Below are 449,360 nucleotides of genomic sequence, written 5' to 3'. Positions count from 1 at the left end.
AGAACCTCAGGGGTTGCTCAGGGTCACAGGGGTCATTGGAGTCCCTGGTAGGGGTTACTTGAGGGCATTTGAGGCTCTGATAATTGATGAAGGGGTCAAATGAGAACGCAGGGTTTGATTATTATCAGCTTGGGCCTAATGCGAAGGCGCAGTTTGTGTAATGGATCAAAACCTGCCTGTGCAGTCCAGGGGAGCCCAAGGCCTCAGGGTCACCCAGTAGCCTGCAGTGTCACCCATCATTTGCCCTCTGTCCTGTCAGGGTACTGACAGGATTGGTTATTAGCTCTATTAATATTTAATATTAATTAGTATTTGTTTATTTTATTAGTGTTTATTATCATCTCCTGTAAGCATTATCATTTATAGTATTGCTATTAGCTATTAATACAATTATTAAAAATTCTACTGTTGGGATCTATTCAATTCTATTTACAATATTATGTTTTAGGATCCAGTTGTATAATCACCTATTGCAACCTAAAGCTATGATTATTTATTAGAATGAATAGCAGATTTATTGATATTGATCGTTATTAGTGTATTACTAGCTGCCACAGGGGTATAAATGTGTCCTGTTGGAATCTCCATCATTTTGACCTAACCAGGGGCAGTTGAAGAAGCAGGAGCAGACCAGTGCTGTCTGCCACGGTGACCCTTGGGGACGCAGCGTTGGGACTGCCCGGTGCGGCCCGGCCGAGCTCCGGCGCTGCCCGGTGCGGCCCGGCCGAGCTCCGGCGCTGCCCCGTGCCCCGCCGAGTGCCGGCGGTGCGGCCCGCGCAGTGCGGGGCGCGGCCGCGCGGTGGCGCTGGGCACACGGCGGTGTCCCGGCCCGGGAGGGAGCGCAGGCAGCGAGCGGCGCCTCCCGCCCCGGCAGCGGGCCCGGCCCTCGGGCTGCGGCACCGCGCTGCTCACACAGGACAGGCCGGCAGCCCCACCTGGCCTGTGCCCGGCCCTGAGCGGAGATTTCTGCCAAATACACCCGCAAGCGTGTTTGCCTTGCAGGGGAGACACGGCCGGCTGGCTCGGGAGGGAGCCGGTGCCCCGCTGCGGGACTGCTGAGCATTCCTGGGATGCATTGGGTAAAACAGGAATGTGACTGTGTACATTCATGAGGCCTCCTCCCAAGCCCCGTTTCCAGGAGAAGTGAGTTGAAGGTGGAGCACGAACCGAGAAGGAAGGGCTGTCCTGGTCCCCTCTGTGTCCTTAGGAGTGCAGTGTGGCCACAGCCACCCTTTCCCATCCACAGGGGGAAATCAGCACCCTTTCTGCAGTACTGTCCTAGGGTGCTGTCTGGGACGTCTGGAGCAGTGTTTCTAAGCATGAAGCTATTGCTTTAAAGCGATTTATCTTTCTCTCTGAAAGGGCTTTTGCAGTATTCATGATCAAGGTGCAACCGCCATGTTCCAGCATCCCCACAGCCTCAGGTCTCTTGGGTGCTTCCCCCTCTCTGGAGACAGGAGCACAGGCTTGTCTTGCTTTGGACCTGGAGATTTCAGCTGTGCTAATTGCCCTTTGCAGCAGTTAGCTCCTGGGGTGGCCAGGTGGTCAGCACAATTTGCTCAGGAACAAAGGGGAAAACAGCTGTAGTGGTAAGCAGTTTCTGCAAGGGTCTAGCTTTGGGCAGTCACTCTGTTCCTGCAGTTTCAAACAAGATGAGTATTTCATGCTCCCCTGCAAGGCTGCTTTTAACCCTCAACCAGTTCACAGACATGTCCTTTCTTCTCCTGCCATTTAACTGGGGGAATTTTCCCCCTAGGGAAGCCTTGGTGCCCCTTTCTTTTGCCATTTATGAAGCCTCCCTTCAGTGGTGATTGTAATGTCCTTGTTTTCCTGATGGGCTGGGACTGAGCACGGCTGCAGCAGTGGCTTAGAGGCTCAGGCAGTGATACTCTCCTCCCTGGTGAGACAGGACAAATACAGCCTGTTTGGGAAATGGCAGAGGGGAATGCTCTCTCCTTTCCCAGCTGGCCACGGAGGCAAAAGGGAGCAGATTCATGTGGTGCCTTCAAACGTGACAAATTCCTTGGAGGGAGGGAGTGTAATGCTCTCAAACGAGCTGTAATCACATGAGCAGCAAGGATGCTGATGCCCCCCCAAATGCATTCAGTGAGTCATTCCAAGTGCACCACTCTGGGGTTCTGAAGTCCTCTTAATGCTCTGCAAAGGAGGCTGCTCCTCCTGCGTGCCAGCACTAACAGAAAGGAAGCTGCATGGGCTGAGGCCATCAGGATCAGCAGCTTTCCCTCTTCTGATTACAGCTCCTCTCTGCAAAAATGAGCTGCTGAGAGTAAGGCATTTCCAGGCTTCTCTTTTCTGTGTAGTGAACTGTGTGGCTGACAAGAGCAGAGCAGTTTTACCCACACAGAGTATAGGGACAGCCCTGTGCCCTGGCAGGGCCTGATCCTGCCACCGGCTGCTCTCTCCCAGCACTGGGACAGCAACAGCCAACCCTGCCCCCCTGCAGTCCCAGATGTCACTTTGATGGTTGTCACATGTGTCCCTGGCAGCTGTGGGGGGAAGGGTAAGGGTCACACTGAGCCCCTTGCACCCCTGGGGTCAGAGGCAACCAAAGCAGGCACTGACACTGGGGTGCAGAGCGGTGGGGTGACACTTTATGGCTCTGCCCTTACGTGTGTGTGTGTACACCTGCAGATCTCCTGCCACGCTGGAGGGTTCCACTGCCCACAGAAACCCTTACAGGTGAGGTTTGTATTTCTTACTTTGCCCAGAATGGCTGGAGCCTCTTTATCCCAGAAGTCTGACACCAGAAAAATGTGCTTGATCCTTCCAGACCCATTGTTCCCCTTTCCCTCCTCCAGAGTTCCTTCCTGTTAACACCCTTTTTACCCTCCCAAGCAGTCTTTACTGGCTAATTGCTTTCCCATGTTGTTTTACATGCTTTGATTCTTTGCTGTCCATTTTGGGATGCAAAATTAAGCAATGATGACCTGAAATGTGAGGCACCAGGCTCAGGTTTTGGACTTCAGCTGCTATCTTCACTCCTGGAGGATGTCAGCTCAGTTCCCTCCAGACTGAAATAACAGCTAATCTCACTACAAAATGACATCTGCAGGCATGTTCCTCCACACCCAGCTCTTGTGGTTCTTCTCATGAATATTATTCCTCTGTTATATACTGAGCATCATCAGGACCTATTTTATATTCACCTAAATTAAATCTTGTCCCATTTAAATTTTCCCAGCTGTCAAAGATATCCCAGGCTAATTCACATTTTGTCCTTGTGTTTTCCATCCGTCTTCCATCATTGTTCCGCAAACATGATCAACATTATAATTTATTTCCTTTTCCTCCTTCCTCCCTCTCCCACCGCCCTTTTCCTGGTTTTTAATAGCAGCCAGTTAAAGGCTGATGTGCTCTTTCCTCTGCTGAATGCCTCGTGCTCTGTGGAGGGGCTCATGAATGATTCAGTTGTTTAGGCTCTAGCTGGCAGTTGTGGCAGGATTACTCAAAAGAAACATTTGAGGTTTGTCTCCAGTTCCAGATTGAAAAATCCTGAACCCCAAAACAGTGAGCAGAGCCCTACATCATGAAACAGTGAAGAAGGTTGCATATGTATTGAATACATTTTTCACATGTATTTTACAGTTCACTTACCACAGGTAATGTGACAGGATCAGGCTATTAAAATCATAGTTACAACAAATGTGGGCTCTTGGCCCCCTTTACACCAAAAAACCAACTCTGCCTTCAGGGAGTGAACTGAATTTAAACAGACGTGGGCGAGGAGAGGCAGCATTTCACAAGCAGAGCAGTGCGTTGGTGGGGATGTGGTTACGCCTCTGACTGGAATACAGGAGTTGTGTAGTTGTGTCCCCTGTCTGCCTGGATGCTTGAGGACACCTCTTGTACCAGGGTTTTTGGCAGAGCTCATGACCTCTTTGGTGAGATGAGCAGCTCAGATTTTGCTGGTGCTGGGTGGGAATGGTGGAGCTGACAGCAGTGCAGTAAAAGTCCATCCTGCACCTCCTGAGTGAGAGCTGAGCTCCTTCTCACCTTTGAGCCCCCCCACCACGGCCTGCTCAGCACGATGGACAAATGAATTCCTAGCAGTTTTTCCTTTTCCTTGTCATCTTAGATTGAAAACTTCCTTTTAGTGCCTGTTTAAGCTGTGCCAAGCTCCACAGAGCCCCAGCTGCAACTACATCTCTTCAGCTCTGCCTGTAATGTAAGTAACAATAAAAATACAGCTCCTAAGGAGTTATGACCCCACAAAACTGCTGAACTCTGATGGCACTCCTCTTCTGAAACCATTTGGGTTTAGAATCACTCATTTTTTTCTGGTTTGACATAGCCTGGAGCTCAGAGTAAACTTGATTCTGTTCTTGCAGGCAGAGGTTTCTGGAATGTGGATGCAAATAGCTTCTGCTCTCCATGCACTGCTGCTCTTTTTTCACTGCTTTAGGATTCAGAGTGTTTCTCAGAGACAGGGTCCAAGGATGCTGCTCATCTCCCTGGGGAGGACCAGGTGCTGCCAGCCTGTGGGTTAACTGGCAGCAGGAACTAGGCTGGAGCAGAGAGGGAGTTTGGGGAGAGGGAGCCAGTTCCTGTTTCACCTGCTTTGAGCTAGTTCAGGGGAACAAGTTCACCATTCTGGTCCAGTTTTTAATACCACTTTTCCCCAGGAACAGGTTTGGAGGAGGCAGCAAGCCACAGCCCCCTCAGGTGCTCCCACCTGCCCCACACACAGACCCTGCAGGTAGGGACAGCCTGGCTGACATCACCTTCTGGGCAGGGGTCAGGAGCAATGGGCTGTAATTAAAGCAATTATGGTTTTAATAAGGCATAATTGATCTAATGGCTTTTTTTTTCCCAGTCTACATCCTGGATAACTTTAAAACCAACCTCTGAGCTTATTTTTGAGGCTTGTAGGAGGCAAACTTTAACCCCTTATTTCCTCCTAATTAATCCTGTCCCCAGTCCCCCTAGAGGTGGCAGGAGATGCCCCTGGTTGCTCCAAATGAAGTCATTTGGTGCCTGAGGGTTATTTGAAGGCTTGAAGCTATTCCCCAGCATCTCTTTGCAGGGCTGGGTCTTCCCTTCTGCTCCTCTAGTCCAGGAGAGGGGCTCTGGCACCAACCATGTGGTGGCAGGTGGGGAACCACCATCCCTCCCCCTGGGCCAGCCTGCAGGATGAGCTCTGTGCTGATAGAGGCCAGGAAGCCTGGTGGGCTTAATCTGGGGCTCCTGTTTGCAGCACTGACAAAGCTGAGGCTGGGGAATCACCTGCAGGTGAGGTCAGCCTTAGACCTGGTGCTCCCAGCTCTTGAGTTCTTTGTGGTGGCCCAGATCTTGCTGGGAATGCTTCTTCCCACTGGGAAGCTGGCGGCAGCTGCCCTCTCCCTCCAGCCTCCTTGCACCAGTTGCAGGGGCAGCTTTGTGATGACCTTCTGGAAGGGGCATCTGCCAGAGGCTGGGCATGAGCAGCAGAGGCAGGACCAGGCATGTGGCACCTGGCCCAGCACCCCGTTCCTGAGCTGCCCCTGATGGTTGCTGAGGAGCAGCGCCTGCCTCACAGGCAGCTCCCAAAAGCATCTCAGCTCTTTCTAGACATCTAGCCTCAGTCATCTGGTGGGATTAAATCCAGCCTGTATTACATCTCCCTAAAAGTTTCCTGGGGACCTGGGGCTCAGCTGCTCCCTGGAGGAGCATCTCACGGTGTCTCAGTAACTCAGGTACCAACATGACTTTAATACAACTTTTTAAAGTATGCATTTGTATCTTGTAAGCCCTTGAGTACAGCAGAGTCCCTTTTATATTGAAATTCAGGATTCTCAATAACATTTTATTATGAGGATTGCTATTTTTGGAATTGCTGTTACTCTGTTATGAGCAAGGCACCTAACATCCTTCAATATGAAATCATTAAGGGCACAGCAGAGTTCATTACAGGGGCATTTCTCTGGATTAAGAACAAATCAATACCACACACTAATATCACAGCCTGCTACCTGACTTTGGTTGCAAATAGCACATCCAGAGGCAGATGCTCTTCTTTTGGCCTCTTGTGCTCTTCTTCCAATATCTTACTTACTGTTTTCCCCCAAGCTGTTGTGATGGATTTATAAGCAAACAAAATCCAAAGGTTGTTTTTTCTTGAGCTACCTGAATATTGTAGTTTTTAAAATAAAGAAGAAAGAAATAACCAGCTTAAGGTTGTGATATTGCAATAACCTCATACGCAATATGATTTCCCTGCTTCTGGAACTTGGCTGAGGGAGCTGAGGTTGTTTTGCCTGGAGAAAAGGAGCCTCAGGGGTGACCTTAACACTCTCCACAACTGCCTGGAAGGAGGTGGTAGCCAGGTGGGGGTTGGTCTCTTCTCCCAGGCAACCGGCAACAGGACAAGAGGACACAGTCTAAAGCTGTGCCAGGAAAGATTCAGGTTGGACAAAGGGAGGAATTTCTTCACAGAAGGTGATTAGACACTGGATTGGGCTGCCCAGGAAGGTGGTGGGGTCACTGTCCCTGGAGGTGTTTAAGGAAAGACCGGATGTTGCACTCAGTGCCATGATCCTGTTGACATGGGGTGTTCAGTCACAGGTTGGACTTCATCCTCCTCACAGATCTTCCAACCTAATTGATTCTGTGAACCCCCCTGGATGTACAGAAGGGAGTGAAAGCCCAAAGTTCTCTCTGGTTATGTTTAGCTGATGACATTTAGAGTTTAGAATAAGTTTCAGATGGTTTGAGTTAGGAATGTGCCTGCAGGAGGTGGGATGAGAGGGAAAAAGGATGATAATTTATAAGAAGTGTCCAATAGAAGGAAGAACTCTGCTCTCCAGGTATTTCCCTGGACAGGTACACGCCCTGGAGAATTTCCTTCTTTTGTGGAGATGTGCCCTGGTTGAGCTGTGGAAGCAGAAGGAGTTTTTTGGCCTCCTGGGCATGCTGCCCTGGCTGGGGGCAAGGGGGTGAGGGTAAACACCATCATTGTGGTGAGTCTGGGCCAGTTTGGGCCACCATGAAGGACCTTCAATCAGGCAGTGCATGACCACCTTGGTTCTCCAGCTTTGTCCTGGACAACCCAGATCCCAGTCCTGGACCTGTCCTAAAGTAAGTTTGCCACTGGTGGTTTGAGATGAAGGCAGTCTAAAAGGGGTTTAACTGGGGGATGCCAGGCTGGCAGGAATCACCAGCTGCCCTGGCTGTTGCTCAAACACCAGGAACCATCTCCCAAGATGTCTCTGGCTGTAGCTGAAATGGGAGTTTGTCCATGGTGCTGCTCCCAGCTCCTGCAGCACCACATCCATTTGGTTCAGTAGCAGCTCAGGTCTCTGACATGAAAGCTGCCAGGGCCAATGGCATCTGTTTCTCTTTATTTATTAGAAGCAATTTTTCATCACTGGAATTTAATTATTAGTATTTTGCTTTTAAAAATGTTGCTTAATGGAGGAAAGCAGCTATTTGTCTAGGCTGTATTTAATGCTGAGTGGATCCAAAGGGGCTTTTCTTTAAGCTGTTTTGACAATAATATTAAAAAAAAAAAATCAAGTTGGTGAAGTGTGGAGCTGTAGGCCATCTCTATAATGATCTGAAGCACTCAAGCCCTTATTAACTTAATGCTTTCATTTACTAGCTCATTCCTGGAGGAAGACCTCCTAGTCAAACTGCTATTGCTTTTTAAAAAAACTAAAGTTAGTAATTGCTTCAGCTGCACATCTCATTACAAGGAAAGGCCTACAGCCTAGAGCAGCACTCATCTGATTTTTGTTTTTAAATTTTCCAGGGGAATTTCAGCAAAACATCTTGTGATACGTCCAGCCCAAGCGTTAGCTATTGCATTGCTGCCCATGTGGTTATAAACTCAACTGTAAGAGTTCTGAATTCTCACTCTCTTTGGAAATGGGAGGCTCGAGGGCTTGGCTGTACCTGCTATGGTATTGGGGAGGAGCTGGGCAGAGCCCATCAGCTGGTGGGCAGGGGCTGCTCAGGGCTGGGAGGAGCACATCCCCTTTCATCAGGGCGGCCTTTAGCCGAGTAGGTGCTACTGCTCTGATTACCCTTTACCCCTTTGCTCCATAAAGTGGATGTTTCTCCCTCCTATCACTGCCTGGGAAGGAGCACACTTTAACACACACTGCTGGAAGGAAGACTTCATTAAAAAGGAAAAAAAAGAAGGAGGGAGGCACTTTAAGGCAGCTTTCAGTAAATAGCTGGGGATAATTGGGCTTTAGCAGTGTTCTTATAAACCTTCTGGATTGCTGGGTACAGTGATGCTGCTGATCTCTAAATTGCTGCAAAAGCTCAGGGCAGTAGCTTTCCATCAGCAGTGGGCTCTGTTTAGTGTCAAAAAGTGATTTTTAAAAATCTAACTAAAAAATATTCCATTAGGATTTGAGGATATATGATAGGGGTTGCTGATAAGGATGCAAGAAGACACCACGGGTTGGGTGAGGTTAGGCTACTCCTTGTTGCTCATCTCTGATGGTTTCTGAAGAGTGGGATGTGCCATCCCAGAGGTTCTGGAAGGGAAACTGAGGCATTGCACTGGTTGCCCAAGGCTCACATTAACTAGGCTGTATGTTCTTGTCAAGGCCTGTCCCTGAACACACACATGAGCTGAAGCCTTTTTCTGTCTTTGAAAGACACGAGCAATGATGTTACATGGAGATGGACAAAGGGAGTCTCTGCTGCTGCTGTGGACCAGCCTGGAGAATGCAAAGAGAGAGTGGAATAGGATCGACCCAAAGTACCTCAGGAAAGATTCCCAATGAGCTTCATGCACTTGGAATGAGTCTCTGGAGAGATGTTGGCAAGGAAAGTGACATTTAGGTAATCTCTGAAGAAATTCAAAGCTTGTAGATACAACTGTGGTGAACCACTAGAAAATGTGGAAAGCAGCAGCTCACGAAAGGTCAGTATCTAAAAGTGGGTGCTGAGCACAGCTGTCCTACTCCTGGCACTGATTTATTTAAATTTACTTAATTTCTTGGAGTTCTCCAAGTAGACTTGCTTTTGAAAGAAGGAGATCTGATTTCCAAAGAGACATTATTCAGTGTTTATTCCTCCTAGCTCTAAATCCAGCCTGTGGGATGGGCAGTGTGTTATTTCAAAATCATCGGTGCCCACAGAAAGGCTTGACCACAGCCTTTTCCTCTTGCTTTGTTAACTGCCAGGGATCTTGAGGTCCCTAAAGTCTGTGGGCTTTTAGCTTTTTGTCAGCTGTTCTATGCCTTCCTTTGATCTTTAGTTGTTCATCTTCTAAAGAGCGAGGAATAATGAACCCATTTTATTAAAACACTTGCATCGTATTTGGGAGGGATAAAGAAAGGCTTTCCTGCATGAATTTTCTGGCTTGGCTGTTACAAGACTCAGTGTTAAACACAGGAGCAGGTGTATCCTGAGAGCAATTATGGGGAAACCTGTGTGGTGCTGGGGATCACGTGGCTTCACCCCTGCTACCTGTGCCCTTCAGCACAAGAGAAAGTGCAGCTCACCACAAGGGATGACTGACGGTCTGGAAGATGTGTCTTCGTGGAGAAGGAGAAATTGGATTAGGGGTGCAAACCCTAACATTTTCTGCATGACTTAGCTGCACATTCCCTATATATTTTTGGAAGGGAGTGTGAAGGAGAAAGCAATGAGGGTTTAAAAAATACCTACTCTCATGTGACTGTTGTGCTGCTTCCAAACACCAGCCCGAAGAAAAGCCTTGCAGCTGCCCCTGAACAGCAGGAGTCACTGCAACCAAAGGTAACTTCTTACTTTTTATTTTCCTCTATGGCCTTATGTGCTAGAGGTGCACATGGTTGAAGTCTACAGCAAGATCTGAAAGTTCTTTGAATGCCTAATGCTTGGGCACCTCAAACAGCTTTTCTTAGCAGAATTTAACAAAATGAATTAATCCTGGACACCTCAGTGGTGTAGGGCACCACAGGTTCCCAGGTCATTTTAAGTCACACTGAAGTTAATGAAAAGACTCCAACAGACTTCAGTGGGTGACACATCAAACCATCCAGCATGGCAGAGCCAAAGGCTTGGCCACATGCTCCCTGTCCTGGGTTTTCAGACATCTTTATTGTGCTGTCCCCACTGAGCAATTAAAAATGCTTTCTCACTGGCTGGAGAAATTGAATAAAAATTGGGGCTGAAAGCAAAGCCACAATGCAAATTGTGGTGCAAATGCACTGAAGGGGAAAGCAAATCTATGTTCATATTCTGGGCAGTCAGAGCCAGGTGAAAGCAACATTGTCTTGGAGATGTCTCAATTGAGAAGTTTCAGTAATAAGAAAATCTTGCTGGCTAATTGAGCTCAAGTGGATGTACACGGGTCTGCTCTGAGAGGGTTCAAAGTAGAGATGCTATTTTCTTTCCAAGATCCATACTGAAGTTAGAAACTATTTGGAATTACACTGATTCTAGAGGAAAATAGGCTATTTGGTTCTGGTTTTGTTTGCTCCTTTTTTTGTCAGGGCAAGGATTGATTTTTCTTCTAGGGCCATTTGCAGGGAAAGAGGTAGCTCCTGTTCTGGATTCTCACAGATTATTATCAGTGAAATGCAGCTTTGTAGCCACGGGGCTAGTTAGACATCTTGATGGAAATACACTGTTATGAGGGTCTGTGTAATGGTTTTAATCAGGATTTTGAGAGTTTTCATATTTCTTCATATAGACAAGAAACATATACAAGAAGTCAGACTTTAGTATCTAATTCCAGACTGCATTTAGGGAAAAGTCATGGGAAGAACAAAAGCCCAGCACACATCTCTCAGCAAATCACCCTGGGGTGAGACCCTCACTAGAGGAGGTTTTTCAGAGCAAAATTCCTTTTGAGATATAAAACCTGAGGCTCATTACAGATCGGCACAAAAGCATTTCACTTCCTTCCTGCAGATGGACTCAGAATTATGATCAAGAGGGTTTTTTTGTTTAAAATTGTCATTTCAAGAAACGTAAAGCTTTCCAAGCACACACAGCTTGGTGCTGATGCTCCAGGTTGAAGCGGGAGGCTGAGCTCCCTAAGCAGCTCCTCTGTACTTCCATGACCTCGGCTCCCACCGTGTGTCACAGGCACTGCTTCGTTATTGTGGGATGATTGTGATGTGTGAAGGGAGGCTGTGGCTTGGGTGACAGAGGGTCTTCTGTCACACTTCTGATTATGCCTGCTTGCTTTCCCAATGCTAGGTGTGCTGGCTTTGGCTGGGCTAGAGCTAATTCTCTTCACAGTGGCTGGTATGGGGCTGTGGTTTGGATTTGTGTTGAACACAGGGTTAATAATACAGAGATATTTTTGTTATTGCTGAGCAGGGCTCACACAGAACCAAGGCCTTTTCTACTTTTGGTACTGCCATGCTGGGGAGGAGGATGGGAGGAGACTCAGGCAGGACAGGTGACCCCAGCTGGCCAAAGGGATGTTCCAGATCAAATTAATCAGTATGTAAAGTGAGGGGAGAAAGGGGGAAACATTTGGAGTGATGCCACTTGTCTTCCCAAGAAATTATTACACCTGATGGGGCCCTGCTCTCCTGGAGATGTCCAAACACCTGCCTGCCCATGGGAAGCAGTGAATTAATTCCTTGTTTTGCTTTGCTTGTGTGAACAGCTTTTGCTTTCCCTATTAAACTGCCTTTATCTCCGCCCAAGTTTCCAGCTTTTACCCTTCTGATTCTCTCCCCAGAGAGAGTCATTCCTGCTGGTGGGAAATGAGGGAGTGGCTGTGTGGGGCTTGGTTGCTGCTGGGGTTAAACCACAACCGGGGTTAGTGCAAGCCCTGCTACAGCTTTTCAAGACAGACTTGAAAAATTTCCAAAATGTTTTACATGTAAAGTGATTAAGCGACTGTAGAGGAGTGGTGGGATTTTTGTATTTTTCAAAAACCTTCCAACTGACAGAATTCTTAATGTAATTAAGGACTGCATATTCACTACCATTTATCTTCTTTTTTTTCCCATTGCTGCCTATCTGTTGATTTTGTTAAGGGCTTCTTTTTCTGGTTGAGGGAAAACTAAGGCTTTTTTATTTCTTTTGTGTATACCCAACGTTTACATTGTCTTGAAAAACTGTGGTTGTTGTGAGCATATTTAATGACTCTTCCCAAAGACATCTGGCAGGTAAAAAGCACATCCAATACTCTTATGTTATTAACTGCTGCAGAAGGTAGCACAGGGGAAGTGACAGCAAAAAGGGAATTACTTTCCTAGTTACCAATGAACAGGGGTGAAAGATGGGATTTATAGAAATCCATTGAAAATTTCAGACTCTTTCTGCAACAGGATTTAAGCTCTGCTCCTGCTCCTAAACCTCCCAAGGACAAAACTCTCGAGATAACTTTTCACATGATCACGATGAACTGTATGCTTTGCCACATTTTTTGGTTAATACTGAATTTGCAAACTCCTGAGGAAAAGCTGTGGTGCACACAGGGTGTCAAGTGCTGCATGAGCTAATATTAGTGCCTGCTGTGACTTAGTCTTGCTGCTCAGGTGTTTTTGCAGCTCCTTGGGTAACATCTGTCAGAGGGAGTGATACCATACTGCCATTGGCTTCCACTGCACCCTGGTTTTGAGAATAATAATGAGAGCAACCAAGGTGGGTTTTTCTTTTTCCTTTGCGTTTTTTCAGCGAGGCCTGCTGTGTTTTCACAGATTGCATTTTCATTATTAAGTATTTAGGAGCCGTAACTTTTAATGTCAGACAACTTGGCACCCGCTTTGAAAAGAAACATGTTATTCTAAAGCAGAGAACGAGATTAGAAATTTGCTTTTGCAGATAGAAACCAAGTCCTGTCAGCTCATCTAATCCAGTTCCTTGGCAGTGATGCAGGCCAGCTTTCTGCACGGCATTCCTGCACGCTGCCTCTGCCAGACGTTCCCGTCTGGGCTGCTGCGCTCCCGGTGCGGCTCGCGGGGCCCGCCGTGGATCTGTGAACAGGCTGCACGCAGGGCTGTGTCACACCCCACTCTGACAGGGAAAAGATTCCTACACCAGTTCACTGGGGAAAGGTCATCCTCTAGTTCAGTGTCCCTTTTACAAAATAGCCTGAGAGAGAACTGAAGGGCTTTTTTTGGTTTGTTTTTATAAAGTGTGTTCAGCTTGCTAATACGGCAGGCATGCAGAACATAAGCTACCCAACCAACTATGAAACAAATGCTAGAATTAATTGCTTAATTCTCTTTGCATTAGGGTAAAGCACAGGTTTTAAGATGTCTTCAGTGAAGAATTGCTGAATATGAGAAACATCTACTACTGTCTTGTAGTAAATTGAAAAGCAAGTTCAAGTGTAAAGATTGGTTGGGTGATAGCCAAAGGCAAGCAGCAGTCCTGCCTCTTATTTTGTGAGACAATCTAGTTTTAAGCTTTGTGGGTACAAGTTTGACCCAGTAAGCACATTAAATAATGACTGTTTCTGTAAACCCAGGGTTTGTTCAAACCAGATTCTTTGTACTACAGAAAAGAACCCACAGAGATACTTCTTACCCTGAAGCTAATCCATGAGTGCCAAAAGTTAAATTGCACCAGAGAGCAACAGACTGCATCCTAAGGAATTATCCCCTTTTCCAGCCCATTCTCTACTGGGCTGCTGTAATGATGAACTAATGCTGCATTTGCACAAAATCCCAAACCCACACAGGTGCAGGAATGGCCCTGCTTCACTTTCAGGTAAGATGGGCATGTCTGCCTGTGCCATGCACAGGGTGTGCCATGCACAACATGCACAACAATGCATCTTCTGCATGGCCAAAAGCAGAGTGAAAACCTGATCCAACTTACAAGCTGATTGTAAGAGAAAGGTGAGACCCTGGGGAAGGGTCAGTGCCTGTCTGGATGCAGGTGACCTTTCCCAGCCCTGCAGCTCCAGCTGCCCTCTCTCCATTGCAGCCCCTCTGTCAGGCCAGGCAGCACCGCAGCACACGCGCAGCACAACGTGAAGTCACCGAGATGATGAGTGGTGGAAGTGTTTGTACCAGCCACAGAGGGGTGCAGGTGCTTGGCAGCAGCAGCACTTTGATCCTGTTCACACCAGCACGCCTCAATTCTCACATCCAGTGCTCTCCGTGGAGACACTCAGACATGTTTTGCTTAAATGAAGGCACTGCACCATCTGAATCAGTGTTTTTGTGATACAGCAGCCCCAGTGTTTGGTAAGGATCAGGGTAGAGAACACAGGTTGATTTTAACTGCGGTAGGGAGTGTTCTCTGTGGGCTCCAGCAGTTTTTGTGAGCAATGCCTCACAAATATACCCACTTCCATGTCACTGGAACCAGTTTAGCCCTGCCTGCCTAGTGTAGGACACTGAACTGGGTACTCACACTACCTCTAACCTTAAGGTAACCAGCAAGATCCAAGCATTCACTTTATCCAGAAACTGTATGAAGGCTACAAGGGAAAAACCTCCTTTATTTCAACATTTTAATGAAATATAGTAGTTTTTCTACATGGACAAACATTTGGTTTTACTGCCAGAAGCATCTAGAAGCTCACAACTCCAAACACAGATTTAAGAAGAAGCATCCAAACTTTTAATCTCTAAATCTTGTTTAAGTGGACTTCATCATTCCTTTGTTTCCTTGAAAGAGGTTAGTGGCTTGGGGCAGTATTTTATCCAAAGATAAACATCTCTTGATGGTTGCACTACAGTTGGCTTTCATTCTTTACTGCCTGAAGTCCAGTTTCAAGTTTAAATTAGAGATAGGTTCCACATGGCTTGCAGCAGTGCTTTTTCCATCTCATTTCTCCAGGGGTGCATAATTCAAAAGCTTCTCAATCAGATCCACATGGGCGAGGAGCATTCTGCGGCAGCAGTATCTCTTCAAGCCAAGGGCATCCAGGGCATCTCTATTAATGAACAACAATTAAAAAACACAACAGATGAAGTGAGTCAGAACCACTTGTAAGCGTTTCCTAAGCAACACACTGATTACTTTGAGCTCAGTCATAGAGGAAAATTTGTTTGCAGTTCAAAGACAGACAGAAATTCAGCATGTGCTGTTAATGCCCTTTCCACCTAGTGCTGTTGAGTGTGTTTGCCCATTCTCCAGCCAGCCAGAGCACAGGATCTGCTGCTGAGAAGGGTCCCCAGCTGCCACCGTTTTCAGAGGGCACTGTTTTAACATCTTTCTGTAAACTGAGGATGATTCTTGCCCATTTCACAAGATAAATTTAAGATCTGAGCCATGCTAAAAAGGTGAGATATACAGAAACTAAAATAACTGGGAACGCGACCTCCCCCACACAGGGATGCTAATTCTGAGGATGGCTACAATCCTTCCCAGCTCCCATGGGAGAAGGCACACAGTTATACAACCTGCCCCCCACATACATACAAGTAAGTAGGTGAAGACTGGCCAGAAATCAGTGTTTTACAGTCTTTCCACTGAATTCCTTTGGAGTGACTGCTCCAGATTCTTATATTTGGGTAGGGGATGTTGAGTCATCCCAGCCTGACCCACTGCGGGTGTTTTCCATGGCTGTGGCTGTCACCCCTCTAAAAGGTCATGGTACTACCACGATCCTCAGCTGGAACCTCTGAACAATAAATCAGACTGATACTCCCTCAGAATGTGACATTCATGAGACATGACTGATCTCAGGTCTTTATGATGATACTGATACAATGCAGTGCAATGAAGCGCTTGCTCAAAACAAACTTTATTTCCTGGAACTTGTAGTTCCCCGGTAGGAGTACAAAAGTATCCCAATGGATACTTTTCTAAAATACAAAGGACTGAAAGGAAGCCTCTGCCTGAGCTGGACCATGGTTAAAGCTCGTTTAGCTTCAAGCAGTACAGTCTAACTGTACTGCTTGAGCCAACTCCCAGCAGCTTCTCCAATGTCACTCATTCCTTGCAGCCGCTGATAGTGCAGCAGGGCTGCTCGTTCTAGGACAGCACCTGCAAAACTTGTTTTAGACAACTATAAGAACACTGTGGGGCATTTTAAAGAATGTTTATAAATAACATCACATGATGCCTCAATTTTCCAAAACACTTGAGAACAAAAGCAGCTGATGTCTGTTGATATGTAAATTTTAAGAGCTATCTGGAGAATTCTGAACTCTCATATGCAGTTATCAGAGATGCAAAATACTAACATTAATCATGATTTCCAAAGTCATACTATATGCTTTAAGACAACTTTAGTTGTATTTGCCTTTTCCTCCAGTTTCCAAGGACTTGTGGAAAAAGAGCACTTTTAAGGGACAAACAGAAAGGTGTGGGGGTCTTTTTCAAGTACTGATTCTTTAGAACACGTGTCCCATTTTGCCCATCCATTTCTTAAGCTACCATTAACAGTGATTCCAGTACTGCACTGTAAGATTTTAGCTGTTAGATATCTGTAAACTCTACTTCTTACCATAATTACATTAGTTTGAACATACACCCCAGAATCAAGCCAATGACCACAACTGTTTTCAAGTGAGCATTTGTCAATGACAACACAAAACTCCTATACAAAAGCAGAGGAATAATAATGATAGGGAAAATATTAAAACGCTAAACACTTCTTAATCTTGAAACATTTTTTCCCTCTCTTCCTTTAAACAACTGATCACGTTGGTGTCAAAGTTGGGTATATGGAAGGGGAAGGGAAGAAACAAGCAAATGTGTACAGTTCCATATTTGGGAACGTTTTGGGTACAAGGGCCATGACTTGGCAACTTCCACACTACTGCCCTGTAAGATTCAGTGGGGAAACAAACACTTTGTTGCCTATTGCAATTTCTAACTTTTGGTTAAACAACCCAGAATAGTTTTTAGCCCCTCTGTGTCCCTTTCATGACGCCACGACCCTGCACTTGTGCCTCTGGCCCTGCCGTGGCAGGGAGGCTGGCCAAGATGATCTCCAGAGCTCATTCCCAGCCCAGCAGCTTTGGAATCTTGTGCTCTGTGTATCACCCAAGGCACGAGTCGAAGAACACAGAAATAAAACCCACCCTTCGGTGTACTCCGCCTGCAGAAGGCCGAGGTAGGCTTCCCACTTGTTCCCCACTATTTTGCCGCACGTGAAGCACCTGACCGGGATGATCATTTCTGCGCTGTGCCTGCAACGACACAAACACCGCGTCAAACCCCGGCCAAGCGACCGGACACCGCGCACTGGGCTGCGCTGCCCCGCGCCGGCCTGCCGGCGGCTGTGGGCTACGGTTCCGAGGGCTCCCTGGAGGCGAGCGAGGGGCCAGCCCCGATCCCGGTCCCACCCTCGGCCCCGCGAGCGGCTCCCACCGCGCGGCTCCTCTGCTGCCGATGGCCGCCGGCCGCCACCACCGCGCCCGGCCGGGGGAAACCGCGCCGCCGGCGGCCGGCCCGACACGGCGAGCGGGCAGGTTGAGCGGCCCTACTCCCCCCCCGTGTACTTGATGGTAGCGGCCCGCGGTACGGCGTCCCCGGCGGCCCAAGAGAGCGTGCGGGCGCGCGCGCGCGCGGGGGGGGCGGGCTCGCGGCGGCGCCGGGCGCGCGGCGCGGTGAGTGGCAGCCGGGGCGCCCCGAGCGCTGAGCGGCGGCACCGCGACCGCCCCCGCGCCGCCTCCTCCCGCCGCGCCCGGGCGGGCACTTGTTGCATTGCGAGAGGGCTTCGGCAGCGGGCGGACTTGTCATCCCGTCCTGGCTGAGGTACCGCAGCGGGAAGCGCAACTGGTGGCTGCGGCGCGGCAGCCGCCCGCCCGGTCCGGCGGAGGGGAGAGGGATGAGGGATGAGGGATGGGCATCCCGGCGGGCAGGGCTGAGGGATGAGCCCCGCGGCAGCCCCGCGCTCCGCCACGCCGCGGACAGGGGCGCCGGCGCGGTGTGTCCTTCGCTCCCCCGGGGCAGGGGAACGGCGGGCGGTGGGACCCGCCGCTGCCGCCGTGTCGCGACCCTGTCAACGCAGCATCGCGGCGTCGCTCGGGGCCGGTTGCCCGCGGTTCGGCGGCTCCCTCGGGCGGGAGGCGGCGGCACAGCCCGCTCCCGGCGCTGCGGGGCTGTTCCGCGGCTCCGTGCAGCCCGGACAGGCGATGTCTCTCCGGTGGCACTCGCCCTCGAGCCCCGGCCAAGTTGCGGGCGCTGCGGTGGCTGCGGGTTTGCCGAGAGTTTCCAAACTCCGGGGCCGGCTGGGACGCGGCGCCGTCCCGTTAGCTCGCGGTGCCGCTCCGCCCTGTGCTGTGACCTGTGCGCGGCTGGGCTCCCGAGGTGTGCGCTGCCCCCGGTACCGCCCGCTGTGGCGGCGGTGCCCGCACCGAGAGGAGCCTTTCGGCGGCGGCCGGGGCCGCTCCCCCGGCTCGGGGACAGTCAGCGGCTGGCGGCGGGCAGCGCGGCCGGTCCCGCCGGGCAGCCGCGCCGGGGAGCTCTGGTGGCAGAGGATAAAGCATCTTGAAACTGCTTGAGTCGTATTTCATGAATCTAAGGATTGGGGAAGCATTAGGCACGGGCAGCGTGTGCTTAGCGGAGGGAAGCGCGCTGCGATGGGTACAAACTTCGGGGACGGGCGCCGCTGTTCTGGAGACTCTGGGATGAAGCATTCCTCTGTCAGTCCTTATTGCTCTCTCGTTTCAGCGTTAACGTTATGCTAATTGTCCTTGGGAGAGCAGAAATTCTCCCCAAGTGTTGTTATTTTCCTGCTAAAGTATCTGTGAGTTGATACAGTGCACGGCGCAGAGCCATTAATGTCAGGCATATAAATAATTGTGTCTTAATGCACAGCTTATGTTAATACGTCTTTCGTGACTATTTTTTGAACGACTGGATTATTGACCCTCTGCAGAGAAATGCCAGACCTAACATGAACCGTAAAAGAGCAAAAAGTTTTGTTTTAATAAATAAGGGCTTGAGGTTGAAAGCATTTTTACAATTCTATTGCTAGTGAAAAGACAGTAATTTTTGCAGTCCCAGGAATAATTATGTGCGGTTGTGAATGGAGCGAATTGACTTGGCATGGAGGGTAGATGAACCTCCTGCGATCTCTAGATTATGATCATTATTGTTATTGTAGGCCAGTGGGAGCAAAACTGTGTCTTTCCTTTTGATCCTTTGATTTCTTTCTTTTTTTGGGGGCAGGAGGGGGTGGGGAGTTGAGAATTTGAAGATTGTGCTTTGATGCATTTTCAGTACCAGGGCTCCAAAGTAATTTTCTTACTGAACTGTGTGGTAAAAGGCATTTGTGTTTGGAGATGGAAATTTGCAATTGAGAGTGAGAAAGAGGGACTGGGCTGGGAAGGAGAGTGAGAAAGAAGGAGCTGGGCTTCATGGCTAAGCCACATCATTAGATATAGGTTAGCATTTTATAGCTGCCTTGTAGAAATGTGCTTGCTTGTTTCTTGAAAACAAAACTGACCTCTAACTTTTGGACCTAGTTCACATATCTGACTTTGCTTAGCATCTTTTTTTCAAAGCAAAATGTACTCGGCTTGTTCGCACACCATTACTTTAACTTTGTCATGTCTTTTTGGTAACCTGCCTTGGCTGGGTGATGGACCTAATGAACTAATAGATCTTTCATGGCTGTAGCTGCTTTGATCCTAGAAGTTGTAAAGATTTTTATGAACTATGACCTGGAGAGACTGCTACATACCAAAAACATTCTCTGCTTAACTTCATATATCCTCTGCTTAATCTGACCATTTGCCAAACTGCATAAGTCTGTTTAGAAGAGCTGCGGGGGAATGTGCACACATGTGACTATTTGGGAATTAGTCAGTGTTTTATGGGCTGTTAGCTCACGCTGATTAGGAGGACTGCAGCTTGAGCCATATGTGGCATTGCCAGCTCTCCACTCTTGCTCAGGTGAGCTGGGTACTGATGGCACTCAGCTGTTAGTATTTAGTGAAATTTGATCTCTTCAGCCATTCTTTTGAAGAGGGCGGAAAGAATTCAAGAACTGGGTCTCTTTAAGCGTCCTTTGAAGAAGAATTGCAAGAATTGAAGTCCCAGCTCTTAGAACTAGAAGTGCAACTCTTTCTCACAGTAAGTTCTTACCACATTTCTGGTCCCTTGCCACATTCAATAAGCAGCAGTCCTCAAACTGCTGATTCTTTGGGCCTTCAGGCAGCCTGCTGGTCAGAAAACCCACTGGAGCCCTCATCAGCATTAAGCAGAAGAGACTGCCCTAGAATTAATCGAGTTGAAGAAGGCTTGAGAACTGTGGGCTGCTTTCTTGATGTGCAGCTGGAGCAGCTTGAGCAGCTTCTGTCACGTGGATTTGTTGTGAGGCAGTGCAGATAATGCACCCGCCTTCTTCCTGTGATCTGAACAACTTCTGAAAGCTGACAGTGTTCTGACCCACTGTCACTGTTGGGATGAGGCTCCTTCTTGGCATTTTTGGGTGGATTTAGATCTGTGACATGCAGCTAGGCATCGCTGCTCCATGGCATTTTTAGTGATGGGTACTGAAATCCTAGGCTGGTGATTAAGGAGTTGACCCTGCTTCCTGTTCTCCTATCCACAAAATGCAAGGGAAAATATTGCTGCTTGTTTAAAAAACAAACAGAAATGAAGTCAGTTAAGTGACCTGGCTGATTGAACTACTCCTAAAATACTTCTGTAGCTAGAGTGGCCATATGACCTCGTGCAGTTTATGCTGGCAAATTGTGTCTTTTCTGACCTTGTCTCTGTAATTAGGACTGGAGGAAAGACTTGTGAGATCTCTGCACTTGCACTGGTAGTGTGAGAAACTGGTAGCTAAAAGGTATTTTTTACTTTGTTGGCTGCAGTAGGTCCGGTTTAGGTGTGCACCCTCATGAGTCTGGAAAATTTGGACCTTTTACCACTTTTCACCTCCTGTTGTTGTTCCCTTCTTCTGACTTTGCTTTTTCTGTGTACATGTAGATAATGGCCAGAACTGAAGATGTGGGTCTTTTAAGATCTGACTTGTCAGTGGTATTCAAGGGTAGTGAATTGTTATTTAAATACAGGACTTTTTAGGGCAACTTTTCCATGAAGGATTGTTTTAGTGCTATTGATCATGATGCAGACTTCTAGAAAGCTGTGGGTAGCCCTGTTGGCCCTGCTTGGAGTTAAAAGCTCTCGTCCCTGTTGCTCTCTGTGGTCATTTAGAGAAAGAATGTTAGCAATTTTCTCTCCATCTCCAACCAACACTCAGAATCCTGTGCACAATGGCAAAAGTACCATATGCAGTGTTTTACTCCTCGGATCCCAACGAGGTCAGAGAGAGAAGAATCCTAAGTGGAAGAGATTCACATTTATTGTGAAATGAGTGGTTAAATAGGACATTAGTCAGGAACTGAAATGTGACATGGAAAGTTTAATGTATATAAATAATTTACATAGCAGGAGAGAGTCAGAGGAAGAGGGAAATATATAAAAACAAACATGCACAAGGGAGCTTGGCTGTTTTATTTTCAGGCACATTTTCCACTCCAGGTTTGCTAAATCCTGCAGACATGCTCTTGGGCTTTCTCTAGTCCTGGTTAACTACTCAGAAGTGTGTCATTCATCCTGTTCCACAAAAGGTGAAGGAAAGCGGCTCCCTCTGGAGCTAGATGGTATCTTTGGAAGTCCTCCTTTCCCCTCTAAAGCATGAAGGCTTAAGGAGCAAAGAGTGAGATGGAATATAGATTTGTTTTCCCCTTGATTATTTTTTAAAAAGTATTTTTTAGTGAATGCCTTTCTTCCCCCAGCTCCACAGTGCAATTGGGTGTAGTGATGTGATGATGGTGGAGAAAGCAAGGAGAGGCAGGGGTGATGGAAGCAGGAAAGACTTGCCTGCTCTGTAGAGCTTTGTGTGCTTGGTTGCCCCACACACTGTTTAAGAGCTGCTCAGGCCCCTGGATTTAGTGAAACAAATGCTGAAGCTGCTAAGCAAGGAGAAATGAGGAGAAATCTCTCTAAGCTGGGGATGTGACTGCAGCTCTACTGTAATACCACACAAGCCTGATGCTGCTGATTTCATTAAAAGCATCATTCAGGGCCTCAAAGCAGGTTTTAATACTTGCTATATGTTTTTTTAAATATGCTGACCTTATCTAGTAAGCCTGTAATATTTGTTGCAATGAAGAACAGCTGCTGCATAAATACATATATAACATCAGTTGCCAATTCTGTAAGCTGTGCTGAGACTGTGACTTGTTTGAAGTGGGGTTGCTATTAAAAGGCAGGTGGCAAGATGTTTATTTTGCACCTTGTTAATTGCTTGTTTTTCCTGCTGTAATTGGCTTCCTAATGGGGGCAGAATGTGCTTGGTTTTGCACACAAAGCTTCATTAGTGACAACTGATGGAAAGGATTCAGAGGGTGGGATTTAGATGAAATATATATATATATTGAGTAACAGATGTCTCTGCTAAATAGAGTACATGAGGAAGTCCTGTAGATACATCCAAAAATGCAAATGTTTTCCTATAAAACGATGTAAGATGGTCTAGTGTTAGGTATAAAGATCGCTGCCTATTACTTGAGAAGGGGACAGAGATGTTGTTATTTATATTATTTTTGTGGGGCAGAGATTTTGTTCTGCTTCACTGAACAGGAGTTAGGATGCTGGGATGGTGCTCTCTGCTCAGGACTCTTGGCATCCAGGTATTCATAAAGAGCTCTTTGAGGATCTCTGTGGCGTGTTTAGACATTGCTCCTGCTGACAAACTGGAAGATGGTGAGCAGTGCTGGAATTCTGTAACTTTCTAAGCTTTGTGGAGCCATCCCTGCCTCTTGCGTTCAAGAGCTGTTTCACTGGGCCCTTGCATGCAGGACATGGTTGTGGAAAAGCATAGCTGGAAAAGCATGGCTGTGCTTACAAGTTCTGTCTAGGGGTGGATGCTTCACAAAGACAGTTCTTGTTTCAATAATGACTTTTTTTTTTTTAATGTGGTGTAACAGAGTGGTCTGAGAGTCATCAGGATGGTCATCTGACACCATTGTGTTGGAGGCCATCAGATTTTTGTGCTGCTCAGTTTAATAGGCTCTTGTACCTGTAGAGGTTTTATGAAAATTTCACCTGCTGTAGGTGAAAGGTGAATGCACTTGTGTGTGTTTATGTATGCATGTGTATATAAAATTAATAATGACAGGGTATGATGGCTCTTCATGGAAATGAAGCTGTCCTGTCCCCTCCTTTTTTTTTTCTGTTTTTTTTTTTTTTTTTTTTTAAAGCGCTGTGATGGGATTGAAAAATAGACTTGTCTATTCCCTACTTTTCTTCCTCCTCAGATGCCAGTATTTAACTAGTTTAAGACTGGATTTATCTGTCATGTTTCTTCTTAGTAAGGTGACTTCAAGGCAAAAGTACTGCCAGTCTTGGATTGACAAATTTTATAAGAAAAAGTATTTATTACATGAATATATCACAGCCTAATTGACTGTTTCATGTTGGAGGGGGAGAGTAATATCCTGAGGCAGCATTTTAATCAGAAACATCACAAGACTGCCCATCAGCTCTACTCTTCCATGTAAGTGTCCTTAGATGACAAAATAATCCCCTTTCTTGGGATAGTGCTTTTAATTTCTGCAGAATCTTTTTTTTCCCCCAGAGTGAAGAATGGACTGTGTAGTTGAGGTGAGGGCAGGACTTGTCAATTATTAATGCTTGAAGGGAAAAGCCCCAAGGTGGTGTTCTTCCATGGAGAGAGGACTGCATATTCCCACTGAGCTCATGGATGTGCTTTTGCCTCTGATGTGCTCCCTGCCTTTGGCTGAGAGCCCTTTTCTCTGGCTCTGTACACAGGCCCCCTCCCATCAGGGTTTATCTCTAAAGGCACTGTAGGGAGCCATCCCTCTTGTAGTACTTTACCATGGCGTGTATGAATTTCTGAATTCCAATGAAAAGGAGCAGGGGGGAAGATGTTCTAACTTAGTTTTAAATCTTATCTCTGAGGTTCTCATAAGTGGTGATGGATGTATTTGGAGCACGGGATTAAAGAGCAGGCTCTGCTGAATGCTGTCCTTTGGGGGTGCTTAAGTCTGTAATCAGACTTGGTGCTCAGACTTTTTCTTCCATTTGTCTTCTGGCCAGTCTTGCACCTTGCAAGCCTTCATGGGAGTGGGAATAGAAAGTGATTGCTGTAAGTAGGAGAAAAGATGCATCTTGCTGAGTACTTTATCTCTTGACAGTGGCCAGTAGTGGCTGCTTAAGGAAGCAGATAAACTTAAAGCAAGTGTGCAGTAGTAATGAAGTGGGATGCTTGCATTTAGTATTTCATACCAGTCTGTGTCTGTAATCTTGTTCCAGAACTGGGCAAATAGGGAAGAAAATGTATTTTTTCTGATTTAAGCAACTTCTTCAGCTTGGGCATGTCGGCCTGTTGTGTCCAGATTAAGGTGCTAGATGAAAGCTGGATGTCTGAAACCATTTCTAAAGCTGCCTCTGCTATGCACTGTATTCTGGTGAAAGACAACTATTTCTGGAAAAGTCCCTGGCAGTGTGCAGAGCCTGAGAACTCCCAGTGTACAGGCCTTCCAGCATGGATGTGGGGAGGAGGACAGACTTGATGCATTGGCTACGACGTTATCACTCAGCAGAGTGGGCTGCTGTGCACCTATCATAGTGCCATCCACAGGGAATCTTCCATCGTTTTGTTTATTGAGCTGCTGTTTTTAAAATTAAAAACAGCCAAATGTTTCATAAAATATTAAGAGGTGCTGCTTTAGTGCCTCTCATCAGATTAAGTATGTCACTTTCTGTGTCCTTAGGGTGATGAAGCCCATCAGCTTGGTCGTTCTCTCACCTTAAGCATGCATTAAGGTGACATGCTTCATCTCACAAGGGATGCTGAAGCTATCACACTGCAGAACTGGGAACTGTAGGGGTCCTGCGCTTTAGCTGTGGCTTCTCAAATGAAATTTTGCAGAAGTAATACAGTTTGCTTTGTACCAGTGAATTCCTTTTTGTTAGGGAAGTGCTTTTTTGAGCAAAAATATTGAGGTAATACAGTGGTAGACACATGCACAGCGACTGCGCTGCAGGAAAGAAAGAAATTGTGGCATGTTTTATATGAAAGACCAAGGACTGTTGCGTTTCAATGGCTAAAAGAGAGAGGCCCTACATTCCTCAAACACTTTTTATGAATATGGATTTTGAAGTTGTTTTGCTTGCAGGTGAATTTCTTTTTTATTCAAGAGCCAGTTCTAGCATTTTAATCATAACACAGTGCTGCTGGTGTAGCGGAGCGTTGGGAAGCTGTGGGGAGTGGTAGCCCCAGGACTGAGGAGGGTCTCAGCTTGCTGCAGAGAAGCCCTGAGGGCTGCACAGTGGTGGAACACAGCATGGTGGAGCTGGGACCGAGCCACGGGGGGCTTGCTTTCAGTGAGTCTTCCATCATCTCTCGCCTCCACCCAGCAGTTCAGCACTCTTTAGCATTTGTACAGTGTTTGGGAATGCTGCATCATTACTGGGTTAAATAGTCTAGAAGTTCTAATAAATTCAGGATACGAGACCAACTTGACTTCTGGATTTTCTGGGTTTGGGTTGCATTGCCTCTTTAAACTCAGTCAGTCATGGCACTCGTGGCTGGTTACTCCAGCGTTCCTGCTGTGTGCAGCAAAGTCCCACCTGTGTGCATCCCAGGGAGCTCTTACTCAGGAGCCTGCTCTGAAGGGCAGCGGCTCCTCTGTCTGATCTGATACCGCTGCTGCAGCTTTGCTTGGTCGTGGTGTGAGGGAATAATAAAGTACAGCCTTCAATCATGCGACCTGATCAGAGGGGGTTGTCTCTGGTGATGGATAAGTCCTCCTGGAACAATAGGCTGCTTGAGCTGTGCCCAGGGACTGCTGTGTTTGGTTGGGGTTTTGCATTAATTTTTGGCCTGAATAAAAAGCACTGTGAGATCAAGGTTGCAGTTTTGTTTGCAGCTTGCCTTCAAACCTAAAAATCCAGCCTGATCTAAAAGGGTCCTTTACTGTGTATGTCTCTGCTCTCCCCAAAACTATCTGTAGAGAATTTTGCCCTTCTCCTTTAGGATATGCTGAGTATTTTGGGTGCTCGCAAATTATTTTGATTCCTTAAGCTTGCTGTCTTCAAAACAGGCATAAACAAAGACATCTTTTCATATTTTACCCTTGTGAAATGTATTTCACCCGCCTGGCCTGATGAGTGACGTGCTGAGAGCATGGACATGGGTTCTTTAGCCTGGGATGTCCCTCCAGCCACAGCTTTTTCCTAGAAGTCCCCTGTATGACCTTGTCAAGGTGCTTTGCTTCTTTTCTTCATTTATCACATTTGCCATTCTCAGTAGAGAAGCTAAAAAGCTTAATATTAAGAAACTGCCTGTATCCTGTGAAAGATAGCTTTTTCTGTTGGTATTGAGAAGCCTTGGAAGATGAATGTGTGTATAAATTCTGTTTAGCTCTGTAATAGCTGAGTTGTGCAGTGGTTTATCTGCAATGTGGCTGAATCTTAGCCATGGGCAGTGTTACACAAAGGATGCCACCTGTCTGTATGAGGCCAGAAGTGTGTTTGGATATATTTGCATTTCTGTAAAGGACGGGTGTTTTTCTGCTGCTCTGTTGAGTAACATCCTCAGCGTGTGGGGTCAGTTTAAAGCAGAAATTATTGTTCTTCTTAAAATACTTGCTGAACAAATATATTTTTTCTTCTATTCTGCAAAACAAAATGGTATGTGGGTAAAAGAAAGGCTTTTCCCCCAGCACATGTGCAGCTGCTTTATGGATCGCAGAACAGTCTTTGGAGCACAGAAGAGCTATTGCTGCTGTAGAGAAGTGCCAGCATGGTGCCCCATTTCCAGCATTCTTTACTTCAGTCGTGGTGGTGGTGGGCTGGAGCTGCGCTGCAGCGGCTCTGCTTGTACTGCTGCTGTTGTTTGGGCATTCTGCCTTTGTCAGGGAATCAGGACATCTGGAGGAAAGGGATTCTGGGATGACTAGGACTTCTTTGTCACACACAAGAGAATTTCTTACTTGGAGAATGGATAATAGAATGCCTTTATAGGAGAAAGCGAGAACTGCCCAGAACATCCTGGTCCCCTGCTAGAGGTGAGGACACAGAGAATTATGCTCAGAAGTAGAAGAGAAGCTTTCTTCATCTAGATGCAGTGTTAGACTTTCTAAAATTTGTCTGTGATCTCTTACTGTTCTATTGAGGTTTTATGTTTCTTTGCTTTCTGTCAGTAAATGACCATTTAATTTTGGCAGTGCCCTACAGTTTAAATTATAGTTGGGGCCAATTTATTGTGGATCTGTTTAGCATCAGTTTTATTGTTTGCCTGCATTCCTGCTCTGCTGTGGGATTGTCATTGCACTGCCTTTTGGGTATCCTTTTTTTGCTGTCACTGGACTGACTCCTAGGGCTTGAAAAGCTGTTTGAGGATTCCTCTGGGAGCCTAAGGCCTTATTGAAAAGAAATAAAATTCTCATATGTTCCTGAGAAAGCTGTCATAAGCCTTGTGGCTGCTGGGTTATTGCCAGGTCCTTAATTCATGGGACACACGATGAGCCATTACTAGACAATATTGGTTTCAGGTTCTTTTGTACTGTATTGTGAAAGGAGAACCACTTCTGGGCCATTGTTTTAGCCAGTGTAAGAACACACAAGATTTTCTGTAAGGAAGTAGTTACAGTTTATTAAGCATTGTTTTCTGCCTTTTTTTTTTTTTTTTTTTCTTCCTAGAGTTCTTTCTCTATGCACCCAATTCACCTCTGCAGGTTTCAGTCCTAGCAAGGATTCATCCAAAGTCAGACTGCTTTTGCACTCTGTGGCTTTTGGCAATGGAAGCCCCACTGACCATGCATGGGAGTCAATTTAAAGGGAAGTGCTGCTGTGGGTGAGCCAGCTGTCCTTTACTACTGTCCAAGTTGTCTGTTACAGTGAGGAAAATGGTTTTGATGACCCCTCCTGATAGTATTTCCTTGTAGGTATGTAATTTGTTGTGACATTCATATTTTCTGGGTAAATCCCTTTGCCTGGGATTTGTCTCCTGGGAAGCTGAGAAGCCTCAGAGAAAAAGGAAAACAATAATTATCTGATTTGCTTCTCCTGTGTTTTGCTGCTTTGGAATGTGGAGATTGTTTACCAACAGGTGGTTATTTAATTGGTTTTTGCTGTGAATTGTTTTGACTTATTGGCCAACCCAGTGCCAAGCTGTGTCAGGACTCTGGAAAGAGTCATGAGTTTTCAGTAGTATCTTTTTAGCCTTCTGTAAGGATCCTTTCTGTATTCTTTAGTATAGTTTAGTATAGTATTCTTTAATATAATATAGTATCATAAAATAATAAATTAGCCTTCTGAGAACATGGAGTCAGATTCATCATTCCTTCCTGCCACAGGGCAGCCCATAAATACAATAGTTTATTCTTTCGGCAGGCTTTTGATTAAGTTGCAAAGTTGCCCTGGTCCTTCATATTTGCTCCATGTTCTCAAGGCATTTGGTAGTTAGTTGTTTCCTTCTGTGCCTCTGCAGTGAAAGGGGTGAAAGTCAGAACTACCCTATTTGCTTCATGGAGTCTCCTTTTGCTGCTGACTCATGGCTGTGTCCTGCTCGTGGTGGACAGGATTTGGTACAACCAAATTTTGAATAGCTAGTAATGAAATTTTAATTTCCTATGGGCAAACAGTACTCCACCCAAAGAGCTTGCATTCTGTGCTGGTGCAGTTTTCTGGTTGTAGTTTAGACCCACTGCCTTACACTCTACCCATGGGGTGAAAAAGGGGTGGATTAAAAAGTTATCCAGTAGAGAGTATTGAAATGTCATGAATGTGCTTTCAAAGTAATTTCAAATACTTAAATTCAAAATGAAATGTGTCAGTGTGTTGAAATTGTTTGATACATCTCTCTGTTTGGGACTGAACTGGGATGGAATCCAAACCAAGCCATGGAAGATCCCTGGAGGGAAAAGTGCAATGCAAATTGGAGGTAGAAAAGTCAGTCTGAGCTTTGGTTTGGCTTTGTCTTTGTAGTCTCTGAATGTGTGCCAGCTATGGATGAACAGCAGTAGGACAAATATTTAGGTGCTGCTGTACAGCCTATGGAAGTTTTATTCACTGGCATGCATTACCAGATCTGAAAAATTGTGTTTCCGTCACAGCCCACGCCACTTAATTTCAGCACAGTGTTCTGCCAGCCCTGAAACGTGTGTGTATTTGCTTCTAGAGAGCTTGCTCAGATACAGGGCTTGGTTCCATCTATTTCTCTGTTTTCTTGGCTTGCCTTCTGCAGATAAGATAATAGTAATAATAAAAAGCCCTGGAAAAATCCTCTCCCAAGTGCTGCTATTGCAGCTGATATAGGGATGGTTTTAGCAGTCATTTAAGTTGTTTGCTTGGTGTTCCCTTTTTTCCCCCCCTTTTTTTCCCTTGATATGGATCATCTTGTTTTGATTTGCCAAATGTGAGGATTTACATATGACGGTTCTACCATGGAGCTGAGCATTTGGTGAGCTGCATGGATGTTGTGGCAGCTCAGGACCTGTTTCTGAGCCACAGTTTGAAAGACCTGGTGTGTAAAGGACTCAGTGAAAGCTGGAAGTATTGTGGAGAAAGGTTTTCTGAAATCTGATATGCCAAGCTGCCTGGGTGTTAAGACTTAAGGGTCAGAGTGGACACAACAAATTTGAGGGGTTGGGAAGTGAAGAAGTCAGCGAGGTTGCAAAAAGCCTGGCAGGTGTTTTGTACCTGTGAGTGCAAGTGCATGCCTGTGTGCAGGTGGTGAGAGCAGAGTGTGACTGTTGGTGGTTCTAGATTTGAACAGTTTGAATTGCCACAGATGCACAGAAATTTGTTGCTCACTAATCTGGCCTTGATTTGTCAGCAAGGGTTGATGGATTGAGATGAATCTGTTAGGTTCTACCCAGCACACAGCCTGCAGCTTGTCCGAGTGGCGTGGACTGGACAGGGTGTGTAACAAGGAGGAAATTATGTCAGCAGAGTGGGAAAATCCTCCTGTGACTTTTTAGGGCAGACTGCTGTGGAAATATAAGAGAATGGGTCGATGATAGCCATGAAGGGAGTCAAACCAGGCTTTTATGTTGATGTAACAGCGCGTGAATTATGAGTATGGAAGGCTGAAAATTCTGACTGTAGATGCTTGGTTCATCTTCTGAAGGCAGAGGTCTCTGGTGATGGTTTTGTTCCAGGACAGGGTGTGTGCAATGACCATATTAGGTGTATGAGTGAGTGTGTTATGACTGTATGAGGTGTATGTGTAAAATTGCCTTTCACAGTGTCCTGCTGCTGCAGGGTGGGTCAGACTGGCTTTCCTTCTCTGCTCATGCCAATGAAAATAAATTGCCCCATCATGACTTGTGAGGAAAGCAGCATTCTGTCATCCTGTGTATAATGCCACCAGCCAGCAGTGTTGGAAACAAATCCAGCCTTTCCTGTGGTTTTGGACGCTGCTTCTAGGCAGGTCAGAGAGCCAGCTGGGCAGGGAGGTAGCAAAGCTGTCACTTCTGCAGTCTTCCTACTCATGGCTGCTGAAAGGAGCTCTTCTCTGAACAGTGGGCAGTGTGTGTTTTTCCTGACCCTTTCCTCTCCCTCCATCCCCTGATTACGTAAGACAGCCCTGTTGCTCCTGCCAGAGAAGGTGCTGTTTACTTTTGCAGCTCATGGAAGAGAAGAGGCATAGTGCATTTGGTATTTTGTACCAGACACTTTTTGCACCCCTCCCATTTCATTTCATTTCTGTTTTCTCTTTAAAAACTTCACAGAGAAAAAATGATGCTTTAATGAAACAGGAGGAAGGGAGAAGGAGCCTTCTCTCTTAGTTTTTTGTTGCTTATGTGTGTCACTGATGAAATTGTGTGTGAGTGTCAGTGTCTCTGCACAGCGGTGTGGAACAAGTGCCTCAAATCTGAGTTATATTGGGGGTAGCTGATGGGAAGGGTCATGGGCAGGGCTGAGGAGAAGCAAATACTGAAAGCTGGAGCTGGGAGCAACTGAGAGAAGGGGGCTGCAGCTGTCCTAGTTCTGTCCCCTGCCTGTTTGTTCTTATTTTATTTTTGCCAATTCGATAGCAGAGCGCAGGCGCAGATACCGAATGTGATTTAAGGGGGCTAGCTGCCTTCTGCTTGCAAGAGGACCTCAAGCCTTCTGGGCTTGTTTATGCTCTCATTTCATGCTAGTCATGCTGTTCTCAGTGATCAGCCTTGCCTGCCCCTGTTTTCTTAGGTTTATACAGCTGCTCTGTCTGAGTTTTCCTGAATTGCTGGAGATGTCTCCCTCACTACTTCTCTGTGTGTTTAGGGACAGGAATGTTGGGACATAAAATCTCCCTGTGCTGTTTTCTTTGTCATTGTTATGCCACGATCAGTTTGTGTTCTGAGAACACCTATGGTTATCAGTCATGTTCATGAGTAGGTCAAACCTCTGCTAAAAGAGGGCTTATATTATGAGATGTGAGGAGTGAGGCAGAAAGTGAGGTGCCAGCAATTCAGTGTGAGGAGCTATGGCTTGAGTCCAGGTTGTGCTGCCATATTGCATCTGCTTGGCTGGTCTGTGTCCTGGTTGTGCCTTTGTTGTTTCCCCTGAGCATCTGAGTTGATTAAGCAGGAGTGAGTCACTGCAGTGTTTCTGGGTTACTAGTGCTGCATTTCTGAGCTTTCTGCCAGGGAATGGAACTGTTCTGAAGTCTCTTACGTAGAACGATCACAGTAAGGTCACCCATTCATGCCTTTGACCTGTAACTTTTCCCTTGGTACGATATTGTTGCTATTTCCAAAAAGCACTGTTTCTTAGAAAAATTGCAGTTCAGTTCTTAAAAAAAACAAACGTTGTCCTTGCTGGAAATTGGCATTTGGGTGAAGGTTGTTACATTTATCCTTGTGCATGTGGTATGGGCTGTAAACAAAGTTGATCCTGCTGTTTTCCAGAAGGAGTCACAAAGCAGCTTAAAACATAGATTTCTGTGTCTCTCTGGGGAGTACATTTACTTTTATCCAAATTGAGCATTGCTAGTCAGATTTAACAACAGTGCAGGCTAAGTAAGAGAGCATAATATTAATCCTGTCTAGTTGACCATGTGTAGTTCAGCTGTTCCTAGTACCTGCCACTTAGTTGATGGGTCTGAAATACAAGGTGCAGAGATGCTAATATCTAGATGATGATTTCCATCTTGGTGCTAAGAGATGCCCATCCTTCTCCATTTCCATTAGAAAAAGCTGACTGTGGCTAAACTTGGGTATTTAATGAGTGCCTAAAGCTGGGGCTGGATGGAATCAAACCTGGTGTTGGAGAGCAGTGCATGGGAGGCCTGTAGTGCATGTCAGTTTCTGCAGCTCTGGTGCTACTTGGGTTAAAGGAAACTCTGCTTATATTTCTGTAGAACTACTAAAATCTGGTTTCAAGTTGGATCTATTTCTCTCTTTTTTTTTTTCTAGTCCAGAGTCTGGTCCTATGCTGCTAGTGATATGAAGGAGATGCCTTTTGTTTTGCATGTATACCTGGACGAGTTGTTGTTGGACCATTAAATCTCCTTTAAGTCAGGAAGCATAGCTGCTGCTGGCAAGGTTAGCAGCTCAACAAGCAGCATTTAGCTGACATTTGACCCTCAGTGTGGCATAGCACTTGCCTCTATCTCAGACCATTGGTAATGATTACCCAAACTCAGCCAGAGACCTCAAATAAGGCAGAGTCTTGACCACAGGAACTTCCTTACGAGAGGACAGAGGATGTGGGTAACATCTACAGCTGAAAGACAATGCATGGTGTGACACCTTGCCAGTTCTTCTTTTCCCTGCCCTTTCTCGCTGTTTGTCACTTGCTCAGAATCAGGCCTCTCTTCTAGACCTTCTTATCTATTCCCACACCCCGTCTGATGACTGGAGATGAGCAGAGAAACATCGTGTCAGCCCAAAGTTGTACTAAATAAATGACCTGAGGGGATGCTTTCCTTAACCTTTCCACTCATTACATCTGCTTGTGATGTACCAGTCAACCACTGGGTGTCTCTGGGCCATGCACAGCTCCAGGCAGCATCCAGTCCCTGGAAAGCTGGCACTGGTTGCACTTGTTTTGGTTTGTGGCTGCAGTTTTTGTTCTTGTTTTGAAGGGCATCGTGTTCCTTTCTAGGCTGTCCACCCAGAATGTGTCTTCCCCACCCCTGACCATGGAGCAGGGTGCAGGCAAAGGCAGCACCCTGGATTCCCAGGAGCTCCTGTTCAGAGGCCAGCAAATTCTCCAGACTGATTTTGCTCTATTGCTGTTTCTGAACATCATATCTCTTACTGCACTGGGCTGTGTGGGGGTCTAGAATAGAAGAATGTTAGCACAGCAGCTTTGCTACCTTTCCCTTTTCCCCTTAGTTGTGACAAATTTACTTTAGCATGCGCACCCAAGTAGATAAATAATCTGTCTCTCAATAGAGCTCTGCTAGCCACAGTATTTTCTTCAATTCTATGGACCGAGTTAGTTTTTCATTATGATGCTGAAAGGTAAAAGGCAGACTATTCTCTACTTTAAGAATGCAGTGATAGAAGGTAAAGCTTTCATTAAACATGCCTGGCAGAATTTATATACCTAAGTATCTGGACCGTAGCTAATATATTTTGAAAGACAAGGGAAGAACACAGCTTTGTAATAGCCAGCATTTTGTGTTTGGATGGTTAATCAGCAGTACAGAAAAATAATTGAATTAATTCTTTCATGGACTAACTGCAGAAAAAATTTCCAAACTATTAATGTCTCCTGCTGTAGGGTAGTTCTTCTCTTTTTTCCATCCTATAGCCATCTAGGGCTGACATCTCTGTGGTTTGCAGGTGATGGTATCCATGTTGCAGCTTTCATTGCTGGTGAAACAGCTGACCTGTACCTGGAGCCCTTTCCTGCTGACTTGGCTTGAGTTGGTACCTGGTTATGCTGGATGGTGCTTTGTCATTAAATAGATAAATTCACCAGCAGCAGGATGCATTGTTTGGTTCCAGCACTTGCTTATGTGCTCTTTGCATAAATGGTGAGATCGGATTTTGCTGGTCTCAGGCTGGGATTTGAGTCTGCCTGAGGTGGGTATTGGTAAATTTTGGGGGTGGTCAGGATATTACTCAGTCCTTTGCTGCGGGATGTCTGGCAGAACAAGTGCTGGACCTGGGATTACCTGATTTTATAGATTTCAAGCAGTCATTGAAGTAAGATGAGCAAAGGTAGGTATGTTGTGTTAAAGACTGAATAATAGGAGTAATATTTTTTTCTGAATCAGTTTGATGGCAGCACTTGAGTACTGCAGTGGATAGAAGAAACACACTGCACATAAGCTGCTGGTAATAACTTGCTATAGCATTCAGAGCAGCATGCTTTACAGTTGTATGGGAGCTGAAAGTTCTAACTGTACAGACATAAAATAATTCTGGTCAGCTGCTTGTGTACAGGGCTTAGCCTTGCAACAACATGTTATGCTCTGTCCATAAATTAAGCACTTAGGTGCCAAAGATTCATTACCAGCTTGGTTACAAGCTGCTGTGTAGAGACAGCCATAGTGTTTGGCTTGGATAAACACCCCACTTCTGGATATATGAGAGGGATGGCTCTGTGCTTGCCCGGATCATTGGGATGTAGGATAGCAGTTTACAGTCTGTGGCAGAAGAGCAGGAGCTGGGGATCCAGGACAGTGCTGTAGTTTCCATACTATGGAGTCAAAAGAGGATGTCTGACCAGATAGGATAGGTTACCCAGGATTTTTTGGAACAGTCAGGTTTGAAAATCATAAATCCAGTAATTGTATAACAATTAAAAAAACCCCATGTTTATAAATCTGCCCCTTGTCTTGCTTTGGAAACGCTCAGTGCTCAACCACTTGCAGGCACAAATGCAAGTTACAGATCTGACACTGGTTTCTGTTTAATCCCCCTCCATTTTCAGTCTATAGAAGTTATTTCACTTCCATGGAGGTAGAAGCTTTTGTTTTATTGGCACCAATTCATGTGGCTGTGTGCAGCTGTATTTGGGAGTGAAGGGTCATGCTGCTGTATTTTCCTGTTACCAGTGTGTTTCAAAGAAAGGACCCATTTGCTTTTGGAAGGTGCTATATAAACTTTTTTGTTTAAGTAGTTGAAATTGCCATATAATGAGAGAGAATGTTTATCATGAAAACAAAACATTCCTTGTATCACTTGCCAGACACATGATAATGGAGGAGCTGAATGGAACAGGTCCATATGGATGTAACATGGATAAATTGCTGCTGCTGAGGCGGTGAAAAAAGGGGAACTGGGCAGAACTTTTCAAAGAAGAGAAAGTAAATATCCTGTATCATTTATGCTCTTGTAGTCTGGATCTCTATTCAGCAAAGTACTGACAAATCCCTGTTCAGCTGAGCATTCAGAGGTACATTTCCAAAGGTTTTCAAGTCTATGAAGGCACTGAGAGCAGCACTTCAAAGGGCTTTCAAAGTGTATTTGTTCTAGATACCTTGTACCTAAAAGGTCCATGGAGAATTTCCTCCTTAGTCCTTGTTAGTCCCTTTCCTTGGCTCTGAGAACCGTCTTGCATGGGTCTGCCTTAGCCAAGGCAGAGCAACATGTGCCAAAGAATTTCTCTGAACTGAGGCCTTTATGATATCACAGATCAAAAAAAAAAGAATGATGAGGAGCAGAACCAACCAGAGCAGGGTTGTTAGTAGGGCCAAGCACACAGGTAAGACAGGATGCCAAGCCCAATGCTCCTGGGGGCAGGACTGCCCACATGGGCAGCAGCTCAGGAGCTTGCCCTGGGCTGGTGGGGCTGCTTTGCTTGGTGCAGACATTCTGTGTGAAGTACACTGCAGAGATTTGAAGGTGTCACAGCCATTAACTAAGTGGGAACTTGAATGACAAAACGCTCCCCTTACGCTGCTTAGGCTTGGCAGGAGGAGAGGTGTCGGGGCGCTGCTGCTGCTGCGGCGCCTTTCGGAGCCGTGGGAGTTTGTGACAGAGCGGAGCAGGTGTGAACACTCCAGATCATGACTAAGTGACGTCTCGGCTGATGAAAGAGTGCTGTTTTCTTCTTTTCCCTTCAGTGTTTTCTTCCAAATATAATTTGCTTCCATTATGTGTTTTTCTCTCTTATTTACAGTTACTGATGGCTTGCAGCTTTGTCAGCCTATTCCTGCTGCAGGCATGGAAAGGAGGGACATGGCCTTTAGTCTGTTGATTATCAGAGACCTCCTAAGCATTGAGGCAGTGCACAAGGGAAGAAAGCTCTTGGTCTGGGGAATATGTCCTCTGAATGGAAGAAGATTGGCAGGGACTGTCTCTAGTGTACCTGGAGCTGGGAATGGAATCCATGTCTCCTGGGTGCTTAATCCAGCTTCCCAGGTTCTAAAAGGCACACTGTGTGGCAGTCTTTGCTGGCCTGCTGGTTTTTATTTTTTTATGTGTTATATATTTTAGCCGCCGCTCTGTGGAAATAACTATTATGTTGTGACAATTTCAGCTGGGGAATTTTACAACTTGGGTGTGCAAGTAAATGGAATGAAAATCTTTAAGACCTGAGGTTCCTAGTAGAAGCTGGGATTCTCTTCCTGAAGCTTGTGGATTGACACAAAGTCTGGAGGAGGTAGGCTTACAAATGTCGTACTTAGGTTTCCAAAATTGCCCCAGGCTGCAGATTCGACTGTTTTTTAAAAATGTGTTTCAGTATTGAATTCCCATACAGAGCAGCCATTAATGCAGCTGGCTTCTATTTTCCTTATGCCAGGGAAAACCAGAAAAGAGTAGGATGAGGAGACCAAGGATTTTTCTTGCCCTTTTGGTCTGCAACCATTTCTTTTGTAAAGTACCAACTCATTTCTTAATCTATGTAGGTTTACTGACTGTTCCTCAAGGCATTGGATCAGGGTATTTGGAGCACCTGGCACAAGTCATAAAGAACAGAAGCTCCTTCGTTACACCTGCAGTTGGGATTTCCCACTGCCTCTCAAAGGTATGTTTGTATACAGAAATAGGGGATGTTAGACTTCTGGGTAAACAGAACTATACTTATTAGGTGAGGCTTTTTAGTCATTCTCATCTGAAAATATCTGCATGAAACCACTTGCTTTTTTGAATGTACTGAGTTTGTGTGGCCAGGTTTCGTATTGGTGGGAGGCTACAGGGGTGACTTCTGTGAGATGCTGCCAGAAGGTTCCCCCGTGGCTGACAGGGCCAATGCCAGCTGGCTCCAGGATGGACCAGCCAGAATCAGCTGTCCCAAACTGGCCAAAGGGATATTCCAGGCCATGTGATGTCTGCTCAGCATAAAAGCTAAGAGAAAGGAGAAGCAGGGTGGCATTTGTTACTATGACAATTGTCTTCTGGAGAAACCTCTATACATACTGAAGCCTTGCTTCCTGGGAAGTGGCTGAATATTTCCTGCTGATGTGAAGGAGGGAAATAACTTTTATTTTCCTTTGCTTCCATGCACAGCCTTTGTTTTTTCTTTATTAAGCTGCCTTTATTGCCCATAATATTTTAAATATTTTAAATATTTTCTAAATATTTATTTTCTTCTTCCTGAGTCCTGTTGAGGAGGGAATTGATAGGGTAACTTGGTAGGCACCTGGTATCAACCCACCACACAGAGACTTTTAGGCTTTAAAAGACAGATGTTCTTATTCAAGTGTGCAATTTAAGAAGCACTCTGTGTGCTATAAAGTACATTGTACAAAGTTTGTCCTGTAAACAGTGAGGGCTCTTGAAAACGTGACCTTTAAACATGGAAATAAGAACCTGATTTTCAGTTAATAATACCCAGTGCTATATGTGTGAGCACAAACCTGCTCCTCACATACTATATAGTGTAGTGTATACTACTAACCTTGAGCTTTGAGTAGGAAAGCATATGTTAATGTTAAGTTTTTTGTCTAGTCAGAGTGCACACAGAATGTGCTAGCATTTGCCTTAAAGCCTTTTTTGGCAGAATTTCCTGTAAAGAACCCAATCAATGTATCTGCCTGGAGGACAGGGCACTTTATATTACCATAAAATAAATGAGTAAATTAGCCAAAATGTTGCCTAGTTCTGCAAATAAAACAATGGACTAGTGGTTGAAGATTTCTCTTTATTCAGCCTGACTTCCACTTACTGTGCCTGCTTATTTCCAACCTGAATTTGTCCCCTAAATGTGTTGCAAAAACGAGTACTTCTACGTCACAAAAATAATTCAGATGCCACTTGCGTGAAACAGTTAAAATATACTACTTGGTCTAACTTCTTTCAGTCACTTTTAAACAAGCATTTTGGAAGCGATATCAAACCTCTTGTGTGTTGGGGCTTTTGAGCAGATACCTACATTGTGGAAATTGAGACAAGATTTCTTTAGGTTTGGGTTGGCTTGTATTGCTTTCTGCAGAGCATCCTTGCACCTTCCAAGTACGTAGTGCTGGCCCTTTGTAACAAATGCAGTGTGAATTCAACTAAGGGTTGCTGTGTGTGCACTGATGTTGGACAATGAAATTGCATTGTGGGTATGTTTTTTGAAGCTAATTCTTCTGGTTATCCCACCTTACTGCACTTGAATAATGGAGTAGCTTCAGAGTATTTGATTCATTTTTGGATAAAACTAAACTGGAAGCTCTGCTCCAGGAGCACATATGGCACTAGTCTGGTCCAAGTGCCGCATCCCAAACTGTGAATGATGTGGATCATGGGGTCCTTGGAAGCAGCTTCTTTGCTTTACAGGTTTGTTCCTAGACAGCTTACTTCTCTTTCTGGTTGATGGGAATGACTTGTGTAAGGTTGGTGGTGCTCAGCTGGGAGGACAATGCAGGTGCTGTGAACAAGCAGTGCATGGTGCAGAAGTGCATTCTGCTTCCATACATACCTGAAAACAAGGAAGGCTGAGGATGTAAAAGCTGAGTACAGCCTTGGTTGCAGTGGCTATGAGATGGAGCTCAGGATCCCGAGTGGAGGAAGTAAAACAAAAAGCAGGATCACACTTCTGGACTTGACATGAAGCACTAATAGATGTTTCTGGAGCTAAACAGGGTTTTGATTATATACACTGAGCCACCAGAGAAGATTACATTGAAAACCAAATTTGCAAAACCTTCTAATGTGTTCATATTTGTGTCTAGTTCATAGTTTTCTTGGGAGTGCTGTTCTTTTACTACTTTCTGCCAGAAAATCCTGTTAGGGCTTGGGACAAAAGATGTGCTTTATTGGGGTCAGGTGCATGTGAAAGAGGGTGCTGGCTCTGGCTGTTGCTAGGCTACACTTGTGTGCTCACATAATAAAAGAAATTTTTATATGTTGGGAGTGTCAAAGTATTTCACTTGATGCATGATGTCAGTCAATGCTGTTGTATAATGAGTAGATGTGGTTAATTTTTCATGTGATTGGCAGTAGTTGAACTTGCTTCCAAGTTAGTCTAATGCCTGGTAATTGAAGGTAATGAAAATACTTCCTAGAAAAGTTATTTTTAAGTAATTAATAGATGTTTCTGAATCTGTGCTTTAAAGGGAGACCCTGCTTCTAACAAACCAAGAGCGTTTGTTGATATTCAAGGATTGTTTCCTTGAGGAATGCATTCTGATAAGCAAAAAATCAGGCAAAGGGTGCAAGAAACCTGTGTATATGAAAAAAAAGAATAGTCATTACTCAAGCACAAGCAGGAAATACACAGGAGATGGAAGCAGGGTCATGCCACTTGGTATTAATAGAGAGGTTGTCAGAGTAAGTACAAATGAGACAAGGAAGGCCAAGGTCCATCTGGAATTAAATTTGGCCAAGGATGTCAAGGACAACAAGAAGGGCTTCTTCAAATACATCAATAATGAGAAAAACTAAGGATAACATCAGCCTGTTACTGAATGGAGGAGGGACCCTGGGTACAGAGGACACAGGGAATGCAGAAATACTGAACATCTTCTTTGCATCAGTCTTCACTGACAAGATCAGCCCTCAGGAGTCTCTGACCCAGAGACCAGAGTTAAGGGAATGCTGGAAGGAATGCTTTCCTTTGGTCAAGGAGGATTGGGTTAGAGAACAGCTAGGTAAACTTGACATTCACAAGTCCATGGGCCCTGGTGGGATGCATCCACGAGTGCTGAGAGAGCTGGAGGGACCACAGCCAGGCTGCTCATGATCATCCTTGAAAGGTCATGGAGATCATGAAAAGATCTGCAAGAAACCAATGTCATCCCCAGCCTTCAGAAAGGGCAAGGAAGATGCATGAGAGCTACTGGTCAGTCAGCCTTACCTCAGTCCCTGGAAAGGTGATGGAGCCCCTCATTCTGGAGGCCATCGCTGTCCACATGGATGGCAAGAACGTGATCAGGAGCAGACAGCATGGATTCACTTAGGCTAAATCATGCTCATCCAACCTGATTGCCTTTTAGAAGGAAACAACTACCTGGATGGATGAGGGGAGGGCTGTAGATACTGTCTGCCTTGACTTCAGCAAGGCTTTCAGCACTGTTTAGGAGGATGTTGTGACAGACAAACTCAGTAAGTGTGGCCTGGATGAGTGGTCAGTAGGGTGGGTTGAGAACTGGCTGAGTGGCAGATCCCTGAGGGTCATGATCAGCAGCACAGGGTCTGGTTGGAGCCCTGTCACTGGTGGTGTCCCACAAGGGTCAATACTTGGACCAGGATTGTTTAACTTAATTCACCAATGACTTGATGAAGCGGTAGAAGAGCTTCCTCAGCAAGTTCCCTACAGACACAAAACTGGGATGGTGCAGCCCTTTAAAAGGACACTGACAGGGACCTTCTGAAATTCAACAAAGGTAGGTGAGGGTCCTGCATGTTGGGAGGAATAACCCCTGCACCAGCACAGGCTGGTGGACAAGCAGCTCAGTGGGCAAGGACCTGGGGGTCCTGCTGGACAACAAGCTGTCCATGACCGGCAGCACCCTTGTGACCAAGAAGACCAATGGTACCCTGGGGTGCATTAGAAGAGCATTGCCAGCAGGCTGAGGGAGATGATCCTGCCCCTCTATTCTGCTTGTGATCCTGCCCCTGGTGAGGCACATCTGCAGTGCTCTGTCTGGTTCTGGGCTCCTCAGTACACGAGAGACTTGGAACTCCTGGAATGAATCCAGAGGAAGGCAGCAAAGATGACTGTGAGAGGGCACCATCTCTCTTAGGAAAGGCTGAGGGAATTGGGGGTGTTCATCCTTAAGAGCAGATGAGTGAGAAGAGCCCTCATCAGTGTTTTATTAGTACCTGAAGGGAGGGTCTTGAGGATGGAGCCAGGCCCTTCTCAGGAGTGCCAACCAACAGGTCATAAAGCAGGCAGAAACTGATGCACAGAAATTTTCATCTGAACAAGAAGAACTTTACTGTATGAGTGCATTGAAGCAGAATGCCTTGAGAGGTTATAGAGTTTCCCTAACTAGAGATTCTCAAGAGTTGTCTGGATACAATCCTATGCCATGTGTTCTAGGGCACAGCTGGTTCAGCAGGGACATTGGACTAAATTATTCACTGCGGTGCCTTCCAACCTTTATCCATTCTTTGATTGTGATTCTATGCAAATATCTTCATTCACACTCTGAAAGTGAATAATGCATTTTTTCTGTGAATTTGCATTTCTTACGAGCTCCAGGAATTTAGGAATAGCAGCAATTGTGAATAAAGCAGATCTATTTTTATTAAAAGAAATATGAATTGGATGTCTCATTCAAAACTTTTAAAGTGTTTTATATAGAATGTGTCATTGTCTGTCCTAGCTTCAGTATGAATCAGCATCAGGATGTGGATTTTTAGTGTATATATGTATTACTGCTATTTGTGTCTCTGTTCAGGAATTCAGAGTAAGGTGAGGGCCAGCTTGCATCCTTTTACCCCTGACAAGAAAATGGAACAATGCATAGAATGCAAAAAGAGTTTCACTCTTGTCTCTGAATGTTCTTTCATCACATGTTATTGTCCTTGAACATCTATTCTATGTAATCACTGGAATACTTCTTAGGATATTGAGGGGTAACTGAGCAGTCCTGCTTCCCTAATTCAAATGAGCTGCTCTGCTCGCCGTGCAAGTCTCTCACTTACAGTGCATGGGGATAAATTGAATGTCTTCCAGATACTGTCCTTGTGTCTGTCCTGGGAGAAGTCCAAGTGATTTCTACGAGCAGTCTTATAGCACTTCTGTTTTTTGTTTCAGCCCTGTGTTGATGGGATTGTGAAAGGTTACTACACATTTAAGCTAAAAGCCACATTAAGGAATACCTATGGGCTATGCCACTTATGGAACAGTATGGTTTGTCTTCTCTGGGACTTCTGGGCTTTTGTTCTGTTTGTACACTTGATGTCTACCTGGAATCAGAACTTGTTATGCTGTGAGGGCAATAATGCAGGAGGCACAAAACCATTATGTAACATGGATTTCTGAGTCATAGAATGTTAGGGTTGGAATGGCCCTTAAAGATCATCTACTCCCAGCCTGCCACTGCCATGGGTAGGGACACTTCCCACTAGACCAGGCTGTTCAGAGCTCCATCCGGCTTGGCTTTGAACACTGCCAGGGTTGGGGCATTCATTGTTTCTCTGGGCAACCTGTTCCGGTGCCTCACCATCCCTAAAGTAAAGAATTTCTTCCTGATGTCTAAGCTAAATTTCCCCTTTCAGTTTTGTACCCATTACTTTTTGTCCTGTCGCTACAGCCCCTGACAGAGAGTCCTTCTCTGGCTTCCCTGTAGGCCCCCTTCAGACACTGGAGTGTTGATGTGAGGTCTCCACAGCCTTCCCTTCTCCATGCTGAACAGCCCCAACCTAGCTCCTTACCAGGAGTCTTGTCTTAAAATTGGGTGTTGTAGCTTCCCCATAGGCTGCACATTTATCCATTTCCTGCTGCTTCTAAATCAGGTGGCGTTTTCTTGCTCTCAGTAATATAATTTGGCTTTGCAATTCCCCTGCTGCAAGGCTAAAGCTCTGAGTCTGTGGAAACTATGGTGCATCTCTTGTTCTTGCTTAATGCACCTAGACAAAATGGGAAATAACATCCTGTCTAAGGAGTTGTGTATTGCTGCTCTTGAGCATCAAGCTTCTGCTTTTGCTTGTGGACTTAGCTGAACCCAGAGGTGACATCTAGAAGATATTTCTCAAAGCTTTCGTCTGAGCACTGCAGCGCTGCTGTGTTTGCCAGTGAAAGCTCCTGGGGAGGTAATGAAGGACTGTTAGAAGCATTAAGTGCTCTGTGGGATAACAGCAATACCTTGTGTGCTGATGAACATGTAAGCTAGAAGATCAAGTCTTTGCTTCCCCTGCATTTTAAAGGAGGGCAGTGAGCAGGGAATCCCTGAGAAGTTCAGCATCATAAAGGAAAAAATTCCAATCATTTCCCAATCACTTTTGTCTGTGTTTGTTTTGGGTTTTTGATTTAAAAAGCTAGCAAGACCTTTTTAAGGACATAATTTCTAAACTATAAATAGTTTTGGTAAGTAAGAATTTTTGTCTTAAATTCAGTTTTTTTTCTAATTTCTGTCTTCTGGTATGAATAGAGGGAGAAGAAAATGACAGCTGTAGGAATTTTGCTAGAAGTGACATTTCAAGTGAATTTTGCCTATGAGGATGGCTAACAGCTTATCCTCATGCATTGCTTGAGAGATAATGGGACTGTCACAACATTCATATCTACTGCCGTTTGTTTTCATTGTTTAATGTGCATGATCACTGGAGCTCATAATTAGAAAAGAAGTTCCTTTTAGGAATATGCCTTATAAAGCAGAACTCAAAATTAGTATCATTATGAATACCACCATGTGTATGACTCCAACAAATATGAGCACCTAGCCATTGTTTGCTTTTTTCCTTTGCAATCATCATATTATTCCCCTTGTGGCCCTTAAATGTTGGCCTCATTTTGACTTCTGTAGGTAATTGTCTAATACAACTCTTTTGGAATGGAAGCTAACCTCCAAGTTAATTTTGCTCTCTGAAGTGTTCAGCTTCTTAGGCAGATGTAAATTTAAAGGCTTGGGTTCTTGCTGTAATGATTAAAGCATTGGGGGATATTATATTGTACTCACAGAAGTGAACACGTTCACTTGCTCACTCATTCTGATTAACTTCCTGTGGAAAGATGAATTTCAAGATGCATGTTCTTGTGGCTGTTGTCCATCCTCTTTTGTTTAACATGTCACAGTACTGATTTGTGCTTTGGTTAATGTTTGTGTAGGCCAGACCCCTTGGTAGTCTGATCTGTGCCTGTGACTATGTTGGCTCACTGGTTTTGTGTGTGTATTTTGACTGCTGGAAATTCTCTTGGTACATGCATTCAAATCTACTCTGTGTTGCAATTACTGTGTTGGCTCTTTTGATGAGAACCAAAGGTGTCCCATGGGGGAAATTTTGGCAGAGGGCAGCTTTGGATGCCTGCAGCAAGGCTGTTTGTAGCCTAATTCCCCTCATTTCCATTTGATGGCACAGTACCAGGCTTGTTCTAAGACTTTGATGGTCAATTAATTTGTTCTTTTCTGTTCTTGAATTGGAAGCTAATTGAGTAATTGTGAAGGGTGCCAGATTAAACTCTGTTTTTGCTTGGAGTGCCAGTGAAAATGCTTTTCCCTCACCTATTTTCATGGGAAGCTTGGAAAATGCCTTTCCCTCACCTATTTCCTAGAGAAACTACACTTTAAAAATGAGCTTCCATGATTATGATTTTTGTGAGGTTGTCAGGCACATGCAGACAGTTACCACCACATGCTGGTAATGCTTGACTCTGTTGCACAATTTTAATCAAATTTGTCAGAAGGTGGGGGTCCCATCTTTTCACCCAAGTAACTTCCTGGCATCCTTTAGCTTGGTGAAAGACCTGACCTTACTGCAGTGGTGGCAGCATAGAAAATCTAGCAGGTGTCAGTGTCCTTGTACGTTTTGGACATGAGAGACTCAAAGTTTGACTCTCCTTGTGAACATGTTTTGTGAGTGTATGGTATTGCTATTTTCCCCCTCCTTTCTTTTTTCACAGTACAGTCTGGGCTATAAGGAAGAGGTCTGAGGCTGCAGTTACTTGAAATACTAAAGCAACAGTTTTTGTCAGCATTTTAACTGTGTTTTCTTGCTGCAGTGGTAAAGATGAGTAATTTTTGATTGTGGTCTGCCATAAAAGGGGGGAAAACGTTTTCTTATTCCAAGCTCACGACAGGATCAGTCTGTGTGCTTTAATTGAGAAAGCTTGTAACCTGTTTTGTTGAGTGGTGATGACTCTTTTGCACTGCCTGGAATAAAGTTCTCCCTCTGGCCTCATGTTAAACAATGTTCTCTGATTTTCATGGAAGTCAGCCACCACTTCCTTTTTTTTTTTTTTCCGGACCACTGGCTTGTATGGCCATGGGACAACAGGCAATGTTTGTAGTCCAGTGCTGAGGCCAATCAAACAGTTCAGGAATTGTAGGATTCACATTTGCTCCTACAGACTGGTCTGCCTCCCTTGCAAGCTTCATGGGACACGTGGGAGTACAGACTTGGTTATCCTTTGCTTTGGTGAAATGTGGGATTATGGTTTGGGTTTGGTGTTTTGGGATGAGGAAAGGCTAAGACTGTAGGGTACATTACTGTGGAACTGGGATACAGTCCTGGAAAGGGAAATGCAGCCTTGCTAGAAGGCAGTGGGCTGTTGTAGTCTGCCCTCCTCCATGTTTCCCCCTTGCATTACAGAGGGGAATGGTCATGGAGGGAGGGAAGGAAGATGGTCAGGCTTTCATAATCTGATAGGTTTTCAAGAAAAATCTTGTACTCTGTTAAATATGCAATAGTTTTTCTTTGCAGTATGTGACATCCCATTTCTTGACCTCCCTCTCACCACCACGCTTACATATATTAATCTTTTTGCTGGGAAGTCCTGGCTGTTGGTTGAGTTTGTTTTGTTTTTTCCCTCCATTTAATGTATTTTTTTTTCCTTATCTAATGTTTTATTGCTATTACTTTAGGAAATGCTTGAAAAATATCTTGTTCACCTAAAGTACTTGCTCTTGTTTAGGATTATATGAACAAAATGGAATAAAGAGGATACATGTTGCCTTCCTGCTTTCTGAAGAGCACTGATCTATTTTGGGACTTTGGCACTCCACCATCAATACATGAATTCTGTATCAGTTGTCCAAAGATACTCATTGCAATCTTTTTGCACCAATAGATTTCCTCAATTTCTGGGCTCCTTTTTCTTTTGCTTGTGAGAAAATAAGGTCCTTTGTACAATTTTGTAAAGGAAAATGTAGTAGGGGATCCTGAGAACTTTGAGAAGAGGCAGATGTTAACTTTGGGGATAGCTGTGTGTTGCTGCTGACTTATGGACTTAGTTCTGCTTCAGATTTTCCATGGGGCAGATGTGTATTTCCCCACTCCTGCTAATTGCAGACTCTTTCTTTAGGCCCTTTTCTGGGGAAGATGCTGATTTTAACAAAACAGGAACACATGAGCAGCCTCATGAGGGAGTGTTTCTGGGAGAGCAGGAGTGAGGTGCAGGAAGGGAAGGAAGGGTCTTTGCTTTGGACAGTGGTGGCTTGCACTGGTGCCTGGAATGTGTCACAGCCATGTCTTTAGTAGAATGTGCCTCTCAGGAGGAGGTGGTAGCAGCTGTCTAGTGCTAATTATGGTGTCTTTCCCATAGGATTGTCTGCAGGGACTTCCCAAATGAAGGTTGCTTCTCTTAGCTTTGAGATTGTCTGTGGGTGTCAAGGAAATAAACAAAGGTCGTGCTTTTTGTTTTCATAGTTAGAGGAGGTTGAGAAGCAGAAGCTGCTGTGGAGGTATTGCAATATGACTTTGAGAAAGAAGGTGCCAGGGGAGTTTGTAGTGCCTCTTCCCCTCCCCTCTTCTCCTGCGTTTCAGAGGTGATGTTTCCTGGGCTGCCTGCTGGGTAACTGGTATGGGATGGCACAAGAGGAGAACAGAGCAAGTTCTGTAGAGGTACTGACAGCGGGTGTCAAACACAGCAAGAAAGCAGTGATTCAGGAACAACCCTTCTGTCTTAACCATGCATTTCTCCTGAATTCTTGAGTGATGCTGTTGGTTCCTAATTCACGTGATGTTCCACCAAGCAACACAAGAGATGACAAATGAAGTAGTGGGATTTTTGTTGACCAGTGCTTACTGCAGTGACTAAAATGGCCTTGCAAGCTCATTAACTGGCTGGCAGGTCTTGCTGGTAGCTGCATTGCCTGAGTGTGTGGCCATGCAGAGTTGCACAGCCCAGTGCAGGGAGTAGGACTGCAGTGCTGTAACTGAGGAGAGCCTTCTCCCATCTTGTCTTATCTGATGGTGGTTTAGCTTTGGGCAGTCATGACTGTGCTGAGGTCAGAGTGACAGCTGACTGGCTGTTTTCTATAGAACTGTCATCCTGTTGGTTTTCTGGTTGTCCCCCAGGCAGACAGGGTGTTGGGTGTGCAGTCTGACTGCTTGTTCTTGGCCTGGTGTCACTTGTTAATTACTATGGTGAAAGTTTAGAGGAAGAAGAATCTGGTGGTTGATGTATGAAAAGTTGTCCCTAGGAAGGTAGATGTGAATTCCCAAGTGGAGCCTACGTGCTCCATACCTGACTTATCACTAATACAGCAGACAGAATAATGAAACTGTAAGGCTATTTCAGTGAAGTAGTTAGAATATGAAGCAAGAGCTGATGAAATCTAATAAATAAAGCATCTTGATCCATTAAAGCCTTTGCCTTCACTGAAAATATTCATATTCTTAAGTTCTTTGTTGGATTAGGGTAATATCCTCTAAATAACCTGACTGATAGAACAAAGGAAGAGAATTTTAGGGAAGTATAAGCAATCAGCAGTAATAGAAATTTTTCTTTTTTTCAGTTTGCTTCTGAGGTTAAAATAACAGGAACCAGATGTAAAATAGCAGATATGTTTAGGACTTGATTTCACATTGTCAATTACCATGTCGTGTCTCCGAGAGAACGGAAGGCAGAAAGAGCTGTGTGCTCTGCCAAATGGGCAGGAATTTTAAATTCTCTTCTGTTTCTCACTTTTGAGAAGCCGAATCCAAAATACCTGTTGCTTGTGCAAGTATCTCTGGCTCATCCACTTGAAGCCACTTTTTCAAAGGAAGAGTAGTGTTTATAGTTATTCTCATTAGGTACTGTGCAGTGCTTGTTATATACAAGTAATTGAAGTTATACAAACGTTCTATAAAACATAAATTTAGAAAAAACCCTTATTTTCAACAGAACCCTTAAACAAAAGCTGTATTAGGCTACTATTGTATTAATGATACTATAATTAATTTGCTATTTCCTGCCTCTTATTTAGAAGTTGGAAGCTCGGCCAAAATACATTTGGAAGATGAACAAAAGGGTTTGATTTGCCAAGAGACACGACCTCTTTTGGGGCAAATCACTTTCTGTAATTTCTCTTGAAAAACACTTCCTTCTCATTGCTATAGGTCTCACTCAAACTACTTTCCTGCTTCCTTCTGTTTTGCTAGAGGCTGTTTGCAAATTATGACACTTAATAAATTATAGCAGGCTGGAAAGGGGGGGCTGCTGATGGAATTGTGCCTGTCAGTGGAATGTTGTGAAAGTGTTTCTTTTAGGACTGTTTACCTAAAGGGATATCCCAAGAAAAGGATGATAAATGTATCTTACACAGAGACATCTTTTCCCATTAGAAATCTATGATGCTTGTCATTATTTGTATACCACAGCAAACTAGAGGTCAGAAAGGTACTGACAGCATAACTTTGGTGTGTTGTTTTGTTTTTAAATCAGCTCCCTTTCTTGGGAACCTCTGAGTTCTGATTAGACAGAGTCCTGCATGAAATGCAGGTGCTACCAGCTGGAGTGAAGAAAGACATGGACTTGTTTGCAGGTGTTGGGCTGACCACACCAAGGTGTCTCTCTGGAGCAGCTAACTCTCTGTTGGACTGACAGTTTTGTTTCTTGGCTTTCTTGGGCTTCCACCAGCCCAACTAGAAAAATTACAAAGCTGGGTCTTACTGAAGAACAAAATGCTGCTGAGTGAAATTATTTAAGTACACGTGTTACGGTTAGGCAATATCAGGGTGTGAGGGAAGAGGGGAGCAAGAGCCAGTTCCTAAAGAGAGGTGCTTGCTCCAGTCTTAGAGATGATGTGAGAGATGATTTCCTTTCCTAAGGGAAGGAAAGGGTGTCTTTCTGAATCCTTTTAGCTGGAAGGCAGGTACTGTGGAGAAACTCCTTGCACTGGATAAGTTTTTCTGTCTCTGCACAGAGCCCTTCCAATCCTCTGTGTATGTGAGTTTGTGTGAGATGACTCTCAGGGGACCTTAATGTTGTGGTTACCATGGGAGCCAATTCAAAGCGGATTGTCATGCCATCAGAGCTAAAAGATATGTGTAAATCTATGCTAGCATTTTGCAGATGTTTGGGATTTTGAAGATTTCTTGCAAGAAAAGTATTTCTATTATTTATGTAGGGATATTACTTCTTTGCATGTTAAGCATTTCTGAAATCAGCCTGGCTCTATGGTAGACAGGACAGATAGACAATCCAAAGTGAGTACAGTAGAAGAATTTTAACTTGAGATAGATGTTTCCTCTGGGAATTGTTCTGTTTGGTTTCTGAGTTACTTCTATCCCATTCCTATAGTGTACTCATTGTAATCTAAGCAGAATCTTTTCTCCTTGCATAACTTCACCCTTTCCACTGTCCTGTTTGTGTTGGCTGACACTTTTACCTGCTGCAATTCCTCAAGAAAAATCCTTAGCTGGGACTTGGAGGTGCTCATTCTAGAGAAGACCACTGTGATAAGCACAACATGTTATGCACCTTGGACTTGTTTTTTCATCCATGGAAATCAAATGGTTATTCATGCTGGACCCCTACAGTTTAAAGCATCTGCTTGTCAGCAGAACTTGCTCAGTGACTTTGGACTAAACAGCTTGGGAGATGAGCTCTGGACCTCCAGGACCTCTAGGTTCCTGTGCTGACAGTGCTTCTAGCACTCACAGCATCTCAGGCCACCAGCATAGCAGAGATGGCAGATGTGCTTCTTTGGAAACTTTTTTGTGTGAAGTTATATCAAATCTCTAAATTTTAATTGCTAATTTATTTTAGAAAGAGCAGTTTGTCTCTGACCTACATGTGGGACTCAAATGTGACTTTCTGTCTCTTAGAAGACTTTTTATTGTTGAAAATCTGAAGTGGTATTAGGACTACAGGGATGTTGTTGTCTCTTTTTTTGTAACTTTTTTTTTTCTTCTGGTGGTAGTGTGCACTCTTACTTCTTCATGAAGAAAGCTGCATCAACAGGTGGAGAGTAAGGAACTGTTTTATCAGTTGCTCTTTGTAGGTCCCCTAGGGAATTAGAGGAGAGCTCTTTTTGAGCAGAACAGATTAGGGCTTTATTAATGCTCTCTCTCTCAGATTTTTTTAATTGTTCTTGAGGTTTTTTTCTTTTTTCAGTACAGAAAAAACCTGGTCTGTGTAAAGCATTTTTAGTATTAAGGGCTGTAGATTTTGATGACTTCTCAAAAAAGAATAAGAAAACCCTCAGTCACCTCTGGAGACCGTTCTTGTCCTATGCAAAAGTTACGCATTGAAAAATCTAATTCTTTGTTCCAGTGTTATTAGAATTGTTTAATTTAGTTTTGCTCATTTCTTAGGAGGAAGTGTTTTCTGTGCACAAGCTATTAAGAAAACTTTACTGTATCATTCCCTAGACATATGGCATTTTCATATTAACATTACTATCCAGGCAATTTCATTCAGATTTTATCAAATACTCTAGGCAGGCCTGTTTCAGGAACTGGATGTAATGATAAAGATGTGAACACCTCCTTGGTGAGGAAGCCAAATTACAGTAAGAAGTAGAGCATTGCTGAGGAACTGGAAGAGTTTTTCTTCAAGAAGGATATAAGCTTTTGTTGCAGGTGACATGAAAATGAGATAATCTGCAAAACAGAGAGGAAACAAAGGCTGATATCCTATATTGGATAATAAACTGATAGTTCCTCTCATGCAGGAATTCAAAAGTGAATCAGTGAAGGATCTGGTTGTACAGTCATGGTGCAATTCAGCACTTGTATGTCTTGTAAAAACTCCCAAGGACATTTATGGTAGGACAGCTGTTGATGAACAGTTCATGCCCAGGGAAGTGGTTGTGTCACCATCCCTGGAGGCATTTTAAAAATCTTTAGATGTGGCAGTGCTGGGTTAATGGTTGGACTTGATGATCTTAGGTCTTTTCCAGCCTAAACTGTTCTGTGATTTGGTGTGTAGTTCAGTAGAATATTGTTCCAAAAGGATAGAAGCCATTCTTTGCAGAAGAGACTGTTTTAATGGAAGGGAGAGGAGGATATTGGTCCTAGTCTGTGAAATGAACTTGTATTGAACATGATGTGCCCGAGCACCTTTCATTCAGGGCACACGATTTCAGCTTCCAGCAGAAGCTGTTTGTACCTGTTTAAAAGCTGTTCTCTCAAAACAATGCATACTGCTGTGCATATGATTCTCCCTCAGGGAAGAGAGAATAAACAGAGCATCAGATATCAGCTGCAGCACTTAGTGCTCTGCTGGGAGGCACTGGGATACCACAGCGACACTGGCAGTGTCAGAAGCTCTGCAGCACAGCAGAGTCTGTGCCAGCAGATATGTTTGATGTTCACCACAATATTTCTCTAGAGCTATGGATAAGCACCTGAGCCAAAAGCATTTTTGCTCCACAGCCCCCAGCTACTCTGTAAATACAGCTAGAGCACCTTGTGGCTTCAGCAAAGACCAAAAAGCAGAGAGGTAGCTCTTTTTAAGATTGAGGTAAGCTATCTCTGCCAGGAAAACTCACCTCAGCATAGCTGGCAAACTTCTGCCTTCCCTGCGCAGTTTGCTGCTCAAAGCAAGGACTTCCTAAGTTGATACAATTAGCTTGACTTCCTGAGCTAATACAATACAATTTCTTGATTGATTTTTATGGACAGGATTTTTACAAAACTTGGTTTGGGATTTAGGAACCTGCTTGTCACTGGCTTTCCTTGGGGCATAAGCCCATTGATTCACTGTGGCTATCTGGAGAGAGTCTGAATGCTGTTACAGCATCCTTCTGAAGGTGCTGGCAGTGCTGTATAAGCAATTCATGAGGCCTTACAGGCAAGGGAGAAAAATGGTTTGCTTTTTTTATCAGTTGTGTATCTGTGGGGGTAAAAAAGGCTGCCTCCATGGTGCTGACAGAGTAGACTGTAGCAAGGGTTTGGGGTCTGCAGTGGCAAATGCTGCCAACTGAAGAAGGATTGTTGATATTGCAAGGGGTGTTGGTGTCAGAGTATACCTACCTTATATACCAGATTTTTGGTCACTGTTTCTTATGTAAAATTCAAATGCTTCCTCTAAAGTAAACTGTAGTTACACCGTTTTTTGGAGAACAGGAAAGATGTAAAAAGGCTAGGGGTTTTCCATGTTTTTTTTTCTTTTTTTTCCCCCTTTCCCCATAACAAAGCTACTCCGTCCAATCTCGGCTTTTGATTTTCAAGTTAATTTCTGAAAGGATTTCCCAATAGAGAATTTCTATTCCTAGCCATGAAAGACTGAGCTTTAGAAGTAGTGTTTTCATTTAAGAAATTTGAGCTGTAAAAATGCTACCTCTGCATGGGCACTGTGTGTTAGCACTTTGGGCACGTTCCTGTGCTGATTTCTTGTAAAAGATAGTCTTTTCACTATGTCTTGTTCAAAGAGTCTTTTACTTATTTTTCAGGCCTGAAGCCAGTACTGGTGTAAAATATGATAATGTCTTCAAACTGACAATTACCTGGAGATATTTTTTCTTGGATAAATTTCTCTGCCGTGACTTTCCTGTCCTGTGTGCAGAAAAAAGGCAGCAGTACAATTCTTACCTGCTTTCTGTTTTGTTTAACCCTGTTTTATGGAAACTTTTCTTCAAGGATCACAGTCCTGCGTTTGAATTGGGACATCTGATCTCAGCTGTGCTGGAGGGGCAACATAAAAATGACAGAAGCAAGACAAAGTGTAGTGTGAACAAGCTCCAGTAGCTTAGTTTTGGAAAGCTTTGTTCAAGGTATCACATAAATATGACAGAATATAGTTTTATGGTTTAAAAAATAAAGAGAGAATTATGTAGGTAATCTTTGCAATGTAGTAAAAATATCATAGTACACAGAAATTGAAGTGCTGTGATCTAAATTGGCATCTAATCTTAGTAGGTGAAACAACACTTGAGCATTTTGTTTATAGTGATTGCTTTTTTTATCACTTAAGAACAAAGTGGTATTTTGAAAACCTTCATAATGTGAATCTGGCAAATAAGGCAATTCAGGTAATAAGTAAAATCTCTGAAGATGAAGGAGACTCAATGCTTTACATCATATTTATAATTGGCCCAGACCTTTATTTTAATGTTCTGGCTCTAAGTCTGACAACTGCTTTGCAGGGAAGACTTACTTAGACTGAAATAATTTTCTGTTTAGAACCTAAACCTGTGTTTTGCATGTTATCTGGGATTTTTTTTTTTCTTAAATCCAGAAGTTGCTTTTCTTTAAAGGAGATGCTTGACTTAACAGGGCCTGTGGCTCTGTGGAGCAGTTTCTTTTCTTGTCAGTGTAAAACCTTCAACTTAGGTTAATTCTTTGTAACTAAAGCTGTCTAAGAACCTAAGTAGACATCTGACTAATCTTTTAGGGCTTTCTTCTGCAGGTGACAGGGGAAACAAAAGGGAGATTCCCACCTCAAACAGGGCTGTTGAGGAATACACTGAGAGCTGGGTGTGCAGCTGCAGTGGGAGCTGCAGGTTGTGCCCTGGATGGGGGATGTGGTGGGAGCCCCAGGCAAGGGACTGTGAACTGGTGCCAGCCCTTTGCATGACGAAGTGTGACATGTGGCCAGGTGACAGGACTCAGCAGGATGACACCCTTTCAGTCGGTGGGCTCAGTAGTTGGGTGAGTAGGGAGTGAAGAGGGGGTCACTGGAGCTTCCTGCTGTGAAGGGACTTTGATCCCAGCAGTGAAAGTTTGGGTTTGGTGGGGCTGTGACTGCCAGAGTGGCTCTTGGGGGGTCAGACAGGGCAGTTTCCCTAACAGGCTATACTGGAGTTACTGGTTCTTTCCTGTGGCTGTAGAGAGGACTCAGGCATCCCTCTGGGACTGACTATATGAAATGGCTCAAGTTGTGTAGAGATGTTTGTGCAGTTTGAAACCCAAGCATCATCCTTTGAGTTCCTTTGGGCTCCAGCTGATGTTGCTCCTGGTAGCTTGTCATTCATTTGGAAGGTCAGCCATGTGAGTGAGTGCTTACCTAGCAGTTCTGCCATTTTTTGTCAGTGTGGGTGGGTACATTCTCACTTCAGGTCTTGTGTCCTGGAGCTGGTTAAAGAGTACACTAGGGGCCCTGCTATAAAGATGCCAGCAAATTCGGTAGTGTTTTTTTTACCATCTCATTTGTGGGCTTTTTCCCCCATTATCCCCCCATTATTTCCCCATTTCTTCCTTTTTTCTCATCCAACTATTTATTTTTAAATGAATATATGTTTAAAAATTAATTAAAGAATTCCACAACTGTTAGATATATAACATCAAAAGTCAATGTCATGCAGCTTAATGCTGAGCTGCAGACTTGCTGTTTGACTTTGATAAAGCCAGCTGATCTGTGGTATCGCTTACCTGTCAGTGAAAGACAGACAGCTACCTCCAAGGGGCTTCTGAAGGGAAGCATAGTCAGGATTTAATTTCATACTGAGTGCTGACAGCAGGATGGAGAAAGGAGAAGGTATTGCGTGTTCCTGTGTAAGCAAAATGTCCAGTGAAAAGTCACATGGAGTAAGTCCTGCTTTCTTTTCTCCTTTTCAACTTCAGTGCTTTAGCTTGAAGATTCTGCAGAGATTTCACTGACAAATTATAACTTTGAATAGAGATGAAAACTCACTTGTTTCGTTTTTTCTGTTTAAATTTCAAAAAGCATCATGGCATCATAGGCTACTAAGCTGACAAAAGAAAGGTCAGTAGGAGAGTGAGTTTTCTCTGGGCAAATTTCCTGACCCAAGACAAAGGCTGCAAAGAGCTGTCAGAATACGTTTTTGTCACAGGAACAGAAGAGGAAGACTGGACACTTATCAGTTTGTCTTGACAAATGGGTTGCTCTGAAGAGTCATAGAAACATTCCAGCTGAAGACTGGAATGAGGCTTGGAGGCATAGTGTGAAAAGATGGTTTTTGGGGCTGTTATATCATCCTTGCTGTTCTGGGTGCTGGCAGCGCGAAATGTCTTGATGGTGGACACGGAAACCTGATTTTTGTTCCGGAATGACCAACAAACGTGATCTCATTTCTAAAGGAAGAGTGTCTTTCTCTTCTGAGTTTTTGATGGATGAATTGAATTTCTACAGAGCCTTTCCACCCTCACCTGTGACTGTCCAAGCCAATCACTTGCTCATTCATGTAGCTACAGAGCTAATTCTGCTTCAGCTCTGGATAGGTTCTGCTGGACCTAGGCTTGATTACTAGCTCTGTTTACCACAAGGGAGCAATTATTAATGTGCTCTCATTTTTAAGCCTGTTATAACTCCTTCACTTTGATTAATTTCATTGTGGAGCTCTTTACTCTTTTAGCCTGTGTAAGATGTAATTCTGATGGTACAAGTGCTTCCGTAGTTTCCCTCCCAGCTGAAGGAGGAGGCAAAAGGGCTATTGATTTTTATATAAAGATGAGTTTAATGAGACCTGGGGGTTGGGCTTGATCCAAGGCTTAGTGGAGTTGGTGGCCATCAGTCATTAGATTGCAGTGGATTTCAGGTGCTGGTATCTGACTTACTGCCATGATGTTCAGCTGCCTGTGTAGCAGGGGTTTTGTGGGTCTTCATAAATCGTTCAAAAGCAGTAAACTCTGATAGTGGGGGAGGGCAGGCACACTGACCAGATACCTAACAGCTTTTTCTTTTATTCTTGTGATCCGTTTTCTCCTATTGCTGTACATTTCAACCTTGAATGTGTGGTTGTGGCACGTGTGATAGCAATTTGTAATGAAGCACACAACCCCAGATAAGACAGCAGAGCTCTAACAAGGAGCTTTTAGAGAGAAAATATTATCTTTAACTCAGAGCTGAGTTGTAATTTGGTGGATATTAATGCATAGATTTAAAAAAATGAATAGTGTAATTGGCGATAGGAACGGCATTAAAAACATAGGTGTGAGCTATGAGTGATGCAACTCAGAGGTTCAACTGTGTTAGCAACTGGGCCAGATCTGACCTGAAGGCCAGTCATAATCTGTTTGTCTTTCACACATGTGCACATGTTGATGCTTTGCCTATGAGCTTCTGCCTTTTCCTTGAAAAAGGAAAGATTTTTGTTGCATGCACCGGAAGATGGCCCACTGCACTGCCCCAAACCACCTTGTGGCAGACATCCCCAAAATACCAGATCATCTTCTCAGCCATAATTCTCTCTCCAAATGACTGCAGCAGCTCAAGCTTAATTTTTCCTCCTCTCCCACTGCTTTTTCTCTACTGACTTTTGATTGGTACTCTAGGTCAACCAGATGCCGTCCATTTCCCCCAATGTAAAAGCGTGGAGCAGTGCATTGCTCTTAGCTATTCAGCCCTCAGGAGCCTGTTCTGTACAGAAGCAGGGTTTCTCTGTGCTTTGTTCCCGCAGATGTCATTTTCCAAGCTTCTTCACTATACAGTGTTAAGTAATGTATTGTCAGCTGGAGCAAATTGGTGTGGCTGTCCATTAAAAATAAGAATAATTGTATTATCACCACAAGATGCCACTCATAGAAATGGGGAGAGGAGAAAGTTTTCAATGCACCTGACTTTTAAGGAATACAGCTATTGCTAAGGTCTTTGTAAAGATAGATTTAATCTGTATGTCTTAAATGTAGTAAACCTAAAGAAAACAATGAAATGGAGTATCCTTCTTTGAGCTTACTCTTTTTTTTTTTTTTTGTCAAGTACACAGAAGGAAGATAGATTTTTTTTTTCCATAGGGGAAGGATCATGAACTATTGTTTATCTGCCGTGTTTACTCTTAGCGATGGAGCTGTACAAATAAAAGGAACAGAGTTCTTGTATCCCATGAGGGGTAAATGGAAGTAGGATCTATATAATAGCTATTGTAAAATCCATGTTTTGCCTTGGCTTAGAAAGCTGCTGATCACCCTCTTAGATGTATCATTCAGTTTAGTGATGCTGAGCATCTGTTTAAACAAATAGCTGTAAAACTTATGACAGAACTAGTACTTTGTCCTTGACTCTGTCTTATCTATAGCTGTAGTACCCAATTAGTCCTTCTGGGCTCTTCTTTCTGTTGTCATCAGGTGCCATGTGCAGTGCCATCAATGGACAATGCAGCTGGCAGGTTTCTCAGACTTGCCTGCCTTTCTGCAGAGGCTGTGGTTACTCTGCACCTCGGTTTGGTTCAGCCTGCAGTGTCACAGCTGCCCAGAAATGCACTGGCTGTTGTGCTCATGATGGACCTGTTGAATCTCTTCAGGCAGCCTCGTGGATTGCACACGCTGACTTGTGTTTGGATGAAATGAAACAACAGTAGGAAGAGACCTTCTTTTCTCATCAGAGTAAACTTAGTGAGGTGGGAATTTGAAAACCTCAGTCCTGACTGTTTCAATTTTGTCATGCAGAATTCCTGTGTGGTACTATGTGCCTAATAGCTTTGTCTTGGCATTTGTTGTTCCCAGTTTACAGATGCAGTAACTCAGAGGTCAAACTGGAGGAGAGGAGTGATTTACCAAGTCTTTCTGCATGCAGCTTGTGAAAGTGAGATGAACAAGGTAGCTTGAAACTTTTTGACTACCCCAGAGGATAGAGTATTTGTCTCCTTGTTATTTTGAGGCTTGCTTGGAGTCATGCATTTTTGTGTAGAGGCTGTATGTACCTTACTGTTGGTACACAGTTTGTGGTAATTGGGAGTTGGGCTGTGGCAGAATCTCATCCCTAATGGGTTGCAGCTGTGAGGAGCAGGTGAGCAGCACTGACAGCAATGAGCCATGGAGTGCCCAGGGGCACTGACCAACCACCAAAGGGAACAGAGGGCACACAGGTGCAGTGCATGAACATGAGGGGTATAAAAGGCTGGGCTAAAAAACATGATGGGCAGAGGCTTGCAGCCCTCTGAAGGGGTAAGGTGTTACTCTGTATGGGTTGAAGCCTTATGAAATTGTATGATACCCTGTGTATTGTGGGTATGGCATATGCTGCAACACCTTACCTTCTCTCCTCTGAAGGAAAAGGAGATAAAAACATTGTAGAACTGAAGAACAGAGAAAAAGGGGAGGGTGAATGCTGGGTCAGTATTTTTTTTTGGTTTGATTAGAAGATCCTGACAAGGAGAAATAGAGGGCATCTGTGGTCACAGAGGTTTTGTGCACATGCTTGGGATGTGTGCAATGGTTTAACATGTTGAAGACGAACACACAGTGCATGTAGAAATAGTTATGTGTTGGTCATTTGTATGAGGCATTTCTCTCCTCAGAACTGTGTGGTGTTTGCAAGACTGCCTATTTTCTTGTGAATGTAAAGGGTAGCAATCCTGGACGTGCATTTGATTTGCTCTGGCTGCTGAGCCTTTGCTGAGAACTCAAGTTTCAGTTGCCTGTGAGTGAGAGCGGGAGGAGGCTGTAAATGCTCTTATGGTGTTTAACTGGGGAGGGGAGGACAGAAAGGAGGGCTGAGTGATTCCCAATCTGTCTATAGCTTCCACGTTGTACTGGTGTGACCTGCATAGGACCTGCCAGTGCTGCTGCTGTACAGTGCTGGAAACCTTCAGAGAGGGGGGCCTGTGGCAGCTCCAGCTGCCTGAGCTGCCCACACCTGCAGAACGGTGTCACAGGTAACTGAGGGCTTGCTGAGTGCTGCTAAAATCATGTCACTTCCAGCCTTGTGTGACTTTTTACAGTAAGGGCATTGCAGAGTAGGTTCATTTTCCTTATGGGATTTCCCTGCTTCCCACATGTGACTCGTGCTGGCTCCCCTCAGTCCTGCTAAGGGCAGAGCTCCTTGGTGGCATTCAGTTCTGCATGTGTGCAGTGATCCTTTGTCCTGTGATGGCCTTGAATTGCCGTGGTTACAGAATGAAGGAGGGGTGTTGGGGTAGAAGCACCTGACTGCCCAGGAGCTGGTTTTTCTTCAGGGTGTGTGCTGGCAGTTTATTGAGCAAGTCTGTCCATACTGTTCCCTCTCCTGTGCAAAGCTTTCCTGGTGCCTGCTGGGAGCAGGGACAACTGTATGTGTTTTACTGTGTTTTGGGTCCAGAAGTGCTGTGTGGGTGTGGAAAAGTGGCAGAAATGCACGTGTGCTTTTCTAGAACTTGCACTATTAATAACTGTGTACTTAATACTGATCTTCCAATTTATACCCTATTATGGATTTATTTATTAAATGCTCTTGTGGCAAGAGGCCTCTGACCCCTCATGCTGTTGATATCTTTTTACAAAGTTGGTAGAAGTAGAGATAAACTGACATCTGGAGGCACATGGGTGGTGATGGCATAGTAGAGCTGAAGCTCTTTCTTAATGGGCTTGTGCTTTTTCTGCCACCAGAATTGGCACACATGACAGTGCTGCTGCTGTGCTTTCTTTTGGCCTAGTTTTCTAGGTGCTTTTGCCCGTACAAATTTCTGAAAATTGATTCTTCCAGGGCCTCCACAAGCTGTGCTGTGCGCTGTCACAGAGCATTTTGCTCATTTGTTCTAGGTGACTTTGCCAGGGTCAAGGTGAGTCGATAGCTGAGCTGTGAATAGAACTGAGAATACCAGATTGCTGCTTGTTTGACCCCTGGAAGCTGCTTTGATAGATTGCTTTTTCGGGTAGTGGAACGCTCACTATTTTGGGTACATTTAGAAAGCTTCCACCTGTGGCTTGAGGTACTAGCATGTAGATTGCTTTTTCTTTAGGATGAGAAAGACAGGTGAGAGGAGGATGTATGATTACACTGGGTGAGGTTTTTCAGGGGTTGTTTTCCTTCCTCCAATTATTATTTACCATATGGATAGCCCTTCTTCCTAAGAACAATATTATGCTTTCAAAGCCTTATAATCTAGACATACATTAAAATATCCAATGCTAGGAAATCTTCCTCCTTCCTTCCTCTCCAACAATCACCACATACCTCTCTTTCCTTGCCAGTAAAGGCTCAGTATTGAACAGTGGTATCAAGGCTTTTATTATAATCTGAAAAGTGTAAAGTGAGAAGATGAAGTAGATATCTGTGTAGTGTACTTTCTATGTTATTCTTAACTTGAGAACAAGATTCGTGCTTTATTAGTTTTCTCTCTTTTGTGCCCTGATATTAACCAGATGAGAATATTAATAAAAACATATAAAAATAATTAAAAAAATAATTTAATAAGCAGAATTGCAAAATATCAGATGCAATTTCATAACTAAATGTGGGGTGGAAATTAAAAGTCTGGAAACCATACTAGAGCAAGCACAATGTCAAGCTATGCCCTTAACAAGATACTGTCAAAATTAAAGGTGGTGTTTTGAGAGTCTGCCCCCAAGGACTCATATCTTTGGGAGAGTTTGAACTCATTAGTGCTTAAAGGCTACCTTTCTGGTATATGAAAATGTTTTTAGAGCTATTCTATTGTTTCCTCTTTTTGTTGTCTCTTTCTACAGTAAATCTGGCTACATAACGTTCTCTGTGCTCCCACCATGTATGGTGTCCCCCACGCTTCTCCCCCCATTACTGTTTCATGGCTTTTCTGCACTTCACAATGATACTGCTTTTCCAGTAAGGGTGTAGAACTACATTAAAAAAATCCCACAGGTTTTCCCCCAGAAAACAAAAAAACCTCTCTAAAACACCACAAGAATTGATTTCATTTGTGTATAGAAAGAAGAATGATTAAATGTGTGTGTTTAAAGGGAGAATGAAATGTCTCTTACTGATTTGGAGTTGAATTGGAATACTGTGATAGCTACTGATTTTTACTCTGATGTCTTTGAATATGCAGTAAGGGAGAAAATACTGCTTTTTATATGAAGGCCAGATGTACTTGAAGAAAATGAAGACTTTGTTTGAAGTTCCTGTTTCTGGGATTTCCCTATAATTGTACATTTAAAGGAGTTGCATGCACTACCCATGTAAAGTCACATGATTTAACATGCAGCTTTGTACAGTTTGTTCCTTTTTCCTCTGCATGTGTTTTATTAGAACAAACAAGCAAACTGATCTTATGCCAAATGCCAGTGGTTGGCAAATCCCTCTAAAATCAAATTGTCTTCCTGCAACTCATTGGGAGGCATTTGCTATTAAGTGAAGCAGGGCTCTCGAGGGAGTAATATTAGCATTCCCAATAAGCAGTAGAGAAGTATGGAAGTGTATGTTATAAACATCAGGGATTATATTGTTTTCTCTTCTGTGTCTAGGACTGATGTGGCTTTTTTCCAGTTGACATATTTAAGAGGTTTTTTTGACCCAAGATGAAAATGAGGGGTCAGTTGTTTAAGTGGCGTAAACACCCAGAGCTACAGAGAAGACAGACACTCCTGGTTTAGCCAAGCAGATAACTGCAATTTTTTTGTAACGTGTTTATATTGCCCTGTTGGCTCAAATGAGTGTGCTTCAATTTTTTTGTTTTCCTATGTGAGGATCTGGCACCGCAAATTCAATTTAAATTCTAATGGGAGTGTGACTAGAGCTGCATAAATGACATCTGCCTCCACATTAGAGTGGTCATCTATGGCAAAGATTTCAGCGTGGATTCTCACCTTGAAATGAACATCCTGATGACTGGCCATGAGTTCATGTTTTGGCTTTTTTTTCCTATTTTCTCTGGCTGCCAAGTATAGAGTTGTTTATGCCAAACAGCTAATTTTCTCTGGGAGCAATTTTGAACCTTGCTCCAAACTGCCCACTTGCTAATGTGCTCTTCTAAATTGTGGCTCAGATCCCTGCTCTGTGTTGATAGGGGAAGGATTTGACCTAGGTGTTATGACTCTTTTGGCTGTGGGAGAAGAATCAATTCTATCCCACTCTTTGGGACCCTTAAGAATCAAAAAATGAGGCGCAACAGGGATAGAGAGGGAGGGTCTGTTGCCCAAGGATTGTTTTCTTTCTAAGTCAACAAAGCCTGACAAATTTAACCCAAATGCATCAATAACTTTAGGTTAGTCAGGTGTTCTTTCACCTTATTTTGGTGAAAACATTGTTTGTCTGAAGCTCAGAGAGATTATGTGGGTTTTGTACTTCTCTGTAGAAAGTTTCCAAGAGGACAAGCACAAGGGGAATAACTAGAATTCTCATCCTTAGCTTCTGACAAGGATACTCCAAGATAATTTTCTGTCTTCAGTAGAGGAAAGTCTGAGGTTAACTTTTCTAGTCACCAAGTAAGGTGACTGGCACATCTGCACAGGGATGTGAAAGGTAATACAAATGTAAATGTATGAGTGTATCTGTTGTGTTTTATTACTGAGAAGTATGCAGTAGAAAATACTAGAGGAGGATTTTTATTTCTTTACAAGTATTCTTTATTTCTTTTAGGTAAAAGTAAACTTTTACAAAATTATATGAAACACAGCTGCACCTAGTGAACTAACGCAGGTTCTAGTTATATAAGACTATATTGTCATATTTTAAAAAAGTATTTATATATAAATATATCTATCCATATTATCTTTCTATAGTAATATTGAAATACTCTCGGGAAGTGTTTATGTTTTCAGGAATCAATGTCTGATAACAAAGTTCTGTAGTTTGGTCAGACATACTGACCCATAGCTGAAGACTGAGCTGGGCAGAGCACAGGGACTTCCTGTGTCTGTGTCCTGCTCTGATGAACTGGCATGATAAATCGTCTTCTTCCACTCCCTGGAATTCACCAGATATTAATGAAGATTTATATGGGTACACATGGTATGTTGGGAGATAAATTATTGCTGATCCTCTCCTGTTGCAACATTTGAGGAAGGGTGGGTCCTAGGGGGCAAATTTTGGTTTTGTCTGTTGTCTCCTGTAGAGAATAGGAGCAGATGTTGATGTCTTGGCTACAGACAGTTGAGTGAATTCCTTCACCATGCTGAGGGATCTAATTGAATGAGGAGAGCTAATGGGAGGGTGGAAGGGTTTGCAGTACCATGGGAAATGAGAGACTTCCCCTGCTGCCATGTTGGTGTAAATTGGCAGATTCCTAATGACATTAGTAACCCCTTAATAATTCATACACTAGAATCTGGCCTACACTGGATCTGTGCACAGCGTGTGCTGTGCCTCTCAGAGGTTATGTAGTTCCTCTTTGCAGAAACAGTTTTTAATTGCTTTAATTGGTCTGGACTGTAGATATCTGATTCTAGCAGTATATCTGCTGCTAATGAAATCTGTGGTACAGAATTGTTATTTATAAGTAGTCTATTTTTAATGGTGCTGCTGTAACAATTTAAATGCTCTGAGCTCTGTGTACTCTGGGCTTTTTGTGTATGTTTATTATATGGGAACAGCTGGGTATTTGAGAACACAATTTGTTGCCAGGGTTTCTCTGGGTGGTAAAACTATATGACTGCTCCCCTGACTCCTGAAGTTTGTTATGGAACCAGACCCTGTTGTATCCATTTCATAAGAAATTGTGAAAAGGGTATGTCATTCTCCTGGCTCAGCAGCCATCTCAGCCATTGCTTCTCTACATGTTGACCTGACATTGTGGTTGGAGAGATACCTGAAGGAGGTGGTTACTTGTTCCTCACTCATCTCTTTGTAGGCTATCTGTCAGGTTTGTCAAGAGCAAAGACGTTTAAAACATAATTTCCTGCAGAATGATGAATTCTCTTCTGTGATAGTTGTCCTTTGCTCCAGGCTATTACCTTACTTTTGTTCTCTTTCTGTGAACAACGTGCTTAAATTGCAAGGTTGGAAAGCCACGTTTGTAGAGTCTCTTTTTGTCCTGATGCCAGCGCAGGGCACTGTCTCCTTGTGCCAGTTTGCAGATGTGGAGATAGCAACTGCATGAGAATTACTGCCGTGTAACAAAGTTTGACTAAAAATTACAGCTGTCTAATGTTAGCTTGTAGTGTGTGATTTATGGGGCATGGGGGCAGTGGCAATGTCCTCTGACCTTTTCTAGTGGGAACTGTGTAACCCTGTGTCCTTACTGCCCTGAGAGCTGCTCTTCCTGCTGCCTGCCTGGTGGATGCAGATGCTGTCACAGGGCTTCTGTCCTGTGCAGAGTGTGCAACAACCCTGGAGCCTGAATAGGCGTGGAGAGCATCCTGATCCACTTGGGATGCACATGTTATGCATTGTCTTGAATTCAGTAAGCTTCACATGCTTCACCCTGCTGGGGTTTTGTTGCATGCCCACAGCAAGCACCCAGGAATGTAATGGTAGAAATTACTTTGGCCTTTGACAGGATTTTGGTTGTTTCATTGCTACAGGATTTCTGCTGCTGAGTTTTGTGCTAACATGCATCAGCACAGAGGTCCTGACTGAAAGGCTGTCATTGCTGTCTGAAGGCCTGTACAGGCTGAATTACAAATGGTTATTGTTACACACAAGTTTTGGAATGAGAGGAGCAGAAGCTCAGTAAACTACTCCCTACTTTTTTTTTCTCCAATTAATAATCCCCAACACAACAACTAGCCTGTTCCTCCACACCTCTGCAAATTCCTCTAAGTGAACAGAGAAACACAACATGTAGAGTGCAGTTGATTTTTTTCTGCCTTGCTCCCAGGCTTATATGATCATCATGTTCTCAAAGATATTTTAAAACTGCTGGCTGTTATTTAAGGATGATATTAAAGTCCTTGCTTTGGAGAGTTTGGATAAATGTAGAATTTAATTTAATTAACCTTCATCAGTCTTTCTTTCTGCATGAAAAGGTGACCTTTATAAAATGCCATTTACATACCCAAAAGCCTGGTGCTTGCATTTTTCTCTGTCTATATATCTATATATAAAGGCATATTAGAACATGTTTACATATGTTTTAGGCATTTAAGGACCATTTATTATCAACATCAGTGTTATATATACAGACATATATTGAAAAACTGTCCCCAGTGGTAGGCTCATGTTATTCTAAGTGTTATGTAGTTAACCAGTTCCTATCAGAAAATGGATTTAGAGCTGATGGATTCATCTAGGAGTCAGCTTGTAGCAGTGTTTAGAAGCATTGCTAGAGGACATCAAAGCTATGGACTATGCCCTATGTGGGTATACAGTAATAGAAATTCTCTGATCCAAAAAAGCCTGTAAGCTCAGCAGGCTGAAAAATATGAGAAGACAGTGGCTCAGAGTGGGAAGATGACTGTCCAGGTCGCATTGCTTCACTGCATTTCTTCTGAACCTCAGTAGCAAGGATGCTGTCCCCTAGACTGACCTGTCTTTTCTTGTTCTTTCATTCATCACTCATTCACATGAACAATTTTTCCTGTTTTCTCATGCCAGGGAGTCTGGAAGAGAGACTTCTCGAAAGCTTTCTTCAACTAAGACAAGTGTGAATAAACACAGTTTTTGGAGACTATGAAGTCTAGTATGCTTGTTAAGTTCCTCAGATTGAATTTGCCTTTAATATGATCTTGGGTTAGATTTCAAATGTATTTAAGTTTCCAAAGATGTGAACAGATGCTTAGTAAAATTTTCAAAGCTTTTAACTTGCTTAGGTGCTTTTGAAAATCCCTTTAAATGTCTGTGTGCCTTTAATCTCCTCAATAAATTTGCAAATCCTTAGAGCCTGTTGTTCAGCATTCAAGACTTCAACAAGGTCTGGAGTCTCTGCCTTCTGTCTGTATTTCTGTAGCTGTATTTATTGCAGCTGGGAGGCTTGCATGCTCACTGGAACTTGGTAAATACAAATGGGTCCTAGTCTTAAGTCTGACCCTCAATAGTGCAGGTATAGCATGTTCTCTGAATAGCTGCTTTAGACACAGAAGGCCTGTGGACTTTGTCCTGTTGCAAAGACAGTGTTCTGCTCTTACTTTTTAACGAATTCCCTTCCTTGAACAAAGTTTGTATAAAAAAGAGGTTCCTTGACTGTTAAAATATGCTTGCTCTGATTTATAGCACCACACGGCTCACACACAGTCATAACCTCACTTTCTCCTGCCAGGGGATGACATATGATAGTAACCAGACATGCATGTTAGAGGGAGAGAATTACCTTAGTGTTGGTATCTCTGTTTCTTGCCTGCTGAGTAGCTTAACAGTGGAGATGAATGGCAGAGCTAGTGCAAAAATAGTGCACTAATTTGTCCTTGAAGTGTAGCAGACACACTGAGATTACTCAGAAATGTTCCTCCATGGTTTAGAGCTGGAATTAGTCCTGTTGTGATGATAGCTCAGGGGTAGAGGGAAAGAGCTCTTGGGTTTCAGGCAGAACAAAGAAGTTCATGGATTTAATTCCATTGTGTTTGGTTTGAATAACTTACATTTGGGCTACTCATTTTAGGAGTAGCCCATCTCCCTTTTAGAACCTGGTTTTGAAACCCATTAGCTCCAGTAAGCTTTGGAAGAGATTGCCAGAGTAAATATGCAAGAAATACTGCTTGCCAAGCAGTGAGTATAATGAGGTTTGGTGTGATAGCTGGGAACTGATCCATTGCTTTAAGGAAGCTGCATCTCATGTTAGAAACTCTCTCCAGTGTTTCTTATTGCCAAAGAAGTTTTTTTTTTTGTTGTTGTTGTTGTTCTTTGGTAAATGAGTACAAGAATGATGTCACTAAGGAACATGGAGGAAATTTTAGCCAACTTATTGGTTTAAAAAATAGGGTGAAGGATTTCAACTTCAAGAACACAATATGAATTTTATTTTTAAAGTGACAATTCTAAGGACTTCACTGGCAAATGGAAGCAGAGTATGAATAAATCTTCTTGAGAAAGCTGATCTCTCAATTATACTTTGATAACCAGTTGCTGTTTTTTCCCAGTGATTGTTTTTACATTTTGTAGAGCTCTGGTTATGTAATAAAATCACTATTAACCCAATGCAATAAAACCTTGCAAATATTAAAATGATTGCCAGAAAATAACTGTCTCTGAAATTTGTACCACACACTACTTTGTTCCTGACATTTGCTTCATCATGTCTTATGGGTGCTCCTTAGAGAAAATGATATTACCCTCAGCAGTTAGCAGTAAAAAGTAATGTATTCCTTGTCTGGGGCATGCACTAGATGATTAAAAGAGAGACCTTTGGAGGCTGAATTCAATGATGCTCTAGCCTTTTTTACTTCTGATGCTCTCTGTGTCTCTCTGAGACATTATCTCATTTCTCCATTTCTGTTATTGCATAGTGATTTTTATCTGTAGTATCTGACTCTGAGACTTTTTGGGAGTTGGTGACAGTTTTTGACAGCTTTGGAGGAAAAAGATGAAGGTATCTGAGCCACCTGGAGCTTTCCACTGACTCCTGCTACTGCTGAACTTCATGTTAGCCCTGAAAGGGACCTGTGTGGGACCACTGCACTTGTTCCTGAATTGTACAAGGTGTGATAAAATCCTGGCACTGAAAGGAGTCTGTGTGCCACTTGGGCTTGTGTTGTCTCAGCACGGTCTTGGAAGCTCTGCTGCCCTTAACTCTGAAGGCAGGTGACTGTTGTACATTGTGCTGAGGAGCCAGGCTGGAAGAATGTCTTGTCTGATTGCAAGGGGCAGTAAATGCAGGGAGTGAAAGGGGGTGGGAGACAGGCTATGGAAATACTGAGCCAACTCAGCCAGAGCTGTTGGTTTTGAGTGGGTATTTGCACTTCAGGGTGATGTATTTTTTCAGTAAAGTCTCATCTGATTTCTGTGTAGTATCAGGTAGCTTGTAGCTATTTCTGTTTCTGAGACTTAGATAAGCACATTGCATACACAAAGGTATTACTTTATCTAGGAGTTCACTCTTGCATAGAGAACTGTTCAGACTATTCTGCTCAATGTTTCCTAGTTTTCTGTAGCCTTTCTGGTGAAAAAGGGTCATTTTTGTTTTGATTTTATTTGTTTTTTAATTTTTTTTACCTTTTGCCTGTCCTCACCTTGGTGGAATCCGCTTCCTTTCTAGCTTGAATTATTCTGCATAGATGCCCTGACTTCAGATCCTGGTGCCAGGAGTATGACTGGGATACTGCAGGCTGTCACCAGTATCTCATCCCTATGACATTGGCACCTTGCTGGAGAGGCAGGTCTTGCTGATTGAGAGCTGCTGTTCTGGCTCATCTCCCTGCCAGTGCAGTGTCCCTCCATCCAGGATCTTTTTCTCAGCTGCCTGCAGCAATAACTCTAGATCTGCCTGCCATCTGGATGGCACTTCCCACAATATAACCTACTGTTGATTTTTATTTTGGTTTATTGTGTAATGCTGTAAATACATATGGCTGTGTATAACTTCTGTCTAACTGCTGCAGCTGTAGCAGTGAGAATGGGGGTTTGTGAGGCTGAGGCAGACTTTTAACTCTGCTCCTAATTTGCTCTGTGAACTAAGGTGTAGGATGCTTGCTCACTTGGAATGTAATTTTTTTGGCCTGATTTGAAAACTCTTAAATCAGTGTAATTTTTTTTCAAGTCTCTAAATACATTTTGAAAAAGGGGCCCTCTGATAATATTCCACTTATGCTACCTATCTTCATGTTGATGAGAAGTGTTTAGAAGCATCTGCATAATATGTTCATGGTATGCTCAGAGATTGTGCCTGTGCCCTGCAACAGCAGAGAGAGATTTGTGTATCCTAATGCAGCTGCAGATCAGGGCTCTAGCTGAGATGGGAGTGTTTCATCCCAGCAGGGGTGACAGATTTACTGCTGGCAATGTGATCAGTCACACTGATGGCAGAGGCTCTCCAGAGCTGGCAGAGGGCATGGGTCACTGCATGTTTTACTGCAAGACACACATAAAAGCCAAAATGCTTGTATTGTCATAAAAGCTGTCTGTTGAACTTTCTTGTTTTTCTCTTGTGCTAGGTTACATCCCAGAACACTTGGGAAACATGTGGTTCTCATTAAATGTTTCTCAATAGCTCAACAACAATCCCTGACCGGTGGAGGTCTGCGGTAACAAGCAGAGGTTGCCAAAGCGCTCGTGGCTGACAAAGCCCAAGCGCTGCCAGGCTGGGAGCCAGCTCACCTATCACAGTCCTCTGCTCTGCCAGCCTTGGAGATGTGGAGATGCCATTTGCTCCCCATTAGTTTGAGATGCTGCTTTTGTTTCCTCATGTCTTGGTGTCCAGCATGGGAATGGTGTCAGATGTTAGCAGCAGCAGGGAAATCACGAGGATGCAGGAGGTCCATTCGTGCCTGGTTATGCAACCATGGGATGAGTGCATGACTTCTAGAAGAAAACCATGTCTGATCCTTCAAGGACACTAGGTTGTCCTTCATTTTAATGTGAAACATATGGCTTAGTTTGAAACTGAGGACGACAATTCAAGCCAGAAGCACAGAACCCTGATGGTGGCTATCATCTCTGGTGGCAAATAAAAAACTTCAGCAGGCCCTTTAAATCTTTCATTGTTTGCTGTTTTCAAGTAACTTTGTCATTGGTTGCTATAGCTGAATTGATTAGTGGTGATTTGAACACCTCTGAACACTGAAATGATACCCATTCAGTACTTTAATTTTAGTTCATCTTTAATTTTCGCTGTGACCTTCTCCCCTCCCCCACCTTTACTCTTCTGAATGCTGCTTAAGCAAAAGGGGGCTGGGAGGAAGATAGATTTATCATGTTGTGTCCTGTATGTAACATTATCTAATTTTTAAACAGAGCCATTACTAGATGGCTGGTTTTCGACAGTGAGAGCTTTGACTTACAAAAAGTATTTTAACACTAAAAGATGCAGCTAGGCACTATTTTAAAGAAAAGACAGATCCTATGACATTTTGGTTTATAGAACAGGTGTGTTTCTAACTTTCCCACCTTGTTTGTAGCTGTAGAGCAGGAAAGAGAAACAAACAATCCTGACTTTTCAACTCCGTTTTTTAAGTGAACTATTGACGTTTGGGGAAAATGCAAATAGGAGCATTCACACTTTGGTACTTAATGAAAGCAGTATTTGACACTCTGCTATATTTGTAAAGCTTGAGTTAACCTCAAAAGTCAAAGCTGCATTATGTGTGCAACTTTAAAAAGAACCTTCTGTCACAGAAAATTGGGGTGGACATTGTTCTCTGAAGTACTTGAAAGGTTACTTGAATGTCCTAAATAGAATATGGAAGAATCAGGTTGTAATACAATTACTTTTAAAAAAATCCCCATAAACTTAAAACTAGGTTTCCATTCTAAAAATAAGAAGTAGAGGTACTTCGTGTTGCTTTAAGGAAATAAGCTAACTGCTTTGTACTGGTTTTATGGTGAAGACCCTGTTTGTTTGTGTTTTGGTACAAGCTTGGAGGGGAAGGAATAACAAATGCCTCTGTCATGGCTTCAGTTCAACAAGATATATGAAATCAACATTAAAAGCCAGTACATCAGTGGCTGTCTCTGGCACACTGTTCTGTTCTCTGAGGAAACGGGTTTCTTCCCACACAGGGAAGATGAATTAGCTGTGTGAGGAAATGGGTTTCTAGGATATTTTTCTGCAGTCAGCAAAGTCAAGTGAGATGATAGCATTCAACTTGTTTTGCTGTATCTAAGGTTTGGAGGTACCTAGAGCTTGAAATACTCAACATCCAAATAAGCTTGCAAGAAGCTGGTTTGTATTTTTCAGCTCTGTTAAGGTACGTAGGGGGAAATCAGAGCCACACCAAGTAAAATATCTTCAACAGGGACAAATATTTCCTTTTAATATAATCAGAGCACTTCATGCACGATGACTGCAGCAGGATGTAATCTGCAAAAGTATCTTGTACTGCTCCTCGTCTGTAGGTCTCTTAAAAAATTGTTTGCTTGGATCACAAAATCCTGCCCTAATGTGGCAGTGGTGTAGTTAGGGATTTTCTATGATTCTGAGCTGTCTAAATGTTGGACTTAATTACAGAAAAACTCTCTGTTGGAAATATCTTGTTTGCACCTTTGCATAATTGATGATACTTAGTAAAATTATTTTTCCTTTTTTTCCTGCATATGTTGACTGAAGATTCTTAGTCTACCTTTTGGAATGTTTGTTGCTGTCCTGGTTTCAGCTAGGGTAGAGTTAATTTCTTCTCAGTAGTTGTTACAGTGCTGTGTTGTGGACTTGGAATGAGAATGGTGTTGGTAACACACAGGGATGTTTTGATTTTTTGCTAAGTTGTGTTTATCCTAAGTTAAGGACTTTTTTTCCTTTGCATGGGTGAGGAGGTTTGCAAAAGAAGCTGGGAGGGAGCACAGCTGGGACAGGTGACCCAAGCTGACCAAAGGGATATTCTACACCATAGGGCATTGTGCCCAGTGTATAAACTGTGGGGTTTTGGCAGAAGGGGAGCTCACCTGGGTTCAGGAAGGGAGGTTGAGTGAGCAGTCACTCAGAGCAGTCACACACAACCCTTCTGTTGTGGTGTTGCTGAGGGTTGAAGTTACACAGTTGGCAGAATCATACCAAACAAGGCTCCCTGGTTCCTGTCCTTATGGAGATTCGGCATCTGGAGAGCCAAGGAGCGAGCAGCAGCACCCATCACACTTTAACAGCCCCACATGACCAGTGCAAGATCTAATGGAGAGTGGAGCCTGAAAGACTTATCATAGCCTGAATGAAGTCACACTTCCATGGAGGATGTAGAATCATGGAATGTTAGTCTTGGAAAGTGGTCTGTGATGCACCTCACGGGGCAGTAAGGCTAAAGCTGCATGGATGTTGTCACAGAATCAGCCTGGCCACTTTGCAAGCTGGCTGGAAGTCTCCTTACTTAGCCTTTGTATGCATTAGAGGATAGATGTCATCCTTGGTATGTGCTCCTATAATTCTGTGTATTTAACAGAAAAATGTCACTTGGTGGCTGTGCTGTGTAATGTGTGCCTTGTGCTGACAGTAGAGCTTGCAGATATATTTATAATGCAAGGGCATTTAGAGGAGTCACCCACACAAATGAAATGTTTTCAGGAGATAAAGGCTATTAAACTGCTTGAAAAGACCAGTTGGGTCTCTAGAGGGTGAAAAGCCAGTTTTGACCTTACAGAAATTTTACTTGCTGATTTTACAAAGGAAGTGTTAGCGGAAGAAAAAGATAAATCTATAATGGAATTACTTTCTGCTCTACAAAATGTGCCCAGTAGCAAGATCCACAGAAGCTGCATGCCCCTTAAAAAGGAAGTGGGACCCAGAGGGTAAAGCACGCTTTCTTCTCTTCCCCAGTGGCTGGGTTTTGTGCAGTCCAGCTCCTCACATCCATACTGTTCAGCATTCCCTTGCCTGACAGTGGGACTATCCCACAATATGTGAGGCTGATTACATCTTTGATTGAGGGGGAGGGTGGATACTCTACTGAGCAGACTATAACATTTACTGTCTCAGAGTGTTTTAAATGTACTACTGTAACTTTCCCTTGTAGTACTACAAACTATACCAGCTTCCAGCATTCTTATTCTGGGATAATAATACCAATGGCTATGAACTGGAAAGCTTTTTCAGTAAAATGTTATTTTGCTGTAGTTGGACTGATTCCATCAGTGCAAAATGACAACCTTGTTTAAACATGGCTTATTTTTTATCTGAAGGAAAATACTGCAGTTTATTTGATCTTTTTGAAGATAGTACGTTTATTTAAACATATTGATGCTTTTCTGAAAGGGCTGTTTCTCATGCCCATTGCAATCCTTTTGCTTCATTCCTGTGATGGCTCTTATTGAAGAGAAAAGACACTGTGCCTTTACTGGCACAGTGGTTACATAGGTGCACCTAACAGGGCAATGGAAGTGGTTTTTTTCCAGGAAATATCCTTGTTGCTCGATAAATTAGCCAAAACAATGCCTGCTTTTGTATTAATTTCCTGATAGATGCTGCTAGCCAATGTAAATATAATTCTGTTTCGCCAAGTGAGAGATGAGAAGAGCTCGATGAATTTATTTGATGTTCTCTCTCTGCTCTGATTTCTAAACTGGAGTTATTGACATGAGGGTAGAGCTGAGGCATGTGAAGTGTCTCCAGTTGGTGACTTGGGGTGTGTGTATGAGAATTGTTACTCTGACCAAGCCTCTGAAAAGGAAAACACTCTGAAGCAGTGCATTATGATTTTTACATTGTCTAGCAGATGCTTTTTTAGAGAAGTTGCTTGCTTACAGAAGTTGTCCTCAAGTTTGATCATCTGCCAACTTCATTCTTATTTCAAAACTGGCTGACATGTTTTGAGGAGCAAAGGGGTGAGGGCTGTAATTAGAATCACTTCCTCTCCCTTGCAGCAGGCTGCCTTGAGCCATAGCTCTGTAGCACAGGATTTATGCCCTTAGTGTCTGTTGCTCTCACAGAGGGGGTTAGGATGTGTGGCATGAGCCACTGCACAAGTCTTGTGAAGTTGTTTTTGAGTTATGAGAGCACAGGATGAGAAGAGCTGTCCTGAGCTGCGAGACCAGCTTCCTGCTGCGTTCCATCAGCATGATAAAAAAGTGCCTGTGAGCTTCAGTCTCCTATTCTCTCACTGCTTGCTGCTTCTTCTCAAAAAGGTACCAGCCTTGGCTCCCTTCAGGTAGCCTCCATGAGGGGATAAAAGCAGGGTTTTCTCTGCTTGTTTTGCTGTGTACTTTCCCACTTGCTCACCCTGTCTCCCTTGTTCACTGGTGTTTTCTTGTCCATTGAACCATTAGGCTGTTAGTTTATTTTATCTTAATAGGTCTGAAGGAATTTTTTTCACTGTTACTCTTTCTTATATGTGCCTCAGTTTTCATGTATTGGTATATATTCAAATCCAGTAATTCAGAAGGCAGACAGTCAGGGAAATGAGTCTGGGATGTTTTTGTGAGGCTATTTCTTAGACTACCCAAGAGAGCTGTTACCACAGGTATGAATAGGACATACCTTGTTTTGCTGTAACTGTTAATGTATGTGCATTCAAGTAATGAAATCCAGGAAAACATCATCACTTCTCCTCAGGTCAGGGAGAATAAGGGAAAAATCTCTGTCTGCAGCTAAAGTCCTTCTTGACCTCACATGCTGAGAAATGACTGGACACACTGCTCTTGAAAGGAGAGATGTTACTGGAGTCATACTAATGAATTGAGATGTATGAGTTCAGTTCTTCTGCCGTAAATTTCTGTGATCATGAGTAAGGTTCCTAGTCTCCTGAAAACCTATAAATGAGGTAAACAGTTTTTTTCTCCCAGCCTCATCTGTTTAAATTGTGATGTCTTTGAGGCAGGAACAGTACACATTGTGCAGATACACAGGAGGTGAAAAGGCCCAAGCTATCCTGTCCTGTCTGCTGCCTTTTGCTAACACTTTTGTGGTAAGTAGAACAGCATGGATGTGATAGAGACTGGAAGAAGCAGCCAGGTGGAATGACGTTTTTGAGGTCTGTGAAGATATATAGAGGGGCATAACAGAAATGTCTTTAAATATTTAGATTTTGAGAAATTTTAGAAGGTGTCGGAAAACATATTTTTTTTTTCCCCCTCGTGAATTCAAGCTATGCCTTTGTTCACATGGTTTTTAAAAGTAAGAGAAATTATAAACATTATAAAGGCAGAAAAAGGAAAGCTGAGGGGTTCATAGAGGAGGCAGGGAGGATGCCAAGCTTTACTTTGGGGAAACTTTGGGGAAAATAAGGACAGGAGAGTGGTTTTTGTGTCTGCTTTTACTGAAGGCACTCCATGTGGATTGGTGTTAGCAAAGGCTTTACGCTGTGTGCGTCAGTGCTTTGTAAATGCTGGCAAGTTACACTTACAGGCTGCTGGACTCTGTACAGAGTGCTGATCTATAGATGGTTTTTCCTTTTCTGTAAAGGACACCTCCAATGCTAGCTGCATTTGAAGGCATAGAAAATAGATTTGAAAAGCTACACACAGCAGCTGTCATAATTTACTGTAATATCCTGCTGTTTAGGATAACTAATGAGTGCGTCAGTTCCTTGGATGTGTTGAGCCAGATCATTAATCAGTATCAACTGCCCTTGCTGCATGGAACTGGGGGGACTTCCATATGGGTTGATATGCATTGCCTACATTGGGAGATTAATGTCTGGAAAGGAGGTGGTGTGAAACTGCTGGCTGGGTTTGTGTTCATTGGAGGTGAAATCCTGTACCTGGCTTGGTGTTGGGAATATTACAGTATTGGCATATCATGGAAAGCATGGAACAGTTACAAGAAAACAACTTGTATTTCTAAGTTTGGGTGTTGTTTCTTAAGCTGCTCTCCTGCTCTGCAGAACATGAGCAACTTGGATCATTTAATTCTTCACAACCTGTCCTGTAATGAGAAATTATTTCCAGACAGGTCCAGAATTTGCTTGACTTCCTGTGGCTGACTTTCAGCTCATATTCCCATCCAGCTGTGAGGTATCATCCTTCTGCTTTATCCTCCCATCAACTGCCTAATGTTAAAGTAAATCAGAAGTGAGAGGATGTTATCTTCATAGTAGGAGTTTACTTATATCTTAAGTGATACAAGGTTTTGATACAGCCACAGCATATTTCTTTAGTGTAGTCTTAGTGCAGATAGCAACAGCAGCACTTCTTATAGTTGCAAATTCAATCTATGTTTTCAGTAGAGTAGTGGGTTCTAGTGTAGTAATGGATGGGCATCAGCCAAGCGTTGGGTGCAACACTGGCTGTACAAAGGGAATAACAACATGCATGTATGAAGTATAGACTAGAGAGTAGTTTTGGACTGTGCCACGCTGAAGGTGAGTCAAAAGAGCAAAGGCAGATGGCAGAAGCTGCTGGTGAGAGGCAAAGACATCATCATTGTTACTGACTTGTGGGCTTGTCATGATTCTGACAAGAAAGGTGCTGGTTAGCCATAATTCTGTGAGACTGCTAGTGGCCAGTGAACAGCTGTTATCCCTGCAAGTTTAATTTCCACCTGTAGCATTTAATCCACTTTGCCAGCTCTTGTGTGAGTGTAGCAAACTGCAAGACAGAAGGACAACCAAATCAAAGTGCTTTAAATTTCTTTTCTTGAGGGTGGGTACTTCTTTGTCTTCTATGAATTTCTGAAGTTTAACGTTCGGCTGTCTGTCTCATCACAGACTTGTGTGGAGCTTTGCTTTTTTTAAATACATATTTTTATGTATATGTGATTCTTTTTTTCCTATTTCCCCTCACTTTTTGAAGTATATGCAAACAACTACTTGTATCCTGTGCTGGCCAGTCTGCCTCAAAAAACCCCAGAAATTTCCTAAGGTAAACCTATTAAAGAGGTGTCATGATAGATGGATTTGAAGGGCAGATCTTGGTTGCAATATGGACCAATAAGTTCAAGTGTTGTCTCTGTAATGTGTGAAAACCGAGGGGCAGAGAAGTGAAGACTCCAAGCTCTGTTGGTAGCTGCTTTGCCTGGGTAATAGGGATCAGGTCAGGAGGTAAAGAACTGCATCTACTGTCAAGTTTCTTTAACTAATATGGTGCAATGTGGCATTGCTGTAACTGATTCAGCACAAAACTTCTGAAAACCATTCAATAATTTAAAGTTGTTGATTCCGAACCCAGGTAGGGTCTCCTGACAGAGTGCAAAATATTCTGATGTACTTGCAGCAGTTTATGCCAGCCTACATTTCTACAGTGGAACTTGGAGCAAACACAGAAAGTGTGTTTGAAAGTAATGTTAATTTTTGATGAGGTGCATTTGGTTTTCCAGGGGCCTAGTGGTGGTAATGATCCCATTAAATCTGTTTCTTGAATCCTTCTCCAAAGGGAAGATGTTTGGGGCACCAGCAATATGTATTGTTTTTTAGTGTCTTTGGTATAGAAACTTAGTACCTAGGTATTGATTTAGATGCTTTCTGAACTGTGCAGGTAAGTGTGGGTTACAAACTCTAATTGATCCTGTCCAAAGGTGATAATTTGACTCCAGTGCAGATCACAAATATTCAATGTATTCCGTGCAGTTACTCTATGATAAGTCTCTCATCTTGTCACCAGTTCTGGTACTGGTGTGAGTGAGCGTGTTCCTCTTTGGGCAGTGTGAATGCTGCTGTCCTGGCTCACATGGACCTGTGCTGTGCTTCCCACTCTGAGTGGGTCACATCCAGCACTGTGGCCAAGCCCCAGCGCTCGGAAGTCGCTGCACAGCGTCTCTGCTGGCCCAGCCGTGCTCCATGGCTTGGCCAGCAGTGTTATTTGTAATGGCTGATGGCTCTCAGCAATGCTGCTGCTCTGCCAGCACGGGGGCCTGGGGCACAGCCAGCTGCTCCGTGGCCAGACGGAAGAGCAGAGCAGAGGGAGTGCTGCAATTCGAGATGGAAACGCACTTGGATTGTGTGTTTTGGATGGTTGGTTTAGGAGAGCAAAAGATCAAAACTTGTTCTTGAAACTACAAATGTGTTAGTGGTAACTTAAAGTTACCACAAAGGGCAAGGATAGGGGAGGTGTGTCTTCTCCCTGGAAGTACCATGGTAAAATTTGTATGATGTAATTTACTGTTTTGCAGATTTTCTGGGTGGAAAATGTGTATCTTGGTGTATCCATGGCAACAAAATTAAGGTAGCAGTTGTTTTAAGTCACTAGCTTAAAAGAATAAGCTGAAAAGCTTTAAAAATCCCCCCAACAAGTGAATACTTTGCAGATGTTACAGTACCAGGAAACTCAGAATGCCATGTCCTTGAGTGCTTTACTCATTCGTTGAGGTAGGAAATTAGGTGATGTGTAAACTGTTGTTGTTAGCACCAAAATTTCCTTTGCCCTCAGTGCCTGATTTTCTGGTCTACCTTGCTTCTGCACAGGTTCTTCTAAGCGTTTACTCAGGGCATGTCTGTGGGATAACATTTACCTGCTGCTCCCTGTGGAGCTGGGTGCTCACTTGGGAGCATGGTGGCCCTTGGTTCAGCTCCCAGCTGTGCAGCAGGCTCCTTGGGAAGGTCACTTCTGTCTTCCTGCCCTCTGTCAAGTGTTGTGGATGACTTCAGGACAGCTTGAATGTTGCTGTGAGTCACTGTCATGCCACAAACACCTCTGAAAGAGTGTAGTGTGACCCTGGACCTGGCAGCTAGTAAATAATCAATCAGCTCAGGCAGGGCTGTACTACCCTTGCTCAGAGGGAGCTGGGAGGGTGGGGAGGATCCTGCACTTGCTGGTTCTGTCATCCTCGTGGTGTCTCAGGTCCACAGCCAGAACAGTGTGGGAAGAATAGTCCTTAGGCTTATAAGGATGACAGAGGGACAAGTGTGTGTAATAGTGGGATACTGTAAGAGATGTATCAGCTGTTTGGGAATTGGAAAATTTCCTTTAGAAAATACCTTTCATCTCTGTTTAAAGGCTTACAGTTGGCTATGTTCACTGGGGGTATATTTCAGGAGCTAAGTACCTGTCATATTTTAAAAACACCCTATGTTTCCCAAAGCCCTTGAACAATTTTAAGAATCATTGGATGAGTATTGGAATCAATGCATTTAAACAGTGCTATGTCTATATTTGTTTGTGTGTATAATCATAGATATGCAATTAAATGTATTCTCTGAAAAGAAACCTCTTCAATGGTAAATTTGAAATAATGATAAATCAGGTTGAGATTTAAATGTTCCCTAACCATTTAATAGCATCTAAATTAAGAAATATTTGCTAGTGCAGGTTTGGCTAGGGCTTTAAAGGAAAATGAAAGTGCTCGAACCACAGGAAATCAATGGCCTAATCGTCTGGAAAAAGAGTTCATTGCAGTGCCAGGATAACCTGTGAGAGCAATAGCCTATTCTGCAGGTGTAGGGAGAATATTTGTCATTGAAGTTCTACAGCAGAAGCAGTTCCATGACAGGTAACTTGTGAGGTTGTGAGACTGATGGGGAGTTGAGAATGTCATATATAGCTTGTGTCAGGGAGGGATTTGAGAAAGACTAAATGAGGAATGGTGAGATACTCTCTTTATTTTGGTAGAAGCAGTCACATTTCCTCACTTTCTTTCATTATAGATAATACTCTTTTAGAAACAATTTAAAACCTGCAATTTTAAACCTGCTTTCTTCTCTTGTTGAGTGGGATCTGCAGGTTGTGCTCTGGGTGGGGGACACGGTGGCAGCCACAGGCAAGAGGCTCTGCCCTGGTGCTGCCCCTTGGCACAGCTACCCACTGTGAAGGGGCTTTGGTCCCAGCAGTGAAAGTCTGGAGTGGTGTGAGTGTGACTGACAGTGGCTTCTGGATGGTCAGACAGGAAGGTTCCCTTAACAAGAGTTTTCTTCCAAGGACGGTAAAAGTTAAGCAAATAAAAAATCACAGCAAAACAAAGGAAGAAACAAATAAAAAAAAACCAACCCAAATCACCCCAACTTTAATAAAGAGCAAATCCACATCTAAAATGGAAAAAAAAAATGAAACTTGAATTAAATGTGTTGTTTATTGCATATCTTCTTAGTTAAATGAATGGTGTTGTATCTTAACAAATTTACATGCTGAACTTTAATGTGTGGGATATTTAAATCTGAACATCTATATGTTTTATAGTTACTAATCAGGGAGAATGAGCCCCTTTTTTAGGCATAGCAGCTAAAACCAGAAACCAAGTTTAAAGCTGTAGACCTTAATTATGGTTTCATGTTTTTAACTTATAATAATTTTGAGTTAATTATGAATTTTGAAAGTATTACTACTATGACCTGCACTAATAATTTATCTTCATTATGAATGAACAGTCAGCATCAGGAAACCTTTCCTTCTTGACAGGTACAGAAGGGTGTCATGGGAGCTGCTCCTGTGCTCTCTGGTGAGATGTACCATGTCCTGCAGAGATTTTCTTGGAATCTAGAAACACTAGATACAAAGGCAGGCCTTGGGAGTTATGTGACAATGAAGGGAACCAGTGATTGAAGCAGAGAGACCTTCAGGGGCTGACTGTGTTCACTCCTTTGTTTACCTGCTTTGAGGAGTAACTGCCCTAGACTGCACTGGGACACTCTCATCCTTCCCCAGGGATGGGTTGTTTGTGTTGCTGATTCTATCTACACTGCCTTGGGTATGGAAGAATGGAAAGGCTCATCTTTTTGCTCTGTATTTGGGAATAAAAGTCATAAAAGTGAAAGCTGCTCTGTATGAGAACAGGCTTTGTTACCAATTAGACTGAAACTTGGGAGGAGCCAAAGCAGGATCACAGATCTTGCAGCTATCAGTGCTAAGTGCTGAGCATAGATGACTTTGCAAGCAGAAACATAGGATGCAAATATTTAACAAAGCCTTTCTCAGGCTCACAGGAGGGATGCAGAGTGCGAGTTGATGTTTGGAGTAGAATGCCTGGGTGACAATCTGCTGTTTGCACTAACTCAAATAGAAGTTACACATGCTCATCAGTTTAAGAGCTGATATGTAAATGTGCTGCAGTTCCATGTCCTGGACTATGTCAAGAATAACTCCAGAAAGTAAAATCAATCCAGTGGTTTCCAGAGACAAGAGTGAACTAATGTTGTGGGAATATGGTTGTCAGGGTTATGCTGATCTAAGGAGGATAAGAATAGTGTAGAATTCAGGAAATCCTGAAATAGGAGTGGGAAGGGAATAACTATTTTTATATTCCCCAATGTTTTATATATATATATAAGATATATAAGATACCAGCTGGAGATAGCTTATCTGGCAGATTTGCTGGGGCTTGAGTACATGGTGATGGCTATGGGCATGGCAGGAGAGTAGTCTTTCTTGACAGTGTGAAGATGTCTTGCATCAAGCAATAGAAATGGAAGGAAGAGCTTTCAAATGATTGCAAGTTGTCGAGTTTTGTTTGAGGGGAGACCATGTGGGAAAAAAATACAATGTTACTTTAATAAAAAAAATCATAAATAAAAAAGCAGGAGTGGGTAGGAGACTGGTGGGTGGTGGTAAAGAGAAGACTCTTGCTGACATTTCTTTTTGGTATTTTTCCTCTTAAAAACAAGAGCAGGCAGTCAAGCAGTACTCATGTCTGCTTTAAAATATATTTAATATCTTTTCCACAGCCTCTTGTGTTTAGTAGGACTTCAGAGAATAGCTTTTTTCTTTTCTTTTTCTTTCTTGTTTTAATCTATTCTTTCCTTTTTTTCTTCTTTTTTTTATTTTCCTTTTTTTTCTGTCACAGGCACTGTGTGCCAATACAGGAGTTCAGTCAGTCAGCAAATTTCCTGAATTAGCTGCAGTAGTTGAAAGCAGAGACTGAGAAAGGCCCCTTGCCACTGGTGAGATTAGACTGTGCCTAATCTGTGTGGTACTGGCAAATTCTGTGTGTTCTCTTCATGGCAGGGAAGTTGACTTGTGCTACACATGTATGTCCTATGTGCTGTTGTGACACAAATTGGAGCATTTCTCTGCTGTCCTTGTCAAAATCTGACCCTGGGTGTCTGTGACAGCTGGCAAAAAGAGGTCCCATAGTAAGGCCTCATGGGAAGACCCACACAGCAAAGCCTTTTTAGGACCAACATCAAATGCCATTGATGATGTCTCTGTTGATAATGGTTCTGTTTCTTAGGATTGCTGCCCAAATGACTGCAGTTTGGAATTTATCACAGTTTGGGTGTTGTCTCAAAATAGGAAGGATGAAGCTGTTTTCTGGTTTTAGGGGAGGAAAGAAATTGTTGATTGAGCTCAGATGAATGAAAACCCAGGCAGTATTAGCACATCATGGTACCAAGTATTTCCAGCCACATCCACCCTTTGTCTTCAAAAAATCCAGTAAGTCTCTCACCTTTGTGCTTTGCAAAATCATGGAGCAGATCCTCCTGAAAACTGTGATGAGGGACATGGAAAATAAGGAGATGACTGGTGACAAACAACATGGCTTCACTAAGGGCAAATCTTAGAAATCTGGTGGACCTCCATGGCAGTGTTACAGAGGTGGTAGATGAGGGAAGGGTGACTGATGTCATCTGCCTGGCCTTGTGCAAAGCATTTGTTAGTGTGTCACATAATATCCTTGTCTCTAAAACAGAGAGAAATTAATCTGATGGCTGGACCACTCAGTGGACAAGGACCAGCTGGACAGATGGGCCCATGCAAACCTCATGAAGTTCAAGGGAAACACAAGGTCCTGCACTTGGTGGGGGCAATGCCAAGCACAAATACAGACTGGGCAGCAGTGGATTGAGAGCAGCTCTAAGGAGAAGGGCTTGGCACAGGGTAGTGGTGGGTGAAAAAAAGGAATATGACCTGACAATGTCTGCTTACACTCCAGGAAACCAAGTGTGTCCTGGACTGCATCCAAAGCAGCGTGGCCAGCAGGTCAGGGAGGTGCTCCTTCCCCTCTGCTCCGCTCCAGTGAGGCTCCACCTGCGTCCAGCTCTGGGCCCACCAACACAGAAGGATGTGGACCTGTTGGAATGGGCCCAGGGGAAGGCCACAAAATGACCAGAGCATCTGGAGCATCTGTCCTTTGAGGACAGGCTGGGGGTGTTGGGGTTGTTCAGCCTGGAAGATTTTATAGCAGTTTTCTGGTATTTAGCGGGTCAAGAGGAAAAATGAACAGGGAGTGTAGTGATAGAATGAGGTGCAATGGTTTTAAAGTGAAAGAGGGTAGATTTCAATTAGGTATTTGGAAGAATCATGATGATTAGACAGCGGAACAGGTTGTAGAGAACTTATAGCTGCCTCATCCCTGGAAGTGTTGAAGGCCAGGATGGATGGGGCTTTGGGCAGGCTGGTCTAATGGAAGGTGAATTTGTCCATGGCAGGGGGGTTGGACAAGATGATTTTTGAAGTCCATTCCAACCAAACCATTGTCTGATGCTCTGAAGTAGCAGCAAGCTCTAGAAAGTACTAGACCAAAGAGAGGTGTTCTGCATCTAGAAACCGGGTTCCTTGACCAGTGTGCAGATAAATACAAGCCCTAAGGAAAAATTGTCCTGTGTTACAGGAGGAAGTCACTTTGATCTCTGTATTTGACAGGAGTGCCAAGGGAGGAATGGAAGAGTGAGTATAGATGTTTCAAAGCAAGGAAATCAGAGAGCAGGACTTTTATCTAATTCAGAGTGTCCAGGTTCCTGGAAAGCTGAGCTGTCTATGACGGATTTTTGATCAGACAGTTTGAATTTGACACTGGGACTCAATTCACCTGCTTTTGTTAAGCTGTAGCTTCCCCCACTAAGAACTTGTGAAGTTAGCCTGAAAAAAAAACCAAAAAAAAACAACCTCTTAAATGGTTGGGAGTTGTTAGGGTGTTTTTTTGATGGACTCCAGGTGGTGTGGGATGTGCCAAAGAGCCTGGAAGCACTTGACACAAGCCAGGACAGAAAGACTGAAAACATGCCTCTGGTCTCTGGAGCAGGATGTCTGGAGTAGCTGGATTTGAGGGGGGGCTGAGTAGCTCTAACTGGAGTTCCATTGCAGGTGAGGTTTTGTTACTGAACTTAAGGCTTAGAGGCCCATTGTGCTCAGCAGCACATGATAACTAGATATGGATATCTTGTAAAAGAAGAGACAGAAAAAAACCCAGCCTGAGAATAAAGGTGGGACACAAGCAGACAAAATGTTTTGCCTGGGGTTATACAGCAGGTCGTGTGTGGAGAGGGAAGTGGAGCCCTGGAGCTCTCTGCTGGTGGATGTCTTCTAGACATGAGGAGTAGATTTAGATGCAGCCTACAGCGGTCAAGCAGTCTGATCAGCCCTGCCTCATGTGGCTTTATTAATGTTTTTTAATGGGCATGATGAAGATAGGGTGGTACTGGGCTTGATGCTTTGAGAGACTGCCTAGAGTAGAGGCTAGACAGTGTTAAAGGAATAAAGTAGGTATTTATTAAAAGGCCTTCAAAGGATACACCTTGGGCACTACAAGAGCCCAGCCGTGGCTACACCCAAGATGAACAATAAGTCATGAGTTTTTACACTTTTGTAAGTTTTGGTCCATTTACATGTTGGGGTTAATTGTCCCATTACAGCTTCAGGTCATGAAGTCCCATCCTCCCAGATTGCTCTCCTCAATTTGCTGTTGTTGATACTTTTTGGGCCTGAAGCTGCAATGGTGTCCTTGGTTCTCGGGCTGGAAAAGGATTGTCTGACTTAACTGTGAGGAGAACTTGCTAACACTTCATATAAAGTTCAGAGTTATATACTAATGCAGTACAGAATCTGGAAAATCTGAGAGCTAAAACATTAAGCATCAGGCTGTACACAACTACCCAGGCTTGCTGCAGGCAGTGTTGTGTGTGCATGCTCCAGCATCTTCTCTGCCTTATCTCTTGAGCTGCTCCTTAGCTCTGCTGGAAGCACGTGTGACTGCAGTGTGGATACAGACTTCCTCCTGCATTCCTGTAGAAAAGATAAGGCGTGCCGTGGGTTCCTGTGCATCTGTGCTTGTGTTTACTGCACTCTCTAGGGATGCAAATGAATGATAAAGGCTGGGTCAGGCCAGTGGTCTGTCTAACTTGTTTTCTTTTTTCAGCTGCCAAGAGCACCTGCTTGAATCAGCCAACATCAGTCCACAAAAGTCATGGAGAAAAAAGGATTTGTTTGAATTGTTATTACTAGAGATTCTAGCTTGTTCTTACTTCATGATTGAGTTTGTTTTTATAGGAAGAATCTTTGCTGTTATGAGTCACTCTGGCTTAAAAGCAGGATTTTGCTTTCAGATGCCTTTTGCCTTAAAAGGTGATGTTGCTCCTGGTATTTATCAAGTTTAGAGAAAAAAAATCGAAAAATCATCAGGCAGCTCATTCTTCTCAAGAAACACTTGAAACTTCCATAGTTATTTGTTTTAGAAAAATCAAAATAAAGCAATGCTTAGTGAATGCATTGCTGATGTCTCTTCTGGGCCAGCTTGATTTATTTAACAGTAAAATATCAGACAGTGACACTCCTGCATCTAACAGGGATGTAGCCTGCTTGCTGGTGTGTTAGATTTCTAGACCATCTGGAAATTAGTGTCATTAAACACCTGAAATAACAAGATTAAAAAAACCAGACAAACAACAGCAAAAAAGGTTGGAGTTAAACTATGGCAAGTCAGGCACAATTGATCTACAGACCTAATGCCTTTCAAGTGGGTAGATAAAGCACAGTCTCGGCTGTGTGTGGTCACCAAGGATGGAACAGTTCTTTTTTAGAGGTTGGATTTTTAACCCTACATAATTTACGGTGGTTAATTCCACTGTGCTTAAGTATAGAATCTATCTGCAGTTCCAAACTTAATGCTGAGGAAATGTATACACTACCAAAAATCTTGTGGCAAAAAACAGTGGTGTAATTCATTATCAACTATAAAGCTGCCATGGAAAAGGAAGGGATTATTCTTCCCAAAAGGTTTTGGCTATGGCTCTGACCTGCTGCTTTTGTAGGTAGAGCTAACCTGTTATGCATTGGCTGATTATGCATTTAAATGTTTCTATGCATTTGAATATAGCTATATACTCACTTTTCTCTATGCAGCATCACTTGGTGAAGTTTTACCCCTCCCAGCAGAAGATGCTTTTTATTTGAGGGTATTTATTGCATAAACTGCTTCCACAAAACTAAGCTTGTTTCCTTGGCATTTGTCAGCCTCAGAAACTTGAAGGTTTACAAATATTTACCAGTTTCACTTTTTCTTGCCATGACCTTTTCCCTGTATAGGAAACAGAAACCCACACTCTCTTCTGAATACTTTCTGTGCGTTGTTCCTTGGGACTCACAAAGCTTATTTCTTGTGCTGCTGGTGGACTGTAAGTCACGGCCTGCTGTGCTGTAGACACTCTTTACCTGGACTTCTCTCTGCATGCCCAGTGCGCCTTATTCTCTTGCCATTGCATGGTCACTCTCACATCTTACTAGTTTGTGAGTGGAGTCAATGATAAAATCACCTCTTTTTAATTTTTTTTTTTAATTCTGTATTGAAAATGTGCAAGAAGAGATTTTCTCCAGTAACTTAATGTTTATTTGGTGACCCAAGTTTCATTTTAGTAACAATCGCCGCTGAGGTTGGCGAGTGTGGGGGGAAGTAGGGAGGTGAGGTGAAGGAGATAACAGTAATATTGGATTGAAAAGTTTGTTCCTGAAGTGACTCCTGATGACCACCTGCCTGTTTTACTCATGAGTCTGTTGTTTTGTGTCTTGCAGTGGCATCACTGAAGGGGACAGCTGTTACTGCTGTGGGAGATCAAGAGCTCCTTCCAATTGCATCTTCTGTGTCATCTGCAGAACCCCCAGTTACAGTGAGTTTCTCCTGCACACACTCTGTTTCTTCCAGTGAGGATTTGTTAGCTGTAATATGTGATAATTTTGTGCTTCTCTATTTATACTTTGTCAGTTCACTTGCTACTGCAAAAAGCTTTGATTTATGAATCCCAGGCCAAAAGATTGCATACACTTCTTATCCCCCCAAACCTCATACCTGAAGCTCATAGTTGCAAATTCTTCCGACCAGCTGCATACCCTGTGAGGGAAATGATCAAAGACTGTGTGCTTTGGGTGAGTGTTCTGATGATTCATCCAATAGCCAAGATGAGAAGTGGACAAAATATTTTGTTCCCAAGAATAGCTTCAGAAAGAAAAGCTTATTTAAATAAAAAATGGAGGAAAAAAAAGTATTACTTGAGCAAAGAAGATTAAACTTGTTCAGAGTGCCAGAAACGCATCATACCTGTGTGACATCTAGTCATGGGCATGGCAGGTGAAAATAGAGGGTGACTCAGTGCTGGAGTGTTCCTGAGTCTGTACCTAGATATACTCTTAAATTGAGATAATGGAATTTTCTCTGCCGTGCAAGAGAGCTACCTAATTCAGTGCTATTTGGAAACCGAATGAAAACTCTTGAAAATTCTCATTCCCCCTTTCAGTTTCGACCTAAAGGAAATGAAGAAAATGCTTCCCTAATCCTGCCAGCTGTCTGTGAATGCCCATGTAACGTATAACTTGTCTGTGATTCTTTTGTCAATAATTCTCTTCTGCTAATAACTCAGTAAAACAGACTCAGGTGATTTCAGTATTTTTCATAACAATGATAACAATTGCTTGCAAGGCCATCTCCAGTTTTCAGCCAATTCTGACAACTGGTTGGAAGAGCTGAATTGTCTTCTGAATTCCTATGTGGAATCCATCTGCAAGACTAAAACGGTGGGAGCACTTCTATGCATGTGGAAGTGTTTGTTTTGATGAAAACTTGAGGACTAAATGAACAAAAAAACCCTGAGTGCTTAAGGGGCTGTCAGACACTTGTACAGTTAAATGGCATTGAATGTTGACATGGTCTAGATTTCGAGTTGTGAAGCTGAGTGTACAGGAATTAATTGTACTCAGGTAATGGATTCTCCTGAGAACTAATAGCAGTAACAAGAGGAACAATGCCTTAAGAGGAAAATGCCCTCAAATCTGTGGAAAGCTTTTAGCAAATGATTTTGGCACGATGTATACTTCTAGCCTGTGTCAATATTGCAGATGTGTAAATTATACATGACTTACAAAATAAGAAAATTTGCTTCTAGGGAGCTCTTGTGTTTTGCCTGTAAGGATGGAGCCAGCCTGCAACATATGTAGAGAATATTACCTGTCAGAAATTGAATATTGAGTGAAAGTAATCGTTTTAATCAAGAGTAGTTAAAAGTGAGGCTGAGTTGAAGGAAAAAACAACTGCTCAGCTGGAAGACTGCTTCCAGTGCTGCAGACATGCCCTGAGATGCATGCTTTCTGTATTAGGAATATTGATCAGGGCCATGGTTGTACCTTGCATTACCACTGTTCTTCCTGATAATTGCAACCAAGATTTCTTAACTCTTTGAATTCTGCTCCTTTCTCTGCACCCAAGTTCAAAATACTTGGTGCTGGTGTATTCGATGAAGGAGAGCACTGCTCAAAGGAGCAGTTTCTTGGTTCATGGATAGATAACTTGCAGAATCTACTGGCTGAGGCAAAGACATTCTGGCTTATATCAATTTGTATTCCTGACAAATCATCTGTAGTAATTGTGGGTGTTTTCTTAGGAGAGTTGCTGTAAAGGGGTGTCATTGAGGGCAGTGGCTGTATGCACAGTCTGAGATACACTGAGCTGAGTGCTGTAGAGGAGCCTGAGACTTTGTGTTTCTTCCTTCTTCTTTACAGTACCTTGGGAGAGCTGAATCCCTCTTAAAACCAGGGAAGCCACCTCCAGTTAAAACTAGCTGACAACAGAGGGATGAGGTTGCAGATGAGTGATGTCAAAGACATTTGTGTGCTACAACATTTGGCTCCGGCATCCTTGAGAAGGCAGAACTCTGCAGTTGTAGCTGCTTGTAGGGTTCTGTGCAGAGCAGGTCAGCCCTGGTGCAATGCTGGATGCACAGTGGATACTGGTAGCCCTGTGGGATGTATTTTCTTTCTTAACCCACCGCAGTCTGGACTTTTTGCTCTCATGTCATTGTTCTTTGTTGAGCCATCAGACTTCCTGAACAAGCTGCACAAGTGAATGCTGGCAGATGTGTCTGTTGGAAAGAGAATGGTCTGGTAGCTATCTTAGAGCTCTGCAAGTCCAGTTTCAGCTCCATGATCTGCTTACAGATCCCCTCTGAGAATTCAGTAATGCGATTCAGTCTGTGTGCCAGTTTCCTGTCTTTTAAAGGACACTGTTGACTTTGGGTGGGAACTGAGGGTAAACATAGAGCCAGTGAATGCTCCAGTAGAGTGATTGAAGAAGTAACATAATGTGTAACCAGGATGTCTTTCTCTAATATTTCTGCACAGCCTAAATAGTATCCCTGAAGTGTTTTTAGCAGTCAAGGTGAGAAGATGAGCACTGTGGATGGGGAATGCAGGGTTGTGTATCATGGCTGTGATGCTGCTGAGCATGTGTGAGATCCCAGTGTGCATTGTCCCACTCTGATCACTGAGGATGTCTTGCCTCTCTGAGTGAAAGTGCTTGCTTGGACCTGGGACACCAGATGTTAGCTTGGGTTCACACTCCTCACCTGGGATTTCGCTGGCAGGTGCTACCATGTTCCTCATGTGACACTGCCTTGTGTAGCCTCATCTGCTTAACTCCTCTGGTCTGCCTGTTTCATGTTGGCTTCCGGTATTTACTTTAGGGTCATAGTAAAGTCTTTCACCTTGCTTTCCAAATGTCACTGGGCAAAGTCCTTTTCAGAACCTGGCTATTTCATGGCTGTACAGCCTACCTCAGAATATTTGCTGTCCCTGATCTGTGAACGAATAAGATCTTTATAGGATTGGCAGCTATAAAGCATTCCCTCTGAACTCTGAGATGAAAGTGAGACATTTCCTTTCTCCTTCCAGAGGGCTGATCTGCTGTAAGAGGAGGGAGGTGGTGTCCTTTCCTAAGATGTAACTCCTATCAGGTATCATAGCAGTGTCTGTGGCACTCCAGGGCAGCATGCTCTGATGCCTCATGCTATGGGAAACTGGGAATGAAAGGTGACTCTGCCAAGAGGCTTCTGTCTGCATTGGTGGGATAGCACACGTGGCTCCTATGGCATTACCTGGAGCTCACTGGTGACACAGTGGAAGGGAAATAAGGGAAAATTAGGTTTGGGTTCAAATATTCAGATTGCAAGGATACTCCCTGGAGCTGATCAGCTTGCTTGCTAATGGCATAGCACAGGGAACAGAATAAAGAGTTTGTTTGGTTTTGCACTGCAAATACATAAGCCACCCTTGCTTTGGCTTCCAGCCCAGGGTGAAAAGGCTGGCTGATCACCCTGCTCTTTCAGTGTTGACAGCTGTTGTTGTCAGGGACAGATGTGACTTGGGTCTAAGATAGGGATAACAGTGTGAGTGCTTTTACTGGCAAGGTAGATTTTTAGGAGATAATGCAGTTTGTCTGCTGCACAGTTAAAGGGAAACGATAAAGGCTTTTCTGTTCTCTTGGTGGATTTTTCTCAATTTTTTTCATATTGATTCCTCTGATGCCAGGAGATTTGCTCAAATATTCTAGCACTTAACGGCCCCAGATTATATCTTTGGTTTATTCAGTTTCAAACCATTCCTCCTCATTCCAAAACCAGTTATCTTACTAGCATGGAAGCAGGCAGTTCTGGGATACCACTGGTTCTGCAGATCTAAGTCTCTGTGTTTGATCCTTAAAAAAAATGTTTTGGAAAGCAGAACAAGAAAACAGTGTAGGAATTTGGTGGGCAGATAAACTGCATTCCTGTTTCAGGCTGTTTATTCATAGCTTTAAGGCAAAAGTAGGCTATTTTTAACTTGCTTTTTTTTCCCTCCATATTAACCAAAACAAATTTCCCTCTCAAAGGAGAGGGTGGAGTTGGGAGGAAGGAAGGGTGGAATTGAAACTGTTTCATTAAATCAGTTTAAATATCGTTAACACACGATTTTGTTTTTACATTACCGTTCTGAGCACAGAAGAGTCTCTTTACACTTTCCAAAGAGGGGGGAAGCTTTGTGTACAGAGGGGGTGAGTGAAGGCATTGGAGACAATGAAGTGGTTATGGAAAGCTTATGACTTTTGCTTGGAGCGAACTGTCAGGAGGGTAATGCAGCTCTCCTGACTCCTGGTGTCGGTGTTTTGATGGTTTGTGGTAAACTGCTTCTGAAGCAGAGAGAGCAAGAGCAGTTCCAGCAATTTCCCTACTAGGTAGATATGACTTTGGCTGTAACTTCCATGATTACTGACTTCAGTGTGGTGCAGTAAGGGTGGCTGAATCCAGGGCCTGTGGATCAGGTTTGTAGAAGGAAGAATAAATACTTCATACTTTGAGACTGAATGATAACCCAGGAGCCAGTGCAGAGCATTGCTGTTCTCTGAATCTCTTGCACTTTGATGTTGATTCTTCGGTACCTTTTAGTTCTCCCTCCCTCTGTTGATAAGAGCTGAACGATCTTGACAGTGAAACATCTGTGAAGTTCACCTCTGGTGCTGGGGTGTAGATCTCCTCATGCTGTCCTGTCTGACTGCACGTTACTCAAGATTAGATCCTAAATGATCTCTTCTTGCAATGTTTTACTCCTGCTGTGTGTTCTCCCACACTGTAGGAGAGCTGATGAAAAATAGAAGTTGTCTTTGTGTCTAAAGAAAATCAAAACTTTCCTGTTTTAGAAATAAACAGGAAATCTGCCCCAAAACATGCAAACCCCTCTCATCCAGTGGTAGCTTGTTACCGAGTTATTGAACTCTGTGTGTGAGCTTAGACCTAGAAAGACAACCTGATTTTCCAAGCCTGAGTCCCAGGGAGGACTTCCTGCTCTTGAGGGATCAATGTGGGGCTGGAGCCCTTTCTGTAGACTCTTGGGTTCTCTGTCTATCTGCTTTCTTCTCCTCTTTGACTTCTCCCACTGGGGAGCTGCTCCAGATCACAGCTACTTCATACTCAGATTTCTCTGACCTCCAGCCAAGGGGAATTTGTGGTTGGTTTATCTCATTTCTGCACCACAATAATCCTATGGTTTAAATGTCTCTGCATTTCTTGCAGCTCCCTCTCCTCAAGTGTGTTTGCAGGCAGTGATCCTGTCCTCTGTTGTGCTGTGTTTTGTCAGCTTAAGTCAAACTTTCCTGAGAGAGGCCTCTTAGTCTAACCAGCACTTCCATGCACCTGATTTCAGTTCAGTAAATGGTCTTTGAATTTTGCTGTGACCAGCAGAACAACTCACAATAAATGTCTGAGGGCTGCTTGCATTAATGCTGATTTCAACCTCTAACCATTAATTGTGGCTTGATTATAATATAAGTATACATGTGTGTGTTTGAGCAGAATCCTCTGGTCTTGCTTTGAGAACTTCAAGTAACAGTGGCTCTTTCTGCTCTTTCTGTACAAGGATAATTCTGTCAATGGCTGGTTACTTTGATGTTTAACTAGGTACCTTAATTTGAATATGCTGCCTTCAGTCACTGCATCCTGAAATGCCTTTCCTTGTTAGTTTACAGAGGCTTTTGTTATCACAAATCTGATTTTGCTTAGAAGTGCTCTAATACCTGTAGGCTATGTAAAGCAATTAGTAAATTACAGTAGTTTGTATTTCAGAAATAAAATACTCTTATTCCAAGAAAAAGTCCTTTTTAAGGTGTGTTTGGGTATCCAAAAATGACTCTCTATCAGCTTGCATCTCCAGATGACACTAGGCACTGCATCAGCAAGAGTATATGCAAAGAATGAAAATAAAGTCCATTATTTATGACCCTCTCTCTGAGATTCCCTGGCTTATGTGAGAAAAGTGGAACTGCTTGGAAATACTTTCCTTCCCCCTGGATTTCTGGCTTCTTTGAAGGTTGTCTTGATCTTTGTGAATAATCTTGGGTTTATACGTTTGATTTCATGCCAGCAAACTAAATCTTTCTGTAATGTGCATTCCTTCAGGCTTTGTATATCATGAAGATTTGAGGGATATCTCCCACTGTTTGGTCTTAGTGCTGTTTTCCTTCTGCTGACACCAAAGCAAAGCAGGATGTGGTTGTGAGCAAGGCACAGCCTGCTGTGCACAGCGTCAGAGTTTGTTACCTGGCTGTGCTGCCTGTCCGTGAGCAAACTGCACAATTGCTCCCTGAGTCTGCTTTAAACTGGGGGCAGTGACACTGTGCCTGGCCCTGCTGAGCTCTTGGACTTCCTAAACCCTTCCAAAGACACTCTCTCTCACACCTTGGCCATTGGGCTTACAGGGATGCTAACACAGGGCTGCTAGTGGAGATTAACTTTGCTCCCAAAACCCACCTGATCTAGCAAGACAACACTCACTGCTGGCAGTATTCCTTCTTAGGATGCTGGTCAAGGGGTCTGTGATTTTCTTTTTCATTCTTTGTGCTCTCCCAATATCTGGTTTTTGTTCCACACTGTCTCTTGTAATATACTCTAAATTAGTGGCTTCTAACCTTTTTGGAACAACAAACACTAAGTTTCCGGCAGGCTGAGCTCCTTGTTTGTCATACATCACTGTTCTCACATTCAGAGTGCAGTAATTTTGCTTATTGGAGAGGCTACAAACATTTATCTTGCTTCTGTGATATTCTAGTGGGGGAACCATTGTGTTGCTCTCAGCATAAGGGCTGTTTTTCTTCTGCTTCACAGTGCCTTCCTCTAAAGTTTTGATTAAATGTGCAGTAATACAAATACATTTGTCCTAAAATCAATTGAGTGTATACCACATGCCTTTAAAAAAAACCCCAAAACCCCAATGGATATAAGTTGCCTTCTGAGTTTAAACTGAAATCCTACCATGAAAAAATTAATTGGTGATTAATTTTGGCAAAATACTTTCAGGCACTTAACTTCGATAATCATTATTTAATTTATAATTATTAATAAATCCTTTCACAATGACACGATTTTGCCTTTAGCAAATGCCTGTGAGCCACTCCTGCTAGATTACTCTGCCAGTATGTGTATATAATTTATCAGATATGCATGTTAAGAGAGTAGCACTAACTTTTTAAGAAGGCGCCTTTAACCGGGTACACCTTCTCTTAGATGACTGCCATCCTTGTTCTCTGGGTATCCTTTACACCATTTAAAGACTATCATAAACTCAGCAATTAAAATAACTTGCCATACATCCCATTGTCATTGAATAATTTTTCACTTATGCAATTATAGAGTCTTCTACTTTCTCTTTTCATGTTTTTCTGGAGGGAGACAGTGCTCTTCTGCTTTAAAAAGTATTCTTTTCCTGCTTTGTCACAAGTGTTGTTAGTTCATTCTGCATTACTTTTTTAGTCACTTGCTCTAGTCCTTTAAAACTGCAATTACATAATTCATGTAAATTTAGATAGGGAACGATGAAGATCTCTCATGTCTATTTTTTTTGTCCTTCTTGGAAGCTAGGAAGAATTCAGGTTAGGATTCTGGCAAGTAATTAGCATTTGAAATGGAGGTTAAGGTTGGACAGTTTCTCACGTGTGATGGAGGAGATGATTCTGGAGTGTTTGGGAAAAGTAATCTCTCAGTTTTAATAAAGGACTGGTTTTGAGTCCTGAAGTAGCTTCCCCATAGCTATGTGTTGGGGTTGGTGGTTTGTTTTTTTATTTTTTCTCTCCTTGTCAGAGGAGAAAGTCAGTGTCTAGAATAAGGCTGATTTTGTTTGTATCACAGCAGTGTTCACAAGCCCCAGGTGGCAGCTCCTTCTGTGTAAGCACTGTGCAACTGCAGGACAAGAAGTGGTTCCTGATCAGAAGGCTTCAGCCCATGTGGGATAACTGATCACTGTGTTAGTAAATGCTCCTGCCTAAATAGAGACTTCATCCTGGCTGTGCCCAGCCCTTCCAGGTGGAGGGAACACAGTTCAGGTGAGAGCTGTACTTTGTGCATACACAGTGCACTTGGTCTGTGTAGAGTAGCTGTAATTGTTTCCCAGGTGTGAAGCTTGGGAAACATCCTTGCCCACAGGCTGCTGCTTTCCCTGAGTAGCACCTGGAGAAAGACAGTGACCAGCAGTGGGCTGCTGGTGTCCTGGTGAAGGTGGCACAGTCCTGCCTGTGCTTTTCCCAGAGAGCCCCTTGCAATTGAACAGGGAGAGGAGCTCTGGGCTGCGTGGGTTGTTCTTGCAGCCTGCTCCCACCCATCTGTGTTATGGGACAATTCAGCACCTGTCAGGAGAGAGATAAGGGAACAGCTTAGGGTTCAACTTCTATTAAGAGCTCGTCAGTTTGGGCTATGTGAGCTCTTCTGCCAGGCTGTATATTAGGACATTTGCAGGCTACATCATTAAGTTCTATTTAAGGACTCATTTGCCTTGTTCACTTTACAAAAAGGCTGTTTTAGCAGAAATCTGGAGCTTATCATCTTCCCCTCTGCTCCTGAAATCTGCGCTTAAACCCAGGATTAGGAGCTGATGGACAGCTCTGATGACATGAATCTAAGGGACAATAATTCAAAACTGTCAGTCTTGTGAATTTTCCTGCAATGCTTCTGAGCATCACTAAGCTCTATTTGTATCAATCTGTAGGCTCAGGAATAGTGTTGCTTCCACTTGCATTTTCCTTGCATTTCAAAGGCTATATCTTCAACTATAAGGGCTGCATCTTGATCCATTTTAAATGGTAACACAGATTGCATAGAAGCCTGAGACTTTGTATTTGCATTCTCCAGAGTAAGATTTCCAGTCGCCATAGTGAGAAGTGGATTAATTGCTGCAAACTCCATGTGTGTACTTAAATCTCATCTCTGCAGTCATTTTGATGCTTTGAGCCCACCATTAGCTTCAGATGCCTATAGCCCAGCTGTCTGCCCCTGACTGACTTATATGGGCTCTCCTTCCAGACAGGAAAGGGAAAGAGATATTTTAGAACATAGTTCATCTGGCCCTGCTTTAGCCAACTGCTTTAGAAACAGATGAATCCTGTCCTGCAGGTGACTGTGTCTCTCCACTGACTGTGTCAGATGTTGATGTCAACATTTGCTGAAATGAAACCTGTGTGAGATATATCCAGTTTTAAATGTAACTGATCAGGCATTTTCACTGAAGTGTAGTTCCCAGCCGGCAAACACGTCCTGGTGCCCAGGGAGCTGGTTGTGTGCTGTAACTTTCTCTACTTTTATTCTCCAGCTCTTTATCTAGAGAATGAAAATTATTCCATCATGACAGGAACACTGGCCTTTAGAAAGCTCCTTTTATCTACACAAATACTTTCTGCGGTATTTTTCCACTTTTGCTTATCCATCTTAGAGCTGGATTAACTTCAGAAAGACCTTGTATGGAACTCTGAGGCACATTTATTTCTTTGACCAGTAAATCAGTATTATAGTTTCCTGGGGCCTGGAAAAGAGGGTATTATTATGGAGTTATACTAAGTCCACTTTCCTGAATGCTGAGTTTCCGAGGAAAAGATATAAATCTCCCCTGTGCAGGAGAAGAAGCTATATGAAAAAGGCTTCAGGTGCCTTAGTCTCTTTGTGTTTATGCTTGCTTGCCTTTCTTTTCTACCTTCCTCCCTTTCCTCAGGTGTTGCTATATATTACTTAATCTCCTTTGAGGTAAGTATAGCTTCTCTGTCGCTGTGTGGAACACATTAGTATTCAGAAGAGCCTTTTTCTGTGTCAGAGCCAATATTTTGCTTCTTTGTAACCCTAACCTTCTTGGAACTCTCCAGCTAATATTTTTCTTTCCTTCTGTCTTTTATTGACTGTGGTACATTGAGTATTGCTTCCCTCCCCAGTAACTTTTTTGTTTTTGGCTCATGACTAATACATCCATTTTATGAAGGCATGAAACCTATTTACAGAGGAGAGGAAAGCAAAGCTGATTGCAGGGGCTTGATGGAAGTGGCAATAAGGAAGCACAGGCTCTCGAGTCATGTGTTTTGTATAGATGAGGTCTAGCATGCAGCAGAGAGGCACAAATTCTGTGGTTCTGCAGGATCCTTCTGGCTGTGTCTGGTCCCAATGGGAAGAGTTGGGCTGAGGTTTGCTGGCAAGGGTTGAGGTGAGCAGAGAGGGTGACAATGGGGTTCCATCCCCCAGCTCATGCCAGAGGAGAGGACATCCCAGCTGCTTTGCTCCTCTGTGTCTCTTCCCCACCATTCTTTGTCTGCTTGCACTGCAAACTGTGTCCAGAAGAAAATTTATTCCTCCAATCACAGTACAAAACACAGTGTGTGGAGCTTTGCATCCTGTCCCCTGCTCCCCTTTTTCTTCCTTTCCTCTGTGTTCTGCTGTCATTTTAGGAGACACTGAAGGAGTTCCAGTAACTGAAGCTAGTTCTCACATAACTTTTCTCCCATTCCCTCCCCTCCTCACTGTAGTCATATAGCCTTGACACAATTTCATTATATGTGTGTTTTAGAAGGAATGCTCATGGCACGCAAGGGACGAGGGATGACTTAACCTGCTTTGCAAATATGTATCATCATCATCTTCACATGTTGAAGCTCTCAAATAATTTCTGCCAGGATCTTCTCATCCACAGCAGATTTTTGGACCACAGAACTGACATATATGGGGAATAATAGTCTGTGTAGGAAGACCTGGGTAGTTTTCTGGTGTGGAGAGGGGGGTCTCACTGGCTGCTTTGGTTCTGGTTGGGATCCCCTGAAGTTCTAGGGAGATAATACTTTGGGTTGCCAAGGTATTCTGGTAGTGAGGGATTAAGAAAAGTAGACAGCTGATTGTGGCTCTGAGGAAAAACACTTTTTATTTGTTTGGGAATATTATTTGAGAGCACCCTTCCTTTTATCATAGATTAAATGTGGTTGTAGCTTCTCTGGTTTCATCTGACAAGCTTAAGGCCTGAAATGCAGACCTGTGATTCGGGGTTGCAGACCAGTGTTTTAAGTGTCTGTTCTGGCATTTCACTAGTAGAGTTGTCTTGTTCACAACTGGTCTCTTAAAGGATGCAGCTAACTTGTCACATTTAGGGCACCAAGTTGCTGATTCAGTCAGTCAGTGTTGTTGGTTATTTGCATTTAAGTGCAAAACGCTCCTTCAAATAACTTTTTTTTTTTTTTTTGGGCAGTCCAAATTTTGATAACTCTCAGGCTTCTCTATAATTTGCAGATGATCTAGTCTCAGGTTTGCACCTTTCCTTTGGTGCTTTCCCAGCCTTTTGTTGTCCAATCAAAACTGGTAATGGTCACCCATAAGCTATTCAGAAACTTTTGATTCTCTGGTTTAAAAGTACTGTAAATCTACTTCACAGATGACAAATCTGGTCACCTAGGCAAATAAACAAAAACAATCAACACACCAGAATTTTTCAAGATGAGGTAGAGCTCTGACAGGAATAGAGCAGTAGGAGAGAGTTGGTGGTGGGGAAATCTGACAAGTTAATTTATTTTTGGTGTTTTAATTGGATCGATTGGGAGACAGAAAGAAAAGATGGTGCAGGAGACAAGAGTCATGGAGTCCTGGGAAAGGGGAGCAAGGAAGCAACTGTAAACATGACCAGCAAAATAATCCACTTTGTGTGCAAAGTCCATTTAAATGTAAATTACCCAAAGTGATTTTTAGTGGAATTTTTTATCAGCACAGTGTAGAAAGACAGAATTATTTTCTCCCTTGTTTAAATACGTGATGCAGACAGCTGTAGAGAGCTATAAACATCCCTCATCTCTCTACCTCCTCCCACCCACTTCTTTCCTTTAGGCTCCTTGGAGCTGTTCCCTGCAGCAATGCTTCCAGGTAGTGACAGTGTGGATGTTCACTTCAGTCACCAGAGCCCTGTCAGGGCCAATTAGCATCCTAATGACTGGCATGTACCATCTTGGCAACGTTCAGTCGGTGCTCTGCACCAGGGGACCTCTCCTCTAAAGAACCCATCTTGTCTCATCTGGACGGACTGTCCTGCTCACAGAAACCTGTAAAAAAAAAAAAAGAAAATTTCCATTTCATCTTGTCTTCTGAGTCCCAGGGGCTTCAGCACTGAACAAATATACTGTCCTTTCTTTTTGCTGAAAATGATGAATCTTGGCTTCAGGGAGGGGAAAAAAATCAAACCACTGCTCTTGCAGGTACTGAGGACTTTGGGCTGAAGCTTCAATGAGGCAAAGTAATGCAGTACTTGTTCTTCAGAGCTTTGTTGAATGAGAGCAATCAAAGACCAGCCACATAGTCTTTAAATATTGAGTACCTGGCCGGTATGAGGCCTAAAGTGGTACTTTCCTGAAATTACTGCTACCTGTTGTTTGGTGGTCTGCTGCAAAATGCACTTCAGTAGCATCTGCTGTCAAAATGGTGCTTTTGTTGTTCAATCAAACCACAGCTGAATGCAGTGCAGGGATCTTTTGGGTAGCACAGGCCAGGGCATGCAGGTGAGGAGATTTAGGGGAGGTTTCACAGCAACTCAGTGCATAATGGGAGTCCAGGGTGCCCCTCAGCACACTTTGTCAGTGTGGAGATTGTCAAGGCTTTGTACTCTGCTCTGCCAGACTGGAAGAGGAACATGTCTAGCAGCAGCAGAGCTAAATGCTGCAGTATTAAATCACCCCATCCCTGTGCTGGGTTTTATTGTTCAGTGGCAGTGTGCTTTCAAGACAAACTCACACATCTATCCTGATTTTCAGCCCTAAAAGTCACTGTTTCTTCTTGTTAATATGGCACTGCTGTCCAATCCTGCCATGTCCTAGCTCTTCAGTGGCTTAAATGCAGCGCTGTGATGCCAGGGCCAGCTGGTTGGCACAGCTGGCACAGCCAGACTGGCTCATCTGGAGGGAGAGGTCAGCAGTTTAATGGTCCTTAAGAGGAGCCAAATCAGTGGCAGTGCCAAAGAGCAGCTGAAGGGCAGTGTGTTACCATGGCTGGACTGAAGCTGCAGTGGGGAGGATTTCAGTTTATGGGGCTGTGGAGGTGGCACCTTACACTGGTAACAGAACACTGTACTAATTGAACTGGCATTGCTAACATTCTGAGGTCAAAAAAAAAAATTTCTTCCCTGTAAGGGGCAGCTAATCTTGAATGTGAACACTGGAGAGTGAATGAGAATTATTATTTTTAAGGTCAGAACTATTCTTAAAACACGCACAAAAAAATAGCCCTGCCATCCCTTAGCCCAGTGTGCAAGGCTGAAAGACAGCACATTAACATATCCACATGGTGCATATGCTATTTTTAACATTGCTGTGAGAATTTTCCTGAATTTTTTGAATGGCGTTTGCATTTACTTATCAGAATGCTGTCATATTCCTATCATGACTTTTTAAATCCTGAACTTGATGTTTTCATTGATCTTCTGCAATGTCACAAGAACTTGATGGCCAGGAAGGCTGCAGGTACATAGATAGGAGCACTGTGTTTGTTCAAGTACTTGCCTGCACCTCTTCTCTCTTCTGGATGTGTCCCCAGAAGACCTAAACCTGTGCCCTGGAGCCTTTCCTCAGAAGTGCCACCTTGAATGTCATGGTATCTGCTTCAGTCTGGTTTGTAGTGCACTGAGCCAGCTCTCATGCATGAGGTATAGTAAATCATCAAGGCTGACTGACTGCATGCTCACAAAGTACCCAAACAGAAGCCCTCCTGAAATGGCCCAATGATTTGAATTCTTCCTTTTGTGATCTCTTTTATGTGCATGATTTAGTTTGTAGGTACTTCTGAGACTGATGCCCTCTGTCCCTCCCTTGTGGATCCCTGAGCATCCCCAAATCTGACATTTTAGGCATCACACAGTCATGATAGCTGCTTTCCCAGGGCATCTTGCATTAAACTCTACTGAAGGTCACACTTAGTTTTTCTTAACAAACATTGAGGCCAAAAATTTAAGATAAAACATAGCTTCTAATAAAAGTGTGATTATTGTATCATGATCTCTCTTGAGAAGCTTAGGTGCTTAGTGAAGTGTCAAGTATTAGATGAAATGGAGAGAGTTGGCAGAGCTGATGTAAAAGATGGATAATAACAGTGCAGATTTTCCCACATTAGTCTGTCTATATTCCTAATCCTTACCCAGAGCTGTTCTACCTCTTCCTTTAGAGTAAGGAACTAACCAGGTTTCTGTGGCCTGTTTAACAAGAGGATAGTGCTCTGCTGCTTTCCACAATGTGTATGGGAAGAGAGCATGTAAGCTCCCAGGCAAGGGTTCAGGGGTCCTGACACAGATTTTTGGCAACTAAGCACACATATCACCTGGAAGCCAGGGACTGGTTAGTTGTCCATGCTGCAGAGAGGGGCAGAGCCATAGCATGAGCCAGCCCTCCTGTCCCAGTGGAGCTTCAGAGCCAGCTGGTTTCTTAGGACTGGGACCAGAGGCTGAGAGTTAGGGATTCAGGACTGAGGCTCGAGGGTGATCCCCAACTGCCCAGGAGAGCATAAATCTCATTGGTGTGATTATAGACATATCTAGTGTGGCCAAATCTGCAAAAATCATATAGATCTCGAACTCCCACTGATCTTGAGAGGATTAGGCACCTACATGACTTTGTATGCCAAAACTGCCTGCTTCACTTCTTCTTTTGCAAAATCAATAGAATACCACATCTTCTTATTACTTCCCAGTCTGGCTTTGTAAAGATGCAAGGGATTTATCCTGAGGATTTGTGTCTAAATCAGTGGGGACATGCTCTCAGCTGGGACTGTCATCACAGGGTAATTATTGCTTAATGTCAGGGTACAGAGCTGTCACACACAGTTTTCTGCTCAAGCACATAGTCAGACATCAGTCTGCAGCTCAAATATGGTCAAACCAATAATCTGAGTACTCGGTTTTCTGTAGTGCAGGACAATTCCCAGAGATTAATGTAAATGTAAGAGCCTTTCTAATGGAAGCAAACTACAATCCTGTGATTGCATTAGATGTTTCAAATGTCTCTGTAAAGACTTGGCAACTATGTATTTTTGAAGCACATTTATTCTTGGTACAGCTTAGATCCTAGCTCAGTGATGAATTACTTTAAACTTTAAAATGAACTCCTTGTCTTGATGTCAGGATCTATTGTAATCTAAAGGTGACTTGTAAGAGAAAACCAATATTTATTTGGCTTGTGATTTTTTTTCATCATACAGTAGGTAAAAGGAGCACAGAGAGCAGACACTTCTTGAAAGCATCAGTGGTGGCTGAAGGAATACTAAAACAAAAAGCATTTCCAAATATCAGATCCATGTAGTTCTTTCAGACTTGCAAAATTTCTTTCGGATTGAAGTTCCTTTTCTTTCAAGTCCACTTCAGTTAAACACTGGAGAAAAACCTCTATATTTGTTTCAGAGTTTCAATGTCCTTTCCAGGTAAAGTGCAGGAGCTTGCAGTGTCTATTCCCAGGATGCTTGTGGAGGAGACTTCCAGTTGGCTATGCCAGTTCCAAAAAGCTGGCTGCTAAAGAGGTAGGAAATGGAGAGCTTAGGGTTAAATTTAAAAATTTTCCAAATACTTGGAAGGAAGAAAGCTAACAGCTTCTTGCTACTCACAAAACTCATCTTTTCCAATTGCTGAGACTGATTTTAATCCCAATTGTGGCCTGTATTTGTCTGTACAAGTTGTTTTTTACCAAGTGACTGATAATGTCTTGTCTCAGCATCATGCTGTAAATCAAAACCCACATGAACTGATAGGATAGCTGATTTTTGTCTGGAAGCAAAATATCTACCCTAGCATTTACATTTTTTGAGTACAGACTATGGCGTTTTGCTTATTTCCCACTCCACCCTTATGCTTTTTTTTCACTCATTCTGTAACTGTATTTAAGGGGTTTTGATGAATCTCTGTGGAGTTAACTGCTGTACCTTGTGTTTATTAGGATAAATGTTTTTTCAGCAATAATCTTGAATACCAATAATGAATTAAAACCTTCTGCTTGTGACTTAGTGCATTTGTGGTCTGCATCATTCCTAGTGTGGCATCATGGCATGGTATTTGGACAAAGCCTTTTCATGAGGGAAGTTTGGTCTCTGTCTGCCTTTGAAGTTGGGCTTGTTGTGGGCAGTGCTGTGGTGACAAATTCCTGATCTGTCCAGCTGTAAGAGTCCCTAGATTGTCCATAGCTTAAATCTGTGGGTGCAGCAGGTTGAGGGGACTCGTGAAAAACAGTTGTGTCAGCATGGGCACTGTAACCTGCTTGGTTTACTGTAACCTGCTGGTGGATCTGATACCCTGACCAGTCACTTCTGTGTTGCATTTCAGGGTCTGGGACTACTGTGGGAAGCAGCAGTTCTGCAGTGGGCTTGTGTGAAGTAGAAAACAGAACTGCATTTGGTGTTGAGTAAGCAACAAGTTGCTTTTCTGTTAGAATGTATTCACTCTCTGTTTTGAGTATTGTCAGTTGGCTGCAGATTTGTTGTGAAGTAGTATAATGTACTTAAACATTGTGGCCAGCAAGGAGAGGACTTCTGAGCTTGGTTTTGGGACCAGCTGTATAAAGTCTTTGTGCCAGGGTTCTGGAATAGGATGGGTAGCAGGATTGTCATGCACTCTGGATAAAGGGGTGTCAAGGTACTGTAGTTATCTCACAAGGAGCTGCAGGAAAGATGGTACTTCTGTTCTTCTGTTCTCAGGCTGCTTGAGCTGTGTCTCATTCTGACCAAGGAGTCTGTAGAGCTGGATGGACTAATTCCTAAGCCTCGCCCTGTGCAGCCCTGGGTGGCTTGAGAAACAAATGTGTAGTGTGGGGTAATAGTGGCCAGAACATGAGTTTTGAGGACCAGGCTCTATTGTTGCAAATTAGATGAAAGTAGGTTGGTTTCTTTTCTGTGCCTGGGAGGGACAACTACTTAAATGTTATCACTGGCTGCCTGGAAGGCAGCTGTGCCCTTCTGGTCCATTGTGGCTGGCTGACTGCAAGCTCAGGCAGTACTTAAAATGCAATCCTCCCAGGACCGCCAGGGCACAGTTCTACAACAGTGATCTGCAAAATGTCTGGTTGTGCAGTTCATTCTGGCCTCTGTGGCTCCTGAGACAGTTCATTGTCTGTCAGAGCTGTATGTTTTCTCCCTGTTCCAAAAATGTGGTTACAAATACTGTGTTTCTGGCTTATTACTTTGAACATTTTTTCTGCCAATTCACAGGGCTTCCTTTTCCACCACCCAAGTGCAAAACACTCATCTTCGTTGTCAGCTCTTCATAGCCACCCTGCCCTGTGTATCTTGTCCTGTGCAGTGCTGAGACATCACCCCCCATCTGCTCTGTCAGCCTTGAGTCTTCATTTGTCATGCAGTTCTGAAAAGCCTCCTTCATGTTTTCTTCAGTGTCACATCTGGCAAGAGGAGCTCTACTTAAAGGTCACCAAAACTGACAACTTTTCTCATTCTCAGTCCTCCCATAGCACTCTCCTGTGCCAGCAGCAAGCTGGGAGATGTGAGACAGCTGCTACATGGAGAGTACCTGCAAAGCTCAAGGGAGAAGCTGCTGAGTGACAGAGCTGCCCGTGTCCCCTGTTCTTTGCCCATATCTGTACTGTCTTGCTGCCCAGGGAGGACTGGAGTGTGGAAGGAGGGAGAGCACTGCCTGCTGGGGCTGGCCTGATGCCCGCTGAGCCACTCTGCTCCAGCTCCTCCAGCAGAGGCAAGGCTGCCTCTGCGCAGCGCTCCTCAGCCTTAAGGAAGGGGTGTCTTCCTAAGGAGCTTTGAGTTGGGAGGGTGATGCCATCCTCACAGGCTCCTTCACAAGTCTCCCTCACAGCTCTGTGAATCCCCCCAGGACAAGTCCTTTAGGAAAGGGACAATGTAACTTTGTACCCATTAGATGCCTAGCAAAATATGCAGGAATGCCCAACAATTCCTTCACTACTTCCAATGCTGGTCACTATGAGCTTGTTTAAGGTGTGTCCTTCTGTCTTGCCATGGAGAAGCACAGTGAAATTTGTATTTTGCTCAAGAGGGAGCGCATATTCCTTCAGCAGTGAAAGAAATAGTGCTGGCTGTTGGTTCAGTACTAACAGCAACCAAAGCCCCCCTCCAAAAGAGAATTCTTCTCTGTTCCATTCCCTTGGTAGACATTTTTATGGGCTTTTTGTCTCATTATGTTTTATTTGCCCCAGTTGTTTGTATATATAAAGAGACTAAAGTAGAATTATTGAATGAAGTCCCCAATGTTGAATCTTTGTGTTTCTCATGTATGCCTTCACATGGATTTTTTAAAAATCTTTGTTTGTAGGACACTGTGTATTGTACCCTCTCCCAATGGTTGCACTCCCCCAGAGGAGCTAGAATATGCTCGTAATTATTTTTCCTTAACTGACTCTAATTCTCTTCTAACCTGGGAAATATTTCCTTTTTGTGTGGCTAAATGCTACATGCAGCTCTGTTATTGATATATGTGCATCACAACTAAGGGTCTGATTGAGAATCTGCATGGGACTGTGAATCTTTCATTGATTTTTTTTCCATAGGTTTTGACTGTACCTCTAATTACCTACAGTTCTCGGTGAATCTGTGCTGCTCTGTTTACTTTGCTTGATGAGATAAGGATCATTCTGTTCCTTGGTGAGATGTATTCCCAGGAGCCTTCCTTTTTTTCACCTGTGCAGTGATCACTTTATATTTTAGCAGCCTGATGCTAATAAGTGCTGCAGCATTAGCTGTGCCTTGGAGACAAAGCCACTGTAATACAGCCCTGATGTGCCCATGGGTTTTACATGTTCCTCTCAGCCAGGGTGTAAGTGGGTGACTGTGGCTGCCCTTAATTTACATCAAAGCTCCCCCAATACCATGTTTGTGAAGGGGTGACATGGCACTCTGTACTTTGCTTATCTTGTTCATCTCTTATGGTCCTTCCTTGTTAATCCCTACTTGCTATAGTGAGTTTTCACTGTGCTCCTCTTTACCTTTAGTCCCACTGATATTTTTGCAGCTTTTTTTTGTATACGTTTGGCTTTTCTATTCACATTTTTACCAGTGGTTTCTATTCTTGGCTTTGTGGATGTCACTTTCTATCTTACTCCTTGGTGTTTTACAGCTTTTTTTATCTCATGTGGCACTGGACAGGCAGCCAGTCCTCCTCTGTGGAGGTGAGTGGGTGCATTGGATGTGCATCTTGCTAAACAAAAATCATCAACTCAGTCTTCCCTGACAGCTGGGAGGAGGACTATGGGAGCAGGATTTGTATCAGGATGGTTCACTGATGGGGTCACAATTCAGGCATTTGGTTAGGTTAGTGTTTATGGGAACAAACTGCAGCTTGGTGAGCCTGAGGAACCAAGCAGCTAGACCAAAGGAAAGACATAGAACTGAGAGCCAGTGGCTTGTGCTTTGCACCAAGATTACAAAGTCCTTGCTCCTGTTTTGAACACAAGCACTCAATTTCTGCAGAATCTGAATTTTATCTATAGCCCCACATTAATTTATTGCATTCATGTATTGAGCTGGTTGCGTTCAGTATTTTGATTGAATGGAGAGATGATTTAAAAACATGAAGTGTTCTGGAGAGAGATTAAACTGTTTCCTTGTTCAGTATTTCATATCTCTCTATCAGCCATGAAAATTGAAACTGGAAATATTAATAAATTAATTGACACATTTGCTACTCTCATTGTAATGATACAGCCAATCCACAAGCAGTCATATGATGAGTCATATCTTCAGAAGCTGGAGATATTTTTGAAATCATGAGGTTATTTCACAGTATTGGGTTTTGTTTTTAATTTGTCTTCTGCTTTATGAACATTTATGCTTCTTATTAGCAGGCTTTCTGCTGCAGTCAGGAGGAGCAAAAACTTAGTTTGTCCTTTTTTTTTTTTCTTAAAATGACAGAGCACTTATGCTCAAGAGGAGACCTACAATAATAGTAAAAATTGACATTTCTACAACTTCCTCTGTATTCTTTTACTTGTGATGTAAGGCACTTTAAAGATTCAGCTTTCTGTGACAAGCAATGAATAATTTTGATTGAAGATTTTTTAAAAAACTTTATAGTTGGCACTTCCCTCCTGCCCTGTTCTTTCTCTCCCCCTCTCCCCTTTTTGCCAAATTTAGAAGTTGTTATAATAACATCAGCCATTGTTTTCTTGGTGTCAGTGACCATGGTGCTTTGGACAGGAAACCTTAGAAGGGTAAATTTCTAAAACTTCCTGAAAGATCTTGTTGCAATTTTTTGCCCTAGCTTAACTATTTGTGTGGGAGGATTATTTTCCTAATGTTTTTGATAGCTGTGTTAGAGCTGTAGTACTTTACTAGGGCCTGATACTAATAAATCACAATGGTGTTATAAAAAAATCACAGTAGCCAGATGTAAAAGCCCTTTGATGTGTTGTAGTTACTTTCAATACTGAGTGGCCAGGTGATAAAATGACAGTTAAAATGAATCACCCCTGAATACAAAGTATTGCATGTAAAAAGAAAACAACCTTCTTCCCTTCCCTACCAAAAACCCCACAAAGTACGTGAAGGTAGTGATGATGAGTCATACCTCAACTAATGCTGCCTTGGGGAAGTTGCTCCTAATAAGTCTTTGGAAGAGTAAGCACCGTGTTCAGAGGTGATTAAACAGGCAAATAAAATGAAAGATTTTTTTTCTGCTGTGTGTGAATTCATCAATTTCTAGACTTGTCAGCCTGGAAAAGAGGTAAATTAGAGGTCGCAGGAAAAGGCTAATGAAATCATGAAGGAAAAAGAGAAGATAAATTAGGGAATGAATGTTCACCCTCTCATAAATAAGGCATTAGAAACTATCCAATTAAATAAGAAGTAGAAATTAAATAAATGAAAATATATTTTGCTGCGACATGGAACAGAGCTGTGGAACTTATTGCTACATCGTGTTGTTGAGTGTAAAAGCATACACAGACTGGAGAGATTCATGGGCTGTAAAACAGAATAGACCAACCCCAGCCTCTAGCTGAGGAACCATAACCTTCTAATAGTTAGCTGGAACTCTTTAAGGAAGGGAAATGTACATCCTTCTTAAGGATGTACCAAGAGGAAGGTACTGCTGCCTTCTCCAAGCTTCTCTCCTACCATCTTCACGTCCATGTTCCTGTGGGGCTGGTTTCTTGTGTTTGTGTGTTAGTCTATGTATCTGAACAGCCCAGAGTCACAGGCTGTGGGGCTGGTTTCTTGTGTTTGTGTGTTAGTCTATGTATCTGAACAGCCCAGAGTCACAGGAACACATTCCATTCCTCTTATCTTTGTATAAGTGTGCGTGTTTTTCCTGGAAAGCTTTTATCTGTAATTGGATTGCATCTGTGTTATTTCAGAGAAACAGGATCTTGGTGCAGATTACATCGTGCAGAAAAAGCCACGGCTGAGGATGCACTGAGGAAAATCTCCACTAGTTGTCACTCGATCCCCATTTTACAGCTGACTTCCAAGACCAGTTCGAGCTTCTTGCTCTAAGAATCATGTTCTGGGCCCCAATAGCAAATATGTTGGGACAGGTTTTGCCATGGAGTCTCTCTCTAAAATGTGGTGATAGGAATAAGTTTAAATCCAAGAGATGGCAGCCCATGCAAGTGTTGTTCTGTGGGTTTTGGCTTTCTAAATAATTGCCCTTAGCAGGGCGTTGTCCAGGGTCAGAGTAGTGAGGAGCATGGTGTGGGAGCTGCTGTCCACATTCTGCATGCCAGCTCCTCCCTCTGGAGAGCTGATGATCCTGATGGACACGTTCCCTCCAGGAGGACAAGGTACAGAAGAGTGAAAAGAGGGGATATGGTGGTGCCAGGGTTGGCTTGTGATCAATGTTTTCTTGGGTTAGCAGGACTGAAAAGGATTGTGGCAAAAGGGTGCCAGCAGTGATGAAAGGAAGGGGCTCAGTAGAGGTATTTTTCAGCTTATTCCCAGGATGGTTTTCTTTCTCTGGATTCATATTGAGCTAGCACCTGGACTTTTAACTTGAAGAAGGTAAACTCTTTCACAACTCCATGTTTTGCCTCTGTGTTTCTATGGTACTTGCATTCAAAGCCAGCATGAGTTTATGAAATTTACATTTTTCTCAAACTTGATAAACATCTTTTTTCCTCTTCTGTCTTTAGCTCCCCCTGCTATGGGTTTAGTTTTGAAGCTCATGTGTTTTATTGTTTGTGTTAGTGTTGTGTTGAACAAATCACGTTCTGCACTGGTTGGTGCTTGACGCTGTGACGAGAGGAAGGAAGAGCTACTGGTTGTCTTGAAGAGTTTGTTCTCTGAGTAAACCACAGGAAAATGGAAACATGACACAATTCAGGCTTTTAATTCTTTGTTATATTTGCAAGGTACTAGTCAGTGATGGAGCCTGGGAGCAAGAGGACTCAGGATGTTCTGTACCCTGCTCCCACGTGCTCACTCTGTAAGGACCATCATGTGCTCTACCGTGTGTACACTGGAGGGAACACAGAGCAAAGCTGCTGTGCCTGGAAAGGTCTGACATACTCTTGTTCCTACAAATCAATTGCTGTTTCCAGTCTCTCAGTGCTTGACTAGAAGCAAAGCTTTTTTGAAAGGGAAGAAAACCCCAACAAACAACAACAACAACAACAACAACAAAACCCAAACAAAAACCAAACCAACAACAACTAAAAATTGCCCCCCAATTCCACACACAACATCAACCCCCTTCCATTTTTCAGGATTTAGAGATTTCCTTTTTAAAGTAATGAAACGGAAAGAATTTGTTTTTCAAACTCTTGTTCACTGTAATGGTAAAAGTGTTATCCTTAGTTACTGCTATAAAATTTGATTGAAAGTGTTCTGCAATCCATTCTCCTCTTCTCTTGAAAGGAGTAAAGAAAATCAGCTCAAACTGAATTGCTTTCAAGGCATTTGTTCCAGGTTAGAGAATGTTTCCTGCTCCAGCTACCCATTTCCTTTGAAATAATTATATTTTGGAAATACTGTCAGCCCAGGCCACCAAAATGAATGTCAAGGGGACAAATTTCTGTTTGAGACCAATGGGCAGGGTGTTCATGCATTTGTGTCCCAAGACTTACTGTGTTTTATTTTTATACTGAGAAAAGATGGGGATATTTATTTGCATCACAAATGAATATCTTTTAATCTCTATTATATCAGCTGATAATTTGATTGCTTTGTTGAAACTTTTATTACACATCTTTGTCTAATATTTTCTTCCTCCTTTAATTTTCTAAAAGCCATTTGAAAACCATGGAGATTAGGCAATCCCTTCCCCCACATCTTACATTTTAAATGTAGGGGAAAATAATCAGGAACTTCTCATTGCTCTTGATTGCCTTCTAATTATTTTATGCTTTAATTAAGTCTCACCATTCCTCATTAAGGCTATTGTTCAGGAACTGTTTTAGTAATCCTGCACAAGCAGCATCTGTGAAAGCTTTTGGTGGCTGCTGCCTTGGGAAGGAGAATTTTAACTTTTAAAAACATGTAGCACATGATGAATTTTGGTGCCCTGTGTCTCCTGGAGAAGCTGTGGTGCAAAAGACAGAACCCCAGATTTATAGAATGCCTAGGAAACAAGTTCCTGAGGCTGGAGCAGCCTTGCCTGGAAATAATGGTTGTACGAATAAAGTGACCATTTTCATGGTTTATGCAGGACAGTTCAGAATCTGTATTAGCCAATTTGATGGTATTCTTGATCCAAGCCTCTTTGTAATAAAATTAGAGGTGCTAGACAGTGACTTCTTAGGTGCTTACATCATTGTCTCCTGTGGTAGCACTAAGTCTGAGGCAGGGGTCAGTGTGTTGGGATGCATGAGACAGCTCACACCTGCCTGCCTGCATGGTGTGAGAGGGGGGAGCTGCTGCCAAGGCCAGAGATGCCAGTGCTCCCTGTGACACCCGTGTAAGGACACCTGGAGGGTCTCTCTCCTTCAGCTCAGTCCCTGACTCTTCAGCTGCTGCACCGAATTTCATTCTACTGCTGCTAGGCCTGGAGCTCCAGGGAGAAAGTCCTGGGTCACTGGCTATGCTAAATTGAACAGCTACAGCTGAGAGTAAGTCTGAACTGCAGCTGCTTAACTAAATTTAAAGTTTAAGGATCACTTTGAAGAGAAGTTTGAGGAGCAGTAAAGTTTTTCAGACAAGGTCCATGCTGTGGGAGTGCCTAGATAACTTAGTAGCAAGGTGAAAGAGGTCTGGGAAGTTGCAGTAGCACTGTGGGAGGTTTTACCAGCTTGTCCACTATACTGGATGTGTGTTTAGTTTGCAGATTTGTCAAATGAAAGTGCATCTCTATCTGCTGTAGTTAAACTCTCAGTAGAATGAGCCTCCATCTCTTTGGCTGACACCTGTAGAAGATCCTGCTTTTGCCATAAAACTCATTGTAGGTAACTTAGCTCAAGGGATTGCCATGAGCATGGTATAATTTGGTTGAACACCTTATGGTGATCAATGTCATGTGGGGGTCACTCTTCTCTTGAACAGAGAAGCAGAGATGATCTGCTGTCTTTGTATGTGTGTGTGCAAAAAAACCCAAATAGTGTTGGTGTACACAACACTTGAGGGTTGAAGTTGTGTACAGCACTGTCTCAACCCTAGCTGACATTTTGGGTATTCAGCGGTGATTAAATGAGAGTCTGCCTATCAGTTCATCAGGGAATCTAGTAAATGAGGAACTGTCGTAATTAAAATCTTGTTGGTGTGAAATCCTACTGAAAATACTTAGCATCTGCCATGCAGCAATCCTTAAGTACTTAACAAGCTTTTGACTTTCTTATGAGGAGGTAAACATCAGTATCTCCCTTGCTCCAGAGACTGGTATGCAGAAGAGTCAAGTGGCTTTTCTTTGTCATATGCAGAGAACCAAAGCAGAGTTCTTTGATTAGAATTTTAATGTTGGAGGTCCCCATACATGCAGTCACAGTTACTGCAACTTGTAGAGCAAAGTCTTGCCTATTGTAGGTAGAATATGAGTTTTAGGAACTTGTCAATCAAGGAGAGATCAACTGACTTTTTCTGGAAGAAATGAACAGTCTTATGCTGTTGTGGAAGAAAAGGAGCTCTGCCTGTAAATCCACCTCTTTCTTGCACAGATTCTTTTTTCATCAGTGAAGGAGCAGAACTGCTTGGGTATTAAGGGAAGAAGTTTTTCCTCAATCAGGAATACAAGGACACTTTGAAAAGTACAGGTTAGAGCCTGATGTAGCATGTAAACTGTATCAACACGCTGTATGAATGGCTTATTGTAGAAGCAGGACACTTGGAAGCACATCAGTAATAAAGTGTAGCCTGACCAAGATCTCTTTAAAAAAGGAGTTGAATAATTGCTGCACTTTGTAAAATATTTCTAGTGGAACGTAAAAGACTCCTTCACCTTCATGGAAATGAAATTGCATTTCACATAAGCTCCTGGAGACTGATAGCCAGAACCTGCCTTTAAGCTTGGAAGAGGTGACAGAGTGGAAATCTGAGATGAATTTGGGGGTTGTATAGCCCAGGGTATATATTGTGAATAGACTCTGAGAGAGTCAAACAGGCAAACATTGATGAAACTCAGGAGAGAAGGAGAATTATGAAAAAAAGGAAAGAAATTTAAATTAGGCTCAACAGAAGTTTCTCCTACTTTAGTGTATTCTGATAGGCTTTTTTTGTGGCATCCTGCTTACCAAGCTGTATCTGGAAAACCAAATTGTGCTTAGAGAAGTCATCTGGAGTTCTGCTTTGATGAATGTATCTTTAATTCTGACTAAAACATTTAGTCAGAACAGCTGACAAATACATGTATGGTATTCCTTATTCTTAGCTCTAGGTTTGCAAACCTCCATTGCAACACAGTTGCAAGATTCATAGAATTGCCATACTTTCAACATGAAGTTGGCTTTTTTTTTCTATAAGAAAGCTGATTGTGAAGTCACTGAAATATGGGCTATTTCGAAGAGGGCATCTGACTACTCCTAATTCTGCAGTTGAAATAACTGATTGTATACTGCAAGTATTAGCTGAGCAGGCAGCAAAATAAATACAAGCCAATAAAATTTGCTTATTTTCCAGCTGAAATGTAGCTGTAGAGGATGGCTGTGATATTCAATTTGGATAATGCAAGAAATTATACTGTATTTATATATATATATAAAATAATGCAATAAAGTTTGAAGGGTAGAAGGAGGAATTGATAGGACCCTTCTGTGAAACTTGAGGAAGACTATAAGCAAAACCCATATAGTAAATTTGTTGTTATTTATAGACTTTTATTTAAAGGTTTCTAGGTGGATGAGTTCCAAGACTTCTGTTGTCCTTAAAGAGTTCAGTCTGGCAGTCAGCAAGTGTGTGGTGATGATTCATCAGGTGTAGTGAGCTTGAATAAATTTTTGACAGAGGCAATTAAGCTGTGCGTCTCAGCAACATTTTTCTTAGCTACAGGTCAATGTACTCTCCATTTGTTCAGGGCCTTTCTCTTAAGTGACAAATGGTGCAAGACAGCTGTTTTGGAAATAGGACTCATTCGGTGTCAGAGGTGAGAAAACACTTTTTATTGTGTGTAATGGAAAGGCTAACACTGGGGTTCACACAGAGGGAGCTTTAGGAAGCACTACAGCTTTATACTATGTGGGAGACCTATAGGAAACCTTTTACTGGGGGGTTGGGGGGGAATAATTAATCCTTTTTCCCTTAGTCCTTGATCTCTGGTAATAGAGAATGAAAGAGGCATTCCTACAGAATGTGATAAATTCCTGATAAAATTATTTCCTCTTTTGTTTAGTCTGTATGCATGCTGCACACTGGGAGTTGTGTAAAGCAGATGACTTCATAGCTCATGATGGATTTCAAATAATCTTCTTTGCTCTTTTGTAACAGCCCAATATAAGTATGCAGAAGATGGCAAGGTACAGAGGAATGCATGTCCTCTCAGAGCCTGTGTTTCAATACACATATGCAGGAGTTAGCAACTGGTGGATTTATTTTTTTTTTTTAGTAATTCCTTTTGGAGCCATCTAAATGCACAAAACGTGATTTGGTGTTGATAATTGGAATTACTTAAAAGAACTAACTGTCATTAAAATGCGAAGCTTGTAGGAACTGTATTGATTGGGAAGGAAAAAATGCCAGATGTTTCAGGTATAGTAGATGTTGAGGAGAGATTAATTAATAGTTTGTAAGTGTGTATTTTCTATGACTAAAGCTCACACACTGAGAAAAAGTGATTAAATCTGTTTATTAAGGATTAGTGTACAAAAGTTGTTGAAGAAGTGGTTAATGAGTTTTCACTGCACTGTTAATGAATCACATAAGCATGGTAATAAGCATAGTGAATTCCAGCTTTTAAGGTGTCATTCACTAATTCCCACTATCTTGTCCTGTAGTCTTTAGGTATTTACCTAAAAATATATATGTATTTATATATGTGTGTGTATATATATATTTAATATATATATACATATATTATATATATGTATATATAAAAAAAAGTAGAGCAGCCTCATAGATCTCTGGATTTGTAGACCAAAACTGTGCTCAATGACTCACAATGTGCTGGCCTGCACTGTCTGCTGAGATTGCTTGTCTGTCTGTGTGGCTGTAAACCCTGTTTGAACAGGAGCAGTGCCAGTGTAGGTGTGGTGTTTTCAGACAGGCATCTTGGGATAGCACTGCCCCGTTTCTCTGGGAACATTTACACAGCGTGTACCTGGATAAAGAGAGGTGCTCATTCCTAGTGCAGTCCTTGTTACTCAACAGCTGATGCAAGCAGCCATCTCTGAGACAGACCAATTGCATTTTAGTGCAAAACTGCACATTTAGATGCTTAACTTCACTGCTTTTGGGGTGTTTTAATTTGAATTTTTCTTCTAGAATGTGAAGCATCCTCATTTCACGGTTGGCAGCTTTGTTTATTTTGTTAAATGTGGCATTTCCTCTTAGAGCTTTCACAGGCTGCTCAGCTGAAGGAACCTGCATGTTCTGCCTTCTGAGCCTTGGATGCTGCTTTTCAGTATGACTTGGCTGGGGTTTTGTCTGTGTGAGTTCATTTATTCTGTTAGTTAAAAAGAATCAGCTTTAGATTTTGATTTTCTGGAATTTATCCTTAATTCATTTTAGAAATTGGCCCACCTTTCTCTTGATCCTTGTTTAAAATCAGTTGATGCAAAGAGATATGGAAATAGCCATGTGGAGGGTCGAAGGCCAGTTTTCTCTGGCATTTGGCAATTTGTTGAGGATACTGCTTCCTGCTGACTTGGAGCAAAATCTTAAACTGTTGAGACTCCACAAAGGAGAACTCCATTGCCTCACAAGTGTATATAGGAAGATATTTGACTTACAGCTATTTTGTTGTTTCACATTTCAAAACTGAAGTATTTAATTTAGATTCTGTCATCTGAAATGTAAATGTAATACCCATGGGGGAGAGAAAAAAAGGATGGGATTTAAAATAAGGGAAATTAATTTAAAAATGGAAAGTTGAGCAAAACCCTTTTTCTTATGGAATCACTATGGGGTTTACAGCATGTGTCCTGGTTTTTTTGGTTTTTTTTTTTGTTTTGTTTTTTTTTTTTGACCACTGTCAGTGTTGATTTGATTTTATGAACACTGAGGTTTTGGTAGATATGCTTGTACTGAAGAATTGTGGATCTTTTGAAACGCAGTGTTTTCCTGTTGCTGCTGTTGCATTACTATGATGCACAGAGGCAGAATTTAGCTTAGATCTTAGTAATGTTGACTGGAATCCTCAAAATTGAGAATATTCCAATAGAGTTAGTGTATTTCAACACATACAACAGCTAATCCTGACCCTGTTAATGTCATTGACAAAACCATAGTGAACTTTCCCCAACTGAGGATTTCATATGAAGGATTTCAGGCTTTGCTTTCTCTGTAAAGCTGGAGCTCTTTATTTTTTGAGCAATTGATGAAGTGACTTTGTCTGTGTTTGTTTAGGCTTTGCTTTAAAAGCTGGTTTCTCACTTCTGTTACATATCTTTGTTTGACTTTCCCATTCTGTTTTTTCCTTCACTATTGAGTCCAAGTTGAAGTAGGGAGGAGGCAGGAAATGGTTTACAAATGAAAATGCAATGAAACTCAGCACCCCACACAAGTCCACCAGCTTCATTCACTTCCACAGCATCATGTCAGAGTTGGGAGTCTGAAGCCTCTCCAAAGGGGCCTGTCTCTACATTGGCAGTTTCCAGCCCCACAATGCTACACTTGAAAAACCCAACCAAAACACTCCACCCCACAGCCTCTGGGTTTTGTTTCTGGATGGTCAAACACTTCCAGGAGTCCCTTTCACCAAAATCTAACCATTTCAATGTCTGTAGAGTCTAAATGCTGAGAAAAATATAATTAATAAATCTGTTGTTTCCTATGGCTCATGTTGTATCTGGACTTCAGTTATTTTAACCTTATGGTACGGGTTGAGGCTCTCTGGACAAGAGTAGGTTTTCCACTGCCCCAGAGTTTGCTTATAATAAATTACTTCAGTTTGCTTCTTGAGGCTTGTTTAGAAAACTTTTGTTAGAATGCCAAATGACATTCAGTGAGTTAAATGCAGTTGCTGGCTCTTTTTATCAGAGGCACAGTTATCTAGGAGCAGTTGTGGGATGCCTGATTGTAACAGCATCTTGCACAATATCCATGCTTGCTCTCTGCAAATGACAGCTTCTTCCTGAAAAGTGCTGTAACATTTCATAGCACTCACGTGTGATCTTAATGGGAGGAATACAGGATAAGTTGTCTTGGGGCAGTTAACTCTAAGATGTTTGGGCAAACACCTGGACTGTACAAATACCCTGTAAACTGTAATTTTGCACCTATGTAATTCTGAGAACTGGGTGATTCTGCTGTCACTTTGGCTTGAAGGCTTTCACATGCCTGCCATGACATGGCTTGATGGCCTTGTGCCCAGTCAGGATCTCATTACACTGTGCTCCCTACAAACACAGTATAAATGATGCTGAAGAATGTAGCATCTTGGTGGGCAAGATGGAAAGGAACTATCATGGTACTCCTTTCAGAAACAGGACTCTAGAAATGGTAGGCTCGAGTCAGGTCTAAGGGAAATTGGCAAATGGACCCAGCTCCAGGTCTCAGGCTGAGGGTCAAGGCTGCGTGTCCCTTGCACAGAGTTCCTGCCTGGTTAAAATACATATTTCTCCCAACAACCAACTTACGTGTTGTTTCATTAGTTATTTGCTTTTCCATTTTGTTACATAGCTTCTAAAAGTACTCAGCCAGATGGGCTGTTTGATTTGCTGGATGTTTCTCTCTTTTATGTTAGTTAAGTCAATACATGTCAATTTTTCATCTGTAAAGGAGAGCTAAAACTCTCCTATTTAATACAGTGCTGTAAGAATGAATTAGGAGGTTCGTTTCTCTTTTGCTGTGTCAGGAAGAGAGTTAATATAATTTAGAGAATGGAAAATAAGTATTTCAGATCCAATCTTTCCTTCCTCTCTCCCTGTATTAAATATACTGTATATCTGAAGTTTTGGCTCACGCTTACCCTTTTAGAATGTAAGTAACACATTTTAAATGGATTACCTCTTTTAGATTGCATTACCTCTTTTGGATTGCAGGTTAACACCTGCATATTTCCACTTTCTCTGACCTTGTTTCATAAGCGTGAGGATGTTGGTCTTTGTAGGCAACTTATTAATATAAGTCCTTAATTATTATGAGAGTGTTGGGCATGGTGTGTGACTTGAGATCACGAGTCAGGCTGTAGTTCCCAAAGGGAAAAAACACAGTCGTGTGGTTAAGATCAAAGGCTGTAGATCTTGCATTCAGTCTTATTTTTGCACATCCTTCAGTATCCCAAAGTCATTTAAGTGAGGGAGCTTAAATTTCCCTGTCTAGCCTAGGTGTTGTAAGAATAAATTAATTGGTGGAGATGAGTCAGTCAAAAATGCTCTGGGACTATGAGTTATTTAAAAGCCTGAATTTATCACTGAGGCCAGACTTTTCTAAAGGGCTCAGCTTGGCTTGTAAGCTCATGCCAGTAGTTGTCTTACCACAGTCATTTAGGATTTGTGTCACAGTTTTGCCTAGAAGTCCACATGGACATCAATAATGCATTACACAAAGGCTTATTATCCAGGAGTTCTTGCCCTAAAGTACTTGCAGTCAAGTAAGAGGCACTAAGTGGATATGAAGAACATAGAGAATGGAGAGAATGTGGCAATGGAGTACACTCTCCCTCTGCCTGTCTGCCTGCCTATCTAGCTATGTATCTATCTTTTGACCCTTCTAACCTGATGAGATCCCTGCTGCCAGGAGGAGGCAGTGAGTATTTTTAACATTGTGATTGTAGCTTTAAAGCAGGGAGGAATCTCTCTGGCATCATTTGAAACAAGTGTAAGTAGGAGAGGTGGAGGTTTCAGTAGCAAATATCCCAGCAAGATCGTTGCCAGATTAGTGTGCAGAGACCGGTCTGTCTGAGCCCTGCAAGGTATATTTCTGCCCTAAATTGAATTATTTTAGCTGTCAGCAAGTGCTTGATAATATAGTGATCTGTGCTTGGGAGATTCACTCTTTATATTAGTGTTGTATTGCATTCAGTGTTGAGGCTAGACAGAGCCACTCATCTTTACCTCATGGTCCCACGTGGACTCACTTAGCTTAGTCATGAGTGGGCAATTAAATAACAAGAGAGACCTTGTCAGCTCCAGGCATTAATATAAATCTTGGTGCTTGTAATACATTTACATGGCTCCCCCAGGTCTATCTGGACTTATAATCATCTCTCTTATTCACAGATCTTCTGGGATGTTGACTGCTCGCTTTTGCTTTGTAGTTCTCTGAATCAGGATTTGGCCCAGGAGATAACCAGCAGTAAGTTTTTGTGACAGGCACTCAGTGGGTATAAACACTTGCCCACTTTGGTGTGCACAGGCATTGCCTCAAGTAATACTAAATGCTTTTCTGGGTAAACAAGAAGGCAGCAGATTGATTTTACTCACCAATTTTTCTTGTTCAGATGCATTTTATCTTTAAATGGCTTGGAGATTTCAGTGCCTCATGGCTGATATGAGCCCTTCATAAACAGATCTGGTGATCTTTTTATTTAGAAAGTGCAGATATCTGCATCATAAAGCCCTGGATGAATTTCTTACAGAGATTTCATTAAAAGGTTCTTCCTAGTTTCTTTACCCTAATCACCTGGAGATGCATTAAGGATATAAGTAGTAGTGCTGTGATCCCAAAGCAGGCATGATCCACTAGTTAAGATGGCTCTTTTTATATAAAAGCCTTTGCTGATGATCTTGTGGAAGTTCCATGACCTGAATGAGGCCAGGATTTTGATTTACCCTGGAGGAACATCTTACAGAAGGAAAGAGAATCTGCAGACATGCTGGAACAGAATAGCAAAAATGTGCTGTTTATGCTCTCTTTTTCTCCACAAACAGCAGTTTTCTATATTCAGGTTGATGAGCTTGCCTTGTAAACATCAGTAAAGTGTCTGTAAAATCACACAGAAGCAGAGAAGGGTGAATGGCTGGAGTCTGGTATTTGTTGGTTTTGGTTTTTTTCTCGTGCCTTAGAAAATGCTTTTTAGATCTCAAAGTTAGGCAGAGCTCTTCCATTCATTGCTGTTTCAGCACTGTTGTATTACTATAAACAAACAAACACTGTGGCATAATTTTGTAAGTAATCTGCACTGGGAGGTGGGGACTTGAGCCTTCATTCTTCCAAGCAGATGCACATTTTACTGGCTTTTACCAGAAAGATTGTCCAACTGCTGCAGAGCCTTAAAGGAGGTGTCACTTCTGGGACTTCTTTCCTTCTTTCCTCCTTTCTCTCCCTAGGCAGTATCCTTGAGAGCAGCTGGTAATGTTGCCAGGTATTTGCAGCTCTAGTGTAGATGTGTTCTGAAATCCAAAATAAACTTAAGAGATAATCTTAACAGAATCAAATGTTGTCAGAGGCTGATGCCTCTCAAACTATCTGTAGGGAATTCAGGCTGTCAGTGTTTAGTTTGACAGCAAGAGACATGGATGCTGTGACAAAGTTTTGTACAGGTGACTTTTTCTGTTACACTAAATGATTGGTGTGAGTTTCCTCGCTTCAGCTGATGAGTGTTGGTGCAGTGGCAGAAGCTGCCCACTCTGTATCTTTATTGATATTCTGCTTTTTGGGGTGTGTTAAGAACCAACTTATGTCAGGCTGCAGTCAGTTACAGACCAGTTGATCATGACACCAGAGGACCTGATGGGCGATGGCAGCCAGGGCTTGGCAGCCAATGTGTTTGTCAAATGCAGCTTTTGTCAGTGTGTGGCTGGATATGTTCTTTGAGTGGCTGGCAGAACCATTCAGTATCCCTTTGGACCCAGTATTGTCCTTGGGTGTATGTGAGCCATTCACAGTGAATGAAGGTGATGAGTTGTGTATGTACACAACTGCAAGGGCAGAAATTAATTCAGTCTTGTGCTACAGCTGAGTGAGAGCTGTTGGTGAGAGAGTCAAGTGGCCTCAGTTGCTTTCTATTTTATTTCCTAAACCACTGTGAACTTGCTGTGCTCCTTGCCATCTTTCTCTCACCATCTTCACCTTCTGTTCATTCCAGGTGAGTGCTAACACAAGTGCCACACAATCTGTTAGAGCTTTGGGGTAACTCGGAGAGAAACTGCAATGTTAATTGAAGACAGAGCGTCAAAGGCTGGAAACACTCCCAATTTATAAAAGATTTATGTATGTGCCTGTTTGTGTGCATTAGCCTGCCCGGTTGATATATTGTTTTAAGATTCAATTTGGATGATGACCACAGAGCACCTTCTATTTCTGCTACTGTAGAGACTTATTTACTGCTGAAACTTTTATAGTGACAGTCACTGAGTAGTACATGTTTCAGAGTATTGCTTTGCTGTTGACTACAACCTTTCAAGTCTTTGTTGTAACAACCACAGTAATAATATTTTCCCTTTTTGTACCGTGTCCATTGTGCTTGAGGTCAGCTGCAACCTTGCTAGCAGGTCAGAAATACTCTGCCTTAGCTGAAACATTAGATGGAAGGGAGGTTCCCAACATTGTGAACAGTCTGCCTTTAGTAAAGGGATACAAATTAATGAAGCCTCCTCTTTTTTCTTGCTCACACTTTTCGTCCTTTCCTAAAGGAAGGTTTATTGTCTGTATGCTGAATTGTCAGGCTCAGAGCTCTTTCTTGGGCACTGTTTTGTTCCTGCACAATTCTGAATCCCAGACAAGGAGTTCTGCAGGGATGCATGCAGTGCAGACGTTGCTGCACAGGAGGCTGTATCCACTTTTCTCTCTCTGGAGGGGGAAGATTCAATACTCACCCTGCAGGTGGGAATCTATGTGAGATATTAATATTCAAGACTGTACTTTGTATTTGTTTTATCATGCAAGTGCTTGGCTCCTGCTCTTTGGGACTCATCAGTTTCCCCCCCCCTCATCTAAGCTTCAATATGATCCTTACTCACAGCTCTGGTTTCCTCTCATGGGCAGTCCTGTAAATGGCCATAGAGGGTCTTGGCACTAAACAAGCCCATGAATGTGTGGAGGGGCAGGGACTTGCTGTGTGCTGAAGTCCCAGTGTGAATGTGCTGCACCTTTTTGTAAGGGATGATCTCAAGGGAAGGTGCTGTCATGCTGATACTGGGTAAATGGAATTTTTGTGGCTGACCCATAAGTGACCTGTCCCCTAATTCAATAGAGATGCAAATAAGTGATGTAAGTTATATTTAGAATGTGCAGGGAATAGTTAATATAATTAATTAATGTGTAATGTAATTTGAAGAGCTAAAGATAGATTTCTGCTTTCATATTCCTTCTGAAAACTTAAAGCAGAAGAGATTTGGTTACCCACTGTCCTCAGAGTATTGGGCTTTGAATATTCATCCAGCAAATCTTCCTGATTGACTGACAATCCCAGGAGGCTGCATATACACTGACACCAATTCCTGCAGCAGGTTTCCTAAACTCTGATGCTACCTGCCTTTACCTGCAGGTGAGGAGCCTCTTGTCCTCCATCTCCACCAGAGGACCATATGAGGGGCTTCACATCAACAAAAGTTTAAGACACAAATTGTGTAATTTCTTCATCTTTATGTAATGGAGCGCTCCTTTTGAGATGCCTTGCCAGCAGGTTAACATGACTGCAGAGAATCAACGAGACTCAGGAAGTATTCACTCTGGTAGGAGGTGGATATTCACAGGAGTGAAGGATTTATGCATGCACCTGTTTTCTCAAAGGCACCCTCTTCTGCCTCCTTTTCTACACTATTTTTTTGTTGCAAGCCTGTCTTCTTAGAGTGTGGCCCTACAGCTGATGTCAGGCCCCTTTCCCTTGAGCTCTGCTTCTGTCCCTGTGCCCTTGATCAGTTAGCAACTTTCATGTACCTTTAGCTCACAGTTTCTCTCCTATCCCCATCAAATATAAGCATTTTTAACCAGTTTCCCTGCCATTGCCTGACCAGTTGCAAAATCCTGCTCTCCCCTTTATTCCTAAGTCTTAGTTTGCTTTTTCCCCAATCCTTGCTGCCCTGTACAAGCTTTTAAAACTGCTTGTGCCTTCATTCACCTGTTTGGCACTCTCTGTGGGTGGTGTTGGACTCCCTTCCCAGGTTCTCATGCTGCTTTCTCTGCTGCAGTGGTGGCAGGGAGAGCTCAGAGTACTCCCATATGTGTCTCCCACCTTGGCAGTGCTGAGCCCTGGGTATGGCCCAGCCTGGAGCTGGTGTTGCAGAACATTCCACCCAGTTCCTCAGCCTGGTGCGAGCTTGCTGCTGCTGCTGGGCTTCCCGTAGGTGCAAAGCTGCAGCATAGTAGCTGGGTTTTTTCAGGAGTGTGTAAATTAGTTGTATTTGGGTGGTTCCTGGGTGTACTTAATAAAAAAAAAAAAATCTGAAATGCTTCATGTATGTAAGATGTGCTACTGCTTTCTGGAGTCATGTGGCACTCTGGGGTGCTGTTAGCACGTTGTCTTGTTAAAACTGAAGTTTCTTCTCTCCCCCTGCCATTTGAAGACTGAGAACCTGAGACAGAGTAACTGGTGCCTAAAACCATCTTTTCCTCCTTTTTCAAAATAAGATGATGACATGATAGCAGTTCTTTGAACAAGAACGAAGATAATGTGAGGCTGAGTAGTGAAATCAATTCATATTAGCCCAGTGGATGGAGAACTTGAAAACTATCCTAAAAGAAGGGAAAAGCTCAGAAATCAATAAAAAGGCTGTTCCCAGAGGAAAAAAAAAATTAGAGAATTGCTCTTACCTGTGGCAACAGGCAGGAATTTCCTGTGACCCCTCCTTAGCCTATGCAAAAATGAAAGTTCAGAGGTTCCAAGTAGAGATTTGCTAATGGCTAATATGTGCCTTGGGAATGGCAGACAGTTATCCAAGTTGCTGTTGGTCCATGGGCTTGTGTAAGTTAAAGATCTTTCTAGCACATTTTCTTTTGGAGTGAGATGTAAATGACTGAAGAGGAATTTAATGGAAGGGCAGCTGCAACCAGCCTGCATCCTCTCTTAGTGGCTGTGCACTGCATCAGGACTGCTCTCACCATGGGATGTATCTTAGAAGAGCATCAAGCCATGACAGGGGTCTCAGAGATTAGAGGGCCTTCTCAGACCCAGCCAGTTTCTTGTTATTATAATCAAAAGTACCTTCCCCACTGTTTCCTCATCTGAGTGAATCAACAGTGACCCTTGGTGGTTAGAAAGGCTCAGTGCCTGCTGGCCTGTCATGTGTAGCCAGACCAACCTGAGTATGTCTCCTGAGAATCTGAGTAATGTGGGCATTGACTAAAGCATTGGGCATCCTATTTCACAACTGATCCAGCTGATGTTCTAGGACAAAAATTTCTAGCCAGCCCAGTTTGTATGGAATCTTAGTTTCTAAATGGAGGATTTGGGGAGGAAACTTAAGTCCCACACTTGGACTTTTGGGTGATCACTTTGTTGTACCCAACTGCTAATCTGACTGCAGATGCACAGCATTGTCCTGTTTGAAGGAAAGCACAGGCCTTCACTCCATGCAAAGAGTTTTGAGAAGAAATACCCTTTAAGGTCTGTTTGAATTCATAGAGACTGACTTAGCATCAGGCCATAACCTGTCATTAGCCCTGATTTTCTTTATAGAAATCTCTCAGCTGAAACAGATTTCCTTGTATTGCTGTGCCTTGCTGTGGCTGTGAGATGACTGAACTCTCACAGTGAGCTGTTATTCTGATGGGTATAACTGATGGCAATGATGATGCTGTGTTTTTACAGTTCAGCAATCTTTTCTATTCGTTCTTGAACCTGGGCTGTGCTTCAAAACAGAATTTAAGTAGAGTCACCACCTGTTCATTTTTCAGCCAGACAATCTGCTTTTTAAATATTTCAATTAAACCCCCTCCCCCCAACCCTCTTCAGGAGAAGTCAGTTTGTTTTTCTGGCTGGCATCTGATTCCTGGCTCATTTTCTAGCCAAGTGGCATCTCCTCCATCTCCACCTCCTCTTTACAACTTTTCTTCCGGCTGCTCAGTGTAACACTTAGCACATGATGTGGCATCACTGGAAGCTGTGTTTAAACTATTTGAATTCAACCATAGTAGAGTGGGAGTGAAATTTTCAATTTGTTCTTACTCTTCAAAAATAAGTTGTTAGTTAATGTATGTAATACATCTGTATGTTGCTAGAGATTATACTAAATTTGAGGCAGGGAATGGCTAAAAAAACCAATTCTGCCTTTCAGACTGGTGGACAAGTGAATTATTTAGGAAAGCTCTCAAATAAGCTTGAAAATAAGGACATTAGTGCTTCATAATTTGGAGCTAGTTCTTGTTATTTTGTTTGCAACAATTTTTTACACTTTGTTCTAAACTCTCTCTGCTAAATCTTGCTATGGATGTTGGATCATGAAATAAAATTAGGAGTTTGAGGACTTTGTTGTGTAAGAGTTGTATTGCAAACTTCTGCTTGTCCCATAAAATACATGTGTTTTTCCTGTGGGTCCAATACAGGGGTCTGCAGAGACCTCTGAGTGTCTCCTGTATAATGTTTGAACTGGGATTTCCAAGCAGTCATTTGGAATTTATAATTTTGTTGGCCTTATTTTTTACACAAATTATACTCTTAGAGTCATAGCATCTATAGGGCTGGAAAAGACCTTCAGGACCATAAGAGTCCAACATTTGACCAATCACCATCTTACCAACTAAACCATAGCCCTAAGTGCCACATCCAGTTGTTTGCTGAGCACCTCCAGGAATGGCGACTCCACTGCTTCCCGGGAAGTCCATTCCTATGCTTGACCATCCTTTCTGCAAAGAAATCCTTCCTGATGTCCAACCTGAGCCTCCCCTGTCACAGGTTGAGGCTGTGTCCTGCGCTGTGTTTTTGGTTTCCTGGGAGAGGAGGCTGACCCCACCTTGCTGCAGCCTCCTTTTGGGCAGCTGTGGAGTGGTAAGGTCACCCCTGAGGCTCCTTTTCTCCAGGCAGAACAACCCCAGCTCCCTCAGCTGCAGTGGTATGAGCAGGAGCCACTTAATTTTCCCATCTCTTCTATCTTAGAAATAATACTTAGGCCACAACTAAAATTGAACAGAGAATGGGTATTTCACTGGAAGTTAAACAAGATAAAATTTTAAAAGCCTACAGTGATGTAAGAAGTTTTGTTCAGGTGCACTCTTTAGGCTTTTAGTGGTGGGATGTGTTTTTATAGAACAGTGCATATGTTAGTTGTAGAATGACTCCTACATATTGATGGTAATGCCTGGTGTCTAAAAACACTTTACAGAGGTGATCAAGTCTTTTGCTATAATTTTACAGAGAGATGTCTTACCCCAGATCACAAAGCATGTCAGCTGGAGTGGCTCTTCTCTTGAGGACATGAGGTCCATTCCCACCACAGTTCATAACTCCAAGGCCTCTCTCTGGGCCTTACCTCCCTGCTGTGCTGAGGACAGATGACACGTACCAGCCCTGGCATCCCAACGTGCTGGAACAGGAATTGCATGCTACACCTGTGCAATGGCTTTCCATGGTGATCCCTACCAGCTAAAAAATATTAGAGCTCCCTATCTCCTGCATTGTGTATGCAGTTGTGAAAAAGCTTAAATTTATTTTGAATGATCTCAAGAGCTGGTGAACCATAATCCTGTTCAGTTCAGGAGCTCAGGTCAGATGTGAGCTGGTGATGTGACATCTGTCAAATGAGATGTTTCACTTTCAGCCATTTGTGCTCTTGAAATCACTCAGTGAATTTTAGCTTTCAAAGAGATAGGTAAATTTTGAGACACACTAGCCTTGCAAGTCCACATACTGAGACAAGAACTTGTCATTTGGCCTCACATGGACAACTTGATGTGTGGGCTTTCAGTAAATTGATGAGGTGCCCTTGTAAGACTGTTGTCCTTGAGGGAGTACCTGCACTTTCTCACCATCTTCAAACAGAATGTGCCTGGAAGAAATGTCAGTTAAACTGAAGCCCCTCCAGGGCAATGCTTTTGTTTATTACAAAGCACTGATGTATGAAATAACAGTGCTATAATCATCTGTAAATGAACCACGAACAAGGAGAACATCCACGAACATTTTATAATGGGATGTGTTCCCTAAAGTTGCGGTTGGCTGGAATTAATCAATAGCCCATGGAGTGCATTTTTATTTTAGTCCTAAATGTGCAAAAGGCAGTTTTAAGTGGCTCTGCTTTTGAGAGCACAGACTTTAAAACTTCCTGACTCCAGCCATTTTCAATGCCTGAAATTGTGCACTAAGTAAGTAGTAATAAATTTCCTGAAAATGTAGTAGGCCTTTCATCTTTATCTTCTGTGACTTATTCAAAGTGGGAAAATAATTACAGCTCCATGTTTCAGGGAGCATTGTTCTCTGTGCCAATGTTTAATGACTTTTTTGTTAAATACCATTCCCAGCTCATCACTTTTGAGCCATTTGTTGTTTGTCCAAGGTACTTATGGAGGAAGGAAGAGAAGAATGAGATGAAGTAGAAGTAGCACCGAAGTGTAGGTTGATGTTTCAGCACAAAGACTGGACAGCAGAGGAATTACTAGGGTTTTTTTGCTTTAGACATCTGCCAAGAAGTTGTTAAGTCATAAAGATTGTGGAAGCCAAGAATCTCCCAAACTGTCTTGTGAACAGTGTTCATTTACCATTTCACTCTCTCTGCAGGATGAGTATCTCCTTGAAAGCCTTCACACTTCTCTGCTTATTGTGAGCTTCAGCTGCTCCTTTCCCCCATCCTGTGCCTTCACACAACAAATTGCTTCCCAAAGCTGCCTTGGTCTCTGTTGATTCATCTGTTCCTTTCCCCATCTCACTGGAATAAGGTCTTTCCATTTTGCATCTTTTATTGCAAGGCATCTTTGCCTAGGTCTGCTGAATCCTTTGCTTTTCATTGAAACTACATAACACCACTTGCCCTGCTCCAAATTCATTCTGCATGCCGTGTACCAGGTTATTAAATGTTTCCTGTTCTAATGAACACTGTTTCAAAAATATCTTGCTTTACTATTTTGGTGAAACTGTAAGGATCTTTTTTCATTTGCCTACTTAGGATCTGCTGTTAATCAGTGGTGGTTCTCCCTTGATTGCTGAAGTCCTCTAGTCCTTTTAAGTTTAAGGGTGTATGGGGTTTATGGTAAAGGTTGTGGCAAGTTGCTTCTTGTCTAAACAGAACTCCCTGTTTGGGATAGATTTGTTACTGCTATATTCTAGCTGGGAAATGTAAGTCAGAGCAAGGTTGCTGATGACAGAAAAAAATCAATTGATGACAGAGGAATTTATGGTCCATCACAGAAAACAGAATGGAAGCTGTGATTTATATATTTAGTTGCTTTAATCAATATGAAAAAATAAAGTGTGGCATTATACATAGGGCCCCTGGCAGTGAGTGATGATGGTGTAATCTGTAATTTCTGCCTTGTAGATGAGTCTTTCCTGGGAGGAAACTTGTGGACAATGGGCAGCATTTTAATCATAAAGGTGGGTTTTAAAAATGTGTAAGTGTGAATGGTGGTTTTATGACAAAATACCTTGACAATAGATGTAAGCACTTTTGAGTAGAAGATGGATTACCTGTTTCTCTTGGGTGATCCTGCTTTTGTTAGTTGTTGGCTTATGGTGAAAGCCACTGTGTGGTTCCTGGTTCAAGCTAGTTTTGTCATTCCTGTGGCACGGAATGTCACCACTGAGACAACATACCTAGGTGTTTCAGCATGAACTAAAAAGCAGAGGAGGTGGAAATTTTTTGTCAGCTGGCCATAAGAAAATTAAGTTGCTCTGATATCAGATGGGAAACATGCCAGCCCATGGACACAGAATACAAATGGACAGGAGGGACTTGTTGCATGGAGGTCTGTGTGAGGGTTGGCATCCTTTTGAGTCTGGGCTGTGCATACACTGATATGTTGTCACTGTGGAAGATTTTGGGACAGAACTTTCCACTTTGGGAGAGAATTGCAGCATCACTTTCCATGTCCTTGGTTTCTGTTCTGGTACGTGGGCATCATACCTGGCTATTGCAGAGCAAGGATTTGGAGGGGGAGGGAGTAGGAAAGGAGGCTTATGTCCTCCTAGCTCCCTGTCAACACCAAACATGCAATCTGCTGACTAACTTGGCCTTTTTGCACTGTTGCTGAATTGCAAATGGAGAAATGCCTGTGATATTGTACCATATCAAGAATGGAGGGTATGAGTTCATGTTTCCAGCTGCATACTAGGCTTGATATAAGTCATCTTACCCAGGTTTCTTCATCAAATATAATATATTTAACCTGGCTTTTTCTAAATCTGAGAAAATTTGGTATTTTTTGGCGCATCTTTGTTTATGTCCACATAAACTGAGAAGGAAGAGAAAGTAGGGAAAATTATTAGGTATGGTAAGTGGAGATGACAATAAAATTGTATGTTGGGAGTCACTCTCAAGTGCTAGATAAAATTTAGTCCTTATTTCCTCTATGCTTAAAAGAAATAAAGCACTTAAACTTCACTGATACCTGCTGTAGTAGCAGTTGGTAGTGATCTGGTGTTTTATTTGCGAGAGAGAGGAGAGCAAATACAACAACCTCCTTCACTGAAAGGAAAAGGGAATGTTTTTGTTAAAATTGAATGATCTCAAAGAATAAGGGACATTTCAGTTGATATCTTTGCATATTTTTGGGTTGTCTTCAATAGCTGTTTTAAGTAATAGTGACATCAAATTCCCTCTGAGCTGAGTCTGCAGTTTCTTGAGAGCTGCCCATGACAGATATTTATTCTTGAAGTGTCTTTAGCAGAGGCATTAAGCAGGTTAACACATGTTGATACCTCACAGTCTTCCAGATGCTCTGCTGGTGTGGTTCAGCAGCAGGACTGTTGTACTACACTGCCTTGTCTCTTACTGGAGATGGGCAATGCTGAAACACCTTTACTAAACAGCAAACAAAAGGCAGGGGCTGGTACTGGGAGAGCAAGCTGGGCCATGGGGCCAGTCAGCACCTTCTGGCTGTGGCAAGATCTCAGCATGGTCTGCTGCAGCAGCCACAGCTTTGTCACACACACAACACCAACACATCTGGACCCTCCCCACGTATTCCTGTATTTCCTGTGGTGCCTTCTGTATTCTTTGTCTTGATATCCTACTGGCTATAAAGATTTACTAGCCTGCTGTACCCTGGGATTAGAGAGAAAAAACATGTGCTGCCCCTCTGGCATGAAATGGGACATTTAACAGGGACCATTTCTACCACTGATGCATAGTTTTACCATAATCAGTGCAGCTGAAGTTAAGGAGAGCAAGTGCTGCTTTTAATTCTTGATTTGCAACCAGTTTGAAGGTTTAGGACTTGCATGACAGATGTAACGCTTGGCTCTTGATAACAAAAATAGTGAGGACACGTACCTGCTCCTTCTGTGTCCAGATTTGAGCTGGCTGTGTATCCTCTTTCATGGAGCACTTATTTCCTGAAGAGTGATTTCAATTATTACCACTGTTAATGAGATGGCTGCTAATTGTGGATCAGTCCCATCCCTTTCCAAAAAGGGCCTTTTGTGTACTGCACATGGAAAATATGGATGTGAGCTTGGAGATTTCAAAGGCTAACTCTGAGATGCCCCAAAAGAGCTGATATTCTCAGCTTTGGACCATAGCAAATGGCTGAAATACTGGAAAAGTCTCTGTGTTCAAAATCAACACAAATTTTATTAATACATTACGTTTTGTGAAATCTAATCTTGCACACACTAGAGCAGATATTGCTGTTTATATGTTTGATATGTCCCTGGACAACTCCAGTAAGGAGAATGGGTTAACTTGTGGCTAGGCAACCTGGGGTTCATATTTTACACTTCCATACACTGTGTTGCTCCTCTGCTTGCTATACCAAAGCTTTAATGCAGTTGCCTCGCTTCTCCTTTCTGTACTAATTTAAGAGAGGCAGCTTCTGAATTGCCTTTCCTTTTGCAATAATGTTTTTAAAGTACTTAATCACACATTTACAGTCACTATCTTCTTTAAATTTACATATTTCCCACTCAGATAGTCACAGCTCAAAAGTCCTGCCCAAGGCAAAAGCATGCCATAAAAACCTAATGCAAGATAAATGGGCCCTCCTGGATTTTGAGTGATGAGAACTGGATATATTTGAATAGTTCACAGAGACTGAAATTTTCATTGTCTTTAGGCACCTCTTAGAGATCTTTCATTCTCCTTTTTCACAGTTACTATAGTTCAAAAAAAGTTAACCTGCACTTGTACAAGGTGAAGAAACTACTGAGCACAAAGATTTGAGTTTCCCTAGGAGCTTTGACAGTGGTTGTTGTACACCTAGACCTGTGTTTTAGTAGCTGGTTTTGCAGCTGACACCAGTTAGACTAACCTAGCTCCTGGGTGTAGGAGACAGGATAGCAAGGTAGGGATAGGTGTTGCATGCCTTTCTGTATAGTGAGAACTATAGAGAGATAACTAATGGCAGCAGGCTGCCTGAGTCCATGTAGCTCCTCAAATCTGCTGGGATGGGAGGGTTACCAAGGTTAGTGTTGGGAAGAGCCATCTAATCAGTGCCTTCCAAGCAGTGTTCAACTCTGCATATACTTCATCTCTTTCTCCCCTTTAAACCTCAGTTGATGCTAATACTATTGGGGAGGGATTTTTGAAATTTTTCATGAGTGGCTCCTTTATGTTTCTGTAAAAACTCTGAAGTTTCTAATTGCTAATTATTAGTGAAAAACATGATCAGTAATTTTAAGTCCTAATAATCCTGCTTTCCCTAGACTCCTATGTGCACAAAATAATCTGTTACCAAACTGATGTGGTACCATTAGCAGATATTTTTCGTGCATTTTTGTTTTATGTATTTGTGGCCTTTCACACTGTTAGTGCACACGTGGGTGCTTTTGATGAAGCAGGCAGCTGTCTTTGAACTGTTTGAAATAATTGAGCAGATGTATGGCTCTGCCACACATCAGCTCAGTGCAAGGCATCCCTCCTGTGCAGTATAAATCAGGAGACTTGAGGAGCAAATATACAGTGCTAGACTTCATTTCCTCATTTGTCTTTGCCACGTTGTACCCCCCTAGAGGGGATAATATTTTGATGGGTGCATAAAGTACCATTAACTTTAACATTATCATCAGTCATCATGACAAAGGAGGACAAGTAGTCTTTGTACTGGTCTTGCCACTTGTTTAGTCATCAAACCCTTTGGAAAATGAGTGTAAAGCACTTCTTTATTATGGCTGTGGTTTTGTGATACAGTGTTTTTGACAGCAATACCCGTTTTACCTACTGCTACTCTACCTTGCACCCCTAAGGCATAGCAGCATCTCTCTCTGTTGTTCTGTGCAACTGCGCATGCTGTCACCTTTCTCAAGGCTCCAGCTGGCTCACCTTTTTAGAGAAAATCCATTTGCAGGGGCACAGGTAGTAGGAAGGTGGTTTTTTATTTTTTTTGTTTTTTTTTTTTTGAAGTTTCCTCAGTTCCTTGATTCCATTTGTACCTTGCTTTGTGAAGAGCTGACCCAGCACCCCCTGGGAGGTGTGGGCCTGGCTGTGGGCTGAGAGAAGAGGCAGAGTGGATTGAAGTCACCATTTTCAAAAAAGCAGTGAACTAAAATCCTGTAAGCTAAAGCCTAAATGAGTAACCTGTGTAAGTGTTGGTAGGGCTGCAGTACCAGGGATGTAGAGTAGTCAGGATTCTTTGTGGACAGCTTCTCCAATAGTCCTTTAATTTTTCCCTTGTTAAGATGACTTCCTGAGGAGGGAAAAGTTCATCAGGAGAAGTGTGGTGTGTTGCACAGCAGCAGGGCATGATAAGGCCAGCACTGTCAGAGGAATGTCAAATTCAGGGTTGCACTCCAGGTCTGTGCTCAGCTGAGAATTGAGGCAGCACCAGCCAATTTTTATCAAGTGACTTTCTCAACATTTGCGCTGTCCTCTGTCATCAGGAAAGGCTTTCTTCCAATATATTCTCTTTTTGCTTTCAGAAAGTCACTGCAGGTGTGTCAGATTGTGTCTTTGCTTTTCAAAAGGATTCCTGTACCTCATAGAGCAATATTCACTATCAGCGTTAGGTTTTAATTTTTTTTTTTCATTTGGATTATAATCCTGACTCTTCCTTGAGCATGGTTTTCCTCTCCATTGAAGTGGGGCAGCTGATGAGTGGATGGTACTGCCTTGGTGTTTACTAAGTTGCTTCTTAGAGGCAATTTTCTTGCTCCTGGGGTGAATGTGGTATGATGATAATCTTAAGTAGGAAATAATATGTCATGCATCACCATATTTCTTCCTGGATAGCACCATTTTGTGTTCACTTACATTTTCAATATACACAAATGCTTAGAAACCCATGCAGCAGAAAAAAAAAGACAACCACAGGAAAAAATGTCAGGCTTGTCATGCTATTACTTTCTGCACCATTTTTCTTCCTCTTCCCTTTTTCCTTTTCTGTCCTTCCTCCCCATGCTGATCAGCTAAGTTTATGTTAATTCTTCAACAGTGAGTGTTGAAATACATGAAATTGTTTCCTGCTGCCTTGTGTGTCTGGACAGTGCGTGACAACAGCTGAACAGGTTTTGAAATCTGGAGCACTGGGAATTGAGTAGAACAACCTGATTCAAGGGAAATCTGCCAAGAATGAACATAGGATGTAATCTGATGGCTTTGAGCAGCATTTTCCATCTTGGCTGATTGAGTCCTTCAGAATTGACCTAAAAGACAGGAATGGATCTGTGCCAGTTCTAAAAAAATCAGAGGGAGGGATTTGCATGCTCAAATGTGGGTTTTTCAGGCACTAGAATTTCCACTTTGAAGTTCATTATTTCTGACTTAACCTGCATAGCACCTTACAGCCAGTGTCTGTCTGAGCACAAATTTGAAGCAAATTATTTAGCACATGCAGATCCATCACATGCTCTCAGCATAAGGCACAACAGAGCATTTTGCTGTTGCAAATCAGTATAATCAGTCCTCTGATAGCCAGCCTCCTTCCTGTATAGCACAGTTTAATGCACAGCAGAGAGGCATTTTCTTCTCCATGAAGATTGAGAAGCAAAACATTGGCCTTGCTGGAGGTGCATGGGCAGTGATCACGGCATATGGGTGTCTCTCTAGTCCTGCATGTACACCAGGGGAAAGCCTGGCAAGCATTTGCCCACATTGAGATTCTGAACCAGACTCACAGCCATTGCAAATGGATGATCCCAGTCTCTGGCTGAGCTGGCAGTGATTAATTGAAACCCTTGAGATATAGGACTGAGCAGATACAGGAGACCTTAGGTGACACAGAAATGAAGCCTTATCTGCATCAAAGAGAGGGTTCAGCTCATCATTGTCTGCTATTACCAACAGCAGGAAAGGAGAAGGGCACAGAAACTAGCCCAGGTAAACTTTACCAGAAGAAGGCAGCTAGGAAGAAGCCCACAATATATTTTTTGTTTAAATCCAACAACCAGAATGCTGAGAAACATTTAAGATGGCATGTGGCTGAGGCAAGGTGGGGAGTTTGGCTATTTTTCCTTCCAGTACTCTTTCCCAAGGATAGTCTTTGCTCTGTGCCTCTTTGTGTTTTGTCCTTTTCCAGTTTTCTTACCATCCACTGTCAGTGTTTCAGCTCCTGCTTTTACCTTCTCTTTATTTATCCTGATGTGCTTAGGGTCTGTACACACAGTGTTACCCAGATTACTGGGTTGGTCAGCTAGCACTGGGCACTGCAGGCTGTCCTTTATTCACAGGCAAGGAGAGAAAAACTTCCTTTTCACTCACCTGCATGTCTGGGCTTTACCTCACAGAAAATAGAGGGATTCTCATAAGTTTCCAGGTATGGGAATTGTCTCTTACTGCATGTGCTTATATTTGAGCTAGTGTGTTCAACTGGACTGGAGGTAGTGAGTACAAGAATAAGGTAGAAAATACAAAGTGGAACTTTCCAGGCCATAGATGTGTGGTTCATGCACATGGACTCCTCCTCCAGTGGGCAAGCCTGGTTTGTGTCTTGGTTTGTGTGTGTATGTGAAAGAAGCAGCTGTGTAGGAATCACTGCAATTCCAGAGCTGGAATGCAGGTAATTATACATAACAGTAACTTCAGACTTCTGGGTAGTTTCATTGCCTCGTAGAATCTTTCTGCAGGCAGAAAATTTGGCTCAGGCATAAGGATTTTCAGGAATGTTCTTTTTAATGTGTGTGGTGGAAACTGTAATTTAATTTGTGTGGCCGTCTTCCCTGTGGCTGCTGGAGATTGTTGCTTATTTCGCTGATAGTAGTGGCACAAGCAGTGCTTTCCAGTGTTTCCTTGGATGATTGGATTCCTGGCAAAGGCTGCCTGGGATAGTAGGTCATAGTGAAGTGAGCTCTCTCTTTTTGCTCTAATCAGAAAAAGCTGTGCCTAGAGGCTTGCTTCAAACAGCAAGAGAGGGAGAGAGCAGAGGATAGAAATGAAATGTGAACATGACTGTGTTCAAAGTGGAAAATGTTAAAGGACAGGAGTGTCAGGAAAGCACCATTGTCCTCAATGGGTGATTGCTTTTCAGCTTTTGATCATGCAGAAGCACATCTCCCATAGCTATGGCACCGTGTGCCTTCCAGCACCCTTGATCTGAGGAACTCAGAGCATGGTGAGCACAGATGAGCTAAATCTGCAGCGGTTCTCTGGTGGAGGTGCAATCACCTTGGCTCTACAGATGGAAGAGAGGAAGAAAAGTTCAGCTGCTTACCCAGAATCAGTAAGACAGAGACAAAGGTAGGATCTGAATGGGAGCTGTGGCTCCCAGTCGAGCATGCAGACAGCAATGAACCACACAGTGGCTATTAATCTGGGCTCTGCCTTTGCTTATGTAGTTGAACAAATGAAACTGTTTTTTTCCTGAAGCATTGAGCACCCTGTAGCTCCTCTGGAAACCTGCTGGAGTAGTGGTAGTTCAGCTGTTTTGTAAATGGGATTCTTGAGAAAAGAGCATTGCATAGAAGAAACAGCCTCAGGAGGGTAGAGCACTGGCAAGCTTTCTGAGGTCATTTGGGGTGCACAGAGCAGCACAGGATCAAAGTTGAGCAGAAGAGTTAGGAGATAAGGAAATGACTGGGATGAGAGTGAGGACAAACGAGAAATACTGGAGATTGGTGGCAGAAGAGGACAGGTTTGATCATCTCAGAGAAGGAAATAATGGGAAAGTATGATAGCCTGGAAAAAAATCCCTGCCTTTAAGGAAGTACAAAATTATGTAGTACAAGAAAGAAGAGTTTTAGAGAGGCAGTGTAAGCAATAAGATAGGAGGGCTACTCAGGAACACAGAAAACCTTGCATTCCTCTTGCCTCTTCTCCCAGTGATGTACTAAATATTGTGCCCTTCCTGTGTGATCTTGTCCAAGCCCTCCAGATACTAATGTAATAAAGTAAAAACAGTCATTTCCCTTAGTGTGCAATCAGCAGATTAAAAAAAGGAGGGGAAGAGTAAGAGGTGGGTGAGGACTACGTAGCCTTGGTTATGGTCTTTATTCTTATAATCAAAATTTTTCTCTGAAAGGGTTCCAGAAATGAGTCTTTGTCAGCACATAAAAAAATGAAAGCCTTATTCCTCATTCTTTCCCTTTTCCCCCTGTATCACTAATATGAAGCAGATGTAAATAGAGGACAACATCATAGGGTTTAATGTCTGACAGTGAAAATCAGGTATTGACTGATTTCAGATTCTGTTTTGCCATGAGCTGGGTAGGGTTGCATGACCCTATCCTTTGTGAAAATTGTTGGAGAACTCTGGGTATGTTCTTGTTGTTACTACTACTACTGTTATTATTATTGCTACTCTTAAAAGTAAATAAATGTATTTGTGTGTGAGAGAGAGGGGAGAGAGACTGGGTGAATGTGTGTGGGGGTGGAGGAGGAGCTGAAACCTGTGTTGTTTGTTCCCGTTGGTGGGTCAGGGTTAGGCTCTTGGGCGGCAGTCCTTGGAGGAATTCCTATTGGAGTGTGCACAGCATCACTCCGTCACTGGAAACTTATCACTTGGGTGCAAGTCCTGTGCTTGTGCTGCATTTCTAATAGATCCTCTTTCTTACAGTAGAGTTTTTAGTTATTAATACATTTTCTTTTCTTTCTATTTTGTTCTTTATATTTTTTACTTGCTTGAAAAGGGAAAATAAGTCAGCTATCTTTTGTACCTTTTAAAACAAATGACTCCTGACAGGTCTGGAAATGTGTTTCCTGCAATTACTTCATGCACACAGGGGCCATGCTGGCTCATTATACACCCACATACCACAGCTCAGACTTTTCATTAGCTTGGCCTACATCTTTTGTTTGTAGTGATAGGCACATGAAAGTACAACAGGAATAGGACTAGGGAAAAGAAGAGGGGAAGAGGATGCATTGCTGCCTGAAAATTGCTGTCTCAGTGTTTTTATTTGTTGCATATGCAGAACAGTATTTTTACTTTTTTTATTGTTTACCAGCAGTGCAAGAACCGATGTAGACTCGGATGCACTGTGGCCTGGGTGGCTGCTTGTGCCACTCAGACAAGGTTGGTTTATGGTCTTGGCTGGCAGAGGAAGGGAGAAGAGTATGCAAGGGGTTTTCCTACTGTTCAAGAGTAAGAGTGTACCCTGGAGAAAAGAGCATGAAGCAGACAATGGGCCAGCCCTCTCCTCCTCACCAGCCTTGTCCCTGGTCACTTTTGCTTCTGGGAATCTCTTCCTGCAGCAGTTGTGTGTGCTGGGACTGATGGCTGCGGGGTGACAGGCTGGAGGAGAAGGTGGGGGACGTGCTGCTGTGTGATTTACATGCCCTCAGCAGGGGTTGTCCTTGGCCAAGTGCATCAGGGTGTTTGTGTGAGAGCTGAAGTGCAGTCAAGGCTGGTTAGATCAGCATGAGGCTAATTTTAAATCCCAGATACGCTGCCAGTCTTGTTCTGCATAGCTCCAGCCCTCCTGCTCCCTTTCATCTTGCCGCAGCTTCATCTTCCCCTTTCAGAGTTGTCCCCCTATTGCAATTCCTGGGTGACTGGTTTTTTGTCCCTAAGCCTATTAGTGTGTTTGCAGCTCATGTCCTGGAACTGTTTGCCCTTGTCAGATCTGTCCCTCTCACACAGCCAGCTACAGAGTCTGGCAGCTCTAGGCCTCCTGCCAACGCTTCTGTGGTGCTCTGGTCTCTCACGCAAAAAGCCACTCCTGTCTGTAGTGGCACAGGCTGACAGATGTTTTGACTTCTGCTTTTGTCCTGCCCAGCTGTCCTGGAGACATAAAAGGCACACTGGAACTAGCACAGATGGGAGAGATGTCTGCTGAGATCTACCACAGGTCACACACAGACTGTGGAAGGAAGATATTAGTGCCATGTTTATTCCATCCCCACCTCCCCCTGCAGTTTGAGATGCTGCAGGGAGCAGCCATTCCTGGTGTGTCTAATCTTCATAATATAACCTAGCTTAGTTCTGTCCTGGTTCTTCCTTCTGTTGAAGGTTGTGTAACAAAGCCTGGGGTTTCAGGGTTAGCAAGCAGCTCTGAGGAGCTGGAAGTGTTCATGACTGTCCACATGGCTGCTTGAACTCCTCTGCTTAGTAAGAGCCTCTGGTAATTTAAGGTAAAGGAAAAAACCCAAATTCCAAACACCCACTAACTAAAAGAGCTGTAATGACTTGTGTCTCCTGTGATTACAAGAGGACCTAGAACACACCCCTGAGAGCAGGGATTCAGTGTTGCTCCAGAATCATTGCCATAGCTCATGCTGTTTAAGTAATTCAAAGGCAGTTTGTTACCCAAAACCTTTGGTCTAGTGAATACAGGTGAGGTATTTTGTATTCTTGTTCTGATGTCATGGATAGGATCTACTACACAGACACATTTTTGTGGTTTTTTCTTTGACCTAAAAATCACTGCCCAGAAAATCAACTTGATGATGTTGGGGTTTTTGTTTATTTTTTGTTTGTTTTATTGTTTTTTCTTACCATGGTAAGAAAATTAATAGCAGTGTTCTGTGTGCAATGCCATGAATTATTGAAGGTTCTAATGCCCATTCAAAGCTGTTGGTTAATTGAACATCACAGAGTTATAGGCCTGAGCTGCCAAATGTAAACAGGGTAATCGTTTATATTTATTTCACAAGATGAAATTCTGATCATCGGTCATGTTTATTGACTGAATATCTCAGGGCTTGGTATTTTATCATTTTACTGTAAATTATTAACATTATGCTGAGGAAAAGGGGGATAGGTAGGAGTCTTAAAATACTTCTCTGTTATGACCTCATCATCCTTTTGTACTAATGGCATTTACTTGTTGTCATCCTTGCAGGAAAAGTATGTATTCATCAGATGTCTCAGCAGCACTGAATTGTATCAGGTCCATTGCTCTTTGCTGGTCTTTATTCTTTAAAGTGGGAGACAAACGGTGCTTAAACCTTTGAATCAAGGAACAGTTTTCAGAAGTACTTAAATGATTTAAGAGCGTGGTTCACTCTGGCTTCTAGTCAAACTTTGTGCTCTTTAATCTTCTTAAGCTCTTTCTTTCCCTCCTCCAAGGGTTTGCTGAATCTCTCTCCTTAGCCCTAGCAGGGCCCCTGTAACTCCTGTGTGAGTGGTGTCCACATCAGCCTGGTGCAGGAGGAGATCAGTGTGTCTCCAGCTTACAGGGGGAGTTAAGGCACCAGGGAGATGGAGTGAGTTGCCCCAAGCCAGACAGGGATTTTGAAGCAAGTCCTGTGCTAAACCCTGAGCCTGATTGCTCGGCTTCTCTTCAGCAGGGGGTGCTGGGCGTTCCCTGCCCGGCTTTGCTAAGGTCTTAGGCTCTTCCTGATGTGATCTGCTTGTCCACACTTGCCAAAACTGCTGAGGTTTTGCTGTAAACTGAAGTGCTGGAATTGAAACCTCCCAGGACTGTACTCTGATGAATTACTCTGTGTACTGAGAAAAGCAAGATAAGGAGCAGGCAGAGGAAAAGGCATTTAAGTACAGTATCCCACATGTATCATTTGTTATTTCCCTCATGTTGTCTGACAGTGGAAGAGCATACAGAGTATAAATTTGCTGGTGTTGGGCTCTTTCCCCAGGTAGCCCCTCCATTAATGATGGCTCTGTTGTAAATTTATGTTTGGTGAGCTTTGGGCCACCTCTGCACTCTCACCTATATGTATAGGGCTCACCTGTAGGGTTTGGGACATTTGAGCATGGATGGATGGGCATTATAGGGGATTTAAGCAAGCAAAATGTGAGCTTGAAAAGATGCTGCTATGAATTTTCTTAAAATCTTACTTCTTTGGGATAGAGTGATGGCTTGTGTTTGTTTGGGACAGCTGTAGCTATGCATTTAGGAGAAGTGGGGTTCCTGGGGTGAATGCCCTTTTGGGGGCACGGTGGAAGCCTCAGCAATGGCCTGGGTTTTATGCCTGGTGTTTTCTTTCTATAAATACTGTCTCTCTGCAGCCACAGCAGTTTGTGCTGTGAAGAGGTTTCCCATGGGGAAAAGGACTGAAAGGTGCATAGGAACATTTTTTCAAATGAAAGCTTTTTGAACAATGTATAGAAAGAAATAATTCTGAGAGTTAGTAATTTCTTGGAAGTTTTTAACAATGAGGACAATGTTCAGCATTTTGGCTGTTGTGTGCTTTTTTTGTTTTTCCCCTCTAAGATTTTGTTTGCTGCTGCTGTTTCTTTCTCTTTTTGTTGCTGGGTGCTTGGTTGTCCACAGTGTTTTGTGTGGGCTTAACAATGGTGTATGTCCCAGGGATCCTGTGTTTCAGTTATCTGGTCTGTGCCAATTGAACAGCTGTAGTCATCTGGCAGGTTGTGTTCCTGAAATGAAAAATATGGTTCTATTTTTTTTTGTTTATTTTAAAACCTGATTGGCAGTCACTGTACAGTCAACACTGTATATCTACCACATTCTAATTATGGAGAGTGGCAAAACTAATAAAACCCCAAAGTATATATATGCACTTATATATTTTTTTTGTTGTTGTCGTTGTTGTTAAGGAAAATATTCTTACTGTCTTTAAATATTTTAGAATACCTTTTGTCTGTTTTAGGTTGCTTTATTTCAGATGATCTAATTTACTTGGCAGAAATGATCAGGAAGCACTTGCATGCCAAATGTCAGCCCATCAGGTGGGTTGGTGGTATCTCTGTTAAAACAGATTTAAGAAAGGACAAAAAGCACCATACAGGCAGAGGAGGAGGGGAGAGAAAAAGTGAGAAAGAACAGAGGGAACACCAGTGTCAGGCAAGAAGAAGGAGTAGATGCTCTATGCTAGACAGGAGCAGGTACTTGCAGCCTGTGGAGGACTCATACAGGAGCTGATGGATGTTCCCCTGGTGTCAGTACAGACTGTGTGGGATGAAGGGGCTGAGAAGGACTTGGCAGATGGAAAACAATATGACCCAGGAATGTACTCTTGCAGCCCAGGAAGGCAGTCCTGTCATGGGGCTGCGTCAAAAGAAGTGTGGCCGGATGAAGGAGGTGGTTTTGGCCCTCTTCTCTTATGAGACCCCACCTGGAGTTCTGCATCCAGATCTGGAGTCCTCTGTCCAGGAGAGACATGGACCTGTTGAAGTGGGTCTAGAGAAGGGACACAAAAATATCTGAGGGCACCTTTTCTGTGAGGACAGGCTGAGGGAGCTTGGGCTCTTCAGCCTGGAGCAAGAAGGCTCTGGGCAGACCTTACTGCAGCTTTTCAATACCTAAAGGGCTTTTAAAGAAGATGGGAGTAGACTACTTAGGGCATGTTATGATTACAGGATTGTTAGTATTTTTTTATTATTTCTATTATCATTACAGGATTATCTTACCCCAATAGGATGGGGCAAATGATTTTAAAATAAAAAAGGATAGATGCAGACTAGATAAAAGTAGAAGGTTCTTTGTGATGAGGGTGCCAAAACGCTGGAAAAAGTTGCCCAGAGAAGTGGTGGATGCCCCATTCCTGGAAACATTCACTCGGGATCTGGTTGGATCGAGCTCTGAGCAACCTGGTCTAGTTGAAGATATCCCTCCATATTGCAGGATGTTGGATCTTTCAAGTGATGATCTTTCAAGTCCCCTTCTGACCCAAACCATTCTATGATCATAACTCCTAACTGCTGTGCAGCTTGGTTGAGGGGTAGAGTCTTGAGAAAAGCAGTGAAGTTGAACTTACTGGGAGAGGAGGGAGGAAAGGTGGTATTTTGACATTCGTGGTATTGTTTCTCTTTACCTGCATCTATTTTAGTTTGCAGTAAGTAAATTTCATTAAGGGATGTCTGTTTTGCCTGCTTTGCCTGCAACAGTACTTGATAAACAATGTCCCTGTCTTTATCTCAACCCACAAGCTTTCTCATTCCTATTCTTACTAATTTCTCCATATCCTGCTGAGAGCAGAGAGCAAGTGAGAGCCTGGGAGGGCCTTTGGCTCTTATCTAAGGCTAACCCTCCACAGTGAGCAGGAGGTTTAATGTCAAACTATGCAGGTCTCACACTTGAACAGTGCTGGGCACTGCAGCTGTGAGCTGCAGCTAAGCTGCCTCATTTAAATGACCAATGCACGATGCAGCAGCTTGAGGCTCAGTGCTGGCTTCACATCTCCACCTGCTTGGGTGTCCAGCATGCTAAGAGGGTTTTTAGTGAGAGCAGCCTGCCACTTCAGCCTTTTCCTCCTCACCACTAATACAAAGTACTTCCAACAATGTCTGAATCTGCTCACTTTTCCTTATGGTGTCCTACCGTGTATGTGCACCCATTGTATTTCTTCCAGGGGTTTTATGCTGGATGCAGAAGGGAGACTTATGGGCTTTTGCACTTGCAAATAGGAGAGGGGACCTTGCTGGCTCAGTTGCAGTCAGAAGGGATGCATCTCTCAACCAGGTATTTTGTAAGATGTTGTCTTTGATATGAAGGGGGTAGAAGCTGCCCTCGGTTACTTGGAGACAGGAGTTGGGTTCTGTAAAACATTGCTTATCTCAAGAGATCAAATCAAACTAAATAATGAGGTTCCTAAAAAAAAAAAAAACCAAAAAAACTTAGAAGACTATATCTTGAGTTTAATATCTCTTTTGACCTTTATGCTTTTTTGGCAGGAATGGGAGAGTGGGAGATCCACAGTGTGGCTGTGAGGGCATGTAAAAATGTGTTCACCTCCATAGAGTTTCCTGTGTGCTGAGACAGTGACTCCTCCATTGTTCCTCTTTCACAGCTAAAGTAATCACCACCCACCTTCCTTATGAGTTTTTCCTCTCAGCCTTTCCACTTTTTCTCCTGTATGGCCCTTTGGATGCAGAATAAAAATAATGCTGGAGGAAAACTGAGAACATTACAGAAGTTGAAGAACGAGAAGTGACAGAGCTTAAATGTGGTGGGCACAGGTCAGTCATAAGATGGAGGAAAATACCTTCATGAGTCCCTTGTGGAGAAAGAAAATATCTTCAAGTCAGATAATTAGGGAGTATTTTGCTTCAGGGTCCTACATAGAACTCTAATTAAATTAGCAGACCTAAAAATAATAGAGCTGGAAGAGCTGCTCACTTCACATCAAGGACTCTTACAATGTCCTGCAAGTGCTAAATGCTGTGATCAGTGAATTTTTTATGGAAGCTGGCAATGCTGTTACATCATCATATGAATCATGTTCTCTATACTTCCTACCATGCTGTGGCCCTGCAGGCAGGAGAATGTAGCCATGTACATGATCCATATCCAAATGGGCATATTTTTTTCCTGGTGAACTATATTGATTTTGCACTTAAATATGCACTTAAATAATGCAGTGTGCAAATTCTGAAGATGTTTATTTAGCTGACTGTGTCCTTGTTGCTAACTTTTACAGTATGGATTGTGCTAGGAATTGGGTGACTTTTGATTTTGTATGTAAGCTATACATTGGGGCCATTGTAGACGGGGTCTTTATTTTCTGGATGTTTCTCTGTTTTGCTCATGAAAAAGTACTGATTATTTGCTATACTGCATTCATTCCCCAGACATCAGTTCCCTGACTCACACTCATGAATGGCTTCTCAGTTTGGATGCCCAATGGCTTAGGTGCCTGTGCCTGGCAGCATTGCATGTCTGGTTGTTCCTTAGTTGTCAGGAATTTGGTGGATGCTGAACTCTGACCATGGCGTTTGAAGTGACCAGATAGTTGCAAGCACCCCAAGTGTGTGAAAATTTGCTTGCCAAGTATTGCAGGTGCTTTTGCAAGCCTTAAACACTTTGCATATATTTGTTTTGTTAACATTGTAGTTAAAAGAAAAACCAAACCTAACCCAGCAGAAACTAAGATTTATATCTTGTTAAAAGAGTGGAAGAGCATAGCTGTTCAGATAACCAAGTGTAGTCAGCAGTTTCATTTACTGGGGTTAATTTTGCCTGTAGCAGCATTTGTGCCATTGGCAAAGTGACGGTCCTGTCACAAGAAACAGCTTCTGCTGAGTTCTCACCTGGGTGTGGGTGGGAGTCCAGAGGTACCAGCTGTGTGAGAGCAGGAAGGCCAGGAGCGGTTTCAAACTCAGCATTTAGGTGTTTCCATGCTCTTCTGGAATGGCTGCTGTGTTTTGTAATGCTGTGGGGTTTACACATTATGAAGAACGTTGAGATAATTTGTGTGTTTCTGATTCTTTACTTTGTTTGGATTTTTAAAATTCTTTCCTGCTTGCAAAATATAAAGAGCTGTACAAGTTGTTGAATAGCACTGAAATTGAGCAGAGTCTTATAATGTGTTTGGGAAGGAAACCTAAAGTCACTCAGTGGATGTACACATTCTGCTGCAGCCCTGAGTGCCGAACCCCATCACAGCAGGGCTCAGTTCATCCAAGTGGCATTCATCTCATCTGTCTCTAGCTGTCTAAAATTAAAGCATCTAGGCCAGAAAGTGCTTCAGTCCAGCTATTCCGTGTGCCTATTTTAGGGTGGATAAGTCATGCTCAGATGAAGTGTGTCTGCACTGGCTGCAGGGTACATAGAGAACTAGTTTGGATGATGTGTCTGAGTTCTGCCCTGGAGCAGCCCCACAGTCCAGGAGAGCTCACAGCCTCATGGTGTCATTTAAGACAGCAGTTGTGTTGATAAAGTTTCTACTCAGAACAGCACTTGGGAACCTCCTTTTCCCCCTGAGCAGGCATGTTTTCCTGGAATCAGGCCTCCAGCTCTTAGCAGATGTCCCCTTTTGGCTCCAGCTGTGTCAGCTAGGATGTCACTACCCGTCAGTGCTTTTCAGAGCCAGTGATGATCCCACAGAGATCTGACAGCAGGGCAGTCTGTGGGAAGCTGAATCTATCCATTTCTTGTAAACAATTTGCAGCTTTTGGGTTGATCTGTCCTGATGGATTCTACCCAAAGCAAAGCCAGCAGCACTTGCAAAAACGCTCCCACCAGCAGAGTGATGGCAGCAACCACTGGACAATAACTCCAGTGGCACTGCAGCATGCAAGGGGAATGTCTTCCTGCAGTTCCAACCCGGGAGAACAGGGACTCTCAGCCTGGGTTCCATCCCCTGGACTGGGCAGTTCTCTAGCTTGTGTCTCATCTCCAGCCTGCAGTGATGTTCAAGCACTGCTGTCTCTCAGCTGTGCATGGGTAATAGAGTGTTGACCTTGGCATGTTGTGCCAAGCTGAGGAAGGTGAACCATGAAGGAATGTGGTGTGCCCTGGGGGCAGGTGTAATGGAAAGGTGTAATAGCAAGGAGCACTTCAGACAGGATAGCACTGAGAAGGACAGTGTCTCTCAGAGGCAGTGAGCACATACAAATAGCAAAGAGGTGGTTGTACTGGGGGATTTGTGACAAAAAATGAGTTTGCTGTCAGTGTTAGCAAATGATTTCTGTGCTTGCATATATTCCTGCAGAGCCATTCTGTTTTCTCAGCCTTTACAGTCACAGATGTGGTTAGGCTATAAACATGGTAATCTTGCTGCTTCTTAATCAGAATTTGGACTCTTCCTTGCTCCATTAAATCTCACATTTAACTTTATTTTGAAGAGTTTTAGTCATAGGAATGGTGTTGGGGACAGAAATGGTACATTTAGTTCTGCTGAATGGATAGGGTATTAGATTGACAGTCTCTGTCAGTGTTTAATTGCAGATTAATGGGAGGTAATATGTCATTATGGCAGCTCAGTAGCACAAGTTTTGGAGCTGCACACTAAGTCCAGGCTTTTTTTTCTTGCTAGAGGAGTCCACTCTGACCCACCTTGCACAATTTCCTCTCTGTTCTCTTGTGGCAGAGAACAGGAATATTTACAGTTCAGGTACTTAATGACCCCAGGAATATGATGAAAGAGCAAAGGTGTAATTTAAAGGGTATGAAGAGATGGGGAAGAACTGATACAATATAGGAATAACATAATTCCAACAATATGCTACGAGGAATGAAGTATCTATGAAAAGCTTTATGCTGTGAAATGAGCAGCTTTCTGCACAACATCTGCCAGCAGATACAAAGGTATTATTTGTTTCCAAAATGAGTAGATCTATTCAGCTTTACTAACCACACCGTGAAGTCAAGGGAGGGACTATATTCATGGGGTGGAAAATGGGAGCATTCCATAAATGGGTTATTGAAGTGAAGTTCCCAGTTATTGCCTAGTTGAGCCTCTATCAGTCTGTACTTTAATACTTCATGTCTTGCAGCGGATGCCTTATGCTGAGCAAGTTGAGATTTGAAGCTATTCTTACTGAGGACCACCTTGAGACATTGACTTCCCTAAAAAGTACTTTACATTATAAGCAGCCCTCCTTATGTCTGCAGAAAAAAACAATGCTATTTGGGAATGGAATAGATTGTGTTTTGGCCCTAGGGAAGGAGCTGAATAACGCGTTAGAAAGGACTTAATCACTTTAAGATGTAATAGATCTCCTTCAATTTGTCTTTCCTTGTAACATAGCCTGTCAATGTTGCTGTGCAGGTACCAGGCACCTCCTCAAGAGTCACTTTTTCTTGAAATCCACAGCTGACCGTCCTGCTTGTGCAGACTGTGCAGTGTGGAGTGTCACATGAGGTAGAATGGAAATTTTTATTTTTTTTCCCCCCCTGTCTGACTGGAGTCACATGAAGGAAATGTTCACCATACCAGAAGGAAAGATGGCTTGGAAACATCTGTGGCAAGCACAGGACTACTTCTTCTGTGATAGATTTCAAGGCAGCAGTTGTAATGCTAGTTAAAGAAGAAGAGGGAGTGTAGATGTGTGTGACAGATCTGCTGGGAATTTTATCTTGTGCTGTATGAAGTATGGCTACCACCATGTTTGCTTGTGATGCACCATTTGTTTATGCTCTGACCCTGGCATTTTACCTATTTAACTTCTTTGCGTGTCTGAATTGTTCTCTGCTGCTGTAAAATTGGGAACTGGCAGAGCTTAGCAAAACTTTACTTGGGAGGATAGCAAGTCTGTTACTGAAGCTGTTGACCCAGATGGGCCAGGGATGCTTCTGTATGGAAACAACATGTGTCTTAATGACCTGATGTAGCTTGGCCTTGAAGGTCCTTGCATGTGAGAGTGTTTTGGACTTGTGAAGTTCTGTGTGTTCCTGTGCAAAGAACAACCCTACCATGCCCAAACTTCTGTGTCAGAGTAGCAGCCCAGGGAGAGCATTGCTGCAGATGCTGTTGCTCCCAATTCCTTACAGATAAGAGAGCATACAGCAGCTAAGTTTGGGCAGTGGGGTAGCCAGGCTCTTCCTCTTCTCCCTGTTGGCCTGTGTGCCTAAATCACTTCTGGGGAGAGAACCATGAGCAAGGCACCAGGGCTGAATGCAGTGCCACCATCTGGGAGCAGAGGTGCACCCTGCAGGGTCCAGGTGTGCTCCTTTGGGTCTAGCTGAGCTGGGAAGGAGGTGACTGTGCACATCCACCTGGCAAAGGTTGCTGCCTCCCTGGCCTGTGGACACAGCAGTGTGTCTGAGTACATCCCCTATCTCCTCCAGGCACAATCAGGTTGCCTAGCTCAGGTCAATGATTGGTGTTGTTTTATACTAGTACTGATAATTTATTTTTCCTAAGTGTGAGTGTGTGGTTTTGACAAAAAGCAGCTCTTCAGGCAACTCTGTGGGGAACACCCAGGAAGGAGTTGCAGTGAGGAGCTGAAAGGTGTGAAACTCTTTTAAAGGTACACAGGGATCTAGGAAAAGAAAGTCTCTGATGGCCTCAGATTCATAACCCTCTACCCTTTGCTCAGGGCTTATTTGACAGCAATGGGTGAACAAAATATTAGTGCATTTATGGTTTGCCAATGGAAAAAGAATTCTTAGACATAGTAAATGCATGTGGCTGATACCACAGAATGACCAGGCTGCTTTAGAAGAGTGATAAGATCCTAATAACGCTGCTGTTTGAAAGGACTGAGATGCTATCTCACATCTAGAACTGAGGAAAGTATTTATCATTAGTACCATGCTGCCAGATTTAGTAGTGTGAAAATAATGCAAACAGTCATCTGTAATGCAAATGTTGATGTCTGATTAATAGACAAAATAACACAAGCAATTAATCCACAAGGGAGTAGATCATTATAAATGTAAATTAGATCATCAAAGGGTAAGCCACACAGAAATAAAACTACCCCATAACATGATTAATTATTGAAATTCCAGTAAAAAAGGCATCTTTAACAATAGAGTCCTTGGAAGAAATGTCATGTGGTTCATCAAGATTCTGGACAGGGTTATTTTACAATACAAAAATTGATTAGCTTCATTACAAATATGAAGGGGACATTTATTCCATCTGAGATAGCATTCTGTTTTAGTAACAGAGCACAGCCTTAGCACTGAACTGACTCACTTTTGATTTGTGCACACCCAGTTTTTGCTACAGAACATAGTTTGCTTGGGTAACTCAGGAAATACCTGCTTGCATTTTTTTCAGGGATAAGCATAGCCTTTACATAAATAAGTATGTTTGTACCTGCATATGATCTTAATCACCTCAAGATAAAATGTTAGAGGAAAGGCTGTCTTTCTGGTCAGGTCATAGAGATTTCTTAAAAATTAGTTTCTCTTCTTGCCTCTCAGAAAATTTTTCAGGTGACCTTGGGCAGATCACTTCATCTTTGCTGTGCTTTGTTCTCTACCTTGGTTTTGAATGTTTCAGCTTAATGATGTATAACATGAAATTATTTGAATGGTCTTCATTTCAAGTAATGCTAGGAATCTACCCTTGTAAAGTCTTGGTCACTTTTTAAAAGCTCAGTTAAAGATGTTATTCTCTTCTAGCAAAGCAGGGCTTGTTGCTCTTCAAATGCTGTTAAATGTTCAAGTGACTTCTACGCAGTAGAACATTTAACAGCATTTGCAGATATGCAGTATTTTAGCACTGTTTGTAACATTAAGGGCTACGATTGTAATCTGCATCTTTCCTGAGGTTAAATTTTACATTTTCCTATTATTAGAGACCTACTTAGAAACTTGGCAGTTTTCCCCCACTTTCTATTCAAATTAGACTCGGTGTGCTTTACCACAGCAGCTTAAGTGCATTTTGCATGGCATCATGGTGGTGTACTGAACACCCTGCAGAACTGGCCTTGTGAGACACCTTGCTTTTTCTGCAAGGCCAGTTGGAGTTTAGATACCAAAATCAGCCAGATAGAAACTTTCTAACAGTTTTGAGTGTTGGAAAACAGAGCATTGTCAGTCAGACAATCCTTCCTCTAATTAATTGAATGCCCTGATTGTTGGCTAAGCAGAGATTTTATCATGTACACGCGTTACATATTCATTAGCTATTCCAGCTTACTTAATATATTTAGATTACTTTATTTTACATAGTCACACCCCTTATTGGAAATCCTTATATGGTTCTTTGGCATCCTCTTGACTTCTGTTTTATCAGTCTCATCTACTTCTAAGAGTAAAGATAAGAGTAAAATGTTTTGTTCTACTGTCCTTATGAAGTCCCCCTTTTCTTGAGATGAAGTTCCTTGTGGGAACTAGTCTCTTAATATCTGTTTTTCATTTTACAGTGTAACTAGTTACAACAAGCAACCTAAAACACATATAGCAGTTATTGTCGTGACAGTTAGAAACAGATGTTTTAACCAAGTCCAGCTGGGTAACCATGAAATAAGTTTGGTCCAGATTTCTTCAGATCCCCAGGAGGTGTCTTCTGGAGCTGTGTGTTGTCAAATCTGAGTTTGTTTGCAAATTTCCTGGATATCCGTAGACACTCTACCACTTTGATAGCAAAACAAGACTTAAGCATCTTGGGTTTTTTGATTACCTGAGGGAATTTGTCCCTTTTAGTTCTGGCATGATGTACCTGTGATTTTGCTCTGCCCAATTTCAATGCAGTTAAAGTTGTCAGTAGGAGCTGGGAAGGTCCCCTCTGTTTTGACTAGAGCGTAGAAGTTCTCCAGTCTTTTTAAGTAGACCCAGTCTCCTGGTTGGAACTCATGCACCAGTGTGTCCAATCCCGTCAGTCTGGAGATCACCACTGCTCGCTGTAAATCCCATGAAGTTTTATGAAGAGAAATGAGGTAATTATTCAAGTTGACCCCTCCTTTTAGGTGTGTGTCTCCTGGAATGTGTGGTACATGGTAGGGCTGACCATATAGCAACTCATAGGGGCTTATTTTCCTGCTGTCCCACAGCTGAATTCTAATTTGTAGTACAGCAGCAGGTAAGGCTTGGACTCCTTTCCTGGAGATTTCCTGACATATTTTACCCAATTGCAATTTGTGTAATTAATTCAGTAAACTTTGCCACTTGGGGCCTATAAGGAGCGTGAAGATCCCAAGCTATTCCTTCCAAGGCTTTCCTAACCTATTGTACCACTTCTGCATTAAAGTGGGAACTACTGACTGATGACATTCCCAAAGGTACCCTGAATCTAGTTATGATTTGCTTCAACAGTATTTTAGTCACTCCCCTAGCCTGGTTGGTGCAACAAGGAAAGGCTTCTGGCCTCTCAGAAAAGTTATCCCCCAGAACTAGGAGGTGTTAACACCCCCACATTTCTGGGTGATTCAGTGACATTAATCTGCCAGTATTCACCTGGAACATTTCCAGATTCCATGGCTCCTAGCACTACCTTTTTAGAGTTGTTTCTTTTATAAACTGTACATTTGTTGGATTCTTGACTGTACAATCTGAGCCATTTTAAACCCAATTATAGATGTTTGCAAATGTTTCAAAAGTTTTCCAGTAGTCTAATGAGTGGCTTTATTTTCACAATCCACTATTTCATGCAAGATAGGTTCTAGGACTATTTGCCTGGTTGGAGCAACTGCCCAGCCTCATGGATCAAATTTTGCTTCTATGTTTCAATTAATTAACAGCCCCTAGCACTATTCTCTGATTTTTCTACTGGGAGAGGTATCTCAAGCAGGGGCATTAATGATGTGTTTTCTAACGTGCCTTTTTCTGCAGCCTCTTTCAGCCTTATCAGCAAAATGATTCCCCAGTTCTAGTTTGGTCTTACCTGCTTGGTGTGCACTGCAGTGCATAAGAGCAACCTCTGCTGGTTCCTGGATACTTCAAGTGAATCTGAGATTTGTTTTCCATTTTTGATCCACGTGCCTTGAGATGTCAAAAGGCCTCTTTCTTTCCGGATGGCCCTGGGTGCATGCACACTCCAAAATTTTTGCATTTTGAATCAGTCCAAATGTTAGCTCATTTTCTTGTACTCAATCCCAAAGCTCGAGTGAGTGCCATTACACATTGGGGGGAGTGCCCCTGATTTGATTACCTCATGGTGTGTACTCACTGCATGTCCAGATAGTCATTTCCCATTTTGGAAGATGCTCCCATCAGTAAACATCTCTCAATCAGGACTTGCCAAGGGTCTGTCTCCCAAATCAGGTCTGCTGGAATACACTTCTTCTGTAGTTTGTAAGCAAACAAAGCAAAACACAGTCATACTGTGGGGTTCCTTCTACCTATTGGGCAGATAAGAACACAGCAGGGTTAATGACAGAAGTTGTTTTGATTGTCACATTGTCTTGCTGCAGCAAGATTATGTGGTACTTCAGCATTTGGCTGGGAGAGAGCCATGCCCTCCTTTTTGCTTGAGTACTGACTGTACCACATGTGACACAAAAATGACAATCCCAAAGTTTTTGAACCTCCTGGATCAAAGAACTGGAGCTGCTACTGTGCTATTGCCCTCAGACAACTAGACCAGCCCTGGCTGACATGTAGTTGCTTTGTGAAGTAGGCCACAGCTCTCCTTTGCTCCCCAAGGAACTGCGGCAGCACTCACTGTGCTACATAATGTCTGTCATAGGTAAATAGTTCAAACAGGCACATGGAGCCCCCCAAAGCAGGGCCTGCATAAGGGCTTGCTTGAGTTGTAAAAAGGCAGCCCATGAATCATGAGTGCAGACTAGAATGTCCTCTGAGCTGTCTTCAAGAGCTCATGTAGAGGCTTTCCTAGCAGCCCACAATTGCTGACCCGCAGGAGACGCCATCCCACCATCCCAAGCAATGCACGTAACTCTCTTACCGTTGGTGCCAGTGGGCGTTGGTAAATTGCTGCTTTTCATTCCTGTCGCAGCCTCCCTTGTCCTTGGAGAATTTATAATCCCAAGTGGGTTACTGTGGTCTGGAGTATTTCTGCTTTGTCTTTGGATCCTCTGTATCCAGTTAGTCCCAGAAAATTCAGCAAAGCCACAGTCTGATACGAGCATTGCTGTTTAGTTTCAGTGGCTATCAGAATGTCATCTGCACACTGTAACGAGACTCCAGTAGGGTTCTGATTTTTCCATTCCTCCAGTTCTTTTGCCCATTGATTTCCAAATGTGGTGGGGTTATTTCTCTGTTTGGATTTTCCCATTCAAAAGCAAATAGCTCTTGACTCTCAGTACTCGAAGGGATGCAGAAAAAGGCATTTTTCAAATCTAATAGTCTAAACCATTTTAATTTTTCACTCAAAGTTGCTAGTAAGGTATAAGGATTTGCTGCTTCTGGGTGTATATTTTCTATCTTTTTTTATGGCTCTAAGGTCCTGTACTAGCTGGTAAGCCTTTCCTTCAGTTTGCATTCTTAACTGGCAGACTAGAAGTATTAAATTTGGATTCACATTCCTTCAATAGGCCATATTTTATACATTTTTCCACAAGGGGTTATAACCCCTTATGACTTTCTATTTTCTAAGGGTACTGCTTTTGCTTTACTGGTCCTGCTCTAGCTTTCAATTTAATTCTTACAGGCTTGGATCACCTGGGTGCCTCTCCAGCCCAGACTATCAGGATCACTGCATCCTCAAGTGATACTGGCAGATGTATCATGTCCAGTTTCAGAGGCTGAAATGCAAAAATAGAGGCTTCCACATAATTAGGTTCTGGAATAATAACCAGTATTTTGCCATTTTAAAATTTGATTTCAGCATTTAGTTTTTCCAAAAATTCTCTCTTGAGGAGAGGCTTTGGCAAATTGGGTAGATGCAAAAACTGGTGAGTCATCCACTATTTTCCTAATTTAAAATGAATGGGTTGAAAAATGGCCGAGTCTGTAATTCCCTGTTGCACCAACAATTTTTAGAGAATCATTACTCAAGTTTCCTCTTACTGTATTTAGCACTATGTTACTAGCTCCTGTGTCTACTAAAAATCCAACCTCCTCATTTTCCTCCTTGTTCCCCAGCTTAGCTGTAATCAGAGGTTCTGCCAGGGAAGAATCCTCCAGTCCCCCTCAGTCATCGCCAGTGACAGTCACAGGTTGGCCACATCCTCGTCCCCTTTCTGTCCCTGGGGGCACCATTCCTCTAGAAATTCCTTCATTAACTCCAACTACTTTTTGTTTAGTTATTTCTTGCTGGTTTTCTCTGTTCTGAAAAACTCCCCAAGCAACATCTAACAGCTTCTCTAAATCATACTGGTCTTGTCCCTGAACTTGTTGTAATTTCTTTCTAATATCATCTGAGGATTGCCTCACAAATATGGGGGCTAATTGAGTTTTTCCTTCCTCTGTTTCAGGATCAATATTAGTATATTTTTGAGCCATTTCTTTCAGGCAATTTAAAAATTCACTAGGTGATTCCTTACCATCCTGCTTAATTTCAAATAATTTTGACATATTGGTAGCCTTTGGTATGGCATTTCTAATTCCATATAGTATCCATTGTTGATATCTATTTAATCTCTCTCTAAACATGGGCACATTAGGGTCCCACTTGGGATCCTCAGTGGGAAAATTATTGTCCAGTGTACCTGACAAGTTACCTGTCAAAATCTGCTCTTCCACAAACCTCCTACTGGCTTTAAGAACCATCTCTCTTTCTGTACTGTCAAACAGCATTTCTAATATAGCATGTATATCCTTCCAGTCTGGATCCTGAAGTTTTATCATCATTTCAAATGCTTTTGCCATTTTGTCTGGGTCATCTTGATAGGTGCCAGCCATCAACTTCCAATTATTAAGGTCTGTTATTGACAATGGAACTTCTACTGTAATTGGACCATCCATACCAGCTGCCTGATGGAAGGCAGCTGCTCTCACATCTCTGTGTTTAGCTTTAGCTGTCTCTGCAGTCAGACTAAAACCCTCTGTTCCTTGATACACCCTCCTCTCTATCTCTTCTGTCTCCTCTGCTCCTCGATACATCCTCCCTGTCTTCTCCATCTTCTCTTTTAGACCTGACAAATCCACCTCTTTATGTGCCACTTCTCTCATATCAGTCTCAGCAGCCTGGTTTTCTGTTCCCCCATCTAACCTGCAGTTAGGACTGACCATAACATTTAAATCATCCCTCATACTGGGGAGATGTTTAGAACAAGTTTGTCCCGTGCTGCACATAGAACAACAACGTTTTAACCATTTTCCTTGATTCTCCCTTTCAAGAGCCAGTGCAGAAGGGTCTGAGGGGGCTGGATTCAAGCCACAATCTTTCTGCCATTCAGGATGATTCCGTAAAGTGAAAAACATATCAGCATACATAACTTCATCCCATTTCTGTTCCTGTCTTAAAAACAACATTAACTTTAACAGTGTATTATAATTCAAGGTTCCATTTTGTGGCCACTTTTCTCCAGAGTCTAGTTGGTACAATGGCCACCTCTGATTGCAACACTTAATCAAATTCTCCCTGGTCGCTGGTCCCCCAGGGGGGCCTCCAATCTTTTTCCAATGTTGCAAAAGGCAACCAAGTGGGGATTTTTTCACAATGCCCCTTTTAGATTGTCCACTGCCCATCTCTGAATAGTAAACCTAAAATACTACAATACAGATACAAATGCAAATACAAAGCAATTATGGATTGATAAAACCAAGTAAAATAGCAAATTCTGGAATACCAAATAACCCACCCAATGCCCTGGAAGAGCCACACCACACGTCTTATATGGGCAGGATCTGTGAAAGAATGCCTTGTTATCAAATAGGATCTTACCTGTGTCCCAGACTGGTCCGGGGATCTGTGGTCTTCTCCAGGAAAGTCCCGGTGCTGGTGTGAAGATCCAGAGATCCCTCGGATCCACGGGAGATCAGGCAGAGTTTCCCATTGGGAGTTGCCAAAAACGATACCAAAATCGGCCAGACAGAGACTTTCTAACACAGTTTTGGGTATTAGAAAGCAGGCATTCCTCAGGGCAGCGCGGGGCACTCGGAGGCTCCAGTGCGCCGGGCGTCGGGCAAGCAGGGCTTTTATTGTACACACTGATTACACATTCATTAGCTCTCCCTGCTTACTTGCTGTGTAGGGATGACTTTATTTTACATAGTCACACCCCTTATCAGAAGTCCTTATATGGTTCTTTGGGGTCTGTCTTTGATGGTGAGTGTGCTTTGTAGGGGGCTGGCCCCCGACCCCCACTTTTGAGTGGCTGCAGTGTGATTGTTTTGCATAACTTTACTGTACCAGCCTTGCAGAGCTGAGCTGGCATCCTGCTTGTGTTTTGCATGACTTCTGTTTTGTTGGCCCTATCTACTTCTCCAAGGCTACCTTGTTCCCTTTATTTGATAAGAGTAAACTGTTGTTCTGTTCTGCTGCCCTTATCATTTTGATATCTGTTGCTGGAATGAGTATTTGAAAGAGTGTCAGAGAGAAGAAAAATGCAAGAAGCATTGCTGGTACTGGCAGGCAGGCCTGTGAGCAGTCAGGACTAGTAGCAGGGGTCCAGAAAGAGCTGACAAGAAAGGTTTGTATGCAGGACAGGTTGACAAGAGTGTTGAAGCTGAAATAGAATTTGAACAACTTTGTCTTGCTGTTCGGTTTCTTTTTTTTTTTTTTTTTTTTGAGGAAACAAGATTTTCTAAGTATTATATTGTGAATAAATATTATCCAGGACATGCCATATCTTTCCTCACTCTCTCTTATCATAAGGAAGAGAACCCCAGTCTAAGTTAGCCTCTGGGTTAGCAAGTGGCTCAGAAAAAGTGTTGTGTATTGCTCTCCTTAGTCTTCCATATGCTGCTTTGTCTGTCCACATCTTTGTCTGACCTTCTGTATATTCCACCTAGGAGAGAGTCACAAGTCCTGGTTATGTCAGAAAATCACATCACCCTCTTGAGTTCCAGTTTTTCTCTTGCTTTGGCACCTTACTTTTCAATTCAGTTTTGCTACAGTCTTTTTTTTCCCTCTGCTTTGAAAGAAGGTTGAAACTCTGTAAAAGATGGGTCTCCTTGGAGCCTCTTGGCTGTTAACCAGCAGAGTCTTGACTGGTCCCACACATGAATTGGTAGCTCAACCATAGTTTGAAATAGTTATCTAGAAAGTTTTCCTTCACTACAAGCCACAGTCAGTAGTTTTTATTGCTACTGAATATTATTTTCAGCCCTGGCAAACTTTGCTTTTGCAAATAGCACTAGAGTGCTGACGCTTGTGATGCAAATTTCTGTAGCTGAGAAGGCCACCTGATGGTAAATGTTTCTGCTTCTTCCTTCAGTCAAATGGCTTTGAGGCATTTCTTAGAGGAACTTGGTTGGAATATTGTATTAGGTACCTTTGTGCTTTTGAGGCTTCAACAGCTAGATTTAAATGCTGTAGAACATATACAGAAAACCCAGGGAATGAGAAACAAATACCTGCCAAGAAAAAGCACTTTTGCATTTTTATACTGTCATTATATTTTAAACCCCAACCCTTCTGGCCTGATTCCTGTGTACAGGAAAAAAAACTTGGCTTTGACTACCCTTTCATTTTTTGCTCCTGAGCCTCTGGTGGTACCAGCAAGTCACTTCTGTAAGCATCCAGGTTTAAATAGCAGCCTTTTTAGCCTGTAGTGGAAAGTGTCCCACCTGGTCCTCTTCTGCCTAAGGAGGGCAAGTGCAGTGCCTTGCCCTGAGGAGCTGGGAACATAAACGGTAGAAAATGTATTTTCCTGAGTTCCCATAAGGCTGTACTGAGAACCCTGGAGGGAGGAAGGCAGCTGAGAAGAAATGAATGTTGGTAAATGGTATTAAAAGCTTCTAGACAGGGAGACAAATAAATGCAAGATGCATAGGGCTGTTAAGTGAAGGAGACTGCAAAACTAATTTTAGCCAGTGGCATGACGAATGAAACAAGAAAGGTGGCACTCAGTAGGGTTGCTTGGCTCCTCATAAATTTTGAGTTGTCTGCTTTTCCTTTTTTTTAATATCCTGTAAAATGAAAAGCTGGGATCATTAGAAGATGTGCAGGTAAAGGTGATAGGAAGTGAGAGAAGAAATTTCCATATTCTGGCCTTAATTTCTCTGATTGTCAATTTGTTAGTTAGTTATCTGGGAGTCAGATATATCTCTAGTTTGTTAAAGTGTAGATTACGTTGTTCAATTTATCTTGCCTGTATCTTTAGAACCACAGTTGGCATGACAATATTTTGGACTCATTCCAACGAAGAAAAAGTTTTTAATTTTTCAGCACCCTCTGTGCAGAACGGCACTTAAGCTTCATATATTTCTATAATTTTAGTGGGAATGTAAAGAAGTTGCTGTTTAAAACAAATAGGCGAGGGCTGCTAATTCCTGGAAATAATTTTAATTAAGGGGAGGAGGAGAAAAAGAAGGTAAGGCAGCCCTTTTGTATTGGGCTGGGACTTTCATGTGTGGTACAAAATGACTGAGCGCTCCCAGAGAGCAAACACTCAGTGCTAATGAGAAATTACCAGTGAAGTGTGAGCAGCTGCTTTGCAGAGCAAGACCCATGAATTGGTCTTTTAAACTTTGTCAGTCCCTTCTCATTTCATCCTCAGCTGACTTGCAGCCCTCAACAAAATGAGGTCTAGGTGTATTTGCCATAGATTTGTCAAGTGCCTCGGGAGGCCTGTAGCAGCTCTGCACATTGTGTGCTGTGATCCATCCCTGTGGGAGGGTGGTGGGAGCATCAGCATCACATGTGGATTTCTTCAGCTTGTAAATAGGTTAAGGCTGTGTCTTGTGATCTGGTTATAAATTCTCTGGAGGTCAGCTGAGGATTTTGGTAAATATCTTGGCCTTTCCATGGGAACCTTCACATTTGAAGTGCATTTTTTTTGGACCAATCCTATGTGATCTCTAAGAGTGGCCATTCTCTTTGGTGGCACTCTGAATTCCAGCCAGAATTCCAGAATAAAGTCTCAGTTATTCATTGCTGTCTCTGTTCTGCACATGAGGTAGAGGGTGTTTTTCAAGAGGGTGTTTTTAAACTGTGTCTGTCTCCATAAACTTTCCAGGCACAGTGGTCTTTACAAGGTGGGAGAAAAGTATATTTAAAGGCATTATTTAAAATAATTCCCTTACAAAATTCATTAACTTCAGTGAAGTGTCCTTAGGCAAGTACCTGAAGTATCTTATATTCAAGAAAGACACATAGGCCAGCCAGCCTTCTTCCTCCTGTCTTTTGTGGATGCCATCCAGATGTGTACTTGTTAAAATGCTGTATGAGCATGAGTACTCAGCTCTCAGTGCAGTGGGGTTCTCAGCCTGTCCCCTACAATGTACATATCAGCAGCAGTCACCTATTAATATTGGGAATAGTAGGAAATAATTTACAGATTTCTGCACCAGTTAAACTCATTTAATGGAAGGGTGAGTGTTTCAAAGCTGGATATGTCAACCCTCTGAGTTTCATTCCTCTGGTATCACAGCTTTTTGAAAACAAAAGCTGTGTACTGTCTAGAGAGTTTTCTGTTGAACTTTTCATAACTTTGTGGTCAGGTGCTGTGCAATTCAGCAGGTCATTGGTCTGTGTCCAACCCAAAATATTTCAACAGGAGTATGTACATGACCACCAGTTTGTACTGATTAAATAATTGCTTCCATTAAGCTGAATGTAATTAATGCAAATTAGATTATAGAGAAAGGTAAGTGAGCAATTTAACTGCTGTGGGTTTGTTAAAGAATTTTCAATGATTTACTTTGTGGCAAAGAGGAAAGCATTGGAAATTATTGCTACTGAACAGCTCAGCTGAAAAGGGATCATCTTGCAGTATGGATGGCTGCATGTTAGACTTGTGCTGAAAGCTTTTTATACTTCTCTAAGGTTGTGCTTGCAGATGGGGCAGGGAGGCAGAGGGCCAGGCACAAGATTTTGTGAACAAGGCAAGGCCCAGGGGTTTGAGCTTTATTACAGCTCCATAGCAAATAAATGTGTTATTCCTGAGATGAGTATCTTCTCACTTACCAGGGCTTTGGTTGTTCTTGGCAGGGATTCTTTTCCCCCCCTTTTTTTATTTTACTTTATTTTTTAACACTGAAAATGCCAGTGGAAGTGGTAGTGGAAGAGCATTGAAAAATGTGCTTTCAACCCTGGGTTAAAATTTTCTGTGTTTTAAATGCTTCTGTCTCGTCCCACAACTGAAGCAGGCATAGCTGGGACAGGATGAAGTCTTGATCAGCAATCTTGCTGAGCAGAGCCCAGCCAGGGGTGTCCCCAGGCACAAGCAGAAAGCATCAGAACTCTTCCATTTCAGTGCCTTGTGTATGAGGAATTCCCTGAAAACTGCTGCCAGCAGCAATGCTGGATATTGCAGGACTGACAATCAGTGAATTCCTGGTAATTTTGTCCTTGCTACTGCTGCTGTTAGGGATGAACCACAATAGTTCAGTTGTCAGTGGAAGCTAGGGAGGAGGGCAGGTGTGATCCTACACTGATTTCCTCCTTATTCTCACCTGCATAACTGTCCCTGCTCTCTGCAGTCATATTCTGGAGTACAGAATTTACCTTCCTTGTCCTGTTATTTTAAATGTCTCCTAAGAATCAGATAAGATCAAAACCCCTCAAGTGTGCTTTAGATAAATGGCTTGCTCTTTGTAAGCAAAAGCAAAAGATTGAATTGCCTTGACATTTTATAATCTTTCTGATTTCACGTGCAGGAGTTGAAATGCGTTGCAAAAGGCCTTTGTCATTTTTCTGAAGTCTGCTGGGTCTCTGAGGACAGGAGTAATATCCTCACTTCCATGCAGTCTCATTTCTGTATCTGGTCCTGCAACCTTCAGAAGCTTGATGTAAGGTTTTGTTTTCCTCAGGACTGTGCTGGCTTCTGGACAGTTTAGGCATACTTGTTGCTAAATTATATCTGATGAGAAAATATGAGAAGATCAAATAGGGATTTATTCTCTGGAATACCTCAGCTACATGAGTTGCTTCAGGGTGAAGCTGGGTGACTTCTCTTTAATCAGTACTGTCCTATTCTCCATGATACTGATCTCTGTTTGAGCTGCTGGAATTTATTATTTGGGGAATGAGCTTTCCCAGCCTTGGCCTCTAATCTTATTTACTTGTGAACAATCTGTATACAGCATTGACACAAAAAATTTCTGTGCCAAGCTAATATGCAGTGCAAGGGGTAACATATTTAGATGTCTGTGTTGGATTTGGGAGGCTGTGAAGCTCATCATTCCTGCCTTCTCTTATCAAATAGTTGACTGCAGCATTCTGCTACCATGCAGCCTGTCAGGAGCAGAGTTATTTCTGTCAAGGGAAAGAAAGAAAGACAATTCAGTCCTTTTCTCTTTCTGCTCTGTTGCTTCAGGAGATGCAGAGCAATGTGATCCCTGAGGATCCCTGTAAATAGTGAGATGAGAATATATAGAGAAGGCAAAAATCAGCTACAGGAGGCCATGCATTGAAAAATTCCAGATTCAATTGACTTTTGATACCCCAGGCTTTAAATTGCCTTTTGGTAGGAGGCATTATAGATGATGCTGTCTTAAGGCAGCAGACAGCACCATCAGGGCTCTTCCACGGACACGGCAAGGGTGGGGAGGGCTGTTGTCAATGAGCTGTCAAATTCTTACACCAAAATGACTCTTTTGATAGTCACTTCTTCCACATAAATGTCAGAATTAGTGATTCTTTATTGGTGGTAAAGCATTTTGTCAATCATTTCTCCCTTGAAATGAAAACAATGCAATTAATAACGCTGAAAAGAAATGTTTCACAAAGGACTGGAAAATGTACTGAATTTGAGTCCTGGTGAAAAACAGAGTCTTCAGTGTGCCACTGTTTTTGAAAAAATAGTTTTCTGACAAGGCTTCCTTTGGTAAGGAGTGTCAAACATCAGGGGAGATGAGGAGGTAATGAATGGCTGATGTGTCCGATGGGTCTGTGTGTGTGATGTGATCCTCCTTGCTTAAAAACACACTCACAGGTGGGACCCACCTGCAAAGATTGTGCTCATTAGAGCTCTCCAGCTGGAAGGGCAAAGACTGTGGCTCACATGGCTGGCATTCATGTATTTTCTAATCTGCATTTAGAGGGTTCCCCACTCCTTTCAGATGCCTGACTGTCCTTGGCAGCTGAGTCAGACGTGCTCTTAATCCCAAATTTCAGCCAAGGCTGAACCTTGTGTACCAAGGCATGGAGGTCTTGAGCTAGAGATGTCTTCCCTCCCAGGACAGTCTGCCCTGTTTGTCTCATTTAGGACATGATGAAAATATAATTTATTTATTCTAATCTGTTTAACATTGGCCATACAGCCACTGCCCTTCAGATATCTGGTTTGTGTTTGTGATATTTTTTTTCTTCCCCCTGAAAACTGAGCTCTTTGTATCAGTTGGAATGGCTGCAGAAGAGCAAGGAATTTGCCTTTGCATGAAGCTTTCAAAGTAATTATTTATGATTCTAAGATGATTGGATATGTTTCAGTGTCAGCACTGGGTATGCATTTTTAAGAATGCTATTGAGACTTTCATACAAAAAATCCACTATATATGTTCCTAGGATATTATTTTATTTGATTAAAGAAAGTATTGACTGCAGTGCTATTGAATAAACTCTCATTTAATCTTTCAAAACATCTACAGCACTTTCTTCCTTCCAGGACAGGCAGAATTTAAATGAGCACCAAGCAAATAAGGGGACAGGAACATTTTTTTGACGTTACACCCCTTTTGCTTTAACTGGGACTAGTTAGGCTGAATACATAATCACAAGCTCAGAAGCTTAATTTTTTGTTGAAGGGAGCTTCTGTAGCAAGAGTTTGAGGAGTGACAGTGTGATTGATGTCAAGTTAGCCTGAAGTTGCGCTGGCCTTGAGCTTGTTCTGTGCAATAATGTGAACCAACCTCAGTGAAAAATCAACAGCCGCAGTCTTGGGCTAGCAGAGCTTCTGGATTATGACAACAAAGAGACCTTGAGTTTTTATCCTTTGAGAGTTAAATGTAAAACTTAAAAGAAGAACTTTGTGGTCCGTGTTTTGATGGGGTCAGTATGGCTTTAGACACTTTCAACAAAATGGGTGCTGACATTCCTTGTTATCTAGTTTTCTGGCAGACATGAAAAAATTTAGTTCATAAACCAAAAAGATTAATGAAAAGGGAAGAAATCTATTTTAGATTTTAATAATGGTTTCTATGCTATTAATTTTATTTATTGTAATTTTATAATTAATTAAGTTTTAAATTTTAGCATTGTTGCCCATAGATATGTTTCATTAGGTGGGCAAAAGAGCTTCTCCTTGGCTTCAGGCAATAGTTCAGAATTGATTTCTGGGCTATGTGTCTGATCAGTTGTATTTTTATATGTAGAACACTGTGCTAAAATGAGGAAGGATTTACAGCAAGGGTTGAGGTTGTGGTGATCTCTTGGAGAGTTCATTAGGTCAAGCAAATTCTCTATCTAATGCTATAAATCAAGCTAGATCAAGTATACAGAATACATACAAGCACATTTCTGGCTTGGAAACAAAGCAGAAACATTGTATAAACAATTCACCTATAAGTTTACTCAAATTTTTGTTGGTTTTGTTGCTTTTGGTATTTGAAACTGGAACAATAATGGGATTTTCTTCTTTATAATAATCTGGAAACAAAATAAAGACACGTTTGTCCCAAAGAGGTCCTTTTTACTACATAGCACTCTTCCAAGATGGTTTCCATTCTTGCCTCACTTCTATGAAGTCCTCTTTTAAAAGCTGCTGGGAAATAGACTTTGGATGCATTTTCCCAGTTGTGAATAATCTGTTCCTGTGGTATGGATGTGATTTGGATAAAAGACATTATGAGGGAGAGCAGATTTTGTACCTTGCATGGCGCTTCAGGCTCCGTGCCTGACATAGGAATGCTGTTCTAGGCAGCAGAAGTGTTCAGAAGTGGGTAGGGACACATTGATGCAATCAGTAGTTCATAGTCTCCTTTCCCAACTAGAATTGCTTATTTCCTGAAAGATCTACTAGTGCTGTACTTGAATTGTTTAATTTGTGCAATAGATTTTTTTTTCCTTCTTGGTACATCTCCTGTACTGAGTCTGTGCTGAAATGGGAAGGAATGGTCTTATTTCTTCTGACTGTCTAATCTAATTAATCTGTTTTATTTATTCTGTAATTAGACTATGCAGGGTTTTTTTTTAAGTCGTGAAGTGGAAGATAGGAGTGCTGAACATCTGTGTTTGTTCCTGTGGAGTCTGTCTGGTTGAATAAAGGGCATCCTCCAGTGTCATCCTCGTCACTTGAAAAAGGTGTTTGAAGTTCACCTTTTTGGATAAGTTTCAACCAAAGGCAGGGAAAACCTGCTGGTAAAAGAAGCATCAAACGCCTTGCAGGCCTTTTGAAAGAGTTAGATCTCTCTCTGATCTCACTGGTTTCAGTCAGGCTATTTCCTTTCAGGAAGGGAGACAAAATCTTGTGATTTCAATGGGGATCAATTGGGCAAGCTTTGGTCCTTGTCCCTACACTTCATGGCATCCCATGCCTTTTGATGGCTGTCACTTTGGTGATTTTTTTTTTTTCTTCAGTATCTGTGCCATGTCCCTCATATCTTTCTCTCAAAGTTGTGTCTTCCTTCTTGATTTTTTCCCCTGATTTTGCAACATCTGTGAGGTTAGTTTTGGCATGTTTTGTTCCTTTGCACCTCATGTAATCCCGGTCAATTTTCTTGTAGTCACTGAATGTGCCAATTTATGGGTTTTTTTGCATTTTTTTCAATTGCATTTCATTTGCTCCTATCTCCTTTCCAGAGTGTTTGCAAGTCTTTCTTTTCTGTTTCACAAGATTTTGTTTCCCTTCCCGAAAGGAAATGAAATTTCCTTTATTAGGTCTTTAAGCATCTTGTCTTTGAGGATTAATCTGTACTCTTAATTGTCCATTCCTGGTGGTTTTTGTTTCTCCAAGTATACGAATTCTGCCTTAATAACTGTGGAAGTCATTGCACTGGCATAAAAACACTTGTTATTCTACTTATAACATTCTTTGCTTAAAAGCCTTCCCTTCAAAACCTTTCAGCCAGTCCTTAATTGGGGTGGTGGGGGGTGAGAAGCATGAATAGAGCCACAGCACTTGGTAAAGCATTTCTTCTCAAGTTCTCTGGGCTCCTGAAGGAAGGGAAGTGTCACCCTGTCACCTTTTTACTGAAATCTCAAGTTATTGGGGTGTTGATTCCCAGGCAGTTTGCACTGGAAGGGCATCTAACATCTGCACTTGCCAAGTGTCCTGTTGGCTTTGATGAGACTTTGTGTGCATGGGGAAGCAGTGTGCATTTGTATGTGAGTGTCATCATGATGGAAGTGAAGTGCCACAGAGATGAGTAATGGAGAAGGGCTGAGTTGAGAGAGCTGGGACTGTTCAGCTTTTAGAGGAGAAGACTTGGGGAATCTTATCCATATGTATAAATAGCTCAAGGGAGGGTACAAGGAAGATGGGAGTGAGGCTCTTTTCATTGGTGCCCAGTGACAGGAACAGAAGCACAGATGAAACAGAGGAAGTTCTGTGTGAACATCAGGAAAATACTCTTGCTGTGAGGGTGTTGAGTGCTGGCACAGGCTGCCCAGAGAGGTTGTGCAGCCTTGTTGTTGGAGATCTTTAAAAGCTGTCTGATACAATTCTGGACAACCTGCTCTGAGTGCCCCTGCTTGAACCAGACAGTTGGATCAGATGTCCTCTAGGGCTCCCTTCCAACCTCAACCAGCCTGAGATTCTGTGAAATTCAGTTTTAATACAGGGCATCATGTGGGCAATGACCTGATCTGAGATGGAGGTTTAATTTTTCATCTGCCTTGTCTCATCCAGTGCTATGTACAGTTACTTCATTCTTTTGTACTGTATAGTCCCACTAATGATGCCTTTTGCTGTTCTACTAATGGGGTTCTTTTGATTTTTTTTTTTTAATTTAGTAAGTTTAATAAAAATCTTTTCAATTTCTGTATGCATGAGATTTTGGGGAGAGCTCTGCTTTCTTTTAAAGCTATAAATGAAAAAGTAGTTTCTGTGGTTATACAAAAAAACCCAGAAGTATAACTTCCTTAAAAACCAAAATAGTAAGCAAGACAGAGATTCTAATGCTCTGTGTTTTATGAAAATATTTTGATTTTTAGAAAGGTGATTTTAAATTTTTCTTTTCAGTTTCTTGTACTTTGTCTTTCAATCAACTTCCCCACCTCCCCCATCCCCCCAGTATTGGATTTATACATTATATATTCTGGATGTGTAGAATTTATGTACATGTTTTTTGAGTCTCAAGTCCATGAAGTGCTCCTATCTGATCCAGTGTTTAACAGGATGAAGTGCTCATATCTGATCCAGTGTTTAATAGGATTCAGATTATGCAAAGAAGCTGATAATGCTGTCCTGTTCTAATGAAGTGCTTGAGTATGGGACTAAGTGGAAACATGCTGTGTGTGATGTTCAGAAGTGCCCATGAGAGAAAGGAGCTTAAATCCCATTGAGAATGAAGAACATCATCCCACCAGCTTTAGAATGTGATGTCTCCCCTTGCTCTGCTCCTGCTGCCATTGGTGGGTGTTGTCATTCTGGCAACTTCAGGAGCCAAGCTGTGGTTTCGTGCACCATCCTTTACTGTCCCTCTCAAAGCCATGGCAAGAAAGAGTTTTTTCCCTTGTATTTTGTAAAAGATGTGCAACTTCTGACACACAGGCCTTGTTTTGCAGGTCCCCAGTGTGCTGGCTGCAGAGAGGCCACCTTGTCAACTGGGATCACATCAAGTGCTCTGAGCTCCTGTTCCTCCATCAGGTACGTGAGCAGTTGTGATCTATTTATTGATTTGAAATAACTTTCTGAGTAGATAATTACATTTCAACTGCAGGCCTCAGTGGATGGCTTTGTAGAGAGCAGAAATGACAATCTGCAGAAAGTAGTACAGTTGATATAATGGATCAGACTGGTACCAGGAGATGCTGCTTACTGCTAATGTGGGTTGTGTTTCCTTCTTTCCCCTGGGGTGTGGTGCCCTGGAAAGGCATTGTAGTGAGCCCTTTGTGTTAGGGGACTGAAGTGGGAATTGAATTATTAGCCCAGGATCCTCTGTTTTTTCTTACTGGCAAACTAACTTCATATGATGTGGCTGTTGTTTACCTGAATACTGATCACAACTGTATTCCTTCATATTCAGATCACTTTTTTTCTTGTTTGATTTATGACAAATGCTGATATATTATGAGAATTCGCTGTTCAAGAAAAAAAATTTGAAATAATAAATAAAATAAAACAAACAGTCATGCATGAAATCTGCCAATCTTCATTCTTTCCCCCAAATTTGAATTTTTTTGCACAGCATTTGTATTTTGAATAGGAAAAAAAAAACAGGTCCAGTCCTTGAAATCATGTTATAAAAACAGTGAAGGTGTAGAAGAACGCACTGTGGGAAGGAAAGGGACAGATAAACAGATTAAAAAAAGAGGTGCTGCAGCACCTGACAGAGTTGCTGTACCTATATAGTTGATCACCCAGCAACAAATGGCTGAGAGGCTGAGATATATTTGGGATAATCTCACAGAGTGCAGCTCCTGAAGGAGGCAGAAAGGAAGATGATGATGCATTGGTGTTTATGTTCAGTCCCTTTGAAAGCCCTGTAGGGAAAAATATTTCTGAATCTTCTGGAAGACTAAAGCTGGAAATAAAACACTGTAATAACTTCCAAGTGGATATATCTGAAGTGGTGAAGCTTTTCAATAGAGGCTCAGTCTTTTCCCTTTATTTTATTTGAATACTTCCTATTTTGGATTCCTTTAAACAGTTACAGGTGACAGAGTGACCAGTCCCAACCTGAGGAAAGTCAGATTTTGTCAGAAACCCAGAAAGAAAAGTAATTTCTGGCTTTCAGTTTACAAGAAAGTACAGGTGATAGCAAATAGCAAGAACTCAGTGTTTGCAAGCTGCTGACAACACTCAGAGGAACAATCACCATGACACGGTGTCTCTTTTCACTGGGAATTGCAGGTGTTTATTTAAGTCCATGTAAGCATGTGGACTTCTGCAGCACAGGTAAATTGAGATTTGATCAAAGTCCATAGTGTGAAGTGGAATTGAAGTTCACTGATATTGATTGATATCAACTTTTGACTTGGTTAATCTCACACCCTAAAAAGGGTGGTGTCTCTTAGGAATTTTTGCGTTGCTTGATTTTCAGTAATTTTCCTTCTGCTCCTATGTCTCTAGGTCTTGGATTGCTTTGGTTTTATGGTGTTTGGGGGTTGTTTGTTTCTTTGTTTTGGTTGTGTGGGTTTTCCCCCCACTTTTTTTTAATGTATTTTCTTTGTTTCTGATGTGTACCTTTGAATCTATAACTTCCATGTTAAGTTACTAGTGGAATTAAGATCTGTTCTATATTGTTAACCTTACCCTGTGTCAATCAAATTGAATGAATAAAATTTCAGTGATTTATGCTAGAAAATAACTCTTTTTGTTACTTTTTCTCCCTTCATTTTGTCTGTGAAAACTAAAGTACCTGTTGTTACACGGGCCCCTCAAAAGGGCTTTTCTGTCTATGTAGGTTTTGCAATTAAATGGAACAGGTAGTGTAGTTGTTGGTAGTGTGGCCATAATTTACCCACTAATATAATCTTTAATTGGACTAGGGTTTTTTGTTTTATTTATTACTGTGTCAAAACTTGAACAACTTTGCTTTCAACTCTCAAACTGAATTACAGATTTAGGCCAAGGAGATGCAGCAAGCATAAACCTTCAGCAGTTGGACTGACCCAATTTTATGCATTGTTAGTGATTTTGTTGATTTAGTATTGTTATATATTTAACTCGGCAGAGCTTCCAGGCAAGGTTTGAAGAAGAGTGGGAGGTTTCTTTGTTTTCTTTGTTACTGTAAATATTCACACAGGATGACTGTATGATTTGGAGGATGCAACTCTTAAGACCATGTTTACTTGCCCATCCTTACAGCATTGTGCACAGCAGTGCTGTATAAAGTGTGCAGGAAAAAAAAAATTCTGTTGCTCTGCAGAAATTTCTTAGATTGAGTCTTTAAGGGTGTCTTTACAGAGTAAGGAGAAACACTTATTTCTGGTGAAGGAGAAACACTTATTTCTGTGTAGGGCTTTTTGGGTAAACGTGGTGAATGAGTGCTGGGGGCATCTCTTTGGGCTGACAGTGAATGTGTTTGATTATGCACGTAGTAAGTGTTTGTGCTTCATACAAAAGAACTGTGAGTCTCCCAGGTAGCATTTCACCATGGAAGTCAGGTAGTGTGAATTGTTATCTCAGTGTGCTGTCACTGGGAGGTGAGATTTAACCAGAATAGTCACTTCTGCTGTGCAGACAAGGAGATGACCTTGAGGAGAAGTGGCACACTGTGGTGTTCCTTTCCTGACACAAAGAGGGGGGAAAGGCTGCCTGTGTCAGTGTAGTACTTCCACACAGACAAGGAGTTTAGACCAGAAGCTGTCAGGTTGTAGATTCTGAGGGATTTAAAAGGATCTTTGTGCCAGGAAGAGGCTTTCTACCTGCATGCCTGATGTTAGGAATGGAGTTGTTGTGGAGAGGAATAGTGTTTCGCTTTCCCTGCCAGCGTTGGTTTTTCTTTAGCTCTTCCTGCTTCTCGTCTCACTGCTGACAAGGAGGCTGGTTTGCCATACTAAACACCTTAGGGTTGACAAGATGGAGAAAACCTACAGGCTCCTTTGACAGCAGTAATCAATAAGAAGTGAAAAAATCTCACTCTGAGAAGCCCTTTTCCAGCTGTAAATGGCAATGGAAGTCCTGAAGGTGAAACTCTGATTTTTAGCCCAAATTGTGAACGCAAAGGACCAGGAATCTGGAACCAGGGAAAATATTTGCAAATCAAGAGTTTCTTGCTGCTTATCTGTGTGCACTTCAACCAAGGGGAGAGCTGCATTGTGTGAGACAAATGCCTCAAAAATGCCTTCCTGAGCCCATGAGCTGGGGCTTTGCTTATTGCATCCCCCAGCACTTAGACTCATAGAATTCTAAGGTTGGAAAAGACCTTTATGATCATGTAGTCCAACCATTACCCTGGCACCACCATGTTCACCACTAAACCATGTCACTTGGGTGCCTCATCCACACAATTTTGGGACTTCCAGGGATGATCATTACAGCACTTTCCTAGGCAGCCTATTCCAATGCCTGGCCACCCTTTAAGTGAAGAAGTTTTTCCTAATACCTAATCTAAACCTGTCCTGGTGCAACTTCAGGCCATTTCCTCTCATCCTGTCACTTGTTACCTACCACTCCCCACCACCTCTGTGCCCAGCCATACGGTCAGGTTTTTACCCAGTGAGCAATGCACCCACCCAAAGCCATGAGCAGCCAGCTTCTCCAGGACAATGCTGTGGGAAACAGTGTCAAAGGCTCTACTAAACTCCATGTAGACACATCCACAGCCTTTCCATCATCCACTAATCAGATCACCTTGTTGTAGAAGGAGATCAGGTTGTTCAAGCAGCCTAGCAGCTGCTTTTCAGAAACCCATCCTGGCTGGGCCTGGTTGTCCAGTATGTGCCACATGCTGGCACTCAAGACAATCTGCTCCATGACCTTCCCTGGCACCTGGGTCAGGCTGACAGGTCTGTCCTTCCCCAAATCCTCCTTCTGACCTTTCTCTAGGTGGGCATTCCAGTTGTTGACTGCAGTCAGCTGGGAGCCCCCAGTTCACCAGGACAGCTGACAAATGGTTGGAAGTGGCTTGGCAAACTCTTCCAGCAGCTCCCTCAGTGCCCTTGGGTGGATCCTATCAGGGCCTATAGCCTTGTGTATGTCTAGATGTGTAGCAGGTCACTGAGCTGTTCTCCTGAATTATGAGGGCTTCATTCTGCTCCCCATCTCTGCCTTCCAGCTTAGGGAACTGGGCACCCTGAGGATAACTGGTATTATGAAAGACTTGCTGCAAGGGCTTTTATTATCATGCTGCAAACCTCTCCAAAGTTCCCACTTGCCTTATGAGAGATGGTGAATTTCTCCAATTCTCTTCAGAGCCATTGGAAAATGAGGAAAACTTAATCAGAACTAGGCAGAAGGAAGGATCAGAATTAGATTTTTAACCTAGCAGGTCTAGTTTATTTTTAAATATAAGTAAGTTATTTCTATGGAAGAAAAAAGTTTTTTTCCTTCCAAATAGATGTAATTGTGAGCAAGTCACATTGAAAATGTCAATAACAACTAGTAATTACAAATGGGGATAGAAAGAAATTCCCAGAGCACCTGGTTAATAAAAAAATAGAGGCTGAAGAGTGCTGTATTTTTCATGCTGTATTATAGTGATAATGGCAAGTCATTCAGAGAGCACAATAGGAAAAGTTAGGTTTAGCTGATATATTCCAGTTTTGTGACACTGAGTAATTGTTAATATGGGCTCTTACTGTCGTCTTTGTTTTGCAGGAAGCAATGCAAGCAAATAAATATGTCTGTATCCCATATTGCTGTTTTACTCACAACTTCAGCTGCTTATTTGGTTGATAGGGAGTTTTTATTCCCCTTTATGTTAGCTGTGCTGCAGCTAGGGAATTTGGTGGTTATAAAAACAGAGCTCTTGCAGCACACTCTGTGCTGAATACATCTCAATGCTTTGTGAAGCATGCAATAATCTCACGCTGCAGATATGGGACAGGGAAAGCAGCTTGTCCCCATGGTCACTTGGCTGGTAGGAGAACTGGGATAAGGATCCCTGGCCTTGAGTCTCAGCACAGGGCTCGCTCTGTCTGGCCATGCAGCCTCTGCTTTGGCTTTCTCATAGAACTGTTAGTGGTATCATTCCTCCGAAGGATGTGGGGAAGGTTTTAGATATTAAGCAGGTATCTTCCTGTCAGCACTAAATTAATTTTAAAGGGGAGATACAAAAATAGCACATCCTTTTGTATTAGATATCATATGTCCTCTAGAATCATCTTTGCCAAATGCTATTAATGGCTACTCAAGAGATACATTCTATTATCTTGACTAGCTTATTTCTAAAGTAGTTTGACATTTTATTTGTCTGGCTTATCTGTTGTTGTAGGGAGATATTGGTTTATTACCCTTTAGAAGGCTGAAATGTTAACCAGGAAATATGGGAGCGCCTTTCATTACTTTTTTACTGTGAAATATGAGCTCTCAGACTGGAGTGTCAGCTCTGCAGTGAAGGAGAATTCTGGCCCTGTGCTCAAGATTTGACTACAACTTCCCAGACCCTCTGTGGGAAGCTGCTTCCCACAGAAGCTGTGGGAATTCTTCAGTCCTACAAAGCAGTTTTAAGCCCTGCATACCTTACCTCTCAAATGGGAGATGGAGGTTGAGCTTTTTCTTCCTCTGGCACTGCCAAGATCCCAGTGTCTGCAGTCAGGGTGAACAAGCACTGCAGGAAGGGAGCTGGAGTGAAGTTGGGTACCTGCTCCCAGAGCAGACCTCCTAGCTGTGAACAGTAGGACAGATGTAATTTAAAATATTCACTGGTGTTGCTGCTGGATGTCTACTGTTGGCAGTGTGAACTATAATGGTACTGTAGTATGTTAACAAAAAACCCTTTTACCTGGAGGAATTAGACCCATTTCATATGGTCTTCTTTCAAACTGGACTTCTTTCTTTCTCAGCTAGTCCAGACACTCTTGACAGCAGCTGAAAGCTCTTAAATTTCATGGCTTTGGGTGATTTTGTGGCTCTTCTGGTGTCCAGTCCTCTCTGCTTCACAATTTCCTGATTCCATCTTCTTGTGTGCACACTCCATTTGGGAAGGCAAGACAAATATTTGATTTTATTATGATCTTTGGGAGACACTGTGAATAGGAGGGATTTATTGAGAGGCTAGGAGGAAGCTTGGAGTCTTATAAGCAGGGAAAACCAGTTGAGATGGATTTGAAGTCTTCTGTGTGTGAGAGCACTATTTTACTTTGCATTACCCTTTTGAGTCAGAGAAGATAAAAAGCATCTGGTTAATAGAAGCCTGGATGAAGATGTGTGCTGCTGCACTTGTTTTTGGAATCTCCTAAGTCCTGGGCTTGGCACGTAAAAAATCTGTCCTTTCATGAAGGCGCTTTCCTCATATTAGAGAAACCTGTAAGGTAAATGAAACAAGTAAGTAGAGCAGGCATGCATTATTAAGCAAGTTTTGTGTCAGTGGGTGAATACCCACATTTTTAAAAAGAGTCTAAAACTAGAGCCTGCGAAAGTAAATTCCTTTGTCTGAACAATACTTCTAAGAAAGCTTTTGCTTTTTGAGGATAAAATGATAGAAAATTTCAGGCCTTCTTACAGTAAAGATAATTGCACTCTTGCTTATTTTAATTACATTGTTTTAAGTAGGTCACCCACATGCTTAAACTTGTGCAAAATTTAGGAAAGCTTAGCAACCTGGCATATGGGCCGATTCAGGGGACTTTCTTCTACAGTGCCTGTATTGCTCCAGCATTTTAGCATGGACTGCCTGCAGTCAGAGAGAACATCTACTTGTACTTGTTTTTTTAATCTAGACTGGTGTTAGCACTTCTTTTCTGGGTCAACTGATTTCATTACAGACATGTTCTTTGCAGTCAGCTGTCTTGTAGCAGCAGTGATAAAAAGATAAAATCAGGCTTCTGAAAGCAATGGTGACAAGATTGGCTCAGAGTGGGTCTAGAGACTAAAAACAGGAACAACTTCATGTGGTCAGAGATGGTACTGAATATTTGCTTTCTGATTTAGGGTGTCTTTAATGACCACAGAAGAATGAGGCAAAAGTTACCAACTCTGTCCCTGATTTCTTAAATGCGTGGCTTTGTTTTCCAGGTACTTAGGATGCTGTATGTCCCTTTGGTACTGAAAAAGTCTGACCTTTGGTGTCATCTCACGAGCAGCAGAGCTCCAAGCACATTTCTAGCAGCTCCTCCCCTCTTCAGCTGCTTAAGTGGTGCACCAGAGCTCCTTGGAAAATTTGAGTAACGGGCTCTTTTGAAAATATTTGACTGCAAAGATACAATGTGGAGAGTACTAAAAGGAGCACTGGGTCTGAGCTGGGTTTGTAGTCACTAATACACAGAGTAGTGTAGCTACAAGCTGGTCTTTAAACTCCTTGGGGACCCCTGTAGTGGGATAGAATATAAGAGAATAGAGATAGTGTAGAAAGTCATCTTACCCCTAAGGAGCTGCAGCTGGGCCAATTATCAAAGATTAGGAGCAGGCCTGACTTTAACAGGCCACAGCTGTAACCAGTGAGATGAAGATGCTATAAAAGAGTGGGGTGGCTGGGTGAGAGGGGAACTGGAGTCAGTGGCTGCTTTGTGAAGGAGAAAGAGTCAGTGCTCTGAGGAGCTGCCCACGAGAAACACCCAGAAGGTATGAAACCTTTGTGATAAGGAGACAACAGTATGGAACCCCTGCAGTAAGATTACAACAACCCCTAAGATAAAAGGTCATAAAGTGATGCTAGTGGGTCTAAAACATTTGGAACTGCTAGGATTTCTGACATGATGGTATTGCAAGTGTTACCAAAGTGAGTTTAGTGGGATTGCAGTACACAGAATGTCTGTTTCAGAAAAAAATCTCTTACCTTTGCTTTTTACTCATCTTGTGTGTCTTCTGTGGTGAATTGTGCCACATTGCCAGTGTTACCACTGCTATTTTTTTTTCTGCTGAACTCCTCATGAATGGATGTGTAGTAAGGTCTGTGAGAGAATGCTTTGGATCAGCATTTGTTTGCTCTCTGCAGCTCTGCCAGTGTAACCTGGGGAGATTACCATGGTGGGGAGTCTTTCCTGGAGTTCAGGAAAAGGGAAGGAAAAAAAGCTCTGTGCTTTAAACAGAGAAGTTTGCACAAAGCACACTCTATGGTGGAAACAAATCAGGTGGAAAAACAAGTCATGCAAGATGGTTAGCAGTGCAACTAATTCTTCCTTTCTTCACTATGAAGCCCATCTTCTTTAAAAGAAAATGGCAGTTATTGGCAGTTTGAACTTCTTAGTGGTGTTCAAATTGATAGGGTTTTATAAGCATGAAATGTGATGTTTTCCTTCTGTTAGAATAGGAGATAAGCTCTTCTCCCCCTCAGTTTGACCAAGACTTCACCAGGCAGAGAGAAGAGGAAGCAAGATAGTAAGGAGGCAGAACCTCTCTTTTTATTCCTTGTATGTTGGGTGTAGTCTCACAGTGAGGGATTGGAGCCACATGAAAGCCCTGATCCACTGTCTTTTCAATTCAAAGACTTTCATCTATTTAAAGAGATTTGAAACAAACTTCAAACCTGTCTCCTTCAGTTAAGCCCAGGTCAACTTGGAAAAAAGAGATTGATATTATCCTGGAGCATACCCTCTCTTCTGCTTGCTTGGTGTTGAGTCCACTGTGTTACAGCTTTGAACATTAACTCCTTCCTGGTGTCATGAGAGATCTCCCTCTGGTTTCAGCCCACAGATTATTTTGGCTGATTGCTGGAGGTGGGAATGCTGTACTCTATAGCCCTGCCCATTCCTAGCTCTGTTTCTCCTCAATGCAGTGGATATTTTTCCTTTTCTGGTTTCTTCTTTAAGATCACAGGCTGTAGTGGAAGTAACCTAAGTAGCCAGTAAAGACTTGAAATGAAGTTGAAACAAAATGAACAAAGCTGTAGGGAAAGTGAATTGGATTGGAAAGTTTTCACTGTGTGATGAGCTAAATCCTAAGATCTGTCTGTTCCTGGACTTTTCCTCAAATAAGCTACTTTAAATTATTCTATAGATGTAATCCCCTATGAGGACATTTGTTCTGGGGTAAGAGTGTCTATGTAGAAATTGAACTCTTTAAATCACTTGAAAGTATTCTGCAGTAACTACTTTGATTAATTTCTAAGCATATCAGGACCTACAGCAATTACTGCTGGTATTGCTTCTGTACCTCCCTGCTTGCCTAAAGGAGCTCAGACTGTGCCCAGTAATGAGTCAGGTTCAGAGTTGTGGCCTTTCATTTCATTTTATTTAAACTAGCAGAAGCAAACAGTCTTCTCGATGCTCTGTCTAAAAACATGTTACGCCAGATTGAAACTCTGCACTGTGTGTCTGTGTGCTGACTCCACAAACCTCCCACCCTTTGCCACTATCTCTTTCATAACTCTAGAGTTTAAATGTGGAAACATCTCTAAGTCAGACAAGGATATTTGGCTCAGAAAATGAGAGGAGGAGGTCAGTGCATGCCATGAAGTGATACATGAGGGGATGAGATGTGTCTAACGGAAAAGTCTGGAAAAAGGCAAGGTAAGACTACTGAAGGAGAGAAAATTAGAAGTAAAGGGAGTGGAAAGAGGGAGAGGCTGTAAGGTTCTGATGAAATGAAAATGAGTAGTTGCTAATATACAGGAATTGCACTGTGACTTTGGATAGGCTGGGCTCCCTGCTTCCCTGGCTGTCCTGCCATGCTGTCCCTGTTCACTTCAGCAAAGAACTTGGCATTCATCACTCAGAGGTTGCCATCTGTCACAGTCACCCACTGGCCTGTGAATTATTTGTGCTTGTCTAGAGGCATGAGCTGAATGTGTGAGCTCTGCTGTCACTCCAGGATTGATGCTGCAGCTCAGCTGGAGGCCAAATGGTAGAGTCTCAGCCCCCAAAAAAGCCCCAAAGCAGCTCTCTCCAAGGCTCCCAAAGGAGAAGTGCAGGCCTCAACTGTGCTGTAGCCAAGGCTGAGGGCATAGTAACAATATTTAAAACTGAAAAAAATATAAATGCTGTTCACCTGTGTGGACCTTACGGTTTCATTATTGTTTGGATGAAGTTCACAAAAATTTGGTGTGTTAACTCTGCTATTTCCAGTATGTTTAAAACTATCTGCAAACATATGAGTTCATCCTCACCTTTCATTCATGCTAAGGGGGAGGTGTGATACATATATTAGACTGACCAAAATAACCCCAACACTTTGCACCTGGTAGGCAGTTGATGAATGTGATGGTCTGTTTCAATGCCACTGTCTCCCTGCAGTCAGTGTTTAGACACAAATACATCCCCAAAATCAACAAATAGTTACAGTTCATGAACAGCAGAGGGTTAGATTCAAAACTGGGGAAGTTACCCTAGCTTCATGAAAGTTTCATTTATTTATGTTTACATTATTTTATCAGCATGATTCCACAGCTCTAGTTTAGAGCGTGGCATTGGGAGTAACTGAGTCAGCTTAAGTAAGGTGGAAGTGAACTCTGCTGTGAGGAGACCAGAGCTGGGAGGGAGAGTTAGGTCTCTTAAATCAGTGTACAGTCAGTAAAAATAATTATGTGGAACTACAGCCTTAATAGAGTGCTGCAATTTTATACCAGCTCCTGATATGGCTGGTAAATTGTAGCTAAAGTTTAATTTAAACACCACCCCCTGTTCTTCATGCTGTCTGTCATAATTATGAAAGCTGCTCTCATCTGATCATGGCCCTAAGAGTTAACAGTATGAGGACACTAAAGCTAGGCTAAGAGTGAGTCATCTACTCCATATTATGAATTTATAAACTAGTTATGCCAGTGGAATTATCAAAGAAATTTGATGTTCTGGAAGTACTTTCCATAGTCCAAGTACATATTACGCTCCTATTAATTTAATAATTTAAGCTTACCTTTTCTGAAAGTGTGTTGATGCTGTTTGTAGTGGTTTTGGAAGATGCAAGGTCTATATACAGCCTCATCTCATCATGTCTTTCTGTTGTTACAGAGCTGTTTGAAATTTTGTTTGAGGTTAAATCTATGCAATTCCTTCTTATCAACTGAATAATACTTCTAGTGTATTGAGAACAGTTTGGTTTTTTTTTTTAATTTTGCCAAAACCACTATCTATTGCTTTATAGTTTAATAGAAACTTTCTGAAGGACTGAAGAGAGCTTCACGGTATTTTTTAAAATTTTCATAATGTGCAAGTGAAACATAGTTGGGTTGTCCTGGCTTTTGGAGTTTAGGCAGCCCTTTAGTTAGTATTTTTGGACATGTCTGTGACACTGATTTAGACTTGTTTGCCATTTTGAAGTTCTTTCTTTTTACTTCAGCAGGTACTAAATCTAATAAGGGCAGACAACTCACTATAAAATTGAAGCAGAGACAGGAAATAGACATTTGTCATATGGATGTATTTCAACAAGCTTGATTTCATATTGCTTTTTGAAAAGCAGCCTGATAGGATAAATGGCACCAAATGAAATTCTGTTTAACAGTTACTGACCTTTTTTTTTGGTAGTATTCCTGCAGAAGTTGCAGTATTCAGGCCTAAATATAGAAAATAGGCTGCAAGCATGTTATGAAGCTTTCCATAGGTATAAAGAGTGTTCTCCAAAGTGCTTTGAGTAATAAAGTCTTGCTGAGTATGAGCAATTTTGCTATTGTCTAGTTCTGTTACAAATGTGAAGGAATAGAAAAATGGAGATTCTCCTGACAAATGTTAACCATGCCCCTTGATGTACATGTAGGAAGCCCTTGGACTTAACTTGCAATATCCTCACAGGCATTAACATGCACTGGTTGATCAGTGCTTCTCTGCCCCTTGCCTTTGCAAATACATGACTAATAATGTTTATTGTCTGATCACAATGGGAAATCTCTTTCATTTTAGAAGTATTTATTGCCAAGGTTAACATGAACTGGCATGCCATCAAAGCCCGAGGAGGGCAGTAGATCTTATTGGGAATGACAGAAGAGGATGGCCAGATTCTTTATCAGGGAGTCTTTAATTTCAGATATCCCTGCTAATAAGTATCTCCTGGCATGGGAGAGCTCTCTTACAGTGTGTGGGTTACAGAGGATAAAGCATGTATAGGAGGGTATGGTTTTTCTCCTCTTACCTAGTGCACGTGGGCAAAGAAATCAGCAAAGCTTGTGGAGCTGCCACCTTCTGCTGAACCCCCTCCTTTAAAATCTTGGGGGCACATCATTAGATGCACATTAGCAGAAATACATTTAGCAGTACAAGGATACAGGAAAACATGCTCATGGAGATCAGTCCTTCTGAACAGAGAGAAGTCCAAGCATTCTCTCTGCCTCCTTGTTCGGTGGGAAATCTATGACACAGCTAATTGCGACAAAACCAATTTTTTAACCAATTTTATATCATATCTGGAAAAATGTCAAGATACTTGACAGCCTTACTTGTAGTCAAGCAAACATTGAGCAGAAATTTGTAGAAGACAGCTTATTCTCTTCATAATGTATTTGTATTTATCATGTGTATATACACAGATCTCTACTCCTTTAGAAATGCAGACTGTGGAAACACTGTTCATTTTTAGAATCCTTGAGTACAGTGGTCCCTCATACCCCTAATAGTTTCGGGATGTATTATTTCTTTTTTATTTTTTTCCGTTCTCTTTTGTGCCTCTGAGAAAGAGGAGCAAAGGCCAACTTTGGCAGCAGCCGCTTTCCTTTTGAGAACCTCTGTTCTTTGCTGTGTCAGATGGTGTTAGAGAATAGTTTCTAAACCAGATTAATTGAGTTCAAACAAAGTTTCCAAGCTTTGCAGAAGCTGTCAATTTGCGTTTTTATTTTTATTTCTTTTTTTGACACAATCTAGTGTCAAAAAGAGTTCAAAATCCAATATGACAGCATGATGAGAAGGTGTTGTGCCTTCTTTCTAATTTAGAAGAATTGCCTTCCAAGTGAGAAGATCTCCAGCATCTCCTAGTGCTGTGAAGAATGCAGCAAGTACAAAGATGCTCTGCAATAAATATCTCCAGGAGGTCTGGTGAAGCCTGAATTTGGACATTGCTGAGCCAGTTGAGACCCTCCCCAGTGTGAAATACCTCATAAGCTGTGACTTTGAGGAGCAAGTATTCTGCTGTTGTATCTAATTTGCTGACAGGAAAACTATGTTTGCTGACTTTTAATGACTTCTTGCATTAGGTTTCCTTGCAAATCCTTGTCTCCTATCCAGTATTAGCTTCCCCTTGGGAAAGCCCTGAGAATGAAAGGAAATAGAATTCCAGATAATATATTCTGGCTGATTAATTCTCTATCTTGGACAGTTGCAGAGCTGCTGTATTCTGTTACAGTATTTATTCCTACCTGTTGTTTGGAGTGGTGTTTGCTTCCCTCCCAGGGTGAATCTCCTGTTCATCCCTGTCCACCTACAGTTGTTGGTGTGATGAGCCATTTGGGCATAGTCAGGTTCCCTGAAGGAGTAAATGAATAGCTTCCTACAGGTTTTGTCAGTCTCTTGAGTACCCTCCACAAACTAACTGCTCACTTAAGGTAGTGTTGCTCAGTCTGTAGACAATTTGAAATTCCTTTGGCTTCAGATCCGGGTTTCAGTGAAACTGTATGTATGTATGCAATATCTTAAACTGTTGTTTAAACTTGTACTTCCCTAACAGGGCACAAAACTAGGTACTTAACTTTATGAATGTGCTTGTAGGCTTGAATGCCTACAAAGTACCAGGAGGTGCCAGCTCTTGCGTTTGCCCCGTTCAGTATTGCTCAGTATTGTGGATGGTGTAGAACCTGCTGTGAAAATCTAAAATCTTTGGCTTGGCAACAGAAATGTCATGCAGTTAACTCACTGCCTGGTCTCTGCTATGCTTCATCTACTTTTCAGATTTCATTTGAGATTTGGTAATACCAGGTCTGCAAGTGGCAATGACAGCCCCAGGTGTTTGTAGGCATGTGGCCAGAGGTATGTGTTTAAATGCATGGATGTCTGTGTGCACACTGAATGCTTATGCAAGTCCATTGCATTATGAGTGACCATCATCACTGCCAGTGGGCTGCCAGGGTTTTATTTCATTGCATTGACTCTCAAGGTGCCCTAAGTGAAGAAGGAATGACAGCACCTCGGCTGGGAAGGCACACATTCTAGAGATTGCTCAGGAAGAAAGCGCTTGACTTGGCAAGTTCAATTTTGAAAGCAATCTTTTCCAGGGTACTGAAAGATAACAGGGGAGGAATCCTGCCCAGGAAACGAGACACAAAATTTACCAACTGTCAGACAAGTGGCATTGACTTTGAACAAAATGAACACCAGACTCTCTGAGGCTTGAGGTGTCAGTGAAGCCCAAAAATCATATACACATATTTGAATGATGCAGACGAGTAGCCTTTGTATGGCAAGGTTGCTTTTATCTCCTAATGTAAAATAATGGCATCTATAAAGGTGACTTTGCTACAAGGAGGACTTCCATGCAATCTAGATGTTGAAACAAATATCTTGAAGATGTGTAGAATAATGAATTTTAATTGATTGCAGTCCTCATTCCATGGGAAAACTTCTTTCTATATTTTATAGCATGTTTCACTTCAAATACTGATCCTGTTTGAAGGGGTTTCCAATAAAATAAAAAGTGATGCCAATAAAATAAAAAGTGATGAGTGTTGAGAAAGATATAATGAGTAATAGATAAGCTATTCTGTCTTTTAGTCTTTATGTAGTGCTTTGAGGATTGGAATTAAAAACCACAAGTTCAGAAAGGTTTATTAAGTTGTTGAGCTAGAACAGGCAGAAATGGTGGTCAAAGTTTACAAAAATGATATCGGGGGATTTTTTTATTATTTTGTTTTAAAAGCCTCAGCTGTCCTGCTGCTGTGTTAGATCTGTGTCAGTTTGATTAAGCTGACAGGTTTATATTTCCCAGCTTGGAAGCTGGGTCTGTGCTGTTTCTGCCAGTTAGAGGATTGTGAAGGAACTGCCAGGCAGGTGCTTTGCAGGGCCACGAGAGGTTAGAGCTGCAGAGGACAGCACACTGCAGGTAAGGAAAGCTGCATGGTCCCTTTCTCTCTGCCCCCTGTGTCCATGGGACCTGTCGCTCTCACTTTGGCCCAGTGATGCTGCTCCCAGCATGTGCCAGGCCTGGGAGTGAACATTATTTATTGTGTTAAGTCAAACCATGAGCTGAAGCTGAGTGAACAGTCACAATCTGCCTCAAAAAATTGATGTAAGTGTGCTAATTCTGCCTGTGACGTTCCTTGAAGATCAGATTTCTTTGACAAAATGAGGGATTTGCCACTGATTTGCCCCTGCCTAGCTCCCCCAAGGACAATGACCTAGGTGTTTCCTGGGGATATCCCCACGTGTAGGAGAGGAATGGAACCTGGAAGGGGCTGTAGTTGGGGGCAGGGTTGGCCTCTTCTCCCAGGCCACCAGTGACCAGATGAGAGGGAATGGCCTCAAGCTGGGCCAGGGCAGCTTCAGGTGGGACATCAGGAAGGATTTACTCACTGAAGGGGTGGCCAGATGTGGGCCTGGGCCCCCCAGAGAGGTGATGGAGTCACCATTCCTGTAGTTGTTCAAGGAATGGCTGGAGGCAGCACTTAGTGCTGAGGTTTAGTTGACACAGAATTAGAGAGTGTTCAACCTAGAAGTGTAGAATGTTGTGGAGTTGAGATAGACTTTAAAGATCATCTGGTCCTAGCCCCCTGTCATGGACAGCAACACCTCTCTCTAGATTGAGTTGCTCAAGGCCTTATCCAGCCTGGCTTTGAACACTTCCAGGGTTGGGGCATCTATAAGCTCCCTAATCAACCTGGTCCAGTGTCTCATCACCCTCATGGTAAAAAAATTCTTCTAATACCCAACCTAAATTTTCCCTCTTTCAATTTTGTAATTATTTTATAATTCCTCCTTGTCCTGTCACACAGTTTCTGCTGAAGAGTCCCTCTCTGCCTGTTATTAGGTCAAAGGTTGCACTTGATGATCTTGGAGGTTTTTTTTCCAATCTTAATGATTCTATCTTTCATGATTTCAAATTACAATAATGCTTTAAAAATGACAAATAAAATTATTTTACAAGATTAGCTTTTAATTACAAAGTCAAAACAAAGCTGACAAATCCAAAGGGAAAAAAAATGCATTGTTCAGTGGAAATTTAGATTATACTTTGATTTTGATACATTCCTCTGTTTCCAGCAAGAAAAAACCTCCCACTCACTATGGAGGAAGGTGATTTTCAAGCCCTGTCTTGCAAGTTGGAAATTTAAATGCAGCATCACTGTGGGTGCAGGTGGCACTGAGAAAGTGAAACAAGGCTTAAAATATGCATATAAAAGACCCCTTGTGAAGCAGAGCTAGGTAAAAAGTGAGACTTCAATCCTGTATGCTGCCACTTAGATCTTCCTTCTGATAGGGATTGCACCCTAGCAAATTCAGTGTTGAGATCAGATTATGATCTGTGGGATTTAATTTGTTTTACTATTTCAATCTACAAAAAAGGCAGGAGGGAAAACCTGGGGGTCTACAAACCTGTTAGTCTAACCTTCTTCTGGAAGAAAAGTTAGTTACTTAGTTAGGGTTAGTTAGTCTAGGGAGAAAATTATACTGGGTGGTATTGAGAGGCACTTAAAGAATAATGCAGTCATCAGGTACAGTGAATGTGGTTTCACAAGGAAAAGTCCTGTTTAAGTTATTTGATCTCTTTGTATGGTAGGTCACCTGCCTAATGGATGAAGCAAAGGCAGGGGATGTGTAATTTTCTGGATTTTAGTAAGACATTTGATACTGATGCCTTCCAGGATCCTTCTGGACAAGCTGACCGGCTGTGGGATGAGGGGTTTGTGTTGTGCTGGGTGAAGTGGCTAAAGGGTAGAGCTCAGAGGGTTGTAGTGAATGGGGCTTCACCTGGCTGGCAGCCATTTACCAGCAGCATTCCTCAGGGCTCAGCTCTAGGCTTGTTCAGTTTATTTATCAGTGAGCTGAGTGCAGCTTTGACTGTACCATTAGCAAATTCACTGGCAGTACCACAGTGGGAGGTGCTGTTAGCTCTGTGGAGGGACAGGAGGCCTTGCAAGAGGGATACACATAGACTGGAGCATTGGGCTGCCATTAATGGGATGAAATTTGGCAAGTTGAAGTTTAGCTGGATGCTGCACCTGGGCTTGAGGAATGCTGGGCACAAGTACAAACTGGGAGAGGAGTGGCTGGAGAGCAGCAGGGGTCTGGGGGTGCTGCTTGGCAGCAGCTCAGCAGAAGTCAGCAGTGTGCCCTGACAGCCCAGAGGTCAAATTCCATCCTGGAGTGCATCAAACACAGCAAACCCAGCCCATCACAAAGGGCAATCATCCCTCTGTCTTCAGTGTTGGGGCTGCCTCACCCTGAGTACAGCACGTAGTTCTGGGCCCCCCAGTTTAAGAAGCATCCTTGAATGGATCTGCAGGATAAGAAACCTGGTAAAAGGGCTGGAAGGAATGTCCTGTGAGGAGCAGCTGAGGACTTGGTGTTTTTCTCTAGTTTGGAGAAAAGGAGGCTGAGAGGTGACCCCATTGCTCTCTGCAGCTTCCTGAGAAGGGGAAGTGGAGAGGGAGGTGCTGATCCCTTCTCCCTCATATCCAGTGACAGGATGCATGGGAATAGTTCAAAGCTACACCAGAGGAGGCTTAGACTGGACATTGGGGAGCATTTTTTACTGGGAGGATGGTCAAACACAGCAACAGGCTTCTAGAAAGGTGGTCAGTGCCAGTGTGTAGTAGGTGTTTGTACAATGCCTTTAGCAGCATGCTTTGGCTTGGTCAGCCCTGAACTGGTCAGGCACTTGAATCAGATGGTTCTTGTAGCTCCTTTCTAATTCAAATAGTCTGTTCCATATCCTTTGGATGTTTCTCTCTGCTCTTAGAGACAGTATCAGGACAGGTAAATCTGAGAGGTGCTTGTTCCTCAGTGCTAGCAAGAACACTGGGAATAGAGTGGGAAAGCAGAGGCTGGACATCAGAAGTTAGGTGACAGGAGACTCACCCTGCTTGGGTTTTGAAACTGTTAAGATGATCAGAAATGAGGAGATACATGAGGCTTGGGATTGGATTTTTGCTTGTGGACCACAAAGTCTTTTCTTTTTTTATTAAATGGATGTGGTTAGTATGTGACAACTGTGACATTGTTTTGTGAAATATTGCCTTTAGACTTCTTTCTGAAGGGATTAAAAAAAAATACCCTGTCTTGATTTATGGGGAAAAAAGTGTTAGGCTGTAGGTGACACTGGCAATGAAAATGTCAGGCTCTGTGTGTGTAATACATAACACTGTGCTGTGTTTTCACCCTATTTAATTGTTATGGGAAAATACCAGGACTTTGGCTCTTCTGATTACTCATTTTGAATGCAGCTTTTTTCAAGATAGAGACAGTTTCATATTCCTAAGGAGCAAAGTGCAGCCATCTGAACAGCTGCAACCTTTGGCCTTCCTCCACAAGTCAACAGGATTTGGTCATCTCCTATGGGAGAAGGATAAAACCTTAAGAACATGTAAAAAAAGGGCATTTTCAGCAGAAACTTTTTTTTTTTTTTTTTTGCATCAGCTATCCTGAGCTATCTGCTGAAAAGCTCTTCTCTCTTCTTGCTTGTAAGGGATGTCTTTAATTTTCATCCAAAATATATTTATGTCCCACCCAAATATTTTGTCCTCCTGCTTCTACTCTTGAAAAAAAATCACAAGATTGAAATCTTTGAGCAGAGATACAACTGCAAGAATATTTTACTGAGGAAGGATAACTGTGGCACTCCTAAGTGACTTGCAAGGCTGACTTTTGCAGAACATGTCTTCACTCTTCAGCCCCTTCTTACATTATGACCAATGCTGCTGAATACCTTTATTCTTTTTTTTGCCCATTGTCCTGCTTTTAGCTGCAATGGTTACTTTTCCTCATGGTACCTGGCACAGTGCTGTGTTTTGGGTTTAGTATGAGAAGAATGGTGACAACACTGATATTTTAGTTGTTGTTTTGTAGTGCTTACTCTAAATTAAGGACTTTTCAGTTTCCCACGCTCTGCCAGCAAGGAGGTGCACAAGAAACTGGGAAGGAGCATGGCCAGGACAGCTGATCCAAACTGGCCAGAGGGATGTTCCATACCACAGAGGGTCAGGCTCAGGATATAAACTGGGGCAGTTGGCCTGGAGCCACTGAACACTGCTGAGGGATGGGCTGGGCATCAGTCAGTGGGGGGATGATGTGCTGTGCATCACTCATGTTTTGTGGGGCTTTTAATTCCTCTTTTTTTCTTTCCATTACAATTATTATTATTGCTATTATTATTGGCATTAGTACGATTATAATATTTTGCTTTGTTTCAGTGATTGAAATGTTCTTCTCTCAACTCAGAGGTTTTATTTATTTAATTTTTTTAGCTTCTCTTCCCAATTCCATCAGGGTAGTGGGGGGGTTGGGAGTGACAGGCAGCTGTGGGGTACATGGTTGCCAGCTGGGGTTAAACCATGGCACCTCTACATTGACAGAAGATGAACAACCCAAAATTTGTTTTCCCTGGGAAGGAGTCTCCCTGTTCTTCAGCAAGGACTGAGGTGGCTTATGTGAGTCATGTCATTACAAGAACTTGCATTAGGCTAATAGAAGATCATGGAATTGACTTAACACTTCAGCAGTTTTATTACTGGAATTGCAGAGCTGAGTGCTCAACAGAGGGATGAGATCATCCTGGTCTTGCATTCTGCATCAGCATCCACTCAGAGATGGCAGAGCATTGTCAAGAGCAGGGGAAACTGCAAATGGATGTGCCAGAATATCATCATAGCCAAGACATGGTGCCTGTGTAGGAACAGGCAAATGACAAAACTACCACCAGTAAGTAATAGTGGAGTGATATTTTGAAGTTACTTCTGACTCTCATCTGCTGACCTCATGGAGGTTAAACCCATTAATGGATGGCAAGTTAGATCAGCTGACTACTAACATTGCTGCTTTAATTTGTGGCATTCCCTGGTTGTCTTACATGGCTCTATAACTGCAGTAGGATGTCTGGTCCAGCTGTTCAATATTTTTGTATTAGGTAGTGTACACAGTGTTGCCATTAAATCTGATTTATTCCATTTTTTATTTTTAATTTTGCTGTTAAACTACTGAAACACGGGTTCAGTTCTGCTTGTTTGTTAAACCTGGTTATGATACAGGAGCTGAGTTCTAATGAGCAACTTGGCTGAGATAATTTGCAGGCACCTTTCACAGGAGTAAAATATTGGTTGGAAATAAAATTTCAGTCTCAGGCTGCCATGGGTCAGTCATTGTAAAGACAGTTTAAAAATAATGAAAACGTTCTCACTGGATAAAATTTTTGAATGAGTTATATGAATTATAAATGTTAGTGATGGATTTCCAAAGTCACAATCAGATTTATGAAGATACTTCAGTATGTAAAGGTGCAGGTAGATGTTTTATGGAAATAACAAACTTAAATGTCATTGAGGGCCTCAAAGAGGAGATTTTTTTTTGAGCTATTTTGGCACTTTGCCTGAATCTTTTAATGATACCCACCTTGCTAAGGGAAAAGGAAGTAGCACTTCTGAAAGTTGAACTCTGCAAAGTGTTTGAAACTGTTCTTGAAAAATGGAGAGATCTATTACTGCTGTACTTGTTTCTGAAAATTGTACATTTAAGGCACTTCTGTAAAAGGCAAAGGGAGAGTTGTATCCTGTTAGAATTGCAGGAGCGGGTTTAGGACCAGCGGGAAAACTTGCTTTGAGGTAGTGATAAGATCTGCCAAGCTGGGAAATAGATGAGATTTCTTTATCCCTTTGCCTAAAACAAATGTTTGGATTTATTATCATTTTATTGATTAAGCTGAAAGATTGGAGACATTTCTCTTTTGTAATTTCAACTCAAACTATGCAGTGCAGCCTCTGAATAGAAAGTAGAATAACAGAAAAGAGATTTTAAAATAATTTCCAGATAGCTCTATATAAGCACTAAAACCAGAAATAAAGGAGATTTTATAGTTTCACAGTAGCATCAAGCAATGAAAGTCAATCAATATGAACCAGGTTTATAGTATTAAAACCCATCAGCTCATAGTTGGAAGTACAACGGGTGCAACGTTCACAGTAAGGAAAGCAGATGGAAAAAAATGAGCAGATTAATGGGAATATTTTAAATATATGTGTGTGTCCATGATCCTTTGTCACAAGAGAGAATCCATTAAATTAAGCCTAATAGGTTCACCAAAGTTTAATTATGTATGTTACACAGTGGGAATGTGTGCTAGATTGACCCTGGCCAGCAACGGAGCACCCACTGGCCAATTGCTCACTGCCTGCAGCCCCTCTCCAGTGGGATGGGGGAGTGAATTTGGAGAGCAAAAGTGAGAAAAGATTGTTTTGAGTGAAGCAGAGTTTTGTTTGTGAGCAGAGACACCAGGAGCTCCTTCCCATCAGCAGGCAGATGTTCAGTCCCTCCCTGTAGGCAGGCAGAATGCTTGCTTGGGAAGGCAAATGCTGTAACAGCAAACAGCCCTCCTCCTTCCTCCATTCCCTGAGCTTTTATTGCTGACCACAACACCATGGGCTGTGGGATATCCTTTGGTCACTTGGGGTCATCTGTCCTGGCTCTGTCCCCTCCTGACTTCCTGCCCATCACTCAGGGTGAATGTTGCCATTGAAGAGTGATTTTGCCTGATTTTCCTCCTGTGTGGTTGCTGCTGGAATTCCTGTGCCTAGTGACAACTAGAAGAAGGTGCTGCTGGTGACTACAACTGCTGGAAGTTTCTACAGCACCTTGGCATTTTTCACTTGGCCATTTTGCCAGAATTCACCATTTTCTTGGATCGACTGCATTCCGTAATAAGTCCATCAAGACATATATCTCTCTGGTCACAGGTTGGAGTTGTGTTGCCATTTTCCACTGCTTTAGAGGCTGGATTTTTGTTGCTAATTTATTTTTACTGACTGAAGTTCTGAAGTTTTGTTAGAAATCAGTTCCCAGGGTGTACTTTGCTTGTATGGAATGGCATCTTCATCCCTTCAGCTGTGGCCAAGGCTCTGTGTCTGACTTTTAGTTGAACCCATTTCAATTGCACTTAAGGGTTCTAAATCCTCATCTTCTTTGTTGCCTTCATTTGGACATGATGAATTCCACATGCATGTGAATCTCATGTTTGGGAATAGCTTAATTTTTGGAGTTGTGAAGTTGCCTTGTCTTTCCAATGGTGATTGCTGTCTAAACCAGAGCTGGTCACTCAGTGTGCTGGATAGTTTTGTTTCCAGTGCACAGGCTGTGATTTCAGCCAAAGTGCATGAATTTGGGCTTTTGAATCAGTTTTGCAGATGTGCAGGAAGCCAACAGGTGAGTTACATGTTGACATTGCATTTAAATGAGGCACTTGCTAATTTTTCCCAACCCTAATGATTGCTTTGGTTTTAAGTCTTTGTATTTTTTTTTTCTTTGAAATTAGTTACTCTGTTATATATCTCTGTTTTAACTTGAGTGGACATCTATGTCTACATTCAGTTTATTTCTTCCTGAAAATTCTTATTTTAAAATGATAAAAGCACATAATAAAGAGTGATTATTTGTAACTGGTACAGAGTATCTCTGAGAATACCACAAATATGGAGATCTTGAGAGTCAAGAACTATTTTATACTATAAACCTACTAATATCTTATCCCTGCCCACACTTTTAATGGAGGCAATCTGTTTTTAAAGTTTTAGAGATGTGTTTAAAGTTGCTATTTCAGTCTACATTTTCATATTTTCCTTTGCCTGAAGCAGCTGATATCCCCTGAATCTTGAACAGGCTATTTGTGTGTGAAGAAGCATTATGGCTCTGCCTGTGTAAACAGAATTTGAGTTGCTTCTGAATGCCCAAGCAGTGCCAGAGTTAGGTAAATAAACTAAGTACATTAATTGCTCCTACATCCCTTGAGTGCTTCCACTTTGTAGGTTTTACAGTAATGTTAATGTATTGTAATCCATTATTATTTGCAAAATTAAAATTTTCTTTCTTTGCCTGCATCTGCCACTGTTAATTCAGAAGCTCTAATAAATGCATTAAAAGAGGGAAGTAATAAGCAAAAGAAAGCCCCTCTGGGAATGTATAATTTTACTCTTTATGCTGTGTTGGAAGAAAATAAGCAGTGTAAACATGCAAAGTTAGCACGCTGCTAAAGTGAGACTACAAAGGAAAGTTGTAAACCCTTCTGTGGCTGTTGCACTTGCACTTGTTATAAAAATAGGATGAGACTCAGTAAGAGCAGTGATGTGCTGAAAGCAGGTGTCAGACTTGCATTGAAGGATGGGCCTGTGGAGTTAGAAACTGTGAGCAGTGTCATGCATTGGGATGGGAAGCTACCCATTGGGGCACACTGAATATGTCATTTTATCAGGGAAAACAATAAACCATCAGAAAGCTGGGATTCAGAAAGGAAAGAGGGAAAGCACAAAAGGACCTGTATGTGGATGCAGCATATCAGTAAGAATAAAGGTGGCTGAACGGGGAGATGAAGCTTGGCAGAGTGAACTGTTTTGATTTGAAAACAATTGCCTTACTGCCTTTCGGGAGCTTGCTGATACTGAACATGCGTTTCTCCTATTAATTTGAAGTGCCAGAGGGCAGCAGGAGATGTCAGATATGGATGTTTTGTTTAGCCATTGTATGTCTTCAAAGGTGAGCATGAGAGAGCCCATGCTCAGCCCAAGCTGAGCAGCTGGAATAAGTCAGAGATTCAGGCAGACTAAAGGAAGAAATTAGGATTGGAGCAAGATGATGGAAAAGAAAGTGAACAGGGAGTGGATGTTTTGGGAAGCCATTAAATTGAAAGGGTTTTTTGCAAGGCTGGGCTCAGGCAGAAATAGGAAAAGCTTAGCAGCATGGAGGAGAATAAACATTTGTGTGTGGCAGAAGAAGCAAATTGCTGCCAGAAGGAATTAAGCACTTGTGCTGTATCCTGCAGGGGCTCCCATGGAGCTTCAGGGGAGATGCTGGGTTCAGCACCTCCCTGCAGGTGCCACACCTGGGGGCTGTGACCTCCTCCTCAGCCTGGCTTGCAGCAGCCAGGGCTCACAGGGGTTCTGCTGTCCCCTCTGCCCCGGGAGCAGCTGCAGGAGCAGTGCCAAGGCACAGGCTCTGTAGGGCAGCTAAATCGCAACCCTGGGGATAGGAAGTGAGCCTTTCCCAGTGGGTAGGATGTGACAAATGTCCTGTTGTTTCAATGAGATAATCTTCTCCCATTAGTCTAATCACTGTAATTAGTCAAGCTGTCCTCCCTGGTGATGTCCCCTGGGATGTGTGTTTTGAAATTTTCCTCCTGTTAGTGCCTGGAGGGTGCTGGATTTGGGAGTAAAGAAGAGCAGCACTGTTGTTATCCAAACCAATAAGAGACATCTGAGCAAAAGGGGCAGTTTCAGAGTATGACTTTGAATAATCACAGTAAAAGGATGTGATGTGATGATTTTTGGCAAACTGAGGGTGAATGTTAGGAAAGGAATAAGCTCATTGTGCTGAATGGGATGTATGTATTTGTACAGGGGCAAGGAAGCCTCTGTTGGGATATTTGACTTGTGGTTTCTGCCCTAAGCATACATTCTGGTGGAAGACTGTCAGTTTACAGCTGTTAGGGTACTTCCAATCCAGAAACAGGCATATTCAGTAATATAGTTTTTATGCAGGCATAAAGCAATTGCAGTAAAATAAAGGAGGTTCTTTGATTTCATGAGGCTTAAAAATGTGTATGGTCCACAAGGCCGCACAAATCCCTCTTGATTTTCTAATGTGCAGCAGCATTGGGATTTGCAGAATAAATGGAGCTAATCATTTCGAGGAGCCGGTCTGATCCATTGCTTGAGAAGCTGAGAGCTCGGGCTTGTTCCCCTGAGTCATTTGTAACTCCTTTCTTCTGTCTTAAAATGTTAATATGCAGAGCTGTGGAACTTCATGGCTTTTGTAAAGCTTTGAGAATTGCTGCAGTGAAAGATTGTCCTCCATAAAGTATACAGTGTTATTCCTAGACTCCTGCAGGGTAGAGTACCCTCCTTTTGTGTGTGTTGGACTGAAGGGCTGAATAGCAATAGTTGAAGCTTTGAATATTTGCAATGAATTATGGAAGAAGAATGGAAGAATAGATAACTTTCCATTAATGTAGGTAAGAAACAGATATGCATATAAGTGAACATAAACGTGTATTTGCCAGGCTTTCAGGGAACATAAAAATAGCTATTAAAGTAGAACAAAACAGCTTTAACATTAAGTAGAGCTTCTGTGCAGGAATAGGATAAATATCAGACTGTAACTAACTGCAAAGGCCCCCAAAAAGCAGGGCTGTAGAAATACACACGTGCCTTTCCACTCATGCCCCACGTTCATTAAAAAGCCCAATGCTGTGAATCTGCTATCAGCAACATCTGTTTCCTGAGTTCTGTTTAGGAGATGCTGATCTACATTTAGTTATGCTATTGTCTCTCATCCAGAAACATCACATTTTGGCTCCTTTGAGGAGTGTACCAGCAATGCTCCTTGTTCCAGAGAGGTACCTCATCATTCTGTAGCTTCTCTGCCCCTCCCACTGGCTTGTACATAATGATACAAAATGTTTCTTCCAAGTTCATCAACTATGCTGGTTTATGTGCAGACCGAAAATTTTAGTAGGCAGAGGAAGTGCTTTTAAACTGAAGCTCTGATTTTTAAAAGCAGCTGCAAAAATGTCTCCCAATGATTTTTTAGTTTAGCCAGGAAAAAAGAAATATCTTCTCATCCTTTTAGTGTGTTATAAAAGTTTATACTAACATAATTCTAATGCAATCAGTAACAATGCAGAGCAGTAAAATAAGTATAACACGATGGAAACAAGCATAATGGTCCTCCTTACCAACCTGGAGCTAAGCTTTCAGTGTGAGCATGAAGTTTGGTATTTTTGGTCCATCAATAACAGTATTTTGTATTTAAAACTTTTAACATTAGAGTACTATAAAATCACTGTGACTCCTTTGCATATCATTAGCATTGTGGAGATCTACTGCTGGTGTCTGGCTGATGGATTAGACACTTTCAGATCATCATTACATCTCTGCCGTTGCTGGTGCTCTGTATCTGTAAGAGTAATTCTGGCAATAAACATTAAGTGATATCATCACTCTTCCAGATAGTCTCTGGAGAAGCCACGCAATGATCTCATGTCTAAGCAGTCCTTTAATCCCAGATGTATCTTTTAATGTCCTGATTTACATGTGTTTCTGCAATAGTGTGAGGAATCACATTCTACACCAAAACTTAATGTTTTTTTTTTTTTTCTTGGGCTTTCAATTTTTCAAATTCAGCAGTAAAAGTCCATACTTTTCAAGAAAAACTGAATTTTTTAGATTGAAGTCTGTGTAACCACGTACATATTGTACACAAGTATGTTAGAATTAGCTTTTGTAATTTGGCTGGTTTTCTCATACCCATGTCCCAGTCCTAAAAAAAGCTTAGATGAGATTGTCAGGAAGGTTTCTTGGATTGAGTTTTGTTGTGATTTGTTTGCTTGCTTGTTTATTAGAACTTTTCTATGCTAGTAGCAGCCTTAATTCAGTTGTGTTTCAATTGCCAGAAATGCTTTTCCTGGAGTAATTGACTTTTTTCAATTCAGCACACTAATATAAATTATACCAACAAAAGACAATGTCATTGCTATAGGCTGTGCCTATGATAGCATTAACTGCTTCAGTTGTGCCAAGATGGGTTGTACTTGCATAATGATACCAGCAAACCATTTCTGAAGCAGACCTTGCCTGAGGCACATGCTTAACTTTACATAATGCAAATAATTTCACTGATTTCTGAAATTATTTATAAGACAAAATCTTGGCCCCTTCATTCCACAGACTTCAGTGGAGCTAAAAGCCACCCACAGGGCATAAAACATTTTCAAATTCTGGACTAGAGCTGATAGAATCCCTGGGGCTGCAACAGAATTGATCTTTTGATATTGAAGAAGAGGTGAGAGTTGTGGGTAAACCGTGGAAAACTTAAGAACTGTAGATGTAACTTATTATTCATGTGAAAGAGAGAAGGGAATGAGCAGAGGCTTGCATAAAAGTAATAACATTGCCAAAGGGATGGTCTAGGAAAATGGCCTTTAAAGCAGTATTTTGGATAAATAACTGTGGAACAAGATTGAATCTGTCAAGAGAGTTTTATCTCTGCAGATGACAGGATGCTATGGATGGCCTATCAGCGACACTATGAGGAAACCATCTGCCAGGCTAAGGTAGAGCTTAGATACAAGATTCAAAAATCCAAGAGCAAGCTCCAAGATGGAGATGATATTCAAGTTATGGGCTGATGCAATAGGAAGATTGTTATTGTTTAGAAGTCATAAGGAAAGGAGATAATGGGCAGGAGAGTCTTTGGAAGAAAATGAAGATGTCTGCTTTAGTAATGATGAGTTTGTGGTAATTGCTAAACACACACATAAAAATATGAGAAAAGAAGCTGAGATTTCCATTTAAACAGATGGTGTGGTGTTTTGGAAGTCATGAGGCAAGCTGAAATTGTGTTTGCAAATGAGAAGAAATGTGTAAGGGAAAGAGAAGGAACAGACGGGACAGAGGCTAGTGAAACAACAAAAGGAAACTGAGGTGTGAAGCACAAGGAGAGTCCAGCAGAGGACACACTGAGGTAGCACTCAGGGAACCAGGAGGAGGATGTGGAAAGAAACAAAACAGCAGGAGCATGAGCAAAACTACTGAAGTGCCTGACTAAGAGGCTGTGGAATTACTGTTAAAAGTATTTCCCATTGACTGTAAGAGCATAAAGCAGATGTTTATAGGCTGGCTTGTTTGGAAATGAATTCTAAATGATTGCTGTGGTCATCTCAGAGTGGCTGATGTGTTTTGGCATGGGTTTTTCAACATGGGAGGAACCAAAGCAGATTTGAAGTTTGTTTGTATTGTGAAGGGAAGGGTACAAGGAGAGAAGGTTGCAAGGAAGATCTGAGATCAAGGAGATCACCTTCATAAATGGAGTTGGTTACAGCAGGAGACCTTTCTCGTGCAATCATCAATGAATGATCCCAAGAACAAGAAAATTAATGACGTGAACTGTGACTGAGACAGTCACATTGGACCAATCATGTAACTCTGTGGCCTACAATGTACATTTAAGAATTTGTCCCTTTAAGTTTGACTACTTTTTGTGATCTGTTTGAGCCAATGTATGTCCAACTCTGGGTGCATTTGAAAGTTGTTTATTCTGCCATTTGGAAGGCATGATCGACCTGTGCATGAAACCCTGCGGGGTGAGAGCAGTGTCTTCCTGATGTCATGCATCAAATATTGCATGGGACAGACTGAGCTGCTGCAAATGCCTCATGAAGCTCTTAACCATGCAGGAATTATTCCATGCTTTTCTGGTATGAGGCATGTGTTCGTGCCTCAGCTGAGAATGCTTGTCCTGTGCCCCAGGAGACACAGGGCCCTGGTTTTCCTCAGCCAGTCTTGCACTCCCTTCTGCAGTATCGCTGGTACAAGTTAGTTCACTTATTTTGCTGCTATGGTCCTTTTAAAAGTGCTTTTTAAAGAGATTTAACTAAGATTTTCATCACCTCTTAATACAGTGAGCTGGCTGTGTTCAGATGGGCCAGCTGAGGTATTGCATTGATACAGACAGGGACAGAGGCTTGTTGAATGATGGTATAATGTGAGTGGATTCAGCTAATTAGCACCTGTGTTTCTGTTCCTTTTTACTTTGTCCAAGTGAATGCTGTAATGGGCTGTCCCTGAGGACAAGTAGATAGCAAGTGTTTCCTGTCCATAAACACCTCTGGAAATGCAGCGACAGCGTTCAGCTCTTGCTGAGCTGCTCAGCACCTGTGAGCAGGAGTGGGACTTTCACTTGTGCTTCGAGTGCAGTGTGCTCTGGGTAGCAGAAACCCTTATCTTGCACTTCCATATTGCTGCATGGAACAAAGACCAGTGTAAAAACAAACCCACCCCATCCCCCCATGGGTATTTTGTTTTGCTTGTCTCTTCATGAACACTAATTTGCAGTGAGACAACCCAAGGCTGACAAAAGAGAGCTTTGTTGCATTCTGCTTGCTTCAAGACTGACTAGGAGAGACTTCTTGACACACTTGCCATCACTGTCCAGACCTTTTCTAAGTTTTATCTTCTCTGGCTGCAGAGTTTGTGAGGTGCAAATCACCTCTGCTGAAAATGTCCTAAGGTTTCCATAGGATGAAATCACTCACTGCAGGTTTGACTAAGACTCCTGATTTACAAAAGTGTTGCTGTATTCAGGTGGCTTCAGGCAACTTTGAATTCTAAAAGCTGTGGCAAATACCAGTATGGGCAAAGAGGCCAGCCTGGGCGCTCACCTGCCCTGTATTGGGGTTTGCTGCCCTCCCTGTTGTGTCAGTGGGACTGTAAATGGGGCTGCACCATGAAACTTGAGCATCAAAATGATGGAGAGTCAAAAATGTGGCAGAAAGTGAAAGTATCTTCTGATCTTTAAGTGACCAGTTCATCATGTGGTCCCACAAAACCTTCACATGTGTGTAGTTAAGGTGCTAAATTGCAGCAGAGGGAAGTTAATGAAGGAGCAGGGGCTTAGGGTGCCCTTACACACAGCAGAACAACTGGCAGATCAATTTCCTACAGTGCTGTTTAATTCCTCTAGGGGGTTTCTGCCAGCATCCAAAACCTTGTAAGCCACCTAATTCAGGAGTCAGTTTATTACAAATACTGAAGGATGCATTTAAAGCCTAATCCATGTACCTCTCTTGTACTGTGGCTTGAAACCCAAACTATTTTTGTAACATTATAAGTTGTCAGTATCAGTAAATGAGATCTTTGGAAAAATCCCAACCACCCCACAGAATCCCTTGGGACCACACTTCTCTATATGTGGGCGAAGCTGCAGAAGCTGACAATGTCTGTGTAAATTCATGGAGGGAATTGCTCTGGAGAAAGTATTTTTTCCTTTATGAGGTGAAATCAGTCCCCCAGAAACCATGCATTTGGTGTAGTTGTGACTTCTCCTTATTCAGAATGCTGACAGTCTCTTGGGACTGAAGTGTACTGTTTGTTCACCCATTTAGTATCAAGATGTGCACATTGATGGTTTTCAGAATGAGAGGAAAGATGGGGAAGGCAAATAAAATGTTTTCCTTGTGGGTGTCCCTGTGGAAAAAAAGCCATTATGTCTTTGTTCTTCCCTTGTACTTTCCACAGGCATCTTGTTTACACAGTATTTCTCAAAACATTTCTAGGTCAAATCAATCTTTTTTGTACCAGCTTTGACCTCACTTTTATTTATTTATGTGACCAGCGGTTCTCAAGATAAGTGATACAAAAGACGGTAAGGAAAGGAGAGAAAGAGCAAAGGGAGGGAGCAACAACTTTTCTGTCTTCTCTGCCTCTGTGAAATATATATGCAGCAAATAACCTGAAGGATTGTTTTTAATTCTCCCATTAACTAAGCTGCTACCAGAGATGAGGTTAGCTGGCATGAATAGTCACTTGTGACCACAACTAGCAGTATTTATCTCCTTCCCATTGTAGGGACTGCAAGGTCCATAGCTGTGTGGGGTCCTAAAGATGCTCTCTGTGCAGTACAGCCATTATATTCTTGCCACTGGAAATCCAGGGGATTATCTTGGTGCTTCAAATGTTCCTCCTTAAATGTTCCTCACATGCCATTGTCATCAGACACATCATGCTTCCAGTAAAAGGAACACATTTGGAGTGCATGGTCTCTCTTCCACATTGCAGAACCAGGTTCCTCCTCAGTCTTGTATCCCTGGGGAATGTATCTTGAAAGATTCAGCTTCCTCCTGCAGAAGTTTCATGCAAGTTTGGTAGGGTTGGAAACAATGATAATTCCTAAGATTAGAGCCAGCCACTTATGATGGTTATCTTAGTAAGTAAGGAGAGTGAGCATCACTAGACATCCACAAAAGCCCAGGCACCTTCAGAAAGTGTCAGTTACTCTTTGTGGATGGTGAAAGTGACCTCCAGAGAACAATGTGCTGCCAAAGATAATTTCTGGTATCCAAGATATCCTACCCTATTCACAAAGTTTAAGAAAAAGAAGTAGGATTATCCCAACTTTACAGATTAGATTGGAAGCAGAGTAAGTGTTAGTTAAATGTATCAGAGCCAGGGTTTGAATCTTAATCATCTGAATCTCAGACGGGTGCTTTAGTCTCTAAAAAGGACTGATGTTCTGGAGAGGAAAAGCTTGCAGCAAAGTTGCAGCTCTGGGGAAGTGACTGGCCAGACAAATGAGTGTTAGCCAAATGTTTTTCATTTTCGTGTTTGTGTGAGAGAAGCTGTGCATGCTAATTTGGTAAAAATTCAACTTCATCATTTAATTAAAAGTTGTTGTTATCTCAAAACTTTGCAGCACTCCCACATTTCTCCTGACAGCTTGGGCTGTGTGGCACAGACAAGCTAGGATAGTTTAAATGTCAAAATATGCTTTACATTCTTGTGTGTGTATATATATCAGTGCATTATTGAGTAAAATAAAACTATGCAGTGTGACAGATTACGTTTCTCTAATTGTCATCATTCTTTGCATGAATTTGTGGCTGTCAAGAGAAATTTGCACTTCTGGAAGCATGGGGAACTTTGGAATCATTTATGCTGAAAATAAGGCCAGGCCTTGCCCTGTGTAGCACTTTCTTGAACATTGCTGGAGGTGGCTGAGCTGATTTGAATACATTTGGTTTTCAATGCTTTCCCTTGCTTTGCTAATTACATACCAGGCTGTATTTCATGCAGAATTCTGACAATTTTTCTCTATTATCAATGATTTTTACTGTTTATGGGAATAAAGAAGTGGGAAGCTTGTATGCTGAGGGAGCTGGTTCTTCCTGTGGTCCTGCTGGTTGGCCCTGCTGCTTTGATGTTTGTGGGGTAAGGAGCCGGTGCACCCCCGTGAGTTAAAGAAGGTTTGAGTTCTCTTTTTGGAAATGGATGTGAAGTTAGCCATAGGCTGGAACTGGGAATCTGTTAGCTAAGTTTTGCTTAAGCTGGAGAGCCTGGACCAGCTTAGCAGAAGTTAAAGAAGCACTGGATTCTCCTGGAGCATTATTGCTGGTGGACAAGGGACTGACACGACCCAGCATTTGCAGCTCAGAAAGCCAGCAGTGCTCTGGACTGCTTCAAAAGTGTGGCCAGCAGATCCAGGGAGGGGATGCTGCTGCTCTGCTGACAGCCCATGTAGAGCACTGCATCCAGCTTTGGGGTCCAGCACGGCAAGGACATGGACCTGTTGGAGCAGGTCCAGATGGGGCCACCAAGATGATTAGAGGGAAGGAGCACCTCTCAAACAAGGAAAGACTGAGAGAATTGGGATTGTTCAGCCTGGAAAAGAGAAGGCTTTGGGGTGGATCTAGTTGTGGCCTTCCAGGACCTGAAGGGAGCCCACAGGAAAGATGTAGAGGGACTATTTACAAGAGCATCTAGTGACAGGACAAGGGGGAATGGCTTCAAACTAAGAGAGAGTGGTTTTAGATTAGATAGGAGGAGGTTCTTTGCTTTGAGTGAGAGTGATGAGACACTGGAACATGTTGCCCAGAGAAGCTGTGGATGCCCCATCCCTGTCAGTGTTCCAGGCCAGATTGGATGGAGCTCTGAGCAACCTGGTCTGGTGAAAGGTGTCTCCACCTGTGCAGGAGGCTGGAACTAGGTGATCTTTAAAGTCTCTTCCAATCCAAACCATTCTGTGAATCTATGATTATTGCATTAGGTGTGTGTTAGGCAGGCTGAAGTGGTGTATGCACATCACCCATGGATACACTATTATGAGGCTGCTACAAGGAGCCACTGAAGAGCATGAGAAAGGGAATGAAGTAATTAAGAGAGGCAGATTGAAACGAAGATGACTCACCTGATACCTTAACCATAAATGTCACCAATAATTTCTAGGTAGGCAGAAATCAACAACTGCTGTTCCAGCTGGCTTTCCTATTTCCTCTAAAAATATTTAATTTTGAGTTTTGTTTACTGTGCAGGAGCCGTCTTTTGTGTGCTGCATAGATCTAAAGCCATGTATTGTCACTTAAGGGGACACTATCCCCATCAGGGATACTGAAGGTGCCAACCTTGACACTAAAGTGTCTACTATAATTAACAAGCTCAGACCCTGGAGACCTTAAAACTGTGTGCTCTGGTTGACAGCTGGATCTCTGGGTTGAGAGACATTGTTCAAATGGTCAGTTGCATGTAGGAAATTCGAGACAGCAACAGGGGCTTCAGCAGCCCCTCAAGTTCCACACAGACACCTAGTCTTTTTTTGTAGCACATGTATCCCATGAGTCAGGGATTGCTGTATTGGTGTCCCTAGATTCCTTTACCTGGTTAGATACTCTGTTGCTTTGAGAGAAAATCTGGTATGGAATGCCACAGGCAGAATGCCCTTTCCTTGTCCTGCCCTTCTGGATGCAGATGGATGCCCTCTGTACCCTTGCAGCAGCCAGACAAACTGGTACATCACACCATTTTCCTTCTGCCTAAAATGAAGGAGCGCCTACTTCTGATTAAAATTCAGCCAGAGGCTCTAATGCTGTAGTATTAATAGCGGTCCCGGCCTTGACAAAAATAGCTGTTAAATGGGGAGTAAAAAGCTTTCTGTGTTTGCCAGAGTTATAATGGAAATGGTGGGGCTGTCATAAATATGATGTTCCTAGTTAAAATTATTATGGCTTAACAATTTTCCGATGCATTCCATTGGGTTATTTCCAGCACATTCAGATCTCGGAGTTGTAAAGGCTTAATAGAAGATCTTGACAGTGAGTCTTCATCAGCTGCAGAGGAAAAGTAGGCAGTGTTTATGAAATACACTCACATTCTTTACTCACCACCTTGATGTTGCCGCTGTGCTCATTTGTTGTCATCTTTATATGTGTCAAACTCTCTCAGGAAACACTTGAACCAGTTTATGGCTGTGGATTGCTAAATTCAGTTGATGGTGTGGTGCACACTGTATGAGCCTAGCAATGCTCATGGCCTGTAAATACACAGGTTGACTCCTCCTCGTCCTTGGTGTTCCACAGAAGTGGCTGGAGCTGGGCCAATCTACAATTCCTGAAGCCTGAGCATGAAGATGCATCACTGATGCAAGTTACTACTTTTAGGAAAAATTAGCGTTTAGAAGGAATCAAGCATGCATGGGTTAATGCTGAACTGTGAAGCATGACCAGAAGTTGCATTTTACAGATCTTTGTAGATGCCAAGAAACTCAGGGAAAATTCAAGTACCAGCCTGTGTGATAATGGTAGAACAATAGTAGCTGAAAAAATGTACAAAATATTTTATTCCAAGCAGTAAAGTGAAATACTCTTCATTTATGATCCACACAGTAGGGACATGCATTTGCCTCTCTGTAGCTCCAGTTTGTAGCAGGAACTTGAACACTGGATGGCTCCAGCTTTCATTAACTGTTACTTCTGTTTCTTGTTTCTCCAGAACAGAGGCTGAACACTCCTCAATATTTTTTCACTGATTCCTAGTGAACTTTGTAAGTGGAAGGAGACCCATGTTTGGAAGTTCTTCTGCTGATCTGCAGGAATATTACTTTTTTCTCATTTTTGTGTATTGAAGTAAGGGGAAAAGAACGATTAATTTATCCTGAGGCCAAGAACTGCACAAACCCTAGTGTGGCATTATGATCTTTGTAACTGTAGAGAGCTTGTTGCTGAGTATGGAGGACATCCCAGAAATGCTGGACTGCTAATACTTGATTGAGGTTGCTTACCTCATACTAAAGAGACCAACTAGGTCTAGAGGAGCATTCCCATTTGCAATTAGTCGGTGTACCAGGAAATACCCTACTGTTTATCCCTGGGTATCTCAGCTGACAAAAGAATGCAGCACAGCCATATCAGACAGCAATAGAGAGCTCCCTGAATTCTCACCTCTTGTTTTGCAGGGTTGTGTATGAGATGAGGCTACTCAGTTGCTTAGTTAAATATATCCTGAAGTGCCTTTCTGAATCCATAGCCTTCTGTGTAGATTACTTTTATGAAGAAATAATAATAATAATAGTCCTAATAAAATATTTCTGCACTACTGTAAAAATAATGTATTTTTTGCAGAGAAGGTGTATGACTGCATAAGCAACAGAAATTGGATGTGTGTTTTATTGCTTGATAGTCAGTGGCTTTTCCAAAGCTTATAAGCAAGTAACTTCACAGTTTATTTTATATATATATATATATATATAGATATATAATAGATATATAAAGGCATTATATACCCAGTGATATATTATATATATATATATATGTATTATAGATCACTGGGTATATAATGCCTTTGGGATCCCTATGTAGGCAATAGTGTTTGCTACTAACGCCTTGGTCTTTGTATTTTGGTAGCACTGGTGGTCAAAAGATTTATAGGCAGGGCTATTAGGTTTTACCAATCAACAGATACACTACAGAAACTATTTGAGAACTTGAGGGGAGGGGAAAAAAAAAAAGCAGTGGAGAGTAATTATGATATGGGCACTTTGAGAATTGATGTCCTAAGAACACTTTGGTGCAGTAGGTAAACAGTTGGGAGACAAGAGCATGAATGTACATACATGTCAGAATAAGCAGCCTTTAAACTGCTGTTCTGCTGGTCGTTGTAGTGTGTCGAGGTGAGGCTGTCATGCCTTGTGACTGTGTGGGCTGTGGGCAGTGTTGACAACCATCAGATATTCCTTTCTATACCTGCCTCTCCCACCAACTGCTCTTTTCCAGGCACCAGGTAGCAGCTGCCTGTTTGATCAGCTGAGCTGTCTGCTACTGACTCTGTCTTGGGTCCCACCCCTGGGTGATCAGCCTTCTGCAGAGTCTGCTGGATGCTGGATATGCCTCTCAGATTTCTTTCTTGGCTAGTAAGGTTCCATTGTGTGTTGCTGAGGAAGTGGCAGGATCCAACCTATCCTCTTAGAGAGATGCCCTTTCCAGATTTGATCTATCACATAAAAGATAACCTGCTGTGATTAGTCAAGGCTTGGCTGTCTCCTTTGATCAGAGCTTCAGTTATTGATCCTGTGTCTACACTGCACATAAATCATTCAGCTTTCACAGAAAAGAACATTGTGCACCATTCTGTTGCCCTTTGGTCAGAATGGAGGGTGTTGGCTGTCCTGGTTTTTAGCAGCATAGCTGAGAACCCACACAAAGTAGCAGCTGTGAACTAACACAGCAACAGCTGTCTTCAGTCTTCTAGGCTGCTCTGAAAAATACAGTGCTAACTGGATGCTGCTGTTCTTGCTGTGCATGCTGGATATAGTTAGGACTCCCAGGTGTGTGGCAGCCTTGGATAAATATGAAATATTCTGCTGGATTTACCTGGGGAACAGTTGAAGCATGGAAGTGCTGCACTGAATCAATGGCTGATACTCACAAATTCGAAAAATGTATTGCTTTCTTAGTCTTCCTCTCTGGAAAGCCTGGAAGTGCTGAAAAATATTTTTGCATAGCTATTACTATTTCTAAAAGAGGACTTTATCGTAAGGAAGGCACCTGCTATAAGTCATACAAGCTAAATAACATTTTAATATCCACTGTTCAAAATTGAATTACCTGAGGAAGAGGAGGGTTTTTAAAATTCATTTTCTGTTGAATGATGTGTGTGTGATTCCAATTAGAGAAGTTTGAAAGCTGAATATTTGTGTTACTGTCTTGTTATGATTATATTTGGTCCTGCATTTCCTCCCAATTTGTGTTCTAAGAAGAATTGTGAATGTGGTAACACAGGAGATTACATTGTTCAGTAGGTGCTATGACACTTCTTATTTGTATATGTATTTTAACAGTTTGCTGACATTTTAGCTCCTGATCTAGGAATGTGAAATAAAAAGAGGCGATCAGAAAAGAAATTATAAAGATGGGAAAAAAAACCAAGGTGTGATCTAAGAAAGAATTTGAGGAGACTATCTACAAGAACTTCTGAAATAAACCCTTGATTTGATTATTTTCACATTATCTGACAAATAGCATATATTAAAAAAAAGAAGCCAAAATTAAAGGTGAATACAGGGGAGGTGGGCTGCAGTACTGAACTTAAAAGGTTGGCAATTTCTGTTGTTGGTTTGACATTTGATTGTTGCAGGGGATTTGGTGTTTCTGTTGCAAGTAGAATTAAACTTTCCTGTGAACAGCATATACAACGCCACAACATGCCCTCCAACTTCATTGATGGACAGTGTTTTGTACCCAAAATGAGTGCCTTTAAGATTACAAGCACCTACAGTTTCAATAGCTGTAGCTCTTTTTGGCAGAGCATTCAGATGCAGATTAAATGGCTGTGTTGTGAGGTCTTGAGTTCACGCAGGAAGGCAGTTGAGAGGCAGAGCAACACTAGCACAGCATCCTTTTTCAGCAGTAGCTCAGAGCAAATGCTTAGGAAATAGTAGAAGAAATAGGACATACAGGGATAATGGAGTGTTCTGACTGCTTAGAAGCCGAGAAGCAAAATGACTGCGTTAGTGCAAGCCCAAAGCAGAGGCTCAGAGACACTGCTTTCAATTCTCCTCTTTGGAACAGGATTAAGTACAAGTATCACACTGAAAGCTTTTCCACGTGAGCAGTCTGGATTTGAATCAGTGCAGGGGGATCAGTTTGAGGTCTCTGGCTCCCAAGTGGGGCTGATCCTGTAAGCATCCCTCTGAGGTGGGTAAGACTTCTGTTCTAGGCATGAGGCTGCGATGACATGAACACAAATTAGGGCTTAAGGTAGCAACTGTCCTGTGCTGTGATTGCAAGGCTGACTCACAGTGGCTGCCTGGGTGTTTGTCCTTCTGATGCCTCTGCATTTTGGATGAACAGCAATAATAACTATTTAGGATTATTAGCTCTTGAGGCTGCTGCTGAAGAAGAAAGAAATGTATGTTTGTGGGTGTCTTTTTGAGTTTGGTTTCTGTCTGCATGTGAGTGCAAAAGGTTTCTCAGGCACTTAGCTTGGGATCTAAACTAGAAATACATCTCCTCTTTAGGAAGCTCTCCCTTTCCCCTCCTTCTCCTGCACTCACGCCAGAGCAGTGCTGCAAAGTGGCAGCAGCTATTTCAGCTGTCAGGTCATTCCTCTCACTTTCTGTTCTAGCTGGATCCACACAGCCTGGCTGTACTTCTTGAAGAGTAACAGAAAGACCTGAAGATGCCTCTGAGTTTCTGCATTATAACTGCTATTTAAAATAATTTGATGTTCTCCCTGAAAATTGAAACTATAAAGTTGATGAATTGGTTTCAGATTCTTTTTTTCTGTTGGTCTTCAGTTGCATGGACTGTTTAACACCAGTGATGGATAGTTTCATTACAGTTCTTGTCCTATAAGCATATAGGATCTTTATGAAAAATTGATTTAGAATTTCTTCATGATGCCTGAAAATGTCATAAAAGATACCTTGCATGGTGCTAATCCTCAAAAGTGAGATGAGTAGGATGGAAGAACAAAAACTTTAAAACCTGTTGGAATTTGGCACCCTAAATTACTACTTTTTAAATCTATTTCCTCTCCATCCTTTTTTTTCATATATTAAAGCCTCTCTGGTAATTGTGATGGAAACTGCTACAATACTTTTTTGTGATTTATTTTTTGATAGTGAAAAATTGTTTCTGTGCTTCATGTAGTGTTTTTTCCTTTTTCTATTTGACCATTGAATCCAAGCCAGGCATAAAATTGAGTACAGAAGGGAAAAGTTTGTCTTTCTAAGTGGCAAATATTTAAATAACTATTTTAAACTGTTCATTTAGAAACAAACCAGCAAATGTTGTGGCCCTCACAGATGGCCTCATATTGCTACTCCCTGTTTTAGGCACTCCTCTGGCCATCCCTCCACAGTGCTGTATGAACCAGTGAGTTCAGCTGGGAGAATGGTGAATAATTTCCTGTCTGGTGTTAGCAGTCTCCAAAACAGCCAGATTAAAAATTCATGGAGGTTATCTTGACTCTTCACCCTCTGGTTTTCAAAAAGCTTGAAATTTGCTGAATAAGGTATTAAAAGCAGAAGCTATTATCAGACAGTCTTGGGTTTGTATTAGTGTATGGTTTTCCCTTCCTTTTGAATTCTATTTGGTAGTATGAAAGGAGAACTTTAAATATTCTGCTGAAAAGGAATGGGTTTTATACCAGTCTTTTTCACTTTCTCTTATTTGTGAGAGCCAATAACTTGAGGCACTGTCCTTGAACTGGTAGTAATTTAACAGGTAGGAAATATGTACTTTCTAATTCCTAGGTGAAAAGTGATAAAAACTGTGAAGTTACTTCCACAGGGGTTTTGTTAGCTAGACTTATTCTCTCCTGGCTTTTTGTAGCTGATAGAGTTTCTGGTGCTCACTGCAAATGAAAGGGACTTCTGGAGAGTCAGCTCATTGCAGAAATAGCAGCAGGCTGTTCGCTGAGAATAATCTCTCACAGAGACATTAATTCACAGCAACAGTGTTTCTTCTGCTTTATTTCCCCCAGAGCTGTGTTAAAGTGGCTCAGCCTTCTGGATGTTACAAGCTTGTATTGCTCCTTTAACCTTCTCTGAGCTTTAGGTTGTTGGTGTCAGATCTGGCCCACTTTAAGATGGTGTTTCATGTTCTTTTACACACTCTAATTGTAGCTTTCTTCTTCCCCAAGTGGTGTCCTTAATTTCTGTTTTCCTTGCACTCTCCACCTACACTTTCTCAATAGTCTCTCTGTAAGTATGAAACAGCAAAGGGTGGATTCCCAGGACCAAGGTCTTGCTTAAAAGGGACAGATCCTTCAGAGCTGCAGAACCAGTCTGTGTGATGCTAGAGGCAGCCGGTTGTGAGTGATGTGAAATAATCCTGGAATTATTCCATTACTTTTTCCTAAATAGAAATCTCCAGAATGCCAACTGCCTCAGCTTTGGGTGTATCTGCTCACAAAATTTGTCTGTAAGTTACACATAGCATTATGGTGACTCTAAGTGTTTGTGTGTACTTCCACTGCAACTGCCTTTTGAAGGGACCTTACAGAGGGGTTGCTGCCCCAAAACTCACTAGGAAGCTTGGTTGATTATGGCCTTTGCTGCTTGTTGGTGACCATAACTGTCTTCCTATGACCTTGGCAGTCTCACCCTTTGCACAATAGTTTTTATATTGTCCTTGAAACTCCAGATGGCAGTGACCATTTTCTGTGATGTGATGCTGTTGATTCTTATCTCAACCTTCATGTGCTTCCACAGGTTAAGTACTAATAATTGATTGTTGTCAGTAGGTCTTTCAGTTTTGCCTTGTTCCTCTTGTGTTTCAACCACATTTCTGAGAGATGCCTACAGTTACTTTTCATTGTCTAAACCAAAATATGAGCAAGTGAGTGAGTCTGCTGGTTCTCAGGTATTTGAATCTCTTATGTATGTCCAGCTATGCACCTGTGGACTGTTTGCTGCTTAAGTGATTATATAATGTGTTGATAATAGTTGATTATATAGAAAAATATAGTTGGTTTTTATTGTTATTTATACCTCCAGTATTTTTTATTTCTGAAGTACACTTGTAGAATCCTGTAGGCTCTAGACAGCTGAGTTGGGAAGTTTCAGGTGGTCAGTATTCTCTGTAAAATCTTGAAAAGTTAGTTCAGGTGTCTGCCTTTGATTTATTGCTATTTTTTTATGTAAGATAATTCCATATTTCAGAATGTTTTATATATAAAGCCATTTTAGTCTGTTTTGTGAATTTTTTGGGATTGCCTGACCTTGTGATTTTTCTTAAAGCACATTGTGATTTTGTTTGACACGTAATGATTTTTATGTGTGTCTGCAGCCTGTCAGCTGAAGATCACGTATTTGTTAAATGCAGGCTGGGGTTGGTGGTGTACAAGACAAACCCTATAGACAGTCATTGCTCTGAGCTAATCTTATCTCCCAGAGCAAAGCATTTCTGAGGAATTTCTAATTTTGACAACTGGGATCAAATGTCTGACTTCTGAGGGCTGACAATAATACCAGGGGCTGTGCTGCTTTGTCCTGTTGGTAGCAACTGTGCAGCTAAAAACCCCACTAAATGCCAGGGAACCATGCATCTTAGCTGGTCAGGTTCAGGGTGGGTGTGTGTGCAGGGTAAGGCATCAGCTTCAGCCGTCTTTATGGGGCAGAAATGCTGTGGCTGCTCGGGGTAAAAATAGTTCTGGGTTTTCAATGGCTGCATTCCATGGCTGGAGCCTGAAACCATGAATCAGGGCTCAGCTCTCGGTCTGTGCGAGACCAACTGCAGGAGCAGTGCAGACACCCCAAGGGGAGCAGCTGGCTGAGATGAGTCCGAGCCCAGCTCCGCTGATACTCTGGGAAGGACCTGTGCTGCTTGTACACTCCCAGCAAGGTATTGTACATTCAGATTTTGATTTCTACTAGGAGCATAGTTACTTGAGTGTGAATAATTAAAGATCTACTGAGCCATGCAAAATTTACCACTCAACCAAAAGCAGCTTCTAAAAAGTGTCTGTTCTGTGTGAGTTCAGCTTCACAGAGACTTGTAGCTTCACACCTTACAAGCTTCCAGAGACCTGGGATGATGTATTGTGATTGAAAGGGTGTGCTGCTCATTCTCACCTGAACACTGTTTTGTGTGAGTATTTGTCCTTGATTTTTCATGGCAGTTTTTTTCCCAAAATTTTCCAGCCTGGAAATTCCTGGGAATTGAAATGTGTAAATAGTAGTCCTTTGAAACCCTCCTGTGAGAGTGCTTTTTAAAACTGTATGTAAAACATGGCTGCTTAACTCATAGATCTCTTTAAAGCTTCATGAGATCTGTGCAGGTTTAAATTGCATTTTGAAAGAATTCAAATGATTGTTCTCAGCTGTTTAAAACATGGCATAATTTCATGAGAGGGAATTTTGTATTTGCAGTCAGGACTTTGTGTTGAAAGTGTTACTTTAAAACTACCAAACTTTTTGTGACCAACTTTAGCTTTGAACACGGTAAACAAAACCCTGTTGTTTTGGGGTTTTTTTTGTCCCTGAGATATTTCAAATGTTTGGCTCCAGGCTGTTGCTAGTAGGACCTTGAGAAATAGATGTTCCTGCAGATTTTGGTGTGCCCTGTGAGTTGAGTAACTGTGTGATCCTCCTTCCAGGGTGAGTTGCTAGATCTGTGCTGCTGGAGGGCCAGCCGTGTGTGCAGATTCTGTTCCATTAGTGCCAGGGGCAAAGCAATGCAAATCCACACGTGGGAGCCTCGCCACAGCAAGGCCACAGCGCTCAAGTGCATTCATCTGGTCACTTTTTGGGCCCTGGGGTGCAGGCACACACACTTGCCTGACCCTCTGTGTATCTGCTCCTGTTACCCCTGCATGCCTGGAGCAGTGGCAGGCACTGCCTTCTGCTCTGCTGGCACTTTCCCTGTGACACAGGCACCTGCAGCTGTGCTGTGCCCCTGTACTGCTGGGTGGGCTTCTGTTGGCATAGCATGGAGCTGGGGGTGGAGGGTCTTGCTTTAGCAATCCAATGCCACAGCTATTGGCGACTCATTTTCTTCATTTCTGGTGCAGTGGCACAGCTTATTTCCCTGAGCATTGCTGATATTCAGAGCAGAGGATACTGTTTTCTCATGCACTCCCACATTGTGAGGCTGATCTGTAACATAACCAAAGTGAATTTGGCAAATCTCACTTGGAATAACAGCTTTGGAAGTGAGAAGCATATTGCTCTAAGAGCAGGAGTAAAACTCAGTAAGTCAAAGTAGCTCCATGCTGTAAGCTAAGTTAGTGAGGTGTTAGGTTCAGTTATAGGATGATAAGGAGTTTAAAAATCTATCTTGTTTTATTTTCCTTGACACATCTTAGTGTGGAAAGCACTGGGCTTGGGTGCAGGACCTAGATTCTGTTGCAGACTTGCTGATGGAATTCAGTCACCTAATCTTCTTGCTTTTCAGTTCCCAGTTTGTATAATGAGGATGAATTTATAACAGAGCTATCGTAGGAATAAAATCTATTTATCACAAATGTAAATGCTAATGCCATCTTTGTCCCTTCAGAGCTGCCCAAATGAATGGCCAGTGCACCACTCTTGGGAGGCCCATTCCACTTCTGAAACAGTGTTGTGCTCTTGTCAATAAAGCCCTTTTGAAGAGGGTGAATGTGGACTGTGGATGGTTAAAAGTATATTCCAAGAGCTGTATAAAGTCTGAGGACAAGACCAAATGCTTTAGTCTTGGCTACCCTGGCCTCACTGTATGCTCCCCTTTTGGGAGGTTCAGCAAGAGTTAGAAATACATTGCAGGGCCTAGGTTTGCCATCAGCATTGCACAAATATAGGTGAATGGGTATTTTAAAGAAGTGACTCGGCAAAACTGTTGGTATAATTGTACCAATAGCAGAGCTGCCTAAAATAACAGAACATGAGAAAGTGTTTTCTAACTACAGCACTTTATTTAATGCTATTTTTGCCTACTGTGGATAAAGCAACGAGAAGTATCTCAAATATTCAGTCAGTGGTCCCAGATATGATGTGCTCTTTGTGTTAGGAATTACAACACTTCCAACTATTTGCCAGAGTTGTTAGATAAGGTGAAAAACTGAAGATTTGGATGTTTGCCCAAGCTGTCTGTGTTTAATTATTCTGTGAAACCTCATTAGAGATGAGCTGCACCTGTGATATTAAGAAGGACCTATTTTGAAGGTAGTTCAGACCTTGATTCATAGCTCTATTTAAAAAATACTCTTTTAGAATTTGAAGGTTTTTTCATCCTCATGTACTTTGTTACAGCTACTGTTCAGTCTTGATCTGATTTTTTGAGGGGGCAGGAAAGACTGATGATGCATTTGGTAGCCAAAATGATGTTGACAAACTGGGTATACAGCCTGAAATAAGTGGATAAAGGTTATATATTTCACTTCAAAACTAATCAACTGCACAAATGCAAATAGGTCTGCAAAGAGAAGATCTGGAGTTTATTGTGGTCCACAAGGTGAAATCATGTCCCAAATGCTGTGTTGCTTCAAAAGGCAAAGCCATCTTGCAATGTAAAACCAAAATATACCACTTATGAAACCTGTAAAATGATCTATCTCCTTTACACTAAGTATAGTCTCAGCTGGAGTATAGTTCAGGTTTTGGGAGCTACAGTTGAAAGATGCGGATCAACTGGACAGTTTGATCTGAGTGCAGTGGGAATGATTGAGGTCAAAATAAAATCTCAGGCGAAGATTTTGTGAATTGGAGTTCTTTGGTTAAAAAGAGATGGGTAAAGATATTTAACAACATTTTGCAAATGTGTAAATAGCTGCTGGAAAGAGGCAGGGAATAGCTCTTCTCTGTAGGTGTAGGGTAAGAAGTAATAGGCTTCAGTCACAGAAGGTTCAGGTTTGTTAAATGATGAGGTATTTGTCTGGGGCGACGTAGGCATGAGCTGTTCTGCTGTCATCCCTGTGGTCTTTCCAAGTCTCTCCCAGTTCTATGATTCTATAATCCTGCATCATTACATGCTTTCAGTTGGAAACTAATGTCCTTAATCCTCTGGAGCAGACACTGAGCTCAGTGTCTCCCAGAGAATCTGTTCCTGCAACTGTGGCTGATGCTGTTGCAGATAGGAGAAGTTGGGCAGAGGGAAGGGTTGGGTGCACGTGTAGTCCTTTGGCAGTCAGTCAGCATGGAGATGTGAGTCAGGAATGTTTGGTTTGCTGAATTTCTCACAGTACAAAAGCTGTGGTAAATGTAGAACAGGTAAGGACATTTTTATACAGTGTTTGGTTATTGGATGTGTTGGGTTCCAAAAGCAATTAGACAATATTATGCCAGCATATCTGTCCAAAAGCATTTAAACATAAATATACCAGTTGTAGCTTGAGAATTACTTAAGACACATGTTGCTGGAGGCTGGATACCATGGAGGCTATTTCTAAGTTTGTGCTCTTATACTCTTGGCACTTGCAAGTGGTGTCTGTCAGAGTTTGAAGGGAGACCTGGGTCCAAAATTTATTGAGTGAGGGTTTTCTCTTTCTTCAGTCTGTAGTGCACAGCCTGTGGTGGCCTCCACATGCCTGATGATCAGCACATTTAAAATAGCCTTTTGCCTGTCAGGCTCTGAGAAGAGCCCTGACTGGGACGACTTCTGTTTCCATCTGAGAATTATTCTGTCAGCACTCCCACTTCAGTCTGAGAAGTGCAGTGGAGCAGCTGAGATGGAATGAGAAGAGGCAGCAAAAATTCATTCCCACTCACTGGGCATTCTCATGTCTTTGCTGGGAATTGCAGGACGTTTGCTTCCTAGATTTTTTCCAGCCAGAACTGTGCTGTGAAGTATCAAGTCTTTGCTTGTATGGATAACTTAGGAAGCCCCATCATGAGAGACATTTCTGAGTACAAAGCTTGGCATGGCTTACAGGAGGAACTGCAAATAGTCATGAGGCATGTGAGCAAGGTCAGATAAAAACTACGTAAATGCTATGTGTCTATTTTTTTCACTTGCAAAATTGCCCTGTCTTTAGCAGGATGATACTATGAATGATCCTTAAATAATTTCACAGAATCATTAGGGTTGGAAGGGACCTCTGAAGATCACCCAGTCCAGCCCCCTGCCAAGGCAGTGTCCCCCAGAGCAGCTGACACAGGAACTTTCCAGGTGGGTTTTGAATATCTCCGTAGCGGGAGTCTGCACAACTGCCCTGGGCATCCTGTTCCAGTGCTCTGCCACACTGAGTGCAAAGATGTTCTTCCTCATGTTGAGGTGAAACTTCTCAGGTCTTAGTTTATGGCCATTGCTCCTTATCCTGTTGCTGGGCAGCACCAAAAAGAGTCTGGCACCATCCACTTGGCACCTGCCTTTGACATATTTATATGCATTAATGAGGTCTCCTGTCAATCTTCTTTTCTCTAAACCGGCCCAGCCCCCTTTTCTCACAAGAGAGATATTTCAGGCCCCCAATTTCTGTAGCTGTTGTGCTACCATTCTGTTTGGGTTTTGTGTAGTAAGGACGTGGCTCTGCGGGATTGATATGCCAGGAGGTGGCACACGAGCAGCAGGCTCTTGGTGCTTTTCTGCCTTTCCTCTGTCAATGCTAAAGCCACTGTGTTGACAGGAATAAACAATGAATTTACCTGTGGGGCAAACAATTCAAAGTGTTGACTGAAGAATATTGAGTAATGTAGCAGAAGCTGTCTGATAAAAGAATGCAAGGCCAGAAAAGGCCATAATGAGAGCTAAGCCCCTCTGGTCATGTTCAGCTTGTTACAGAAGTGGGTCTGATGGGCCAACATGCTGGAGCATACTGCTAGAGAGAGTATTCCTGTGTGCAGATTGATAACAAAAAGGAAGTCAGGCAGGATAATGTCCACATAAATAAGTAGTCCTTAGACCAACAAAATTAGTCATCTAGACTGTCTCCTAGAGCACAATGCCTTGGTAAGTGGGCAAAAAGGACCGGTGTTGAGATTTGGAAAGGTGTTTTGCTACCTCACTCTTTTGTTAGGAAACTAAAAAAAATACCTTTACAGGTCTGGAACAAGGCTATAGGAGGTAAGAGTCCTTGTAAGGCTGGCTGCATTGTAGGGCAGTTGTACTTGGCCTGGTTGAAAATCATTATTTCAAGTAGAAAAACTGTATACTTGCCAAATCCTCAAAACATTGTTAATGCTGAGGTATCATCACAATCCTGTTCTGTTTTGCTAATGCCAAAGACAAACCAAAAACATCCCAAGTATCTCTTGCAGATACCCATAATCTACAGACCCTGAAAAAAGATTCCTCAAATTAAGACTGAAGAAAGGAAGGAAGGAAGGCTTTAACATTTCTTCAGCAGATTTCATTGCAGCTGGGTCCCAAATAATTTTCTAAGTATTTTGAAATAAAAAGCTGTAACATTTTCAAAAGGGCTGTACTTTTAGGTGTGACAAAAATTACCAAAGCATTGACTCAGCAAATCTGGATATTGTCTAATACTGCACGGAGCAGAAGGTTCTCATTTAGTGGTTGATTTCTTTCATACATCAGAAATTTTAAATCCTATTTAATATAAGCAGGAATGTCCTTAGGAGCCACATAGAAGTCCAGTTCTAGTGTACATCCTGCAGAAGATTTGGAAGGGAAGGCCCTTGAATGTGATCAAGTAGTGTAACTATAGCCAGAACTGATTAAGCCAGAAGAGAAATTTTTATCCTTTGCAGAATTTAGAGCAGCCTGTGAACTAATTTAAATTAATGCTTTTGGAATTAGTAACTGTAGTGGGTCTCATCACACACTAATTGACTCAACAAACCTGAACAACTCAACCTCCTGTACCAGACCTGGCTCTCCTTACCGTGTCCCTGCCCTTAGCAATAGATATCCATTTTGGACCATCCATACCAGAATGATGTTGCCTGGAACAAAAAATGCCAGATGATGAAAAATCACTATTTTGTTTTGGTAGCAGCTTTGCACTTGTTTTGTGTATTTTTGCCTGAGCTTTTATGGTGTTCTCATGGGCCCACCTTAAAAAAAAAATCACCCTGATGGTTAACAGTAGTAGTAGTAATAATAATAATGATAGCATTTTTGTGCAGCCCATTTAGGTCCCTTTGCATTGCTTGTGGAAGTGACCACAAGCAATATGCTCTCAGGATTTGCATTATGAATTGAGTGTTAGATCCACCTTATAATGAATATTTTAGGATCTATTCTACTGTAGTTATTTCTGAAGTCCAAAATGGAATGGGAGATTTTTCTGTTGGATCTCTTACTTGGTGCACGTTAATTCCTTCTGAATTCTCATCTGCTTTGCTGAAATGGAATTTGCTGAATTTGCCTTCCTGATGCTGAACTAATAACATGAATGTGTATGTGTTTCCATTAGAAAAGGCTGGTAGCCACAGAGCAGAACTCAGCTGTGAGGATACTCACATTCTTACTACGAACTACATCAGGTTGTGTTTGTTTTGCTGTTAGTTTTTTCCCCCCCCAGAGCTGTATTTAATTATGTTTTAAATACACAAAATTTCCACTCAAAATGAAGCACAGCTTCTCTCAGTGGAACATAAAGAAATTCTTCCTTATGTTTTTGTTTTATTGCTAGGATTTCTGCAAAGTTTGTTTGAAGTTGTTTGTCCCCCAAAGCTATTACATTGATGCCTTTGCCAAAGCTAAAATCATTGATCAGATGAGAGGAAAAATACATGTTGGTACAGTGACGTATGTGCAGTGATATCATCTGCTTCATGGAGAAATGCCTTTTAGTTCATCCTGTACATCTGTATCCTTAGCAGCAGGTGCCACTGCCAGACAATTCTTCAAAGTTAATGTGATTGCTGGGAAATGCTAAATGCTAAAGCCTTTCTTTTTTATTGCTGTGGGAGGTGATGTCAAGAGCTGTGTTCTCTGTGGGAGGGAGAAGAGGCTATGCTGACAAACAAGCTGGAAAGGTGGACTTCTCAAATCTACTTTGTGGTGTATTTAGTGTAAGAAAACAGGAGTGTCCTGTGATGGGGAGTGAATGTGGGACACCTTGTCTCAGGAGGAGATGGGAGCACAAGTTTAGCATGAAGGGGACCATCTGGCAGGTGATGCAGAATACACCTACAGGAAGGACAGGGCTGGGAAGTGAATGGGGATTTTTTCCAGTTGAAATGCTGCCAACTTAGTCATGCCATGAGCAGAGGCTGGACATTTGCATCCTTCCCTTGGCAGGCAGCTTTATAAGCAGTGCACGCTGCTTCACAGATTGTGCTGGGCAGCTGTACCAGCCCACCCCACCCCACCAAGTTTTTGGCTTTCCTGCCTGTAGCTGCTGGTGCCTACTAACTGGTAAGAAGCAAGATGTGCTGAGATTTGGCCTGTCTGAACTTCTGCCCCACTCTGACACACCTGGAGAGCAGTGGGAATTCTGAGTTTGTGTATGTGTCGCTGGGGAGGAAGGAGCCAGGTTTGGGAGGAGGGAGCCTGGAGCTGTAGTAAGCAAACTCCAGGAGCACATGTGCTGGTGCTAAAATGACAGATGACTCAGAAAGGGTGCTCTGTGACACAAGAGGATGGAAAAATTGGCACAGAGCTAATCTACCGGAAAAGAAAATGGTACAACACGGACAATAATAGAGTTAATGACAAATTGCCAGGAATAGATATGATCAGCAGGCATGGAAATGAGGAATGACCAAGCATGTATGAATGTGGGCATGCAATACACAGCCAGTCCCTTTGATCCTTAAGGAGGACACAAGTTTAGGAGCTGGGAGGCTGTATCCTTCCCTCTCTCCATGCAGCCCCACACCCATAGCATCTGTGTGATGTAAAGGACAGCTGAGGTGCCTTTTCCTTACATCCACTCTTTTATGTACAGAAAACAACAGCAGTGAAACATCTGAGAAGCTGAGCATGAGCTAACACAGGTGGTGGCAGAATAGCAATGCTTGGTAGCTCAGAGGATGCCAAGCAGAGAACAACTCAAACTGAATAGTAAGACAAAAATATCACGGAATGGTCTCTTTGGAGATCTCAAAAGCATTCATGAGTCAAAAAGCTCAAGTGTGTTTACAGTGATACAAGTAAATCCCCAGGACTTGTAGTATGATGGGATTAATAAACCACATGATGAATAGATTGGGCTGGAAAATATGTGAGCAGTATCAGCTTGCAATTCTGACACACTCTCTGTGCAAGGCCACAGCTGAGTGAGGAAACAAATTAGTCTCAGGGCATCAGATTTAAATCCTATAACTGATTTTAGTTGCTTTTCATAACCAAACTTTTTCTGAATTCTATGGTAATGCCAGTGCAATGTTCTTTCCTGTGTCCTTTGTATAACCTTTCCTGGTCCTGTTTGAAATTGGGAAGTGTGTGTAATAGCTATGGAAATTGTTCAGTTTATTGATTTTTCTTTTCATACCCTAAAGTGAAAGGGCTATCAAGACACTAACTTGGATTTATGAAACAAAGATTTGAATTCTAATTTGTTCAATATTTTAGAAAAGTTGTATTCTCCTTTTTGTGGCCAATTTCTGGCTGTGTTTGAAGCACAGAATTCCCTATAAAATAATCCTTGATTTCCTCATTGCTTTGTGATTTTAAGTAGATTTGAGGTGCTTAATAGTAATTGTTATTTTGTCAGGTGTAAGTTTTGTTTTCTGACATGGCCTATAGCTGGGATTTTGGCCCCAGGAGTCCAAATTCAAACTTTTGTTTTACATAAAGAACATGAGTGAGAGAAGACCTTTTTTTTTGAGAAGGATCAAGAAGTGACAAATCACCATTTGCTGAAAGTGGAACATTATTTATGAAGGCTGCTTAGGGCTTCAAGCGTTGGTCTTGTGTTGAGTAGCATTTGTTTGTGCATGTATATACCATTTCTCCCCCAAGTTCTATTAATGACTGGATTGAACTTAAAAAAGATCAATGTCTTAATACCTTTTCACAAGTAGCAAATGTTAGGGGTGTCTCATTAAGGCAAGTAACAGCATTCTTAATGGTAAATTCATCCACAAGGTAGGACAGGTTTTATCCATCCACTGGTAGAATCTGACCTTTAAAGAAGTTAATCTTTTCAAGTGTTATGTATGCCACAAATTATTGATGAGATTCTCAGTGAGCTTCAGTTTTTTTCCTACATTAGATTGCATGTGAATACTGACAGAGTTTGGAGAGCTTTCTTTTCCTTCTAAATGGATTCTTATGGCCAAATAATGTAGCACAAACAATTTGGAATGCAGGAAGCAAAGTAGGGGTAGGAGATGTAAATTCAGTTCCCTGGCATGATTGAAATAAACAACTGAAGCACCAGAAGCCCCGTAATCTCGTTCACATGAGCATATGTTTGGCAGGATTCAGCGTGGTGGGTTTGCAGTCTCTGCTTATCACAGAACCAGGACTGTATGCATCACTGCCACATGCTTCTCTTCTCCTTCATCCCAGAGGAACTAATCTTGTCAGAAAAAGAAAGTGGGAGGAGGAAATGTATCATTCCAACACAGGCTGGATACAATTCTTTAGCTCCCTGGTAGCGGAGGCTGGGAGATGCCTTATATCTTACAGACAGCCTATTGCAGATTGGAATTTCAGTGTCTGGTCTGACTTTTAGTGGAGATTTTTTTTTATGTGCATGAATTATAAAGCTATTTTCTTCAACAGACTCAGAGACTAAAAAGTTTGGTGCTGCAGCGTCTCTTGTTTGTGTGGCCTATATAAGTGGCTCATTAACTGTCTTACTGTAATTTCTGTTTTATCATAAGAACAAGACAGACATGTTGGCACCAGAGTCTTCCTATAAGATTTACTTTAAATTTATTTTAAGATGCCTAAAAGTACTATTAAAGTACTTTGGAAGCATTTCTCTTTTTCTGCAAGGGAAGAAAATCTCCTTTTTATTAAAGTTCCAACCCTGGATGTAATATGATGAATATTAATATAAATAGGTTGTCAGTTGTTGTATAAAATAGTCTATCCCGTTAACCTCCTTGGAGTGAATGTTCAGTCCTTACTATCTGAGCTGTATAAAACCAGGAATTCCCATGAAATGTCACAGTAATTTTGATGCAGAAGTTTTCCACATAGGATAACCTGCAGAGAGTCTGACATGTGAACAACTCTGAGAATGCTGAGGTGCTCTAAATACAGGATGGACAAACAGAATGAGTTTTAATTTATGAAGGAAACTTCCTAAATTGCAGTTAGGGGCTGAGTTGCACAGAAATTGTGGGTAGAAAATCAGCATAACAAAATACAGTGGGAGGCCTTTTGGAAGGAGAGAGATGTATTTATTTCAAAAAATATTCCAATAAGCTGATTTTACCTGCTGATGATAATTTTGTTATAGATTTTGTTCATCTGCATACTTGTATAGACATACCCATGTCCCCAAAGCTCTAGGAGAGGGGATTTGGCAAGGGTCAGATGTATTTGATACAGAGGACTAAGGATGCCAGATGTTAAGTTTCTGGGGTTCTTCCTGATGTAACAAGTAAGTTTTTGGAGAGATCTTTTGTGCCCTTTGGGATTCAGCAGCAGTTGCAGGGCTGTGCTTTACTGCAGATCCTTGCTTAGGCCATCTTCCATAAATCCTAGGCCAGGTTATCACCCATTCCTTGTTTTCCTCATGGGCTAAGGAAGATAGGAACAGTGGATGTGACACTGCCACAGCCTTGGTCTGGTCTCATTAGCAATACAGGCCCTTCTTAACACCTTGTCCATCTGCTTCTTCTGGTGCTTGCAGCTGCAGATTTCAGTTCAGAGTGCATTTATGCCAGTATTCATATTTCTGTAACAAATCTTTCCAGGTGGAATTCTTAAGGGCATCCATTGTTGTTGAAACTCTTTTTTCATTAAAGTTAGCAGTAAAGTTTTTGTGGATGTGAAAGAGAGGCAGTAATTTCTGTCAGTGCTCAGTACTTTGAACAATAAAATCCTTAGAAATGCAGTTGTATAATACCACCTCTCCCTAAGTGGGGTGGCCATCCTCAGTGTCAAGTTTGGACTAGATAGACTATTGTTATGACCCTGCAGTAGTTCTAAAAATGCATCTTGCATGAGCACAGAGAAGCTGTTGGGCTTTTGCCTGAAACTAAAAATATGTTCTTGTGTGACAGTTTCCACGTGGGACCTGCTTTAAAATTTTTGTCACCTGAGAACAACTTTCTTTCTTCAGGCTTAGCAGAAAGATTTGGACCTTCAGAAAAGTGAACTTTTCTTTGTGGCTACTGTGCTGTCAGGGCCCAGCACCAAACTGTTTATTCATCCACAGTGTCGTGCATGGTTGCTGCCTCTTGTAGGTTTTGTACCTCTTGGCTAACCCCTGGAGGTGACCTCAGTGTTCTGAGGATCCAGAGAGCAGCTGGAGGAGAGAGTACGTCTCAGGACAGCTATGCCAACAAGAGCTACTCAAGGAGAAGTCTGTTTTTCCAGGAAATAATCCAGTGATTCTCTCATGCCTATGGAGAAGAGGCACTGACCTTGGGGTTCTGTGAGATTTTCTGTACCACTCCTCTCTTCCTGCAATTTAGTGTCTCTTGTGATGAATTAGCATTATGAATAGTAAGTTTATCTGCACAATACAGTTAGCAGTCTTCTGGGGAGAGTACCTGGTGTTTGTATTGCATTGCTACTCCAGCTTTGGCACAGCATATGTGAGTTTCATGCACTGATGGCTTTTGTCACAAGAGTGCCTGGTTGTGGAAGCTGTCAAATGGGTCTACCTGCAGTGATTTGAATGCTTGATTAAAACTTGTTTTGATTCCCCCATCTGAACTATCAGCAAAGATTCCAAAACACTCCAGTGGAATGAGACAAATGGAAATGGGAAGGGAGAAGTGGGGAATGAGGGTAGGGCCAGAAAGCAGCTGCTAAAATGTTCTGCACCCACTTACAATTTAAAATTTAGTATAATTTCCAAGCTAAACACTCTCAAGCTACATGCTGTGGGTGGGTATAAAGAATACTGCCTTTTAATAGTTGGCAGTGGGGTTTGCCAGAGAAGAGGATATAGGAAGCAAATTGGTTTTGCATGCAAACTGAGGGTTGATGAGGTCTCTGTAGCAAAACTACCATGGACAGGATTAAAGGAATATTAAGGGAGATACCAACTTTGAGCTGGGGGTGCTGCTCTATACTATTTGATCTGGGGGACAGGAGTATGATTCCCTTTTCCCCACAAGCTGAAGAAAATGGTAAACGTTGTGGAAAAACAAGGGGGAAAGAAGCCAGAAATGTTGGGAGTGTTAGGGGAAGACTTTCTGCTCTTTTGTACAATATCCTTCAATATAGAACCCAATCTGGAGAGAAAATTATTTGGTACTCAAGTGTCAACTCTCTGGGAAGCAGCAAATTTCCTAAGTAGTGAAGAATAATTTGGGCCTTAGCCTGTGGAAGCATGGGTGTGAGGACTCTGGCAAGTTCTAGTATGTCATTCTACCATCAGAGCCCACAGAGCAGGTATCAATGAGCTCTTGTGTGAAATTTCAAGCACAGTTTGTTATGTACTTGCAAATGTCTGGCATTTTCACCCTCCTGCATCCTCTCCAGATGTTTTCCTCAGTGCAGCACCAAAGGAAAACACCATTAGAATATCACCCAGCAGTATTTGAATAAACCACTTTGGAGTGGTGAACAGCACTGAAATCCTAGGACATGGCTAGTAGTGAGCTTGGAGCATAATGGCCAAACCATTGTGGTGTCAGCTCTTGAGGAGTCCTGGGAGGAATCCTGGTCATTGTACTTCATCAGGTCTCCTATGGAATCTGACCCAGCTTGCTCTGCCCTCTTTGCATGAACTGGGAGATCCCAGTGAGCAGTACCAGGGAGCTCTGGTTTCCTTGGGAGCTGCCTGCTGCCTTGTTCACAGCACGGGATGGTGCGTGGAGCAGCAGGGGAGGGAGAGCATGCGACCAGGCCTGCCGGTGCCTTGTTGCCAGCACTCGTGACTGAGAGCTGATGGCAGAGACAAGCCAAAAAGCTGTTTTCTTAGCTCCTGCTGTGCCCCTCCTGCATCCTGCTCCGTGTCCATCAAGTGGTGAAGGTAGCAGATGGGCTGGCCCAAGGTGACACACGTTTACCTGCCGGGATGAGAGAGCAGCTCCTGTAGCACGTCCCCCGTGTAAGTGCTGCTGCTGGCAGGCAGGCAGCCCTGTTGCTTGGCAGCAGGCCTCAGAGAGAAGATTACTTTGTCCTTGTTCTTAGTCAAGTTTGCCAGGTTCCCTTCTGATTGCCAGGCTGGTAATGCATGGGGGAGATAACCCTGGTTCAGTGAGCAGCAATTCAGTCTGTCATCAAACAGAAAATACTTGGGCAGAATCAACAGAGCCATGTGCTAAGCTAATTTGGTATCAGCCTTGTGGGTGTGGTTCTTTGGTACAAGTATTTTTGTGTTTGTCTTTCTACAGAAAGGACTGAAATCTCCCATCAGAATCTCCCTCTGTCCTCATGGGCCTGTTCACGAATTGCACAGTCCCTCTTTGTTCTCTTTACCTGCCAACTAAGCTGCTGCCTCTTGTCTCTCTCCAGCAGCAGCAGGTTTGTTCCCTTTTCCCCAGCACTTCCATCACCAGTTCTGCAGACCAGGAGCACTTGTTTCTGCTCTCACTCTCTGTGGCTTACTGAATTTCCTGGATACTTCAGGTAGTCCTGCCAGTCTGGTCCTGTCCCTCCCAACCCCTGCCATCCCCCAGCAGAAGGAAACATGTCTTTTTGTTTTTTGGCCATCCTAAGAGAGCTTCCAAAGTTTTCTCCAGAGTTTCAATTTAATAAACTAGTTAGCTGGTTTGATGTTATGAAGAAGTCACTCTGCCCTCACCCTCTTCTGTAGGTATAAAGCAGCAGATGAAGGGATGAGACTAGATGTGGAGGAATGTGAAGGATTCTGATGGCTGCATGGGGTGTGATGGACAGCAGCAGGGTTCAACAAGGAGAGGAGTTTATAGCACCACAGCTGCTGCCTGCATCTTCCTGATGCTCAGGCCTGGGTGAAAATCTCTCCATGCACTCCAAAGGCTGTCTGTTGCTGAACTTTGGGAGGGCATCATGTTCAGGGACACTTTATTTATGTGCACATACCAGGCATATAGAGGGCATGAAATTGCTAATTGATCAAAGCAGATCTTGCTCCTGTATTTCTTCACGCTTTGGCCGCCTAATAGTAGGGCTTTTTTTTATTGCTGTTGTGTTTCCCTATACCAGTTTGTGGCTGAGCTATGATTTCCTTGTCTTTATGGGAGAAGAATCCTCAGGTGCACAAGGGCCAGCATTTTCACTCAAAAATGCCACGCAGGAGACACTAACCCAAGAACAGAGCAAGGGTGGTAGGCAGTCACAATTCTCCTTGTTAAAATCCGCTCTGGCAAATAATTTTTTAATTTGGCACAACCCCAAATATGTAAAACCAGCCAGATTTCTTGTATAAGGCACTGGGTCCATTTGGCATGTTGTAATATACAACAGTAATGGTGACTGCTCAGAGCTGTGCTGGCTGGCCCATGCAATGTGCTATTCTGTTTCACTGCAGCAGGCACTGAGGTAGTTTTAATGCTGTCCATTTGGTCAGTGTCTGCCTAAAATATCCCAGACCACTGGGGTTCTTAGCATTGAAAAATCAGTCATTTTCACCTTTGTGAAAGACAGTTTGCTTTCTCCTTTAGTAGCTTGCTGCTCTCTGCTTTCCCATACAGCCACTGCTTACTTGCTGTCTGTGTTCAGCTCATCCAGGGTGACATTGTCCAATTGTTTTGACAATGGCCTTAATCTATTTGTGCAGTTCAAAGCAAAGGCTGTGTGGCCAGAGATGGAAATGCATGAGCTTAGGCAGCTTGTAATGAAATAGAGTCTTCAGCTGCTTTGAAGCCGCTGCAAATCAGTTGTTGGATTTGATGTGTCTTCGAGGATGTGAAATGAATTTAGTAGCTTCCAGCTGGTTGTAGTGAATCAGGTGTTCAGCTCATGAAATGCTCCAATATAATCAGGTTTTGTGTATGGCAGCTTTAGCAGGTATGCCAGTGGCTATATCAAACTGGTTGAAGCTTACTCTGCTGACAGGGATTTTTAGAAACTAAGTTGTAGGCAATTTAACAGACAGATCATTGAGTAGGAGCTTCCTTCTGTGGTTGCCTGTACTTGCACATGTTGTAGACACAGAGGAATGCAGGACTTTGAGTAAATGGCAATGCAGTGCTGAATTAGGTGGCAGGATCAATAATTTCCTGCTAGCTGGGATCTCTTGGCACTGCTGGGGTGAAGGAACTGCCTCAGTATATTGTTAAATCAAAGTCAGGACTATCAATATATTGCCTTTCAAGAGCAATAGATTCAAAGCAGCTGCACAGAGGAGCAAGATAGAAAGTTGCCTAAGAGAAACCAAACTGTTTCTGAAGAATTTGAAAAGACTTGATTTGCCCTTGCCAAGGAATGGGAGCATGTTGTCTGGGGTCAGCACCTTCCCAGTAAAATTTTGTCCCCCTGGGAACACTGGCTTGGGGGAAATGGCTGCAAACCCTCTCTTGATGCCACACAGAGAAATGTGTGTTGTGAGGAAAATGCTGGAGCAAAGCACACTGCCTATGTTATATAGATTTTTAGATCAATAGTGGCTCTAACATGTAGCCAGTTGCATTATACTTTGGAACATACTTTTGTGCAGATCCCAGGACTTTCTTTAGCTTTTTAATGGAAGTAGCTGTGCACCAAGTATTAGCACCAGAAAGCAGTTATCATAGGCAGCACATGCACAGTTTTTCACCCTTGCCTGGCAGATCTGCTTCTTTACTTAGTGGCAGAAGTGAGAAATAACACCATATTAATTTCCTTTTGTCTTTTTGGGCATGAATTCTGTGTGACTCTGTAAACTAATATGTTGCCCAGCATCTATTTCCAGAAGTCATACATTTCCCTTGATTTACATTTCTTAAATCAGTGAGGATGCAGTTGATGCATAGGCTGTGAACAAGGAGATCTTTATTGCAATCACTGCAAGTTCAGCTTTCAGTGCAATTATGAGATGAGTTTATAGGTATCCTAAAATGCCTCTGACTTGTTACACTGATAGTCTTTGCTTAGGCTGTTTTCTGTTATTTTCTGCTTGTAAAAGCATTTCCTGCTAGCCACAAGAAACATAGATATATAAATTCCTCTCCTTCTCCTTCCATTGCTGGGAGTCCAAGCCAAATGAAGAGGGATATTTAAGTTCTGTTTACAGATTAATGTGAATTGAGTGTTGTGTGGTAGAAGCTGTTCCTGTCTTACACAAACCCCACTAAAAATAAGGAGTTGTTTATCTGCTGTGGAGCTTTTCAGTATCAGTGTAGAGGACAGAGCCCTGTCATATGGGAGATATCAGTATGCATTGGATGAAATATAAATGCAACTTTAGCAAGCTGAAAAGGTAAGCTGATGCTGAACTGTCTTCAGTCTGGGTCCTTTGTGGATCGAGACTAATAACAAAAATATGAACAATAAAATGTGTGTTGATCTAAGGAATAAGAAATGCTGCTGGGATACAGGGACTCATTTCATTCATACCTTTCTCACTGCTCTGCTGAGTAATCTTTCCTGATTTGTGCTTCAGTGCCTTTATCTGTCAGATGGCAATAACAGTAATAAACTCTCTTTTAAAGCTTGTTGAGCTATACCAATGAAGGGCATATAGAGGATCTGGACACACACTTTTGGTTTGTTTTTTTTCTTCACCACAGGCCAGGAGTGAGGGAGAGGAAGGCATAGTTTCTACCTAAAAATGAGCATCAAGGACTTTAAATGCCTTCTAAAGCATTTTAGAGCTGCCCTGTCCATGACACTTTTTGGAGGACTTGAAGTCAAAAAGTATGCCAGTTTGTATTGTGCTACTGTGATATTTCTCCAGAAGATTTCTGTGCTTTGTAAGCCTCTGTCATTGTGATTTGGTCAATTGTATCTGATGGCCATTCCTTGTGTTATGAATCACTTTATTCTCATCAAGTGGAAGAGGTGAATATGTGATGAAATGTTCTCTTTCTTCCATTTCTTGTGGTGACTGTGTCTCATCCTTTACAGATGCTTTGGGAGTGAAAATGACTGAAAAACCCTGTGATACTTGTATTTTCTTTTCCTCTATGACTCTCTCTGATCTGTGGTAGTATTACTTCTCTGCTATTTTTAAGTTATAATTTTGCAGAGCTATCAGTGCACAATACTTCTTACTTTGTCAGTTTTGTGCTTTATATACCTGCCAGGTCAACTAAAGTACATCCATTTTTCATCTGACCAATATCCTTTAGGCCTTATCCTGCATTCATTGTGTTTGGCTTTTCTACCATATATCTAATTTTTTAGCTTAACCATATATATAGCCTGTGCCTCTATGGTTGTACTCACTATGTCCCTTCTGTGACAAGCCACTTATAATTTGTAACCATGTTTCCAATAAGTTTTATAAAAAGTCTGGATATGCCTTTTCACTGCTGGTTAGCTCTGCCAAAGTATCCCTTGCTGTCAGGTGACTTGCTCACTGTAAAAATATATTCCTCATTTAGTGTATGGAATGCAATCTGGGACACAGGAGGCTCATCTTCCATCTCTCAGGCAGCCTGTTGTCTTTTCACACTCTTCTTCCAAAATGCTGTGATTCTTTTGATGTTCTAACTCCTCAATGTGCAGCTTGTTTGAGAACAATGTTGTTCTCTCAGTGTGCAGTTTGAGTTCTCTTTCTGTGTTATGCAGCCCCAACGTCCCTGTAGATCATGGAATTGGAGAAAAAATAACATTGGAAAAGACATGTAAAGGTCATCTGGTCTCATCCCTTGTGTTAAGGACCAGATTTGAGGTTATATTGAGTTGATCGCTCAGAGCCTTTTTAATCTTAAATTTTGTCTTCATCTCCAGAGGTGGAGATTCCCCATCTCTGAGACCCCATTCCAATGTTGAACTACCTCCCAGTTATTGCTCCTTTCCCCCTTTCCCTGATACCTAGTGAGAATTTTAATTATTACAAGTTACTGCAATTGCCTCTCCCCATTACTGTGCAGCTCTGGAGAGACTCTTTATGTAGTTGAAGCCAGAAATACCATCCCTTAACCCACTGTTGAGACTGCTCAAGCCCAATTCTCAGCCTTTCATTTATCACATGCTTGTTTCTTAATCATCCTGGTGCCCCTCTGTTAGTCTCACACCAAGAGCCCTGGAGTGATCCCACAATCTGCAGGCACAGTCTCGGAAGTGCTGAGTGGAGCATGTTCATCTCTTCCATTGATCTTCCGGCTTCCTTTCTTTTCACACAGGCCAGTACACAGCTGATCTGCACTCTTGAAGGCAACTGCTGAGTTATTTTTAATGTGGTAGCCACCAGGACCCCAGGTCCTTCTCCACAAAGCCATGGAAAAGAATTTACTGTGGTAAATGATACAGAATTAAATAAGATAGTATTATATGTTGATTGTCCTAAACTGTATTTTGTATCCTTTGTTTCCAAGGGATCAATGTTAATTTTCTGTGTAATTTTTTTCAGTACTTTTTTATACCTTCATTTTAACCCAAGGCTTAGTAAATACTTTTAATATACAGCACAGTTGTTATTGTCTTATGAAATATTTTAGAGCCATTATTTTCCAGGCAATAGTAATTGTTCTACAAAGCACAGTATCCGGGACATACCTAATAAATGCCTCTCAATGTTTGGAGTCCAGTGTGAGACAACTTACCAGGACCTGTTCAGATTATGTAAAAATGTCCTGAAGACACATTATTGGGTTTTAGTCAGGTTTTATTGGAGTGTTTTTTTCCCCCCGTTTTGTTATTGCTGCAGAAAAAAATGGGACTAAATGAATCAGCTGCATTTCGATATAACTTGTGCTTCATTTCTGTGCTTATTTCTGTGCAAGTCCCTTGAAATCTGTTAGCAAGAAGGAAAGAACACAGCTGGAGTTTTGGGGCTCCCACAGTAAATTTATAGACTTTGGGGAGTGAGATACTCTTTCTAGCAAATTGAATCTGTTTGATTTGAAATTCCATGAAGAGCATCAGCAAGGGAATACCATGGAGCTGCTTTAGAAGCCTCTCCCTGTGTTGCTTGTGGAGATGTAAAGCTTGGAAAGGTCCAGGTATCCCCATGCTGGGAGGAAGGCAGCAATCCAGCATCTTTGAGTAGAAAATGCTGTTTTCCAGGCTTCCTTAGAGGATGTTCTTCTGCTTTACCACTGGTGTATTTCCTGGAGTCTATTTTGTAAGTGTCAAAATGAAGGTAAGCTGCTATTTGTATTTGAAGTGACAGCCCTTCCTTTCCTACCATCCCTTGCATCCTGGCATTCCCCATGTCAAAAATCAAATATCTTTCTAGTATTGTGCTAATGATCATGGGCTCCACTTGACCAGGTGTGAAGATGGAGTTGATTTCCCCTCTGGAAGCAAGGCACCTTACCAGTTACTAGGTCAAACAGAATTCTTCCCCTACCCCATCCAAAAAGCAATTAAGTGTAAATATGGCAAAGGGTGACAAAATTAAAATATGTTATGCATACAGGTACTAAGCTAGTGCAAAGTCAAAAAGGCAGCCCTGTTGCTGTGTCTATTGCCAGGCTCATGTTGTCAGCAGCTATTTCTGTGAGTTCCACCATGGAAATGCAGAATCATCTCCTTCAGGAAATCAGTGATCCCTCCAGGATATGTATTCCCAATCTGTATTGTTAATTGTTGGTCTGTTCTGATACATGGCTTAGTTGTTAAGGTGGAAGTGAAACATAACTTTGAAACGTCATCAGACACAATCTGTTTGACAATCTGTCACTTAAAGGTAATAATAAAGGAATAGCAATTCACAGCAGAATATCAAGGAGCTGTAACCTGGCTTTTGTCTGTGCCAGTTCCTAATAACTTTTCCAAATTCTTACTGGATGGCTAAGGGGTGTATTGGAAGTAAGGCAGTCATTCCATCATGCTTGGAAATCCACTGGTTTGGGGGAAAATGGGTAAACCAACTCAAAAATTCCCTGTCACTGTTGATGCTGTTAGAGCTGCAGCCCTTTTCTGTGCCCAGGGCTGGGTGATGCCTGCGGTGCTCCCTGTGACAGCAGCGCTGGGTTTGGTGAGCCAGCACACCCAGGGATGGGGCCTTGGCTGCTGGGTGCTGTGGCAGGAGGACAGCTGGGTTCTGCAGCCTGCTAATGAGATCCTCAAAGGGTAACCCTTCAGAAAGAGCTTTGCAGTTTAGGAACGGGTGGGATTGTTAGTAATACTGACAGGTGCCAGCAGAGGGCATTTGGAAACTTGGCTTTTCTCTCATTTATCTTCCGACAGATTAGGGCCCCTGAGCAATTTCTGTGTGAGGCTGATGGTGCCTTCTCTGTTGGTACAGAGGGCAAAACTTCGGGGTTTACTGTTGTTTTGGTTTAGGTTTAGTAACATACAGATTATCAGCAATAAAAGATGTATTTCAGAAAAATTTCTAAGTCAGAAGAAAGTATTGAACCAAAAAGCCAGGAAACTCCCACTTTTATCAGAAGGGAGTATTTGGGTGTGAGGTAGATAAAAGGCCAAGAGAAAGGAAGTGAAGAAACAGCATATTATCTATTCCCCCCCCATATTTGTTATTTGTAAATTAACAATATAAACGAGAACCTCATTGCTTGATATGAATTATCACATTTAGATAGTAATTACAGCTCTTCTGCCCTAAATCACCATCATAAGGTGATGATTTTAGACCAATACTCTGTCTTGAGTACCAAGAAAATTGCATGTGCAGGCATAATAAAAAATACCAAATAGTGACTCTTTGTGTTCATGACCAAAAATCCAGTTGCATTTCTATCGATTAGGGCTTTTGTTACTTGCAGTGGGTGGGGTATGTGACGTGGTGCAGTGCACAAAAGTCTCTTGCCAGTAACAGATTTGGAAAGAGCTGTTGTTAAAGCCCAAATCCAGATCAATGAGTAAAGGTACAAAGACATTTAAGCATAAGATCATTTAATAAAAATGCTTTTCTGTTCTCACGCTTTGATCAAGTAATTCCCATCCATCAGCTTTGATTCAAGCTCTGGCAGCCTCTTTCTTGAAGAGACTTTTATGGGACTTTTTAAAAAGACTGTCTTATGTGGGATGTGCTGGTGAAACCAACTGAAGTGCATTTCTCACCCTAGCAATATGATAAAAGGCTCTAGGACTGTGGGGCTATGAAGGCTTTCAGCTTTTCTACCTCTTTGGAAAAAATTAATAAAAACTGGGAAGAAGTATATTTTAAGCCGTGTAAAGATATATTAAGTGGACTTGTGTGTGGTTCCTTTATTTGCTACCATGCAAGCTGAAATATTACTGACGTGAATTTTAATATAAAGGATGGCTTTACTCCATATACAAAGCAACTACATTTGGAAGTAATTTCCTCTAAATATAATTTGTTTAAAGGTATGATTTATGCTGCAAATAGGATTTATGAAGCATGTCTTGAAGAAGTAGTTTGAACAAGATCTTTCTGTGAGCCAAAAAGATGCTTTTTTATAATATAAGTGTCAGTAGCAAAGAAAGAGTAAAAGGAGTAGCTGGAGGGTACATTTATTGATACTTATTTCATATATAGTTTACGTGCTATAGCATCCACTGCCAAAATCCACCTGACATGTCCTCGTATTTTTTGTATCGCTGTGGCAGAGCTGTCCATTGGCCTTTGAAAAATGCTAGCTTGTTAATGAATATTAGTTTGTACTGCAGTACCTGCCTACACTGCATTGTCCTTCCACATCCACTTGTTATAAAATAATTCTTTGACTTCATCTGAAATAGCATGCTGAGCCCCTAAACTTGATTATTAACATTTGGGTGGTTGGCTTCAAAGGTGTTTGTGCTTGCACCTTTTCAACATACATATCTATCAGCTATAAAGAGTGAACCCTTCCCTTGTGGACACTTGTCATTGTGGCTGAACAACAACTTGTTCCCTTCTTGGAAACATACTTGAATATGTTGAGAGAGGAAAGGCAGAGCAGGGCTTGGGGTAGACTCTCTGCAGTTTGCTCAGACCTTGGACAAGTGGCTCCAGTGCTGTGGTTTTGCATCAGCATGTAGGAATGCAGTAGGTGCCACTCTGGAAAAGCTGTATATTTTGGAAATATGAAGCTGTTCTGTACTGCTTGCCCAAATCTAACAAAATTCTTGGCTTTGACTGTGTGGCTAGCAGCTTCTTTTGGTATGTGATTTTTTTAAGCACAGCTAAAATACTCTATGTGATGACAGCATGTCTCACTCCTTTTCACTATCACCACCTGTCCATACTGTGTTTTCCCATTTCTGTGGTGTTTTCTCTCACTTCTACTGAGTGCTATCTATTAGTGAACTACTTCAGGACAATGCCAAGACAATAGCAATGTGGGAGACCTCCATTTTCAGGCCTGTCTCACAGGAATCAAATCAACACATGGGCTGTAATACTTGTTCTGGTTGAAGTGAGTTTTCATCCAGATGGGGTAATGATGGAGCACAGAGTAAGTAACACTGAAGTGACTAACTGTATGTAATTGCTCTTCTAGTAAAAGCAGAAAACACTTCAGTGAAGACTAGTAGTTGTTATAGTGGTAATTAACAGTAAAGTTAGAAAAGCTCTTTCTTGGCACCCATTAACACCATTAGAAAGCATCTTAGCATACATTATGTGTTAACGAGTTCGTGTTCGTGTCCCTGTGCTCATAACCATGTGTCAGGTGTGTGCTGGGTACCTCCTCCGTGTCATTATCCTCAGGCTGTTCTTGCTGCTGCCATACAGCATGCCCATCTGTAGTAGTGGCGCACTGCTACCTAGAAGCCTCAAGAAGCTGATGAGAGATAGCATAAACAACAAAGGGCTGGAGAGCAGAACTGAAGCACAGGGATCGAATGATGTACCCAGCACTGGAGGATTGTGTAAGAAATGGAATGGCTGAAATAGCTTCACTGTGAAAACCTCTGAAAGTAATTTTTAGGGACAAAGTCTTAGTCCTTTTTGTTGTTTCATGTGCAAGGTGGACTGACCCCCAACTTTCCCTTGCTTATTTTCTCAAAAGGTCAGATCTAATCCTCTTGTTCAGCACACTGGGAGGCGCATCAAGGTTTTTGAACACCAGAGGATCAGTATAGAAGGGCAGCTGTCAGTAAAGTAGCTGTGGATGTCTGAAATTTAGCTCTTTCGCGTCTATAGGGAGCTGACTTTGTTATTCTCTAAATGAAAAAGTTTCTCTAAGGTTTGCCTATGTGCCCTTCACTCTCATAGGCAGATCTCCTGCTGACTTCAGTGTGTGCTAGACTGGCCCACACAGGGAGAAGGAAAAGAACATTTGAATTTTGGAATACGCACTAGCTGAGCTGATAAATCCCAGTAGCTTTCTCATTGCCATGGCTGTGTTGGTCCTTACCCTAGGGAGCTATTCTTCTTCCTCCTCTTATCTGTTTCAGGGAAATTTCCATGCAGTATTGCACAGTGCCACTGTCCTGGGCAGTCTTTGTTCAGATCATGTACCTTCCAAAACACTTTGAAAAACATAAAACAGAGCTTTGATTAACAGCCTGATATGGAATAAACTGTGATATTCAGCAGCAATGGGAAGCTATAACAAAACATATACTTGGCAGCAGTGTTGTGCTACCCTTTTGCCTGGAAGGAAAATTAGATCTAAAAGATTCTCAGATGGAGCTGGCTCTGGTACGGGGTTTGTCAGGTAGCAAATAACAGTGGGAAGTGACTTCTGGCTCTTCCTGGCTGCTTGCCTTGAGAGGGAGAGGGGATGGCTGTGCTCCCAGATGGAGGAGCAAGAGGGAATCCAACACTGTGACATGTGAGGGTCTCCCATAGATGCTGAGGCCGGGCTGGCAGCTGCTTCTGCAGCGAGGGTGGTGACAGCTTGGGGGAAGGGCATCTCACCTGTGCCCCAGCAATATCAGCTCTGTGAGCTGAGCCTTGGCACTCAGAGCTCAACTGAAACACTGCCCATACTCAAAGAAAGGGAGAATTCTAGGCAAATCCCAGGCCACAGTTCAGAAATGCTGCTGCAGAATTTCTTACTGCATTAACAGGAATGAAAAAGGCAGCATATCCATGGGGGAGAAATACTTCAGCAGTGCTGCTTACCTGAGTGGAAGCCTCTGCAATTTTAAGACGGTTGGCTGGGTTCTCAATTGGTGTAAACATCCAGTGCTTTTGATTTACTTGTAGTTAAGTTGTTTTGCAGTGTCTGACAATCTTGCTTACACATCTGAATCGTGACTGAAGAGCTTGGGCCACTGGGGGATTCATATCGAAATTCAAAGGTTAATTAGCATATGGTGTTAAAAGCAGATGTAGTTTAAGTGAACAGTGCTTCAATGCTCTTATCTAGAGAGATGTTTGATCTTAATTCTAAAGAAGAAAAATGGGCTGGCAAGTTGCTGCTCAACTCTGACAAAGTCCAACTCCAAAATAAGTTTTAAAATAAATATAAAACCCTTTAAATTAACCATTCCTCAGGGACATCAGTGAAGTTCTTAAGAATCTAGCTTTTTATGAAAGTGTATTCACTGACACATGCTTGTTAAAATATATTCATTATAAGCGTACATCCAGAACCAACCTGAAACCTTTGAAAGGTCCAGGGAGTAAGCCAGTCAGGGAAAATAAACTGCCAACCAGTGTATCATAGAAGAATAGCAATTGTGAAGCAAATATTTGAAACAATGTTTTTTTGTGACTAAAATATGTTTCTACTCTACTTGTGACAGGTAGATTTTCACATGCATAGAAGGAAAACAGGCACCCAGCTTCCACTGAAACCCATCTTCCCTATTTATTTAGTACATTCCTCAATTATTTTTTCATTAAAACTGAGTCATCTCACAGATAATCTGTAAACGGTAGCATAAGACTTTTAGTCACCACAGCATGTATAGTAATTGGCTGCACTGAAAATCTGCCTTGTAAATACAAGCTTGTAGTTGATTTGTTGTGTAATGAATTGTTTTTTGCCTGCAATGCCAAAAGCTGTTGCCATGAACACTACAAAGTGATGATTTGCTTGCTGTCAAGTCACTCTGGGTATTTACTATTCTGAAATCCTTGCCTCCCTTTCCCTCTCTTATGCACACCAAGTGAGAAATCTGAGAAGTGGGAGCACTGTTTTCTTACCCCAAAAAGGGGAGAGCTGTGTGAGTGAAACTGATTTCCACAGGCAGCCATCAGAGGAATACAAATGGGATGCAGCAGCTAAAGCCCTTTGCCAAAACTCTTCAGTGACGGAGGAGCAGCAACCTTCGGGGTTGTTTGGAGTGGAAACATGGGGAGTTTTAGAGGCAGTCCAGTTTTGGATCTAGCTGGTGTCAGAAGTGCTGGGCCTGCTGACTTCTGTAGAGGGACTGACGTGCCTGTGACCTCTGATGTGATTTGACAGAGAACGCCTCTTCCCGCTCCAGTGAGAGCAGGGAGTGGTTCTGGTCTCTTTCGGCTTCATGGGGGTCATCTGGAGTCTGGAGCAGACCCAAATCCTTCTATGGTCCTGCCCTCTTGGAAGGGGGTGAAGTCCTGATGATGGATGTGAGGTACAGATGCAATTAAATAGGTCCTTTCCCCCCAGGGTCTTGTCTTTCCTTTTCAGTCACAGTTGTGAAGCCTGTATGGTTTTCTTGTTGGTCCTGGGGTTTCGTGACAGCTCAGAATGTTATGACAATAGCGATGCCTGTTCCAGACTTTCCCCCTTGTAAGATCCTTATTTAAAATCCTATCCATCATGCAGTCTACTTAGCTAATTGTCAGAGCTTGTCATGCCATGTAATTAAGTTTTGGACAGCATTCAGATGCCTCTTCAGGAGTGTGTAAGGGTGTGTGTGGAACTGCATCTCTTCTTCCCTCTTACCACAAAAAATGAGTCACACTTCTGGCTGGCTCAGACAGAGCTGCAGACATCATCACAGTAGGTTGGGTGGAGGATTTAAGATTAGGAGCTTCTGTAACCTGATCCCACAGAAAAGCCCTTGCCAGCCTTGCTATTGGTGTAGGGATTTGTTCACAACTGGCTGGGGATGACCAAGGGGATTCTTTTAATCTCATCAGCCTGCTGTTAGGAGCCTGCTTATTATAGCCTAATAACTCTGCCCTAGAAACACAGGCAGCCCTCAAATTAGGATCTCTGTGTTGGCTAGGAAGGATAAGGCTTCAGCATCATGGATTTGAGAGAGCCTTGCTGTTCGCTACTTCTGATGCACACACACAGTTCAGGTAATCAAACTGCTTCTCAAATGTTCATGTACTGCACACACCAGCCTATCTCTGCCTCTGACTGACTGACTGAAGTGGGAATAAACCCCAGAGCTTCATTGATTTTACAAAAAAAAAAAAAAAGAAAATAAGTGTGTGGATACACAGGTATATATTTTTTTTCTGGGAAAAATGCCAACACACTGCTTCAAATTTTGAGGCATTGCCATCCTGGGTACACTCTATTGAATTTTGGGGTTGTTTTGTTTTTAAAGCCATGTTATAGAAATTAATGTCAACATGAAAAGTGTTTTTGTTTTTTGTTCGGATCGCAATAACAAAAAAATAATCTTTGAGGTCCTTTGAATGCTCAAACATTATTGCAGCATCTGTGCTGTCCTGATTTGTCCTAAGATTTTCAATAGCAGCCTAGTAGAAGTAGAATAAAGCATGGCCCTCACTGGAACCTCTCTTCTGTCAGAACTCAGCATGGTCAAAAAAATAAACTTAAATCATGGAAAGCTGTTGAAGTGAATTCCTTTGTGCTACTGTCAGACTGGGAGGAAACAGTCCTATAACATACACAAAAAAATCTTCATCTGCTTTTATGGTACTTCAAGAAGTATAGACAAGCAGTTATTCAGGACTGAAATGTTTCTGTTAGAGGGATACAAGCTCCATTGACAAAGTCCTTGTGTGGATGATTAAAATGAGATTAAAGCATGCCAGAAGCAGGTTCCCTGGCCAGCCATTTCTGTTTGTTGTGTACATCTCTTACTAAATGGTGGTTTTGTGCCCATAACTGTGTGCCTTTCTCTGCAGCCCCTTTCAGGACTGGGGAGACTAGGGTGAGATGGCTGCTGGGTTACATTGCCCATCATTTCTGGGAACCAGAGCTGCTGGTCTTGGAATTTCATTGTCTTTGTCTGTAGGAAGTGACCTCCTTTCTCTTGATTGCTCTCCAGCAACCCCTGATTGATCACATCTCAGATATACCCAGGGATTTTTGCAGTTGTCTCTTCTGCTTTTGATTTAAGAGAGCACTTGTAAGTGCAGTTCATCTTCCTAGGTGCTAAGTAAAAAGGGAAGACAAGATGCAGGCTGTGCCCTGAAAAGTGAAAAATCTGAATAGGGAAGGCAGAGGAAAAAAATGCTTTTCTCTTTGCTAAAAGCTTGGGGCCATGGAGAGATTTACAGTTATGCTCTGCAGTTACATGTGGAGTCTGGCAGAGGGCTGGCTGAATTTCTTCAGTAGCTCCCATTGATCTGAGGCTCCAGGTCTATCTACCAGGCACAGCCTGTTGTTGTTCCCAACAGGCAATGCTCTACCCCTTCCTCACTGCTTAGTGGCTTTCAGTGGCTCCAGCCCCACGTAGATCACTTTCCAGCCAGATTTCCCTGTCGTTTGTGCCTCTCTGGGATTTCTTAGGAGCTTGGGATATCATGGCCTCACATGCTATTTTAGGTGTCAGTTGGTAAGAACTGAAACAGATCATAAGTTTTGATGCAAAATAACATCAGAGCATTGATAGGTGGGGCCAGATGATCTTGACATAATCCCTTTGACAGGGTGGGTAAATCCCACCTGGTGCTTGGCAGGAGCAGAGGAAAGCCTGCAGCTTGGCATTTCCCTGCTGGGGAGAGCAGCCATAAGGGAACATTGCCAGGCTGTGCTCAAACCAGTTGTCTTATTATTGAGAACCACTGGGAGTCCAGGAAGAAAAGAGGATGCTTTTGAAGTCAGGTCTGTCTGTTTATGAGCTTCACTAAGCAGCAGAGACCAGACTGTCCCGAGGGCCAGGGAAAGGGGAACCTCTTGTGTAGTTCCTCTGATCTCTAGGTTTTGTTATGTGGATTTTGTGATCTGTAGTTTAGGATTAAAAAGACCAAAGACCATTTAAGTATGGATTTCATTCTACTGATTGTGTCATCATCCACAGATGTGGAGCCAGCCAGAGTGTATTAGACCCTTCATCAACTAATTAACTTGAGTTGTCAAGCTGCAATCAGTGAACTGCTCTCATACTAAAATAATAATGATAAATTCCTCTCATCTGAAGCTGTCAGCTTCCAGCTGCAACTGGCTTGAGTTTGCAGGGTCTGTAACTTACTCCATGAAGAAAAATCAGATTTGCACCTCTGTCTTGGCAAAGCCAGCTTTGGCTTGGTTCCCTTTCTAGCAGAGTTTGCTGTTGGAGCAGCACCTGAGGCCAGGCCAGGATGATGCTGAGCTCGTAGCACGACTGAAGCTGCCATCAGACTGCCACATGCAGCACTGTGAGTCATTTTAAAGGGACATTTTCTAGTTTCAATTGCTTATTGAGAAACTGATTTGATTTCTTTTTGGGTTGCATTTAAAAAAATTTGTAAGGGGTATGTTTCTCTTGAAGTTCTTCCTGTTGTTGTTTTTTTAGGCGAGAGAGGTGATACATATTTCACTGTAGGACAGGGTCTAAGAGCTGTCTGAAGGAAAAGGTGTCCAGGATGCCTTTGGGACTGCTTTTCTGCCCCACAGAGCTGGCAGGCCAGCAGGGAGCCCTTGCAGGCTCTGCTGGGGATGTCAGCCCTTCTTTCCTCTCAGTTTTTGGAGCTTTAGTGCCCTGTCACATCTGTCCTGTCATACTTGTCACACCTATCCTGTCTTAAACAGACCAATAAAGAAATCCCATTCCACAGTGGTAGAGGGAGCCTTGGACTCAATCCTCCTGCCTCTATCTTGCATAAAAAATTGAATGCCACCTCCTCTGAGTATGACCACTCATAGAAATGAATTTTTTTTTTAAATTGGCTGACCACATAGGAATTCCAAAATGGAAGCAAACAAAAATTACTTGTTTGGTTTATCCAAAAGGACTTGGACCAAGGAATTTGTGTAGCCTTCTAAGAAACAATAACTAGCTTCTATTGTAATGAATTTCTTTGCACAGTTTAAACATCACAAATAGAAATTAAAAGTATAGTTTACCCTACAGCATAGGTTTGGGTGACAGCTATAAAAGGCTATAAAGCATCTTAATTAAAGTTTTATAGGCTCATAATCATGTGTTATTTGAGATAAATATCATTAGCAATACCAGAGCTATGCAGAAGCTTAGCATGCTTTAGATATCTGGAAATACGTGTAAAATAAATATTTTTCTAAGGAGGTCTTCTTTCCCCATCAAATAAGAGATCCTTTTTAAAGGCAGGAATGCAGAATAGAGAAATCAGGAGGCCTGGTTTTTCTTAGTGCATTCCCTGTTATTTCTAAAAACCATTATGGAACAGATATCCTTTTTCTGTGAAAAAGGTCCTTTTTAGATGGCTTCTTGGTGATTTGATGCAGAATAATTTTTTAGTGTATAAATCTGCCTTCATAAACATCCTCATAAATGTAACACAGCAAACAAACTGCTTGGAGGTCAGACTGCAGAAGAGGTTGACCTTGCATTTTTAGCAGTTTAGCCTATGCTAGAGCTTAGATTTATTTAGCAGGGTTAAATTTTGCAAAGGTCCTGTGACGAGTGTTTCTTACAGAGTAGGAATGTCTGAAAGCCTACTACAGACTAATAGAAAACACTGAGCACAAATGCTCAGGTGCAATTTAGGCACAAATTTGGTGTTGATTAAATGCAGAATCTTAGACAGTATGCAAAATAGGTGATGACTCTAAAGACTAAACAGATACTTTGGTAGTACCTTTGCAATGAGCATCTTAATTTAAGCACCAATTATCTTTCATTCTGTATCATTAAAACTCTAAGTTATATCCTTATTTCTGTCCAAACAAAGCCTCCATGATGAAAGTTTAATAGCATTAAGCACCTTAATAAATAGGGATGAGTTTCTCTTTTTTTTTTTTTTTTTTTTAGACATCTTGAGTTTGCTGAACTAGAGCTTCTGCATTATGTTTTGGTAACTGAATTTAGGTGTGTTTTGCAGAAAGGATAGGACATGTATTCTGCTGTAAAATACAGGTGCCTCTTCATTTTGTGTAGATGTACCCTTAGGAACATGAGTTTACTTACATATTTTGACAGTGACAAATAAAAAGAGCTGAATTGTGGTGATGTGAAGAAGTAAATACAAATATATGCTTTCTAGTGCAGGTGATACTTTTTATTCCAAAAGAAAATTTTTATTTCAAACATTAGCACTATTGTACTCACTAATATGCCTATTAGGACTGTAAATCCTAGGCTATTGTTTTAAATTGTTTATTTCTGTGTTTGTTCAAATATGTATTTAAATGTGTGCCTGCTGCTAGCAGTCCTCAAGTCATTTTAACTGTTCACTGTTACGAATACTCAGAATAGCAAATCAAAAAGCCAAAGCTTGTGCTCCTGCCCAGAATGATTTATTTATTTTTATTTTTTAATATCAGAAGCTCCTTTATTTTTGCTTGAATGGTTACAGAGATGGCAAGGATAAGAGATCCACTGCTGTTTACTTTTACTGTGTGGGATGATACAACTCTGGTGATTCTATACAGTATTAAGAAAAGAAACAATAGCTGGTAATCTTATATGTGAGGAGATATATGGCCACTTGCATTTTCTTTGTACAAGTTCATTACATTTTAATCTCAATATATAATTATCACATAGTAGTTTTCTGTATTATTCCCTTTCAAATACTCTTTTAATTTGTTGGAGGCTCTTTTTTATTTCAGTTGTTAAATTTTAAGCTCTCTCCAACACACCTTTGGGTTTTGGAAGGGGAGCCTATGGGAGCTGTGAGCAAGCTGAGGACTTTTGGCTATGAAGAGATGGGTGCAGGCCCAGCAGTGCAGCAGCAGAGATCACTTCTCTGGCTGGCCCTGGGGTCTTGGTGTGCTCGCTCACATCTGCTGACTGAGTTGTTGGTAGAAGAACTCCTCACCCCATTTCAAACCCTGTTCTGTTGGCTGAAGGCACCTCCCAGCCAGCAGATCTGTGGGTCAGCAGCCTCAAAGGTGTGTGCTCAGGGGGGGAATTCCTTCTGCTACAGCAGCACGTGCAGAGTCCAGCTTGATCTGAAGCCTTTGAAACACTGCATTTCTCCTCATGTCCAGTCACACCCATGAAAGCATTTAATGTATGCTTACTATTTTAGTCCATGAATATCTCAAAGCAGTGAAAACTGTGGTTGAGTACTCAGTTGAAATGGGCTCTCTGTGACCTGATTCTTCAATGTGCGGAGCGCTCGCTCGGGTGCCTGTGAAGTCAGTGAGCGCTTCTGGGCCTTCATTGCTTTGGAATTGGAGCTGAAATATGGTTATGTGAACTTTGCTTCCCGCTCATGTGTGTGCAAAACCTTAGTCCTGTTTTTAAGAATGCCAGACAAGAAGAGAATCCATTTTGAGTCTCCAAGGAAAAAATCCATAAAGATGTTACAAGGCAGACACTAGTTAGTGAACATTATTGAATCCTTGAGTTTTTCTAAGTCATTATATTGTTTTCTCTGCTTCTGCTTTCACAATAACTTTATCCTTTCATTGGAACTGTGCAGTTGAAAGATTTTCATGCCTGATTACTTTATACTTGACAGAAAGATCCTGAGTACCACATGTGTGTTTGAAATGGTGTTTCTTTGAATGTCAGCTGATCTCTCAGGTTAGAGCAGGTAACCTGATTTTAAGAAAACTAGCACATAAATTGCATCTGTGCTGCTAGGACCTGCTGACACCACAAAGATAGGTCTTGACAAAAGTTTTATTTAGGCTACAACTCTTCTTGTATGGCATATCAGATGGGTTCTTTATTTCTGCTCTTTCATTCTTTATTACTGAGGACATTAGTAGGGAAGCAGGCTTTCTGCTTCTTCAGGAATTTGCAGACTGGCACTGCTTGTCTTTTATCTGCAGCAATAATCCTCTCTGTGTAGGTCTCAAATATGCAGAATTTCCTGGGGAAACAAGGAATCTCCTTACTTTAAAAATTTTAGTATTGGACAAAAAAAATCATTAGAAAAGAACAGGATGACAAAAGCCCAGAAAGCACAAATAGCAAGAGAGCTCTGTGGTGCACAGGGTTTTGGGGGTTGATACCAGATAATATTTAAGAGATTTTATTTGTTTAGTCTGACTTGGCAGCAGCTATTCTGCATGTATGTACACTCTCAGCACTGTTTGAACACACAGGTGCTCCAGTATGGGTGAAGGAAATGCCTTTAGCCTGAGTCATTCATGTAGGAATAGCAGTCAGTCAGAATCTACAGGCAGAGGTGATGGCAGCATTTATGCAGATGAGAGCACGTAAAAAGAAATGAGGTTTCTGCAAAGTTACTTGTGCACAGGCTTAAATAAAGAGCATTGCAAATCATACCTAGAATATTTTCTCTGTGTCTATGATTATGTTATTTCCATAGCAACTAATTATGCCATAAACCAAAGATCATGACTTCAGGTGACATGTGAGCAGAAGGAGATGAGCTATTAAGTATTGAAGATTTTTTTAAAATGCAAATTTCCTTATTTATAAAGAAAAAAAATAGAAAGAAAATGAAAGAAACCAAACAAACAGCAAACCAACCAACCCTGAAGTCTGCTATATAAGTGAATTGCTTGTGCCTGGAATGTGTTTTCAAAGTTTTGTTGGAGACATCAGTAAATATTTCAAGTAGTTGTAGGTACAACTGTGAATATCAACAGATTTTTGTATTAGCTGAGGAAATCTCTAGAATGTCTGACCATGTTCTCCTGCCCATGCAATCCAGGGCTCAACCCTTTCCAGCAACTATAACCTTTTACAGATACTGAAATTGCTAATGGACGAGCAGGGACCCTGGAAATAAAAGGGAAGGTCTGGGTTCTTAGGTGTGTGATAAGTTTGAGGTTGCAGTGAAGCATACTATCTTCTGCTTCACTTATTAAAAACATTCCTATTTCTTTTGAAAACAAAAGATTCTAGAGATTTCCTCAGCTTACAGCCTCATGGTCCTACTCTTTGAGCTGAAGGACCTGCAACCCAGAGTAGAACTGATATTGCTTGATTTACCAGTTTCTTAGGGGACTTCTTTAACAAGTCTGGTGCTTGGTTTGGGAGCTGGCTTTATGGCTCCCCTCCTGACCCACTTGCACCTGGCTTAAAATCTTTGGCAACATGTGCAGACTCATTGCACCATGTGAATTTTTAGGAGAGAGCAGGATTGAGGGAGGAAAACTGTTGAAAGCTGCTTGAATTGACCTGGAATGTTTCCAGGGATGGGGCATCTACAACCTCTTTGGGCAACTTCCTCCAGTGTTTAATCATCTCACTGTAAAAAAATTTTTCCTTAAATATATATAATCTGAATCGATTCTCTTTTAGTTTAGAAACATTACCCCTTACCCCATGGCTACAGGTCCTATTAAAAAGCCTGTCCCCATCTTTCTTTAAGCCCCATTTAGGTACTGAAAGGCTGCAGTGAGGTCTCCCTGGAGCCTCCTCTTCTCCAGGGTGAGCAACCTGAACTCTTCCAGTCTTTCCCATTAGGGAAGGTGTTCCAGCCCTCTGATTGCTTTTGTGGCCCTCCTGCAGACCCACTCCCAACAGGTTCATATCTTCCTTGAAATGAGGACTCCAGAGCTGGATGTACTATTCCACATGGGCCCTCATCAGAGCAGAGGGGCAGAATCACCCCCCTCAACCTGCTGGCCATGCTGGCCAGTACCCCCAGGTCCCTCTGGGCAGGGCTGCTCTCAATCCCTTCCTCCCCCAGCCTGGGCTGATACTGGAGGTTGCCCCAACCCAGGTGCAGCACCTTGCAGTTGGCCTTGTTGAAGCTCATGAGGTTTCCATGGACCCACTTTTAGAGCTTGTCCAGATCCCTGTGGAGGGCATCCCATCCCTCAGGTGTGGTGACTGCACCACTCAGCTTGCTGGCATCTGTAAACCTGGTGAGGGTGTGCTGGATCCCACTCTGTCACTTAGAGACACTAAACAGTCCTGGGCACGGTTGAGCAGAGACTGAAAACCTGTGGCAGTGTGAGGCTGACAGGTTAAAAATCATATCCTCACTCTCTTTGCTTTGCTCTTTTAGTCATTTATACTCATGCAAAATGAATATACAAAAGCAAACAAATCAAAGACTCCATCACAAGGCTTTTTTTCCTCCTAGCTGAAACAGCCAGCTTGGCCCTGAACTTTGGTTCACCCTCCAGTCAGAAGAGATGTTTCTCTTAGACTTTTGGAAGAGGTACAATTTTTATAAAACCTGCATCACTGAATCAAACATAAGCAAACAATAGCTGCAAAGAGTGCACTGGGTGAGCAAACAAGGGATTTCTCTCCATGCATATTGCTGAAGAAAAAGACAGGTTTGATTAACACTTTTCTGTGGTGATCTCTATGTACATGAAATGAAAAGTTGAGCATTTGGAGTGTATTCACCGTTGATCACTCTTAGCTGATTTCAGTGCTGTGGTGTGAAGCAAAGCTAGTAACTCACAAGAAGATGCCACTCCTGTAGTAATGTTTGCTCTTATTCAGGTTGTTCACTGAAGCTACGGGGACTGATGTCACCTATCACGTGCATGCCTTTGCACACTCCTCTGTTGCAGAATGGGAGCAGTTGTCACATCCATACCCTGTTTTATATAGTGTATTTCACTAATACCTTCTAGCAGCGTTCTTAAAAATTTTATTTTGTGGGTCACTTAACAAAGTCTACTGAGGTTAATTCAAAGTGGGTTGTTCCATTAGGATGATGGAGCAGGTATGCAGAATTTTGAAGACAGTGACAAGAGGCATTAGTAGGGGGAAAACCAGTGCAACCATTAAGGGACTAATGAGACTAAATTAATGAGGAGGTGAATTAGTGCTGCATTTTGTGTGAGCTGAAGCACTGATGTCTTGTGGTCATGAATGTTAAATCATGGTGGAAGAAGAGAAAGCAGTGTTCAAAACAATAAGGGAGGTGGCGTGGGGTCTGTGGAGGCTGCAGCTCAGGGTGAGGTGCAAAGTGTGGGCTGTGTGCCTTCAGGTGAAAGCCAAAGCTGAGGCTGCTCAGATAAAGGGTGTGAGGGATAACACAGTTAAGAGATCTGCCCCCTGATGCCCAAGCCTTTTACAGTTTATTGCCTGGAGTTCACCTGGTGTCATTAGAGTGAGTCTGCTGCCTCTTCTCTTTCAGAGCCAGGGTTTTGGCTGGAGTCAGGGAAGGGTTACCAGCACTCCACTCAAAGTGGCAGGGACAGAGTTGTTATAACCTAAATGGTAGCGTGCCACCAGAATCAATACAAATTGAACCTCTGCTGGCGAGACTGCACAGTGCTTGCTTTCTTGTGTAGAGGAATCAATATGAATTGGCCACAGGATGGGAATATAGAGATGCAGCTGGGGAGAGAAAAAATAGACGTTAAGCAGAGGTGAACAGAGGTCACTAGGTCCACACCGTGATTTTAGGCTCAGTCATTAACAAAAAGTTTTGTGAAAGCTCTAATTTGCCTGTCCTTTGGGTCACCCTTTAGACACAATGCCCCAGTGATGCAATGCTTCCAAGGTTTGTTCTTCTTAGTTCACACATCACTTTATTGTTAAACAGCTAAAATGTCAGCATGGGTCCCAGCATGCCCTTTCCATTCACTTCACACCAGAGATGGGCAAGAGTAGAGTTCAGCAGCCCTTCTCCTTTCATTGATTTCCCCCAGTCCCCATGCAGGACATCACTCCCTCATGTGAGCATGTCAGCCAAGCTGCAGTTAGCCTGTTGGTGCAACATTGCTTTCTCAAGGGTTTCCCATTTAGGCTAGAGATTCTGACTGGGGTTCCTGGTGAGGAAGATTTAATAAAAGAATGATTGTAATGCCTATTTACTAAATGACTCTGTTTATAATTAACTGTTGTTATTGTAATGAGAAAGAACAGCAACTACTTGAGAACTACATTTTACACTTCAGTGCCTTAAAAAAGTTGTCATTTCCATGAGGTGTGCTACAGGACGATGGTGAAAAGAGGCTGGAGGAAAAATACCCTTTATTGTAAGGGTTATGCAGGACCTCAGCCTTCCTAAAACATTTTCTGCATCTGTCTGAAATATATACACTGTGTGTTGGTATTTATTACTTTTTATTTAAAACAAACATTTAGAAATTCTTCCTTCTACCTTAGACCCTGGCTTTATGAATTATTCCACTGTATTAAGGACTTAATTCTCTTAAGAATTGATGATTTCTCGCCTTCAGGAAAGGGGAAAGCAAGTGATTTCTAACCCTTTTCTTATCCAGATAGCAATGAGCTGCCTTTGGGCTTCAGTTGTCTAGTTTACGGTAAATATGCCAAATTCTCCTCTGTTAAATGCAGTACCATGGGCACCCTTGTTAAATCACAGTTATCTGACTTGTCACTGCTTCAGCATAATTTGTGTGCTGAGCTGTACCCAGTTTTTCTTTCACCATTTAATATGGTGCTTTGTGCACAGGCATTTTTACATACTGACAGACAACAGAAAAAATTTGAATCATTTTTGGGTTTCTGTTACTAAACTGGTCTAGTTGTAATACAGGTGAGGAGAAAGGGTGGAGGCAGAACAGTTTGGTAGCACAGGGAAAATTAACAGTATATTGGGAACTCTGAGAACGGATCTGCTTCCATTGGACCATCTTTATTTGCTAGGGAAGGAAGATTTGTTTAAGGAGGGCAGAGTTCATATTGTGCAGGAAAGGGAGGGGAGTAGAAAACTAATTTTGGAGGTAGGGAAATAAAAAACTGGAAAGTTGTAACTCATCAAAGTTACTGAGACAGATGGTGCAGGAGTTATTACCCTTGTGTTTTGTGCTCAGGTTCTTTCTTTCTAAAGCTTGCACCAGGTATGGTCAGTGTATTTATAGTTTGTGGAGGAAATGAGGAGAAATAATTAGACTCTAAGTTTGCAGTTAGTTAATTAACAGAATTAGAGGGTAGTTTGCAGGGGTGAACTGCTTAGGCTATGTGCAAAACCAGCTCATTTTACTTTTACTAATTTGTTCTTTAATTAATTGGTGCCCATGTCTCTTGATTTATGCTGAGACTGGCAAGATGCTTCAGGAAGGAAATCTGTTTTCATCTTGATTAATTCTCTGCTGGGCAGGCGTTGTAAAAAAATGTTAGCCAGCCATCTTTTGATGTAGTTTCAGTAAGTTGCAGTCAAAATCAAAGGGCAGACAGAGAGGGAGGCAGACAGATAAGGAGGTGGCATATACAGAGACGAGTGAATTACTTGCACAGGGAGTTTGGGGCAAAGATGGTAAATGAGTCTTGCTTTCCTGAGTATTAATACTGTAATTGCCACAGTTTCAGTAAGATATTTCCTTCCCGAAAAAGTTGTGTGTGGCACATTTTCAACTCTTTACTGCCTGTGGGAGCTGTCAGATTTTAGGGAAGTGCTCCCCAGCGTACGGAGCTTGATGCCGATCAGTGCGTTCTGACAGGGGACAAATGACCGGGCCATTCGTGTTGCTGAGTGATGATTCCGTGGGACGGAGCGAATTAGGAGCATCCCGGTGATGGATCTGCAGCGGAACAAACGAGCCTTCCGGCAAGGGGAGCACGGTGTGTCCTGACCCCGCTCCCCGCGGAGCATCCCCGGCGCTTTTGCGTACCAATCCTTCACTGCACGCACTCATTCCCGTTCCTTTCGGCAGCGCCGCCTGCGCAGCCGGGCAGCCCCGCACAGCCACCTGCGCCCAGGTCGGGGCTCCGCGCGGTTTCGCCGCGCTCGGAGTTTGTGGGCGGGGGGGAGCCGCGGCCCCGGGCGGGGCTGTGAGGGCGGGCCGTGGGCCGGGGCCGGGCGGGCGGGCAGCGCCATTGGCGCGGCGCTCGGAGGAGGGGCGGCCACGCCGGGAATGGAGCGCCGGGGCCGGCGTTCCACAGGCGGCCGCCGCGGGAGCGGGATGCGGGGATGCGCCGAGTGAGCCCGGCGGCGCGGGGCGCAGCGATGCGGGCGGCGGGAAAGCGCCACGGCAGCTGCTCGCCTTTCGGATAATCCCTGGCCCTGCCTGCCGCGGGTCTCGGGCAGCGGCACTCTCTTGTCTGTGCGTGGCGTGCGGAGCCGGGGTTTTGTATGGCATTTGCGAGCCGAGCGAGGTCACGGTTCCTTTTTTTAAAATTCTTTGCTCTGGGTACAGTATATCTCTGTCTGATTTTTCCTTCCCTGGTAGCGGGGTGGGCCGGGAGGGACGATCGTGACAGTGACGGGAATGTTTACTTGTGCAGAAGTCTTTCTCATGTGGAAGCACGCTGCTCCCTAACTTCTGGCTAAGCAGACTTCAGTTCACCAACTTTGCTGCCGCACAGCACGCGTAACTCCTTGGCAGGATGGCAGACGAAAGAACAGCTGGTGCAAAGCAATAGGGGATTCTTAGCGAGGAGAAGGAGCAGGAAGGAAGGAAGATCACCAACCTTTCGCCGACGGCTGTCAGAGCAGCAGGAACGGGACAGCTGAAGCCACCATGCGCAGGTCCAGCACCGATGAGTCCACCTATCACAGGAGCCCTTCCCTGGACAGCAAGGATTACAGTTTCCCAAATGGCGCCTTCCGTCGATACAGCAGCATGTATGGTGGCCAGTTTGGGGCTGCCAGCAACTCTTTTTTTGGATTTCATACCAACCCTGGCCCGAAGGCCACCAAGGCTAAGTACACGACCCCCAAGGGAAACAAGTACGTTGTCTTTTACCTGGATCTCTCATTTATTTTTCTCCTAGAACTGAAGAGGTGCAGCATGGCTCACAACTGCCTGCAGTGTATCAAGTACCTAATGTTTGTTTTCAACCTTCTCTTCTGGGTGAGTACATGTTTGGAACTCTGGAACGGTTTTTGTGTCTGTTTACTGAGATGGAAGGTGAACTTGTTGCTGCTTTTAAACTTGAACAAAGTGGTGCCTAGGCTACTGCTTTTGTGGCCTCATTAATTTGCATAGATAACCTGTAGAGGGTTTTTTTCATCCTCTCAATTCCTGGCCTCCAGCTGCATTTCAAAACTGTGGTAGAAGACAAAAGAGTGTGTTTATAGAGGTCAGTTGCACGAATGCCTTCATCACTTTGTTCCAGTGAGAGCTTATACTTTTTTGTGCCCTGATCTTTCATTCTTATGTGTTTGCCTCAAAAGTTATGCATAGTCCTAGAGAAATAGCTGAGACCATTCATGGTTGTGAGGTTCAGCACGTGCTTACATCTGTTGCTTTATTGCAGATGGCATGATGCATACTTGGTACATCAGCACATTAAAGCCTGTATCAGGAATCTCTAGGTAGTCATTCTCTGTTGCTGTCAGTGGTGGGTCCTGGCACTGCCATTCCCTGTTGAAGACGTGGGTGGAGAGAGACCAGAGCGCTCCTCTCTGCTTCTGGGGCTGCTGCTCTGTGCCAGGAGCTTATCAAATCACTGTGAGGCATGTGTGTGTCATCATCTTTTTAATAAATTAGGTGCCTGGGCACTTAACTCCCTTGTAATGGAGTGTAGGCTGTAGCTGAGACTAAAGAAGCGAGTGGGGGGGGACCCACGTCACAAATGCTGCTAGTCCTGTAAAAAAGGGAGTAGTAGCACGTTTGCTAGGGCAGGACAGGATTTCTAGTTCAGTTTCTTGTCCAGAATCATACATGGGAAGGTCTGTTACACGATCCTCAGGAGGTGCCTTTAGAGGGCTTGTTCCTCCCAGGTGGCTTATGAAGATGCTGAGGGAAATGAGGAGTATTGTGGAGCGACACCCCTCCTGTCATGGCACTTGAGGAGGGGGTGTGTGTTTGCAGCTGGATGTTACTGTGCCCTGTTACTGGCTGTGCTCTCCTGACTCGTTGGAGGTGCTGGGAGGGCTGTGAGATGGAGAGAGTTGTTCTCTAGTGTGCGCTGCTGTACAGCTGTTTGAAGCCAGGCATGCTGCAGTGCATCAGAAAACACAAAGTGCAGGCAACTCCTGCTGACCTGAGCCATACCAAGAGTCAGGATGTGACAAACTAGTGCAAGTCCCCTGAATTGGCACAGCACTAACCAGAGCTGTGAAACACAAGGAAGCTGCTCTCTTTGCATCCTAGGTGAGTTGGTAGAAAGAGTGTTGTTAAGGCTGCATTCTGTCTTTCAAGGCTAATTTTGGTTGCTTCTGCTTCCCTAAAAATCATCTAATATTTATTGCAGCTTACTCCAGAGCTTTCTGAAAAAGACAAACAATATTCTTCTTGCTTTTTTAAGTTTTGTGCCTCTACTGACTGTCCCTGGTTGAGATTATAGATAGCACTGACAGTTAGTTGAAGTGTGAGCTAGAGAAAAGAAGTAGGGTGCTGGCATTAATAGCTCTTTTCAGGATTATGCACAGCACTGCCTCAAAGGATACAGGCATTCTGATTTCTCTTGCAATATTTATCTTCCACTGAAACATACCCGTGTGATGAGAAGAGGTACTGCTGCAAGTAATGTGTGTGTATTTACAAAGGCAAGGTTGCACATAATGATATATCTTTGGCATGCTTTTCAGTAGGAACGCCTTAATATTTTGGGAGAGAAAGAGAGGTTTCTGTCTCCCTCCTAAAACCATCAGAGCTGCTCTAAGCTATACTTGGAGGCAGAGAAAAGGCAGGGGTCCCAAAAAGAGGATGCCTGTGTGGCAGCTGGGCTCTAGGTGAACTGAAGCATGCGAGCAGGGCAGTGGGTGGTGTCACATACTGACTGCAGCACGATCTCTGGTTTGTTTCCCTTTCACATGCTACCTGCACAGCAGGAGTGATGGATGATCATCATGTCCAAATGAGGTTTGCACAGCATGGAGTTGTAATAGATGCAGCTCTTCACCTTCTCACAGTGAAGAAAGTAACTGAAAAAAGATGATTTTTAAAGGTACTGGCTAGCCTCTCCTTGGTAAAAGGAGAAAAAAATTTCCATTTCTAGTGATCAGAAATCTTAGAAGATTACAGGTTGATGATACTGTTGTTTTGTTTTTCATGTTGTTTTTAGTTATCTGTCACATTTTACTTTGTGAAATTACAGGAAAGCATCTCTGCAGGAATATAGGATTTATCTTTGCATACATGCTCAAGGAAGTTTTGCTGGCTCCACCTTTCCTCTCCACCCTCCTCTAGGTAGTTGGTTAGTAACAGGCAATAGTTTAGGTAGGAAGAGGAATTTATTTTTCATGTATTGAGAGCAGTCATTGCATTAAATGAGTTAAATGCCTATTATAGCCTGTTCCTGCTCTTGATTCTGTTTGAGAAAATGCTTTGATTTCTGTCAGAAATCATATTTTCATCTTCTTCTTCCTGTTCCTATTCATTAACTCCAGTACATTTTGTGCATCCCTACAGCCTAATTCCCAGTACTTTCAGCTGTCTTTCCCACAATGTGGCAGAAAACAGTCCTCAGCCCTGTGCAACTCCAGTGGGATTTGTGCTGCCTTTCTGAGGGAAAGATCCTTTCCTTACAATACTGGTGAATTTATAGGAAGCAAATTCTCTGAGACCCTGATTTTAAATGTTCTTGGCAGACTTTGTTGGATTAGGTGCTGTGCTCACGCTGTAAAATTTTTAAAAGCTGTCATATAACTGAAAACAGAGCAAATTTCTCCTCCCCTTTCTGATGGTTAAAGGGAGCACAAAGCTCCTTCACAAGTGTCAGAGGCTGAAGTACCTTGTCAGTGTTGATGCTGAATCAGTCCATTGGTACAGAAGACTAGCAGCTATTATTATAGAGAAAAGAATTGGATACTCCTAAAATAGCTCATTTCTCCATGAGGAGCCCTGTGCAAATTGCTCTTGGTGCATTTGCAGCTACTCTGGGGTATTAAGGTTCTGAAGCACGGGCAAAACAATATCAGAGAGCAGCACTGCTTCTCTAATGGGAATTTCCATCAGAGGCCATTCCCTGGAACAGTGCCAGATGCAGATGAGCCATTATTGTATCACTGCACTCACTGGTTTGTAAGCTCCCAAAATAACTTTTGTCACCTGATACAGAATACTTGCCTGGCTTCATTCATTTTTATTGACTTAGATTTTCATTTGCTGAATTGCTGAACCCTTGAGACTGAAGATCACCTCAGATGATCACAGAGCAGAATGTTTTTATTTTGTAATGAAATATTTTTATTTCTCTGTGACATACCCAGGGAAGAACAATTGTTTTCCACATTCTCCTCCAGACATCCAGCTTTTCTTCACAGTCAGTAAAACAAACTTTTCCTGTGCTTTTAATCCAAGGATGTGGTGCCTTCTCTCTTCTTTTCTTTTTCTTTGTGAAAAAGATGGGCTATATCCTAAAGGCTGAGAGAGCTCTATAGAAAGAAAAGCATCATTCCCTTAATCCCCTTGACTTATGTAGCATCCCTACTTGTTTTAACTTCTAGCTCCCAAACCTTCAAGACTCAAAAAAGGAAATTTGCTAACTGTAGTTCTGTTGCCAGTGGCTTATGCTTTCCTTAGATCCTGTGCTAGGGAAAACCACCTAGAGAGGTGGAAGTTTGCCCTTCAAATAACTGAATAGCATTAGCTGACTCTTCAGGTAATGCTTTAACCAATAGAGAAATTCAACAGCAAAATGCTGTTGTTAGAAATCTAGTTATAAAGAGGAGATGGCAACAAAAAGAAAGGAGGCAGAGAAGCTTATTATTTATCAAACTTACTATTAGTTATTTCTGTGCATGTGTCTCCTTTCCATTGGTAAAACATGCTACATTTGTATGCACTACAAAGCAGTCAAAGCTCTCAAAAAGTTTTGTGAAATCTCTAATTTCATTGGTTAGCCTCCCAATGATGCAGGGGAATAGTCTCTGCTCTCTTGAAAACTTGGGAGTTGCCATCTGCTGGACACACTGTGGCTGAAATGAGCAGCTGGAGCTCTGCTTTCCACCTTCCTGGATGAAGAGTTGAGGCAAGGCACTTTTCTTTCTTTTGCCATTTGGTCCATATTAAAATTCCCAACTGATACAGCCCTGGAAATGCTTTATCTTGGCTTGTAAGACACAAAGTGCAAATCTGAAATGTATGGAAACACAGAGCCAAGGAAGTGGCAGGTAGCACTAGTGAATGCACCAGGATCTGTGTGGGAAAAACCCCAAGAACCTGTTTAATCTGATTCTAGGGTCCAGCTCTGGGTCTCTCCTCTGTCTTTGTTGCTGCCGATAGTTTGTGAACCACAGTTTGAGAAGCTCTGCACCAATGAGTACTCCTGGCCTGGTGCACTGGTGATACTGCCAACATTACTCACATCTAATTAGAAGGAGAGGAAGTAATGAAAATGAGAATCCCTCATTACTGGCATCAGTTTACTTCCTTGCACTCCAGCAGCACAGGTTGTCTTGTAAGAACTATGCAAATGTTTATAGTATGTGGAAGACTGACTGTGCAGGACAGCTGGGGAAGGGAACAGCTTGGTCTGAAAATGCACCATGGGGTACTGGATTGTGTTCAAGTGATTCTGGCCAAATTTGGCCAGAGGGTAAAGCTAGAGGGGTGTCTCTTCATTTCACTGTACCTTGTTGGGAAACCATCTGACATTATTAGCTTGAGAAGAGCTGTTGGCTGGAAGGTGGAGAATTTTGTTAGAGAAGCAGCTGATTTCATTGAAGTGGATTCCTTTTCCTTCATCTGCATCCTCCATCAGTCAGCTGAATGAGATTGATGGTTAAAACAGCCAGAATCTCTACAGATTGTTAGTGGCTGGGGACAACAATCATTTTGTGGTTATACTTGGCTGCAGTCTTAAATTAGTGGAAAAAGAATTACCGATAGAGCAGTAAGCTATTTTGAAAGCAGGTCCCCCATTTCATCATCATTATGTGCAGATGTTCTTCTCTGATGGGCAAGGGCTGCAGCTCATCCCATGGGGCTGAGCTCACCAGTTGCAGCTGCTGGGTGCCCTTCTGCCCACCTCAGTCACATCCCCACCAGCTGGGCACTGCTCTGAGAAGAAAGTTTGATTAGAAGTAAGTCAGACTGTGTTTTCAAATGTGTGAAAGGTGCCTGATTAATTAGCAAAGCGGGCTTTGCTTCTGTGCAATTAAAACATGGGAAGTTTACCCCAGAAATTCATTTTCTCTAGCTGCCTCTCAGTTTCTGATTCTCTTTTGTTACTTGCCCCTTCCAGAAACTGCTCAGTCTGATTGACATCTTTCTGAGGCTTCTCTGAGGATGTATTTTTGAGGAGCATTGCCTTTAAAGAAAGAAGAGTCATTTGATGTGGGAATTACAGACTTTAAAAATGGCATTTCCATGAGAAGCAGAACTATTGAGGGCTGATCTCAAGTGTGAGAGATGATTGTATTACCTGACTTCTGATTTATACGGGCACCAATTAGAGCTTTCTCCACAGTGGCACCATTCATACTGTCCCTCTGCTGTGTGGGTCCTGATGTCTAATAGGGACCAAGGATCATGCTGGATTCATATCTCCTGGTGAAGGCATTTCTAAGAGCTACATTTGGTGTCTAAATGCATACTTTCTGAAAACCTTTAGGAAGTTAATGACTTTAGAAGAATGCGTATTTGTCAGCTCATGCTAACAGTGGGAAATGGACTCGTGAGTTATTCACGGGATACTCAGCCAACACAGTTCTTTTTCATAATCTTCTTTTCCTTAGGAAACCAGGTTCAGAAGGCTGTTAATAGAGGAAAAAAGTTACTTTAAAGTTGACCATATAATAGATACTATTTACAAATTGCTTACTGCTTCTGTGGCTCAAGACAAGAGCAGTTTCATAGCATTAGGTATGTTTGCTATCACATTGATAAGCAGTGAGTAGGCCCCACAGGATATGGCCATGTTGCAGGAGTGGACAAACTGGCCTCTTTAAAGCACTGAGGCAAAAGGCTGCAGACATAATTCCCTCTTCTGGACAATGACAGCTACTAAATCTATTGCAGCCAATACTTTGACCTACACAGAGAAAGAAAAAAGCCAGGTGAGATCATTTTTGTCATTATTCCTCTTCCTTCTTTTCTTGGCTTGAAGACTTTTGAAGGCTAGCCAGTTCTTTCTTACACAGGATTTCTCATTGCTGGGGCTATGATCAAATAACATATGCTGTCACCTCATAGTTCATTCTGCCCGTGTGTTACATCCCTTTCACCCCATTTGGGCCTTTATTTTAGAAGAAAAATCCCCATACTTTTTGGCCAGGATATTGTTTGCAACTCTGTATCCACAGGGTATACAGGAGGATGAAACACCCGTCTCATTTTTTTCTCCAGATACTATTTTTAGATCATTATAGCTGTTATTACTACAGTGTGATTTATTTACTTAGAATAAAGTAACTTTTGGCTAAGGTTGCAAATCTGTACAAGGTTGAATAATATACAGTATCTATATATCTATATAGAGGTACTTGTTTCTGTTATTTTTAGTGTAAACTGAGCACCGCAGGGTCAGAAATGAAATATGGTGTTGAGTGGAATGAATTCTGCATATTCATGAAGATTGGAGACAGTAAATTGTGTTCTTAGTACTGTCCTGTAATTGTTTCTCTGGGAAATGTTAAGCCATCATGAGACGCAACAGAAGTAAATGAAATTGAAATTGCAGCCTGTAATTAGACTGTCATACTGAAACACATCTTAAGTCTGTCTTCAGTATTAAAACCTCTTCTCCAAAAAACCCTTCCTGCCTGTGTCAAGTGTGAATGCCTGCAGAGCCTTATAACATGTTGCAGCTGAGGCTTGTTCTAAAGGTGAACACTGAACATTTGAAATAGTGGTTTGAATGAGGCACAAGGTTTGATATAAAAGGACAAAGGGACCAGAATGACTTGGTCTTTTAAGTTTTTATACACAGACCTTCAAAATTTTTGGATGTTTGTTTGTTTTGGGTTGGTTGGTTGGTTGTGGTTTTTTTTTCCCCTGCTTGCTTTTCCAGATTGCTCACATAGCCCTTTTTACTATTTCCTAGGCCATAGCAACTTTGTTTGTTCTCAGGTACTTTAAATAGAGTGCAGCTGCAGCAGGTATTGATCTGTGTCATCTTAATGTTGGAGTCTTTCTGATCTGTATGGTTTTGAGTGAGTCTCACACAATCACAAATAGACACACAGTTATATACTAGATAGCAGCCAGCAGCTGCTGTGGCAGAATTAGATAGTGGCTCCAACTTATTTTCGACTTTCTCCTTCCTTCTTCAATTGCCAGTTGTTTTATCCTTGCTGTCTTACACAACATTTAGAAGGGACTGTGCAGAGAAAATGTTATATTCTCAGTAAATGCATTCATTCACTACTCCACGAGCACCAAGACTAAGTTCCTCTTTGTGCTGCTGCACTTGGAAAGGCTCAATGGCTTCCTCCATAGGAGGCAGTTCTCGGCTTTGGAAGTTCTAAGAGATATTTCCCCTGCCGTGCTGTGCTCTCCCATTAGTGGTACTTGCAATTTCCTGTCTTGTCACAGGTCCTGGGACATGCTGGAAGTCACCTGTAGTAGTGGCAAGGTGCACATCTCCTTGGCAAGCACCATACATGAGTGTGTTTGGTTTTGTTGAACATTTGGATTCTTCCCGAGGTCATCTTGCTATAGAGCATTTCTGTGGCATTGCTGACATTCCCTACTCCTTCAGTATTCACCACTGGCTGTTTTAACGTGTATACTGGGGCAGATGGACTTATGGCTCTTCTGTAAAATGTAAAACAGAGCTCCGGTTTGTTGTGAATTGTTTGAGTATTCAAATAATTTCTTGGGTTTCTTTCAGTAACAATTTTTTCATATCCTCTTTTCCCCAGTAGAAGGCAGAACTTTAAATGTGGTTATTTGTTGCCAGTTTATTACATTGCTTTTGTCCTAAAGTCCCCCTACAAATTAAACTTCAGTTGTATGCTTTCCACCACATTGCTCCTGACAAGTTTGTAAATGTTTGTAAATAGACTGCCTTCATATTGGCCAGCTGAACATTTGTACTCTTGTTTTGTAAGTCACATTCATCCAAGGTTGTAGGACAAATTGGTTATTTATGTCTCAATAAATCTTTTCGCTAGTTCATCTGTAGCAGCCTGGGAAGGAGCTGAGGGTGACATATTCAATACCATTTTCTTGAACAAAATAACTGGAACTCTGGATATTAATTGAGTTCCACTGCCACTTGCAGTCTGTTCTAAGTTCCAATCATTGAAGGCCAGAGTTTTAACACATCTACCATCTGCTTTGTACTTATTAATGCAGAATACTTGGTAGTTTTATAATGACTTTGTAAACTAAAATAAAGAAGACAGGAGTGGTCAATATGTCCTATACACATATGCTGCCATTACCAAAAAATACACTGCAGCATCTTTAGCATGAAAAACAGACATTATTTCATTGTTTATTCACGGATCATTTCAGGACCTCCTGCCACAAGACATTTTCACTTTTGCAGTGAGTTAGTACTTCCCTGGTGTTTGCAAACCCCAGAGTGTATAGTAATAAAAGTCTGGTGTGAAAAAGGAGAGACCCTGAGAGCTTTATGGCTCCTCTTTCAATGCAAAGAAAACCAATTTGAGTGTGCATGAGTCCATTAATCTCAACCATATGTATTATAACCAGTAAGAGCTCGTTTTCAGCTTTTCATGGCTCCCTGTCCTTTGTCAGTGATGGGATTCAGTTTGTACCATGGAGAATGAGTTGCCTATGTCTTGTGCTGCTTTGGTGCCCCTGCCCTCCCCTGCCTGGCAGATGTGCTGAGAGATCTCCACGTGCCTCTTGGTTGGGGTGTTAGAGCTCCGTGTCACGGCCGGAGCGTGCAGCTCCACTGCTTCTCTGCAGTCAGGCTGGTGCTCCTTACTGGGGAAAGCTGAACCTAGAGGTAAACATGATCACAGTGGTTTTGGTAGCCAAACTGGGGCATGTCTTTAACATTTCCAGCAAAACTCTTTCCTCCCTTCTCCATGTCAGCACTGTTGCATTCTGAAAAGCTGTAGTAACATGGCAGCAAACAATACTTGTTTCAGGGGGGTCATAGGGCAGATAAAATTCCTGCTCCAGTGCCACAGGGAGATCTCAGATTCAACTCAGAGGCAAAGAAGCAGTGTAGTAAGTTAGGATCTATTTATATGAATAAGCATCACTGAAACCCTGTGTGTAATTTATGATTACTTCCATTTTTATTATTTGGGAAATTTGCAGGACCTGAAACATTTTTACCATACTCTCACCAGTCTGTCTCCTTGATTATGCTCTTGTGTGTTAATTACAACACTTATCCCTTCTCTCACTCCAATTTCCCTTTGTAAGTATGTTTTAGGTAGGTAATTCTTGGAGAAACATTGACTAACAGTCACTGAGAAAAACATCCTGTACCTAAGGAGAGCATGTGTCTCTACTTATGGTACTGGTTAAATTTTAATCCTGAAAAAACACAGACTGGACAGTCCCATGGTGTTTTCCACTGCTGACACTAAAGGGATGTTTCAGTACTCCAGTAAAGTCTTAGATGAAATTCTTGCATTTTTTAAGTACTGAATTTCTTTCTGTCTTCATTTCTCAGCAAATACTCAATAGGATTTCAAGATTAAGGCTCTGGTCTTTCATCAAACACAGGTTTTGTTTTCCTTTGATTTCTTAGCTACTGGTACCCATCTCTTAAGTTCTACTTGCTCTACCCAGAAGTTATTCTTTTCAGGCTGGAGCTTGGATATATTTCAGTCTTTGTCACCGCAGTTGAAATTTCTCTCTCTAGAACAATAGCCAACCTATTCAGTTCCTAGCTTAGTATTTTTAGCACAAGCTGCTGACAGTTACATGTTGGCTTCGCTGCCATGGCAGTGTGGATTTCCCTGTGCATGTATTGGGAGCACTCCCTTTTCAGCCAAATCCATTTTAGTAACTCCCTAATTCTGATGTGAAATTATGAAAACAGCAGAAGGCCCTTCATTATAGATCTCACCCCACCTAGCTGGAGGAGTATATATGTCTGTCTGTATGTAGTACTTTGTTGTCCCCTGGATTTGGCACTTGTACCCTATTTTCCATGGGCTCCAAATAAAACTGGCCAACTAAGAAGTACAAAATTCTCTGGCATATTCCTCTTCAGCTGGTTGTACTTTTTCATGTCACTCTATTTCTTTCTGAAAGAATATGATTTTAACTCCATGAGACTTTTACAACTTCTGCATACATTGCCACTTTTAAAATTTCCTACGGGGTTTAGCTTTGATCCAAGCTTCATTTGTATTATGAAATTGTTTGTGACACTGCAAGCACATCATGACATTGCTCTGTTCATGGCATGCCTTTGTCCAGGAAACATTCAAGTGATGATATTGCAGCTCCCTGGCACAGACATAAAATGAAAAGTTACCAAGCATAAGAAAGAAAATGCAAGTTGAAAGCAATAAGGGGTGTCATACTGTAAACCATTTGGTGCAGCATGTGCACTTGTCCTTATCACGTGGCTGAGCAGCTGCACAAATGCTCCATATTGCTGGTGAGATCTGAGCCAGGCCTTCATGCTTCAGTCACATTTGATGCCATCAGTACCTGTTTTTGCATTGCTTGCCTTTGCTTATTGTTTGTGAGTTAATCCTCTTTGTGCATCATCTCGTTTTGTCATAACTGGCAATACTTTGTTATTTTTTTATTTCAGCCACATGTTGAGCTTTTGGGATCTTTCCCCTTCTTTTACTATGGCTATAAAAGTGGAAGGGTTCTTTGGTCACACAGTGTCAGTGGGCTGGGAGCTCTGTAGGATTCACATAGTCTTGGCACATGCTTTGCTGTCTGCTGGTATAACAGGAGCTGTTAGCTTGCACAGCAAGTTACAGGCTCAAGTTCCCAGTATGCCCAGTAAAACAGCCATCTTTTTCTCATCACAGGCATCATTAGCAGTTATGGACTATTTCAGTTGCTCAATAGAGTTGTCAGATCTTCCCCTTGTTTACCAAACAGGTCCATTTTCCCCAAGTATCAGTCCAGTTTAACTTGTATTCTGACTATGTGTCGGGTTTCTCACAGATGCAGTGCTGCACACAATAGTTTTAGTTGGATTTTTGGTTTTGTCTCTGCAGCTTCACCTGCTTTGTTATGTTTCTGAATTAGGCTCTTGCCCCTAATGCCAAATGCTTTATCCTTTCTTTCTAAGCAGTATTTGTAAAGTGGGGAAGCTGCAGGGGCACAGCTGGTTTCCCTACAGTTGTGCTGTGTTAATTAGCTCCAAACCTTTAAGCCTCAGCTACCCATGGACTCTACTGCAAAGTTTATGTGGCTTCTGCTGCCAAAGACAAGGCAGGCGGTGCCAGAGGGCTCAGATGGAGCTGCGGAGCACACGGAGCTGTCCAGCAGCCTGGAGCTCCTGAACGCCGGTGCTGTGCGGCTCCTCCTGCAGGAGGAGGTGGGCAGCAGGGATGCCCGTGTCAGCATCGCTTAAGGGAGGGTTTCAGTGTTGTGGCTTTCAGGCTGGAGACACGTCCTTGTGCCAGTCCATAGCTGTACCTCTACCTCTGCACAGGGAATGGGGAGAAGGAGAGGGAACAGAGCCTCTCTGTGGGGTTGCAGTTACAGGATCAAGCACAGCCTTTCTTGGTGCTGCTGTTACCTACCAATGGTGTTTGCAGGTGAGGGTTTGGTGGGAATGGTGAGGGGAGTACTGGTATATGCCAGCATCGTGGAATGAGGCTCTTCTCCAGGACATGAAGAGGTAGGTTTCATCAGGAAAAGCTGAGCTTCATAAAAAGGGACAGTAAGAAGATTTTACAAGTTTATCAAAGTCCTGGACACATTTTCTGAGATGTCCAGAGCCTTCCAAAAGTCTGAAGAAGCTTTGTTGTGACAATTCAATGCTGCTGCTGATGTTGTCCTGACCTGGGCAAGCAGATGCTTAAAAGAAACCCACGAAGAGCTATAAGAAACAGCAGCTGGATATTCACCTCAGACATACTCTTGCTTTGTGTGAAATGTAGAATCACTTGTTTTATCCAAACTGTTTCATCACTACATGCATGTGTGTGTGCATGTGTTGGAGAGAGTGAGATAACTGAGTTTTTGTGAGTGGGTGTTCAGTTTTGGCTAACAAGATCCTGTTTCCCTTAGAATTTGGAATAACAAGTGACAGCAGTGGAACTTAAGAGATCCCTCAGATCTGGAAGTTGTAATGATTACACCAAAATAGTAGGTGCATATATTGGGACAGGTGTATTTTGTTCTAGGGGGGAAATACACATTAACTTATATCAATATTTAGGGATATTAAGAGAAGATCATATAAATTTTCATTAAATACATAGTACAAGTTATGAGATGAGAGGCACTGTGTATATATAGGAGGGGTATAATATAAAGTAATTACTTTACCAAGATCCAGATAATGGAATAGGAAGTCTTAGTAGACTTTTTTAGTAGGTTACATTTTAGGGAAGGAATTCATAAACCAGGCTATTTACTTACCTCTTTGAAACTTTTTGATAAAATAGATTATCACTAACATTACTGGGGAAGTCTCAAAAGATTTAAAACAAACAATATCCCTTTCTATCCAAATAAAAACAATACCTGAGGCATGAAAAAAAATGCTTTTCTTCTCAGAAAACCACTTGAGCAATATCATCAAAGAAAATCCTTGCTTCTATAGAGCTGTTCTAAGATCAGTACTGTGAGCTCAGTGTAGGCCTCTACAAAGCCACCATCACCATGTTTGTGCTGCAGGACCCAGTGCTCATCTCCCTCACTGGGGTCATTTTGCTCATGTCAGACAGCTTAACTGCAGGTCATTAACTGTACAATTCTGTTGTCTATTACAGACACTGCTTTTAAAACTTTGAAGGAGATTAAATAAAAACCAGTAAAATTTTAGACTGGCTTTGTTTGCAGGGTTTTCTTAATTTACTTTTCTGTTTAAAATTAAATGCATTATTTAAAAATAATTCTTATATATAAATTGGGAAAATATTCAGGAGAGCAGAACTTTTAGTCTTTTGGAAAAAAATACCTCCTTACAAAAGCAATTATCTAACAGCAGCCATTCCAGGCTATTAGGTGGTTAATAGCTGTGCCAGAAGAGAAAAAAATTGTCAGATGTTAAGCTGGAAGTGAAGGCATTCCACAAGAGTTGTGCTTTGAGTCTGTGTTATTTAGAGTGTACAGTTATATACATACAGTAGGAGGAAAGAAAAAAGAGAATGTTTAAAGAGCCTGTGTGTTTCTTTAACTTCTTCAAGCTGTTGTCACTTCTTGGTCATTAATTACTTTATATTTTCTATGATTGGGGATGACTGAGTCATCCACACTGGGGAGATTTTATGATAGTGGCAATTTTGAGACTGTGTCTTCAAAAGGACTAATAAGACTTAAATATCCATGTCCTGTTGAATTTCTATTATAGCTGAATATGGTTTGAGTCCTTTGAAGTTTTATTTCAAGGCTCTCTCCTGCCTGCAGAAGACAGAGGAAGCTTTGCCCTTGAACAAGGCAACTGTGACATGAATTCGAGAAAGTGGGTCCGCACCTCTCTTGTTTCAGACTCATGTGATTCTCTTAGCAAATGTCAAGCCTGAGCAGAAGTGTTAACCAGGCTTGGCTTGTCTGTGGTGTCATATAATCCAGGATTTATGTGAAAGGCAGAAGGCTGAAGCAGTTTCAGTGGTCTTGGATGCTCTGCTTCTAATTGTCTGCTTAAATCCCTTTTTTCAAGTGAGAAAAGTCCTGAGAATGGCACAGCAAGACTGAGTTTTCTTGTAACACTGTGATAACCTTTTGTCAGATTGCATTTAATTTTCACCTCCTACCTCTGTGCCTACTGCTGCATCTCATACTGGGTTTGTTTTTATGAAAACTACAAAATAGGCTCTGCTTAAAAACCAGCTGTAGAGGGCTTGGACTTGTGTCCTGAATAATTTTAGGGACTTTTGTAATCTCAGAAGAATATATCTGCAATCTTACAAATTACCTACCAAGAAAAACTGCTCCTGCCTTGTTTCTGTGGTGCTGCTGGGCTAGCAGGCATCCTCTTATCCCTCCACAAATCTCTGCTTTGGAACTTGCCCTTTCTGACCTCTGTTTTTGCTCTTTTGCCTCTCTTGGAGATTTACTCTGCCTCTGCAGGCACACACTGGTGGGTTTATTCTTTAGATGAATATTGCACGAATATTGTTGTGTAGACAATGTTGACAGGGATATTCTAGTATTATTTTTTCTTACTTCATTCATATAGACTGCACTTTCATGAGTTTTGAGAAGAAGCACCTTGGATCATTGGAACTGGAGGACCTGTGTCTCCCTAACAAGATTTTGTCACCGAGGAAATATTAATGAGTTGTCTCTTAAGTTGTCTGCTCTGCCCTGCTTATTTGTCCCCAATTGTTAGGTGCTCTCTTCTGGGAAGCTGAAACTTGCTGTCTGCTTCTTTTGAAAATACTATTAATTGAGCAGGAAGTTTCATTACTAGCTTGAACTTTATAAGTTGCCCTTGACAATCCAGAAGGTTTGTGCAGTGATCTAGATAGTGTTTATACATGGCAGTCTTTTTAATTACCTTTGATCCTAAGTTCTTAACTGCTCCTTTTAATCTACTACCTGTAAGCCTGACAGAAGGATCATACAACTGGGAGAGTTTAATTCTGCTATCAGGCAGAGCTGAATAAGCTATTAAAAATGTTTACTTATGAGTTAGTTGACCAGGTTCATAAAATGTGAAAGCAGCTCTACAGAAACAATGTAAAATGTAGCATTAATTTGGAAACCTCTGCACTTCCTGTGTTTTAGAGGAGCACATGCCTGTTAAAGAGCATAGCAGATTCACAGGACAGAGGCAGCAGCACTGTTGTATTTTGAGTGAGTCTCCAACAGGTTCTTAGTTTTGATATCTTGGCAACATTTGCTATAAACAGAATTGAAGGTGCTTTTTATTTTTCTGCAAGTCAAAGTGGCTGCTGATGTGCCCAGGACAGCTTCCATTCTGCCTCCTATGGGATTTGTGTAATTTTTAGAAGCTGTGGATCATTTGGTTGAGAAAATTACTTGTCTTTGAAGGGTTACCCATGCCAGTTCCTAGGGAGCATTCTTCCCACTTCTTGTAGTGATGTCATATCTGATGGAGGTGCTATGGACTGTGATACCAGACCACACTCCTGTAGTTGCACATATGATGCTACTTTGATTATTGAGAAATTATGTCACCAGCTCATATGTCTGAAGAAACTTGTGAGTAGCAGGAAGATCTCAAGCATGTCCAGGCTTAGGTGTTGAGGAAGTGAGGAAGTACAGGAGTGCTGATGCCCTGATTTGGAATTTGCATGTATCATTCACACTTTAAAAGTATAACTTTGATTTGTGTGCCTTACAAAGCACCCTTCTTATTTGTCGTTTTCAAACCTTTAATCAGCAGTACTTAGCATAGTTTTTCCTGCACTGTGATTTCCTCTCAGCACATCACTGAGGAGAACCAGTGCCACTCTTCTAATCTGCTTACTGCTCTGAACTGCCTTGATTCTGTGACTTCTGTGACCTAGCATTTTCCTTACTGATTCCACCTTCTCCTTATATTCTTTAAGGAAGAGATCCTAAAGAAGGTTTGCTACTGATTCTGCCTTTGCAAAAGTGGCCACTCATCTGAATGTCTCCCTTCTCTTTGTTGCAGGAATTGAGCTAAACATTTCCTCTGTATGGTTTTTTTGCAACTGATTTTTAGTATTGTTATTATGACTGTTCTGAATCCACATCAGCTATATCCTTAACCTATTCCCTTTTATTTTTGTGGCATTGATTTTTCATCACACAGGCATTACTACATTTGATTGGACAAGTGTTGTCTTATCTGAACCCTGTGCCAGACACCTTGGAAGAAGGTGCAGAAAACCTAAAAGGGGCAATTATTCCAGATTGTTGATGGCTATCTTAACTGGGAAGGTTAAGAACATGTACATAAAGCCCATAATGGTGTTTCAATTCTCTTGAAACCAGTGTGACTAATTCCACAGTTTCCAGTAAGATCTGGGTTTCACTGGCATTTTCTGCTTGCTCTGAAGGTTAAGATGGTAATTTTAATCAAAGCTATGTACTCCTACAGCTGTAGTTTTAAAGATACAGTTTCCTCTGATCACTCAGTATTGTCTTTGTAGGTTACAGGGATCTTTCAGTAGAGTAACCTCTCCAGTGGTTATGCCCTTATCAGTCCTTCCTGAATGGCACATCCCATTGATTTTTGTCACTCTGCCACGCTCAGGAAGTGACTCTTGTCAAAGCCCTCCATTATTGGCATTTGTTCTGACTCATCTGTTTTAGCACTGGAGCTTCTGATATTGATGAACAGGCCTGTATTGCTTCTGGTTTTGGGCTTGTAAACTTTTTAGCCCCTCCCCATTTCCCCCTTTTTTCCTTAAAATTTTTAAATTAAAGTCCTCTAATACCCTGAAAGTGTGCAAGATGTACCTCTTCTGTTTTGGCCTATTTTTTCCTGTAGTTCAGTTGTGGATATTCTGTCCTTGTCTTCAGTTATCTCTTGATTATTTGCTTAGTATTCTAGAAATTGTCTTTTCCTTAACATTGCATGCTAAGTGTTTTGATAGAGAATGCTCTACTCATTCAAAATCTTACCAACTCAGCCCTTAAAAGTGGGCCTGTGATAGGGAGAGTTTTATCAACCCCCTAGGAGAGTCTGTTTTCCTGATTTACACAGGAATTAGTGAGTTATCTGAGAGAGGCATCCTTCAGTTGTTTTAATCAATTTCTACATTTCTCACCTTCAAACTAATTGGACCTGGTTTGACATAAAGCCCATGTGTCTGGAACCTAAGTCCAGGATGCACAGGAGAGGTGAGCTGGGGAGGTTTGTCCACAGTGCATCTGATTACCACATGCCTTTTATCTTGATCAGGACTCCTGGTTTTTATCACAGGGGTTGTGATCAATATGTTGTGCTTCCTTATGTGGAAGAGAGCAAGTCCATGCTGGCATTTGTCCATGCAGGCTTTTATTGTCAGACTTTCCCTTTTATCATCTGATATGGTTTCACTAAATGCACTCAGCTGTAGAGAAATATGCTGGGTATTAAGATGTGTTTAAGCAGTGGTGAATGTGCAGAATCCAAAGACAGTTCCTTATGTTTCCCTCCTCCTTTCTCACATCTCTGCTTTCATTAAGTGTATCACTGATAGGTGTCTCTGCAGTAAATAGCAATTAGGCACATTCATCTGGTAAGGAGGCAGTGAGCTCCTGATGATGCAAAATGCTGCAAGTCTGTGAAATTCCAGGTCGTGCAAGGACTGCCAGGCTGGCAGAAGCAGCCCATTTTGTAAGGAGGCTTCCACAGTGCTGTTTGCTGCCTGGCTGGGGGGGAGGATGCTTTTCTTTGGCAGCTGCCAGTCTTTCTTCTATTTCAGTCTATAATGAAACTGCATGTCAGAGTGCACTGGAACGTTAAAGGTTCTCCAGAATTCTGCAGTATGTACAACCCCAGGTGGCAGAGCTGCCTGTAGCCACAACAGGCTGGCTAAAAGAAAAGCCTCAGACTCCTCCTTTCTTGCTGCTCTTTCATGCAAGTGATACCAGCTTGTAGGAAACCTAGGTGTTGTCTTCAGCTGTTCCTTATATCTGTGTTTCCATTACAGTGAGACTGTGTCACCCAACAGAATAAAAACAGTTTTATAATTGGATGTAGTTGGAGGAAAAAAATGAGCAATAAATTGCATAGCCAAAAATTAGTCTGTGAGGAGTTTGGGGTTTTTTTCCTAAATTTTTATAGCAAACTTTATCAACCACTCTAATAAAGGCAGTTTTTTTCCTTACATTCTTGCCCCAGTTGCCTCCTTGTATTATCGTGACTGTTTTAACCTTTTTATTATAGTTATACTGCTGCTTCTGAAAAGATAGATAAATTGATGCAGAAGTTGCTCTGCAGCATATTTTTCCTAAACTGAACATCTCACCCCAGGGACTCATCCAGTTTTCCAGAAACATGTTTGTCAGGGTCCTGGATAAGCAATCTCATTTTCTCTAGATTATACTGCCTAAAAGATAACATAAGAAAAACTCTGCAGATGCTTTCTGCATTAAATAAAGAGCTTTCTCTATGAATTTAAATCTCCTACAGCTTATTTTCTGTGATTCAATAGTGAGTTATATTTGGTTTATATTTTGTAATTAGAGTGCAGAACAGATGGCAAACCCTTGGTTTAAAGTGAAGAGCATTGAATAACCCCCAGTGCCTGGTGCCTAACTGGAATTCAGAGAAAAGTTGCATTCTCTCACTTTTTCTGACCTTGCTCCCAGAGCTTTATGTGAAAACAGTGCTGACAGAAATATTTACCAAATCTCACTTAATAGCAGTAACATGCCTGCTGCTGCTTAGGCCAGTGAACTTAATCCACTTTAGAATAGCTGGGAGGGAAGTCATGAAACATCAACTACCTTGAGCAGAGGCATCCTTATGAGACAGACTCTATAAACTGTCCACTTGGGCAGCTGAGAGACAAACACTTCATCAGAACTGAAGGCAAAAATACAGGATGATCTTAGAACACTGCAAAGATACTGAAGTGATTGGCTTTCAGGGGAAGAATCATCTTGATCCATGGTGAACTTCTGTATGTGATACAGCTTGACCACTTCAGTATCCTTTTATCTTCCAACTGCGTACAGAATTTTCCATTCTTTCTATGGTGCTGTGTTTGTTCCATGGAGCATGTGCAGGCAGGACTCTGGTTCAGCTGTAGGTAAGTGTGCACTTTCCCCTGCTAGAGCAAACTGTTATGAAACTTCTACTTATGAAATATTTGCTTTTACTTCTCCTACAGAGAAAGTGTATCAGGTCTGGTAGGGTATTGGATGCTGTCACACCTTGGTGCTGCTTTTTGGAAGTGGTGCCAAATGGACACATTCTAGACATGTAGGCACTTTCCATTTCAGAGCAAGCAGGGACAAAGGAATGGGAGAAGGCAATGAAAAAAGTGTGAAATAGAGTTCTTTGGTGTTGACTTCCTGAGATCCCTTTCCCTTATCACCCATTTAGAAGAGAATTTATCTGATGTTGGCTGTAGGTCTAGACAAGTGTAGGCAGTACCTGGCAGATAGGAATTACTACCAGAGATGCTCCTGCTTTCAGAGTTTACCTATGGGATAAAATAAAGGCCAATTCAAACCTCTCCTTCCTCTGCCCCTTTGAATTCTTTTTTTTTTTCCTTTCCCTCTCATCCTTACATTGATCTGGTGGTTTCACCACCATCCATCTATTCATTCCCCTGCTTACACTTGGTCTCTTTTTTAGCAGCAGTTGTGGTCTCTGAAGTCTGTACAGTATCATGATGAGAATTCAGAACACCCAAGTGTTATTCTGTACTTCCCTGCTCCCTTTCAATCTGCTACTTCTCCTTCATTAATTTCTTTTCCTTTTCTTTTGCCAGTCTTTCTTTTGCATCCAGCTTCCCATTTGGTATCTGAGTTGGTTCTGCATTGAGCTGGGAGTTGGACCTGGTGACAGTCTGTCATTCTGCTCACTGAAAAGCATCCTTTCAATTGCAGAGTCCACCACCAGCATTGCTAAACGTAATTCTTTTATGGGGAAATAAAAGAATAGACTTTTCATGTCACTGTACACTGGTCCTGTTAAAAGACAAAACTCCCCAAACTTGGACTTTGCCTTGCACCTAGGTGGCATTTTGTTTTAACAACAACAGTGTAGTTAAATGCTGTACATCACTCTTGATATCCTGGTGGGTTTTGTATCAGCTGAGGGCTGCTGATGGTCTCTGTCTACATTTACAACCCATGATGTATTTGTGTCTAGGTTTGGGAATGGTACTTCCAATTCAATGCTTCCACTGAAACTCTCCCAAAACCAGGCACTGCTCTTTTGCTTCACCCTTCCCTTTCCCCTTCCTGCTCCAGGGATGGAGTTGAGAATTGGAGACACAGAAAGTGAAAATCACAGGTTGAAAGAAGAACAATTACTGGAAACAGCAATGAGATAAGAAAAAGCCAGAGTCCCTTTCTCTGCCCTGGCAATGATGTAAGGTGGTATCAAATAGCACTAAGGCCCTGGCCCAAACTAGAACAATTTGAGGTAATCCTGCTAAGCTTCACTCATACTGAAAATTTAATATTTCTTGAGGTTTCTCTTGCTGAAAGCACAGAGGCCTTACCACAGCAGATGAGTTGGCAAGTAGCAGCCATTTAAACCAAGGTCATTTTATTGTGGATTGAGATCTTGATTCAAAGGTGCTAGGATGTGTGTTTGGAGTTGAGCAGTGTCTGGCTTTCAGCAAAAGGATTTCTATGGATAGATACCATGTTTCTTATTGGCATGGAATAATGCTGTGTTCAGTTTGTGGCCCTGTTGATTTTTGCAATTTTGTCTCTAGTGCAGTTTACTAATCTAGGTGCAAAGGCATTAGAACCTGCTCTGACAAACAGAAAGCAGTAGTGGAGGCCTGCCTTCTTCTTCCAGCCCGTCCTTGAGTTCAAGACTGATGCCACTTTCCTCTGAAAACAGAATATTTGCTATGTTTAAGATCACAGTTCTTCCAGACTCCATGCTCAAACTGCCTGGTCTTGTTACCTTAAAATCCTAAGCCACTGACTTAATACACACTAATAAGTGACAAATGTATCTCTGAACACCCTTAGCCTTGGACAGGAAGCCATAAGGAACTTGTCACAGTAAGCAAGTGTGGCTTGGGAAGTTGATGCTCCATAATTCCATCCCATACAGCACTTCAGTAAAAGTGTCACCCTTGTGTGATTGTGCTCACAAATTGCACTGCTGCTGCCAGGCAAATACACTTTTTCCCAACTGCCTTGTGCTGCTTATCTTTTTTCCCTGGTGGGGTGGAGTGGGTAGCAAGAGGTTGTAGATGCATCTCAGTCTGGCATTTGTGCAACTGTAAGAGTGTGCTTTGCTAGCTCCTCTTTTACATAACAGAATCACAGATTCTCAGAGAAACTGGGGAAACAGAGGAGTGTTTCAATGATTAATTATCACTGCTGGGCACCAGGATGTCAGACTGCTCTGTAAAAGAGATTTAAAAAAATGATGAAGAAAGAAAATATTAAGGATCGTTTTCTGCTGGATGCCTACAGGAAAAAAGTCAGCTTTTCAAAGTTGTTGAGGAATCAGAATACAAAGTAGGTGTCTTCATGTCTATGTGTATATTTAGGTGCATAATTTTTTTCAAATTACCAATCCTTTTTCACTCTTGAAATATGCTTATTATCCTATAGTGATTACAGAATTAAGTAATACTTTTGACTTCAAAGACTTCTGTTCCTTTTTTATGATGAGGAATCAGCAATAAGGAAATCCCTGTTATTCAAGAAGTAGGCAAAAAATCCTCAGATCTGGACACAGTCTGAGAAGCTGAATCCCTAACAACATGCACAGCTGTAGTGGTCTTCTTGAAAGCAGTGATAGTCTGTTCCAAATTAGTTGTTCCCTCACATTTGGGGAAACAATACTATTTAAAGTGGTTTCATGTAGAGGCAACACCGCCTGTGTTTTCAGTGTGTGCATGTGAGAGTGCACATGACTAAGGAATGAAAATGGACTCAAATGCTCAAACCTTCTTCCTGTAACAGCACATTTTCTGCAGTATGAACTGGTTAAAGAGGTTGGAAAGCAGTTTTATTGATGTGTTCTATTTTTAGCAAGTAATCTGAACCAATTTATTCTCCTTGATAAAGCAGTCTGTAAAAAAGAGGAGAAGAGGCAGCCTAGGGGAATGTGAAGCATCTTACTAAGGATGTAATTTATTTATCTGGTGGTGTTTATTTTTGATGGTGTTTCCATTGCCCTTCCTTCTCTTCATTTCATTAAAGCCATGCTGCTAAATACTGCTGCTGATCAGCATCCTGTTAGGATCAAAAGTATTGTAGGCTACAGGAGTGTGATTCCAACTGTAGCTTGAAAGTTTTCAGTGACACCATTCTGTACAGACTGCAGTTTTGGGAAGCTGATCTAACTTCCAGGACAGAAAATCTTCTGTAAAGGTGACAAGCTCTCAAATGACTCCTGAAGGTGTTTAGGATGTAGGATGTATGATGCCTTCCAAGTACATAATTAACCAGTGAACAACTGCAGACACCCTGGTATTTCCTGCCAGTTGGAAACTATTCAGGGATGAGAGAAAGAAAACTGCTTGTACTGCAGTTTTGAATGTACCTGGAAGATGTGGGGCTGCTCAGCTCTCTAGAGAAAAGGCACTGTTCTCTTCTTCATTACATTCATTAAATTTTATTACAGACCTTAAGTGTCTATAGGAATGCCAGGGAATCAATACGGCTCTGTTTCCTCTGCAAGAGTCATTTTCTGAGCTGTAGTGTGCTCCACAGTACCACAGACCTAGTCCCAAAAGGGTAAGATTAAGGGTACTTAATCCAACATTCTTTACCTTTGTTGCTCCCCACTAATCATGAGGGTCACGTTCACTCTCAGGTTAAAGATTGAGTTAAAAGATATTTTCTTTGGAAATCCAGCCATTGCAGCAAATCAATTTCACCTGCCCTTCCAGAACCGTGTGCTTTGCCTTGGCAGGGGCATCCTTCAACCCTGGCAGAATCCCTTCTACCTGTCTTGCTCCCCTCCAGCCTCCCCTCTGGCTGCAAAGCTGTTGGTTTGTGTGATGGATAGCACTGCTCCCAGCCCAGGTCTCCCCTGCCTGTCTCATAAGCAGCCACTTAGTGCTGGTGACAGCGGCGGTCGATGGCTGACGCGCGGCCCTCGCTGCCCCCCGGGTGACCGCAGCCGCCAGCACAGGTGAGGGGAGCGAGTCCTTGCTCTGAAAGGGATTTGTATTCATGTGGCCAGAGAAGAATGCACTGAGGAAAGGGGGCTCCTTGGGTTCAAATGATGGGACTGTGGATCTGAGAGCCAGGAGGTAAAAGGGCTAAACAAATGAGGCGGTGTAGATTTGAATGTGTAAGCACCTAACATGTGAGACTCGATGTCTGTTCAGGTCTGTTCAGGAAATGAGTACAGGGGAGTTGGAATCAGTTTTCTAGGCTATAAGGATGTGAGGGTGTGAGTTTGGATAAGGATTCTGGGGCAAGCACTGGAATGAATTCAAGGGTTGTTTTCTTGGCACAGCTGACATGGTGTCTGTGGATGTGAACCTTGGAGAATACAACACTACGTGTTCTTGGCATTCTTATGAATTCAGGTGCTAGGTGGCTGTAATGATCCATTATGACCTCTACAAATAAATCTGCATGCTCACTGCTAGAACTGCTTGTGATACTGGTCAGCTACTGTATGAGGAAGGAGAGCTAGAAAGCAGGGTTCCTCTCAGATGGAATAGATTTCATTGATACTTTGATGCCATTGGATTATTTCCGTTTGGTTGAATACTTGTTGTGGAGGAAAAAAAATCTTTCAGTCTTCACACAAAGATGTGTTCATCACTGCTGCTTTTTTAGCTCGTACACTAATTCCCTTATTCCTCCAGACTGATCCTATCATGTTGGATGTGCTTGGATTTTCTTTTCCCAATACATTTTCTCTCTAAGCTGTTTCCTCTCTACTTATCCTGCTGTAAAACTTTATTGTTCCCTTATGTTGTGATTGACTGTCTTGCAGCAAGGTGATTTACAGCACTTCACAATGAGCATATTATATAAAAATCAATTCTGTATTCTGTTCTGTGGTTTGGGTTGGGTGGGTTTTTTTTGGTTTGGTTCCAACTTTCCATTCTTCCTTCACCTTCTAACCCGTTTTGTTGTACAAAAATAAGAACGAGTGTGAATGTATATTATCCACTACAGATAAGTTCTTGTGCACTTTCTTGTGGACTCTAGCAAACTATTTCTTTGTTCTGCACAGTATGGATTGATTTTGTTCTTGTCTCCCAGATTTTTTACTTGACTTGGGGATCAATCTAATCTCTACCTTTTTTTGTACTCTGTTCAGTTTTTCTTCAGTTCTTTGATTAGATCTGACTGGGGCATTGTTCTACAGTGACACACTGTAATTTCATACTCTCTTGTTTTTGGTTTTGGTTTTTTTTTTCCCTCCTGAAATACAGAATAATTTTTTGTGAGGTCTTTACAAGTGGCTGCCATGCTGTGAGCCAATAATTCAGCTGAAAATAAGAATGCCCCTGAGCTTCCTTAATGTGTATTAATGCATATTTTAACCAACACAAGGTCTCATGACATATCAGGAATTCACTAGAATGTCATCAACTTTACCTTAGTTTTTTTTGTTCTTGTTGGTTAGAGAGATTGGCATGTAAATATTTTCAAGTCCCTTGAAAGCACTTTTCCTCTGTGATATTACCAGAGAATGCACTTTGTGTTTCTGTGCAGTGACTGGAAGTAGTTGGGACTGCTCTGCCAGATTGCACAGGCTCTTTAAAGACTGTGCTGACTAGTTGAAATGCACAGGGTCTTATCCTTTACTTGGCTGTAAAGTTTCATGGAATGGGGAAGATCACAATGACTGTATTTCACTTAATGCCCTGCACCATTCATTGCAGAGCTTTTCTGAGCAGCTCTCCAATAGCTTAGGGCAGCTAGAGCAGAAATATGTTTCCTCTTCCATTGGCCATGCCTGGATTTCTGGTGGCAAAACAGCAGATAACAGTACAAGTCATTGTAGATTATCTTCCCATCTTCTTTCTTTTTTGATTATATCCAAAGCTTTGTCAAGAATGTCTTTGGGTTTGTTTGTATTGTGTTTAAACCAGTGGGGTTTTCTTCTTGGTTGGTCCTCAAGGATCACTGTAATGATCCTGGTAATTAGGAATATTAAGATCGAAAAGCTAAGCCTCATCAAAAGCCAGTTAAAAGAATTGGAAAGAATCTGACTTAATTGGATTTCAGCAGGCCCTTCTCTAAGACTGCCTATCCACTAAATAAGAAGTGGTGGGGAATAGCACTTAGGGGTAATTTTCTTCTTTTCTCTCTTCTTTTTTGTTCTGGCCAACCATTTGCAAGTGGCTACCTGTCCCATCTGGGTGTTTTATCACTGCCACTTCCTTTCAGTAAGATTTATAAACCACACACAGACTTGCAGGAAGGGCTCTGCTTTTCTTTTCTTTTCTTTTTCCCTCCTGCTGAAACTCTGTAAGTAAAGATAATGTAAACCACTATGTTCCCCATCCTTTACATGGCCCTTTCAAAGTGCCTAGTGAATACTTCAAAGACAATTGTTTTATTTCATTTAATTGACTTTTTTCATGTATTCTAGAATACTGGGACAACTACATTAAGGTTTTGATGCTGCAAATGAGTTAAACTGGTTGTGTGCTTGCACGCTCCTGTAGAACCTAGAACTGTCCAGGGCTGGTGAGAGAGCATCTCCTGTGCCTGCAGGAAGGAAGGATTCTGTTTCTTGCACTGGAGTCTCAAGGAATTTATTTTGGGGCCTAGTGTTGCACCACTGAATTAAAGGATTTTTATTCAAATGCTTCAGTGGGTGTACCATTATGCATCACCTTTAGATTTTGTTTTCCTGCATTTTGGAAATCACACTTTCCAGTGCCTCCCATTTTCACAGTGTAGTCTCCTCCTAAATAATGAAAAAGGGCATGAGTGGGCATTTGGGGTACTTTACCAACTCTTTAAGACCTTATGATCACATTTTAAATGAGGCAGATTACATTTTAATACCAGGCATTTACTTGAGTAGGATTATTACAGGAGCAGGCTCATTTCATGGAGGTACACGTTTTGATGATTCCAGTGGGATGACATTTTTGTCTGCTGTGACAGTTTTGCTTACAAAATTGTATTCCTAATGTCTTTGTCATCAAAATTCAGCTAAGGAGTTGTCAGAAATTTGTAAGGCAGAAAGAAGATCCAGTTGCTCTGAGAGCACTATATTTAGCTGTGCATTAATGCATGTAATGAATGAAGACTTGTGTGTACCCATGAAGAAGCAGAGATACTTCAGAGACGTGCATGGAGCAAGCATATGGAATTGCTTGTTGAAAGTTAACAATATTTTCAATACCTGCTATTTTCAATACCTCATGCAATAAGTTACCTGACAGTATAAAGCAGATTTTTTTGGATCCTCCAAAAGCATGCTATGTATCTTTTTAGATATGAGAGTGGATAAACAGAGCTCTAAGTGAACATTTTCCACACAAAACCAGAGACTGGGAAGTTTCTATTGCTGATAGCAAATTGACTCTTCTCATCAATATTTTTCTTCATCAGAGGGAAGACATATTTCCAATATTTCATGTTCTGGCCTTGTAGTGGATGTATATGCAGTCAATGTGTGTTTGAATTGTCATCACTGACTGGATCCTAGAGCACAGGAAACTGATGAGTCCCTGAATAAGAGTGATACTAAAATATCAGTTTCTTATCAATATTGTTCTCATCCTAAATCCAACCACAGCACTGTACCAGCTACTATGAATAAAAGTAAATTTATCCCAGTCAAAATAAGGACACAGCTGAATGAAAACAGAAGTCTCTAGAAGTGGATCTATTAGGTTACCCAAGATCTGCTGCACCTTAGTGTCTGCAGAAAGAGTACCCCTAACAGAAATGGGGAAAAAAAGCCTTCTGAGTTTTTGGAATAACAGGTTCAACAGCATTGATTTGTAGGAAGTGATGTTGATACTCAACCCTGGAAGGCATTGCCCAAGAGGAAGGTTGTACCAGGGCAGTGTAAAGCACTGTCCAGTACTTCAGAAAGAGGTAGGATGGCCAAGACTGTCTTCACATGAAGACAGCAAACCTCATCTAACTTCTTTAAGAAAATAAATTATGTTCCTTTCAGAGACTTATTGGTGGAATCTAATTAAAGTACTGCAGAAGAGGAACTAAAAAATTCCCCATAAGTGGATTTGTTTGCTGGCAATTTGATATGAAATCAGGGGACTAGGAACAGATGATTAGCCTTTTAATTTTTTATTATTATTTATTATTATTTTGTGTTTAGTTTTAAGAGATTAGGGACTAAAAAATACATATTACAGACTTCTGGCATCATTAGCAATTCCTCCAGCTTTATTTTCCCTGTCACTCTGTAATGAGTAATGAACTAAGCTGGTACTAAAGCCAGCTTAATAAGCTATTGCTTTTTAAATTGCAAGTCTCCTGATATGTCCTTCTCCGTATTATTAATTTTAAGTAACTCTTATTTTTGTTGCTGTATTTCTGTTCCTTGTGAGTTTTGCATAATGTTTGCATTCACATACCCTCAGTCTTTCCAGTAAAGATGCAGTGATTAGATGCAGCTCTTCCTCACCAGCTGCCAAGGCATAAGAGCAAAGGATCATCCTAGGCAATGAAAAGTCAGAAAAACTATGGTCAAAGTCAGAAACCTACTTTAGGGGCAAGAAGGTCTCAGAAATTCACAACTACATTGAAGTTGCTAAAATTCCTGAAAGGCATTTCATGTCTATTAACATCATTTATAATTGAGCTGCTGAGAGTAGTGATGAGAGCAAGCCAGGAATTTATCTTCCTTGAAAGCTATCTCTGACCACTTGGCTGTAAGGAGGATGAGGTTGAATCACTGGTCTTGTTCAACTCAAATGCTCAAAGAGAGCATTATTGATGAATTATGAAGATTATTGAGATCAAAAGACATTCTGGTATGTGAAGAATTTAACATAGTTTAATCAAAGCGTGTGTGGTAAATGTAGGGCAGAATGATGAATGTGCAATATCACGTGCTTGACTTTGCTATTTCCCATAAAGTAAGAACAGATGATGTCCAACAAATGTAGAAGTTAATTTTTTCAATGACAAAGGAAAATACTTGGAAATTAACCTACTTGTCCTTGTTATCTTAATGAAGATAGAAAAACAATTTGTAAATATGAATTTTGGATCTTGTGTTCCTCTTCTTTTTCCAAAGGCTTTGACATTGAGGTTAGTTGGGTTTCTTGAGTGTTCTTCAATTCTTGGACATAATTAAAATAATATTAGTGTGTTAAGAATTAAAACACTTATGGGTTTTGGAAGATGTTTTCCAAATTATATTATATCACTGAGTGTTTTACAATTTATATTGCCTTGTCTGAAGTGTTTGACCCTGTCAGAGATAAGAATAGGTGAATTACTGGTCTAATTTGAAGATTCCATTTCTAAATACATAGTGAAGCTAGCTGTGGAAAAAAAAGTGCCTTTCTATAAATACAGCTGAATTAAAGGTCAAGACATTTAAAATCACAATTTTTGGATGCTTCTTTTCTGTTGTGCTTAACCCATGAGCCTCCTTTGATGGTCACTGATGCCTCAAAAATAAGACACTTGTGTCTTGAATGTTGCATAAAGTTCTGGTGCCTCTCACCTCAAAAAACCCTCAAACAACAAAGGTAAAATGTGCAGAGAAGGGATTCAGAGGATCAGAGACAGGGAATGAATTCCTGAGGCAGGGTAGGTAAGTAGACTGGATCTCTCAGTCTAAGGAACAGGTGACTTGAGGAGGGACTTGGCAGATTCTGTAAGCACAACATTGGGGCTTGATGGAAAAGGGTGATTAAGGAATGCTTTCTTGAAGAAGAAAGCCTGTGGATGTTGTTGTCACAGAACATACTGTGGGCAGCACGAGCCCAAAATGGGGAAAATCAGGACTAAACCCCATAAAAGTCTGTGAAATAAGAAGACACTTGGAATCAGGGCATGCCCAAGAGCTGGAGTGTGAGGCAGGGCTCTGGGGAAGTGTCCCTGTGTGTTGCCTGTGTCCTTGCCTCTTCTCTTTCCTGTGATGTAAGGTGTGGTTAGAGATTCATTGTTGCTTTTGATAGAAGATTCCTCTGACTTGCAGCCATTTCTAAGTAAAATATTGGCCTCCTGCATCTTGAGAAAAAGGCTGTGTAAAAACATCACCATTTAGGCACAAAAAAATTGATGGTTTCAAATCCCTCTCTGCACTTCAGCACCTAAAATGCCAGTTTTTAGAACATTAATTGCAAAGAATATCACCTTGCTCTGTGCCTGACCTCAGGAATATGGCATAGCTTGTAGATTAAGGTTTTATTTGCTGCAGGAAGAAGGATTGAAATTTAGACATTATTTGCACAAAAGAGAATACTTCATGCCCAGTGACAGTGTTAGGTGAGTGATGCCATCTTATTTCTTGTTATGAGTGTAAGTGTAATCCCATCTAAATACAGTTCTGCAGGATGGAGCTTAACGATTTCAGAGAGGAGTCATTACAGACAATCAAGTAAATAGAATGTATTTAGAAAGAAAAAAACTCAGCAGCTTGAAGAGTTATTTACCCAATGGCTTAGTGCATGTAGGCAGAGGAGTGGTTATTCTGTCAGGCTTCCCATGTACCTGTCAGAGTGTTTTCTGCTCCACACTCTGCATATTTATACTGGATGATTGAAGACTCGTATGGGAAGGAGCTGCTGCCAGCTGTGATGTGTGGTATGTGCTCTCTCATGGCAGGAATATCTTTTTAAATGGGAAAGCAATGCCTTTAAAATATGCGAGGCACAGACTTATCTTTCACACCTGTGGTGGATTGACCTTGGCTGGATGCCAGGTGACCACCAAGCTGCTCTGTTACTCCCCTCCACAGGTGGACAGGGGAGAGAAAATATAATGAAAGGCTGGTGCATCAAGACAAGGACAGAGAGAGATCACTCACCAACTGCAGTCATTGACAAAACAGGCTAAACTTGGGGAAATTAGTTTCATTTACTGCTAATCAAATTAGAGTAAATAATGAGGAATAAACCCTAGTCTTTTAAACCCCCTTTCCCTGTGCCTTCCCTTCTTCCTGAGCTTAACTTTATTCATAGTTTTCTCTCTCTCCTCCCTGCAGTGGCACAGGGGGATGGGCAGTAGGGGCTGGGGTCAGTTCAGCATGTTGTCTCTGCTGCTCCTTCCTCCTCAGGGAAGGGATTCTTCATACTCTTCCCCTGCTCCAGTGTGGGTCCCCCATGGGGTCACAAGTCCTGCCAGCAAACTTAGTCCAGTGTGTGTTCCTCTCTCCATGGGACCACAGATCCTGCCAGCAGCCTGCTGAAGTGTGGGTTTTTCATAGGGTCACAGCCTCCTTCAGGCATCCACCTGCTCTGGCCTGGAGTCCTCCAGAGGCTACAGGTGGATCTCTGCTCCTCCATGAGCTGCTGGGGCACAGCGCCACAGGCTGCAGAGGAATATCTGCTCCTGTGCCTCCTTCTTCACTGACCTGGTGTCTGCAGGGCAGCTCTTCTCACATTCTCCCTCCCATTGCACAGGGTTTTGCCTCCTCTTCTTAAATCTGCTATGCCAAAGGGACTACCATCATCACTGATGGGCTCAGCCTTGTCCAGTGGTAGGTCCATCTTGGAGTTGGCTGGGGGACATGGAGGAAGCTTCCAGCAGCTTCTCACAGAAGTCACTCCTGTACCCCCTGGCTACCAAAACCTTACCACACAAACTCAATACAAAACCTTTAGGCAAACATGAAAAGGGAGAGTGGGAATTGGAGAGGGGGGGTTACTTTAGCAGTTCTTGGCAGAGTTCCCAGCTCTGTTCACTCTGGTTTGCCGTCAGGCTAACAGAGCTTTCCCTGTACAGCACCCAACACCCAAAATGCTTAGGAGGGTCAGTTGGCCAGCGGTGCCTGCTCAGGAGAAGCACCCTTGGACTGATGTCCTGCTCAAGGATTCCAATTCTCACCCAGCCCTGTGAGGTTAAATAACTTGCCTAAGTATCAAAAAGGGAGCATGTTCCAAAGACACCTTTCATACAGGATTTGAGCACGATGAACTGGCAAGAGCTTGTTTCATGTTTGCTGTTGGATGTAAGCAAAGTAACCTCGGCACAGCAGAACCGCTAACATTGGAGATCTAAGCGCTGACATTGATCCCCAAGGCTCTAAGGAGTGTTTGGCCTGGCACCTCTCCTCACATCATTTTTCCTCACTTTCCTTAGGTCATTTGACAGGTTGATCTGAGTCACAGTCTCTGCTACAAAGAACCTGAAGTGGTAGGAAGAGCTGTGAATCTGCACGGAGCGTTGTCAGCAGGGTTGTATTTACAGACCTGCATAAACACTTCTCCCTGTTCTTCCTGGGTACAGACACTCTCTTTGGTCTCAGGCTTTGCAGAGAACTTAAATCCATTCCCATGGAGAAAAATACACAAATGAGAAAAACAGGAAAGCATCTACTTATCCATAAGACAAATCAATGGAGGTCATTAGTAATAACAATTTAGCTTTGCTGTGGTGCTGGCAGAGGCAATCTCTTTATCTCTAACATGGATCAGAGTGAATTCAGAGGCACCGGGCTGCACTCTGGGTGACAGTGACAGCAATCTGCTGCCTGGGCAGCCTGGTTGAAAAAGCAGCCTCAGAGGTGTACATGCTGTGTCCAGACTGGCTCTGGCCCGTTTTCCCACCTGCCACTGCTTCCTGTTATTGCAGGGTTGTGTTAGTATTTGTATTTACTGACTTTCTGTCCAGATATTTAGGTACTGGTACAGACTCCCTTCAGGGCTGCTCTTTCTGATGAGTTACTTGCTATATTTCAAAGACTTTTAGAGCCAGAGAATATATATTTTAAAGTGTGCTTTTGATCAGGAAGCAACTAAGTAAAAATAACTCTATTCTGATTTCAGAATGGTTCCCTAGTGGATTTTCAAGACACTTGATTATTTTGACAAATAGGAATCTTTATGCTGCTTCTCCCTGCAGACCTTATAAAACTATGGAAGGGTGGCCTGCAGTCTTTTCTGCCTAAAGCATCTGATACTTTAACTCCTAGGCACGGTCCTGAATATGCAATTCAGAGTCTTTATTACCTGTGCTGCTGTTAGAGACAGGAGAAATGTAGCATGATTTTTCCAGTCTCAAAACAGTATTTCTGAACTGTCAGGGGAGGAAGAGCCCATCACTGAGTTGTAAACTGAGCAATAACAGAATGAGTGCGGGCTCTCTGCTGTCACTCACTGAGCAGGAGGCTCTCTGCTCTGCTTTTTTCACTCCTGCCACATACTGCTTAGGCATGCTGAGGCTTAGCTGCTGTGCTGCTGATTCGAGATGGAGCTGAAATGTAAAATCGCAATTTCAGCCTGGATTTCAAGCCCCCTGAACTTGAGACTCTGTTGATATGAAGGGTTTTGTTTGAAATCCTAGCACAAGTGAAACACAGCTGTAATGTCCAAGGGCCTTCTCAGTCTGAGCCTTGGTGTGACCTTCTGTCTCTCTGTGAGCAGAGAGGGACTTGTGTCTTTGTCGGCAGCAAACCTGAATCCAAGACTTCCTGAAACTATTAATAAGTGCTCATTTAATTTGTCTCTGCTTACAGAAGTCTGGGACTTTTTTTTCCCTCTACTGTTTGAGCAAATTGTTTCTGAGAATTTTGCAGGAGCTGGGGGAAAGGTGGGGATGTGAATCCTACATTGGATTGAACCAACTCAACTGTAAGTGCAAACCAGGGCAAAATGCTGTGATGTGGATGTGGTGAGGAACTGTTTGCTTTAATTTTACCTTCTGTGTTGCCCCTAAACTCTGAACTCAGAAGCTGGTTGACAGCTTGCTCATCAACATTTGGACATAATAGAGAGAGGATCCATGCCTCTTGGACTATCCAGACTCCTTAAGGAACATTTCCTACAGCTGGTCAGAAATGGTTTTTTGTTCTCATGTGCAGCCTTAATATAGGCCAAGTGAATTTTCATTTATGTTTTCTATCCTAGGGTTTTCTTTTGGAAAAGGTGTGGGCAAAGGATTTTTTGTTACGCTAAATCTAAAAGCTTCCTTTTGTAACTTCTTGTAACTTTCATTTTGTGGCTTCATGCTTTGCTGTATTCAGATGCAAACCAGTAATGAAATCTTTACAATTTTGCCACCTTCCTCTAATAGATGGACACCACTGCCATGGTACTCTTGCATCTATGTGGTTGTGAACAGAAATCCACTTCAGACCATTATAGAAACAGAAGGTCCATCAAGCTGAGATGTGTGCTTATTACTTAACGGGTTGTCTGAAGTTGTCTGAAGTCTTTAGGGATTCTGACTGTCCTGATGCAGGGATTTGGAATCTTTCTCTGGGAGGAGGCTTCCAGGTCTCAGCATTTGGATGACACTTGGTTCCCTGAAGTAACTAGTGCTACTTCAGGGAAATGACCTCACTCATTTAAGGTGTATTCAGGGAGCAGACTTATGAAAGGGGAAGGATCAAAATAGAAGCCACTATTTTTCTAAAGGAGCCTCTGATTTGGGGTTTTTATTTTGCCATGATCATAACAGCCTATGCATCTGCTTCTCAGTGGTTCTTTAAATGTTAGGAACTGTTGGATTTTCAGAGAAATCAAACAGAAGACAGATTTTCACTCATATCCACTCATTTTCACTCAGATTTTTCACTAAATAAATTTTTGAAAGGAAGGGGAGAGGAAGAGTTAAAGGAAATGGAGATGACATTACAGATTTGATTCTTTCACTGCCATTCACTATTATATTTTTCTGACAATTATAGAGAGTTCTTTTCAGTTTAGTACCACTTATTTCAAGGTGAAAGTTAATTTAACAGCAAAACAAAAATAATCTGAGATACTTTTGATGCCAGCTAATTAGTTTAGCTGAAAATCCCAGTCAGAGACCGAGACCTCCTCATACCAGGCTTTCTATACCTTTAATATAAAATCAGTCTTTAACTCAAAAGAGTTTGCAGTAAAAGTGTCAGAGGAGAGAAAACCAACAAAAATGACAGATGGAAGAGTGTGCAAAGAAACAGCAAGCTAATTAAGATTAGCATAATAAGCAATGCAATGAGGTTATTGTAATGCTCAGTAATTACAGACAAGTAAGAAGCTGATGGGTGGTGAATTTCTTATTTTCTGCTTGAAAGTAATTGAATTCTTTCCTGCTGTTCTCTCTGTGTGCAGGAGTGTATTTTCAAAGCCCCTTCCTGCTTTTTGGTGTGGTAACTTCACTACTACTTGAGCATGTTTCCTTGGGCTGCCAGATACCTGGTTTGATAGAAGCTGTACCTAGAACTATGGGTGCTCTCAGTGTGTAGAAAGCATTTCCCAGTATGATTTCATACATCCTTTTTAGGCTTGTCTTTCAGCTTTTGCATATTTTGCCTACTTACAAGTCAGCGTTAGTGAAGATCCGAAGAACCTGTTACTGTTGGGAGAGGAGTGAGGTACCTAGAGTGATGATGCAGAGATAAAGGCTGCCTACTCTGAATGCAGCCCTCCTTTCATAGTTGCATTTGGTGGTGTGATCTGCCAGAGTAGTGTTCTGCTCAGGAGGCAGCAAGTCCAAGAAGGGAGGCCTGTCCAGTAAATGAGGCCAGGCTTGTGAGCGACTGCAGTCAAAACATGCTCTTCACTCCACAGGCAGGAGCACAGATGGCTCTGGAGTTTATGAAATCAGGTAATAGTCTCTCGTTGAGAGAAGCACATTAAATGTGTCAATCAGCCACAGCTTGGAAAGCCCCCATTTGACTACTTGAATAATCAGAGCAGGTTCTCCCAGGGCTGACAAGTTGAAAATCTGTCATTGTTTTCTCTAGGGAGTATGAAGTACATGGTAGTAACAAACTAAGAGGGCATGTTTTTTGGAAGAAAATGAAAGTACAATGATAGTCATTTTAGCATGTATGGCCCTGGGATGAATATTCTTATGTCTATATGCTCTGCTGTGGACCCAGTAAAGCCTGACCCCTGATATTTGAAGTTCCTGCATTCAGTTTTTAAGTTGACCTTAGTTCCTTTGAAGTAAGATTGACCGGCATTGGTTTAGTATCTTCCTAGTCTCCATGGCTATGCAAACTGCAGTTTTTGGCTGTGTGCTGGAAGAGCTTTTTTTTTTTTCCTTTTTCTTTTTTTTTCTTTTTGTTTTGTTTTGTTTTTTGTTTGGTTTTTTTGGTTTGGTTTGGTTTGGTTTTTTTTTTTTGTTTTGAGAGAGAGGGAAGGCTGGTATCCTCTGTATTTGGTTGTATTCTTGTACATCTAGCTGATAAGTCCCAGCTCATTCAGTTTTTACATCAGAGACCTCACCAGTTGGAACCTCTGTCAGCTGCTAAGCTACTGCTGTTCACAAAAAGGAGCATTTTCTGAAGTTCAGCAAAGTTATAGATAGACCAGGAGTTCTCAAAGGAAGCCCCATTGTCTCCAAGGCAGGAGTAATTTTCTTTTCTCTGGCAGCAGACTGTGTCTTGGCTTCAGGTACCTTCCTGCCTACCAGCTCCCTGCAAGCCAGAGCTACATGAGAGACACAGCACACAAACTTCACAGGGCAGAGTCACTTGAGAATTTCCTGCTACTGTAAAAATCACATCTGAAGTGTGCTAGAGGTTTTCTTTCTCACCTTCTGCCATGTGAATGCCTATTTTATGCGGTTCTTTTTTTAGGACAGAGCTTGGGCTTGTTTTATTCATGGCATGAGTGTTGGGGTGCAGTGAAGGCACACAAATGCCTTCACACAGCAGGCTGGGCAGGGCTCTGGCTGGGCAGGATGCATCTCCTCCACCTTATCCCAGCAGGGCCAGGCTGGGGAAGGTCATCAGGGCCAGCTGGGAGTTCAAATCATTGGACACATCCATGGTGATGAGTTGACTGAAGTCCAGTTGAGAATACAGGTCAGGGTCAGGACCACATCCAGTGACACTGGGCAGGTCCACAGTGGTGAGTGAAGCAGTTCTGAGGTAAGGAAGATAGGATGCAGAGCAAGGGCCAGGTCAACATGGTCTATTGTCTGGCACAGACAGGGCTGGAGCTGGAGACAGACACATCCCCACAGCAGCTGAGGCAGCGACTGGAGGCTCAGGGCTGAGCCCCTTGGGCAGAGGGCTTGGGGGAGGCCCTAGAGGAGTCAGGGTGACTCAGACCTTGGCCTTGAACTTACATTGCAGCACTTTGTGTTGGAATAAAGCAAATTGTGGAGTCTTTGCAGTTGGAACAAATGCCACAATTGTCCAGGTGAGAGGCAAATGCTACTCTCATACTGGGGAGGGGATCATTCCTCTACACAGATTGCCAGCTGGCCACATCAGGGTGTTGGCAGAGCTCTGCTCTCTGAGATGGACCTCAAATTGTCAACTGGAAATTTATGTAAGCGAGCTGCTGCTCCTTTCATATAAAACAAACCTCCCAACAACAAACCGCCTTCCAATATCTCCTCTTGCCACAGCTGGGATAGGGTGACTGACAGAGCTCTTTTTCAGCCATTTGTGGTTTGAGTGTGGCTTTGAAGTGCCTTCATGTGCTGCTGCAGCAGCAGCTAAAGTTGTTCCTCTGTTTCCATTCATCCTTCCTTCAGATGTAGGAATATTTATCTAGCAGCTGAAGCAGCATTTCTGTGATTTGCTGCAGGGGAAGTAGGAAGTGCGTGTGTTTGTGCTGCCTTGTTGGGGATCCCTGGTAGCTTCATGTTGCTGTAGGTGTTGACTGTTTTGGCTGACTGTGAAGGCTGATGGCTTTAGCTTTACTTTTTTTTTGAAGAACCATTCAATATCTTCTTCTTGTTCAATTTCTTAAGAAAGTGAAAACACACTCCACATGCATGGTTTGTGGCAGAGAAAAATCAGCTATAAATTGCTTGATTTCCTTTCAGAGTAGCTGCTTATGCATAGTTTTTCAAAGAATTTTGCAGGGACATGAGGAGATAGGGGCCATACCCACACTGTTTATGTAGCACAGAGACATATTGGCCTTCTCCAAGAGTGACGTGCTAACTTGCATTTTGTTGTGCCTTGCCTGGGAGCTGTTTGCACAGGTTTTACAAGCCCCAGGTGAAAGGAAGCAAACTATAGTCAGATAACCTTGAGACAGTCAGCTCCAATTTCCTTTTGTCTGTGCTGCCTACAAACCCAAGGCTGGACTGCATTCACTACTCTTCACTTTGAAAACATTACTCTTTCAGGGTCCCCAACAAATCTCACTTGTCTTCAGCATTTTTTTTCATGTGAATCAAGAGGCAGGGGGCAAATAGAGGAGCTGAGGGGAAAGTGACAGCCCGTTGCCTGGGAGTCTCTGCTCTTCAGTGCCTTTGCTGGATCCATCCTCAGGGTTACCAAAGAAAATCACCTTTATTTTGTTTTTTTGAAAGAAAAGACTTGTCAGGTAGAAATGTGACCTAAACCAATAGCTCATTCACACAATAGGCACTGCACAGCAGTTGGCGTGTCAGCCGTCTGAGCCCAGTGTCAAAAGCTGAAAATGGGAAGTAACTCTCCATCTGCCAAGAATTCAAGGGGGGAGGATCCCAAACATGACTGTTTGCTGATATCTACTGCAGAGGTGGAGAAGAAAACTGGGCAGGATCCATGGGTGGATCTGAAAGACATTTTCTTATGTTTTATTGGATCTTCTTTTGTTAAAGTATTTGTGCAATGAAGTCTGCCTTGTGTTAGCTCTAACCTGATGATGAATAATGTTTGGTAATGCAGTCTTGTTACAGGTACAGTCACAGGTCAGGTTGCATTAGTCATAAGAATCTCCATTCCAAGCCTAATTTAGCTATTCATTGTGAATAAGGAGCTAAAAAAAACTCCATCCATAGCTACAATTTAAAGTAAAAATGTCTGTTAAAGAGTAATGATGTTCAATAAGAACTGTACTTTCACCCATCCCTATTGCTTCAGGGTCTTGAAATCATGCTGGTTTAACTGAATAATGCTACTGTGCTCCTGTGTTTTATCATCAGTCAATGCTTTTAAATGGTTAACCCTTGCATGCCTGTTGGGCTTAAATTGCCCAGTTCAGGATGCCAGGCAAGCTGAGACCATCATTGGTAAAATGTCTGTCTCTGACACTAAGTGGAATCAGCCTGTTTTCACTTCATTGATTACCTCAGATAGGACTAAGTATCCTAAAATAAAAAAGGTTATACAGTGATGTTCTTTCAGTTTCTAAAACATGAGGTAATGTTAAAATTATTTGCATAGAATGTGGTCTCAGTGGTTTCAGAAGGAGTGGTTTCAGCTACTCGCTTTTGCAAAGTGCAAGATGCCCTGTCCTTGTGGAGAGCTACAGGGGTACAGAATCTAATAGGCAGGTCTGCTGTTTTTGAAAGGAAAACCAAGTTTATCCACAGAAATACCATTGGGAGAGGTTCTTTATGCTTCAGAGGCATCCCAAACCACATATCAGATACTACCTGCTGTATTTGGCTTTTCCTGCTTTATAGCACCTGTCATTTGAACTGGATGCTGGATCTTTGGCTAGATTTATGGAAATATTTTTCTACCTTTTATACAGCAGCAACATTGCTTTCCCTTGTGAAAATAACTTTTCCTTCAAACATTTGCTCCTAAGAAGTATGCTTGAGGCACTTAACACCTGCCTTATATTTGGGAATGGCATTTACAATGCTCTGTTATTTTCTTTGGAGTGTGGACCTATTTTTCAAAAGGAAAAGGAGAAACTATAGGTGTGACCACTTCTACTTGCAATGCCTGAGAGATGAGAAGTGTGTGCTTGTGTCTGATGGAATGCCAGAGGGAAGAGCTTCTGCCCAGAGGCATCTTGAGAAGCCAGAAGACAGTCCCAGACAGAGCCCTTAACAAGAAATACAAAATTCTGCTTTCTTGGGAGGTTAACTCTGGTACAGGCTGGGAACCAAGGTCAGAGTAGCTATGCTGCTGTGAGGGCCTTGCAAGCTGTGAGGGATGTTAAGCTGAATGTTGGCCAACGTGTGACCTAAATGTGAATAGGTGAACCAAATGCTGGGCTGCATTTGAAGGACTGTGGCTACCAGATTCAAGGAGAATATCCCCCTTCATTTGAGACTGGTGAGGCTTTGCCTGGCATACTGGGTCTAGTTTTGGGTTTCTCTTCAAAAAGAAGGATGTTAAGATACTGAAGCAAGACCCACGGAGACCTGCTGGGATGAGTAGGAGCTGAGCATATGCATTGTGGGTAGAGTTTGAGAGGAATGAGTTTGTGTACTCTGCTGAGGTCAAGCAGAGGACAAATCAAATAACAACCCACAACAACTTAAAGGCAATAAGAAAAGTGCCAGAGTCAAACTCTTCCTAGTCATTACAGGTGATGGGTCAAGGATGCAGTGGCCAAAAGTGGCAGCTTGGAAGCTCCAGCTACTTAAGAAACTTTTTCACTTGTTTGGTTCTGCAGCTCTGTAATAGCACTGTAGTAGCACCAAACTGCAGATTGGTACTGAGCTCTGGAGGTCGTGTATCTCCATTCTTGGACGTTTTCAACACTAAGATAGACCAAGCCATGGCTGAGCTGATCTAGTGTTGGCAGTAGCCCTTCTTGGAAAATGACATTGGCCCAGAGACCTGCGGAGTGCCAGCCAGCCCCTCTGCAGGCTGTGCAGCCCCCAGTTCCAGGAGAGCTCCCCAGTCTGAGAGCTGTGGTGCAGTGGGAGCACTGTCACTGGAGCTGGGCCCAGAGCACTGAGCTGCTCAGGGTGGGTCATGGATTCGGTTGCTAAAAGGGTGAAGGTTTCTGTTTATCTCTTGGCATTTCCCTTGGTTTTTTGGCATGAACCATGCTTGTTGCTGCCTCTGGATGAGACTTCATTAAAAAACACTCAGCTAAAAATAGACTATACTGATCTAGAGATCCTTGATTCATCTGAGAGTGTGCCCTGCTTCTACTTATTGCCATCGGTTGTCCTTTTACTTTTAATTAAATTTGGGTTTTATATTTTTAAATATTTTTTCTCTCCCCTGCTCCCTTCCCCAAGAATTTCATGTCTGTACCAGAGGGCTGAGTTTCTTCTGAACTTTAAAAAGCACAAAGTTACTGGCTGATACATAGTGTTTTCCACTGGCTATGATATACTGTGGTTTCTGTTATTCCATCTCTAAAGTTTTCTAGACTTCAGTGCTTCTTGAAACTTCCAAGAGGCTGTCTGGTTCAGTGATAGAGTTTAGAGAGTGCCTTGCCTTGCTTTAGTGTGTCTGTGCTCAAGTATTTGATGGTGCTTGTGACCAGCAATTTCAGCTGAAGCAAAAATCAGTTCTGGTTATCCTGACTGGTTCTCAGTTGGTTAGATTACTAATGTACTCTGAGAAAAATTGTATCTTTAACAAAAATAAATAGGACCTTATTCTCTGCTTGGTTAAACTGCCACAGCATGGTTGATTTCAGTGAGGTCATGATGGTACAAATCACATCATCCTTTTAGGTCTTTTTAGCTCTGTGTTGCGTGTTGGATGGCATGGTGGGGAACAGATAAATATCTTTATTATTGTGGAGCAGTTGCTAGAGTCCATCAGGTGGAACAATTTGCTGCATTGTTATAAGTTGGATTAAAAATTGTTGAGAGAAATGCAGGTAAGTGCTAATAAGCAGGAACTTGGTATTACTTAGGTCTGTTGTTTTCCGTTAAGTCTCTTTATTTTCTTAATAAATAGTTTGTATTATTTGATATCAGGAAGAGTGTTATTTGTCAGTTCCATTAGCTATTTGGAAGAAGTGATAAGGAAAACAGAAGTTCTGAGGTCCATTCAATAGTTAGGAAGATAAAGAAATATTTTAAAGCAACTTGGAAGGGTGATTAGGAGTAAGAATGAGAAAGAAATTACTCATGGCAGAATCCAAGTGAATATGTTTAATAAAATAATTTTATTGATGCTTGAAGGAAATGAGTAATTTCATAAGTGGTAATCAGGATAAATCAGATGGTACATGTCTGCAGCATGGTATGGCAGTAGAAAGCACAAGGAACAGTGCAGGCAGGTTTTGTTGAATAAATAATGATTATTTTGTTATTTATAATAACAAATATATTAATTTTTTATTTATGAGAATTGGTTTGTTGAATAAATACTAATAAATACTCCCACAATAAAGCAGTCAGGACTTCTCCTTTATCTGCCTTTCAAGTAAGATCTATCAAATCTGGTGCTGAACTCTCTGATACCACTGGGCTTTCATATAGTACATGTAAAATTACGGGAGAGGAACTGGAGGGCCTGAAAAAAACAGTTGTGAGCAGCATTTTAAGAATCTGGTAGGATATGGTGAAGGAAAACAAGTATGGTAACATGAAAGGTAAAATTAGAGAAGAGGGAAAGGGATTTTTTTAGGCATTAATGAATGAGTTTTAGAAAGCATGAGTTACTGGGGGGAAAAAAAAATCTCCTTTTCATCTGCAAAAGTCTTGGTGGTGCCATCATGGTAAAATAAAAAAAAAGCTGGATGACTGAGAGGTGAAGTGTATTTAACAGTTCTGCAGCACCTGGGAAGTCACTTAAGGTGATTATTAAATAGTTTGTGCAAAGTGAGTTCAACGGCAGAGTTCAAAGTTAAGGCAGTAGTTATGCCTCAGAGAAGAGTAAACAAATGTAAGATGTGTACCTTGCCATCTACACATAAGAATTAGTTCCAAATTGAGTCTTTGTTTCTGACTTTTGACTTGAGGGCACTAGGTCTTGCCTTTCCATGTAGAGACAAAAATAATTGCAGATCATTTTCCAGTCTGGAACACTGTGACCTACCTTCTATAGATTTGGTAACTTAAAATAACTGCCAGCTCATTACATGCACTTTAGTGCTGTCCCAGTCTGAGAGCACTTCTTGGTCTCCATAAACTCCAAAGAAGTACTTGCTGCTGCATTGAAAACATCACATTGGCACTTGGCATTTATCCTGAGTTCTCATGAATTTTCACGCACTGAAAACTGTCTAGGACATGTCAGTCTACTAAAAGTATAAATATTTTCTACGAAAACCAGATGATGTGTTACAGCTTTGCTTCACATGAAGTCTTCCTCTACATTCTTTATGTAGTGTGGTTCAGAATGACTTTGAAAGGGACTAAGTGAATTAACCACCTATTCTTCATGGTTTCTGCATTTAATCTTTCAGTTTATAATATTAATCATTAAGTTTCTTGCACATACAGAAGGTTCAGAATGCTGCAGTTTTTTGCTCTGTCAGAAAAAAACTATATGTAAGAAACCTGAAGTTTAGAGTCATAATTGAGGCACTATAGAAACATTATTTAATTTCACATGTTGCACTTCATTCTGTCTTATGCCTGTGAGATTTTTGTGTTGCTATTTTTTATTTGTCTGCCCAACTTTTCAAAAATTGTTTTGTCATTTCATTCGGCATTTGTCATTTTCATCTCAGCACATTTCATAATTTTTCCTATTTAGGGAGCCAGATCTGTGTCCAACTGAATTCTGTGGGAGGCACTGAATGACTCCAACAGGATCCAACTTAAAGAATGGAGGCAACCTCAGGGCCTCTATCAGCACAAATGACATTCCCCTGCCAAAATAGTAGCAATGCCACTCTGAAGCTGATTGCTTGAGGAAAAAGTGCTCTCAGCTGCATTGGACTGCAGAAGAGCAATGTAAGATAATCATTGCAACTGGATTTAGAAGGATCTCTGGTGACTGTATAGGTGAGCTGAAAGCAGGTCTTAGTAGATGAGGTTATTCCTAGCTTGTTCCAGTCAAGTTTTAAGTATCTTCAACGATGGAGCTCAGGCTCTCTGTGGGCCTCTTCCTGTGTTGACCACTCCACAACAAATTAATTTGTCTTTATTCTGTAAATACATGTCTGCAAAAGAATGGTGCAGAGAAAAAGCTTGGTCTGAGGCATTTGAAAATCGAGTGGAAACAGAATGACAGAATGACTTTCTTGTTCTTACATTCCCTGCTGTAAACCAGTGGTAACAAGCTGGAAATGAGGCTGTAGGAAATGTCACAATATTCACAGTATCTTCACTAATTCATTGCTGCAAAATAGTTTTTTTGTTCCATCACCATTTATCTGGATGAAGGAGTTGAGAAAAGGTCTTGGGTGATTTTTACAGTCAATATATTTTTTCCCATCCATTCTACACAATCACATAGGGGTTTAGAGAGGGGGAGAAAGCTCTTGCAGCTTATACCTGTTGAGACAGAATTAGCAAAAGCAAAATCATCTCCACACTATGAGAACCTTCCCCATGATTATGGGCAAATCACTTGATTTTGATGTCTTAGCCTTTTCATGGATGTCATACTGCTTAGAGTTCATTTGAAGTAGTTGTTGTTGTCTTTATATCTACTAATGTAAAAAATAAACAGTGGACCATCCAATCTGATAGCCTGTATATCCCATCTTGAAGAATTTCACCAAAGAGCTCATGCTTCTGTAAGTTAGCTGTGAAGTGCCTGAGCCAACATGGTGAGAGGCCTTCTAGGTGTCTTACATTTGCAGCTCCTCAGTGGCCCACAGGAACAGGGGGTGCTTGATCTAATGCTCTCAGTCACTTGCATTTTTTATTGCTCTTGTTTAGCCATTTCAGCAACTTGCTTTCTCCTTCCTTTGCAAACTCTTGGACAAATCTTGAAGTCTCTGGCTTTTGCTTACCTCTCCCTGTTACATTAAATGGCCTTTCTTTTTTACACAACCTAAAAAATACCTGTTTGCAAACCTGTTTAATTATATTACTTGTTAAGCCTGATTAGCAGTATCTTTAGCTCGTGGAATTATTGGGGTTTTGGTCTCATGTACATGACTTCATTAGCATTCACCATTTTGTCTGAAAAGTGTTAAGCCTGCATTAATTATGGAGAAGGATCCAGGGCTGATTTTATGTGTGATTCTGTACAGCATAAAATGTTCCTGGTAAGATGGAGACTTGAAACCCACAGCCAGAGATGAGAGAGAGAAAAATTGAGGATGAACATTATTAATACTGAAAAACAGCACTTAGGGGCCAGGTTTCTTGCTGGCTGATGGGAAGGAGGAAAGGAACCAGGTGAGTAAAAAAAAAAAAGAAAAATCTTTAATTAAAGTCAAATAACAAAAACAAGCAAAAATTCTCGCTCTATTATCTCTGATCTCTATATATGCTTTCTCTCTATTTTGTTTCTAGGATTTCCCTACTGCCCTAACTGTTCTGCAAGATTTCTTTTTTTTCCTGAGATTTGCATTTAGAATTAAATTTTCCTTCCTTCTCCCATGTGCATGCAGGAAAGCAAACATTTTTATTGCTATAGCTGGTGATATCTGCTCATCAGTAGGATGTGGAAGGCCTTTCATATTTGGTTTGCTATTTTTTGTTTCCCCTGCTACCTCTCCTCTGGGATTGTCAGATTTTCAGCTGCCAGAGTGAGCTGGTGGAAGAGAGTCTGCTTGAGGGAATTGTGACGTGGATTAGGATTGAATTCTGCATGCTAAAAACTATCCTGCAACCCTGGAAAAAATCACTCTAGGTAATTTCCAGTGCTGGAGTCCTTTCCCTTCTCTACTGCCAAGAGTAGCACTGGAGGAGATGGCATAGCCAATTAAACCAAATGTGTTCTCCAACTCAGAGAGGATTTTGAAATTTTATTTCTGTTCTGGAAAATAGCTGTGTAAAAGGTACAAGCCTATATTTCTTGGACTGTGTTGCTTGTGGCATCAGAATTTGAGGTGCTGAATACAAAGAGACATTCTTTTCTTATACATCTTAGGAGACTAATGTAGCAAAATGACAGTGTTGTTCTCGTGGAATTTTCTTGTAATACTTGCAGTGTTAGCTATTTTTCATAAAATCCCAACTTTTGCATGTTAATATTTCCAAATATTAGTTTTTATTTTTTTCTGTGAACACATTTTAAACTTTGTTTTCAAGAGGAAAAGGTGTCACTCAAATGTCACACTTTCTAGAGTCTGTCAAAAGTTCTGGAATATTCAGACTCCCAACACTCCACAAAAGAAATGCATCCTGAATTTTAATCCAGCCTCACGGTTTTAGGAGTTTGATTCCTGATTTCTCTATGTATAAGATAAAAAGTATTTAATTGAGCTGGGTTTTATTCCTTTTGTATCTACAGCAGACTAGCTAGAAATCTAGTGAGCTGACTCAACCAAAGTCAGTTATAAATCAGAAGAGACTGTGGGAGGTGGTGAGGTTGCCCAAAGATCTTTTCAGGTATAATGGGAAGTTGTCAGGGCTGTCTCGTTACCACTTTGGGTCAGCTACATGACTGATAATGTAAAGGTTGATTGGAAGGTGCTGTATATTCTTAAACCTTCTAGGAGAAAATGTCCAATCTCCCAGAATCAATTACCAAATGTCCTCTTGATTAAGAGAAGTTGAGACAAGTGGGGGTAATGTTGTGTCACTTTTGTGACTTCGTATTTCTTGACACAGTAGCAGGATGACAAATCCCCATGGTCAGTTCCATCTTAGCTGTAACCTGCTCCAGGCAGGGTGATGGTTGGAGTCAGGAGACAATAAATTCAAGGAAGCCCTTAGCTGATGCTGAACTTTAACATGAATAAATATTTTAAGCAGAGGACCTGGGTCTGAAGTGAAGTGATTGCATGCTTTGCTGTGTATTTGTACACACTGGTCTTATCTTTCTGTAGCCACCATGCATAGAATAATATAATTCTTGGCCTGCTTATTTTCTTTTACTATGTGATCCCTGGCTTAGGCTCAACTGTTTCAGAGATTTCTTTTATCTCCACTACAGTGGTTGGGATCCCTGAAAGTCATTAGGACAAATTCATCTCTTGGATTACCCACATGCCTTGTTACTTTTGTCCTGCCTTGACTAACAAGTTTTGACAAGTAAATTATCAGATCAATAGCCCTTGTCAGACAAGGCTGATGGAGAAAACGGGAAGCAGCTTCAAAGCACAAATGGTTTATTGTCTCAAGAAACATAGCAGATCTTCAGGGATGTTGAACCCAATTATCCATATCCTCCTTGGATAATGCTAAGCTGTTTCAAGCTAATTACCCAGAGTTTACACCAATCTGGATATGAATTTCATCTGGTTCTAATGAACTTTTATTCTTTGCTGTGCTCATCTCAGCTGAAGTGAATTTCACTTTTGAGTTAATGTTGGTTTTGTTTTAATTACATTGCAGCTGACTAATTGGATGGCTCGGGACTAGATGCTTAATAACTTGATATTGCATATTATTAGTGCTGTCATTTAATATTAGAGGATGAAAGAAAGTTATTACTAAATACAGAGGTTTTGGAGCTTATTCTTCCAGGAGAAGCATCCTGGATTTTTCCACTACTTGGTTTGCTCTCCTTTGACTTAGTGGCTGATAGAGCTCTTAGTAAGGTCTATAAAAAGATTCCCATTGATTTGAACGAAGCTTTTATAGATGCTGATTTAGGTCTCAATTTAGAAAAGTACTTTAGCAGGTGAATAAATAAGTTTTCCTATCAACAGAACTTGAGTACATGTTCAAAAAAAAGCACTGAAGCATGAATCAAGACTTAAAAGGGTAATTTATTCAGAAATGCTTACCTTCCAACTTACCAGAAGAAAATACTAAATCATTTTAAGGGCGGGCTAACCTTTCTCTTTTAATTTTTACCTTATAGTTATGACTGATTTATCTTTCATATTTTTGCTTTGAGAAATTAGGGAGAAACCTCAAAACTTATTTCCAGTCTGTCTGCTGCTTCATTCACTAACAGCTTGTATTTTTCAAGTCCACTTCTGTTCTCCCTTACTTCTTTTAATGTTGGTTGAGTGGCATTTGATCTATCTAAACTGAGTGGGAGTACTACTGCTTAATTCACTAATTAAGAGATTTGTACCCACCAATTTCAGAGAGATGGCTCACGTTACACAGCTTGATGTGAGATCAGAATCAGGTCTTTGGCTACTGGGCCTCCATTTGAGCTCAGTCTTGCATTTAGCTAAGCCCTGGCAGTGAGGTTCACCTTTGAGAGCTACCAGGGAAGTCAGTGGGACTGCTCATCTCCAACAAATTTAACATGCAGAGGTGTTTTTAAATATGGTATTGTCTTTACAGAACAGGGCTACATTCAGTGCCTGATTTTTGCATCATCCAGATAATGTCATGTCTTCTAATGACATTCCAGTGTTTACTGCCTCTGGCAAAGCACATAATTATGCTCCTAACTGTTCCAGTAGCTACTTCAGCATCTCTGTGCAAAGTGCAGATGGTCTGAAGGGAAGGAAGCAAGTGAGAAGACAAAGAGTTGCACATTGCAATGCTCTCATCTTTGTTTCTTTAAATTTTACGTGGAACTTTCATGTTTTAAATGGAAGTTCTTATATTAAATCCTTTTTATTATTATAAAGTAGTCAGTTATTTTGTTTAAACTCACTTAGGTTTTGGAATGACTGCATTACTAGCAGTCATTAAGATACTGTTGGAAAAAAAATGCAATAAAAAATTGCTCTATTGCATTGCTTTCTGCTCTTCTCTTAGTCTAAGGTAATAAAACCTAATGGATCAGTTATGATTTTTGGGACTCACTAGATCAGCACAGTGTAATTTATTTAGAGTTCTGGAAATAGACTGTATTTTGAAAAAAATCTGTTCTCATCTTGAGGGAAAAAAGTAATGTTTTCAGTCATGTGAACTTTAATAACCTTTCTCTTAAATTCCCATCTGCAACTCAAAAGTTACAATGCATATTGAAACATGAAGATACAGTTAAGTGGAATTTCAAGTCCTTCTATACTTCTCAGCTTGATGGGGTTTACATTTTTCCAAGGCCAATCACAAGCTTATGTTGCACTTTCTTTAACTTAGGGTGATGAGCAAGGGCTCAGCTTATTTGGGGAGTCCAACATTCCAGTCTCTACCTAGAAGACAATGAGACTTTAAACAGAGATCTGAATGCTTTTGTTCTTATTTTGTTAGGTCTAAAGGGTTTTTTTAGCTGTTTTTTGAAACCATCAACTCTGAGTAATTTTTATTGTTAGCAGAGACTCTGCTGTTACCTGTGGTTCCAGAAGCTAGAACTGCAAGAGAAACATTAAACAAATTGCAGATAATAATCTGAGTTTTTCACAATCTAACTTCAGTTAATAATGCTGATAAGCTACAAGTCTTACAAATTATTGGAAACAATGGAATTTGTAGTTTTACACAGATAGTGCTATGCCAGCCATACATCATCTTTTCACTGGAGTGAATTTATTACACATGACTCTGTTGCTGTTATATTGTTTTCTGCTGGTCATGTCATCTGTACCTAAGAGGGAATCTGAACCTGTATTTCTAGACTTCCTTGAAGTTGTTGTTGTTTGGATGCAGTAACACAATGGGAATGTGAATAAAACATCATGCAGACCCCTGCATTTTCAAGTTTAGGTGCAATTAGAGTAAGAAAGATTTGCATGCAGTGCCCCAGAGCTGTGGCTGTATAGCAGACAGCTATTTAAATGTTTTGAAAAAAAAAATTAAAAATCTCACAGGCATAAGCTAACTAGTTTAAATGAGATAAAATGCTGCACTGCAGAGTTATTTCATATAGGAGGAAATATGAAATGCAATTACACACCTTCTGAATGTCCTCTCTTAGAGATTCTTGGCAGGTAACACCGAATAGAATGCAGATAAATCTGGTTTTAATAGTAATCAATCGATTATTTTGTGGGTGTGGAAAAAATTTGCTGTTTGGATCTCACATGGTGATTCTGCACTATGTACCTATTGCTCTTCTTCAAAGTCCCATTTCAGTGGGAAGCCATCAGATCTGCACACAAATGTGTGTTGAAGTCACATCCAACATACAGCTCAACATATGGATGTATTGCAAACAATGTTTTTTACCAGTGTCTCCTCGATTGTAGCTAATTCTGGAATGGTCAAATTAATGAACATTACTCCCAGGCCTGTATGAGAGCAGTGTTGATCTGTGAGCTGCTGTGGAAACACTGTTGTGCCAGGCAGAGGCTGTGTCCCACGTGAGGTCTCAGGAGGGCCAAGAAGTTGCCCCTGTGCCTTTTGACCCGAGTGTGCCAGCACTGGGAACATGCAGGTGGCAGAGACCTGAACACATTTCCCTGCACTTTCATTTTGTAGGTGAGGTCTTTGGTGAAGGCAGGCAAAGAGCAAGCTTGGTTAGCATTCATATGTATGCAGCTATATGGCTGCTCAGCAAGGATGAAAGAGGAATTAGGTAGAAGATAAATAATTAGGAAATTCTATATCGAACAAAGCACAGGAAATACATAACAATCAAGTATTGAGACCTAGTTTTAATTTTCTCAGTCCCCAGGCCAGTTCTTTTTAACCACAAAATAATATTAATATCTATTTTTTTACAAAACATCTAGTTTTTTACAAGATAGACAGTCTTAGAAATTACTCTTGTGTGGCACATTGTAGCATGAGTAATAGTGAAGCCTCTAAGACCTTTTTTAATATGTCTTTCAAAGCATAATGGGAGCAAGAGTAATTTTCTAAGAAATTGTATATTCATTGCTGTTACTTTACTTTTCTTTCAACTGTTATTACTAGTGAATTGAGGAAGATCAGGCCTGTTCTCTACCTTTTTTTTTTCTTTTTACATTATAAAGCAGCAGTAGCTATAAAAGATGTGCACTAGTATGAAAAAACACCCAATATTTAAAATAGCCAGCAAGGAATCATAAACTGGAATGCAAGTTTTGTATTTCTGAGAAAGCAGCTATTGTAAATTAAGTCAGGTTTATTTATGAGACTTATTAATTTGAAATATAGACCTGGTCAGTGTACTGTGGCTTTCACAGACGGCTACTCTCTTAAGAGACAGGGTAATTATGGTCATAAATACTGTGTGTAATCCTGATGGTTAGAAAGGGGAGGAAAGGTTAGAAAGGAAAGGCTGTGAAAGGATTTTGAGGGGGCGTGCTGTTACCAGCAGGGGTTTAACACTCTGTTTGGAAACCTGATTAGAGGTAAGAATGCAAAAAAATCTGCATCACCAGCAATTCATAATTACAGACTTCTTAGTAAGTGTTTGGGGAAAAAAATGCTGTTTGAAATGGTCTGCCTGAAATGAAGGCAAAGTAAAATTATTATGTTTTTCAGAGGTTCCCAGTGGAGATTGGCAGCGCCCTCATGGGAGTCACCCAGCGGGAGCCTGAGGGGCCCTGTGGGCTCCTTGAGGGGCCCCAGCAAGCGCTGGCTGAGGCCTGGTGCCCTGCAAATGTACTACAGTTTTATACACCTTGCTGGTGCTCTGCAAATGTACTACAGTTTTATACACCTTGCTGGTGCCCTGCAAATGTAATACAGTTTTCAGAGGAGCACACAAGTTTGTTCAGACCTGGCTGAAGGCAGTAAGGAGAATTAGCGAGCCCCTAATCCAATAACTTCAGTTCTGGTCCTGCTGCTGCGCTGCTTGCCAGCTCTAAACAGGCCTCTCTCAATCTGTGTGCAAAACATGGAGGGAAGCTTTTGGAATAACTCCCTGCCACATGCTCTAGGTGCCTTTCAGAGCAAAGCTGCTCACCTGCACACAAGGCATTTTGGTGGGCACCAGGAGGCCCTGATGGCCCTCCCAGCCCCATGCTGCAGTGGGAGCACCACAAACCACCTTTGCTGTGCTCAGTAAATGTCACACTCGAGAAACAGGTGAGAATGAAGCTTGGCAGGAGTTCCTGTCTGTGGGTGCATGTGTATATTTGTACCCCTGAGCTGTGACCTTTCTGTGATCTCCAGGTATGGAGATAGCTCTCGTGTTCAGCTGTTGCCTCAGGTACCTGTCAGCAATCAGTGTCGCTGTTGCAGCATCAAAAGTGCTCATTGCTGAAAGCCTCCCTTTGTGGCTGTCATGTTGTTTACTCCTACTGCCTGCTACACAACAGCACAGATGTTTTCAGGAGATGCATTTTTCCAAGTGTTTGTCAGAAAAGACCATGTGCTGGGGAGGAGCGGGGGCTACAAATACATTAGAATAAACCTATGCAGGAGAAAGGGTGTTGTAAAATAGAAGTCTTTGTATGAGAAGGTAGTCACACAGGAGGTGCTGTAAATCTGACTTGTATAAAAGAAAAAAAAAAGGGAAATTTTAGCAGCCCTTGAAGCTCCCTACAGTAGTGCTGCCTCTTCCAGTGGGAGGTTGTTTTTTCCCTTGTTCTGCTGGTGGAGTGGCTTTAGAATAGTTGGACCATGATGGTATGATGCTCCCCATGTGCATTAGTGCTGCTTTTGGATGGGCATTTATTTGGCACTAAGTAGATGCTCCTTACAGTATGATTTATTTACACAGCATGTTACTTAAAAACTACCAAATGACCTTCAGGGGATAGCAGAGACTTGCTGCTGCTTTAGACTCAGGATTTGATTTAAGCTGGTAACCTGCAGGTGAGTGGCTCCTGTGTTTATCAGCCTGTTTCATGCCTTTTTCCTAGCTTTTCAAAAAGGTAGGGGAGAGTAAGAGCCACTGAGGGCTCTTGCTAGTTGACTACATCCAGTTTCAGTTTGTTGCTTCTCCAGTCCTCTCATGGCCCCTGTAGTACCATTTCATGCCAGATGTTTTCTCTCAAAAGGAGCATTGGTCAGTGTGGCCACAGGTATGTTGTGACACATGAGGGAATGGAGATAGGGGTGCAGTACTGGTTCTTGAGGTGCTTCCTGAGCAGAGCCTGTCAGCAGAAACAGGCAGTGAGGAACCTGCTACACAGCCATTAAAATCCCAAAGGGGAAACAGCTTCAGTCAGAAGAAAAATCCCCCCTAACCTGCTGAGTGTGTGACAGGTCGTTAATGGCACTGTCCCCTGATGATGCAAACGTGTACAAAAGTGCAAACTGTAGCACAGTAAATACTTCAGGGCATAATCTGACTAACAGCTGCGATCAAGCTGAGCTTTCTCACACAGGTTACTATTACAAAGGGCTCTTTGATATAAGAGTGCAACAGTGGCTGACTCAGCATGCTGACACTGATGTGGGTGGGATAGGGATGCAGGAATAAGGATGACTGAAGCTCACACACCTGATAGATGGAGGCAGAAAGCTGGGTTAGTGGTTGTGGCAGTCATGATGGGGTGATCTTGTTGTCTTTTTGCTCAGGCAGTTATTATAGATGTTAGTAAGGGAATTCTTGGAAAGAGGAGATGGGTAGCAGATGCAAGGTCTGACTCATTAGCCTGAGCTTGCCTTGTGTTCTGCCAAATACACAAAATGGCAAAATCTGCTCAGCTTGCAAAGTTTGCCTATATGTTATGCAGGTAGCATATCCACGTGGAACTGAATGGGCTTGCAGTGCCCTTGTGATGATATTTATGGAATGGACTCTGAGGCCATCAGTTATCTTTGCTCCTTTTCACCTCCCTTTTCTATACCTACTAAGGTGAGATTAAAATGCCACATCACTTCCAAAGCCACCCAGGACAGCAATTTCAAGGTGAGACATGACTTGATGAGGATAGAGAGCTTTTTAGAACATGGGACTAAACACTGCAAAACTGAAAGTTCGATGAGCATCTAAATAGCAGCTATCCCAGCTTCACTGAAGGCACTCACATTTCAGAAAATTGAGGCTTTTATAATGAAAAAAAAAATTGTAGGAGAAGGGCAAACTACTGTCCTTACACACCACTTAGTTTTGCCTTTGAAATTAGAGGAGGGAATTAGCTGTGATTATAGCTAGGCAAAATTTGAAGTTTCTATCACAGTGGGAATGCCTGCATTTCAATATTTGAGTTTGTTCAGGTTGGTACTAAAATGTGAGATAGGACATTTTAAGATAGTGGGAATTCTAAAATTCTCCATTTGATTTTTCTGTAATTAAAATGAAATAAATCGACACTTGAAAATGCCTAATTTCTATTATTGTTTAGCTCTGCAGTATTTCATTTTGAGCCTGTTTTGTATTTCAGCTACATACAAGATGAGGATTGTAGTTAAGACACATGATGTGCTTTCCATTCTCCCTTCTGGGTTGGCCTGCTTTTCTGGACTGCCTCTCCAGGGATTATTCAAAATTATGCAGTTTCTATAATATATCATACAGATCCCTCAGAGGAAGATCTGCATTGCATTATAGGAAATGTAATTTTCCGAGCCATTCAGTTTACGTTAGAAAATGTGGGCCCATTCCTTAATGCACAAAAATCAACATGCTGTTAGGAAAATACAGTTTAGTAATTCCTTAATGCAAGTTCAAAGAAAGGTTTTTGGTTAGATCACATGAAAAATAAAGCTACAAACACCTTTTGAGGTAAGGAACTCTGAATGAAGTATTTTACCTGAAATTTCCTTTGATGGCAGTAGTAATGATGATTAATGGTTTTCAGTGGTAAATACTAGGTTTGCAAAGTTGCATATTTGATTAGCAAGCTCTAGTATTCCTAAAATTCGTATTTCTAGAAGTTTTGTTCACTGACTGAATGAATAAACCCAGAGGTCTTTGCTGCTGCTGACTGTACAAATATACCAGTCAAATACTATGAAATTTTGCCATAGAGATTATGTAAGTGCTTTTCTGCACTTTGCTATTGCCTTCCAAGATGTACAGGTCACTAAAATTCAATACTAGTTCAGTTTACAACTGTCAAACCACAGAAGACAAAATCTAAAATACCTGCAGCACAGGGTGCAGGGATAGTGAGGGTAGTGGTAACCTGCACTGGTCAAGTTTTTAAAGTAGTGAGTGCCCATGAGATTGGTTGGGGAGAAGTGTGGAGAGAACAGCTGCCATCTGATTAGGTATCTGGTCATTATCTAACTCATGTTAGCCTTGTTAAGCAGCTTATCTTGGGTGTTAGTGTAGTCAGTCCAGTGAATGTATAAAGAGAAGCATTTGGGGATGTCTTAAAATTTTTTTCACTTCTTTTTTTGCTAAATTTTTTTTCTTTTATTTTGCCTGTGAGTCGCCTTTAAACAAGGCACTGGCCAACAGACATGGAATGGTGGATAGAATAATCCTTACAGCTTTTCAGAGTGGCATAAGTCATTTGGATTAGGTTTCCCTTAACTAACTGCAGTCCAGTATTCTTTGTTTCAAATTGTCTTTGAGTGTTGTGCTGACACCAGTTTTCAGATGAGATTAAAGAGGGCTTTAATTTGAAATGAAATGTGGTTATTATCACTACATGTGTTGGCAGAGGATTTTCTTCTCATTCAGTTTTTTCTGTCTTTTAAAAGTGTAAGTCTGAGGAATTTCTTTCCAGCACCATTATGTGGCAGATGTGCTTGTACTTGTACATAGTAACTTTTCTGAAGGTTGTCCAAGGTCACTGTTCTCACAAGACAAACAAAAACCTACTTCCCTCTCTATGCTTTGGGAAGGATGAGGGATGCTTTGCAAGCTTCCTTATGTTAGGATAATAATAGGAAACAATAGTCTGTTAATGCAGGCTTTGCCATATTGAATTAGCTCATTGCCTCCTGTGGTGTATTAGCACACTGCCTGCAACAGCGACGGAGCTGGCTCAAGGTGACCCACAGCTCCTTCCAGTAATTTATCTAATCAACTGTGCAGTAATTTACTTAAGGTTGAAAAGGCAGAGGAGTTACTTCATGACCTTTGTATCTGTCAGTTCATACTCCAAAGTGTGATATTTTTTTTTTTACTACCTGTTTTATGTGAAGTTGCATAATGATAACACTGGGTCCTTCTTAAAATTAATTCCCTGCACCCGACCTTAACAAATTCTAGCAATTGTGTATTCCATGAACTCCCTCTGTGTTGCCTTAAGAAGTCTGCCTTTGTATTGATTTTTAATTCACTGCCCTTTAGCTTTATTGATGAACCTAAATATTTCAAAATATAGAAATGCAGATTGTACCATCCAAGCATACATAAACCTTATGGCAGTGCCTGAGAGCACTCTTGTGTCAAATTTATTCAGACACAATAAACAAGTGTAACTCTCGTGACTACAAAGCCTGGGCCTGGCAATTGCATTAAAGTCATCTAAATGCATGGAAATGTTCTGAATAAAAGCCCTATTTAACTATTTCTTCACCTTCAAATTAGCAAAGTAATAATTTTCCAGACTTCATTTAGATCCTAGATGCCACCACTCATACAAGTGTAATGAATAAGCTAGTGTACCTACCTGGACAAATTGGACAAATTTTGGAGCTCAGTTTATTAAAATAAGGGCAGTTCATGGATGGAACAAAAAGTTGGTGTGATGATGAAACATAAATTAGGAATACAGACACAAAGGCAATGTTTTTATATTTAATGAAGTACTTTGTACTTAATAGCCTACTTCATAGTGTGCCCTTACTAAATCTATGGTCTAAGCACATCTCAAATTGCATCTGGCAGGAGTTCTGTGAGCACCCCCATCAGAGAAATCCAGCACCATCCAATGCTGGTGGTGCCTCCCCCAAGGGCTGAGTGGCCACTCCTCCTGCCCAGGCTGCTGAAGTTTAATTCTCTTCCAAATCTCAAGGGCTTTGGGTGTGCCAGTCCCTGTGCTGTGTCTAGTGAGAAAGGGCTGTTTGAAACTCACCTTTAGAGTGCTGGTTGCTTCACTGCGACTTCAGGACTCTGACTCCTAATAATCTTTCAGCTGCACTTAACATTTCTCATTGATAAGGTTGCATCCTTTCTCCAATGGCATCTAGTCCCATTTTGAGGTGGGTGGGTGTCATGGTGAGCAGCAAATGGCAAGTGAACTCAGCAAGTGCCTATGCTTGGAAAAAATGTCTTCCTTACAGTGCAGAGGACTAACTCTGTGTGTTTATCTGTTCTCTCCTCCCAAGCATAAAAACATGCTAATGAGACAAAATAGTCTAATTTGGACACAACACATAATCCCTTGCAAGAAGTTACTGTCCCAGTACACTGCACCATCTGAGAAAAGAAAGAACTGGCTGCTGGCAATAGTTTCTCCTGTAAGGAGTCATATGCACTTGCTGGAGGGGGCAAAACAAAACTATATGGATTCAGAGAGCTGATGTTCCCTCAAAAGTACAGCTCTTAAAGTTGTTTTTCAGTTCTTCAGAAGCACAGAGAGTCCCTTTCTGGTGCAGATCTGCCAGGTCTGGTCCTCTATGGCCTGGCAGACAGGATATAAGTGAGATTTTGCCCCCTTAATCAGTTCAGGATAATAAAAATGATAGGCTAGTCTAGACAGAAACAGAAGTTAGCCAGTGAAGAGTCATCACTTCCCAAGCTTTTATAGAGCCATTCTACTTAATCAGAATGTTTTAAGAGAGTTATTGTGCCTCTTTAATCTCTCCTTGCCCCTCTGTCCAAAGGGGAATGGCTGTGGACCTGTGTGCAAATATAGATGATGGGGCACTTAAAAACAAGTGGTGGGAGAGGAGAGAGTGCACATCTTGGTTCTGTATTGTTGAAGAAAGCTGTCTCACTTGAGGCTTGGTAAGTTCTGTGTTAACCCGAGCTCCTGGCTTTTCATTACCTTTGTGCCCTCCAATGTATTAATATTAAGTGAAAGTGAGAAACAAAGTTGGTAAGTGAAAGAATGCCTTTGTTACAAAGTGCATCTGTCTTCTGGCTGTATTTCCCACAACCTTGCTGCTCAAGTGTTTCATTAATATGAAAGCTTTTGCTTTATAATTTTTGAGAGGGTGCAGACAGCTGCCAAAACCACAAGGAATTGTGCCTGGGCAGTTGTGCTACGTGTCTATTTCTGAGTTGCTCAGAGGCACCAGGCAGTCTCTGACATTGATGTAGAGTGGTGCATCCCTGAACACCTTCATTTTCACTTCAGACACGCTCCCACTCTCCCATTATGGCTGGCTCCAGCAGTTTTTGTTATGATCAGCATTAGCACCTCATTTCCTCCTGGCCTCTCCACCTCCCTTCAAGGCTCCATAAAATCCATCTCATGTCTGGTACCTGACAGATATTTCTGGGCACCTTGAAGCACTCTTGTGAGAGGAGGGCAAGGCTCAGGTGCATCTGCCTCTGTAAACCAGCTAAGGGCAGCATTAATTCAATTTAAAACCTGTGAATGTGGTATCCCTCTGTCCCTCCCTCCCTCCAAATTCAGTAATTTCTTCCTTTTCTCTTATTGCTGATGGTTTCTACCTTGCTTATGGAGCCTCTTAAGAGGTTTCTCCTTTATGCAGTCAGCAGGCGGCTCAGACTTTGCTGCAGAACTTTCTAGCATTTTTCCTGCACATCTATCTCAGCTTATTCCTTTCCTGCTGTTCCAAAAACCTCTGTATTATTACTGTAATTACTTATTTTTATGGTGTTAGTGCCTGGAGATGTGCAGATAGTGTCAAATCAGGCTACACATGTTAGCAAATGTGGACTCATAGAGTAGGTGTTTATTTCTACCCAAACAGGCTTGCAAGCTGATATATATTAAGATTCATTTTACAATATCTCAGCCTATGAAGTTGCTTTTTACTGAGAATGTGCTTCCTTTTGCCCACTGTAAGACCCATTAGGAGCAATAAGGGTCATATATTTGTGGCCTTAGTTATTTTCTCTCCAACATTACACAGGTGTAGATAGCAGGTAAAATTCCCATCAGTGGCTTTATCCTCTTGTGTCATATGCTGTTGATAAAGTTAATTTTCTGCTGAAACAAGACAGTATGCCTGGTCCAGAGATGGGACAGGTATGAAAGCAAAGAGAATGGTCAGGGAGCCTGTGCCCTGTAATTTCAATGAGGTAGTTCTCCCATATGGGAGAGGAGGTGGCAAATAGGCAATAGAGGTAGCAGAAAGGAATACAGAGAAAGGAGCAAGCAGGCTGCCATGAGAGATTCAGTTACACAAGAAAATGATGCCTGGACTTGTGCTTCTACTGTCAGCATGTTGACTTGCTGCTCTTCAGGGTAGTGACAGCTCATCCACTGCTCAGCACGTGCTCCTGGCTAATGCTGCAGAGACCTCAGCTGTTCTGGGGGAAGTGCATTATTCCAGTACCCTAAGGGGGCAGGAAAGACCCCTCCAGACCCAGCCTCTGGTGAGAGGGACAATTGATCTCTCAGATATGTCTCTTTACTGAGCTCTGACATGAGGGGAGGGAGGTCTTTTTTTACCCCAGCTTCCTTCTGTTTGAGAGTACAGTAAACTCTTCCAATCCCATTAAGTCTTTGGGTGCAAACTAGGTTTTTGTCTATTTTGTTGAACTGTTCTAGCAAGCAGATTTAAATTTTGTGTTTCCAGTTCCAGAGGAAGAAGAGGAATAATCTTTTTACACAATGGTGGGCCTGTGTTAAATATTTGAATGAGTTGCCATGTGGAGATATCCTCTGGATTTCATAGTGGGAGAAGGTTGAGGGGGTTCTGTGATTGTAAATTAGATCTGAAAATGTGTAAATGCTGATTAAAGTATGATCAGAATGGCTTTCTTCCATAGTCTGGATCACTCAAAGTGAGGATCCTCCAGCAGCCAATTTAGAATAGTAAATGAAAGTATGTTTGGGGTTTTGAAATTTGCTATTGTCAGCTGTTAGGTATGTCTGGTCAAAAGTGAAATATGCCCATGGTCAAGAGACCTGGTTTAGTGTAAAGATAAGTGAGAAAATTTCCACCCTTCAGTTATCCTCATATTTCAGCTGCCTTGCATGGGACACAATGTGGCTTTCTCGTAGGCTGTCGCTTTAGATCCAGCCTTGTCAACTAATCTCATGAAAATGAAAAGTGTGCAGCTCTCACAGGACATCAATAACATTTGGACATTTGGTTCTCTTCATCCACCTTGGAAATCTCTGCTGATTGCAAAGGCATTTTGCCAAGTCCTCACGCTATGCTGTGAAGGGTGTGAATTAATACCCCTTTTTTGGTTTTGGTCGGTGGTTTTATTTGTAGAGATTCAGACAATTGTGTATTGTGTGCGCTGTATTTGCTGTAAACTGAACTTCAGAAGTAGGATAGCTTTTAGGGGAGCAGATTTGGTGCATGCCCTTCTATACATGACCTTTTAAAAAGCAACCAAGCATCCAACCCACCCTTCTAGTGCTACACATGAATTATGAAGAATATATTTTTCAATTCTTTCATGCAGAAAACTCATTTGTCTTCTCCGTCCTTAATCAGACCTACAGAAAGAGATATAACTTAAGTAATTTACTTTGCAGAATGAGGCACTGGCAATTTACTTGATTAATGACATGCACTAGCTTTTGCTCTGAATTTGAAATCCCACAAAAATCATTTGACCTCTTTTTTACAATTAGCTCTATGGTGACAAAGGAAGCCAAGCCAAAAAAATGTGTTCACGGTTTCTGAGAGTGCCAAGGGTTTCAAGGAAGCTTCCTGTTTCTGTCTAAAATAGCTGATGGGTCCTGTTGAGCCAGGCATATTTCTGCTCAGTGGTTGCCTTTCATACTGTGGTTTCTTTTAAGACTACAATCATCTTAGCCATTAAAAACCAAAGTTGAGATGTTGTTTGAATTTGTCTTCATTTGTTAGGTCTGTGACAAAGCAATGCCTGAAAGAGCAGTATTTTATCTGTTACTAAGCTCCTATTTCAGTGTGCTGTTTTGTGCCAGAAACTTCATAATCTAATTAATTGAATACAAACAGAGCAAAAGTATTATTTTAAATTAATTAACAGGAAGCTTAAAATAAATGCAAATGAAAAATGCTCCAGGATGTTTGGGCAGAGAGAGGTCTTGCTTGTAGAGGTTTGCAAGGATTCACAGTTACTGGTTTGGACCAGCGCTTTGGCTGCTGGGCTGAGATGCAGTACAGGACTGATGGTAACATGCTGTGTTCTGCTGTTTTCCTCTTTTAAGGAATATGCAGGTCCTGAATTGAAGGAGACTGCTCTAAAAGAAAATAGCCTCAGTTTATGGAAACTGACATGGTGAAAACAATAAAGCTATCTCTGTTTTCACAGGAAACTTTTTTAGAGCCATTGTGCACCACAGCCAGAGAGGAAGATCTCTAAGGCCTGGTGCTTCTGGCCAGGGAAAGAAGTTCTCTGCTTTTCTCCCTCAAATTCTGACTTACTTACCTGTATCTGCCCTAGGATTACCTCTGATTGTTTCTAGCATGCATGTTTCCCCCTTCATATTTGTTCATTTTAGCATATGGGCTCTAAGTTAGGTAATTAAGTTAAAGGGGTTAAATTTCCTATTTGTTATCCCACATCTAATTGCGGAAGGTCAGGAATTAAGATACTAGAACACTAGTTTTAGAAATTTAGTAGGTTTAGTTGTATTTAAATGGCTAGAGTATCTTCCAGCTTGGAAGTCTTTTGTGCTCTGCCTAATTTTTAGGTATCAATGAAAATTGCTAAGGAAACTCCTGTAAAAATAGTAGTCAATAAGGGAGGACTTTTAAAACCAGGTAACTACATATTTCCCAAAACTTCAACTGTGGCTGAGGTTTGTTGGATTGGATTTTTTGTGTCACTCATTTTAATGACAAAATCCTTTCTGTAAAGTAAGGAGAACTAAGTGCCTCCACTTGGACAATCAATAGGAAATCACAAATCCCATCATCAAGTGCACAAGAGGCTGCTGTAGCTCAAATCCCTTTTATTTTCACCTTTAATGAGGTAGAAAGTTTTTCAGTTGATACATTGTGCCCTGGCCTTTTCCCTGTAATTCACCTGGACTGCTGGGCCATGCCTTAATAAAAGTGTTGTATCAAAAGAGAGAGAGATCAAGGAAAGGACCAGTGAGTTTTGTCTAGGCTCGTCTTAGAGCTCTAGGTTTCCTCATTAGTTATTTCAAGGATCCTTCTGCTCTGAGCAGGTTTGCTATCATAGTGTAAAACTGACCCAACTACATTTTGATTTGATATCTGAAATGTAGTTTTGCTTTTGCCAGAATTGCTGTATGTGCAGGGTAGTAGGTAGGGTCTTCTTGAGGACACAGTGAAGATCCTTGTCCTTTCTGATGGCCGCTGTTCATGGCAAAGGACTGCTGTCTGACTGCTCTGGAAGCTCACTTCAGGTGTAGGGGAAGAAAGAGTCACAGGGCATTTTCCATGCTTATAGATAGCCAGATTTCAGGATGGAGGACTGCTTGCAGGAAAGGTGGTGTTTGTCCATACTCCTTTAACCAACTGCCTGATGGGACTGGCGGTGGACAAGCTGCTTTACTGCCTTCCTCCCTAAGCTCAGGTGCCTCCATGGTTCCAGCTGTGATCTCAAGCTCCCTGGCTCAAACAATAATGGCTTCTGTTTCCAAATTTTTCCTGGTTAACGCTGTCTGTTGGGTGGCATCAAAAAGCAGAATCTTTCCTGTCCTTTAACAGCAAGAAATGTTATTCCCAGGAGCTTAGCCAATAGTCAACTGTATGTGTATTTCCACCGGAAAACAAAACAAAACAAATCTTGCTTTAAAACCACAGGGTTTGGTAGGATGTTTGAAATGTTGATTCCATTTGAAATTCAAGTCAGCTGTATTAATATATGAGTGCAGAGACTAGGAAAGAGTGTAACTTAGGCACACTAGGTCTTTTCAGAAGCAGGTTTGTAACTGAACCACCTTAATAATTTATATTCCTTTGAATATTATGTGCTCTGTTTGGGAGACCTTTGTTAAAGAATGCTTCTTTGAGCATAAAGGATACATAGGAACATTTAACCCAGCCTCTCTGTTTCAAGATTAGCAATGTCTAAATTTTGAAATATTAGTATCTGTATAGATACATTCAAGTGTTGACTTTTCAGTGTATTGCAGGTGTTCCCATGCACATGTGTAACCATAACAGTACTTAAAACTGCTAAGGGTTGTCATAAGACTGACTGTGGTGAAGAGGGGACTTCAAGCCTCTCTACAAGTTCGTGAATTGTTTTTTTATCTTTTTTTTTTTTTTAAGTAATGCATAAAAATAAATTTCAGAATGTGACATTGTTATTGTTTCACACCTTCTGCTCTTAAAGCTTTCAGCAGCTGCATCTTTCACATTGGCTCTAGGTGTAAAAACTGTAAATGCTTGAGTACATGTGGCTGGCATGCTTAAGGACTTGGTGTCAGACATCAGCAGATGAGCTGGAGATAAGTCAGAGTAGCCAGTTTTCCCATTTTATAAATATTTGAGTAAAAACTCTGAGCCACATAATTTGCTGGATTAGTTTGCTTCTCTAGCTGGTTCATTTCCCACCCTTTGGATTGGAATGACACAATTTATTTTTGGTGAATATTCCTTGTCTCAGAATAAAGGCAAACAGGATGCTTTCATTCTGTCATAAAACTGTGCATAAATACCATCAGTCTCCACGTCTGTTTATGTGCCAAAAGAACCCAAAGGAATCTTAATAAAACTGCAAAGTGCTTTAAAATTAGGAGACACTAGAACTGGAGTAACTTGACATTTTCTGTGTTAAATGACTTATGGTAAAGATTTAGAAGTTACATCCTCTAATAGTGGTGATCCTATTGTGTCTTACTGAGGAAGATGCTTCACATTCATCGATTTTCCACAAATTTTGTTAATGGAGTAACTGAAGTATCAGTAGCCTGGGGTTTTTAATGGAAATAGGACTAAGACACACATCTTTTAATATGTTGGAAAGCTATTTGCTAACAGGAAGGGTATTTCTGAAATGCTGAGATTCAAATTTTAGATTCCATTCCAAGCTTTGGAGGTCCACAGCTTTCTTTAGCATATATAAAAGTTTCCTTATCTCATCTTCATAAATTTGGATTGGACTTCTCTGCTTTCTGTTCTGACCACCTTCCTGTGCCATTTTTCCCACCCAGCCAGAGCCTGAGGAGAAAAAAGAAACTGTTTATATGCTTTTGATGCTGAGGCTGAGAGAGAAATCTGCATTTGAAGGAAAACCTTGGCTGCCCTCACACAGCCCTGGCTGCAGCCTGCTCAGGGGAAATGGAGTTTTCAGCAAAGTCAGCTGCAGCAAACTTCAATAACTTTGCTAAGGAGCACTTGGCTCCAGCTTGTCTGATGGCTTGTATGTTCTTATTCTTGCCAAGCTGCCCTTCCACACTGTATGTGTAGAGCTTCTTAAAGAAAATATTATTTTTCTTTGGTTTTTAAACATGAGCAAAACAGCATGAGTTTCTCTAACCTGCTCCTGGGAAATGGCTGAACTGTCAAGTCTGAAATTTTCCAAAACGGCGTAGCTAGAGGCATGCTCCTGGTATGGCAGAGTCTCTGGGATTTGAAGGGTTTCTCCTTTGGTCCTAGGAACAGTCCTGTCCTGTACAGGGTACCCTTTAAAAACATCTCAGCATCAGCTTGCTGCTGCTGACATTGTCTGTCAGAAATCAACTTGTCAAGGCAAATTTTGTTCAGTTAAGTTGTTACTGATGCTACTGCATGCCTTTCTAAATATGTAAGGCTAAATGGCACATTGGCATTTCACAGGAAACTATCATTTTGACCTTAATGGGTTCTTTGTTCCTCAAGACATTTATTTTCCCAACAGAGTAGAGGTCTTGCAGAGGACATAAGCAATCAGTCTGAAATTAAAAAGTACTTCCTGACCAGAGTACCCAATTCACAGTGAAATCAACAGATGTTATTGGATAAAGAATCTCCAAGTCAGAGAGGACAGTCATAACTATTCAGAAATAATTTCATGTTTCCATCATCCTTACATATACTTGTTCTACTTCCTGATTTCTCTGTTGCAGTGTGTTTCTTTTTTAGATATTCTCCTCTGTGTCTTTTCTGCTTGAATTCTTCAGCTTTACCATTACTGGAATCTGATAGTTCTTCCAGCTTGCAGAGTGACAATGCTTATTTTTAGCTTAGGATTCATAGTTCTGTTGTTTTGAGTTTATCATATCAGTACTCATATGTGAGCTACAAAATTACTTTTTTTTAAAAATAAAGTAAGGCTTTCCTTTGAAAGGAACTCCCAGAGTGTAAAGGAGGAGTTGTGTTTGTGGAAGTATTCAGAAGGAGAAATTATTAATGATGAGTTCGCTTTAGGAAGACAGTCCATTTTTGTTCTCATCTTCCCAAGAGAGTCCTGTGTGTCTCTCTGTGTGCCTTTATTACCCAAGAGTAGAGAGTGATATTAAAGTTTTCTTCATGTGTAGAAGAAAATTACTGATTATGTAGTTGTATTTTTAACATTTTCTGTGGAATGCATCAGAAAAGTAAAATAACAGTATAGATTCATCCTGCTAGCCTTTAACCAGCTAATGAAACAAATGGTAAGGTCAATAAATCAGTTTCAATAGTAAATCCATTAAATTCAGCTGAGTAAAATATTTTTGTTTATAGTAATTACAGATCTGCCCACAAATTTTATCTGTTCAATGAAAACCTACGTAGAAAAAGAATTTGTATGAACAACTATAAAGATGCATTTTGAAGTACATTACCCTAAAGTTTCAATGGAGCAGTGTTAAGTAAAGTCAAATTTAATTGTGTGCCACAGACAGGAATGGATTCACAGAGGGACAGATTACTCATAAGATGTACCTGCTGTGGTGGCCTTAGTGCTTACTCTGCTACATGTTTTTCTCACCTCAGCCTTTCTGAATTTTTCCTAAGTGTAACACATGAATTCTGTGCAGGACTAATGTTTTTCACTCTTCAGGAGAGGGTTTTATCCTTCAGCAGCAGGTACAGACATTTGCTGAAAAGTGATGTTAGAAATTGCACATGTGTAGAGTGATAGCAACAAAAGCGTCTGTCCATTAAAAAGTGAGGTAGATTAATAAATTGGTAGTAACTTACTAAATTTTGTTAAGTATAAGGAGCTGTCCTGGGATATTAGAACATGTTGGCAGTTATTAGGTTTGTTTTTATTCAGTTTTCTGTAAAGCTGGTGTGGCTGGTGTGCTCTACAAGTGGCTTTTTTTTTAAGTATAAATCTCGTTTAGAATATGTGAAGTGTTTATAAATTACTATTTGTCCAGTCTCTCCAGTTTTGATTACTTTAATGACACATTCTACAAGCAATTTACTTGCTTAGATTAACCCTCATATTTATTTGTTTAATTAAATATCTTTTATTTACGAATGTGTGCATCCAGAGATCACAAGTATGCCATTGAACTGAAGAAGGATGCTGGCAGTTGCATTTGGCTTTGACCTCACTTTCCAAGATGATGAATAAACAGTTTCTTTGAAAATAGAAACATGGAATTGCCTATTTCCAACTGTTAATTCTTCAAAAGGAGAGTTGCAGGCTTTAGAAAAGCTGATCAATTCCTGATATCTCTGAGGCTCTATAAAGGCCATCTCATAGGAGCCATGTTTGTAGTATAGCATCTTGTGCCTGTCTCTCTCTAATCCCCACTGGTGGTTAAAACAGTGCTCTAGAGTATAAGAAGCTTTATTCCCAAATCTGTACATCTTCTGTGACAGAGGAATGGGTGGACAAATGTGTGTCACACCAGTTGGAGTCCTTGGTAGTCATTCTCAAACCACCAAGGTCTTTCCTGGCTCACCTGGGGAATCACTGAATTCTCAACCTGTAGGACCTACACCTGATGCACCCAAGCAACCTGACAACCTGACACAACCAAATTTAAGCAGAATAAAATTGATTCTTACAACATAGTTACCTCAACATTTGCCCCTCCTCTCCTTCATCTGCCAGGATACTTTATTCTCTGTTTCTCTCACCCTGCCTCTTTGCCAAGAAACACATCATCATTTCTGAATCACCATGACCTTGTCTGATTGATGAGGACAGAACAGCTTAATATTTTCTCCTTTTTGGTATGCTCCAGCCTGACATTTACTGAAAACATAGCTCATGGGGGAGAAAACAAGGATGCTTCTATGGTGAGGAAATCTTGCTCTAATGGGGCTGCATCAGCACTTCTAGTGCATTAATATTTTTATTAGACTGTATAGCAAATACTGGAAGTAAATGCATTAGTGTGGATCAGCATTTCTGAGCTATGGGTGTTTTTTATAGAGGCTATCAACAAGACAGTGCATTTGGAAGCTTTGTTGATCTGGATCAACAATTCAGTGTATCAGTGATTCATGCAAATACTTAGGCCCTGTCGCCCAGGGAGAACAGAGATGTGTGTCACTAATTCAAGGATTATTAGCCTTTGACTTGAAGCTGAAGTTTAGAATTTGATGGATATTGATCATCATGTGAAAACTTTCTTGTTGATGAATTTATTTCACAGTGAAAATGGAAGAATGTGCATGGCAGTAAGTGATTTTCTTTGCCTTTGAAATTTAATTTATTAAATCTTTTTGGAGGAAGATAAAATTCAATTCTAATAGTAGCTATAAAAATCCACTCAGCTCTTAATGACTGTATATGGCATATTATCAAATGGAGGCAGAACCAAAAATTAAAAAAGAAATGTTTCTATTACATTGAAACAGCAATATAGACCCGATGTAATCTCTAGCTTTCCATGTCTTGTCCCTGACCCCACATTTTGGTCTTCTGCTTGCCTATCTGAGAGCACTTGAGGCAGCTCAGACCTTTCTTGTGCTTGCTTTCTGAGGTTTTGGTCTCCCAGCCTGATGAGTTTTCCATATCTCCCTGGTCATCATTCCCTTTGGATTGTAACTACGTTGGAACTAGAAGAACACCAGCAGTGAAAACCAGGGGAAGTTAGGCTTTGATCTTGAAAAAGGAGGAAAAGTAACAAAGTTAATATGGGTGGAAGGAGGTACTGAAGTAAAACAGGTTAATTGTTAAGGTCCAAAATTGAGGGGCAGGGCTCTTGAGTTTTTTTTGTCTAGGAGATAGAAGATGCAGAAAGGAGCAAAGCCTCAGTAAACAACAGGGTATAGGGAAGGAGACAGAGGTGAATACTGACCAAAAAGACACTGGTTTTAATTCACAGTATTGATTTATTGCACAGTAAATTGTTTACATCATGTAACAAGTATATTATAAAGTATATGTACAATCTTTATTTTCTCTGTTAACCAAGAAATGTGGTCATAGAGGAGTGGGTACTTGAGACCAAGAGAAACTCATCATTTCTCTTTCCCGAGGTAAGAGATGTGGTGCACTTTTGGGGGCTCAGGGATGCATTGCACTGTTCTGTCCCTGGACATGGATGTAAAGGCCTCAGTAATGGGAACATTTTTGTTCATATCCGAAGTTATTTACTGATTTTTAAGAACTACAGCATTTTCTTCTGCCTTTCCTAATGGCTTGGACATATTCAGTCCCTGTGAGCATCACACTGGCAGAATGTGATGTGAAAGAGAATGAAGTCCACTGAGAGTGACTGCTAAAGATTCCTAACTCTTTGCCTACCCAGATGGGAGAGCATGCACCTGAAATTTCATTGCAGATTTTCAGCACAGGAGAAAAAGTAGAGGAAATAATTTCCATTTCATTGTTTTCCTCCTTCTTCAGTCAGTTCTAAAGGTAACGTTGCTGTATTCCATGATTTCTTCAGAATTGCAATAGAGTTTCACCTAAGCCCCATTTCACCTTGTGTTGAAGTCCTGGTAGTGTCACAGGATATCAGTATGAGTTGTAATTTAAACATGCTCACATTGCCTGCTCTGGCTCCTTTTATCAACTCTATTATTTAATACCTGCCTATTACATAATTTCTACCTTTCCTTTTAACACACAGGTGAAAAACAAGAGTAAGTTGGCTTGTACTTTGTCCATATTCTGGTAGCAGAAACAAGCTCATGAGCTTTACATTCTTTTAAAACTTTTAAGTTCCTATCATACAAGGGAAAGGAAAATGTGTCAGTGCTGTAGAGAAGACATCTGGGCCGTCAGGTCGAAGTGGCTCCATGAGTATTGCTGATTTCACACATAATCTGATCCTACTGGGTACAGATTGATTACCTTTGTGGGTAATGACCTAAAGAGGTGCCTAGCACACATTACTGGTGGAGGATTTGGGAAGGGCTCTCTCAGGTGCCCATTCTGGGGCACAGAAATTTAGATGTTTTGCTGCTTTATGGAAAACAGAGAGCTGATCTGATGTCTTGGCTCAAAAACAGCTGTCATCTGCTTGTGCTTTTCATGTCACCAGTCAGATTAAGCAGCAGAAATGGCAGAAGCAGGAGCAACACTGTCACTCACTCTATTTATTTCTCTTGAGCTCCTTTTACTGTGCTTTTGGGATATAATTTTCAGATACATATTGGATATTCAGAGAAAGATATTCAGAAACAGCATGTTTGTTGGCATGCTCTTCAAAGCTATAGAATGAACTCATGCACTTGCTCCCAGGTGTTTGTATGAGCACATTGCCTGCCTCTGTGTTACTAAATCCTGAACAAAATCTGGAGTGTTGTTCTCTGGTTGTTCTTTGCAGCCCCATGGAAGTGTCTGGTTGGGATGTTGATAGTTTTAATGTGCTCACAGATTGCTGCTGCAGACTGAGCACCCCTCCCTCTGGTCACTTCTGTTTGGGCATCTCTGTGTGCAGAGAGACTGGGCAAGCAGGACACATGCAATTTAAGGGTACACAGTGGTAGTTTATTGCCTAATGCATGTAGCAGTCAGCTACAGGATCAAAGTGCTACTATGGTATTGATGTGCCCTCCATTGCAGATGCAGAGACATAATGGGTGATGGGTTAATTGGCAGACTGGCATCAGTCACCTGGGAAAGGGCTCTCTTCTGCTGCTCAAGCTTATTCAATGGGCTAGATTTCTGTCTTTTAATTCTCAATTTTTTTCTTAGGGCTTTAGAGCTTCTTTTGTCACTGTTTTTTCTTGAACAACTAACTGGAACCATCTGAATAGTTTAATTTCTGTCTGCATTTTTTTCTTGCTTGTCTTTAGCTTACAGATTGTCTCACAACTCAATAACCATTTCTGTGCAGCAGAGCTGAGCCAGATTCTCATGGCTGTTCTGCAGCATGCAAGATGTGAGACAACTGAACCCCAGGGATGTGGCTGGTCTTTGGGGAAATGCCAATAATCATCCATGATGGTGGAACTTCTATTTGGAAAGGGGAGATACAAGTGGGGTAGAACAAATATTCTCCCTGGCTCAATTTAAATGTTTTCATAGAATGGAGGTAAAACTCTTTTCTGGTACCAGGGATGTGGATGAAATGAGCTTTTGGTGTTGTACCTGCCTGTGCAAGACACAGCTTCTGCTCTCCACCCAGACTAAGAAAATGATCTGTCTACTTCCTGCTGCTATCTCAAAGCATTGGAATGTTATAAATGTCCTTTTTTTGGGTGGGTGGGGGTGTGGGTGTTTGTTTTGGGGGTTTTTTGTTTATTTGTTACCCCCCCTCCTCCCCCGTATGATCTGTTTGGCAATATATGGGTAATAGAGTGTTCTTTTAGTCATTGAAGTTATTTCCTGGTAAGTGTGTTCTTGTTCTCATTCTAAGTGAACTAAATCATCAAACCTCTGCTGGTCTGTGTGGGAGATCTGGGCTCAGACTCCAGAAGGAGCAAACAGGTGGAGATATAAATGGTGTGAATATCAATAAAGAGAATGAAAGAGTAAAGTTTAGCAGATCATGGGCACACATAAAAAGGGGTGCTTTAAAGTGTGCCTAGAGCAGTGGGACTGGAGAGAGCCTTTGAGCATCTCAGCAAGAGTCCATTAGAAGTGCTCAAAGACTTGAAAAGGAAAAAACATTTGAGGTCCTGTGCTTGCAGGAGAGCATCTGTCCTGTGTGAAAAGTCTGAGTGAAGGGCCTCCAAATACAGAAATAAAAATCAAACCTTACTTATGTCTTCTGGGTTTTGCCTCTCATATCTACTGCTGTATTTTAAGAATGAAAAAATACAATGTCTTTTGAGGATGGAGGTGACCCTGAATACTTAAGCTCTTTAGCATTCTAGTTTATCTTTGCCATCACCCACACCTTGAAATGAATCTCCCAGATTAATTTTTTATTGAAGCAGGATTTGCATCTTTTGAGCCAGGATTTCCTGAAAAGCTGCCCATCTTTTCATGTGTTTTCTTTTTAGTCCCTGTACTGTGACAGTGATGAGTGCAGCCTGCTCGTCCACACTCTGGAAATGTCAGTTTTTCAAAGGCAGCTCTCTGGGGTCTCCACAAGCGAGAGCATTCCTGATGCTGATTAACTTAGGGGAAATGTTGCCAGTCAGTCACAAGGGAAATGATGACACAGAATAATCATAGAATCCCAGAATGGTTTTGGTTGGAAGGGAGCTTGAAAACCCTCTAGTTCCAACCCCCCTGCCCTGGGCAGGGGCACCTTCCACTAGGCCAGGGTACTCAGAGACCACCCCCCATATAACCTAGCCTTGAACACTTCTAGAGACGGGGCTTTCTCGTAGGCTTCCTGTAGATACTGGAAGGGGCTCTGAGGTCTCCCTGGAGCCTTTTTGTCCCCAGACTGAACAACCTCAGCTCTCTCAGCCTGTCCTCATAGGAGAGGTGCTGATCATCTCCAAGTCTCTCCTCTCAACCCACTTGAGCAGATCTGTGTCTTTCCTGTGCTGAGGGCTCCAGAGTTGGATGTAGCACTGCAGGCAGGGTCTCACCAGAGTGGAGTAGAGGGGGAGAATCACCTCTCTCACTCTGCTGGCCATGCTTCTCTTGATGCAGTCCAGGATATGATTGGATTTCTGGGCTGCAAGTGCATATTGCTGCATCATGTTAAGCTTCCCATCCTCCAGCATCCCCAATTCTCCTCAGGATTGCTCTCAATCCATTCACTGCCCAGTCTGTGTTTGTGTTTGGGATTGCCCCAAGCCAAGTGCAGGACCTTACACTTGGCTTTGTTGATCTTCATAAGATTCTCTTGGGCCCATGTCTCCAGCCTGTCCAGGCCCCTCTGGATAGTGTCCCTTCCCTCCAGCATGTTGAGTACACCTCAGCTTGGTGTTGTCTGCCTTCTTGCTGAAGGTGACTTGATCCCACATCCCACGTTGCTGACAAAGATGTTGAACATTGCCAGTCCCAAGAACTCTCATCACAACAGCGTGACAGCTCTAGGAAGTGTGTGTGAAAGAGGGACTGAAATCCTGAATGAAAGACAAAAAAAAAAATAGGGTCTTTAATTGGTACTGCCTGTTTTTGGCTGCACTTAACCCATCAGTGATAGCTTAGCTGATTGTTTGGCTTGGTGGGAATGATAATGCTCTAACCAAGTGCCTGAAGCTCATGGACATGGGTAGGCACAGGCACAAATACACACATGTGCACACACAGAGGGTAATTATTGTGAGATGATTTTATATAGGCAGGCAGGAGTTAATCATGGTGGATATACAGGATCACAAGACTCAACTTTATTGCATGCCTAAAGCCAGACAGTGTGAACAGTTCTGCAGGTAGACCAGAAAGGTCACAGGGTTTCAGACCATAGACTGGGAGTATGGTTTAGGACAGAAAAGAGACTGGCAGCCCACAGAGGCAGATACACTTCCTGGGCTTGTTTGATTGGTATATCAGATCTGAGTAACTGCTCTTTGCTCTTTTTAACCACTTTGCTAATACAGAGAACAAATAAGGTACCCAGAAGGAGGTAGATAAGTTGACTTGTGAAACAGTTGTTCTATTCAACCCAGTCTGTTGTCTGATTTTTATGCTGTCTATATAGTAAATTGAGTGTTTTTTCATGATCAAGAGCACAAAAGAAAAAATGAGACAATAAATACCATAGTAAATCATCTTGTACTCAGATGCTCAATCAGAATTCCTTATATTAAGTCTAAAGTCCAGGCAGATTGAGGAGTTGCTTCTCTCAGGACATTAAACTGTGTTCCTGGCAGAGAGCAGCAGAGATGAGAACTGTATTAATTAAAATATGTCCACATTATTCTAACAGGCAAGCTATGCATTGTGCAAGGGACATAGGCAAAAAAAATATCCCCTGAGGCCCTTGGAAATTTCCTTTTCAAGATCACATCAAATGATCTGCATGCTTCTAGGCATCCAAGTAATGCTCCCCAGCCAGCCCGCTGGAGGACTCCTCTACAGGAGAAGAAGGACTCTCCTGCAGAGCGCAACAGTGGCTCTCCATACAGTGCCTATAGCTCCAGCTGCTCTGATGCCTCAGACCAGCAAGAACTATCAGCCAAGGAAAAGCCACAGTCTGCCTGGTCAAACATGCAGCTGATGGAAAAATCTTTCCTGCTTCCCTCCACAGAGCATCCAAAGCCGTGCACTGAGTTTTGACTTTACCCATGCTGCAAATAGAGAAATGCGTGAAAAAAGGTGTGGAGTAAATTTGGTCCAGTCTTGGGAGAGTCAAGGTCAGGAGGGTTCTCCTGGAACACTTAGACTTTATTCTTTCTTAGCTGTGTTGACCATAAAATCTCTTCTAGAAAAAGCGTTAAAATACATGTTTTAAAGTCTTCAGATCGAAGCAAGTCTATCAGCTCTTCTGGTAACCTGTTTTAATACTTAATTATACTTTCCCTAAGAAATTTTCCCTTGAGATTCAATCTGTCTCACGTTAGCTTTCAGTCAGTGGATCTTGCTATGCTATTGACAGCAGGATTAGAAAGGCTACATTATTTGATCTCTTTCCTATGAAAAAAACAGTGTTTCATGTTGTTCACATCAACTCCAGGTTTACTCTTTAGTACACTTAATTTATCAAAAATTCCTTAGTCCTTGCATTGTCAGGATGGTTTTGCCCGTTCCTGGGACACTTCTATGGTCCTCCTTTGCATTTTTTTAAGATGCCCACAGCCACATTATGCATAGGTCATGTAGGGGGATAGAATATAAGAAAATAGAGATAGTGCAGAAAGTAATCTTACCCCTAAGGAGTTGCAGCTGGGCCAATTATCAAAGATTAGGAACAGGCCTGACTTTAACAGGCCACAGCTGTAACCAGTGAGAAGAAGAGTGCTATAAAAGAGTGGGGTGGTTGGTTGAGAGGGGAACTGGAGTCAGTTGGCTGCTTTGTGAAGAAGAAAGAGTCAGTGCTCTGAGGAGATGCCCAAGAGAAACACCAAGAAGGTATGGAACTTTTGTGATAAGGAGACAACAGTATGGAACCCCTGCAATAACGTGACAACAGGTCAGAACTGCACGCTCCAGTCTTACAATGTTCTTTCCAGTGCTGCTCACACAGGGTCAGGAATTGCTTCCATGGGAGCTTTTGGGGCTGAACTTACCCTTTTTATAAATTTGCTGTTCTCATAAGCTTTTGGCAAAAGTTTTTTTTTGTAGTTACTCTTCCCACAGAGAGTCTCTCCTGATGCAGGTGTGGTTGTATTTGTTGTTGCCATATGCACAGTGTTCCTTGAGGTTATGCTGAATGGTGACCGTTTATTTAGGTTAGCAGGAGCTCAAGACCCTCTGCAGTCTGGGCAGGTTACTGGCCCAAGAAGACAGCCTGTGCTGAGCTAGGAGTGAGGCTGAAAGAGTTGTCTGCTTTCCTCTATGCCTAGAGCAGGGCTCCTTAGCAGCTGGCTTAGGTGAAGATTAACTGGTTGTCCTCTGTTTCTTCTGCGACAAATGTAGAGATTAAAGGATTCAAAAACAAAGCAACACACATAAGTCAATAAAGTGAAACTGCACTTGCATGATGCTCGGTAAGCCTATGTTCCAGGATATATATATACCTTTAAAAAAAATAGATGAAATAATGGGGAAATAGTTGGGATGAAAAGTCAAACTTATTTGCAAATCAAATATTTAAAGGTTTAACAGATAGGAAAATTAATCGCTGCTCAAATTGACTTACCCAAAGCTGTAAGCATCATTTATGCAATGATGACACATGGGTGGAATCAGTGATGGAGCAGAGATGTAGTCCGCCAGATTTAATGTAAACACTGAGCAAAAAAAAATTCTGTGCTAAGAGTTTTTTGATGTGCTCATTATGTTACAGTAAGATAGAATGGTCAGAAGTGTAGTGGAAAGCACTGGCTGGCTGAGCTAGATCATACTGATCTCAGAATTTTTCAGCAAGGAATAGGGGGCATATTTAGGTTTTGCCAGCCTCCCACATTCTCTTGTGTTTACCATGCCATCCAGTGTTTGTGGGCTTCTAAAGAATTATAGGAAACTGTAGGACAGTGTTTTTGTGGATCTAGTGAGGATTATTATTACTATTATTATTATTATCACCTAGGAAAATACACTTGCTTCACTTTTTTTTGAAAGTGGCAATCATATAAGTTGATGGGTGAAATGCACCTGTGTAGTAGATAGAGGAATTTTGATTCATTGTCTTTGCAGTCTTAACTCACCCTCTCTCTGCTCGTGCACTATGCCAGAGTCTTGAATTAGGTGCTGATATTCTGTTTTGTTCTTTGTACACCATGTGTGCTAGGCCAGATTTGCATAAATGCTGAGCATTCCCAGCTGCAAGCATGAGGCTTGGATCTGTGCTCTGCACGTGTGGGGTGCCATAAAAATGGTAAGTGCTTTGGAAATATCACACTCCAGGGGCTCAAGTTTGTTCCTTAAAAGTAGAATTTTGGCTGCTTCGGCTTTACTAATGGCTAATGGCTTTAATTTCATGTCTGCCAGAAAAAGATTGTAAGAATGCCAAATATTTTAAGAATATTGAGGCAAAAAAAATTATCTGGTGCTAACTGGTGTAAAAAAAAAGACTGATGCAGTTGTTTAGGGTTTATGGGTGTACAGAAACAATATGTGGTGCAGTGAACTGAATGTGGAGGTTGAGAAGAACTACCAAATAGCTATAATGTTACAAAATTAGCTATAATTCTTATAGAAACATGGGGTTTTTTTGTAGTGCATCCCAGTGCATGTGCAACAGGCAACTTGTTATTGTCTGGCATTGCAGTCCTAGCTCTGATGTGCTAGAGGGCTTTTTGGTTTGTTTTTCAAATTTAATAAAAATATGTCACTGCACTTCAGCAGCTATTTGTTTGATGGGAAGTGAAGACATCTGAGCTATTAATGCCTGAGGCAGGCCAGGTGTGGCTGTGGAAGGAGGTCCTTCTCTGTGAGCCTAATGAGTCATTCAGGGAGATGACTGTACACTGTGTCACTCTACATCACTGCTGATGCCTGGTGGAATTAATCATACTATTTATATCAATAAGATTAGCAGCAGATAGGTTCAGGGTTATTAATGGTATAATTAGCAACTATGAATTTGTATCAGTGGTGTGTAGTACCTTCTACATTAGCATGTCATAAAAGCTATCACTGTTAGTAAGGAGATGTCAACTGCTGAGTCAATGAAATACCTGCTTGCACATAATTGTAATTTAAGCAGCCACATTTACCTTGGTGAGTGTAATCTTTTCTCTCTCTAGGGCTTACCATAATGCCATGGAGAGTAAAAACAGCACCAGAAATTGGAAGCATCTAGTCAAGTTCCAGGAGTTGTGCAAGTCTTCTCAATGCATCTTACCCACTAGTATTGATTTTACCAGTTCTTGAATATTTACAGTAATTGTTCCTAGCCAACATCCCTGGAGGTGCTATTCACTTACCAGTTACTCTTTTCCTTACATTGCCAACTTTCCTACCGACTTCTGAGGCAGAACAATTCCCATCTTTCATTTATACGTTTATGTTATTACCTTGAAGATATTTATAGATTGGGATTGTCCTCTCCATGAGTCATCTCTTTTCTAAGCTATTGGTTCCTCCAGCATTTCTGTATGTGTGACCTGTTTTTCTAATTTTCTGGGTCACTGATGGAGAAAGGGAGCTCCCAACAGCTTGTGAACAGGGTGTGGGTCAAAGGACAAAAGACTGTATCAGAATCCATGCCTGAACTTCCTATCCGAAACCTTTTTATTCAGTTCCTGCTGAAATTATTGTAAATTTAACTTGGTGTCTGGTGGTTCACACTCCTGGTTCTCAATATAGGAAAGTCAAACGTTGGATGAACTTCAGCCATTTAAGTTCTTCTGTGTTGAAATAGTGGTCCACAGCCATATTGAATTAAATGAAATGGTGTACTGAAGATAAACCACCATAAAATCACCTCATCACCTGCTCAGGACTCTAATTCAAGAGTTAACTTTGAACATCTGCCTGTTGGGCTGAGTGTGCTTTATACTTTGCAGAAAAATGCAGTATAGCTGGTAGGTATCAGATCAGGCTTCTTATTATTTTGCTTGTATGCCAGCTGTGGTGGATCTCAAGACAACTGAATTTGTCTGGAGTGGAGGTACACTGCACATACATATATGTGCACGCACATTACACTACAGCTGACTTTATGTTGGCACAGAATGTTTTGCTGAAAATAAATGCTAGCTATACTATGTAAATAAAATATGCAGAGGAGAGGGTAAGATGTAGTTGCCTTCGAAAACTCAAATTTTAGGGCACATTTTAATGTTTCAGGATATAGTAATTTACTCTGGCATCCTGTCATTGTGTCTTCACTGTATGCATTCATCGTGTTCCAAATAAGATCAAAGAAAGCAAATCCCTATCATCCTTCAGTTAAATAAATATTTAATTTGAGAAGAATAGGACAAACAGTGCATTGAGCATGTAATTCAGCCTGAATCTGATGACCTGACCTAGTTCCTTGTTTGCACAAAGTTCTACTCACGGAGCATCCTAAATTACAAATGTTCTTCACTTGAGAAAACTCTTCAGTGCAGTATCATTTAAGTACAACAAAATAATACAGCTCATATGAGATTAAGGTGTCTTCAGGGACTCATAGAACAATGTCTGCCATAACATTGATGTATTTTATAGACTCTCTGCCCTTCCTTTAGTTCTAATCTGCTCTTGCAAATAGCTTGAAGGAAGTTTGAGTGTTTGTGTAGCAGCCAGGTAAGTTACAACCTCTGTTTACAGCTGGCTCTTTCAAAATGCTTGCTTCAGCTCATGCATCTTTATCTTAGAAGATTCTCCAAGTGATATTTTCTTCATATTTATAGCAGAATATAAAGCAACTTTTCCAGCTGTGGCTGTATAAAGTATTTCATGTGTGGTAGAAAAGCTGTCTCACTTGTGCAATAATCGGCATTGGGCATTACAGAGTGTCATAATCCTGGTACTTGCGGTGTCTCTCAAGCAGTAACAGCCATTGCTGTCTAAACCATTCTGAATCCACAGTATGTACATAGAAAACCAAATGGCTGGTAACTGCCCCATAAATTTTATGTTGATTGTCTTTATGTTAGTGTTTAACATAAGGGAAAAAGCTCAAAATACTGGAATGAACAGTTGTGTGTTTTGTCAGTTACTTATTTTAGCACCTAGTAGAGCCTCCATATTGTTTCTAGAAAAGCTTTTGCTGTGGTCTGGTGTGCAGCAGAAGTCAGAGCTCGTCTGGATTCTAGCTTCTGTATAGACCTTACAGTTGACATTTCTTAAGGGCTGGTGGAAGAGAGAGGAAGGAGCCCAGTGAGGGCAATGTCAGTGTAGCAAGGCTGACATTGTGAATTACTGAGGGGACCTTTGGGGGAGCATCAGTAGGGAGTGAAGTGCTTGGTTACACAGCAGTGTAACTGGAGAAACTTTCCATTCATTAATCAATGTACAAGCAATGTCCACTTTCACATAGGTGAGACAGTAAAATATAGAGCCAAAAAATTCAACTGCATCACGAGAATGCTTCCATTAATAAAATATTGCAAAGAAAAATAGCTTTAAATTCTCCTGAAAAATCTATAAATAGGGTTTACTTTTAACTGAAGCATTGATCTTCATTTCTTTAGGGATGAATTGTCACAGCCTGAAAGTCCATGTAAGCGTGCAGTCTCTATAAGTATAATGAGAAATACAAAACATACCTCAAAAACAAGTACTGTATCCACCCTCCAGATCTTACCTGTTGTCTGTTAACTTCTTTTGTCTGTTAACGCTGTTTGTGTCCTGATTATGGGTGCAACCTCATAGTGATTCTTACATAGGTTAGGATCAGTCAGTGAGGAAACTCCATGGAAAAGCTGCACGCACCACCAAAAAAAAATTTTATCAAGCTTCCACTTGATTCCACTACCCTCAGAGGCAGAGTAACATCATAAAGTGTAGCCTGCTTCTCTGAATGTTATTCATAGAAAAATATCACAACTCTTCACATTCTGTTATATTCTGTATATAAAAAATACCTATTTTAATTTAGATTTTCTCTTCCTCCTCCATCAAAGAAAAACTGGATTTTTGACAGCCTCTTCTTTTTACCTACTTATTAAAATACTTTAGCAAACTTGAACACTGTTGTAAACAAACTCATTTAAACCTGTCTTCCCCTGATAAGGATTAACACAAGCCAGACATTCATTCTCTGTTTGTGGCTTCCTGAGAAAGTCGTCTTTGTGGCAGAGCTGTAAACCAGTGATTCAGGCTGCAGGGTGCTGTGTCTCCCACTGCATTCTCTGGGACTCAGGTCTGTAAACCCACTCCTGCTTCTGCAGAACTATATAGAGTATTACCTCTCTCTTTTTCAAGAACAAAGCAGATCTATCAGCAGCCCAAGCCAAAAGAAAAAATATTGAACAAATTAATCCAAGCAGAGTGTAATTATCTGGAAGGCAGCACAAATCCAGGGATCTGAAGATGTGTGTGTATGCATCTATCTATCTTATCTGTCTATCTCTGCAGAAGCATTTAGAGGTGATTCCCTTATTAATGAACTGAAACTGTTGAATAGCCTTCATGTGCAGCACATTGCAGTGCTCAGGCTGAGGAAGTTGGGGCTCTTCTTGGAGAAGAGAAGGCTGAGTGGAGACCTCACAGCAATGTTTCAATATCTGAAGGGGGCCTGCAAGGAAGCTGGAGAGGGATCCTTTGTTAGGAATTGTAGTGATAAGACAAGGAGTAATGGGTTCAAACTGAAAGAGGAAAAATTTAGGCTAGGTAAGGGTGGTGAGGCACTGGAACAGGTTGCCCAGAGGGGTTTTGGATGCTCCATCCTTGGCATTGTTTGAGTTCAGGTTGGATAAGGCATTTAGCAACCTAGTCTAGTGGGAAGTATTCCTGCCCATGGCAGGGAGGATGGAACTGAATGTTTAAGCTCCATTCCAACCTTTAAAATTCTGTGATTATTACAGTCAATCATTGACCTTGTCAGTTCGGCAAAGGCATTGAGGATGCAGGATAGCAGCAGGTGAGAAGGCTGGTAGGAGTACCTGGGCATTCCTTGTTCATTAAAATGTGAATAAGGGGCTTAAACATTTCACATAAACTAAGCCTTGATGTTAGTCACCCGGTGCAGTGTGTTTCCGTATTGTGGTGCAAGTTCCAATATCCCTCAGCAGCAGTTGAGGCAAAGTTCAGAAGCCCTCTGGACACAGAAAACAAGGTGAGGTGGGCTGAGTCATCTTTCTGGTATCAGTGGTGCAGCAGATTGACCACTCCAGGGAGCTAGAGCTCCTCCATCACTCCTGTTGTCCTGGAAAACAATCCTGCTGAGAAAGAATATGTATAAGGGGAAGGCAAGGAAATAGCCAGGAAATTTTACTAAATGTAGTTCATTTTGTGTTGCTTGATCCTAACAGTGCAATGGCCTGGAACTCCCACCCAGAAGTTAAGAGTGAGCAAGAAAACTGTTGCATTTGTATGCTGGCAGACCCATATGTCTTCGGTACCAACCTTCTTTTTAAATTCTAAGAAATAAGGTCACCAGGAGCCTTCTCTAAGGTGCCTTTGCAGAGCTTTTCAATACTTTCAAGTCTCTAACAAGCTCTTCAAGCCACTCTAGAGATGCATCAGTGAAAATACAACACCAGTAAAATAAGGGGAAAAAACCCTGGATTTAATTAGAAGTTGTAGTGAGAAGGCAACAGGCCTACTTTACATTCTGTAAATAATTGCTTTTATCCAGAGCAGTCATCCTCTTAGGACATGGAAATTCGAGAGATAAATTGTATGGGACAGACTGAAGCAAAGGTTTTCTTACTGTTTTACCCTTTCAAGAAGTGTGTGCTAAGTTGTTGATCTGAGAAGAGAGTGAAATGGTTAGAATCAAACTCTCAAAACCTAATTCAAACCTTCTAACCACTGCTTTCTTTTGGTTCTTCTGGGGTGTGTTGCAAAGGGGCTAGAGGAAGTCCAAACAGCCTGGAAGCCTCATGCATAGACTGAGGGACAAGGAGCGTGGAGGCCACCAAAGGGAGGCACTGCTAAGCAGCATTCTGCAACATGGCCCCTTACAAATGCCAGGAAAATTCCTTACTCACTGATGACAGCAGAAGGCATAAATTGAGGCATGAAAGACTCTTTGCTCACTGAGCAGATGGAAATGTTTGGCCACTTTGTGGATTTCTTCTTGCAGTCTGGACTGGAATTACCCTTGTTTTTGTACCATCCAGCATTAATGTTTCCCAGAGTTGCCCCTTAAACAAAGCAAAAATACTCTACAGCATATTAAGAGCGTAAGCATATCACAGTAAATGGTTTTATACATAATACAACATGGTCATTAGCCAGCTGTGCACATAAAACACCAAGTGGAGGCAGCAGGACGCAAACCAGGTTCTTCAGCTCTGAAGACATTAGGCACAGAGGGCGAAGGGAGCTCTCCCAGCCCATGTGTTGCAATGGAGAGTGCTTTTCCATCTGCACTAGTCATCCTTCTCCGGGGTGTTTTACAACACTGCAAAATGCCTATGAGCCATGGGCTAGCTCAGTGAGAGCAAACTAATTACACAGCAGGCAATAACTCCTCTGTGATAATCATAGATCTGTTGGCCATGATAAGTTTTAAGCCTTCTGAAATTACTGCCAGTCAGATTTGAACAGGTTTATATCTTGTGATGTACCACAGTTAGAAACATCTCACAATGGCCTAGCCTAATGTCTGATTCTACCTGCTCATCATATTACTGTATTTCTATATAATTAGAGAAAGAGAAAATATTTGACAATATAGCATAGAAGGATTTTATTAGCAAAAGTTTATGGCCACAAGTTTTACTGGCTAAAATTTATATCCACACCAAGTTACATACGTCATCCTTAACAAGGGCAAATAAAACTTGTATATTGTGCCACATTCACCATCATGTATTCAGAACATGCCTCAGGACCATTTCTGTTTTAGTGTCTGCATTGCCTCTTTGACAGTGGAAACACAAAGACATGGGCCTGATGGTCCTGAAAGCTCCACTGGTGAAAACCAGAGCAAGACACTGATGTGGGCTCCCCATTCTCTTTGCTGCCTATGTATTTGGTAGGTCTAGGAGTACCTGGTAAGGACTATTGTATGCCATGGTGGCTGGCTGGTTCTGAAGAGTGAAGTTGTATTTTCTGTTGTCCAGTAGGAGGATGGAACTAGGCAAGTAGATAAGTTGATGATGTTTGATACATAGATTTTCCAGTGCTATTTTGTCTTGGTCAGTTATTGCTTCCAGTTGAACTGCAAAGAGTCAAGAGGATTTGTTGTTGTTGCTGTTGTTGTGAGCTCAGTGTAAATTGAGGGAGCAGTTAAATAGCATAAGCAGATTAACATGTTTTTAGGGGCAAAACAATTTCCTGATAAATACCTGTAAGCAATTAAGAGTGCATCAGTTTTCTATAAGGCCTAACCATAGCTACTGTGAAGGAAATGAAGCAAAGCTTTTGTGCTTCTTTCTTTTAAGGAATACAAATGATTTTCCTTTCCCAGTTTATACTGTCAGAGCTTGTGCAGTGCAAGTGAAAGAGGAGAAGTCCAGATTTCTGGAACATCTGAATCCTAGACTTCACCCTAGTATGAAACAAAGATGGAGTTTCCCAACCCTCTGCTATGCAAGTGCTCTTGCTTTCACACCTGAACTGCAGTGGACTTGGGCTGGGTGGAGTATTTAAGTTTATCTCAAGCAAATACCCCTCTTTCTCTTGAGGGAAAAACCAAACCCTTGGAACTGCAGTTTCATGTCAGTCTCTGAGATACCTATGCTATATGAGATCACTGTAAGAGGGAGAAGAAAACAAAGCCAGGAGCTGGCTCAGAGATTCAGCAAACATCAGCAAGCTGCCAAGTGATCATTTTAGTGCTGCAGTTGTTTGCCTCTGCAACATTTCAAGGACACCCATCAGAAAAGCTTGATGGGGAAAAATCCTTTTAAGAAAGGGAATTCTGTGGTGGCAGTTTCATTTGGAAGAGAGAGACAATGCAGTATTTCTTTCATAGGAGAGAGAAAAAGCAGATTTGATAATAAACAGTTCCTATATTTACTCTGTTACATTACCTTTTATAAAGCACTCCCATTTAATGTTATCTCCTATCAGTATCTGCCTAAAAACTCTTTTAAGAGCCTGAAATGGAGTTTACTGTGTGTTCACTGTATTTTTGTATCTGTTCTCTCTTCCCTTGAAAAGATACTGACAATAGTGAACAGCTTTACAGTAGGAAAGCTGTTGTGCTTTCTCATTGTAATGGCAGTGTAGGAAAAGCATTCAAGAAGAGTAAAACAAATGGCTTTTTTTATTTAAAGGGTAGTGAATACATTCCCCTTTATCAGTGGTAACAGGTACTGCTTAGAGAGATTTCCTAGTTGAATGGAATGTTTCCAAAGGACATGAATATGACTAAGTTGTAACCCAGTGTTCCCTGAAAACTTTCAGCCCACAGGGTTTGCATTATTCTTTCTGTTTTCCCCCAAAGTACCTCTCCTTTTCCTAGAATCAGTGGACTGTTCTGTTCTCATATAACAATGTCCTTTCAAAGCCTGTAATCATCTGACTAACCAAATATTTGTGGCAGAACCATTTAATTTCTAAGAACTTGTACACAGTGTCATAATTCAGCCCTGGTTCACTTGTGTTTTGGCTGAGGCAAGGGCTTTTCCCAAAGCACCAAGTGATATGAACTTTGCTTCCCTCAGTCCTACTCTCTTCAGATATTTGTTCTGATGCTGTCACCTCTGCATTGGCTGGTGAATGCTGAAATAGAGCAGAAATAATGTGGTGCTTTACTGTGGCAACTTTACATATAAATAGCTCACAATTGGAGAGGTTATTACCTGACATTATACATTCAGTTGCACTGTAAGTATATGCTCTTGGAAATTTTTCCACAGCAGTTCTGATGGGAGTGGGGTAATGGTACTTTTTTGTTTTATTTTTTCATGCAGATACGGAATTTGCACAACAGAACTACTACAAAGAGTAGTTTTTCAGATACTACAGCTACACACTCTTGGGTTTGCTTGCACTTATGGGAAGGGAGTTGCAAATCTGCAGATTTTGTAGTCTTGGGGCCAAGGACTACAAAAGATTTGATTTGTGTTGTGAAGAGTGCAGTCTTTGCTATTGATCTTGGTGCAATGTCCTTGTTGGCAAACCAAGAGAGTATAAAACTCCTGCTCTCTTAAAGAAGGCACTGGGCTGGGTTAGGTCTGCTTAGGAGCATTGAATGATAATTCAAAGTAATTGTCTTTAAACCCCTTTTTGCAGAGTACAGGAATTGTCTTGCTACTGCTTAACTGGTTAATCATAGATGAGTAAGAATCTGGGAAAGCAAGCTTCCAGACGACACTGACATTTTATACAGCTACCGACTTCTCCTGGTGCTGGAGAAGGAGCAAAGACTCCTTTCAGAGCAGCAGAGGAATCAGCTGCTTTATCTGTAATTTCTGGGGCTCCTCCTGTTCAGACCTTGTCTATGCCCCATCACAGTACACTCATTTTTCTGGTATCACATTTGCCTGGGCAACTACTTCAGTGTGCAGTAGCTGTCTCCATCCTGCTGTTCATCCCTGTCAACCCAACCAACCTTCTCCTCAAACCTAATTCTGCCTTTCAAGGGTCAGGAACTGCTGCTGAAATATCCTTTCATAATCTTCGATATGCTCTTATTACATCTCACTGTACTAACAATTTAGCCTGGGGTTTTGCATACTGAGCTTGCTGGGATACCAAAAGCAGAGATTATGGGCTGCCATGTGGCAGTGATAGCAGCAGTGACTGCAAATAGCTTTTCACTCCATGTCAGGCCCTGTGCAGAGGCAGATGGTTAGGAGCAGTTTGGGCAATACTCAGTTTTCTCTAGAGGAAAAGATGGTCATCTTGATTCCTGTTTGTGTCCTATGGTTTGGGAACGGATCACATAGCCACAAGCACACAAACACCTCATCACAGATCCTAGAGATTTGGACTGGCAGTGCTAGAGTTTGTAAAAGGAGAATTACAATTTGTCCCCAAAAATATTTCCTTGGTAAGTCAGTCTGCTAAAATTTCACAGAAGTTGTCCTTGCTGCCACAATACTGTGTTATTGAAAATATCCCAGAACAGCATTATTTTATGTCTCTACACCCCAGCTCTCAGCTTCAGTTTGGTACAGGCACAGACTGCTAATTCATGGCATTACTGCCAGATCTGTGCAGGCCCAGAGTCATCAGTGATGAGGGTGTAAAACAAAGCAATCAGGCAAATTTCAAATTCTGTACTGGGGGAGGAATAAAAAAAGGGAAGCATGTGGTTTTTTATGTCTTGTATTATAATATTTTACATTAATTTTAATTAGTCCCTTTTCTCTTTTGCCTACATCCATTTCAATAATGTGGTAGGGATGAGTGACAGCCCCAGTATGCTATGTTGGAAAGGGATGGGGTTATTAAGAAAACAGATTAATTGAAGCTTCTGGTCATTGGAACAGCTGCCATTGTATCCAGATGGAAAACCCTGAAGTACCATCTTTTTAAATAATCAGAAAACTTATTGAATTGCTAAAAAATGTCCTGGGCCTGAGTTGAACTTCTTTGTATTTGATGAAAGATTGAATCAAATTGGACTGTGATGGTGTCTTAGTTCCTTTGCTTGCTTTAAGAGTAAATATTAATCTCATTTATCCAGACCATTTATACTTTGCTTAGGCGTGTGTTTGGCTGACCCCTTGCTGTCCCTTCTACTAGAGCCATGCTTATTAAATCAAGTGTGATTTTGTTAGAACAAGAATATTTAGACAGAATAGCCCTTGACATTAATGTTCCTTATCATATGAAGCCTGCTTATTAATTTTGACTGAATATGTAAACACGCTTTCAAAATTATTTTTCTCTATTCTTGTCCTGGTATGGGGCTATTGAGGAGAGAAAGGACATTATTTTCTTTCCTTTATAGACAAATATTTTTGAAGATGTAGAGAAAATGGTGCAGTTACTGTTTTTAACATGAGCTGTTGGAAATGAGAGGCTTTATCCACACACTTTTGAGCAGTCACAAAATACCTGGATGCTTTTCCTCAATAGTGAATTAAACATTGGTAATATCTGTCTCAAGAGCAGATTTTCATCTGCAGATAAGACCTGACGGAGCAGTTAATGCCAAATGCACCTTTAAATCTTGTCATACAGGACTGAGGAGAGTAGAAAAATAGAGTCTGAGATCAAAGAGGTAGTCAGCTGTTTCTGAAATCTGGCTGCTTGTGGTTTCTCTCAATTTAAAATGTTTCTTTTTTTGTAATAATTGGGGTGTTTTTTTTCTGATAAGTTACTGATTTTATTATCAAATCTTTATGAAGAACAAGAATTATCCGATGTTAAGGATACAAATTGAAAAGAATTGACTTTAGTATAGTTGAAGAGGTTTCATAGAGTATATGAAACAGCTTGCTAGGTATTTTTGTTCTGTATTTTGTGCACGGACACTTCAGTAAAATGTTTCCATGTATTACATTGCGTGGGCTGTTTCCTCCCCCCCAGCATCTCATTGATTAACAGACCCTTCTGATATCATGAGACAGACTTCAGTTGGCTTCAGATCAGGCCACAGAGGATGACCAGACCTGGTGGAAAAGAAGTCAGCAGCAAAATGGTAAAGATATGTCAAAATGAAATGAAAATTTTAAACCCCAGACACATAAGACTGTGAAACTCTGAGCTGAAGTAGTTTTTGGACAGCTGTTATCTAGCAGCAGGTCCAATGCAAAACAGAAGATCCAAATCATTGTTCCTAGTTGACATCCTCTTGAATTTTCTATCTCCTCTCTGTGTGTTCCTATTGTGATGTAAGGGAAATGTTTTTTGAAAAAGTCTAAAGATGTGGCTGCCTTTTTTCATATTTCAGGATACGTCTCTTGTCTAGTTGAAGTTGATGTAATTTACTCAATGCAGCACAGTGATATCTGTTGCTGTCAGGCTGAGAATATGTAATTCTGTCCACAAGGGAGATACTTTTCTCCTTACAGCAAGGCACGAGAGATAAGATGCAGGACAATGTTGACATTTCCAGCTCTCAGCAGAAAATGAAGACTTGACAAAATAAGTCTTGTTAGGAGTCAGGGAATATCTTTGCAGGGTGTTTTTTGGATGAGATGCACAAAAGGGGAGATGGTGTTAAAATGATGCTGTTTGAAAAGGTGCTTCAGGGAAGAGAATAACTGAGGTCTGTTTTCCACTTAGCTCTCAGAGAAGGGGTAAGGTGTTCAACAGTGTGTGTGCTGTTGTGTTAGTAGCATGAAGATTATTCCTTTGACTGATGTTTAATGTTGCAAGCAGCAGCATATGCTGTCATTGCAGCACAGAGGTGAATGCTTGCATGCAAGAGTACAGTTTTTGAAGAGGAGTAGCCTAAAAAGCCCAGACTTGTCCTTGTAGGTTTACTGGGACACATGGTTGATGAACACTGCATGAATATTTAAAATTACTTTTATGAGATCCTTTATAAGCTTCACTGAATCTGCAGATGAGGAGAAAAGTGGTTTTGGATTGTGTATGCTAACCTACCCAAAGTATTACATACAGATCTAACATGAAGAAAATATAATACCTAAAGTAAACAGGTTCTCTCGCCCGGTCAGACAGTAGGGTTTCCTGCTAGCACTGTGCTTGACAGTCCTCCTTTCCTCCCCTGGCAATTTGGAATAAAGATACTGCTGAGATTTAAGGCATTCTCACTTGTTTCTCTTACCACTTCAGTCGGGACTCTTGCCTCTGCTTAAATGCTTTTGTGAATCAAAGGTGCCATGCAGCTTGTAAAAGCAATCACATTGCAGAAATGGCATAATTTTCACAGAAAAGGCTTCTCAGCTTTTTTTTATTGTCTCATTTAATGCTTTTTGTAGTGAGACACACAGCAAAGGCTTGTTCCTCCTTGGGCTTGTAAGAAGAGAAAGGTTTTGATGTGAGGTTGCATTTTGAGTCCCATGAAGTTGCACTGGCTGCTGGCTGTGACCGTCACAGTCTGTGACCTCCATGTGCTGGACAGAGCTAGTTAGCAGAGTCCTCAGCAACTCTGGGCCAGGATATCTCGTAGCAGGGCTCAGCACTGAGCTTTTAAGTTTCCATGCTAGTTGCCAGCAGCACAACCTTTTTCTGCCAGGAATTGTAGAGTTATTAAACTAGAGGAGAAGGTCGTGGAGGTAAAGCCCAAGCAGTGCTCATTCAGGAATAGAGTTGTCATATGCTATAAGCATCATTGAAAATGAAGGCATCAGATGATAGTGTATTTGGATCCCATGGATGACTTTTATTTGGATTTTCACTCTATTTCTGCTTGCAGAAAAACCCACCTCTGAATGCTGTCTGCTGCATAGCAGACTTTTGACAATTGTTTGAATGGAGCAGTCGAGACTTTCCTTTAATTTCTCAGGATAACAGTCTGTAATCATGCTTTTTGACTGTGTGTTTGTGTGTTTGACCTGTTTAGTCTCAACTATTTCACTCACGTTCCTGTAAATGGTGTGGTTGAATCTGTCCCTTGAGCACGGGAGAGAAATCACACATTCCCTGGACACCAGCTGAGAAGGAGGAAGGGGAGGGGCTTTGGGAGACACTGAGTATGGGATGCAGGAGAAGCACTGCAAGGAACTGAGAGCAGCATCTCAGGGAACAGAGAAAACTTCCTAAAGACCGTGTTCCTTAAGGGCTACTTACAAAGTGGGCACTGTTTGCTGCAGAAAGTGACTGATGGCAGGAATAAAGTTTGAGGACAAGGACATGCTTCTAGGGAGACCATGGGTGAAGGCAACATTGCTTTTAACCCATCTTAATTTCTTTTCCATTTACAGTGGTCTTTTTAAATTTTTTTTTCTGTTGCTCAAATGCTAACTATTCTATTTTATATTTTTAACAAAGCCTGACTTTTTTATTTTAAAAGTCCTTTGGTCTGTTTTGCAGAACTGTCTTTAAAAAGAAGGTTTGGGACCTTTTCACACATTGAATATCACATTAAATAAAGTTAATCCTTATCCCCATCCCTGCCTTCTGCCACATGGCAGTATTAAAGGGCAAGGTGGAAAGGGATAAAGCTCCTTATACTGCTAAATGTGAAACAGCTTTGACCTTACGCTCAGTAATTCCCCCAGCAACTCAAGCACAAAAATCAGCAAAATTAATACAAGTGTGCAGCATTAAGTATCAAGCAAATCCTGTGAGGACAGAGGAATTCAAAAGAGTGTTCTGTGCTCAAGGACCAGTTAAGCCCTTGTAGCTCAGTGCCTGCAGTGGGCATCACTGGAGGGCTGGGCAGGGTGCCCTGGTCTAAATGCCATCCATCCCATTTGCTTCAGGACCCTACACTCAACATGGGGTATGCACAAGATTGCATATTACATGTTAAATCAATTCAATTAGTTTCTGCATTTGCTTGGAAATCTTAGAGAGTTCAGCAAAAGACATGATCAGTGTTACCAAAGCTTTGCATTTTTCTTTTTTTGTTACCTTTGTCACCTCTAAAGGCTGCATGCCCTAAGTTTCTGTGTTCTTTTAGATCTCAGGAGGGTGTAAATGTTTGCAAGGGATCCCTGGAGACAGGACAAAGCAGTAGGGTTGTAAAGTTGTGCTGTTCTGATATGAAGAGGCAGAAAGCCAAGTTACATTGACAGGGTAAGTGCCAACAAAATAATAAACTAAATGCAGATTCTGTGTCCATACCTCTTCTGATTTCAGTTCCCACTGGGACACTGTTCCAGTGCCCTTGTTCTATTTGATTTTCTTGCAAAGAAATTGGACAGTATCCAGTTTTTAAAATTACCTCAGTTTTAATTTATTCTGGTTTTGATGTTTATTGCACCATATAACTAATGGTCCCCAGATTTTTTCCTCAGTCTTTGAGTCTATAATTTACCTGCCCAGTGTCTCAAAGGCAGTTGCCACTTACTTTAATTTACGTATAATTTTAATATACATATGTTTATATAATATATGGGGTCTGTGGGGTCAGTGATGAAGGGAGACGATTTACACTTCATGAACATTTCCAGCCATTCAAAAGAGAAGTGAATTTCAGTTTTACAGAGGCATCTTGGCAGAAACCTGCACAGGTCCAGCATATTTAATGTAACTTACACTCAGGAAAAAAAGAACAAGCTATTCTCCCTTAAGACTTAGTACCAAACTCACAGAACAAGGCATGATCCAGTTAAATGTATTCCTTTACCATGTCAGGGTTTTTTAAAGAAAAATGCAGAGATGGGGGTTTCTGGGAAAAAGGCATATGAATTATGAAGCACTGAATTTTATATGTCAAGGCTTAGGGGAGTACTAGATTACAGTTTCCACTGAGGCATCTTTGTGTAAACCTGGAAATGCAATGGGAAATCAGTAAAACAAACCTGTAGTGCTTGCTAGGACCCCTCTTCAGAACAGATTAAATTTAGATAAAGCTCGGATCCTAAGCTGCGTTTCTCCCATGATTGCAGGGCTCTAGGAATGAGAGTTGATATAAATAAGTAGAAGAGAATGATGGTGAGAATTATACTCAGAAGTCTGGACATGTAAGGGTGCAGAATAGCTCAGGAAAGTAAATCTGAGTAAGATGTCCTATGATTGCAGAGCAGCTGGTGGAAGTGAGCTCTGGTCCAAGGTGAGTGCTGATTCCAGAGCCCCGTGGACACTCACCCGCTGGCTGCCGCATCGCCTCTCGTGGCTCCCCGTGGCTGGCCAGGACAGAGCATGGACATTGATTTCCTCCTGCCTCTAAGCCTGGTATGATCTCTGTGTGCTCTTGCTGTTCTCCTGGCATTAAGGGGTTCAGACATGGTGGAAAAGGAAATTTGCCAATTTGCTGCAAAACAAGTTAATGCATCTTTTGTCACACATCTTCCAGTTTCAGATGGACCATCTCCTCTTGTTTTCGCTTGCACATACGTGCTCAGGCAGAGCCAGAGGTGTTGTAACTTTCTTAAAGCCTGGTAGAGGCAAAAAGAGCTATAGAGATCTGGAACCTTGTCTGATGTTAAGACTTCCAATCAGATTAGAGAAACAATGTGTGTAATTTAGTGTCCATTAGCAACAGAAACAACACTCCTCTTAAGAATCAGACTTGTATCTCTATTTCAGTCTATGCTTGAAGGAACTGGTAACTTTTCTTACTGTCCAAAAATGATAGTTCTTTTTAGGGGAAAGAGGGGGTGCAAAGACCCTGCTTACCTCATACCTGCACTGCCCAATTCGTTATCCTAAACGACATGAAATGTTCTTTTGTGTGTTTCTAACAAGCTTCTTCTTGCTCCTTTTCTTTTATCCTTTGTAGATGATGAAGTAGATTGACTCCAGCTCTCCCCTCCTGGCATGCCATATGTGCAGTGTGATACCCTTCTTTGCTAGATTGTTCCAGCTTTTGGGGAAGTGGGAATTTATTTGTGGAATCATTCCAGTGTCCAGATCACTTTCATTGTCTTTATTAGTATGGACTGTAGCCCATCATCATTGAGGAGAGCAGTTGGTAGGGAGCACATGAGATAATTGCCTAAAGTGAACTCTGCCTCCACGGGGCACAAAATCACTCAGTGGCATTGAAGTATTCTTAGTCTGGCTTAAGTCACCCTTCTCCCTGTAGGTAGTATCTAGTTCTTACATATGTAATGGGGACCATATGCTCAGCCTAGCCCCAGTCTCAGGCTTAGACCATCTGCCTATAAAGCAGTACAGTTTTTCTTTCCTGTGGACCTTTCTGGGTGGCATCTCCATCCTTTAGGTGCAGGATGGCTGGCAGCAAAGAAATAAGCTTTTCTGCATGCTCACTATTGAGCAAAACTCAGTGGGTCCAAAGGGTCAAACTCTTCCCATCTGCTCATTCCCATGCCTGGAACAGCTCTGTGCAATAGAAGCAGCCTCTCAAATATTGCTATGCCTCATGCAAGTGTATATGGCTTTCATAGAATCATTTAGATTGGAAAAGACCCTTTAGATCTTCAAGTCCACCATTAAACCATGTACCTAAGCACCAGGTTTTATAAATATTTTCAGGGATGGTGACTTGACCACTTCCCTGGGCAGTGCTTGATAACTCAGTGAAGAAATTTTTCCTAATGTCCAATCCAAATTTCCTTTGGTGCTGCTTGAGGCCTTCTCCTCTTGTCCTGTCTTGTCACTCGGGGTAATTTACATGATTTCACTGTTTTTAAAATCTCTTGTCAAGTGGAGTTTTCACTTGAGGTTCCTTCTTGAAATGTGTGGTTTAAGCAAAGATAAGAAGGGAAAAACTCTCTTCTCAGGAGTAGCACAACCCTGCAGCATTTGTGTGCCTTGGGGCAGCTGTGCCCCATCATAGTTTACTATAGCAGCTGGAGGGCCTCTCTCGACCCTTTGAAGGCAAGAGAGCTTGGGGAAGAGAGGCTGTTTGTTAGGCTCTTGTCTGGCCTCCCCCAACTTGAATTTGTTTGGTTACTGAGGAGGAAAGAAGGCAGTAAGCTCTTGCATTCGGGACATAAAACTGAACTGTAACCATGGCCTGAAGTAGAAGTATCCAGACAAGGGCAAAACCTCATAAACCAGTGAGGCCTTTTACAACCTAGTGTAAATGTTTGTTTTACCCTTCCAAAGCCACACATCTCTTTGCCACTTGAGTGAGCAGGAAGCTTTATTAGGAAATGTTTCCCTGCATTTGCATCATGCTTGGTTTGCTTGGTTCTGATTAGTTAGTAATTGTTTCATTAGTGTAGAAATAGGTGTTGTGTTACTTTTTCATGTTGGTTTTTATCCCACCCTGTTGTTGTGTGAACATTTCTTACAGTTACTTGCTGCAGGGAAAATGTGAAACAGGTTGTACAACAGGAGGCAGAAACAGAAAAATTGCCTTAGCTTGGGAAGAGCCTTGCTTCTTGTCCTCAGCTGGCATCAACAAGCCCATCAATATTAAAGTCAAGTGCAAGCCAAAACGACCCAGCTTCACAATTATAAAGGAAAGGGTGAGGGGAGATTGAACCAGGGCAGATTAAAAGACTGAAGAAGAGTAATTTGGAGCTTTGCACTGCTGAAAGCGCACCAGTTTCTAGTTATTACTGGTTGAATCAGGAAGAGTAGAAGTAGTGGTCTGTTTTATGGGGTCCTTTGTCTGTTTATACCATCGCTCTTTCAGCTGCTAGTGCTTTCTGATCCATGGATCTCCAGCAGGAATCTCTTTTAATTTGGCCCTGCCTCAGCAACTGCATGGCACAAGAAGGCAGTGTCAGTGGGTCTGTGTAGTCTAAGGTTCACAGAGTGGTGCTGGTGCTACTAGATTCTGGTGTCTGGAAGAGCTCCTGTATTAACCACTAGTCAGTGCAGCTCAGCACCAGAGGACATCGATCCTAGCCAGATATGACTTTCTGATAGGAGCTGGTAAGAGATGTGGTATTATTTATGGTGAATAAATACTGAATAGTTTAATATATTGTGTGCTCATCCTGGAGTGATGGAAATTTAAAGGAATGATGTAGGGGTGAGAGAGGACTTAGCAAAGATCCCCTTTTCTCATCACCCACAACCTAAAATTATCTGCTGCAGCTGGGAGGAGAGAGATGGAATACACAGGGCTTTTGGAGAAAATGTATTTGAAGAAGAGATGTGAAAGAGGGGTTGAATGAAGAACAGGAGGAAGCTCCAGGCTTTTGCAGTTGAAGGGAAAGGGAAGATTCTGTGCATGTAGACATAAAGGTTGTGTGCTATTTGGGTGGGGAGGAACAGGCAGGTAGAAAAACAGCAGTTAGCAAGTATCCAAAAGCAATCTGAGGCTTTACAAAAGGCTAAAAATAGTTCAAAAATCATGATGATCTTTGTGTGCAGGATAGTCATGCAGTGACTCTGCATGATGCCACTGTTCCTTTGGAAAAACACAGAACATGCTGCTGGAAGTGCATTTCTCTCTCCTTTGCCCTATGTATCTTGACAGCAAAGACTTTGAGACTTAGGGCTTTTATGAAGGGTTTTGGGTTTTTAGCAGAATTAAGCGGCAGGCAGTATAACCACAGCTTTCCTATGAGAGAGCTTGGCCTAATATCCCTGTGACCTGCTGTGGCTCTGTCCCCTCCTGGACCTTGTAGCCATGGGGACACTGCTGATGCTTTTGTTTTCATGGTATATTGAAGAAGCCAAGAGCCACACTGAAATTCAGGTGTAGTTCTGATGTTTCAAGCAGAGGTTGTACAGACACGTTTTTGCCCCAAAGATAACTTTAATGCAGAGAAAAGAGCTGCAGCAGAGAGGTTTGCACATTAAGGAACTGCTGAAAGATACATGAAGCACAGCAGCCTGGTATTGGCAGTGCCTGCTTTGTGAGAGAAAGGGAGTGACAGTAACAGCCTGTGCCGTGCATTAGTTGTGGTTTTTCTTACTGGGGCAGTAATGGGAGCTGCTGGGCTGGGAATGAACAATGTGGCTCCTCCTTGGGCCGTGGAGGTAGGAAAGGTTGTGTGGCAGCAGGGACAGAAGACTTGCTTTGAGCAAAGCAGGAAGAATGGCAGGGAGGACACATCAGCTCTTGGCAGGGCTGCGCTGAAGAGCGGTGGAGTTGCTGCTGGGCTGGCAGACCCAGCACGGGCACAGTAAACTCTGCTGTGTAATGGAGCAGTAGCACCAACACCTAAAGCATCATGTCAGGCAATCCATGCTGCCCAGGCTTGCTGTCCTGCAAGGCAAAGGTGGAAGGAGAAGGAGGAAGCAGTGGTTAAAAAAAAAAAAAATCTCATTAAAGGTGAAAGTTGACTGCAGAAAAGTAAAGGGGTAATACTCTGCAGTGCTTTAATGTGAGGTCTGTAGCTCTGTGTGACAGCAGACTTGTGGAATTCCTGCATGTCAGAAGCTGTGAGGTAATGCTCTATAGGTAGCTGGTTCAAGTGATTTGCCAAGAAATTAAGCATCCTAGAAGTTTTCCAAGCCTTTGTGATTCAGCAGCAAAAAGAAATTACTACACTTGCTGGCAAGTTGCCACTGCATACTTCTAAGGCAGTTACATTTTTGCAGTGGCAGTAGTAAGACCTTGGGTTTCCTTGTAACTGTTTGTGGTTCTCTCTAAACCAAATCAGCAAGCTTTTATCCTTCATGGTGGGACAGTATTTTCATTCTCAATTTGCATATAGAGAGACTGACATGAAGAGAAAAACACTCCAGCATTTTCAGAAGTGTCTTGTATTAGGAGGCAAATATTTCCTAAGATTTTCAGAGATGCTGATCATGTGAGGCTTGTCTGGACATCAGCTAAACTGCTTGTTATTTATGAAACTGGAAAGCATTGATACTGCACAAAACTTGAGGCTGCTCTGGAAAACATTGGCCTAGGAGATTTCCTTGAGCTAAAGGACCCAACAGGAATCCTGGGTGTTGCTGTGATGAGTACTTCTCTGCTCCTGTAGCACAGATTGTTCTTTATACTTTTTATTCTTTAGACAGTGACTGTGTTTGCCTTGGCCCCCATCTTCCCAGGCTCTGTCAGAACCTTTTATATGATGAAGTTGTGTATTTGAGTCTTTTGGAGTTTTTTCTGACTAACCATGAGCAGCACAAACAGATGTTGTTTTCTTTGAGCCTCTCACTGGACATTTGGGTGTGGAAGAGAGGAGAAACCCCAGCGTACTCAGACTTTTTACCCATATCTGGGTTCCTCCTGAATTTCAGCTCACAGCTTTTCTCAATGTTAAAAGTTAAAACAGTTTTAACAAAACGGTTGAAGAGCACTGATCAAATTGGGAGCTCTCTGGCCAATGAATTGGCAAAGCTTTGGTTCTGACTCTGCAGTGTCTCCAGTGTACGTGTGACATGGCAGTATTTCATTACTGTATTTTCAAGCAGTGTTCATTGAATTGTTTTATTTTATATTTATTGGTGTGGGCATGCATGAAAAATCAAACCACTCTTCTTAAATGTAAGCAAAAAAAAATTATTGTACTTTAATTGTTTTCATTTTTGGCAGAGCTACTTTCTAATGCAATTATGCTTGAGCCTAGGGGCATGTGGGATTGGAAGATCAGGTATCCACCTTCCTGCACTCTTTCAGACATCGTAAATTATGTGAACCCTTTGGGAACTACACTGTTATATAAGCGTTAGCTAGCAAAAATCATCATTGTTGCAAACAAACGTACTTCTCTTCAGAACCTTTTAGTAGGTAACTTTACTTTTTATTAATCTAAGTGCTTTGAATATGGACTTTAGAGTTCTTTTCAAGTAACTCCTTATGGTGATGTTATTTTGCGTATGGGGACAAGAGGCAGCTGGGGAAAATATGAATCACCTATTCAGGCCAAGGATGAAAATAGGAAAAGGGAAAAAAAATAGTCTTTTGGGAAAAATAAATCTATTAGTTCAAGTGCAAGCTCTGGTAATCCTTTTTCAGACAAGGCTTTTATTATAACAAGGTTAATTTTCCACAAATAATCTTCTTTGTTTGCAGTGGCTTTTTGTGTTTTCTATTTAAGTCTTTCAACACTTTATGGAAGGTGAGGTGTGTCTGATCTTTCTGTAAAGATTCCTAGACGGGAGGTACTTGTTGCAGGGAAGAAATTAAGGCTGGTATCATATGCTGCTTATGTCAGTTTGGCTAAGATTTTTTTTTTTTTTAAGTATTCATTATTAAGGAAAAGGAAAACTTTCCATTCTTATCCTAGCTTGTCCCTATTTCTCAGATGATCTAAAGTATTATAAACTGTTTAGAAGTGCATGCACAAAGTTGTTTGCAATCAGTTAAGCATAACAGCTTTGCGCCAGATTAATATGAATTTACTCTATAAATTTGCAGTAGTAACTTGTAAACAGGGGCAATACAAAATTGTTTGACCAAAGTTCTGGGAGTCTCTCTAAGCTGAGGGATGCAGATGTTTTGCCTTGCAGAGACTTGATGTCAAATCTGTTTTAAAACATGGTGGTTCCACCCTCTTTAATGTTGCGATTGGTGCAAAGTGAATGAATGCATATCCAAATTTTCCAGTATGTGTCTGTCTGTATCTCCAGATATATATAATCTATATATAATCTATATATAATCTATATATATATATCTGTAGCTATAGAAATCCCTCCTTTAACCAGAGATATGGACACTGATTCATTTTGTGTGACTGCCTACTAGCAGGTTATTCCCTCATTAATTCTTACCAGCTTTCGAAGATCTAGGTTCCTCTGTTTTAAATGTAAAACACTCTTATTCTCTATATGTTTAGTATATGCTCATGGTTAATAAAAGATATCTATTCATAAGCCAGGCTGATGATTCAGGGTCAACATTCATTTGTTTCTTGGGCAGGAATTTTCCCTTCTGCTTCTGGTCCAAATGGAGTTTTTATGGCTGGATCTTTGCTTATACACAGAAGTGTTCTTGTGATTGCTGAAATGATACTTGATTATTTACCAAAGGATAATAATATGCACTGTGTGTAGCCCCTTCCCTTGGCTTTTATTTGAATACTAAAAGGAGAGAAATGATCTGCCTAAAGAGGTTTCCTTTGTGTTTCCTGTCTCATCGTCTCTCTCTTTCAGAGGAGAAAAAAACCATAAAAAGCCCAACTGCCGTGTTCTCTGGCTAAAACCCATTCAAACAAAGGAAGTCTTAAATCCATATTAATCACCACCACCTTTAATTTTTCAATCGCTGCTTGATTAAATTGCTGCCTAGATTTGTCCTTTCCCTCATAAGGCCTGGCGAGTGCTCTGCAGTGAACTCAAACAGAGAAGTAATGAAGTGCTTTCTGTCACAGGCACTCCCCAAAGTGCCAGACACAACACAAGTTATTAAAAAAATATCAAAGAGTGAGCTCCTATAAACTGTGTATAGAGGAAAAAAATGATTGTCCAGGGAAAGGGAAGAAGATTTTAATTTCGCATCTGCAATTGTGAAGGCAAATACATCTGTATAGAGGATATTTCAAAGTCAAAAAGAAATGTGCAAACTTGAATGGCTAGGCCTGTGTCAAGACACAGGTTTATAATGGTTTTACCACTGTCAAAATCCAAGTGCCTGGTTTTTTTTTCCTTTCAGTATAAATTTCAGCACAGAGCATGTCTATCAGTTAGTAAACTCACACTGATCCACAACCACAGAGTCACAGAATGGGTCAGGCTGGAAGGGACCTCAGTGGGTCCTCTGGCCCAACCTTCCTGCTCAGGCTGGGCCATCCCAGAGCACATGGCACAGAGCTGTGTCCAGATAGATCCTGAATATCTCCAGTGAGGGAGACTCCACACCCTCTCTGGGCAGCCTGTTCCTGTGCTTGTTCACCTGCACAGTAAAGATGTTCTTATCTTTACCTGCCTTTAAATCTTCCCTCTGAGAATGTAGCTATTCCATCTCTGATTCCAGTGAAGGCGAGCAGGGTTCTGCACAGCCCTTTTCCAGTGCCCTACAACCATTACAAAATGATTTATGTTGCTCTAGGATGCAACAGTAGCCCTGTGGGTCCTGAGCCACCTTCCCACTACTGAGCAGTCAAGGTGCCATTCCCATGCTGGGCCATTGTTTGGAGTCCAGTGTTGGAACAGAGGTTCAGAGGTTACTGTGTAGCCTGATGTGAGCTAGCAGGTCTTTTGTGGTGACTGCCCTCACTCTGGAAATGAGCTGTAAAGTTGGCTTTGGTGTCATGTTCTGTCAGAAGTGGACTTTGTCCATTACAGCACAACTGCCAGTCAAAGCATGTTACGTCAGCGTCAGTGTATCCTGGTGTCTCAACACTTGGGATAGTTAGAATATGGCATTTTACAAAGCCCTGTCCTTCATCTGAGTGTGTTGGCTGCCAACACAAGCACTGATTAGCCAATAAATAGAGAATAAAGTGGACAAAATGAAGCAAAGAGCTGGGGCTAAGGGTGCATGTTTGGCTTCCTGGCTCTAGTTTAGGAGAAGTAATGTCCAGATTAAATGGGTGATTTTCTTTAAAATAAAATTGTGAGTTTTTTAGATATGAGCATCCACTTGGCTTTATCTCTTGTCTTTGACTAATCTTCAAACCTTGATGTTGTTAAGGGCATATATTGAACAACCTTGTTCCTCTTGTTACGATGTTTCATGGGATGTGTGGCTCTGTTCTGACACAAATACTTTTTTTTTTTTCTCTGCTGTGGCCACAACCCTGAGTCAATAGAGACTCAACATATGCTCAGTCATTATAAGTCAATTCTAAACCAATTCAAGAATGTCCATACTAGGGTTTATGTGAACAACAATTTAGTGAAAAAATCAATGTTTGGCATCATCTGTGTCAGTTTAACTAGCTTGCTTCCCATTCAGCTTCCAGCCAGTTGATAGCCTGCAAACCTCTGCAACATAATGTCTTGGGCTTGCATAATCTTCATTGGTAAAAGGATTTTAGAGGTTGATTTTCCTCCCTTAAGTTTATATTGTGCAGATCTTTACCCAGCACAGGGTGTGCTGGAGACAGGCTGTTTCATGCTGAGAAAGCCTGTAGCTACAGCTTTTTGAAAGCAGATGTTTGTAGATAAGATACCAGAGTAGGATTCAAGAGAGCCAATTTCTCGTTTCTTCCATTTCTACTTTATCTTTCTATCTTTTCCTTCCCCCAAATAGGTACAATGATACAAATCTCACACGTGGTGTATGTGCTTTTTTAAATAATTTGTGATTGTGAAGTTTTTTAAGAGGCAGTGATTACAAAGGTAGTGAGACTACTGGTCACTGTGGTCACTGAGTGTTTGGAGTGGTGCTGGCCTGTTGGTGATATTCTGGAACCATGCCTGCTTTTTTTATCGTTATGCTGTGATGTAAACCTGGGGCTGCTGTTGCACTGAAGAGGCTGATCTAAAGAAACCTGTCATCACACCAAACTTCCTCTAATTATTTAGCAAGGGCCTTTGAAACAGCAGAGCTAAATATGCATTCCTTCTGGATAATAAGGATGTGATTTTTGTGGAAGATACGTTTCTTCCCTTAGTTTTCTTGTACTGTTAAAGGAATTCTGCTAGCGTGGTGGTTTTGGTGCAGTGCTGGCCATGATTGCAGAAGCAGCATTGTCTCCATAAGAGTCATAGACTTGAAACAGGGTCACAACATTAAAATTCATGTTTCTTTTGCTAACCCGTAGAAAGATTGAGGAGTGAGGTGTATTTCTATTTTGTGCTATGGTTACATACTCATTGGTTGCCCTACATCAGGCTTCATGGCCCTCAGCTTAAGTTACTGCCGTGTCTGTGATGTAGAGACAGGGGGCTTGGAAATTGCTGTGGTCTCTTACTGCATGGCAATGTATGTACCCTATGCATCAATGAACAAGCACATCTCATACAGACCTGCAGTAAAATGCAGTCATCCCACAATGAGCAATAACAATTCAAAAGCATTTCATAAACATTCTGTTTGAACAGCAGCAACCCCCTTCCCAAAACCACACGACAACAGTGGTATTTAATTTTCACAAAATTACTTGGAGAGCTCTTTGTGGCCTGTACTAGAAATATTATTGGAGCAGTGGGCTGGAGGCTTTCCTTCCCTGCTATCTTTTCCATTTAGCATCAAAATATGTTTGGGCTTCCTTCTCTAATATGATGCTGTTGTTTGCAAATCTGTGTTTCATGTTGGTGCTCTGAAACCCTTCCTGAGACATCTTGTGCTGTTAGCTGATTGTTTGAGAAAACAATCCAGGGTTGAACCCTTCCCAAAGGTGGTAGGTTGGATATAGAAAATGTCAGCAGGATACCTTTGTGCTTACCACTATATCTCAGAAAGAACAATCACAGTTCTTGGTTTCTGCATGTCCCTGAGTGAATACTACTGGAAAAAGCTGATGAGGGAAATTGTTTCTAATCCTGCAGCATGCTCTATCCCTTCACTTGTCTAGTTATTATTGTATTGTGCCAACAATTGGATGCCACATGTTCATCACTCCTCTTTCCCATCACGTGCCACAATCACTTTAATCCTTCCACTAGAATAACACAATCACAACCATAATTTGCTGAAGATCTCCGTGTCTGGGGATACTGAAGTCATTAGGCAGGCACGGGGCTGACCTTTGCATCCACTGTAATTTTATCAGCTGGTGGAAATTATTAAAAGACCTGAAACATGAACTTCATAAGAGACAATAACTGTAGACAGGTAACCTCTTGGGCTTACCTCGAGTAATTAAGTCTTAGAACTGAATGGCAGATGCCCACTTTATTAGTGAGTCATCAGTTTAGCAGGGAGATGGTGTTACAACACATACTATTGCTTTACTGCATGAGCAGAGTAACTTCTAATTTAGGCAGATGAATAATTAATAGAAAAGGAGCTTTAATAGAAGTAAGGTCATCTGTTTTCAATTATAAAAGCTGGAGTTATTGCTTAGATTGAGAAGGGCACAGCATAGAGGATGTGTTGATCCTTCAGGCTTAGATTGATTTGCCTCTTCAGATGAAACCGTTAGAAGTAGAGAAACTTGAAGAGCCAGAAAAGAGGGATGTGAGGATTTTCATCATGAGCACCCTCACCCATCAAATGACAAAAGAGCAAGTTGTGTGAGCATGACCAGACTGTTGGTAGAACATCTCTGCTGTGATCTTTGATTTATGCATCTGTCAGCAGGTGGCCTTTTGGGCAGAGCAAGGAAGTCTGGAGAAGTGCTTTGTCAAAATATACCATTGACCAGCTACAGTGGGCTGGTCACTCTCAACTCCCAAAAATTAGTATTTCAGGGGTAGCAGTCCCTTACATCATGTGTGATCACTATGAAGGGCAAAAGCTTAATCTTTTGCATTTGCTTGACAGCCTTGTGATTGATAGCAGCTGTTGTTAGGAGAACATATGCTGTCAGCTTTGATTGTCTTCCTTTGTAATTTTGACAGACAATGTTCCCTAAATGTATGGTATGGAGAATTACTTGGTGAAGACTGTCACATAGCAGGACAAAGGGATTTTAAGAAGTACAGCAACAAGTAAATATTCATCTTTGGCAGACTATCCCTATAAATCCTTTGAGAAGAGATATAAAAACTGTAATCAGAGTTTTAAGGATTGCTGTTGTCCAGAATGAGGAATGTGATTTTAACTGAGGAAGGCAATTAAGTATAATGCAAAGGTTTGGATTATTTTGCCTTCCTCCATCCGTCACCTCTTTCTTTTTTTTTTTCTTTTTTTTCTTTTTTTTCATGTTTTCCCAACAGATAAAGGGGAGCTGAGGAATGCTGTAAGGAAGATGCAGGTAGGATGAAAGAATTAGACAGGATGCAGACTATCCAAGAGGTGGCAGTTGTATTTGCAGATGGTAGGGGAACAGCCAAGATGATGAGACAGCGAAGGCTCATTTGTACAACTGCTGATTTAGTTGGACATGGTAAAAGATGCAGGCCTGAAACAGAACCTTTTAGTGAAAAGCAGCTTATAAACATCAGTTCCAGACCTCAGTTTGATGAGTCTGTGAAGCTGCATGATTGATGCCTGTGAAACAACTTGCCAGTTAGGTATACCTTTTTTCTTTTGCCCATATGCACACACATGAAGATTAGGTTCATGTTTTATGGGTTTTCTCTTGCTTGTTGTCCCCTATCTGCTGGATTTTTTTTTAATTTGTATGTTAAGTATTAAATGATATCAGAGTTACTTCAGATATGTTGGTTTCCATACTATACCATCAGAGTTTTTTGAGAGCATGGCATTTACTGAATGGCAGAGAGCTTTTCCAAGTCTGTGAAAGGACCTTTTACTCACTCAATTTAGATGTTTTTTCATGTAAAGCCTGAGTCTTTGTAGTTCACAGCTCAGTGACGCTGGTGTCTGTCCTTGGACGCACTAGGTGGCTAAACTTGGGCATGCAGAGAAAAGCTGCAGGTCAGCTCTAATTTTGGGTGAATTCTCTTCCTGTTTTATTGTCATGCAGTAGTCTGTAAGGGTTTTTTCATTATTTTTTTAAATGCCATTTTTGTGGCAACAAAATGAAGAACCCTTGTGCCCTCCCTTACTGAAATGTTCTTTTTCCGGAAGGAAAATGAAATAAAAGTAGAATCACAATAGTTAAAAATCAAGATAGGAATAAACCCACATTATTATTTCCTTCTTTCTCTCTTCCTCAACTAAAAGAGAAGGTGGACCAAGGCTGAACAGACTCTGCCCTGCTGTGGGGGAAGCACAGTAGCCTTTGTAGGCCTGTCCACTTTTATAGCAAGCAGTAAATAGTCATGAAGCACTTGAACACAGTGTATTTACTTGCAGGTAGGTTCTGTATTCAAAAGTGACAAGAATTTGTGTGGTGGTGGGAGTATTTGTTATAAAATCTTCAGAGGAGCCTGTCTCAATTCAGTTATCTGAACCCATTTCTACGTCTGAAAAACAACCCTACCAGCTGAAGTTGTTTGCAGTGACAGGAGGAAGAAAGAAAGGCATTCTAGAAGTTTTCTTCAGAACTAAGAAATCTGTCTCCAGTGTCACCCTTTTATTTTTAAAATTGTTGTTTTGAAAATACTACATAGTGTTGTTATGACCATAAAGTATTAAAGCACTGGGAACCTGAGCCTGAACTCTGAAATCAGATGAAGTTTGGGAATAGCTCATGGCCAAAAAGAGGGCAGGGAATATAGCATTGAGTAAGAAAGATACATAATTATGCACAAAAAGTCTTTTTCTTAGCATCCATCTTTAAAAACTGTATGTTTAATCTCAGTAATAAAATTTTACAGTCAGAATTTCTGTAAGCACGTCACTGTTGCCATGCCAGTCAAAACTGAGGCCTTGGCTACATGGTTTTGCCACATGATACAAAAGAGACCTGAAAGGACAATGTGGGCTTTTCCTCCCTTCCTCTCACTGTGATTCAGGAATTCAGCCAGAGGCATGATTGGTGAAACGCACTGAAAAGGTTCATTCCTGGTACTTGCTCTCCCTGGCTGGCTCAGATATGTTGTTTGTGTGTGTGTCAGTTTTTCACACCTGCTTTGAAACAGTAAGGGAAGATAACGTGAGAAAAGAGGGAGAACTGCCTTATTTTTTCCTTTTGTACCAGGCTAATCCAGGCAGGATTCTTTCAAAAGACAAAACTCCTATCAATAGCCAGCTGTGCTGTGGCTTTTACACTTGGCATTATAAATTGGTCCTCTGCTTTGGATTGATACTCTTCACCAACAAATTCAGAAAGTGGAATTTAAAACAAAAATAAGGGATTCAATTATTTTAGCTTCATTACACTTCATGTTGCTGCTGCTCCTCCCCATGGAGAGGTTCTCTGGCTGTTTCAGACTCTTCTCATTTACAGAGTGTGATTGTATGAGTTGACCAAATTTTCCAAACCATTGATCTTGCTGCAAATGCTCTGCTGACTTGTTTCTGGTTTATGTGCAAAAAGTTCATGAGTTGGGTGGAATTTTAATTGAGACAATTGAAGGGTCTGTATTTTGCTTTTCTGCATTAGTAGATGCTATATTCCCTACACATTGGGTGAAAAGGGGACTTAAACCATATAGGAAAGGTTCTGCATGTTTGCAAAATTGCTTAGAAGTCAGTGCTGTTTGTGGGAGCTGGGTTTGGCTATGTCATGTGACTCATGCCTACAGGCAATTGAAATATTTTAAATGACATCAGAGATGGAATACCCTGTTAGGGGTATGCATTATACACCATGCATGAGTGAATGGGCATATATGAGGGGACACAGCTTTTTCTTTTTGTTCTTTTTTCTTTTGCTTCTTCTAGCAATTCTCTTCCCTTTCCCTTAACTCCTGTTGTATCATAAGTGGCTTTATCTGATGTTTTCTGCAGCCCAGACAGACTTAAACTAGTTTATTTCTTTCTCTCTCGTCTGCTCTGCCTGGCTGCAGGTTTACCCCATTATTATACAGACAGCAGAGGCCATCAGCAGCAAATTAGCATTGAATAAACTTTCCTGTGCATGTTCAAATCCTATCACATCATTACAGAGCAGCTGCACATCTGGACAAGGGAATTTCATTGACCAAAGTCTACCTAGTGAGCTCTAAACTTTGTGGTCTGTATCTATATTAATCCTGCCTCGCTGGCAGCTTTTCTAAGTGGAGAACAGAGTGTGTGAAAGTGTGTGAATGTAAAAACTCTTTCACAAACTCCTCATCTGCCCTTGCCACAGAAGACACCATGGGATGGGAGGCGTGAGCAGCACGTGTGTATAATTTAGCTGTGACTAGCATCCTTGCAAAAAATGCTCTGATATCAGAAAGGTGGATGACAGGTCTTGGTGCAGGACATTTTGTATAAAGTGGTTTTTCCATCTCACTCTGCCCATCTGGCGTCACATAGAAATCATGTCCTCAGAGCTAAACATGTTGAAGTGTCTCAGATGGGCCAGATGAGGCTGGAATTGCTGCAAATCCCCTCTATCTCTTGCTTGGCTTATATTTTTCTCCCAATTTATGCTAGAAGGACTTTGGCTGGCTTTGCATCAATCTGTTTGCTGTGGGACAAGTGGTGGTAAGCCATTGTGGCCCCCAAGTGTCAGCCAGTGCCATCAGGAACAGAGTGTAGTGAGCATTTGTGGAGGTACAGTTTATTGGTTGAGGCTGGATACTGCAGAGGATGCAGTCAAACAGTCCTTTAATGTCCCAGAGCATAACAACCCTGAGGTCTGGGGACAGGCAGTGAGTGCTCTTTGGTCAGCACTCCAGCTGCAGAGCTGGAACAGCCTCCCACTTCCCTGTGGCCATTGCTCTGCAAAAGACCATGGCTTGGGTTTGCAGAAGGGTTTGTGGGGTTTGCAGGGATGTAGGGTTTCTGTTTAACCCTACATCCAAGTGCTTCTGCCACACCTTCTGTGGAGAGCTGTTGAATATATCAGTACCTTGAGAGGCGCCTGGAGAAGTGTTGATCTCTCTTTTCCTGCTAGAACCTTTGAGAGTTCATTTTACAAAGGAGGGCATTTGGAGGGTGATGTTAGAGAGGGGAACCCTTTCTCATTGGCAGCTGAGCATTCCTCCTTTTCATACAAATATTGCCACTATTTAATTCTACAGCTCAAGATGGCAACAGCAATAAAATCAGCAAGCAGATGCTTTGCGGAGAGAAATTATTTTCCTGCCGTTGGTTTTCTTGCCCTGTAGCAAAGTTTTATTGTGAGTAGATTGTGTCTGCAATAAACCTGGCTTTCTGGGAGCTGCTCTCGGGTAGGAGACATGAAAGTTTCCCTTGTCCCCTTTGTCAGAGTTATTTTCCCATTTTTAGCTGGCTTTAAGGTAAGGATATGCTTGTTTTGGCAATTCAACAGTGAGGGAAGCCAAAAGTTTTACTTGTCAAAAGTCCTTTTAGGGGAATGCCCCAAAGTGTGTTCAGTATTCTAAGTACCGTGTGCTGTTGTGCCATCAGCAGCACTGGAGTTTTGGGGATATTTTAGCTGCTTGGAGTAGCTGGCTTGTTATGACTGAAAGAGAAATAATCTGATTTTTAATCTATTTCTAGTAATACTAAGCAGTAGGATTCCTGCCTGAGTCAGGGTTGTTGTTCTGCAGGCTGAAAGCATTATATTGCCTGAAAGGCTGTACTGGACTTTTGTACTGAGTGAAGGCAAGTGTGACAGACTCAGGCCTGTCCCAAATGAGACCATCTTTCAATGGCAGCAGTGTCTGGGAAGGCACTTCTGCAGAAAGGGTCTCACTGTGCAGCAAACTGTTTTCTCTTTCCCTCTAAAATATCTTCTTCTCTGTCTCTTCTTATGTGTCAGTTTGTGTAAGCATATAGAACATGTGTAATTGTACTCACAAAGCTGTTGGGGAAGATAGAGTGTGCTTTCCTTGGGCTTGGCAGAGCAGGAAGATGTTTTACACAGAAAACCTGAAGAGAGCTGACCTTGATGCAGCATTGAGCTCACTGAGAACAGCATCATACTTTGAGCACAACTCCTTGGAGGTCCTGACAGAAGTATTTATTTAAGTATTTCAGAAACTAGCTCTAGCTGCTTGCACCAGACATAGCTATTAAAGATTACAACTGAGGATAATTATTCTTTATAAGAACTAGTTTTTATTAGAGAGGACTAATACGAGCTCTGATAGTGCCATGAATGTCTTGGTGGCGCTTTAGCGCTTCCTTGTAATCATTCACACTAATGCTGCCTAACTGAGCAAATCCCATGGCCATTTTATCCAGATAAAATGGAGAAAATAGATGAGCTTTTCACTGCCCCTGGAAGGCTGACAACAAATCTCAGGTTCATTAGACCAAAAAGGAAGCAATTACCCGTACAGCAGCTTGCCAACAGCAACTTTTTCCCTTAAAATAAAGGGGTACAATGACATCATATTTTCATCAGCTCTCCCTGTGCTGCTGCAGTGAAGGGAAGGCAGATGCTGGGTCTGAGAATGCTGCTTTTTCCTCCAGAGCTTTCTTCTAGGGAAGTGTTTCCAGTCCCCAGTGTTCTCCCTATGATTGCAGCCCTCTCTGGCTGTGCCATACCAACCCTTGGCTTCTCTACTGCAATCCTCTTGGTATCCCCTTGGCCCATCAGTTCTTTCCTTCCCCCTCCACAGGCAAGTCAGAGACCACAGTTATTGAGAAGAGAGCAGACTTGGTTCAGTGATCACAGGAAATCTTAAAATTAGGGATAAATGCAGAATTTCTGTAGAATAACAAAAATTGCTGAGATAGCATATGTCAGGATGAAGGTCAGGGTTGGAGAGGAAATATTCATGCAGATCACTGAGCCTAGAGGGTAGTATAGTTAAGTAGTGTTAGACTGTTTACTCAAAGGATTTTCCTTCATGTTCTTCTGCTTTATTTTTCCATTTTTGTTAGAGGACTCTCATTCATCCGCTATCCTTTCCTCCTTTTTCAGCTATGTGTTTTTGATACCTGCCTCTTGTGAGAGAGAATCTTCTTATTGGCCAGTCATACCATTTGAGGGAAAGGGAGGAGGTGGACTGAAAACTGGATGGTTTCTTCTTGTTGTTTTTGTCCTGGCAAACTTGTCCTGCTCTTACTTGTGTTGTAAAGCTCTCTCAATCTTGTGGGACTGAGAAAGGCCAGAAATAATATTGAAGTGAGTTCTTCTTGGGGATTCACTTCATCATCTGAAGATGAGAGCTCTCTAGCCCTTTGGTTGTGTTTTGCCTGTGAAATTGTTAATGGAATGGGAATGAAGGTGGCTGAAATAGTCCTGAGACATTTTCTTCATACAGAGCTGTTTATTTACAATTTTAAATCAGTCATTTAGCATTAAGTGGCTACAGGTCATTAATTGTGGGCAGGTTCTCTACAGCACAGCTGCAGACTCCAAGTGGCCTCATGATGAGTTTCTAAAGAAGACTTTTCCCTTGATTGACAAATATGATTTTTAGCCTGAACTTCACTGTGAGATTTGATACTGAGAGTCCCACTGCTGCCTTCCACTTTCCTATCCAGAAAAACTAATTTTGTAGTTAATGTGAGGATATGGTTTGTTAACCAAAAAATCTTCTTCTTCTTCTTTGGATAAAGTTATGCTTCTCAAACTTTGCCTTTCTTTTCTAACCTGCTCCCATGTCGGTCTCTGGTTTTGATCTCTTGTCAGACCTGTCCCACCCAGCACAGACATAGTCCATCATCTCTGCCCCGAAGCTCATTTATTCTCTTGCCTACTAAATTTGCATGAAATTTCAGTGTTTTGTTTTGGGGGACATTCTAGAATTAGTGCACATCCTGGTGTCACAAGGCCATTCTCTACATTCCCTCCCTTTGCTGAAGGCAGGAACACTTATATTTCAAAGCTTTTTATTATTTCACCTGTGGAATTCGAATTGCAGTGCACCCTGTGGATATTTCAGCTTTGTCAGCTTGACTGTTATTAAGCTGTAATCATTTATCATCATTGGCAGTGATTTTACGTCTAGGGTTTTTTTTTAAGCAGGGTATTGCAGAACCTTTATTGGTAAACTGCTGTGAGCGTGCAAAAACTTAAGATATATAATTTATGAAGTCATATTTATGTAGCTGTGGTTTATGGTGGAAGGATGTGCTGAGGAAGTTTTGAGATGACCGTTTATTTTTAGATGAGCCAGAAGACTTTGTTTCCATCTTATTTCAGGCCCTGGAACAGAATGATTGAGAATCTGCAGAAACCCAAAAGCTTTTTCCCATCTAATGGCAAGAAAGAGTGTGTAAATAAAACTGACAAACATAAAAATGCAATAAACTACAACTGTTTCATGAATTTATAACCTGAAGGGGCAAAGTAATAAAAAAGCTATAAATTCATGTCAGTCATACGCCTTTGTTAAGAGCTACTGAGCAATAATACACGTAAGGGGCAGTGCAAGCATGAGTGTATGTGAATGCTTTACATGAGCATTGGCTGGGACTTGCTAAACTGAACTAATTTAATTCTTCATACTCTCTATGTGTATTGGACCACACATGGGAGTTTAATATCTATGCACTAGCATGTTTTTATAATAAGGAATTAAAAAAAGCAATTTGTACTTTTAATTAATAAGGATAGATGAGTTAATTTCCAAATTACCTCATGGGTGGATTGTAAAGCTTCACAACCTGACCTTTGGAAAGAGAACCATCTTTTCTCTCATTCAGGTAACAGGGTAAGGATATTTTGCAGTCCATGGTGTTCTTTCCTACTACCGCTCAGAGTAGGTTTCCCCAAGTCATTTGGTCTGGATGCATATTCTAGAATAGGCTGGAGTGAACTTTGAAGATGCCTATTTCCTTCCAATGACAAGTGAAAGAGAGTCTGGGCAGGTGAATTTGAGCTGAGATATGAGTTGCCCTAACTCCAGACATCTGGGCTGCCCTTGTGGTCAGGGGGATTCTGATCAATGCTGTTAATGGTGTCAAGGGAGCTATTCAGCTGACCAAAGGCAGGCTTAGACCATGGTGAGCCATGTTTATTTCTAGACACCCCTACAGCATTGACATCAAAAGGTGACCTAAATACCACCCTAGATGTCTAAAGGCTGATGGCATAGACTGGAGATCAGAAGAAATACTTGCATTCTTCCTGTGTTGTATTTGCTTCTGGTAGTATTTGACAACAGAAGATGAAGTTTAGTCCCAAAGTCTTCTTCAGTGTCAGCAGTACTTATGTGACCAGAGGCACACTTGGAGGAAATGCTTAGTGTAAACTCATTGTTCAGACAGTCCCAGAGGGAATGTTTACATTCATTTTTATGTCATAGTCTCATTTCCTCAGATCCACAAAATAGAAAAAACCAAATGAAATGTGCAAGCAGGGCAATCTGTGGTCTCTCCTGTCTGTATGTTGCAGTGAAACTGCTGATCACAGATCTGTTTAATTTGTTTATTCCAAAGGATCTAAAATGCTTCCATAGCAGATATTTGGTTGGTGATAAGAAGGGACTGTAATGTTTCCTTTGGGGATAACGAGTGCAGAAAAAAAGATTATTTTAGGTGGCATTCATTACTGATGGCATACTGCCCATGATTGCAAGTAGCTTGGGATACAAGTAATTGTGTATAAATAGCCTCAGATGTGCTATTGCATAGCAAAGCCTAATATAAATAAACAATCATTAAAAATTGCTAACATAAAACAAGGGAATAGTCTTTGCTTTCTCTTGTACTCCTACCCAATTAGAATAGCTTTCTTGACAAGGCATTTGAGCTATTGAAGTGAGATATGCTATTCCAGACATTACGCTGGTTTTGTTACAAGGGACTGCTTACATGAAATTTAGGCAGTTGAGATGGTAGTAAATACTTTGTTTGCTTGTACAAATATTATTAAAAATCCATTAAAAAGAATCCATAAAAGATTCAGAATGTGTTTTGCTTAGCTTTCTGATAGAGTTAAGTGAAAGAAGATGAGCTTTGTAATGTGAAGCTATTAGGGTGTGATTATTGCTCACAAGCCTGTTATTGATCAGGGGGTCAATACTGAACATGTCAGAAATCCTATGACCATGTGAGCTGTTTATTGATGGGACTGTTTAAAAAATACTTCTCATTATAAGCCAGCTGTGGTGTACAAGTTTAGTCATTTTCCCGACCCCCTTGAAAAATTAAACCTCAGGAAATGAGATATTGTGTCTGAGTCCTACTGCTTCCCAAAACCTTTCTGTCCCTGCTCACAATTGGCTCAATTCCTGAGCAGGGCTTGAGCTCCTCAAAAAGACTTAAGCTGGCCAGAAATCAGACTGAGTCCTGAGCTCTTTAGAGAGAGACAGCAGTGGGAAGGGGCTTCCTATGATACAGGATATTTGTCTGTCCTCAGGTGTTGTCAGTACCTGGAAAAAGAGCAGAATTCAGGCCCAGTAGCAATGGTGGCACTGAGGAGGGGAGCGCTGCAGTGCTCGTGTTCCCACTGACCCTCACCTCCAGCCCTCTGCTGTCAGCTGTGGGGTGGAGAGCAGTGTTTGGTAGTGTATTCTGTATGGATATACAACCTTCCTGACACTGGCTCTGGCTGCTGAGTGCCCTTCAGAAAGCTGAATGGGAGCAGAGAATGTGGCATAGCTGTGTTGCTACCAGAAGAATTGGACAAGACCTATTGTGCAGACTATGTTTGCAGAGGTCTCCATCAGGAAAATTAGTCATAATCACAATGAAATACATCAGCACAATCTGGGACCTGAGAAAGGATCCTCAAAATCAGCCTTGGTATGTAAAAAGCCTGATTTGTTGGGAAATACTACCTGCCCTCAAATCCAGGACTGAAACCAGAAGCTCTCTTTGTGGTCTGGCTCAGCTTCCAGAACTTGGCTTCTGCCACTGGGCACCACAGGAGATTCTTTGTGCAGGATATTTAATCAAATATTGGTTTATAGAGTGGAGACTTTATTTTTTGAAAGCTTTTGTGAGGGAAAGCATCACCTTTAGCTGTTACCTAGTTGGGGTTTTTTTACAGTATCAGCAGGTTTTTTAAAGTTCACAACTTATTTTGCATTTCATCTATAGTATCTGTGTTCACTATGGATGTTTCCATAGCAACCAGTCTTGTGTTATCTGCATACCTCTATGGATGGATTAAACATGCAATATAAAATTCGGTTTTATTTTATTTTTCTGCAGATAGTACTTGTTACAACATGTTTCAAAAACTTTCAAGTAATATGAAATAGAATGACCCTCTCTGTCATCTTTGTGTTCTGTAAGGAGCCTGTTTGTTTTTCTTTGGTTTTCTATGGGACTCATATCATTGTATTTCACTACCGTTTATTCTAAATCCATCCAGTACCTCCAGGGGAGAGAAAAGCACTGAAGATACTGAATAATCCGGACTTTATCTAATACAGGAAATCTGTACTAAACCAAACTAAGCTGTTGCCTCTGGAGTCACTGTTTGAGGCTTATTATTCTCCATTTCTTTCAGTATCTCACCAAATTGTCCAGGTAAAATTTTCTGTCAGCAACCTCTTTTACAAAATCACAGAGTTTGTGTTGTATACCCCCCCAATCTTTACAATTATTTTGCTTCTATTGCTTTCAGTATTTAGTGCTAGGTATGTGGCAACAGGTGACTACAATTGCATCTAGAGCTCCAGATCTGATCTTTTCCCAGGTTATGCTACAAAGTAATTTTAAAAGTTATTTATTGCTGTAGGGGTGGAACAGAATGCAGATTCCTGGTCCCACCCATTTTTCTTCCACTGCTGCTTCTTTGTTAAATGATTGTCTTCATTTGATGGATTCTGATTCCAGACCTCATGCATGTATTCCTCATTATAACTGTATCTATTTCATTACAGTAATCCCTGGTGGATTTAGAAATTATATTTGAGGAGCAGATGAAAAAGCTTTTTAGTTCGGCAGCAGTTAAAGCTAGAACCTGGAAAGAGTAGTAGTAGTGTATTCATCCCTTTTCCATTTCTAACTCATGCATTTGCTCTGTTTCAGTAAGTTGTCATTACCTCACTGCCTTCCTCAGAATCTTTAATTTGAATTACAATTTAGGCAGGTTGCCAGATTAGATGCTTGTGACACTAATAATCACCACTTTTTATGATTCTTTTATTATGTTTAATCTTTTATCAGCAGTGCTGCCTTAATAGGTCATTCTCAACTGTTCTATTTCTGCAAGTTTTTACATCTTTGGTGACAGAGCTTTGCAGCACAGGGCAATTCAATGCACTACAAAAGGGCCTAATTAAGGTCAATGGCAGTTAAGCACATTCTTTATTGCATTGCTGAAGAAGGATGCAATTGAGCACACATTTAAGTGTTTCAGTGAATTTTGAGCCCATGAAGGGAAACCATCACTCTTTAGGTTGGAGGTATTAACTTATAAATGTGGCAGTTGTTCTTCTGTACCTGTAGTTGATAGCTGGCTATGATTTTGGAGGAGAATGCTACTCATAAAACAGCAGGGATTACCTGAATGACTCTTTATTCAGTTTTCCATTAAGAGGGTGTCAGCATGAGATTCTGTCTTTTGACATCTTCAATTGTCCCCAAATTTACTTTAGTGGTATGATACTGCAATTTAGTGGTGGAACTCAACTGAGAAGGAATATTGAATTTCTTGGGGTTTAAGTTCCTGAGGCTTAATCCGCACCAGGGTAACGGAAAATGCAGCATTTTGAATGTTTCCATTATTGACAGTATGAAAAGGAATGCCATTCTTGGGATGTTTCTTTGCCCATGTAGTTTACAAACAGGACTTCAGAGCTCCTTTTAAGCTTGATAAAAATCACTTGGCATTTGTCAGGCTCATGCACTGGGAGGAATATGCTAAAACAAAGCCTGTTTGTAGGAGAGAAGGATCTACAGGGAAGGAAAAGAGCAACATGAGCTATTGATATGTGTTTCTTGTAACCTTTGACAAGACACAGTGGAGTTAGAGGGCAGTGAGGGCATGAATGTCATGCTGGCAGGCAGAACACAGGTTGGGATTGTAGTGCTCAGCTACCTGTGCTCATGTAACAGTTGCTTGCCTGTCATGCAGGGTATCGGGTTCAGGCTCGTGGAAGATGGCACAGCACACCTACTTTGAAATTATATTGAGTGCTACGTGCTGTGTTACACTACTGACAGGACACTGGCTTGAAAAGGAGAGGCAGGCAGGATATTAATTCAGGAGAAAATGTCCAGTGGGACATTCAGGCTGGACCCTTGGCTGTTGCTGCTCAGAGTGGTGACCCATCAGCTGTGCTGTTGACACCATCTGGGGATGGAGGCCTGCAGCTCTTGGAGGTCTTTGGCTGCTGCTTTTCTGCATAATGGCCCATATAGCAATGTGAGATTTTTGTATTCAGGAATAATTTTTTAAGGAAAGTGAAAAGGATGTGGGGTGGCAGGGCCAAACAATTAGTTTCACACAGCTTTTAAATTTTTACTGCTTATATGTAGAGCTGAAGAGAATGGCATTTGAAATGCTTTGTGCTTTACTCAGTTACACACTCACCTTTACCTTTCCCCTTCCTGAGAAAGAAGAAGTTGAACAGGATCTGCATGCTGACAGGAAAAGAAATACAGCATTTGTAGGTCCAGTGGATCTGAGGGAGGTAGGGATTTTAAATTTGTTTCTAAATAAGATAAATTTGATGAATGAAACAAATATTTAAATTTTATTTTGAAATAAGCTATGTATTCATTGATACAAAATGAAGGATATGATATGAAGGTAAGGAGAAATGGGGATTTAACTCCTTGATTGGTGTCTATATCTATAACCCTGTCTCTGACAGTAGGCTGATGCCAAGTCAAACAAGCAAACAAAAAAAAAAAGTCAAATTCAAACACTAAGTGAGCATTTAAACTTGTGGGGGAAGAGGGTGAGGTAAGGAGAAAAAACAAATGCCCATAATGTTGAAAAGGTTTTATCTAGCTGATTACCCTATTTTTGGTCGTGGTCAGGGATGCTTAGAGAGAATAAAAGAAAAAAGGAGGGACAAGACAGGATATTTTAATCAGCTTCTCCAATTAATAGTTTAAGGTCTTCCCCTGTAAGTGCTGCAAGTAAAATATCATTTATAAGAAATGCTGCGATACCTTGCTCTCATTTGATTTGTGTAATCCCTCTTTGAACCTGCATATATTTCAACATCCACAAAACTCTATGGCAATGAATTCCAGAATTTAATTAAATGTTTTGTGGAAAAGTGCTTGACTTTATTGGTTTTCAATCTGCAAACCAAATAACCTCTAGCTTTTTTAATCTTGAGAAAAATTAATAATGATCCTCTATTCACCTTTCCTATCCCATATTGGTGTTTAGGGAGTGCTATTGTTCCACTCTCTTCACTCCCAGGAGTGTGGTCCCTACTAACTGATCTCTTTTCAACTGGTTTTTTTTTTTCCCCCTAGATCTTTTTAAATTCTAGCTGGAAGGACACAGCTCAGATCATGGCCATTTTGCATGGAATTTGTGCACATCCTTTAGTTTTACACTTCAGAGCTCTACACTACAGAGCCTCAATACTCTAAGGGTAGAAATGTGCTTCTACCATCCCATATATGTTAAAATTTCAGACCTCAGGCTAGTGAAGGAAATGCAGCTTGTGCCACACTGAAGTGACACTCCTAGTTTACATCTCGTGAGCTCTGCCAAAGAGTTGATCCATGCTGGGGGACACCACCTGCAATTTCAGTCCTGCTGCACACCGGCGGTGGTCGTGGTGGTGTGGTGCAGGTGGATGGCTACGAGGGCTTCAGCAATGGCCAGGAACTGCCTCTGGAAGGTGTTTTCCACAAGTGGCCAATGTGTTTGAAAGTGTATTCTGTGGGGGGATAGAATGTAAGAAAATATAGTGCAGAAGGTAATCTCACCCCTGAGGAGTTGCAGCTGTACTAATCCCCAAAGATTAGGAACAAGCCTGCCCCTGAACAGGCCACAGCTGTGTCCAGTGAGGATGAGTGCTATAAAAGAGGGGGTTGGCTGCCTGGGAAGAGAGCTGGAGTTTGTTGGTTGTGCTGTGAGGAGATGCCCATGACAAATCATCAAGAAGGTATGGAACTTTTGCAGTAAGACGTTAACAGTATTCCAGAAGTGGCCACTCCCTCCTGGATGGGCAACAGCTGCAGGGACAGGTCATTCACAGGGGTTTATATGGAGCACTGCAGCCTCTGCACTTACACCCATGCTCCTGCTTCTCCATATGAGAATCTTGATTCATTTGATCCTGTCAATATACATATGTATTCCATTTCTACCCCCTCTCTGTGTCTAGCTGAAAGCAGCAGTAATTTAAGTGTGCCTGATATTACAAGAACATTTGCAGGATAATGTTCATATCACTACTGTTGATACTTAGATGCTGGTTTTTTTCACTGCATACTTTCACTCCATACTTGGTGGAGGAGGCACATTCATGAAAGTGGGATTGAGAGAGCCCTTCTAGTTTAAATATGTAGAGACTGGGGGAGAAAAATCCTCCAAGGGAACTGGTCATATCTTCCACTTGGATACTGTTATCAGTGGATTTCTTAACACACAAGGATTTTTTTTTTTTTTTTTTTGGGCTAAAAGAGGAAGTGTGATGAGTAGATCCAAATCAGATACAATACAAGAAACCTGAATTAGATGCATTTTCCATGTAATAAAACCAATAAAAAACCCCACTTAAAGACGCCAGCACCATTATCATGAACAATGAGTCAATTTCTCCTGCAGTATTTTAAGTGTGTAGCTGTAACTTCAGAATAATTTTCTTCACCAACAAGCATATATCCAGGGCTGTTTGGGATTACTTTGATTATCATACTGTAAGATCAATTCTAAATGTAGGCACTGAAGCCTGAATAATTTATTTTCTAGACCATTAGAACAATTTGAGGATCTGATTCCATAGGCAGCTTTTTTGCCAAGAGAGCGAGTGCATGCCTCTGTGTATCTCTTGGGGAAGAAGAGACAGATAATCTCTGCTTTTAGAGTAAGACACCTGCTGTACTGCTTGACTCTGCTCTATAAATTTGTGAGGAATTTGTTTTGAGCAGAATATTCTGCTACTTCCACAGGCAATTGCAAAGACCAGGGCTTGCAAAGATCTCACTGCTTCTGTCCTTTCCTCACAGTTCTGCAGCTGAGGCACAAACAGCCCTTTCAAAGATTTACACTGAGGTCTTTCCTGGAGCAAACACCTGACTCAAATATCCTATGTCTTAGGGCTGGGACAGAATTCCTTCTGGTGTCTCATTGTTTTGACCTTAGTATAAAAGACTTCGCAAAAAAAAAAAAAAAAAAAAAGCAGCATCAATTGGGGAAAAAAGGTTAGAGAGAACTGCATTTTGTTTCAGGTTTTGCCATGAGCTGCCTTGCTTACAAGAGAGCGGATTATCATGAAAAATTAGGCAAATAATGTGTTAAACATTTCACAAGGGAATTTTAAAAAATGCAATTGTCAGTAGCCTGGCATCTTTGAAGGGGACCTTTTTTTTTTTTAAATTTAAAGTCAATTCTGCACTCACCAAATGGAGTTAATACAGACTCTCATTTGGCTGCCAGTAGATCAGGTTCAAGCTGGAGACTCTCTCTGATGTTTTTGTCTTAATGGTTTCTCTTTTAACCATGACAGTATCACTGTTTGTGCAGAAGCCCCCAAATTGTCAAAACTACCCCTGTTAATGGGTTTGGTTTTGTTTAATTTTGCACATCAGCAAGCCCAGAAAACTGTCAAAACTTTTCATTTCCTCACTATGCTTCTGACACTCTTTGACACAAAAAAGGGCTGGGGGTTGGGGGTGGGGGTAAGGAGAGAAAAAGTGGAGGAGGGGGAACATCGTAAATAACCATTTAAAATTATCCACGCCTTAGATATCAAGAGGAGGAAGTAAAAACAGACATGCAGCATAGAGCCAACTACAACTGTTTTTTCTTGGCTCTGATCCAGAATAAGTAAATGTGATGCCTCTAATTCCAGGGTCTCAGACTGGAAATTACAGTCCAATTCAGTTCAGAATGGAGGGCAGAGGGGTTGAGGAGCAAGCTTTCTCAATGTTCTGGAATAGAAAACATTTGGCTATTGTTGGAAAGGCTCCTGTGGCTGTCTTGGTGGGTGCTGGTTCTTTAAACATTTCCCTAACCAGATGCTTGAGTGTTGAAAGGCCACTGGATGGAGACTTGCAGGTGTACTTTGCACCTTGGGGAAAAGGGGAGCTTTAAAGAGCAGTTAAGTCTAGAGCTAAGGACAGCCTCTGTTTCCTGGATGTGCCTCATGTGACAGCTTAGTAAATTTATTTGGGGACCCTGAGTAGATATTCTGGTGTGGGAAAAGGAACAGAGCTGAACAAAAGTGGAGCAGTCTTCAGTAATGTGTGCTGACATTATGAAATCCAGTTTGAGCCGGGTGGTTTAATGTTCAAAGGATTCCTTTGTGCATTTCAAGTTTGGTCAGTCAACCTAAGGAAGAGCTGTGCATTAATTCTTCAAAAATAGGAATGTAATGAGCTGCTGGAGAGCAGAGTATCTCTGAATCAAGGGCAGTGTAGTGAGATACTCCTGCTGAACAGCTGACCTGAAATATTCATCCCTGATCTAAAGGCTGCAGCTCCAGTCGTGGCATTTTACATGAACTGTGTCCTGCTGTTCTGGTGTTTCACACCACTGGTGAATTTCCAGATTTTGCAAACAAGCATAACTTTGGAGTCAGAAGATGCTGAATTCAAACATCCAGGCAACAAATTCTCAAGCATTAAGCATTGTGCATCAATAAGAATTTAGTGGATGATGAAGGAGCAGGCAAGCAGGTCTTGCCTTTGCAGCATCCTTAGTGGGACCCACCTCCTGCAATCCAAGTGATGGTTGTGGGTGTTGGTACCACTCAAAGCAGTGTAGCAGCAGGGTGAGCATGAAAGGTGATGAAATAAGCTGCCTCTTATTGATGCTGTTGAGTTGCTTCAGAACAAAGTGAAGATAAGAACTAAATGTATTGCAAGGTCATGGCTCTGCAGCTCTTGGGCATCTGCCTTCATTAGGCTTAATTGGGCTGTTTGAGCAGCCTCCCCATGCCTGCAGCTCTGAGGCTGATCTTGAGGCTAATATCCACCAAGCTGAAGAGGCAGAAGTGCACTTCTGCTTTTCATCCCATTCCTCAGCCAGTTTAGTGCTATTCCTGACTGTATTTCAGCACTCTGACCAGTTTGGTTTTAGCTTAGGTATTTGTACATCTCCTCCAATGCTGTTCTGTTCAGTAGACCTTCAGAGTTTTATTTCCTCTTTAGGGAATTTTTTTCCTATATTATCTATATTATGATTCCTTTTTTTTTTTTTTTTCTCTTGGGCCATGATGATAGCATTTCTTTATATCCCCTCCCTTAGCCTGAATGATTTTCTGTGGGTATTCTTCCCCATCGACTCCCTTGGTTGTTCTTTAATAATTTTGGACAGTGTTAATGATCATGCTCTGTAAGTGGGAATAGAGGGGAGGTATTTCCAGTGTGCCAGGTCAGGGCATGGACTGTCCCTCCAGGGCACTTGTAAGAGGGTACTTGTGCAAGGTTGAATACAGTGATGTGGGGATGCCTGGAATATGCAAAGACTCCTAAATGAGGGGCTTTGAGTCCCTGTGCCTTGGAGTTTGCTTTCTCTCAGTGGAGACACACGGGTTGGTCCAGCTGAGGTACACTGATGTGAGGTGTAGTTTGATTCCTTAGCTCTGAACAAAACAGACTGGCTTGCAGCTGGGGTAAGGAATGCTGCCTTAAAACACAGCTGCCTTTATTGCCTGTTATTTGGGGAGGAATTCAGTGGCATTAAGAGACAACCTTAGTAATTAGTATAAGAAATTGCTTTGGCTTTTGTGTTTGTCCTCTGTGTTTCATTTCTGAGGTTTAGCTCTGCCCCAGGATTAGCTCTATCTTTTTCCTTCCCTGGTTCATGAGCTGCCTTATGTTCATCCACTTTATGCAGGTATTTAGTGGATATGCTCCTGCATATGTCTGGCTTACTACTCTATGAACACAATTTCATTCCAAGCCTTTAATTGATTTGGATAATAAAGTGCAATTATAAACTCAATAAAAAATGGTTATTTTAAAGGGAGAGCAGGAAAGAAAGAAACCTAAGTGATGCTGTGCTGTGTGACTCGATAAAGATGCAAAATCCTCTTTGCCTTACACTCTAAATGCTCTCTTGCTTCCAGGAGAGGCTTGACCTTAGGCAGGAACTAAGGAGTATGAGCTGTCCTGCCAGGGGGCTGCTCTGGCAAGGTTTGCTTATGGCATGTGTCAGGGTGAGAGACAGGGTATTGGGATGGGAAGAATGGGGAATCAAAAATGCTTCAGCCATTCTGGGCAGTTCTCTAAGGCTCCTAAATAGGACAGGGATTTTTTCAATCCCTTCAAGATCTGACCCTTTGGGAATTTATCCTTTACTCAGAGTCTGCTTTTTAACTAGAGAGCAAAAGACCTGGTTTGGAGATTGTGTCCTGGATTTAGGAAATCTGTGACAATTTTTGAATGTTGCATCTTAGTGATGACTTCTCTATATTTGTTTTTTTCTTTCTCCTTTGTTTTTCCTACTGAAAATGTCATAAGGAGAAATCATTTCTTACAAGGTGTGACTGCTGGTTTGCTCCACTGCCATATTGACATGGTTTCATATCTGGGGTTTCTTGGATACAATAACTGAGTTTCTTTGTTTCTCTTTGTTTTCCCAGTTGGGAGGCTGTGGAATCCTTGGTGTAGGCATCTGGCTGGCTGTCACCCAAGGGAACTTTGCCACCCTCTCCTCTTCTTTCCCATCCCTGTCAGCTGCCAACCTGCTGATCGTCACAGGGACGTTTGTCATGATCATTGGCTTCGTGGGCTGCATAGGTGCCATCAAAGAAAACAAGTGCCTCCTGCTGAGTGTGAGTATTGAGCTGCTGCAGTGTTTGCTGTCTTGTGATGCTGGTGCTATTGCAATGCATGCTGCAGTGACCTGCATCTCAACAGAAGCTGCCCACTCGACACAGATGAGACTGAGCTGTGTGTGAAACAGGCTTTGATAATCGTGAGAAGCTGCAGGTCATTCCTGGCCATGCTGCCCATGGAGGATGAGACCTGCAGGGAGGCAATTGTTAGTGGTGGAGGTTTCCTTGACCTCTTCAGAGAAGAGGAAGAGTTTTGTGAAGACATCTTTTGTAGTGTATCTTTAAATTCTTTTTCACTCAGGTTTGATAGCAATCCACTCTAAATGTTTGCCCTAGTGGCACTGATTATCTGAAGTCCAGGACAGAGACATCTATGCCGGCAGGAAACAGGTTGATTCTGAAGTGGTTGATTCTGGTTTAAATTGAAAATTAAAATAAAATTGTCAGGTTTGACAATGCTGGTTTTTCCAACCATTAACTCTCCAAAAGCTGAGATGTCTGGAAGCAAAGGTGCCAGCACAAGGAGACTGCTGTGAAATCAAAGATTAATAAGGTGCCAGCTGTCCATGATTTCACAGAAGCTTGAGCCACATCCCTGGTGTATTTTATCAAAATGCAGTTTGATGCCACTTCAAGGTGACATTTAGGGGCAGTGAATACCTTCTGTAGTTGGTGTTAATGTGTATTTTGCATCCTGTTCAGATGAGGACCAGGAAGTGAGGTGATCTTGCTGCTCAAGTCTAGGACTTCACCATGGGGTTTGGCAAACCTCAGAGTGAAGAGGAACTGTGGTTCAGCTGGTCATCTGTTGATGCCTCTGTAAAAGGCTGTTCCTTACTGTGCTTCACATAATAATTTTTTTCCCTGGGAAGTACAGAATGAGTTAAGGCACACAAGCCCTCAAATCTCTTAAGTGACTGAGATTCCATGCCTCAAGAGAGGACTTTTTCCAGGCCCTTGCCTTAATCAGTTATTTCTGCTGATTTTTAGGCAGTCAGAGCTAGTCAGTCTAGGCTAGTAAAGGCTATGTATGTGGCTTGAAACTAAAAGGAACAATATAAATGGAAATTAAGGCAGTTATGTGAGTGAAAATCTAAACAGGGAAGGCTGAAGTCAGAATCTGAAGCTGAAAGTCCTTGACATTTTTAACACTCCTATAAATACACACTTTGTGGAGGAAGTGTGTGCCCAGACAGATGTAATGGATTACAGCTTCAATGCCAATGCAGCAGGAGCCCACAGGGTGCAAAGTCTAATGGTATAGCTTATATGTGCAAAATTAATCACCTACTTTGTGCTTTCCTGAAGGCCTAGCCCAGGTGTGACAGCAGTGAGCAGTGCCTGCTTGTGTGTCAGGATCAGGTCAGGATCTGGCAGGCAGTCCTCAGTACTGGAAGAGTTTAAGGATTTTATCTCTTGTGGTTCTTTTTCCTTCATCTTTCCTTTTGGCAAGGGCAGAGACTCCCTTGATCAGCCATCATTGCCCAGGTAGGATGAATGCACTCAGCCCCCTGAGCTGGGCATCCATGGGAGATGGAAATGCTGCAGGTGCTGCTCCTGCTGACGTGCACAGCACTCAGAATCCAGTGTCCCTCAGTGCCTGACGTAGGGACTGCACTTGATGGATCAAGTTAAGTAATGCAAAGGAATCCAAATTCATTTAGGAACTCTCTGCACAGGAGAATGGGGAAGCTTGATCTGATTTGGTACCCACATTTCACTCTGTCTGCCTGTCCTTACCTTTCTGTACTGTAGCTATTCAGTGTGGCCTCTATTTTACTCAATTTTCTTCAAAATTGAGTTATGTTAGAGTTGATTATAGCTACTTTAATTCTGAATAAGCCCAACTGTAGAGGGTTGAAATAGAGTTTCATTAGTCCACATTGAATTCAGTTTTTATTTGGTCTAGAGTAACTTTCCACATTGCATTGCATTGGTACTTTCTCACTGTCAGTCAATACCAGGGAGACTTTTGGGTTCTTCTGAGTTGTTTTTATTGTGTCTATGTCTTTGGAAGAGAAAGGGATGGGGGTAGCAGCTCCTGTTTCTGGGAGCAAAGCCTTATGATGCAGGTTTGTCCTTAGTCTTCCTTTCCCCACATTGCTGGTTCTATTTGATCTGTGTTTGAAAGTGTTTTCAAGTTTAGAGCTGGGGCATTTGGTTTTGGTCAGCTCCCATTTTTCTAAGTAACACAGATAGCAAAACAAATTCTTTCATTCAAGAAATTGCTGAATATCAAACCAGGGCTGCTCTTAGCGTGTGTGGTTGCTACATTCCTTCATCTTTTTCTTATTCTACAGGTGTTCCCAACACAGTGTTCTGCCACAATGAAAATTATGTCTTCCCAGAATATCTCTGGGTTTTTTTAACAGCCCTGAAAATGCCCTGTCTGCTTTTTCAAGAGGATTGTTTTGTTGCAGCTGGCTGGCAATAGGATTTACCATCTAAATTGTAAAGGGAAGGCTCCTAAGTGTTCCCAGCCTTTTGTGTCTGTGACACACACAATGTTTAACAATTGTTCCTGGATCAAGTCCTTACACTCCTTTCAACATCTCCCTGGCTGCCACTTAACATCTGGCCTTGGTCCTGGTAGTAGCTAAGGTTGCTTTTGGAACTGAATTTATATCTCCAGGAGGCATTGCCACAAATGTGACAGCCACTCCTAGAGTAAGTTGTCTAGCTTCTCTGTGATGCAGCTGCCATATCTCCCTGTGAAGCATTTGCTTTAGCTAACTTCTTGTAATGTTTTATTCCATTTGGAAATAGGAACTTTGAAGGTAGAAATGGAGCAACTGAAGTCTGTTTGCACAGGTGTTTAAGAGGGGAAGATGGAGGCTGTTTGGTTGTGTTGCACTAGTCCCCAGACAATGCATTTGGGTAATTTGCCTTCACCTCCTGATATTTGTCAAGCTGCAGCACTAGAATCCCAGAATGGTTTGAGTTGGAAAGGACCTTAAACATCATCTAATTCCAACTCCCTTGACACCTTTCACTAGACCAGGTTTACTTGGAAAACTAAACAAGCTTAGGGAACTGGGATAAGCAGGAGTTAACATGGTCTGCAGGCAGTTGTAACTGATTTGTGGTGAGCTTAAAAGCATGGGAAAGTTATTTAATGGAAATGCAGAGAAAGGGAAAACAAGAAGTAGAAGCTAGAATGTTGCATTCATTTTGTGTTTCAGCAGTCTCTATGCAATAGTCTGATGAAGTGAGGCTTAAGAGTGGACAAAAAAAAGGGCAAATGGAATAAACCAAGGTGGGGGAATAGCTAGGGATGTTATCATGGTGGGTTGGCAGATACTTATGTTATATCCTGCATATGTGAGATCAGATATCACTCCATTGAGCAAAACATTGCTGCGTGTCTCTGAGTGAGTAGCAGTTTTCACTGACCTCCCCTTTTCCTTGGCTCCACACAGCATGGCAGAAAGCTTGGGACATTAAATATCACCCCAGACAGTAGTAAAGATAATGTGAATGCTCTGCCTCTGCTGTATTCGTTTTGCAACCCACTCTGAAATCACATCCTTAAGATCTCCTTGAAGACACTTGTGGCATTTTAAGCCCACAAACTACATGGTCAGGCCTGGCTTAAAACAAAGGGCAATTTGGACCTCAGCTTGCTTATATCTCCCATAGTGCACCTCATCCTCATGTGGGGTTGTTGGGAGTCTGATCTGCAAGGACTGGAAAGATAAATTTCCCATACAACAGGAGCACTTGCTCTGCTTCCTAAAAGCAGAAGAAAGAGGAAAGCCTGTGGTAGTTACTAGCTGAGGGCGTGTGCTGCTGTTATTGGGGTTTGGAGGAAGACATTTGAGTTACTGCAGGAGGCATGGAGCACTGTGGGGATCCTAAAATGAACTGGGGGAAGCAGGACTAGCTCAGCCCACCTGCATTGGAGGAGCAGGAGTTTATGTGATGGTAGACATGGGATATTTGTGGAAGGCCTTGCCTTAGGAATAGTGCTACTGTTTGATGATGTGACAAGGGATGAGATTTCCCATGGAGTTTGAGTGAATGAAAAGTGAGCAGTATCAGAGAGACATTTGAGCCTATTTACATTTCATACACTAAGATGCAGAGCAGATGAGACTCTGATCATGTATCTGTGTGTTCTGCACATATGACATTTGTATTGGTTTGTCAGAGCACACCTGTAAGCTCTTTTTGGTATTAGGCTGCTGTGGTGTTAGGTGTGAATGTTAGTAATTACTTACCTCTGGCATTTACCAATGACTTTTGAAAGAAGGGAGAGCAGACCAAGTGGTTTGAGAAGTAGAGGACAGGTGGGGAAAGGAGATTGAAAGCAGAAGTAAAGTTCAGTTTTGTAATTGAGATTTTAGCACATCTGTGTGCACTAGTCAGGAGGATCCACATTAAGTCTCTGAATTGAGAGTTTAGATAGTCTAAAGCTCAAGATTTACTGACTTGAAAGGAATTACCTGGTGTCCACTGCTGATATTCTTTACTCCATAGCCATGTATGGTCAGGAAAATGTAAAGTCAGTGCTTCCTTAGTCTCTTAAGAAACAGGCCTATTCCTATTTCTCTGCATTCAGAGGAATAGAATAATATGAAAATCTAAGAATGTAAAAAAAAAAAATAAAAGGAAACATCAACTATTCTATGCATTCTGCAAAAATGCATCGATTGGGTGAATTTTATAGCTGTCATTCTAAGATGTCAGTGAACAAAAAATGGATATTTGTACTGATTCTTATTTGCTCCAGCTACAATGTGAAAGAAGATAAACTTTTTCATTATTAGATTTCTCTAGGGAAATCAAAACAACAGGCATTCTTGAGATAAGTATGCAACCTGGTATATATAATCTTACATCTGAATATAAATGCAAATTGTTGAATGAAGTAGGCAAGCAATGCCTATTTCCTGCTTCAGTAAGACTTGTTTAACATTTCTGCAAGTGCTGTTGCTCAAGAGTGTATGACTGAGGTCCCTCTGCTACAAGCTCAGCTGTAGTTAGAAAAAGGCAGCTTTGTTCTGATGGGTTGGGTCAGTGGCCTGAGCCAGTGACAGAGACAATAAGCCAGGAGTCTGACTTGAGCAGGTTAATTTTTGGACTTCCATTGATGTTATTTCATAGGTATTTGGTCCTGCATTGCTGGATCATGTAACTGTACTGCAAAGCTCTATGGGTTATCTTGATATGAAATTAGGAATCCATCTTTGCTGGTTTTCCCTTTGGAATTGCCATACAGTTCTGATGTGCATCAGACCTGTTAGCCATATCCATCATCTTTGTGAATTTTAACAAAATTGTTTGGCTTGTGTGCTCTTAACCCCACTGCATTGTGCTTTCCTGCTGAGGGCAGGTCCTTGCAGGAGCTGAGGCACCACTTTGCCTCTCAAACACAAAATCAGTTGTGGTGTCTTGATCAGTGCTGACTTCAGGCAGGTGCTGTAGGTGCACCTGAACAGACCATTTCTCTATGCTAAAGAGATTTATGCCTGATTAAATACTTCAGTGCTCAAATGTTGACCCAGCTGATCCTTAAGGGTCTGTGTAAACATTATATTTTAGGTTAATTGCTTAAGATCTATATTTGAGGAGCTAAATTGCCTTAATTCTCTGCCTTTTGGACATGTTTAGTAGGTATCTATATTTGTATGCTTGCCCTGAAAAAGGTCATTCATTATTCCATGGATAGTCCAGGTTAAAAGTGTCAGTGCCTGATGTTAAATCACAATGGGTTATGTAATTTATTACCTGTATTACAGTATCCCCTGCAGGCAGCCCATGAGGATGCTCATTCTGTATAAAACTCCTGGGAAGCAGAGGTACCTGACCAGTAGAGCTTACTGTCTAATTAGATAAGACAAATGGAAAATATTATTATTCTCATTAGACAGAGAGCTGCAGCAAAGTGAAACTAAGTGCCTTGCCTAGGTTGCACTGGGAGATGGTGAGAGAGCCATGGAGCAAACTCAAATTATCTAAATCTCAACTCAGTGCCTTCATCATCTTTCTGTGATTACATCGGAACGTATCTAGCCATCCTGTGTGCTTCAGTGACCTTTAAAAAGCATTTAGTCCATGTTTCTATAATAGTAATGATAATTCTGATTTCTTTTATCATATGTATTGTGTCCAAATGAAAAGTAAATCTCCCAAAGCAAAATTATTCCTCAATTTTTTGTTTTGTTGAAAATGATAATTGGCAGCCTTAGCTGTTTTCTGTGGGCAGCACTGTAGGCTGTCCCAGCTGAGCTGATCAGCCTAATTGCACCACTGCCTTCAGTTAAATGTGAAACAGAACATTTAGTGAAGCTGCTGGAAAGGATCTGTGAACGTGGTCTAGTGCGCATGTTTTTGCAAACAGAGACTTTTGGTCCAGGAGATCATAGGAATACTGGTAAAAACCAGTATGGGGCCCTGTGTGAAGGGCATCTCTTTTTGGTTGTTACAGCACACATGTATAGATACAACATTTCCAGACACTTGAAACTTAAATAATAACCTGTGTCCTAGCAGGAGATAAGATTCATAGGTAGTTCTTTATTTCACCCTCAGATTTTGTGGCACTTTTTTTTCCCTCCAATGATTTGGTGCTAAAAACACATTCTTCTGCTCTGGTTGGGATGCAGCATGGCCAATAATGTAGTCAAAAGAGGATGAGGGGATCCATCTCCACACATTACCTACATGAGAATAAATTTAAAAAGGGAAAGGGCTTGAAACAGCCAAAATGCTGCTGCTTCTCTGATTATCTGAAGCCAGCTGCCTTCTTATAAAGCACCAAGGTTGGGTATGATCCATCACATCAAGCATTAACAAAATTGTGTTAATTGACAGGATTAACAAAGTGGCTTAGATACACCCACTTCCCCTTATTCTGATATATCCTGATTTGTGGATAACCCTGATTTTTATTGTAGAAAAGCTGAAACAATGGTTAATGAGAAGGGGAAGGAAAATAATCATTAACAGGCAGATCTGTGTGTTCAGTTTAATTGAAATGATAACTTTGTGTTAATAAGCAAGTAGTCATCACAGCTGCTGGGATGAATAAAATGAGAATTAAAACTTGATATTAGGTCAGGACCAGCTGTGGAATGCACTAATGCTGTGTGACTATCCAGATATCAAAAGATTCTCATTTATGGAATAGTCCAAGGGGAAAATGAGTGCCCATGGTGTTTTGTACTGTGCTGTTGAGAGTTTTCTGAACTCCAGCCAGCTCATCTGTAAGTGAAACAGCCATAAAGAAAATAAGGAAAAAGTTAATGAGTAGGAAGAAAAGGAAACTAAAAAACCCTACTGTTTTCAGTAGTATCACTGGATCCAGAGAGCTGACAGTTGAAACTTCATTGGTGACAAGGAATTTATTTCAAAGCAACTAAATGGGAAAGGAACAGCCTGTAAATGACTTCATCTCAGTAATTTAATGCTACAGATCAAGCAGTAGATTCTCATTCCAGTTTAGCACACGAGCTGGTGTTTTAGCAATCAAACTAGCAAAATCAGGGAAATGCTGGCTGCAGCCACAGCAGCAAGCAACTGATGCAGAGAGGAGACAGATGCTATACATACAGCCTGAGAGCATTATACATGGTGTATATCACTTCTCTGTGTAGTGCTGTGTTGCATGTGAAATTCCAGCTTGCTGCGTGCTTGAACTGGAAGTACTGAGCACCAATCTTCTCTAGTTTGGTTGTCTCTATTATGAAGAATCTGCTCCTCCTTGTCTTTCAGTTTTTAGCTTCTTCCTCTTGGCTGGTACCAAAACTTGTGAGGGGATGGAACCTGTCTGAGTTCTCTCCTTCCTCCCTTCTTTTCTTCAGCTCTGGGAGCACTTAATCAAAGGATCTGGGAACTGAGGAGAGAAAGAATGAAGTTTCCTTCCCACCTAGTTTTAGACTTGACCATAAGGTCAATATGTAGGAAGGGCTACCTCATAGGGTATATTTAATTTTCTGATACAGGCTGATGCCATACCACTAATGCCTGATGTGCTTTGAGTTACAGAATCACACAGTATTGAGTTGGAAGGGACCCATAAGAATCATTGAGTCCTACTACCTGCTCCTTGCAGGACTACCTCACTAAACTAAACCACACAACTAAGAGTGTCTTAGAAACTCTGGCTGGCTTGGAGACCCACTTGCCTGGGGAGCCCCTTAGGTCAGGGAAGAATGTTTCCCTAATGTCCCCATTTCTTTTTGTAGTGCCAAGACACGGCTTTATGGCCATCATAGAGTGTGGCAGCACCACACTCTGCAGGAGTCAGGGGAGCTGAACTAATTTAGGTCAGGTGAGGATTTAATTTGTTTGTCTAAATGGCAATCAGTGTTTGAGTTCCTAACTCCTTGTTGGTTAAAGTCTGCTAGCAATATCAGCTTCTCTGACAGTCTCTGCAGGCTCAAGCTCTCCTGTCACCTACAAAGTGTCCCTTCTTCCATCTTTTGTCTCAGCATTCTAACAACTCTCATGTACCAGAGGTTCTTCAAGAGAAACCTGGCTCTGAGCCATTTCCAGATCCAGACCTAGGATCACCTGCAAGAGCTGAAAGACAACAGAATTGTTCCCATTTTGAAAGTAAATGACAGGTAACCTGTGTGTTCCTTGCCTGCCCAGACATTCTTGTTACTTTTGAGCATAACATTTACTATTTTTTTTCTCTAATAGCAAGATTATCTCCTTGGATATAACACAATAGGCTTAGTAAAGCAGCGTGTGTGCTTTTATTCCCAATCATTCTTTTGTTATTTTTAACCACCTTAGTAATGCAACCTAAAATGAAGAGCAACATTGACTTCTTTCTCTATAAGGAGTAGAATTACCTGAAGCTCAGAAAAATGTAACTCTGGAGGTAGAGAAATTGAGGCCACTTTGTGTAAATCACTGATGCCACACTAGGTACATCCAGAGTTGATTTGATGTTACAGATATTTCAGACCCTCAGTGTTACCAGATAAAAGGTAGAATTAGATAGGCCACACTGCCTGCTTCTTCATTTTTTAAGCTTCTGCAAGACTGACATATGTGCATCTGATGCAGATACTTCTGTGTAACACATTTGAGAACCAAGGGTAAAACCAGCAGCAGAATATAAATACAGACAAAATACTCTACCTTGTCCTTTATTTTCTCCTTGCCCATCTTCTTCTCACCATCTTATTCATTTACACATACATCACGATTTCTAGGCACTGTTTTGACACTCCTAGATAAGAACATTGCATGACTTTACCATCGATGGAGTAGGTTGGATTAAACCCAGCCCAGAGCCTTTTAGTTGTATTGGCTGTATCTGTGTTAGATGGACTCCAGCAGCTGCTTTGTCATGAGTGGAGTGGCATGGGGACTTGAAAGAGCTACTCTGATGTTTTATTTTCTTCTTCATCACTCATACTTCACAAGTAAGAGGAGTTTGTCTCTTGATTGGTATAAGATCACACTAGATCATGTCACACCTTTGCATTATATTTGCAGAAGAAATGAAGCAACCCTTATAAAAGTCAAAGGCCAGCAAGACCTTTATTGTGCTGAGGAATCTGTGATCTGCTAAAGGGCCTACACCCACCCTCTGTTGTGATAAGAGAGTGATACCTGGCTTCTATTTGATGAAACTTCATTGATTTTGAGTCAGTTTTTGGAGAATATGAAAAAATACTACAGATGCCATGAAATACCACTTAAAATCCTTTAATGCATAGTATGGGAATATCAGGTCTCTCAACTCTCACTCACTAATGCAGTAAGACTGAACGATTCCAACTGAAAGCAGTAATGAGACTAAAATGAAACACTGTTAATGTGTTAAGGCTGCATATGTTGTATATTTTCCCAGAAATAATTACTGCAGATTTCTTTGAGCTTTATTGATCAGCAGGAGTTTTTGCACATTCATAAAATATATAGTCCAAACATAAACAGAGCTGTACTATCTATCCAGCAGGCATAAGGCATGAAAGGCTTTGTCACAATCAGAATGAATTAGCCATTAAGGCTTTCAGAGAATAATAGCTGATGAACCAAATTTAGATACATGACGTTTTCATAATGGAGTTTCTGTTCGTGAGTTTGCTCATATACATTACTGCCTTTTTACAGTTTATGAGCAAACTTATCATTTTTATGCTGAAAAAAAATGATTGTGAGACTAAAGAGATTTACTTCCAAGGAAGTACTTAAAGAGCTAAATATGCACAACATGGGGGAGAGAAGGCTCAGATGGGACCATAAATCCTCAAATATTCAAGGAGTATAAATGCTGTGGACAGAAAGGAAGCATTTGTGGTGCTGCAAAGAGTGCTAAGTAGGAGCAAGTACATGGAACTAACAGAAGGAGTGTTCAGACTGAGTGTCAGCAAAACCTTTGGTGCTGGGATGTGTAATCAGAATCCACTCTGATGGAAATTGGTAGAAACAAACTGCCCTTTCCCTTTGGCTCTGAATTTCATGTAAAAGATTATTACACTGGGATTTTGTTGACTGTAATTCCAGTTAATGTTGAAGTCTGGGCACCGTCCTGTCATTTCTTGTTCACTGCTCTTTTTCTGTACAAGTCTTCCAGGCTGCAGAGGAAGTCACTTCTAAGTACAATTTCCACTGCACTTTCTCTTCTGTTCTCCTCTCCTTGCTCAGTACCTTGGAAAAGAAAACCAAAGGAAATTTTAAAAGAAAAAAAGAGAATCTTTTGTAATGTTCCTAGTCCCTATTAATATATCAGATCAAGATGCCTTCAGGGAATTATGTTAACTCAAACTTCTTGTGAGAACTACTGATACATTGAACACTTTTGCTTTCAAAAGTGGAAGAAAGTTTCATTGGGTTTTTTTGAGTGCTGACAAAATCTGTACCATATGAGTTTTTATTCTGTAAAAGTCAGGTACCAATATGTTATTAAAAAGCTATTCTGGGAAGTCTGAAAATGCTTGAGGATGAACTTCATATTGCTCTGCTTACAAAGCCAGATCCAACAATGGCAAAAATACAGGACCTATATAAAGAGTGAGTGGTTCTTCAGTACCTGGAGTTCTTTTTTTCAGTATCTCAGTGGCAATTGTGGCATTGATTCAGATTTTTTTTTTAGGTGGCTTGAATTTTTCCAAAGTGGGGAATATGCAGTAAATTTGTCAATAGTTTATAGCATTCAAAACCTCTGATAGTGTTACCCTTTTTGGTGCTCAACTAATGCATCAAAGTTTGTTGATGCTTCTGCTGTCATAATTAGGTTTGGACATGGAGATGCTACACTTCTGCAGGAAGATAAAAGATTTTAACAATGCCAGCTGTGGTAATGAGACCTCTTCACTCAATCTATTTAATAATATTTAAATATAAATAATATAACCCATTATAAAATGATTGAATAATTACAAAGCATATTAAATTTGAGGAAAACTTTAAATTTTCAGCAACATTGTAAAGTATGGCTCTTCTAAAATACATTAAATTCTTCTGACTTTAAAATGGAGCTCTGTGAATTTTTAGGTGTCCTGGTTTCAGCAGGGATAGAGCTCATTTTCTTTCCGTGACAGGAAGTAAAGGTTTGGCATAATTTATTCAAAAAGGACAGACACTATTTACACTCTCAGTATTAAATATAGGATGAGAAGGGAAGGATGTGTGCAGGATGTGAGGTTACCTTTGACAGTATTTCTGTTCATATCAAATTACAATCTAAAAATCAAGCAGAGATCTTTCAAATGTACCTTTGTCTCAAATCAGAATAAAATGATAAATGTAGTAATTGGGTCTTTCTGGACCATACCAAGCCCCACATTCCCTTACATTTCTTGACACAGAGAAGCAATGACACTTTCTTTCAGAATAGGTAAAAGCTACATCTAAAGTGCTTAACCCAATTTAAAGCTCCCCAGTAGAAGAAACACATGAATACCTGAAGGGAAGGGATCCAGTGGGGAGCCACTGTGAGGATTGTGGGGCACATGATGTGCAAGGACAGACTCAGAGAGCTGGCTTTGTTCTGTCTGAAGAAATTAAAGCAGGGAGTATATTTTATTCATGTCTTCAGGTCAATGTAGTACAATATAAGGAAAACAGGAATTTTGGAAGGATTCGCAGGGATTATACAAGAGATAACAGGCACAGGTCAAAACCAAAGGAAATTCCAATTAGAGATGCAGAATTTTATTTTTTTTTTTTAATCATTATATAGTCAAGTACTGGAAAGAGGTATCCAGTAAGTCAGTGGGTGACTGTCCATCTTCATCCTTGGAGATGCTCCTGAGGTGACTTGGGACAGCTCTGTGCAGCTTTGTGTAGCTGACTGTGCTTTTAGGAAGAGGTTGAACCAGATGGTCCCCAAAGGTCACTGACACCCTCTGTGTGATTCTGAGAGACTCTGTCTTCCAGTAGCCAGAGCTGGTTAATTCTTGAGCACCAAAGTTATATATGTACACATCAAGACCAGGCAGACTAATTAATAATCCTTCTAGGCTATGAAGACCAACTATCTTACCCTAAAGAATTGTCTGTAATTTCTTCTACTGGGGTGTGTATTCATTAGGAAGTGAAATGTAATACTGAAATTAAAGATGATCAGTGATCCAGCCTCACTAAAAGGCAAAATGCTTGTATAATTTATATCATCACTGTACCAAGCTTGCAGTTAACGTTACAGAGGAAGGACTGATTGTAAATTTTCCATTTGTTTTTGTCTCTTCATCCTGGGAGCTGGTGCTGGTGGAGGGCTCTTAACCTTGCTGGAGCATTTTCCAGGAGCATTTTCCACCTCCCTGCTCATGTGTTGTACTTCATAGTGTCTGTCAGAAAAGAAGCCCAACTGTCCACCTTGCAGGCAGCTTAAATGTGATGAAAAACAGCACAGGCTGTCTGTTGAAGTTATTTGTTCAGTTTCTTAGGAATGTTATACTAATTTGTATGCAGTTTGGTGTAAGCAATATATTTGCTAGGCCATGAACTTTAAAATTGTTTTGGAATGTATCACTGTTCAAAAGAAACAGTTGGCTCTCAGGTCTTCTTACTACTTTCATGTTTGTTGAAAAGGATTTGAATAATTTTTTGCAAGAAGCTTCTGTCTCCTGTCATGAGCTAAGTTGAGAAACAGGTCTGGCACACTGAGATCCTACTATCCCCTTCTGAGACAGCCCCCCATCAAACTAAAAGCATTGCTTCAGCAAGCAGTGGAATCAGAGCAGTCTGGAGTTTGCCATGAGTTATATCACATTTAGTCTCACAGCAAAGTGTTAGGAGGCTGACAAGACAATCACACCTTAGTTTTCATTGTATTGGGTCACTTTTGCCTTTGGGAGACTGAGAGAAGGTCAGCTACTCCTGACATGGACAGATGGGCAATTTGAGCAACATGATCCTGTTATTGAGATTTGGGAGATAGAGGCAGTGGGGAAGATGACCCAATCCTGTGTATTAGAGTGTGATGTCAGTCATCATGCAGCAAGACAAGTGTCTGGAGCATCTGAGAAACCAGGGAATCCTGTTTGTTTGGGAGGGAAATACAATTAACTCATTGTTCTCTGCCTGTGTGAGCAGCAATGGAAACGTGCTTTAAGTGATGTACACAGGGTACAGTTCTTGATTCTCCAACTGATATCAACAGCCTGAATGAACAAAACTGGAAGTGAGTTAAAAGCCTGGTACAGATCCAATGGGAATGGAGTTGAAACTTGGGACCTTGTCTCCTCTGGCAGACTTTTCTCTCTGGCAGCAGGAGGGTGATACATATCCATGATGTAGGCTTGGTGACAGTTGCATACTTCCTTTTTCATACACCTTTAATGAGAATCTGTGGGAAAATCAAGGGCTTTGTAGAATATAAAGGTAGCTGCTGAGAAACTGGCTTTAGTTTTCTTAGGGGTTGGAAATCAGCAGTGGTAGACAGAAGGGTGTTACCTTACCTCCTTCCTCATCAAAGCTTCTATGGGGTTATTTCAGGTGTAATTTATGAAAAGCTGAGCAGTAGGGACCTCTCCACTGAACCTCTGCTGGGTTACATCCCACTGTTTGACAAGTAGTATGGTAAAGCATTTTTCTGTACAAGGTCAGATTAATCTTTTTTTATGGAGTTTCACATGAATGCTTTGCTTTGGTATTGTTGTTTCTCCATGCATAAATCTTTATTATACCAATAGCCTACAGCCCCAGTGAACCAAACAAAACTCAATTTTATTCTTCTCAGTATTTATAACCACAGTGAGAGAACTCCATTGAAAAACAACTGTGAGAGTTTCCAGCAGGTGTGCTGCAGTTTAGGTGCTGTGAGCCTTCAGTGATTTCATGCTTCTTCCTTCTAAATTGGAATGGTACATGCCAAGCTGGGTCTGGCCCAGGATTGGGCATCATTCCCTTTGGGATGATACTGAGGATGGAACTGAAAATGATCTGTTGGAAGGTGCTGTGGACTAGAGGAGCAGGCTGTGCATGTGTCCATGCCTGCACCTTAGTCTGGTGAATAGCAGGATGTGCTGCGGTGTGCAGGCCTTGCTTTGCAGCCAGCACAGGCTGAAACCTTGCTTGCTGCTTTCCAAGGTCTTGGTTTGGGTTCAGCTACAGCCCTTCTTTAGAAGGGGGATGACAGATGAGCTGGCATGCAAGTGCTTGGAGCTTTTACCAGGTGATGAGGGTGAAGCCTCTGTGTTGAGGCTGAGCTCACTTAATTAACGTTTGTAATGAAAGATACAGCACAGGTCTCTACTTGTTGGTTATCTGTGATATAGCCATGTGGGCTCTGTCAATGCTTCCAAATGTAAAAAAAAAAAAAGATAGAACTAGCTACTTTATACTTTTATATAAAACCAAAATATTTTTCTATGGAGATAAAGGATAATCCTTATCCAGGTTTTGACTTTCTGAACCATGGACATTAGTTTCGGTTCACTGTATGGCTTTTAAGATTTGCAGTGCATGAAACCAAATTCCCAGCTTGGAGGACCTTCTCAGTCTGTGTAGGGAAAGACTTAGACATGATACATAACCATCACTGAGAGGATTTTTATTCTGATATTTTCTAAATTTTGAGTACTTGACTCCAAAATTTTAGCATCTTTTTTGACGTCGGTGTCATGCCTATTTCTCTAGTATGACCTGAGGAAGGCAGGAGCACTGTCAGGGTCTTGCCAGAAGGTACAGCCTCCTTCATTGGACACAGTGGCACAGCTGGCAAGAGCAGCTCTCTGATCCAGTCTGAAGCTGGTAGCTTTTAGCAGAGTTGGTGTTGTAGGAGGAAATACTCTTGAGATGTGGAATTTCACTGCATTTGTTACCAATTAAGATGAAATTTTAATTACTGTTCCTAGTATTAAGAAATAATGACATACTTGAGAAAACACCTCTTCTTGAGAAACTTCCCTCCAGACACCTTTCCTCCTCCCTTCCCCGTTTCCAGTTCATTCCCTGCACATTATACTTCATCATGGGGATCAGCGCAGGATGTTTTTCTTTTATGGCCACTCTTTATTTCTTGCTCTTTTTTTCCCATGGCTCCAGCATTGTGGCCTCCCCAGGCCACCATCCTCTCAAAATCCTCATTCTTCCTGGGTATCCATGTACACAAGTGTCTCCTGCCTGGATTGTCTGCTGCTTGTAGGTCCAGTTTTTCTAAAACTTGTAGCCAGATCATATCCATTCCCCATCTGCTGTTAAAAATGTTCTTACTTGGGGTAGCCTTTCTCCTGCAGTCATTCCCTGGCTTCATCTGTACTCTCTCCAGGATGCTGCATGTGGAGTAGGGAGGAAAAACTTTCTTGAGAGCACAGGAAAAACAGATCCCTAAGTTTTATTCCAGTTCCCGGGCATATCCCCCTTTCCAGGCCATGTTCTGTGAAGTGGGGCTGGAGGTTATTGGCTTTGGGGAGATGGCAGAAAGGCACCCCAGGTGCAGAAAAGATCTGTGGGATGGTTTGTGGCCTGTCTGGTTGTGTGTGAGCATGTGGGTGTACAATTTGCAGGCTTTAGCTGCTGAGCCCTCTCATCTCTGTGATGTGTGAAATTCAGACTCTTGAAAGCGAATAACTTCCCCACAACATCAATTTGTAGCTGGGTAAGACAAAAGGCTGAAATTTCTGTGCCTGAAATGGAGCTGCACTGTGCTCTAAACACTGCAGTATGCGAGGATTTCAAATTAAAGCACCAGAAATTTAACCTGGGAAGAATAGGATACTTTGCCGTGCTTCTTTCTTAAAAGTAATTGGAGTGCTATTTTTGACATTCTTCCAAAAGCTTTTATCCTTTTGACAGAAACAAGCACAGAATATATCAGCACAGACAATTAAGGTTTGGCAAAATGATAAGCTGATGAAACTGAGGTCCTCTGGTAGGAAATGCTGATCACTGTATATAATGGGTAACAAACAGTCTTTCTCCTTTGTTCTAGAAATTGTCTCATGCATTCCTGTCTATGCCAGGGAATTTCACAGGGAGAAAATGGTGTTTGAATGCCCATTTTGGATAAGTGATGCTTTTATGGATGAGCAAAAAAGTACTCTACAGCCAAATAGAGCAAAGTGTCTGTGCATCTTTGCAAAAAAGGATATGCCTTGTCCTGTTTCAGTTAATGCTATGCAACAGGATAAAATTGTAAAAAATAAGCAAGCTGCACCAAGACAGGTTTGCAAAGCCATACAGAAGGTCAGTGTTGGATGGTAATGATATGGAAATCAGCTTGGATCATGGGCATAAATGAGGTCTGTGATTCAAAACTGGGCAGTAATAGGATCCAGTATTAGGGTCAGGCAGGTGTGAAAATACTGGTGATGAAAATCTGAAAATAAATAATTTAAGATTCATGGAGCAAAATGCAATGACTTCTGTGGACACAGTAATTGTACCAGGGAAGAAAAGTATTTTCCCCTTTGTGACTTTTTGCCCTCCATTCAGTCACATAAATCCATAGGTTCAAAGGTTTGGTTTTGGCTTACCAGGCAGTGCAGAAATTCTGATAAAGGCTTAGTAGCTATTAAACTTTTATAGGTTTGCAGCCTTGTGGTTGAAGAGACAGTAATTGAGTTTTTCTCGTGGGGATGGGATTCCAATTAAGCCGGTGTTGCTCAGTATTAGAATTCCACCCTTACAGGTTGCTAAGTGTGTGAATTTTATGTTATAGGGAGCTGGACCTTTGCTTCAGCTTAAAAAGTTTCCAAAATTACTCTCTCCTTTACCTATCTATGCAAAACTCAGTTTCATTTAATGCTCTGATAGTGCTCACTCTAGAGTCTGCAAGTGCTGTGTTGATGCTGCTGCAGACCCATCCAGTGTGGTAACAAAAGCAAAGGATGTGGTTTCTCAGAAGTGTTTGGCATTGCCAGCAGTTCTTCTCACTGAAGTCAATCAAAAAAGAGCTGAGGGCTTTAGACAACCTACCTGAAATCCCTGAGTTAAAAGTTTTTTATTCAGTCCTTTGAGCTTTTGACTCCTGGGTTTTAGGCAGTTCCATGGCTTATAAAAAGAAAGAGAGGTGGCCCAACTTTGCTTTGATGTCTTCAGTACAAATCAGCCCCTTTCACCTGCAACTCATGGGTTATTTGTGTAGCTCTCTGAAACTGCTCATAAAGCTAACTTGGTACACCTTTCACTTCCCCCTTGATCCCACCATTACCCTTGAAAGGAGCTGTGGCTTTATGGCCCAGGCTACCTTCTCTTGCCAATGGGAAGTTAAACTGCAAATTTCATGGATATCATTGGATGTCATCACTAATATCCAGTGAGGAAAAAAAGAAAACCTAGCATGGGAAGACTCCTCCAGGTTTGCTGTCAAAGAGAGCACTGGCTTGCTCTTGGTGGGGTTTTAGGCTGTCCTACTGAAACCAGTGCTATAAATGAGCCATGCCTATGCCCAGACACTGTGGTGTTGCCTCACCAGTCCTTTATCTGCTTTTTCAGTTGCAGCAGCTTTGTGTCCTGCTGCCTGTATGACTCCCACTCCCCATCCTGCATGATCTGCTGAATGTACTTGCTGTGCATCCAGAAAAAGCTGAAATAGATGTTGATGGCTTTTGCTTTTGTTTTATCCCCTGTCCTTTCTTCTCTTGACAGTTTTTTATCATGCTGTTAATTATATTTCTGTTGGAGCTCACTGTTGTGATTCTATTCTTCGTCTACACCGACAAGGTAAGTCAAATTCTTCATTTTTCTTTCCTCTTCAGCAAATTTATATGCCCCTTTTCCCTATAAATAAATCATAAAGCTCTTGGCTTGGTATGCACATCATGCTTCTGTCTTCCTTGAGACACTCCTCTCAGAAGGAGCTCTCTCAGAATGCATAAGCAGCCTGGCAGTACTGGGCTGTCTTGCTTGCTCAAGTGTACAACTCAAGGTCACAGATGCTGCCAAGTGCATCTGTCATTAACAAAAGACACAAAAACCACACAAAAATGCCCACAAACGAAAAACAAAACACCCCACAAAAAAAAAGCAAAGAAGCCAACAAGCCTTACTAGGAGCATGTAGGAGGAGATACCCATCAGAGAGAGTATGATTTTTAAAAATATGTTTATGGTTTAAGAGCCACATTTATACTGTTAAAAGGAAGTGTACTCAGCACAGGCAAAGGCATAAAATTCATTATCTTTCCACACTGCTCCTTACAGCACGTGTGTACTTAGAGCCTAGTGGAAAGCCAGGGTAAATGCATGAGAGTTCAATAAACACAGTTTTTGTTTACACTGTCACATTTTCCTTATGTTTGACCATTGTTCCTTCTGTTGTAAAGGCAATATTGCCTACCTGAATTATCGTTATCCTTTTCTTTAAAATAAGTGCCACCTGCTTATTCAATCAAAATCCGAAGTCCCTTACAATTGAAGACGGAGGGAACTTAATAATCACAGGGAAGGTGGCAAAATTTTACCATGAATTAACATTCATCAGGTACATGAGTGGTAAACACTTTCTTTAGGAATGGAAAGACAATAGCAGAAAAAAGACCCCCAAAAACAACACGGTGTTCATTAATACATAAATTATTAATATAATTACTAGTATATTAGTGATATGAGAGATTATATATTAGTCATATCAGTGAGTGATTGTCAGATGCACTTCTGATGCACTTCTGAAGGACTTTAAAGAGCTAGGTTCTGTAGCATTCTGTAGCTGGAACATGGAATTAACTTGCCAGGCAATTACAGTGGAAGGGACAATTTAAAATTTCTTGTATGCATTATTGGATTCTGAATTACTTGTCAGCTGTTTGCAGGAAGATCTACACATCATACAGGAGTGAAGGCATCTACTTAATATGCAGTGGGCCTCCAAAACCCAAACATAACACTTGGTTATGTTTAGAAATAAAATCAGTTAGAAAATATTATCATAGCATTGTATAACAGGCTTGCCTCACTGTGAATATAATGTTGAGTTTTGGTTACACAAATAATGAGAAGTGCGAGAAAGATGGAAGAGAGTTGTCATGAAAAGGAATTATGGAGAAAACCTAGATTCAGTTTAGGAAATGAAAGAGATCCTCTGCTTAGGAGATCTTGCAAAGAGTAATTATAGTAGTTTCTAAAATAATGGCAGATCTAAAATAAAGACCTGTCCTGAACACAGAAGAAATAAATGGAAATGTTTCTGATTAGGTTAATAAAATCAATATTTCTTATTTTCCAATTCATTATTTGGTAGAACTCCTGTTGTTGTCTGGTGTTGAGGCTGATAGATCAGTAAATGTGTGGGTAGGGAGGAAAGAAAAGAAACCAATGAAGTATTTTTATTCATAATGCAATCAGTCCTGCTAGGTTGACAGGTGTGTCACAGAGAATGTTCATTCTCACTCTTCAGAGGTTAAAACAGTGAAAAAGTATCAGAAGGATTCCCTCCCTACTTCAGCCAGTTGGTTTGCAGTGGGTTTTATTGATTGTTAATAAAGAGATCAGGAAATTAACTTTCCTCTGACTCAGATATCTACTGCAGGAGGTAGTACCCTGCAGTTGTCTGTAAGATCAAAACAGAGTCTAAAATATGGGCTCCAGTTCAAGTGCAGTTTTACTGAGTTAACAAATTGCTGTAGTCTGGGTATTGCAGATGATCAAATTTGAGGCTTTTAATGTTCCTGTATGACTTTATATCTTATACTGAGAAAATCAATAGTTTATGTGACACTTGCAGTACTGCCTACTGCAGAATAAATAAACCAGCAGCAGCCTAAAACTAATATTTTCATATAGCACGTGTAGAGTTTGTGTGCTGGCTTTCCTGGTGTGAAAAACAATATTGCCATGTGTGTGGGAAATAGTGAGCCCAGACAAATCCACCCCAGTAATTCAGTTAATGTAGATCCTTGGAAAATCAGTGAATGAACATTCTACCCTGACACCTGTCCATCAGAAGAAAGTAGGGTTAGTTTTGTGTGCAGGAGAAGAGGACTCTGCAGATGATCACTTTGAGCAATACCAGCCACAGGGAGGGTGTGAATCCATGGGTGTGTGGGCTCCCAGGCAGTGAAGCAGCCTCTCTGTATCCATTGCTGGGGCTGTTGCTTTAGTGCTGTGTTTGTTACTAAAAAGCATCATGGCAAAAAGTTCTTTACAGCCATTCAGAGATAGTTTTTTGGCACAGGGCTTTTGTTCACTTGCTGTGGAAGGGTGTGCAGCTGTGGAGGTGAACTAGGACTCACAACAGCCTCAACTGACCTGTTCTCAACTGTTCTCGTTTTTCAGCTTGGGAGAAGCCCAAAAATTGCCTCTGCCTCTAATTCTACTGACTTGGTCTTCTCTGAGCTTTTAAGCAGCCAACTTGGTCTTATGCCCTAGGATGTCACCTTTTCTTTTCTTGATGGATAAATGATCTAATGAGATAAATGCTGTCCTGAAGTTGAAAACTCTTTCTCTGAGCTGGCTATTCAGTGTGATATTGTGAAGAGAGGGGGACTTGGAGAAAGCTCAGGAGTCCACAGTAGGAAGAAAAAGGGGTGTAGTGCCTTGTCTCATGTAACTGCACTGTTACAACTTCTTGGCAGAGCCTGAACTCACAATATTCTTCCAACTGTCCTGACTAGTTGTGTTGCAAACTATAACCCTTTTATTTTGTCCTGGCTGTTCCCAAAGCAGCAGAGGGACTGGTTCATGGGCTGTCTTCAGCTCAATGTAAGCACCTGGAAACTCCTGTTGGCATTTGCACACATTCATATAAAAGTTCCTAAAGTGTGGCTTTTAAATTTTTGAGGTCAGAAGAGCCAGCCCAAGAGATTGGGTATTGAATGGAGTTGGTGTGGTTATAGAACTAAGGCAGGTTGTTATCACTCTGGGTGCAGTTTTTTTTCAGGCTAGATTTATGCCCCCATTTGAAGCAGTCCAAACTCCAGTGACATTTCTGGAGTCATGTGGATGGTTATGTGCATGGCTACCTATCTATAAGCAGAATATTCTCTTTAGTATGTTTTATTTTGATTCCATCAATGGAGAGCAGTGTTTGGCATTTTTATACGCTTGACATTTCTCTATGGGGCTCTCTGGGTATTTATAACAGATCCAAAGAGTACTGAGAGGGTTAACCTTAATTTTATTGTGGTAAGGAGAAAGCAGCAGAGCCCTATACTGTTAGAGGTTGGATACTCATATTTCTCAACACCAGATTGGATCCTGCTAGAATGTAAATTATGCTAATAAAATGCAGAGTCTTGTACCAGTTCTAACTTGTATAATCCTCCTGGTTTTAGTGTCTGTATTTATTTTTACTGTGCTGTTTCTCCTGGAAGCATAGAAAAAGAAAAGTCTATATTTACTTTTTTGCTGCTGTAATAGGTGGGGTTTTTTCAGTAGATGTCTGCATTTTTTATGATTTAGAGACAGAGCTATATAATACCCACAAATGAAAGAACATAACTAAACTGCCATAATGTGGGGTTGGCTTTTGTGTCTGTTGTGTTTGGTGCGGGAGGGGGAAGGCTTAAGTTGTTGGGTTTCTGTTTTGTTTTTCTTATTTTTAAATGTCAAACATAACATGCAACATAAGTAACATAAGTCAGGAAAAGAATAAAAGCACTGAAGAATCACTGACTATGATATTTGATTATGGGAGCAGTTACTGCTATTGGCAACTTGAAGTTAAGATCAGAATTTTCAATAAAGATTAGGCCATTAACTCACTTGGGTCCCTGTGAAAATTACAGCCGAAATTCCATGTCTGCTTAGCTGTGTTGAAAATGGCCCACAGAATAGCCCCCAGAGGATTGAAAAATAATGGCTACTTCTGTTTTTCCTGAAATGTGTGAAAATGTTCTTGTGTTCCATGCTGCTCCAATATAGCTTTTGCTGCTATCCTATAAAAATATATATTCTGTAGATTGATGCATTTCTTGCTTTGTTTCTGAAAAGAAATTGAAAATTGCTTTAATTTCTGATTGATATTTTGCCTCGTCCTATGCAAAGACAGCAGGTCGGAATTTAGTGGATATGATTTCAAATATAGCTCAGACCTCACAACCTCTTACACATTTGGCTTTAGAAAATGGAAAAACAGAATCTCTTCCACTTGCTGCACTCATGTGCAGTTGCTCACAGAAATGATCAGATCCTGCTGAGCTGCTCACTGGTGTGAGGGGGGCGGTTCACAAAAACCTGATGGAATTATTCATATATAAAGTTTAGTTCAGTTCTACTGCAGAAACTTGTTCTCACTGGGCTTCTGTCAAGAGAGCTTAAAAGTTTTCCATGTTTGCCTTTGACAGTGCAGCAGAAATGTCTCCTCAGGTAATGAGGTGCCTCATGTTCCCAGTCAGCACAGCCCACAGGGCTGTCCAAAATGCACACACAGGGCATGTTAACATTGCTGAAAGTGGGGAAACAGAGCCTAAAGTGAAGAGACAAGATCACCCAAACTGCGTGCAGTTTAGAGATGGTCTTAACTGATTGGAAAACAACAAACTTTTGTGGATTTTGTGGAAAATCCTGCAAAACTGGCGGAATGGTCACTGCACCACTTCAGTCAGATGGCCCTTTTCTAGCACTGTTTCTCCATCAGCATTTGACTTTGCCTACACCATCCCTTCTCGCTGCTGGAACTCTTGAGTAGTGGTAGAATTATTGGGTGTCTGTATCCTCCTTTGCCACAGTGGACAGGGCTGTTCTTGCTGCTGTGCAGGGCTGAGGTAATTTCAGAACAGAATCTGTGTGGATAGTGTGTGCGCTTGTCAGTATGCAGGGAAGGCTCTCTAGAGGACAAAGGCAATTTGAACTCTCTCTGGTATTTCTGTGAGGATGTGCAAGTCCTGGCATATGTATGCAATGGTTTCTGAGCAGTCTGTGTGTTAATGTGTGACCATGTTCACAGGGGTTCTTGGATGAGGGAAGAGATGAGAATGTTGACTCCATGTTCAGAAGGCTTGATTCATTATTTTATGATATATATATATATATATATATATTACATTATAACTATACTAAAAAGAAAAAGAAAGGACAGAAAGGACTTTTCTCAGAAGCTAGCTAAGCTAAGAATAGAAAAGAAAAGAATGATAACAAAGGCAGCTCTCTCAGACTCTGTCAGAGATAGCCTGGTCCTTGATTGGCCATTAATTATAAACATCCAAGATGGGCCAATCACAGGTGGACCTGTTGCATTCCACAGCAGCAGATAACCATTGTTTACATTCTGTCTCTGAGGCCTCTTAGCTTCTCAGGAGGAAAAATCCTAAAGAAAGGATTTTTAGTGAAAAGATGTCTACGACATTAATGCTTTATTTTCTAGTTAAAGTTCCATTTGGTTTGTTTGTAAAAGGTCTTTAAAATTATCAAGTTCACCAATCAAGCACTTCCTGGCATATACCTGCTCTCTGGCAGTGTTCTGGAATTTGGGTTTTACAGTGAGTGCTGACATAGCTAAAAGCTGTTTTTTCAGGATCAACAGCAGTAGCAGTGCAGGAATCTATGGATTGCCTCCTGGATGGTGATGCACTGCAATTACTGCTCTGTGAGTCAGATGTTTTAGCTCTGGTCAAGTATTTTATTTCTCTAATGCAAAATAATGTTATATAAATGGTAGTATAAAGTAAGAAAAGACTGAAGTGTCTCTGTGGTTTATTTTACTTGGTAATAAGCTTAATTTTAACTAGTTTATTAGCATTTCAGTACTGGTGTCCCACAATAGGGAGTTGCAGAAATTTCATCAAAAGAATTTAATTATAGCCAATTTACTTTGGCTTCTTTTCAGCAAAGCAGTCAGGCATAGGTTTAAATCTCTCCCTGTTCAGCACATAACCTAAGTGCATGCTTGAACCCATGTGACTGATTTAATCATATGCTCAAGTCTTGTTAAAGTTGATTTGCACCTAATGGGTCTTTAAAAGAAATATTGCTAGGAGAACGCTAATGACAGTGAAGAATTTTGGAGTGTGTAAAGAGGCATCACATCTTTCATTCCATAAGGAATTTAGTGAAAAATAATGAATGCTTGCTTTAAAGCATTATTGGTTAGCTTTTTCCATTTGTTCTGAACAGCTTTCCATTTAGTATTTTGAACTCCAGCACATCACTTTAACCTTTTTTAGGCAGGAGGAGATGAGGGGCATGGCATCTATTTGCCTGTGAGACTGAAAAAGCACAAACACACCAAAGGAAATCCCGGTAGTTTCACTAATTCATTTGTCTAAGTAGGACTTCACTGAAAGTGCACTTCCAAAATGTTATTAACAGGCTTGTTGAAAGGATAGCACAGTATTGATGAAAAGAATTAAGTGCATGCTCAGAAATAGGTGTATTTAGGAACAATAGCTGCAGATAAAATGCATTAGGGCTCCCCATTGGGAACTCTCGATCAATGGTTGATCAAGGCCTAATTGATTTCTTGAATAAAATGTTAGCAGGGGAATAGGTGCAGGGAAAGGAAAATCAAACTCTCCTAAATTAAGCTCCATGACTAACACAAATATCCTTTGTAAAGATCAGATAATGCAGCAGCCTGACAGCTCTTTATGCCTCCTGTCTTCCTACTTTGGCTGAGTTCAGAAATGAAGGTGGTTGTCTCATCCTTGGCAGAATGGATTTTTGCTCACACTGCAGTAAGTTCAGTATTTTCCACAGTATGCCCCTGCACAGGAATAGTGCTTTTTTCTCAGGAGAAATCCAGTCCTGACCTCCACCCTGGCTAACTGGGATATTAATTCCCCTATCAATATGGATGAATCAGACACAGCTGTTGCTGCCATTTTGCCTGACTTAAAGCCAGCTGGATCTATCGTTTATTTCCTGACATCCCTAAATCCATCTGAAGGTTTCCTGATAAATATTTGGTAATATATTGGTCTAGAGCAGGAAGGGATGTGATTGGGCCTCCTTCTTGCTAGTTTGCAGTCTTTAATTGCAGGTTAACTCATGATCTCAGGAGGATGTCAAATTATGTCTTTGTTGTGGAGCACTTTTATAATGATCTGTTTCCCACACCTCAAGTTTCAATTTCATAGTAGACAAAATGTAGGTGGTGCAGGTCTTCAACCAACTTCTCCCAAGGAAGACTCTAGCATACAGAGGTGGTTTTTAAATACTTTGCAGATTTGTGTGCTTTTCATCAATCCCTTAAAGGGCATTTCAAGAGGTTAGTAGTTCGGTTCTGCTTTTGCTGACTGGGAGAAGAGATATTAAAAGGCCATATCCTGAGGGTGCAGTGTATCCTGGGGAATGTGTAGTGCTCTCATGTCTGAATTATGGAATGGGACCTTACTGTTCCACAAGACAGGTTTTTACTCAGTTTTGACTCACATGTGGTCACATTAGAAGTCATTTCAGCATCTGGGAGGATCTGGAACTGAGTGCACACCAGTGCTGAGTACTGACAGAGGTGGAGTGAGCAGCAATGGGTTACACACACCTCATCAACATCAGCTGGTGACTGACCCTAGCTTGCTTCTCTTCTGGCACTGGTTTTATACAATTTTATTTTGACAAAGGGAAGAATAGAAGGAGAAAGGAATGGTTTAGAAAGGCAATAAAATAAATAATTAAGGCAGCTTTAGGCATTTAAATACAGGCAACATCAAATGCTGAGGGATGACTGAGGTAGTATATTGAAACAGACAGCACATTTTTTATTCATTCTATGAACGTTTTTGATGTGTCACAATGTATATCAGGCAACATTAGAAAATGACAGTAAACTAAATGCTTAACATTTTTTACATATTAGAAAAAGAGAGAGGAAGATGACTTTTTGTGTTATCAGACTGTAAGCAGGCCAATAGCATATAGTCCTTGTCTTGGATTTGTCAGCTGCAGTTGAAGAATGATGAGCTAGGTTGACCACTTTATTAGGCATAATTTGCAGCTGAGGTTTCTTCAACTCCTTCCTTTGATTTGACTCAGCAGTGGTAGGCAGTGAACTAGTTGAGACAGGGATCTGTTGATCAGCAGCTCCAAACCATTACCAGTTCTGGGTTCTCTTAAGGCTGGAGTATGTTGACTTCTAGGCCACAAGTCATGCTCAGGGACTTTGTATTACCCAAACTCCCTGATATGTTCAAGGCTTCTCGTTGGAAATACTGCTGCACTGCAAGGTGGTGTAGTCTTTTCCGCTGATAATTTTGTGGATTGAATTCTTGCTGTGAAGTTCAGGCATAAGGCAGGAGGTTTAGCAACTTTCTGGGCACCAGCCATTGTAACTTTTGAAATCTATTCCCCAGACTTAGAAAACCAGAATCATCAATAGTGATTACCAGTCAGTGGTCATTGATGCCTGCTTGCTGAAATCGTGTTTCATATGAACTAATAATCTTTAATCATTTGGGATCTTGGGCTCCCTGAATCTGTGTGCAACAAAATCCCTGATTGACTTGATGGTAGGAAGTGACTGAGCTGGAAGATAGAGTAGGTTTTGTGTAAAAGGATATGTCTTGAAAGGGAGCAGAATAAGAGCTTTATTTTACATTTTCTGAGTGCACACATTTCTTACTTGACACGTACAGTGCCTCTGATAATTTGGATGATGGTAATATAAAACAATTCTGCTGCAGTGTCCTGGCATTAGCAATGAGTGAGGTTTGTGCAAAAATTGTTTTAACCATGGCACAATCTTAATTCAGTTTATTGTACTGCAGTCATTTTGTGTACCGTCTTCAATGCCTTTAAATTGCAGGGAAGGCATCCCTGAGAAAAGAGAATTTTCAGGGAGGCTGTTCTTGTCAAAACCCAAATACTCCACTGCTCCTAATTGTCTTTGACACAATTTCTTAATGAGTTGATTTCTGTGGTAGCTTATGGAATTATTATACAACAGTATATGTTTTTACTTTCTTGCTTTCTCCATTTTGCACTTTACTGCCATAATCCAAGGGTCATGTTGTTCTTCCAGACGTTTTTGGCATCTGCACTTTGCCTCTGAACCACAGGAAAGCAGAACAATGCGTGTCATCTCCTTCAGCAGTGCTGATGTTGCCTCTGTTGACGAAGCCCTAACCTCAGCATTTAGGAGACCTTTTCAGAAGTAACCTTGAAGGGCATATTGAAGTGCAAAATGAATTGCATGTTTAATTGGTGAATTATGTAGATGAAGCAAAATGGAAAAGATACAAAAGATCATTGAATATATTTGAGGAACTACTAAAAGTCTTTATCCAGAGATATAATGAAAGCAGAAAGTCACAAAGCATGTAAGATTTTGATTAAGAACCAGATGTTTGTCAGATTTATCGCACAAGACATCTAGTTTTTCTTTTAAAAATTCAGGACCAAAGGAGTTGCAACAAGATTTGCATTAATCAAAATGGTTGCAGGGATATTTAAGAGCTGTGAATAGAATCAACATTACTCTCTTTGCAACAAGCATGCCCAAGGAAATGTCCTGTAGATTTCTTTCAGGCCCACCTTTTTCTCTGTGAATAGGAAATGCATTGTAGTTGGCACAAAAGCAGCTGGATCTGTGCAAACAAAGAGAAGAAATGTTTTTTTCAAGGTCGGTCAGCTTGGGAGGGTAAAAAAAAGAAAAAAATCTTTTCTTTTGAGGACTGTGAAGAAAATGGAGAGAATGTGCTGCATACCGTGAAGTGGGACTGATATTTCAGTAAATGTCAGCAGAGTGCCCTTGCTGCTGCCACCACTGCAGGTGAACATTCAGTAGCCAGGTGTGGCTTCCTGGGGCTAGGTGTTCTGCTGGAAGCCTGGTTGGTGCTGGCTTTGACACTGATTTATGTACAGATGGCAGGGGCAGCTCTTTCATAGGGACTGTCATCACTGAGAGCTGTGAGGATTGCTTCTCCCACTGCCTGCCCTAAGTGTTCTCTCTTTCAGCTCTGTTCATGGAGGTGTCACTTTGCATGTGAGAGCTGCAGTGGGAGGTGATTAGATGAGTTAGACTAGGACACTGGAACTGCTGCTGGATATCACAGTTTTGCCATATCCATTTAAAGCCTTTTAGGAGTGTATCTGCAGGGTGCAGTATCAGCACAGAATGAATGCACAAGTCACCACTTTGTATATGGTAAAATCCTGCCCTAAGTAAAGTCAGTAGGAGCTGCCTGTTTTTTTCATGAAGCTATTATCCTCAATTTTAGTATTTTTAAATCTCTTTCCCACTTCCCAAGTTAGTGATCCAAATAATCCTCACTTGAGTGTGTGGAATGATGCATTCCAGTGCTGTAGGAGATCCTACTGCCTGGAAGCTGCAATGATCAGGGAGTTTTGTTCTCAAACAAAATGTCTTAATCTTGTGATGCAGAATATGTGGGATGCTGTTGTCTGCTAAGAAATTGTGTTTGAATTTTGGCTACAGAAAGATTACACATTTCCAAAAGAAATTGAATTAATGAAATATACATTTCTCTGGATGTTAGTTTCTGAATCTCTGCTGTAGCAACTTGGCTTTTCCATGGATGTTCTCAATGACTGTGCAGCATCCATGCTAGGGTATGGAATTGCAGAACTGCTTAGTTTAGGAGGGACTTCTTGAGATGTGGTAGTAGTCCAAGCCCCTCTTCAAGCAGGATCAGTGAGAGCAGGGTGTGCAGGGCTGTGTCCAGTTGGGTTTTGACTGTCTCAACAGATGGAGGCTCCACAGTCTCTTTGGGCAACCTGCTGCAGTGTTGGACAACTCTCACAGTGACCTTGTTTGCTACAAGAGTGCATTTCTGGCTCATGGTCAACTTAAGGTCCACAAATTCCCCAAGGTCTTTCTCTGCAGAGCTACACGTGTCAAAAGCTGTATAAAGGCAAGGGAAACAACATCCACAGCTCCCCCCTCATCCACAGAGCTGGTTGCCATATTTTGGAAAACTGTCACGTTAGTTAAAGTGTGATTTCCCCTTTGTAAACCCATTCTGACTGCTCCCAGTCATCTCCTGTCCTTCAAGAGTTTGGAAAGGGTTTCCAGGATTGGTTGCTCTATCCCCTTCCCAGGGACAGAGGTCAGAATTCCAAGCCCATATCTCCTGGATCTTCTTGATTGCCCATGTTGAAGATAGGAGTGGTATTTGCTCTCTTCCAATGTTCAAGAACTCTCCAGCCTCTCATGGGGCAGAGTCCTCTCTTGTCATGTATGATATTGGCATTTTCTTGTTCAGAATTTTCCATCATTATGCTGGCAAAACAAGATCCCAAGTGTAGTGCCTCCCAGGGCACTGCATATTCTGGAGAAGATGAAATATTTATCTGTTAACACTCCCATTTCAGCCTTTTTGTCTCATTCTGGGTATTAATTTTGGGCATCTGCTGCAACTAGTTATCAGTTTTCACAGAAATTATGGAAATTGAGTGTATCTGAAATCTGCATATCTACCAACCATTTGACTTCATTTTTTTTGGTTTTATGGTAATTTGTTGAAGGCATATAATGGCAAAAGCTTTCCAATAACAAAATGCTCCCACTAGTGCATACCATAAGTTTGAAGTGATTAAACAAAAGGAGAACATTTGAGTTAAAATTGAACATGTGACTTAAAGCTTTTCCTCAGTGATACTTACTGAAATGACTGCTTTTCCAATTAGGCTTTGACTGTCAATTACTTGGAATTACTTTTTAAAAAATACTTTGAATTCCTAGAATATGCTTGATATCAAACTGCTAAGGGGGCAGCAGGGAGAGACTTCATTCCACATCAAGCTGGAATTTTTGAGGATTTAATTCATCCTTTTTCCACATGCTTTATTAGATTTTTTGATGGGTTATGTTTATATTTTTGTATTCATCTTTAAGTATCAGCTATTGCTATGTATGGTAAAATGGAGAATTTGGATTTTTGCTTTCCCATAATTAGCGGGGCCATGCAAATTCCATAGGAGTTGGATTTTGGAATCCTGAGGTTCCTTGCTCCTGATCCAGGGCAGCTCCTAGCACACTCCTTACACACCTCAGAACTGTCAACATTATTGTGTAGCTCTTTGAGCAGATTGGATCAGGCTCTGAGATGCACAGCTCTACTCCCTGCTTGATCTAGAAATAGGTATGAGAGAGACTTTTCTGATCCAAAGGCATTCCTCTACCCATTCCAGGCATGTTTTGAGCAATGTTCTGCTGGAGTAGTTGGCCATTTGGAGTAAACCTGTTTGCTGTGTGCCTGGGGCAGCTTTATTCTTCCCTGAGAGGCTGGAGTGACACTCTCAAGTGACTTGTGCTATGCCTCTGAGTGGTCCCTGCTACGTGCTGTGTGTCAGGCAGATGCCAGCAGCCAGGTTTGGAGGGGGACATAGGAACCTTTTTCACATGTCTTTATGAAGCAGTTTCAGTGTAGATGAATAATATATTTTAAATCACAGACTGTGTGTGGAGCTTTTTTCTGGCCTCAGCAGGATGCCATGCAGTCGTATAGTCTGTAAGGGTCACTTGGTAAGTCCTCATCTATTCCACAGCTTTTATGTTTAGAGTTGATACATCTCATTAATCTTTTTTTTTTTTTTAATAGCACATTAAATTCAAGGATTCCAGTATTACTCTTTCTAAGTATTTTACCGTATAAAGTCTTCTAGGGGAGATTAATTTATCAGAGAAGTGTTGAGTAGTCCTGTTCTATATAGTTTTTTTTTTGAAAAGTGGCACATTTAGGGACTGAGAAACAGAGCTGATGAGACACAGTACTTGAAGCATGTTTTTTCAGTCACAGAATTATTCTCTTTCTCCTCAAAGACTGTTTGCCTTGGTAAGCTTAGCACCATGAATCCACAATTTAAATAGTGTGAATTAAGAGGATCAAGTTTCTGATCTCTGAAAGCTTGCAATGTCCTGGTTGCTCTAACCTTCTAAAAGAAGAGGACACTGAGAGGTCCCCATGTCAATTCTGGCTTGCCCACCACTTCACCTTCAGTCCTTGAAATAATTTCCCAGTGGGAATTTTAGGTTGCACGCTGATAACTTTTGTTCTGATTGAACAGATTTAAGTGGAGTCAAGAAAGCAAGCGTAGGATACTTGTTACAGAGGTTGTTTTAAAGCAATTTCTAGGTGCTCTTTGAAGCGGTAGTAGAGTCTGATAAAGAGAAAAATTTATGCTAAAGGAAAATTATATTTGGCAGATGCTTAATTACATCCTACATAATAAAAATGTGTTTTTAAGCTGAGAGTGATTTGGGTGTCTCTCCCTTGTTGACCTGCTTAGAGATAATTCAGAGAGGCTTGAATTTGGAGAGTTCCTGAAAATGCTGGGATGTGGAGTGCCCAGAATACCTCTCATGTCTGCAATCCCTGCATCTCTGAGGTGCAGTGACCCCGAACAGCAGCAGAGTGGTGGCATGTGCTTCAGGGCACTGCCCACTGCAGCAACTTGCTTCACAAGGGAAGAGTTCCCTAGGTAAGAATGAATCTTAACATTCTCTTTTTTGTGTCTGGAGAGTGCTGAGCCTCTCATATTCCTCTTCCTCATATTCCTGCCCTAATAATATGAAGGGTAAAATGCCTTCATGTTATTAAGCATGTAGGTTTGGATCACTTCCTTTGTTTTATCAGGAACTGCTGGCTTAACTGGTCATCCATTTCTAGCTGAAATGGAAGAATAAATTAAGCAAGGCTTTTATCTCAGCAGATTTTTATAAAAGTGAATGGGGAATGGAAGATGGATTGCATTTTATGAAGTAGGAAATTAAATTGTCCTTTCACACTCTAACTTAAAAATCCAGGAAAATTCAGCAAGTGCTCATTGCTTTCTGGATGTATGAGTATCCCTCCTCAGACCTGGGTTTTCTCACAATGTACAGGAAGGGCTTTAGGATTTGGGAAGGGTGGCTGTACAGGTCTTTCCCTGCAAATAAAGCTATTTCTCCTAGTGTACTCAGCACCTGCAAGTGAGTTGGTTGCTGTGCACCACGCTGACCCTGCAGTGCTCTGTGGCTCCACCTCACCCACCCGGGCTTCATTAATGGTCCTGGTGAGGGATGAGTCCCCCCCCTTTTCTGACCTCTCCAGTCAGCAGCTCTGGGATTAGGTGGGAGAAAGGGAAGGTTTTATGCTGCTGCCTTTTCTCTGTGAGCACAGACTGTTTTGCCTTTCCTGCATCGTGCCTGGGTCAAAGGTTGGAGTAGCAGCTGAAGGGATTGAATGAGGAGCTTTATACTTTGCTAGAGATGAATATGAATATGATTGGTCTCCTAGCTGGGAGTAATGTTTCTTACTAGATATTACACAAATTGTGGCAGAAATGGCTGCTCAGGATTTTCCTGGCTGCATTTGTTCTGTCCCTCTGTCCTAAGGAATGCAGTTCCATGGCCCCAAGTTATTTAAAGCATTAAAAACTCACCCCTAGTGAAAGGAGTGATGAGGGGTATTCTTTACTTATTCTCCATTCGTTCTGAGCAGGCTTGACTCATGAATCCTGTAACCTTGGCAGCAAGAGAATCCCCCTTTGCTTCACTATCTGCAAGGAAATGAATTACACAAGCATAGAAATTCATGAACAGTGAATGCTGCAATTAATTTTGTTAAACTCTCTTTATATATTTAGTTTGAGAAGAGGAAGGAAGGAGAAGCTTATCACCAGCTATGAGTCTGAAGCCACAAATCTCACACAGCTTTCACTTTGAGATAAAAATGAATCTATAAGGAATCCAAAACCCTTTTGTTTACTTTATATATTGGAAGAATGAGAAATGATGAAGGCAATAATGTAAAGTAGTGTTAACATCACAATCCCCATATTGAATTGATTAGCGTGGAGGAAGCACATTAATAGCTTTTTTATTACTAGTCTGAAAACTTTATAATAGCATTTATTGAAACAGAATAGAAATGTGAATGGCAGAATTTTATAAATCTCAGCTCATATGTGGTGGCCTAAACAGTGTCTGAAAATGGTTTTTTAAAAAAGTCCAGACTTTGAAGCTGTCCAGTTTTCCCCATTTAATCTTTCATTTATACATATTAAGCAGACAGTCATGGCAGAGGAGAGGCTAGATGTAAAGCTGAATGTATTGAATGTGCAAATTTTTTCTCTTTATGGCCAAAACAGGTGCATGTAAATGTTTCATCAGCACACCCATTAGGTTCCCAGTGGTAAATTTAGCCACAAGCATTTGAGAGGTGCTTACTTTGCATTTAATTTAGAGCTAAAAAAAGAAGAAGTAGGTTTATTTAAAATGCATTACAGTCAGCTTATTTAATATTCTTATTCTCATATATTCTTATTCATTATTTATATATGAAAAATAAATGAGAAAGTCACAGAAATACCCAGGCAGCTCAAAGTGATGAGGGTAGTTATTTTAAAATAGGTAAAATCTGGCTTTGCAGCCAGCCAATCATTCCTTGATCATAAGTGAAACAACCTCACTGAAGTCATCTCCCAAACAGAGTAACCCTGTTATCCTCTATTTTCAAATTGTACCAAATATTGCTAATTTGTCATGTTGTTGCATAGTGTTGTGCTGTAGGGAGTTCTAGCTCTGTTTCATCCTTTTTTCTTATTTTTTCTGTGGGCAGGAAATGTTAACTCTTGTGGCACAGCCTCACTTTGCCACAGGTAGTAAGATGCAGGGACTTGTGTGTGAAATGCTTTATTTATCACATCTGTTCAAAGTGGGTGGCCAGAAACGGTAATTGCTGGACAAGGGGAACAATGGTTTGGAAAATAAAGTGCAGTAAACAGAACTGCTATCTGGAATATAAAAAGAAATAAATCCCTGTCTGTGTGGAAAGCTGCACTGAAGGGAGAGGGCTACAAAGCATGAAGGAGATTCTTTGTGGTAGGATCGGATAGATACAGGCCCCTGGAAAGTGTGCTTGGATGCTGTTTGTTTGGAAACGATCTACTTGGTGAAGTTTGGAAAAACTACACACTAAATCCTTAAATATGAATCAAAATAGAGTCATCATCTTTCTACTGTTTCAACATGCCTCAGCCAGAATCATGGGATTCAGTTTGGTGAGGGATTAAATATCTGGGCTTCTCTGGTGTGTTTTACATGGTTTGGCAAGCTTTTGTTTGTTCCCTTGCCTTTCTTAGGATGGAGTTCTACTGCACCCCATCCTTAAAATACCTCTGAAAACAAGAAGAAAACAGAAAGCTTACTCCTTACACTTCTTGAGATGAGCTGTATTGCCTTAGCCAAGTTTTAGAAGATAATTTTAACAACTTAAAAAACTCTTCATGGATCGTTCAAAGTGACAGGGGAGAGAAAAACTAATTTTTTCCCTCTCTGATTTTTTCCTCCTGACGAAGCAGTCTTTTGTGGCAAAAAGGAGCACTTCTTTCCATCCTAAACCCTTCCTATCTTGTTTCATCACAAGTCACACTGCATTAGAGTCTTAATGTTTCTATCAATAAATGATGGATTTGCCAATGGTGATTTAAGTTTAAAATTACTTGCGAAAACTTAATGAAGCCTGCAAATCACAAATTAAATCTCAAAGAAACCATCTCTGACAGTTAGAAACTACAGGGCCAATGTAATTTCAAGGGTGGCATTTTTCTCCCCTCTGTAAATTATGTATCAGGGCAAAAGTGAGGCGGCTCTGTAGGCATTATTATGAGAGCAATAGCAAATAGCAATTTTTCTCTTACTGCCAGAGCTTTCTCTTACTGGTGTGTAGTGGGATGGGTGACATGCTCCTGCAGAAACAAATTAATCTCTGCTGCAACTAGTTTTTCTAAGTGCCAGTCTGCTTCTTGTCTGTTTGGGTTTGTTTTGTTTTTGTTTTTTTTCAATTGGTTTGAATGATAGTTTCTAATCCCACTTCCCAATCTTGTGTCCTCATTACCAAACTGCTCAGACTGCTTGTCTGCTGTGGACAAAAATGATACCCTGAAGCTCTCAGCTATTGTATTTTTAAATGAGGTTATATTTTTATAACCCCAAGTCTCCTTTGCAGACTTCAAATGTCTCATTTGGCCCCCACTTTGCCTGTGTAGGAGAGGATGCCTGGTGCTGTTTGCAGTTTCATGAGAATTGCTTTTCTCAAAAATGCACGTGGGGGATTTGCTATTGCTTGGAGCATATTCATTTAGTTAATTAGATTTGTGAAAGAAAATTAAAAGTTTCCTGTCCTAAATTCCGGATGTTTAATGCAATTTGCAAATGGTTATAAATCTATCTAAAATAGCCAGAAGAGCCATAGTTATCCTGTTGATTCTGTCCTTTCTTTTCCTTCAAATCCAAGGAGATAAGAGTTGTTAAAGCCTTTCCCAAAAAATGGGATGGGTGAGCAGAGTTGTTTCTACTGCTTTAATAATCTTGCCTATAAACTTCTTCTCCTATCTGTTCCTTTTGTTTTAATTGACCCTGCAGATGAACCCTATTTTAATCAAAATCTGGGTTCATCTTTTCTAGTATCAATAATTACACTGGATGTTCCAGAAATCGTGTGTGGTTTTGTGCCCTCACATATTTGTTATGGAACAGTGCTCCAGTGAACACACAGCTTTCTCAGTTTTGCACTATTTTTTTCTAATTCGTTAAATGATTTTATTTTTCTTCCCCATGTGTCTGCATAAGTTATCTTGGTGGGAAGAAATTCACCCCTGGCTGATTAATCTGAGCATTTCTGTTGTCCTGTTTATGTTGTAGAAAGAATGGTGAGCACAATGAGGTTTGTAATTGAAGCTTGTTTCATTCCTCTCATTTACTCCATGTATGCTGGGTGTCATTTTTCATCAGCTGCTTTATGCAAAAGCTGAATATCTGTTACTTCTGATTTGCATGGTTTCAGCTCTGTTTCCAAGATTAGATTGTCTGTGGCACATTTATCTATCAACAAATTGTTTGTCTACGTGATGAGACATTCCCTTTGGCAAGATGGATATGGTTCTTCACTGCTCAGCCTCCAGGTTACAGCATTTGTGATTCTTGACTGAATGTTTCTTTCACAGACTTTGTGTGCATGTGGCTCTAAGGCCACAGGTACCACTACTGTGAAGTTAGCAAAGAAACTATTAGTGCTCAATGAAGTCTGTACATGGGGATGTGGCTTTGCAGCTTCAGAACAGTTGGGATCCAGACCCTGTCCCAGGACTTTCTGTAGTGCTGTTGGAGCTCTCCATGTTTTAGTTTTGTGGATCTCTGAGTGGTGCTGATGAGCCTTGGCTGTGCTGGCAGCAGAGACCTCTGGCACACTTCTGTTTCAGTGGAAATGTCTGACTGGCATGTTTGTCTGTGGTGTTGCACAGACTTTCCCAAAGCTTTTCATCCTCCAGGGGAACTCTGACTCCTGTGACATTTACATCCCACATTCTGTCTTGGTGATTCCCAAGTCTTTCCTCCTGTCAGAGTTGATGCCACTCGATCTTTTGACACGATGGGGTTTGAGAGTTGTGGTTTTCCTTTTCACTGTTAATATACTGCAGCACTTCCAAGTGATACTGATGGGTTTCACCATTGCTAGTTCTCCAAATTTTCCAAAATTCAGAGATAAGGATGCCGACCCCTGACCTGGCCAGCACTCAGAAGAGTATGTCAGGTTTTTATATCCCAAAGCAACACTAGATTGAATAGAGCCTTCTGAAATTACAGTCAACAGTTTTTCTGTTGATTAGGAATATAAGTGGAGCCACTGTTTTATTGTTGTTGTGTTGTTCTTCTTGTTTTGTTGGTGGTGGTTTTTTAGGGGTTTTGTTGTTTGGTTTTTTTTAATCCATTTGTCTTCACAGATGCGATGGCAAAAATTTCAGCAACACTATGTCAAGAAGTGTAGGGATATGGAAAAGCACCTGATCCTGTATCATTCTTTTCTGGTTTTGAAAAGCTATCATATGTAAAGAGATTCTAGCAATTTTTTAGCTATTACATTTTCCAGCAGTCAAGCCCAAGAAGGGTGAAAGTTGGCATAGCAAAGGCTTCCCCCTCTGTTGTCAGATTGTTGCACAGTGAAGCAGTTCTTGTGTGACCACTTGAGAGCTGCTTGTCACAGGTACACAGCTGAGGGGATTTGGTCACTACCTCTTGTTAAAGTGGTCATGCTTTGTGAAAAAAAAAAAGATATTTAAATAGATTCTGATAGAGAAAAAACAAACAAACAACAACCAGAAAAAGCCAGGCATATCATAAGAAGGAAATGGTCTTTAGTAATTTTTTTAAGTGCATTTTGATGCTCAGGTGACAGCACTGTATGTCCAGTACTTGTTATTTTGTGAGATTCTGAACGAGTATAAATAGTCTACATAGCAACAGCATCTGTTAAATAGTCCTATCATCAGCCCATGGGGCTGTGCCAGAGCCTCACATCTTCCCAGAGTTGGGAAGATGCCAGCCTTCACTGGATGAAATCATGCAAGATAACAGTGGCAGCAAGGCAGGATGACAAATACAACTTTCTTCTTACTGAGCTGGGGGGAGGGGACTTGCCTTTTGCTTTTTAATATTTTAAAACTTTTAGCATAAACAACAAGCCTCAACATCTTATAAAAAATCTTTTTTTAGTAAAAGCCAAAATTCTCAACTACAGTTGCTGGATTCAGTATCTGGAGTATTTTACCAACTCCCATGCCAGCATTATGGGATTTCTCAAAGTGCCCCAAAAGCTGGTAGCATTGGGACAAGTAAAAGGTTGCTCCTTTGGATTTAGTGACTTGTGCAGAATAACGCCAGCCTGCAATTTTTTTTCATGCTGCTGGGTTAATTTGGGGGTTTTGTGGTTTTTTTTTTTTTTTTTGTTACTTACAGGTTTTTCAAAAAAGCATTCTCTGACTCTTTACTATTTAATATTTAGGTTCTGCTATTTGTCATCCTGAACCAAGCAGGCTGTTTTGCACTCCCCTGACAGAAGGAAGAAAATGTGTTAAAGGAAAATGATCAATGATGAATAAACAGCAGAACTGCTCTCAGACAGATTTTCATTTTTGCTAAAACTGCCTTTTCCAGTATTTATATGCCTGACTTTATGAGCATTAATTGGGTATGATCTGGGAAGGGTCCTGGTGATCCCACACCCTGCCAAGCCAGTGCTGCAAATTCTCAGGGAAGTAGCTGGCAGGGTAGGTAAAGGACAAAGGACAGGTAAGAGACAGAGTGTTCCTATTAAATTAAAAGAGCCAAAAGAACTCAGTTGTTTGGACTACAAAATAATCATGGGATATTCATTGCTGAAAGTTAAATTGAAGGCACCTTTTGCTCTTTGTCTTGGAGTCCTGACTTTATATGAGAGGGACTAGAATGTGCTTGCTTGTATCAGGGGAGTTAAGGCAACACATCTTGAAGCTGCTGACCTGTGACTCCTCAGGCTTGGCCTGACCTGCAGAGTCCCTGTCCCCCACAGTCCTGGGGGCTGTGCAGGCTCCCACTGTAACCAGGGAAGGCACACCAAAGCAGCCTCTCAGATAAATGCCATGGATGTGCTGCAGGGCACATGAACCTGCTGCAGATGGTGGCTCTGGAGCAGCTGGCCTCTGGTGTTGGGTGACATGGCTCCCAGAGGACAGTCAGGGCTGACATGGACAAGGGAGATGTGGATTTGGCCGATGGAGAGTTCATTGAGAGAGCTCAGGCTGTGACTGAGGAGAATTTGTGCTCCAGATCACAAGTGCCAGTTTAAAAGGAGCAGTGCCTGAGTCCCAGGATGGGGTGCACTGGAGAGACTGAGATGTTTGCTTTCAGCTTTCAGGATGGATTTGAAACAAAGGTCAAACTGCAGGGCATAGGTGACATAGTCTGGCATGAATAATACAGTCCCTATCCATGGAAAACTTGTGGCCTGCTGGGAAGATTTGTAAATTTTAAGACCAGATGAGACAGTTACAGTCCCCTATGGTCCATAGTGCTTCAATCAGTATTCTTGTCCTCAAACTAATTACACCTGAATTGTAATTTTAAAAAATTCTTGAGTCTTAGTTTAAAGGCATCATTGACTGCATCTCATTGCTCAATTTGTTCAAAGGATTTATTTTTGCTTCATAGATAAAATTGTGCCTTCTGTCTATCTTGTATTTGTCTGTCTAAAAAGCTCTAACCACTAACTCTCATTATGTCATTTTGTGATAGAGGTAAGTGCTGTCTGCTGTTGAGAGCTGCTGCTCCACGTGGGTACCTGAAGATTGCAATTACACTGCATTTTGACCTTGTCACTCTATTAGTTTTTCCAAGAATGTTAGTCATGTGAAGGAAAGCACACTTCTCAGATGGCTTTTTATTGTGGGTCTTCTCTGGAATCCTTTCAGATATTCAGTAGATTTTTGAAAACATAGGTGTAAGTTCTGCAGTGTGGAGATAATGACAATAACCTGCCCTTGTGCAGCTGGGGTTGAATAAACCCATGACTGTTGCCTCTGTGAGCTGGGAGTATTGCCCTCAGAGCATGTCCATCTCCATTTCCTCAGTCCTTGCACAGGTTTCCTGCTTTCCAGAATATAGTTTCCAGTCTTGTTGTATGACCTCACATGTTTTTTCTTGGATGTCTTTTCTGGTATTTGTCTGGATAAGCCCTGAGGCTCTGTTACCAAGCAGGACAAGTGAGATCAGCAGATTCTTTAATGCATGGCAAGTTTTGTGTGGTATCTGCAAAATTTCATTAGCTGTGATTTTTATGCTTCCTTCCATAGCATCAGAAAAATACCAAATAACTTTGTATCAAAAACCCACTAAAAACCCCTCTCACAGAATCTCCTGTTTTTAGCAATGGTGGGGGTTTTTTGGTAAATTTTACTTTTTAAAATACATTCAATGTGGCTGCAGTGACTTCTTTTTTCCTCTTGTGCCCTCATAACCCTTGACACTAATAGAAAATTTCAGTCAAATTTGAGCTCTTCAGAGGTGTCAACACTACTAAATTTAGGTAGGTAGAGAGACCCAAATGAATGCCCTATGGAAAAAAATGTCTTGGAGCTATTGCAGGCAGTGTTAATGACAGAGAATCCAAGGGGGATGAGAAGGAACAGACAATTTCCACTTTTAAGGAGAGACTTGGGATTAATGCTTCTCTTTTGCAAAAAGTCAGTCTCTTAATTAGGAAAGAGGGGCTCATTTTGAAAGGTAGAAGCATGAACAATAAATTCAAAATAAGCCAGAAGCAGCTGAGGAGCATCCTCACAGGTGTTCTTGGGACTGTTGTCACATGTGGCAGATTTGATCTTTCACTTTGGTTTCTGCTCATCTCCAAGGGATAACTCACCCCTCTGACAGAGGCTGATCCTGAACGAAGCAGACCATCATGGACAGTGGCTCAGTCTGCCTGGTTTGCTTTGAGCACCTTGGTGCCATTCCTAGAAGGGGCTCTGGCACATGGCAGAACCTCATTTGCGGTCCTAAGCTCAACCACTGCCTTTTTGAAAACACAGCACCTTTGGTGCCACTCAGCAGGGTGGCTGCTGCTCCTTTGGTAAAAGCCACGTTTTCTGTGCAAAAACAGCACCTGCAATTCTGTTCTGTGTGGAACATCCAGTCTCTCACTTGGTGAAGGCACTGTCACTTATCTCTGCTTAGCATACAGGGTATAAACCATATTTCCTTCTCCATTCAACTCATGTGACTTCCAGTGAGAAATGTGGCTTTGTTCTGATAGTATTGGAAGTAGAGAGTATTGGAAACCTGCATTTGGTGCCATATAATTGTGACTGGCAGTTTGTTTATTTGCTTGTTTTCTGTTATTATGGAAAGCAATCTCCATGTAGTTTATTCATTTGCAGTGACTGAGTCCCAAATCATTCCATTCATGATTAAATCTGCTTTCAGTGAAGTGCATTGAAAAGCTGCAATTGTTGATTTCATCAAAACAAGGGAGGCATTTAATAGCAGTTATTCACTTCTGTTGCTTTGGTTATTTACCAGCTTTCCAAGACATCTTGTTTACCAGTTTATGACATCATCACTGAAAAGCTTACCTGGGATTAGACCCAGTAATTCCAGTTGCTGAAGGTCAGAGCACCTTGGTGTCAGGGTTGTGGGTTTGGAGAGGGAATGGTTTCCAAGCTTTTGTGCACCCTCACAGAAACAGTGGTCTGAGCCACTGGAGACACCATGTGAGGTTACATAAAAGTGAGCAACTCCATTGTCACCAAGATTCCTGCCAGCTGAGGAGCTGGCATTTAGCAGATCCTTTGTTCTTCCAAGTACACATCCATGTGATTGGAAGAAGATAACGTTTTTTCAAGGAAGAAAAGATAGGTAAGGGGTTCATCACCTTCTCTGCTCCTTGGCCAGGCAACTCTGCTGGTTTTGTTGAATTTCTGCCAGGTAGCCAGCTGTTCCTCCAAAGCCCACTGTTTCTCCTGGATTTTGGATTTGTGCTGCCCTCTCTCTCAAGGAGTGCATTCTGCACTTTTCCTATTTCCAGGCTGAGTAGAGACCACGCTGCCACAGGAATGAAGCCCACTGGAGTGTGCTTGACTTTGCCTGGTGCTGTGTTCCCTCCAAGGATGACGGTAGTTCTCCTCACAGCATTATTTATTTAAAGTAAGTTAATTTCAGAGAAAGCTTATCTTAAGAATAATAAAGCAGGCTGTGTGCAAACCTCACTTTCCCCTAAGGATTAACGTTCCCTGGATCTAGGAACACACAGCTTTCAGTCTGTTTCCACAGAATCACTCTTTTCAGACAAGTTTCTCCAGGCAGAGTAGCAGATTTTAACCCTTCAATGGGTTTGGTTTGGTTTTTAAATGGGTCTTTTAGTTCCAGCTCAGAGAAAGATGGTTTATCAGTAGGCATTTGCTTTCCTTGTTGGAAGGAATTTGGAAAATTTCTGCCCCTGAGGAAATTAGCCAGCCCTGTCCCCCAGCAGCTTTGCAGCTTGCCCAGTTGTTACTGGTGCCAGTGGAGCTGAGGTCTGTGCTCAGCAGAGCAGCTCTGACACCAAGAGGTGGCAATGCCCATTCCTGTGAATAACCTGAGGAGCTTAGAGCCTTCCCCATGGTCCCAGCAAGGCTCAGGTAACACCAGAGGCCCAATACACAAAGGGTGTAATTGTTTTGATGTTTGCAGAGTTGTTTTTACCTTACAGCAGTGGACAAGTCTGTATTTTGGCTTGTATTTTTCTACCAAAGTCATAAATGTATGAGGAAATTAAGTTAACTGGATAAATGGTTCTGCAGATAGCCCACATTTACACAGTGTGGGGGCCTCATTCATCTTCTCTTACCACAGTGGGAACACAGGGCATTATTTGCCTTAGTTATCCTTCCTCCTCTGTTATTTTAGTAGTGCTCTCTCTTATTTGAACGTGCTCTCATTCACCTTTAAGCTAAGTAAATGACTATGGTAAATAATTGAAACCAAGTTTGATCCCATGGGACAGCTGCAGCAAATGGCTCAGTGGGCAAATGGCCAAGTTCTTCATCTCTGTGAGCAAAGTGCTGCCTTCCGTTTTCCAGCCCACAGCTCTGCAAAGGATTATGTGTCCAATGTCACTGGCCCTGGTACCTAATCACAGGGGGGTCGTTCATTCCTACAAGGGAAGTGCTTTATCTCCCTGCTTTCTCTTGCCCTGCGGTCCTGAAGCCTTTGTGGCAGCTAATTGGATCTAAGGCTCTATTGACATGTGCATCCCTAGGTGGATGGGGGGGTGTGTGTGCTCTTTTTCGGGTCTGCATAGTTGGAGATAACAAGCTGTTAGCACTTGAAACACAAATGCAACCCAGCTTTCATGTCTCTTGGCAAACAAAGGCTCAACTGCATGTATTATGTTAATTAGCATCCTTCCCATTTTGCTTATCTGAGGTGATACTGATGACTGTTGAGGATGAATGAAAGTGATTATCTATTTTAACATTTTAAAAGGAAACTGAATACAGATAACCTGGGAATATGCTCAACATAGATTTTGAAAAAAGTATTTCCCTTTTCCGCTGGCTTGGATTCAGTGTGCTTGGGATTTCAATAAACCAGCATAGTTCAGAGGAGTCTTTACACCCTGGCACAGGTGTGCTCCTGAGGCCACTAGAGATCAAGCAAAAATTACCATTTTCTGGGACAGGAAGGGAAGGAGTGAATCAGGCCCATGTGTGGGGAAAGACAGTTGAAGTGAGTAGCAGGGGTGGCACAGGAGCCAGAGGAAGGCTTTGAGGGTAGTTGGGAGATCTGTGAAACACGAGGCTGATGTGTGAAGGCAGGCGAGGCTTGCAGAGAGCAACACTTGGTGGGAAATGTAACTGGAGAAAGGGAACAGAAGCTCTTTTGTGTCAGTCAGCTTTGGAGCAAGTATAGGAAGAAAACCTGCTGCAAAGGGAGTTTCATTGTGGAAGAGAAATGGCACAGTTAGACCACAATGACTCACAGATTTGCCAGTGTCGCTGCTGTTGAGGATGGGTTTTCCCAACCAGCTTAATAATCTGAAGAAGAGGCTATTTCTATATAAATAAAAGTTTCCTTCTACAGAATCAGCAGCAAATGCATCCTGAATGCTCTATAATTAGGTATGTCACAAAAACCATGCACTTCAGTGTTCACCCACCTGAAATTCCTCCAACACGCTGGTGAGGCTTTTGTCACCAAAATCCATAATTGTTAAGAAGAATTGACTTAATAACATGGTAGTTACTTTGCAATGTCAGGCTTTTGAGTAAGCAATTGATTTGATTTACCTGCCTACTTTCACCCAGCCCTTTCCTCATGTCTGCTGCAGCATTCCAATTCCTTTAAAACAAGAAGCAGTAAGGCAAGAATTCATATTTAAAGCTTGTACCCTTAGTTTCACTAAAAATAAAGATTGAGGGTTTTTTAAAGGAGGTCTTGGACTATCTCATTGGGCAGTACCTGTGCTCAGGTGCCATACAGACAGCTGAAATAAGGTGTTAGCTCTGCTACTGGCTTCATTCTCTAAATGAGCCAAGAAACTGCACAGCTGCAGCTAAACATTTTGAGCCTGTGTCTCTGAGCTTGTTATGATGTGCTTTATTTAAACAAACCTGGGGACCTGACTCACAACTAATTCAGCTGTTGCTGTGCCTAAGAACAGGTTACATGCTGTGGCCTCTGGCTACAGAGCAGTGTATTTCCCCTTATACCAGCAGTAATAGGAAGCTAAACAATGATAAAATGCCTGTCTCTCCCTTGGACCTTAAAAGGCATCATTTGGACAAAATCTGGTGCAGTTTGCTAGAAACATTTGAATTTGCTCTTGCATGAAAAAATTTGAGTTGCAGACTCTAGTGACTTGCCATCCTTGTGATCTCCTGTTTAAAACAGAGGAACTAAAGCTGCTGTGGCATTCATTGGCATTTTAATAGTATGAAAAGTACAGGGATTTTTCAGTGGCTCCTTTTCTGCAACCTCAGCTGGTTGCTGCTGCCTGCACTCAAACAGAAGCAGGTTATGGTGGGCAGAAGACAGTGACTGAAACTGCAATTAATTATATGCACAAACCTTGGCCCTGGAAACACTGGTTTGAAAAATCCAAGTTCTTTGACTTTATTACTTTCTTATTAAACACCATTGCAACTTCTTGGTTCTTGCCAGAGCACATGGAGGGAGACTCTTTCTCTTGTAGTTTCACCAATTGCCTGCTCCAGGCCAGTGCAAGATGTGCTTTTCCTTCCTTCTGCTTCCTGATGAAGCTCAGCTTTACCTCTAAGTGCTGGGAAGGTTCCTCCCTCCCTTTCTCTCTCTCTCTCTCAGGTTAGAAAATCCATTCATTGTCTCAGATTCTGTACAAGTGCTTCTTCTTCCACAATGGGTTTGATATTCAAATGCCTACTGCAAATTATTTGTTATATTATTAACTTTATGGCATGACTAGAGTCAGGTTATTCCTGTTTTACAAACAGCTGAAACAAGAGAAACAGTGGCTTTTCAAGACTCTGTAGAGAGCCTGTGGCACAGCTGTAAGGTCTTACCTCAGCTGACCTAAGCCAGTAGGTTTCAGAAGCATCCATTCTTTCTGCTCCCAGACCATTTCCTTTGATCTTCTCTTCCTGTATTCTTTACTCTTCTGAAGTTACACAGCCAGTGCCAGTGCATCTCCCTTGATATCAAACACTGCTAGAGAAATAAGTATTTCAACTAAATTATTGAAGTTTAGAAGATCTGTAAGGTGATGCTTGATGTTGGCTTTTGCAGTCAAGTTAGGAGAAGAGAATTCACTAGCTAGTGGCTTTCTGTGTTAAAAGAAGCAATTACAAAAAAGAATAAACCCCACAAAACAAAAAACCTAAACATTAAGTCCTGAAGCTGTTTCACATTTGGGGAAAAAATGAGGAAGGGAATCCCAGAGCACTGAGCGAAGTGTTCTGGAGATGTGCAACATGGATGCTACTGGCAAGAAATTAGCATATTGTTCCTTAACTGCCAAATATCACCAAAAATCATGCAGTATCTCTTACTTACTAAAATCTTACAAGATTTCTATTTCTAGGCAGATGGTGTAAGGAAGATTTCAGTGGTGAGGGGAGCGTTTATGGCTCTCAGCTTCTTATAGGCAGGCTCGGGGACATCTCATTTAAAACAAGCCTTAACTGTTGGTACAATCAATCTCATCTCTTCTTAGCAGGCAAAAGCTCCCACAAATGACCTTATAGATTAGGAACTTTCTGTTTACATTCGATTTCCCACTGCCTGCTATTTGTAGAGAATGATTATCAAGGCATTAAATTAAAAGTTTTGCCCGGTGGGAAACTATTGGATATTTTGTCATTTCCTTAAAGCCTCTCCTGTTCTGCTGGAGAGGCACAGAGGTAGGGGAAGCAATCACCAGAAAGGTCAAGAATATTTGCTTACCTATATTGGAGCACTGCTGAGAGGCTTTCTCCAGTTTAGGGGACTTTTTGGGGAGAAGTTTTGTTCAGGTGGTGGTAGGAAAGCATTGAGGCTTGAAATTAAAAGTCTCCAGTTGCCTGCAGGTTAGAAAGCTGGCATCCTCTGGCCTTTTCCTAAAGGCTATGCCCAATCTAAGTGACATGTCATGCTTTCAACAAGTTCAAAAGGAGTTAATAAGGATCTCCCCAAAGCCTTCTTTTGACCTTTATTCAGGGAAGATTCCAGTAAAGCCACCTTCCCTTTCAGTGTGCTGGGACAAAGGAAGGACTCTGCCTTCAATATTGCTGGAGCTTCAGTTTGATCAAAGTTGTGCCTCATCTTAGCTGTAAATACTGATAATACCCCTGTTCTGCACAGACACAATTCTCTTGTTTGCCCAAGATGTTTTGCTCAAAGCACTTCCTGCTGCTTATCAAAGGCAAAATTACAGGACTGGGCTTCTTGAGGGAACAGTATTTGTCTTCTGTTTCATACCTTAACAGTAAGTACATAAACTCCAAAGCCTTTCATTTAGACAGAGAGGTCTGTGGAATCACCCCCAGGAACTGAGAAGGTCCCTACAGCCCCCCATCTGTAAAGGAGAGATGGAATTAATTATAAACCTGGTTGTTTGCAGTGCAGAATGTTCATGTAGTGCTTCCAGCATGTCTGTGCTAAGCAGGAGTTTGTTGTCGCTGTTGTTACATAGTTTTTATCTCATCCTCAATTATTCTTAGCTTGTCTTATTCAAGGAGACAAGGTAGAGTCTGACAGCCCCAGGTCCTCTTGAAGTGTGCTGGCTTCTCCAGCTGGGCTTGTCAGCCAGCCAGCCACACTCCTGCTCTCAGAGGCTCTGGATTTCTGGGGCACTGAGGGGACAAAGCCGACAGTAAAAGCAGCCTTATGTGTGCATTGCTGCAGCTTAAGTAGCTGCCTCAAGGGATTGCAAATTAAGAAGGAAACACTTTAATTTGGCCTGAATTTATATGCAGGCTGGAGTAAGATTTTTTTAGGCAATGTTCTGTCCCAGCTGTAGTTCAGGTGAGGCTCAGAGAGATCCCTGCCCTTTCTCTCTAGCTGCATCCAGCTTCCAGCCACTTTTCCTGACCTCTGTGGCAGGTTCTCTCCAATCCTGCCACATCTCTTGTAGCTTTCTCTTCTGCAGTTCAAATACTGAGTTTCCTTCATTGCCTGAAACTCTCTGCACATGACTTGTGCACCTTAGATCAGTATATATTTTTTAGAAAGTCTTTTTAATAGGACAGTGAGAGATTTAAGAGCCCTATTAGGGCCTAATGGAAATCAGTGAGGAAATATTTCCTCTTTTCAGTAGGAACAGGATCTTAGCTTAAGTAAAGTGCAGCAATATGCCTGCTCTGCTCTGAGAAGTGCTTCTCTTGAAGGCATGGATTGTAGTGGATCACCACACTGGGACACATTTAACCTACCAGAAACATCACTGGAACCTGATGGGGCTGAGAAGCATGGGCAAGGCTCCAGTGTGTCTGTGAACCCAGGGCTCACAGGAATTTACATGGATGGCATGCCAGCTTCAAGCTTTCACCTCTCACCTGTTGACTGATGAGTCCCAAGGAGGAAAAGTATTTTTCTTTTCTTCACTAACAGATTGATAAAAGGTTCTTGCTGCCAAATCTTTAAGAAACTCTTTAGTCTAAAGAAATCCCTGGTATTCCACACATCTAAAAACAGGCACCTCATTTGGAGCAACAGTTTGTCTGCAGAGTTTTTGTTATTCTTCTTTGTGCTACTTCACTAGAGCTGTGATTTGTGAAGAGCATGGCTTGTGTATGGAAGAATGCAGCAGATTCAAATTGCAGAATATAAGTATAATACTACAGTCCTGATATGAGATAGACATTTTGCCTGGCTGAGGACTGGTAGCTCAGAGACAAACAAGGGAAGCTGACAGATTGGTGAATATTAGGTAGGATCATTTGTCAGGAGATGTGATGAATCACTGTGACGCAGCATTTCATTTTCAGAAAGATCATTTTTGAAAAAATGAAATGCAGAAGAGACAGCTGGGGGTGTTTTGGGAGTTTTCACTTAAATCAAAGTTACAATTAGAATAAAGGCATATTGAAAAGTTCCTGTTATTCTAAAAATATTTTGAGGAAGAAAAAGAACTGAGGTTAGAGGGAAACAGGAGGACCTGGGAGAGCACTTGCCAGCTGTGCCCCACAAATCAGCTTTGGGTTTTACTTACCCCTCTCTAGTCAAAGTCAGTAGGAATTGTATGTCTAGAGCTTCAAGCAGTGCTTCAACTGGAGGAAAAATACCCATCTTTTAACCTTGCACACAGGTTATTGGAGCAGAGGTCAATGTGCTTTTAATAGGACTGCACGTAGAGACTGAGCTGCTCTCAGTGGGAACGAGAGCAGCCCTCCTGTTCAATTTCATCTGGGCTCTCAGGAAGTCCAAGCTACATCACACTGATTAATTCATGCAAGGTAACACATTAATAACAAATGGAAACAGGGGAGACACAGAGGGTGGGGGGCCTCCTGCTGCTGCTCCAGCTGCAGACACAAGTGCCAGGAGGCCAAGGGCCAATCCCTGTTCCCCCTTTCTGCTGGAGCCCAGTCACCACCCACAAACTCAGTCGTTCTGTACAAGGTTATTCCTAGGGTTTGATCAACACCTTTCTGACCCTAGTGTAAGCAAACAGAAGAGTGTGAATGCTTCAAGGAGTAGCTCTGTGACAAAGATTTTAAATCAGCTGCTCTTCAGAGAGCAGCATACTGCTTTATGTGCAGCATACTTAATTAGAAGGTCAGATGGAAACTTTAGTAAAACAGAGCTATGTAAAATCCTACCTTTACCATCACTCAAATCAATCTAAGTTCTCACTGTGTGTATATGTGTAAAACTGGTATTTCCAGTTTTCTGTCAGTGGACATGAAATAAAAAGGTAAAACAATCTGCCAGTACCATTCCACAACATGTGTTTGCCTCTTTCAAAGTGGTAGCCTGCACAGAGATGAGGGAGAGATAAGGAAATGAGACACAGGTGTGGTGTGGGATTCCAAAAAATCATTACATCATCTTCCATGCAAGATTCAAGCATGCACTTTCTTTTTAAAACAACAAATAATGGTGAGTCATACCATGTGCAGGACTTGATGTTGAGGCTTTGTGAAATAGCACTGGGAGAACTGGTCACAATGCCTGTTTTCTTGACTAATGCTCTGCTGGTTACTCAGTTTCTGAAATATGGAAATCTGATGCCACCTGTGTTCCCAGTATAAAGGCTTTGCACTCTTTGTGCAGCAAAAGTGGTTAAATTTTATGAGGAAGCCTCAGCAAGTCGCTTGCTAGTGAGGCTTCTCCAGGTAGAAGGAGGATCAGTAATGCTTGGTGACACAATCTCTTGAGACCATGTTAAAGCACACATGGACTAACAAAACTTTGCTCTTGATCTTCTGTCAATGTTAAGTTAATAAATTATCATGATCCATCTCAAATAGGATGTCAAGATTGCAAAGCAAAACTTGATTAAGGAAGTGCAAACTTCGCATTTTGCATCCTTTTAACATGGCATTTACCCTTCAGATAAGAATTGCTGATATGAACCTAAGGCTGGGGTGTAGCTTTCTCACTCTACAGGGCAGATATTCTCAGGTGAGATAAATTAATATTTAAAATAAACCTTTCTCTTTCATCTTCAAGGTAACAGATTGCCTTGCTGGATTTCTGTCCTCACCTGCCCTTAGTTACCCTGTTCCTCTTCACCTTTGTCAGTTTCTGAATAAGAATTAGTTTTCCAACAATTAATTTACCTCACTGCCTCTGTAGGACATTAACTAAATTTCCAGGCCTCTCTGAGACTGGCATCACAACCCTGCCCTTCCATCCTAATTGATGGCACTGCTGGAGATCACAGCAGGTCCAGTTGAGACACAGGGAGCTGAGGGTAAGTGCAGAGCTGAAACACAGTTCAATCTAATTCTTAAATGAATGCTAGGAATCCCCAGCACATATAAGTTTATCGTTTATTGCGTGTAATTTTCTCAACTAATTCCAAATTTAATGACAGCTTTCAGCTTTGGTGTTCTCTTCTAATTAACATAGCAGTGACTGTGTATAATCTCTGTGTAAAGCCAAAAGCAGCTTACATGATAATTACAGAGGGATCACAGCACCTACTGTTTAAGGAAGGCATCCATGAGAAAGGCCTTGCATGATAGTTAAGGTGCTGAGATTAAGTTGTAATTAATCTTAACTTGTGCTGTTTCTTGTACTGCCTCAAAGCTTTTTTATTACTGGCTCAACATGATGCTGGTAAACTTTCAGGAAGGAAACAAAAGAACTGGACAGATCAAGCACAGTCTTTTGCACATACAGCAGAGGCTTCCAGGACATGGTGAGCTTTTGAGGTCAGAGTATTTTTGTAGTCATACTATTGAGTAACTTTATATTTTTCCCTTAATAATTATGATGTAGTGTGTTGAAAATTCCTCTTTAACATTGTGCAAGATACTTTGCATCCACTTTTTTTTGCAGCTGCAGTCAGGAAGCAATTCTGACTGCACAAATCAGAAGTGAAGCCTAAGTGTATGGGAGAAGCAGAATACCTTTGCTGCCTCTGTTAACTTAAAATTAGCATTGGTTACATCATTTTAGACACGCCCCCACCTCTTCCCCGTTGGAATGACAAGTTCCAGAGGGGCAATCACTAGGGAATGCACTATGTCTGTCTGTTTTCCACTATGGAGGAGTACACATTAATGCACTTGGTCCAATTAAATATACTAAACTAAAGGGAAACACTGGGTGTAGATGAATGATTTCATAGATAGGCTTATTTGCAAAAATGAGTGGTTAAACTGCATCCAGTCTCCCCTGTAGTACTTTGGTAGTTATGTGAGAAGGGAAAAGATGTAGTAAAGGTTTCTGTGATAGGAAACAGGAACATAAGCTCAGAAGAGGAACTCCTCATGTTATTTACAAAATGTTGGTTAAACTTTTATTCATTTCAGTACAGGACCATTGTCCAACAGCTCTGTGCTCCATGCTCTTTGATTCTGAAAGGTGGTACTCAGCAAATGTTGAGTTCTGTGTCTTTTGTTGTTGGTTCTAGATTGACAAATATGCTCAGCGGGATCTGAAGAAAGGACTTCACTTGTATGGGACAGATGGAAATATTGGCCTCACTAATGCCTGGAGCATCATTCAAACAGATGTAAGTCTGAGCTCTCTCTTTTACCTCTTCCTCTTTACCTTCTGGGTTCTGTAACAGCATGTTCTGGGCATGAACCTAATTAAACCTCCAAATCCCAAGTCACTCTCTTTCTCCCACCCAGTCAGCACATTAGCAACCAAACTCTCCTTTTGTAACAAGCAGTAATTTTTATTTATTTCTCCTTTAATAGGAAGTATCATCTTCCTTTTAGAAGGTTATACTAAGTTGATGCCTAAATACCATGCAGCTCTGTGCTATGTGGAGTGTGAAGGAGCTGGTCAGACTGGAAACAAGCTGTACCTTTTCTTTAAAGTCAAAGAGGTGGTTTATGCTGGGATGAAGAGCATACTAGCAAAGAACCTCTTCAACCACTTTTTAATTTCTGTCCTGTCTCCTTTCACTGCTATTATTGTTCCCACTAGTGAGTCAAAATGGAAACAGAGCATGGTGTTTGTAACCTCCTCCTACAGTCAGTACATTTTCCCCAGCAGAATTCAATCATCCTCCATCACAGGTAGACTGGGAAATGCTTTTTGCTGTGTTGTCACTGCTGTTCCTTTGTCCTGATTCTCTGACAGCTCTCTGCCAGTGTTCATCTGCTAAGGACTGGTGAACATTGTAGCTGGCTTCCTCCTCTGCCCTTGTCTGAGAAAACACCATCACTGACAGTTCAGGTTTATTAGCTCTGTACCTGTTTCATATTCAGTTCAGTCAGTTCTCCTGGGGGTGATCTTTGTGATTTCATGTTCTCTGTTCTTGAGTGGAAAAGTGCTCCAGCTTTTCTCCTGCTTTAGGCAGAAACACTTGCACTGCCTTGGCTTCACTCAAAAAATCTTGCATAGCCTTCTCATTTTCTCCTCCAGAGGTGCAAGTGTGGCACAGACAGGGCTTTAGTCTTGCCTGATGTCTTAAATAGATCAGAGACAGTAACCTCTCCCAGTGCTCCCAAAGTCTCCTCTTATGGACAATACAAGGTAACAGGAGCAACAGGCTGCTAAGAAATGATCTGAGAAATGAAAACCTTGAGATTGCTAACAGAACAAAAGAACTCCTTGTGCATCTTTGGGTCTGCAGGACCTATTTTGAGTGCAGTAGGTTGCCTGCAACACTCCTGTGTGTGAAAGACAAAGAGTTCAGGTCCAGGAAACAAGCCAATTTCAGTCCTGCATCCCAACAACTGCACGTGAAAAGTTCTTTCAATTACCTTCAAAAAGGCCTCAGCATCTTGCAATATTGTTAATAATTTCCTCTTCCAATACTTTTTCCTTTTTCCAATACATCAAATATGAGAAGGCATCGGTTACTGACAAGAGAAATGCATTTGGTGGTGCTAGCTTGAGAGCAAGCCATGTGAAATACAGATAATGTTTTTAATATCATTGCTTATATCCAATAGTATTAGAAAGTTTACTCTTTTACAGTAACTTAATTATGTGTAGTAAAAATGTAGTGAAAACTACTAGTATTAAAATATTTGTAGTAAGTATTAATCTGCTTTCAGTGACACCCCAAGAAGTCTTAAAAGCATATAGCAAAGGTGGGCAGTTTTTGGAGGTCTCATGGGATATAAACACCATACTACTTCTCCCCTTTGTGTAAAATAGGTGTAAGAATATATGTAATGTCTAGTTCATATAGTCACATTTTTTCAAAATCTTCATGACTTGACTGGATTCAGAAAAGATGTAAAAAAAAATTGGAAACTGACATTATGGTGAGAAATTTTAAATACCTTATATAAACAGGCAAAGATGAACAAGTGATGTGATTGCAGTGCTTAAAAAGAGAGCAGGAAGGAAAAAGGGTTGTGAGAGAAAAGGGCTGTGTAATTGATCCAAGAGCTAAAAACCCAAGTTAGATGTATCTGGTGGTAGGATGTTGTTGTACAGCAGCACAGTAGATTCTTTTTCTCTAAAGAATAAGACCTGGCTTTTTGCTTCAAGGAAATGGTCAGGTTCAGTGACCAGCTTGGGTTTGAGGCAGGACTCAATAATCTGTGGTTTGTGTAGTGCTGCAGATCACGGTCATTTGTCCTGGTAATTCCTTTGGTCTTGAAACCCATTATAGTTTAAAGAGTGCCTTATAAGTTCCAGATGAAACTCATGTTAGCTAACTCCTAGGAGCTCAGAAGGTGACAAGAAAATGTCACTCCATGGGCTGTGTACAGCCAGGGGACATAATTCTCTCATGGCCACTGTGAAATTACCACGTGCCAGCTTGGCAGTACCACAGTGTCAAAGTCATGGTGCTCCCCATGCTGGGCACTGAGGAGAACAGCAAAGGGCTCCCACAGATCCATTTTTGCCACTGCATAGATGGTTCTCACATGTATCTTTCAAAACTGCGTGGGAATACACTATTGCAGAGGTGCAGCAAAGACAATCCCATCATGGTTAATTATGTAAAACACTTTGCAGTTGAATAGAGCTATCTAAATGCCAGCTTGGGGGGTTTCTGTGTAATAATCATTATCTCTTACATCCCTAATCAGTAGAGTGTAATCACTGATTGGAGGATTAGGGTGATGCAGGGGATTTTCTGCAAGGGAAATCCCAGCCCAGGTTTGCTGTTTGCATTCTGTCTCCTAAGGCTCTCAACAAAAGCCACAGCAGAGCAACCACAATGCCATATAGGACAGAGTTTTTCCTGATGGGAGACATCAGTCGTTGGATGTGCCATGGCCTGTGTCTGTATATGGATGGAAAACAGCAGCCTCACAAAAAAAAGTGCCATGTAAAAAACATGACAGTAACAGAAATCATAATGACCCCTTGTCCCCTCTGCATTTGCACTCCTTTCTTTGTAGAAGTATTTTTCAGAGCCTGAGTAGTGGTTAAAGCAGTAGCTTTCACATTCTGGCATAGTTCTTAATTTCTCCCAAGATTTAAGCTAGAGACCACCCCCAATCTGCATTCATTAGGTACTATTGTGTATGGCAGCTTTGGCTGAAAAAAGGAGGAAAAAGCTTTTCCAAGGAACTACATTTAGATGGCATTTGACTTTTGTGGGATTGGCCAGTCACAAATCAGAGGGGAGTTTTGACAGGGAGTGTGGATGCCCAGAGCACAGAGTGACTTGTGAGTGGTGATTGTCTAAGTGTGAAAGGCCTGAGCACCTTTTGAGGAAGGTTTTCTTTTCCGAAGCCTTTGTGCCTTGAGAGATGGTTTTCCTCTTTTTAACAGAAGCCTACCATTTTCAAGACACTGGAAACAAGGGAAAAGCTGAGTTTTTCCCTTCCTGTCTTTTAAGGGGAAGTTGCAGTTTTGGCTGATGCCTGAGCTGCTCACGTTACCAATAAAGGAGTTGGGTTAAGCTGCAAACCTCCAAAGTGTTTGAGAGGAAAGGCACTGGACTCATTTTGCAGTCCTAGTAAGCCTCTAGGTCAGGGAGCTGTTTCAAATCAGAACATTCTATTGATTTCTTTTTAATACCGTCAGCTAACCAAACTCTCAGCCTTTTCAATAGCGTTTCAAACCTTAAAAGGATCAGAAACACAAGCAGATGAATTCTGTGTGTCGTGACTGAAGACTACGAAAGCTTACAAAGTGATTTTCAAACATGACTAAAATTCTGATAGTTTAGGAGGTAAGTTGCCCTGAATTGCATTAAACTCCTTACCCACCAGCACTGGTTAAAGTCACAGGTGGAGATCATTAGAAAATGAGAAACAGGCATTAATTTTTAAAATGTTGCTTCATCCTCAACATCTTTGTGATCAATATTTGAGCACTTCTACTTTTAACTAAGCGGGCAGTAATTCGAGAGGCATGCAGAAAACCTATTAGCTTCACTAAAGTGAGCAAATTCAGCTCACTTTTGCTGCTGGGTAATGCCTTTTCATGTCTGTTTAGACCACTGTAACTAAGAAATTTGACCCATCTCCCTGTTCTCAGTCATTGATTCTATTAGATCAAGCCATACTTCAGAATTACTACTGGAAACCACCACCCATTAAACATGATTTTTAGAACAAAAATATATTATTCATCACTTTTTACAGTGATGGTGGAAAAATGTATATAGAAGGCCCCCTACTCTGTCTCTAGTTCTTTGCCCCATTCACAAAACCAGAAAACAAGGCTTTGCTAAAACACTGCAGCAAGGACTGAGTATCTGTTTATTTTCACAAACCCTATCCCAGCTTTCCTGAGTCTGCAGGAATTTGGCAAAGAAGATAAGGCCTACTTAGCCTTCAATATTGAGAATAATGTAAAACATGTACAAGTGTCCAACACCTTTTCAGGAGTTGCACTGTTGCACTGAGATAGAAACTTTTAAAATAGATTACTCCCTTTTAAAATGTGTTAGTCTGGGTACTCCAAAATAAGCACTGTTAGTTTGTAATTATTTCTAAAAAAATGTAAATGTTGAAAGTAGGAACAGAAGTAAGCAATTAGGCAAACTTGTGTAATTTTATCACTTAACTTGTGAAGAGAACAAGACAGGAGTGTAAATGTGACCAAAAAATGAATGTGGTTGTAGCCAGAATCAAGACTTCAATGCTTCCATGCCTGGCATTGGCTGAACATCAGCCTTTGTGATAGAAATGACTGCAGCAATCTGCTGGTGACAGACATTGTCCTTCATGTGCCCTGAACTTTCTCAGTCCTCCAGGTGCAGGCCTGTCTCCAACTATCCCTGCTTAGAAACCTTGCCAATTTTCAAGATAACATTGCTCTCAAGTCTAAAAGGACTCTAAAAAAAAGTCCTCCATATTCCATATTCCCCTTTCTTCTTATGGTCCCTCATTTCCCTCAACAATTTGGCTGCTTACTGTTCGGCTGCATCAACCTGGGATAAATCAGTTGCTTGTCACATGATTCAAAATCACTCCTGCACTCTCTCTTTCCTACTGGACATCCATAGTGAAGTCTCTGAGTTTACTGAGCTCTCAGCTTATCTGCCTTTCTGGCTTCTGGACCCCTTTGCTGAAGTGGTGATCCATTCAATCCCATTGCTGCTTGTTTCCTCATTCCTGCATCTTTGACCATGGATCAATGCCCCTGCTCCCTAGAGATGCCAGTGACAGGACTTGGCCTTCACTGAGCAGTGCTCCCTCCCTTGCTTCTGTGCTCTCAGGTCTCTGTGGTGTTAGAACTCTGCTGCATTCATCACCTCCTCTTGATTAGGGCTATGGATCATCCACTGCTTAATCCCATTGCTCATCCTTCCTTCGTCTTCCAATGATATTTCTTCCAGTTAGTTACAGACATTATTTCTTCCAGTCCCAAGACCATTGATCCTGTGTTATGTCCTTTATTTATACCTTGAACTTCTCTTAGCCCATTGCTGTGTCTGCTGTGCTTTTGTACAGAGAATCTGTGTGGGCAGGCAGTGTCCAACTGCAGCTCATCTTTGCAGCTGCATCCCTTCCTATTCTCACCTTGTGGCTTACTAGGAATTTTTTCTCTTTGGAGTCCCAATCCTAGCTCATGGCCTAGCCAGCTCCTGCTTCACAGGCTCCATAGGAGCAGCTGTCCTCAACCTGTTAGTGAGCACTTGGCTACAAAACCCGTGCTTCATCTTCATCTCCGTAGTCTGTCAGACTGACACCTTCAGCCATGCATTATTATGAGAAGAAGGAGTCTAGTTCTGATTTATGCAAACTTGTGTCACTTGTGTTTGGCCAGAACATCACTCAAATGTCTCAGCCCTTACCGCTGCACACTCTACATCACAGATGAGCCACATTTTTAAGGCTTGCTGTTTACAAGCTGTCACTTCTCGCTGTCTATCAAAGAGCTGCCTCCTGACTCTAATGATGACAGCCTGCAAGACCTTCTTCTTGTTAGATTTCTAAATAAACCAGCCTTCCTCAAATGTATGCCATGTATTCCAGGCTGCTCCTACTCACTTTTGGGACCTGTTACACATGGATCGCCTGTTTTCTGTGCAGCAACATAGAGGAAAAAAAGAAAGGCACAAACTTTTTTTCTAGTTTCATGTCAGTTTGTAGAAAACGAAACCTGTAATCTTAAAAATCAAACATTTGCAAGTGGAGGATTGAGTCCTGCCACAGACCAAATCAAAATTCGAAGCAGAAACTTGGAAGGATAGATGTTAGTGCAGGAAAGTTTTCTGACTTTTCCCTGACAGAAGAAAAACTCTGCTGTGAGCACTGAAATGTCTCTATCAAGGAGTACTTTCTGAGTGCTTGAAGCATCATAAGATGCATGAGGCAGCAGCATGTGACACCTCTGCCCTCTATGGGTCTGGAGTGGCACATTTTATGTGTGCAGCAAGAGCTGAACACCGCAACTCTACTACAGCCTGAACTCTACAGCTATTATATAACAAAGGAAAACTCTCCCTCAAGCCAATGTAAACATCAGGATCTCGATTAGGTCTTTGGCCCTGGTGATGCAGATGTCTGCATGATTATGAGTCTCTCAGAAACAAGAAAAGTGGTCTCTACAGGGATGCTAAAAATACCCTTCAGGCTTACCTAAATTCACATTTTAAAAAATAAGATCTTGGCAAGTAATTTTGGGACGAGGTAGGTGGCTGGCATAGCCCCAAAAAAGTGTGAGGTACTTTGAATAGCAGAGAGCAGTTCTGCAGCCCAGTGTTGTCTTGTTTACTCATTGGTGCTGAAGTGTCTAAATCCCAACAAATTCATACTTTTGCATAAGGGCGACAGATGGTGTATACATCTATATGGTAACGAGTCCCAGCTTATTTCCTATCACAAGAATATACCAGTTCCCAAGGGGAAGATGGCCACAGAGCCATTCCCTCTACCACTGTGTTTCTGTACCTTTCATCCCACTACTAAAGTCAAACAGACCCTCTGATTTAGCAGTGTTGTGATATCTGCACACACTGTGTCGTTGTAGGCAGACACTTAAGGCACAACTGTTAGAGCATCAGATGATGACATTAAAGAACTGCACCACAGAGAGAAATACACCTTTTGCTGATAGGCAAAGACTTTCAAAGGTGATTGGTAATTAATAGCTTAGTGAAAAACTCGCCTTGTTTATTCCAGTCATGATCCTAGAAGTAGTGTGCTATAGAGATCCCAGTGTCTTCATCTCTTGGGTGCTGTACCTGTATATTTTTTCTTGACAAGCTGCAAACAACTGTTAAAATTCTGGTCAGTCAATAACTCAATCTCAGTACTTGTCTGAGGTTGTCCAGTTTCAGCTCCTGCATTATCTTCCCACTGCAAATAGGGGCCTTCCCTTCTTGTATCAACATTAGCTGCATATAAGGCCATGTTTAAACTTAATAAAAAAGAGTAGAGAGGGGGTCTGTTTTGAGTAAAGCTGAGGAAGTACTGTATTCCTTTAAAATTTAAAGCCTCTGCTGGTATGATCAAAATGCACTAAGTGTCAGGCTCCAGAAGGCAAAGTCAGAACAGGCAGTGATGGATCACGCTTACGGTATCACCTCGGTTCATCTTTTTCCAGTTCAGATGCTGTGGAGTCTCCAACTACACGGACTGGTTCGAAGTGTACAACACAACCCGGGTGCCAGACTCCTGCTGCTTAGAATTCAGTGAGAACTGTGGGCTCCATTCCCCAGGGACCTGGTGGAAAGCGGTGAGTAGCTCTGCAGCACACGGCAGATGCTGCCTTGCAGCCCAGGTGAAGGGCAGGCAGTAGTGATTTGCAGGGCTGCACAGATGATAAGCTGTGCACCTCATTCTATCCTAATTCACCTTTCATCAGGTGCTTTCAGAAGACTCCTGTTGAGCTGTGGCCTTTGACCTCCAATGAAACCCCCTATTTAATTATTTTTATGAGCTGGTTTCCTTTCAGTAGGCTCTAAGCTGTTGTTTTACACTGCAGACAGGTCCATTCCAACACTGATCTGCAGTGCAGACTAGTGACATCAAGCTAGGAAATGGCAGGAGTGCCCTTTTTAGTGTCCCACCTACTGGGTCAGGCAGCAGTAAAGGCAAATGGTTCATGCACACACAGGCCCTGGAGCAGCAGCTGTAGCTTATCACAGCCTAGGCAGTCCTGAGGCAGGAGGACTGGGAGAGCCTTGAGCACTCTTCTCCCACCAGGAGCTCTGGTTTGGGGACCTCCACTGCACAGAAGAGTGGGAACTGTTCCGCTGAGGTGCCAGCAGCATTTTTTTTTTGAGTTTCTGCACTTGCCTGTAATCAAATTCAAAACTCCGTGGGATAATTTCCCTACAATGGCCTCAGCAAGATCTTTCTGGAACAGACAGTCGGAGCCTAAATATGGCTCTGAAATTACCTCAGCAATTCTTTGTGCTAATTACAGGTAGTGCAATTACACAGGAGGGGTGTAGGCCACCTGATGAAGTGGAATTATAACTAAGTTTTGCTGGTTCTAATGGTTTGTGAAGACAATGAGTAAAGCTGTCTTGGCCACTTTCTAGTGAGATTTCATACGCATGGATTTGTACTCACAGAGGCTGAGTTCACATCAAACACAGCTTCCTTATACTTCTTGAGTAGCTCCAGGTAATTTTTTTAATTTAAGGAATGAAAAATTGTCCTTCTCTTTTATTCAGGGTAGCAGGAAAATCAGTGCAGGTTAACCCTGTGGCTTCTGATGGCCATTAATACTTCTTCCTTTATACATATGTAAAAGCCCCTAACTGAAGGCTGAATGATTCATGGCTATGACCATTTACAAGACAGGGGGCCCTGTTTTTGCACAAGGTTGTCTTACAGACATCATAATTTAAAGAAAGGTTTCACTTGGGCCAATTCCACCCTCCCCAAAACTGGACCAGTAAAACTGGGCTACAGCTACTGCAGAATTTAAAGCATGAAGAAAAGAATGAAGGAGTGCCCATACTGCAGTTTGAAATGGCTGGAAATGGTATGAAATGGGCCCATGTGCAGCAGGAGCAGCTACTGAGCCACTCACACTGGGACTGTTGGGTTTCATGTCTGTATGTATTACAAGAAATGTTTATTTCCCTGAAACGTGGAGAAAATGAAAACCTCATTGTAGGGTTCTAACTGCTTCTGGTTGGGTTTTAGAGAGAAAACAGGACCCAAACCCAGGGCTTGTTTATTTGTAGTAGTTTAACCCCAGCCGGCTACTAAGCCCCACACAGCTGCCTGTTTACTTTGCCACCAGTGGGATCAAGGGGAGAGCAGGAAAGTAAAAGTGAGAAAAGAGTGGGTTGAGATAAAGACAGTTCAATAGGGAAACCAAAAAACCATGCTCTGTGTAACTCCTGTTCAATGATAACAAAAAATATCTCCAGATTATCAACCCTGTGTTCAGGACAAATCCAAAACACAGCCCCATACCCATCACTGTGAAGAAAATTAACTCTACCCCAGCCAAAATCAGCACACTATTTTTAGTTTCTGGCTGAATTTATATGGAGCAGTGCTCATGCAGCATTTTGGAGGTGCGCTGTTTTGTGTCTGGGATTAGTACTCCATGTTCAAGCTTCAACCCAAAAATATATTGTAGTTGCTCCAGCACTGAAATGATAATCCAGGCTACCTAGCAGCTAGGTCAGATCCATTTTTTCTCTGGCTGTATATTCCTGGGAGTGTAGAGCTGTATTTATGGCAAATACAATATTCTTGGTTTGTTTTTCTTTTTAGCCTTGCTATGAAACTGTGAAAGTATGGCTCCAGGAAAACTTACTGGCAGTGGGAATCTTTGGACTGTGCACAGCTATGGTGCAGGTACAGTTAAATACCAATTTTCAAATCCTAAATAATTGTAACTAACTAAGTAACCACAGATTCAGATATATACTCTGCCCAAGCAGGTTTTAAATCTTGCAGAATTTTTGTCTACCATCATGCAAAATTATTAAGTACTTTGAGTTTTACTTCAGTTAAAATACTGTGTACAAGGCACAGAACTAGGATACTGCACAGTGTTTTATGATGCACTGCAAAGAGCAGGCACTATATCAAGTGGTTTATAAAAGACTGAAACTGGAAATTGGGAGGGGAGACTGGACTCCAGACACCTAATCAGGGCAGGATGAAGTGCTTTTAGGGTGCCTGTATTTGTCCAGTTATTCTTCAGAGAGGACTTAGGTTAAATAGCCAACTTCAGCATAGTCTAGAGGTAACTTAAGTCTTCAACCTCATCCCTCAGGCCAGGGTAAATTACAAATCAGTATGTGGTGCCCATTAGTGAACCCTGCCAATAAACCCATGCTCCCTTACTATGATTGGCATAGACATGCCTATCAGATTTTTGAGTTGCAGTCCTTTCCACTGTGACTTTGGTCAGAGAAGAATCTGTTGTCCACCACTTTGTCCCTTGCGTGCTGGTGCCTTTAACCCAGCCTGCTGTGGTTGTGCACCAGTGGCACAGCCTGAGGATACACAGGTGAAAGTTGTGCTGGAGCTCAGGCTGGTTCAAAGTGCCTTTCCTAAATTCAGTGAAGATCTAGATTTAGTTTCCAGCTCCCCCTCTTGGAACCCAACATGCAAGCACAAAGGATGGCATTGCTGAGCTAATTAACACCGTGTAACTGCAGATTAACTCATGGTTGTTTGGTTTGGTTGGGTATTTTTTTTAATTTGCCTGCTATGCCACTAGCAGCAGCAGGAGAGAGTCTGGGATCAGTATTCTACTCACATTCCCAATAATGACAGATTAGGCAGAATGGCACATATCTTACTCTCTCATATGTCATTTATTGGCTGCAACTTACTAATGCAAATGCCTGACGCCTCACAGGCCCAAATTCAGTAGAGTTCTGGGGTTTGTTCCAGTATAATAAGCAGATATGCTTAGAGAAAGAAGCACAAGATCATATGGCAGACAGGCAATTTATCACTGTTGTTAATATATTACCACAATTAAGAAAACCAAACCAGCTTTTGAGCATCCATTCAGCATTTAGGATATCTTTAAAGGATACACTAAAAATCCCCAGCACTCCATGGTCAGTCCTTCTCATAAATACCCTAAGTATATTAAATTTCTAAGACAATACTATCTTTCTGACAGAAAGACATTGCTAGTTTGCATGGGAGGAAGCACTTCAGACAATTTAAAAATGCAAATTCATATTCCTAGTAAATGCTGTGCAATGCAGGGAAAACACCTCAGAAGACAACAGATTTTCAGTCTGCCTTCCAGCTGCCTGGTGCAATTGAATCTACCTGATGACAAAAGTTTCTGTGCACTGTCACCTGAAATGAACTGAGCCCCCTCTCTTGCTGCTGTTTCAGTTGTGTTCTGGCCCATAGCATGTGACAGTTTTTCATGTTAGCATCTTAGAGAATCATACAGTCACATAATTTGAAGGATATAACAGCACATGCAACAGAAGAATCTTCCTCAGCCATGCATGCTTCAAACTATAAACCAAGTTCAGCCACTGCTGTTTTGTTACGTAGATGTCCGTGAAGGTGGATACTTCCAAAAGGCCAGTGTTTGCTACAAACAGCACACCAAAACCTAATAATCTGATTTCACTATAGAAGAGTGAGACTTGAGGAAGATTAACAACTTTATAACCACTTTTTCTTCATAAATATAATTGTGTGTGTGTTTATATTCATATATTCTTTCAAAGTACTCATTAACAGGAACTATTACTCATGTAAAGACTAAATTTGAAGTGGTCAGGTTAAGTGCTTAAAACAGAATTCATACCCTAAAATTTTCTACCTGGCAGACCTTCATTTCAGTGACAACTCGTACTGTGGTGTTGCAAAGGGAAAATAACAAGCACTTAGTACATTCATATGGGTACTTCAGCTGGAAGGAAAATAAGACTTTCTCCCCCATCCCTTTTGATGAAGTAATCCACCAGAGACAGCACAACAGGTCAGTGCTTAGCTGGGAGAAGAACCCCCATCCCCCTGCTGCTTCTCTTGAATAGGCTGAGTAGAAAAACACATCCATTGTTGATGAGGCATTGATGGCCATGATTAATGCATGTTCAGTCTCCAGTGATTCCCCCACGGGGACCTGTGCACACATACACTTGGAAAAGTAAAGTACAGTCAAGTAAACCACAGCATCCGTAGGGCCAGGGATTAACCCAATGTCTTTCAAAACAACAGCTACAGGGACACCCACAGAATACCCACACAGCTGTGGATTGCTACTGTAAAATATTTTCAAGCAAAAGGCATCCAAATTTTTTTCAATATATCTCTTTCCAGTATCTGGTGGCTGCTTTGATGGAGAAATCAACTCTCCCCTGCTCTCACTGTCCATTCTGTAAGACAGCAATATGGATAAGGACAAAAGGCAGACAGACTCTAGGAATAGAACAAGGACATGAACAGGCAGGAAAAGCAGTATGTGATATGTCCTCCTGTGGGTGAACAAAATTAGTGTCATGCTTTTCTCTTTTTTTCTTGTTGTTTCCATAAATAGGGTTTTTTTACTTACTGAAAAACGATTGTTTGTTGTTTCTTTTCTCTTAGATTCTCGGACTCACCTTTGCAATGACCATGTATTGTCAGGTAGTCAAGGCAGACACCTACTGTGCATAGATACCATTCCCAATCTTTCTGCTTCTCCTCCAAAGGACACAGGAGAAATCTCCTTCATGCTCATTCATCTGACCTTCTCCCCCCCTCTTTGTACTATAAACTGTGTATAATGCTATATTTCTGAAGATTTTGTGAATCACCCCACTTTACTGAAGGAGGAAGAAAAGAAAAAGTCAGTACTTGAACTGGCACAGGTAAGAAGCAGCCTTGTCTTTAAGCAGAGGAAAACCAAAAAAGCAATGTTTCCTTTTCCATGGCCTGTGGCAAGGCAAGAGAGGCTGCTTACAAGGGGCTGACTGCAAACCCATGTTAAGAAAAGATGGCACTGAGGCAACCTCTGCAAAAGCTGCCAGGCTGCCTTCCTGCATTTCCCAGTCCGGAAGAGAGGACGTAGAAAACAAATGTTCTTCAGCAAGAAGGTACAGAGTAGCTAGGACTGAATGCAATTGTAATTTTACTACAGTTTGCACACAGCTAAAATGTCAAGATCAAGGAGCCCTGCCTCCAAGTGTCTCAAGATGATTTTGTAGCCAGGAGAGGATCATCTTCAGAAGTGCATTGTTTTAAAGGAGTATTTTTAATCTTACGTGCCGCAGAGTCAGGCTTTTAATCAGAATCTGTACAGCGAGATCCTGGCTGTTAATGGAAAACAATATTGGACATTGCCTCACTTCCTAATTGCCAGTGGCATATAGATGGTTGACTGCATATGTTATATATGTTACATTCATAAACACATACTTTTCTGAAAGGAGGTGAAAATACCCAGCATCTAACCTCAGAAAGAGGAAACCTTTCTATCCTATTTTACATTCCAACTGAAATAACCAAGTATTATTTCTTGTACAAGGCACTATCACTTATACCTCTGGGAAACAAGTAATTACTTTCAGCTGTATCTTCATTTCAGTAAACAACTTGTGAGTGGGCTCTCTCTGTCAGTCTACTATGGTTTTATTTATCATCCCTGTTTCAAGTAAGTCTGCCAAAAAAATATCACTCATTTCCATGCTTGAAGATGTATACAAAGCTGTCAGCTGTTCCTTCCCTGAATGTCACCATTTCATTAATTTACTTTGGGATAACATCATCTGCAGGTATGATAGACTTTGCCTTGCTGAAGAAAAATCTTTTGCACATTGCTCATTCTTCTGAGAGTTATTAAGACTTCAGATGCTTTTATGCTTACCTTTTTTTTTCCTCCCAGCTGCACACTGACAACAGCCAAGACACATCAGTCTCTGTTAGAACTGGAGTCACTTCTCAGTGCTCTTTTTCAGATGCATTTTTCTTCACCTAGCTCCTGGTTAGAATATAATCCACACTTTCTAGAATATCATGGAATCACAGAAATATGCAGAAATCAAAACCATTACTTTCCTTAACTAGGGAACAGCCACTCATTGATAACTGAAGTAATTGATGTAGTACCGTCCTATGCACGTCTTCTGGTGATGAGGTTAAAAATCAGATGTGTCCTATTGTTCAAACAAATAGTTCCCTGCCAGCAAACAGCTCCAGGTAGTGCATGTGTGCCAGGGAGAAGCTGAAGCACCCCAGGGAAAGGACACAGCAGGGAACAGGCAAACAGAGCAATGCAGATGGCCTGCTCCCTTCAGCCAGCATTTGAGGAGCTCTCAGCCACTGTCACTTAGAGCAGAGAGCTGACCATGGAGCTCTGGTTTCCCAGGAAGCTGAGTGCAGCCATTCCTGCACACTGGAAGCATGCAGCAAGCTCACAGGGAAAGTCACCTTGCTTACAACAGCAGGTCTCAGCTCTGAGTGCCATTTTGCATGCTTTGATTTAAAGATAATTTCCAGCACAGAGCTGGACTTGCCAACCCACACAGCCTATTGAACAATCTCCTTTACACCCAGAACTAACCCTTTTCTGGACCTGCATTATTTGACAGATCCACTCTCACTCAACAGATTTGGGAGATTTTTTTTATCTCTGCTGATTTCCTGCAGTCTTCTCACTCTCAGGCATGAGCTACTCCATATTTTCTGGGAAATTGCTTAGGACAGCCTGGTGTTTAAAGAGCAATTATTTTCCAAAATTTTACCCCCATGGGGCATTTAGCTCTGCAGGCTAAGGTAAAAGTAATATATTAATTCTGTGCATTTTATGTGGCTTCCCAATCACTATGACAGCAACCTCCCCAGCACTAAAGGATTTTACTGTCATGCAAACAAGCCCCAACATACCCAAGCTGAGCAAGTAGCCACACACAGGTGCCCTGTACTCCAAAGCAAGAGGCTCGCTCGTGTTGCAGTCACCAGGCTCCCTGCTCTCTGCTTCTTGAGCCAGGCTGACCTGCAGACTGTCCTGCTCTGCAAAAGATGGTGTGAGTTTGTTCCTTCCCTCTCTCTACTCTCTTCTTTTCTTAACGTGCACAGATACAATTCCAGGTTAGCTGTACCATTAGTTCTTGCCTTGGTTTATAGTTTGTACACAGGGGTGCTTCTGCTGACAACTCAGAGGAGTTTCTACCACTGAAAAGCAGCATGACACAGTGATGAATACATTCATAAAACATTGATTTTTTTTTTTTTTTTGAGACAGATAAAAGGTAGACAAGTCTATTTGTAGTGATCCCTGCCATTAAAAATTAACACAGAGACAGCAGGCTGATGATGGTTCAGTTGATGGGAGCAAACCATTGTGCAGAACTCCCACAGAGAGCAACTCTTATCAATTTGCTTGATGGTGTGATGTAGGAAAAAGAGAGATCACAGACCCTTCTCCTGTGAGTCTCACAGTAATATGTGCTGAGCTCTTACAGAATGCTTCTAGACTTCAGGTAAAGCTTCAGTGGAAACAAAATATGAGAAGCAGACTGGAGACAAGTCACATTTTGTGGTTTCCTCTAATCATTTTCCCCAGTTTAGGTGTCTTTACAAGATAAACTTCCTTGGTTTTCAAAAACAAGTACCTAAAGGGAATACCTCTAAGCAGCCCTCACTTTGTAAATCCCAGTCACTGCAACAAAAACATACAGTTAGGGGAAAAAAATAAAACAAAACAAAAAACCACAAACAAACAAACAAAAAAACCCCCAAGCAGACAAACAAACAAAAAAACCCCCTCCAGATCACATATTGCTGGTAATAATTCCTTTTAAAATACTCTTCCACTACCAAGATGCTACTGCAACTTGTTCATAATTTGAACTGGACTGTTTTGTATATTTGATGTTATTAACTCTCTCCACACAGACAAAACAGCTGTTAGAGTGCTTACAGCATTACCAGCACAATCCAATTTCATACCTCTGAACATACTGCATATAACAAGCCTCAGACTTACCATATTTTCTTAAGATCAATGCATCCTTTCTCTGCTGACAAGGTCAGAAGATTTTGTGATGTGTAACAGCAACAATCTTTTAAAAAAAACCCAAAAAGCCAAAAAAAAGACAGTTCCATTTTACACATTAAACTGGTTGATTATATATAAGTAACCTGTAGTACATAATATCCATTTGAAAGGCTGCTGATATTGAATGCAGGCAGAGCAACACAGAAGTCATTCCAATTGCTTCTATTAGTGTCTTGTCACTTTTAGTAAAGCCTTTTATATTATTGTGACTTCTTATCTTTAAACATGAAGGAGGACTCAATACATTTAAATTAAAGACAGAACCAAAGGCAATAAAGGAGCACTCCTAATTTATTCTCATGGCTGTTTCTGCTTAATAACAAGATATGAAGGCACAGGGCATATGACTGAACCTACTGAATTCAGCAGCATCAGGATTTAGCTTTTTAGATTCAGTCCAAATATCCTTTTGGCTTTTCATTTTCACAATTATTTAATAAAAAAAAAACAAACATCCAAACCCATATATTTAATAGAATATGGTTTATTTTCCTGTACTGTCACTAGCAGCCAAATCTTATTACTTGTACAACAGAATTACTTAGCTCCTCATCATACAGTGCACAATCACTGAAATACACTTCAATTTCTGTTCTATGAGTAGTTCTTTGGTCTCCCCCCTCAAATTAAACAAACTCATAAAAGTTTATTCTTTGATCAATAATTAGCATTTAAATGCAGCATTGTAGGATTTATCATGTGGAGAGGAAGGGACTGCACAGAAGCTGTAAAAAATCCTCTGTCTTGCATCATCAATAGGGCTGCTTAGGGAATCCACCCAAACCCTGACTTCTTACAAACTGATGAGAACTGGTCCCACTGAGTACACACTGAGTGACTGGGCTGCCTCTTACACCTTCCCAGGGCAGGACAAAGTCACAGCCTTTCATTTACCCCTTGGCTTCGGTGTTGTGCTATAAACGGGGCACCAAAGGTAAGCAACAGAAACCAGCAGTTGATTGTGGCATTATTTAAACCCAGACTCCTTATTTACTCTAATTTATCTGCAAGAATTTGCTAAGTGTAAATTATCTGCATAGATACTGAGTTAGACAGTTAGAAAACACGTTGGGATTTGCCATGGGAAATCTTGTTTGGATTCCATTTTGAATTCTCCCTTGTCACTGGTCTCTTACCACAGTGGGCAGTCGCCTCTGTTCTTTGGATTTTGTTGCTGCAATTACAATGGTACATTTTTGTGCATTCATATAAAGAACAAAATTTAAAATATACCTTTTATTTTTAAAAAGTTATTAAATATTCTTTAAAGTTTACAACAGAATGTCTTTTGTATTCTTTATAAGCAACTGCACTACAAGCTGAACAGTGATTCTATACAGACCCAGAGATATGTGTGTGTGCAAGTCTGGGCAAATACACACACACATACTGTATGCAATTTAACAAAACCCTACAGTGTTCTACTTCTTTGTCGTTTCTCATTACCTTTTATTTGACCTATCCTTCCTTACAAATTTATTGTTATTATTTATGTGGCTTACCTATTCCCAGTTGAATGTACACCTCTCTTCCCTTTTAAGGGCAAGCTACCTGAAATTATGTGATAGTCAATAGCAATTCAGAAACTACTGGGAGATCAGGTTTCGTGTTAAAAAAATACTCAGACCCAAACCAAATTATTTTGTGTTCACAACTTGTCTGTTACTGATAACTTTGAAATAAAAGGACTTCCCTTTTTCTGAGGTAGTTGCTTACATTCAGAAAATACGTAGTAAACCTTGAAAAATTAACACCAGAATGTTTTTAAATTGAACAACTAGGAACTTGCACTGTGTCAAATCAGAAGAATGTCTGGTTAGCCAGGTAGGTTATCTGCAGTCAAGTCTAACACTGCCTTTTTTTAAACAATTTGTTGTACCCTACAGGTCAAATATCTTTGCAAGTGAAATTGCCTCTGAACTGTACATTCTGAACAACACTAGTGTAGTGTAATGGGAAATGTAGAGACCCAGAGGTTTTAGAGGTTATTGCAGGAAGCATCATAAGGGATAACCCACATATTTGATGGAAGTTTCTTACAGCTCCCTCCCTTTAGGAGAGATGTTTACATTACTTGAATTGTCTTGATCCCATTAAGTGCACCACTAGATGGTCTCATCAGCCACATCTATCTTTAATCCCTTTCTGACTCTGTGCAGCTTTACACTTCAGTCCTGCAGTATAGCAGTGAATTTCACAATTTCTTCATGTTGCATTTAAAAGAATACTTCTTAAATGGATTTTAACATTGTTGCCTTTCAATTTCATTTACTCACCATTGGTTCTGTACTTCAGGAATGATAACTTAATGATGCTTACAGAAATACATGTGCTCAGAGCAGCAGTATTACCTTTACAGTTTAATTTGCCTTTCCAGTAGAGCTTAACCCTGGGTAATTGAGTACCCTATTGATTTTTAAGATCCCATTGTTTCAAACAACTAAGCCCAGTGTACCTTCCCCCAGTAGCTATCCCGTTTGTCTTTGCTTTTGTACTACATCTTGCCATAGACAGAGCTGTTCCTACTTTAATCAACAACCAGATGAGTATTTCTCCCTACAATCTGCTATTTTTCCAAAGGACACTTACCACAACCTGGAAATATCAGGCCTAGCTGATTATCCTGGCTGTGTAAAACAAAGTACTTTCTGTCTGCATGGCAATAATTTTCAAAGAAATTTAAGGGCAGCTTATGAAGCTTCATCCAAAGTTTTGTCTTGACACATTAAAAGCACAAAACACAGAGCCCTATGTTTCTTATCTTACCAGGCTAAAAACCCCAAGCAAATAAGAAATCTGTCATTAATAACTCATCTGGCAAATACCATTTAAAAGAGTGTTTTTTCTGAAATCCCATTAGTTGCCTAAGTTGTCACTTTACCCTAGGCCTTGCTTCCTTGTCTCTCCCTGCAATAAACTGTTTCCCCATGGAAATACTGTCTGTTCACTAGAAATCCTGGGGTTGGTTGACCTGCAAGAAGAGCTCAGTTTACATTTCTCCCTCCAAGAGCCAGAAAACATTCACTACCAAATCTACACCAGGGTGTGTTAGACAGCTGAACAGAAGTTCTGTGTCTTAGGATGAGGGTTTTTCATGAAGAAATAGCTGATCAGTTCAACTGATTTCTCAAACAAGTCCTTGGTATCTTTTATGTAGAAATCATTTAGGCAGAGCAGAATATTTTGTTACTACAGAATTGCTTAACAGAGACTTCCCTGTACTTGCAATTAAAGAATAATTTGAAAGGATGGGATAATTATCCACTATAAACTTCGCCTGATATTCCCATGGCACTGCTATTACATAGTTCAAATCACAGGCAACAAAATAAAACATGTAACTGTATTTAGTTAAATACATAGAAAACAAAAATCTATGTAAAGGAAAGTACAGCACAAAAAATTCCCAACTATTAATGTATATTTCATGTGTCTATGTCTCATATGGACTGTGACAAGAGTTTCAGGTGCAAAGCATTCATCCTGAAGATTAACTAAAAATTACTGGAGAAATACAGGGATTTTGGGAACTTGTTTCTCAAAGTCTGTTCAGATGCACCTCATCATCTCCCTCCTCCACAAATGCCCTTCTTTGGCCCTTAAGCTTAAGTCCATCACTGCTCTTTCCACCTGTACCATTTAAATCTGCTTTTCTGCACACAAAAATGTGTTGTCAGTCACAGTCCCAGTGTGTCAAATGTGGAGAGGATTCAGTTGTTTGTATAAATTTTAGTGCCCAATGGTAAGACATGTTACATGGCTTTACAAAATTCAGGTTTGATACTGATTTAGGAGACCACAGTCTCTACAGAACAGAGCAGAATCAGTACAGTGACAGAGAAATTAATGCAGCCTGGTTGTGGACCTATGTAGTGACTGAATCTGAATTGCTCTTCATGTCCTCAGTTCCCTGATGCAAGCCTGCAAATGGCTAAACAAGCAGTGTTATCAAGCAGAACTGTCACTGGCTGCTTAGCATGCTCCAGACAGACTAATGCTGCAAGGATTCTTTTTCCTTTTTTTTTTAACCCAGTTTACCTTGGAAACTTGTTCAATGTTATTGTATCACCACAGATGCAATTAACGGATTCTGATATTATATCTCAGCTTGAATAATAAGCACCCATAAGGATACTGAGGTAAAAAAATGCCTCATCTTAGAAATGATGCATTTTTGTTCTTTTGAAATGCTCACCTGCACCCATACACTTTTAAGGTGACTTAAGGGGCAGCATATGCACCCTCCAGTTTGTACTGTGGCAGCCCAACTGTCTAAGATAACTTCTATTAAAAAAAAAAAAAAAAAAAGTAAAAGTGTATTTGTGTAATTCTCAGAGCTCTGATTTTCAGGCTGTCATTTCTCAAGGAACAAACCCTCTCCCACCCTTAAGAGAGTTAGAGCTGTTTGCAAACTCAATTAGGATGAAGCATTTGCAAATACTCCAAGAAAAGAGCACTCCTGCATTGTGTTGATTCTAATGCTTTTTGGCACCCCACCTCTCACTCCCTAATCAAATACCAGGTCTCTTATCACAGCCAAGGTCACCAAAAGCTTTGTTGTAATCTCAGAACAGCACACAGCCTCCCTTCCTCCCCACCGTGGGCCCCTGTGTTAATGTCACTGGAAAGCCAAGCTGGCATTAGTTGAACAGGGAGGCTAGAGAGAAGTACAGGGCAAGCTCTTGGGGTAAATTCTTCATGCTGTAAGCTCAGCTGCAGGAACTGGACACACAAATACATTAGAAATAGTCATATATCCCCCTAGAAGCCAGAGGTGCTTTGACTATTCTGCTGAGCAGCTAAGTTATGGTCTCTTAAGGGCAGAGTTGCCTCAAAACCTCATGATTGAAAACACTCCTACTTTTGGGGGAAAAACAGAAATTGTGAACTCAGACCTGTGCACGACAGAAGGAATTATGGCTTTGCAAATGCAAACACAAGAGAGTACATAGACTGAATTGATGTGTCATATAATTACTAACTCACTTTCCCTAAACAAAGTAATTCACCAGCTTGGAAGTACAGCTTGTTGTCATGGAACTTGCTTGATATTTGGTGCTAATAAAAATTGAAGTTTTAAATCTCCCTATGAAGTCCGTGCATTGAAGTTCTTCCCTATTAAACACCTTCTTATTCCTGACTGTGCACCACAGCTGGTTACCCTGACACAAAACATCTTCATTATCAAAAGGTCCTTTGAAATAAGTGCTCACAGGTTTCAAAGAAGAATTATCACAGGAAAAACTGGCACAATTAAAAGCTTGGTGCAAATCACACTCTCTTGTTCCTGATGGAATCAAGACTTAATGTACATGTAAAAAAATCTATGTGCATCAACCCAATCTATGTGTTCTTCTCCAAACCCAGATATTCCAATGCAAGCAATCTTTGTTATGGGTGGCACAGGACTCCAACTTATATAAATATCTGTGCCAGGAAAGGTGAGGAAGAAAAGGGAAAATACAAAGGACAGATATGAAAAAAACATAAGATTAAGAGAGAAGGTTGGAAATGGACAAAAGACCTGAGCAGTCTGGTTTTCCCCACTGTAAAGTACAAAGACAGAGCAGCATCCCATGAAACCTGTGGTGAGCCCATTCAGAACAGGCCCCGTGTGCTGTTCCAGCTGCTTTCCTGTTCTCTTCAGACTGCAATCCCATCTATTCCCCTTCTAGGTGCAGCAGGTTCACCAACTAGTGAAGGACACAGGATTCTCAGATGATGAGCAGCTCTAAAGGGTACAGAGCTGTACCCTTTACCCTGTGATTTCTCTTACATCCTCCAAATTTCAGTTCTTCCAGCCTAGCAGGAGATCAATCCTGTGCAGTGGCATTGCATTTATATGTAATTTAGACATTATTGAAAAATGTTGAGGATAATGGGATACATCTGCAGGTCCTGAGGGAACTGCTGGATGAAGAAGCTGAGCCACTATCCATCATATCAGAGATATATAGCAGTGCAGTAAAGTTCTCACTGACTGGAAAAGGGGGAACATAACCCCCATTTTTATAAAGGGAAACGAGGGATTCCTGGAGAACTACAGGCCCATCAGTCTCACCTCACTGCTCAGCAAAATCATGGAGCAGATCTTCCTGGAAAATATGCTAAGGCATATGGGAAATAAGGGTATGTCTGGGGGACAGCAAACATGGCTTCACTAAAGGAAAATTATGTTTGATAAATCCAGTGGCCTTCTCTGATGGGCTTACAGAGGTGGAATAAGGGAAGAGTGACTGCCATGACCCACCTGGACTTGTAAAAAGCTTGACTCTGTCCTGCACAACAGCCTTGTCTCTAAACTGGAGAGACTCTGGTTTGATGGATGGACCACTCAGTGGATAAGCAACCAGCTGGATGGTGACTCTCCAAGTCCAAGAGGAGACCAGGGAAGAGTGGTGTTCCTTGGGGGTCCAGGAGGACTGCTGGGACCAGCACTGTTCAACATCTTTGTCAGCAACGTGGGCTGTGGGATCGAGTCAGCCTCAGCAAGACTGCAGACAACACCAAGCTGTGAGGTGCAGTCAACATGCTGGAGAGAAGAGATGCCATCCTGAGGGGCCTGGACAGGCTGGAGAGACCAGCCCATGGGATCTTCTGGAAGGTCAACAAAGCCAGGCACAATGCCCTGCACCTGAGTCAGGGAAATCATGACAGGCTGGGCAAACACAAATACAAATACAGGACTGAGAGCAGCCTTGAGGAGAAGGAGTTCAGTGCTGTTGGCAAGAAGCTCAACAGAACCTGACAAGGTACTCTTGTATCCCCAGAAAGAAAAGCAGGGCAGTCAGCAGGTTGAGACAGCTGATTCTCTACTCCACTCTAGTGAGATCCCACCTGCAGTACTGCATCCAGCTCTGGGGCTCCTGACATAAAAAGGACATGGACCTGCTGGAGCGGGTCCAGAGGTGGCCACAAAGATGCTCAGAGGGCTCAAGCACATCTCCTGTGAGGATGAGGATGAAAGAGTTGGGATTTTCAGGCTGGGGAAGAAATAGGTATTAGAAATAAATTCTTGACTGTGGGTGGTGAGGCACTGAAACATATTGCTCAGAGGAGTTAATGGATGCCCCATCCCTGGAAAGCCAGGCTGAATGGGACTGTGAGCAACCTGATCCAGAGAAAAGTATCCCTGGCTCATGGCCAAGGGATTGGAACTAGATAATCTTAAAGGTCATTTCCAACCCAAATCATTCTATGGTTTAAAAGAATTCAGCATGTCACAGGTGATCTGTCACAGCTGTTCTGTCACTGTTACATGGAGCACAGTATCCTGCAACTAAAAAGCTTTCTTAGTATCAGTGCAACTACACAGAACACAAGAGTATTCAGCTACACAGACCTAGTGCTGAACAACTGACTACTCTGGTGCCTTACATGCACAAGCAGCTCTGGTGAAGTATTAAAGAGAAATTCAGGAAAACACTGCCACTCTCAGTGCTGATGATGCAAGCTTATTTCATTTTCATTTTAATTTAGTGAGCTCTCACTGAAATGAAAGAGTGCCTGAAAGCTTTATAGCATGAAGTGAAATGGCAAATTAAATTGAAATTGAGATAATCCCCAGAAATGTATACAAAACTAAAGCAACTCAAAGTCTAGACACCTTTCAGACTGGCAAGTTTTTATAAAAATGAGAAAAAGCAATCTCCTATAATTCTCAAGCTTTTCAATCTGTCTGAGGACATCCCAGAATGCACCACATTGTGTCTACACTATCATTGCAGTGGGACTACACAGATCTCTATCACAGAATAAAGTACTATTGAATCGTGAACCCAAAGCACCAGAGAATTTCACATACAGGAGTTTAAAAAAACCTATTTCCTCTGTCTACTTTATTGAGATCACATATCACAAGTATCCATGTAGTTTGCACTTCAGTATTTTCAAATAGCAGCATTTGCTTGTTTGAAAGCCAAAGCAAAATGTCTGTTCAGGTAGGAAAGTTGCTCAACTCTGCAAGTTTATTTTTTCAAGTCTGTGTAAAACTGTTTCTGCAGCAAAAATACGATAAGTGAAAACCCACAAGGAATCACACTCTGGGGGTACAGATGTGCACAGAAGGAATATAAGCCCCAGGAATGAAAGTAGATTTCCCAGTAGGCAAAGTTGAGCTGTAGTTTCAGTTAAGTCTTCAGTGAAATTTCTGAAGCAGAGAATATGATGATTCCCCAGGGAAAGCGCACAACCACAATGCCTTTGCATATTTAAAGATTATCATTCAGGGCTTTTAAATCGAGCCCTAGAGAGTTTCCATTAATCCACTGAGCTGCCAGCCCAGTCTCACACTGGCAGGCTCACTGCTCTCTAACAATTGAGAGCTTATTAAATATTAAGGTCTTAATCTTAAGTACTTCTGTTTGACTGAGAAACTCTAAACAGTGCGCAGAAGATAAACATTTTCTCATATATATATATATATATATATATATATATATATATATATATACATATATATACACACACACTCACACATACATCTACAGAGAGAGAGCAGTATTAGATAAAGGCAAAAGTCCCCAAAATAGCAGGAGAGTTGTGTAATAAATCCATTCATTTTAAAGCAGCCCATGTATCCCCACAGTCATATCCCCTTCCAGTTGTCTAGATCCAGCTTTCACAGGTTTACTTCTGAAGGACAAAAGCTCACCTCTCTCCTGGCCTTGAAATGCCAGCTTAGGAATTAGAAAGATGATCACAGCAGGATTCACAATACTCTAATAATGCTACACTACAGGTAAAGACAAAGACAAACAGTTTTAAATGTAGCATGTCTGGTACTTGACTTTCCATTCCATTTCTTTCAAAAGCATTCACCTAAGATAGCTTTTGATTAAAAAATAGGCTAAAATTCATAAGCTGGATGTGCATCCAGTACAAGATTTTCTGAAAAATCATTTTCTGCCTAACAGGGACAGGGGTCATCTAGTCACATGCTTTACTTTCCTCTTGTATTTCAGAAGGAGCAGTTTAGAGCCAGAACAACCTGGGGTGGGTTGTGAGAAACCAGGAAAGTTTTAGTTGATATTTTTAGATTTTCATACTACTAAGGCTTTCCACTAGATCCAACAGTAGAAGAGATGGTGACGGGGAAAATGGTCAGCAGCAAATGAGGGTCCTGTTTCAGGATCTCTCTTTCTGAAAATTTTCAGCACCCCACAGGGTGCTGAAATGCAATGTGCCTCTTACACAGAAGATCTGTAGTGCAAGCACTGCTGCCCCCTGAAGCAGGCCTGTGTTATCACAGGAGTGAGGCTTGTTACACTGTCTGTGGAAACAAGACTTTCCCAGATCACAGAACTCCTTTGCCCTCTTTCTCTGCTCCCCTCTCTTCAATCCAAGCTTTCTGCTGGAACCAGACCTGCTCCTCTCCTCACAGCATCACCATTCCCCTGAGGGCTGCTACCCTGAAACCTCTCTGCCAGGAATCAGAGCCATATCAGCTTCCCTACAAACAAACATCAATTTCCCTTTCTAGACAAGCTCAGACACCAAACAATAGTCAGGCAGGCATTACACCACAGGAGCAAAATGAAGATCTTGCCAAGAAATGAAAGAAATACGGAGCTTAGAGCCTGTGTGTACACATGCAAACCTAGAGATGGATCAAAACTAGAATAGTGGAATTAGTGCTGAGGTAAAACACAATGAAGCAAAACACCAAGCAGCTGCCTGAGCTCTTTCAGCAGGGAGCTCAGCACAGGCTGGTGGATACCACTCTGACATGGGCACTGTCATTCCCATTACAATATTTACATGTGGGCCCTAGAGAGTAGTTGCAAAACCAATATAGTCACAAAAAATTTCCATTATTTTGTCAGATCTCAAAATGCAAACTACCATTTGGATCCATTTTGGCCAGAGGTTTAGCTGAGTCTCAGCCTCATGTTTCCCTGAAGTGTGGCATCTACAGGGCCATCACTACGGGACAAAGTACTTTCAATTCCTGATATCCACAAATAACATTTCAGAAAAGCAATTTCTGCAGTTAAAGTGCAATAAAGTAACAAGGTACCAAGGGCTAGAAAACACATAAGGCTTCAAACCCCCTGGAACAGATAATACAGTATGCAGAATTATGTAACTCATTTTGTACTGCAAGTCAATCCCTTTATTAAAAGGGGATTACAACAACCACAGCATTTGGTGTCATTCACACACACATAACCCATGTATTAACTCCTAAATATGCAAAACTCAATTTGATGATATGCAGCTGCAGTCTGCTTATCCTGTCTCTCATTCCCCCTCCCCCAAGCTTTTTACCAACAAGAATGTCAGTAGCTCAGATTTAAATTTCTAAAGAAATGGGGTTTAACATTTACCTGTGAATGTTTGTCCTTCCTCCACTAGTGGCCCATATGGCCAGAAAATTGTAAGGTCTGCAGTGAGACAAAGTTTAAAATAAATAAATTATATTCAAATTCCTTTGTAAGACCTACAGGCCAGTCCTTGAAACTACATGGATTTGATAATGAAATGTTCTTCCATTTATCAAGAGGGTTTTTTTTCCCCCTGTCATCTACTTTGGATTGTTCATGCTCTATTCCATACTTAAATACCTATTTTATAAAGACAGTCTTTAGAAATATTAACAACATATGTTTACAAATGTTTCTTTATGTAAAAACACAGAATCTTTCTAATGAACAAAACACTTGAGGTGAAAAATAGCTTGAAGAAAACTAATGTGTTATTTAGGTAAGCACAGGAAGGAATTATTTGGATAATCTGCAGAACAATCCATGACTCATTAAATAAAAATAAGCTTTTCAGCTTCTTTCTAAATAAATTCTTTTATAATCTTGTCTCTTCATAAGTAAACCAAGTTTCCCTTGCCATAAATTCTATTCCAATAATAACAGTAAACGATTGAGACATTCATCAGGACACAGGTAATCTGGAAGCTACACCAAACATCCCTCCTCAGGGTGATGCACATTTGATGGACTATTAATGGAATCCTTTCAGCCGAGCATCCCAGGTTTTACTGTCTGGCAAAAAGCAAAGTTTGACAGTGAAAGAAAAGCACTGCATAGAGAGACACTCCAAGGGCTTACCAGGTGCTGGTGCTCTCAGCACTGCATTTCCAGACCACTCCAGTACAACCAGAAATTCAAAACCATTTTCATGTGCAGTGAGTCAGGCTGCTCTCCTCCTGCTCTGTCAGTGGGTGCAGTCAGTCTGAGGAACATATCCCCACCACCAAGAAGAAACTGCCCACATTTAAGTGCCTGACACCTGCACTGTAGAATGCTTCACAATAAGCAAAGCTTTCATTATTTGGGGTTGCCCTGAAATAAATAAATTCTTTCAGATGCTACTATTTACTTCCAGAAAAGCCCCAAGTGAGTTATTTAATGCTGCCTGTGCAAATAACCTTAAAACCCTTTTTTTTATTACAAAAATAGCATTTTCAATAAAATCTGGCTAAGCTACACAATTTCATGGCATAGCTCTGTTCTCAGAAGTGTTTTCTATGTGCAGAACCAACATTGACTCTTCCATTCCAAAATAATGGTTTTAAACTTCCTGCAGGATGGGAAAAAAGCATTACTACTTTCTTTATTCCTCCTATTCTTGCTGACTCTACACAAGATGAAGCAGAATTATGTTTTCACTTGAGATTCATCAAAAGAGCTGCAGTCAAGCTGAGCTGCACTGTTAAATTCTGTTTTAATTAGAAATTACAAAAATCCTTGAAAACAAATGGGTTCCCAAATATGCAAGTCAGTGGCAAAATGGTCCCTGAACTCCAACAGTGACTGAATGCAAGCAGAGAAAAAAAAAGGCAAAAAAGCTTTCACTTACAGAGAAAACAGCTTGGAAATGAAAGCTGAGCAGCAGTTTGACTCAGACATCAAACACAGAGACCAAAAAGTCAGTCTTGAAAGAGAGAAGTACATCCCCTGAAGCACATACATTAGGAACTTTAAAAAGCACAAGGTTAGCCTTGCAAACATGATCCACTACAGATCCTGCTCCTTTCTGTCTTTTCAGCTTACCCAGACAACATGCAGAAAGACCAGGTCAGGATGGAGAGAGGATGCCTCGGAGTAACAATTCACCTTATGACAGGAGGACTAACACACCATTATGCTCCCTTTGAAGTGTGATAGCATGACTAGGAAAATAATCAGGCCTTTTAAAGATCCAGCTACTCTCTGTGGCTCTATGACTTATTGCAGTAGTTATTTCCTCCACCTGACTGCATGCTGTACAAATTACTATTTCCATTTATGCTTTGCATAACAACTTGTCTCCGTATCTACAAGCAAAGCCATTTTTCCTCAGTGTGTCGTGGTGAGGGGAAGGACACATCAGTTCTCACAGAACCACTCAGAATGGCAGTGTGCTCTGTTCCCTCTGACATGCCCACAACCCCAGCTTGTTACCAACAGATTGTTCTGCAGTGAGTGATTTTGAGAAAATCCTCACAGCGTCAGTGATGAAGGGACCTTACTTTGCTCTGGCTTGCTCAACTCAGCAGCAGGGTCTAGCCAGCATATGGTGGGAGACAGAATCATAGAATATCCACAGCTGAAAGGAACCCACAAGGATAACTGAAGCCCAACTCCTGTTCCTGCCCAGCACAGTCCCAAGAGTCACACCATATGCCTGAGGGTGTTTTGCCCAAATGCTTCTTGAACTCTGTCAGGCTTGGTGCCATTATCACTTCCCTAGGCATCCTGTTCCAGTTCCTTAACATGCTCTGGGTGAAGAAACTTTTCCTAATATCAAACCTAAACCTGCCCTGACACAGCTTCAGGCCATTCCCTTGGCTCCTGTCACTGGGCACCAGAGAGAGGACATCAGAGTCTGTCCCTCTTCTTCCCCTCACAAGGAAGCTGGAACTGCACTGAGGTCTCCCCTCAGTCTCCTCAGACTGAACAGACCAAGTGACCTCAGCTGCTCCTTGTATGGCTTGCCCACTAGACCCTTTACCTTCTTTAGATGCTTTCTAATACCTTTATATCTTTTTTATATTGTGGCACCCAAAACTGCCCCCAGCACTCGAGGTGAGGCCGCCCCAGTGCAGAGCAGAGGGGACAATCCCCTCCCTTGCCCAGCTGGCCATGCTGTGCCTGATGCCCCCAGGACACCCAGGGTAAAAAACCCTGGCTCCCATTTGACTTTGAGACACATTTACTATCTGGCACTGCAGAAGTAATTTTCTCTTTTCTTTCCACTTTGTTCTTTGTCTCCAGGTCTGTTTAAGGCTGTTTGCTCTTTGGAGCACTGTCCACTCTACCTTTTTTTCTCAAGGCAGTTGCCCCTAACAACCAAGGGCCCTGAGAAGGAGAAGGCTTCTCATACAACTCTGATTATTTCCTCTCCTATCCATGATCAGTTTAATACTGCACACACTTGAAGCTCAGATTATACACTAATATGTATATAATATGGGAAGGCAACAAGTATTTACAATATTCATGTTGTCATCTACAAAATTCATTCAATAACTCTCAGCACTCTGCTAAAAGCACAGGGGAAAGCCATCAGAAAAGTCACCTCAGTTTTGACAAATACATATGCCAAGGACAGAGCACAGACTGCCAAAATACTTCACAGTCCTAGGGTCTAAGACAGACAATGCTCAAAAATGCAGAGGGATCATTGTGGAACACAGGGGTTTGGGTTTCATCTTGCTAACTCTATCTCTCTACAGGTCCTACAGAAGGAAGAAAAGGAGGAAGTGCATTTTTTCTGAAAGCAATTGTTCTGCACCATTCCCTCCCTCTCAAGCAGCCATAAACACTCTGTTTCTCTACTCTACCCTGCCCACCACCTTAAGAGACATGGGTAGATAAGCTCACTTGCTGCAGTCAAGGGGGGATGAAATCTGAACACAAAACTGTGACCTTGCTCAGAGATCAGAAGTTTAGGCACTGTGTATTAGACACAACAGGAAAGTTTTCATTCTGGGGAGGATGATTATTCTCCCCGCCACTTTATATATTTATTTAACTCTCACTAAAGCAATTCAAAAAGCTGGTTCAGTAAAAAAAAAAAAAAAAAAAAACCAAAAAAAAACCCACCTCTTAAAAATTACTGATCATTCCCTCTTGTATCAAAGGCATTAATTTCAAATCTTAAAGCAAATGTTAAAGTTACAATTTAACCTCAGTTTTAAAATAGTTAATAAACTGCTAAACCAGGCTTTCAAGATGTGCTCAGCCAATCTCCTGTGTGCAATTGCATCCTCACACCAACCACAATTTCAGGGTTGATGTGAATGGAGAAAGGAGGAGTTAGATGGAATTTAAAATCCTGACCCACTCTTTGACTCAGAAAGTCCATCTAAAACACTTCCCAGCTGTGTGGGGAAACAGAAAATGCAATTTCATTTTAGCAGAAAGTTCTGAGCTATAAATCAGAAGTGGGATGCAGAGGCCTCATACTGCAGACAACAATTTAGTGCTGTAATTCTGAAAGCACCATTAAATAAAACACTTTATAGTGTTAATTCCAGCTAATTATATCAGCAATATACCCAGGCTCGAAAAACCTGAAGAAGGTTTTTAAGTTGGATCTACAGTTGTAAGATGTGATACAATATATTTGTAAAGGGAGACTGCTACTCATTTATGAAAACCCTATTTACTTATGCTAGCAGAAGGGCTCTGCAGGAACTGTGCCAAACACCTCCACCTGGTTCCTCAGTAGCTCCAGCTCCAGTGCAAACAAAGACACTTTGGCTTTCACTTAGCCAAGACAATCAGTTGTTTTAATGAGGAAAATGAAAAATATTATTAGCACAAAGGTTTTTCCATATTAAGACATGAAAGAGCAGAGCAAAAATAACACAAGCGCTTGTTTTACAGAAAAGCTCCCAGCACAGCAACTGAAAGAGCACCTATAAACAAGGGGGATATCAGGGCAGAGGTAGCTGCCATGAGCAGAGCTGAGCTTTGTCAGCCTTCCTCCCACAATATCACTCTAATAACTGTAGGGATCAGGGAGCCAGCTTTACAAATGGCATAAATTACTCTCTCCTCCTCTCTCTCAGCGTGGTCACACAGCACTCCCAGGCATCTTTTCCCTCACTTCCACAGCACAAGGATGCCAGTTTGCTACTGCTGGGCCTTCATATACTCATGACAAACATGTCTGCTCACAGAATTTGTTTTATTCAGCCCCCAAAGGAACAAAGGAAAACACAAGAAGATTGCAAAACCTGTAATAATAGCCACATAATCTACAGCAACTTCTCTACCCCACATGAGTTCACCTGAAAAATCAGAGAAGAACCTGTAAAGATTGGGTGAAAATGGACACACACAGTCCTAAATAATATCTTACACTGGGCAGTAATTCTGTCTATTGGCTATTTTTAGTCACAGTCCCATCCTCCACAGCTGCAAGCAAACACAGCATATAATGGGGTATATGCTTTCCACCAGTGCACTACAAGAAAACTGACTGCAATATATTAAAAGTCCTACCTAGACCATGCCTAAATGAGACTGTAAGGAAGAATAGAAAAGTAGAAATAGAAAGGCTGAGAGTTAGCAATGTTTGTATGGAGTTTTTTAAAACTGCTCTAACGCTTGAAAAAAAAGGAAACAAAATTCAGTATTACCTTTTGGAGCAGGATGAGCAGCAGAGGTAACCATAATGTGTAGACTTTACATACTGGAGGAAACCATTGAAATCCCATCATCTTCTACTCCATCTGCACTGACCTTTGAGGAAGGTGAGGCAGAACACTCAGCCAGTCCCTGCTGCAGCCATACACAGAGCAGGAACTTAACAGCAAAAGATGACAAAGCTGGAAAATTAGATATCCCAGCTCTGAGAAAGTGCTCGTGGATTTGCAGAAAAATGCAGCAATCTGGGAAGCCTTACAGCAAGTCACTTAGGCAAAAAACCCCATGGTGAGCAGTGTAGACATGAAAGGGTCTGTGCCCTTCTGCCACTATGTGTATGTCCACTGAGATTAGTGGCTTCTGGCAAATGAAATAAGGAAAGTTAGGAGGTCTCTAGAAAGACAATATGCTGCTTATTTACTCTAAATATTTCCACATGATCCTCATTACTGCTCTCAAAAAATCAGGTGGGCAAGGTAATAAATGCCCTGTGATTAAACTCTGATCACACCTGTGCCCAGCTGCAAACACACACAGAGGGACAGGGTTTTAGTTCATGTTCTGCCTTCCCACACTAGACAATTGCTAAATTTTACTTTATTTGAACTCCACACAATTATGGAATAAAATATGATAATCTATGTGCCACATGAAGGCAGCTTGAAAGTGCCCATCTGCTTTGGTCTCAGCAGTTAAATGGAGAATAAATTCTAAATGCTGGAAGTCAGAGTAAAAGCTGACTTTAAAAGCACTAAAAAGCTCTTTAAAAGCTTTAAAAGATCTTCATTAAGAGTTTGTAAGAAACTTTCTTGTTTGTTTCTAGGAAAAATAGCATACAAGTTTTTCTACAGTATTTTTACTAAACAATTGTCAGTTACACTGTAACCAATTAGATATTGAAATATATTGAGAAAAGGTAACTGATATAAGTAGGAATATAAAACAACAAACTGTTTCAAATTTTGAGTCTTAGATTCCATTCACCTGCATTTTTGTGCAAAATAACATTTTGTTATAATGTTCTCATTCCAATAGAGTATATTTAAAAACACATTTTGCTTTTAATTTCATATACTAACATGGTAAGTGATGTTAATTATTTTTGCAACTGTTTGAGTAAGTAGCATTAATCCAGTTGTATTCCAGCTATTTTTTCATATTATGCTGGGTTTTTTTCTAAAGAGATGATATGTTTTTCCCCAATGCAGACTATCAAAGTGATTGCCTGGCAGACTACAAAACACCAATTCAGGCTTACTTAATTTGCACTTATTACATACAAAAGCAATCACTGAAGGAATGTTATTTTCAGCAAATAGTTGCATACAACCTCTTCAGGCTGCAGAGGTAGAATCCATCTGCTTTGTGCTGCCATTTGTTTAACTGAAGTCACAGAGCTGTACTGTGTATTAATCAAAACAGTCAACTTCAAAAGACATGTCCCAAATTCAGGAAAGACTGTAATTACAGTTCCTGTGAACATCCATTAGCTTTGCAGTCTCCACAGATGAGCATGCACAAAACACTTCCCCCACTCTTACAAATAATTACCACTGGTAGCTCACACCAGAAATGAAAAAAGCATTTCATATTTTTGCTTGAGCCCATAAACACCAAATTGTTACAACTCACTCAACAATTCTTTATAACTAAGAAGTGGTTAGAGAACCTGTTTTAGTATTCATCCTTTGGTCTACTTTACCACATTTTCTCATCTCTTTCTCTCCCAACTTTCTTACCTGGAAGCTATGCTTGGTTTTGCAGTTTCCCACCTATACATGATAAAAAAAGAAACTATAACATGAAATACTATAGCAATTTTTCTTGAAGAGTAGCACCTCACAATGAGACAAGTGAAACAACTTACATTCCACAATTCTCTGTTAAATCTTTGTAATCTCATTACAAAGACACTAAGGCAGATCAAGTTTTCAAGATACACTTATCACAGGAAATAAGATGGGATGCTGTTCTCCCACAAGAATAGTCCATGTGGTCCTACAAGCACCCAGATAAGTCCTCATTTTTGTCTCAGTAAGATACTTAGTTGTATACAGATACAACCCCTGCCCAATACCTGTTAAAAGCACGTGTGTGATGATAACTGACAATAAAAATACCAGCTTCGTGTCAAAGGCCAGCTGCAAGAATCAGCTGCTACTTCTTTTTCTCAGTGAATGCAATAAAAATTGCGCAGAAAAATGTATTTATCTTAACCCTGTGTAAGTCTCACCCAAAAAAGAAAATCACCCAGAAATACAAGAGCACATGTCAGTTGGAAAATTCTCCACTTGGCATCAGGTAGAGAATGTAAAGATACCTTTACATTCATTGTGCTTGAGATCTTATACAAATATAAGGAAATTCTTCTTGTAAGAGAGGAAATTTCTTGCAACAAAGAAATTTTTTTTGCAACAGAGCAAATATAGAGGAAACCTTTTTTTTTTAAATGTATCTTAGAAAATATACTGTGTTCAAATAAAGACTTCCATTTCACTGCTTGCTATACTAAGTGTAAGTAAGTTGTTTTAATAGAAACACTAAATATTTCTCCCCAATCATACCCTTGATCCTTTATGTCCAGTATCTTTGGCCTTGCTCTGTCAAGTACCTCATTTTAGGAACACTTTATTTTTTTATCTAGGAATAAATAATGAATTACCACTTCAGCACTCCCTCCCACCTTCTGCCCTCATGCAGTTTTCCCCACTTGTCATAAAAGGAGATGCTCTGCAGGACCCCCTTTCATACCAGCACCTCTCGCCCATGTCATCTTTTCATAAATGTGTTGAGGTGCAAATTTCAAAAGAAAGCTGTTTTTCTTGTGGCTCACTGGTTTCTCTATTCTCTGTTATTACAAGACAACCTGACATTCCCACATGTTGAAATATTAGGGAAATGCAAGACCAACCCATCAGAAGCTGTTCTGCATTCATCTGGAGCTCATAGCCCTTCTGATGCTCATTTCTTCTTTTCTTTTTTCTTTTTTTTTAACAGAGACTTTGATTATTAAGAATAAATTCAACTTTGTTTCTTCTAGAATATTATTGCTAATGCAACAAACATGTTTTGTTAACAACATTCTTGTTCTTAAGCACCAACATACCATGGACGGCTCAAAATCCCATCTGGTACTTCTTACCTGGTATTTATTTTTCAGGAAACAGCAAGGGTTATTTTTATCTTTTTCAAACACAGAGGTATTTTTTCTGCCCCTAAGGATGGAAAAGACATTTCTTTCTAACATAGCTGTACTCAGAGACAAACAGGAACCATGCATCTCACAAAAAATCATCACAGAATATAAACAAAATGAAAATTGTGATAAATTATGTATATCTTTTCTAGAGAAGAAACAAGATAAAATGAAATATTATTTTCTTCCCCACATCCAATTTGGGAAGCTACCTACTAGCTAATATAAAAAGGGATGCCATTTCAGAACACAACCCCTTCCCTTTCTGAATATTTTTTCTGAGACATTGTGGTTCAATAGTGCCACTGAAAGTAGAAAAAACAGTGTAATAGAATTTAATTCTTGTGCTATTCTAGATACCATTGCCAGAGC

The 449,360-nt window shown here is 41.7% G+C and overlaps 2 protein-coding genes across 5 annotated transcripts; one reads left to right on the top strand and one right to left on the bottom strand.

Annotated features, from left to right (window-relative positions):
* Positions 1 to 14,332: 14,332 nt before the first annotated feature.
* Positions 14,333 to 17,315, bottom strand: POLR2L (RNA polymerase II, I and III subunit L). Of its 2 annotated transcripts, none has more exons than XM_054634949.2 (3): positions 17,185 to 17,315; positions 16,896 to 17,003; positions 14,333 to 14,797 (listed from the first exon to the last, which is right to left on the bottom strand). In XM_054634949.2, the coding sequence occupies exons 2-3, from the start codon at positions 16,988 to 16,990 to the stop codon at positions 14,689 to 14,691; spliced, it is 204 nt and encodes a 67-aa protein (XP_054490924.1). In that variant the 5' UTR covers positions 16,991 to 17,003; positions 17,185 to 17,315; the 3' UTR covers positions 14,333 to 14,688. The 2 variants fall into 2 exon arrangements, with proteins under 2 accessions (XP_054490924.1, XP_054490925.1); XM_054634950.2 differs by having other exon boundaries at positions 17,160 to 17,306.
* A 61-nt stretch (positions 17,316 to 17,376) lies between these two features.
* On the top strand, positions 17,377 to 435,284 carry TSPAN4 (tetraspanin 4). 3 transcript variants are annotated; one of them, XM_077179946.1, is made up of 10 exons: positions 17,377 to 17,571; positions 85,597 to 85,691; positions 164,162 to 164,243; positions 244,188 to 244,267; positions 363,045 to 363,236; positions 381,240 to 381,314; positions 414,292 to 414,393; positions 421,806 to 421,937; positions 423,944 to 424,027; positions 426,749 to 435,284. In XM_077179946.1, the coding sequence occupies exons 4-10, from the start codon at positions 244,205 to 244,207 to the stop codon at positions 426,815 to 426,817; spliced, it is 717 nt and encodes a 238-aa protein (XP_077036061.1). In that variant the 5' UTR covers positions 17,377 to 17,571; positions 85,597 to 85,691; positions 164,162 to 164,243; positions 244,188 to 244,204; the 3' UTR covers positions 426,818 to 435,284. The 3 variants fall into 3 exon arrangements, with proteins under 3 accessions (XP_077036061.1, XP_077036062.1, XP_054491082.1); XM_077179947.1 differs by lacking the exon at positions 17,377 to 17,571 and adding an exon at positions 19,742 to 19,896; XM_054635107.2 differs by lacking the exons at positions 17,377 to 17,571; positions 85,597 to 85,691; positions 164,162 to 164,243 and having other exon boundaries at positions 243,306 to 244,267.
* Positions 435,285 to 449,360: the final 14,076 nt, after the last annotated feature.

This window comes from Agelaius phoeniceus, chromosome 6, assembly GCF_051311805.1.
Source record: "Agelaius phoeniceus isolate bAgePho1 chromosome 6, bAgePho1.hap1, whole genome shotgun sequence".
NCBI classification, from domain to species: Eukaryota; Metazoa; Chordata; class Aves; order Passeriformes; family Icteridae; genus Agelaius; species Agelaius phoeniceus.
The sequence above is the reverse complement of the archived record's forward strand: the minus strand, read 5'-3'. Positions and strand labels throughout refer to the sequence as shown.

Bases quoted from the DNA above. Each gene is read 5' to 3' on its own strand.
- POLR2L (XM_054634949.2), bottom strand. From the start codon at position 16,990: ATGATCATCCCGGTCAGGTGCTTCACGTGCGGCAAAATAGTGGGGAAC. The intron at 14,798-16,895 runs GTGGGTTTTATT...GTTCATTAATAG, and splicing joins CAGGCGGAGTACACCGAAGG to AGATGCCCTGGATGCCCTTG.
- TSPAN4 (XM_054635107.2), top strand. From the start codon at position 243,935: ATGCGCAGGTCCAGCACCGATGAGTCCACCTATCACAGGAGCCCTTCC. The intron at 363,237-381,239 runs GTGAGTATTGAG...TTCTCTTGACAG, and splicing joins ACAAGTGCCTCCTGCTGAGT to TTTTTTATCATGCTGTTAAT. The intron at 414,394-421,805 runs GTAAGTCTGAGC...ATCTTTTTCCAG, and splicing joins GGAGCATCATTCAAACAGAT to TTCAGATGCTGTGGAGTCTC.